The 576,716-nt window shown below is 41.9% G+C and overlaps 3 protein-coding genes across 3 annotated transcripts; 1 reads left to right on the top strand and 2 right to left on the bottom strand.

Annotated features, from left to right (window-relative positions):
• Positions 1–146,609: 146,609 nt before the first annotated feature.
• LOC149315212 (voltage-gated delayed rectifier potassium channel KCNH5) lies at positions 146,610–390,712 on the bottom strand. Its single transcript, XM_089522753.1, has 11 exons — positions 389,539–390,712; positions 365,452–365,575; positions 363,116–363,222; positions 358,565–358,693; positions 332,489–332,604; positions 330,793–331,185; positions 307,794–308,223; positions 234,205–234,404; positions 214,074–214,326; positions 191,741–191,937; positions 146,610–147,916 (listed from the first exon to the last, which is right to left on the bottom strand). The coding sequence occupies exons 1-11, from the start codon at positions 389,618–389,620 to the stop codon at positions 146,969–146,971; spliced, it is 2,979 nt and encodes a 992-aa protein (XP_089378879.1). The 5' UTR covers positions 389,621–390,712; the 3' UTR covers positions 146,610–146,968.
• Positions 390,713–437,839: 47,127 nt separating this feature from the next.
• On the top strand, positions 437,840–543,694 carry LOC149315211 (rho-related GTP-binding protein RhoJ). The gene is made up of 5 exons (XM_089522752.1): positions 437,840–438,597; positions 531,381–531,439; positions 535,697–535,861; positions 541,301–541,396; positions 542,592–543,694. The coding sequence occupies exons 1-5, from the start codon at positions 438,429–438,431 to the stop codon at positions 542,739–542,741; spliced, it is 639 nt and encodes a 212-aa protein (XP_089378878.1). The 5' UTR covers positions 437,840–438,428; the 3' UTR covers positions 542,742–543,694.
• A 10,102-nt stretch (positions 543,695–553,796) lies between these two features.
• On the bottom strand, positions 553,797–564,922 carry LOC149315210 (glycoprotein hormone beta-5-like). Its single transcript, XM_089523626.1, has 3 exons — positions 564,907–564,922; positions 558,394–558,599; positions 553,797–553,985 (listed from the first exon to the last, which is right to left on the bottom strand). The coding sequence occupies exons 1-3, from the start codon at positions 564,920–564,922 to the stop codon at positions 553,797–553,799; spliced, it is 411 nt and encodes a 136-aa protein (XP_089379752.1).
• Between the last annotated feature and the right edge of the window lie 11,794 nt (positions 564,923–576,716).

The following is a 576,716-nucleotide window of genomic DNA, read 5'->3' as shown; positions in this document are numbered from 1 at the left end:
CCTGTGTGTGTGTGTGTGTGTGTGTGTGTGTGTGTGTGTGTGTTGACATAGGACAGATTGTTCAGCTTCTGTCTTGTCAACATGGAGGTTGTCCAGACCGGCCATTTGGGCCAGCTTGGGGCTGGAGTTGGGGCATAGGGTCGCCACAATGAATACCCCGGCTCCACCCCCAGGGCGGCGTGCTGCTACGCACCACACCACATCACGGTGTGTGGTGTCACAGCACTCCTCTGGCGCTGTGCATAGGCGATGCAGCAGCGAAGGAGTGTTGCCAAGCTGCGGCAATGCAGCTACTGTGCCCTTTGCAGGGCCCTGCAAAAGCCAGGTCGGGGCTGCAGTGTGCTGTTGCCACGGCCCTGATTTGGCAGCTGCATGCCACCCCTTCGGGGCTGTCTGTACAGCCCCATGGATTATTCTACTTGAGAGACCCACTCCTCTCTCTGATATTTCCCAATGGGGATGGGATGGGGAGGCTCTATGGCATGGCAGCTTCAACAGGACACCCACCTCCTGGGAGTCATCTGGAAGAATGGAAAAAATATTCCAAAATATCAAAGAATGATTTTAAAAATATAATAATAATAATAAGTTTTATTTATAGACTGCTATTCCACAATGATCATAGCGGTGTACAATAAAAATTGCAATACAAAATTAGCCCCTACCCACCCCCTCACTCCCTCCAGGCTGGACGATGACAGTTGGCCGTGGAGTGAGGGCTCTGTCCCTTCAGGGCAGTCCCGATGGTGTTGGACCTGCCCTCTCACTCCCTCCAGGCTGGACAATGACAGTTGGCCGTGGAGGGAGGATAGTCGCTTGTGCCAAAGCTCTTAGGAATCCAAGCCCTCCTCAGTGTATGTTGAAAACCCTCTATGAAAAGACTCCTGGACTGACAAGAATCGTTGCAGTTTGGGACTTATTCTGCACAAATTTCACACATGGTTGTTTCACATAGAAATAAGCCCTGTCTGCACAAGAAACAGCACAATAATATTTTGATGCAGAGATATTAATTCCTGCACAGAAAATGCTGTTTTCTATGTAGAAAGTGCTGTAATTGGGGATTAGTTCTGTTTTGTTCTTTCTTGGCCTTTCCTGCCTTTCTTCCAAAATGGGATTAAAAAATGGCTTAAAGTAATTTAAAAAGAATACAACTAAAACAATGGAGCCCTGGTGGTGCAGTGGTTAAATGCCTGTAGTGCAGCCACTCACTCACAAACCACAAAGGTTGTGAGTTCAATACCAGCCAGGGGCTTTTGGTCAACTCAGCCTGGCATCCTTCTGTAGGTCACTAAAATGAGTACCCAGCTTGTTGGCAGCAATTGGCTTACACTTTGTAAACTGCTTAGGACAGTGGTTCCCAACCTGGGGGTCGGGACTCCTTTGGGGGTCGAATTACAATTTCCCAGGGGTCGCCAGGGACCCCCTTCAGAGCACCACTTCCCAAACAAAGGGCTCCCAAGCTAGGCCCATTAGAGCAGCAGCCACCTCCAGGCCCCTCCTCAGTTGCTTAGCATCTGCCCACAGAGTCCCCTTTCCTGCCTCTCTCAGGAACTTAGAGCTCTGCAAAAAGGAAGAGAGACAGCACAGCCAAAGAGTTTCATTTTCACTTTGAACCACTACCCCTCTGCCCTTCTATGATGGGGCTTTCTGGTCAGGTTTCTCCAGAGGAGCTTTGCCATTGCCATCCTCTGAGGCTGAGAGAGTGTGGCTTCATGCCCAAGGTTCAAGGCATACCTATCCTGGGGCTTTCGGGACAGGTTTCTTCAGAGGAACTTTGCCTTTGCCATCCTCTGAGGCTTTTTTTTTGTGTGATTAATCACTATACTTTACTTATGTTCAATGAAAATACGATTCATAACAGTAGCAAAATTAAAGTTATGAAGTAGGAACGAAAATAATTTTATGGTGAGGGTCACCACAACAGGAGAAACTGTATTAAAGGGTCGCGGCATTAGAAAGGTTGGGAACCACTGGCTTAGGGAGTGCGTAAGTGCACTGATAAGCGGTGTAGAAATATGGAAAGGAGTTCCACAGTCTGAGAGCAGCCACAGATAAAGATCTCTCCTGAATCTTCACTGACTGCATCTACAAAAGTAATGGAATTGAAGCAAAGCCTTGTCCTGCTGATTTTAACGCTTGGGCTGGCATGTATAGGGAGATATGATCCTTCAGATAGTCTTGGCGAGAAAATTCAATGATAGGGTCACCTTAGCATCATCATAAGTCAGAAATGACTTGAAGGCACACAGCAGCAGCAGCAGCAGCAGCAGCAGCAGCAGCAGCAGCAGCAGCAGCAGCAAGCAACAACAACAACTACAAACCTTCCAGAACAGTCCGGCCAGAGAGAGGAGAAGGAGAGGAGCTGCTTGGCAGCCATTTTGAGACCGTGTGCTCGAGACCGTGTGCTCGTTGCTGAAGGGGCGGAGCTTCTGTGAGTCACATCTGTGAGTCACAAGGGGGCGGAGCTAGCAGACTAGCTTTATATACCAACTTCCAGAGCCTTCCAGAACAGTCCGGCCAGAGAGAGGAGAAGGTTTATATACCACCTTCCAGAGTAGCGCGCCTAACGGCGCGCGAATTTTCATTTTCTTTAACTCAACAACTCTGCTCAAGTGGCATCAGGTTAGAATCAGATATTGAAACAGAACCTTCCCTTTAAGTGTAAGATAGCAGCCAGTACTTACCTTTAAAGAAGTATTCCCAGTAGATTGACTGTTATATTTATTACTAAAGACTTTGCAGTATGGACAACGAGGGATCTGCCGCAGTCACCTGCAACTCTTGTGGGATGTTTCTCTTCTTGCCTACAGAAGTGGAGAACTTCACATGCACCAAGTGAAAGTTGGTAGCACTCTTGGAGGAGAAAGTGCAGCAGCTGGAGTCCAGAGTAGCTACACTTCAGCAGATTAGGGAACAAGAGGATTTCCTGGACACAATAGAACTAACCATCTTAGATGAGTACCACGCAGAGGAAGATGCTAGGGTGGAAGAGGTCACTTGCCAAACAGAGGAGGCAGACAGCTGGAGGAATGTCACAAATAGAAGTAAGCCAAGAAGGAATTGTTCGGGGAGCTTGCAGCTAGAGAATCGATTCGAAGCTCTTTCCCTTATCAAGGAGGATGAAGAAGAGCAGCATGGACAGACTTCTGGGACAGAGCAGGGGAGCCTGAGAGTCCCACCCGAGGGAACAGTCGCTGCTAAGCCTCGGAGGAGGCGTGTGGTCGTAGTGGGGGACTCCTTGCTGAGGGGTACAGAAGCAGTGATTTGTAGGCCTGACAAGATGTCTCGAGAGGTGTGTTGTCTTCCAGGTGCAAAGATCCGTGATGTGACAGAGAGGCTGACAAGACTGGTCAAGCCTACTGACCAATACCCCTTCCTTTTGGTCCACGTGGGAACTAATGATACTGCAAGACACAGCATTCAGAACATCAAAAGGGATTACGAGGCGCTTGGTAGGAAGCTGAAAGGAATGGATGTACAGGTTGTCATCTCGTCTCTTCTGCCAGTTGAAGGGCATGGTCCAGGAAGGGAGAGGAAAATAGCAGATGTGAACAACTGGCTTCGCAGATGGTGCCGCCGAGAAGGATTTGGTTTCTTCGATCATGGGCTGCGGTTCCATGAGGAGGGACTTCTTGCAACAGACGGATTGCATCTCACGCCAGTTGGAAGAAATGTTTTTGCCAACAGTCTCAAGAACTTGATCAGGAGAGCTTTAAACTGAGTTCCGAGAGGAAGGGAGACAATATTAAGGAAGGCGAAAGGGATGGCGAAAATAGTCAAACTGACATAGAGGAAACAAGGCAAACAGTGCAAGGACCCAGCAGTGGGAGGCAAAAAAACTTGCACAGGCAGCAAGTAAAAGGGAACCATGGTCTGCGATGTCTCTACACTAATGCACAGAGCATGGGAAATAAGCAAGATGAACTCGAACTCCTAGTACAACAAAGCAAATATGATATGATAGGCATCACTGAAACCTGGTGGGATGAGTCTCATGATTGGAATGTGGAAATAGAGGGGTATAACCTTATTAAGAGAAATAGGCCAAACAGGAAAGGAGGAGGAATAGCACTATATGTCAGAGATATTTACACCAGTGAAGAGATCCTGGACATCAATCATGGAAGCCAGGTGGAGAGCATCTGGATAAGAATCAAAGGGGAGGGAAACAACAAGGGTGTTACGGTGGGAGTCTACTACAGACCCCCAAGTCAGACTGAGGAATTGGATGATATCTTTCTAGAACAGATGACCACACAGTCAGAAAAGAGAGATGTAGTAGTGATGGGCGACTTCAACTATCCTGATATTTGCTGGAAGTCAAACTCAGCAAAATCCTCAAGGTCTAGCAAATTCCTCACTTGCCTGGAAGACAATTTCATGGTCCAAAAGGTGGAAGAGGCAACAAGGGGGTCAGCTATTTTAGATCTGATCCTAACCAACAAGGATGACTTGGTTAATGGGGTGCAAGTGGTGGGATCCTTAGGTGGAAGCGACCATGTTCTCCTGGAGTTTGTTATACAATGGAGAGGAGAAGCCAGGCAGAGTCAGACATGCATCCTAGACTTTAGGAGAGCGGATTTCAGTAAACTTAGAGAAGTATTGAGGGTGATCCCATGGTCAGAAATACTAAAAGGGAAGGGAATTCAGGCCAGATGGGAGTTTCTCAAAAGAGAGATACTGAAGGCACAATTTCAAACAGTTCCAGTGAGAAAGAAAAACGGGAGGTGTCTCAAGAAACCAGGATGGATGACTAAGGAACTTTCAACCGAGCTAAGTTTGAAACGGAACATGTATAAGAAATGGAAAAAGGGGGAAATCACGAAAAAGGAATTCAAAGAAATAGCAGGCATGTGTAGGGGTAAAGTCAGAAAAGCTAAAGCGCAGAATGAACTCAGGCTTGCTAGAGAGGTTAAGAACAATAAAAAGGGCTTTTTTGGATATGTCCGCAGCAAGAGGAAGAAGAAGGAAACGGTAGGGCCACTGCGTGGAGAAGATGGCAAAATGCTAACAGGAGATAGAGAAAAGGCAGAATTACTCAACACCTTCTTTGCCTCAGTCTTCTCAGAAAAGGCAAAGGGTGCTCAACCTGAGGATAATGGAGCAGAGGACAGAATAGGGGAATTTCAGCACAGAATAAGTAAAGAGATAGTAGAGGAACACCTTGTTAATCTAAATGAATTTAAGTCTCCGGGACCAGATGAACTCCATCCAAGGGTATTAAAAGAACTGGCAAAAGTAATATCGGAGCCATTGGCAATCATATTTGAAAACTCCTGGAGAACAGGAGAGATCCCAGCAGACTGGAGGAGGGCAAACGTTGTCCCCATCTTCAAAAAGGGGAAAAAAGAGGATCCCAACAATTATCGTCCAGTTAGTCTGACATCAGTTCTAGGAAAGATTCTGGAGCTGATCATTAAACAGAGAGTTTGTGAACATCTAGAAGGCAATGCCATAATCACAAAAAGTCAACATGGGTTTCAGAGAAACAAGTCATGCCAGACAAATCTAATCTCTTTCTTTGACAAAATTACCAGCTTGGTAGATGAAGGGAATGCTGTGGATATAGTATATCTGGATTTCAGTAAGGCCTTTGACAAGGTTTCCCATGACATTCTTGCAAATAAGCTTGTAAAATGTGGGCTAGACAAAGGAACTGTTAAATGGATCTGTAATTGGTTGACCGGCCGAACCCAAAGGGTGCTCAACAATGGCTCTTTTTCAGCCTGGAGAGAAGTGACCAGTGGGGTCCCTCAGAGCTCTGTCTTGGGCCCAGTGCTATTCAACATCTTTATCAATGACCTGGATGACAGAATTGGGAGCATACTTATCAAATTTGCAGATGACACCAAATTAGGGGGAATAGCTAATACCCCAGAGGACAGGATCAAGATTCAAAATGACCTGAATAGACTAGAAAGCTGGGCCAAAGCTAACAAAATGAAATTCAACACAGAGAAATGTAAGGTATTGCACTTAGGGTGGAAAAATAAAATGCACAGATATAGGATGGGTGACACCTGGCTGAATGAAACTACATGTGAAAGGGATCTAGGAGTCCAAGTAGACCACAAGTTGAACATGAGTGAACAGTGTGATGCGGCAGCTAAAAAGGCCAATGCTATTTTAGGCTGCATCAATAGAAGTATAGTGTCTAGATCAAGAGAAGTAATAGTGCCACTGTATTCTGCTTTGGTCAGGCCCCACCTAGAATATTGTGTCCAGTTCTGGGTGCCACAATTCAAAAAGGACATTGAGAAACTGGAGCGTGTCCAAAGGAGGGCGACAAAAATGGTGAAGGGTCTGGAGACAATGCCCTATGAGGAACGACTTAGGGAGCTCGGGATGTTTAGCCTGGGGAAAAGAAGGTTAAGAGGTGATATGATAGCCCTGTTTAAATATTTGAAAGGATGTCATATTGAGGAGGGAGCAAGCTTGTTTTCTGCTGCTCCAGAGAACAGGACCCGGAACAATGGATGCAAGCTACAGGAAAAGAGATTCCACCTGAACATTAGGAGGAACTTCCTGACAGTAAGGGCTGTTCGGCAGTGGAATGCACTTCCTCGGAAGGTGATAGAGTCTCCTTCCTTGGAGGTCTTTAAACAGAGGCTGGATGGCCATCTGTCAGGGATGCTTTGATTTGGATTTCCTGCATGGCAGGGGGTTGGACTGGATGGCCCTAGTGGTCTCTTCCAACTCTACGATTCTATGATTCTATGATTCTACAAACAGTTTAAAAAGCATACACAATCAATTCATAATTTACAAACTTGTAATTTAACAATCACCTAGATAGGCCTGCTGGAAGATATTGGTCTTAAATGTTGTTTTAAATGCAGACAGCATATCCAGCTGATGAATCTCTTCCAGCAGGTCATTCCACAATTTGAGGGCAGCTGATGAAAAAGTCCTCTGGTTAACACCTGCTAGGGCAGATTATACAGGAGAAGGTAACCTGGTAACCATAGGTAACCTGGACCACACAATGTAGAGCTTTAAAGGTAACAGCCAACACTTTGTATCTTGCCCAGAAACTAATTGGTAGCCAGTGGAGTGATTTTAATAAAGGGATAATATGTCCACCCCTAGATGTACCAGTAACCAATCTGGCTGCCATGTTTTGCACTAACTGAACTTTCTGAACTTGTTACAAAGGTAGCCTAATGTACAGTGTATTGCAGAAATCTAGCCCCATGTCCCATTCTTTCCTGAGTTGTGAGTAGAGAAGCGTGACTTGCACAGATTTTGCTAATGAGAAGCTTTGCATGCACCAAAACATATGGCTCACACTGCACAGACTTCTAAAACCCTAAGGCTGTCTTGATTTATTTACAAGCATGATGGGAGCAACCATACTCTTTCACTTCCACAGTGGAGATGCAATGCCCTAAGTCACCTTAGTGGAAGACAAGCAGCAATAATTAATACAAGCCAGATTGCTATTGCTTCAGTCATTTTCTTACGGCAAACGAATCCATGTTGACAGACAATCAGTGATGTGGCAGAATCCAACTTGAAATATGCCTATGATGTACCCATGGGTTTAACATGTTTTCATTTGGTTTTATATGCTGAAATCCTTGATCTTCTGCTGCCTGGTTTTATATTATGCTTCTTCAGTTATTGTTTTAGTGTATCATTGCTGGTCTTTTATATTGATAACTGACTGTTAAAAGTCTGCAAAATAGAACTCTGGTTAGTGAGTGAATTAATGTTAAGCCTTTCTCATCCCATTGAAAATAGACCATGGAGGGAAACATCACATGTGGATTTGATCGAGGTTGGAATTAAATTACTGCTAAATGTATTAAATAGTAATTTGATATATTTTCCTAGAAATTTCCACTTGCTCACTAGTTTCCCCAACTAACGCTGAAATTAAAAATATACTTTTGTGGATTGCAATTTCATAGAATCATAGAAACATAAAATCATAGAGTTGGAAGGACCTGCAAGGGCCATCTATTCCAGGGCTGCTCCCCAAGCCTCCAGTATATATCCAGGAAAGAAAGAAACAATTGCAGCCGTATGATAAAAATATGGTCCTAGCATCTGGCACACTGGGGCAAAAACAAACAAACAAACAAACAAATTTGCATGGCTGAGTGGGCATTCAAACCCAGACTACACAACTGTCAAGCACTCCAAAATGACAGCCATCTGGCCTCTGTTTAAAGCCTTCCAAAGAGTCCCCCATCCTCTGAGACAGTCTATTCCAAGCAATTTTTACAGTCAAGAAGTTCTAGGAACAACCCACAATTTCTCAGCATTGCTGCCTTTTCCTCTATCACATTCAGTAAAGAGGAAGGGCTGCTCCCTTAAGAAAAAACATTAGAACTGAAATAAATTCATCACATGGGTGTGTTGCTAGGAAGACTAGCAACAAATCTGTGGGTATTCTTTGGATAGACATCAGATAAGGGGAAAAATAATTTTCTGTAGTTGAGTTTGTGCAGAAGAGCTGAGTATGGGATGGGGAAAGGGGAGAATGAAAAAACAGAATTAGAAATAGAATGAAATGACGGTGGGGCAGTGATTTATTTATATTTATGTTTCTTTCTTTGTTTGCTTACTTAGTAAGAATCAAAGCCCCCAAGTATCCAAGGCTTTCAAGAAGTCAGGCCTTTTGGGCCTGAAAAGTAGGTGTCCCCCTCCCCACTATGAGCCTGTATGGAAACAAAGTATTTGGGATATTTCTGAGTTTTGGGGTGCATTGGGATTCTCTTCAGTCACTTCTCCTCTTCTACTGATTATTTTATGGACTGGTTTCTATTGTATATCATTATTTGGGTGAGCTGCAATTAATCCCTTTGCAATCTTGCTCATATAGTGCTGTATGCTGGGATTATGAAGTGAAAGCTTTCCTGAAACCCATTTCCCATTTATCACTCTCCTGGCTCCTCACTTCCCTCTCCTCCCCTATTCTTATTGTGCTTTTTGTCTATTACCACTTCTCCTTCTCCTCCTTTTGACCCACTCACTGTTACTTATAAAATTAAGATAAAATGGCTACAGAGAACAGCAAGCTTATTAGATATATGATCCTTAAAACTGAAGATGCCACAGGATATATGCAGGACCCGTGGTTTTTGAATGCAAAACCTGTGGTCTACCAATGATCATTGCAGATCACATTTCTTTATGGAATGAGGGGAGGCACAAAAGTTGCAGAGATTCAGTTGTGCAGAAAAATATTCTGCATATTCTCAGAAATGACCTGAGAATTTCCCACTCTTGATTCATATGTTAAGCCATCCATTTATTGATGTACTTGTGCATCAGCACCCACAAAATGAAAGAAATTAACTTTTAATAAATAAGGCCCTTGAAGCGTACCTGAAGTGTCCATGTTGGTGGAGGTGGGAAGAAAAGAGAGCTGCAGATGAGTGACAAAGTGAATTGAAGAAATTATAAAATGAGATACTATATTTTGGGAGCACTCTTTCGTATCCTGACAGCTGCCAGACATGTTGGACTTGCACTGTTCCCAGGAGCAATCTTATTATGGGTTTTGTAGTTCAAGTGGGGAACAATTACAGTTTGGAGACAGGCAACTTTTTTTCACTTTATTTTTATCAGAATATATATATATATAAAACGCTTCTACATATATGTAACAAAAAAAGGATTATTACAACACAATAATCCAAAAACAAGCAAACACAAAATATAACTTCCCAATGTACTCTCTATAACTGGTCCATTACATCATAGAAGCATAGATTCATAGAATCATAGAATCATAGAGTTGGAAGAGAACGCAAGGGCCATCCAGTCCAACCCCCTGCCATGCAGGAAATCCAAATCAAAGCATCCCTGACAGATGGCCATCCAGCCTCTGTTTAAAGACCTCTAAGGAAGGAGACTCTATCACCTTCCGAGGAAGTGCATTCCACTGTCGAACAGCCCTTACTGTCAGGAAGTTCCTCCTAATGTTCAGGTGGAATCTCTTTTCCTGTAGCTTGCATCCATTGTTCCGGGTCCTGTTCTCTGGAGCAGCAGAGAACAAGCTTGCTCCCTCTTCAATATGACATCCTTTCAAATATTTAAACAGGGCTATCATATCACCTCTTAACCTTCTTTTCTCCAGGCTAAACATCCCCAGCTCCCTAAGTCGTTCCTCATAGGGCATGGTCTCCAGACCCTTCACCATTTTTGTCGCCCTCCTTTGGACACGCTCCAGTTTCTCAATGTCCTTTCTGAATTGTGGTGCCCAGAACTGGACACAATATTCTAGGTGGGGCCTGACCAGAGCAGAATACAGTGGCACTATTACTTCTCTTGATCTAGACACTATACTTCTATTGATGCAGCCTAAAATAGCATTGGCCTTTTTAGCTGCCGCATCACACTGTTCACTCATGTTCAACTTGTGGTCTACTTGGACTCCCATATCCCTTTCACATGTAGTCTCGTTCAGCCAGGTGTCACCGATCCTATATCTGTGCATTTTATTTTTCCGCCCTAAGTGCAATACCTTACATTTCTCTGTGTTGAATTTCATTTTGTTAGCTTTGGCCCAGCTTTCTAGTCTATTCAGGTCATTTTGAATCTTGATCCTGTCCTCTGGGGTATTAGCTATTCCTCCTAATTTGGTGTCATCTGCAAATTTGATAAGTATGCTCCCAATTCTGTCATCCAGGTCATTGATAAAGATGTTGAATAGCACTGGGCCCAGGACAGAGCCCTGTGGGACCCCACTGGTCACTTCTCTCCAGGATGAAAAGGAGCCATTGTTGAGCACCCTTTGGGTTCGGTCGGTCAACCAATTACAGATCCATTTAACAGTTCCTTTGTCTAGCCCACATTTTACAAGCTTGTTTGCAAGAATGTCATGGGAAACCTTGTCAAAGGCCTTACTGAAATCAAGATATACTATATCCACAGCATTCCCTTCATCTACCAAGCTGGTAATTTTATCAAAGAAAGAGATTAGGTTTGTCTGGCATGACTTGTTTCTCTGAAACCCATGTTGACTTTTTGTGATTATGGCATTGCCTTCTAGATGTTCACAGACTCTCTGTTTAATGATCTGCTCCAGAATCTTTCCTGGTATTGATGTCAGACTAACTGGACGATAATTGCTGGGATCCTCTTTTTTCCCCTTTTTGAAGATGGGGACAACGTTTGCCCTCCTCCAGTCAGCTGGGATCTCTCCTGTTGTCCAGGAGTTTTCAAAGATTATTGCCAATGGCTCCGATATTACATTTGCCAGTTCTTTTAATACCCTTGGATGGAGTTCATCTGGTCCCGGAGACTTAAATTCATTTAGATTAACAAGGTGTTCCTCTACTATCTCTTTACTTATTCTGTGCTGAAATTCCCCTATTCTGTCCTCTGCTCCATTATCCTCAGGTTGAGCACCCTTTGCCTTTTCTGAGAAGACTGAGGCAAAGAAGGTGTTGAGTAATTCTGCCTTTTCTCTGTCTTCTGTTAGCATTTTGCCATCTTCTCCACGCAGTGACCCTACCGTTTCCTTCTTCTTCCTTTTGCTGCGGACATATCCAAAAAAGCCCTTTTTATTGTTCTTAACCTCTCTAGCAAGCCTGAGTTCATTCTGCGCTTTAGCTTTTCTGACTTTACCCCTACACATGCCTGCTATTTCTTTGAATTCCTTTTTTGTGATTTCCCCCTTTTTCCATTTCTTATACATGTTCCGTTTCAAACTTAGCTCAGTTGAAAGTTCCTTAGTCATCCATCCTGGTTTCTTGAGACACCTCCCGTTTTTCTTTCTCACTGGAACTGTTTGAAATTGTGCCTTCAGTATCTCCCTTTTGAGAAAGTCCCATCCGTCCTGAACTCCTTTATCTTTTAGTATTTCTGACCATGGAATTGCCCTCAATACTTCTCTAAGTTTACTGAAATCCACTCTCCTAAAGTCTAGGATGCGTGTCTGACTCTGCCTGGCTTCTCCTCTCCGTTGTATAACAAACTCCAGGAGAACATGGTCGCTTCCACCTAAGGATCCCAACACTTGCACCCCATTAACCAAGTCATCCTTGTTGGTTAGGATCAGATCTAAAATAGCTTACCCCCTTGTTGCCTCTTCCACCTTTTGGACCATGAAATTGTCTTCCAGGCAAGTGAGGAATTTGCTAGACCTTGAGGATTTTGCTGAGTTTGACTTCCAGCAAATATCAGGATAGTTGAAGTCGCCCATCACTACTACATCTCTCCTTTCTGAGTGTGTGGTCATCTGTTCTAGAAAGGCATCATCCAATTCCTCAGTCTGACTTGGGGGTCTGTTGTAGACTCCCACTGTAACATCCTTGTTGTTTCCCTCCCCTTTGATTCTTAGCCAGATGCTCTCCACCTGGCTTCCATGACTGATGTCCAGGATCTCTTCACTGTTGTAAATATCTCTGACATATAGTGCTATTCCTCCTCCTTTCTTGTTTGGCCTATTTCTCTTAAAAAGGTTATACCCCTCTATTTCCACATTCCAATCATGAGACACATCCCACCAGGTTTCAGTGATGCCTATTATATCATATTTGCTTTGCTGTACTAGGAGTTCGAGTTCATCCTGCTTATTTCCCATGCTCTGTGCATTAGTGTAGAGACATCGCAGACCATGGTTCCCTTTTACTTGCTGCCTGTGCAAGTTTTTTTGCCTCCCACTGTTGGGTCCTTGCACTGTTTGCCTTGTTTCCTCTATGTCAGTTTGACTATTTTCGCCATCCCTTTCGCCTTCCTTAATATTGTCTCCCTTCCCCTCGGAACTCAGTTTAAAGCTCTACTGATCAAGTTCTTGAGACTGTTGGCAAAAACATTTCTTCCAACTGGCGTGAGATGCAACCCGTCTGTTGCAAGAAGTCCCTCCTCATGGAACCGCAGCCCATGATCGAAGAATCCAAATCCTTCTCGGCGGCACCATCTGCGAAGCCAGTTGTTCACATCTGCTATTTTCCTCTCCCTTCCTGGACCATGCCCTTCAACTGGCAGAAGAGGCGAGATGACAACCTGTACATTCATTCCTTTCAGCTTCCTACCAAGCGCCTCGTAATCCCTTTTGATGTTCTGAATGCTGTGTCTTGCAGTATCATTAGTTCCCACGTGGACCAAAAGGAAGGGGTATTGGTTAGTAGGCTTGACCAGTCTTGTCAGCCTCTCTGTCACATCACGGATCTTTGCACCTGGAAGACAACACACCTCTCGAGACATCTTGTCAGGCCTACAAATCACTGCTTCTGTACCCCTCAGCAAGGAGTCCCCCACTATGACCACACGCCTCCTCTGAGGCTTAGCAGCGACTGTTCCCTCGGGTGGGACTCTCAGGCTCCCCTGCTCCGTCCCTGAAGTCTGTCCATGCTGCTCTTCTTCATCCTCCTTGATAAGGGAAAGAGCTTGGAATCGATTCTCTAGCTGCAAGCTCCCCGAACAATTCCTTCTTGGCTTACTTCTATTTGTGACATTCCTCCAGCTGTCTGCCTCCTCTGTTTGGCAAGTGACCTCTTCCACCCTAGCATCTTCCTCTGCGTGGTACTCATCCAAGATGGTTAGTTCTATTGTGTCCAGGAAATCCTCTTGTTCCCTAATCTGCTGAAGTGTAGCTACTCTGGACTCCAGCTGCTGCACTTTCTCCTCCAAGAGTGCTACCAACTTGCACTTGGTGCATGTGAAGTTCTCCACTTCTGTAGGCAAGAAGAGAAACATCCCACAAGAGTTGCAAGTGACTGCAGCAGATCCCTCGTTGTCCATACTGCAAAGTCTTTAGTAATGAGTATAACAGTCAATCTACTGGGAATACTTCTTTAAAGGAATGTACTGGCTGCTATCTTACACTTAAAGGGAAGGTTCTGTTTCAATATCCGATTCTAATCTGATGCCACTTGAGCAGAGTTGTTCAGTTAAAGAAAACTAAAATTTGCGCGCCGTTATCTAAAGGTCTTATTTGTTTTTAACAAATATCATGTATATAGTCTACATTAGATATCTATATATATCAGCATAGAAATAGAATAGGCTACATTAAAAACAATTCTACCATATCAAAAGCTTGACTGGAGCTTATTATTTCACTTAAGCTCCACATCTTCTGCATCGCTACCCTTTATTTCCACCTCAATGAGCAAAATTGAATATCAGAGGCCAATCTGGAGACAGGAAACTTTAAAAGGGAGAGCCACCCTGGCATAATGGTTTGAGCATTGGACTATGACTCTGGAGAAACAAGGTTCGAATCTCAGCTCAGCCATGGAAACTCACAGGGTGACCTTGAGGAAGTCACATGCTCTCAGCCTCGATGGAAGGCAATGGCAAACCTCATCTGAAATCTTGCCAAGAAAATTCCATGATAGGTTCATCTTAGGGTCACCATAAGTTGGAAACGTCTTGAAGGCAGACAGCAGCAACAACAAGAAGAACAAACCTTAAAAGGACAAAAATAATCTCTTTTCTTTTGAAAATGTGCTCCATACCATTCTCTGCAAAGACATATCCCAGTGTCTTGATTGCCCAGCTGTTTAATGATGACACAGTGAAAAATCAAACAATTCTAATCATTAGTGTTTAGTGAATTCATTTTCCAAATGCTAACGTTTAATGTTATTGGATTAAATTTCAGACCCATGGTTCCAAACTCTGGGATTTAACTTCCAAGTTCATCATCACCTCTCATTTATGGGAGCTTAATTTTTTTAAAAAAATGTTCAGACTGATGCAATCTTAAATGCCACCATAGATAGGACTTTAAAATTAGTTTTGACACATCGGATTCATCAGATCTGTTTAAATGTTTTCCCCCCACCAAAGCTGAAGTGTCTCTTCTGTAACCCCTCTCCTCCCTCATATTCTCACCTGTATCTATTTCCCAGTAGAATTATTCAGCCTCTGAATGACAACTAAAACTAATTAAGATTCAATAGAGTGATGAAGCTGTTCTATCAATAATGGATCATTGTGACAGAAGAAATCCTTCAAAGTTAGCCAGTGCATATGTAACAGAATGAGAAGACTGTGAATAAAGTGTTACGCAGTAAAACACATCATAGATAATTTGAGATTATGTTTCAGAAAAAGAGGGGGGACGTCTCCCTACCATAATTTCTCTGTGCCTTTGTCAAAAGTGTGAGAAGTGCAACTTTCCAGATCCTGTTGTTAGCAACATGCACACAAACTGCATCTTGCAGTCTTCAGATGGATCCTCTCTTTTGATTATAATGAAGCATAAATATTACTAGTAAATTGAAGTCTCCTATCTCAATCTTGCTCATCTCTGATGAATGTGTATGGACACATTGTTGGAAAAATCCATCCTCTCCAGCATTATAAGAGCACTTACTGAAATCTCTACACCTGGCAAAAAAATGATAAATGTACCAACGCTGTTTGCAGAAGACAGAGAATATGGCAATCAGCAAATTTAGGTGATAAATTATGTGTTTTGTTCTTTACAAGGATCAATATTGTGGACACCTTAGTCTAGAGAGAAATTTATTCTTGTAGTCTTTCTATTTCCTTCCTAATTAATGATTGTGCATTTGTGCACTTAAACATATTTGTTCTTTAAATAGAATGTCGTACATCTGATTTTCAAAGGAAGCTTTTCCTTATATGAAGACAGACCAATACACACACACACACACACACAAATTTCCCCTTGATTAAAGTTTCCTGTGTTCAGGGTTTGTCTGTGTCAAACTATCCATTATACTGACTGGGTAGCATGTAAGCTATGTGTTGGATTTTTGCTGAAATTATTTTTAAAAAATTAATTAAATATGTGTGTAAGCATCTTTATGCAGTTCCTAGCATAAATGCAATGCAAAGTAGAAGTAGCTAGAGCTCAGAATAATACTTGCTTTTTAAAAGGATACTTCCCAGAATTCCCGCATGGCCAATAGCCATGCTGAGTAGAGCATGACGGGAATTACAGTCCAGTTATAATCATGCTAGTGGGGGATTCTGAGAGATGTAGGTCTGAACCCTGAGAGCCAACATGGTGTGGTGGACAACTGGAATACATTTCTAGGAGACCAGGTTCAAATTCCCAGTCAGCCGTGGAAATCCACTGGTGGCCCTAAGTAAGTCACACTTCCTCAGCCTCAGAGGAAGACAATGTTAAGCCTCCTCTGAATAAACCTTGCCAAGAAAACCACATGATACATCTGTAGGAACTCCGTATATGACTGGAATGCACACAGTGTCAGTGGCAACATCATCAACAACAACAAAGGTCTGATCTCCCTAATGTTCGTCCCAGCTGAATTGAATCAAGGGCATTTACCTATGTATTCACTCACTATTCAACAATCGAGTCAATGGTCTCCGTTAATTAGGATTAACCACTATGATTGAGGGCCTTAGTGGTGTTCTACATTGAGGAAAAGAAACCTTCCTGCCCTGTTCCCACATTGTCCTGTTCAGATGACATGAAACTGGGTGAAACATGGATCCAATCTACGTTCCATGGCAATTATCTGCAATAAATAGATTTAAAGTGGTGCCAAACTGCTTTATTTCCACGATGTTGATGCGGCCTCAGCATTATTACACCATTTGACTAGGCTACAGATATAATTAATCACTCATATCCTTCTCAAAGGAAGCAACAGTTTTCAAAAAACAGTTTTCTTCACTTCTGAGAAATATTTTGAAAGCTCACACAACTGTTTCCTGTGCAGAAAATAATGTTTTCTATGTAAAACAGCCATGTGCAAATTTTGTACAGACTAGGTCCTGAACTGTGAAGATTCTTATCATGCCAGGATTCTTCTTGTCAGGGTTTCTAGATATTTGAAAAACATGTTTTCCCAATCATTTTCTATATATGTTTAAATATTCTTTCCATCTCTAAGCTTGACTTCTGGAAGACCATGGCAGAACTCAGTGGATCGTATCATTGTTCTGCCTCAAGCTACACAGACATAGCCAGATACTTTTCTGCATTTTTCCACTCTTCACCAACAGAATGGCAGTTGTGGGGAAAACTGCAGCAGCTAAAGAATAATACAGGATCTTGGCCTTTGTTTTTGGTATACTAAAAGTGCAGTTTATTCAGAAAAGATACGCATGAGTTGAATTCACTTCTAAAAATTTATGTATTTTTCTTACAAATGAAGCTGCAGTTTCCTGAACTTTGAGGAACATATGGAACTTCTCTGGTCAATTTATGAAACTGAGCAAAAAAATCTAAAAATCAGTAAGAACAGAAGAACCACCAATATTAGCAAAACAAAGAAAATTATGTTGTCTCCTCTAGTGCTTCATAGCAGCAAACAGATATAAAACATTCATCCCCATAAAAAAATCTGAGAAAAGGAAACCAGGATCATGGCTATTCTGATATTATACATGGCATTTTCTTCTTCATGATCCAGGGACCAGTTCCATATTTGTACCCATTGGCTTCAGTGTTTATTTAATTCCCGGAAGTTTGTTGCAGACTAGCAGCTGATGACTCAAGTAGAAGTCTGCAGACTGCATAACTTTTGCAACTAATTTGAGAAAATAAATACAAAGGCCAGTATTTTACATCAGATATATAAGGTGTGTCCACACTGCAGAAATAAAGCAGTCTAACATCATTTTAACGGCATTACTCAATAAAATAGCATTCCAAGATTTGTTGTTTTGTCAGATTTTATGAAGGAGTACAGGAAGAAACTGACAACACAGCAATGCAAGATTTCAAACTAATCATAAGTGAGTAGAATGCTACCACCGGCAGCAAAGAAGGATCAAAAACAGTAGGAAGATGTGGATTAGATATAGGAAATAAAGCAGGAGAGTGTCTGATATAATTTTTCAAGGCCAGTAGCTCATTCACTGCAAATACCTGCTCATATAACCAGATAGAAGACATCACTAGACAGTCAACACAAAAACCAGATATACTACTAGCTCTCAGCAGCTCTGGAAAACAATCTCCATGCTTTCCCCCAGAAATCATCAGACAGATTAATTATTCCTCAACAGATGACTAGATATGTGCTCTGCACATAGGAAGAGACACCCATGTTGGCAAAAATTTCCTTCACTGGGCACCCAGTTGGGTCAGTATCCCTCCACACTGTATACCTCAAAGGAGAGTTCATGCACTCAAAATGCATAGAACAGCTGTGTGTGTATGTCTGTGGGGGTGGTGGTGGCTAGGGATGTGAGGATCAGAAAATGCTCTCTATGGGCATGGTATTCCCATGTCTTTTGCCTCCCTCTTGAAGTAAGCACAAGCATCCTATGTATGGTTGCCAGATTAGTATCTTCATAGCTATGGTGATTTCAGGGTCCAAATCTGAGATCTAGTGGTGGCCTCTTGTGATGTCATAGAGGGCAATGCCATTAAATATGATATGAGGGCAGCTATGAAAGAACTAGAAAATATCTTAAACTGTAAAGATATACAACTGAGCATGAAAGTTAAAATCGTACAAGTTATTGTATTCCTTATTACCATGTATGGATGTGAGAGCTGGACAGTTAAAGTAGATAGGAAGAAAATAAATTCATTCGAAATGTGGTGCTGAAGAAGGGTGCTGAGGATACCATGGACAGCCAAGCAGTCAAACAAATGGGTCTTAGAATAGATCAAACAAGAAACCTCCCTGGAAACCAAGGCGGGTTACAGACCGCCATAAAATACGTACTGACTACGTATTAGGGTTAGGAAGGGGCGGTGCTTCCACACACCCCTAACCCTAGTACGTAGTGAATATGTACAATATGGCGGCGGCCGTTCCACACGGCCGCTGCCATATTGACGTAGTGGACGCTGTGCGTCCACACGTCGTGTGGAGCTTATGACATCACGAGGACAGGGATTCTTGGAGATGTCTCATCTACAGAGTTGCCATGGGTCAAGATCGACTCGAGGGTGGATAACAACAACAACAACACACTTGCTCAGAATATGCAATTCACCTTTTAAAAAATCTAACAGACAAGAACACACACACACACATTTACTTTTCAAGGCAGTGTTCTCATCTTGAGATTCTTTCCTCTCATCCTGAGAATCAAATATGAGGTTGCAGACCCTGACATTCAGGGCCAGACTTGGAAATCTGGGAACCCTAGTCCTATGAGTGGGAGAATCCATGAAAATCCAGGTTTCTTTCCTTTGCATAATCTGCTAAACAATCTATTTGTAAACCTTCTTTTGCTTACCAGTAAGCCTATATCAGATATAATTTAACCAAAGAGCTCTCATGCAGTTGTGTTGCTGCTACCTTATAATAATAATAATAATAAAAACTTTATTTGTATACCGCCCTTCTAAAAACCAGGGCGGTGAACAACAATTCCGAACAATATAACAACAAATCATACAAAACATTAAAAACAGATTAATAAAAATAACAAAATGTCCATGCCGGCAAGACAGTGCTGACAAGGGGAGGGGGGGAGAGTAACTGATATTCTACAAATACCCTGTTTTTATTCAAATGTCTAATAAGATAAAGCATTAGAGATCTCATTTCCCAAAGTGCAGCTCTTCATATTTTTCCTATTAAGCCAAATGTCTCTCATTTTATAATGAATGATTATTTTCTTGCACCAGCTTGGTGGAACGGCAAAAGAAATGGGCAGCTTTACATTTTTAGCAGAATCTTAAAAGTGTTTGATTTCCACTGAGGTATATGGAACCCAGACATTAAAGCTGCCAGGGGCTTAGAAATATTGCTGTACAATATGAGCATGGAACAAAATGAGCATAACCTAGTAATGAAAGACGCTGTAAATCACTGATGCAAACACTAGTGCTGGGAGAAGCTATAAATAGATGAGTTTATAAAGCCAGAGTGGATATTGCGGCATTAAAAAGAGAGATTTACCTGGGAATACAGTTATCTATGCACAAATACAAAGTGAAAATAATGGAGAGAGGAGACAACATATGCAACTACATTCTTCTCACTTGAAACTATAGTCCATCTTTCTAGTCATACAGGCAGTGGCTCTATGACAAATTAGGCAATGGTTGGGTGGCCATGCACCCTATTTTACAGAAGAAAGTCCTCTACTTAATAAATAATAATAATAATAATAATAATAATAATAATACTTTTATTTATACACTGCTTTTTGTAGAAAAATAATCAAAGCAGCTTACATAGTTAAGGCCATCCCCACCCCTTTTTCTGGAAGCTGGATGGCCATTTATCGGGGATGCTTTGATTTAGATTTCCTGCATGGCAGGGGGTTGGACTGGATGGCCCTTGCGGTCTCTTCCACTCTACATTTCTATGATTCTAATCTATGAGTAAGTCTGGTTTAAAGAGAAACAATCATAGGAAGGGACAGCAGTGATTTTGAAAGTGCCCATCAACAGCTAGCACCTCGATCCATGGGTCAGAGTCAGCAACTTTTGTATGCCCATATTTACTAATTTCTAGTCTGTCACTTTCCTATTTGCTTTTCATACTTATTCTCTTCCTGCACCACTCTGACCTGCAGCCACTTTTCTCTCTTCTTTTCCAGTCCTCCATCAGACCATGTATTTGATTGTGCAAAAGTATTTGTAAATGCGGCTACTTTTACATCTTTTGCAAAGAAGGCAAAGAATGTTTCCTTCACTGCTGATCTCTCTCTTTCTCTCTCTCTCTCTCTCTCTCTCTCTCTCTCTCTGTGTGTGTGTGTGTGTGTGTGTGTGTGTGTGTGTGTGTGCATGGGGTGGTTGTTGTTCATCTTCTGCTTGGCCAATTATTCACCTTGGTTGAGAGATCCAGTACTATCTCTCAAATTTCCCAACATTAGAGTGGCACTTGTGTTCTCCATAGATCTTCTGGGACTACAGCTCTTAGCTTTCTTCCCATCGGATATGCTGGATAAGACTGATGGTAATTGCAATGCAACAACACCTGGACAGCTGCACAATTTCACTCACTGACATAGACAGTTGACTAAACAGTCACTATCCTAGATCTCTGTTCACAAAAGGGTTTAATCCTCAGGGTAAGTGATGGTTCCTTAGTTGAGAAATGGGGAGAGACTGGTATGTAAAGTCAAAGGCTTTCATGGCTGGCATCCATAGTTTTTTGTGGGTTTTTTGAGCTATTGGGAGAGATTGGACTTGTGATGCAATAGAGAAGAGGTGCAAACTCCCAACTCAACATTCTGTCAAGGCTGTCTTGACCACACAGAGTTAGGAAAAGTCACTTTTGGGGAGCGGTGTGTGTGCATGTGGGGGGGGGGGGAGGTACAGCTCCCAGAATCCCCAAGCCAGCATGGCCAAGATGTATTCTGTAAAGAAATCAGATGTACAAGTATTTATTTTCAGATCTGCAAAAGAAACAACTCCTGCAAAGCTGCAAATATTTATATCTCACTCTCTATCTGAAGACTTTAAGGAAGCATACAATAAATCAGTTTAAGGCCAGGGGGCGCATGGTTGTTGGCACTAAAACAGGACAGGTGCCAATTCTCCAGGTTTGGTGGGCTCAACTCCAAGCCAGAAGAAAAGGATGGGTAACAATCTCTAGCTCAGTTAGGAAGGCAGATGATTGCTAGAGTTTGCAAAGCTTAACTGATTTAACTTATAAAAACATTCCACTCTGCTATGCATCAACCTTCAGACTAGAAGCAAGTTGGCAAGATTAGAGGTAAAGGTAAAGGTTTCCCCTTTCACAAGATTGCCTAGTTGTATCTGTCTATAAGGGTGGTGCTTCTCTCTGTTACTAAGCCAAGGGAACCAGCATTGTCAAAGATGACTCCATGGTCATGTGGCCAGCATGACTGCGCAGAATGCTGTTAAACTTCCCACTGAAGTGGTACCTATTTATGTACTTCCACTTTTACATGCTTTCAAACTGCTAGGTTGGCAGAAGCTCAGTCCATCAGGTGGTGCTTGGGTCTCGAACTGCAAACTTAGTGACCTTGCAGTCATCAGAGTTAGCATCTTAACTGCTAAGTGTTCCTTATTCTTCCAACTCCTTAAGTAAATGAGAGGGAATAAATCCCTCATTTCATCTTGATCTGGGAACATTCCCTTTAGTTAAGATTTCTGTCTTAATTCCCAGTCAGAAAATTTGATCTCTCTTGAGCTCATGTGTGTGTTTGAGTTACAATCTGTGAACAACTGTGGTTGGAACTTAACACAAAATGCTTAATGATATCATCAAGGGCTGTCCCTACATCTCAGGTTTTGACCCAGAAACCTCAGAGTTTAGGAAGATCCTGAACTGGCATCCATAGTGTCCAGGGCCTCATTCTCACTTACATGATAATTCAGTTTCTGCTCCGAATTGATGAATCAGTTCAGCAGCAGACCTGGTTCACATTATGTTTGCGCCAGTTCATCAATTCAGATCTTGTGGCCAGCGCCGCAAGAAGAATGACAGGAACCAGGTAGGTAGGTAGGAAGGCCCAGTGCATTGTCTGCATCGCTGGGTAGCCTTCCTGCCCCGTTTTTACATTTACAGAGGAAGGAACTGGCAAACCACTGAGCATGTCTTGCCTGGAATTCATGACGTTGCTATACATCCACAGATGACTTGAAGGCACATACAAACATTGCGCTGGAAGAGGCATACCAGGGAGGATGGAGGAAGAAGGCAGGCTGGGGAGGATGGTGATGGCAGAAGGCCGGGGCCCTCACAGGGAGCTGATTTGAATCCGCGTAGTTCCCATTGGGCTGAATCGATTTATTTCAAAATACACTGGTGCCTCGGGATACGAAATGACCGCGTTACGAAATTTCCGGGATACGAAAAAGTTGGATTGGAAAAAACTGTTCCGGGTTACGAAATATTTTTCGGGTTACGAAATTAATTTCGGCGCGAAATTCAAATGCTATAGGCTTCCAGCGCTAACGGAAAGCCTTTTCGGGTTACGAAATTTTCGCGTTACGAACGGAATGGCGGAACGAATTAATTTCGTAACCCGAGGCACCACTGTACAAGTCCCAGAATTCCATAGCACTGAGCCATGGCAGTTAAAGCAGTGTCAAATTGCATTAATTCTGCAGTGCAGATGCAGCCATGGATAATAGTTATGGATAATACTAATAATGTGCACAGTGGCAATCCACTTACAGTTTGCAGAGACTGCATATCTTTTGCAGACAAGTGCTTTGTACATGAGATGCAATACTGAAAACTGAATTTTCCATGAAAATAAGGCAACAGGTTTAACACGTCACTAGAACACTGTCCTTTCAAGATACATATTCCAAGCATATTGCATTGTTCTTGGGGTCAAACGCCAGTGAAAATTAATCCCTCGGCTCTAGGCAGCAATATAATGGAGAACATAGAGAAGCAGACCCTTGTCATTGTTCTAAGATGTGTAACAGCTGACATTTATGCTCTGTAATAATTCAGGAACCCAGTGGGGAGGATCTGCTGGGGAAATCTGTATAAAAGAGCCAATGGAGGAGAAAATGCATTATTGAGAAATCAGTTATAACAGTGTAAATAACATTTGCATTTCAAGGGAAACCAACTGCTGCTTTGGGGGAGCACAGCTCCTTTGAGGATTTCAAGCTGCCATACCCTCCAACATTTCACAGACAAAATCTGGAACACATACGGCCAAGCAACATCAGATTATGGTCAAGATGGCAAATGTTTTTAATGGCAAAGAATAGGAGAGGCTGCAGCAGTTTACCTTTGCTTAAGTCTCCTGGGAAAGGCAGTTTTCTGCCTGCTCTTCCCCTCTCCTCCTTCCTCAGTTGAGTGCAAACATGTTTTGCACTCTGAGTTGAGTCTGAAGCAATGGAAGTAAGCTGAGGACAATGGGGGGAAATGGGAGGAGGAGAGAGAAACTGGGACATTTTAAAAGCAGCTGAAAAAGGCTGTATCCACACAGCAAAAATAATCCATCTTGACACCACTTGAACTGCCCTGGCTCAGTGCAATGGGATTCTGGGGATTGTACTTTTGTGAGCCTTGGAGCCTTCTCTGTTGGAGGGCTCTAGTGCCACTACAAGCTACAAATCCCAGGATTCCATAGCTTTGAGCCAGGGCAGTTAAAGTGATGTCAAACTGAATTATGTTTGCAGTGTGGATGCAGTCAAAATGGGGCACGAGAAGATTAATCAGATCTGTCCCTGCCAAATCAGGAAAGTTGGAATGTATGGGCCATCCCTGATCATAAACAACTATACATGGCACCAGTATTTGCTGCTTCTGGGTATGTCAATTCAGCTTTTAAATACATCTCTATCTGAAGTGTAGGAGAAGAACATTTAGACCTCTCAGCAATAGATCTCTAGTGTCTCACCAAAGCATAAACCCCAGGATTTCATAGAACGAAGACAGGGTGGTTAAAGTGGAATCATAAAGCTATGATTGAGTAGGATGAAAGGGTCCCTGGAGATGTAGGGGATCTTTTGAAGGCAATGCCTTTTGTTCACATTGAATTTTGGCCCTTTCACAACATTCCCTGCAAATTTGGACTTTTTTTGTAAGAAAGCTGCCTTCTTCTTCCTCTCTGAGGGGCAGGGAACTCAGTCAAAGAAACACAATTATTTTCCCATTGCCCTATCTTGCAAGTCATTCATTGATTATCAGACAAATGCTGCAAATATAGCCTAGGCTGGTGACAATTATTCTCCAATTTTGCTTTCTTGCTGGGAATTAGCATTCAATCACAGCTTCAGAAAGTTTGGGGTTTTTTCAGGTTTGGATTACAACTCATAGAGTCCATGCTAGTTGGGGGATTCTGGGACTAGTGGTCAGAAAAGTTAAAGACTCCAAATTCTGAAACTTACAATAAACTTTTCTTAATACAACCCCCCCCCCCCCCCCATGTTTTATGTGCAGAATAATTCCTTTGCAACACTTTGGGATGTTTGAATACTGGAAGAAAATTGTGCAAAGTTCTTTTCTATTATTCTTCCTGTGGGGTTTCCCCAACTTTTGTAAAACCCATTTTCCCATCTGGTTATGAATAGTAATTAACATTGATTCATTAAAAAAAACGGACATGATTGTGATGAGAACAGGGCTTGTCTGTTATCTTATCTTCTTTGATTTAATTTTTTGTCTCCAAATTCACACTTCCCAAATCTAAATGCAAACTGGAATGACATTATCTTTCAGTATTTGCACTTTTTAAGTGTCTTGCGATGTAATCATCCCACCATTAATGAGTATTAAAATGTACACATTAGGAGTAAGTGCAACTAGTGGTTTTAAAAAATGCACAAAAACGTTATGCCTGGAAAAATATGTTGAATGAGGAAATGGGAAAGAGCAAACTAAGGACTGAAAATGGGAGGAAGCAAAACTGACAGATTCATCTAACCCTAGCATGGCAGGGTTGGGTATAATGATGAGCTCAAAGTTCTCCTGGTGTGTGAAGCAGCTTGAATATATGTGCATGTGTTGGTTTGTGTAAGTCTATGAGTATAAAATATATAAAATGGGGAAATGCTGCACTGAAACCTATACAGCTTTCTTCTTTTTATTCCCTTTGTTGGGTGATGTCTGCACTGGCTAGAATACCCCAGGAGTAGACTGGAGTATTCTTGCCCCTGAGCTGATCCAAAGTCCTCTGGAGTCCTCTGCTGTGATGCTGTTCACACACATGTAATGCCAATGCTGTGCTGCCTTCTGTCACTGTTGTGGTGAGTTGTTTGCTCTGAGGTCAGAATGAGGCACCTATCAATTACATAATTCACTGTGGCAGTTCCGGCAGCAGCTGAGACAGTGAGACACGCAAGTGAATAGCTGCTCAGCGTCATAACAAAGGTCTTTGGATCTTCCAGTAAGATCCAGATCAAAAGGTGATTTTATTTAAAACGTTTAAAGGGTGTTATAATTGTCAGGCACAACTTGCCCACAGGTCTTCTTTCAAACCAAAAAGACGGATCCAAGACTCATAGCCAAAAGCACAGCTTTTATTGAAGTAAAGAAAACCATAACAGACAGGTCCATGACTTCTTTGACAAGTCTGAGGATATAAGACATTTAGGCAATTTTATAGAAAATAATGAAATCTCTCCCTCTAAGTTGGCGTAATAATATGATTGGTTACTGACCCTTCCAGTTTCCCACATTTTGTACATTAATATGATGTAATGCTTAACCAGGCGGGGGTCTAGCACCTGGTGAAAAGCAGTATGAATCTTCTGTCTTCCTACAAACACCAGACATAACATCCTTGAGCCTGTGATATGTAGTTTCTTTCACGCCCTTTGCTTTACTGAACCACCCTCACATAATAGACAGTCTATCTAACACATACACATATATAATAGTCAGAACAAATCATTATTAAGATGGCTTCACAAATTTAAACCTTAAACACATAGTTACTATATAGTAGTATATATATGAGCCATTTAGCTTGATCCAACCTTCTCCCTTAAGCAAGTCTTTGTTCACAACGTAGGCTTCATTCCCATTTACAAATAAATTGGTTTGCGATCCAAATTGATGGATTGATTTGACAGAGGAGTGTGGTTCACACTACATTTGTCCCAATCACATTTTTCCCTGTAAAATAATCCACTTGTGGTTCACATTCACAAATGAATCAATTCAAAATGGGCCCACTCCAACTGGTCAAAGGCAAATTTAAATCGATTCCGATCCACATCTGTTTCACACTTGTGTGGAATCGATTTATCCAAAAAAACATGGAAAAAAATCAGCATCAAAAGATGCGGGTTAAATGGGTCTAGCCTATGTCCCCCTCCCCTCCAAATTGCTTCAGCAATTCGGTTCAAGCGGGAACCAAGGTCATTTGAACTGGGCCAAACCGATTTGCGATCCTGTTTAAAAGGTAGTGGAAATCAGGCCTAAGATGAGAGCTCCACACACATACCAATCCTCACTAGTAAGGCTCTTTATCACAGCTGCATTCCACAGCCCTTCCAGCACAATTATAAATGCATTAACCCTTGCTAAACAACCTCAGGGTTTATGCAGTTCCAATCAACCATAACCTATCATTCATTCTTTAACCCAAATCAAATATATGAATCAGATGCACATTCTGACAATCACTTGGGTTTGGTGCTGAACTATCTGGCCCTTTGCAACCAAAAACAGGGGCCCTGCATTATCCAGGCTCCTCACTGAGAAGACTGATGGGAGAACATTTTATTTGGCTCATGCAGACAATGGCTCAGCTTCATGGCATTACCTATAACACTTGTGCATAATCTCTAACTGTCCTGATTTAATCCTCTGCCATCCCATTTTTCCAACTGCTTTTAAAATGTCCCAGATTCTCTCTCTTCCTCCTACTTTGTGTTTTGTCCTCAACGCACTTCAGCTGCTGCAAACTGAGTTGAAAGTACAAAATCAGTTAGCATTCATTTAACTGCTTTTTTGTAGACTCAGGGCAAAGCAAATTGCTGCATCCTCTCTTACCTGGTCTTCTCTTCCTCCTTAATAACGTTCGGCATCTTGACCGCACTCTGACACTGCATGCCCCACAAGTTTTCCTTTGGGATACGTCAAAGAGTTTGCTTGTATTTTTGATGAGTTTCTAAATCCAGAAACAGTTGGGTGAGAAAGGGATGAAAGACCCTGTAGCTTTATAACTTAATTTGCCATTTAAATATTCTATTTTATCCTGGCCTTGATTATATTAGTGACCCAAGTTTTAAAGCACAGCATTTCTTCCTAGCGTAAATCCTACATTAGACTTCATTTCAACGGTATCTAATAAGATTTATTGATACATTAAAACCAATCTGTCATGGTGTCTCTTTCATTATTCTACAAACCAAGCAATTTAATAGCCAAGAACACTGGTCTCAAAATAGGTCTTTCTTTGCAACAATACCACAGTATTAAATCAATACATATTAAGAGAAACGTAGAAACAGTAGAAACATTTCCCCCTAATTATGGGCATTAACATGCTTTATAATCTCATTAAGCTAATTGCATTGCTTTAGAATGGGCCTCTTAGATGCTAGATGTGAAAACAGCTAAACTAAATGAACTGAATATTTGATTCAAGAGAGGACATTAAACTGTTGGTTTTAAGTAGTGTTAATATGCTCTATCAGTACCCACTTTCCATTTGCCCTTATGGTGAGATGCACTGTGCCTCTCTGGCTTTGCTTTACTTAGGACAAATTTTCCCACGGCAGGGAGTGAGATGTTGATAATCAAAAATACCCAAACTTTTCCCTTTACTGTGTTCACATTTCCTTGGTCATTTTGCCTGTACATGGTGCCTAAACTGTGTTTCTAAGACTACATCTACATTGCAGAATTAATGCAGTTTGAAGTGCTTCAACTGCTATGGCTCAGTGCTTTGGAATTTGGGGATTTGCAGTTTTGTCAGATATTTAGTCTTCTCTATCAGAGAACTCTTACAGAGAACATTGGATTACAACTCTAGAGGCTAGGGTTTGATTCCCCACTCAAGCCTAAAAAACCCCTGGGTGATCATGGGCAAGTCACACTCTCTCAGCCTCAGAGGAGGGCAATAGCAATCCCCCCAAGAAACCTGCCAGTAAAAGCCTATGATAGTTCACCTTAGGGTTTGCATAAATAAAAAATGACTTGGAGGCACACATCAACCAAAATCAAAATGAGGCACACAATGCAAAGGTCTACGGGGACAGGGAAGTTAGTTTATTTTCTCTACACAGAAAAGAGCAACCAGTTATTCCAGAATTAAAAACTTATAGACAGAAGCAACAAGAGAAACTCTCACGAAATAGTTCATTCTATTAAAAACATCTCTTTTCTCTTTCTTTCTTTCTTTCTTTCTTTTTGGCACCACGTACCCTTTTAGGAAAAGAAAGACTCTACCATAATGGAAATTCTGAGAATGAGTTTTAAAGAAAGCCTCTATTGTTATGAACAACTAATAATACACTTTAAAAACTGCCTCAGTGTTAAATGGAATTATATAAAATGACTGAATAATTAGTAGCTACCAGCGTGACAGTGCTTTATTAAAATAGCTATTGGGCCTTGCTAAAATTAACATTATTTATGTTTCAGGAAGACAAGAAACAAGTAAAAGCTATGTGACAGGGCTATGTGAAAACAAGGAGAAGGGGGCACAGTTGTAGTTGAGTCTGACCTCAGTGTTTAACTTTACGTATACAAAGCACTGAACATGCCAAGGACAGTATAGTGATGGCTAAACTGCCTCTCAGACAATTTTCTTTCACCGTTATTGCATTTTTCACATAGACATTCCTGATAAAAACCCATTCTCTAATATTTAGAGTCTGAATGAGTGGATTAGAGAATGAAAGCATGCAGACACAGGGCTTTGTTGTTGCCATTGTAGTTGTGTGTCTTCAAGTTGTTTCTGATGATTTATGGTGACCCTAAGGAGAACCTATCATGGGGTTTTCTTGTCAAGATTTGTTTACAGGACGTTTGCCATTGCCTTTCCCCTGAAGCTGAGAGAATGTGACTTGCCCAAGGTCACCCTGTGGATTTCCATGGCCAAGGTGGAAATTGAACCCTGGTCTCCAGAGTCATAGTCCAACACACAAACTGCTTCACCAAAGTTGCTCCCATACAGGGCTTTACCTGCTCTTTAAGGGCTTGTCTACATGATTAAAAAGGACTCCTTATTCCAATCAATAAGGGGTTATTCAGATGGTGAAAATAATCTGGGTTGAATCTGGGTTGAATCTTTGTTGTTCAGATGCATTTTGCATGCATCCAATGAAGTTTTTGGGGAGCTGTTTTGGGCTACAATGCATCAATAACTCCAACATTGTACAACAGATGCCCATACGTAGTAACAGCTCACTAGTCACTAGATAAATGGACATTGTAAAACTGATCATGTGTATTTTCCACATAGGTAAGTTCACTTACAAAGATGGAAGTCCCATATTTAATTCCAGCCAGCATACATACTTTAAAACAATGTAATATCCAAAGGCTTTTATAGAAAGTCATGTCTTGACCTGGCAGCAAAAAGAAACAAATGTTGCCACCAGTCAGGCCTCCAAGGAAAGGGCAGTATGCATGTGGGGAGCCACAGCCAAAAGGGCCTCCTCCTGTATGCTTCTTCACCACAATGCTCCACCAGCAGAACACAGAGCAGGGTCCCTCTGACAGATCTGAATACTTGGGCAAGCATATATGGGGGAAAGTGCTCATTCAATTATCAGGGCCCCAAGCTATGGAATCCTGGGATTGATAATTTAGTGAGACATTAGAGCTCTCTGACACAGAATTCCAAATACTTCATGAAATTACAAATCCTAAGATTCAGTAGGATGTAGCCATGGCAGTGAAAGTGGTATCAAAGTAGTATAATTGTGTAGAATAGGGGGGGAAACACATTTGTTTTCTAGTGTTTATTGGAGATTTGTAGTTTTGGTTTTGGTTTTTGGCTTTGGGCTGCTGAGACAATTGCGTTTGTTTGTTTTCTATGTAGAAATGAACTTGACACAGCTGTCTCCCTACTGCTCACTACTCAGTGAATTGCATCTGTATTGACTATCAAGCATCAGAGCTCCGTTAAATACTGTCAACAGCAAAGGACCTGTATTGTCTTCCAACAATTTAGGAGTCTCAACATGTCTTAAACTGAGTCTTTTGATACCTTTAGCTGCCAAGAAGCAGCTGTCTTTAGAATGAGAAAAGAAGAAAGGACAAGGGAGTCTTAATCATGGCTTGCATTATGTAGGAGAGTCTATGTAGCAGATCTAAACTGAACACTGTTCTGATGAAAGCAAGCAAAAATGTACATCATTGATTAAACACACCAAAGAGATGTTTGATCTATTATTCAACCAGTGCTCTGTTGAACCAGATGGTCATTTTAAATATCAAAACCTTACAAAATGGAAAGGGAATAAATGTCTGACAGGGAAGCAGGAGAGAGCTGAATGTCACAAATATTCATTCATTTGCCTGTGTGGAAAATGAAACATATGAGTGAGCATATGCTTTTGCTGCAGTTAGCACCAAGGCCTTCCAAGGCTGTAACAATATATTCTTATTGTCAAACAACAGGGGGTTTTTTGCATTTAAATCTACACAGTCTATTGACGTTTATGTCTGGCATCCTGTTGGCAACATACACAGGTGTACATTCCCCCACAAAAGCAGTTGAAAGATTGTGGAACCAGAATTGCTATGTGGTGCAAAAATGAACACAGCCATGCAATGCACATGAATGTGTAGTGCACAATACACTTTTATATACAATGTATAGAGGGTTGTACAGGGTCACAGTTCTCTAGCAAGGTAGCACTGTACTCCTGCTGCATAACTTGGTGAGCATAATGTTATGGTCTGATACACCATTGATTAGCCTTCCTTCGACACTAGTCGACCTTTGATATCAACTTAATATGAAAGGGATGTTTTAAGCAGGTAGCCAAGAAGGCACTCTTGTGCAGGAAAACTACCCATGACATATAAGGACCATATCTGGAGATCCTGCTGACTCAGCACAGGAAAGTCAGGGCATTTAGCCACAATATATCAAATAAGATTGGAATCTGCATAATCTCTTCACTGGATGGCTATCTGTCAGGGGTGCTTTGATTGTGAGTTCCTGCATGGCAGGCGGTTGGACTGGATGGCCCTTGTGATCTCTTCCAAGTCCAACTCTATGATTCGATGATAGGAGTGATGGTGGGTGATAGACCTGGGCTTACACATGAACAGATGTCCAAAATTACCTCCCTCTGGGAGTGAGGTTCCTTGTTAAGGGACAATCATGGTGATAGTCCAACCATTTACAGACTCCCAGTTTTTCTTCCCTCCTGGGAACTTCACCTTAATCCCAAAACTGTGGCATGTTTTTTTCCTATCAAAGTGCCTGCTGAAACACCAACAATTGAGGTCAGGCAGACACCTTGTTAGTACTTCTCTTGGATCCTCAGTATTTGCTGGCACCTGCTGAGCCATTTCACTTCACAGAACCCCTCTCCTGGAACCTCTGCTTCTGGAAACAAGTACAGTATCATCCTTTGCAATCCTAAAAATCACTATCTGCTACCACCTTTTATATCGCTAGTTCTTGTATGTGTGTGAGTGTGTGTTTTTGTGTGAAAGTTGATTTCCACTTTTGCTGTTATAAATAAAACTAAATTTGGAATTTGCATTCCAGAGTCCAGTGTTTCAGAACCATTATACATAGGTCTGATCATGGCTTTTATCTGAACCCATCTTGCAGCCATCATTTGAGCTAATTAAATTCTCCCTTTGTATACTGATTGTGGTTGTCCTTTCAGGACCCTTGCTTTTTGGGTAACAGCTGTCTGTAGTCAGTGTTGGATCACAATCTATATTTAAACTAGAAGTGGGCAATCTGCAGTCTGTAGGCCATGTGCAGCTTGTCCTGGCCACCTTGAGTTCCTAGACTGGGAAAAAGGCAGGATATAAGATGATGATGATGATGATGATGATGATGATGATGATGATGATAATAATAATAATATTCAAGGTTCCCCGCCACCACTGTCACATTTGCTGTTATAGTGGCAGCAACAAAAAGAGAGATAGGACCTTATCACATGGGGGAAATCAGGCAAAATTGAGGGTTTAAACAGCGATTATCCCATGCAAAACGTGATAAATAAATATCACATGATTTTCACACAACGTCGCTTTTAAACAGACAATAAACAGCAACAAATAATTCATGGACAAGTCCCGAATGTCTGTGAAAATCTTAATTGCGATATCACGTTTTGCACAATATAATCGCTGTTTAAACCCCTGATTCCCCCCTCCCCCGATTTTCCCTGTGTGATTAGCTCCATAGGCCGAGACTGCATCTACACTGCAGAAATCATGCAGTTTAACACCACTTTTATTTTTATTGGTATAGTGTATCAGTAGAATCCTGGCCCTGAAAAATAGTGTTCCTAGGCTCTGGAAAATGTCAGACAACAACTCTTTTCTTCTTCTTCTTTTTAAATGGTTACATCTTTTGTACTGGCCAGAAAAGAAAGAAACTGTTTTTTCTGTTGCAAACTGTAACTTTTAATCCTAGTTTTAGGTTTCATAATATTTAGTCTAGTAAAACAAATCATTGCTGAAAAGGGGAAGGAGGGAGAGAGAATGTCTCCTCCATAATTTTGCTGTTGTTAGAGATACTGTGTGTTCTGAAGTGGGGAGGGAAAAATGATTGATATCAAGGATGCTAACTCAATTTTGCACCAGTGTATCTTCCATCAATCTCGCCGTGCTCCTCCGATGAAAATAAAGCGTTGGAATAATTTTCCGAGGGAGAGCTTCTCATCTGTGAAGTTATGTATTATTGTGCCGTCTTCTTTTGATATTGGAAAAGGCCTTATTCTTTTGCAAACTGAATTATATTTTTATACATTTGGCTTGTTTTGCTGGATCCTCCAATTGCTAGGCAACTGGGCTCAAGGATGAAAAGCAGGAACTTCGTAGCTGTTGAGAAAGCACCTCATTTTGGCAGTAGACGTTATGATAATGATCTCAATGAGGTTAACTATAAGCCCCAATTTACACCTGACACATAATAAGGTGGTACAGCAAGGTCAGAGAAGGCTGGACTGTAGCATTTAAGGAGCAGGATGGGGAAGATTCATTTTTGGCCTGTTTCTCTCAGTAAAAGAATTTTCTTACCTGCCTGCAGGAAGCCAAAACTTTGCAGAGGGCTGCTTTGGGTCAAGGTACCCGTGGTTGTCTGTTGTATTGTCCCCAAGGGACTTTTAAAAATTGCTTTCTGAACTCAAGGTCACTGCAAGAAGCTATATACTTGGGTGTGCAGTGAAGAAGATGTGTGTTGTTCCAGTTTCTTTCTTGCATTTGTCAATAGACCTCATGTCAGTGAAACAGTGGCGGGTTACAAACCGTCATATAGTATGCGATGAATGCGTACTAGGGTTAGGAAGGGGCAGTGCTTCCGCACCCCTCTAACCCTAGTACGCGCTCCGTGTGCACAAAATGGTGGCGGCCATTCCATACGGCCGCCACCATCTTGACGTAGCAGATGCGCTGCGTCCGCACGTCGCGCCCTGGAAATGACGCTGTGAGAGCGCGGCTAGCGCCTTGCAGCGTCTCTTCTGGGGCCTGAGAAGGAGCGCGATTTCCACGCTCCTTCTCTGCAGCATCCAGGAGCTGCACAGTTTAAAGGCTGCGGCTCCCGGACGCTGCAAGCGGAGGCGGAGCCAGACCGCCGCTTCTTGGCGGTCTGTAACCCACCTGTGAATCTGCTCAAGATTTAAACCTGAACTTTAAGAAAGTTATCCAAAGTGGCAAGCCTCTCTTAGGGGATAGAATTTAACACGTTGGATAGCTCTCTTGACATATGGAAATCAACTGACTCGGAGCAACAAATCCCTACTGGCTGCCTTTGTAATCCAAACTGGCCATATTCCATTTTAATCTGTGTTGACCACCAGTGGGAATTGTGCACCATTGTGTACTTGCTGAAGCCCTAAGTGGAATCCACCGCTGAGACTTCCCCTCACTGCAAAAGAATTGCTGATACAAAAATGGAGAGCTGTGTCTCCTGAAACCTCTGGGTCCAGGTGCAATTCTTTCTTCTAAGGGTAGTTCAGTGTGTATGCATTTTTACAAGCATTAGTGCCCATTGAGCCACATTTGATTTTGAGAAAAGGAGCCAGTATGGCTCATGAAAGCCTAGAATTATGGACAAAAAGTTTTCCTGGGTCCTCCACAATTGCCCACCCCTATTGTATACAGAAATTAGATTACTGATTTTAAACTCCAGAAGGTTAAAGTCACGTGGGGTACTTTCTGGTTCTCTAGAGGATCTGATGGAAAGCAATAGATTTTCAGCTTGGTAATACTACTGAACTGTCTGTCTCTGCTATGCTGGACTTTTGCATTTGGAAACAAAACCTAGACATTACAGAAGTATCCTAAAACATGGAGGTGCAACGTGTGGCTCTCCCAAGTGATTGGACTGCAACTCTTATTTGCCCTAGGCATCATTGCCAACTGTGAGAGATGATGAGTGCTATAGTTTAATGACAAGTGGAGAGCCATACCATTGTCAGTTCTGACTTACACACTAGTAAAATTAGTGTTAGTCCACAGACAGATGTAACAAAAAGCTGGAAGCTGCAAGGTATGGGCTTGCAAGATATGTATAGTCACAGCTTGATTGTTGCAAAATTGAACAAAGATTAACTCAGATTCAGTTTAGCACAATCCTAACTCAAAGATGACTTGACTGTTGTTGTTGTTGTTGTTGTTGTGAACCTTCAAGTCATTTCTGACTTATGGTGACCGTAAGGTCAAACTATCATGGGATTTTATTTTATTTTATTTTATTTGGAAAAATTTGTTTGGGGGGGGGGGGAGTTGCCCTCTGAGGCTGAGAGAATATGACTCGCCTAGGGTCACCCAGTGGATTTCCATGGCTGAATAGGAATTCAAACCCTGTTCTCCAGGGTGGTAGTCCAGTGCCTAAACCACTACACCATGCTAGCTCTTCAATTACAGAGAGTCAGAATTAGGTAAAAGTTTGTGATGGTAGAAATGCCTTCCTGCCAGCAAAACCATTTTCTTCCAGCTGATCTCAGAGATCTGCTAACAGAACAATCTGCTGCAGAACTGGCCTGCTAGTTAAACTTGGTCAGCCAAGAAAGAAATGGAGGTGAGATGAAGGAGGAACCAAATTATATTAGATCCAAACCTCCTGCAGCCACACAATGCTGGCCCAAAGTTAGGCCAGACTGAAAGTAGTCCTAAGTAACTTCCAACTGGTTGTTTTGGGTCCGTCTCAAATTCATCTCATTGTTCTGACATCAGTGATGTCAAAGGGGCAATGAATCTGCTCTAGGGGATGAGCCTATTTGAGGCTTAGAGTTTAACACCTTGTTCGCTCCATTAGCTGGTGTAGTATTAGAACAGCTGACCCTTGGTTATCTTCACCAGTTAGGTTTCTGCTGATAGTCTGGTAAAAACCTCCCAGAGTGGCATAGAGAGGACTCATCACCATCTCTCCAAGAATTAAAGCATTTGGTTTTGAAGTGTAATCTCAAAGATCTTCTAACCTATGGCTTTTTCCTGTATTAATTGGGAGATGGAGTTGTATCATTGGTTGATATACCCAATTATTTATTAATATGATCAGGTTTTTCTCTTTTTAGTTTAACTTGAGAATGAAACAGCCTAAACCCTATCTCTTCATTATGTGGAAATGGAGTTCATGAAGGGCCCTGAAGAATGATGTTAAAACCTCACATTAATAGCTAAAAACCTCCTTCTGACTTCCAGTTTAAATTGGGAAATTACCAATTTGCAGCCATCAGCTGCTGAACTCGCTGCCTTTTAAAACCTAAATAGATTTTCTTCACTTCACTATTCTAATGTTCTGAGGGACTTGTGGATTCATGCGATCTGTGTCAGTGAGGAAGGAAAAGGCAGGCAGGAAAAACATTTGGGATGGACAAGAAATCCATTGGTTCACATTTTGGTGCAAGATTGCCCATTTTGTACCTCTCAGACATAAATACATACCTTACTCCAGGTATGTATTTCTAGAACTGTGGCTAACTGGTTGCTCTGTAAGTGATGGGAAGATAAGGCATTTGTTACAAGCAATGATAGCCATGCATATTAAACCTGCTGAAATCCCTTCTGAAGGGAAAATGCAGGATTGGCAGGGTGTTTCTAGGGAGGCATGGGGAGCTGGAACCGCAACAGGTGACACCTCAGAGGGGGTCTCTGGTTTCCAGTGTGGAGCACTGGGTAGACTGGGACTCCCATGGAATGAAGGTCCTCAGAAGAACCCAGGCCACCCACCTGGAGGTGGCCTAGGGGCCGGTCACAATATTGTCAACCTGCTAAGATGAATTTCTAGAGACCTCTCCCATTGCTGAATGGCTCCAGGACACCTTCAGGACTTGCAAACAAGGCAGGTAGACTGGAACAACCAGGGAGATGGACAGCTCCTTTGGGTGCCCAAGTCCATCAGCCACGAGCCTTTGGCGGGATACAAACCGCTGCTTTGCGGCGGTCTGCCGCCACCGCCGGTTAGTCCGCGGGGGAGCCGGAGCCTCCACACGGCGCGGCTCCCGTGCAGACTGAAAAAGAAGCTCCAAAATGGAGCTTCTTTTACAGTCGCGTTTGTGACGTAGCGAGGCGCCAGGGGCGCACTCGCTACGTCACAAAGGACGCGACACGTCTGGACGCTATGCGTCCAGTACGTAAAGATGGCGGCGCCCATGTGGAAGGGGCGCTGCCATCTTGTACGTATAGGATACGTACTAGGGTTAGGGGGGTGCGGAAGCACCGCCCCTTCCTAACCCTAGTACATATCCTATACGTACTATATGGCGGTTTGTATCCCGCCCTTCTCTTCCATAATGGTCCAAACTATTTCTCAGGTGGCTCTGAGCTTGGAGTGACAGCATGAGCTAATGCACTGGGGTAACATCGAAGCTAGGGATGCCACTGTAACTCTCAGGGAGAATTTTCCATGAAGGAAACAGCATTTTCTGCATGTAAAATAAGATTTCAATGCAGAAATATTAATTTCTGCACAGAAAAATGCTGTTTTCTATGAAAATTAGCCATGCACAAATTTCACACAGAACAAATCCAGAATTAAAATTTTATTTTGCACAGAAAACACAATTTCCTGCACATGGACCAATAGTTCTACAATGAAATATTATTTTCCATGCAGAAAATGCAGTTTCCTGCACAGACAATCTTTTCAGTGCAAAACAATCACACACACATTTTGCACGAATAAGTCCTAAATCACAAAGATTCTTGTCAGTCAAGAATTCTTCCCAACAATGTTTTCTTGACACTCAAAAAACATGTTTGGTAATCATTTTTTAAAATATTCTTCTCATCCCTAGTCTTTGGTCTGATTTGCCATAGCTCATATATATATGAGCTCTCATATATATATATATATATATATATATATATATATATATATATATATATAGAGAGAGAGAGAGAGAATCCCTAACTTGGAGGAGCTCTCAGTCTCTGGATTCTCATTGTTTATTTTGACTGGTGTGAGGCCTATTCTTCCACACTGACTTGTGAAAAAATAATTTACTGAGGGATACTCATATGAGGCTTAATTCAGACTTATTCATGCTCAGAGCAGATCTGCTGAATGCTGTGGAACATAATTTAGTTATGATGACTAAATGAAGTCTCAATGATTTTACTGGATTCATCACTAAAAGCCTGACTCATCCAACCTGTGCTCTACCTTTTTGTAACTGCTTCATCAATGACTTCACTTCTGCAAGGTCCTTTCTTTTCTTTTCATCAGTGTGAGTAGAGCTCTGAACTCTTCAATAGGGTGAGCTCAGTTGTGGAACCCTATGGATATGGTGACTCAGTTTCTACAAAGGTGACCTGGCTCATCTTTCTCTTTCAGTATACTCAGCATCTAAAACAGGCACACTGAGCATCTAAAACTGGGATGTTGTTTCTGTTGTTAGTCTGGCACAGTAGGAAAGTCCAGATGTCCAGCCCTTGGGTAACATTCCCTCTCCCTTGGCCTCATTCCTAGCTGTTGGCAGATCCTCTTGAGCCATACTGTGTTTTAGGACAGACACTGTAAAAAGTCCTCCCAGCCCAAATCTGCAAAGCTGTAACATTAGTAGTGAGGTCACTTCTATCTCCAGTTTTCCCCAGGGCTAGGGTTGTTGGTCTATTCCAGCAAAAACAATAAACATTTTATTGAAACCTTAAGGAGTAATAGAGATAATAATATCATATAGATGTTACATGACTCTGAGGAGTTAAGTTCTCTGTATAGCCCACAAAAGCTTGTGATAGAACATGTTTGTTGGCCTACAAAATCAAAGTCTCAGTTCCTTGGTACTTAACTTTCACCCTCTGTTCCTTCATAAATGACAGGTTTGAAAAGATATGATGGAGGGGGAAAAGAAATCAGGATAAAATGTAGGTGGAAGTGGTTCTTTTGAAAGAATCAGTTCAAAATTTAGAGGCGTGCAATTTTTGTATGTGCAGGAAAAAAGGAAAGAAAATGAGAACAGCCTAATAGGGTGAGTGCAGAGCTGGGGGAAGTTACTTATTTGGACTCCAGCTTTCAGAATGTTTTGACAGAATGCTAACTGGGACATTATAGGAGCTGTTGTTTAATAAATTAGCTTTTATGTGTTCTCTCAATCTTTCTTTGTGAATTCACTAGCAGAAATATTAATCTGTGTTTGATGGTGCCAGTGTAGCATGGCAGGCCATTTGGCAACTGCAGTTATCTCAGTGTACATATATATATATCCAAGGTGTACATTTCTAAATGTACATATATTGAAGGATCATATGAACCCATCTGGGGGAAACTGAATTCCTCCTTAATGACACTTCTCTGTCTCCCCCAGCCTTTGAAATTTTGGAGGAAAGTGAATGTTGAAAGGGCTCCTCTAGCTTATGACCTCTCTTTCCCACAGTGAGATAATGGTGTCTCCCTTTTTTGACTGGCATCCACTTGTAAAGTTTTAGAGGCCGGTTGAAAATGGCTTGATTTGCTAGGCTTTGAACCAAACTATGATTTATACTTTTCCTGTTTCTTTTGAGTTTGCTTGCAGCTTTTGTAGCTAGCTAGATTTATGCAGTCCTTTTGTTACTCCTAAGAGTAACTCCTAAGAACATGTGATACTCCTAATCACATAAAAGGGTCCTGCTAACACTCTTAAACAAAGGCCTAACAGTCCAACATTTTATTTCCATTGTGGTCAACAAGATGCCTCCTAGCAGGCTGTTAATGCAGCAGCCACTCCTGCACATGTTCCCCAGTGAATGGCAATTTAGAAACATGGTCTGCTATTTTATTTGTTGTTAGGTGTCATATATCCAGTTGACTTCGATATATGACGATTTATGACCTTTCAAAGGCAGCTCAGATCTTGAGAGCTCAGGGCCATGACTTCTCTACTGAATGAATCAATTTTAATATTATCGGTGGAGTCTCCTTCCTTGGAGGTCTTTAAACAGAGGCTGGATAGCCATCTGTAGGGGATTCTTTAATTGCGAGTGGCAGGGGGTTGGACTGGGTGGCCCTTGTGGTCTCTTCCAACTCTACGATTCAATGATTCTAAGAAGCTACCTTGAAAAGGTTAGTAAGTTGAAAATGGGTGACAGGCCTACAATACTACAGTTGCTGTCTCCAGAAGTAATGATTTGAATCCCTTTGGTGACAAATGCTTGAGTAATTCAGCACTGCTGGTTATTCAGTACCTCCATTTTCAGTGAGCCCCACAAGCTTTACTTACTCACTACTCTTTATTGATCTGTTGCTGAGGGGCAGCTAAGGAGGGTCTAGCTGTGTTTCAGCAGCCAGTTGCAAGACATTGTAAGTTCAGAAGGATGACTTCATCTTCCTTTTGTCAAGTTACTGAAACCCAGCTTCTGCCTGACCATTCCTCTTTTCCTCCAGCCACTAAATGGTCATAGGTGTGCACCAGCATCAAAACAATAAGTGTGTTGGGAAGAGGGAAGAAGTATGTTTATGACCTGTGGTGTTTTACGCTCCTGTAATATGATCTAGACTAGCAGCCTATGTTTCAAGCTTCTGACCGGGATTTAATGGCCTTATGCCTCATTCTTCTTTGGCTGAGATCATACATCAGTCAACCCTCCATATCCATGGATTTTTTTATCCATAGATTCAGCCATCCACAACTTGAAAATATTGTGTGTGTGTGTGTGTGTATTCCAAAAACTAAACCTTGATTTTGCCATTTTATAATGGGACTTGAGCATCCACAGATTTTGGTATCCTTGGGCAGTCCTGGAACCAAACCCCAGCAGATACCAAGGGCCTACAGTATAGGGTAAATCTCTACTAACTTGTCTGTGGGTGATCATGCCAGAAATGAGGAAGCATCACCCCAACCATGCTGTCTTTACTTCCCAACCACCCCAGTCCTGAATGTGACATCTAAAAGAAGTTCTCTGTTGGTGGTGTAGTGGAGGAATCTTAGAAGCTTATTACACACCCTTTCCCCCCCGTTATGGGAACTGGAAGGGAACGCTCAGGGCTATGCATGACCTGGAAAAAATGGAGTTTATCACACAGCAAATCATCCTCAAAAGGGCCCCATTCTGTCCCCCGGCGCCAAGCTGTCCCCATTCAGAGCTGAGGACCGCCATTTTCCTCGGTCAAAAGACTTCCAACCAGAATATTTAACGCTCCTCAGCACTGAATGGGGGCAGCTTGGCTCCGGGGGATGGAATGGGGCCCCTTGGAGGACGATTTTCTTTGCGATAAACTCCGTTTTTTCAGGTCACGCGTGGCCCCAAGCATCCCCTTTCAGTTCCCATAATGGGGGGAAAAGGTGTGCGATAAGCTTCCTGGTGGTGCAGTGGTTAAATGCCTGTACTGCAGCCACTCACTCACAAACCACAAGGTTGTGAGTTCAATACCAGCCAGGGGCTCAGGTTCGACTCAGCCTTGCATCCTTCTGAGGTTGCTAAAATGAGTATCCAGCTTGTTGGGAGCAATTAGCTTACACATTGTAAACTGCTTAGGGAGTGCTTAAGTGCACGGGTAAGTGGTATAGAAATGTACTTGCTACTGCTATTTCTACTTGCTATTCGTGTCCTTAAAGGCCCAAATTCAATTGTCAGTCCTAGCTTGAGTAGGTCCACTGATCTATGTATGGAATAATTATGGTATTTAAATAGGTATTGACTTAGGAAGGGCCTAAATAATCTAACGACAATAGATCCCATGTGATCTTTGAAGATAAGCTTGGTTAGCTCTGGTTAGTCCTTGGATGGAAGATGACTAATGAAGACAATATGATGTAGACTATATTTTATAGCAGTGATTGCCAAACTCTGGTCCTCTAGGTGTTTTGGACTTCAGCTCCCAGAAGCCTTAGCCATCTTGGCCAATGGTCAGGATTCTGGTAGACACAGTCCAAAACATCTGGAAAGCCAGAGTTTGGGAATCACTGTTTTAGAGAAAGGAACTGGCAAAACTACTTCTGCATATTCACCCTGTAAAATTCATGGGGCTGCCATATGTTGACAGGCAACTTGAAGGCATATACACACATTGACTTAGAAGCTTATATTGATTCAGTGGGCCTATTCTAATTGGAACTAATAATTAGATTTAAACCACAGATTCGGCAAGGGCCTATGAAAGAAGGCAGCCTGAGCTGTTTAAAGTTTTAAATGGCACTGATTAATGAGCCTTTCTGCTACATTTCTTATTACTACACCAAAACATTAGCAACTGTCTCAGTTGCAACACAGCAGTGCTTAGCTAAAAATTTCATCATTCACCAGTTGTGTAGGACCTGCAAGACAAGGCTGTCTTCTTAGGAACTGCAGCATAAAAAGAAGAAAGGGAAGAGGAGAACACTTCTAATCCCAGCATGTATCAGGCTTTTGGATGGATTATAAAAGAGGCTGTTTTGTTCCTCTCCACTGAAGCTGATTTATACATAATGACCTTCACACACTGTTCCCAGGAGATCACAGGGATAAAAATGTAAAATCTGAATTTTAAGGGGACATATTTTGTGTCATTTAAATACCCAGAGAACCAGAGCATCTCATACCTTTCCTTCCTGGTGATGTGTGAAGTCTTTAGCTTTCTGATTCTCCCTACTTCCAATTAAAGGTTTTGGAGTTGTTTTCTAGCCTGTTGAAGAAGTTTGAGTCAGTACTGGTGGGAGAAGACAACAGCCTCTGGCCAGGACCCAAGGAAGGCCAACGGTAATTCTTGCCTGCTTTTTCCTTCTGGGGTGCACTTAATATCTAGTCTCCTGGAAAGAATTGTAGCTGAAAACCATCAAAAAAGAGTAAATGTTTCACAAAAAAGAGGGCACCAATTTGCAATTTTTTCCCATATGCTGACTTATATGCACAGATGAAAGTTCAGAACTGATTGTCATAGTTTAAATAGAAATACTGTCAGGGCCAGGCCTCCTCTTGGGTAAATGAAGTGACTACCGCTGGCTTTCATTAAATGCCATCAAATAGTTCTTTAGTGTGTTGTTACTGTATTTTTATTCCCTAGACAGTGATGCTTGTGAGGTTGGAAAAATAATTTAAATACTTTTAGCTCCAGAAGATAAGTGAAATGAAACAAGAAAGCTATCCCTGAAAAAAAAAAAAAGAAATGTATGTGTTCCTATAGCCTTTTAGAATGGAGTGCACATTTTAGCACATGAGTATGATTATATTGCGGGATACAGACGGGCAAAAAGGGGTGTATTCATGACGTCATGAAGGTAGAGCCTTCAGACGGCCCTTACCTGAATGCCTCCATGAACACACACCCCGCACGCCCCAAGCGGGAAGAAGCGGCATTAAAAAGGTGCTGCTTTTCTCCGCTTCTTTTCCGTTTGATGCGCAGCTGCGCAGCTCCGTCTGTAAGCTGCTGCACCGGTACGTCAGAATTGCTACGCTGCTAATTTAAGTTGCCCACTTAAAAGCTCTGTGTCTGCTGCGTCACATAATGAGTCGGGGTCCTGGAACATGCGCAGTTTGCAGTCAGGCTTTAATTGCAGCGTCAGCTGCCATGCAGGTGTGGAAGCTGCAGCACAGCTGCAGCGCATTTTAAGACTCGTAACCCTAACCCTAACCCTAACCCTAACCCTAACCCTAACCCTAGAGCAACATGTACGCATGCGCTGCTTGGAAAGTTTGGACTTTAAAGTGAGCCCCTACACACATTTCTGTGCAATTTTCACCTAACAATAAAAAAACACTAAAGCTTTAAATATTTACATATATACAAGGGAGGTGATGGGGGATGGCAGGGGGACAGCGGTGGCAGCGGCGACAGCTGTGGCTGTGCATTGCAGATTCAGCAGGAGCGCGGGGACCAAAGGAGAGGAGGCATCCATGATGCTGGTGACACTGGCAAAGTGCAAGTGGACAAGGATGCCAACACCAGCTGATCACCAGCTGGCAGGAGACCACCATTGTTCTTGGGCAGAGCGGGGGAAAAAGTTTTAAAGGGGCTTGGGCACTTTAAATGTGCCCATAGGCTTTCTGCCGCCGCTGCTTAGCGCTGCAGCTGCACATCCGCCAGCCGGCAAAGGAAAAAAAAAAGCCCCGTTTTTGGCCGCCCGTGCAGAAGCTGCCTCTCTCTTTGCAGCGTCCTCCGAGGCGGCGGTTTGGAAACTGCGGGTCCGAAACGGACCCAGGTGAGGCGTCTTCACTGCCCCCCATGTGGAAGCCCCATCTCCTGAGCCACGCCCCCGGGGCGGGCGGTCTGGAGGCTCCGTATTCAGCAGAATACACCTCCAAGACGTCTTCCCCTGCCCGTTTGTATCCCGCCATTGTTAATGTAAATTGAATATTAGATCTCTCCCCAAGTTTGACAACCTACAGTTACTTTCCTATGGCAAAGTGTAGTTCTGGCACACAGGCAATACAAGGACTTCATTAATCAAAAGGAGAGGTGGAGAGAAGAAAACCAATAAAACTAACATCTTAAAATGTAAGGTTTTTGCAAATCTCAAAAACAAATAAACAAACAGAAATCATAACTGAACAAAAGAGAAAAAGTGCTTCTCTGAAATATAGGCGGGTTACAGACCGCCCATTTGGGGCGGCCTGCACCCGTCCCTTTCCCCGCTGTATCGGGGCCTCAGCTGCAAAACCGGCAGCCTCCGAGGCCCCGATCCACCGCTTTGCAGGCCGCGGGGAAGCGGCAAAAGGCCGCTTCCCTGCGGCCTGGAAAGGGGTGTCCTTGGGGCTTCAAGCCCCAAGGACACCCGGCGATAGCGGGGAGGAGGAGAAAGGGGCCGCTTGGCCCCTTTCTCCTCTGCGTTGCTGGGCGCAGCCATGTAAAGGCTGCGCCCAGCGATGCAAACCCCAGAAGGAGCTCCGTTTCAGAGCTCCTTCTTGCACAGCGGAAAGGGCACTCTAGGCGCCCTTGCGGGTGCAAAGACGTCACATCCGTGCTGCCTCGTTTGGAGGCGGCGCAGTTGTAACGTTGTAATGGCGGCAGCTGTGTGGAACGGCCGCCGCCATTTTGTACAGACTGGGTCCGTACTAGGGTTAGGGGCATCAGGAAGTGACGCCCCTTTCTAACCCTAATACGGACCCAGTCCGTATTTTCAGGCCCGTCTGTAACGGGCCATAGATCCTATTTTGAGAAAATTCGAGTTGGAAAGGAAATCTAGAATTCATTCATGGGGGGGGGGAGGGGGGATTTATATGTCTCAGGACTTTTTCACATAGGAGAAATTGGAAGGTATAGTATATCTTGATTTCAGTAAGGCTTTTGACAGGGTTCCCCATGACATTCTTGCAAACAAGCTTGTAAAATGTGGGCTAAACTAGGTAACTGTTACATGGATTTGTAAAGGGTGCTCCTTTTCATTCTGGAGAAAGTGACCAGTGGGGTGTCACAGGGTTCTGTCCTGGGCCCAGTGTTATTCAACATCTTTATCAGTGACGTGGATGACAGAATTGGGAGCATACTTATCAAATTTGCAGATGACACCTAATTAGGAGGAGTAGCTAAAACCCCTGAGGACAGGATCAAGATTAGAAAGCTGAGCCGAAGCTAACAAAATGAATTTCAACACGGAGAAATGTAAGGTACTGCACCTAGGGCGGAAAAATGAAATGTACAGATATAGGATGGGGGACACCTGGCTGAACCAGACTACATGCGAAAGGGATCTGGGAGTCCAAGTAGACCACAAATTGAACATCAATCAACAGTGTGATGCGGCAGCTAACAAGGCCAATGCAATTTTAGGCTGCATCAATAGAAGTATAGTGTCTAGATCAAGAGAAGTAATAGTGCCACTATATTCTGCTCTGGTCAGGCCCCACCTGGAATATTGTGTCCAGTTCTGGGCACCACAATTCAAAAAGGACATTGAGAAACTGAAGCATGTCCAAAGGAGGGCGACTAAAATGGTGAAGAGTCTGGAAACCATGGCCTATGAGGAATGACTAAGGGAGCTGGGGATGTTTAGCCTGGAGAAGAGAAGGTTAAGAGGTGATATGATAGTCCTGTTTAAATACTTGAAGGGATGTCATATTGAGGAGGGAGCTAGCTTGTTTTCTGCTGCTCCAGAGACTAGGACCCGGAACAATGGATGTAAGCTGCAGGAAAAGAGATTTCACCTCAACATTAAGAGGAAGTTCCTGACAGTAAGGGCTCTTCGACAGTGGAACAAACTCCCTCGGAGTGTAGTGGAGTCTCCTTCCTTGGAGGTCTTTAAACAGAGGCTGGATGGCCATCTGTCGGGGATGCATTGATTTAAATTTCCTGAATGGCAGGGGTTGGACTGCATGGCCCTTGTGGTCTATTCCAACTCTATGATTCTATGATTCTATGGTCATAATGCAGGATCATCCAAGGCATTAGGGACAATTTCGCAATTGCTTTTTAGACATCGCTGTGCACAAGCCGGTCAGAATGTAGACAGAAAGTGAGGTGAATCAGGGAATAAGCATTTTCGCAAAAATACTGTGATTTCATTTCCAGTTCATTCACAAATTCGCTTTCTTCACGTAATTGCAGCAGTCTGAAAACCATATCCCCGATTCTCCCTGTTCCCAGATTTCCCATGGTTCTTTGCTGTGCCAAAAAGAGGGAGATAGCTTTGTTATTAAAGGGATATATACACACACAAACACCCCTCATTCCCTTGCATGGCTAGTATCCTTTCTCCTGCAGCATCTGAAAGGGAACAGCTGGTGGGAGAAGGCAGAGAGAGAGGACGTTCTGGAATTCCTCCTGTAAAGGAAGGGGGAACGGAGGATATGTGCTGGAAAAGGAGGACATCTGGGAGTTTCAGCCCTCACTGAAATCAGGCAGGTTTATGGACCAGCCCTATAGTCCTTCTCGTGTGTGTGTGTGTGTGTGTGTGTGTCTTTATGGGAGTTTGCAAAGCGAAACCTCAGCCTTCCTTCCTCTGAAACATCTTCTGGGGCAAAGAGGATTTTCCTCCCTGGTTTCCCTTCCCACTCTGGAGCATGTCTGTGCACTTGTGGAAATGACAGTTTGGAGCATGCACAAAAAAGTTACTTCATCTGTCTGAAACCCAAATTCGTTTTTGACCCACTTTCTTGCCTAGGTAATGTGCTTTTAATCCCTTGTTGTGCTCTGTGTGTGATAAGCATTAGTGAATTTGCTTGCTTTTCTGGGATGCCAACACTTTAACTATTTTCAGGATGGAAGCACATAGGTCCCAGTGTGCAAAAATCCTCAGAGAGAGAGGTGAGAGAGAGCCCACAGTTCTGAAGATTCAAAGGGTAACTTCTCAGCTCAAGATTCAAAGGAGATCTTCTCAAGGGAGCTGCTCTCTACTCTCTAGTTTTGTACCCATTGTATGTATTTTTTGCTTATCGCAAGAAACAACTTATTCTCACAACACAGTGGCTGTAACTACAGATTCTCCTTTGCTTTCACTCTGACTGAACATTCAGCTCATTTTGTCCTCTCCAGAGTTCAGGCAGCATCCAGAACACAACATATTTTGTACTTTGCAGTAATTAAAGTAATTGGGCTGCCTCACCTGAACTAGGACAGTTGCAGATGGGTATATTTGAACATTTGGGTAGGTTCTTACAAAAGGTATTAATAATAATGAAACAGACAACATACTTACCCAAGAACCAGCCCTTAATAAATACATATGATTCTTTGAATCAGAGTAAGTAAAAATGCCTTTTTTGGAAGTACACCAGCTAGTGGCTGTGGATGGCTGGGGACTTTTGGGACTCTAATTCCTTTGAAAAGTAAACTTTCCACATTCTGCTTTGAATATTTCGTAGCAACAACCTATGATTACAGGCTGCTGTAGCTGAGGAGGCCATCAAGAGAACATTGCTTAATTGGTTCTGATGAAGCAATTATGCGAAAGCGAGCCTGCCTCTTGAGTTTAGATAATCTGACAGTGTTGCTTTTGGGCACAAATTTGCTCCCAGTGTTCTTAACAGAAAGAAACCGAGGCCGTTAATGTGGATTCCAAATAGAATCACTTGCCGGGGGGGGGGGGGGGGAGACATGTCAGATGTTAAAACATGATAAAACATGTCAGATTACATAAGCAGGCTCCTCCTTGTTTATTATCATAGAATCATAGAGTTGGACAAGACCCCAAGGACCATCCAGTCCAACCCTCTGCGATGCAGGAATACACCATTAAAGAATTCCCAAGAGATGGCCATCAGTCGCTGTTTAAAAACCTCCAAAGAAAAAGACTCTACCACAGTCAGAGGTAGTGTATTCCACTGTCAAACAGTTCTTACCATCAGAAAATTCTTCCTAATGTTTAGGTGGAATCTCTTTTCCTTTAGTTTGAATCTGTTGCTCTATGTCCTGTTCTCTGAAGCAGCTGAAAACAAACTTGCTCCATCCTCAATATGACATCCCTTCAAATATTTAAACATGGCCATTATGTCACCCCTTAAACTTCTTTTATTCCTTCTCTTGACCCACCAATCATAAACCTGGAATGATGGGTTGTTGTGAATTAATATTGAGGGTTACAATATTGAAGAGGCAGCAAGCTTGTTTTCTGTTGCTCCAGAGAATAGGACCTGGAACAATGGATGCAAGCTACAGGACAAGAAATTCCACCTCAACATTAGGAGGAATGTCCTGACAGTAAGGGCTGTTCAACAGTGGAACACACTCCCTCGGAGTGTAGTGGAGTCTCCTTCCTTAAAAGTCTTCAAACAGAGGATGGATGGCCATCTGTCGGGGATGCTTTGATTGAGAGTTGCTGCATGGCAGGGGAGTTGGACTGGATGGCCCTTGTGGTCTCTTCCAACTTTATGACTCTATTATTCTAATAGTTAGCCACTGCATGTCTCACAATACTAAGAGACTTGAATTTCATGCAAATTTAGCACCAGACTTTTCAAACAACAGAAAGGCACTGGGTTGATGCATCCTCAGCCTCCTCCATTGTGTTAATCTCAGAATCAGAAATAAAACATATGTAAGACAATATATAAAATGTTAGTTTTTGGTGTTACAACAATCAATAACCTAGAGTTACAGATCCGTAACTGCTCTGTATTTAGTAAGACTATACAGGGCAATATTACACTACACTGTTATGGCACTATTATTCCATTTTTCCTGCCATGTCTGTCTCAGGTGGAATCCCGGGATTTGCAGTTATGGGAGGGTCATTTAGAATTCTCAGCCAGAGACCTCTTGGGCCCCACTAAACTACAGATCCCAGAATTCTACAAAAGGCAGCCACAACAGTTAAAGTGGAATAATAGCACTATAACATTGTAGTGTGATATTGTCCGTACTCTTATCATGAGTATGTACATGCCACCCCAGCCTGGTTTAAAAGCCAGCAGCCTGACTGAGTGAAAGCTAATTTCTCCCAACTATTTGGGTACTCATTTTAGCCACCTTGGAAGGATGCAAGCCTGAGCCGAGCTTGAGCCCCAGCTAGTACTGAACTCGCAACCTTATGGTTTTGAGTGAGTGGTTGCAGTAGTGTCATTTAACCATTGCGCCACCAGAACTGTATCCTCCTTCTGCCCCAATGGGAAGCTTAATGTATCTCTTTCACCCTGGCTCTGAAGATGGCAGGCAAGGGTTGGGCCATGACATTTTACTTAGTTTACATAGTTTACTTACTTTACATAATAGCATCTGAGGAAGTAGACTGAAGTCTATGAAAGCTCATGCTACAAACCTCTTTCTTTCAGTTAGTCTCAAAGGTGCTACAAGATCTCTCTACATACTGACATTTTACTTAGTTATATATACATTACACATACTTTAGTTAGTTACACATATCTATTGTACCTAAGTAGGCCAGTGTAGAATATTGGTGATCCTTAATTCCTCCCTGATCTCCTTTCTCTGTTTCTTATCCTGTAATATTTTTCTCCTGAGACATGACAAATTAATTTTTTGGATTACAACTCCCAGAATCCCCAAGACAACATGGCCATGGTTTTATCTGGAGAAAACAATCCTTCTTTACTAATTGGTGTGGGTTGTGGGTTTCCTAGTTCTCCTTGCCATCCTGGCTCAAGTTTGCATATTTAGAAGCAAACATGTCATTAAAAAAAAACTTTTATTTATGCTAAAGATGTAGAGACACGAGGAATATTCTAAAGGAAGGCAGAGCAGGTAAGGAAGAAAGTCCAGGTGAGCAGTAATGTGTATGAAAGGAAGAATTAGGGTAAATTAGAGGGAGAGGATGGAGAGAGGGAAGAGAAGATCAAGAAGTTATAGAAGATGGAGAGTTAAATATGGAAGAAGGAATTGGATAGTAATATATAAAAGGGAAGAAAATGTAAGCAGAAGGATATGAAGACAAAGATGGATTATCAGTATAGTTGCGTAAATATAGGACGAGGTTCGCAATTTGGGAGTACTCCTGGATCCGTCCTTACAATTGACACCCCAAATAGATGTGACGGCCAGGAGTGCTTGGTATCAGCTTCGGTTGATACGCCAACTGCGTCCTTACCTGGACCGAAAGGACCTTGAAGCAGTAGTACTTGCACTGGTAATCTCTCGGTTAGATTTCTGCAATGCACTCTACCATTGTACCAAATTCGGAAGCTTCAATTGGTTCAAAACGCAGCAGCCAGATTGTCACCGGAACATCTAGGTTTGAAATCTCTTCACTGGCTGCCAATTAGCTTCCGGGTGCAATACAAAGTGTTGGTTATTACCTTTAAAGCCCTACATGGCTCAGGCCAGAGTTACTTGAGGGAGTGCTTCTCTCTACATAATCTGCCCCGCACTCTCAAAACATCTGGGAAGTTCTTACTAGAATATTATAATACCAGGTTAATGACAACTTCACATAAGGCATTCACTGCCGCGGTCCCAAGATTATGGAATGACCTACCAGAAGAGATCCGTCTCATTACTACCTTAGAGGCCTTTAAGAAGGCACTCAAAATGGATCTTTTCCGGTGGGCTTATCCACTGAATTCCATATAAAAAGGTTATGACGACTGCTCTTCCTTGACTCTGATTGTTGGCTAATGGACAAATTGTAATTTTTAGAGAACTAATAGGAATTCTTGGTAAATTCAGTGTTAGTATTTTATTGTTGTATTGATTGTAAATTGTACTAAGTGTCTTTTAAGGTTGTAATCCCGCCTCGATCCATGGGAGAGGCTGGAGGTATAAATAAACTATATTATTATATTATTATATTTATAATTATGTTTAGGTATTTGTCCGAAATTGTAATTTGTATTTTGTGAATATATAAGATTTGTTTGTGTCTATGTGCTTGTATGGACATATGCATAAATGTTTAATAAAAATATTTTATATTTTTAAAAACCCACTCATCCCTTGGTGAACAAAATGACCCCAAAGCAGCTGTCCCTTGACCTTAGAGACTTGGGGAGTTGTGAAGCAATATACTGCAAATGGCCTTATTGAGGGTTATTTTATGAGCCAATAATCTGCTTCTCAGCCATTTGGCTTTCTGTGTGAAAAGGTTACCCACATGAGAGTTACATTATTACTTCATAAACTACACAACATTCCTGATGCACACCCATTCTAGGAGTCAAGGAAGGAAGATGATGCTATCCATGGTAGAGCAAACTCTGCGGGTGCAAAAATACCTCCTGTATTGGAGACGGAATGTTTTTCAATATCAGTTGCTGCAGAACATGAGTTGGAGAGCATCCTTGGTATTAGACTTCATTCCCATCTGGGGGCTTCCCAGAGAAATCAGGTCAGCTGCGGTGGGAGCAAAATGCTAGACTAGATATCCCATTATTCAGCAGGCTCTTCTGAATCACTGTTAGCCACACAGCTTTTACCCCAAGTACCCCCAAAAATCTGCTTTGAAGGTTGGCAGACCCTACCGGGTGGATTACAAAGTACAGGGCATACATAACCTTCTCCAGCAATTGATTTCTTTAAAATCTCAAAGTTTCTTTTCTGTCAAATTTAGGAAGACATTTGCAAATTTTGCAGGTTTTTAATAATAATAATAATAATAATAATAATAATAATAATAATAACAACAACAACAACCAACCATCCTAAACTATGGGGATGCAAGAGGGACAAAAGAAGGAAAATGTTCTTTTGGGCAAGGGGAGATTGGTTCACACAATGATGAAATTTGCCAAGGGTCATGCTTTCTCTTGGAGCCAGTATGGTGTAGTGGTCTGAGTGTTGGACTACAACCCTGGAACCCAGGGTTTGAATCCATGCTCAACCATGGAAACCCACTGGGTTTCCTGGGTGAGTCACATTCTTTTAGCTCAAAGGAAGGCAAATGCAACCATGTTTTGAACAAATCTTGCCAAGAAACCCAGCAATAGGTTTGTCTTAGGATCACCATAAGTTGGAAATAACTTGAAGCACTCAGCACCACCACCAGCACCATCAACAATCAGTGCTCTCTCTCTCAGAGGCAAAATCCTTTTGTATATAAGTTGCTGGAGAATGCAAGATGAAGAGTGCAATTGTATTAACATTCTGAGGGAAGCTGAGTTCTCTTAAATAGCAGTTTGGCCATTGTATGAAAGTAATGTTCAATCAGGGGCTCGACAGACTGCCCCCAAAAGGCAGGCTGGAGCCTCTCATTTTTACTCCTGATGGAGGCTGCACCAACCAAACACTGTGGCCTTCATCAGGACTAAAAAGAACCCACTGCCATGAGTGTGTCAATGATGCACTCGCGTGACACATGCACAGCACAGCAATGTTTAGATGCTACGCTGCACTTGTGTCAACATAGCAGCCTCCATGTGGACGGGGCCACGCCATGATGGTGCCGCCACCACTGCCACGCAGTAGGGCTTGGGAGCATGCAGTCGCTCCGCAAACCCAAGCCCTAAAATCAGCCCCAGACTGCTGCTTTCTGGCAGTCTGTACTGGGCCTTAGATAGTTTTTTGTTCTGATGCCTCACGGCACTTCTGAAGTTGTTATGATTTTAGTGAAAAATGCAGGAATGAATCATTTCAAAAGGTTTCTTCCTATAGGGTTAGATGATGAATGTTTTTGTTGGATAGACTTCAGTTGGTTTTTTCCCCAAGCTTAGGGTCCATCCCCCCCCCCAATTCATCTGCACAAAATAACTTGTGCAAGCCTATACACAAAAAATGATTCCTATGCTAACAGTTTTGCTCAGAAAACTGCATTTTGCTCAATTACATTTTTTTGGTGGGTGCTGGTTTTAGGGCCCCATAAAAAAAACTTGTACTTAAATATATATATATATTTTAAAAAGTATATATATATATATATATATATATATATATATATAAAAATGACACATTGACAATTTTCTTGATGGGGTGTAGTATTTGCTACCAGAGATGCTTATCTCACTGGGGTCAGCCCTGTGCCTTGTGGAAATTCCTGTGACTTTAATGTTCAGAGCACAGTGGTATCTCCTGAGGTTTGATTCCAGGACTTCCCCCCATCCCCATGGATACCAAAATCCACGGATCTTCAAGTTCCATCAAATACAATGGTGTAGTAAAATTGTGTCCCATATATAGAATGGCAAAATCAAGGGGTTTTTCATTCATATATATATATATATATATATATATATATATATATATATATAATATTTTCAAGTCATGGATGGTTGAATCTATGGATAAAGAATCCATGGATATGGAAGGCCAACTGTATAATGTCACCATATGTCTTACTTCCTTTCATTAAATAATCTTTCACTCATGCTACCCAGATGGTCCATTTCCATTGGCATTAGCAATTTGACGTAAAGGAAGCATACTTCACTGGCTGCTTTAGCATGCATTTTCCCCCTCCCTTTTTGATCACAGGTTGGTATTTTAAGCCCTATTCATCAGAGATGCCACCTAAAAGATAGTACAGCCTGTGTATATATATTATGTGACACCAATTAATCAATCCTGTTATAAAACAGCCAATAATTATCTGTCTAGATGGCCTAAAAGCAACATTTTGAACCCATACTGTTAACGCTGGTTAGAGGGAAACTAAAGTAAACTCAAGTGAGATTAAAGATAAACACCTGCTATTGTTTTAGGCACCATCCTTCAATAGTTCTGAAATAGCTTCCATTAAATAATGATGTTCCGTGATTTTTTTTTATTACTTCCAGAAATCAAAGTATACAAACGGGAAAGAGTTTTTTATCATAACGGCTGCTGGTTCCAATGCTAGGTTCATAAATTTCAGCCTTAATGGTTTAATCATTAAGGATAAATCTTAATGACTGAAGAGGTATACTATGAAACAACTGCAGCAACAAGAAGACAAAAAAGACTTGGCTTCTAAAGAGTGTGAGAGCAGTTTTATATCATCAAGTAACTAAGTAGTAACTCAGTTTCCTACATAGGGAACTGTAACATGCTGGACTCAATGGTTGCATCTACACTGTAGAAATAATATATTTTGATACCACTTTAACTGCCATGCTTCGATCCTGCAGAATCCTAGGATTGCTAGCTTTATGAAATACCAACACTCTTTGACAGAAAAGGCTAAAGAATTTGCAAAACTACAAATCTCAGGATTCCACAGGTTGGAGCTACAGCACTTAAAGTGGTGTCAAACTTCAATATTTCTACAGTGTAGATTCACCCAATGACAGTGTTACCTGATATGACTCTAGCCAGCATTCCCAGGCTGTGATCCTCATGGCTAGACACTGATTAAAGGTAGAAATGGAAAAATAATTTTGTTGAAGTTGAGATTATCAAAAGAAATACTTCCTTCACACCTCCCAATAACTGTTGGGAATCAAATTGTACCCTTCAATGGAAACTCACATATTTGGGAGGCTTTTGATGCTTTTCAGAAAATAACACATTGCAAAAACAAGTGTGCCTTGTAAAATGGAGGGGGCAGAATGCGAGTGGCATTTGAAGAGAGGCAATAAAATCAAAACTGAGGCCTGAATCCTCTTTATTCTCCCAATTAGAGTACGCTGGTGGAATGTTGACTCACCAGGCAGCAACTGGTCTGAGGCTGAGAGAGTATGTCTTGCCTATGGTCACCCAATTGGTTTCCATGGCCAAGTAGGGATTTGAATCCTGGACTCCCAGAATCTGGTCCAGCATTCAAACCCACTAAATTATATTGGCTTTCCCAACTACATATCCTCCAACATTTCAAAGATGAAAACTGGGACACAGTTGGCCAGGATGTGGCCAACTGTGCTCAAGAACACTTAAGGCAGGAGAAGCTGCAGCAGTTTGCTTTCACTTGAGCCTGTTGGGAAGGATAAGATTATAGTCCCTTGTTTTCTCTCCCCAATTTGCAGCAATTGAAATAAGTTAAGGACAAAGAGGGAAAGTGGCAGGAGGAGAGGAACATTTGACAAGCAGCTGGAAAAGTGGGATGACAGAAGATTAACTGGGACCGTACCTACCAAATCTGGATAATTGGAAGGTATGCAACCAGCAAGATTCAGCCCCAATAATTTTCCACATCCTGAACTGGAGGTATTTCAAGCAGAGACAAATAGAAGGCCACATGAATGTGTGCTTCTTCTGTTTCTTTTTTGAAAATGGCAAAATAGCTAGTTGGAAGTAACCCACAGCACTGGACTGACTTTTGACAACTCACCACAAAATGTTTTCCCCATTCTCCATACCTAGAATAGATGGCCATTCTTCACATTGGATGCACTTGGCCCTGACTATGGTCAGGTTTTGCACGCACCCTTTGATAACAGTTCTAGATGCTTTCTAAAAAGATCGCAAGGGCCACAGGGTTAAAGAGCCCAAAGGCAGTGTCAGCTTGACATGGTTGACATCTCGATGACACATCAGGCCTGGTCATGTTGAGCTTTTGGCACCAGTAGATAAATACTTGTTTCTGCATGGATGAGTATGTTTTGAAACGTACACAAGCCAGACACAAGGGTGCGCATGAACACACTTCTGCAGACAGAGTTGGTGCCTCTCTCCCTTTAAAACTGGTATTGATGTATTTATTTTAAGGGAAAATATTGTCTCCTTTTAATTAAAACAAAAATAATCTCCAAGCAGCTTACAATACTAACCTCCCAACCCCATATAAAACAATTTTTAAAAATAATAATAATAACATGATTAGTGGTAACTATATACTTGGAATAATTACTAAAGAAAGTGAAAGAAGAAGTGGCAAGGCTGACTTAATGTTGAACATTAAGAAAGCAAAAATAATGACCATGGAAGATCTATATGAATTTATCCTAGGTTCAGAACAATCAAGTTTAAAACCACTTTAACTGTCTAGGCTCGATGCTAGGGATAACTGAGGAATAATTGGGAATTGTAGTTTATTGTGGCACTAGAGGTCTCTGACAGAGAAGGCTAAATGTCTCACAGAACTACAATTCCCAGAATCCCCTAGCATTGAACCAGAGCAGTTAAAGCAATCTCAAACTGGATTATTTATGCAGTGTGTTTTGGCCCCTAGGTGAAGAGGAAATCAAAATAGTCAGATTTCCCATATTGTACCTTGAATCAAATATTTAACAAAACAGAGATTGCTGTCAAGAAATCAGTAAAAGGAATGTGAAGGGCAGCTAGGAAAGAACTAGACAAGATCCTAAAGTGCAAAAGTATACAGCTCATCACGATGTATGGACACGAGGTCTGGACTGTTAAAAAAGCAAATAAGAAGAAAATCAGTTCATTTGAGAGTGGTGCTGGAAAAAAGTGCTCGGGATATAATGGATGACTAAAAAGACAAACAAATAGTTAAGATCAAGCCAAGATTATGAAATTGAGGTTGTCATACTTAGGCTACATCATGAGAAGGCATGATTCATTAGAAAAGACAATAATGCTAGGAAAGGTGGAAGGCAGTAAAAAGAAAGGAAAACCACATGCCAGATGGCTAGAATCAATCAGGGAGCTCATGGCACTGAAGAATCTGCAGAATCTGAGTAGAGCAGTTACGCTCGGGGGTCTTGGAATTGTTTCATTTGCAGGGCCACCATGAACTGAAGTTGACTCGAAGGTAAACAGCAACCATGGCCCATATTTTACTCCATCTACCTATTTACACATGTGTAGCTAAGTCGTGTCTCTTGGCCTGATCCTCACAATCTACTTTACAAAGTAACAACCACACTGAAAGACAGAGTTCCCTGCAGCAGTTGATCAGGATGCAGGAAGATGACATTTCTAGCTCATTCCACCAGTGAGTGAGACTGCAACAAGGAGTTTGAAAAAGGATCCTGCTTCTGATTATCACAGGCTCACTTGCTGGTAGAAGGGAACTGGAAATGCCATCCTCCTCATACTTCGATCAGCAGCTGAATGGACCTCCAGCTCTCCCTACAGCTGCTGCCTACTAAAGGAGTTTTGGGAGGGCAGTTACAATCTTTTGGGTATATTTAATATTTTACCTTCAGGCTGAAGGTGGAGAAGGTAAGACACTCTGGATGGAACAAGGTTTCTCCCAAGAATTTCCTCAGCATGGCAAGAAAGGAAAATGTCTTGCCAAAGATCCTACACTGAGTGATGGAGCATAACTTAACAAGGGGTTAGGTGGCAACTGTGCAACACCGTCTTGTTAGTAAATTGGGACATGGTACAACTGAGGGCACATCACTAACAGGAAAATCCAGGTTACTTTAGGGTTACCCCAATCCTTATTGACCACAGGTTTGTTTACATGATTGCCAAATACACTGAGGCACGTTCAGGAGAGCTGTCCACACAGCTCTTCTTTTGGAACTCACTCTGGTCCAATAAACCATAGTATGTGCAGCCACAACAGCTGTGACCACTCCATATTCCTTCTTTCCCCCTGCAGGCAAATGTACATATTTCTGAACTCCTCACCCTGAAAAGAGTCCACACATATGTGAGGTTTATGGATTTTCCACTCAAAACTGGTATAAATCCCCACTTTTTTTCCTCCGGATTAAAGCCCTGAGTTGAAGAAAAGTCCTGGATTGGCCCCCAGTGGTCTCATATGTTGAGCTCGTTGTGAGCTAAGTGAGACCATTTTATTTAGCCAGTGTAGACGCACCCTGAGTGTGCCCCATGTACAATGTGCATCCATGCACAAACATGCACCAGCTTCATGTGCTGTTTCTGCAATCCTGAACTGAATACAGCTGGTGTGCACTGAACAGAGGAACAGAACACATATGTAAGACGCCAACAAGATTCCAGTCCTTTTCTCAGAATATCTGGGGGATGCCGTGTCAGTGAGACAGTAAATCAGCTCCATGATTTAGTTTAAATGTTGATAAAGTTTTCCAAGGTGAGGAACTCCATCTCCCAAACAGAGTCAATAAAAGCCCAGAGCCAATTGACTGACCCAGTGACATGTGAGCTAACAGTGCCTGCTATCTAGGCATGATAGCACAGACATTCCCAGTGAGAACAGTCTTTCTCCTGAAAATAAATAGAAGCTTCTGCTGCAGTTATGGGGTCATTAATACATGATGTTAACAAGTGGTTGAGAGGGAAGTCATGAAAGGATACTAAATAACTCATAGGTATTGAAATTGTCTCAGCAGAAGATATTACATTCTTGATGAAACAACAAGAAATTGAAGTCGATTTCATTTCTGAATGATATAAGGAGGCATTGCTTTAAGAACCAGTATGATAAAATACTTCCTTCTAACCCAAACTTTGAAAGTATTTGGTTTTTGGACTGCATCTCCCAGAATTATTTATTCATTGGCTATTTAGGCTGGAGGATTCTGGGCATTTTTGGCTATTTTAAGATGCTTCAGCAGCATAGTGTAGCAAGTGGAATGTTAGATGATTCTGGAGACCAATTCCTCATTCCGCCATGAAATCCACTGGGTGACCTTGGGCAAGTCACATGCTCTCAGCCTCAGGGGAAGGCAATGGCAACTCCCCCCGAACAAATCCTGCCAAGAAAACCCCTTAATAGGTTCACCTTAGGGTTGCCATAAGACGGAAACAACTTCAACGTACACAACAATAACAAACAACAAGATTTTTCAGGGGGTTTACTGCCTCCAAACAGCTTTGCAAACAGCAGCCAGAAGGGTCACAATGGCACCCATGCTAGGGAGCTGAGAATTGTGTAGTGCTTCAGAAGAGCATCAGTGGTGATAAATAGCACATCAGGTGTGCGTAAGAGTACAGCCAAGACTACATATAATTTCACTAATAACAGTACCTACTTTATATTTAGTAGCCTAACCGATAGTTCTTTAACCCTCATGCCATTATTACCATTATTAAGACCCAGGCGTAAATTAGGGTGGGAAAGTATATTTTAAAATATTTTTTTAAATGGTCAAAAACATTTTTATTGCAAAGAAATCCTGGTGAGGAGAGGTCTGATCAATGAGATTTTTCACAATTTGGGATTTATTCTGTGCAAAATTCACACCGGGGGGGAGGGGTAAAGATGCTAATAAATAAAACCTTTATGAATTTTGCACAGAATAAGTGCACAATGACAGTATTTTTTGTGCAGCATTTTATGTATGAAAATATTATTTTCTGCTCAGAAAAAGCTTTTCTCTATATATAAAATCTGTTTTTGCACAGATACCATGTGAACATTTTGCTCAAAATATGTTTGCTGTTGTGTGCCTTCAAGTCATTGTCATTTTATGGTGACCTAAGGCAAAACCCTATCACAGGGTTTGCCATTGTCATCCTCTGAGGCTGAAAGAGCATGACTTGCCTAAAGTAAGTGGGATTCCAGGGCTGAGCAGGGATTCAAACCCTGGTCCTCAGAGTTGTAGCCCAGTGCTCAAACTACCACAGCACACTGGCACTACTGGAATGCACAATTTTTGAAAACATTGCATTTTTCAAAGACTTTCTTGCAATAGGAAGAAAATTGCTAAAATTCCTCGTTGCTTCATTTGAGAGTGAAATTAGCCAAGAAGTACCTCCCTAGTGTAGAAGCAAGGCTTTGCAAGGCCAAACCATGCTCCTAGCAGAGGCTGTATCAATTGTAACCTCCCTTACCTCCTCATTTAGAACAGATGGTGCTCGCTCCGCAGGCTGTTTTTCCTCAAAGGACTCCAGCCCTATGTCTGCTAGCTGGATAGGACAGAAGGGAAACAGAGATCTACTACTGCTCAAAAGCCTGAAGACTACCATACAGAAACTCTTAATGAAGACTACAAAAGACAGAGATGAAGCTGAAAGAAAGAACTATGATAGGTGCTCAGGGGTGCCCAGTTTTGGCACCACAATTCAGAAAGGATGTTGATAAGCTGGAGCATGTCCAGAGGAAGGCGGCCAAAATGGTGAAGGGTCTGGAAACCATACCTTATGAGGGGAGACTTATTGGCCTGTTACAGACAGCCAAAATAAAGCTGCTTCGAGTCACAGTGGAGGTATGGTGTTTCAATGATGCATGCGTCCTAAGAGTCCAGAGGTTGCACCAAAGCCACGCTCCAGCCCTAAGGACTGGAGCATGGCTTTGGTGTGGCTTCTGGACTATTAGGATGCATGCATCATTGAAACACCATATCTCCACTGTGACTCGAAGCAGCTTTATTTTGGCTGTCTGTAACAGGCCATAGTGTCTAGATCAAGAGAAGTAATAGTGCCACTGTACTCTGCTTTGGTCAGGCCCCACCTGGAATATTGTGTCCAGTTCTGGGCACCACAATTCAAAAAGGACATTGAGAAACTGGAGCATGTCCAAAGGAGGGCGACTAAAATGGTGAGGGGTCTGGAAACCATGCCCTACAAGGAACGACTCACGGAGCTGGGGATGTTTAGCCTGGAGAAAAGAAGGTTAAGAGGTGATATGATAGCCCTATTTAAATATTTAAAGGGATGTCATATTCAGGAGGGAGCAAGCTTGTTTTCTGCTACTCCAGAGAACAGGACACAGGAACAATGGATGCAAGCTACAGGAAAAGAGATTCCACCCCAACATTAGGAGGAACTTCCTGACAGTAAAGGCTGTTCAACAGTGGAACACACTCTTTCCTCAGAGTCTAGTGGAGTCTCCTCCTTTGGAGGTCTTTAAGCAGAGGCTGGATGGCCATCTGTCGGGGATGCTTTGATTATGACTCCCTGCATGGCAGGGGGTTGGACTGGATAGCCCTTGGGGTCTCTTCCAACTCTACAATTCTATGATTCTATGATTCTATGGAGCAAATTTGTTTTTTGCAACTCCAGAGGCTAGGACATGGACCAATGCATTCAAACTACAGGAAAGGGGATTTCACTTCAACATCAGGAAGAACCTACTGATTGTAAGAGTTGTTCAACAGTGGAATGCGCTGTCTCGGAGTGTGTTGGAGTTTCCTTCTTTGAAGGTTTTTAAACAGAGGCTGGATGGCCATGTGTTGGGGGTGCTTTGATTGTGTCTTCCTGTATGGCAGAATAGAGTTGGACTGGATGGCCCTTGGGGTCTCTTCTGATTCTATGATTCTATTCTATTCTAAAACTTTGGAGCATCTGCCTTTATACTAGGAGCTTTGGAGCCTCTCAGTTGCTGAAGATGCCATTTTTTTTTTAAAAAAAATGTAATTTAAATGAGCACACACAGAGAGAAATGAAAACATTCATTGTTAGGAATTACCTGTTGATTTGTGCATGTATGTATTTAGGGACTGGCTAATGCAGCCACGGATAGGCGTTTGGCTGTCTCACTTTGACTGAATCTGCCTCCCGGTTGGTGGATAGTGGGTTATATCAGCATTCATCTTTCTTTGTCTCCCTCTCCTTTCAACTATATTTGTAAAAGTTTATTCCTGACATTTCACCAGCAGCTGAGGCTGGCATCTTCTGGTGGTGAAATGTCAGGAATAAAGTCTTCTAGAACATGGCTTCATAGCCTGAAAAACCCCTCAAAAATACTGATGTTGGCCATGAAAGCCTTTGACTTCATATATATTTGTAAAAAGTCACTTGGACTGGACCCTTCATGCCCTCTAAAATGCCCCATGGCTCTAGGAATAGTAGCATTGCCTTTGCCCCTAAACTACCCACAGTGACAGGGATGTCAAAAAACTGGGAGATTTCCCATAGAGTCTGGGGGCAGTGTGTCCATTCTGGGTTTGAGTCCAAATGTTAAAAGAGCTGGAATAACTTACCCTATTGGCATGGAAAGCAGCAACCACCACTAACAGACTCAAACCACCACTAACAGACTCAAACTAAGCCCCCCAAAGTTGAAGACTCTGTAACTCTTTTTTACAGCCATTTTGAGAGTGGCTGGTCTGTTTTTGAACTGTCCATTTCTACCACAACTAGCTGTTTTATCAGCTGCATAATTTGAAGAGGTGCCTAACATTTCCTTTTCCCTCCTCATCCCCCTTTCCTTTTGTTTCATGTCTTCTCACATTGTAAGACCAAGGGCAGGGGTTGTCTCATTTTTCTTCATCTGTGACTTGCTCTGGGATCCATTCGGGCTGAAGAATAGAGCAGAAATGCTTTAAATTAAAACATAAGTAAATCTAAATATTTATGTTTAAGTATCTAGAGTCTAGTATTATGAAAGAAGGAAAAGAAAAAAACTTATTTCTATCCCCTAAGGCTATGGGCCATCAGAAAGTTACTTCTGTTGATTTCTAGCATGGCATGCCTGACTACATTTCATGGTTGCTTTATAGAAACTGTTCTGTGCTTTAAAAGAAACAGCCATGCCCAAGATTGCTTATGTAAGATTTCTGTGCTGCAAAAGTATTTCTCAGTTGTACAGTTTATTATTGAAAAGTTTCAAGAGATGTTGTTCATGTAGAGAAGAGAAAGGTATTTTTATTTCTTTTGCACTATATCCTATGATACAGAACTGAAACTCCTATTTGTGGTTCCTCTCTTTCGTTTGCAATGTATTTAACAATGGCCATGTTGTTAGTTTATTCATTTGCTTTTGCATATCTGTTTAGCTGGATATATAATAATAAAAACCATCACAATAAAAATGTCTGATCATGATGTTCCTTATCTCTTGGAGTCTGTATCTCTGTTTTCATACTCTGATGGTTATAAGGTTATACATTGCTCCTCTGCTGAATGTAAATTTCCTCCTTTTTCTGATAGCTCATCCTCTCTTTTCTTAAATCTTGCTAGAATGATGTTGGAGAATAAATCGGCTCTACAATAGCCCTGTTCACTGTTTCCCATAGAGATACAAATATCCCCCCTCTCTTCTTTCTCTCTCTTGCTCTGAAATTTTCAGGGTGGAATGAGTAGATTTCCTTCTTCCATTTGTGACAAATCCAGGTACAGTTAAGATTGCACTTGTATAATACTTATCTGAGAGGAAGTCTCTCTGAACATAGTTGGGGTGACTTTTGAGAAGACGTTATAAAATTGCACAGGAAATTTGAATATACCCATCAGTCTGGGAGGTACTGAGTAGTTCAGTTCATATTAGGATTTACCAAAGGTTGATGGCATTTTCCACAGCAGTGGGTTTGGTGGCTCAGTGGGAGATATCCATTTGGTTATAAAACATTCAGCAGCTTGGATAGCTGCACAGACTTGAGAGCTACCACCTGCCACTGTAAAGGATGGATTTCATAAGTGTTTCTGGTTTTCTTGTCTTTTCTTTGTTGTTTCTTTTCTTTTCATTCTTAGGTGACTTCAGGTTGACTTCACCTTCTTGTAACCCTATCATAGGAAATTCCCCGGCAAGGTTTGCCTTGTCATAAAACTGAGAGAGTATGATTTGCTCAAGATCACTCAGTGGGTTTCCATGGCTGAATGTGGATTCAGACCTTGGTCTCTTGGAGTAATAATCCAACACTCCAACCACTACACCATGCTGGCCCTTATATTATTATTTTTTATGGATTTATACATGCTTGGTTTTTGTATGTGTCTACAATGTTATCTTGAATGGATCCAAGATATAGTGGTACTTGTGTAACTGGATGCGGAATCACTTTACCCTCTTATCCCACGAAGTACCAATTTTTCAAAACTGGAACTGGAGAAGCTGGAAAGTGTCCAGAGGAAGACAATCAAAATAGTAAAATGTCTGGGCACCAGGCCCTATAAAGAATATCTTCAGGAGTTGGGGTTTGTTTATCTCGCAGAAGAGAAAATGGAGAGGAGACATGACAATTTTATTTGTTTGTTTGTTTGATGTCTATCCCACCTTTCTCCCAAAATGGGATTCAGTCATCTTCACATGTCTGAAGGGCAGTTATGTAGACAATGGAATGAACTTATTTCAGGCTGTTGCAGACACAAATGGATTGAAATTAGAAAAAAATAAACTCCACTTTAGCATTAGGAAAGATTTCCTGATTGTAAGATCTGTTTGACAGTGGAATGGATGTGGAATGTGGAGCCTTTGTTCTGGAGCCTTTAAACTCAGATTGGCTGAACATTTTCTGGGAGTGCTTCAGTTGTGTATTCCTGCAAGTCAGGGGTGGACGAAATGGCCCCTGTGGTGCCTTCCATCCATATGATTCCATGAGATTTGACCATTTTTGTTTTTTGTTTTTGGCTTCTTCTTCTTTCAGTCTGTGTGACCCCTGGAAGGTCCTCAAACCTGGAGCAGTAGTCCACCCTGACCTAAATCAAAGTGATAAAGACATTAAACCTCACTTCTTTGAAATTCTCCCTCTCTGTATCAAAACTTCAAGCACAATTTTTTTCTTTAGCATTCCTCACCCACTGAGCTACACAAAGATATACTGAAAAATACTTGCCTTTGTCTTTCCAAAATCCAGTGTTGCAAAGAACCAACAGTTCAATTCACTCCAAAGTTTTTCACTGAGAACATTAAATATTCTTTTCTAATCAGCCTCCTCTAGTGCTGATTGACATGCCTCATTTGATCTCACACTCACTTGTTGAATAATTGTGATCAGCAAGGTAATTTGAAATGCCTTCAGGAAAATCACAATGAGACTTGAAGCGTCCATGGGATTTGAATCTCTGTCTCTCCCCATTTCAACAGGAGAATGAAAATTCATAGGATTTCCAAAATAAGTACACAATTCCTTCTATCACTCTAATGAGACAAAGCTGGTTGAACCAAGAATTTTACACAATGGCACCATTATGGGTTAAGTCTCAGGCAAATACAGATCACATGTCATCACAATCCAGACTCAGAAAATCTGAGAGTTTTGCTTTCTTCCATATGCAGATTCTGAAAACCTCAACTTTGTGTCTCAAATGTGGACAAATCTGTCACCAATGAACGAAACAAAAACTATCTCCTAATTGCACTGGCTAAATTAAATAGGTTTATGTATTACCAGGATGGAGAGGACCATGTTATACCTGCCTGTCACATAACTCTTAAGGATGATAAGACTTTGAGGGGAAGAAAAGAGGTGGTTACCCTAATTCAGCATCAGTGTGGTTGGATGGGGTCACCGTAAGTCAGAAATGACTTGAAGGTACATAACAACAACAAAAAATCCTAATTTAGCACCAACATGGTTAGATACACAGACCAACACAGATACACCAACCGTAAATTTTATGAGCTTGGATGAATCTTGATTAAAAAAAACAATTTTGTTTCCATCCCAGACATGACGAAATTTTCCAATCTTGGTAAATTATTTGAAAAAAATGAAATGGAATTCTTTCCCATCTTAATTTTATCCATGATTTTTCAACCTCATTGGGCACAGTCACCAATTATAACCCAGAGCATAGTGTAAATGTGACATGGTGTATGGTACCTACTATCCAGAATATACTTACCTACATACTTAGTCTCCCCCCACCCCCACTACCACCACCAACCTGTACAATGTCTCTTTCTATTCTCTCACCACAAGAACAAAATCATCATGGATGGAGAATCACTTATAGTGGATTCAGGTCATTAAGTCTCATTGAGCACTCCAACCAAGTACTCATCTGATGCCTTGCACTATGGGTCATTTAATAGACATCCAAGGCAATGAAAAAGAGACTTTTCTTTGACCTCAATGCCATTCCTATGACAGTTTGGAGTCATTAGTTTGAGGCTTTTGCTGCAGGGCAGCAGGCATAGTGAGCCATTCCCGAGGGTCTCATCCATCTTTTTGCAGCACAAGTTTAATTTCTGAATTGCTAACAGAGTTTTGATGAAGAGGAAAGAGCTTTTCTGGGCTGGAACTCTATTGGTTTTGATCAACCCACAGGAGGTTTCAAGGAGGCATTTCTTCATTGTCTCACCATCTTAACTGGCCAGGGAAGAGTTCTGCTGATTTTTTAAGTTGGCAAAGAGGAGGAAGAGAAGGAAGAGGAAGATAAATTTGAAAAAACACCACACACATAAATAATAACTCTGCAATGTAAGAACTTTGGTGTCTGAGCATTTGGCAGAAATGTAACTTTCAGAATAGATTGTTATCCCAAACGCTAACAAACAACCTGTGATTTGACTCTTATGACCAGGAGGGCTGTTAATAACAGAGTGATTTGGAGGTCTCTCATTCATACAGTCATCATATGTTGATGGCACCTGACAACAAAACCATAAAAAACCTGATGATAAGAACACATCTGAATAACATTTTTCCAGCTTGCCATTTTTCAGAAAGGGAAAGTATGTGAAGCACAACCGGAAAAACACAGCTGTCTCTCCTTTCCTTTCACTGTCTTTTCTCCCAAAATGGGATTCAAGGTGGTTTGAATAATATTAATTAATTAATTATAATATATATTTATTATCTTGATTGATATTAATTAATTAATTATAAATAAATCACATTGCATCCTTGACTCCCCACTCTCAACATCTTAAACACATTCTTCTCCGCTCCTCTCTGGGCCCCATAACAAACTCCAATCCCCAGAATTCCATAGCTTTGAGCCAAGGCAAAGAAAGTGGTGCCAAACCGGGTTATTTCTGCAGTGTGGATGCAGCCTATGAATCTCAGGGCCACAGGACCCTCCTGCCCCAGATTCGGACATGCAGAGCAGGCAATCCCTCACAGGTAAGACCACTGGCAGGCCTCTGGTGGCTCCCCAGAACCTGATGTCACAACCTGGCCTCAAGCCCACCCACCCTCAAGGGCTATGTGGCCAGCCAAAGCCATGCACCACAGTCTGGGCTGCCTCTTTGTGGCCTGGTGGGGTCTGGTGCAGCTCTGTGCATTGTTTGGGGCTTCCAGGATAGTTCTCTTCAAAGAATAAAATCAATATCATTCAAGATCCCTTCTGGCCACTGCTGTCCTGTTTACTTTAGCTGGCAGTGAACAGGGAGCAGGAGGTCAAAGCAAGAATGCCAGCAGGCAAAACTTACAGACTTCAAAGACTAGTCTGGTAGTATTAAGCCAGAGAAGCAAAGCCGTAGTCCAAAAATCCTTTCCAAGGGTCTAATATCCTGAGACAAATCTGAGCTATCAGCAAGAAACACAACAGCAGTAGGACTATCCAGTACGGGTTTTTAACCACATTGAAGTGAAGCAGCTGGCTCCAGCTGGTACAAGCATCTTAGGAATTCCTTGGTGTGTCGTCTCTCGGCAGGCCTTGGGACTGGCATGGTAAGATCTGAGTCCTGCTGAGGCTGCTGGGGAATCCCCCAGCCCAGGGTACTCCCCTGAACCTCCTGATACCCCAAGTTTGTCTCTGCAGTGTCTCTCTCCTTATCAGCCCCAGGGAAGACCATGACAACTGCAGCTTCTCCACCGGGAAAACCAGCACCTAGCCTGGGGAAGAAGCCATCCTCACAAAAAGATTCATTCCTAAAAACAGCATGATAAAAAAACAAGACAAGCATGCAAGGCTTAGAAAAAGAACTTGCCGGAGACCAGCAGAGGAGCCATCAGGTGGGCATGCCAAGGTGTGCTTCATCTGGCCAGAATCCATTTCACCACCCTTTGACAAGCTCCCTCAGTCCCCAAAGTGGCTTGTCAAGGCATGGATGGCACGGCAGTCACTTCAGGTGATGCTCCAGGCCGGGAAGCTTTTAAGTGAGATGCGCAAGGCTGTGAACTTCAGCCTTGCCAGTTCTGAGTCCAGAACCCAATACCAAGGAACCCAGCTTGTGTGTACACACATGCCATGAGGAGGTCTAGTCTGGATTCCTTTCTATGCACTTCATGCACCCCTTGTAAAAACCTTTGCCTCTTGATGCCAAGACCTCAGGGTTCTCAGGCACCCTTTGCCCTATACCCATGATGACCACTGTCAGTCCCAAGGCAAGCCCCTAGGTCCCAAGTCACAGATTTGGGAGGGAGCCATCTTTCTCTCTCTCTCTCTCTCTCTCTCTCTGTGGAGGGAGACCAAAATGATGGAAGATTTGGAAACTGTGAAGCCCTCTGCAGAAATTTTTTGGAAACTGGGTATGTTTAGCTTGGAGAAGAGAAGGTTGAGAGGTGATATGATAGCCCTGTTTAAACATTTGAAAGGATGTCATTGAGAATGGAGCAAGCTTGTATTTTGCTGCTCCAGATAATAGGACATGGAGCAATAGAAGCAAACTACAGCAAAAGAGATTCCACCTCAACATTAGAAGGAATGTCCTGGGTGTAAGAACTGTTTGACACACTCCCTCAGAGAATGGTGGAGTCTTCTTTGAAGGTTTTTAAACAGAGACTGGATGGCCATCTGTCCCAGGGAAGGCTTGGATTGTGTCTTCCTGTGTGGCAGAATGTGGGTGGACTGCATGCCCTTGTGGTCTCTTCCAACTGTATGATTCTATGATCATGTGATTTTATGATTCTATGATTCTAACATCTCAGGGCCCTTACAACTTCCTCAAAGCAATAACTGATGCTATTTCTTTTTTATTATTAATAAACAATCTGCATGGGCTGTGTATTTGACCTGCTTCACCAAAGGGAAAAGGCATGACTCCCCCTCTGAGAAAGGCAATCCTCAAGGAACTGAGTTTATGTGCACATATGTGCCACAAAGAGGTCTAGTCTAGATTCCATTCCACACTCTTGCATGTTACATGGCCTGACAGCCTCACCTGCTGATCCTCCATGAAACACCCCTTGCAAGACATCTTCGTCTCTCCATGTCAAGAACTCTGGGCCCTCAGTGGCCTTTGCCCCTGCCTCATGATAATGGCTGTCAGTCCCATCACTCCCGGGTCCCAAGGCACATATTTGGGAGGCAGCCATTTCTTTCTCTTTCTCTCTATCCCTCTCTCATTCCTCTTGCTCAGAAAACTTTATTGCAGATGCTCGAGGCTGCCAATACAGGTTCCACTGGGCCCTCATCACACTCCCCGCAGCCTAAGAGTGGCCTTTCCTTGGGATCAGCATCACCCAGAGGGGTGACAGAGGGACGACAGAGGGGAAAAGAATGGTTGGGGTATGCAGTAGCAACTGAGCAATTGGTGTAAATGTTCTGAGAAAAAGGAGTTTCATTTCCAGAAGGAAACTCTTTGTCTGCCATATGTAAGCAATCTCCCAGTGTAGCTCATCATCACCTCTTCATAGTCCAGGGATTATGCAGATTCTGATCTTGATGGCTGAGTGCCTTGGGCTTCACCCAGGCTGCACTAGCCAGTTCAACCTGGCATAGCTGGTTTCCTGTGTCAGGAAGGCCCTGTTTGGGCCACTTCAGAAAAGATATTATTATTGTAAATTTGCCACTTCATTTATTACAATCACTTCAGTTTCATTGATCATTAAAGGCTGGCGCTACTTTGGAGTATGTTAGGCAAGATGAGAAAGAAGAGACAAGAAGAATTAGGAATAATTAATTGCAACAAATTTAAATTTTCACCAGTAGTTTTCAGAAAGTAATTTAAATTTAATAATGTTAGCATGATTAATGTCCATTACACTGGCTGCTCTTCTCTCAGTGGTAGTTAACTCTGCCTGACCAACATTCAGAGCCTATCTGATGGTTCTGTTTATACTGATCAATAAGCAGTGAGGTACTGACTACATGTGTGTACTGGGAAAGTAAACGTAGATTTTTCCAGGCTCTAAACCTCTCTTCTTGTTTTCTTTAGGGTGCCCCCCATCAATTGTTGCTTTGTTGCCAATGTCTTGAAAATGAGGTGTTCTTCTTCAGAATAATAATCTGAGACAATCAGGGATCATATTATGAATGTTATCATTATGTTACATAGAATAATAGAATCATAGAGTTGGAAGAGACCGCAAGGGCCATCCAGTCCAACCCCCTGCCATGCAGGAAAGCTCATTCAAAGTATACCTGACAGATGGCCATCCAGCCTCTGCTTAAAGACCTCCAAAGGAGACTCCACTACACTCCGAGGGAGTTTGTTCCACTGTCAAACAGCCCTTACTGTCAGGAACTTCTTCCTAATGTTGAGGTGGAAACTCTTTTCCTGCAGCTTACATCCATTGTTCTGGGCCCTGTTCTCTGCAGCAGCAGAAAACAAGCTTGCTCCCTCCTGAATATGACATCCCTTTAAATATTTAAACAGGGCTATCATATCACCTCTTAACTTTCTTTTCTTCAGGCAAAACATCCCCAGCTCTGAAGATGCCAGCCACAGATGCTGGCGAAACGTCAGAAAGAAACTCTGCTAGAACATGGCCACATAGCCTGAAAAACCCACAAAAAACTATGGATGCCGGCCATGAAAGCCTTCGACTTTACATCCCCAGCTCCCTAAGTCATTCCTCATAGGGCATGGTTTCCAGACCCTTCACCATTTTAGTCGCCCTCCTTTGGACACACTCCAGTTTCTCAATGTCCTTTCTGAATTGTGGTGCCCAGAACTGGACACAGTATTCCAGGTGGGGCCTGACCAAAGCAGAATACAGTGGCATTATTACTTCTCTTGATCTAGACACTATACTTTTATTGATGCAACCTAAAATTGCATTGGCCTTTTTAGCTGCCGCATCACACTGTTCACTCATGTTCAACTTGTGGTCTACTTGGACTCCCAGATCCCTTTCACACATAGTCTGGTTCAGCCAGGTGTCCCCCATCCTATATCTGTGCATTTTATTTTTCCGCCCTAAGTGCAGTACCTTACATTTCTCCGTGTTGAATTGAATTTTGTTAGCTTTGGCCCAGCTTTCTAGTCTATTCAGGTCATTTTGAATTTTGATCTTGTCCTCTGATTATTAGCTATTCTTCCTAATTTGGTGTCATCTGCAAATTTGATGAGTATGCCTCCAATCCTGTCATCCAAGTAATTGATAAAGATGTTGAATAACACTGGGCCCAGGACAGAACCCTGTGGGACCCCACTGCATGCCCTAACTCTGCCCCCAGGGTGCCATTTTGGCACATGCCGGTCCACATAGTGTGGGCCATAATGACACCTCTCTGGTGCCTCATCCACATGATGCAGTACCAAAGGGGCATCATAAAGCTGCACCACTGTGGCTATGGTGCCCCTTGGAGGGTGCAAAAAGGAGCCGCTTTTTGCAGCTCCTTTTTGCACTCTCTGAAGGCTGGATCAGGACCATGGTGTGAGGTTGCTGTGACCCCAATCCAGCCAGTGAAGGGGCAGTTGCGGTCTGTAGAGCCTCTCTGTCTCCATGGTGCTACAAGATCTCTCTACATACTGATTCTACAGACGAACATGGCCATCTTTGCATTTTCCAGTGAAGCTCACTCTCAAAGCTAGAGCCAGTCCTGAACAAATATGTTTCTTCTCTTGCCTTTCTTTCTTTGTTAAAACATTTCATTTCATTTCATTCACTAAGCACCACTTAAATCCACATAGAATCTTGTGTGTGTGTGTGTGTGTGTGTGTGTGTGTGTGTGTGTGAGAGAGAGAGAGAGAGAGAGAGAGAGGGATGATAAGCCATACTGAGATGGTACTGAGTCCAATGGACTCTGTGAAAGATACAGCCACAAAATACTCATTACTGTTAACAAAGCAAACCAAAGCAGTTCAATTTATACTTTATAAATGAGTGAAATGTTCATCTCCCCCAGAGTGATGGAATGAAATAAAATTAAGCTGACGAGGATAGTTTTTCTCGTTCTAAAATAATCAGGCCTGGCCACTGGCTCACAGGTGCTTTCACTTTCCAATTTATTCCTTAATTACATTTTCTTTTTAGAAATTTCTCCCTGACTTCAAGTGTCATAATTCATCTGTCTCCCTTCTTGATTGCTTTGCTGCATCTGGCCGTGAGGAAGCCAGGCGAAAGTGAAGCCAAAGATAATATGGATCTGGTCTACTGCAGAGTGGCTCTGTGTCCTGCTTTACAGAGATAAAGAACCACAAGGAGGCATAGGAAGACCCTTGAGAGTACCCATCAACACAATGCACCTAGACAATAGACAGAGGGAAAAAGCATACAAGTAATCTTCTTACAATCTTCCATTCTCCACTTTAAAGGTATTTCTTCAGATTCAGAGGAAAGTCAAGCTTGGACTTGAAATGGTCCTGTTCATCATGGTTGTATGCTCCCCAAGGCTGAGCTTCCCTCTGAAGCTAAGAAATATATAAATGCACCAAACCCAAAACTTTATTCTGGTTTCATAATTCAAAAGGCAGAAAATCAGTCACCCAGAATGATGCACTTGTGTAAAGCCCCAAGAAAGGGATGAATATTTTTAAGTGACTGACAAATCCACCTTCGAATCCTAGGACATGTTTTATGGAAGGGCTTCCAAATGCTGTGCTTTTGTGGAAGGATTGTATCACTGACTGTAGTGTCTACCTTCCTAATGCTACTACAGGTTTACTATTTTTTTTTTATTTAATATTTCAAAATAATTCCAATTCCAAAATATTCCAAGTATATAAGTCTAAGTAACAAGTTCATCTTCATTATACAAAACCAATCAGAGGTACAGACATATGATCAGCAAGTACAGTACGACCTTGCTCAATCTTACGGTGTGTAGTTATCATATTGTTCTCTGTTACAATTTGCTATGGTATGTCTCTTTGATTCCAAGTGTAAGTACTATATGTTCATACATTCGCAGCCTTTACGTTAACATAGTTTCAGATTCAAATTCAAATTCAAAATGCCTTATTTTAACAAATTATTACCTATGATCCCTGTCTTCTTGTTATCTTCGTACAGCGATCTTATTACATTTTTTTATTCCATCTTTTATAGACAAAGTCTTCAAAAGGTTTCCATGAGTCATTTTTGTATTCCTCATTTTTTAGTATGGCAGTTAGTTTGTCCATAGCTTTAATTTCTATGACTCTCTGAATCCATTCTTCTATATTGGGTACATCTTTTGATTTCCAATATTTGGCCAGCAGTATCCTGGCCGCAGTTATAAAGTACAACGCAATTTTCCAATATTTTTTCTCCGGCTCGTTCCCTAAATAACTAGTCATGTTGAGCAAATATAGTTCAGGAGCCCTGACGTAGTTTACCCCTATGATTTTCTGTATATTATCATGAATTTTCTCCCAAAAGCACCTAACTTTGGAGCACGACCACCATACATGATAATAACTTCCTTTAGCTTTCCTACACTTCCAGCATTTATCATTTTTGCTGCTGTTATACATCTTGGATAGCTTTGATGGTGTCAGGTACCATCTGTTTGCAACTTTTAAGATATTTTCTTTAAGGTCCTGGGCAACTGTAAACTTAGCTGTTTTCTTCCAGGAGTTTTTCCAGCTTTCTAGCGTAATCGGATGCCCCACATCCTGTGCCCACCTTATCATATTGGATGTTATTGTCTCAGATTCAAGCTCCCTTGTTGTTAAAAGTTTATAAAATTTCGAAATCTTCCCCTTATCCGTGTCCTAGAAGATTTTATCCAGCTCAGTTGGTTGGAGTTCTAAACCTTCCTTTATTAGGTCCTCCTTAAATTTAGATTTAATTTGATAATACATAAACCATTGGACCTTAATTCCTCTACATTCTAGTTCTTGCCTGGATTTAATTTCTGTTTCCCCTCTTATTGTTCTCTTAATTAGGTCTTTATACCTTATCCAGCTTTGTGCTTTTTCCCATCTCCCAAATAACGCCTCCTGTGTTGAGACCCAGTATGGTATCTTGAAATAAAACATAGATCTTATTATTTTCCAAATTCTTAGGAGGGGCTTCCTAATAGCGTGATTAACAAAATCCTTATTAATTAAGTCTTTGCGGTACCATAGGTACCCGTGCCAACCATATCTGAGATTTGATGACTCGATAGTTAACAAATTATTGTTTTCTAACCTCACCCAATCTTGCAACCAGAGTAGCCCTGCTGCCCAAAAGTACAATTTCATGTTTGGGAGAGCAGAGCCCCCCTCTTCCTTCTTTTTCCGTAATATCTGAGTTTTTATCCTTGCCCTTCCGCCTTTCCACAAGAATTTACTAATCTCCTTTTCCCATGTCAAGATTATCTTATCATTGTTAATTATGGACAGATTTAAGAAAAGGTACATTATCCTGGGGAGCACATTCATTTTGATGGTATTTATTCTTCCTAACAGCGACAGGTCCAGTTTATTCCATCTCTGCATATCCTTTGAAATCTGTCTCCATACCACTTTATAATTGTTTTCAAATAACTCTATATTTTTGTTCGACAGCCATACACCCAAGTACTTTGCCTTTTTTTTAACTTCAATTCCTGATTTTATTGTCAATTTTTCTTCATCTTCCATTCTCATGTTCTTAGTAATCAATATAGTCTTTTTTTTTGTTTATCTTGAATCCTGAAAAAAACCCAAATTCTTTCATTTCACCTAAAACACGGTCAATACATTTGATTGGGTCTTCTAGTATTAATAACATATCATCGGCGTATGCTCGAAGCTTCCTAATGCTACTACAGGTTTACTATTGAACACAAGCAACACTACTCCAAACTGAAATTCAGGGGCCATAACCTTAAAACCTATGCATCTGTCCATCTGAAAACTTCCAACTTTCTGACCTATAGATGTAGCTCCAGTATTGCCTGATACTAACTGCCCTGAAAGGTATTGTGGGTAAAAAGAGTAAACAGTTCAGTTCCACTACTAAAAAAACTGAAGGATTATCCTTCTACATACACTTCTGTGCCTATCTTCTGGAAATATTGGAAGTTTATTACTTAGGATGGTCTTTATTTTGCCTGCCATCTTCAGGACAGTGATTGATATGACATCAAGAAGGATACATTCTTGGGGCTATTCTTGTTGGTAGGCTGCAGGAGTTCCAGGACATGAATGATGCTCAGTGATGTAGACTTGAGTCAATTGACTCACCTCACTGACTTGACTTGGACTCAACTCTGCAATAAATGATGTACCGACTCAACTCGACTGGCAACTTGTATATTTTTTAGCAACCAACTTGCTGGCCTAACTTCATCCAGAAACATTGTGGAACAGAAAATGTGTTTCCTCCTTTAAACAATGCTTCTGTATCACTGCTTTTTGCCTACTGGACACATGATGGAAGCAGTGCTTTCTATTTGCTGTAAACCAAATTTAATTTTTTTAATCTTAACTTCTTCTAATTATTGAAATTCCACCTCACACCCCCCACACCTTTTTTTCTGTTAAATTTGGCTTCCAGACGGACTCAGCTTGAAAGTATCCTGCAAGGACTTGTGTCTTAACTTGAGACTTGAAGGCAGAGACTTGAAACATGGAGTATGACTTGAATACATCACTACTGATGCCACATTCAAATGTTGTGGTCTACATGTGTGCTTTTCATGCCACAAGCAGCTTGTGAATTTTCACCCTGTAGTTTTTTTACTTCTTGGTTCCTATCTGAAACTTACTGCATTGCACAGCATTGCACTGCCCCAGGTGAAATATCGTGATGATGAAATATCTGAGATTGAAACCTTCCATTAAAAGCAAACAACCTTTCAAAATCTGTGTTTTATTTCTTCCTGGATGAGTCAAATGCATGATGCTTCCCATGATCACACAGCAAATGGGATTAGGTCACAATGCTGCACACCAAATCAGTTTTATTTCAAGTAAACTTGCCACTGGTAGCAGCTCTCCATGGTTTTAGGCAAGAATTCTTCCTAGCCCCTACCTCAATCATGTTTATTGTACATGTCCATAGGTTGTCTCAGAAAAGTACAGGCATAATATAAATATAACAAATAAGAAACACATTAAAATATCACATTAGGAGTGTCATTAAAATCAAACTAAGTATTAACATCTTCTTGAGTTTGGGTATCACTTATGTGCTGGTCCTTCTGGCAATGCATAGTTCATTTGAGTCTACTTCATATCTGGTTCTACAGTCTTTCTATTTTGTCTCCTTGCTTGGTTGACAGCAGCTGCCTTTGATAATGCCAATGGAAAAGTTGTGGCTCTTCTAAGTATGGTGGGATCTTTACTGTATAGCAGGAATTTATTTTTTTCAACTTGCTGGCCAAGAATCTTTAATGTGTAAGGGAATTTGTTCCTAATTTCAGATAACGAGAGACAACTGAATAAACAGTGGGGAAGATCTTCGACCTCATTTTGGTCACAATGGCAGAGATGCAATTGATATGGGATTTTGGCCAGTCTGCCCTCTACTACTACTGATGACATTAGTTGCAATCTGGTAGCCCTACCTGGATATACTTGGACTTGAACCTGGAACCTTGTATACGCATAACATGTGCTCCTAACACGTAACGTTGTGGTCCCTTTCATCTGTAAGATGTTGATATTATTATTATTATTATTATTATTATTATTATTATCCTGCTTTTTTCCAAAATTGGGACACAAAGTGGCTTATACATTTAAAGAATACAATCAAAAACACACAAAAGTGGGCATTAAAATAAAATTAAACTAGTATAGTATTAAGACACGTCACTCATTAAAAGAATAAAATATAATTTGAAAGATAAAAGTGCTTAAAACACTACACATTGAAACAGTTAAAAATATAAAAAATAAACTATGTACAGACCTTTAAACCTTAAAATCCAGCTGATTCTCTATGATTCTGTAGGAGTACTTTAGTTGCGTATTCCTGCATCCCTTTGATTCTATACCTCTATACCAGTCAGATACGTCAATTTCCGCAGACGTTAATGGCTATGGGAATGGACATAGTACTGTACCTCATTGTTCAGGAAACACTCTGAAAGTGTCCATCGCATATAACGTTAGCCGCTCTTCTTTTGCTCTGCATCTCTCAGAGAGAGTGCACTCTTCTTCTTTTTTTACAGTGTATTTTTGTCATCTGTACAACCTGAAAGCCTATTAGCAGAGTCTTTTTCATTCTTTTTTTTTAGCTTTTTACCAGTAGTAGTACAGATTTAATCTGACGTGAAGCTTGCTAATGTATTTGAACAAGGCCATCTCATTAGTACCAAAGTGCTCGTTGTGCTTTTGCGAGCACGTATACTGTTGGAGGATGGCGCAGGCTTTACAAGTTCCGAAGTTGTGTTCTGCACATGGCCTAGTTCTGGAGATGCTTCAGTGGGGTGCAAAGGAAAGGCCCAGGGCAAAGCATGTGGGCTTTGTCTAAAGGACATATAAGGTGAGGCCTTTTTCTTCCTGCGTGCCTCTGTGCCTGACAGTGTTTGTTCCTCTGCATTTAACACCCAGGGGGCTGCAGTGTCAAGAGTGTTCTTAGAGATGGTGATCCAAGGAGAAATAAATGGGACGTGATTCCTCCCTTCCCCACATCACCATTTAGCAAGAACCATTTTCATGGAAGGCTGTGAAGCAAACATACAAGGGTGTGTTTAGGTGTATGGAGAAAAAGAGAGGCACAAATTCACATTCCTATTACCACTGAGTCAAGGAGATGGGACCTAAAATTCTCAGCAAGATTCAAAGTTCTGCTCATGGGTATCTTTCAAGATTTTTTTAAAACCCACAAAACAAATCAAAATGTACACAAGAATAAATGTTATGATCATTGCTCTCTCACCCCTTCACTGATGAAGATGCATTTCTTGGGCTGAGATCCTACAATGGGGTTGTGTAAACAAATATAAAGCATGAATTGTGTCATGCAGTCCTTCTGCTGAATGATGACATTGCACAATGGAACCAAGACACCAAGTGTTCAATGGAATGCACAAATGTGCATGTGCAGCCATGCATGCTCAAATCTACTTCTGCAACCTTGAACTGAATGACGATATTTTTAGCACTGTAAAAAAATGTCAGAATACTACACTAAGGGAATTTGTGTACACACAGGATGCCAACAGTATTTCAGCTTTAGTATCTTGAAACCACTACACAGATACATTTGATCATTTATAATACCTGGGGCATCAAGACAACAGTTCAGCCAGAGGTATGGAGGACTTTAAGAATACTATGGTGTGATCTGAAACCCATCGGAGTAGAGTGAACTATCCTTTACCTTATTTAAATGGTACAGGAAAAGAAGAAAGAAGGAAAGGTAGACCAGCTGAATCAACAGAGCTGCTGCATCTGCACTCTACCAATAATGCAGTTTGACACCATTTTACCAGTCATGGCTCAATGTTATGGAATGCTGGGATTTGTAGTTTGTTGTGGCACCAGAGCTATCTCACAGAGAAGGCTAAATAGCTCACAAAATTACAAATCCCAGAATTCCATTCGCAGTTAAAGCAATGTCAAATTGCTTTATTTCTGCAGTGTAGATTAGACCTAAGTGTGGAAGACCTCATTGTTGCTGTGTGCATTCAAGTTGTTTCCAACGCACCTAAAACAAGCCTATCGTGTGGTTTTCTTGGCAGGATTTGTTCAGAGAAGGTTTTGTCATTACCATCCCTGAGGCTGAGAGCATGTGACTTGCCCAAGGTCACCCAATGGGTTTCCATGGCTGATCTGGAAATTGAACCCTCATCTCCAGACTCATAGTCCAGCAAGCAAACCACTATACCATGCTGGCTCTCAAGTGTTCAACCACCAAGTTCCTATTGATTTAACATCTGCTGAAACTTAGCTGGATTCGGGCCAAAACCTTTTAAAATTCTATTCTCATGATGCAGATTAATGTATGGACAGGAGAAGTCAATTTTACATCCACAGTGGGTCCTTGGTATCTACTGGGGATAGGTTCCAATACCTCTCGTGGATACCGAAATCCGTGGATGCTCAAGTCCCATTAAATATAGCAGCATAGTAAAATGGTGTCCATTATATAAAAAAGAAAAATCTAGGTTTGTTTTTTTAGAATTTATATATTTTCAAGGTGTGGAAGGAATCGGTAGAGAGAAAAAAAATCTATGGATATAGAGGGCCTTCTCTATTGGCCTTAGCCACACTGTCAATGATTCTTGGACTGGAAATCTGACAGTTGCAGTTGGTGGTCTTTATGTTAGTGGGGCATTAAATTCACTTTAGATTCACATGGAATACTGCATTCAGTTCTGGCCTCCACAATTCAAAGAAAATGTTGAGAAGCTGGAGCATTTCTAGAGGAGGGCAACCACAATGGGGAACGGTGTAGAAACCACAGTTCCCTATGGGAAACAACTTAAGGAGCTGGGTATGTTTAGCCTGGGGAAGAGAAGATTTAATAGCAATAGCAATAGCAAGGACAGTTGTCCCTTCTGATGGGGGGGGATCTGTTCTGGACTCCTCCATCAGTAAAATCGCCAATGTTGGCGCCCCACTGATTACAATGGGGTGCACTCCTGTGCATGGTGCTGCATGTACACCATTATATCCCTCCCATCTTGCCGTCCGTGAAAGACCGAGGGATGCAAATGGCAAGACTGTGAACTGGAGGAACGACTGTACATTTCTATATTGCTTATCCGTGCACCTAAGCAGTCCCTAAGCAGTTTACAATGTGTAAGCGAACTGCCTCCAACAAGCAAAGGACTCATTTTAGCGACCTGCGGAAGTATGCAAGGCTGAGTGGACCCTGGAGCCCTGTCTGGGATCGAACTCACAACTTTGCAGATGTGAATGGCTGCAGTACTGGCATTTAACCACTGTGCCACCAGGGCTCCTTTAAATATTTGAAGGGATAGCATATTGAGGATGGAGAAAGCTTATTTTTTGCAGCTCCAGAGAATAGGAACTGGAGCAATCAATTCAAACTAGAGGAAAAGGGATCCCATCTTAACTTTAGGAAGAACTTTCTGATACTAAGAGGTGCTCATAAGTGAAAAACATTGCCGCAGAGTGTGGTAGTCTCTCCTTCTTGTGTTGGGACTCGGGAGTGCTTTGATTGTGCCTTCCTGCATGGCTGGGGATGGGACATCATGGCCCTTGAGCTCTCTACCAGATTTATCTATCTCTGGTTCTATTATTTTAGTCCCGTCTTTAAAAGAGCTGCCCCAAATGCTAAACCTACCCCCCAAAAATGGTTCAGCAATTTCAATAGCTCCTTGAAAGTTCTGAGTGAAATGTGAAGTGCATCCATTGCTTCACTGAAAAGAGAGACACCAGATGCTTCTAGAATCCCAGCCTGTCAGGACAAAGGGAGAGCAAACTCATGCATTGTTATTGTGTCAGCTCATCTGCTACTATCTACCAATATCATCACTGGCTTCTGTCTGATGACACTACCTGAAAGTTTTACTCTGCCAGCAACCACTGTCTTCTATTCATATCCACAAGTTTCCTCCCAACCATCACATTCACTCCATGTCTGAAAGCCAATCTTCACCAGATTTGGAATTCATACCTTAGCCAAGTATTATCTCAGTGCCAATTTGTAACAGTGCCTAGGAATACACAGACACCAATAGAAGTCTCAGCCACATTCTCTGTCCTACACGCATGGACACAAATAGAGCTCAGGTCATGTCCACAAAGGAACATCTGCTGGCTACCCTCAGTTCTTTATCCGTTGGCTTCAGAAGGTGACGTTCCACTGGCTTACATCTACGAATATCCACCAGCTTCCATTTTATCATATCTACAGATTTCCAAATATAAACTCTACAGCTTTTGCTCATCAATATTTACTGCCTTGCCACAGGTCTGTTTGTTGGTGATCAGTTTCTGTCCATGGGCAACTTCAGAAAGCAAACTTGTCTTCCAGTTAGCAAGTACTATATACCTGCTTTTGTTAGTATAATCTTCACAGTGTATAATCTTCTCATTATATTCCTTGTCTCTGGAGCAGGAGAAAACAAGCTTGCTCCATCTTCAGTGTGACTTCCCTTCAAATATTTAAACATGGCTAGCATGTTCCCCCTTAAACCTTTTCTTCTCCAGGCTAAACATACCCAGCTCCCTAAGCTGCTCCTCACACAGCATGATTTCCAGATCTTTCACCATTTTGGACGCTCTTCTCTAGACACGATCAAGCTTATTAACACCCTTTTTGAGATGTGGTGCCCAAAACTGGACACAAAATTCCAGATGAGCAGAACAGAGAGAAACTATTCCTGTTACTTCCCTCAGTCTAGACACTACACTTCTACTGATGCAGCCCAGAATGATACTGGCTTTTTTAGCTGCTACATTATACTGTTGCAGGTATTACCTTCCTCAATTCCTGTGTTATCCATCATCAGATAGGATCTGGGCCTTTGTCTTCTTACCGTCATGACTCAAATTTCTCAGTGGGGTCACTGTCTTCTATCACAGTACATGGAGGGACCCATGCCCCCAAAACTCCAGGTTCAAAGCATCCCTAGAAGATAAGTGCTGCCATCACACCTATAATGGCAACTCGGACTGGTCCAAGGGAAACTCAGGGAGACTCAGACCTACTTTGGTCATTAAAATATATCAGCAAAATACAGTTGGCCCTCCTTATCCACTGATTTTTTTATCCATGGATTCAAGCATCCATGACTTGAAAAAAAATTTTTTTTTAAAAAAAGTATAAATTCCAAATAGCAAACCTTGATTTTGCCATTTTTTATAAGAGACACCATTTTGCTATGCCATTGTATTTAATAGGACTTGAGCAACCATGGATTTTGTTATCCACCGGGGGGGGGGGGGGGAGGGTGTCCTGGAATCAAACCCCAGCAGATAACAAGGACCCACTGTATACTAGAGTTCAGAGGAAGGAACTGGTGAAACTACTTCTGAGTATTCTTTGTCACAAGCTGTATCTACACTGCAGAATTAATGCAGTTTGATACCGCTTTAAAGGCCACGGCTCAATGCTGTGGAATTCTGGGATTTGTAGTTTGTGAGATATTTAGCCTTCTCTTTCAGAGAGCTCTGGTGCTACAACAAATTTGGCAAACCCACTCTGAACAAATTATGTCAAGAAAACCCTATGATCGGTTTGCCTTAGGTTCACCATACGCCAGAAATAACTTGACGGCACACAAAAATAACAGAAAGAATAGTCTCGTTGTCTGGATAGGTTGCTTCTCACCTGACGCAGATCAGCTTTGTTAGGTGAGAACAACTCAGAGAAATCAATTGAGAAAACAAAATCTTAATGTAGCGGAGACCCCCAACCCCATCCGCTCCACCAGAGTGGGGTGGGATTCAAAATGGCACAGTAAGGATAAGCATACTTGGCAGAAATGCTGACTGATTGTTAGAAAGGGAACAGAGACATTTGGAGGAGAAGGTGAATGGAATATATGGCCTGGAATTTTAATCTGAGACACAACACGCTATGACATTTTGTTACAAGACCCCATTTCTTTCTATTACTTCTTTGAAGTGTGAGACTGAGATGTGATTCCCATTTTTTTTAAAAAAAATGGAAAAACTATGTGTCTCTTATCAGGAGTTTAGGAACCATTCAAGCACATCGCTGTCTTTTTAAAAAATATAAAAACAAAAAACAAAGCCTTCCATCTCAAACAGCTGGTGTGTTCTGGCTCAGCTAAATACAAAAAGTTGCTGTAAGGGAAAAGCTCTTAATTGGGTTACATTCAATACTTTAATTAGATTTACATAAAGGCACTGCATGATGCTATCCTGGCAGTCAATGGCTGGAACAGGATTTGGATGTGTGTATGTGTTTAAATCACAAAAGAAATAAAAATATACTCATATACCTCTGCAAACCTTTATATTTCATTAGGTCTATGAAAAACATAAAAGTGAGACCTTTAATGTGATTAATGGTCCTCTTTGAGAGGATCAAAGCTTTGCTGAATAATTAACACAATGGCTTTTTCAATTTGCAGCATGAATTTCTGTCTTGGAGTCTTTAAATATATCAGAAGGAAGTATCCCCTCCCAAAATGAATTTTCAGTGATAAAGAAAGGGTAAATTTTAATTGCAAAGATCATAATCCAGGATTGCTCCTTTAAAAAGCAGAACAGTGGCACTATTACTTCCCTTAATTTAGACACTATATTTCTATTGATGCAGCCTAGAATTGCATTGGCCTTTTCAGCTGCCACATCACACTGTTGTCTCATGTTCAACTTGTGGGCTGCTATGACTCCCAGATCCTTTCACATGTACTGTTGTCAAGTCAGGTGTTGCCTCATTCAATATCTATGCATTTCGGTTTTTTTCTGCCTAAAGTGCAGTGTCTTACATTTCTCCTTGTTGAAATTAATTTTGTTAGTTTTGGCCCAGCTTTCTAATCTATTAAGATCATTTTGAATTTTGATCCTCTTCTCTAGGGAAATTGCTACTCCTCCTAATTTCGTGATAAAATTTTTGAATAGCACTGGGCCCAGGACAGAGCCCTGTGGCACCCCACTGATCACTTCTCTCCAGGATGAAGAGGCGACATTACTGAGCACCCTTTGGGTTCAGCCAGTCAGCCAATTACAAATCCATTTAACAGTTGCTTGTCGAGCCCACATTTCACTAGCTTGTTTGCAATAATGTCATGGGGAACTTTGTCAAAGGCCTTACTGAAATCAAGATATACTATATCCACAGCATTCCCTTCATCTACCAAGCTGGTAATTTTACATATATATATGGAGATCAGATTTGTCTGACATGGCTTGTTTCTCTGTAACCCATATTGACTTTTTGTGATTACGACATTCCCTTCTAGATGTTCACAGACTAATAATCTGCTCTAGAATCTTTCCTGGTATGGATGTCAGACTAAATGGACAATAATTGTTGGGATCCTTTTTTCTTTTTCTTTTTTGACTATGGGGACAACATTTGCCCTCCTACAAACTGCTGGGACTACTCTTGTTCTCCAGGAGTTCTAAAAGATTATTGCCAGTGGCTCCAATGTTACATTTGCCAGTTCTTTTAATACCATTGGATGTAGTCCATCTGGTCCTGGAGACTTAAATTCATTTTTAAATAATTTTATCTGTGAGCTGCCATGGGTTCCTTTCTGGGAGAAAGATGGCACAGACAAAATAGAATAGATCAGAATAGGCATCATCTAGCAGCACGTTCTATGTTCACCCCTCCAAGAAGGTTTGGAACCCCCAAGTCCCATCCCAGAGAGGCAACCCAGAAGGATATCAAGCCTGAATTCTAACCAGAAGTGGAGATGACTAAACTGGGACCGTTGTACTTTGAGTCTATCATGAAATGGATCTGATTCATTGGAAAATGAATCATTTAGACCTCTCAGGCCTCCAGGCTCAATTCTATGTCCAGAAATGCTAACAAACTCACTGAAAATGAAGCTAATACTCATAAAAGTAGGAAAGGAGTAAACAATAACAATAATAATTTTTATTTATATTTCCTGCTTCTCCCAAGGTTTGAAGCAGGATTACATCATTAAAAACACAATACTAATACAGATACAAACTACAAAATACTAATACTGAATTACAACATTCCTGTTAGTTCCTTAAAATATGTAATAATCAAGTAATCCTATAATCATAATCAAGGGTGGAGCATTTGTCATGGTCTTTTACAGAATTAAGTGGGTATGCCCCCCAGAAGAGAGCCACCTTAAGTGCCTTCTTAAAGGCATCTGAGGTGGTAATAAGATGGATCTCTTCTGGTAGACTGTTACACAGTTTAGGGGCTGTGGCTGTAAATGCTCTACGGGAAGTTGTTATTAACATGGTGTTATAGTGTTCCATTAAATTCTTCCTGGATGTTCTGAGTGTGCGGGGTGGATTATGTAGGGAGAGGCATTCCCGCAAGTAACTTGAGTCCGAACCATGTAGGGCTGTAAAGGTGATAACCAACATCTTGTACTACACCTCATTATGCATAGACTGAAACAATTAAGGAAGCCATGGCCCTGAGTTTGCAAGTCCTGAGCAAAGCTGTTTACAATAGAACATTTTGGTGGTCTTTCCTACACAAGGTTGCCATAACTCAAAGCCCATTTGATTGCATGTAACAATTACAATTAGTCCTTATCAGGCCTGGGCCAATTCATTTTGTTTAATAAGCCACACTCAAGGGCTACACAAACTGCCCTGATAGAGCAGTGTCCCACCGCCCCTTTCAGCACCAGATCGGGGCCATGGCAACCGCATGACGTGGCCTCAATCTGGTGTTTTGCTGGCTCTAAAAGAAACAGCAAAATGCCTCTTTTTTTAGAGCCAGCAAAAAGCCACCCCTGCTGCTGTGGTGACATTTTTTGCACTCCTTTCGACTTGCAGCATATAAACACTGAACCAAAGAAGTGCTGTGATGCCGTGTGGTCAGGCAAGTGGCATGACACCAGCATGCAGGCAGCATTGGGGCTTGCATCATCTAAATATCATGCCCCCATGCCACCCCCACGCTGCCCTCACGCTGGCACTTCAAGCCAGTCTGTACAGCCCCTTAGTCCTGTGCCAATATTTGTCCTGCACTTTTTAAAAAGCTTCCTTACTATTCATTTTCTGGGTTCTTCAGCACATCTTTTGAATTTATTTTGATGGCCCTTTCAGTTTATCTTACAATTGAAAAGTGCTGAAAGATTCTCTCTGTGTGTGTTTTTCTCCCCCTTTCTATCACATACTTCTCTGTCACTCTGCAGTTTAACAGATTAAGAATTTTGTTCAGTTTGTTTTTGATAAGACAGAAAATCTACCAACTTCTTCATAAATGAGGCAGAAAGAACTTGAGATTTATATATAAAAATCTGAGTGTGTGCTTGTCAGTTCATCCCTCCCAGCAGCAGGCTTTGAGTTTATAGTTCTTATAAGTCTGTCTTTGAATCCTTGTATATCCAATCATGTTTGTGATGCTAAATTAGGGTTGCTACTTTTTTCTTTCCTAAAGGCATCTCAACTTCAACAGCTTCAAGTCAAGCAGGTACAACATGGATCTCTCCATACTGGAAATTGTTGTATATGTGGTGGATATGGCTGGCACAGATGGATGAGATTTTCTTTTTACCCTGTTTTGAGAAGAGCCTTTTGCAACGTGGCACTTAGGTGTTGGAAGAATGAATTGGGTATACAGGCAGCCTCCGCTTTTCAACAGATCACTTTTTGATGAACTTTTCTTCTGATGCTATTAAGTTACTACCAGAACCCATTTATTTGATGTGCAATCTGCTCTTTTCACAAATATAAGCACAAATATAAATATGAACACATTACACAGTGCTATATGGTAAGAATACAATGACACCATGATAGACTAAAAGAAAAGATGGAACTTTGCTCAATGCTTCTGTGACCTTCTCCCTCCCCCCAACTCAGCACCACCTTTTCCTTTTCCGGTCAGACCCTGAGATCTGTCAACTCTATGGGGCATTTGGTTTTTTCTTTAGCCCTCAAAATTTCTCCTACATATTGTTCAGTGGGACCTTGGTACCTGTGGGGGATCCATTCTGGACTCCCCCAGCACCAGCTCCCTGGAAGGAAGGACTTCAGTCCTGTTGTCCCTAATGGCATTGCCATGAGCACACACTGCCATTGGGGACAACGCGGGCTTCCCGTCTGCAGATGCCTGAATCCGTGGATGGTAAGTCCATAGATATTGAGGTCCCACTATAATTCTTTGGGAATGTTGCTGCTGCAGAGATCAAACTTTTGCATGATATTCTTCAAATGTTTGATTTGAAATATAATTTTGGTCTCTGACCTCTGATTTCAATACCTGAGATGACAGTATGGATGCCATATACTGGCCTGCATTTGATTGCTAATATGCAATTCCATTTGGGATTTGAATCTTCAGCCACAGTCAAAAATGTTTTAATTTGATACATGGTAAAAAAAACATGCATGCACACACACTTGAAATGTGTTCAAATCCAGGCCTAATTCCAACTGCTAGTCACAACTAGAGTAGGCCTATTGAATCAGTGCAATTTACAGAAGTATTGACTTGCCATTTAGCAATTGGTTCAATAAATCTACTCCAGTTCTGCCAAGCCATTGGATTTAAGCCATGGTGAGAACTGTGTGACCCTCCAGAGGTTAGTGAATGGCAACTCCCAGCATTCTTTAGCTATTGTGGCTAGGGCTTCAAGATGCAGTCAAACAACATCTAGAGGGCTGTACATTTCCTATCACTTAATTAGGCCACAAAATTTAATACTACAGCCCCTGGGAAGGTATGAGAGTGGACATAATGTTTGACTGATGTCTCTCAGCTTAAAAGGGAGGCAATGGCATAACTCCTCTGAAGAAATTTTGCTCACAAAACTATACAGTGTGTGTGTGTGTGTGTGTGTCTGTGTCTGTGTCTGTGTCTGTGCATGCCTTGAAATTGACTGTTGACTCATGTCAAGCCCATGAATTTCATAGTGTTCTCTTTGGCAAAGAATATTCAGAGGTAGTTTTGCCAGTTCTTTCCTTTGAAATATAGCCTATGGTGCTTGGTATTCATTGGTGTCTCCCATCTGACTTTGCTTAGCATATCAAATATTAAACAGATAAGAACAGATAGGGTCACTATAAGTCTGACTTGACTTGAAGGCACATAACAACAACAAACCCTGTGATGGCATCCCAGGATCCAAAGGAGAATGGAGACAGGGGTCTGTAGTGAGGTAGTAAGAACCAGCCTCAGATCCTCCCTCCCAGTCCTCCAACATCAGAGCTCTAACGCTGAGAGAAGCAAAAGTGCCTGGGGGCATACTATAGACTGATGGTATAAGGATTTGGATCCTTTCATATATCTACATGCCCAGTGTCAGGAAAAGCTGTATTGCAAAACATGATAATTATGAAATTGTAGCAACACCCCTTCAAGTCAACTCTGAATTCTGGCAAACCCTCTCCCAGGTTTTTCAGAGGAAGATGCTTTACCTTTCCCTTACTCTAAAGCTGAGAAGTTGTGACTTGTGCAAGGTCACTCCATGTGTTTCCATGGGAATTCAAACCCTGGTATCACAGATTTCTGGTACAATAACCACATCGCAAGACTGGAATTATGAAATTACAAGGTGAAATTTCACATTCAATTTTCGCCTTTCACATTTGAACACTTGTGTTTAGGATATGAATTGCACAAATGTAAATTCAGATAAGCTACAGTAGTGTAGTGGTTTAAGCATTGGACTGTGACTCTGGAGGCAAAGGTTTAAATCCCTGCTCAGCTACAGAAACCCAGTGGGCGACCTTGAGTAAGTCACATTCTCTCAGTCTCATAGAAAGGCAAAGGCAAACCCCTTTTGAACAAATCTTGCCATGAAAACTGTGTGACAGATTCATTTTAGGGTCACCATGGGTTGGAATTGGAAAGAACTTGAATGCACACAACAACAACAACAACAACAACAACACAGAGAGTTTTATGTCAAAAAATTCAATCACTTGGCTTGATACATTACTGCTGAGGAAAGCTCCGCATATTGCTCAACACTTGATGGTCTCTTGCTCTGGTACTATTGCTCCCCTTCACCTGAGAAGACCCAAGGTTTGCATGCTATGTACCTTCAGACTACAACAATCTCTAAATTGCTTCAAAGAATATAAATGGTGCCTGCCATGTGGAACATCTGTTTGTACATAACTACTGTGGAGTGGGCGCTTGCCGTATATGATGAGAGAGTCCTATAGAAATTGAGAGAGTTCTATAGAAACAGCTCTCCATAAAGTCAACAAATACTGTATGTGTTCTTCTTAAAAATGAACTAGGATCAGATCTGTAATGAAAAAGTCAGCCCTTTAAAAAGGTGTGGAGAAACACCACACCAGTCCCAGGGACGTAGCTAGGATTTTAGGAAGGGGGGGTCCAGACTAAGTGCCACCATTATAATGGGTCTTGGGTGCGGCGGCGCAGCAGCACACACAATTCATTTTTCTAATGGAAGGGGGGGGGGTTCTGACCCCAAGAACCCCCCCCCCCCTTGGCTACGTCCCTGCCAGTCCTGTGTGTGCCTTTCTTTATAGCTCTTCATGGGTGCATCCAGGGATTGAATCAGTGTGCTGATATTAATAACATCTCTGGCTTGTTATTCGTTGCTGTGTGCCTTCAAGTTGTTTCTGACTTATGGCAACCCTAAGGCAAATCTATCATAGGGTTTTCTTGGCAAGAATTGTTCAGAGGGGGTTTGCCATTGCCTTCCCCTGAGGCTGAGAGCATGTGACTTGCCCAAGGCCATCTGGTGGGTTTCATGGCCGAGCGGGGAATTGAATCCTGGTCTCCAGAGTCAAACACCCAAACCACTACACCACATTAGCTCTCACATTTCTGGCTACATTTCTATTTTTTTTAAAAAGACGAATGTCAGAATGCAATATTCCAAAACAAAATAAAAAAATGAAATGCCCAGAAATATGATGGAAGACACCTAGCTTGACAACTAGGATTTCTAGTTAGACCACAAGTTGAACATGAGTCAACAACGTGATATGGCAGCTAAAAAAAGCCAATACAAATTCTAGGCTGCACCAATAGATAGTCTCTTGATCGAGAGAAGCGATAGTCAGGCCTCACCTAGCATACTGTGTCCAGTAATGGGCGCTACAATTTAAAATGGATGTTGACAAGTTGGAGCGTGTCCAGAGGAAGGCAACCAAAATGGTGAAACATCTGGAAACCATGCCCTAAGAGGAGTGACTTAGGGAGCTAGGTATGTTTAGCCTGGTGAAGAAAATGTTAAGTGGTGATATGATAGCCCTGCTTAAATATTTGAATGGATGTCATGCTGAGGATGAAGCAAATTTGTTTTCTGCTGCTCTAGAGACTAGGATATGGAACAATGGATGCAAACTACAGGAAAAGAGATTCCACCTCAACATTAGGAGGAACATCCTGACTGTAAGAGCTGTTTGACAGTGGAACCCTCTTTTGGAGTGTGGTGGAGACTCCTTTTGAGGTTTTTAAACAGAGGCTGGATAGTCATCTGTTGGAGGTGCATTGATTCTGTGTTCCTGCATGGCAGGGAGTTGGACTGGACGGCCCTTCCAGCTCTATAATTCTATGGTTCTGGGCAAAAAAATTAAAAGGGGTGGGGAGGGTAATTTGCTACTTTGTTTTTCCCCATTGTCTGTTCAACTCAACCATCCTCATCAGTTTTTCCACTCTGTGTCTGGTCCCTGGAGGATGTTCCTGGATTTAGCATAGACTTGATCCCATTTTGGATGTCAAGATGGATAGAAATTCTGTTGTAATTCATTTTTGATAACACTTTGACAAATTTGTTCACATCTAGAGTGGAAAGAACTTGATTTAAAAAAAATTAGACATGGGAGTAACTGAAACTGGTAAATAATAGGGGTCACAGCATTTGCTTACTTAGGTTCACTAATTGTTAGTTTGCTTGTTTTCAGCCTTATGGTTTGTTCACTTCACCATACTCACTCTTTTCTTTCAACATCTTAACATGCAGGTATTTTTCCAACTCTTTTGCCTTCTCTGTCCACCATCAACCCATTTGTTTGGCTATCCAAAATTTGTAAGTAACACTACTTTTTACGGTTTGCACGGGAGATTAATCTTGTTCATTTTATCTGCAAGACACTGCATGCATGTCGGGTGGGCATGGAACTAATTGTTGTTCAGCTTCTGCCTCACCAGTTCGTTTACTCTGCTTGAGAGATCTATTACTAACGGTCACATTTTCAAACAATAAATTCATCCCCTCAGGCTCAGGGATTTGAATTCTCAGCTCTGATTTATAGAATAGTTTGTTGGCTTTAGCTGCAAGCAACCCCAGGCAAAAGAAATAAGTGGGATCAAAAATAGTTTGTCTTTATCCATGGATGAGCTTGTTAGTTAGTGCTTTTACGTAATCAGTTAATAGAGGAAAATCTTTGATATAATCGAAAGTGGGCTTTTTTGTTAGGATTTTATTGTACAGAGGGAAATAATGTTCTATTTTAACTTTTAGTGATTTATTTCATGGCCACTTTTGTAACAGAATTTTATATAGAGGCAATACATCTAGAAGATGTCAAAGCCAATAGCTAGCGCAATAGAGCTGGTAATGAAGAAGCTTTATTATTTTACATATTTCCTCAGATGAACTGTAGGCTATATATTTCATTTCTTGGATAGATATATAGATTAGATATAGCAATAGATATTCCAGCACAGCATCTTTCTTTCTGTGCTGTTAAGTGAAAGCAATGTTCCCACTCTCTCTGGTCTTTCTGAACTCCACCTAATTCAGAACATACCCATGTATGTCTTTTATGAGCATAGAGCTGTAGCTCTATTTAGCAAGGCACCTAGTCCTCTGAAATACTTTTATTTTATTTTATTTTATTTTTAAAAAGGAAAAGAGTTTAGCTAAGCTGATTTCTGCAATGTGAGGAGTCGTGAAGTCCATCCTGCTAAGATTATTTTTTGTACTTGTGATTAAGTCTGACAGAATTTGAAAACCTCTTGTTGTTTATTCCGGAGAACAAAAGACTTCCTGTAACAAAGGGAATGGTTCTCCCACTTGGGCGGACTGTTCCATTTCATTTGAGTAGAGCTTTCTCAGGGGCTCATGCTGGATTAAAAGGGACTAAAGGAGGGGGGCCAAATGAGGACAACATGGCCCACTGAGAAATAAGGAACCTGAGAGGGGCACAAAACAACACTACACATATCGGAGCAAGGCATTAACAGAGTAAATGGAAAATTCATTTACCAAAAAAAGTAAAAGGATCAAGGACCATTTATGTTTATTGTCATTGTTAATTGCCACCAAGCTGACTTTGACTTATGGTCATCCTATGAAAGGGAGACTTCCATGTTACCCTAGTATCAACAACACTGCTCAGGTCCTGCAGACTAAGGGCTGTGGCTTCATAGGACTTTTTCACACAGGGAAACTTGGAAGTTTAACCCAGAGTCAGTATGGAGGCAATGTGGAGGCAAACTTGGGGTTTAGCCTTATTACGCAAAAGAATATCACATGACGTCAAACGCAATTGGAAGGCATTCCAAAAGCAATCATAGGTCATTCCAGGGTTAGGTAAATTTGGAGAAACAGCGAATTCATAAATCCTGTTCCACTGCAAATGTGCAGTCAATTCGATTTTGCCTAGTATGGAATGCATCTTTAGAACAGCCTTGGATTGCCTTTGTTATAAGCACACCAATACCCTCTAAGGCAACATGTTCCATGTCAAACAGCTCTTAATGTCAGGAAGTCCTTCTTAATGTTGAGGAGAAATCCATTGCTACGGGTCCTAGACTCTAAAGCTGCAGAAAACAAACTTGCTCCATCCCCAATATGACATCCTTTCAGATATTTAAACAGGGCTATCATATCATTTCTTAACCTTCTCTTTTCCAGGCTAAACATAGCCAGCTCCCTAAATTGCTCCTCATAGGGCATGGCCGTGACTGTGTCTATCCATCTGGAATGTGGGCTTCCTCTTTTCCTACTGCCTTCTATCTTCCCTAGCATTATTGTCTTAGCTAATGAGTCATGTCTGCTCATGATGTGGCCTAGCTATGACAATCTCCATTAAGTCATCTTAGCTTCTAGGGAGAGTTCAGGCTTGATTTGTTCTGATACCCATTCATTTCTCTTTTTTGGCACTCCACATTATCCATAAAACTCTCCTCTAGCACCACATTTGAAATCAGTTGTCTTTTATCAGCTTTCTTCACTGTCCTCCTTTCACAACATTACCCAGAAATTGGGAATATGATGGTAATGGCACAGAGAATCCTGACTTTGGTATTCAGTGATATACTTGTACAATTGGCCTTTAATAAAGAGGAAGGTTCAAAAGACACCGCAGAAATAATCCAGATTAAGAATGCTTTAACTGCCCTGGTTTAATGCTTGTGAATTCTGGGAACTGTAGTTTTGTGAGACATTTAGCCTTCTTTGCCAGAGAGCTCTGGTGCCACAATAAACTACAGTTCCCAATATTCCTTTGCACAGACCAGGGTAGTAAAAGCGGTCTCAAACTGGATTATTTCTGCAGTGTGTTTTGGACTGAAGTGGCTATCAATAGAAAAAAATAGAACTAAGCATAAGGAAGAGCTGTCCTCCTAACTTTCATGCTATGAAATATGCAAAATATGACACTATGATTCCACTTAGAGAGACCTACCACGCTGCAGAAACAAGGCACTTTGACACCAGTTTAACTGTCATGGCTCTATCCTGTATAATCCTGGGGTTTGTAGTTTGATATGGTATTCAGCTTGGTCTCAGATGCATTCTGAGGAAGTAGGCTGAGCTCTAGGAAAGCTCATGCTGCCAACTTCTTTCAGTTAGTCTCAAAGGTGCAATAAGATCTCTCTACATACTGATACTACAGACTAACATAGCTTTATCTTTGAATTCTACCATTCTGGATTTGCACTATGAAGTGTAAGATCTTGACCAGTAAAAAAGGCAGATGGCCCATTCCCAATGAATTTGCAGCGAGGTTCCCATGAGGATTTATGCAACTTTTATTCTGTATATTCAACAATGCCTCTACAGATACCTTATCTGTGTCCACATTCTCAGACAGACACCATTTATAGAGACCAAAAGTGTATGAAAACAACAACAAAAAACCTTTATTTACAGAGGTTAAACATATCTAAGCAGATTAAATATTTATTATATCTAAAACACCACACACTCACTCCTCTCAACTTTCCAAGTGCTCAACTCAAACTCCTTCCTCTCACTCAAATCCTGTTCAAACTCTTTCCTAACTGCACTTTTCCCAAACCATAGGCAAAACTGAACACCACACTCAAAACCAACTCCCAGCTCTAATTCACCAGGTTTACACAAACCTCCATTCACTCCAGCATCCTATTCTCTTCCTCCTCCCAACAGTTTCTTACTTCATTTTATAATACACCGGCAATAAATCAAACAATATTTTCAGATAAAAAGTGGTGATTTCATAGTCACCAGAAGCAAGTCCAAGAAAATTTAATTTTCTATTTCTATCCATTTTCCAACATTGTCTTGAGACCCAGGAGTCTCTTATTCTAGAAATTAAACAGTTGCTATGGGATATTTTTTAATTTCTACAGGAACACTGCTAACAATAAATTCTGGCAACTAGTAACATGTGGTCAAGAACTAAAAATGACTTTGCTACATATATTTTTTAAAAAAACAACTATACCTGTAACCCCTCTGCCTCCACCTTTTCAGTGAAAAAACAAATGGAAATATAAAATATTTTTGTATCCTGCATGATTATGAAAATATATTTAGCGCACTGTTTCTGTAAACGCATAGGCTCTGTTCAAAAGCATAAAGGACAAGTAGAGGAGACAGTACTTGTAAATCTATGTTGAAAAGAATCAGGGTAAAAATTAGTTCTATTATTTTGCAAGTCAGCTTAACACAAGTCAACACAATCTCTCAGCTCCAATTTGAAATGCCTTGATTCCTGTACATAGGAAGGTTGTTCAGATAATTATTTGAAGTATGTTTTTTTTACACTTCATTCCCTTTGAAAAGAAAACCTGATGTAAATGCAATACTGAAATATGCAGCCAGTCTGCAATAGGAGAGGGAGGAATATCATAGAAAATCTTTCCTTGAAGTTGAAGCTTTTAGAAGGAGAGAGGTAAATCACCACCACACAGCACATGCCTGTGTTGCACTACAATCCAGGGAACAAGGTAATGGCCTCAGGTGGCAGATGCTTGGAGGTGGCAGCTAGGTGTGTGGTACCAGAAAGCTGTGTGCCACAGAGGTAGCCCTGTGACCTCTAAGCTGGCTGCTGATTTAGGAGCTTACCCCACAGCGTTTTAATTCATTTTACCTCTATCCAGATTAAATCTTAATTCAGGTGGCATCCTGATTTTATCAGATAGTTTTTGCCAACTAATTTGCCACCCGAATACATCCTGGGTCCATCCCCACTTCAGCTCCAGGAGTTTTCCGGCTTGAGAAAATGGCCAGAGGAAGTGCAAGTGGAAGTGCGGATGGACCCGGAATGTATTCAGAAGGCAAATTAGGCAGCAAAAGCCATCTGATAATATCAGGATGCTGCCCAAATTAAGGTTTGAACCGCTTATTGATGTCCTCTCATACCACACCATGCAAAATCCTTAGTAATGTTTTTGTACTAATGCTACTCATAAGTCCTAATTCCCGTATATCACTGAATGCAATGCTAACAGTGGTGACATAAGCAACTAGCAAAATTAACTGTATACCATTAAATTACAATATCATACGTACAGGTCGAAGGCATTTACATGTACATAGTTTCATGTGGTTAAAGTTAAAATTTGGCAAGATGCGATGTTTTGAAAGAAATTGTAAATGAATAAATTATTTTTTAAATTTAAATATTTTAATTTAAAAATTAGAATTTATTGTTGTTGTTTTTAAAAAATCTCTCCTTTCTCCTCCCACTGAGCCTTACCCCATCTCTTCAGCATTTTAATGGGAGGTAGGTGAATGCCACAGTTAATTTCTGCCCAAAGGCAAATGTTTGGGGAGCAGTGGTGTCAACCCCCCTTTAGGGTATCACCCAGTGTGGTCTGCACCCCCACACACACACCCTGTAATGATGTCCCTCTTTAATGGTTATGCAGAAGAGAGAATTTCAGCAATTGTTGCTTGCTACCTATTTGCGTGCTAAACACTTGCTGATATTTCCTCTTTCATACAATCATTATAGGCACAGGAACTGTCTCCAGGTTTCAGTCTGGCTACCATTGTTCTGCAAAGTCCCATTCTCCCATGAAAACAGGGTCTCAGAATCTCAACTGAAAGGTTCCTGAGATGATCTTTTCAAATCTGCCTTTTGCAAATAATGGAGATTAAGAGGACCTTTTTCCAGTTCAGGTCTAGAGAGAAACAGAGCTCTGCTAGATTGGTCTGACTTTATCAGGTGCCTTTAGGTAAAGGATGCTCTGTTTTTGCACTACCAGTGTTGTGGGGTTGACCATTATCCCAGCTGGCTAGGGGGCTGTAGCTATAGACCAAAGAATAACGTTTCCATATTTTTGGTTATTTCTGCTAATGGAGAGGGAATGTATTTGTGTCCATTTTTCTCTAATGTGCACATGGAGATAGAAGAGGAGGAGGAGAAGCAGGAAGAGGAATAACAACAACTACAGCAACAACAACAACTAAACATGTGCCTTGAAAAATTTACATAAGTGATTTGATTCACATTAGATACACTCACATTAAAAATAGACCTGAACTAATTCCTCTCCCATTCCCTGGGTGCATGTGCTAGGAAGACAGGAGATTATCACACGGGATGGGACGTCATTGTCTCATCATTGTCCAGTCCTTCTGGCTCAATTGCGAGAATGACTTTCATACAACATTGCACTTATCGGGACATTATCCCATCCAAAAAGTGCGAGTGACAGCGATCATGTAAAAGCCTTTTAGTGCAAGGACGTTGCACTGATCCTGTCATTGTCCCATCATTGACATTTTGCATTAACAGAAATTTGTGTTAATACAATGCCACTTTAATAACAGGATAATGACAGGATCAGTGCTACATTATGAAAGCCTAAAATGAAGAAACCCCTGGCCAGAATCCTATATGGAAGTTACACACTCATAACATAGGCTCCTGTCGGTCCAGTGTTAATGGATACTTTTCAACTTCTGCAGCCTGATGATGTGGACAGGATCCCTGGAGAGGTAAAAGCCCCCACATGTATCTTGGACCCTTGTCCTTCTTGGCTTATTAAACAGGCCAGAGGGAGACTGGCTGAGTGGATAAAGGAGGTAATCAGTGCCTCCCTACAACAAGGCAGAATTCCATCCGGCCTAAAGGAGGCTGTTAAAAAAGTCATCCTTGGATCCCACAGTAATGAATAACTATCAGCCAGTGTCTAACCTACCATTTCTGGGAAAGGTTTTGGAACGTGTGGTGGCTTCCCAACTCCAGAGGTTTCTGGATGAAACGGATTATCTAGATCCCATTTCAATCTGGTTTCAGGACTGGCTATGGAATAGTGACAGCCTTGATCGCCTTGGTGGATGACCTACGCAGGGAACTAGACAGGGGGAGTGTGTCCCTGTTGGTTCTCCTGGACCTCTCAGCAGCTTTCAATACCATCGATCATGGTATCCTTCTGGACTGCCTCTCTGGGATGGGGCTTGGAGGTACTGTTCTACAGCGGCTCCATTCCTTCCTGGAGGGGCGAACCCAGAAGGTGATACTGGGGGATTCCTCTTTGACCCCTTGGCCATTGACCTGTGGGGTCCCTCAGAGTTCTATCTTGTCCCCTATGCTGTTTAACATGTACATGAAACCTCTGGGAGAGGGTGTCCAGAGTGTTGGGGTGTGGTGTCATCAATATTCAGATGATACTCAACTCTACTACTCCTTCCCACCTCAATCCAAAGAGGCTATCCTGGTCCTAAACCAGTATTTTTCTTCAGTAATGGACTGGATGAGGACAAACAAGTTGAAACTTAATCCATACAAGACAGAGGTTCTCCTGGTCAGTCGGAAGGCAGATCGGGAACTAGGGATCCAGCCTGTGTTAGATGGGGTCACACTCCCCCTGAAGATACAGGTTCACAGTTTGGGGGTACTCTTGGACTCAGCTTTGAACCTGGAGGCCCAGGTCTCTGCTGTGACCAGGAGTGATTTCGCACATTTAAAACTTGTGCACCAGCTGCGCCCATTCCTTGAGAAACCAGATCTGGCCATGGTGGTACATGTCTTGGTTACATCCCGTTTGGACTACTGTAATGGGCTCTACATGGGCCTGCCTTTGAAAAGTGTTCAGAAAATTCAGTTGGTTGAAAGAGCTGCCACCAGGCTGTTAACAGGGGCAGACTAAAGAGATCATACATATTGAAACAGCTTCATTGCCTGCCAGTTTGTTTCCGGCCACAATTCAAGGTGCAGGTTATTACCTACAAAGCCCTACATGACTCAGGTCCACACTATTTGGCAGATCCTCTGGAGAATTCCTTCTCTCCATCCCAAAACCATCACAAACACAGTTGGTGGGGACGTGAGAGAGGGCCTTCTCGGTGGCTGCCTCTAGACTCTGGAACTCCCTACCAAGGGAGATCAGAATGGGTCCCTCCTTGATGGCCTTCCGCCAGCAGATAAAGACCTACCTGTTCACACAGGCATTTAGGGAATTGCTATAAGCACAGACTGAGATGTTGGACCATTTAAAAAAATTGTTACAGTTCCCCCCCCCCCTCTTATTCATAGTTTTATCTTTTAAAAATATGTTTTGTTCTTTTAATAACTATTTTAATATTGTAATAATTTAATTCCTTTTTAATATACTTATTTATTTATTTTATTTTATTTTTATGTTTTTAATTGTATTGTTTTTAATGCTGTGAAGCCGCTCTGAGTCCCGGTCCTGGGAAAAGAGCGGGATACAAATAAATATACTACTACAACTAATAATAATAATAATAATAATAAGTAGACTTAAGTATTTGGGAGAGAGGCAAAGCCCAATGGCTTCCCAGGAGGGCTATTGGTAGCCATCCTTTCCTTCTCGCCTAGAGCCTCTTGATGCTTGATTTTAATATAACAGCAGCAAACCTAGGGTGCCCATAATCAGATGAATGTGTGCTGGTGGAAGAAGAGCAAGAAGTGGAAGACAAAAAATTCATTTTGGCTCTCATTGGTCAGGAAGTTACATTCCAAGGTTCAGTCTGTGAAAGAAGGGAACTAGGTGTATGAAGGATTTGCAGATTTCCACTGGCTCAACTCATCCAGCAGCCACCCCACTTATTATTATTATTATTATTATTATTTAGCTTAGTCAGTTTTAATATGTAGTTTTTAATCTTACATTGTTTAATCTTGTTTTAAGGGGGGTATTGTGTATATATGGATGTATTTTAACCTGTTGTATGCTGCTTTGATTGCCTGGCAAAAAGCGGGATAGAAATAAAAATTATTATTATTATTATTATTATTATTATTATTATTATGCTTTATTTATATAGTGCTGTAGATTTGTACAGTGCTGTACATACAAACAGTAGAATAGATAAGAGTAAACCTGCCCATGGCATACAATCTAAGAAATAATAGCATAATACATATAAATAATGCATAACAATACAGGAAAGGGTTCAATAAAGTAAAGCAGGCAACAAATTAAAAATGTCAAATAGCAAATAAAAGTCACAAAATGCCTGGGAACACTTCTCTGAAGCATTTTGAAACTAGTTAAAGAAGTGAAGGAGTTTTTTATTTGGGGGACAGAATTCTTCTTTTGGGACCATGTTCACATCCCCCAGCCCCTGTAGCTATACCCCTGCCCATATGCCTTTTAAAAAAGTAAAGCATAATGTTATCTAGGAGTGGAATACAACTGACATTCCAGTAAATGGAATTTAAAGATATAGCCATGTTAGTCTGTAGAATCAGTACGCAGAGAGATCTTGTAGCATCTTTGAGACTAACTGAAAGAAGGAAATTGGCAGCACGAGCTTTCATAGACTTCAGTCTACTTCCTAAATGCATCTGAGGAAGTAGACTGAAGTCTACGAAAGCTCATGCTGCCAGTTTCTTTCTTTCAGTTAATCTCAAAGGTGCTACAAGATCTCTCTGCATACTGATTCCAGTAAATAGTAAGCCAGATCTTCCACTTCACTTTCACCACATATACAAAGTATATGTGGTATTGGGATGCCATGAAATCTTCTTTGGCTGGATCTGCAATGCAGAATTAATCAGTTTGAGACTGCTTTGACTGCCATGGCTCCATGCTATGAAATCCTGGTATCTGTAGCTTTGTGAGATATTTAGCCTTCCCTGTCAGAGAGCTTTGGTGCCCCACCAAATTGTAAATCCCAAGATTCCCTAGCACTGAGCCATGGCAGTAAAAGCAGTGTCAACCTGGATTATTTCTGAAGTGTGGTTGCAGCTATAGTTGCATCATTGTGTCCCTCTGCTTGAACCAGAGATGGATGAAAACCATACATTTCATCGGCACTGGCAAACATGCATTTTTCCTCTTCATCTCTTCTACCTGGCATTTTATAAGAAGAGTTACCATACTGTAATCCTCTTGGCTAAATTGTGAGGGCATAATATAATCTTTGGGCAATGGAGTGACATCATCCTAAACTAGGAACACAGACAGAAACAGGGGAGCAAATATTCTCTCTCCTCCAGGCTGATGGCTGTTTTTTGTATCAACCAGCTGAGCAAAATGGAAAGTGATTGCTTACTCTGTGCAGGACCATTCTCATCTGCCAGACATGTGGAATCTGTAGTTACTTAGCCTGGGGGGTTTCTGGTAGTTTTAATGAAGCTGGATGTAAATTGCTATTCACAGGAATCAAGTTAAGAAACTTTGCAAAGTAGAGAGTATGATGAGGGTAAAAAACCCAATTCCTATTTTTCTAGGAAGATGTCGATCAAATCTAGGTGGGCATCCTGTTAGTGACTTAAACCTGAATAAGTTCCCCTGCAGAAACAGTCAGACATTTATGTCCAGTCTGGTAGTCTGTTTTCAGTTTAACCTTGCAGAGTCAAAGCTGTGTATGTGGTGCCGTTGTGCATTGCAAACGCAGATAGCCATTGTGCATTGCAATTGAGCATTATATGTTTCTTTGCACATTCATTGCACTGTATTGTAGTTCTCTGATGCATTATCCTCATGTACCTCTGTGAGTGCAAAGCTACATTCTGTCTTCCTGATGCAGGATCTCAGATAATGTATGTTGTGTTGTGTTGTCCTGTGCTGTTTTTAAAGCAGTTCTCCACTGCAACAGAATTTAAAGGAAAGTGATTCCCTCTCAATACCTCAAGTAAGCTCAATAATGTATAGGCCATCCTATGTAAGAGCCAGCATGGCCTGGTGGTTTCTGTGATCATAGAATCATAGACTCACAGAGTTGCAAGGAGATCCATGAGCCATCACTCCATCCCTTATCAGGTAGCTGTCCAACCTATTTTTGAAGACATCCAGAGAAAGAGACTTGACCACCTCTCTAGGTAATTGGTTCCATTGTTGAACCACTCTAATTGTCAAGAAGTTCCTTCCAATATTCAGTTGAAATCTACCCTCCTGTAACTTAAAACCATTAAACTTGGTTCAACCCTCCGGGGCAGCATAGGACAAACCTGCACCCTCCCCTCTGTTGCCTCACTTTAGTTATTTTAAAAGGACAACCATGTCACCCTTTAGTTTTCTCTTCACCAGGCCGAACACGTCCAACTCTCTAAATCTTTCCTCTTGTGTCCATATTTTCTATTAGCCTTGTGGTCCTTCACTGAACTTGCTTAAATTTGCCTATATTCTTCTTAAAATGAAGTGCCAAGAACTGAGAAGGACAACAAGCCCTGCCTTAGTAGTTGTGTGCCTTCAAGTCATTCCTGACTTATGGTGACCCAAAGGCAAACCTATCATGGGGTTTTCCTGGCAAGTTTTGTTCAGAGAAGGTTTGCCTTTACCAACCTCTGAGGCCCTTTGGGTTTACATGGCTGAGCCAGAATTTGAACTATGGTCTCCTGAGTCATAGTCCAATGCTCAAACCTCTACACCATGCTGGCTCTGAGCCCTGAGTAGTACAGAATATAGTAGGACTATTCCTTCCCTTAGAAGTACAGTATTGGACTAGAACTCTGAGAGACTAGGGTTCAAATCCCCACTCAGCCATACAAACTCAGTGGAAATCTTCCATTATATTTTGATGAGCGAACTGATTATATATGGAGCAGATGGAAAAACTGTCAGATGGATCCATAATTGGTTGAAAAACCGTGTTCAAAAAGTCCCCATTAATGGCTGTACTTCAAACTGGAGGGAAGTCTCACATGGAGTTCTTCAGGATTCTGTCCTGGGACCAACATCCTTCAGTATTTTTTATCAATGACTTAAGTGATGGGTTAGAGGAAATCTTTATCAAGTTTGTGAATGATACAACACTGAAAAGGGTAGCTAACACACTGGAAGACAGGAAAAGAATTCAGTTGAACCTTGATAAACTAAAAAACTGGGCTGAAACTAATCTAAAGAAATTCAACAGAGAAAAATGCAAAATTCTACATCCAGGCCACAAATGTCCAAATGCACACTTACTGGATAGGGGAATACTATTATCAGTAGCAGTATATGTGAAAAGGACCATGAGATTATTGTTGGTCATAAGTGGAACATGACCAGCAATGTGAAGCTGCATCAAAAAAGGCAACTTGCATTGATAGAAGCATAGCTTGCATCGATAGAAGCATAGTTTCCAAGTCAAGGAAAGTTATAGTGCCACTATATTCTGTGCCAGTCAGGCCTCATCTGGAGTGTTGCATTCAGTCCTGGGCACCTCATTTTAATAAAGATATAGATAAGTTGGAGCAGGTTCAGGAAAGGGCAACAAAGATAATACAAAGTATGGAGAACAAAACATATGAGGAAAAGCTGAAGGAGCTGGTTATGTTCACCTTGGTGAAGAGAAAACTGAGGAGGTAACATGATTGCACTTTTTAAATCTCTAAAGGGCTGTCCTAGAGAGATGACTATAGGTTTACTCTCTTATGCCCTGAGAATAGGATCAGGTCTAATGGTGTTAAGGTGAAGAGGGTAGGTTTCGATCAAAGGAACTTCTTGATAGAAAAAGCTGTTTGAGAATGGACCTGGAGGTGCCTGGAGGTGTGGTGGGTTCTCTTTCTCTGGCCATCTTCACAATAATATCCAGCTGGATAACTAGCTGGATTTCCTGCACTGAGCTGGGGGTTAGACTCCATGACCTATGAGGCCCCCTCCAACTCTATGATTCTGCAGCTCTATGACTTTGGGCAAGTCACACGCTCTTAGTCGGAGAGAAGGGCAAAGTCAAAACCCTCTGAGCAACCCCCCCCCCCTGATAGAATGGCCATAAGTCAAAGTTTTACCTGAAGGCACGTATCAACAATGGGTCTGTTATGATGGTAAGTCATTTGGCACAGTTTGGCCAAGCAGCACCAAGTGTAGAGCTTTGAAATGTTACCTTTCTGGGCTACATCTCCCAGTAAACATGAACAGTGAGAGTGTGACTTAACTAAGGTCACCCAGTGGGTTTCCATGGCTTACTGGGAATTTGAACCTTGTTCTCCCAGAGTCCTAGATCAGCACTCAAACCACACTGGTTCACTGTCAATGTACCAATTTCCAAATTAACATTAATGAATTAGCGATTTACACTAATCTGCCTGAGAATATAGTTAGCTTTAGCACAAAAGTTCCTACAATCTAATGTTTGCAATGGAGCAGGAGCCTCAGGAAGATGAGATTGGGGTTGCTATAGCAGCTGTGTGGTATCCATAATGGCTAATTTTGACTTCAGTCTTCCTTTTGGTAGTGACAAAGAATAAGGACAGATGCAAAATAAAAAGACAGAACATGGGGCCTGGAGGTTGTCACTTTATTTTAAAACCCAATTTGGGAGCTGATAATTGGAAGAGAAGTTTCTGCCCTCTTAGACCTTAATGAAATCTTCATGTGAGATTTAAAAAAAAATACAAGCATGTCTAACTAACCTAGATTATAACTACTTCCAAGTTTATTTTTAGCTCTACCTAATCTCTTTCAAGTTGCTCTGCAAAGCCTACCCAACGTTCAAGTGTGTGTATAAAAGAGGTAGCTTCAAAGATCCCATCTGTGTGAAAATGTCATCATTAGCATTTTATGGTGTCTTTCGAATGCCTGTGATTTAAGCCTGGATGATTTCATTTCCGAATTATTATTATTTCTTTTTTTAAAAATGAATTATTTAGAATATGGGGCCAAAAATCCCCAATTCCTAATAGGGAGACCTCTTCTTTTGAACTGAAGTTGGTGTTATCATTTGTCTAGTGTGCATGCATTATGTGTTTTTAAATAGCAATGGCTAGAAAGATAAAATTACATTTTTAAGAAACTCATTTTGAAAAAGAAAATCATTTTGAAAATGTTCACTCACCTATAGTTAGTTTCCCCCCATTATTTCCCTTTTAAATAAAGCAGTTCTGATTTCAGCTCTGGAAGCTGCACTGGGAAGGGGGGGGGGGGAGACCATCCAAATGGTTGTCATGGTTATGGAATCCCATAAGATGTCATATGTTCCTGCATCTGCTTGGGAAAACATTTATGGCATATCACAGAGAAGGTAAACTTCAACCACTGCAAACCTATTTTCGGATACAATGGTTATTATGACAGTATCAAGTACTGCCCTGTAAACACAAAAATATGCTCACACTTTGGCTTGGTTTTAAGGCACAATTGCATGGAGTTTTGTGCTTTCCCCTTCATTGTTTGTTGTTGTGTGCCTTCAAGTTGTTTCCAACTAACTGCAACTCTAAGGCAAACCTATCATGGGATTTTCTTGGCAAGATTGGTTTAGAGGAAGTTTGCCATTGCCTTCCTCTGAGGCTGACCTGCCCATGGCCACCCAGTGGGTTTCACAGCCAAGCTGGGAATCGAACCCTGATCTCCAGAGTCAAAGGCCACATTCAAACCACTATGCCACATATCAGAGTGGGAAAGTGACTATTGTGAGCAAAGAAAAAATGAAACAGAGATGCTGGTTAACTCTTTCCCCTCTGGTTATTGTTCAAGCTTCCCCAAGCTGCCTAGAGAGAGAAAAGGAAGCCTCTCCCATGGATCAAGGTGGGATTACATTATTAAAATGATACATAGTACAAAATACAATCAATAAAACACTAATACTGAATTCATCAACATTCCTATTAGTTCTCTAAAACAGCAATTCAACAATTAGCCAACAGTCATAGTCAAGAGTGGGGCGATCATCATAACCTTTTATATGGAATCCGGTGGATAAGTCCGCCGGAAGAGATCCATCTTGAGTGCCTTTTTAAAGGCCCCTAAGGTAGTGATAAGATGGATCTCTTCTGGTAGGCCATTCCATAATTTTGGAATGCCCTATGGGAGGTTGTCATTAACCTGGTATTATGATGTTCTAATAAAAACTTCTCAGATGTTCTAAGAATGCAGGGCGGATTGTGTAGGGAGAGGTGTTCCCGCAAGTAACTCGGGCCTGAGCCATGTAGGGCTTTAAAGGTGATAACCAACACCTTGTATTGTGCCCGGAAGCTAATTGGCAGCCAGTGAAGAGATTTCAATACTGGTGTTATATGGTCAAACCTAGGTGTCTCAGTGACCATCTGGCTGCCGCATTTTGAACCAGTTGAAGCTTCCGAACTTGGTACAAAGGCAGCCCCAAGTAGAGTGCATTACAGAAATCTAAATGAGAGATTACCAGGGCAAGTACTACTGCTTCAAGGTCCTTTCGGTCCACCTAGGTACGCAGTTGGTGTATCAACCAAAGTTGATAGCAAGCACTCCTGGCTGTCGCATCTATATGAGATGACAGCTGCAGAGATGGATCAAGGAGTACTCCCAAACCGTGGACCTCATCCTTTAGGGGAAGTGTGACCCCGTCCAGGACTGGTTGACAAACCTCCATCCCTGGACTTGGGGTACCTATTGTTAGCACCTCCATTTTCTCTGGATTCAATCTGAGTTTGTTTTCCCTCATCCAGCCCATTACCGACCCAAGACAGGCATCCAGAGGAGAGATGCCATCCTTAGTCACTGCAACAGTTGGAGACATAGAGAAACAGATTTGGGTGTCATCAGCATACTGATGGCACCGCGCCCCATGTCTCTGGATGATCTCAACCAGCAGCTTCATGTAAATGTTAAAAAGCATGGGGGACAGAATGGCGCCCTGAAGGATGCCAGATGCCAGATCTCTCTTAGAGGAGCAGCTGTCCCCCAGCATCACCATCTGGAATCTGCCATAGTCTATGGTATCGAAGGCCGCTGAGATGTCCAAGAGCATCAACAGGGTCTGCTCTGAATCATGACTGGGGCAACCCAATTATGTCTTTTTGCCTACTGCATAGTTTGTGGAGCTGGAAAAAGTGTGGAATGGGGAACCCAGACAATCTGCAGGTATATACAGCATCCCAATGTGCATCATTCCCATTGCACATTGGCCCCAATGTACTTTGGTCCTATTTTGCACATTGGTCACTTTTCTGGATGCCCCATGTACACTGGGTCCTTGGCATCCACTGGGGTTTGGTTCCAGCACCCCTCATGGATACCAAAATCTGTGGATGTTCATTATATACAATAGCATAGTGAAAAGGTGTCCCTTGTAAAAAATAACAAAATTAAGCTTTGCTTCCTGGAATTTATGTCTTTTGTGAATATTTCCTAGCTTCTTGGAACACTTAAATCTGTGGATAAAGAATCCGTGGATATGAAGGGCCAACTGTAGTAAAATAACATCAGCCCTTTACTGAATATGGACATTACAAAACTGCCTGAATCTAATTCCCTCAGATGTTCATGTAAGTCCACTTAAAAAGATCTAAATCCCCAATAGGAATCTGGCCTTTGTTTTTCTGAAGAAAACCTATGTTTTCTGACATACTGTTACATATTTATGAAATCGTAAGCTGAACATAAGATCTCATGAATGCTAAGGAATCATATTTACTGTTGCTAACAACCAATTGTGACACCCCCCATGTATCTTTTCAACCTGGCAGTGCCTTAGATGAAGGTTTTCCAAGACTGAGGAGCTGAGAAATGATATGTGCAGCACTGTCCCTGTCATAGGGTGCCTTGAGATCAGTAGCTATGGCAGAACCCCCACAAGTCTCTCTGTCTGCCTTTTTTCAACATTCCCTTGGGAAATGACTGTAACATGACATGCAGTCATCATTTCCCAGTGGCTGTGATCTACAGCGCCTCAGTATTCCTTCATAGAATCATAGAGTGGGAAGAGACCCCATGGGCCATCCAGTCTAACCCACTACTGTGCAGGAATACACAATCAAAGTACTCCAGATAAATGGCCATAAAGCCTTTGTCTAAAAACCTATAAAGAAGGAGACAATTCTTGGATGATTCTAACCTTAGTGCTCAGTTGTATATCTTAACTGTTTATGATCTTGTCTAGTACAAGTCACTTATCCCCCCATCCAAAATAATAATAATAATAATAATAATAATAATAAATTTTATTTGTGTTTCCCCGCCTCTCCCATAGGATTGAAGTGGGGTTACAGGCTAATTAAAAAACCATTACAAACAACAATATCATAATAAAATCCAATAATACAAAAGCTCTAAAAACAATCATGCAACATACATATCTGGGGTAGGCAAAGAATCGATGCTATCAAAAATTACACACTTCATTCTTCAGGGGGGAAGGCTTGACAAAAGAGGAAGGTTTTAAGACTCTTTTTAAATGATTCCAGGGGGGGGGGGTCATAAGACGGAGCTCATCGGGAAGACTATTCCAGATCCTCGGGGCAACAAATGAAAAGGCCGCCTGGGATGTAACAACATACTTGGAAGCTGATATTTCCAACAGGTTCTTCCCGGATGTTCTAAGTGTGCGGGGCGGATTATATGGGGAGATATATGGGGAAAATGCTTGAAGCCAGATTTTTTGGGATTTTTTAATACCTATATTTGCATATACGTACATAACATGATATCTTGGAGATGGAACCCATGTCTAAACACAAAATTCATTTATGTTTCATATACACCTTATACACACAACCTGAAGGTCATTTTATACAATATTTTTAAGAATTTTGTGCATGAAACAAAGCATTTTTTTTTTTTTTTTTTTTTTTTGGAAAACAGAAAGCAATTTTGTGTGTGAACCTTCAGAAATCAAAGGTGTCACTATCTCAGTCACCCATTAAAAATGTTTGGAGTATTTTGGATTTCCCGATAAATGAGACTCAACCTGTACTAAATAAGCAAAAAAAAGAAGGGATGACTGGGAACCTCCTATGTTAAAGGCTGGGAACTAAGAACAAAACCAAAAACATCAGTATGAAAAACAGAAATAGTCAGAGAGATGAAACTCTTAGTGTCCAAAACATATAATTAATGTTAATGTATACAAACAAGCAAATACTTTAAGCAGAATAAATCCACCATGATATGGCAGCCAACAAACCATCCAACTAAATAATTCAATTTTAAGAAGAAACAGTCCAGTTTCCATGGACTTTGGATTATGTTATCATTTTGATTGTTCTTCAGAAGGAATTCTGAGATAAACGTAAGCTGAACAACTACTGGTTACCCTCTTTTGTGTGATGGCTTTGTAGAACTATTAAGGATCTTTTTGTAAATCGAATTTATAATTAGCCTGGCTTGAGATGCAGGCTAAATGGGAGAACCACCTTGCACTGGCATCCACTCACATTTATCTCAGAGTTCCTTCTGAAGAAGAATTGAAATGATAAGATAATTTCAGAACTAGCATCTATGGCATTTGGTCTGATTATTCAGAAAACAGGAGTGTTTACTGGGTCAGTTTGTTGGCTACATATACTGCAGTGAATTTATTCTGATTGTTTTGTCAATTTGAATACATTCATGTACATTATGGGTGGAATCCTGTGAGTGTCTCATCTGCATGAGTATATTCCCCTACAGAAGTCACTGGACATGTTGGCTGGAGGCAGAATGACTACCTTCAATTCAAGGTTGCAGCAGTGCAGTCGCCCATGTGATGCCATTGTGTAGTCACAGTGGACTGTCCATTTTGTTGTACATTTGGTGTGCTGGTTTAGTTGCACAGTGTTGCTATTCAACACAATGACTATGCAATGCAATCAATGTGTAATTTTATCTGCAGAGATGTACACCACACAGTAACAATATAGAATCTTGGCCTGTATGTTTTGCATACTTTCCATTAAAAATACAAAGGTTTTATTAGGATTTTGTAAGAATTCATGCTATTTTTGTGTAATACAGCTTTGAGTGTTGGACTGTGACTCTGGAGACCAGGGTTCAATTCCCAGCTCAGCCATGAAACCTACTGGATGACCTTGGGCAAGTCACATGCTCTCAGTCTCAGGGAATGGCAATGATAAACCTCCTTTGAACAAATAATGCCAAGAAAATTCCATAAAAGGTTCACCTTAGGGTTGTCATAAATAATAAATGACTTGAATGCACACAACAGCAAGCCCAATATATGTTTACAGGTGACACACCTACTCCCAGTTTTCACGGGCCTTCAACAAAATACCATCTGGTCATCCTTCTTCTTTGTCCATATGACTTTTTAACAGTCATATGATCATGCACATTTCCCACATTGTCTTTATCAGAAGGCATGACTCTATGGTAATGGTTCCCAATTTTGGGTCCCTGTATCTAGTCAGACTATAAAGTTTAGATACCTCTGATTGTTGAAGCTTTGTTAGTTGCAACCTCTGGAAATTGAAGCGCAAGAGTATCTAGGGACCCAAATTTCGGGACCATTTATCTAGAGCATTTTGGGAAACTGAAATGGGACTTCCCAATTCTTTCCCCACCGCTTGAATTTCTCCATTTCCCCAAAGTGATGCTACATTAGAAGAAATTCATTTGAATGGTACCTCCATAAAATGGCTGAGTGAATGTGACTTGCCCACGGTATAGTGGGTTTCTATAAGCAAGCAGGGATCCCAATCCGGATCTCCAGACTTGTAGCCCAACACTCCAACCAGGACACCTCTTGGCTACCTTTTAAAATAATAGTTATGGGCTGGGAACATTTAGTAAGGAGATGGGAGCCCATATGTGCAAAGTAATCCTAATGTTCTCCTTTTGAAATAATGGCCTCCCTACCCTTATGCCTTTTCAAGAATCCCCCCCCCCCATTCCCCAAAGTATAACACCCTAATATTTTAATACAGGTAACTCATTCTAAAGCATAATGACTAAATAATGAGCAGCCCTAAAACAGAATCTTACCATGGTCAAGAAGACAGACAATAACTATGAAAATATGCTAGAATTGCTTATATATTGATACTATTATTTGTTTGTATGTTTATATGTTTCTTGACATATTTTGTCGTGTTTGTTTGTTTGATTGTTTTTCTTTCACATATGTACTAAAATATTTTAAAATAAACTTTTAAAAAAAGAAGACTGACAAGTGGGACTTTTCTTCTTCACATCTAGGGCTGCCAGGTTGGCTCTCCTTTTCCTCTGACCAATAATTATCTCTTCTTGGATCAGGAAGAAATAACCATCATGTTCTGTCAGTCTGAACTAAAGCATATCTCCTCTCTTACTTCCAAACCCAACTTTCAACTGTTCCAGCCTCCTTCAATTGTTATTTACTGGCTGTGCATCCACCTATTAATGCAGACCATGGACCACATGAGACCCTTAAGATCTCTAAGTGTGGACCTGGAAGCCCCTCCAAGTCCTCCAAGTTAAAAAAAAAAACACACAATTCAGGCTGATTTGGGTTGATTTTTCACCAGCCAAATGCCCCCCAGACCATCCATGTATGTGGTACTTTGCTTCCCCTAACTCTTAAGACTCTCTCAACCCCTTCCCTTGAAAAAAAAATTGACTGAATATTGGACAAAATGTGCCAGTGTAGCCCCCAGGCAGTCACAGGAGGCAACAGCCCCCAACTCTTCCAAAGTTGCTCCCTCAACCCCAGATCTGCATGCTTCTCCACATGTGTACAATCTCCACCAGCCAGTAAAGAGCCATGTTGCAGAAGTGGGGAGGAAAGAACTGTTGGAGCTAAAAGGTCGGTTTTGTGAGAGTGAGGGAAAAGATGTTCTGTAGTTCTGCCTGAGAGAACTTTGGAGTATCTCTTCCTGATCCAAAATCACTAGACAATTAAAGCTACAGGAGCTCCATCCTCTATTCTGGGAACCCTACCAACATCTGCTCCATTATTCCCCCTGTGAACCCAGCCAGAGCTTTGGAGACTAGAGTTTTGGACCAGGAATTGTTATTCCTTTCCCTGCTGCTACTGAGTTTCATCTCTGAGAAAGAATTTTAAACTCCACTTTGCTCACGTCCAGGCAGAACATATATTTACACCTGCCGTCTTTTGTTAACTGGCACCCACCCTGTGTGTCATTTGTCATTTTTGACAAATGACCTACCTCTCCTTCCGTGCCTGCAATTTGGTCTCTTTTGAATTTGCCGACCCAGTTGCAATAAAGCCATTCTTTCCTGCTCCACAAAGACACACCGAGGTGCCTGCAATCTGCAGTCCATTTACTCCAGAGGAGGTCAATGGGCTTTCAGTGTTTCTCTCCTGGGGCAAATGGGCTGTGTGGACTGCAGCTGTAATGGATTGATTTGATCAATTGGAAGGGAAGCCACAGAAAGCAGAACTGTGTGTATACTTAATGATTTCTTCAAGCTGAAACCCTAATCAAGACATCATCTCCAGCCTTTCCCAAGTGATTTTCCCCGTAACTTATATTTAACCAGAAAAATGCCACCACTTTGGTAGCACCAATGGCCAATAGTCTGAGCAGGCAGAGAAGGGATGTCTCACCTTGCTGCTGCTGCTGCTGTTGTTGTTGTTGTTGTTGTTGTTGTTGTTGTTAAGCTTTGTTTATAAAGCGCTGTAAATTTACACACCGCTGTACATACAATCAATTAAAATAGATCAAATAAACCTGCCTATAGCATACATTCTACGAAAATAATTAAACATAATACATAATACATCTTATTAGCAGACAACTAAATATAGTGATGAGCAGACATGGTAACTATTTTTATTGTGCATGAATCAGTGTTTGGGGCAAACTGCTTATATTTGCATGCATTTACAAAGACTCTACCCCTACATTGTATTCTGCACCAAAAGCAATATTCCAGCACGGGGGGAAAATGTGCACGTCCTGTCCCATAATTCATCTTCATCTGTGTTTGTTGTTGTGTGTCCAAGTCATTTCCGACATATGGCAACCCTAAAGTGTAACCTATCATGTGGCAAGATTTGTTCAGAGAAGTTCTGCTATTGACTTTGCCTGAGGCTGAGAGAGTCTGCCTTGCCAGAGATCACTCAGTGGGTTTCCATGGCCCAGCTGGGATTTGAATCCTGGTCTCCAGAGTCACAGTCCAACACTCAAAGCACTATGTCATGCTGGCTCTCTATTGTCTGTGTAAGCATCCCAATATCCCCATGACACATTTTGATACTTCTATATTTTTACATGGCACATCTGAAGGCCAGCGTGTGCTTTTGAGGTTGTGGTGATCTTTAAACACCCAAAAGGTAGCACATGAATGAGACAAGTAGACCCTGAGACATGCAATGGGTCAGGTGAGAAAAACACAAAGGATGAAATGGGTTTGCTAACAAATGAAATCCTCCTCCTCACTCTCTGCATTTCCTGGAAATGGAAAGCAAAAGATGGGTTCTCAGTGATAGATAAAAAAGACCACATTCCCTCTTTACTTCCCACTGTGTTCTCAAATACCTATCCTATCCACACTTTTTGAGTGCCCCAGACCCTGTCACTGCCTTGTTTTGTCCATGATGCAGGAAAGGAGTCTCCTTCCTCGGAGGTCTTTAAGCAGAGGCTGGGTGGCCATCTGTTGGGGATGCTTTGATTTGGATTTCCTGCATGGCAGGGGGTTGGACTGGATGGCCCATGTGGTCTCTTCCAACTCTATGATTCTATGATGCCACCATCAATGTAACTGGCCCTTTTTCATCTTGTGGATATCAAAACAATCCTCCACTTCTGAATCCCCTTTTCATACCTTTCAAAGGACTAGAAAATCTTTGAAATTGCCTTTATCCTGGGTCTAGTTTTAAGATATAGATATGGATAAAAAAAAACCTAGTCTCTTTGCAAACTTTCCACTCAATACACAGTCTGCCTGGTACACATAGAATCATAGAATCGTAAAGTTGGAAGAGATCTCAAGGGCCATCAATTGCCACAATCAAAGCACCCCTGACAGTTGAGCCCCTAACTGTGCTCTGTGACTGTTGCCCTCAGACTTCCATCTGAGCTGCTCCTGCTTTCCATGGACCATGCTTCAAGATAGCACCCTCAAAACAACCCTCAATTTCTGCTATTCCCTTTTGTTTCCTTTTTATTTAGATCTGAATTCTGGATGTTAGAATGAGTTACTATGCATGCACTTTCATATTTCTTCAAAATAAAAGTTCATTTCTAATTCTAATTTTAGAAGTTTTTTGTTTTCTAAGTTCATCCAGTTTTTTAACCAAATTAATGTACACACTTCAAAAGAATACTGGGCACAGCAAACCCACCTCTTTCTCTAGCATCATATATGTATTTTCTCCTGATCCTGGGTTTCTTTCCCGCCCCCATGAAGTCAGATATTTGTTTTTGCCAATGTTTAATTCACTTTTCGTTTTGGATAATGGGAATGGTTTGGAAAAGGAACAAAAGTCTGGGTAAAACATTCATTTTCACTACTGAGATTCTACCCAGCAATGACAAATTCAGTTTTTTCCATTGTTTTAAATCTTTGTTTATTTCTGACCATTTTCCTAAATAATTATTTCTAAATAAGTCAGAGTTTTTGTTTGTCAATTTTATGCCCAAATATCTAGCTTTTTTGCTGATATTAAATCCAGTCATTTCTTTCAAAAACTGTTGTTCTGAATTAGATATATTTTTAGTGATCAAATTTGTTTTTTCCTTTATTGATTTTCAACCCTAAGACTGTTTCAAATTCCCTTAATTGCTCCATTAGATGGTTAATACTGTTTGGAGGATCATCAACAATTATAGCTATATCGTCGGCAAAGGACCTTATTGTATATTTATCTCCTTTTATCCTGACTTCCTTGATGTTTGCATTGTTTTTGATGTTCCTAATAATGACGTCCATAGCAAGGATAAATAATATTGGGGATAGGGACATCCTTGTCTTGCACCATTTGTTATATTAATTAATTGTGTTCTTGTACTGTTAATCACTATTTTAGCTGTTTGCTTACTATATATTGCTTTTATCCAATTAAGGAATTTCCCCCCTCCCTTCATCCTATTTAACACATTTATCATATAATCCCAATTTAGGTTGTCAAAAACTTTCTTGAGATCTAATAAAATTATAGTTACTTTCTTGTCATTGTGAAAGTTGAAATGTTCTATTATATTTATTACTTGCCTGATGTTATCCTTTATTTGTCAACCTTTTACAAAACCACATTGTTCTTCCAAAATTAGCAGAATTGTCAATACCCCTCTTAATCTATCTGACAGAACAGAAGCAAAAAGTTTGTAATCGGTATTTACTAAGGAGACGGGTCGATAACTATTTCGGTCAGTTTGATTTTTCCCTTCCTTCAAAATCAGAGATACTTTTGCTTCTTCCCATGTTGGAGGTATTTGCCCTGGACCAATATTGTTCATTGTTTGTAGAAATGGTTCACATAGCTCCTCTTTAAAGATTTTATAGTATTGAAATGTGAAACCATTGGGGCTGGATGTCTTGTCACTTTTAGCATTATTAATTGCTTTAAATAATTCTTGTTTGTTAATGGGCAGGTTTAATTTCTGTCTGCTTTCCTTGTCTAAGATTGGGATGTTACTTTTGTCCAGATATTTTTGTATATCAGAGTTTTCTATGTTTTTTGCTCTATATACTTTACTGAAATGGTTATAAAAAACTTCTCTAATTTTATTTAATTCTGTAAATATCTTCTCTCCTATTTGTATTTTAGTTATTTTTTTTTTGTCTCTTGCTTTTTAAATTTTCCATGACAGCCATTTCCCAATTTTATTTGAGTTTTGAAAGTGTTTGGCTTTCAATTGTTTCATTGTTCTTGAAGGGTCAAAACTACATTTTGGATATCATGCCTATCTATTTTATAACAAAATAACGGCTAATTGTGATTTCAACAATCATTATATTAGAACTTCCATATATAAAGTCTGGAAAAAATATAAACAAAGAATCTGTCCAAAAATACCTGTGTGGGCCTCAACACACAAGGCCTTCTTTAGAACTGATGCTCAAAGGAAGGAAAATTGGTTGAAATATAGAAATCTTAAAGAAAAATAGAAAAGGTTATGAAATAGAAACATTGGTTGTTTTTTGTATTTTCAGATGAAATCCAGTTTTATAGCTGATCAAAAAACAATAGGTATTACGAGTAAAAAAAATGATCTAGAAGAGAATATATGGTCAGATAAACCAGCTCCCCTATCAAGAATATACAAAAAAATATTAGAAATATATACTGAAGAAGATCTGATAAAAGAAAACATGATCCAGTGGGCAAAAGATTGTGGACATGCATTATCACTAGATCAGTGGGAACGATCATGGAATAAAAGGTTGAAATATTCCAACAGTCAAGATGTGAGAGAAAACTTTTTAAAGGTCTTACATAGATGGCATTTATTGCCTGATAAAATAAGTAAAATATATAAGTTAAATATATGGAATGGGGAAGAATGTATGTTGGAAATGCAATAAAGAGAAAGGCACCTTTCCCCATCTTTGGTGGTCCTGTGTATATGCCCCAAAATTCTGGAAGGAAATCTGTGATAATATAAAGAAAATATTAGGTATAAAATTAGAATTTAAGCCAGAAATCTTACTTTTAAATATGCTGGAACAAAAGCTGGAAGGAAAGTACGGAAATATCATGTTTTACATGTTAACTTCAGCTAGACTGGTATATGCAAGAAGCTGGAAAATTAAAAAGGAAGTGCATATAGATGAATGGATTATTATATTAATAGACATGTAAGAAACAGATATTCTGTCAAAAAAACTGAATAGAGAAGCAAAAAAAATACCAAAATGGATGAATGGGAAAAAATATTAGATTATATAAAGAAGAAATGGGGAAATGACTTGATAGAGTTTAGAGATTAAATTGAGAAATGAAACAAAATTGGAGAAAAGGATGTTTTTACAATTTGTAATATTACTCATGGTATACTACTATGTGTATAGTTATATAAATCTTGCAATTGAAGTATGTATCAATTTATATATAAATGATATAAATATTACAAAGACATTGCAATAACCACATATAGATGAAGGGTAAGCATTTATTTATAAATACCTAGAAAAGAAGATATACAGAAAAGAGAGCAAATTTATGAATCAATAAGTGGGGGTCTTCGGATGTCTTTGTAGATTTAATTGTTAGTTTTAAGTTGTCTAATTGTCTAATTTGTTTTAATAATAATAATAATAATAATAATATTTGTATTTCCCACCTCTCCCGGGTGGATCGAGGCAGGATCACAACCTGATTTTAGAAACAATACAAAATAACACACAGCAATTTGATAAAATACATTAACAATTAGCGATTAAAAACAGGATTTCACAGGCAACACTGGAGTTCAGGGAGGTGGACTCATGTCTTACCAAAAATCAGGTGGATGTGCTTGCTGGAAGAGCTCCGTCTTAACTGCCTTCCTGAAGGTTTCCAGGGAGGCAGTAAGATCTCTTCTGGGAGACTGTTCCACAGTCTTGGAGCAGCTATCGTAAAAGCTCTTTGGGAAGTTGAAACGTATTTGGTTGTTGTTACTTCCAACAAGTTCTTCCCTGTCGTTCTAAGAGTGTGAGGCGGATTGTATTGGGAGAAGCGTTCCCGTAAGTAACTTGGACCTAAGCCATTAAATGTGTGTGCTTAATGTATTTGTATTGTATTTGTATTGATTGTTTGCCCCTTTAAAATTTAATAAAAACTAAATATAAAAAACCCCCAAAACAAATAAAAGTTCACTTAGGGGCTCAACAGACCTCCCCTCACTGGGTTGGAGCTGTGGCAACTGCACATCATGGCCCTGATCTGGCCTTTCCACAGTGCAAAAAGAAGTCGCAAAAAGTGGCTCCTTTTCACACAGTGGAAAGGGTGTGGGAGCTGCCACGGCAGTGGCTTATCAATGCTCCTTTGGTGCAGTGCATTTAAACACTGCACCAATGGAGTGCTGTTATGCCCCCTGCCGTGCAGATGGGCAAACAGCATGAAGCCAGTGTGGGAGTGGCTGGTGCATGTATGCCACCACCTCACGCCACCCCCACATTGGCGTATAAAGCCAGTCTGTACAGCCTATTAGTTCCCCTGTGCCTGAAGTCTCTTTCAGTTAGTAGTGGTATAAAAACATGCTTCTGCTCTTAGAGGTTACCCATCCTATCGCAAGCTAAAGTAACATTCTCCAACATATTACAGATAGACTGCTGCTTTTGCTAGTGGAGGATCTCCAAGCCTCAAACCTTTGTGGGAAACATCTGTTGTGCAAAAAGATTTCTTTTGGGTCAGAAAAACCCTTTTTGTAGTGCAGTGGTGCAGCCCTCTGAGGTCTTCAGGGGCAGTGGGGGACTCCTTGCTGAGGGGTACAGAAGCAGTGATTTGTAGGCCTGACAAGATGTCTCGAGAGGTGTGTTGTCTTCCAGGTGCAAAGATCCGTGATGTGACAGAGAGGCTGACAAGACTGGTCAAGCCTACTGACCAATACCCCTTCCTTTTGGTCCATGTGGGAACCAACGATACTGCAAGACACAGCCTGCAGAACATCAAAAGGGATTACGAGGCACTTGGTAGGAAGCTGAAAGGAACAGATGTACAGGCTGTCATCTCGTCTCTTCTGCCAGTTGAAGGGCATGGTCCAGGAAGGGAGAGGAAAATAGCGGATGTGAACAACTGGCTTCGCAGATGGTGCCGCCGAGAAGGATTTGGATTCTTCGATCATGGGCTGCGGTTCCATTAGGAGGGACTTCTTGCAACAGATGGGTTGCATCTCACGCCAGTTGGAAGAAATGTTTTTGCCAACAGTCTCAAGAACTTGATCAGGAGGGCTTTAAACTGAGTTCCGTGGGGAAGGGAGACAATATTAAGGAAGGTGAAAGGGATGGCGAAAATAGTCAAACTGACATAGAGGAAACAAGAAAAAAAGTGCAAGGACCCAACAGTTGGAGGCAAAAAAACTTGCACAAGCAGCAAGTAAATGGGACCCGTGATCTGCGATGTCTCTACACTAATGCACAGAGCATGGGAAATAAGCAAGATGAACTCGAACTCCTAGTACAACAAAGCAAATATGATATAATAGGCATCACCAAAACCTGGTGGGATGAGTCTTATAATTGGAATGTGGAAATAGAGGGGTATAACCTTTTTAAGAGAAATAGGCCAAACAGGAAAGGAGGAGGAATAGCACTATATGTCAGAGATATTTACACCAGTGAAGAGATCCAGGACATCAATCATGGAAGCCAGGTGGAGAGCATGTGGATAAAAATTAAAGGGGAGGGAAACAACAAGGATATTATTGTGGGAGTCTACTACAGACCCCCAAGTCAGACTGAGGAATTGGATGATGCCTTTCTAGAACAGATGACCACACACTCAGAAAGGAGAGATGTAGTAGTGATGGGCAACTTCAACTATCCTGATATTTGCTGGAAGTCAAACTCAGCAAAATCCTCAAGGTCAAGCAAATTCCTCACTTGCCTGGAAGACAATTTCATTGTCCAAAAGATGGAAGAGGCAACAAGGGGGTCAGCTATTTTAGATCTGATCCTAACCAACAAGGATGACTTGGTTAATGGGGTGCAAGTGGTGGGATCATTAGGTGGAAGTGACCATGTTCTCCTGGAGTTTGTTATACAGTGGAAAGGAGAAGCCAGGCATAGTCAAACACACATTCTAGACTTTAGGAGAGCGGATTTCAGTAAACTTAGAGAAGTATTGAGGGCGATTCCATGGTCATAAGTACTAAAGGATAAAGGCGTTCAGGACGGATGGGAATTTCTCAAAAGGGAGATACTGAAGGCACAATTTCAAACAGTTCCAATGAGAAAGAAAAACGGGAGAAGTCTCAAGAAACCAGGATAGATGACTAAGGAACTTTCAACGGAGCTAAGTTTGAAACAGAACATGTATAAGAAATGGAAAAGGGGGGAAATCACGAAAAAGGAATTCAAAGAAATAGCAGGCATGTGTAGGGGTAAAGTCAGAAAAGCTAAAGCACAGAATGAACTCAGGCTTGCTAGAGAGGTTAAAGACAACAAAAAGGGTTTTTTTGGATATGTCCGCAGCAAAAGTAAGAAGGAAATGGTAGGGCCACTGCGTGGAGAAGATGGCAAAATGCTAACAGAAGACAGAGAAAAGGCAGAATTACTCAACACCTTCTTTGCCTCAGTCTTCTCAGAAAAGGCAAAGGGTGCTCAACCTGAGGATAATGGAGCAGAGGACAGAATAGGGGAATTTCAGCACAGAATAAATAAAGAGATAGTAGAGGAACACCTTGTTAATCTAAATGAATTTAAGTCTCCAGGACCAGATGAACTCCATCCAAGGATATTAAAAGAACTGGCAAATGTAATATCGGAGCCATTGGCAATAATCTTTGAAAACTCCTGGAAAACAGGAGAGATCCCAGCAGACTGGAGGAGGGCAAACGTTGTCCCCATCTTCAAAAAGGGGAAAAAAGATGATCCGAACAATTATCGTCCAGTTAGTCTGACATCAATCCCAGGAAAGATTCTAGAGCAGATCATTAAACAGAGAGTCTGTGAACATCTAGAAGGCAATGCCATAATCACAAGAAGTCAACATGGGTTTCAGAGAAACAGGTCATGCCAGACAAATCTAATCTCTTTCTTTGATAAAATTACCAGCTTGGTAGATGAAGGGAATGCTGTGGATATAGTATATCTTGATTTCAGTAAGGCCTTTGACAAGGTTTCCTATGACATTCTTGCATACAAGCTTGTAAAATGTGGGCTAGACAAGGTAACTGTTACATGGATTTGTAACTGGTTGACCGGCCGAACCCAAAGGGTGCTCAACAATGGCTCTTTTTCAGCCTGGAGAGAAGTAACCAGTGGGGTCCCGCAGGGCTCTGTCCTGGGCCCAGTGTTATTCAACGTCTTTATCAATGACCTGGAAGACAGAATTGGGAGCATACTTATCAAATTTGCAGATGACACCAAATTACGAGGAATAGCTAATTCCCAGAGGACAGGATCAAGATTCAAAATGACCTGAATAGACTAGAAAGCTGGGCCACAGCTAACAAAATGAAATTCAACACGGAGAAATGTAAGGTATCGCACTTAGGGCGGAAAAATAAAATGCACAAGTATAGGATGGGGGACACCTGGCTGAATGAAAGTACATGTGAAAGGGATCTAGGAGTCCAAGTAGACCACAAGTTGAACATGAGTCAACAGTGTGATGCAGCAGCTAAAAAGGCCAATGCAATTTTAGGCTGCATCAATAAAAGTATAGTGTCTAGATCAAGAGAAGTAATAGTGCCACTGTATTCTGCTTTGGTCAGGCCCCACCTGGAATATTGTGTCCAGTTCTGGGTGCCACAATTCAGAAAGGACATTGAGAAACTGGAGCGTGTCCAAAGGAGGGCGACAAAAATGGTGAAGGGTCTGGAAACCATGTCCTATGAGGAACGACTTAGGGAGCTGGGGATGTTTAGCCTGGAGAAAAGAAGGTTAAGAGGTGATATGATAGCGCTATTTAAATATTTGAAGGGATGTCATATTGAGGAGGGAACAAGCTTGTTTTCCTCTGCTCCAGAGAACAGAACCCGGAATAATGGATGCAAGCTACAGGAAAAGAGATTCCACCTCAACATTAGGAGGAACCTCCTGACAGTAAGGGCTGTTCGACAGTGGAATGCACTCCCTCAGAGGGTGATAGAGTCTCCTTCCTTGGAGGTCTTTAAACAGAGGCTGGATGGCCATCTGTCGGGGATGCTTTGATTTGGATTTCCTGCATGGCAGGGGGTTGGACTAGATGGCCCTGGTGGTCTCTTCCAACTCTGTGATTCTATGATTCTATGATTCTATGAGTATGGCTTCTAGTCCCCAAAGTTGCCAATTACACAGAGTGGTACCATCACTCCCTTCCCACTCTATTCTTGATGATAAAGATACCAGTTGTACCTTGAACAGCATCCTCACTCCCTGTATACCAAAGGTGTGATTGCAGATGGCAGAAAAATGCCTTAAATCATATGCTGCAGGAGCTTAAGATGTGCTTGCTTTGAAGTAAATTCTGTTCTTTCCAACCTGTTTTACTCCCTGGCAAGTGCAGTAAGAGTTGCAGCCTGTCATGTGAAAAAAGGCCACAGAATCATGGCATCCTCACAGTGGGTGTCTGGATGAAAAAGAAGCAGCTTTTTAATGAACTAAAACTTTTCCGGTTTTGCATGTGTCTGTGACCTTTTGTGGAGGAATCTCTTAACCTAATGTCTCAGAGCTGTTGGTTTTTATATCCTTTCTGTCTGAAGTTCCACCTTTTGAGACCAATGAAGTCCTTTACTTAAAAGCTTTTATGTACTTTCAAGTTTGCAAAAAAGCCTCCTTCCCCAAACAATGGGTGGCACTTTTTTAGTGGCGGGGGAAGACTGCAGCAGTAACAAAAAACATTGAAAGAAGCAGAGGGATTTTCTGGTACAGGAAAGTTGGACATTTATCAGGAAAAATAAGCTAATTTTAAAACAAATTCCTCTCTTCTTTTTATCTTCTCCTTTCCATGATCATGGAATCATAGAGTTGGAAGAGACCACAGGCGCCATCCAGTCCAACCCCTGCCATGCAGGAAATCTCAATCAAAGCATCTCTGACAGATGGCCATGCTGCCTCTGTTTAAAGACCTCCGAGGAAGGAGACTCCTCCACCCTCCAAGGTAGTATGTTCCACTGTCCAACAGCTCTTACTGTCAGGATGTTCCTCCCAATGTTAGGGTAGAACCTCTTTTCCTATAGCCTGCATCCATTGTTCTGTGTTCTAGTCTCTGGAACAGCAGGGAAAAAAGCCACCCTCAATGTGACACCCCTTCAAATTCTTAAACAGGGCTATCATATCACCTCTTAACCATCTGTTTTCCAGGCTAAACATACACAGTTTCCTAAGTCTTTCCTCATAAGGCATGGTTCCAGACCCTTCACCATTTTGGTGGCCCTCCTTTGCACATGGGCCAGTTTGTCAACATTCTTTTTGAACTGTGGTGCCCAGAACTGGACACAGTATTCCAGGTGAGGCCTGACTAAAGCAGAATAGAGGAGCACCATTACTTTCCTTGATCTAGGCACTATGAGACAGTACAGGCTGGCCTGACCACGGACTAGGGCTGAACTAGGGCAGAGCATTCACATGCTCTGAGCCCTAGTTCTGCCGCCCCGCCGCTATCACGGCGCACTCCCATCCACATGGCGTGCCCCGTGATGATATCCGTGGCATGCAGCGCCAAAATGACACTGGCTGGAAGAGGTATCATCATGGTGCATGAGCAGGCCTGTCATGGCCGTTCCAGGAAGCTGCTCAGAGCATTTAGGGAGTGGGTTGGTGCGGCACCACGCGGCTGCTGTGGCATTAACCTGGGGCAGGGAGGGGCAGCTACCAGCCACCCATCTTTATTGCCCCTATACATCTATTGATGCAGCCTAAAGCCTTTTTAGTTACCACATCACACTGTTGACTCATGTTCAACTTGTGGCCTACTAGGACTTCTAGATCCCTTTCACATGTAGTCTCATTAAACCCGGTGTTCCCATTCTATATCTATGCATTTCATTTTTTTCTACCTAAGTGCAGTAACTTACATGTCTCACTGTTGAAATTCATTTTGTTAGTTTTAGCCCAGCTTTCTAATCTATTAAAATCATTTTGAATTTTCATCCTGTCCTCTGGGGTATTAGCTACTCCTCCTAATTTGATGTCATCTGCAAATTTGATAAGCATGCCCTCTATTCTTTCATTCAAGTCATTGATAAAGATGTTGAATAGCACTGGCCCCGGGACAGAGCCCTGCAGCACTCTACTGGTCACTTCTCTCCAAGATGAAGAGGAGCCATTGCTGAGCACTCTTTGGGTTCGTCCATTCAACCAGTTACAAATCCACCTAACAGTTACTTTGTCTAACCCTCATTTTACTAGCTTGTGTGCAAGAATATCATGGTGAACCTTATCAAAGGCCTTACTAAAATCTATATCCACAACATTCCTTTCATCCACCAAGTGGGAAATTTAATCAAAAAAGGAGATCAGATTAGTCTGGCATGACTTGTTTCTCTGAAACCCGTGTTGACTTTTTGTGATCATGGAATTGCCTTCTAGATGTTCACAGACTCTCTGTTTAATGATTTGCTCTAGAATCTTTCCTGGTATTGATGTCAAGCTAACTGGGTGTTTAATTGTTGGGATCTTCTTTTTTCCCCTTTTTAAACATGGGGGCAATGTTTGCCCTCCTCCAATCTGTTCAGACTACTCCTGTTCCCCAGGAGTCCTCAAAAATTATTGCCAGTGGCTCTGAGATTACATTTGCCAATTCTTTTAAAACCCTTGGATGTAGGTCATCTGGTCCTGGAGACCTGGGGGATACAGACAGAGCCACCCCTTTTAGGCTGGATCAGGGCCATGGCAAACAGATGCCCAGCCCCAATCCAGCCAGATTCCATCCCAAAAAGGAGAGAATAAGATCTGCTCCTTTTGGGGGCGTAAAAAAGCCGCCCCTACTGCCAAAGAGCCAGCTTTTCCTCTGAAAATGGAAATGCTTTGGGGAAAATGGGGTCTGAGCGCCACACCCCTAAGTGGGAGAAAAGCCGTCCAGATGGCGTGTAATTGCCAACCAGGCTTATGTCTGGCTTGGGGGTGTGGTGCATGTAAATGTCATGCCCCCAAGCCAGCCCCCAGCAGGGCTATATGGGCCATCTATTTCTGCCCTTAAATTGATTTAGATTAACCAGGTATTCCTGTACTTCCTCTTTACGCATTCTGGGCTGTATTTCTCCTATTGTATCCTCTGCTCCATTTTCCTCAGACTGAGCACCTTTTGCATTTCACAATTTTCTCCACCCAGTGGCCCTACCATTTCCTTCTTCTTCATTTGCTACAGACATACTCAAAAAAGCCCTATATTATTCTTAACCACATATATGAATATTTTATTGTTCTTAACCTGTCCAGCAAGCCTGAGTTCATTCTGTGCTTTAGCTTTTTTGACTTTGCCCCTACACTTGCTAGCTATTTGTTTGAATTCCTCTTTGGCGATTTCCCCTTTTTTTTCTTTTCTTATACATGTCCCATTTTATAGTTAGCTCAGCTGAAAGTTCCTTAGTCATCCAGCCTGGTTTCTTGAGACATCTCCCATGTTTCTTCCTCACTGGAATTGTGTTGAATGGTGCCTTCAGTATCTCCCTTTTGAGAAACTCCCATCCATTCTGAACTTCCTTCTCTTTTACTATTCCTGACTTTGGGATTACCCTCAATATTTTCCTGGCTTTCCTAAAGTCTAGATCAGGGGTAGGCAAACTTTTTAGCCGGGGGCTGGGTTGCTGTCCCACAGACAACTGGGGGGCCCAAAACCAAATAAATAAATAAATAAATAAATAAATAAATAAATAAAATAGGACAACATTTTCAAATGGAGGACACATTTTTTAAAAATGGAGGACATGCAATAAATTTGATGATTTTTAAAAAATGTTAATATAAATGCATGTTTCTTAGGCATGATCAAAATGGAGGGCATTTGGGCATCAGAAGCTGGCTGATATCAATATCACTATCATCATCATCATCATCATCATCATCATCATCATCATCATCATCATCATCATCACTATCATTGTTAAAGCAGACCTTTTAGCATTAAAAGCACCAAAAATACACAGAAATGCACTTTGGAAAGTCACACTGTCTCACCTTCAGAAAGAGTGAGTGCATGTCTCAGAAACTGACTGATATCATCATCATCATCATCATCACCACCACTATCATTGTTAAAACAAAGCAGACCTGTACAAATGGAATGGAAATCCTCCTCCTCCTCCTGCTACTCTTCTTCTTCTTCTTCTTCTTCTTCTTCTTCTTCTTCTTCTTCTTCTTCTTCCTGCTCCTTCCTTCCTCCTTCCTTCCTTCCTCCCTCCTCCTCCTGCTCCTTCCTCCCTCCCTCCTCCTCCTCTTCCTCCTCCTCTTCCCCCGCCCCCTTCCTCCCCTGCCCGCGGCTGTCTGGCAGCTGTGGGAAGGGAGGGAAAGGGCAGGAGGACCCCCACCCCCTTCCTGCCCTGCCCAGAGGAGAACAGGCAGCGCGAAGGAGCCTCGCTGAAGTGGGGCTCCTTGGCCCTGCCTGTACGCTGGTGGAGGGGAACAGGCAGGGTGAAGGAGCCTCACTGAAGCGGGGCTCCTTGGCCCTGCCTGTACGCTGGTGGAGGGGAACAGGCAGGGTGAAGGAGCCTCACTGAAGCGGGGCTCCTTGGCCCTGCCTGTACGCTGGTGGAGGGGAACAGGCAAGGTGAAGGAGCCTCACTGAAGCGGGGCTCGTTGCCACTGCCTGTCTGCCGGCTGAGGGCCGCTCGTGCGAGAGGCTAAAGGCCCCACGCGAGAGGCCCGGTCCTGCCGCCGATTGCCGCCAGCGCCGGGCCTTTGGCCTCTTGCATGAGTGGCCTTTGGCCCCATGCCGGTGGCAATCGGCAGCAGGACCGGGCTCGGGCTGGTCCCAAGGCCTCGCAGGGTTGGATCTGGCCTGCGGGCCAGGGGTTGCCGACCCCTGGTCTAGATAGTTGATAAGATTTCAGTAAATAAAGATACATTTAATTCAACCTGTTCTGGATGGATTTCTCCGCAGTAGATGTGCTAGTAAAGCAGAAAAGGCACACCATGTTCATTTAACTGCTGGCTTACATTTCAGTATTTCAGTTTTATGGGCAGCTCCTGCTTTCCAGGAGCTGCCTGAAGTGAAGGAGCAAACAAAGTCCGCCTGTAACCATCCAAGCCATATCTAAATTCAGCCAAGTTATTTTGGGATATTAAAAAAAACCCTGGAAATGCCTTTCCAGCTCACTGACAGCAAAAATACAATATTAACACTCTAGGACTGGCATCATGTTGATGGCAATTGTAAGCAAAGGTAAATTTATATTTGGTCACAGCACAAGTTGGTATTCCCTTCATCACTCTGCATCAACCAGAGTCCAATCAATGGTGAAACTTCTTGAAGTTTATGAGGCCTGAGTAGCTTTGTATGTTTAACAAGGAGAACACTTGAGAGGTGACATGATAGCAATGTTTATATATTTGAAGGGATGTCATATTGAGGATGGAACAAACTTGTTTTCTCCTGCTCCAGAGACTAGGACATGTAGCAATGGATTCATACATGAAAAGTGACTCTATTTAAATATTAGGAAGAATTTCCTAACAGTAAGGGCTGTGATTTGCCCATGGTCACCCAGTTATCTTCCATGGCTGAATGGTGTTTCAAACCCTGGTCTTGAGAGTCATAGTTTAGTGCTCAAACTGCTACACCACACTAGCTCTCTCATACTATGTTTTATTTAACTAGTTGCTTGGTCATTCATTCTGTGCTCATGTTACCTATTGTGTTGGTCTCTATGGCGGGATACAAACCGCCATATAGTACGTATAGGATACGTACTAGGGTTAGGAAGGGGCGGTGCTTCCGCACCCCCCTAACCCTAGTACGTATCCTATACGTACAAGATGGCGGCGCCCCTTCTACATGGGCGCCGCCATCTTTACGTACTGGACGCACAGTGTCCAGACGTGTCGCGGCGCCTATGATGCCGCGAGTCCGAAATGGAGCTTCTTTTTTGCTCCGCGTGGGAGCCGCACGGTTTGGCTGCTGCGGCTCCCGCACGGAGCAAATGGCGCCGGCGGGGAAGCGCCGCAAAGCAGCGGTTTGTATCCCGCCTCTATTTCTTTGTTCATATTCTTATTTTCTGCCAGTTTTGTTTAATCCACGCCGAAGAGAGCCTTTTACACACCTACATTATTTACATCTTTTTTTACTGATCCTTCAGATAAAGGCATGTATAGCAGTGCTACTCACAGTAGTCGTGCATGGACCAGTACCAGACCAAAAGCCATCAGCGGCAGTTTGCAGCAAGTTTCCAGGAAGGAAAAACAACAACAATAATAACCAGCTTCACAAAGGTATTCCCTTGCACACTGGAAAAAAAGAATTATAAGTACACCACATCAGATACCTGAGAAGCATTGATGTTAGATCTTTCAAGATAATAACCAGCACTTTGTATTATGCTCACAGTTCCAGTGAAATATGTAAAACTTGTTTCCAAGTCTGTCCCTAATAATAGCACAATGATAGGAAATGGGGGAGAGGGGGAATACATCATCATGGTTAAGAGGAGAAGTGTGCTTACAACATCCTCCATTTGCTTGCTGATGGATTACAGACTTCCTTTGCCATGCTTGGCATGAGAATCAATGCCAAAGCTCTCCTGCAGCTGTTTTACTGGAATGGGGGAACAAACATCTTACAAAGCCACTTTTGCATTTTCAAGTTAAGTAAGCTATTTCGTAGCAATCAATAAATCCCTTTGCTTTGCATGCTTAACGGCCCTGCTGGGGCTGACGGATCTACAGATAAATCTTTATTGTCTTGCTGGGGCTGAGCCAAAACTCCCAGGGAGAGTGGATATTTTTAACAGCTAAAGCTCTCTTCTTAGCCAAGCACCTCATCACCCCATTCAATAAAGTGAATTTAATGCTCAGCAGCAAAAGGATGCAGCTAGTGTCTCCAAGTGCTGCCATTGATTAAAAAAGTGGCAGCTATGAATGGGAATGGTTGGAGACATCATGATCCTTATGGTTTTGAGCAGGGGTGTGTCAAAAAAAAATTCTCCAGTTCTGATTTTCCAACAACTTCTTAGAGGCTGGGAGGAAGAAATATTTCCTGGAAGGACACTTCACATATATGAATATTCATCCCGAACCCACTTCCATGTCATTCCTGGGTTGCTATAATTTGTTTCCTACTGGTTGCTATTGTTTCTTCTTTCAGGATTAGTCCCATGAGTGATAGTCACAACATTTCATAATCACACAGATTTACCATTGGGATTTTACCACTCAGAGTACACAGGAGCAAGGGGAAGTGAGAACAACTGAGGGCAAGGTAAGCAAAAGTGTGAACATTTCCAGAAGGCAAGACAAAAGAGAAATAGTCATGAGTCCATTTTCCTATAGGAGATGGTTCCCTGACTTTTTTCACTTGCATATCCCTTGGCAGCTCATATCCATAAATTGTACCCTTCACATTATGGCAAAGTGTTTGCAATTAATGTTGTTACTAGTTTGTTTGGTTTTTTTTTTGGGGGGGGGGGTTGGGGCTATATGGCCATGTTCTGTAAGAGTTTATTCCTGATATTTCACCAGCATCTGTGGCTGGCATCTTCAGAGAATGCTGGCATGGGAGTGAGTGGGGGATACACACACACACACACACACACACACACACACACACACACACTGTGTAGCCCTTGGTTGAGAGGAAGTGTTTTGCATGTTAATCTATGTATTGTTCTGTTGTTGAATGGCAAGGCAAGGCCTATTTCATTCATGATCCATTGTCTGCTGGGAAATTCCTCTGACCCTGGGTAGTTTCCATTTACCCTTGCTAGGTCTTGATTTTGGTGTTTTTCAGGACTGGTAGCCAAACTTTGTTTAAGAGTTTCTTCTTTCCTGTTTAAATTGTCTCGGTATTTATGGATTTCAATGGCTTCCCTGTGCATTCTGAGCTGATAGTTGTTGGCATGGTCGAGAATTTCAGGAGTTTACTGTATACCATGCAGCTGAGGACAAATCTACCTAGGAACCACCAAACACAGTGTCCAAACACGACTCAAGGAACACGAGAGACACTGCAGACTGAGTCAGCCAGGAAAATCAGCAGTAGGAAAACACATTATAAACTTGGGCATAAAATGCTGTTTGAAAACACTGAAATTCTGGACCATGCCAACAACTGAAAAACACCAAAATCAAGACCCAGCAAATGCAAATGAAAGCCACCCAGGGTCAGAGGAATTTCCCAGCAGACAATGGATCATTAATTAAATGGACACCCTGAGGCCTTACCATCCAACAACAGATCAACACAAAGATTAGCATGTAAATCACTTCCTCTCAACCAAGGGTCACACAGTATATATATCCCCCACTCACTTTCATGCCAGCATTCTCTGAAGATGCCAGCCACAGATACTAGCGAAACGTCAGGAATAAACTCTTCCAGAACACAGCCACATAGCCCGAAAACCCCATAAAAAACTAGGGATTCTGGCTGTGAAACCTTTGACTTCACAATATTGTTGCTGTTATTTCAAATATATATGTTGTAACTCTAAACATGCTAGAGAGCTAGCATGGCATAGTGGCTTGTATGCTGGTCTATGACCAACCACAGATGCCAGCCACAGATACTGGTTCGATTCCCACTCAGCCATGTAAACCCACTGGGTAACCTTGGGCAAGTCACATGATCTCAGCCTCAGGGGAAAACAATGGCAAACCTCTTCGGAACAAATCTTGCCAAGAGAACCCCAGGATAGCTTCGCCTTAGAGTCCCCATAAATTAGAAATGACTTGAAGGGACTCAACACACAACTGTAACTATATAGCACAATAATGTGGCTTAAGAGCAATGAAATAATAAAGTGAGCAGAAAGTGCATAAAATCACACATAACAAATATTTTATACATAACAAATGTTCTTTGTTATCCTTCAACTTGTGTTGAGGAACATAGTTTTTTGAAATTGTGTTTATTTAGTTAAGATACAGTCTTAAACTTCAAACTTACTTAACATTCAGCTTACTACAGTATTTATTTTTTATGAAGATATAAGAAAAGAAAGCCCTTTCTACCAGTTTCATATTTGCAAATGGCAACGGAAACTTGAACGCCTTGTCTGAAAGGTGTTCATATTCTCGGCTGAAGTCTGCCCAAAGGTTAATAAAGGATTTTTCTCTGAATTCAGCTTTTAAAGTAGTATCACTCAAAAGTTTGATCAACTTCTCTTTTTCCTTGATTGATAATCTGGCAGCTCAGAAGTATTCTTCTTCAAAGGGATTTGCAAATCAGTTGTTCTCTTCCCCAGGTTTTGAGATGTACTTCTTGAAATATGATTTTGGCCCTTTCAAGTGTTACATTATCTTCTCACTCAGATTTCCTGTCATCAGATAGAAAATTGTGCAAAGTTTCAAACACCTCAGGTTGGCCTTTTTCAATACAGGACCTCCAAAAATCTAATTTTTTAAAGCATAGGTTGAATTTAGTCTGAAACTTTGAAGATATTTATTGAACTATTCTAAAGGGCCAAATTATTTCTATAAAAATGTGTGATAAGTATGAAAAAACCCGAAGCCGGGATTATTTCTGCAGTGTGGATGCAGCCTAAATTCAAGCATCCAGATAAGGACTTCCCCATGACACAGCCACTTTACTTCTGTATGAAGAAGCAGGGTAGAATGGGTAGAGATTCATTATCTCTTCACCTAGTGTTTTGAAAATCCTCAGCTTTGTGGACTTTGACTTTGTAAAATTAATCAGTTTAACAGTTTCATCAGGAATGAAATTCTCAGCTATAACATGATTCTTACTACATCTAGCAATACAATAACTAATACAATAGGAAGCTATGGTTTCTCTGATTGTCTTCCCCCATTCTAAAAGTTGAAATGTCTCTCTCAAGGCTTAGTTACAGAAAGTAAGAGCTTTAATCCAAGGGCATATCAAGGATGGGGCAGCATGATAAGTCTGCCCTGGATGCAGGCAATAAGGGTGTATTGTCTCGAAGGCCACGTGTGAGCAGGGCAGAAGCAAGCCAGTGATGCAAACCAATGATGCAATTGCAAGGGTCTCCTGCTGTCTCCAGAACTTCTCCCTGCAGCAGTGGCTGCAACTGTGTGTGTGCTGTATGCCTTCCAGTTGTTTCTGACTTACAGCAACCTTAAGGTGAACCTATCATGTGGTTTTCATGGCAAGATTTGTTCAGAGGAGGTATGCCATTGCCTTCTCCTGAGGCTGAGAGCATGCAAGCCCAAGGTCACCCAATGGGTTTCATGGACGAGCTGGGAATCGAATCCTCGTCTCCAGAGTCATAGTCCAACACTCAAACCGCTATGCCATGCTGGCTACACCAGTCCAAACAAGGAGGAGGAAAAGGCAGAAGTGCATGTTCCCCTGGCTATGGCAGTGGCAACATCACCCAGCTCTCACCACACCTGAGGTTCTCTATGCTCCCTCCTCACCCACGACCCCAGTGTCATGGTGACAACTTTCTGGATATTGTTGCTGGTTCCAGGTAAGAGCATCATGGGGAAACTGGTGGCCCTCAGGCATCCTCAACCCACCAGCCAGGCCAGCTGTGCCTTCAAACAAGGCAGAGTTTTCTTGTAGCCACCCTGCCTGCCTGCCAAGCCCATGCCTGCTATTCAACAGCTGCTGTGGCTGGAGCCAGTCTTATTTATACTAAAAGCCAGTCTTATTTATACTAACCCAGTCTTATTTATACTAAAAGCCACATTCATTTGTTAATGCTGGGATTAAGTAAATCAGAGGTGGGAACCATGCAGCTCTCCCAATGTGGTTGAACTGCAACTGCTGGCATTCGTCAACATGTGTTTAATGATTATTTTGGATTCACAGTTATTTTTGTCATTGCTGTCGCTGTGTGCCTTCAAGTCATTTGTGACTAATGGCAACCCTAAGGCAAATCTATCATGGGGTTTTCTTGGCAGAGGGGGTTTTCCATTGCCATCTACTGAGATTCAGAGAGTGTGACTTGCCCAAGGTCACCCAGTGGCTTCATGGCCAAGATGAGATTCAAACCCTGGTCTTCAAAGTCATAGTCTAAAGCTCAAACCACTACACCACACTTATTACTGAATTTTGTCATATGGAGGAGGAAGATGGTTTAAAAAAATCTGTTCTGAGTGTCAAATGTGCTAGGTACAGTACATCATTGCTTTAATTTAAAATATGTTGGAATTTTCAATCCTAGCCTTTTGACAGAATGCAGCCATTAAGAACTTTCTAAACATTTCTGAAGCAGTTCTTGAACTTAAAGAGCTCCTAAGATGTTAGAGAAATATCAGTTTCAGCCCCTGTTCAGATTTTTTTGCCCAATTGACAAGTTTTTTCCATCTTGAAGAAATCTGAAGATATTTTGCTGAATACTTTTCAAGAACAATCTGAGAGAAATCTTGTTCTCTAGGGGTAGAATGCATTTCCTTTAAGAAAGAAAGAAAGAAAGAAAGAAAGAAAGAAAGAAAGAAAGAAAGAAAGAGTTGGATTCACCCCAATTGCAATTGCCTTCTCCTGTCAAATGAAGTTTTCTTGGCTCCCAGAGAGGTGAGAGGCCAAGTTGTGAAAACTCTAACTTTTAACAATTGGTAAAAACTTGTTCCTTTTAAATTTAAAGCAGGAAAGGACAGAGACTAGTAGAAATCACCCGTATCTAACAGGGGAGAAAGAGAGAGGGATATGATAGAGGCAAAACCGCAATGTATGCCAAAGGAAATGAAGTAAAACTAGGAATACTTCATACAGGAGGAAAGGTGAGGGAGCACTGTAGTAAACTATATTTATTTACAGTACAATTGATGGAGGAAGCCATTTGGAAAATATTTGGCTAAGGGAGTGTAAAATGAGTTTTAGGAGTCTGGGTACATTTGTGTCCCTCTCAGTGAGTAGGCTAAAGAGAATCAGAAATGTGATTTAAAGCATAGAATGGGAGTTGGGAGATGATACTTGTTCATAGTGATTATGCAGAGGCCTCTTGATCAAGACTAAGCAACTGGATAGGGGTCTGGTGACTACTCCATCTCATCCCTGCCCCCAATGGAGTCACATTGGAGGGAAAGATCAGAGGCTTACCATAAGACCAATATAAGGTTTGTTGTTGTTAACTGTCCTCAAGTTGACCACGACTCATGATGACCCTGTGGGTGAGACATCTCCAAGATCCCCTGTCTTCAACTGCTCTGCTTAGGTCTTTTAAATTCAGGACCATGACCTTCCTGATTGAGTCTATCCATCTGGTGTGTGGTACACATCTCTTTCTAAGGTCTTCTACCTTCCCTAGTGTTATTGTCTTTTCTAATGAACATGCCTTCTTATGATGTGGCCAAAGAATGACTGGCTCATCATCTTGGCTTCCAGGGAGAGTTTGGTCTTGAGCTGTTTTAGGATCCATTTGTTTGTCTTTTTGGCCAGCTACGATATCCTTAGCTCTCTTCTCCAGTATCACATTTCAAATGACTTGATTTTCCTCTTCTCTGCTTTTTTCACTGTCCAGCTCTCATATCCATACATGGTGACGAGGAAGACAATTGTTTGGATGCTTCTAACATTAGTATTCACTTGTATATCTTTACACTTTAGGATCTTATCTAGTGCTTTCCTGGTGGCCCTTCCCATTCCCTGTCTTCTTATTTTTTGACTGCACTGTCCATTCTGATTAATTTCAATTTCTTCATTATCTAGGATTGAACTTCTGTAGCTCCTGTGTAGTCATTTTTTTATGTTTTAGCAGTAAGCCTGCATTTGCACTTTCTTCTTTGGCCTTCCTTAGTAACTGCTCCAAGTCTGTGGAGTTTTCTGCTAGTAGTATGGTGTCATCCATGCATCTTAGTTTGTTGATTATCCTTCCTCTTGTTTCTGGTCCTCCTTTTTCTGAATGTAAAGTCTGCTCTTCATATATTCTGCATACAAGTTGAACAAATAGCATGACAGAAAACATCCTTGCCTGACCCCTTTGCCAGTTGGTATCCATTCTGTTTCTCCATATTCTGTTCTAACAGCACCCTCTTCTCCTAACTACAGAGTTCTCATCAGGCCTAGCAAATGTAAGGCAAGGTAGAGCCATGTAAAAGAAAATATATTTTCAAGAAAAAAATTAGAAACTGCAGTCATCAAGCTCTTAGGGGTTGAGCATTACTACAACATGTCTGACCCTACCATAGTCTAACTGGCACTTTTTACTAATACCAAGAACAATCCGAAATGTTAGGAAAAGGTGCAACATAAATAGTTTTTGCTTGGTGCTTGCTTTGTAATTTTCCATTATGGCTTAACAACTGCTGTTTCATTATTGACCAAGGCATCTCTAGTATCTTCCAGTAGCTGGCTTGATTTACTGTTGGAACCATTTATTTGTCTTTTTGGTGGTCCATGGTACCCGTAAAAGTCTCCTCTAATACACATTTCAAATGAGATTATTTTTTTCCTATGTCACCTTTCTTCACTGTCCAGCTTTCATAGCTGTACATAGAAATTAAGAAAACTATGATATGGATGATCCTGACTTTGGCATTCAGTGATATACCTTTACACTTCAGGAACATATCTTGTTCCTTCATGGCTGTGCTTCCAAGTCTTGAATACAAAACTGATCTTTGCCTTGAACAATTGCAAGCGCAACTTGGTAACACCAGTAACTTACTTGTCATTAATGACTTTTCTAATAATGACAATTGAATATTGCATTATGTTTGTAACTTGATGAGAAATAACTTCACCCCTTTTGTACTATAGCAGTACTTTTTCATTCACATATTTATCACATGGTTCTTGTGTTTGTTTATGCTGTGCCTTGTGCTATTGGCTGCATCTGCACTGCAGAATTAGTTCAGTTTGACACTGTTTAAACTGTCATGGCTCGATGCTATAGAATTCTGGGATTTGTGGTTTTGTGAGATATTTAACTTTTGCTGTCAGAGAGCTCTGATACAACAAAGTACAAATGCCAGGATTCCAAAGGATGGAGCCATGAAAGTTAAAATGATGTCAAACTGCATTATGTGGCAGCATCCATTGTCTCATACTCTTGTGGGTTGATGCAACAACATCATGCCATTTGTAGATGGGAAGATATGTTTTATACTTTAGACCAGTAGTTTGTAGCATTCAGATTTATCAGATGGCTTGAGTTAATGATTCTAGAATGTGCATATTAAAGGTATTTTAAATATGCACACTCTAGGATCATTTATTCATCATCTATTGGAAGTGTGTTCATGTTCTCTGTTACAGTACACTGTGCAGTTATTTATTTCATTATTTTTTAATATATGTCACTGATTTCTTCAGTTGGTGGTGTGGAAAGGAACTGTTCTGTGCAAACAAAAAGAAAAAGAAAATCAAAGAAGAATGAATGGCAATGAAGAAGTCTTTAGCTCAAACGATGTGCTAGGTTAACCTGGGACACATGGTGATTTTGTAAACTGTTTAATAAAGGAGATCACAGCATTATGCTCTGTCTTCTGGGTCAGACCTAGTAAACTGTGATTCCATCAACACAGTACTCTGCAGAGGTAGATAATCATCACCTTGGGTATAAACCATTTTTAAAAAAGGTATTTTTCTAAGAAAGTCACGCAATCGCGCAAGAAGAACAACAACCAAGTGAATGGTTTGTTGTTGGAACATTCCTGGTTCTTCCCGGGATAAGTCATAGAATTATAGAATCATAGAATCATAGAGTTGGAAGAGACCACCAGGGCCATCCAGTCTAACCCCCTGCCATGCAGGAAACCCAATCAAAGCATCCCCAATAGATGGCCATCCAGCCTCTGTTTGAAGACCTCCAGGGAAGGAGACTCCACTACACTCCGAGGGAGTTTGTTCCACTGTCGAACAGCCCTTACTGTCAGGAAGTTCTTCCTAATGTTGAGGTGGAATCTCTTTTCCTGTAGCTTGCATCCATTGTTCTGGGTCCTGTTCTCTGGAGCAGCAGAAAACAAGCTTGCTCCCTCCTCAATATGACATCCTTTCAAATATTTAAACAGGGCTATCATATCACCTCTTAACCTTCTCTTCTCCAGGCTAAACATCCCCAGCTCTCTGAGTCGTTCCTCATAGGGCATGGTTTCCAGACCTTTCACCATTTTAGTCACCCTCCTCTGGACACGCTCCAGTTTCTCAATGTCCTTTTGAATTGTGGTGCCCAGAACTGGACACAATATTCAAAGATGTTGAATAGCACTGGGCCCAGGACAGAGCCCTGTGGGACCCCACTGGTCACTTCTCTCCAGGATGAAAAGGTGCCATTGTTGAGCACCCTTTGGGTTTGGCCAGTCAACCAGTTACAGATCCATGTAACAGTTATCTTGTCTAGCCCACCTTTTACAAGCTTGTTTGCAAGAATGTCATGGGAAACCTTGTCAAAGGCCTTACTGAAATCAAGATATACTATATCCACAGCATTCCCTTCATCTACCAAGCTGGTAATTTTGTCAAAGAAAGAGATTAGATTTGTCTGGCATGACTTGTTTCTCTGAAACCCATGTTGACTTTTTGTGATTATGGCATTGCCTTCTAGATGTTCACAGACTCTCTGTTTAATGATCTGCTCTAGAATCTTTCCTAGAACTGATGTCAGACTAACTGGACGATAATTGTTGGGATCCTCTTTTTTTCCCTTTTTGAAGATGGGGACAACGTTTGCCCTTCGCCAGTCTGCTGGGATCTCTCCTGTTCTCCAGGAGTTTTCAAATATGATTGCCAATGGCTCCGATATTACTTTTGCCAGTTCTTTTAATACCCTTGGATGGAGTTCATCTGGTCCCGGAGACTTAAATTCATTTAGATTAACAAGGTGTTCCTCTACTATCTCTTTACTTATTCTGTGCTGAAATTCCCCTATTCTGTCCTCTGCTCCATTATCCTCAGGTTGAGCACCCTTTTCCTTTTCTGAGAAGACTGAGGCAAAGAAGGTGTTGAGTAATTCTGCGTTTTCTCTGTCCCCTGTTAACATTTTGCCATCCTCTCGACGCAGTGGCCCTACCATTTCCTTCTTCTTACTTTTGCTGTGGACATATAAAAAAAAAGCCCTTTTTGTTGTTCTTAACCTCTCTAGCAAGCCTGAGTTCATTCTGCGCTTTAGCTTTTCTGACTTTACCCCTACACATGCCTGCTATTTCTTTGAATTCCTTTTTGGTGATTCCCCCCTTTTTCCATTTCTTAAACATGTTCCGTTTCAAACTTAGCTCAGTTGAAAGTTCCTTAGTCATCCATCCTGGTTTCTTGAGACACCTCCCGTTTTTCTTTCTCACTGGAACTGTTTGAAACTGTGCCTTCGGTATCTCCCTTTTGAGAAACTCCCATCTGTCCTGAAGTCCTCTCAGTTCGTGATGTGTGTGAAAATCTTCTCCGCGATTGCGTGACTTTCCTGGAAAAATACCCTTTTAATCCCCTGATTTTCCCCTGTGTAACAGTCTCCATAGCCAGGTGTGCCTGCCTGTGACTGGCAAGATAAACAGCAGCTGCCTCTAGATTCCCCTACTGAGAATGTATGAACACCCAAACAGAATGATAATAGGAGACCAGATAAAGCCTCACCCATTCATTTTGGAAGAAACCTTCAAGATTTATGCTAATTTTAATGTGTGCTGTTGTCGTTTTTACCTTGCCAGTTGTAGGCAGGCAAAACAGAAAGATAACCGGAGACCAGATAAAGCCTCCCTCACCAACTATCCCCAGCATGTAAATAAATAAATATAGCATAGATCTGTACGTTTGGTTACCGAAATGCAAATTATAAGAAAAGTGGAGTCTCATGAAATAAAACAACAACAGCCTTCCAAGACCTTCGAATGGTCTCTAGAAGATTCAAAGTGTTTTTCTTTACTTATGCAAGGCTTATCTGACCTGGTTGTTTCATTTCACATGTGCATATTGTTTGCTTTGAATAAAAAGGTTTGTTGAAACATGTTGAACTGCTCTGTATTTTTGTGATCTAGAAACTTAGCCTTGTTCTTTCCATGTTATTTCTACCTCTGGTACCAAACATTCTGTTACAGAAATGAGGCCCAAGAACTTCATCAACAGCACTTTTGCAGTAATATGAAGGTGTGTGTGTGTGTGTGTGTCTTAAGTTTTTACTTGAGCCTCTACGAAATTTGGACTTAAATAAACCAGGTGCTCCTACCTGAATGTTTGCAGGGACTTTGAAATAAATCAAAATAACATAGTTAAGATTAACAAATTCTGTCTAGGGGGAAGGAGCTTTACAGACGTCTTGTACAAGCCTGATAGCACCTTAGCTTGTTATGTATCTCCAGTTTCTTCGTTCAGCCAATGCTTAGTAATTTATTTATACTCCTGTTGTTTTAGATGTTGCAAACATTCTGTGAGTCCACCACTGATATGGATCAGTGCCCTGAAATGTACTTCTTGATGTCAGAATTGCATCAAATTCCTCAGTTCATTTTATAATGTGAAGTTTAAGAACTAAACAAATGGCCTGTGAAGCATTTCCCATTTCTGTTCATTGCCTCTTCTGCCATATGCTGCATATCCATAGTCCTGGTGAAGACATTTAGAGTTATAGATAAGGTATTATGAAGAAACACTTTTTTCTTACCATTTGATACTGAACAAGCAAGACGGCTAGGTTATTTCACTCTTTATTTCCCATTGTAGAATGCCTGCACCTTTTAAAGCTGAACTGCAGAAATGTCTTTCTTTTTCTGTGATACTCACATTGTTGTGTGCTTTCACTTCAAGTCATTTCTGACTTATGGTGATCCTAAGACAAACCCATCAGGGGTTTTCTTAGCAAGATTTGTTCAGAGGGGGGCTTTCCTTTGCTTTATCTGAGGCTGAGAGAATGTGACTTGCCCAAAGACACCTGGGGTTTCATGACTGAGGGGGAATTGAGTCCATCAAACCACTACACCACACTAGCAACACACACACGCACACGCACACGCACACGCACACGCACACACACACACACACACACACACTTCATAGGGATATGTGCTGTAGAAAATTAGTTGGTGTTTTCCTGCTAATCTTATTTAATAATATGAACTAGTTTAGTTCATATTCTTTTCCAGAATAGATCTGAAAGGGTTTTTTTTAAGTTGAAATACTTTACAAGGGAAATTCTCAGAAAGATCTGTGCAGTACTTATAAAACATACATTTAGAAAATTCCTCCATTTCCCCAGGCTCTTCTGTCTTGCATTATTTCGACTGAACAAAATGTAAAACAAATATGACTGGTTACTTTGAATCAGCTCTCCAATGCACAATGCCATTGTCGAAAGGTTCATCAAAGCTGTGATTTGTAAGTGGATTAGATATTTGCTTAAGAGACTGAAAATCCTGGTGGAAGAAACCACAGGACTAATCCCATTGTCTGAAGGTGCTTTCCTTTCTACATCCTTTCCATCAAGAGTCCCTCTTGTTTGACTCTGTCCAAGAAAATCTGGGATTTGTAGTTCTTGAGGGGATAGACCATGTCAAATAGAGGAGGAGAAAACAATATCTGGCTGGTACCCAGTTAGAGACACACATCAGCATAATGCTGGCATGTGTCTTATTTTGGTAGTTGCAAAGGAACGGAGTTGAAACCTTCCTTGCTCAAGGACTCCTATCCTTCAAAGCTTACCTGTCTTATGCTGCCCCTCCCTGAGAAAGCCATGTAGTGGCTGTTGGAGAGTGGAAGACATCTGAGAAGCTCCTGAGATGTTTCCATCTGAGATGTAAACCAACAAGTAAAATTTCCAGGCTATGGTAGAATTAGGGAATGGATCAGAAATAAAGCTACCCATATCACAATGCTTTTATACAAATCAGCTGTGAGATCTTACCTAGAAAACTACCCAATGCATCTGAGGAAAGGGCCTTGGAGAACTGGAAAAGAGACTGAAAAAATATGACCAAAGAGCTGAAGTAACTTCCTGACAAGGAGGGGGAGACGCGCAAATTTGGGGTCTTTTTAGTTTTGAAAAAGGGAGAGTAAGGAAGGACATAATAGAACTGTATCAAATTAGACTCAGTGTGGAGAAAGTGCATTGTTCACTTTTCTCCTTCTTTCCTAACGCTAAGCTGCCAGGGTCACCTACTGAAGCTGAATTGTAGGAGGTTCAGGACCAGACAGAAGGAACTACTCCCTCACACAGTGAACAGTGACACTGTGGAGTTCAGTTTGTCCTAGAAAGAGAAGTACAGTCAGCCCTCCATATCCACAGATTCTTTATCCATGGTCTCAAGCATCCATAGCATGAAAATATTTTTAAAATATAGAAATTCTGAAAAGCAAACTTTGATTTTGCCATTTTATATAGGGTACATCATTTTATTATCTACTGTATTTGATGCGACTTGAACATCCACAGATTTTGGTATCTATGGGAGTTCCCAGAACCAAATCCCAGCGATATCAAGGGTCCACTGTAATTGTAATTATTAGGAGATTAGCATTTGGAACCTCCTTCTTTCAGAGAGGTAACATGAAATCAATGGTATGCAATAATTTTTAAGTTGGTTGAGCAAATGGTAGCTACCTAATAATGCTGATACATATTCATGACCATTTTTTAGATTCTTAATGTGGTGTCCATGAACAGAAAACTCATAGGTCTTTGTAAAGTAAAAGACTGTAGTAAACAAAACTATGTGCCACTAAGTACGATTGTAACAGCTACATTTTTAAAGAGCGCAAACATGGTGAAGTGGTTTGAGCACTGGACTACAGCTCTGGAGATCAGGGTTTGAGTCCCTGTTTGGCCATGGAAACCCACTGGATGACCATGAGTGAGTCACACACTCTTAGCCCCCCAAAAACCTGTTGTAGGTCAGTGGCATCCCTAGGATCAGTGTCACCTGGTGTGGTAACTCATGGTGCCACCCCCCCCCCCGCCATTGACCTACTCCCATTTCACACCATACAGAATCCTTAGTAATGCCCTTTTTGCACTAATGTTACCCGTAAATCGTAATTCCCCTATACCACTTAATGTAATGCTGATAGTTGTGACATAAACAACTAGCAAAATTAAAATTATACCTTCAAATTATAATACCACACACACAAACTAAATGTTTTTATATATACATAGTTAAGATTTGGTTAAAATGTGATGTTTTTAAAGAAAAAATTAAAAGAATATTTTAAAAAACATTCTTTAAAATTTAAATTTTGAAATTTTAATTTTTAAAAATTCTGGGGCCTCCCCTTTCTCCTCCCACTGAGATTCACCCCACTCCCACAATCTCTTACAGCATTTTAAAGGGGAGCAGGTGAATGCCACTGCTTGTTTCTGACAAAAGGTAGGTGTTTGAGGATCAGTGGTGTCACCCACCTAGGGTGTCACTTGGTGCGTTCTGCTTCCGCACCCCCCATGTCTCCTAGTGATGCCACTGTTACAGGTTCACCTTAGGGTCGCCGTAAGTCAGAAATGGCTTGAAGGCACACAACAATGAAAACAACACATTTTATAAATCAGGACCCTCTTATAGCACCAGTGTTAATGACCTGTGCAAGTAATGGCATTCTTGTGGGCCCCTTTCAGTCATTCCCTCCATTAGGGGAGTGGGCCTGAGCCCACCAGATCTGCCTCTAGTTTGGTCTCACCCTTCCATCCTCAGACTTAGTGAAACATTTGTGCATGCCATTATATGAGCATTATCTGTTCCTGTTCAGATATTTTGCTGAATTTGTGGAGGGAAAGGTAAACCCAGCAAACCATTTATGATCCTGAACATGAGACTGAAAGAGATTTTCATGGCTCCATTAAAAAAAATCTTGCAGAAATAATCCAGTTTGACACCACTTTGCTCAAAGTTATGGAATTTTGGGAAATGTAGTTGTGTCCCCAAAACTCTCTGGCAGAGAAAGCTAAATGTCTCACAAAAGTATAATTCCAAGAATTGCATAACACTGAGCCATGGCTGTTAAAGGGGTGTCAACCTGGACTGTTTCCACAGTGTGGATGCAGCCCATGTTAACGAAAAAATGCATGGGGAAATCCAGCCCATTACAGGTTAAACTATGGACCTTCTGCAACTCCCACATGCACAGATATAGAGGCAACTGCATTAGCACCAAACCACTAGTTTTAGCCAGAAATTGTAAAAGCTACTTTGGGGACTATAAATCCCAGAATCCCCCACCCAATATGAGCAGTAGCGATGGTGTTTGAAAGGTTCTGGGAGCTTTCATCCAAAAGAAAAAAGAAAAAGAAATAATAATAATTCGCCCCCTCCAATCTTCAAGAGCCAGCAAAGTGCCTTTCACTGGATTTGTTCCAATATATTTATTTTTTATTCATTGGCAAAAGCCTTTTTCTACTGAGGGCAGCATTCCCTGGGAGACAATTGAAGGCCATAAACTGGCAGTGTGAGAGGCCAGAGCAATTGCCAGTTAAGTCAGAGACTAATATCTGAAGGTACAGAGGTCCCCAGATTAAACTCTCTATCCTACTCCAGAGGACTGCTGAGGGAGAGACAGATCGCTTTTATCACCAGAGGTTGAGAAAATTATTTTTTTGTACTAAAACTCCCAGAGTCCCCAGGCCGATGTGGCCATGGGCATGCCAGCTAGGACTAGTCCAAAATAATGGTTTCTACAGGATTTGGTTTTATCCCAATGTTGTTTGGTAATTCATGAGGAAACAAGCAAAAAGAAAGAAAGAAAGAAAGAAAGAAAGAAAGAAAAGAAAAAAAAAAGAAGGGGAAAAAAAGAAAAGGAAAATGAAAATGACATTTGTTATAGAAATTGATGGACTCTTTCTTTCTTTCTTTCTTTCTTTCTTTCTTTCTTTCTTTCTTTCTCTTTCTTTCTTGTGTCCTCCTCCTCTTCCTCCTCTTCCTCCTTCTCTTCTTATGCACTTTTTCATGGGAAATCACCTGTATTGTGTTAAGAGATTGTGAATTTCCTGTTCTTCCTGCATCACGTTGTCTGCAAACGATTACACACACATAAGACCTAATGGCAGCTTTATGGTGGTGAGGGGTTTTTTTTTTTTTTTTTTGGTCCAGTATGGGGGAAAATAGTTAATATTCTCCGCATGGTTCCAGTCCTGCCAACCTTGCCCCTCACTACTTAGAGATGATGATGACAACAACCATCACCTAGACATGGAGATAAAACTGCTAATATAATATTGCCCTTAAACAAATCAGTGGTGCATCCAAAACTGGCATGTTGCATATGGTTTTGGTCATTGCATCTGAAAAAAGTGATATCATAGAGCTGGGGAAAGATGCAGAAAAGGACAATTGAAAAGGTCAGAGGAGTGGAGTAGCTCCCCTACAAGGCAAGATTGCCAAGCATGTGCAAAGAGAGGTGGTTTACACAGGAACATAGAAAGCAGCCTTATATTGAGTTAGACCATTGATCGATCACAGCATTGACAACTCTGTCTGGCAGTGGCTTTCCAGATTCCCAGGCCCTATCTGGAGATTCCTCGTATTATAAGGAGTCACCACTCCAATTACTAACTGCACCTAATCTTGCTTAGCTTCCCAAATCAGTTGAAATGTAATGTGTTCAGGGTGTTATGGTGGTAAATCTTCTTTTTGAGCCATTTGTTTCCACCTGCCTGTGGTTGTTAGTGAAAAACCAAAGAAATCTTGTAAGCCTGCCCCAGTCCCCATGTCTTAGAAAGGTATGAAAACCATGAACACACCAATGTGACACCGACTGAGAAAGCATCATAGGCTGAATCTGTACTGCAGAAATAATGCAGTTTGACACTGCTTTAACTGCCATGGTTCCATGCCATAGGATTTGTAGTCTGGGATTTGTAGTCTGCTGTGACACCAGAGCTCACTGACAGAGAAGGCTAAATATCTCACAAAATTAGAAATCTCTGAATTCAATAGCAGTGAGCTGTGGCAGTTAAAATGATATAAAATTGCTTTATTTCTGCAGTGCAGATTTACTGCCATGTTGCATTACAAAATTAAGACAAAGGGCAGTGGGTTAGAAGCAGCTTTCTGCTTACCTCCCCGTCTGATATCACAGTATTTCCATTCTCTCTCCAAAAGGAGACAGTCATAAAAGCATGCTTTTTGCCAAATGGATTTTTCCAGCAGGACAAAAGGTATGCTTTTATGGTGGTCTCCCTCAGGAACAGAATGGAAGTGCTTCAAGCGCATGTAGAGAGGTAAACAGAAAGCCTCTTCTATTCCACTGCCTCTCATCTTGTTTTTATAATGCAATAAGTCTGTCAGCCTTAGGTTGCTGCCACACTCCATAATTAATGCAGTTTGACACCACCATAGGCTCCACCCTATGGAATCCTGTGATATGATGTTTTGTGAGATATTTAGCCTTTTTTGCCAGAGATCTAGGGCCACAATAAACTACAAATCCCAATATTTCACAGGATGGAGCCTATGGCAGTGTCAAACTGCATTAATTCTGCACCGTGGCAGCAGCCATAGAATCTTAGAGTAGGAAGGGACCACAGGGTCAATTGCATCCAACCCACCCTGCTGTGGAGGAATACACAATCCAAGCACTCCCGACAGATGGCCATCCAAATTTTGTTTAAAGACCTTCAAAGATGGAAAGTCAATTCAGCCCATTATGGACTGATTCTTGATTCTCAGATCCATTTAATTAATTGCATGCACATTGCCTAACCATTCAACAATTGATTCAATGGATCTACTCAAATTGAGGCAATCCAAGTAGATTCATGCCCTTGTCTGCATTCCAGCATCCCTCCCCTTGGAAGGATGCTTGGCTTTTAGCCTGGAATCCCTTCTAACTCAGCCATCTGAACGGCAATTGACACTGCAGAGTCAAATATTTCTCAAGGTCAGGATCATTTTGTTACTGTCCCAGGGTTGTAACGAGGTGTGAAGTTACATTGAAAGTGTTGAGAAAGGACATGCCAGTCAGCACCAGCTCTGCCCAGGAAAATCAAAATGACTTCCATCCAGTGCTCCTGAATGAGCATGGAGGTCAACATTAACTATGAAAAATCAATGACAAATGTAAAAAAACTCTCAAAATCTCACTTTTGAAAGTCTTCATTTCTGTGTTGGAGAATGACATAAGCATCCTCAGGGACGAGAAAATAGAATACAACAACTCTTCTGTGTAGCTCAGTGGTATATTTCCATTGCAGATCAGAGGGCTGTGCTGAGACAGAGAACAGCTTCTATACATCCTGCAATGAAGTCTTTTGTTACTGCTGTAAGTCAAAGGTGGGCCTGAGTTATAGTTCTCAGATCTTAAGGGCTAATCTTGATTCTCTGGACCAGGATCCCAATCTCATGGGGAGCAGGAGGAATCTCAGGTTTTCCCTGTTGACAACTGCTGACAGCTTCTAGGAGAGAGGTGTAACAAATTCATGGCTGAAACATCTTTTGTTCCCTCTTGGGAGGAGAAAACGCATGCTGCCTGGTCAATCCCAGCCCATGAAATGACATCTCATCATAACATTAGGGCCAACATGACAACCACAGAGGGATGTATCTCAGCTTCCTTCTGCTTTCATTCATAATATGCATCTATTTTCCATCGTTGTAATCAATACTTTACTCTCCAACTTGGCAGGAACAATCCTCTTTATTCTCTGCCATCCCACTTTTTCAGTGGCTTTAAGAACATCCCAGATTCTTTCTCTTCCTCCCACTTTCTCCTCGGTTAGCTTCACTTTCTGCAAACTGAGTTTATCATGGAAAAGTAATCTAGGATGGGGAGAAGGAGAGGTAAGGAGAGGTGGAATCTTGTTCTTCCTTGTATGTTCAGGCAAAATGAAATGGAGAAATTTGGAAGAGGAGAGAGAAACTAGGACATTTTAAAAGCAGCTGAAAAAATGGGATGGCAGAGCATGATGCGAGGCTGTCTCTGCCAGAACAGGACAGTTGGAGGGCATGGCATCATCCATTCAGAGAACATTGCCAATATTAACATGCAGCACTCCCATCTTTCTGAAAACAACCACCATATTTTTGTAAAAAAATTAATTAACCCGATGTAATGGAAAAGAAGAGCAAATTAAGAACATATGCATTTTCTTGGCATCTGGTGTTTAACTCTCTGGAAGAGCATAACGCAAGCTTGGAGAATGAATTGGCATGGTCCAGTCCACAGCTAAAAGCAATGCAAAAAGCTCAGTGAAGATAGTATTGTGTCTGTCATTTTGATGGGCTGGTATAAATTTGCCAGGTTAAATACGAGGCCAGGCTGCCGTACCTTTCACGGGTTGGCAGAAGGAGGGGGGATTTTAGCAGGTTACACTCACTAGACAACCAACGCTTACTGAAATTCCTTTTTTTGCCTAATTATTAAAGCAATGGTGGGCAAAGTGTGGGCCACAGGCTATATGTAGATCCCAAAAATTCTAATAGGGTTAAAAAATACAAACATTTTGCAATTATTTTCAATTATTTTCATCGTAAAATGTCTTCGGGGGGGATGGGGGCATTTCTACCATGTTTTAGGCACACCCCAGGCCAATTTAGGCCCAAGAGAGGCCATTTTTGAAACAGAAAGTGAACTAGAAATGACTTCCACTCACTTCCTGTTGTAAAAAGGCCTCTCCTTGGCCTAAAATGATCCATGAAAGCCACCCCAGTGGTAAAAATGCCCTCTTAACCCCCAGAGGGCATTTGGGGGCAAAAAAATTGGGTTTCTTTGCAGAAGTGGGACCCTCTTGTCTTATTTCACTTGACAACCCTGGGCAGAAAGAAGTAATAAAGGCAGGGCAAGCTTCCTGGGAACACTTCTGACCATTTGAAGCCAGGGTCCAGTTCCCTTTAAATGATTTCCCTAATTCTAGGCCATTGATGTTGTCCTAGAAAACTTAAAGAGAAAGCACTGACAGATTTTGGGTCACATCAGAGTGTAAGAAAGATAACTACAAATGCTTGGTTTTTCCTCTTTCTTTCTTTCTTTCTTTCTTTCTTTCTTTCTTTCTTTCTCTCTTTTCTTTTCTTTTCTTTTTTTTTTCTTTTCTTTTTTTTTTTTTTTTTTTTTTGATATTTCATTTACCAAATATGTATATGCAAAGGTATAGCATTCAGTAAATAATGTGTTATTGGATGATATGAATCCAAGAAGGTTTCCATAGCGTACATGGTCAGGTTTGTTGGTTTCTTAAATAAAACCCCAAAAGCTCAGGCTGGAATTCAGTATGGATTTGTAAATGGACTTGAATGTGCAGAAAACAGAACTGAGCAGTTTCACGATGTTCACCTACAGGCTTCTGTGATGTCACAACATAGGGCATCTGTTGCACAATAGCAGAACAAGTGATGCACGATGGTGCAATGTACAATGGGTACCATGGTGCATCACGGTGCTCCTCAGTAATATTCAGACACTGGCTAAGAAGTGCTGGAGCACAAGAAGAGAGCCTGATGTGCACCAGAAGTGCCAGATGTGCACCAGAAGTGCTAGGTAAGCACCAGAAGTGCCCAATGTGCATCAAAAGAAGCCAATGTACATCAGAAGTGCCCAATGTGCATCAAAAGAAGCCAATGTACATCAGAAGTACCCAATGTGCATCAAAAGAAGCCAATGTACATCAGAAGAGCCCCGTGCACATCTGAAGTGCCCAATGTGGATCAGAAGTGGCTGATGAGCATCTGACATGCCTGATGCATGTTGCTACTAACAGGGTTTCATTCTATCTCTTCAACACAGCTTAAGATTTGTAAAGTTATACAATATAGACCATGATATAGTATCTTGGACCCAATTCATTTAAAAACATTAAGATCAATACAGTCCCTGGCTCTTGAAATAGGACATTTCACTCTCAATCGCTCTCTTTTTAAACAAAATCCATCCTTTTATTTTATAATAGAGATTATAAATAAATTGAAAGTGTGCATGCAGTCAACTGCATATTATACAAGCAATATCTATGTTAATAACTGTTTTCTTTGGCAGGCCAGAATCCAGCTGGACATGCAGTATGTACATATCAAAATCCATTTTTCTGTGTTCAAGTCATAATGAATGCAAGTGAAAATATATGTTTTTATATATCTCTATATAATTTATTCTATATATACACATACGCACACGGACACATACATAGGCACTTCTATAGATATGCTATATATGTGTGTGTGTGCGTGTCTGTGTATGTCTCTGTGTGCATGCCCATTTCACGGTATACCTTTAGTATACAAAGAGAAACAGGTGTATATTAAAAGTGGATTTCCTCTTTTTCTGATTCTGGCGACACTGGCCTTGAGACACTAAAAATGTCCTGACAAGATATTTGGGATGGTAGCTGAGGAGATAAATGAGATTTTGGAGAAGGTGTCTGTAACGTGTTTTTTTCAGACAGTATTTTTAAAATCTCAGCCACCTGCTTCTCCAGGACAGCCATCCTGCTGCTTAGCAGCTGAATATCTTCTTTGAGTTCATGTTTAACCTCCTGGAGGGTAGTTTGTAAGGCCTGTTCAGGGATAGGGTAAAAGGGGTGTTTTGCATCCGCTTGAATAGGGCTGTGTTCCAAAGGGCTACGGTTCTCACCAGCTTTGTCCAAACGAAGGTCACTTTTAGTTATCCCACTGTCACATGAGTCTGTTTTCCTCAATGGGTTTTTATTTACCCCATTCTCTGAGTCGATACTCTTGGGGTCATCAGACAACAGACCCATGGACTCTGCCTTGGTGACATTATTCCACTCTTCCTTTTTCTCTTCTTGGCTCACCATATTATTCTTTAGCCGAAGCCATCCTTTCCCATTCCCATTTTTCACCCTTACGGGGCTAGTAACCTTGAGGCATTTTTGTTCTCCATTGGTGTTGGGCTTGAGCTCTAAGGCTTCCCGGTTATTCTGTTTGATAGCCTCGCTGGTTTTCACATAGGACAGGGATGTCTGGATGGGTGTGATCTGAGACACAGTGACCACACTCGTGCCAGTGATGGCGGCGCCGTTCTGCAAGGTCCGGGTTTCCACCTGGAGGGTGTTCCTCTCCGGGTCAATAATCGTTGTGCCTTGATTTCGCATTTCCTTCTGCTGCTTGAATTTCTGGAAGAGCTTCCTTACAGGATGGTCCACAGGGATGCTCAAAGTCACCTCATTCTTCTGCCTCATGCGCTCCTCCTCTTCCTTTTTGACATCACTGATTTTTCTGAAGATTATCTGCAAGGGAGAAAAACCGGATACATACTAAGAAACAAATAAACTTTTCTAGTGAGGTGAAGAAGGAAATAATGCCTTGTATGTAACTAAGTTCTATGGGTAAAACGGAAAAGAGAGAACATTGAAGAAATCAAGCAGCACCTTTGAGAATGACTGATTTACTTTAGCATGAGCTTTCATGGATGTCAATCCTCTAATCCACAAAAGCTCATGTTAAAATAAACCAGTCAGCCTCAGAGGGACTGCTTCCTTCCTTCATTTTCATGCCAGCTTTTTGTTTTCATTTTATGTTGAAACAGACTAACACAGTGTTTGAAACCAAATACTATGGGCTTTGCCAGTATAACACCCACTTCGTTCTTTTCCATTATTTCTCAAGTTGACTGCGGCAAACAGCTGAGGGTGGAACAGCTATCTAAATTCTGGCTGAGATTCTACAATGAAGAAACAAAGTTCTGTCTGCTTTGGCCAGTATATTGCAGCCCACAATATACTGGCAAGAGCTGCACCAACCTCCCCCATTACCTGGCCTTTTGTTCCTGCATGAGAGTAACTGTCTACACAGGCATCCTGCTGAGCCTGGTGCATTTGCCACTGCCATGGGTCACTTGCTTCTGAAGTCTGAACAAGGTGCCCAAAGAAACACCATATGGCTGGGCACCTTCTTCTGATGTTAGAGTGAGTGACCTGCGATGGTGGTGGGTGTGCCAGTAGCTCAGTATAACACTTGTGTAGACAGTCATCCCAGTGCAGGAATGGACAGTGCCAGAACTTCCCAGAAGTTCCAGAGTACAAGATAGGTTTTTAAAATTTGTTTTAAGGGTGTTATACCCCAGTTCTGATGCTTGAATCCCATTGTACCCACCTTGAATCCCAGTGTGGGAGAAAGGCAGGATATAAATAATTGAAATAAATAAATAAATAAATAAATAAATAAATAAATAAATAATGCTAAATGTGCCGGATTTGTCTGGACTGCTGACATCAGAACTTGGGTTTGGTTCATGCATCTTCCAAATAGAATGCCACCAAAACCAGCAGGAGGGGGAAACAGGCCTTTGGGGCCATACAGATGTGGCCACAGACTGGTCAGAATTCTGCATGGGAGTTATGTCCTCATAAGTGGACTTGTACATTCAGGAGTTAGAACTGGTCAGTTTTGTATCATTGGTATCCATTTGAAGGCTGTAGTTACATTACTGGGAAGTCACAATTCACAAACGTTTTCTTCTAGTGCCTCTGCAAAGCAAACGTAAAGTTACATGAAGTAAAAGGTGGCATACAACTCCAGTGAATAACATTATACTCATAGAATTATGTGTAGCTACACAATGCTCTCTCATTGGTGTATTGTGACATGTGCAACCAAATGTGCATGCACATAAAACGTAAAGTTACATGAAGTAACTGGGCATGGACAGGGGTAGCGTGTCCCTGTTAGTGCTCTTGGACATCTCAGCAGCCTTCGATACCATCGACCGTGGTATCCTTCTGGATCGCCTGGGGGAGTTGGGTATCGGGGGCACTGCTTTGCAGTGGTTCCCTTCCTACCTCTCGGGTAGATTCCAGATGGTGGAGCTGGGGAACTGTCGCTCCGATAAGAGGGCCCTTACATCTGGGGTCCCTCAGGGAGCGATCTTGTCCCCTATGCTATTTAACATTTACATGAAGCCGCTGGGAGAGATCATCCGGAGACACGGGGCGCGGTGTTATCAGTACGCTGATGACACCCAAATAGTCTTCTCTGTGTCTCCAACTGATGCAGTGACTAGGGATGGCATCTCTCCGCTCAATGCCTGTCTGGAGTCGGTAATGGGCTGGATGAGGGAAAACAGACTCAGCCTGAATCCAGAGAAAATGGAAGTACTTGTGATAGGTTCTCCTGGTCTTGGGAAGGAGGTTTGTCCACCGGTCCTGAACAGGGTCACGCTCCCCATAAAGGACTCAGTCCGCAGCTTGGGGGTGCTCCTTGACTCGTCGCTTCACCTGACTTCTCAGGTGGATGCGACAGTCAGAAGCACCTGTTATCAGCTTCGGCTGATACGCCAGCTGCGTCCCTACCTCAACCGGGGGGACCTTGAAACAGTGGTGCATGCACTGGTAACCTCTCGACTTGATTTCTGTAACGCGCTCTACATGGGGCAACCCTTGTACCAAGCTCGGAAGCTGCAGTTGGTTCAAAATATGGCTGCTAGGCTGGTCACTGGTAGCTCCAGGACCAGCCACATAACACCGATACTGAAAGACCTGCATTGGCTTCCAATTCGCTTCCGGGCCCAATACAAGGTGTTGGTCGTTACCTATAAAGCCCTAAATGGCTTGGGCCCAGAGTACTTGGAGGACCGCGTCTCCCCATACAATCCGCCCCGCACACTCAGGTCAGGGGGTAAAAATCTTTTGAGCATCCCCAAGACAAAATATGTATCAACTGCGCAAAGGGCATTTTCTGTGGTAGCCCCGCAATCTTGGAACGCCCTCCCTGAAGAGCTCCGCTCAGCCCCCTCCCTGGAGTCGTTCAAGAAGAACCTGAAGACTCAGTTATTCCGTCAAGCTTTCTCCCACATGTCCTGACTGTTCCCCCTATGTGTACTGTTGTGTAGTATTGCTGTTTCGTATTGCTTTGGATTTTTAACTCTTTAGTAATTTTGATTGATTCTATGTGGATTTTAATAGTTATGCTGGTTTTAATCGGGGTGGTTTATTGGGATGATTGTTTCTTTTAATCTGTACTATATTATATTTGTACTGTCTGTAAACCGCAGGAACGGCGGTATAGAAATAAATTTTCAATCAATCAATCAATCACATCTGCATGTGTAATGCACAGTGCACACCCACACCTGCCCTGTGGAATGCATAATGGCACCAAATGTGCAACTCTGGTTCTGCAATCATGCACTGAATCTGGACATTCAACATGAGACCAGAATGGACAGGCTGACTTTTTTTTTTAAGTGAATAACAAATCAACAAGCAAAGTAGAAAAAGATTGGCCTCCGGCTATAGAATATTGGGGGAAATTTGTGGTATAGAAAAAAGAACTCTCTGAAACACCTACAGATTCAACTAGATGAAAAAGATATTTATAGTACTGATAACAATGTAATATAAGAATATAACTTCATCAATCATATATTATCATCATCATCATCATCATCATCATCAATGGATAGCAAACAAAATCAGGAAGAATAAAAGTGTGGAAAAATGTAAATATTATGTTTTCTAGGCTACAGGAGGAGGAGCAAATTCTGTATATATAACTTTCTGTGAGCTGAGAGCGCATGAATGTGGAATGCTAGAGATTATGTTGAAGTTAAGATGATAAAAGAAAATGGGCTTTACTTAGAATGACCAACTGCTTGTAAATTTATATAAACATATACTTATATTTGCTTTCAATATGCACTGTACATTGTATTTTAATTTTACTGAATGAATAAAAAAATAATTTAAAAAAACCCCATGAGACCAAAATATCTGATCACTTCCACAGGGAAATCTATGTTAAGGAAAATGCAACATGGGATATACAGTGAATGAAATAAAACTTGTATGTGAGAGTCAGGGTGACTCAGAAGAAGCAATTAAGAGCCACACAGGTGTATATGGTAATGCAATTAACAAGTCCTGAATGCCAAGGACAGAAATGCAAAGTGGATAATTGAACACACCTGAAAATTGTTAAGTGGTCAAGGCTGAGATGATGAAATCATCAATTCTGGGTAGAAACAAGAGAACCAATGAAAGTGGATGTACACGCCCACTGGGTGGAAACTGACAAGAGTGGGTGGTATGATCCAAGGACTATAATAATGACTATGAATCCTAATGTATTTTGTGGGTAGTATTGGATAGTAGTGAGGAGTTGTGTTGGATAGTTTTGGAGCTGTATATAGTAGAATAATGTAGATCTTTTATATAAGACTACTGAGTTGTCTGGTGTCTTGGGTGAAGATACAAGAGCCAGCTGGATCCTGAAGAAGTGGGAAGACTTCTGTGCAAGCAAGAGTGAGAAGGCTTGGAGAGTTTGTCAGGGTCTTCAGCCTATTCTCTGTAACTCTGCTGCTTTAGAGCAAAGCTTTAACCACTGGCCAAAACTGGTCAGCGCCGGTGCGTAACAAGGTGGTGAGTTCGAGCCAGAGGTGAAGAGCTACAACTCCCATCATCCCTGACAATCTATGCATGTGCAAGGTATCAACTTGACTTGATGGCAATGAATCTACAACAAAGACACTGACCAGATTGCAGCCCTAGTTTATCCCTTCTTAGCAACTGTATAACTATGCACAGTGTAACAGACTGCCTCGGAGGGTGATGGATGGAGGTCTTTAAACAGAGCATAATTTTTGAATTCATTTCCTCAAGATTAAAACCAGCAAAGAAAGCAGAACAGATACAATCACATACTTCTGTGCAGAATGACCAACAGCCTTGTTACTTGAGAGGAGCAAATTAAGATAGTGGTGCTGATGTTTGTTGATGTGTATTATCATAGCTGCATCATTTGTTAAGCATGATACACAGTGAACCCACTGAGAGCATGTCAAAAGGTCAATGAAATGGCAGAAATAAATGCAAGGAATATCTGACAAACAAAACACACTCAGTCTTTATGTGTATTTATTTAGAACTGGGTGCCAGTGAGGGTGCACCAACACTGCAGAAATGCTGCAATTTGTCACTACTTTAAGTTCTGTAGTGCCATCCTATGGAATCCTAGGATTTCAAGTTTTACAAGTTCTTTACCTTTCTCTGACAAAGAGGGCAATTCACAGGAGCCATGGCAGTTAAAGTGGCGTCCAACTGCGTCATTTCTGCAATGAAGATACATCCTTAGGCCGATGGAGAAAGTGCAAATAACTATCCTTTCTTCCTCTTCCTTCCTGACTGCAGTTTCCAAGTTAAAATTGTCATCCAGCTCATTTTTTGGCATTCTTTTGTTTCACTTCCACTTGGAATAAGGCTTTTTTTGTTTCAGGTATAAACATCCTGGAGAACTGGAAGTACTTGAATAGGTGTTCAAAGTGGCTCAGATAGCTCACAGTGATTTATGCAGGTGTTCAAAGATAACCTAATAATATTAGGAACATGTAGCAACTAGAGATGTCAATCTTTCTTATTTTGTTCATGCTTGCTTGTGAGAGTGAAGCATTTCAAAAGTCTTTTTCCCCATGGGCTATGATTGTAACTGACTTGGTGTATCTTTCGATGATTTTTCTTATTTTGGATTGTTATGTGGGGAAAAAATTCATTTGTCTCCCCAAACGTTAGTTTGTACAATGTTTTGCACAAAGAAGAGTGCAAAACATTCATCGCAGTGTGTTTTAGTGCAGTTTTTTTCACACTAAAGATGATTACCAATATCCTACATTGCCTGATTAGTTACACATTCATAACTAAGGTCTAACCTGCACTACAAAGGTAATGCAGCTTGACACTGCTTTGACTGCCATGGCTCAATGCTATGGAATTCTGGAATTTGTAGTCTGCTGTGGTACCAGCACTCTCTGAGAGAGAAGACTAAATATTTCACAAAACAGCAACAAATAACAAATAACTACAGTCAGCCCTCCATACCCATGGGTTCTTTATCCACAGATTCAAGCATCCATGCTTTGAAAATATTTAAAAAAAATATAAATTTCAATAAGCAAACCTTGATTTTGCCATTTTATATAAGGGTTGCTATTTTACTACCCCACTGCATTTAATGGGACTTGACCAAATCCGAGCAGATAATGAATGGCCCACTGTACAAATCCTAGGATTCCATAGCATTGAGCCATGGCAGTTAGGGATCAAATTGCATTATTTCTGCAGTGAAGATGCAACCTTAGTTTTAAATATATATTTTTCAAGTTGCGTTTAATTTTTTTCTTTCCTCCTAGAATCCCCATGCAGCAGTTACAATATCGTAAGCTGGACTTAACAATACTATAGTAGCTGGGTGTTTACATTTATGGTCCTGAACTCCGCAAACTTATCTTCACATCCTGGAAATGATGTCCCCAGCATGCTCCCAGCCACAGGGTATGTTGGAACAAGCAGTTGTGGCAGGACCCTAAGAGATCTCTCCAGCTGCCTGTTCCCAAGGCACTGCATGACCAGGAGTGTACTGTGGACATCATTTGTGTGTGCTCTGATCTCTAGCACCTTTCATTGGGGGTGCTGCCAAGCCATAAAGGTAAGCTGGAGGGAAGCAAAATCAATCATAACTACAGCCATAGAGTTCTATCATTGTAGTTGTGACAACAATGCAGGATTTCAGCCATACTGTCTTTAATTTCCCCTCCCAAGTTAAGCAGCAAATGGTTCATCTTCCACCCAGTAAACAGGCTATCCACTACATCACTAATGTCCATGCATTCTTTTCTATAAAACAAAACAGCAACAACAAAAAATACATTTACTGAAAACTTCATGATAGGTTCACTTTAGGGTCACTGCTAGTCAGAAAATATATGAAGGTACACAACAACAACAACAACAACAACAACAACAACAAACTGACAATTCAATAAATGTGTAGCCCACATTTACTCATCTCTCCTCTGCAGTTTAGAATGATTTCAATAATGCTGTACTGGTAGTTACTGGGCTGAAGGAGGAGGGGGACAGTATTTGACACTGAAAGTTAATCTCGGAAATGAACTCGATGATCAAAGCTTTCCTTTTCTTCATTAAAAAACACACAAACACAAATACTGTAAGGATGTGGTTGCTGCTGGCCTGGAGTTAATGCAGCTGCTTAGGATAATTTAGAGCCACAATGTGCTTATTAGAGTTTAGTGGAAACAGCTAGAAAAGAAACAGCAAAACACAGCCAGATGCTTTTATCTCCCTGCTATGACCCAAATACAAAGTGCATAGATCTTCATTTAAAAGCCACCAGTTGCTTTTTTGTCTGCTGTAACTTGCAGTGCAAACTGCAGGGGACATCAAATAAAAATGTTAATTATATGTCACACACACACACACACACGGCTGTCAGCTGGTGCTCCAGGCGCTTTACAAAATACAATAATGACACTCAGCAGTCACACTGCTGACAAAAAGATAACAAAATCTTATTAAAATACTGGAGCAAAAAGAGAGGGGGATAAAGGGGATTGAGGAGGAAAAATAAAGAAAATGCATTTCTTTAAAAAGGGGGAAAATCTGGTGTTGCGAGGGAAAGAATGAAGAGAACTATATGAATACACAAACTATATTCCTGCAAAAAATGTTCCTCTGCATTGTTGGAAGTCATGTTGTGAATTCCTCTGGGTCCCAGGAAAGGCAGGATATTAAATAAATAAATAAATAAAAGTTGAAATAATAAATAAATTCTAATATTGAGAACAAGCTTCTTGTTTAACATTCAAAGCCTTACACAACTTAGCTCTTCAGATCTTCCAGGCTCCTGGTTGGTTTGTTTTTTACCAGCCTGATCAAGAATGGTATTCTAGGATCTCTAAGCTTCTCAGTCAACCAAGGGTTTCTTCTTCCTTAGATCAACTTCGTCCTTTTCCACTTGCTGCTCCTTATTCTTGGAATTGCCTCCCTGAACATTTGTGGGCTACTCCTTCCTTCCATGAGTGAATTTTATGCAGAATGCACCCCCAATTATAGCATTTTCTGTGAACCAATGTGGTGTAATGGTTTGAGCTTTAGACTAGGACTCCAGGAGACCAGTTTTTAAATGCCCAATCAGCCATGGAAACCCACTTGGGTTGCCTTGGCCAAGTCACACTTTTTCAGCCTTAGAGGAAGGCAAAGGCAACCCCTTCTGAACTAATATGGACAAGAAAACCCTATGACAGGTTTGCTTTATGGTTGCCATAAGTCAGAAACAACTTAAAGGCACATAAGAAGAAGCTCCAAACTGCAAAGATTCTCATCAGACCAGGACTCTTCTTGCCAGACTTTAAGCCGATACAGACTGCCACGAAGTGGTGTCCTGGTGGCATTAGTAGGGCTTGGGATCGCGCACCAACACTACTACGTGCGGGTGGTGCCACCATTGAGTGGCACTGCCCACACAGGGAGCGTGTTGATGATGTGTGGGTGTCTGAACGCCCACACATCTCTTCCAGGAAGCAGCGTCTTAAGACCTGCAGCATAGCTCTTATGATGTCGCAAAAAGGAGCTGCTCTAGGTGGCTCCTTTTTGTTGCACAGCCATGCCTCACTGTTTGGTTGCTGTGGCAATGGTACACAGCAAAAAGGGGTGGCATTTTCCCGTCCGATTGTCCATGTTTTTTGTCTGCATTTGAAAACTATGGGGGGGGGAGGGTGTTTGAATATTTTGGATTTTTTTAAAAAAAATTCTTTACAGCTACATAATCAGAAGAAGGACCCCTGTTTTAATTCCTCACCAGAACCTGACTTGTTGATGGATGGGGCTCACCTTGTTGTGTGTCTGGGAAAGCAGCCAAGGACTGCTACTGATAAGGGCTGAGACCAGCTTTAAAGGCAAACAAACACATGCTCTTTGGAGAAGCAAGAAACCAAGTCCAATATCAAATACTAGTCCAATGTCCAATATAGCAGGGTCAGGAGGCAAACCAAGGGTCCAGGGTTCCAGAAAGCAGGTCAGCAATTCAATCCAAGGGTCAAGGGTTTCAGGTACGTCCGTAGTCAAGAGGCAGGGTTCCAGGCAAGAAAGTCCAAGGGAGTCAGAGCAACGTGCTTTTCTCTAGGATACTCAGATAAACTCTGACAGAGAAGCTCAGCATCCTGCACCTGTTTATATTGGTCCAGTTCCTAATCATGGACCAATATTGCCACAATTCATGGCAAAATCCATAATTTTAGCCCCCAAACTTGACCTTGACTTATACATCAGGTTGACTTATAATTGAGTATATACGCGATAATATGCATGCACAAGGGCATGGTATACATAAGCCTGCTTCCCATTCTTCAGCTAAATATGAATGCTATGAAACAGCTTCCATGGGGCAAAGCACCATGGAGATAATCCTCTCTCACTTCAGTCTCCCTCATATGCTCTTAAAATGTGTTGCAGGGGGGATATAGAACTCTCTGGAGCAGGCTTTCCCAACCAGAGATAGCTGCAGAAAATGTTCCAGAACTGTTTGGTCCAGAAACCTCGGGTTCTGGGATGATCCTGATCTGGCAATTCTATCCTGGAGTCTTCCAGGAGAGAATCAAAGAATCACAGGAACATAGAGTTGGAAGAGATCACAAGGGCCATCCAGTCCAACACCTTGCCATACAGAAATACACAATCAAAGTAGTCAAAGTACAACAGATGGCCATCCAGATTCTATTTAAAAGCCACCAAAGAAGGAGTCAAGTCTTCTTTTCAGGGAGTGAGGGGAGAAAAGGTGAGTGTGGAGGAAGTGAGAGCTACAAAAACTCCCTTGAGGAACTACATGTCCTTGGGAAGATCATTCAACAGCTTTGGAAAGCCATTCCTGTTGTACTTCTTTCATGGCCACAATGTTTGTTGCCATTTTCCTCCTGCTGTCACAATTTATTCTAGTATATTGTTACCAACCATAGTGTACCAACAGGATTTGAGACTATGTATGTCTGGTCCTTTGGTGTGCTCCATCTGACAAAGCCAATGTCTTCATCTATGCATCTAAGAACAACTTGTGGGAGTCCTTCTGTGGAAAGAAACCCATGCTTTCTGCCATGGGTTTGGAAATCCTCAATGATTTTGTACTCAAATGCAAGGATTAATAGTTGAAGTAGCTTTCTTCTCACTGTGGGGGAAAAATGAGTATCCCTCCACAGTATTCTCCATATATTCAAACAGTCTACAATGTTGTGTAGGATTTATTATGCAAAGGAAAGTGTGTTTTCTTGTGCGAAAACCTGTATAGGAAAACCTATAGGAAATAATAGTTTCCACACAGGAAAGAGATAGGCTTTTTGCAAAAATATTTTAAAAATTTAAAGAATGTTTTTCTCCATAGAATAATTTATGTTCAACACTTTGGGATGTCAAATAACAAGAAGAAAATCACCCCACATTCTTTTCTGTTCTATTATCCTTTTTGATGGGGATTCCCAACTGCTTCTCCCAAGTTTTTTCACCCTGAGAATGAATCATTGTGATTATTCTTTCCATCTCTACCATGACAAATTGTTCCTGTTGTTCCTTGTCTGTTTATATACCTTTTTCCAATGAAAATTGTACTAAAAAGAACTCACAGTAAAGAAAACATTAGTACAATATCTACATTCACAGCTGCAGCTGACCCATTATATTGCCAATGTTTCATAGACCATAACATTTATATCTACATTTGCAAGCCCATAAAACAGCAACACCCTCAGTTAACTTTCTTTGACTACATGAATGGCAGTCAACAATCTGTCAATGCAACTCTGTGTATCTTAGCTCAAATATGAGTGGAGAATGTAAAGAAAAATACTAGAGCGGGATAATGGGGAGTGATGAATGAATTCAAAAACAGAATTCATAGGCCTGAATCCCATTGTTACTCAAAGCTTCAGTAGACCCACTGAATCAAGTGTTGAAAGGTAAACCCCATTGATTCAATAGTTTCACTGTAGCTGAGGCAAATACAGGACCTTTTCACCTTCAGTGGACCCTCCCTGTTCACCATCTCTGTATCTGTGGATTCAACCGTTGATCCAAAAAATAAGAATTTTAAGGGATGTCATATCAAGGATGGAGCAAGTTTGTTTTCTGCAGCTCACAGAATAAGACCCGGAACAGTGGATGCAAACTACAGGAAAAGAGACATATCAACAAGAGGAAGACTTTTCTGATGGTAAGAGCTTTTTGACAGTGGAACACTCTTCCTTGGAGTGTGATGGAGTCTTCTTCTTTGGAAGTCTTTAAACAGAGGCAGGAAGGCCATCGGTTGGGAGTGCTTGGATTGTGCGTTCCTGCATGGCCGGGGGTCAGACTGGAGGGCCTTGTGGTCTCTTCCAACTCTATGATTCTATGGTTCCTTTGGCTTCCAAATTTCTAGCATTACTGTAAATGTAACTTAAAAACTTCAGCTGAGCATGAGGAAATACTGGTCATGCATTTAAAGAAAAGATAAGGGGAAATGACCAAGGGAATGAATGCAAATACAGCAAATGTAAGAGGTCTAAGTGTGAACAGTTTTCACTGGCTCATTCTCTATAATGTTAGATCATTGGGGACTGAGGGAAAATGTCATTTGGGAAAGCAGGATTCTTACTTGGAGGGACAATGCCCTCATATTACCACCATAGTTATAACCCTGTCCTGGATACATAGGTTTTAGTTAGAAATAAACATTTATGTATATTGCCAAGCTGGCTGAAGCAAAGAATGAAGAAGAACAAATGGGTCCTAGAACAAATAAAGCTTGCAGTCTCCCTGAAAGTGAGGATGACAAAATTGAGGCTGTTATACTTTGGGTACACCATAAGAAGGAAATACTCATTAGAAAAGGCAATGATGCTGGTAAAAGGAGAAGGCAGCAGAAAGAGAGGAAGACAGCAATCCAAATGGCTAGATTCAATCATGGAGACCTTGAACCTGGACCCGTAGAACCTAAGTAGAGTAGCAGAGAACAGGAGATCTTGGAGATGTATCATCCATAGGGTCGCCATGAGTTGAGGATGACTCAAGAGCAGCTAACAACAACAGCAAAGTGGTTTTTAAAAAGAAAATTCAAAAGCTCCTCTCAATTAAGATAAATTTCAAAGGCAAACTTTCAAAATGTTTGAAAGGTGGGTACAATTTCATTTTACCTCAGATGACTTGAGAGAGAGACCTGAGAAATGTAAACTACAGCCAGCCCTCTGTATTCACGCATTCTTTATCCACAGAGTCAACCCATCCATGATTTGAAAATATTTAAATATATATATAAATTCCAAAAGGCAAACCTTGATTTTGCCACTGTTTATAAGGGATATCATTTTACTTTGATGCTGTATTTAATGGGACTTGAGCATCCATGAATGTTGATACACATGTGGGGTCCTGGAACCAAATCCCAGCAGATAACTGTACCAAAATCCCAAAACCAGGAGATCTTCTACAGGAAATCAGACCAGATTTTCTCTCTCACATAAGAGTTCCCAGTAATAAAATAAGTTTCTCTCATTCCCCTTTTCCCCTTCTTGAGAATACAGAGGCCCACACTGAGAGAAACTTGAAGCTCAGTGTTAAAAGTTAAGGCCCAAAGGAGATGAACGAGAGGAAAAGGGAGTAAATTAACCAGCACTCAAAGGCCTTCTCAAAGGAAATGGAAACTCATTCTGCTGTATGGCAAGAGCCATGGTCTTTAATGTGATGAGAATTTGCCGTCAGAATTTACTTCCCTTGCATGAGGGTTTATGAATAAAGGTCCAGTGGCATGGATTTGGACTTTAAGAATAAGAGATGTGTTTCATCAATGTGGCTTATGTTATTTAGGGACTTTGAGGGTTGTTTATGTCATTTAGGGATTTTAAGAGTTATTTAAGGACTACTTAAAAGGCAGGGGAGCAGGGGTGTGGTTGACTTACTTACTCAAGGTTAAGTAAAGGTTAACCGACTGCCAGCCCTGGAAAACTGAAGAGGTTTTGTTATCTCTAATGCAGAGACGGTGAAGATAGCAGTAATGTGAGATTCTCTGTGCCGTTATCCTAACCCCAATCTTTCTCAAGTCTCTCTTGGGTAATGAAATGTAATTCAATTTGGACATTAAACCTAACCCTGACAATGGTTCTGTTTCAGGCAGAAACTTCACCCAGTAAAACAAGAAACTGCCCCTGAAAAAGGGTGATTCTGGGCTGTAGCTATTGGTAGGGGGAAATGAGGGCACTGCTCCTCGCATTATGGATTCTGCTCCTCTTGGGACTTTCCTTCAGTCTCCCAATTTCTCATTAAAATTTCAGCTGAACCTTTAAAATGCATGCATCTGAGGAAGTAGACGACGGTTGCATCTGCATTGCAGAACTAATGCAATTTGACACCACTTTAACTGCCTTGGCTCACTGTTAAAGAATTCTGGCGTTTGGCGTTTGGCGAGATATTTAGCCTTCTCTGTCAGAGAGCTCTGGAGCCACAACAAATCCCAGGATTCCACAGGATGGAGCCATGGCAGTCAGAGCAGCATCAAAATACATTATTTCTGCATCACAGATGCAGCCTCCAATAACTATATTAAGTCCCAGTAAATATGGAAGGGATGAACTAAGTCTAACCTTAAGAAAATGCAAAGTAAAACATCTTAGGTATGTGTGTATGTATATGGAGAGTGTAAATATAAAAAGAAATGTGCCATCCAATTTGTTACAAACCTTTCCTCATGACTCATTGCCATTACTCCTTTTAACATTACTCATTGTTTTTTGTTACTTTAGAGGCCTAACATTTGAACAGAAAAATCTGTCCAAAATGCCCCAAGAAAGCAGCAATTTGTCTCCCCTCCTCCCAGTAATGAGAAAAGGCAATGCTCAAATGTTACTCATTAAGGAGTTTAACAGCATTACCAGTCATGAAATTATTGCGGAGAAGCTTCAAGCCAAGAACCTCCCAAGCATCAGCTGAAATAACCTCTGTGCTAAAAAAAAAAATGCATTAAGCAAAGAGTGTACTGAGCAGTTTTTGGTGCCTCTGTTTTTTGCAAATGGGACACCGTCTTCTTTGTCATTATATAACACAGGCTATAAATATACAACACCCATCAAAAGTGAGCATGCAGTATTGTTTCAAAAGGGGCCAGGGCATTTTGGTTGTTCCAAATGCAGCGACACTTGAGCATGACGTGTTACATAAAATGATTTACAAAATGCAAACAGAAACTGGATTAAGTAATGATAAGGGGATTTCAAAGCTTCCCCTCAATGTGGCTAGGGAAGACAGAAATAGAAAAAAGAAAGAACGAAATGGTACACGCGCATAATCTAGAGTTGCTTTGTGCCACCACTTCATTTTGAGCATTTTAACCAGGGGCATCTCATACATGCAAAGGACACTGACACTGGTAATAAGTAATAAATATATCGGCTTTCCTTGATGTTCATTTAGTCTTCTACCTAGGATTGTTCCAAACCCTGAGGTTTCCAGGCCAAAACCTGAGACTTAAGGATAGCCCCTGGTGAATCATGAAGAGTTCATATAGAATCATAGAGTTGGAAGAGATCACAAGGGCCATCCAGTCCAACCCCCTGCCATGCAGGAACTCTCAATCAAAGCATCCCTGACAGATGAGTTATATATTAGGTACTGGTCATACTTTCTCATGATTTGTCATTCACACGCACATGCACACACAGAGAAAGAGAGCGATTAGAACTCTGGAAATTGAGACAGAAACCTTAAATGTTCCCAGAACAAGGTGAAATGAACGGCATATTCCATGTCACTTATATAGGGAGAGGGGATGAAAAAGATTTCATCTAGCCTATTTACTTCAAGGCACCAGATCCTGTCTGATCTTGGAAGCTAAGCAGGGTCAGTCCTGGTTAGTATTTGGATAGGAGACCACCCACAAATACCAGGTGCTGTAAGATGTATTTGAGAGGAAAAAACTGGCAAAACCACCTCTGAGAATTCCTTGTTTAAGAATAACCTATGAAAAATGCAGGGGTTCATCCTAAATCAGTAGGAGATGTGAAGGCACATGCACATGTACACACACACACACACACACACACACACACGCTTCTAGCTAGAAGGTGGATGCAGAACAGAACGGACTTTGCGTCCTGGTGCCACAACAACTGAGAAGGAAGGGGAAGTCTAACAGCTAATCAAGAAACCCTCCCAAGACTCTATACACGTTGCAGCAGCAAATCAATCAGATTTTGCAAATTGTAGCAAAAATTAATAGCTGAGCTAGATTTGAACCCAGCCCTTTCCTCTTGCCTGGACCTGAGCTCTCCAAAACTGGAGAATTTGAACCCTTATTTTCTGCCTGAAGATGACCCAGAAAAGCTGGAGACTCAAAGTGACTCAGGGCCCTGAGATCTAGCAATACTAGTTCTACCAAATAGGCCCAATCTGTCAGAATGTTGCAGTATTTGTTACTGTAGTTCTCTGGTTTGTAGTTCTCTGGTTTTTTAAAATAGCTGAGCAAGGTTTCTACTTTCTGGACTATTTTCTGGCACTTCCCAGCATCAACTACAACATTTTATTCTCATCCTTAAGTGAGGTTCTCTTACATTCTAAGACATATCAGAATATATGTATGTGTATATGGGAATGTGTATTTTCTCCTTCTTAATTGTTCCCCCAGAGAGTTATAATGCATAGTGTAAAAGAGCACTTTATGTTGCTGTGCTTTAAATTTAAATCTTAGATTTAAAAAAAATGGAAAAGAAACATTGCCCTTCAAATATAGGATCATCTTAGCATACTGTGCACGCACACGCACATGCTCACACACACACAATCTCCATCCATCCATCCTTTGGGAGAGTACTAGCACAGATCCAAGAAATTACCATAAACAGCCCCTGCCAAAGAATGGAGCAAGTGAACACAGAGGCAACTACATCAACTGGCAAAACTGTACAGTCACAAACTTTGTGCTTCTTCAGACCAATCTAGAAGAGTCCTGTTTCTGAACTGAAACAGGTCATCCTAATCTCACTATTATTCACCTAATCTCACTATTATTCACTTGTTTAGAAAGATCATCTCAGTAAATTTTCAGTTGTGATTGTGAGACCTTGATATGATCTCATGGAAGAAGAGGTCTTCCCAAGGCAGTGATGGTGATAGTTGCAAGAATGACTGGAGAGACTTTCGGTACCTTGAATGGTTGTATGGAAGAAGGAATTTCATCAGGTGCATCTTAATGCTTGGTTATGTGATAAGCAACAGCTGCTGAAATTCTCTTTTACCCAACCATTAAAGGTGCAAGAGCCCTCTCTGGTTTTCACTCTGGCAATTCTAGGTGGTGCATTCTTGTCATAGTTTCTCTCCCCTTCTTTAGCTGTGTTGCTTGCTGTACTGGTAACTTAGGCAAACCTAGGGATTCAGAGAGAGTCAGCTTGGTGTACTGGTTTAAGCATTGGACTATGACTTCTGAAACCAAGGTTTGAATTCCTGGTCGGCCATGGAAACCCAATGGGTGACCCTGGGCAAGTCATACTCTTTTAGCCTCAAAAGAAGGCAAAAGTAAACTCTCTCTGAACAAACCTTGCCAAGAAAACCTCTTGATAGGGTTACTGTAGGGTCACCATAAGTCAGAAATGATTTGAAGATACACAACAACAATGGTGCAAATCCTCGTGCACAGGAACAAAAGATTTCAAAAAGTTTTCTCTACCGTGAGTATGATTATGAGAGTTTTAGTGTCTTTTTATATGATTTTTCATATTTAAGGACTTTTTTTGCAAAAAATATTCACCCAGGTTTGCTCCCCTTTCTTTTTGCCAAAATATAAGTTTTTGGTGCAAAATACTATCCCAAATCCTACATTAGAATTGCATAACATAAATGTCCACATAAAGAAATATATATTAACTGTGCTGCACAACCTTGGTACCAAATGACAATATTGCACAGCTGTACCAAGGCATAAAATGTGGAATTGAATATACAACCAACTGCACATGTTAATCTATACACAGTGCATGTACATTCACCTCCATGCACTGCATATGCAACCCAGTTTCTGCAAACCTGTAGTCAACTTGACAGTCAAGTTGACTGTCCAACTAGAGAAATGTTTGCATCCATAAGAAATCACTGGGATTCTGGCCACAATGGGCATGTCTACATGGGCTGAATGAACTGGATTTTTCCTCATCCTTGCTGTGACCTGATCAAACTGTCTTCACATTGTGAGGCCAGTTCCACATCAAATCCAGAGCTATCCCTGCCTTAATTCACATGTAAAAGACTTACCTTTTGCTCTGGATTTTCTTAAAAATTCTAGAACACTCTGGAGTGATGCTGGGTGGCTGTTTACATAGTATGTTGCTGTGCTTTCTGGTGCCTCTGCCATTGGCACAAGTCACCCCCTCTGAGGTCACAATGAGGTGCCCAGCCATTTGATCAATGCTGGCACCTCATTTTTGGCCTCAAAGGCACCTCATTTTCAACCTTGTGCCAGTGGTGGCAGCCATCCGACGTCACTATGAAATTTGGAGGTAATAGAGGGAATTCAGGGCAGCCCCGAGACAGAATACTCTGGAAGCAGACTGGGGTATTTGGGCTGATGTAAACACACCCAATGTTTTTCTGCCAATAATCTCCCAACCTAAAAAGTGCTGCTATTTCTATTCTTGCACAAGGATGAAAGCTCTTGTCTCAGTTGACAATTTTTTGATGGGGCATCTCAGAATGTGTTGAAATGTGTTGAGACACCCTTTCTCATTAAGGACACAAAGATGTTCAAATATTCTTTATACCCCTATACAATGCTGGCAGGAGAAGCAGTTCTCAGGTCACCACTACCACACTGTTTTCTCAGGTACTAAGAATAGTGGCCGTGTGTTCTAATTTACAAGGACAGCCCTCTGATGTCCTACATATCAACAATGATCAGATACAAGTCTAGTTTTAATTAGTGTGATCCATAAAAAGGAAGACCCTCCAGAATAGTCAAGGCAGGTGCACAAGTCTCCTAGCCATCTTGTCTACATAATAGCGAGATTAGTTGTATTTCTATTTAAATTATTGTAATTATTTCCAACTCACCATGGCACTACCTTTCCATGGCGGTGAGATTGCCTGCTCCTGTGAGGCAAGAGGCTATGTTGATAGCAGAAGTGCTGCTGATAAAGTCTTCCATGACAGACAAGCTTTTGCTGAGGAGCCAGACCAAATGTGCCAAACAGCTACTGCACCACAGCAGTGGTGTATGCATGGGTGGGTGGGGGAGGATACAATGGCAGAGGATCTCTCAGAGACAATGGCAGTGTCACCATAGCTAACGCTTGTTAGCTGCTCAGAAGGAAGCACTGTAAACCCCTTTTGAATGTCTGTTGCCATGAAAACACTACGATGAGAAAATCCAAAATTAAGCAAGAGTCATAACACGAGACTCCCAGGTTAGGAGGCACTCAACAAGATACTGGGGTTTAGTAGAGGACAACTATGAGTAGCACTGTGGCTAATGACACAAGTTGAAAGGATATTCAGCTGTTGGTGTGTTCAGAGGTGAAAAGAAAGTCCAAAGATGTACAGCGTATACCGTAACAACAAGTAATAGGGCTGTTAATGACAAGGTAACTTGGAGGTCTCTCATTCATAGGGTTGTCAAAAGTCAACATGGACTTGATGGTATCTACTTGGGTTTGGTTTCAGGACCCCTCATGAATGCCAACATCCATGGATGCTCAAATACCATTAAATCCAATGGCATAGTAAAATGGTGTCCCATATATAAAATGCCAAAACTAATGTTTGTTTTTAGGAATTTATGATATTCTTGAATATTTTCAAGTCACAGATGGTTGAATCCATGGATAAAGAATTCATAGATGGCCAAATGTATTGTCAAATTTACAGGAGTGGGTGAGCTTTTCCCTTAAAAAATACCATGTCATTGGGAGCTGGATACTAGTGGTAGGTCAAGCTGAAGCCCACGTTGGGCTGAGAAGCAGCCAAAAGTTGGCAAGCCCACTGTGATGGATCTCTTCTCTAGGTTGTCTCTACAGTTTCACTCCTTAGGCTCCTATGACTCACCTTGCTCTTCTAACCTTAATACCCCTGCCTGGGTCTGATTCTCAGACCTTAGTTGGTCATGAAGAGGTGTTTATTTGTGTGCTCAGTTTGGTAGTATGTGCCATAGTTCCCTTTGCATTGTTGTGTGCATTCAAATAATTTCTGAGCATAAGGTGAACCTATCACAGGGTTTTCTTGGCAAGATTTGTTCATATCTTGGCAAGGTTTGTCTAATCTTTGTCTTCTTCTGAGGCTGAGAAAGGGTGACTTGCACAAGGTCAGTGGGTTTCCATGGCCAAGTGAGGATCCATCCGTATCTGCCGCCTGTCAATATCTCAAGTTTTAATCCATCCCTGCGTCTGTATCTCTACTTCTAACTGGCCCTATCTGACCATTTAACAGGCAAGCCTCTGGTTTTATATTCATAGCCCTTGCCTCCCATAGCATCCCAAAGGGTGTGATTGGTTGGCTCTTCTCAGCCATGAAGACTAAGAATTTAAACTTTCTTCACATCTACCCATTTTCTTTTCAACTGCTGCCTCTTTCTCTCTTGCTTCCTCTACCCACTCATTTAGCTCTCTTATAGCTCCCTTACCAAATTTAACTGTTCAGATGGAACAGTCTTGCAGAGGTTTGAAGCGATCATATTTAGAAGGCTTTGGAAATAAAGCCAAGGGCCATGTGAGATCAGACCAATGGGTCATAGGTTGCCCATTCTTGATTTATGTCAGTGTCCTCTTTTGTATTCATCTTTGGCATGCTGTCCCTCCTTGTCCTCCTCTGGATACTTCTTAAATAGTACCCTTGGCTCAGGAATGATATTTGGCAAAGATAATTCTCAGTCAGCACAGACATTTTGCAGCAAGAGGGAATATGTTTTACATATGAACTTTTGTTTCATTGCTTTCACGTGACTTTGTAATGTTGGGGAAGGCTAATGGGAAATGCTAAGCAAAGGATAACAATTTTATGTATAGCTGGAAGCACTATATGTTTGCACAAGACTAAAAATAACAAGGAAGTATCTGCTGAGGAATGGCTAGGGAAGGCTTGATAAGCAAAGCTGAGCAATTGCCTGGTATTGCAGTAAAACTGATGGGCAGAGGGGGAATCATTGAGTCACTGTAAAGAAATTAGCCTTCATTTATCATGCACTGCTACTGATATAATTCTAACTCTAGAAGAGTAGTGATTTCACTAATGTTGCCAGCCCAGTAATGTGGAACAGAGATCTGGGCATATTTATTTACTTAGAAATGAATCCTACTATGTTCAGTAGGGTTTCCTTCTTGTTGTTAACTTCTGTCAACTACCACGTACTGCAACCCCAGTGGCATCACTATCAGGGAACAGGGGATGTGAACCACACTAGGTGACACTGTAAGGGGAGGGTGACCCCACTGCTCCTCAAACACCTACCTGTGGGCAGAAATGGGCTGTGGCATTCATCTGCTTCCCTTTATAATGCTTAAGAGATGGTGGAAGTGGGGTAAAAATCAGTGAGAGGAGAAAAGAGTGGTGCCAGAATTTTTAAAAATTAAAATTTCAAACTTCATTTTTAAAAATTCTTTTTAAATTTCTATAAAGACATCACATTTTAACCAAATCTTCACTGTGTATATGTAAATACATTTAGGTTGTGCATATGATACTGTAATTTGAAGGTATAATTTTAATTTTGCTAGTTGTTTATGTCACAACTATTAGCATTACATTCAGTAGTATATGGGAATTACGATTTACGAGTAACATTAGCGCAAAAAAGCATTACTAAGGATTCTGCATGGTGTGAAATGGAAGGAGGTTAATGGTGGGTGACACCATGAGTTACCGCAGTTGGTGACACCATCCCTAATGATGCCACTGGGCAAACCTATGAATGAAAGACCTCCAAGTCACCCTGTTATCAACTGCCCTGCTCTGGTCTTGCAGATTCAGGGCTGTATCTTCCTTGATTGCATGTATCCACCTGGAATGTGATCTTTCTCTTCTCCTATTGCCTTTTCTAATGACTCTTGTCTTCTCATGATATGTCCCAAATACAACAACCTCAGTTTAATCATCTTTCATTCCAGGAAGAGTTCAGGCCTGATGCTTTCCATCTCATCACTCTCTCAGATCCAGCCGGTAGGAACATGGGAGAGGACCTTCTTGGTAACTGTACCCAGGCTCTGGGACTCCCTTCCTAGAAAGGTTAGACTGGACCCCTCCATGATAGAGACTCTTTGCTTCAAGGTTCTTTGGACACTGAATAATATGAGGAAATGGCTTTTAACAATCTTTTATACTGTCCATATTGGATGGAGGAGGGCAACCAAAATGGTGAAAGGTCTGGAAACTATGTTTTATGAGGAGGAGTTTAGAGAACTGGGTATATTTAGCCTGAAGAGAGAAGGTTAAGGAGTGACATGATAGCCATGTATAAATATCTGAAAGGATTCAAAAACAGCTTTGTTAGTCTGGAATATCAGTGTGCAAAGGGATCTTGTAGCACCTTTGAGACTAACTGAAAAAAAAGAAGCTGGTAGCATGAACTTTCATAGACTTGAGCGTACTTCCTCAGATGAAGTAGGTGCAAGGCATGAAAACTCATTCTACCAGCTTCTTTCTTTCAGTTAATTTGAATGGATATCATATTGAGGATGGAGCAAGCTTGTTTTCTACTGCTCCAGAGACTAGAACACAGAGCAATGTATGCAATCTACAGGAAAAGAGATTCCACCTAAACATTAGGAAGAACTTCCCAATGATAAGAGCTGTTCAACAGTGGTAGATGCTCCATCAGAGTGTGGATTCTGTTATTTTATAGATATGCTTTTAAACTGCTTGACATAGTTTAATTATATTTTAACTTTTATATGTCTTGGTGATATGAACTTTGCTTTAATTTTTCTAAGCCACCTTGAATTACGTGTTTAGTAAAAGTCAGGATATAAATAAATAAAGTAGTAATAAGTACTAATTATTTTCTACAGCTGTGTAATTTGTTTCACTTTGGCGAAACTGCAAGTATATATTTTGTCAGGATGTAAATCTTCACTTGTCACATTTCGCATCATTATTCTTCTCGCCTCACAAGAGGGTGCTTGGCAAGAGAATGACAATGATTTTTTTTCATGTGCAAATGAAGTACATTGTCCAAATGTGACAAATGCACACATTTGCAGAAGTCAGCTCTGGTCAATTCTGGTCCAAAGCACACTGCAGAAATAATCCATTTTGATATTCTGCAAAGTGTAGTTTTGTGATACATTTAGCCTTCTCTCAAGAGAGTTCTGGTCCCACAACAAACTGCAATTCCCAGGAACTGAGCCAGGGCAGTTAAAGCAGTCTCAAACTGGATTATTTCTCCTGTGTGTTTTGGACCTCTGCCAACCACTTTGATGCATGGACTATGAGGACCAGAACTAGTGGAAGAGGTTTGTCTGTATTCCCACCCCCCTCTTTTCTAGCATCCAGCCTGTTGTTCTATGCTTGTTCTCTCTATATGCTTTGCTTCTGAAAGGGGACAGACTCTTATCTTTTTGTAAAGACAGTTATCACAAATTATTAAGACTTTGATAGTGGTGCAAAAAAGTAGGAGGGAGAAGGAATCAGTTAGGACTAACATTAATTTTGGCATGAGCTTTCACAGATTTCAATCCCCTTCTTCAGATGCACTGATGGAGTCTACCTGAAGGACCCAATAAGTTCCAGGTTTGGACTATACTGTATAACCACTTTATCCATATAACCAAGAAGAAGCTGTTAAATATTACAGGTGCCAACATTAAAACCACCAATAAAATAAATGTATTTTGGCTCTTATAAGGTAGGGGTATGAGAAATGCAAAGGCCAAATGTCCCTGGCACTTTGAATTCCAGCTTCTTTCTTTTTAGTTTACACAAAAAAAAAATCTTCATCTTTGCTCATTCCCGTAATTGGAAGCCTTTGGATAGGTAATAGATGACCTCAGCTATGCTTCTCTACTGCAGTGAAACACCCATGTTTCTCTTTAGCAGATTTGCTTTGATTTGCAATTCAGCCTGTGAAACAAACTATCCTGCCACTGTTTAAATTGCCCTCCCAATAAATTCAACATAATCCTCCTTGTACGACAAGCTACATTTTGCCATTCAAACAGCGTCATTAATTGCACCAAGACTTGCAAGCTGTTCTTCATTATGCAGTGGAAATGATTGATGAATGTATATTTAGTGAATCTCCAGAATCAGAATGTTTTTTTCCCTTCTTAACACCTCCAGTCTTTCATAATGCTGTTTTGGCAAGAAAAGATTTATTTAGCTAGCTTTTTGTAGACAGGCCCTGGCTGCTTGAAAGTAATGGTCAATAATAATATTATTCACATTTTCATTGATCCCATACCTTCCAACTGCCTCAGGTGGGCAGGGATAGTCTCAGGAGTTTATCAGATGAACTTTATAACCGGATCAAGCATCCCGGGATGCGGTATGGAGGCAGGGATTATCACATGCTAAATTGCCACCTGCCATCAGCCCGGGTCCAAACCAGGTCCCAGACACACTCTGCCAGCACTTTTTTGAAGTCAGAAGCTTTCTGACCTCTAAAACTGGTGGAGCATGGCTAGGACCCAGCCTGATGGCGAGTGGCAACTAGGTGGCAATTTAGCATATGATAATCCCCGCCTCCATCTTGCATCCCAGCTGCAGCCCAAGATGCTTGATCCTGTTTTAAAGTTCATCTGATAAGCCCCTGTTAATTCTATGTCATGTCACTTTTTCAATTGCTTATAAAAATGTTTGTTTCTCTTTTCTCCTGCCCCTTTCCCCTCAGCTTATTTCAATTGCTGCAAAATGAGTTCAAAGTGGAAAAGTTGTTTGCAATGCATTTACTCAGCAAGGAGGAATGGAGAGATCTTGTCCTTCCCAATAGGCGCAGGCAAAAGCAAACAACTGCAACTTCACCTAGCTTGCATTTTCTTCCTCATTTAATGAAATATGCAATCTTATCCACTTTCTGAGGTTGCTTGGCCTCACGTGTCCCAATTTTTCATCAGTGAAATGCTGAGCCTATTTTAAAATTTGCCAGACAAAGTTTCCTCCTATGCTATTAGAACATTAACTTATGGGAGGTAGGAAGCTTTGAAGCAGAAATAACTAGCAGGAGGCAATTGGTAGATATAGGATTTTAAAAAATGATCAAAAGGAACTTCCACTGGCGCAACTGCGAAAAGCCCTCAAAGAGATGTACAGCCTGAGTCCAATATCTCACAAGAAGCCAACTGTTGTTGCTGCTGTAATCATCCTCATCATCCTCATCAAAACCAGAATTCAAGACAGCATATAAATTAAAAATCAGTACAACTAACTAGAAAATACCAAAGGCCAGTATTAAAATAGAACTGAGCTATTTACAACACTCAAAACAATTTAAAATATAAAACTGAAACATTGAAAAAGCAGTTTAAGCAAGTGTGTTTTAAGTGTATAAACTTAAACCAGTGCAAGGCACTTTTCAAAACCCTTCCTTTAAAAATCTTTCCTGTCAGAATAATAATATTAACAAATTCCTAACAACAGCAGGACAGAAAGGAGGAGAACATTCTAGCCTTGCTATGAAGTACCTTCAAGAGAGTAAAGGCGGCTACTAAGAAGGCCCTAGCATGCGTCCCTACTAATTCTGCCTATGAAGGCAGTGGTGTCACTAGGGTTGGGTGTAGGGCAGCGGTGACAGCAGTTGACTGTCCTGCCCACCCTTCCTACTGCTATCCTGTGTGCCTGGCTGGCCAGACCCAAAATAACCTGGGAGGTTGGAGGATGAGCCAGCAGACAGACCCCCTCCTCCTTTCCCTCCCACTGCCTCACCTGACAGTCAGATCCAAAATGACCTGGGCAGGTGGGCAACCCAGTGGCCTGCCTGTCAGAACTCCAAAGCCAATTACTGATCAATATTCACATTCCCTTTGGTTACTGTTCATATTTTGTGTAATTGCTTTAACTGTAGTTCTGTCAGCTTTGCTTTGCTTTGCTAGGGGGGATGGGGCGCTGGGCTTGGGACGGATTGCAACCTAGGATTGGAATGCACTGTTTAATTAGCTGGAGACATCTGCGGAGCCTGTCCAAGGTCAGGTTGGTTTCTCAAGCCTAGTTAGCTTGGGAAGCAAGGGGGGAAGACGGTGGAGAGGAGAAAAGGCGGGAGAGGAAAAAAAGGTGGGGGCTTGAGTACTTTTAACTTGGTGTTTGAGGTTTGGCTTTCAGATTTCACTGAAAAGTCTGTCTGATCACTTTCATCTGTATCTCAATAAACTTCACTGCTTTTAAGCAAGTTGCTGTTGTGGATCACTGGTGGAAGTTGTTGGATCTTACACTGCCCCATTCTTCCTTTCCTGGGAAGAGAGAGTGGGCCAGTACTCTTCAATGGGGGCATCCTCCCCTTGTTTGTAGAGGCACCCTGGCTGGCACTGGGGTGTGGAGTGGAGTGCACTTGAGACAAACAAGTGACTATCCCACCAGGTGTTCACTTACTCAGGCTTTCACCCAGTGTGGTCTGCACCCCCTAGTGAGGCCCTTGTGTAAAGGCAGTGGGGTTTCATGGATCTCAGGGGCCAGGCACACTCATAGGGAAAGGTACAGTTTGTCAAGACAATCTAGACCTAAGCTGTACAGGGTTTTATAGGTCATAACCAGCCAGATTTGACCTTTTCCAGGATATGTCTTACACTTCAGCCTTCTGTCCAGGAGGAATTCCAAAATGTCCTCCATTTTGAACATGACTAAGAAGCATGAATCTATATTTATATTATTGTTTCTAACTTCCATTTTGAGCATGACGAAGAAACATGAATCTATATTTATATTTGTGTTTCTAAACTTTTATTCTGTAACGTCTTGCATTTTTTCTTGAATGTTCTACATTTTGTGGTGCTTTGTCCTCTTTTGTGGTAATGACATCTGGTTACCCTGTAACCAGCACTTTGAGTTGTGTCCAGAAACAGACCAATATGCAGTGCAGCTGTTGTAGAAAGTGAGTTGCATGCAGTATGTGTGCTGGGTCCCAACATCAAGGGCTACATCAGATGGCCCCAATATACTGAGGACTCTACCACCAACACCAAAATCCAGAGACTACCTTCAGTCCCACCAATACTTCAACTGCTGTGAAGCCATATTGTCATTCTGTGCCAGAGCATCTTTCTATCATGCAATCCTGTAGACAGGTAAGACTAACCAGATGCTTTTTCAAAAAGGGAAGGATGGAGAAATACATATGGTATATTCTCCTAATGGCCAAGATCCAACAGTGGGATTGTGTAGAGATCATTGCAGATATAATTGGGCTACATCACTCTTGTGTTGAATGGCAACATTTCACAACCAAATGAGCAACTGAAGGGGTACTGCAGCCAATTTCAGCAGGAATAGACAAGAGGTATACAGCAACTAAGAATATATTTCCACACACAAGACAGCTTTCCATGTGCAATTCCACCACCATAACCTAGGACTGAATATGGATGTTGCACATCAGACGAGCATGTCCAACTACCTTCTGTGACATGCCAACTGGATTCCAGCTTACTTTTTAATATGCAACTTTGTCCAATACAGACATTTTGCAAGACATGTTTCTATTATATTGCATTTTAATGTTACTTTCACAACTATACATAGTCATCTGTGTGTTTTACCTCACATATTATTAGTGAACTCCCTGCAATATTTACAAAGTGCAGATTTTCAGAATCTGATTCAGAATCAGGTTCTGAATATTGTTTCAGGTAATGTATTTCCTTGACAGTACAAAATTTGTTCTTCCCCTTTAGTTTGACACTGTCCTGTCAGGTAGAGCAACAAAAATAATATGTTGTGTTTTGTTTTTTTAAAAAATGACTATTGACATATGTGCATTTCTCATGCCAGAATGTTACCAAAGTCCTTCCACAGAGACCAGCCAGGTTTTGAAAACCAGGTTTAACACTATTCTACCAAGATTTTCTTTACTTTCCCTCTGTAATCCCCCCCCCCCCCCATGACATGAAAAACAAAATGTTCCCCTTAGGAGCCCATTATATTGTGGTCATAAAAGCACATGGTATGGGGAAGGTAATAGTCTCTTACTATTTTCATAGGTTGACATTTTTACTATAGTCAACATTACTGCTGATGGATTCTCACACATTAAGAGGCTTATTGTTTTAATTTTGCTCCCTAGTTTCCACTCTGGGGGTCAAATGGTTTTACTACTTGATGGAGTTGTCACTGACTCTTGTGTTGCTTGGCTCAAAGACACACATCTTGGCAATATGTAAAGTTCATGCACCCCATCCCAAATGTGAGGTATTACAATGTGAATATTTTTCTACAGTTCTGGGTGGAAAGAGCATGTGTGTATATATATATATGCCTTCAAGTCACCTGTGGACTTGTGGCAAGCCCATTAATTTCATAGGTTTTTCTTAGGCAAGGAATACTCAGAGGTGGCTTTGCCAGTTCCTTCTTCATTTCACAGATGAAAACCAGGACATGTGTGGCCAACCAATAGCCACTACAACCATCTTGTAGACAAGATGGCAGAAATTATTAATGAGTAATAACACACAAGCTAGAAGAGACTATAGCAGTTTGCCTTTTCCAGAGCCTACTGGGAAGGTCAAGATCCTCTCTTTGCTACTGAGTTTACAAACTACTTTTGCCCTTTGAACTTTGCAGTAATTTAAGTAAGCTGAGGATGAAGGGAGAAAGTGGGAGGAAAAAAGAAAAAAACTGGGATATTTTAAGCATAGCTGGAAAAGAGGATAAATTGGAACTGTCCTTGCTAAATTATGACACCTGCAGAGTATGAGAAAGTCAATGATGCTTCAAACATTTCATTTGGAAACTTTGGGGTATTTCTTAGTAATTTGGCGTCCCTCTTTGTTTTCAGAAGACATGTTAAATTTTGTGTGGAGAGGGACCTATGAGTGAAGGCTCTGTTTGTGTAAACCGTTCTCTTTTTCCAAAGTGCTTCAAGCTACCAGAAGCAGCAACAATTTGCCACCAGGAGGTTGCTACTTCCTTCCAAGTTGGGGGCAGACATCTTTCCTCTCACCCACAATGTGTGCCTAACAACCTTATGTCTTGTTGTAGCTCCTAATACAACATTATGGGAGGACAGAGCAGTCCAGCTACAGCCTCTTCCTGCTCTCTTTAATGATCTTCATCTGAAATGAGAAGATCTTGTCAGAGGAGCTAACCAGAGAATTATTTTTTTATTACAGAACATTAAATAAAAGTAGTTTGTCTAGAATCCTGCCCTTTGTCTGGAACCAACATCCTACTCTGCTGCCTTTACAAGCATTTCACCTTATGTCTCTCTTTTAATGAGAAAACATTTTGCAGAATTTCAGAAACTTTCACTGGAATCCTGTGTGACCTGGTATGTTACATAACTGTACATATACCTAGCTAGCTAACAGTCCCTTTACTGAATTGCAAACTACCTAGCTAATTTAAATGAATCTAAGCATCCAGGACCAGCTGAACTTGATCCAAGGGCATTAAAAGAATTGGCAGAAGTAATCTCAGAACCACTGGCAATAATCTTTGAAAATTCTTGCAGAACAGGAGAGGTCCCAAAAGACCTCTGCAGAGGGCAAATGTTGTCTCCATCTTCAAAAAGAAAAAAAAAAATCAAGGACTCAAACAATTATCACCTAGTCAGCCTGAAATCAATACCACAGGAAAGATTCTAGAGCAGATTATGAAACAGACAATCTGCAAGTACTTAGAAAGGAATGTTGTGATCACTAAAAGTCAACATACGCTGAAAGTAGTGTTGCTTCTTCCACCACGAGCACGAGCCCCATTACTTGTAATGGGGCTTGAGCATACGCATTTTTTGTTTTACGCGGGGAGTCCAGAATGGATGCCCTGCGTAAAAAAAGGGTGCACTGTATTTAGGTTAGTGAAAATGATAATGTCACAAAATGATTATGACTGAAACATCACTGAAAATACTTTAATGAAAGGTTTCTTTTACTCTTCCCTTTGTAAAAAAATTAAACTCAAAAATGGGCTCCAAAATCATAGGTAGACGTATATACAAGTCAATACAGTAATACTTCTCAATGAGCTTTGGGAAAGCTGTGGAGAAGGGAGGGAAAAGAGAGAGGAGGGAAATTGGTGGTCTCGAACCCCCTTTTTGCAAACCATCAGCCTTGGGGAAAGGAGGGAAATCAGAGATCTCTGTCCCCCTTTTTGCAAGCCATTAGCCTTGGGGAAAGTTGTGGGAAAGGGAAGGAAATTGGAGGTCTGTGTCTCCTTTTTTCTTTTTTCTTTTCTTTTTTGCAAGCCATCAGCCTTGGAGAAGGTTGTGGGGAAGGGAGGGAAATTGGAGGTTTGTGTCCACATTTTGCATGTCCAGACTGTGACCCTTGGGAGAGGTCCATAGAGGGAGAAGGAGGGAGCAAAGTGGTGTTTCCCCCTCTCCATTTAGATCCTTTGCTACATACCTCTGAGTTTGACCCTTGACTTATCCACGAGTCATATCATAATCCATGATTTTGCCCCCCAAACCTGCCCTCGACTTCTACATGAGGTTGACTTATACACGAATATATACAGTATTCAGTTTTGTACATATTCTGCAACATGCACCTTCTTGTGTAGGTGCCATATTTCTTGGAAACATCCCTTAGCCATCACAGATGTGCAAGTCCTTGAGACCAGGTGTGTTGCTTCTTCTTACAAGTCTCAGGAGATGCAGGAAAATCTAGTTTCCTGAAGACTGTTGAACTGAATAAAAGTCTGTTCCATCTCTATTGCCGATAGGGCTAGGAAGCAGGAGGCATGGAATACTCCTGCAAACCCTGTTCCCTTCTCTGCCCTCCTCATTTGCTTTCACAGTCACATTCATTTTACAGGATCTGGGGCAGCAAGACCACCTCCTTCTGATGCTGGTCCCCCCACTCCCCCATCACATTTGACCTGAATGAGTTTATATCAAGGCTAGACAAAATGAAAGAACACTCAGTGTAACTCATAGACTCCAACACTTGACAGATTAAAAAACGTGACCCACATGGCCAAGCAACATGAAAGTGTGATGCCAAAACTATATCCAGTGAAAAGTTATTAATAAGGACAAACACAGAAAGCTACTTAGTTTAAGCATAGAAATCCTAGAATGTACTGTGTTTAGGAAACCCTGAAAAAATGAAGAAAACCCCAAATCAATAAATACAATACTGTGTGTGTATGTGTGTGTGCAGCATTATGACTAATAATACAATATTATGTAATGCACGATCATAAAATCTAAATGCCTTTATCACACTCTGCTGAAAACTACAGCTTTCTCTCAGATCCATGGTCAACAACCAGCCCTTCTGCTCAATGCATACTGTTCTTTTTGTTGCTGTGTGCCTTCAAGTCATTTCCAATATATGGTGATCCTAAGGTGAACCTATCACGGGGTTTTCTAGGGCTGAGAGTGTGTGACTTGCCCAAAGCCATCCAGACCCAGTGGGCTTCCATGGCCAAGCAGATAACCGAACCCTGATCTCCAGTGTTTTAGTCCAATGCTCATAAGACCAAATTCTAGGTTTTCTATAGCATATCCGTCGTGTGGTCACTCTTTGCCAGTTGTAGTTTCTCAGGCTATCCTACTTCAGAGGGTTTTTTAAAGGCTAAAAATAGGGTGGATGGTGGGGGGAGAAAATAAATGCAACTGGGGGGGGAGGGATTAAAGAAGTTAAGAAAGGTGCTGTTACAGATATTTGTTGTTGTATACCCACGTTCACATGCAGAATATTGTATTTATTGATCTGAGGTTTTTTCCCCATAGTTTTTAGGCTTTCCTAAACCCGGTACATAAATCTCAGGGTTTCTCTTTTTAAAGTAGTAGTTTTGTGTGTTGTTGCTCATTAATAATTCTTCAGTTACACATGTTCCAGTTTCCATTTGTAAAATGTTGGAGGCTATGCTTTGGTTGGTTAATTTACTAATGAAGCCTTTCATGCCCACAGCAATAAGTGGCACAACCTAAAGATGTAATTCATTGTGTTGCTTTTGCAAAGGATCCATTTTATTTGAGCCATGTCCCCAAATGGTGCTTCGTGAATAATTAACAATTACAGTCATAAGGCTTTTCTGATGGCTAAAGCTCTCTCTCTCTCTCTCTCTCTCTCCACACACACACACACACACACATTTTGCAAAGGTTAATTGTCAGGAGCCAACTGCACAATAAGAAAGAGACTGGGCAATAACGGCAACTCAAATAAAGACAGCCCTGAATGCATTGTGTGCCAAAGACAATGCCATTTTTATAAAGGATGCTGCAACAGCTCTTCAGAAAGAAGCAAGATGAAACAATATTGATTTTTATCAAGTGTAACTCCTCTATAATCTAACTAAATTGCATCTACAGTCTCTCACTTCCCTGGAAAAAGACACACTCTAGGGTGGGAAAAAATGAATTGCAAGGACAGGGGGAAGGGAGGGAAGTAGGAGGGAGAGGGGGAAAAAGTAGGAGCAGCCCAAGGCATTTTGCTGTCTGAGCCAAAAGACAAACTTGTTTCTTCTGCCTGTTACAGAAGATGAATGCACAGGCTATGGATGGAATTGAGGGGGCTATGTATATAATTAAGTAGATGATGTAAAATACTAACCATGAATATCATCATCATCACCATCATCATCGTCCATTTTCAAACTGATGGGGGAAACATAATTCTTTTAGTTATCTATACTGAACAGCTGCTATTTCTTGAGCATGGCCAGGACCTTGCATCAGAACTATGTTGCATAACTTTATGATGACAGAGCTACACCGCTGACATGATATTCCGCCACGCTAAGGAATTGCAATGATGCCCAACAGGGCACCAAGCAAGCTATCCTGCTGTGCAGTGGGTCCTTCCAATGTGCAATGTGCCTTGAGGCACACCATTTCCGAGTGCCTAGCAAGTCTGAGACCACAGAATGTCCCATTGTGCATCAGGACAGGTGGTGTTCCATAGTGGTCATGCTGCCGGCTCCTTTCACACAAGCTTCCCAGAGACAAAGCTGTGTCTCTGAAGCCCTTTTGAGAATATGAGTTTTGTGCAACATCAAGCCGTGGAAGGCTGAATCCATGGATACAGAATCTGTGAAAATGGAGGGCTGGCTGTACAGATGTAAAAGCTGGACAGGGAAAAAAGCTGACAAGAAGGAAATTGAAATGTGCTGCTGGAGAAGAGTTCTACAAATACCATGAATAGCCAAATAGATAATTGAATGGGTCCTAGAAGAAATCAAACTTGAATTCTCACTACAAGTGAGGATGATTAAACTGGGTTGTTGTACTTTGGCCATATCATGAGATGATGTGACTCATTAGAAAAAACAATGACGCTTGGTAAAGTGGAAACCAGTAGGAAAAGATGAAGAGCACATTACAAGTAAATTAATTCAAGCAAGGAAGCCACAACCCTGAGTTTGCAAGACCTGAGCAGGGCTTTTGATGGACATGGCTCTTGGAGATCTCATTCATAGGGTCACCATAAGTTGAAGTTGACTTGATGGCAAATAACAACAAAAATGCTTTAAGTGGGGCAGAGCTGAACTAGGGCCAAGAAATAGCAAATCTCTTGTCATTGTTCAGCAGAGTCTCTTGTTCAGTGCTCTCATTTACACTCAAAGTGCATTGGAAAATAATTTTGCCAACCGTGTCTTTGCCTTTTGTAGCAATCTGCAGATACACAAAAGGAATAATAACTTAACTCATTTTTATTTTTGCTGAGGTGTGATTGCTAGATTGCAGGGAGGGTGATCTCCGCTCCAGGAACAAACAAACTAATAGGCTTGCAGGTCACACAAACACACAGCCCAAAATTAGCTTTATGGGGGAAAGGAGAAAACTGAGCTTTCCAAACATGTAGAAGTTTATGGATTCACCATAATGCTAGCCTGAAGGGTACAAATGTTACTTTTATTCTAGTTCTTAGTCTGTAGAGGGCCACATTCCTTAGGGGTGCAGAAATCTGTGGAAGGCTCTGCAAGCTAAAATCAATGGCAAGTAAGCCCTAAAAGTCCATATTCCGCTTTCTGGGGCCTTGTCTACATGGGCCAAATAAAACCTTTCTCTTCCTCTCTCCCTGGAAAACTGCAGTGGCAATAGAAGGCAGTCCCTGCTGCTCATTTACTTCCCTCCTTTCCTTCCACCTTCCCTGGCCATTTAATGGCTGTAGAAGCATCCTATGGGGCTTGACAGCCACCTGAGCAGAAGTTTTGGATGGAGCACATTTGGATTAACCCCCATCCAAAACAAGACAGGTATGTGCATAACCTCAAGTTGTGTGTGTATATGTCATTAGCAGGATTCCAGATGGAATACTGTCAGCCCTCTGTATCCCAAGATTCAACAATCCTTGGTTTGAAAATATTCAAAAAGAAAATACAAATTCCAAAGAGGCAACCTCGATTTTTGCCATTTTATATACGGACATCATTTTACTATGCCAAAGTATTTAATGGGACTTGAGCATCCATGGATATTGGTATCCACAGGAAGTCCTGGTACCAAACCCCAATGGATACCGAGGCCTACTATATTTTACAAACTTACTTATTCAGTTTTACGGGGAAGAAATTACTTTATTTTTTAAAGGGGCATGAAACAATCATTCAATCCTATGATTCCCCTGCCAATTGTACTTCAGAGGCCTACTTTATCAACCGCTTAAGATGATAACAGTACTCTATCCATTCTACTTCTTTAACATTACTTTAACAGAAATAGGGATGGGTTGACAAGTTTCAGCAAACCTTTCATACAAAAACAGCAACTGCTGTTGTTAACTGCCCTCAAGCCAACCCCCTACTCATGGCAACCCTGTGGAGGAGATATCTCCAAGCCCCCTGTCCTCCATTGCTGTGCTGAGGTCCTATATATTCATATTGGTGACATCCTTAATTGAGCCTATCTATCTGGCTCACCCCTCTTCTTCTCTTTTTACTTCCTTCTACCTTTCCTAGCATTGTTGTCTTTTCTAATGAATTGTGCCTTCTCATGATGTGGCTGAAGTATGACAGTCTCAGTTCCGTCATCTTTGCTTCCAGAAAGATTTTAGATCTGTTCAAGCACCCATTTGTTTATCTTCCTGGCTACCCACAATATCCTCTGCACTCTTCTTCAGCACCACATCTCTAATTAATTTCCCTCCTATCCATCTTCTTCACTGTCCAACTCTCACATCTGGGTGATTCTAACTTTAGTGACAATATGCACATGTAAAATAAAAAAAACCATGTTAAGTAAATCTTATATAAATAAATAACACACTCTGAACTGTTTGAAAGCTTCTTCCAAAATGTGTTCAGGAATTATTTTTTCTTTCCCCAGTGCCCATTTTTCTTATGACTTCCATTCAGGCGGTCATACATATACATCTGTGCTTTTTAACACATTGGAGCTTATTTGCTCTCCCTTTTTCTCTTTGTTTTGCTGTTCATGCACGCTCAGTAAGGAATTCTGGAGTCAGACAATATTTACTTTGCCAGTTGTAGAGAGGCACACACAGCTACTGTAGGGCTGGCAAGAGCGGAATCCCATTCTTTCTCAGCTGAAGCTTTATTTCATTTTTTACTGCAGGAATATTGCTTCAGCCCAGCAACAAAAATCTCTGTGTGTCCAGCAACCAAAATCTCTTTCACCATCGTCATAATGCCCATGCTGCTAAAAAAAAACCTCTTCCAGATAGATAGAGGACAAAGAAGAATGGGGGCACCTGGCAAGTGTAAAAAGACTTTATAAAATTGAGTTTCTTCATCAGAGGCTTTGATAACTGAGGTATGCACACAATGAGAGTAGTTAGCAATGAAAGAAAGAACACTTGATTTGCGGAGATTGGCAAAAAGTTATTTAATGGTGTTACTGAGCTTTTATTGTTGTTGTTGTTGTTATTGTTATTATTACAGCTCTCACAATTCTGTGGCCATATCAGCTGTGAGATTCTGGTAAGTGTTCGAAAAGTCTTTTCCAGGCTCTGATTTTAGTACAGTTTCTGCTTGTTGCAAGTGCAACAACTAACCACCCTCTCACACTACTCAATTACAGCACTATGATTTCATAGACAAGATCCTAGGGAATTGTAAGGTTTATAGGTTGTTGAGGCACTCTAAGTACCTCTCCCTAAACTCCCAATCCCAGAATTCCATGAAATATTGCCATAACCATCAGCAAGAAATCATACACACTATGATTGTGTAATGTGAAAAGCCCCTCAGAGATTAGACACCCCATTTGCAGAGCATGAAAAACATACTGTTTGGACTATAACTCCCAGAATCCCTCAGTGGCCTTGCTGGCTGAGATGTGGGCAGTCACAGAATGTTACAACAATAAAAAATATTTAGAATAATATACGTCTTCTGTTTTTCTTCTCTAAAGTTAAAGATTGTGCCATATTTTCTTTTCTTTTATTAAACAAGTGTTCATTATCTTCCAAGAGTAAGAATTTGAAAGGCTAAAAGCAAAGACCTGCACCATAGTTCTTCTCTTTAAATGCCAGAAAGCTCTCCTGTGCTATAAAACTGTCATCCTGTCTACTAAGGTAGGGAATCTTATTTGTTTGATTCTACTTCTCCCCTTTTGGGAGGTTTGGCTGCTCATCATTCTTTCACATGGAGAAGGACATGGATGAACTCGAACTCCTAGTACAACAAAGCAAATATGATATAATAGGCATCACTGAAACCTGGTGGGATGAGTCTCATGATTGGAATGTGGAAATAGAGGGGTATAACCTTTTTAAGAGAAATAGGCCACACAAGAAAGGAGGAGGAATAGCACTATATGTCAGAGATATTTACACCAGTGAAGAGATCCTGGACATCAATCATGGAAGCCAGGTGGAGAGCATCTGGATAAGAATCAAAGGGGAGGGAAACAACAAGGATGTTACAGTGGGAGTCTACTACAGACCCCCAAGTCAGACTGAGGAATTGGATGATGCCTTTCTAGAACAGATGACCACACACTCAGAAAGGAGAGATGTAGTAGTGATGGGCGACTTCAACTACCCTGATATTTGCTGGAAGTCAAACTCAGCAAAATCCTCAAGGTCTAGCAAATTCCTCACTTGCCTGGAAGACAATTTCATGGTCCAAAAGGTGGAAGAGGCAACAAGGGGGTCAGCTATTTTAGATCTGATCCTAACCAACAAGGATGACTTGGTTAATGGGGTGCAAGTAGTGGGATCATTAGGTGGAAGTGACCATGTTCTCCTGGAGTTTGTAATACAGTGGAAAGGAGAAGCCAGGCAGAGTCAGACACGCATCCTAGACTTTAGGAGAGCGAATTTCAGTAAACTTAGAGAAGTATTGAGGGGGATTCCATGGTCAGAAATACTAAAAGATAAAGGAGTTCAGGATGGATGGGAGTTTCTCAAAAGGGAGATACTGAAGGCACAATTTCAAACAGTTCCAGTGAGAAAGAAAAACGGGAGGTGTCTCAAGAAACCAGGATGGATGACTAAGGAACTTTCAACTGAGCTAAGTTTGAAACGGAACATGTATAAGAAATGGAAAAAGGGGGAAATCACAAAAAAGGAATTCAAAGAAATAGCAGGCATGTGTAGGGGTAAAGTCAGATAAGCTAAAGCGCAGAATGAACTCAGGCTTGCTAGAGAGGTTAAGAACAATAAAAAGGGCTTTTTTGGATATGTCCGCAGCAAAAGGAAGAAGAAGGAAATGGTAGGGTCACTGCGTGGAGAAGATGGCAAAATGCTAACAGAAGACAGAGAAAAGGCAGAATTACTCAACACCTTCTTTGCCTCAGTCTTCTCAGAAAAGGCAAAGGGTGCTCAACCTGAGGATAATGGAGCAGAGGACAGAATAGGGGAATTTCAGCACAGAATAAGTAAAGAGATAGTAGAGGAACACCTTATTAATCTAAATGAATTTAAGTCTCCGGGACCAGATGAACTCCATCCAAGGGTATTAAAAGAACTGGCAAAAGTAATATCGGAGCCATTGGCAATAATCTTTGAAAACTCCTGGAGAACAGGAGAGATCCCAGCTGACTGGAGGAGGGCAAACGTTGTCCCCATCTTCAAAAAGGGGAAAAAAGAGGATCCCAACAATTATCATCCAGTTAGTCTGACATCAGTTCTAGGAAAGATTCTGGAGCAGATCATTAAACAGAGAGTCTGTGAACATCTAGAAGGCAATGCCATAATCACAAAAAGTCAACATGGGTTTCAGAGAAACAAGTCATGCCAGACAAACCTGATCTCTTTCTTTGATAAAATTACCAGCTTGGTAGATGAAGGGAATGCTGTGGATATAGTATATCTTGATTTCAGTAAGGCCTTTGACAAGGTTCCCCATGACATTCTTGCAAACAAGCTTGTAAAATGTGGGCTAGACAAAGGAACTGTTAAATGGATCTGTAATTGGTTGACCGGCCGAACCCAAAGGGTGCTCAACAATGGCTCCTTTTCATCCTGGAGAGAAGTGACCAGTGGGGTCCCACAGGGCTCTGTCCTGGGCCCAGTGCTATTCAACATCTTTATCAATGACCTGGATGACAGAATTGGGAGCATACTTATCAAATTTGCAGATGACACCAAATTAGGAGGAATAGCTAATACCCCAGAGGACAGGATCAAGATTCAAAATGACCTGAATAGACTAGAAAGCTGGGCCAAAGCTAACAAAATGAAATTCAACACAGAGAAATGTAAGGTATTGCACTCAGGGCGGAAAAATAAAATGCACAGATATAGGATGGGTGACACCTGGCTGAATGAAACTACGTGTGAAAGGGATCTAGGAGTCCAAGTAGACCACAAGTTGAACATGAGTGAACAGTGTGATGCGGCAGCTAAAAAGGCCAATGCTATTTTAGGCTGCATCAATAGAAGTATAGTGTCTAGATCAAGAGAAGTAATAGTGCCACTGTATTCTGCTCTGGTCAGGCCCCACCTAGAATATTGTGTCCAGTTCTGGGCACCACAATTCAGAAAGGACATTGAGAAACTGGAGCGTGTCCAAAGGAGGGCGACAAAAATGGTGAAGGGTCTGGAAACCATGCCCTATGAGGAACGACTTAGGGAGCTGGGGATGTTTAGCCTGGAGAAAAGAAGGTTAAGAGGTGATATGATAGCCCTGTTTAAATATTTGAAAGGATGTCATATTGAAGAGGGAGCAAGCTTGTTCTCTGCTGCTCCAGAGAACAGGACCCGGAACAATGGATGCAAGCTACAGGAAAAGAGATTCCACCTCAACATTAGGAGGAACTTCCTGACAGTAAGGGCTGTTCGACAGTGGAATGCACTCCCTCGGAGGGTGATAGAGTCTCCTTCCTTGGAGGTCTTTAAACAGAGGCTGGATGGCCATCTGTCAGGGATGCTTTGAATTGGATTTCCTGCATGGCAGGGGGTTGGACTGGATGGCCCTAGTGGTCTCTTCCAACTCTATGATTCTATGATTCTATGATTCTATGATTCTATGATTCTATGACATAAAGCAGGAACTGAGCCATACAACCACTTAACTGTAGAGTTAGGCAGTTCCCATGAAGCAATCTAGTCCAATACCTGCCAATGGAGAAAATCCCCAGCAAAAGCATCCAAACTCTACTTCAAAACCTCCAACAAAGCAGAGGCCACAATCTTCCGACGTACCTTTGAACAGCTTTTACCATCAATAAGTTCTTCCTAATGTCTATTCAAAATCTCGCAGTTTAAATATATGGATGTGGTCCCTTTCTTCTAGTGCAGTAGAAAACTGGTTTGCTCCATCTGCTACATGATAGCCCTTCAGATATTCTGAGGGCTGTCATATCACCTCTCAATCTTCTCCAGACTAAAAATACCTGACTCTCTCAACTGTTCTTCCTAAGACTTGGTTTCTAGACTCTTTGCCATCTCTGTCACCTTATTCTGGAAACATTCCAGCTTGTCAATATCCTCCATCATCTATGTCTCCAGAACTACAGAAGATTCTGAGGCCTAGGCAGAACTTGGGAAAGTTAGTATTTTGGTCCCAGAAAGCCCTTACCAGAATGGGTGGCCATGTTGGCTGTGGCATTCTGGAACTTGTTATCTGAAAAGTATTTGTTTCTTAGTTTGTTGTCTAAGAAGAAACTGTCAGTGCAAGATTTTTGTGGGTTTTTTGGGCTATGCGGCCATGTTCTAGGAGAGTTTATTCCTGATGTTTCGCCAGCATCTGTGGCTGGCATATTTCTCTGAAGATGCCAGCCACAGATGCTAATGAAACATCAGGAATAAACTCTTCTAGAACATGGCCATATAGCCTGAAAAACCCACAAAAATCTATGGATGCCAGTCATGAAAGTCTTTGACTTCATATCAGTGCAAGGTTTCATGATGGCAGAACATGCAGCACCATCAGTTACCTGAAACAACCTTGAGATTTTTTTGGAACAGGTAAAATAAAATGTATACCCAGAGTAAGAAGCATAGTTTCCATTCTCTCCATTTTGAAATAAGTATCCCTGCCAATAAGAAGCCCACGTGGCATTTCAAAAAGCAGGGGATCCCCATTTGACAAAATTTGCAAGCTGCAAAAATGATGAGGCTTTCATTTATTCACGGTGAAATTAATATTTTGATAGACAGAAGGTCTATCTAAGGTCTTCTCTTTTTAAGTTAGTGTACTCAGTAGCAGATTTGGAATCTGAGCATCTAAGTTTTTTTTATTACAGAGAAGGATTTTTCTATCTCACTTAGCCAAAGAGAAACATGTGGAAAATATGCTATTTAAAATTGCCTCCCAAAAGAAAAAAAAAACAAAGCTGGAGGATCAGTTGCGTTGGCCGGGATTTTCATTTCTTATCAGTCTATCCAGAACGTGTGATTACAATTTTGGACAGGGGAAGATGTGGGTTCAGTCCAGAAACTTGTTGTTTTCCATTGAACTAACATAGGAGATAATGGCTAATTTCATACCTTCCAATTTGGCATAGGCAGTCTTGAATAGTCCTCTACCATCCCACTCTTTCACAGGCTTTTAAAATGTCCTAGGTTTTCTCTTCTCCTTCACCTTTCCCCTGTTGTCCTTAATTTACTTCAGTTGCTCCAAACTGAGTTCCAAGTGCAAAGGCAATTTGCACTCAATGTAGAAAGGAGAGGAGAGAGCAGAATCTTGACCTTCCCTGCAGCCACTGGCAAAAACAAAGTGCTTCAGCCTCTCCTATCTTGTGTGCTCTTCCTCACTGATAATTTTTGCCATCCTGACCACATTTTAATGTTGCTTGACTACACCTGTCCGATTTTCATCTGTGAAATGTTGAAAACTACACATTGTAGCCTAAATGTGACACTAACAGCTCAGTGATGACACAATAATATTTGCAGTCCTTTCTCCTGAAGTCTTATATTGATTCAGAACTAGACCATAGGGTATCTCAGTCCTCTGAAGCAAATTCTGAAGACCATGGAGGGCAGTTTCATCAGTGGAGCAAATTCATTGGATCTTGGCCTCTGAGCTTTAAAAAATGCACTTGTTTGGACAACAATTCAGCAAATTCCCAATTCAAATATGGGTTTGTAAGAGTGGTCCAAAAGATAAGTTTTCCAGGCTTCAAATGTTTTACTTTCCAAGCTCTGAGGATAGGTCCAGGACAACAAAGGGACAACAAAGCAGAATTTGGGAAAGTTACTTTGGGGGGAAGTGACAATGCCCAGCATTCTTCAACAAGAATGGCCAACCACTGGTTAAACTGGGACATTGCCACCCACAAAAGTAATTTCCCCCCAAACTCTCTGTAAACCTCATAGTCTCACAGACATAACAGAACCATAATCCACTACAAAAGCAGTTAGTCTATGCACAGATCCACCTAAGAGATCAGTTCTGCATACCAACTAATATGTAATTATATTATATTAGTTACTTTCAGTATGTTTTAGTTACTTTTTCTGTTCATTTTTCTATATTATATTTGGTACCTTGTATGGGTTTTGTTTTTGTTTTTGTTTTTTGCATTTCTTGAAATCGCAGCTTGCATTCTGTAGACTGAAATCCAGGGTCTTTGCCAAGGACTCAAGCAAACCTAAGTCCCAGTATGCTTTACTATGTGGATTTTGTTACAGATTATTATAATATTTGGAGATCTTTGGTACCCATAAATGTCTTGTTGGATGATGATGCAGGGCAACAGAGGGAACAAATCTATCCCAATCATACAAATGCTGGAGATAATGCACCATAAATCTGTTCGTCACAGTTATGAGATTTGCTCATGCAGACAACATTTATATGACCTTCATTAATCTGGTTTTTAAAATATACACATAAAAAGAATATGATTTTTCTGTTGTGTAGAAACTGTGGCATCTCCTAATCTAATGATAAAGTCATATTTTAGTAGTTGATATTACTAGTTTCAGAGAAGCTAATTGATAGGAAGATTTGATGTTTAACCATAAAATAAATAGGAACATGTTCTTTTGTTCTCTATTTTCTGGTACAGGCACACTGTCCTTACGATCATAACACTAAGCACATAGTACAATACTTAAAGGTATTACTAGTCACACTGATTTATCTAAATTCTTTTGTTGCATCCCCGCATAAATTAGTGACTACGGCCAAAAAATGTAGATAATCTGTGAACTTCAAACTTTCTCGTCTCTGCAGCAACAGGCCATTGGCAATGTTCCTGAACGAATGAGAGAATCTTACAGTTAGAAGGGATTGCAAGGGCCATCTAATCCAATCCTTTAGTTGTGCATGGCAGGCGGTTGGATTGCATGACCTTTGTGGTTCTTTTCAACTGTAAGATTCTATTATTCTGTGAAATCATTATTACAACTGAACACTGTCTATGGTCTGTACAAACGTATTTAAAATATAACTTCAGACATTTCTTGAGCTGAAACTCTCACTCCATTGACTGGAGAAAAAGGAATATGTTGAAGACTAAAAAGTTTTTTAAAATTTTTAAAAAAAAGTCAGCAGATGGCCAGGAAAAAAAGGATTGGGCTGAAGGAAAGGGGACTCTTTGAAAACACAGAGGAAATTTACAACAGTGGGAGGAAGTCAAGATCCTCATATAAATACAGAGTGCAAAATAAAAAAAATCTACCAGGCACCTTGAGACATATGGAGATGTAAAAGGGAGGTCCCAAGGGTAAAATGTTTGAGTACCACTGCCTTAAAAGACATGTTATTTAGGCAATGCCAGGATCCGAGACTTCCTGTCATAGCCGCTAGAGATAGACTCTGCCTGATTATACAGTGGGCCCTTGATATCCACTGGGGTTTGGTTCCAGGATCCGCCATGGATACCAAAATCTGTGGATGCTCAAGTTCCATTAAATACAATGGCATAGTGAAATGATGTCCCTTATATAATAATAAATAATAAAATTTTTATTTATATACCGCCCTTCCATCAGATCAGGGCGGTTTACAAACAATTAAAATACATAAACAGTAAACATTAAAATCATACAAAAATTGCAAAAACCATAAACAAAAGACAAAAAGCCCCAGGTTAGCCAAACCCATTGCCAGTGCGGCAGGGGGGCATATGGGACCTTATTCAGGGAATGCTATCCTAAACAGGTAGGTCTTCAAGTCCCGTCTAAATTGGGCCAGGGAGGTAGCTGAGCGGAGCTCTATGGGCAGCGTGTTCCAAAGGGCCGGGGCGGCGATGGAAAAAGTCCTCCTAGAAGTGGAGACGTATCTCGCCCCGGGAACCCTAAGTAATTGCTGCCCAGATGTTCTGAGGGTGCGGGGCGGAATGTATGGGGAGAGGCGGTCCTTCAGGTATCCTGGGCCCAGGCCATATAGGGCTTTATAGGTCATCACCAACACCTTATATTGCGCCCGGAAGCGAATGGGCAGCCAATGGAGCTCTTTTAATACCGGTGTTATATGGCTGGCCCTGGACGTACCAGTGTACCATAAAATGGCAAAAACAAGGTTTGCTTTTGAAATTTACATATTTGTTTTGAATTTTTTCAAGCTGTGGATCCTTGAACCCGTGGATGAAAAATTCATGGATACCAAGTATTTTAATATGAATTGATGGGATGTGCTGTACTCTATTAGCAGTGATGTTTGCTGCCCACATTCTTTGGGATGGTTAACAAGCAGATGTGTGGGGAGTGGAGATTGCATGGGGAGAAACTTTTGTTTCATGGGTGAGTGGGTGCCGGCCAGCTCTAGGTTTATTATTCTCCATAAGTGCTATATCTTTAGACCTGACAATGTAAGTCTGCTGTGAACACCTTTGGTTTCTGAATATTTTTTCCTGTTTTATTACAGAAGCTTGGATATCTAGAGTTACATACAGGCAATGTGTATATTATATATTGAGGTATCCTATGATTTGCTGGCTTCATCTTCATCACAAATTTGTTGTTGGATAGCTGTCCATGATAGAGTGGTAGAGCTATTTCTCAGAATTAGCTGTTCACTGGAATATGCACATGGAATCTATAGGACTGAAATGACCATGCAGCTGAAACCATTTTAATCACCATTATCATCATCACATCCACTATCATAACAGTCATCACTACTCCTGCTGCAGCAACAAAAGCTTCACACCACTACTGAAGCAGTGCACCAAACAGACTTTTCTCCTTGGCATAACGTTTTCCCAAAGGAAGAAGTACACACTGAAAAATTAGCTGAGAAAATCCAACCTCAGCAATGTCTACGGCCAAAGAAATGGCACAAAATCCATCCAAAGCTAGAGGCACTTGCAAACTTTAAACTTCTATTAATAATCTATGTCTTGTCTTTCTCATACCTACCTGGACTACACAGCTAAATTTCAAATCAATCAGATTAATTATGGTCTAAGTCAGCACTACTCAAAGGGATGGTCTGAGGACCTACTATTGGTCTGTGAGGCATGAGCTATTGGCTGGCAATCAGACTTTGCAGCACTGAAAGAAACAGTCATAGTCCCTGGGCACAAGTATACTGCTAGTCCTTGGCCCATTATGAAAGAAAGGTCCTATAGGTCACTCACATCAGACAACTTAAGAAGCATATAAGCCTTAATTTTTATTCCTCCAGCAACCCAACTTCTGCTTATGTTGGTGCAATTAGATTCATCTACCTTGCCTTTAACATATTATCAAAGGATGCAAGTGCAGACTAATAATAGAAGTAGAAACTTGGTTTTTATCAAAATAGAAGAAGAAACTGAGTTTGTTTTTTTAGAATGATTTGGGCAATGTAGGTGGTTTGCAGCTTGGGGAAGGGGGCATCAAATTACAAACTAGTTGGCCATTACAGTCCACTTTGTCCATGTACATTTGATCAAAGAGATCTTACCCGTTTCCTTAGATTGCAGGTGAGTGTGAGATTTCTTGAGAAGGAGTTTGCAAAAGCAGTATAAAAGTCCAAAACTTTCAGCAAGGCTTCCCGCTTGATAATGTGCAAATCGCAGTATGTCAGTGCCCTCACATTAGCACACGCATGGGCCAAAGTGGTTTCTTTCCAGAAGATGTCACCAAACACATCACCTTTGCCTAGTAAAGGAATGGAAAAATTCAGTTAACGCATGCTGCTTACATAGCAGTCTGCCCTAGACCCCTTGCCGCCTGCCAGCTTGTCAGTCATTCTGATCTTAGAACAGCTCTGACAAATGATGAATGTTTCATTGACTCAGGGGTCTCAATGTGAACTTGATCTTTTCTGTGAAGTCAACTGCTGTTAAGGCTTGTAAATAAGTCATAGGTTAACCTAGATTTCAATGAACGAACTTGGGATAAGGGATGTGAATATCTGTCAATCTTTCCTCCCCCTTCCTAGATTTCTCAGAATCTCATTGATATTCTTGTTCTATCCAAGTCACATTTTGTGTAGTGAGACTTGCATTTTTATTCCTGCCTGGAAAGTCGTGCATAATTTTGTGTGTATTTTTTTTTACAGAAAATGGAACTTTTATATGCATTATTTTAATCTATGCATTTAACCTATTTCTCCATTAATTAAAACATTTTGGTATTGATCACATGCATATCTATTTGGTTGTGCACATTTCTTCCCAAATATATGTATAGTTTTATATGCTTGTTTTTCCTCTCTGAATCACATCACAACCTTCAAAAATGTGTGGATTACTGAGGCAGGCATGCTGCATTCCATTGCTAGTCTCAGGAGATGTGGAATCACTAATTTCATTCTTAGAATCATATAATCATAGAACTGGAAGAGACCACAAGGACTATCCAGTCCAACCCCATTCTGCCATGCAGGAACTCTCAATCAAAGCATCCCGACAGATGGCCATCCAGCCTCTGTTTGAAGACCTCCAAGGAAGGAGAATCCAGTATTACAAAACAAACAAAATTTCTTTTCCATCCTTAATTGACATATGCAAAGTATTAATGTAAATTTGATTTAATGGGCTAAATAATATTGTTAGCCTTGATTGCAATAGAACCATTGAATCAACTGGATTTGTTGACTCACTATTCAGTAATTGATTCAATGGGATCATTCTGGATTTAGGCCTAAGTGGGCATAACATTATGGCTTAAAAGCTCCTAGCATGTTGGGTATTTGGGTTTCTTTTCTTTGATTCACAGATTAAGGTCTAATTAGACATGTGATTCTTATCATCCTGCAATATGGCTTTCTCTTCAGTTCAGAATAGAGGATCTCTTATCACATTCTAGTCATTTTTGCCTCTTAGACTTTTATGTTTTGACTTTTTCACAGATTTGATTTGGCTTTGGTTTTTTTTAAATGGTTTAAATATTTTAATTCACACATTATTTGAAATTTGAAAAGTAAAATTGGACACTGATATCATATATGATGACCGCAGCGAGGATACTATATGTTTTGAAATGGAAATATGAAGAAATTCCAACATATAAAGAGTGGCTGCTAAAACTGGCAGACATGACTCAAATCGACATTATGACACATTATTTGAAAAATAAATCAGTACAAAAAAGTTGAGGAAGAATGGGAGTTAGAAAATATTGGTAAAGTGTTTGGCCAAATTAAATAATATGGCATACGACATTCATCAAGAAGAGAGAAAGAGAAAGAAATTATAGAAATAGAAAGCAACAGCCAAAATGTAGATAATAACTATAAAAATACCATTTATATCATGGCACTCAGATTAATAACAAAAATTGAATTCAACAAGGATAGAAGAGGAGTACAAAGACATGTCATTAATGTTTTTGGAGATACTAGCAGGTTATGTATGATGTTGTTTTTTGTGATGTCCTTTATGTGTGTGTGTACATGTATTTATGCAGGTATTATTATGTTATGTTGTCTGATAGAGTAATGTATGGAATGGCTGTGGTATATGTGTTATTTTTTTAAAAAAACATTATTTGACTTAGAATAAAAAGCACATTAACATTATATTTGACTTTAATACTCACAGCTACTCCCTCTTCTCCTTCCCCTCCCACATTTTACTTTCACCATAGCAACAACACAAACACATATAAAGAAGAATACAAAACAGACTAACAAATACTTGCAAAATGTTATGAGGTCAGTTTAAATTATTATTATCAGTATACCTTTTTTTGTTATACCCCCTACAGTTGGCTACGACTAAATAGTCATGTCAAGGGACTACCTTTACCTTTTCTACCTTTTAAAAACATGAAAAGAGGATAAAACTTGTTACAGTCCACTCTCGCTTTAGCCCCCCCCCCCCCCCCACGTAAAGCAAAAAGCACGTATGCTCAAGCCCCATTGGATAGAATGGGACTTGGGCTCGCTGCACAGCCGTGCGCACACCATTGTTTTTATTGTGGGGCAGCTTCAGCGTAAGCTGAAAGCCGCCTATAATGAGCCTGCGTATGGCACAGGCTCACTGTATTAACTTGGACTATTCTTTTTACATCAAATCTTTTTAATAGTCTCATTCACCATATACTCTTTCCGCCCACAAACAGATAATAACACAGTCATTTAATCTATAAATCTATAAAATGGATGCAGCTGTAGAGAGCCATAATTCCAAAGGATATCTAGTCTCAAAAAGAATATGAGAAAATAGTTGGAGAAATGCCTCAAAAACCTCATGTAACACAATGGTGCCTGGTGATGCCAATATAAAGGAGACAGCGAATTTGGTCAATGAACTGTCCATGGTACTGAATCTGTTTGGGGAACAGGGTTTAGCACTTTAATTGGAAACAAGTCACATAATGAGAAGGATTGACTCACTGGAACAGACAATGGTGCTAGGAAAGGTGAAGGGATGTAGAAAGAGAGGAAGACCACTTGTCAGGTGGATAGGCTCTATTTAGGAGGTCACGGGTATGAATTTATTGGCCCTGAGCAGAGCAGTGGAAGACAGGGAGTCTTGGAGATGTCTCATCCACAGGGTCACCATGAGTTGGGATCGACTTGAGGGTGGTTAACAACAACAAAAGGAGTCCCTTTGAGTACACTGAGGCTTACTGTATATACTCATGTATAAGTCTAGAAATTTAGGTTAAAAAATTGATCCCAAAAACCTGAGTCGACTTATCCATGGGTCAATGTAAATACCGTATTTTAGTGTGTGTGTGTGTGTTTGTGTGTGTGTATGGTAAAAGGCAAGAGTTTAATCTGCCCTGGAAGCACTGACTCCCTTCTACTCTCTTGTCCATCCAGCCTTTAACAGGTGCAAAAATAGTTATGCCTACTGGAATCTTGCAAGTTCTTTGGCATTGTTTTCCTTTACTTTGTCCTTTATATCCTTCATTACATGCCCCTAAGTTTTACCCCTGACATATCCACGGGTCATAGCAAAATCCATAATTTCGGCCCCAAAACTTGACCTCAACTTATACATGAGGTCGACTTATAGTTGAGTATATACGGTACTTTCCAGCGAGCCCAAGATAATATAACATTAACAGGGTGTTGAAAAGATATCTATAAGCATAGTTTCAGCTTATTCATTGGGAACTGTTGAGCAAGCACTAGTAAAAGATAGTGTTGTGCATGCACTGCATTGCACAACTGATTACCAGAGGAAAATGATACTGGATGTCTCCTTTGCATTAATTCTAGAAATGCATTTCTACTGTTGCCTTAAACTATGCACTAGTGCAAGGATCAACCATTCCCAGATATCCAGGACCAAATCTATTTCCTTCCCCCACCAGGACTTTAAAGGGCCACACGTCCCTTCTCTGAACCCGCACTGAGAACTTCTGTCTGCACCCTGCAAGCAGCCAACTGAACTCTCTAGGAAATGTGAATGGCTTTTCACATCAGATCTAGCTCCTCCATTGATATTTAGGACTTCAGCACATCAGCCTGTTGTCTCACCATAATTACAGTAGTTTAAGAATGGAAGCATACTGGTTTGGCATCATTCCTTATCACATGTTCCCCCACAATAGTGCTTTGGCAAACCACAGTTGGGTGATCTGTTTTTCCATGCTGCCGAACACTGCTTTCCAGAAGGAAGGGTGAGAACAAGCAATCGCTGGCTGCTGTGTGTGAATATACACACGGCAGCCAGCTTTGGCAGCCATGATTCTTCCTCCTCCTCCCTCCAGAAGTGAGAAACTTCTGTGTGCACCTTCACACAGCAGTCCCATGCAAGCATTTGAATAAGTGCATTTTGCAAATGTGAACAGCTTCTTTTTCACAAATGGGATTTGTTCAACAACCTGAGAATTAAGTATTGATTTTTCAGTTTGTGCCCATTGTTCATTTTGCTTTTTGTATATCAAAGCAAATAAAAAGCTTCATTATATATTTTTAAGAAAGAGGTATCTTCAATCCACCTGTTAGATATGACTAATATATAAGAACTTTAGCCACTCTCAGTTTGTGGGTCTTAAAAATTAAGGCTTATAATTTCTTCTACCACATTTTTAGCATTCTATATGAAAGCTCAAGGGGGAGTACATAAAATAACTATGAAAACTTTCAATGAAGCACTGTTTTTGTAGTGGCGATGCAACTTGAGAAACAGTGTTGTCAACAAGCCTTGAAGATATTCCCCGGAATGTTTTACCAAAATCCAAAATCACCGGAATTCTCCAATATTTACCGAAATATTCAGTCAAAATCCCTGGAAAGAAATTAATTATATTATTGGCAATGGTGCTTAAAAAAGACAATGTTAGAACTCCCCACCATTTTAAATCTTATAATATCTTTTCCCAGATTTCTCCATAATTGGCCTCCACAGATTCACTAGCTCTTTTAGTTATCAGCACTTCTAAATAGCAGAATTGTTTGTAGATTAAAGGAATATTTAATGTCTGGGAAATGGTTATCTGAATGGCAGGAGGAATACAGAAATGCATAAGATTAACCCTTGGTCTAGATAATTTTGCAAAGTAGCCATGTTTGAGCATTAGATACTGAAGGACTTCCATAAATTTACTGACCATCCGAACCATATAATCAGCATAAAGACTCGTGTCATGGTTCGATTTCTGGACCTCAATTTCTTTAATATGTGGGGCAGACCTGATATAGATATCCAGAAACTCAACTACTAACGTCAACAAAAGAAGGGATAATGGGCATCTTTGTTTAGTACAGGCTGAGTCTCCCTTATCCAAAATGCTTGGGGCTGGAGATGTTTTGGATTTTGGATTCTTTTGGATTTTGGAATCTGTGTATTTGCATAGATGTACATAATAAGATATCTTGGAGCTGGGACCCAAGTCTAAAGGAGCCCTGGTGGCGCAGTGGTTAAATGCCTGTACTGCAGCCATTCACTCAAAACCACAAGGTTGCGAGTTCAAGACCAGCAAAAGGGCCCAAGCTCGACTCAGGCTTGCATCCTTCCGAGGTCACTAAAATGAGTACCCAGACTGTTGGGGGCAAATTAGCTTACTTGCTAATTAGCTTGCTTGCTGTTCACCGCTATGATCTTTGGAATAGCGGTATATAAATAAAACAAATTATTATTAATTATTATTAAACACAGAATTTATTTATGTTTCATATACACCTTATACGCGTAGCCTGTAGGTAATTTTATACAATATTTTTAGTAATTTTGTGCATGAAACAAAGCAATATTTTTTTGAAAAACAGAAAGCACAGGTGTCACTATCTCAGCCATCCATGAAAAAGATTTTGTCTGTTGGAATATTTCAAATTTCTAGATAAGGGAGACTCAACCTGTACTACTTGTTATTTCAAGGGGATAGAGTCCAGATTGTTAATCAGTACCTTCGCAACTGACAGAGAATGAAGTGCAGAAAGAACCAAATTGATCAAGTGACAATGAGCCTAATAGGAACTGCCAATCAAATGCTTTTTAAAAAATCTAAATCTGTTAGAGCCATTTGGGATCCCTCATATTTACAATAATTATACCAAGCAGTGTGTTAGGTCGGCAATATATTGATGGATTAAACATCCAAAGTGATCAGGCTGTATAGTGTTGTTTTTATATATTTTAAGCTAGACAGTCATGGCAGATGCGAAGATCTTATAACCATTATTTAATACACAGACTGGGCAATAGGAGTCCATTTTAGTGTATTTTTTACAAGAATTTTGATGCTCAGTTATGATCTCCTAAGGCAAGAGTCAGAATTAAGAAAACATGTCTACGAACTTTGTGATTCTACCAGATATTAGATTTGACATGTACATGCTTCTTTTTCCAAAGGCACAGAGAATAATACACAGAGCTGGGGAAATAAATATTTATGGGATTTTCGCACAGAAACTGGAATAGGTTTCACCTAATTTGATTTGCCAAATGTTGCATTAAAAATAGCCGCAGTTCCAACCTGCTGCTTAATGCCAAACTGCAAAATAGGCATCTATGGGTTGTTTTTTTAAGCGTACCTAAATGAAAGCATGGCTCATTCTTTATATACTGTACTCCCCAAAATTAATGGAACAAAAAGGATTGTTATGCTGTAACAGAGAGTTCTGATGATTTTTTAAATAAAAAAATCACTCCATTAACCAAAAAGTGAGGGAATCTGAGTTGCAAAAAAGACATTTCACTTCTTGGGTATTCTTTGGAAGAATTTTGTTTCAAGTACAATCAACAGTTCCCAGAATTCCAAAGCACTGAGCCAGGGCAGTTAAAGCGGTCCCAACTGGAGTATTTCTGCAGTGTGTTTTGGACATTTGTTCATAGTGCAAAAGGAGTTTGGACCCAATTAACACAAGAGGTGGAAGTAGGAGAGATGGGGTGTCCACTCCAATCTTACACTTCCCAGGAGGCTCAGGCAAAAGCAAACTGCTACAGCCTTTTCCAGTTTGTGTATTCTTCCTCACTGGCTGTATCTGCACTGCAGAAATAATCCAGTTTGACACTGCATTAACCATCATGACTCAATGCTAGGAAATTCTGAGAACTAGTTTGGTGAGATAATTTAGCCTTCTCTGCCTGAGAGCTCCAGTGTCACAACAAACTACAAATCCCTGGAGTCCACAGGAGAGTGCCATGGCAGTCAAAGTGGTCTCACCTTTTGCCACCTTGACCGCAAACTGATGTTGCTTGGCCCCACATGTCCCAGTTTTCATCTGTGAATACTAGAGGGTATGGGAGTTGACTTCAGTTTGCCAACTGCATGCTTAGAAAAGAAAAGAGTTTTGGTGTTGTGTTTTGTTTTTAAAAACAGTAAGCAACACTGAAACTCTTCCCAGTGGGAGAGTGAGTAAGGTACTTGCCTTCGGTTACCAGAGGGCTGGTTCAAACCTCCAGATATCTAACAAGAAGCATTTGAAAGGAGACTAATGGGTCCCGGTGGTAGAATTCTTTGTTGTTTATCTCCAGCCATGTGATACAGCGGGTTATGAATTTAAATCAATCTGTTGATATTTGTTTGGGCTTTTTATTTGCAGGCCTTGCAGCTACCTCTCATAACACAATTTATAGGAACATTCTAAATGGAGCTCTCTCCCTCTCTCTTTCGAAAGGATTTAATAGCTTTAGAAAAAGAACATGGGGAATTGGGAATAACATAATCCCACTAATGATTTTTAGATAACAACATGGCAGAAAGTCAATGTTTGTCTTGCTGAGTTTGCTGCTAATGGATGGCTTGCATTATGTACTGCTTTAAAAATTTATTTGTTTTTGGTAGTTAATTTTATTTTATTTTTTTTCAGTGGTAAAGTGCTCTTCTTGTTCATAACCAGAGCAGAACATCACAGGCTAAAATGCTTCTGCTTACAGACTGCACTGTTTCAAGATGTTCTCCCTCAGTAGTTAAAAGATTCTTCTTTATAACTGCAGGAGAACAGAACTTGACAAAATGCATTTACTTGCAGGTAACATGTATTTCCCCTGGCTTTGAACATGGACCACCTCTAGGTAAATCTAGCTCTCCCTGTGATCTAAGTTATGCTTTCTAAAGTTTAATCACAGCTTTTTAATTCTGATATTCTCCATGGATTCATACAAGGGGGAAATCAAGAGGAAAAACAGAAAAAAGTAGATGGCAGAAAATGTCATTTCCACTGTTTCTTTCTTTGCAGAAATGTACCACCATCCTTTCTGAAAGTAGTTGCAAAGTGGCAGAATATCATTTTAATAGGGCACACTAAGAGATGGATAGATATATCAAAGTTATTTATGGATATTTCCTTCTCTTCCCACCTTCAACCACTTCCATTTAGATGTGTGTGGCTTTTGAAATGGAACTATTTCATATGTGGTTTTTGGAACATCTTTCAAAGCCTCTGTCTACCCCTTTCCCCCCATCTGTCCAGTTTTCAGCTAGGCAGCTTTTGAACTACAGCACTAGAATTCTCTAGCATAGAATTTTCAGTACTTTGCCAAACTTCAAATCCCAGGATTCTGTAGAATGGAGCCACGGCAACTGAACTGGTATGGAAATGTGATAACTGCATAGTGTAGATTCATTCACACAGTTACAGAATGTACAAACCCCTTTTAGAAAGGAAATCACATGTGAGACAAATTAATGACTGTCTTGTCACATCCTTTTTGTAGGTTGGAATGTGGGGGGGGGGGGGGGAGGAGGTGCTGTCATTGCCAGAAAGCATTAAAGACCATAAAAGTATCTGGACAAGTTTGTTTATGTAGAAATTATATGGCTGTTTGATTTCAGGAACGTTCTGATATCTTTTAAGCAAAGCAAAAAGCTAGGCTGACATTTTAAAAAATCTGCCTTCTCTCTAAATATGTCAGAAGAACATCCTTGTCAAAGCATTGGGATCCAGTGGGACTGTCTAGTGGCATGCTACCATCTTGTGTTCAAGGAACATCTGAGTAAGTAGTTCAAAGCTCCTCTGAACTTGCCAGCTTTCAAATTTGTTGGAAAAGGCACAGAGGTTCTGTACTATGCTATAAAATTCTATGTGCACACTTGGCATTAAAAGGAAAGAAAGATATCTGCAGTTCTGCACAAAGGTAACCAAAAATGAATCTTCAGAACTAACCCTATGAAACTATCTTACATACAAGTCATTTCTTCTAGCTCTGTGGTATCTGCTTCAGCTGGCTATGCTTCTCTAAGCACCAAGAAGTAAGTTAAACTTTCACATAGAGCCTTATCACACGGAGGGTTTTGCAGCTCTGTTCTGATGCGACTGCGGGTCCAACCCTGCGGATTCACGCTAAAACATGATGTATTATTTCACATGATTGCTTTCTATGGGGGTTGTTTCGAGGCGCTTCCACAGTCAATCCAAAGTGACTCCTCATTTTGGTGAATTCGGTAACAAGCGAATTCACAACAATTGCTTCTAAGCTCACTTCAATTTCACTCCGAATCGGTCTGGTGTGGAATGCAACTTTGTTTCCATCCTGGTACACCCCCCAAACATCCAAGGGCCCACATTTCCCATGATCCTGTGCTGCAATTTTGCCCCATTTGCTTCTGGCACTCTTTCAAGAACGGAGGGCACGTTTGTATGTAGCTGACAGGGATGAAGAGAATGAAACAGGAGGCTGGGGGGAGAGATGGGAGCAATTGAGGGGGCCATTGGAGGCTGGGGGAGCAACAAACTCCAACTCCCAGAATTCCATAGCCTTGAGCCAGGACAGTTAAAGTAGAGTCAAACTGAATTATTTCCCCAGTGCGGATGCAACCTAAGAGAAGGCAACTGTTACAAAGGGAAGGAGAGTGGATTGGATTCAGGGAGGTGGTATTTTAGGGAGAATAAGAGAAACTGGATCATTTCTGCACTCCTCCAAAATGGATCTCCTTCAGTTCCAAAAGATTTACTTCCAAGTAAACCTGCAGCTTTTACACTGATTATTTTGAAATGAAAATTTTTTATTAATAATAATATTAATATTTAAATAATAATAATAATAATAATAATAATAATAATAATAATATATTAGGCAGAAAAGGCTCAATGTCTCATGACACTACAGTTCCCAGAATTCCACAGCACTGAGCCAGGACAGTTAAAGTGGAGTCAAACCGGATTATTTCCCTAATGCAGATGCAACCTGAGAGAAGGCAACTGTTACAAAGAGAAGGAGAGTGGATTAGATTCAGGGAGGTGGTACTTTAGGGAGCATGGAAAATAAGAGAAACCGGATACATTCGAAGGAAGCAGTTGGGGGGGATGCAGGGAAATCTGACAGAGAGGACCCAGGACACATTCTAGAGTAAATCAAGTTAAAAATAGAATAAAATAGAAGGGAAGAAGAAATGTGAAGCTGTCATTCACGTGAGGCTAGCATTCACGTGAAAGTGGAACCAGTAAGTGGCCCCCTTCTTCACCCCGGAAGTGCAAAGGTTCACAATGCGTTCAGAGTCCACTGAGCATGAGCAAGGGTGACAATTCAAATTGTTGAATCCGCATGGTATTTACTGGTGTGGTAATTCAATGTACACTAACTCCGCTTTGACTCAGGAATGGCCACAATTTCGTTCTTCATGTGTGATAATTCATCACGTGAATTGCCTTGGATTCGAAGTGACTCTGCTTCACCCTCGCTACAGAAGGGCCACGGAAGGGCTTTGGATTAGAGTTCCAGATTCACGTGTGATAAGTGCCATTTGGAGAGGACTGCATGAGATTCATTCATCCGATTTTGTGCAGGGCTTATCATGGGGACACAATAGCAACAGCACAATCCTGGCAGGTAAAATGCAAAAGCAGTACCTGACATTCAGCCCTCCCAAAATATATTATTTCCTTTACTCAAACTAAAAACAAGCATTATTTTATCATTACAGTTATAATACACATGTAGTTACATAACAAAACATGCCATGGCCCTTTGCAGACACTCCCATCTCTCATTCAACCTGGACCAGGTTTCTCAGGGTGACATACATTCGTGTCATTTACATGTTTACCCTTCCTGCACCAGTTAGTATGCAATTAGTCTGGGTTTATACATCTTCCATTTGGCAGTACTCTCTTTCTCCTTCATGTCTGAAGAGCACATGTTTGAGAATCTCTCACCAAGAGATTTATATATCGTAAGTAAAGCTATGTTATATGTTTTTACACTGTTGCCTTTCCATTTTCTTTCCATCAAAAAACTCCAGCCTTTCCTGTCCTGAACTTGGTGCCTTATCACATGAGCAAAGAAAGCTGTAATGCAGTGGGAGAATAACGGCTTTCTGCATGCCTCTCCGTATGCTGTCATATCACTTTCATTCTCTTCCTGAGGCAGACAGTAGTAAAAAGTATGCCTTGTGTTGAATTGATTTTTCCAGCATGACAAAAGGCACACTTTTACAACCATATCCCTCAGGAAAAGAACAGAAATGCTACAACGTTGTGCAGAGAGAAATGGAGAAAGTCTCCACTCTCCCACCTCATTAGGACAAACCTTCCTCTTTGTCTCTACTCACTAAAGTTGCAGTATTTCCTAACATTCTGCAGCTGATCACCAGTAGTAATGCCAATAAGCATTCTTTGATATGATAGGTATTGAATAGCAGGTTTTTGTGGACAACAGTCACACAACCATAAATAAATAAATAAATAAATAAAACTTTGATTTTTTATCCCGCTTTTCTGTGACGAGACAATCAAAGTGGCTCACAACACATTAAAATCCACATTCACAAATTCCCCCCCCCCCTTAAAACAGGATTAAACATGTTACAATTAAAATATCTATTAAAACAGAATTATATATATATATATATATATATATATATATATATATATGAGAGGACAGAGTGGTGGGCTGATACATGATGTCATTCTGTGGCTGGGTACTTTTATTCAGGAAAGGCCTGCCGGAAGAGATCCGTCTTGACAGCTTTTTTAAAGCTGCCTAAGCTGGCAATTTGATGGATCTCATCCGGCAGACCGTTCCATAGTTTGGGAGCAATTGCAGAGAAGGCCCTCTGGGAGGTAGCAGTTAGTCTGGTTTTTAAAGGCTGCAATAGATTCCTCCCAGAGGACCTGAGGGTGCGGGGCGGATTATATGGAAGCAGGCGATCCCTCAAATAGATTGGACCCAAGCCATGTAGGGCTTTAAAGGTTATAACCAACACCTTGTACTGTGCCCGGAAACTAATAGGCAGCCAGTAAAGAGATTTTAGGACGGGCGTTATTCGGTCACTCTTAGTTTTTCCGGCAACCAGCCTGGCTGCCATATTTTGCACTAGTTGAAGTTTCTGGACTAGGCACAAGGGTAGCCTCATGTAGAGCGCATTACAGAAATCAAGTCGTGAAGTTACCAGTGAATGTACAACAGTTTCTAGGTCCTTTACTTCCAGGAAAGGGTGCAGCTGGCGTATCAGCCGAAGCTGATAACAGGCACTCCTGATCGCCGCATTCACTTGGTGCGTCATGTGAAGTGATGGATCTAGGAGCACCCCAGACTGCGAACACAGTCCTTTGTGGAGAGTGTGACCCCATCTAGGACTGGAGGTTGGAACCCTATACCTGGTGTGGGGGCCCCTACTAAGTACCTCCGTTTTGTCTGGATTCAGCTTGAGTTTGTTTTTCCTCATCCAGCCCATTTCCTCTTCAAGAGACTGATTGAGGGGAGAAAGGCCATCTGTTGTCATACCTGCTGATCGGGACGTGGAGAAATATATTTGGGTGTCATCAGCTTACTGATAACACCATGCCCCATGTCTGCAAATGATTTCCCCCAGCGGCTTCATATAAATGTTGAAAAGCATCAGGGACAGTATGGCGCCTTGAGGGATGCCACATTTAAACTCCATTTTCGAGGATCGACTGTCCCAGAGCATCAACCTCTGGAATCTACCCGAGAGGAAGGAACGGAACCACTGGAGTGCAGTGCCACCGATTCCTAACTCTCCCAGATGTTCCAAGAGGATGGTCACACAACCATCAGTCTATTATGAGACTTAGGGGTAATCTGCACTGAAGAAATAATGCAGTTCAACACTGGTTTAACTGCCATGGGTCAATGCTATGGAGTCCTGGGATTTCTGACAGAGAAGACTAAATATCTCACAAAACTACAAATCTCAGAATTCTATAGCACTGAGCCATGACAGTTAGTGTGATGTCAAACTGCATTATTTCTTCTGTGCAGATGTAGCCTCATCTATATTTACAGCCAGTTCTGTTTCAAAGATAAGTGACCTTGTAAAATACAAAAGACACAAACATACTGTTGTAGAAACAACTGCCATTAATATAATATCAAACTAAACCAGTGTGAAGTCACTGGTGACTTATATTTTCCCCCTTTGCTTAATATATGATTAATGCCCTTTAATCAACACTGTAATACAGTATTACATTATTTGTTTGCCATAGTGTTTATGGTAGTTATACTGTAATTGCTTCTGCTTGTTTTGCTGTAATCATCATCATAATTCTTAATGATATGTAACCTTTCTGTTCGCTGTGTTTTATGACTATCTGCGACTCTTAAACAATCCTCTCCATATTGTTTAAGAGAAGTGAATGTGCTACAATAGGTATGTTATTGCCTTTGATACACCCAAACACACACATATTTCTATGCTGCAGATGTCATTGATCAAATAGGTTATGAGAGTCAGAGACATTACAAAGAGGGCTCTAGTGTAAACAGCAGAGGATTTTCAGGAATGCTTTTGTCAGCATTTAAACGTGCCCCATTCAGCTATTTTTAAAGAACTTCCGCAAAACAGACAATAATTGCCTTCAGAGATTTCATCATCTTTACAGCATGATCTCTGATTGGTTTGGACCAATCCTGTGGCTAGACCACACAGCATCACTTTCACTTGGGACTGGCTTAATTTTTTCTTTGACATTGGGACCAAATATGGCTGACTACAAAGCGGTGCAATGTTATGGCACTCATTACACTGGACTGAACACTGATTGTCTGGGATCATTCAACAAAAGAGAAATACTCAAATCCATTAACTGTCTTTTCATTAAATATTCCACTCTATCACCTGCAAAGGAAGGATCATGGTTCCATGTCGTGTCATGTGGTACTGGAGAAGAATTTTACAGAAATCATGAACTCCTAAAAATACACAAATGAATGGGTCTTAGAGCAAATCGGGACAGAGCCTTTATTAGAAGTAAATATGACTAAAATGAAGCTGTTGTCCTTTGGACATATCATGAGATGATGTGACTCACTGGAAAAGATGGTTAATGCTCTGCAAATTGGAAGGCAGTAGGGAAAGGGGAAGACTGCATTACAGGCAGATTGACTGAATCAAAGAAGCCACAGCCCTGAGTTTGCAAGACCTGAGGAGGGCAGATGATGACCAAAGCTCTTGGAGGTTTCTCATTCATTGGCTCATTCAAAGCCAACTTGGTGGCAAATGACAACAACCTAACATGGCCACATTGCATCTAGAAGATCTTAGGTCTAATCTTTGGCCTCCTTGGTACAGTCCGCCCTTGCTTTACATGGTGGATCCGTTCCGGACACCACCACCACCACGTAAGGCAAAAAGTGCATATGCTCAAGCCCCATTAGATATAATGGGGCTTGTGCTTGCCGTGTGGCTGTGCACATGCCCCATGGGCGCAAGCACCATTCTCCCATTCTCCCAGCGGCTTCCTCATAAGCTGCCTATAATGAGCCCAAATATAGTGCGGGCTCACTGTACTGGGGCGGAACCACTAGGGACCAGAGATAAGAAAGTACTCTGCATAAGTTGCTGGCAAACCACATTTTCATGCATGACAATGAGACACTATGGGGCTAGATGGACTCAATGACAGACCAGGGACATCATTAAAGAGATGTGAGGCACATGGGCACACAAGGTAACACCACTGATCTCCAAACATCTGCCTTTGGGCAGAAACAGGCTGTGGAGTTTATCTGCATCCCTTTAAACTGATGAAGAGATTATGTGAGTGGGGCAATATTCAGTGGAAGGAGAAAGGAGGGGCCCCAGAGTTTTTTAAAACATTAAAAAAAAATTAAAATCATTAAAAAACAAAAAAGTATTTTAAAAAAATTATTTAAAAATATCTTACCAAATGTTCACTTTAACCACATGAAGCTATGGCCATGTAAATACATTCAGGCTATGAGTATGATACTGTTATTTAAAGGTATAATTTTAATTTTGTTAGTTTTTCATGTCACAACTATTACCGTTATATTCAGTGATATACAGGAATTACAGTTTATGAATAACGTTAGTATAAAAAATGATGATTATCGGTGGGGGGTTTTCACCAAGTGACACCAACCAGTGGCATCACTGGGGGATGCAGTGGTGTGGCCCACCCCAGGTGATACCCCAGAAGGAGGTTGACACCTGGTCAAATCCTCCTCCCACTCCCCCTATGCACTGTTTGTGTGTGTGCTCCCATCCTCCCCTACCATTCCCACACTCCCCCATACACATACCACCCCCATATGTTGCCCCTGCGTGTGATCCCAACCCCCCACATTTTCCGACACAAGCTCCCACCCTCCATACACCATGCTCCCACCTTTCCCCATTCCTGTGCATATGCCCCCCCCCCCAGCACTGTCCCATACTTTTCCTCATCAGAAAAATGATGGGGCAGCATGGAGGGATAGAACACACATCACTCATAGAAGTCCCACTTCCTGCAGCAGGTGACATCTGGTGCAGGGATGCCACTGACATCAACCCTAATGATCCCACTGTGAAAGAGAGATCCATGTCATCACTTTGATATGCTCTGTAGCTGTTCTGGCTTGCCCCCATTACCTTGGCCTCCATTTCAGTGCTGCCAAAGGATATCTACACGGGCATCCCACTGGGCCACCTGACACATCTGCCACCACTGCAGGTAGCTTACTCCTAAGGTCAGAATGAGGTCCCAGTGACAGTAACAAGCTGGGTGCTTCATTCTGACCTCGGAAGAAGAGACCTACAGCAGCAGCAGATGTGCCAGGCAGTCCAGCGAGACACTGGGGCAGAATGACACAATGACACGGAAATGGAAGGCTCCAGATGTGCTGTCTGCTTGAATTGATGTAGGTAGAGCAGGTTCAGAAAAGGAGTCTCTCCATTCATTTGGATTTTCACACATATTGTAGCTCCTGGGCAAAAGGCCTATGCATACTCATTTGGCACAGATTTCCGGCCAACCTTGCAGCAACCTGCTATTCCTGCCACCTTTTCTGAGTGTGTTCTTTGGACGAGAAATCAGCACAATTAATCATGGCTGGCTTCAGCAAAAAAGTCTGCCAAAATACACAAGCAAAGGGTCTTAGTCAAACCTTTACCATTCAGTTCCCTCTGGGCTAGATTTATATACCATCTCTCAGGTTTGACACTGCACAATAAATGTAACTAATTTGCAAAATGGGAAGCCTAGGATGTCGAAGAGAATGAAAGGCACTTCCAGTAATTAAAGCTGCTTCCCTTGAACTCGAGACAGACTGAAATTCCCACCAGTCACCTGGTGCATGAGATGAATGCAGAATTTACAAAATACAAGGGAGGATAACAAAAAGGTTTCAACTCCACTATATTTAAGAAATACTGATACACAACAGTACTTAATACTGTCAGCCCTTCATATCCATGTATTCTACATGCATGGATTCAACCATTCACCACTTGAAAATAAATATTTTTTTAAAAAAAATGCCAAGGGCTGCCATTTTACTACCCATAATGGTAGACAATGGGATGGATTTGGGTATTCATGGGGGGCGGGGGTCCTGCAACCCAATACTAGTGGATACCAAGGGCTCATGGTATGTCTTAATTGTATATATATTCCAAATCCTCCAATTGTTCCAATTTGGCAGGGATGGTTCCAATTACTATTCTGTTGTCCCCTCTTTTCAGATGCTTCAAAATGTACCTCTCTCTCTTCCTTTCAGCTTCCCCCTTTGTCCTCAGTTTATTTCAATTGCTGTAAAGTGAGTTCAAAGTGCAAAAGAAGTTTGCATAGAATTAATGCAGTAGAGGAAAAGGAGAGGAGGGGTGGAATCTTGCCCTTCCAATAAAGCTCAGGCAAAGGCAAACTGCTTCACCTTCTTGCATGTGTTCTTTCTCACATGAAATCTCTCTCATGAAGGTAAGTGTCTCATGCAGCACTAAACATAAGTATTATGAATACCTATAAAAAGATATCACTGGCTACTGAAAAATCAAATCAACCATCCTATGGTCAAATCATGTCTGGATAGACTAATCATGTAAAAATAAGTACTTGCACATTTTTCTCATCCTCAACAACATCAACATCTTGACTCATCAAAATATTCCATCAAGAAAATGGCCAACCAACTGAGATTTTTTATGATTCACGACTCTTGGGAGGGAAGTATGTGCAAACAATGAGCAAATTTGTTTTGAAAATATTATGCACTAAGATCCAGTATTTTTCATGAAAAATATACTTCCTGCACAAAAATCACTTTTTGTGCAAAACCCAAGTTTTATGCAGAAATGTTTTCCCCCCAAAAAAGTCTTGAAGTGTGAAAAACTGATTGCAAATATGCAAAACAATATATACCTCTCTCATAATCCGAACTGTCACAGAGAAAACTTCTTAAATTATTTCTTCATGCAGGCAAAAATAAAGCAAGTAAAGATTTGCATCCTTTCACAGACAAAGCAAAACTGCAGACTTGGGAGCAAAGCAGATGGCTGGCAAGGAGCAGTCTCTGGCCACTCCTGCCACAATTAGGCCAGGAACACAGCAACTACAAAACCCACTGCCAACGTGGGCTGCTGCAACGGATCTCAATCCACACCACCAGGAGTCATTTTAAATGAATTTCTTTTTGCAGTGGCTTCAGACTCCTTTTGGCAGCGCTGGAATGGTTTAGGGCTGTGTTGGGGGTGGGGGTGTCATTTAAATGTCACACCTCCAAAGTGGGTGGAAGCTGCTTCTTTTGGCTCCTGTGTTTCAGGCCATGGTTCCATTAAAAGGAATGGAGAGCAAATTTTCTTGGACTCAGCAGTTTCCCACTCACACCACACACGCACACACAACAGTAGCATTTCCCCACTTCCCAAAAGCTGTGCACTTTGCTTGATATATTCACACATTTGCAAGAGTTAAAGGGCATGTATTCCGTAATTAAAGGTGGATGGCTGAATAAATTTAGTAAATTTTATTAAGAAAATGTGCACATAACACAAGGTACATCAAAAATATGCTCATGAAGTTCAGTGAAGGAAGAAAATGAAACATCTTGCAAATTGACCTGAAACACGGAGCTTGTCTACACCAACCAGAGTACTGCGGGCTGCTTCCAGAGTTTTCTGGCCCCATAGCTGCCCCAAATTCCCTTCTCCACACTCTGTAGCTACACTGGAGGGCTGTCTACACATGCATCCTGCTGTGTCACCCAGTGCCAGCACTGCTCGTGTGAGTTGTTCCCTCTGAGGTCATAACACAGTGCCCAGTGTTGGTCACTTTGCTGGGCATCTCGTTGTGACCTCAGGGAGTGATCTGTGCCAGCATTGGTGGATCCGGGTGACCCAGTGGGATGTGTGTACAGCTCTATGGAGTGCTCTGGGATTTCCTGCAAAATCCAGAGCAAAAGGTGAATTATTTTAAACCAATTTTAGGCTGATATAACATGGATTCAGTGCAGGACTGGCCTTATCTCATCAAAACAATCCACACTCGACAGAGTCACTAGTCTTGAGGTCTGTAAGAAAAGCTGGCTTTTCTTTTATCTTCGAAGGACACATGATGCCAAGGCTTTTTAAATGTTAAGTCACCTCATGCTTCAAAAGAAGTTGTCAACTTCCTTCAAGATCCTCACAACAGACCATTATAAAGCTGCTTCTCCAGCTAAATATAACAGTAGCTGTGTAATTGGTTAGAAGTCAGGAGCTAATTGGCAAAAGACCTTTCTACGGCTGACAGGCTTTTGCAGAACTGTGTTCCTTTGCTCATGTAGCGGCTATTTGGCTGTTATCCTCTGAATGAAACTCCTGTAAACTGGAACCAATAATTACAAAGCATCGGTTTGCAACCTTGGCTTGTTATCAGAGGCTTGAACACTGTCATTAGCTCAAGTGGCTGAAATCATTTATGTACCACATCCCTGGCAATAATTTTGGATAAGAGACCTGAAATAAACAAAGTGTTTCACATGAACTTTTGAAAGCAATGTTTCATAATTTCTCAGCACACAATTCTAGTCTCAAGGGTAACTATTAAGGGGAACCGGCCAAGACCCACATCCCAGCAGAGACCAGAGTAAAGCCTTTCAGGGTCCCTGATGTTGACTTCTGCTTCCACTATGTCTTCCAAAAATGAAAAGAGCAAGGTGAAAGAGGAAAACTTCCCCTTACCTTGCTCTTTTTTCCCCATCAGTTTTATGGACTGATTTAGAATAACAGAATCTTAGACTTGGAAGGGGCAGAAAGGTTCTTCTAGCTCAACTCCCTGCCATCTAGAAATAAGCAGCTACAGCATCCCTGAAAGATGTCAGCCTCTGTTTAAAGACTTCCAAACAGAATGAGTCCAAGATGAGTCCATCACCACTCCCACCACGCCAAAGTGAGTCTATTCCACTGTCAAACAGTTCTTACTATACAGTTCTTCCTAATGTTTAGGTGGAATCTCTTTTCTTGTAACTTGAATCTGTTGGTTTGTGTTCTAGTCTCTGGGTTAGCAAAATGCATGCTGGCTCCATCTTTTGGATGACATACCTTCCGATATTTATTATTATTATCATCATCATCATTATATTTTATTTATATAGTGCTGTAGATATTTAAAGATCCCTCAGTCTTTTGTTTGCCAAGCTAAACATAACCAACCACGCATTGGCACCCGTGCCCTGTCCTCCTCAGGTCTGGCATCATTACTGCTGCTGCCTTACTGGAGACAAAAGCTGCTCCCTGACAGAAGACCCTATCTAGGTCTAGTGAAGTCAGAACAGGGTGACCATCCATGTAATCAATGAGGAGGGTGTAGAGTGACCGCTCCTGATTGATCACATGCCAGGGCAGCACTTTCTGACACCAGCCAAATGGTGTGTCAAAAGCAGGGATCTGCCAGGGGTGTTTGCCCCAGAATGTGGCAGTGGAGGACCCAGAGCCCTGAGGAGGAAGACTTTTTCTCTTTTCCACCAGTGGCTGGGCTCTGCTGGGGAGCAGGTAGTAGGTGACATTGGTCCTTTAAGGAAGGAAATACTTGCCATCCACACAAATCGTGCCCAATCGCTGCTGTCCATACTAAGGAAACTCCAGGTTTTCCTGGGAATGTCAGGAGACAACCTGGTAAGTCAGGAGTAGCCTGTGAGGGTTTTAAAAGCAGATTAAGGGCCATAAAGGGTGGATTAGTTGCGAATCAGGCCATACATCAAGTAAAGATGTCATAGCAGATACAGGTTGAGTTGGTGGGGGGCAGTATGGTGTAATGGTCTGAGCATTGGACTAAGACACTGGGAGATAAGGGTTCAAATCAGCCATGGAAACATGCCAAAAGAACCCTATGATAGGTTCACCTTAGGCTCACCATAAATCAGAAATGACTTGAAGGCACACAACAACAACAAAGACAAGCCCAAAGATGGAAGTATCAAACTAGTAGCCATGTTGGCTGGGAGATTCTGAGAGCTATAGTTCAAAAAATACTATTTCTAAGCTCTGGCTAGGCTGAATCCCTCCCATCTGCCCTCCTCCTCTCTCACACATCCACACAGAAACATGTGTGCCCCACAGAAAGTGATAGTGAATGTCTGATGACTTTGGGGGAATTGTGAAATACTGTAAGAATGGGCTTCTCAACATCTTATACCACAAGTCTAAAGAGGTGTCAAATAAACCTTTCTACTTGAAACAGCAGTTTTCCTTCCAAATGGGTAACAGGATATAACCATGCCAAAATATCATTTTCATGGGGGAAATGGCCCCTGTACTCACTTAAGCGTCCCACTCAGGGAAGCCATTTTTCTGAGCCAGATAATATGAGGGACACTGTGTGTGAGAACAGTGCCCAAGGGAGGAAGTTGTTGAATTACATAACACTTCATTACCGCAGCATTAAGCGATGTGTTACAATTGCTAAGGATACTACATTTCAAGCTAAATTAAAGCCAATAGAGGGAGGAAAACAACACGTATTTCATTAATTTTTTTCTCAGCTGGTTTTTCATGTCATGGGCATGCAATATTCATGAGACTAGAAATTTATGTTAAATTCCTAGCACATAGCTTCCACTTTTTAAGTCACCCTGTTGACCCTGTGCCTGTTATTTTTGGAACTCTGAATAATCAAACGCACATCATTAATCTGCTTTCATAAACTTTGTAAGGCCACAAAGGACTTCTTTGCTTAGATGGCATTCAAAAATGATTAGGCCAATTCAGGGATGACAGGCTGATCAGACTGCCAAATTACATCAGATTGCAAAACATAATTTTTATATTCTAAGATAGTATATAGTGGTGTAGTGGTATATCTTAAAGTGTGAGAGCTCATCATATCAGCTCCAAAGGTCATGTCCTCCAAGAGAGTCCAAAAATAAAGGTGGCTATTTTCATTCCTATCAACAGACCAATTGTCAGCTCCATCAGGAGTAGGTCCTTTGTAAACTGAATGTGTCTGAAAAGCTCATTCCATGCCAAAGTGGATAGACCACAACAATAAGGATAGACCACAACAACAGCATGTGTCTTAGCATGCAGAATTTCCTCCACAGAAGTGTTTGGACATTTTTGTCCAAAGAACGTCCACTTTCAGTTCAAGGTTGTAGAAGCAGAGTTGCACATGTGCTTCCATTGCATAGATATTGGGCATAGATGAACACAGCATTGCACTTGGATGTGCATGTATGCTTGGCTGTGGATTTGGTTCCACCTCTGTGCTTTGATTCCATTGTTTGCTATATTGCCATGTAACACAAACAGTGTGCAGCACAATTACTGGGTAATTTTACATCCAAACAAGACAGAGGTGCTGCTCATGGTCAGTTGAAACACAGATCAGGAGCATAAGGATTCACTTAAAGTGGTATCAAACTGCTTTATTTCTGCAGTATAGACAAGGCCACAGACAGTTCACAAAAAAACTAAACTTTCTTTTTTCCTGTGCAAAAAATAATGTGCATAAACCAGCACTTACTGCGCAGAAATGCTATTTTGTGCTGTGGAGAAGATGCATGCATTTTTCACTCAGAGTAAGTTCCAAACTTGCAAAGATTCTTCTCCACCTGCAATTTTCTGGCTAGGTTTTCCTGATACCCGAGAAATCTTTTTTGGACCATTTCTGAAAATATGTTAAAAGTATTCTTTCCATCCCTACTTGGACAGCATTAAGATTAATCAGTTTTCGCAGGTACAGTTGATGTAGTGGAAGCAGATGGTGACGTGTTAAAAGGATCTCAACTTACCTAATATAGCCACCACTTCATCATCCTGTATGACTTCTAGGGATCCTGAGACGACAAAGCAGAGGGCATCAACACTTTCACCGGCATGGTAGATGAGGTCTCCAGGAGCGCAGTGAATCGTCTGGAACTCAACGGCGAGGGCTCTCAGGCAGCCATCACTAGCTAGCCGAAAAGCCGGATGTTCATTAAAGACTTTCCGGTTGAGATGTACACAAATATCTGCTCTCATGTCTTTGGGACAAATTGAAAGGACCTGAAGAAAGAAAGAAAATTTACTGTGAGGGCAACAGGAATAGTCAATATTTGGAGGCCATGAGAAGACTAAGGCTACTGCCACAATGCAGAATTAATGCAGTTTGACACCACTTTGACACCATGGCTCCATCCTGTGGAATCCTGGGATTTGTAGTTTTTGGAGATAGATAACCTGCTCTGTCAGAGAGCTCTGGCACCCCAACAAACTACAAATTCCAGAATTCCATAGTGTTGAGCCATGGCTGATAAAGCAGTCTGCCATGTCAATGCAGCCAAAGATGATTAGGAATGGGGAAAGTGCATTCCCTCGGCCCCATTTTTGAGGATGCTGAAGCCCATTAGATCGCTTCCTCAGGCTTCCCAAATGTAAACACCTCTCCCCACTTTTTAAAAAAGGCACATTTTTCAAATAATTTTGCACACAACTAGGCAGAAAACTGTGGAGATGTGTAAAAGCATCCCTGCAGAACCCCACACACTTCACAGTACCATCACTACCTCCCAAATATCTCGGCAGTCATCACAGTCTCTCTCAAAATGGTTGCAGGCAGTTTTGTATCACTTCCAGACTCCAGTTGCCATTTTGAGAGAGATGGCAGACAAAAATGGAGGTACTGGACCTTTCTGGGAGACTGTGCAGGCCCTGAGTGGAGCTTCAATGGGGAATGCCCTCCCTCTGGCTCCGGTGCAGTTGTATGTGTGTGTTTGTATTGTGTGCTTTCAAGCTGTTCTGACCTATGCCAATCCTAAGACAAAACCTATCATGGGGTTTCCTTGGCAAGATTTATTCAGAGGAGATTTGTCATTGCCTTCCCCTAAGGCTGAGAGCATGTGACTTGCTGAAGGTCACTCAGAGGGGCTGAGCTGGGAATCAAACCTGATCTTCAGAGTCATAGTCCAAGACTCAAACTGCTATACCAGCTCTCATTTATATGATGCTTCTTTACAGTGTCCAGAGAAATTATTTCAGCTATAGTTGTCGTTGTCGTTGCCAACCCCATGTTACAAGTACTATATGGGGAACTGAGGCTGGGAAGGTGTACATTGCTTTATGCTGAAATATATTTGACCCAAGGCTTCTTGACTCTTTGCTCAAACATCTGCCAAAAGGCTACACTAGTTCTTATTGTTCATAATTAACAGAAATCATATCTACACTTCAGCCTTATCTTGACTTTCTTTCCTAAAGAACCAGGAGAAAAGTATGTTGGTGACATTTCTGAGAATTGTATGAAAGACTCCTAGGCCCCATCACATCATTAGAATTTCATGAAGAGACTAAGGGTGCATCTGCATTGTAGAAATAATGCAGTTTGACACCATGTTAAGTGCTGTAGCTTCATCCTATGGAATCCTGGGATCTGTACTTTAAAAAGGTCTTTAGCCTTCTCTGCCAATGGTGCCTCGCAAAACTACAGATCCCAGAATTATGTAGGATGGAGCCACGGTAGTTAAGAAGGTGTCAAATTGCCTTTTCCCTACAGTGTAGATATACCCCTTATGACCATTAAAGCAGGTGGAGACATACCCTAGGACCATAACCAGATATATTGGCAATACCATGTCTCTAAATCATTGTATCCCAAAGGATTTTTTTGTCTTTTTGAAAGGAAACTGGTAGTACACTGAACTCTACAGTTTATTGAATGGCTCAAAACCAGGCAGGCTCTGGCTTGGAACCCCAATGTTCCACCTTGAACAAGCAATTAAACTGACTTTATACAGAATTCTTATAAAAACATGCACCACTTGAGCAATAGAAGGCTATAATATACAGACTCATCAATGAGGAGCAAGCACTATTTACAAACTATCTGCCTTTGTATCTTTTTCTGGTGTTCTAGCTGATATCATATCAGCAGAATATGCCAAGATGCTATGGAGCATGGCTCAGAAGGTTTGATACATATTTAATGTAACTTGAAATCACTAATTATAATTGTAACCATTTCTATTTCTAAGCAAATGTGTTGTTCAACATGGCTCTATCTCATATAGGCTGATATGGTTACTTTCTAATTTTTCCTCTGTAGGGGAACAAAGGAATGGGATGAGCATAGAGGGCTATGTTGACAAATGTTGAACCCTTTCTGTGTCCAAGGATTAACGTTCTTGTCCTCATCCCCATCTTCAGTATATCCTTCCAAGTAAGTGCATTTAGTATATAACAGTTAAATACCCTTTAACTGTCAAGAGTTAATCCTACAAAATCCTGAGATTTGTAGTGTGGTACTCAGAACTCTTTGCTAGAAAGCCTAAGTACTGTGGTCCATTTCCACCAAACTACAAATCCTAGGCTTCTACAGCATGGAGCCATGGCAACCGATGTGGTACCAGACTGCTATAACATTGTAGCATGAAGAAACTCACTCTTGTGATCCCGTAGAAGGTCTTGAAGCCCAAATCATATCCTTCTATAGCTCACTTTTTCTGTAGCCAAACATTTACCTATTTATTTTCTTTGTTTTGGAGTCTCACAGTAGGATTCTAGCTATGCTTATTCAGAAGCAAGTCCTGTTGAGTTCAGTACAGCTTCCAAGTAAGTGCATTGAGGATTATATTATAAAACAACCTGAATAGCTACTGCAGTCTTTTTCATGGTGACATAAAAAAAAAAAAATTGAGAGAGTAGCAGAAAGAAAGAGAGACAGAGAGAGGGAGAATTCCAAGGTACTCGGATATCTAAGTAATTCTATCATTTCAAATGGCATTCTTTTTTGTAGACACAATGGTGGCACTTTCATCGTGCTCTCTGGCACTTTCAGAAGGCAAGACCTCTGCTGTGTAGGACAAAAAGCCAACTCAACCCATCAGGAAGAAGTCAGTAATTAGCTGAAGTTATGAGCCAAAAGCTTCTATGCACACAGCCAGTCTCAAGCTGTCACCAGATGAATATAAGCAGAGGGAGCCAGCCCTCCTAAAGGAGAAAGGAACAAAGCCCTTCTCCATGGGATCCATGCTTCATTTTATTTTTCATTTTGAAAATGAATTTTGCTTCTCAAACTAGGGGGAAAACATTCCACACAAGGCAGCATGTGTTTCAGTTAAACAAAAGCAAAGGTGCTGAACCTGCAGTCCTCCTCCTATGTATGGTGTAGTCCAAAGAGTCTTAAGAATAAAGTCTTTCTTTAAGGGTCTTGAATTGCAGTTAGTAGAAATTGTTCTTGCTGTAGTTGTTGTATGGCTTCAAGTCATTTTTAATTTATGGTGACTCCAAGGCGAACCTGTCACAGAGTTTTCTTGGCAAGATTTATCCAGCAGTGCTGGGTGCTGCTTTTGCATCTTACCTGCCATGATTTTGTTGTTGCTGTTGTTGTGTGCCTTCAAGTTGTTTTTAATTTATGGCAACCCTAAGGCAAACCTGTCACAAGGGTTTCTTGGCAAGTTTCGTCAGAAAGGGCTTCCCACTGCTTTCCTCTGAGGCTGAGAGTGTGTGACATGCCCAAGGTCACCCAGTGGGTTTCCATGACTGAGCAGGGATTTGAACCCTGGTCTCCCAGAATCTTAGTCCAACACTCAAACACTACACCACCTTGGCTCTCCTTAAAATTTTACTTATCCAGTTTAGTATTTTTTTCCTCTAGAAATTATTTTCAGGGCAGGTTAGCCACCTATGTTGCCAGTCTCCTCTTTTACCATCATAGCTTTGACAGATAATGATCAAACACCAGTCTCTGGGGTTCTGACCCCAGTCTCCCAAATAAACCTGGAACTTTGGACAGCTCCTTTGAAGTTGGGACTAAAGTCCAAAGCTGTCCTGCTGACTTAGAAGCCACTAGTCATTACTGAAGGAAAGACCTCTGTGAATGAGATCAAGTCTGCTTTTTCTGAGTGAGACTTCCAGAATCTGGGGATCTATGTATGTGAAAGCTTTTTAGAATGGCCAAAGGAAAACGGTTTTCTCTCTGGGAGAAATTCTATCTGGCACTCTTTTTGTTGATGCTGTTGTTGATGCTCTCCTTCTTACATGCTACCCGTGCCAACTGTGGGATTTATGTCTCCAATTTATTACATGATAGCCCTTTCGACTGCACCATTAACTGGCCATTAAAAGCTGCTTCCTTCTCATAATCTAGAACTGGGAGCATAAGAGCTGGAGTCAGCAGCCTGCTGGTTTTCTGTGGTTTGGATGAAACAAGATTCCACTGGGCAAAAACAATGATCATGTAGCATTATCTTTCTTTCAATTATTTAGTAGAAGGCTAATAAACCTGGGGCATGGGAAGCAGAGAATATTTATACAGCAGCTGGCCAGCTATATATGGCTCTTCCATCATCATGCATCATGGCAAAACAACTGTGGAGAGAAGCAGAATAGCTGAAGGGATGTCTTTCTTTGGATCTGTCATTGATATGTTGTTGGACAGATGTTTGAAAACAATGTTGCTGTGTGCCTTCAAGTCATTTCTGACTTATAGTGCCTTACGGTGAACCTCTGATTAGATTTGCTTGGCGAGATTTATTCAGAGGAGATTTGCCATTCCCTTCCTGTGATGATGAGAGAGTGGGACTTGCCCAGAGTCATCCAGTGAGTTTCCATAGCTGAGAGGGGATTCAAATCCTGGTCTTCAGGAATCCTAGTTCAACATTCAAACTGCTACACCATGCTGGTCCTTGAGGTGCATCTACACTGCAGAATTAATGCAGTTCGACACCACTTTAACTGCCATGGCTCAATGTTAAGGAATTCTGTAATTTTGTGAGATATTTTGCCTTCTCTTTCAGAAAGCTCTGGTGCCACAATAAACTACAAATCCCAGAATTCCATAGGATGAAGCCATTATACTTTAAGCAGTATCAAACTGCATTCCATTTGCAGTGGGGCAGCAGCCTGAGTTTGAAAACAACAGTAGTATCAATTTACATGATCCACACTGTTAAAAGATATCAAATATTAGGCTAGGCAATGCACAGCTTGCAGCCCAATTGCACCCACCCATGCACACACACTCCATTTATGCCACTGAAGTTAGGTGGCATGCCAAAATGCCCTCCCAAATATTTTCTGCTTGAATTGTAGGGGCATTCCCAGTTTGCTGCCCCAGTTAATGGTATAGTGGGAAGGTAAGGCACATAGTGGTTCCAGATGGAAGGAGGAATGCCTGCCCAAACTAGAAGTTTTTATGATGCAGGAGGCTGCTGGTCAATGCTGCTTTGGAGAAATACAGCCATTTGATACTACCTGCAATACCTCCCAGTACATACAGCAATATACACATGAGTACAAAGGTCTATAAATTAAAAGAGAAAATATTTTACACATATACACACACAAAGAAGCTTCAGGACATAGAGTATGTGGCACAAAGGATGGAGGATGGAAGTAGAATTTGAAATTTACCAAAGAACCATGGAGGGGATATTAGAATGGTGGATACTTAGGATGGCACTGCATTTACAACTCTGCTTTTGCAAATTAAAACACAATATTTCAAGCTGGACAACACTGTTCAACCACTTCTGTTGGGGAATGTAGCGTGTCAATGGGATTCCAGCTGTGGAATGTCTAGGCTCCTGCTACACTGCAGAATTAATGCAGTTTGACACCACTTTAATGGCCATGGCTCCATCCGATGGAAATCTGACCGAGAAGGCTAAATACCTCACAAAACTATGAGACCCAGATGAAGCCATGACAGTTAAAGCAGAACTGCATTATTTCTGCAGTCCTGGTGCAATGTTTCCAAATTTGCATTTTAACATATACTGTACATATGTAGATGCATTTTTAATGCAAACTTTGATTTCCCCTAGGATCTCGGTTTCCTCCTTCCTGGCCATACAGAAATGGCCAGTCTAACCTAACATATTGAGACAATAAATATAACTTGGGCACCTGAAGAAAAAGACAATAAGAAAACTGGGAACAATCCACAGTGAAAACGATATTGTTTTGCTCCTACTTCTGCTTTGCTCATGAGACTCAAGAAAGAAAGCTTCCAATTCCCCAAGGAGCTGCCTCTGATATTGTTTTCCCTTTCCTCCAGCATTTTCTCAGCACAGGCAGGGTGTTTAAGATAAGCTTCAAGAATGACTGAAAAGGACTCTGTAGGGAACAGGGTTGATAAAAAGGTGGCGAACAGAGTTGAAGGAACCAACACAAAGATTCACTTCACCACCCCCATTCCCATTTAGGGTTATCTACAACTGACAAGTGTCTGCTAAAAGGATTTCAACTATCCAAAATAGCATTTTTTTCCCACCGAGCAAGCCTTCTGGGTGGCTTAGCAAGTGCTATGAAATCGATTAAGACTGGTTAAGACTGGCACCCATAGCTACACAATTAATGCCAAACAGCTCTTTGGAATACTTTCATCTCGGGGATTCACTCAAATGCTATGAAATTAACCACACGAAAAGCAACAGTTTCAATCCCTCCCCATTTTGTAGCCTGGGTGGATCCGCCACGCAGACCACCAAGACAGTGTACGCTGAAGAAGAGAGCTTGGAAAGGTTGCTTTAGAACAGGAGCTCTCCATTTTGGGTCCCTCCAGATGTTTTGGACTTCAGCTCCCACAATCCATCATCATTGGCCAGGCTGGGAGCTCAAGGACAAAACAGCTGCTCATAGAAGCTAGCACACTAGATTTAGGACTACATAGAAAGAGACAAACACATTGTTGTTACTCTTTGCTTGATATTCTTAAAGTAACGGGTTACATTAGCTCTTTGGCTACCTCTGCACTGTAGAAATAATGTAGTTTGACACCACTTTAACTGCCATAGCTCCATCCTATGGAATTCTGGGATTTAGTGTTTTGTGAGTCAGAGAGCTCTGATGCCACAACAAACTGCAAATCCCAGAATTCAATAGCATTGAGCCATGGTTGTTAAAATGGTGTCAAACTGCTTTATTTCTGCAGTGCAGATGTAACCTTAATAACATGTTACTAATGTGTTACTTTTTAATTAAAAAATCAAAACTACAAAAATTATGCCAATTCTTTCAAGAAGTAACATTTTAAATCAGAGGTGGTGAAGGACAATTTTCACCCCATCTCACCCCTGCAAACCTGATATAAATGAATTGGGTGTCATGTCATTTCTAGTTTTGGAGGATTTTCTGCAAACTTTTGTATCTATTTATTTACTTATTTATTTGCTTTTGTGGTCCTGTGGTGGACTTGGGGTGGAGAAAAGCCACTAAATCCTATAGCAGTTTTGAATCAATTTGAGAGGGCTGTTTGGAAAATAGCCTGAAAAGTTTTTTTTTTGGGGGGGGGGGGGTGTCTGGGGCTCTTTGGGGTTCCCAGAAAGTTTCAAGGACCGCACTTTGTAGTCCCAAAGGGTGAGCCTGGTCTATGGGCTGCATTTTGGGCATCCCCATTCTAAACTAACAAACAAGCCATTAATCATTCTTCAAGAAATTGTGACATTCAATGTTGTTGACATTAAAACAATTCAATCTGATGCCGTTGGGCCCCAGTCCTATGAAAAACAAGGAGTAATGATGTCACTTTTAATGAGTTATTTTCAAGCTCTCACAAAAAGCTTAGTTCTTTGTAAACTGGTTGACAGACTTTGTATGTAGGGCGAGTTCTCTGAATATCAGAGGAATTCAGGCAAGAAACTTGCCAACATTACCTCCTTCCTGTACAATGTTTGCATTTACAAAGAGGAACATTTTTGGTAAGAAATATCATGTGTTCCTCCTGTTCTCCAGCTAGTGTGTTTATTATTTGCCATGGACACTCTTTAGATCTCCTTGTTTGGCCTCAGCAGCAGAAGGGCTACTTGCTCACTTCCACATATATGCCTAGTAATGTAGTGGAACCAGGGCTCAGAGGCTTTACACAACAGGACTTTTTGATTGAGGACAAATCTGCCAGCCTCTCAGGATTCTCCATTTCCTCTGAATTTAGCTGAAATGTCATAGTACCTGGAAGAGGGGGAGGCATTTATCCAGAACTAAGATATATATTTTCATAAGTTACACTTGACACAAATTATCATAGGGCTCTTTCTATACTCTATACAAGTATAGTGCCATAATTCCAGTTTAACTGCCATGGTTCCATTCCCATAGGATGTTGCCAGGGCAGGTAAAATGGTATTATGCTGCTATAATTGTGTGGTGTAAAAGAGCCTCTGGTTTGGCTTGGGACGTTATCGTAGATGCCACGTAGAAGATGAAGTTCACCTGTTTTCTGCTGCTCCAAAGACCATTGAATACTAATGCATTCAAATTACAGGAAAAGAGATTCTTCCTAAACATTAGTAAGAACTTTTTTTTTTTACTGTGAGAGCTGTTTGATGGTGGAATATGCTGCCTTGGAGGGTAGTAGCTTCTCCAGCTTTGAGTGTCACCCCAAGGTCTAGCTCTCTACATTTCTCCTTTTTCAATATCACGTTGATATCAAAACAGACATTTTAGGCATGTTTAGCCGAGAAGGCACCCCCAGTGCAGTAAACTAGCCATGCCATATAAAGCCATCCATGGCCATGTAAGGAGATCCTACTGGCTCAGTGCAGGGGAACTCAAGAACACATGTCTAGGATAGATTAATCAAGATTGGAATCTTCATCATCCCTACATTGATAGGAGTGATGTTGAGTAATAGACTTGGTGTTTGCAAAAGAACAAAAGTCCAAGCATACCTTCCTCTAGAAGAGATAGTCTGTTGTCTAGAGAGATTTGCATTGATTATCCAGTAACTTACAAGTTCTCTGCTGATTCTTTTCTCCTGGAAACTTCAATTTAATCCCAGAATCTGCCCCAGGATACATTCTGCCCAGTAAATATGCCTCCCAGTGCACCATCAGTTTGGCCATGTTGGAGATTCAGACAGACACCCTGTTCATCTCTTGCCTGACTCCTCAGCATAAGCTGGCCAACCCAGTGTTCCAACGCACCTGTTGAGCGATTTCTCACTACATTCCACATCTGGAACTGGTACAATATTACCCTCTGTAAACCCTTTTAAGTTGCTATCTGCTACCACCTTTATATCATTAGTTCTTGCATATCTGCTTGAATGGAAGTCTTGTGTGATTGTTGATAACTTGTAATTAAAATGTGTCAAACCTGTACTTGGGAGTTCTGTTTCTCAGAACCATTATACACAGGCTTGATCCCTGTTTTGAGTTGCCCGAGCCCTCTCAGCTGCTATAGTTCCTCTATTCCTCTATTAAATACTTATTGTAGGTGCCCTCTTGGGACCCTGATATTTTGGGTAACAAGAGGTTGGATGGACATCTTTTATGAGGTTTTAGGTATGTATTCCTGCATGGCTTACACTGTGACTAGATAGCCCTTGTTGTCCCTTTCAGCTCTAGAGACTTTATCACACGTGGCTTTTAAACTGTGATTAGAGTCAGAAAAAAGAGGCTTTGGCAATACCTATCATACAACAACACCTCCAAACCACAGCTGCTGTGTTTGCAAAATGTGGTTAGGGCATCCCTTTTCATTGATGGGGGAAACCCATCAATGAGCTCACAAGTGTGCAAGTCCCCAGGTGCAAAACTTTGCTGCCAAGGAAGTTGTGATATTGACCATGGGGTCATATGGTAGCAGTGTCTTCTCCTTTCTCCCTGTTCCCCCTCCCCATCACTATTCCCAAGCAGTCTGATTGCCTTTATTTATTTGTTTGTTTATTTTCTATTTCCTTTCTTTATGTCTTTTTAAAAACTTAAATTGTAGTAGCAGAGCTCTGGAACTGCAGGAAATAGTGTAAATAAAAACGAATATTTAAAAAGAAACTTGAAATGCATGCTGGAGGCAGGGAGGCTGGGTTAGGAGAGAGTCAGGACTAGACTGTGATGACAGAAGCAGCTCCAGTCATTTCAGGGCTGCTTCTGCCATCTCACTTTCTTCCTGACATGTGAAGGAAGATGTGAGTAGACATACAATAATGGCTGCTCACAAACAAGTACAATTCTGTGTTCCTTAACAAGTCTGACTGCAACGGGAACAGAACTCATGCAGTAATGTCCTAAGATTCTATGATTCTACCGTTCAGTTATGACCCATTCCTCATAAGCCTCCACCTCTGCTCATGTTGACAGGGGGATTTGGGGAGTTGTGGTTAAAAAGTTACTTTTTCAAGTTTTGCCTCCTTTTTCCCCTGTAATTTCCACTAACTGGGTCTGGCAGCTATTTGCAAATTACTAAACAAATTACTGAATACTTCATTTTTGCAAGCATTGACAAAAGGCATGGTAATTAATCTAGCTTTCCCAGGATCATTTTATTCCTTTATTCTCTCTCCCTATTTCTCTCTTTTCATTTTAAACGCTTGCCTGGGTAACGAGTACAAAAGATATTTTTTTAAGAAAAAAAACTTACATGCAGAAAGAGAAAATGTGCCACTATCCCATAACTATGAATGCCACAATAATTTATGTAGTTTGTTGAACAAGCTGAGAGTCCCTGGTCAGCAAGCAGGGTCTAATTGGTTTTCTGATCAGAAAAACTGTGAGATTAAGCCAGTGCCCAGAGAAAGAAGGAACACGAACAGTAACAGTGTTCATCACTAAAATCCTCCTTACCATAAATGTACATATCGAGATGGCTCCTGCAGTGAATGTGTTGTGGATTTTTAAAACATCTTCATGTTCAGCACACATAAAAACATGAATAGGGAATATGGTGGCAGTTGGGAGGTTGTGGGACTGCAATTCCTATCATCCCTCCTCTATGCCTGTTAGTACGTGATCATCTCTCTCTTTATTGATTGAACGTAACTGTTTTTTATTATTTTATTTATCTGTTTTACCAAATCTATTTCTATTGTACTAGCAATGTATTATTTTAATCTTGTGGACAGATTTGTATCTCCCCGCTTTTAAACTTAGAACAGTTTCTTATATGTGTCTTATTTTACTTTTTATGCATTTTTTAACCATTGATCTGCTGGTCTTTGACCATAATAAAGTTTATCTATCATCTCTCCTCATTGGTTGATGAGAGATGTAGTCCAGCAAGGTCCAGAGGGGTAGGCAATCCCCATCCCTGTTTCAAAATGATCTTTAGGATTGGAGAAAAAGCCACAGTTTGTTTGGCAAAAGCAAAAATGCCTGTTGCAATACCAAAGCGAACCGGAGATCAAGGGCTATCTAAGACAACTCACTTTTTGGTTCACTTTTACATCATCACCTGCCTTGAGATATGGGCTGGCTGATATATATTCCCAGTTTCAGGCCATGAAGCCTGGTTATTAATAGTGAAAAGTATAACAGAAGTAATTGCATGCTGGTTAATAGATGGTGCCTCTGAAGGTTTAAAAGAGTCAGTTCTATTTAGAAAGCAATTGTGAACTGTTGCTCTCTGGACATGACAGCAAGTAAACTACTAAAAAGTGATAACAAAACGTGGTCAGTTTTATGGGGGGGAAATATGAGAATCCAACCAGGAATAATCTCTCATCATAAGGATGCTTAATCATGCTTGATGACAGAGATACAAACAGATAGTTGGTGGTCCTTAATTCTGGGTTCTCTTTAATTGTAATGATTTGGCTGGATAAGATTGGATAATAATAAAAGTCCACTAAAATTGCTGGCTGACAAACGGTTTGGGAGGTGTAGTGCAACCACAATATGAAAGTCACCTTAAACCAAATAAAAAAGTGGTTTGTGTGTTTGACTACCACTCTGGAAATCAGGGTTCGATTTCCTGCTTGGTCATGAAACCCACTAGATGACCTTGGGCAAGTCATGTACTCTCAACCTCATGGGAAAGCATTGGCAAACCTTTTTGGAACAAATCATGCCAAGAAAACCCCATGATCGGTTAGCCTTAGGGTCACCATAAGTTGGAAATGTATTTCTGCAGATGCAGTCTTACCTAGGGATGTAATGGGATCGGGGGGGGGGGGGGGTGAAAGCATTGCCCTCCCAAATAGAAATGTTGACCCTCCACATGAAATTTTTACTTCATTCTAGCATCGCAGAGAGTGAAACACTGAAAATCCTTTATACTTGTGCTTATACTGTGTTTGCATCCCCTTGGGAACTTTGCTTTGGATACCTATTTCTAAATGCTTCTAAAGGTTCAAGTTACTGCAATGCTAAAACGTAGGGGAATGAAGGAAAATTTCATGGTGGTGGTGGGGGGGGGCTGAATCCTTATTTGGAAACAACCCTCATTTGGCCATCCCCATAGCTACAACCCTGTATTTTTGTTGCTGAGTGCCTTGAAGTTATTTCTGACTTATGTCAACCCTAGCATATGGTTTTCTTGGCAAGATTTGTTCAGATGACGGTTTTTTCATTGCCTTCATGTTTATTGCTATTACCTTTTATTATCCCCTCTGTTGTAAGCCGCCCGGATTCCCAGTGATTGGGCGGCATATAAAGAAATCCTATCATCATCATCATCATCATCATCATCATCATCATCATCATCATCCCTCTTAGGCGGAGAGATTGTGACTTGCCCAAGGGTTTTCATAGCCATATGGGAATTTGGATCCTGGCTTCCAAAAGTCCGAGCCCAAAAATCAAATACACTAGACTGACTCTAATATATATGTTGAAAGAAATTGGTACAAATATAAATGGTCTATAAGGACAACAGAGAATATGTTTGTTTGTTTGTCTGATGGATTTATATCTCAGCTTTCTCTCAAAATGGGATTCAAGACAGCTATGTTCAGTATGAAATGCCTACAATAAGATAATGTGCTTAGATACTGTAAATCTCTATAAGAACAGGACTGAAATGTCTATGTAATGTAATAATCCTCCTTAAGGGGAACAGAAATGTATACCTGATTTGTTTGATTAAATAAATAGCAAGAAAATTATGTAGCTGCCCGATTATTCCCATCATAAAATTTCCCAAAATACCAAAACATAACAGTTTTAAGGGGAGTGCTGATGCCAAACTCCTCACTAAACAATATTGCTCTTTAGAAACTTGGAAGCTCAGGAGACCTAAACAAGAAGGAACTCTAGCTAGAGACAGGTTGGTAAACAAATGGCAAAGAACCTTCAGTCACACCATAAAGGGGTTAATGGAATCACACCTGTTTCCGGTACAGAGAGATAGAAATAGAGACAGAGACAGAGACAGAGACTGGAGGGATACCATCTAGGGTCCAGGATTCTGGCCTTAGCCCTGAGATCTTGAAGAACTACACCTATCCCATATCTTTACTTTTTGTCCTCTGGACATGGGCAACAACTATGATAAAAGAAGACCATGTCCACCCATGTATGTGTCTGTGGCCATAAGAACTAGAAGACCTCCAGTGTGACATAGCTGTATTAATCTAGAAAGTCAATGTGCAAAGGGATCTTGAAAGAAGCTTTTGTAGCATGAACTTTCATAGACTTGAGCCTACTTCCTCAGATGCATAGGGTGGTGTAGAGAGTCCAAAGACAGACATATATAAGCCAGTTGTGTATGAGAATGACAATTGAAATTCAAAACCATGTAGGTATGGAATTGAGGTGGCAAGTTCAGTTTTTAACAATAGTCATTGGGGGGCAAAGGCCAGTTCTTTGTTAAGGAAGGTATGGCAACTAGCTTCTATTGAAAAGTTAACTAATATACTTCAAATAGCTAAAGGGAAGAATGAAAAACATAATTTTACTGAGATATGGAATTGTTTTATTGAATATATGGAGGTGGGAGGATATAATGGTGGTCTTCCAGAGGTATTGAAGCCTTTTCAGCTGCCTGTATAAGGAAACACATTTGACATCTTTTATTTTGGTATAATGGCTGCGTAGCTTAATTGAAAAATAATCTTTGTACCACTGTTGTGGGAAGGGGTTGGATCAGGGATGATCTTATAATTTGTTGTTGTCAAGTCATTTCTGACTTATGACAAACCTATCATGGAGTTGTCTTGGCAACATTTGTTCAGAGGTTTCCATTGCCTCCCCTGAGGCAGAGAGTATGTGATTTGACCAAGGTCACCCAGTGGGTTTCATGGCCAAGTGGGGAATCGGACCCTGGTCTCCAAAGTTGTAGTGCAAGCTTTCCTGGATGAGACTGATTATCTAAACCCATGTCAGTTTAGTTTTAGGTCTGGTAATGGGACAGAAACTGCTTTGATCGTTTTGCTGGATGACCTATGCAGGGAACTGGATAGTGGGAGTGTGTCCTTGTTGGTTCTACTGGACCTCTCAGCAGCTTTCGATACCATCGGCCATCGTATTGCCTCTCTGGGATGGGGCTTGGAGGGAGTGTTCTTCAGTGGCCTTCTCAGTGGCTGCTCCCAAGCTTTGGAACTCCCTCCCTAGAAAGGCCAGGATGGCTCTATCCCTGCTATCCTTCCAGCAGCAGATAAAGGCATTCTTGGGCTGGCAGGCCTTTGCAAACTGATAAGGGCTGGGAATGTTGTGCTATTTAAATTTTAAGGTGTGTATTTTTAACATATTCTATTTTGATTCATAACTGTTATAACTTTTTAAATGGTTTATTTTTTAATTTTATATCTATACATTTTAACATTGTACTGTTTTAAAATTGAATTGTTTTAAATCTGCTGTTCACTGCCTATACTGGGAGAAAGGTGGGATATAAGAAAATGTAATAATAATAATAATAATAATAATAATAATAATAATAATAATGCAGCACTCAAACTACTGTGCCATGCTGGATCTTAACATAGAAATTACACATAATTAAAAGAACTGGAAAAGACCTTAAACCCTTGAAAACTGGAAATCTGTTTGTAGCCTGAAGAGCTCTTTTCAGCCAGTAAAAGCCAAACTTTCCCTAACCAGAGAAGACAAAGCTGGAGATAAGCCTGAAACATTTATTTCTCTATGGGGCCTCTAGGCACTTCCATGTAATGCTTTTCTCTGTGTGACTCCAGAACGTTTTCAAATGGTTGAAAGGGAAGGTGGTGCCTGGTAAGGGATGAAGAGGAGAACGATTAGAGAAGACTGAATGAGAAGCAGGTTGAAGAGAAAAACTAATGAAAAAGAAAGAACTTGGGGGTGGGCCAGAAAAAAAAGGGAGAGTAGAAATAAAAATAGCAGCAGAGTTGGGATGAGGGGCCTAAAGGGTCTTGAAGCCATGAATAGTTGGCATTTCTGTTAAATATGACTGTTTTTCACTGAATGCTTCCATTTCTCCTGCAAGGCAAAATAAAACAAGCTCAACTAAACCACTCAGTACTATGTTCTCCCTGTGGCTTCATAAAACCTAGCATCACTGTAGTCCAGAAATAATCAAGAAATCTAAGGTGGAAAATATACATTAGGGTTTTTTTTTTATCACTAGCGGAGGGCTACCTTAACTGAAACTGTGTTGGCTAAACAAACATTATTTGCCAATCTCTGCAGAATGACCTATTTTTTTCACAGCAAGAGAAGCAACCTATTAATTTTTCACCGGCTGTCAAGTGTGTTTCAATTAAAAGTGAGCTATTCACTTCAGGTGAGTATTTTAACTGTTCCCAAGAACTGCTGCAAATATTATCTTGACCGCTTAACAGACCTTATTTGAAGAGTGCTCTCTTGGCATTCCCCTCCTTTTCTGAGAGGCACAGACATTCTGTTTCTAAAATGTGTCAAGTTTACACTTTAAAATGTTTTTTTAAAAAAAAGAATGCAAGAAACAATTATATGCTTTTGGATTTATACTTCTTGAGGAGAGTGAATTAGCTTTCTGTTGAATATGTATAAATGGGAGATTCCAGGATGTTGCTACACAGAACAAATCTGGAAAATGTATCATCTGTTCTCACGTTGCTCCAGTGGGCACTCCCCAGCTGCGGTGGCTTGGTTCCAGGCTCTTCCACAGACTGGAAAAAAACATAGGAGCTCAAGCCCATATTAATCAATGGGCAGAAATGGACATGCAACTGCATTACAGGTGCATGAGGTATGCACTGCCATTGGCTAATATGGGGTGAAACCCTCCATAGGAGTGCCTGTTCATGGATGACTAACCTGTTGACAAAGCGGGCTCACTGTATTATGGACCTATGCTGCCTTGAGCTCTTCAGATATACAGTTAGCCCTCCCCATTTGCAGCTTTGACTTTTTCAGATTTGATTATTTGCCCTTTTGATTAATCTGTTCTTTCTAAGAATCTCTAGATCCTCCAGCGCAACTCTGCCAGATGTTGACCAGAGAGTTGTGCTGGAGAACCTAGATGTTCCTAAGAAAAAAACACTTCTCTAGGCATTTGTAGGTCATCCAGAATGTGGGAGGACCCACCAAATAAAATGATCCCAGATGTGAATGATTTTTAATATCCCATTCTTAGCAATGCTAGAAATTTGAAAAATGAAGGAAAATTTCATCAGGGGGATGACTTCAAGGAAGCAATTTGGTCCCCTGCCTAGTTGTACATCTGCTTTACCCTATGCCTTCTTTTTGAACTGCAATCTACATAAAAGATGTTTGGTGAAAAGCAGAAGTAGATATCTGGCTGAGAAACTGGCCATTTGACCCACAGAATTCATCTCACTCTACTTTAGTTAATGGCCAAAGCATACGTTGGTCAAAATGATGACACATTAAAAAATATATGAGCCTGCTCAAATATTATGATCTTTTCAGAAGGCTTTTCTCTCCATCACCCCACTTTCACACACTCATCTGGTGAGGACACCGGAGAAAGTCTTCTCAGTGGCTGGTCCTAATCTGTGGAACTCACTTCCAAGAGTGGCACAATTGGCCTCCCATTTCTCTCTTTTCATTGGCAAACAACGAAGATTTCAGCCTTTAACTCAGGTAGAAAGACTGCAGTGTGTGTGTGTGTGTGTGTGTGTGTGTGTGTGTGTGTGTTCAAGTCACCTGTTGACATATGGCAACCCCATGAATTTCTCAGGGTTTTCTTAGGCAAGGAATACTCAAATGTAGTCTTGCCAGTCCCTTCCTCTGAAATACAGCCTACAAACTTGACGGTCTGCCATCCAAGTATTAACCAAGATTAACCCCGCTTAGCTTCCAAAATCAGAGGATATCGGTACCTTTAGGGTATTTAGGCTCTTGTTTGTCTCGTCACAGAAAAGCGGGATAAAAATAAAAGTTTTATTTTTATTTATTGTTGTTGTTAACTGTCCTTGAGCTGATCGCAACTCATGGCGAGCCATGGAAAAGAACTTTCCAAGATCCCCTGTCCTCCACTGCTCTACTCAGGTCCTGCAAATTCAGTTCCATGGCCTCTCTGATTGAGCCAGTCTTCTTCACTTTCTACTGCCATCTACTTTTCCTAGCATTATTGTCTTTTCTAATGATTCATGCATTTTCATGATGTGACCAAAGTGCGACAGCCTCAATTTGATTTTAATTTAATGCGTTCAAATTAGGTTCATTGTTTAATGCTTTTTAAAGACTTTGCACCACATTTTGTTTTAGCTGTTTTGTTTCCATTTATAACATAAGCTGCTTTGGGTCCTATGTGAGAGAAGGGTGGAATATAAATCAAATAAATAAATAAATGCCCAAACATTTCTGTGCATGAAATTGTTTGTTGGGGTGGGAGTCTTGAAATGGTTCTGAAAGCTGGACAGTAAAGAAAGCTAACAGAAAGAGGATCATCTTGTTTGAAACATGGTGCTGGAGGAGAGTTCTATGGGTATGTGGACTATCAAAATGACAAATAAATTAATCCAAGAGCAAATCAAGCCTGAGCTCTCCTTAGAAGCAAAGATAATTAAACCAAGACTATTATATTTTGGATATATCATGAGAAGACATGACTCCCTGGAAAAGAAAATAATGCTTGGTAAGGTAAAGACAGTATGAAAAGAGGAAGACCTCATCAGAGGTAGAGAGAGTCACTCAAGAAGCTGTGGTCCTGAGTTTGCAAGACCTCAGCAGGTTGACAACAGTGACACTTGGAGGTCTCTCGTCCATCGGGTCACCTTAAATTAAACTTGACTTGATGGCAACTAACAGCAATAAGCCCAGAGCTTCATAGTGTCCTGCTACAAACCAGAGCACAGCTTCATATACACTGTCTCTTTTGCTTGAGGACACATCGACACAAACTATTTTAAGGTGGCACACTTCTTTCGTGACATATTGGCTAGCCGTTATTTTTATATCCTCACATTCCTGTACAGTTACCACTTTCTGTCACCATAGGAACTCTGCTGCAAAGGTTTAAATATAGAATCTCTCTCTCTCTCTCTCTCTCTCTTTGCAGGCATATGCAATTCCTCCAAGCTCCTTTTATTATTTAGCTTGTAAAGAAGGGAATTGTACTTCTCATAATAGAACACTTTGGTGCCTAAAATATACTATATGAGACTGGAATGAATAACACCACAATGGAATAAAAACTATTCCAAAGAATGTTGTGAGATTTTTTGTTGTTGATGATGAAACAACAATTGCCTGCAACAGAGCAATGCCTGTAGTCTGAAAACTCAAAGAAGCAAAATCCAGCTAAAGACTGCAATTGCAATGATCTCATTGTTTCTTGCTAGTGTGAGAGAATAAATCTGCTAATACACTCGTTTAAATGTAATGGGTCTGTAAGTAACCCCAAGTAGCTAGATGAACGGCTGAGAATTTGTATATCTATAAATATCAATATATTTGTATGCCAAGCAAAAAAATAAAAGCAGGAAGATGTAGCCAGAAGCATCACGTCTCAGTTATTGGCATGACGAGAGGGAAAATGTGGCAATAAAGGAAATATTATGCCCTAGTTCTAGAAGTATAATGTATGACGGAGGAAATAAAAGGTTTCTTTAAAAATCTTTCAGCACATAATTTATTATTTAAAAGCTCATTCTTTTCATTATTTGTTGGTAAAAAGCATGTTCATTTCATTATTTATTCATTAATTTCATTGTTGTTTGGTTATCCCCATTAGGTTTTCATTCTCTTCCTTTTTCCTCATTGTTTTTGCTGCTGCCCAAAGTGGCAGGTATTTTAGCCATGGTCATGGTGGTCTCTTAATTGTAGCTACCATTTTCTTCCCAATAATAATAATAATAATAATAATAATAATAATAATTAGAGAGAATCTTGTATCAGTTCCTTAGTTAAGTATACTTAATTACTTAAGTTAAGAATTCAGAGACATAGGACCCTATCGCATGGGGTTAAAAGAGTGGCTTACGATTCCCGAATTCAGTGTTAATTCGGGAGGCAGCCGGTTACTATCACACATAAATCACCATCAAATTACTGCCTGGGTCCATCCCGGATGCAGCCCAGGTCGTCTAAGTCACTTCCGCAGCCCCTTTTTGAAAATGGAAGCTTCCAACTTCTAAAAATGGCTGCCAAAATGGCTTAGATGACCCTGGCTGCATCTGGGAAGGACCCAGGTGGCGATTCAGTGGTGATTTATGTGTGATAGGAACGGGCTGCCTTCTGAATTAGCAATGAATTCAGGAAAGGTAAGCCACTCTTTTAATCCCATGTGAGAGAGTCCATAGTCTGAAATATTAGTATGCAATAGTATCTTGTAAGACATTTCAGACTAACTGTGCAGAAGACATTGTAGCCTAAGCTTTCGTAGACTTCTTCCTCAGAGGCGATCTGACCAAGTCAACAAAAGCTTATGCTACTATGTCTTTCACTCAGATGCTTCTGAGGAAGTAGATCAAGTCTAGGAAGGCCTATGTTACAATGTCTTTCATTCAAATGCACTGGAGGAAGTACACAAAGTCTACAAAAATTTATGCTACATCTTCCACTCAGATGCTTGTTTGGAAGTACATCAAGTTTACAAAAGCTTATGCTTAGGAGTCCTGAGCCCATCCTGATATTGATTGATTGATTGAAATTTTATTTCTATACCGCTGTTCCCATGATCACGGCGGATATCTTTTTGATACTCAGCTAAGTACCCTAATTCTATATAAAAAATAATTAATGAGCATGCATAGAATTCTGCATCAGAACACCACGCCCTCCATTGCTTAATTTGATAGGAAATGTTGCAAGTTGGGTTGAATTAGTTGACAACCGGAGCTTCACAGGTACACACACAAAGTCATACCTTCTCTGTGTCAATCCCTTTGGACATGGACCATGTGGAGACGATATAATCCATGACTCGTTCACTAAGGCCTTTAGGGACTTGGTACAACTTTAAGAAATCTCTCACATTGTTCAACATCTCATGGTAGCGGTTGGTGTTGGCATACATTTGTTGGAAAATTGTGGTGACATTTCCAAAAATGGTTGCATAAAGAAGAGCTAGAAGAGAGCAAGAAAAGAATAATTAGAAATAAACAAAGAACCTCAAACAATTGATGAGTATTGACATAAATTGCTATGATGAACTCATTTCTTTGGACAGCTTGGTGCAATCATCCAGTGCTGTATTGTTTTTGATCTTGGTAAAATTACTTTTGAGGACTTTGTTGTTGTGTGGCTTCAAGTTGTTTCTGACTTATTGCGACCCCAAGGTGGATCTTTCATGGGGTTTTCTGGGCAAGGTTTATTCAGAGGAGGCTTGCTTTTGCCTTCCTCTGAGGCTGAGAGAGTGTGTCTTGCCAAAGGTTCTCCCTTGATGATTTTCCATACCTGAGCAGGGATTTGAACCCTCATCTCTAGAGTCCTAATACAATACTCAGACCACTATACCATGCTCACAAAATAGGTTTGCCAGAGTGAAAACAATTGAGAGCTCCTGTACCTTTAATGGTTATGCAGAAGCAGGAAGGCCAGTAGGTCTTGCTTGTTCCCTGGTTGTGTCACAAACAACACCTGCAGATATACCCTCTTCTACACAACCATTAAAGGTACAGGAGCCTTCCTCAATCTTCAGTCTGCCAATCCTACTCCCAAAGCTCCAGCTAGCCTCTGAGATTCTGGCAAACTTTGTCCTCATTATATGAGCCCAAACCAGAACTGTGTGCAAATGGTCGCTCAACATTCTCACAGCTATTTGAGGGTAGAGAAATTCATTCCATTGCTTTTTCCCAAGGATAAGTGAACTCTTCAAAATTTTCTCAAGGGTGAGTCTCACCCGTTGCAAGGACCCCAAGTGGCACTGCCAGACTGAAACTGGAGAGTGCCCCTGTCCCATGAATGATTGCATAGAAGCAGGAAATTCAGCAGGTGTTGTTTGTCCCACAACCAGATAACTAGGGACACTTGCTGAAATTTCCTCTTCTACACAATCATTCAAGGTAGAAGAGCAGTCTCCGGTTTTTGCAACAATGCATCTTTCATTTTCCATCTATTTTTTTCTATTTTTTTCTTTTATTGTTGCTACTGTGAGAAGAACAGTAGTGCCAGCAGCTCTTCTGAAAGTCTGGGCACAATTTTGCATCCTCTTCTGCAGTGTTCTGCACAGTCCCGGTCCTGGTCCAGCTTGCTACCGTGGCCCTGAACTGGGCCACCAGAAGAAATAGATTACATCCACTCCCCTTTGGCCTGGTTCTTCTGCTCTGGTTCTTCGGCTCAGCTTTTGGACATGTAAACACCACAACCCCAATGCAGCCCTAAGTCAGCACTTTTGACCCATCTGTTTTGAGCCTCTGTCTACTTCTCTGAGGAAGTAGAGCCTAATCTCATGAGAAAAGAAAGACAAAATGGAGCCAGAGAGAAGAAACTTTCTCTGTGCCTCTCCACATGCTGTTGTAGTACTTCCGTTCTCCTTCCCAAGGGAGATTGTCATAAAACGATACCTTTTGCCAAATGGATTTTTCCAGCATGACAAAAGGCACATTGTTATGACTGTTTCCCTCAGTGCTTCAACAGTAAGTGGAGAAGAAAGGAGAAAGCTGCTACTCTCTAGCTCCATTTCAGCTCTCTTTCTCATGTGATAAGATTCTAAGTCAGTGATTCCCAAACTTTGGTCCTCCAGGTGTTTAGTTCCCAGAAGCCCCAGCCAGCTTGGCCAACAGTCAGGAATTCTGGGAACTGAAGTCCAAAACATTTGGAAGAGCAAAATTTAGTAACCACTGTTCTAAGTCTATGAAAGGTAATGCTACAGTTTCTTTTACTCAGTCTCAAAGGTGCTACAAGATCCCTTTTCATGTTGGTTAGTCTTAAAGATGCCACAAAACTCCTTTCCCCCATTTTTTATTCTGAAACAGAATAATAAAACCGCACATTTGAAAGAGAGCATTTCTCTTGAGAAGCATGCTGTAGTTCTTCATTAGATGTTTTAAATAAAACAGTGGTCTAAAGTGTGTGAGAGAGTATTGGGTGTGTGTTGAGGCTGCAAGTATGCATAAAATATTTAGCCAAATTAAGCTAAATAGACTTTAGTAGCAAGTGGTTCATCATTACATTCAAAAAGTGCCTCAACTTTATACTCTGGAAATTAATTCTCCAAATTACACCTATTAAAAATAAAATAAATATAGCACAAGATTTAATTTCCTGTAATGTGAAAACAGTTCCAACAGAGATATTTTTAAATGGAGATTTATAAAGAAGAGGCACTGAGTAACTAAGTGCTCCAGCTGGAAAAATTAAGAGAGTGAAAGAACCTGCCACAGAAGACTGGGATCGTAGCTTCTTCTGAATAAAGATCAGGGCACAGACTATATCTAGAACTGGCATAGCATGCATCTACACTGTAGAAATAATGCAATATGGTGCCACTTTAAGCACTGTAGCTCCATCCTACGGAATCCTGGGATTTGTAGTTTAATAAGGTCTTTAGCATTCAATGCCAAGGAGTGATGGTGGCTCACAAAACTATGGATCTCAGGATTCTGTAGAATGGAGCCATGGTTGATAAAGTGGTGTCAAAGTGCATTATTTCCATAGTATAGATTCACCCATGGTCAACTATGAGAAACTAGGGGGCTTCATTAGCTCACCAGCAAAGCCTCCACCACACTCCTCACTGCCAAAAATTTCTAAACCATTCCCATGTGACCCCCCAATACCCACTAGGAGCAGTGGGGGACTTTTTACCATATTTGTAACACATTTCTTGAGTGAGTGTTATGCTTTGGCAGTCTATGGTCCCTTCCAGACCAGCTCCATAATCCCATGTGTTTCAGTGCATGCACATCTTTGCTGAGGTTGCTTTTGCTCCATTCTTTTGAGGGTATTTTATTTTTATTTTTGCTGTATTTTTGGCCAGCCTTAATTTAATCATCTTGGCTTCCAGGGAGAGTTGAAGCTTGATCTATTCTAGGACCCAACTGTTTGTCTTTTTGGCCATCCACAATATCCTCAGCACTCTTCTCCAGCACAACATCTCAAATGAGTTGATTTTCTTGCTATCATTTCTTTTTCACTGTCCAGCTCTCACACTCGTATGTGGTGATGGGAAATACAATGGCTTGGATGAGCCTCAGTTTATTGTTAAGAGTTATGTCTTTACACTTTATGAACTTGTCCAGTTTTTTCATGCCTGCCCTTCTCAATCCTAGTCTTTTTTGATTTGACTGCAGTCTCTGTATTGCTCCATATTTGAACCAAGGTATGCGAATTCTTTGACTATTTCAATTTCATTATTTAATTATGCCTAATTAATTTAACCTGTACAGATAGATGAGAATTACATTCAGTTTCTTTTTTAAAAAACCAGACGTTCTAATATTTGCCAATTCCTCCATAAATGGGCTGAAAAGTACGTGAAAATTTAAAAAGAAATACAAACGTGGAAGAAAAAGAATAATCCATCAGTGTTCCCCTCTTTATGGGGACCAGAGGTGTACTTGGTAGCAGTAGGTTCATAGAAACAAGCAGAAGGGGGCAGCAGCTCCCAGAATCCCCCAGGCAGCATGGCCACTGACCTTTCTGGCTGAGAGATTCTGGGGAGTCTTGTTATGTTTTCAGCTCTTTCAGTGCTTCCAGGCTCATTCTAGGTAGCTTTCAAGAACAGCAATACTCCACTTAAGTAGATATTAGAAGTGAACACTTAGGGGTGCTCCAAGGTGTTATTGGGCTGTAGCCTGTTAAACTTATATGCAGAATATATTATAAGGAAAGCAGGCTTGCACATAGAAGAAGGAGGAGTGAAAATAGGATGAAGCAATGTCAACAATCTAAGATACACAGATTGTCATAATACTAGCAGAAAACCTCCCAGATCTGGAACTACCAAGAAAGATCAAGGAAGAAAGTGCAAAGGCTTACTGCTGAACATAAAGAAAACTAAAATAATGACCAGAGAGAATCTATACAAATTCAACCTAGACAATGAAGAAATAGAAATACTAAAAGAGTTCTCATACCTGAGATCAAACATTGATAGCAATGGGGATTGCAGCCAGGAAATTAGAAGAAAATTAAGAATGGGGAGGATGGCTATGAAAGAAATAGAAAAGATCCTAAAATTCAAAGATATACAACTGAACACAAAAGTTAAAATCACACAAACCATTGTGTTCCCTATTACCATGTATGGATGTGAGAGCTGGACAGTTAAGAAAGTGGATAGGAAGAAAATCAATCAATTTGAAATGTGGTACTGGAGAACAGTGCTGAAGATCCCACAGAAAGCCAAAAAGACAAACAAGTGGGTCCTAGAGCAGATCAAGCCAAAAATCGCCCTGGAAGCCAAGATGACAAAACTGAGGCTGTCATACTTTGGACACATCATGAGAAGGTGCTACACATTGGAAAAAACAATAATGCTAGAAAAGGTGGAGGGAAGTAGAAAGAGAGGAAGGCCACATGCTAGATGGATGGACTCTATTAGGCAGGTCATGAGTATGAGTTTGCAGGAACTAAGCAGAACAGTAGAAGACAGGGAATCTTGGAGATATTTCATCCACAGGTGGCTATGGGTCAGGATTGATTGAGGGCAGTTAACAACAACAACAGTCCTCAGAAATAACTTTTCAAGACTGGTAATGAACACTGCATCTGTGCTATCATTTTATATTTCCTACTCTTTTCCAGAATGATGCAACATCATTGGCGGTATGCCACATTAAAATGGTGGCTCAGGACCAACCATCCAGAGCAGGAGATCCAAGAGAGGCAACAGAGATGAAATGAGTCTTGCCAGGTCTCGAGGGACCCAACAACTATCCAAAGAGAGAGCTGGACTTGGCTGCATGCTATGTGGCTTCAATTAGCATTTAGCTAATTAGTATTTTAACAATCTTCCCCCTCACCCTGGCTTCTATCACTGTGACAACTCCTGCAGAGTTACTCCCTGCAATTCAGGCAACAAATAGTCTGGGCTGAAGCATCAATATCTCAATGGGGTTGTTGAAATCATAATTAAAGCTGAGTTACACAGCTGAGATTCCCATTATTGGCCATGGATGGTGTGCCTGGAACTGGAAAAACATGTAGATCTATTAAGTAAATAGGAGTGCCTTGCTTATGCCAATATCCTGTAGCTGACATGCTGAAATTAAGTAGATGATTCTTCTCTACTGCATATGAGAATATGGTGGATGAAGTAAGATCCATCTGTTTAATTTATGTGGATCAGGCTGTTATTAGAGGCACAGGATCAGGGTCAAAAGCTAAGGTAGAACACATGGTTGGTCCAGAGAGGGCTCATCTACACTGACCAGAATACTTTGGGCTAGAAGCACTAGAAGTAAAGCTGACTGTATTTTGTCATATTTTGGACATATTGTGGGATGACATGACTCAGTGGAAAAGATGATGGCTTGGTAAAGTGAAAGGTTGTAGTAAAAGGAAAGCCAGTGTGGCATAGTGGATTAAGCACTGGACTACAACTCCAGAGATCAACCATGGAAACCCACTGGATTATTTTGGATGACTCACACAGTCTCAATCCCTCAAAAAACCCATGATAGAGACTCACTGAAGGGTTGCCATAAATCGGAAACAACTTGAAAGCACACAATAGCAACAAGTAGGAAAAGCAGGAAACCACATTACAGGTAGAATGATTCAATCAAGGAGGTAACAGTCATACATTTGCAAGACCTGAGTAGGTCAGATTGTTATGATTATAATTATGATTATGATTGACGAACAGGGATTTAAGACATCTCTCATTCATAGAGTTGCCATAAGTCAAAATCAACTTGATAGCAAATATCAACAAGGTAACAAAGAAATTCAAGTTAAACAGATTTAGACCATTGTTCCATCATGGTCAGTAATATCAAAAATAACTGAAAATGGTCAAAATGCAAAAAAAAGTATTTTTTTTCTGTACTCTGGGTGCTAGTACATTTGTGTCCTTCCGGCAGACATTGCATTAATGCAACCACTGTGGCTAACCACTATGGAAACAGAGTATTGGTTTAGGGCAGATCTACACTGGTCAAAATACTCCAGGCTGGCCCCAAATTTCTCTGTTACCTCTACACTCCAGTAATGATGCTGGGTGGCTGTCTATACACATATTCTGCTGTGTCACTTGGCATCAGCACCATTGGCATGGGTCACTTGCTCCGAGGTCGAAAATGAGACACCCAACTTTGATCACATCACTGGGTCCCCTCTTGTGACTGCAGAGGGAGCGACTCACGCCACCGGTGCATGGCACAGTGGCATCCTATGTAAACATCTGCCCAGTATTATTCCAGTCTGGCTCCAGATTTTCCAGGAATTTTTTGGCAGCCACATAGTGTCAGAATGTAGAAGTAACAGAGAAATTCAGGGCAGCTCTGGGACTAGATTACTCTGAGATCATCCTGGAGTATTTTGGCCAATGTAAACCTGCCCTAAGCCAATACTCTGTTCCCACAGTGGTTGGCCACAGTGGTTGCATCTGTGCAATGTCTGCCAGAAAGACACATGTGTAATACCACCCACAGTTTGGTAAAATTATTTTTTTTACATCATAACTCCCAGAATCCTACAACTGCTGGCCATGTCTGAAACACTGGAGCAAAAGGAAAATCTGGAGCAAAAAGTAAGTCTTTGTTATGTGGTTTTTGGAAATTATCACACGGTTCTTAAATAGTGGGATAGAAGAAGGATTGAAACTGTAGTCATTAGATCTTATTGCACAACCTGTGCCTAGGCAGTAGGTATGCTGCAGTCAATCTGTGCTTTTGCCTCTGCTTTTAATTAACTGGAAAATCCTGTGAATAGCTGTCAATTGCACAGTTAACCCCTTATTGAAGTATGTGTCATAGGTCATTCAGGGATAATTCAGAGAGAAGGGGATTTCAATCAGTTTCATTTCACCAGACCCGCACCCCCCACCCCATTCCTAATGAAAGTTAGGCTTCTTACTGTAGAGAAGGCAATCATTTTCTCTGGGGCAGGAGAAATGGGATTTAAAGGGTTTCACTGCGTACACACGCCATTAACAACCAAGGCAAGACTACTTTACTTACTTAATGTCCGACAGCTGATGAGCAAATGGAATGGTAGTGCGCTAAGATGCATTGGCAACTTGTTATCAATTCACAGTGGTCAAATGCTGGTACTACAGCCATTCACTCACAAACCACAAGGTTGTGGCAGGTTTCATTTTTATTTATTTTTTAATTGTATGTACAGCACTGTGTATATCTACAGCGCTATATAAATAAAGTTTAATAATAATAATAATAATAATAATAATAATAATAATAATTGTGAGTTCAATCCCAGCCAAGGGCTCAGGTTCGACTCAGCCTAGCATCCTTCCAGGGTCATTAAAATTAGTACCCAGCTTGTTGAGGGCAATTAGCTTACTGTTGTAAACTGCTTAGAAAGTGTAGTATGAAGCGGTATATAAATGAAGCTGCTACTGCTGTTTTGGGTGTTTAAAAAGCTCCAACAGCATCAGGATGGAAGCTTTGCATGAGAATCTCCTAAAGCAGGTGTGCCTTGGATTTGATGCATAACTGGACTCACATTGTAAAGACAGTCCACAGTCTAATTAGAGGTTTGGTCCTGCATCATGAAAAAAGGTGATGGCAAAGTTGTGGGGAAACTGGTTCAGTTGACCCATGTGGATGTGTCCTGTGATAAGCCTTTGGTCTGATCCAACATGGGTCTTCTCATATTCTTTTGCAGGAGCAGGTCCCAGCAGGTGGACAGTTTGAAAAATGCCATGGGTGAATACAGCGGATCCTATATGGGTTATTCTCTTATGCTTTTTGAATAGTTAAGACTGCAGTCTTATTCACACTTCATGGAACATCTGCTTGCAGAGGAAGAATCCTATTATGATAATTGTGAGGATGCCCAAGCTTTCCGGTGTGTTACTTACCCGCAGGTCAGAGAGAGACAATTGGCGTCACTTGAGCATTTCAGCGCTTCCCTAATTAAGGCAGCAAAAGGCAAGTTTGGTGTAATTTGAGATTCGCCAGTGGGGTTCTTCACACAGATCCTCACTGCTTCCCTGCTGTATCCTTATTCAATTTGTATATTAGATAACAAGGAAAAATGTGGTCTGTGTCAAAACTGTACGATCAGTGACTCAAACAACTCTGAGCCTCATTTCCATTTTTTTTTCTCTCCCATATCCTGACCTCAGTGTGATTATATATGTACTTCTCCTTTGCCTAAAGGTTTCCTCTGTATTAGATTCGACAAGGAAAGTGTGGCGAATAAGAAAAGTCAGAAGGGCCTAAATATGGTACAGACAGGTTGAAAAACCCAATTTGCTTAGACTTAGGCTGCATCTGCACTCTAGAAATAATCTAGTTTGATGCTGCTTTAAGTGTCATGGCTCAATACTATGGAATTCTGGGATCTGTAGTTTTGTGAGACATTTAGCCTTTGCTGTCAGGGTGTCCTGGTGCCACAACAAACTACAAACCCCAGAATTCTATGGCAGTTAAAGTGGTGTCAAACTGGATTATTTCTGCAGTGAGGATGCAGCCATAGTCTGTTGACATACTGCAGAATTAATGCAGTTTGACACCTCTTTAATTGGCTTAGCTCTTTCCTGTGGAATTCTGGGATTTGTAGTTTGTTGTGGCACCAGAGCTCTTTGACAGAGATGGTTAAATAGCTAAAAATCCCATGATCCAATAACATTGAGCCATGGCAGTTAAAGCAGTGTCAAACTGCATTTACTCTGCAGAGTAGATGCAGCCCTAGAAAACATTGTTTCTAGTGATTTCAAGCTAAGTTAAATAGGTATAAAATATTCTGAGCCACGCTCCAAAAATCTAGACATCTTTTGCTGATATGATAACACTTAAAACACCTAAAACACCTAAAACACTGAAACAAGATAGAACAGACTTGATGAACACACTTTGTGTGGAGAATCTGGGTGCTACTGAATGTTAAGAATTCTATATAAAGGTGGTTTAAAGTTGGTTCAAAGCAGAGTCTATCCAGCACTGTGATGCTAAATGAACTGCTGAACTGAATCTACTATTGCTTTCCATTCATGAACCTTATTTTGGGGGTTTTTTTAATTGCCATAAATGGGAAGAAAGCAATGAATATTCTACTTAAACCTGCATGCTTTGACTCCACTGTCCCTTGATGTTGCCACATTGCAGAAATAATGCAGTTTCACACAGTTTTTAACTGCTATGGCTCCATCCTTGGGAATTCTGGCATTTGTAGTTTGTTGCGGTACCAGAGCTCTCTGATAGAGATGGTTAAATCTCTCATAAAACTGTATACCCCAGAATTCCATTGCATTGAGCCATTGCGGCTAAAGTAGTGTCAAATTGCATCTATTCATTGCAGTGAGAGGGAAAGTACAGGATCCACTAAAGAGCATCACATATTCTGTGATGTGTCAGTAGAAGGTCAACAGTTGTTATTTCAGGGGAACTCTATGGAAGGGAGCACATGCACAGAGCTCTGTAGCAGCACCCTGAAATAGTTATTAAAATAGTTGTTAAAATATTGAATTTTTTATGCACAACTTGATGCCATCCTGAAGGTTTTGTGTTAGGTGATCATCAACGATTAGTCCAGTGATTAAAAATGGAATTACTTCCAAGTTAACATGCTCATTGAAACTGCTCCTAAACTTCACTAACTTACACTTTAAGTCACCCATATTAGTAAACCTTACAGTGTTTCTAATTATAGTCACCCATTGACTTTTGTGGCACAAGGTGGACTCAAACCTGGTTCTCCCAGCTCACAATTCTAACCACTATGCCACTTATTGGAGAAAGGGCAGGATATAAGGTATCTAATAACTAGGCCCAATGAGAAGGAACAGGCAGGGATTGATAAAAGGATTAGGGTTGTGTTGGTTCCTATGGGAAGTATGGAACTGAGCTCAGACGAGATATAAAGGTAACATATCATAATGAAGATCCCACATTGGATTTTCATAACCTAAGTCTCTACATTAATCACTGTGCATCCCTTGCACTAAATGGCAACTGAACCAAGACATGTCCTGTTCTCACACTGCACCAACAGGCAGAGCACCAGAAGTTTAGAAGCTGAATGATCAAACATCCAATAACAGAAGCTAAAGGAACATTATCCAATAATAAAAGGGCCAGAGTCAGAAGCTGTAAATCCAAGCATGGTTCACAAGTAGCAAGAAACAGTCCAGGGTCATAAATGACGGAATCAGGTCTCACAGTAGATCCAGACTGAAGGGAATCCCAAGCTTGTTTCCCACAAGTGAAAGAGGGGAAAGCCCTTGATTTATAAAGCCCTCTGACTCAGCCCCACACAATTTGTGGACTGTATTTCAAGAGGATGCTTCCCAGCTGCATGAACACAGCCTCTCACTCAACCTGTAGTGGAAGGACTGTGTTAGTGCCAAATGCTGAAGCCATCACCTTTCCCAAGGACTTGGAGCCATGTCTCCTTCCTCCTTCTCCTCCTGTGGAGCACTCAGATGTCTATCACAATGAGCTGGAGTAAGGCATAGCTGCAGTAGATCTATTTCATCTTCTGAAGCCAAGCTCTCAAGGGAGAGGCATGAGAAAAGCAAATTTGCAGCCAAATGTAGAACCAAATACATGTTGGTCTCAATGCACAATGTGCATTCATCTGCAATAATAACACTGCATGTGCAACTTCACTTCTCCAAGCTTGAACTGGATGTGGATATTTCCACACTGTACAAAAATGTGCAATTACTTCTATAGGAGAATGTACACATATTTAAGACAACATCAGGATTTTGGCCAAAGGGTGTATACGTTTTTCTCATTTTTAAAGCATCCCAACAACTATCTGGCATTTCTACACACATGCTCAGACACACAAAAACACACTTTTTCTGGTCACATTTGATTCCCTTTTATTGGCAGTGCCTATCAGAACAGCACTTGTCAAGCAGTCATTAGTATTAGCTGTCATAAGGAACTGGGAACTTGATTTTCTGTCAAAAGCCTGGATAGCCCAAGTTTTTGCAGAATACTCTTGACTCCGATCTCATTATTGAGCCACTGCCGACATCTGTGGATTAAAGCCATATCACGTTTGTTCCACCACATGTCTTGTCGTGTCAGGAATGTCACAGGTAATAAGCATGAGATACAAAGGCTTATGCAGCACTTCCCTTGTAGGGCAGCCCCAAACCTGATGGGGTCAATGTTGATGGTTTCCATCAAAAACTTCCATGTGTCAAGCTGGCAGATGCCATCAAAACAACAGAGGAGAGCTGAACAGATTGTTGCCGTGTTGCGGCGGCGTCTCTTACTATTTTTTAAATTTATTCTCAGCAAATTTTCTGACATGGACACAGAGCTCCTGTCATATCTTGAGGAAAATTGGGTGACAAACAGTTGCTCCAGGCAGGCTCCAAAAACACTACTCCCACATGACAAACAGATATTTATGCCTATTAAAAAAAACACATCTAGGATATTGAAACACATATATCTACATCTCCATGCATCTCTGAATCTATTGCCAAGATCCTACATTATGCTTGCTTGGTGTAAATCAACATTTGCATAGGCCCTGTCTGCAAATAAAACATCCTCACCTTATTCCCATGGCAGCAAGTATGGAAGAATCATAGAGTTGTAAGACAACACAAGGACCATCCAGTCTAAACCCTGCCATGTGGGAAGACACAATCAAAGCACTCCCAACAGATGGTAATCCAGCCTCTGTTTGAAGACCTCCAAAGAAGGAGGAGACTCCACCACACTCCCAGGCAGCATATTCCACTGACAAACAGCTCTTACCACCAGGAAATTATTCCTAAAGTTTAGGTGGAATCTCTTTTCCTCCAGTTTGAATCCATTCCTCCATGTCCTAGTCTTTGGAGCAACACAAAACAAGCTTGTTCCATCCTTACTATGACATCATTTCAAATATTTAAACATGGCTGTCACATCACACCCCTTAGCCTACTCCTCTGCAGGCTAAACATATCCAGTTCCCTAAGCCACTCCTCATAGTGCATGGTTTCCAGACCTGACACATGGCCCAAACTGTGGTTCGGGTATGAATTGTCCAGATGACACCTAGACAATTCAGCACCAAACCCAAGATATAACACCCTTAAAACTGGTTAAAATCAATCACGTTTTGTGCTGCATCTTCCTGGAAGATCAGGAACCCTCCACTGCAACACTGCGCAGCTAACATATCCCACTGTGCCAGCCTCTACTACCAGCACTGGTGCAAGTCACTCACTTTGATGTCAGATTGAGGTGTCAAGCCATGTGATCAATACAGGGTGCCTTGATCTGACCTCAGAGTCAGCACAGCAGAATGCACATGCAAACAGATGCCCAGGCTCACAATGGAGTGCCCAAGGCAACAGGTGGCAGAATATTCCACAACATCCCTGGAATATTTAGGCCCATGTAACACCACCATAGTTACACAGTGGCTGTGCTACATCTTTGCACAAGTTTGGAAAGTTATCATTCTGGGAGTTTTAATCTTGTTTGTTTGTTTGTTTTTGCAGGCTGCATCTGCACTGCAGAAATAATGCACTATGGCACCACTTGAACTGCCATGGCTCAATGTATGGAAATTCTGCAATTTTTGGTTTTGTGATATATTTAGCCTTCTCTGTCAGAGAGCCTTGGTGCCACAAGAAACTACAAACCCATTCCACAACATTCAGTCATGGTAATTAAAGGGGTTTTTTTTTGGGGGGGGGCATTATTTCTGCAGTGTGGACGCAGCCTTATTAGGCTCTGTTTCTGTGTAAGAAAGTGATTTAGAAAATATATTTTCCCCTCTGCCATTCTATGAAAGTTTTGAGAGATCTTTTGGGGGAGTAGAGTGATGTCCAAACAGAACTAGGTAACTGGAAAATAATTTCAAATTAAGGATTTTTTTTTAAAAAAAAAGTATTATTAATTGCCATGCTACTGCAAGCTTATTAAAGTGTGCACTTTGGATTTCCATCATCAGGAGGAAACTGCAAGCATCAGATTCTTTTCTTTTAATGTTTTCAAATTACGTGCAAGTAAATGTGCCCAATTAAGAATCCATATGTTTGAAAAATGGGCACCAGTATACTTTAGTTAATAAAGAAAATGACTACTTTACAGAAAGTGCATACCAAAAATATCCACAAATTTATGTGTAGAAAGAAAGAAAGAAAGAAAGAAAGAAAGAAAGAAAGAAAGAAAGATAGATCTTGGAGCTTGATTCAGAACTTGCTTTTCATATCTATATTTTGGAGAACTAAATCTTCATAAATAGCATTCTTGTAGTAGTAGTTGTTGTTTTCTGCCCTTGAGGCGATCTTGACTCATGGCAATCCTGTAGATGAGATATCTCCAAGACCCCCTAATCTAATCCGCTCAGTTTATCTATCCACCTACCATGAAGTCTTCTCTCCTTTTGATGCCTTCCACCTTTTCTAGCAGCATTACGTCTTCTGATGATTCATTTTTCCTCATGATGTGGCCAAAGTACGACAGCTTTAATTTAGTCACTTTGGCACTTTCCTTCTTACCCTGCTTCAGTAACTGGCCCAGGTCTTGGTCTGTTTCTGCTAGTAGTATTGTGTCATCTTTATATCTTAGGTTGTTAATGTTCCTTCTTCTCATCTTCACACCTGCCTCTGAGTCCAAACCCACTCTGCATACAGTATTTTCTAGTAGAATATATTTTCTTGTAGACAAAAGCAAAATTTTGTCATTTTCTCCCTGCTGCAAAAAAGTCTTTAACAGTTTTGTGGGTTTTCAAGGACTAGTCACTGTTCAGGACTCTTTGAGGGGAAAATGTACATATCTGTGTGTGTGTGCGCACACACATTTTCTGCATAGAAGTGTTCTTTTCTACATAGATAATCATATGTTCTGTACAGGAAACTTGCTTTCTGCCCTTAAAATGCATTTCTTTGGAAGAAAAAAAATTACTTTTTTTTTTTTTACAAAGAATGAATCCCAAAAAGGAAAGATTCTCATTTCGCAAGTATTCTTCTCATCGGGATTTGCCAGGACTTGTGAAACCCATTTCTCTTCTATCACTTGAATATTTCCCAATATTCTTTCCATCCCCATATGTTAATCACAACAAGAGTGATAACAATCAACCATGGTAAATATGATTAGAGCACAATGCTACATATCTCGTCGGGTTTGAATACATCATTTATATCTCTGAAAGTAAATGTAAGTGTGGGTAATACCTTTTGAATTAATCACATGAAAAGGCTATCCAGTCGGGAGCATATCATGAACAGGTTGACATGAAATTTCTCCATGACCAATTTGGGTTTGGCAACTGATGTTGTCACTACAAACAAAGGTAACCAGTAGGCAAATTTTTTTTGCAAAAAGTTTAAAAAGCATTGAAAAGTTTGACACTGTCTAGAGCGATCAGCCCCAATAAATGTGCATAAGTTGCACGACTGATCTTGAGCTCAAAATCTGGGTTTCCCAGGTGTATGTTTGCCATTTTGTGTTATGCTTTGTACAGGGATAATGATGCATCTTCATCAAACCAGAGAGCAGACAATTCTACAGGAGCAAAACAATAATGACCATCACATGTCATTGTAGTTAATTACTGCTCTGATGAGTTTTAGAGGGATCAAAAGAGGATTGTGCTACAAAAAAAATGCAAATCTGTGTGATCACAGAACTCTGACAGTCTCTTTTGGCTTTCCACTATGTATTTCATATTTAATGCCTGCAACGTTGCTATTGTAATTGGCTTTTGCCTTTGATTGCCTGGCAGGGCGAACATATGGCAGCTGTCTCTCGTAAAAACCCAGGTAACAATATGCTGATGTGCATGAAGCTCTTCCAGGGAGTACAAATTTCAAATCAGCAAGCACATATTTAGAGACACTCTTTAGAAGCACATTTTCTTTCATGTGAGGAAAGCCAAGGAGTGTAGGTCTCAGCAGTACTTACATAAACATAGATGCACACTGGCTGCTGGGTCACTGAGGCAGTGGCCAAAATGCCCCAAATAAATGTTTGTGTTATTACATTGTGTATATTTACAGCGCTTTATAAATAAAGCTAATAATAATAATAATATTAGCGGAGTTATCACAGGACAAAGCAAGCAACCACTGTGAGGCAGAGAGAAAGAGTGCCTCAGTCATCAACACCTTGAAAGTGAAAATTGCATGCAAACTGACTAATCATTCCTAGCATGGATTGTTGATAGGTTGGTACAGATTTCTAGCCTGTCAGCAACCACAACCTTGAATGATGCTGAGTGAACTTTACATCCACTATACCTTTTGGTGATTACAGGTGAAATTCCTTTTCCCCTCCCAGCATCAGACAAAACAAATAAATTTCAAACGGCTGATAATAAGAATGTCTGGGTCTCACATACAAACACACACACACACACACACATTTTTAAAATGGTTAAGAAATTACTTTAGAATTCTGAAGTAGTCTAAGGGTCAGGCTGTCCAAATGACCCTTTGCTTTCCTGCAAATCTTCCCAGGCTCTGAAATCTTCTGAAGAGGCTTTTCTCTTGATCTTGTCACACAAAAAGGCACTTGTCTTGGAGATGCAAGATAGGACCTTTTCAGGGGTTGATCCCAGTCTGTGGAACACTGTTTTAATACTGTTAGTCTTCACAAACTGAAAGTATTTTTTTTTTAATTTAAAGAATCAGCATGGTGTAGTGGTTTGAGCATTGGACTATGAGACTGAAGACCAGAGTGTGAATCCTGGCTGTGCCATGGAAACCCACTGAGTGACCTTGGGCAAGTCACATACTCTCAGCCTCAGAGGAAGGCAATGGCAAATCCCATGAAGAAATTTGCCAAGAAAAATCCATGACAGGGCTGCCTTAAGTCGGAAATAACTTGAAGGCACACAGCAGCAGCAGCAGCAACAGGACTGCCTCCCTTCTGTTGGTCTTCACAGACGGGCAAATAACTTTTTTTTCTATTCAAACAGGCTTTTGGTAAATGACTAGATGCCATGAAAGAGGTGTTTAATAAATGTTACACTGTACTTTTTATGGATGTGTTCTTAATTTTCTTTTATGGTGTTTCAATATCATAATTGGTTTAATTGTGTCTTAACATTAGAACCTTCTATCCATGTATCTGTACCTGCTTTAATATGTTTGGATCATGTTCTGTGTCACCATGGTTCCTGGTTCTGACAGAAAAGTGAATACAAGTTAAACAAACAAAAATAACTCAGTGTGGCACAGTCAACAGGGCTCCATTCCTCCCTGAACATGTAGATCAAAGCATCTCAGGGAAGGAATCAGACTTTGTTGATGTTGTCTGCTTCTGTTCATGGAAATAAACTGAAGGGAAGCCAAGCAAGAATTGTCCCTTACCTAGTAGATCAGAGCAGGACATGTGGAAACACCTGAGTTTTCCAAATGCTTCTAGGTTGGGCTTGTTCAATGCTCTGAATACTAAGGAGCCATTTCTGCAATGTTTCCTCTAAGAGGCCAGCTTCAAGTGATGTCTTGCCCTCACATTCAACATGATTTCAACCTTCAAAGTCATGTGCAGGAAGTTACTAGATCCCATTTAGGGAGAAAGGCAGGATACAACTGCAATAAATAAATAAGTTGTTAAAATTGACCTTGTTGTAGCAGTTGTTGTTGTGTCCCTTCAAATAATTTCTGACTAACCGAGACCCTAAGGCAAAATTATTATGGGTTTGTTTTTTGTTTTGGCAAGATTTGTTCAGAGGTTTGCCACTGTCTTCCACTAAGGCTGAGAGCATGTGGCTTGCTCAAGGTCACCCAATGGGTTTACATGCCTGAGTGGGGAATTGAGCACAGGTCTCCAGAGTCATAGTCCAATTCTCAAACCACTGTGGCACATTACAGACATCCCTACTGTGGAACTTGAATCTAAATTTGTTCCTCTTACCATCTTCCTTTGGAGCTGTGTTTTAACCTGTTACATCTGTTAACCTGTTATATGCCTAAGGGCTTGTCTACATGATTGAAATACTCCTCATTTTAGTAAATTAGAATGTAATCCAGCTGCATGCAATTAACAGGGATTTGGGCCTTTTGCAGAGGGGGCGAAAAACTGCTTAAACGACAAGGAAAAAGGCTTCTGGTTTTACTGGAGTATCCAGGATTATCTTGAGGATGCACATTGCTGAATGTGTGGCCATCCATTTGTTTCGGAGGGTTGTGCATTTTCAACAGAGTGAAGGGAGAATGGATGCCAATATGTACAAAAAAGTGAAGACAATTAAGCATTTAAAAAATCTGCAGCAATTCACATAATACATTTATGTGTGGACTAGCCCTTTGATCTTTCATAATGCTTCAGCTATGGAGGCATCAGAATCGCTTCAGTTTACCTAAGGCACAATAACTCAGGGCTGCAAAGTGAGAAGCAGAGAGCCAGTGTGATGTAGTGGGTTGAGTGTTGGAGTAGGATTCTGGGAGACCAGGATCCCTACTAAACCATGGAAATCCACCATCTGACCCTTGGCATCTCACAATCAATCCAGAGGAAGGCAATGGCAGCCCCTCTGAACAAATCTTGCATAGAAATCACTGTGATAGGTTTGCCTTAGAATCAACATAAGTTAGAAATTACTTAAAGGCATACAGCAACACAATGTGAGAAGTATTTTTCAAAGGCTGCATCCACACTGCAGAAATAATCCAGGCTGACACCACTTTAACTGCTATGGCTAAATGCTATAGAATTCTGGGGAAAATAATTTGTTCTGGCACCAGAGCTCTCTGACAGAGAAGGCTAAATGTCTCACAAAATAATAATTCCCTATCATGGAACTATAACAGTTAAAGCAGTGTCAAACTGGATTATTTCTGCAATGCGGATCCAGTCCCGAAATCCAGGGCCAAAGAACCAATGTGATGTTCCAAACTTCCCTGACAGGGCTGCCCTCAAAAGTCAGGCACTTGCCAAACCTCAGAGGCTAATAGTGTTCAGGTCTGGTACTTTGAGAGAAAGACAAGTTTATATAAACAAGAAAAGAAAGCAAGGGAGTGCTGCACAATAGACACAGTAAACTGCTTCCTCCAAGCTCCTCTTCCACAGGTCAATGGCAGATTGCCCCAGAGACCCTTGCATTATTTTGGAGACCTCTCAGGCATGTAATGGTTATAGCAGATCAATTCTTGGATCCAGGCCAGTATGTGAAAAACTCTGGTTTAAAAGGTTAGCATTAGCCTATCCCACGACTTATACCAGCTGGAAAGGATAGGGAGAATTCTTAAAGAGGAATATGCTTGAGGGTTTCTATAAGAATAGAAACAGACCCACAGGGTGCTGCATTTCTTATGCCTAATCTGCATTCAGATTGTCATTCTGAAGAGCTAAAGATGCATTTGCAAACTGGACAAATATCCAAAGGGAAGGTATTTACCCAAGGGAAAGTATATACCCAAAGGGAATATATTTTTACCATACATTAAAGGAGTCACAGACAGAATAGGGAAACTGATGAGGAATCACAACCTCCAAATGCTCTACAAAGCAACTAAGAAAATCCAGCAAATGCTGCACTCAGCAAAAGACAAGAGAGATCTTCTCATGACTGCAGGAGTTTACCAGATACCGTGTAGCTGCAGAAAAGTCTACATAGGGATCATAAAGCACAGTGTTCAAACACGAATCAAGGAACACTGCAGACTCGGTCAGCCATAAAAATCAGCAGTAGCAGAACATGTTATAAGCCAACATAGGCATAAAATGCTGTTTGAAAACTGAAATTCTGAACCATGCCAACAACTATCAGGTCAGAATGCGCAGGGAAGCCATTGAAACCCATAAACACCTGGACAATGTCAACAGGAAAGAACAAACTCTTAATGTAAACCAAGTTTGACTACCAGTCCTGAAAAACACGAAAATCAAGACCCAGCAAATGCAACTGAAAACCACCCAGCATCAGGGTGGGTTAAAGACAATGAATCATTGATTAAATAGACACCCAAGGCCTTACCATTCGACAACAGAACAATACACAGATTAACATGTAAATCGCTCCCTCTCAACCAACAGTATATATACTCCACTCTCTTCCATGCCAGCATTCTCTGAAGATGCCAGCCACAGCTGCTGGTGAAATGTCAGGAAGAAACTCTTCTAAAACATGGCCTCATAGCCTGAAAAACCCACAAAAAAAACCTTAGACAAATATCCTCAGAATTTAGGGAACCTTAAGGGTCTATAACAGCAGCAGACCTGCAGTTCCCATCAGCCCTGCCTAGAATATTGAATAGTGAGGAATGGTAGGTGTTACAGTCAAACATCACCTGGTTTCACATAGAATCACAGAGTTGGAAGAGACCACAAGGGACATCCAGTCCAACCCCCTGACACGCAGGAACCCTCTGTCAAAACATCCCCAACAGAAGGCCATCCAGCCTCTGCTTAAAGGCCTCCAAGGAAGGAGACTCCACTACACTCCAAGGGAGTGTGTTCCACTGTCGAACAGCCCTTAGTGTCAGGAAGTTCTTCCTAATGTTGAGGTGGAATGTCTTTTCCTGTAGCTTGCATCCATTGTTCCGGGTCCTGTTCTCTGGAGCAGCAGAAAACAAGCTTCTTCCCTCCTCAGTATGACATCCCTTCAAGTATTTAAACAGGGCTATCATATCACCTCTTAACCTTCTCTTCTCCAGGCTAGACATCCCCAGCTCCCTTAGTCGTTCCTCATAGGGCATGGTTTCCAGACCCTTCACCACTTTGGTCACCCTCCTTTGGACACGCTCCAGTTTTTCAGTGTCCTTTCTGAATTATGGTGCCCAGAACTAGACACTGTAATCCAGGTGGGGCCTGCTGGAGTCATTTTGGAGGGAGGACTCAATATTGTAAAGAACATTTAGAAAGTATTCAGAAAATGTTTTTGTTTTGTTTGTTTTTTAAAAAAGGTTCCCAAATGTCAGAAATGTTTCCTGATGAGGGAAATACTGAACTGATGTAAATTTATGCAAATTTATGCACTTTTTGGCAGAAAGCAGCATTTTTTGTACAGCTTTCTGCATAGGAAATAAAAATTATGTGCAGAAATATTGTTTTCTGTGGCAAAATCCTATCTGATGTGCAGAAAATTCTATTTTCTTTGCATAAAAGTTGCGCAAATTATTTACAGGATAAATCCTGAACTGTGAAATTTTGCTTTCTTTTCCTCTCAGATGCAGTAGGAGTAGCATTAGAACTGTAAAAAAAATACATTATTGGGCTCTGTTGCCCGTAATGCATTTGTGGAGAAAGAATGAGAAAGAAGCACATGCTGGAGCCCAGAGCAGATATAAAGCTGGAACTGAGAAGCAAGTGAAAAGGACGAAAAGGAAGGGAAAATACTAAGACCTGTCTTGAAATAGAAGATTAGAATGAGGGTGGATTTGTTGCTTAACACAGAGTTGGGCCCTGTCTGCATGGGCCAAATACCCCCCCCCCATTCACATGGCAATGAGTCCAGGTGATACATGGCCCAATCCTCAGTTCGAGATCAAACAGTCCAGATTATGTCTGCCCAGCTCAGCACCAAACCCACTTTATACCCCCCTGCTTAAAATATTTTTAAAGAATTCACATAATAATTTTCTCCCAGAAGATCCAGAGCCCTCAGGTATGATGCCAGGCAGCTGTTCTTAGTGCATCCTATCATGTGGCTGCTGCAACAGTGAACTGCTCACCCAGAACCCCATATGATCTTAAAATACCTCTGGGTTTATTTGTTTCTTGTTGGTTTGTTTTTCTTGTTGTTGTTGTTTTGTTTTTGCATTCACTCTCAAAATGATAACAGGAAGAGATCCACCTGCCCTTCCTGGTACAATTTTGAGTACATCTGAAGAGGAAAACAGGGGTATTCTGAATTCTTAGGGGGATGCAGCTGGGGAACCTGTGGAAAAATTGGCACCTGGGCCACATGCAGTTGGCCACCCTAAATTAGTAAGGAGGCCCTCAAGCGGCTATGCCTTTATAGAATGTCAGGCCCTTTAGGCCTGAAAGGATAATGTCTCTTCATGTATAAACTGAGCAAGGTAGAATGTTTCAATTAGTAATGTTAGTGAGGAAACTCACCCCCACCCCCAAAAAAAGACCCCCTCAATTTATTGTATTTATTTTTATCAAATCAAATTTAGGCCTAATGTTCCATATTGCGCACCATATGGTCTAGAAACTTTTACAGAGAGAGAGAGAGAGAAGTTGTGAAGGCTTTCATAGGCGCCTTACAGACGGGCCTAAGCGGCGCCGTCGTTGCGCCAGGAATACGCACGAGCAGCGGCACTTCCAGACGCGCCTTGCCCCTCGCGCGTATTCCATACGGCAAGATGGTGGCGCCCTATACAGACGGGTGCGGCCATCTTGACGTAACGGACGCACAGCATCCAGACGTCTAAACCTGGAAGAGACGTCGCGAGTGCGCGCTTTGGCACTTGCGACGTCTCTTCCAGGTTGCTGGAAGGAGCGCGATTTTCACGCTCCTTTTTTACAGCGCGGGGGAGTCGCGCGGTTTGGCTGCAGCGGCTTCTCTGCGCTGCAACCGGCAACGGCCCAAGACCGCCCCTTTTGGGCAGTCTGTAACGGGCCATAGTGTCCAGATACATATGTAGCTACCTGCAATTGGGAAGTTGGAAGATGAGAGGGAAATTCAAGTCACTTTGAGATTATTTAAGAAGAATAACATTGGAAAGGTATGGAACTGCTTGTGTTCATGAAGACTGAAGAATTCAGTTCATTGAAAAGAGAAGCATTTTTAAAGGAGACCTGCAGAATTCAATGGGAGAAATAAGCATAAACAAAAGAGAGCAAGAGTCACTGCTCATTACATTTCCTGGGAAATTTTGTATTGATTGCTCTGGATTTATAAGACTTCTTGACCCATTCATTATTTGTTACAAACATCTCAAGAAAGATGGCACAGCCCACTTTCACCGCATTCTGGGGGAAAAGCCAGCATTTAAAAAAAACACACCACTTTGATCATGAATTCATTTAAACTTCAGAGGAGCAGGACCAAGATATTGAAACCAAACTTAGGCCCGTTACAGACCGCCCAAAAGGGGCGGTCTTGGGCCGCTGCCGGTTGCAGCGCGGAGGAGCCAAACCACGTGACTCCTCCGCGCTGCAAAAAAGGAGCACGGAAATCGCGCTCCTTCCGGCAACCTGGAAGAGACGTCGCAAGTGCCAAAGCGCGCACTCGCGACGTCTCTTCCGGGTTGGGACGTGTGGATGCTGAGCGTCCGCTACGTCAAGATGGCGGCAACCATCCGTATAGGGCTCCGCCATTTTGACGTATCGATTACGCGCGAGGGGCAAGGCACGTCCGGAAGCGCTGCCCCTCACGCGTAATCGTGGTGCGATGACGGCGCCTCTTGCACCCGTCTGTAACGCGCCCAAGTTTTACAAAGAACATCTTCAGGCCAACAAACTGAAAAAACTCAAAGTCCAGTGCTTACTAGTTAACCTTCTGGAACACACTTACATGCCCTCATTTTAAAAAATGCACACTGAAGAGTCCAATCCTTCACACATCTACTAAGAAGGAAATTCTTTGATGACATTGTGTACATGTGTGTAGGATCATAGCCTTAGGATGAAAATGCATGTGATATTAGTTATGTGACCCTGCCCTTTAGTGTTGGAGGAGTTATTTCCTTAAAAAGCCCATGTGAGGAGTTCATTTGGACTGAGACCTTTAATGGTGGGGGTCCAACAGAGAAAAGCTCAAAACACACTGCAGAAATAATCCAGTTTGAGATCACTTTAACTGTCCTGGCTCAGTGCTAGAGAATCCTGGGAAATGCAGTTTATTGTGGCTGAACCTCTCACAAAACTACAGTTCTCAGAATTCCCTGGCCTTGAACCTGGGTAGTTAAAGTGGTCTCAAATGGGATTATTTCTGCAGTGTGCTTTGGACCAACAAAAGCTAATCCTCTGCTCCTCATGGTGTTCCTAGTTTGGATCAGACCAGTGGCATCACTAGGAGATGTAGTGCTTTGGGGGCACCAGAGGAGGATGTCACCCGGTGGGGTAGTACACCCCAGGGGAAGTGGGTGTCTGCCTTTCAGGTCCCAGCCATGTGTGAACCAGAAGGCCAGGGGACTGATGCAAGGGCCATGTTTGCCCCCATCTTGCTGCCATGGTGCCATTTTATACACCACAGCAGTGAGGTATAGGGAGTGTCCTTTTGGCCCCACAACTGAACTGAATGTGGCAATTCCACATTGGTAAAAAATGTTCAACCACTTCTGTAGAGAAATTTAGGCAGATATAAGACGCCAAGAGGATGCTGGCCCATTAATTTTTCTGCAAAAACATTAACTGAGATTTGACATCATGTTAATGTAGCATAAATGCACATTCCTATTGGTAAAGGGTGGTTGTACTACACCACCTTTCTTCTGAATACTGACATTGGGTAAGCAACTACATATCTTCTAATCTGCTTGTCGCTTCTACAATCCCAGTGAGTCAAGTGGTATGTTGAAGGCAATGAAGAATAGTTCTGTAGCATCCATGAATATAAAGCAGCATATGCAACACTTGCAGAACTCCACTCATGCAACTATAAACCACATTATGCTGTGGCTAAAGAAGTACAAATACATGGGTAACCAAACTTTTTGTGGGTGTGAAAGAACAACAGGAGGACAGCAAACACTGCTGTCCTGTTCTAATTCCACTTTGCCACCCCTGTGTGAAAAAGTTCTGCATTTACCTGCCTACAGCTACACACCTGCATACTTGCACCCGCAGGCTTTTTTATGCAAATGGTTTTTTTTCCACAAATAAAGTCCTAAAATGCAAGGAACAATAAAAAAATGTGCAAAACCTCTCCTAATCTTACCCATAAGGGAAAACATGGGAAATTCTTCATTGTTATATAACAGTACAAAATAACTGAACTCAACTCAGTACCCAGCAGACATTCTCTCAATCAGCCCTTCCTTAGTAAAGCCAGGTATTAGGCAAGTTGAGTGCCTTTAGGCTGCAGTGCTGAACTGTCAATCTCATCAGGAAAGACAAAAGGATTTGCCAAGTGAGAAGAAGTTAGGATTTGGAGCTCTGGTCATTTATAATATTTGGCTTAGCCAGAAAGCCTGCTACAAATTGACCACAGGATATTCCTGCAATATAAAAAAAAAGTTTTCAAAACCTAGACTCACTGGGTTTCTCAGAAAAGGAAAAGGGTGCTCAACCTGAGGAAAATGGAACAGAGGACAGAATAGGGGAAATTCAGCACAGAATAAGCAAAGAGATAGTACAGGAATACCTGGTTAATCTAAATGAATATAAATCTCCAGGACCAGATGAACTACATCCAAGAGTATTAAAAGAGCTGGCTAATGTAATATCGGAGCTATTGGCAATAATCTTTGAGAACTCCTGGAGAACAGGAGAAGTCCCAGCAGACTGGAGGAGGGCAAACGTTGTCCCCATCTTCAAAAAGGGGAAGAAAGAGGATCCAAACAATTATCAGCCAGTTAGTCTGACATCAATACCAGGAAAGATTCTAGAGCAGTTAATTAAACAAAGAGTCTGTGAATATCTAGAAAGCATTTCCATAATCACAAAAAGTCAACATGGGTTTCAGAGAAAGAAGTCATGCCAGACAAATCTAATCTCTTTTTTTGATAAAATTACCAGCTTGGTAGATGAAGGGAATGCTGTGGATATAGTATATCTTGATTTCATTAAGGCCTTTGACAAGGTTTCCCATGACATTCTTGCAAACAAGCTTGTAAAATGTGGGTTAGACAAGGTAACTGTTACATGGATTTGTAATTGGTTGACTGGCCAAACCCAAAGGGTGCTCAACAATGGCTCCATTTTATCCTGGAGAGAAGTGACCAGTGGGGTCCCAAAGGGCTCTGTCCTGAGCCCAGTGTTATTCAACATCTTTATCAATTACTTAGATGACAGAATTGGGGGTATACTTATCAAATTTGTAGACGACACCAAATTAGGAGGAGTAGCTAATACCCCAGAGGATCAAAATTCAAAATGGCCTGAATAGACTAGAAAGCTTGGCCAAAACTAACTACATGAACTTCAACAGGGAGAAATGTAAGGTACTGCACTTAGGGCAGAAAAATGAAATGCACAGATATAGGATGGGAGACACCTGGCTGAATGAGACTACATGTGAAAGGAATCTAGGATTCTAAGTAGACCACAAGTTGAACATGAGTCAATAATGCGATGTGGCAGCTAAAAAGGCCAATGCAATTTTAGGCTGCATCAATAAAAGTATAGTGTCTAGATCAAGGGAAGTAATAGTGCCACTCTATTCTGCTTTGGTCAGACCTGTTGGGGTGTAGGGAGACATGCTGTGTCCACTATGACCATGTGGAGAGTTGTTCCACGTAAGCAAGACACCACAAAAAGGCTCTTGGAGAGACATCTGCAAAGGCTTCAGGCTGCAAGGAAAAAATTCCTTCCATGAAGGCTTCAGCCTTGAGCTCCTGGCTTGAAGAAATAACACAGCTGGACACCAAGGCTCTCTTGAACACAAGGACTTTAATTACTTATTGCAAGGTATAGTACCAGACAGCCGTCTTGGATACTCACAGCTTTATATACAAACAAAGTGCTTCGCCAACTGCCAACCACAACAACACAACAAGCCACCCAACAACAGAGATAGTCACCTTCTCCCTTTTATAGGTGATCTTCTGTGAAGTCATGTGACAGCCATGTAACCAATGAAACATTGCTGGTTTCATACCTAGTGCATGTTGCATCATACTGTATCCCATGATGCACCCCTTCACTGACTTCACCTGCTGTACATGTTGCATCAGATGTCCCATGATGCATAGCTACCAAATGCTGACTCGTGCACACCTCCACTTCAGCTGTAGTTACCTCTGTTCCAGTTCCACCTAGTGACCACATCCATGTCATTTTCAGGTCAAGTGTGCCACATGATCCTGACAAGACCCCACCTGGAATATTTTGTCCAGTTCTGGGCACCACAATTGAATAAAGACATTGAGAAACTAGAGCGTGTCCAAAGGAGGGTGACTAAAATAGTGAAGAGTTTAAAAACCATGCCCTATGAGGAAAGACTCAGGGAGACGGGGATGTTTAGCCTAGAGAAGAGAAGGTTAAGAGGTGATATGATAGCCCTGTTTAAATATTTGAAGGGAGGTCATATTGAAGCTGGAGCAAGCTTGATTTCTGTTGCTCCAGAGACTAGGACATGGAACAATGGATGCAAGGTCCAGGAAAAGAGATTCCACCTCAACATTAAGAGGGAGGTCCTGACAGTAAGGGCTGTTCGACAGTGGAACACTCTTCCTTGGAGTGTAGTGGAGGTCTTTAAGCAAAAGCTGGGTGGCCATCTGTCGGGGATGCTTTGATTGTGATTTCCTGCATGGCCCTTGTGGTCTCTCTATGATTCTATTATTCTAATGTACCAGTGGAAGGAACATAATCAACTCTTTTGGGGGACAGTGTAATTTGTTTTGAGAACGTTTATCTGCAAGAATGCAGTGCATCACACAATTAATATGCAACTATGATTTAATTACCAAGATGTCCTGTGAACATCTAGGTTAGCTAGTCTGCAGGGACATGCAAGAGAGACACTGTTGATTTTTTACTTCACAGTTAATTTAGTGATCTGTTCTCCGAAGGCTTGATTGTAATGATAATTCCTCATTCATGTGAGTAGTTATTGCTATCATGCAAGTAAGTGAATCCTGTAGATCTGGGTCAGTCTCAAAGAAGAAATACTGTATGTGACTTTGATTTTCTTCAGTATCCCATGAATATTACCAAGGAGTTTACACATAGGTAGTAACAAGAAATGTAGCTACCAAAGGAAATGAATGCAGATGACACTAATAAGCTCCTTTATATCTACCCTGACTGCATGGGCCAAATAGAACAGCCTTCCCCCATCCTTTCAGTGGGGAGACTGGATGACACACAGTCCAAAGCCCAGTTCTGGTGAAACAGGCTGGACATGCACCAGAACTGGGATATCCCCATCTTAGGGGCCATTCAGACTACCTTTTACCCCGGTTCAGAAACCGGATTAAAAGCGGGAAGTTCATATTGGCCCTGATTCTTTAACACCCGAATTCAAGGCTTACACACCCATTGAGAGGCAAATCTCCCTTGGCGCGGGTCTTTTGAAAGCGGAGTTTTACTTGTATCTTTTGAGAAAAACCGGGTCCCAGCAAATATGAACTTGGGCCCGGTCATGTTTGGGTCAAGTTCAGGGGAGGGATTAGGGCAGAGGGAGGGCAGAGGGTGGAACATGCCTCCCCTCTCACAGGCAGCTTTTTCTCTCTGCCTTTCTTTTTGTAATTTTTATTTTTGACAGACTATGCCAGTGATGGAGAACTTTTACAGACCAAGTGCCCAAACTGCAACCCAAAACCCACTTATTTATCACAAAGTGCCATGTTCCTCTGGCTTTCTAGTAACAAACTCTGGCGGACTGTGTGCTGGGGTGACTGAGCGTGTGCCCAAAGAGAGGGCTCTGAGTGCCACCTCTGGCACACATGCCATAGGTTCGCCACCACTGGACTATGCGAATAGTTCTACAGGTTGATACATCTTGATAGGATGTGTCTGCTTGTGCTACATTTCCCTTTTGTTTGCTTGCTGCCAGCACAGCACCTCAATTTGCAAGAGGCTTTTTAAAAATTATTTTTTGTGTGTCATATGCGAATGCTACAATGTCAGTGTTACAAATGTTTCCCTTTCAATTTGGCAAATTGATACAGAATGCTTTTGCTATGTGTATGTGTATGTGAGGCATTCTGGGGTTGCAAGGAGGGAAAGCAAAGCAAGAGGATGCAGAGATGGCATTCTGGGGTGAGGAATTATTATTACATATTATTATTGTTATTATTGTTATTATTATTATGACAGGAAGAAGATGGCATGGGGGGAGGCAGGAGGCTGGCATCCGAGGGGGAGGCAAGAGCTTCGGCATTGGGCTGGAAGCAAAGGGAAGGGAAGAGGTTCCGAAGAGGAGGAAATGCTGGGCTGCAAGCCAAGCGAAGGGGAGGCAAGAGGCTGGAAGGCTGCGGAAACCCATGACTTTGGGGGAGTCACACTCTCTCAGCCTCAGGGGAAAGGCAATGGCAAATCTCCTCGGAACCAGTCTTACCAAGAAAACCCCAGGATGGGGTCGTTTTAGGGTTGCCATAATCTGTAGTGGCCCAAATACACACAGCTGGAGGTTTCTAAATTTGACAAGTTGACCGAATATGCGCACACTGCCACCAGTTTTTTTTAAAAAGGAGGGGGGAAAGCACCCATTCCATTGGCCAATGGCTGTAGGATATGTCACCTTTGACGAAAGCGGAAGTGAATTTGATGGACGGCAAAGGAGCCTTCATTTTAAACCAGTACTGCAAATGTGAAGTTCAGAGGAGTAAATTACCCAAACTGAGGTAAAACACAGTGGGCACTTGTTTCCAAGCAGATTCGATGTGGGGGGGATCCAGATCTGCCCAGTTCTATCCAGGGCAAATGAGCGAGTGGGAATGAGGCCCCAAAGCATAGTAAAATAACTCAATTTGCTTGAGATTTTCCTGGAAGATCCCAAATCCTCTGTTCTGACACTGGGCAGCTGTTTAAAATGCATCAGGCTCTGCTGCCTGGCATCAACACAGGGGGCTGGGTTGGGTGGCCCTTGTGGTTTCTTCCAACTCTACAATTCTATAATTCTATGATTCTATATCGCTCAGGCACCCAGCCATGTGACTGAGGCTGGACACCTGACCTCAGGAGTGAGCAGCTCACTGCAACAACACAGTGAGACATATGTGCTAATAGCTGCCCAGTGTCAGAATGGAGGAAATGCTGCTTTCTGGGAAAAAGACCGTATGTGAATTTTGCATAGAATAAGTCTTCAACAGTGAAGATTCTCATCAGTCCTGGAGTCTTCTCGTCAGGGTTTCTTGACACTTGACATGCAATTTTTTTCAACCCATCTTTGCACATATTCCCCATCCTTAAACTCTTGGTCATGTAGCTAAAGGCAGCAGAACTCACCCTTCTCTATTTACCAAATAGTTTTCTAAATGACAACTTTATGTTTGCTCTTTTCACTGTTTTTGATACTCATTCCAACCAGCCAGCTTCAACAAAGCCAACAAAAGTGTAGTGAACCATGTTTTTTTAGAAAAAATAAAATCTAGAAATATATGGAATTTATTGCTCCAGGCTTGTAAGGCATCACAGTTGCATTAGTCTAGGAAATGCAAACATACCAGGTTGGGGGAAATCATTATCACACATCTCTTCCAAATCACCATGATGATTCTTCTGTCTCGGCCTTTGTTTCCTGCACATCAACCTCCATAGCACCACCTTTCTAACCTATGCCCTTCCCAGCAAGCCTTTTGGTCTGCATTTATTTTTATTTATCATACTTTTATTTTTAGCACAATTGCATGATCATGGTAATACATTTAATAAAAAATATAAGAAAATGAGAAAAAGAAAGAAAAACAGCCTGCATGGGAATAGCAAGGGAGACGAGGAGAGGAGCAAAATCATATCCACTCACACCATGAGACTGCCTACATATTGCAACTGCTTCTGCATGAACTTGTCACATATGAATCAAAATGTAAAAGCAGCATGATTGCGAGACAATGGGGTTGTCCACACTGGCCAAATAAAGTGACTTCAACCCGCTTTGAAGGCTAGCTGTTTAGACAATGCACAAGGCAAAACCGGGTGGAAAACGAAATGAAGTCATGCTCCCGGGCTAAATACCAGAGCAAAAAGCAACTCTGATACTCCAACTTAATGTGGAAAATGAGCATCATCACAGCAGCATATAAACAGCCTGGTGCCAGTGCAGGAATGCAGCAAAGCAAAAACGCAAAAGTACGTCAAACAGGACAGGTCACCAATTAAGCAATGGATGTAATTATAACATACACAGACCAGACAGTTCAACAGGGGGGCATGGGGAGAAAGGGGGGTGAGGGGGGCATGTATGGGAGGGCCTCCATTATTGTATTTTGCTAATGTATCACTGGGCACACTGATGCACTCTACAGGCACATGCAACTGTGTGTCCGATCATATGGGTGGGCATCCAATGGAAGGCATCTGGGTGAGAAGAAGGAGGTAATTGGAGGTTGCAGGTGGTGAGTTTCTGCGATAGTACACATGCATTTTGGGGAATTGACAAAAAACAACAACTTCACAGCGCAACTTAAGGCTGTATGGTGCAGACAGCCTGTGGGTGTTTGGTCCACCTTGGAAGCAGGCCGTGTGGACATCAGGATGTCAATCTGGTTTCGGAAAACCCAGGATCAATCCGCTTTTTCCTGCTCATCTGCTCTGGCCTGTTGATGGGTTTTGTTTGTCAATGAGAAGAAGCAGTCCAGCAACATATGGACTACAGATCAGTTACTGGACAGAAACAGTATCATGCAAAAAGGTGCAACCACAGATGCTATAATCCTGTTCTAATTCCTCTTTTCTACTCTTGTGTGATAAAGTCTTGAATCTATTCTCCTGTGGCTCTATCCCTGCATAGTCACGTTCTCAACCTTGGTGATTTCTGGCATGCATTACCTGACAGCTTATCCATTCAGTAATGTTACTTTTCAGCTGGAGAAGATTCCCTGCCTCTGTTTTAGAAGAACAGCCTTTACATATCTTTTACAGGTCACTCCATGGGATGCAAAACATCTCTGCTATGTTTCTTTGGTAAATCTTCCAATGATGAGACTGTTTCCTTGCTACATGGACCAGTAAAGATTTGGATGCCAAGCGCCAAACAATTCAAAACCTTACAGTCTTCAGTTTTATAATCTGAGGCATCTTGTTCATCTGCGAGACTAATATTTTAAAATACTGCCATGTCTGGAAATCCTGATAACATAATTTGCCTTTTATAAAAGGCAGCCTGAAATGAATAAAAGAAAGGTTTCAGAAAGATTATAGCATTGTTGGCTTTTGCACTGCTTTCTTTTATTCCCATTGTAAATAAGGAACATGAACTGCTGATGCACCATAGTTTCATTTGCAAGTGGGTAATCTTTCTGAAGAGATTTTGTTTAATCGGTTTAATAGAATATGCTTTTTACATCATTGCCTAAGCACCCAGCAGAACTGGACTTATAAAAGAAGTCTTACAGCTTGTTTCCACTGTTGATATTAACAGTCCCTGAAAATTCTTCCAGAGCAGATCTGCTGACGAAAAAGAGCCTGGTTCTCATCTCTCTCTCTCTCTCTCTCTCTCTCTCTCTGTTCTTGAAAGCCTTCTCCATCAAAGTGATACATTGGAGTGAAAGACATTTTCATGGCAAATAAACCCACTTGCCTTCTCACTTATGTTCCTTCTGGCCCTGGATGAGTGCTAATCATAGCAGAATAAATATTCAGAGAAAGTTTCAGTTTTTAATATTTTAACAGTTGGGTATATAAATGGCTGAGAGGACAGAAGTGCTTCAACAGTACGTAGAAAATTAAAGTGAAAGCTCCAGCTCCATTTCAGCTCTGTTTTTTCATGCGATAAGGCTCTAAGTCTATGAAAGGTAATGCTACAAGTTCTTTGACTCAGTCTCAAAGGTGCTATAATATCCCTTTGCATATTGGTTAGTTTTTTAAAAGATGTCACAAAACTCCATCCCCCCACACACACTTTTATACTGAAACAGACAAATAAAGCTGTCCCTTTAAAAACTGCACATTTGAAAGAGACCATTTCTCTTGAGAAGCCAGTGTGATATATGGTTTGAGCACTGGACTACAGGTGCATCTACACTGTAGAAATAATGTAGTTTGACACTACTTTAAGTGCTGTAGCTTCATCTTATGGAATCCTGGGATCTGTAGTTTGCAAGGTCTTTAGCCTTCTCTGCCCAAGAGTGCAGATGCCTTATGAAACTACAAATCTGTAGGATGGAGCCATGACAGTCAAAATAGTGTCAAACTACATTATATCTACACTGCAAATGCACTATATGACTCGGGGATCAGTGTTCAGTTCTGGACCATGATAACCCCTGGGTGAGTCACACACTTTCAACACCAGAAAACCCCACAATAGGATCACCATAAGTTGCAAATGACTTGAAGGCACAGAACAACCTCTGAGTAGCTGGCTCAAAAAACAAAACAAAAACAAAACCAACCTCTGTATACTGCACAGACTAGACATATAAAGTGCCAACTGTTTCATCCTTGAAAGTGGGGATAATTAATTTCCACAGTTTCCTCACTGCTGCAGAGAAAATGAATATTTCTGTTCAGTCCTCACCTGGTACTTGCACATCCCAAAGTATATCCTATGTCAGCTATGAATGTGTAAATCAGTAATGTCTTCTGACCTGATCCCCACCATAAGACCCTAGACTTATACGCATGAGTGGTGGTGCATTAAGAATCCATGAAATTCTCTGGAGATCTATGAACAGAAGTCTATTTCCATAATGGATTAAGATATGTGCATTTCTCAGCATGTTGGATCAAGGTGATATGTATGTGAAAGAGAGAGTGAATAAGTATGCATGCATGCATGCATATACATGGGTCTACACAGAAGCATATTTCTTCCAGTTGAACTAAAATAACTGTCCTATAGGACATGATTTAGTAGTTTGTAATTGGAGTCCAGCTATACTGAATCAATTGTTGCCTAGTCAACAGTGTGATGCGGTCGCTAAAAAGGCCAATGCAATTCTAGGCTGTGTCAATGGAAGTATAGTTTGTGCCACTCTATTCTGCATTGGTCAGGCCTCCCCTGGAATACCATGTCCAGTTCTGGGCACCACAATTCAAAAAGGATGTTGACAAATTGGAGAGTGTTCAGAGAAGGGCGACCAAAATGGTGAAGAGTTTCGAAACCATGTCTAAGGAGTGACTTAGGGAGCTGGGTATGTTTAGCTTGGAGAAGAGTATTGAGAGGTTACATGATCACCATGTTTAAATGTATGGAGGAATGTCATCCAGAAGGGAAAACAAACTTGTTTTCTGCTGCTCCAGTGAATAAGACTCCGAACAGTTGATGCAAGCTACAGGAAAAGAGATTCCAGCTCAAAATTAGGAGGAACTTCCTGACAGTAAGAGCTATTCAATAATGGAACACACTCCTTCAGAGTGCAGTGGAGTCTCCTTCTTTGGAGGTTTTTAAGCAGAGGCTGGATGGCCATTTTTTCGGGGTGCTTTAATTGCGAGTTCCTGCATGGCAAAGTGGATGGCTCTTGAGGTATCTTCCAATTCTATGATCATATGATTCTTCTATGATTCTATGAATGGTGAGTTAACAAGCAAATGTATCCAGTTGATTTAGTGGGCTTATTTTAAATAGGATTAACAATGTAATTTAGGCCTACATATCATTGTTCTATGTGAGTATGTGGGAAAGACACCGGATCCCATCTGATCTGGGACGCTAAGCAGGGTCAGCAGTGGTTAGTACATGGTTAGGAGACCACCAATGAATGTGAGGTGCTGTAGGCTATATTCAGAGGAAGCAAGTGGCAAAATCACCTCTTGCCTATTCCATGCCTACAAAGACCCAATGACATTCATGGGGCTGTCATAAGTCAACAAGTGACTTGAAGACACATTCAGGCACACATGTGGAAGGAGGAAAATCACATTAAATCACAGGCAGATTCTTCAAGCAGGGTAATATCTGAATACTGAGTGAGAGCTGCTTCCAAACAATGGACCCAAACAGACAGGCCAAAATAAAGCTGCTCCGGGTCACTTTGGAGGCATGATGTTTAAATGACACACACATCTAGTCCTTAGGACTGAACCATGGCTTTGGCATGGCTTCCGGCCTCTTAGGAGACATGCATAATTTAAATAGCATACCTCCAAAGTGACCCGAAGCAGCTTTATTTTGGCCTGTCTAGTTATACCTTTGACTTGGTATAAGTACTACATGTCCAGCTTCTTCAGTGCACCTGATTACAGATGCATCAGGGCTACAGGATACTCAAATAAGGACAATCTACTTAAGTCCACAACTACACCCAATAAATAGCTATAAGCATAATACACTTGTGTTAAATTATGTGTTACACAGTTATCCACTTAAGCACAGGGAACTATAACCAAAAACATTTTGGGACATTAACTGCATTTCAAGAAGCATGAGTCACACACCACAAGGGACATAAATCATTGTATATTTTGTTCTCACAGGCACGAATATATAATTTTACAATGTTCATCTGGGCTGCAAAAAAAAAAAGTGGTTGAAAACTGTGCAGTTTTCAAAGACTACTTTCTGTCTGGGATAATTGCCAAAAAAGCATCAGTGTATGGCAAGCCTGTGTTGTCCCCAATGTGTGCATGCGGCCATTAAGTTCTTTTGTCTGCAGCAATGGCACAGTTGTGTGTCCACAGCAATGTGGGCTTCAGCATCTGCGGATTTTAGTATCTGGGGGGGGGGGGTCTGGAACAGATCCCCCATGGATGCCAAGAGCCAACTGTACAAAGATTCTTGCCCATCTAAGATTTGCTTCCATGAGGTGTAGAGCAAGTTAACTGGATATTGGATTATACAATGAAAAAGAAAAATCTGCTTGTAATAATAGGCATGCTTTAGAACAAGTCAGAGTTCCTCCTATTAAAGCTTTGTTTATAGCATTGCTATAATCCATGGAATAACAATTGAACTAACTAGAGAAAAACATTTGTCAGGGAAATGATCAAGGTCATTATGTGTTTCCAAAAAGAGAGACATTTTATAATTTCAATTATATAATTATAGACAAGTCTAGATACAGCTTAAAGAGATATAAGGTTTTTAAACAAAATGTGCTAGCCAGTGGTGGCGCAGTGGTTAAATTCCGGTCCTGCAACCACAACATTGCAAGTTTGATCCTGGAGAGCTCCAAGGTTGATTCAATAAATGTAATACAGAAGATTGTTTAATATCAACATTGTTTAAAGTTTTGTGCATAGTTTGGTTTGAGCTTGCCCATATTATTATTATTTTAATGCTCACTAATAACATAGCCTACCCATAGAACAAGAAGTTTCTTTTAGTATAAAGCATCACATTTCATGAGACAAAGTATTCTAAAAAGGCAAGCAAACGATAACACATAGAACATGTACACTGAGAGTTTGTTAAGCATTTTGCATTTAAAATCTTTTCTGAAAAATATTTTTAATATATGCGTATAACATTTATCAATAAATGTATAAACATTGTGATTTTGTAATTTTATCACTTGTGAAGAAGGGTCTTCCTAAAACATGTCAGCATGGCTTAACAACATTTTGTTCCACAACAGCACTGGAGTACATCTCTCATTTTCCACCATCTAGGATTTGCAATATCAGTATTTCCTGATAGTTAAGAAACCCATTTTTGACCATTTAAAATATTATTAAATGTTCTTTCCATCCCAAATGTTTAATAGTCAAAGTGGGGTGTTGCCCATTATTCATTGTGGGTACAGTACATGCACCTTTCCCAACTAGATTCACAATTCCAACCTTAAAATGTTGTTTACTTAAATGATGGAGGTTCGAAGCTGCCATAAAGAACTGTCAAGTTATATTAATAGATAAGATCTTTTTGTCACATTACTGAAATATTTTTTTACACAAAATGTTTGGTAGAAGAATTTCCATCTACCCCAATAAAGAATAAACAAAATAATAAGTGCCTTTGGTTGCTTTTAAGGCTAGATTCAAAATGCACACATACACATATTAGTTCTGTTTTAGCTTTAATATATGCATTAGCTGTGGCAGCTTGAGAGACACATAAATTGATCTTCCTACACAATAAGTGAAAGCAAGGAAAAATAATATTGATAGTGGGTTTGCCTACGGTGAATAAATATTAACTTATAAAATAAATGTGCTGCTGATTCAGGTTTTATTATTTGCAAATATGAAAAATGCTATAGAGATAATGGGCTGGATCCTATTGGAGCCTAGAGCAGACCCGTTGAAACAATGAGATTTACCTACATGTTTACTCAACATTCAGCAATTAACTCAGTGGGTCTACCAGTAGGATCCAGGGTATAGACACTTGGTGTGTCTGATTTGCATTTAATAAAATAATAGTTACTGAATTTTAAAATTAATAAAGGGCTCTTATGCACATGTATGCACCTTTCTCACCATAGCCCCTCAACAAAAATATCTATATTTTAAAAAAATACCCTCAGATGCTCCCAAACCCTCTCTAAAGTTTGGGGGGGGGGCATTTTCACCATGTCTTCACCTCCTCCCAGTGGTCATTTTAGACCAGACCTGCACAACTTGGCAGCAGAAAGGAGCCAAAATTAGAATAGGTTAACTTCTTCAGGCCACAAATAGATTTTAATGAAATAATAATTAATTAATACTCCATCATCATCATCCTCTGCCTGGCCCTTTCCTCAAGAGAAAGCCGAGTAGCAGAGGAACATTGCAAGTGTTCACCCATCCTCATCCTCCATCTGGCCTTCTCCTCATGAGAAAGCACAGGATCAGAGGAGCCTTGTAGGGCAAGTATCCTCCTCCTCCACTGCACAGCCTCCTCCTCAGGAGAAAGCCGGATGGTAGAGGGGCCTTGCTTGGCAAACTTTTACCCATCCTCTTCTGCCAGGTGAGCAGTGGAGGAGCCTTGAAGTTGTCCACATCCTCACAGGCCACCCAAAATTCTTTGGCGGGCCACATGCAGCCCCCGGGTAGGCTTGCCATATCCCGCCTGGGGGCGGGACTTTCCCAGTTTGGGGCAGGGCCACACGGTCCCGCCCCGGTTTGGCCCCTCCCCCGGGACCTCCCCCCCCCCAGCAAGGCCCTGGAGGCAGCTCCAGCCCTCCCCATGGCTGTGTGCCACCCTCCCCGCCTCCCTGCCTGACTTAGCCTAGAGAGCAGGTCTTAAAGACATCTGCCACTCAGAGCTATTGCCAGCCCACTTGGTATATATACCCTGCAAAAGGCATTACTTTCAGGTTACAGTGAGCAAAGAAAAAAGGCCATCAATTGTTCCTGTTTCACTGGGAGTCTAAATGCCTCCTCATCTTTTAAATGTCTACCACTCAGTATTGTTGTAATTCTTTATCACAGGGTCGTTTTTGAGGCCCTAAACACCTTGACTTGGAATATGCAAATTTCTCCCGAAGCTGACCAATGGCAAAGAAGCAATCAGCCCTCCCCTTGGGTTGGTTTTCAAGGGCTTGGAAGGAAGAGATTTTGCCTTGCGAGTTGCTGGTAAATAATAGAAGGCTTTGGGGTTGCAAAAGGCTGCAGAAATAGTTTGACCCCCCCCCTTAAACATCCATGGCTCAGTGCTATGGGATTCTGGGAATTGTAGTTTCTTGTGGCACCAGAGCTCTTTTGACAAAAGGAGACTGAATGGAGGCGTTGCCTGGCTGGGGGCAGAGCCTCTTGCCAGCAGTGAGAAGGCTGCGATGATGAGGAAAAGCAGGGGCTCCTCTGGTGGTCCTGGCCACTTCCCTTGGCTCCCTCCCTCCTCCTCCTCCTCCTCCTCCTCCTCCTCCTCCTCCTCTCAGAGCTCATTCACACTCCCTGGCTTTTCTCTCTCCCCCCCCCCCCCTGCACTTTGAGACCCCTTTAACTGCCAAAGCTCAATGCTCTGGAATTCTGGGGTCTGTGAGGCATTTGGCCTTCTCTGTCAGAGAGCTCTGGTGCCACAATAAACTACAATTCCCAGGATTCCATAGCACTGAGCCCTGGCAGTCCAAGCAGTGTGTTTTGGACACAGAGATCCTCCAAATGAATCCAGTCCCTAGCTTTTATATCTTTCTCACACACTGCACGAATAATAACCCACATTGAGACTGCTTTAACTCAGTGCTAGGGAATCCTGGGAATGCTAGTGTTTGGGAGACATTGAGACTTCTCTGTCAGTGATGGCTCTGAGGCCACAATAGACTACAATTCCCAGGATTCCCCAGCACTGAGCAGTCTCAAACTGGACCATTTCCTCAGTGTGGATGCACCAGGGGAGGAATTCTGGGCACTGCAGTTCAACTACGTTTGGAGGGTTATGGGACTCCCTGTCAGAGATAGCTCTGGGGCCACAATGTACTACAATTCCCAGCATTCCCCAGCACTAACCCAGGACAGTTAAGTCACTCTCAAACTGGATTATTTCCTCAGTGTGGATGCAGCTTTGGTGAGGAACTCTGGGCATTTCAGTCCAGCATTGTTTTATTTCTGCAGTGTATTTTGGACCAGAGACAAGGTGACCAGGCATCCTCCTCCTTTTCCAGGACATGTCCTCTTCTGTCAAATTTCAAAAGGTCCTCCATTTGGATCATGGCTAAGAAGCATGGATTTATAATTACATGGGTGTTTTTAGCTTTTATTTTTGGCCATGTCCTACATATTTTTGCTTGGGTGCCCTACATTTTGGGGTGAGGGCATTGGTCACCTTGGTCAGAGAGCTTTCCAGGGGTTAACTGCCATTCTGCTGTGGTGCTGGAACAAACCACCATTCCCAGAATTCCATAGCATTCAGCCAAGACAGTTAAAGTGGTCTCAAACCAGATTATTTCTCCAGTGTAGATGCAGCCCAAGCCTTTTGCCTCTCTTATGCCTGAGATTTCAAAGCCCAGCCTTGGCACCACAACAAACTACAAATCCCAGGATTCCATAGGATGGAGTGATGAGAGTGAAAGCAGTGTGGCAGCAGCCTAAGTGTGCTTAACGCAGTTCTTAACATGGTTCACCTCTTGCCTACAGAGTCTCACAAGACATTTTTGTTTAACAACTTGTACCCATTAACTCCATTTCATGTCTTCTTTATTTAGTGGGGAGGAATAGAGACAAAACAAGACAAAATGAAGAAAAACCAAAGTCCCTTGACCAAAGGGTTTGGTTGTGGAATAAGCCTCTGAAATATGCAAGAGGCAATGTTAAAATAAAGCCATGTTCAATGCTCAAATGTGCTGTTTGGAATGGGGAGAGGGGGGTGGCCAGAAAGGGAAGTACATTTCCGTGATCTGTCTACGAATAATGTCAAAATGTCCTCCATTTTGATCATGCCTAAGAAACATGCATTTATATTAACATTTCTAAAAAAAAGCCTCAATTTTTGAGTGTCCTCCATTTTATAAAATGTGTCCTACATTTGAAAACGTTGTCCTGCATTTGTCCTACATTTGTCCCGGTTTGGAGGTCCTCACTTATGGCAACCCTACCCCCGGGCCATATGTTGTGCAGACCTGTTTTAGACCCTGGAGAAAGATTTTTAACAGGAATTGACTAGAAGTCAATAAACATCCTGTTTCTTCCTGATTTTTGAAAAGTCCTCTTCTAGGCCTAAAATGACCTATGAAGAGTCAAAGCCATGATGGAAGTGCCCCACCCTCCCAGAAGGCATTTGGAGGCACAAAAATCACCCCCAAGGGGCCCTACGGACAACAAAAATTACCTTGGGGCCACATGTGGAATACAGGCCACCCTTTGCCCACCCTACTCTCTGGTATAGGAAAGTGCCAAAGTGTCTTCTCACTCCACAGTTGGTTTAGTCAATAGCAAGGGATCGGCAGAGTTCGTCAACTGCATGACGCCAGCATTGTCCACATTGAGCATGTTCATTATATTTTAATTACTGAGAAGGAAAATGAAGAACACCATTAGGACCAGAAAAGGGAGTCTTACTTACTGTGTTAAACCGCCCTCCTGCTGTTATTTGACCTGCAGCTATATATCTCCTGTTTGTTGAGCAAATACTTGGTTGCAGGGAAGGCAGATGACTATTGATAAAAGCAATCAAGGTGACTATTGACAAGAGCCATCGTGATGAGCTTCTGACATACTCTGAAAATGCTAAATTGGTTACTTTAATAGTGAGGAAAGGACCATTTGATTTGTGTCTTCATTGCTGTGGGACTATAATGGATTAGTTTTTTTATTTAAAAAAAGGAAAAGGAAAAAATTGTTTTTTCTCCACCAACTGCTGTGTCAAACACTGAATGGAGTCATTTTTTCCCAGCAGGAGCAAAGTTGATGGTTATCGTACACAAAAGCCAACCTCAGAATCCAAGACCATCACAATCATGGTGGGTTACGATAAAATGTTCAGGGGGGAAGAAAATCTAGAATATTTTAATTTTATTTATCTGTTCCTTATTTATTGGTCCAGGTCAGCCAGTTGGATGAGGAAGGCCACAGATGATTAAAAGGAAGCAGATGGCAAGACCAGAGCCTTTTTAAAAATGAAAATGGCTGACTGTGCAACTGCAAAATACTTTTTGAATAAGTCTTTTATATTCCATGCGCTCCAACTGGTTGTTTAACATTACACTCTATGCATGTCTACTTAGAAGTAATACCCTATTGCATTTGGTGGAAACTCCTCTTAGGTATAATACCCTAAAGACACCAGATCCTATCTGATCTTGGAAGCTAAGTAGAATCACTCCTTGATAGTACTTGGGTGGGAGACTGCCAATGACATTCAAGTGATATAGGTTATATTTCAGAGACAGGACCTGGCAAAATCACTTATGAGCATTCCTTGCCTAAGAAACCCCTATGAGAGTCATGGTCACCATAAGCTGACAGGTGACCTGAAAGACACACACATACATTATAGAGTTTTTCTTGGGTCTGTAATCCTGTCTTGCTATGAACAGAACTCAAGATAGCTTGCAGTAAGACTAAATAACAAATGCAATAAAAATACAGAAAATTGAATAAAGGAATAAAGTGCCCAGCAAAAAAATAATAATAATCAAATATTCAATTGCCAACAGATTGCATGAATATGAAAACCTTTGCCTGCTGGTGGAAATACAAAAGAGAGTGGAGGCAACCTAGTCTTCTCACAGCTTGGAAATAGCCATCACAAAGATATTTAAAAGTCCTAAACACATACCCTCCAACTCTCCTGACTTGGTAGGAATAGTCCCAATTAATCCTCAATCATCCCACATTTTTCAACTGCTTTGAAAATGTCCCACTTTCTCTCTCCTCCTCCCACTTTGTTCTCAGCTTGTTTCAATTTCTGAAAATTGAGTTTAAAGTGCAAAAGCAGTTCACACTCTAACTCAGTGAAAGGAGAGGAGAAGCATCTTGGCCTTCCCTGTAGACAGGTAAAAGCAAACTGCTGCAGCCTCTCCAAGCTCATCAGTTCTTCCTCACTAAGAACTTTTGCCATCATGACCAAACGGACCAAACAGAAAAATGAAAGAAGGAAATACAGTTCTTTGCCTGCTGGTGAAAGGACAACAACCAAGTCTCCTTCCCACAGTCTGACAGCAGCCATAAGCAAGATCTTGTCATATAAAACCCTATATGGCCTTGACACTTTGATAAGTGAAAGAACACCTATATGCCCGCCTAAGGTTTGTGGTCTGCTGGACATGCTCTCTACTGTGTCTCATCAGTCAGAGTGATCCACTGTGTTAGGAGATGGGAGAGAGCCTCCTCTGCTGTAACATCCAGTTATGGAACACCCTGTGCTTGGAGGCCCACCTGGTGCCAACATTGCTGTCATAATAATAATAATAATAAGTACTTGCTATTTGCAGCTTTGACCTTTGTGGATGTGATTATTCATGGATTTGATTTATAAGTTATCTCTAGAAATGTTTAGGTTTTCCAGCATGACTCTGTGAGTGATGTCCACCAGATGTTGCGATGGAAGGCCAAAGAATTCCTAAAGAGAACACTTCTCTAGGCATCTATAGATCGTACAGTGTAATACTATGGTCAACTTCCAGCAGATGTTGATCACAGAGTTGTGCTGGAAGACCTAGAGATTTCTAGAGAGATATTGTTTCAGGTTAAAAAAAATAGTAGTTTTTTTTTTATTTGTGGTTTTTCCATTTTCATAGGATTTCTGTGCCCCTAACCCCAGCAATGTGGAGGGCCCTCTGTATATCCCAAACCATCTCCTAATCTTGTCATGCTCCTGGAATAGAAGGAAAGTATAGCAGATCTGGAGATGCCATATATATTCTCCTTATTGTTTTTGTAAATAGGACTAGAAACCAATAAGGGAGAAACATACACAATGCCAACATCATAAGCTATGGTGGCATTCCTTTTCCATCCACAGATTTTCCATGTTTGTGTTTGCGAGGTTAGATACACTCTGTCATTTACCCTCAAGGGATATCTTTCCAGAATCCATAGGTCTGCAGCTTTAGAGTGCTAAAAAGACAATACCCACAAATATGTGAGACAAACCAAAACATATAAGCCAAGATCCTACATTGGGCTTGCACAGTGTGAATCTCTGCAACAACCCTTGTGTAATTGTGCTTCGTGACTCTTGTGTTGAACCAAAACATTAGATCAACTTTCATGCACAATCAAATGGACATGCACATCCTCGTACAATGACATTGCAACTTTGTTTCCATAATGTTGAACTGAATGTGGATATTCTGCTTTGGAGGAGCTAAGGGTGTAGCCAAGCTGTGGAATTAAAATAGTTTGACATGACTTTAACCACCATAGCTTACCTTACAGAATCCTGGATTTTGTAGTTTGGTGAACTAGTCAGCTTAGGGGCGCTACATATAGCCCTTTTCCTAGCCAGATCGGCAACTGCATGCTGCAGCCCTGATCTGACTTTTCTGCAGCACAAAAAGGAGCTGCAAAAAGCGGCTCCTTTTGCACCATGGAAAGGGCACCATAGCTGCCAGCCCTGTGGCTTTTTGACATTCCTTTGGCACAGTGTTTATACACATTGCACCAAGGGACCGCCATGATGCCTCCCGCCATGCGGTGGGACATGCGGCGTCACAGCAGCATAGGGACTGAGTTGGGGAAGGCAGCATGTGATCGCCACACCCCACTCCGCCCCAATGCCAGCATTTATTGCCGATCTGTCAAGGCCCTTAATCTGCCAGAGAGTTCTGGTGCCTCACCAAACTACAAATCCCAGGATTTTGTAGGATGGAGTCATGGCAGTTAAAGTAGTGTCAAACTGCTTTAATTCTATGACTACACCCATAAACAACTGCTTCCATAGGGGTACTTACACAAGTGTTGGACACCAACAAGATTCTGGCCACAGTACCAAAAACACTGGAAGGGGATAATGAAGGAAGGAAAATCAAAGAATCACTATCATGAAAACAAATGTCTTACCAGAAGGCAATCTGGCCCAAACCACAACCAGAAAAACCGCAAAGTGTAGGTGAAATATAAGTTTCTCTCTTTTCTCTGGAAAATAGCCAGTTTCACTTAAGGGTGAACGCTAATGAATTCTGAGTTTCTGCTCAAGTTTTTTTTAAAAAAATGCTGGAAGAGCTTCTTTTCAATTACATCGGCCTTGCATATATTAGTCACAGTGTAATTATTTCTTTCCATTCTTGGCCTTATTGTTCCATTAATTTCTTAGTCTGAGTGCTTTTCATTAAGGATGGAACTATATGAAGCACAAGGCTGACAGTTACTTTTGCCAGAGAAAACCAAGCTGGTGGATTTCAAGAAGAAAACTGGCAAGGAAGGGGAGGGAAGATCTTTAATTGTCCTCGTGTTTGTTGGCTCTCTGCTCCCTGCTGCTTCTCCAAGACCACCAGTGGTGGCTGATGGCTTCTGTGTCAGTGGAATGATGAATCCACCTTGGATGTGTGTGTGTGTTGTGTGCCTTCAAGTTGTTTCTGATTTATGGTGACCCTAAATCATGAAGCTTCTTGGGACAATTTGTTCAGAGGAGGCTTGCCACTGCCTTCCCCTGAGGCTGAGAGAGTGTGACTTGTCCAAGGTCAATCAGTGGGATTTATGGATTTTAGAGTAAAATCTAGAGGAACTTTACTTCATCAGTTTGGCTAGATTTCTTAGCATCTGGACTAAAACATGGGTCTTGGAACAGATCAAGCCAGAGATCTCTTTAGAAGCCAAGATGATTAAATTGAGACTGATGTACTCTTGCCACATAATGAGAAGACATGGATCACTGAAAAAGACAATAGAACTAGGAAAAGGAGAGGAGAGAAGAAGGAGAGGAAGACCACATGTCAGATGGGTTGACTCAATCGGGGGGGGGGGGACATGGACATGGGCTTTCAGGAACTAAGTAGATAAGTGGAAGATAAGGGTTCTTGCAGGTGTCTCATCCACAGGGTCTCCATATGTCAATGTTGACTTGGGGGTCAATAACAACAGCAGCTAAGGAGTTTATCGCATGCACTTTTCAGCCTGATCCGGGCATGGAACGGGATTGGGCTGGAAGGGGGGGTGGGTTTTATCACACACACAGTTGCTACTGCGCTGCCACCCAACCATCACCCATCCCTCAGCCATGCTCTGCCGGCCAATTTTGGTGGTATGGAAAGCTTCTCTGGTAGCAAAATTACCAGAAAAAGCATGGCCGGGGGATGGGTTAGTCACAGTACATCCTTTGTGTACAACAAGTTCTCCACTTGCACACACTCCAACATTATTATTATTATTATTATTATTATTATTATTATTATTATTATTATTATTTCACAGATGAAAAGCTGGACACAGGTGGCCAAACAGCAACAAACTATGCTCAAGACGGCAAAAGTTATTAATGAGGAAGAACTAACAAATTATGGGAGCAGCAGTTTGCTTTTACCTGACCCTACTGGGAAGGTCAATAATAATAATAATAATAATAATAATAATAATAATAATAATAAATAATTTATTTGCAGCCCATCCAATCACAAGGAATCCAGGCAGGTTACAGCATTAAAAATACATACAGAATACAATAAAAATTCAAAATTAGCCCCTTCCCATCCCCTCACTCCCTCCAGACTGGATGATGGCAGTTGCCATGGAGGGAGGGCTCCTTCTCTTGAGGAGAAATCATTTTTCAACATCTTTTTGTCACAATCAAAACAAGGCGTTGATAAAATTGTGACTTGTCTTGAATGCCTTTTAACATTCTACAAGAAGACTGAGATATCTCTGTTGTGATCAGTTGTTCCATTTACAGTTAAGCTACTTCCTCTGCACTAACAGCAATCACTTCCATCTGAGATAAATGTAGGACATGACATGGCCTTCATCGTCCACATTTACATGCCACCACTGTTGGGTTGCCTTGAATCAAAAGAGGCTTCCTTTGGAAGACACATCCTGTAATTCTCACATAAGTGATATGCCTCATTTCACCCACCTGTTGGTTGGGGAGCTTTGGTAAGTCCCACGTTATAGGATGTTTCCACCTCCATCGCTGGAAAAAGGAACATTGGTTCTTACCCGTGAGATGTTCATTTTCAGCGATGTAGGTGGGAATATCCTCCCCATCCAGAACTGAGGAGGCTGTTTCCCTTGGTTCTGCAAGGGTGGTTGTTAGTTAGTTATTATATAAGGTCTGTGCCCTTCTCTCTCACCCTGTTGAGTTCATTGAGTGCACACTATTTACGCATTTTTTTGAAAATTTTATTAAATTGAATTAGATTACAGTAATTCCAATAGATATCAGCAATGAACCATTTCATATATATATAATATAATCATATATATTCATTTGTCTTAACCAGAGAAGTCTGTCAATCTTTATTTATTTATTAGACTTTCTTTAAAATCCGTTCCTTCTCTCATAAAGCTTCCCACTCTAATTACCTTCCAAGAACTAACCAGGTCTCTAATCTTTCACCCAACCATCTCTCATTCTCTTATCCCCTGCCTTCTAACTTCTCAGCTCTTCCTTCCTTATATCTTTCTCTTACCTTCTTTAACTTTCTCAAACCTTCTCTAACTTTATCCTCTAACACCTACTCTGTCCTCCTACACGTACTTTACCATCTATGCTCTCTTTCCACTCTCTCTCATCTTGAAACTAAAATTATCAATTCACACTTCCTAGGTTTCCCTACATACATACCTTATACACATACAATGACTTCCACCACTTTGTGCAGTACATAAAGTGCAGTACTCTCTTACTCTCTATCCACGACTGATCTAAGTTATTCATTGTAAAGTTTAAACCATAAGGATAACTTAATACCTCCCAAACACAAAATAAAAAAAAATCAGTTTTTAACAAAGAGATGATTAAATTTCTTTATCTAGAGCCTTATCAATATCATCTCTATACTGTTCCTGAAATTTCTCAAACATTCTTCCCTGTTGTTCGCTATGTCTTCTCATACTGTCTGAAAATCAGATTAGCAGTATAAGAATAATTAATATCTACTTATGCATTTTGAACTCAGTTTGAATTTAGCTGAAGACAAAGGGGAAAAGTGGCAAGAGGAAGAGAGAAACTGGAACATTTTAAAAGCAACTAAAAAAGTGGGACAGCAGAGCATTAACTGATATCATCCTTGAAAAATCAGCATAGTTGCATGCTTAAGGATAGCAGTCTAAGAGAAGTAACTGTCACTTGTTTTAGGGCTAGAGGCATTTAAGAGGTGCCCCCCACATTGGCCATTAGAGGCCCTCCTTCTTTACCTGTTTCATGCTACCCTTTCAGTGCAAACGCCAACAGGCTGATTACCTTTAATGCAGCAAGCAAAGCTGCCTGTAATATCAAGATAATGCAAGATGAGAAGTCTGATTCCTGGCACTGATAATCAATACAAGAGATGGGAAATGCATCTTCCTGGATCTCACAGTGATTGACAAGAATGGGATGGGCAGCCTTCAGCTTCTGTTTAATCTTTTGATGACATTTGTTAAACCATAGCCTGGGCTGCTTTTGCAGTTGCTTGATAATGGAGCTCAGAGCATCAGGCCCTAGCTCAGCAGTGGAGAAAGTGTGACTGTGGGCCATCATATGCCCACCCCCAGACCATTTTTGCAGGTCTTGATCTCTTCAACCTCCACAGACAGCTTTTTTTCTGATCCTTATAAATGGAGAGGGTGAATGGTTGCATCGGGAAGCCTGCAAAAGCAGCAATTCACTCTTGAAATGGGTTTCAACGGCCTCATTCCCACTTACAAATGAATTGGTTTACAATCTGAACTGATGGATTGATTCAACATTGGATCGTGGTTCACACTGCATTTACCCCAATTGCATTTTCTAGCATTAAAATAACCCACTTGCGGTTAAATTGATGTAACCGATTCTATTTAAACCATTTCCTGAAGTAGATAACCCACTTGTGGTTCAACTGACTAATGAATCGGTTTAAATAGAATCGTTTCCAGCGTGTTATTTTTTTTATCTGTCCATCACTGGAATCGCATTTACGTACTTATGCTTGGCACTGGTCCAAGAGATTGTGGGAGGGCAGAAGGGTGGGTGCACACGGGTTATCATTTCCACTTTACTGCACACAAAAAACGCTCACTTGGCAATCCCTTAACATGTCATTATAAATCCATTCCGATCCACATCTGGTTCACACTTGCGTGGAAGCGATACTTAAATTCAATTTGTGAAATTGAATCCGATCTGCATCTGATTCACACTTGCATTTAATAGATTTAGTAAAAAAGACATGAAAAAAAATCAGTGTCAAAAAGATGCTAGTTAAACGAGTCTAGCACACGGTCTCCCTCTCTAAACCGCTTCAGCAATTCGGTTGAAGTGCAAACCAGGGTCATTTAAACCGATTCAAAGGGGTTTGCTAACTGGTTTAAAATGCAGTGGGAATGAGGCCAACATCTCACATCAAAAAATATCTGCCTGTCCAAATTTCTAGTGACTTCCAGGCATTTTGGCATTTTGGCATTTTGAGCAGTTAATGCCGCCCCTGCCAGGTCCAAAAAGCAATAGCCTGTCCCTGACTGCAGTTGTCCATCCCAGATATAAACACTCCAATGGCATAACAATTTCAACATGGTATCTCAATGTCTTTCTCAAGGATGAGAAAATCCATGAATTGATTTATTCCATGTATATACCAACTTTTCTCCTTCCAAGTGGCCCAAGGAGGCTTACAAAATTTGAAATAAAAGTTGAGCCCAAAAAAGTACTGTTACAAAAGATTTTAAACCAAGTTTTTTTTTTTGAATGAATGTTAGTGTGAATGTTAGTTGATGATCCATTATTTTAGTGAATTAATAATAATTTTATTGTTTTAATGATTGTATTTTATACGGAATTGTTTTATTGCTGCAATCCCGCCTCGATCCTCAGGGACAGGTGAGAAATATAAAAAATTATTATTATTATTATTATTATTATTATTATTAAAAACCCACCAAACCTTTGTTCTATTAAAAGTGCATCGTTAAAAACAATTTAAAATGCATCTTAAAATGCATTTAAAGCATATGTAAAACATACAAAGTAAGAACAGAGCACACCACTTTGAACATCTGTCTACTGCATGATTAAAATCAGTCAATTTTATTAATTTTAGCCCAGTTTTCTAGTTTATCAAGGTCCTTTCCAATTCTGTTCCTGCCTTCCAATGTGTTCACTATCCCTCCCAGTTTTGTATCATTTGCAAACCTGATAAAGATGCACTTCACCCTGTTGTCTAAACCATTTATAAAAGTAATGAAGAGTGTCAGCCCCAAGACAGAACCCTACAGTACTCCATTTGAGAACTCCTTCTACTATGCAGCATAACCACTCATGACAACTTTTTCAGCACGGTTTTCCAACCGATTATGCATAATTAACCAATTAACCAAATCTCTGAAGTTTAGGCTGATCTTTACAGGAGCTATGAATGGTTCTGAGCTTGTTTTCAGGAACCGAACTCAGCACTTTGATTAACTCCTTTGAAACTCAGGCTAAACCGTTGGGCAGATTTATCAGCCCAGTGAAATAGAAGCCACCAACTTCCTCACTGGTAGCCTCAAGGTTTTGTGTTTTCTTTTCCTTTATAGGATTTTTAAAGTATGGTTAGAAAGAAATGAAAGGGGGGGGGGGGGAGGGATAAAGAGAAAAAGAAAAAAAACAGAGAGTGAGAAATAGACAAGATATGAACAAGGACTAAGTACATGGGTTAATATAGAATCATAGTGTTGGAAGAGACCACAAAGACCATGCAGTCCAACCCACTGCCATGAAGGAAGACACAATCAAAGCACTCCCAATATAGGCTGATCATATTTCCCTAAATACCTTTTCTTGAAGCTGATATCCAGAAAATAACCATTTCTGATTCACTATAGCAGTGAGATTTTCTGACCATCGGATGATAGATGGTGAATGTTTAACCTTGGAGCCTTTGTTATCCACTGGGGTTTGGTTCCAGGATACACACACATGTAGATACCAAAATCCATGGATGCTCAAGTCCCATTAACTACAATGCCATAGTGAAATGGTGTCCCTTACATAAAACAGCATAATCAAGTTTGCTTTCTGGAATTTATATCTTTTTGGAATATTTTCAAACTGTGGATGGTTCAACCCATAGATAAAGGATCTGTGGATATGGAGGCCTGACTGTATAACGCTTTTGGCAACAACCAAAAGCATGCAAGATCTAAAATGATCATGTTAAAATGATGTGTTAAATCCCGCGTCACAAGAATAGTACTGAAAAGCATATGTGAATGTAGAAATGCCCCAGTTTTCTCTAATACAAAATTAATACAGTGCAACATATTCAACCAAAACAGAGCAGCCGCTGAATGTGCCCACAGATTCTGCCACAAGGAAGCATGATCTGTATTACAACACCAACATTTTGTTGCAAGAGTCAATTTCTTTCTAAAAAGTATACTTGGTGTCCAATACAACTGAAACATCAATTGTTGCTTCAAATATATTTTTAGGTTTTTAAAAGGTTATGGGTATTAAATCTGGGAAGTTTCCCAATGGCTAATTTATACAGTATAATCTAATTCAATTCAACTCTAACATCATTAACATCAGATGTAGTTAGCTGAGTTCCTACTCACATTTATAGCCTAGATTTTGGTTTCAGTTTCTCTGAGGATATGATTAATGTTTCCAACACAGCAGTGGTGGCTGAGGCTTCCAGAGCAGATGATCTATTAATAGACACTCAAAAGTGTTGTGATTGTCAATATTGTCACAATGCACCCACGGGTAACTAATAAGTAGACTGCCGTAGGATGTACATTTTCATAAATTTCACTCTTGCAGGGAAGAATAAATAATTTTGCTACGTTTCTCCTTGCTGTGAGAAAATCTTCAAAAATGCAGCTTTCAAGGATTATTTGCCAACTGGGATTTTTTTTTCCAGTGCAAAAAAAATGCATGTGGGGTTTTTTGCACAAAATACAATATTTGCACAGAAACAATCCTGTTTTCTGTGCAAAAAATGCTCTTCCCTACGCAAAACAAAACAAAACAAAAAACCCTACATGTGTTTCTTTTGGAGACTAAATATTCTTCCAGTATTCTCTTCATCGGGTTTCCCAGCACTCAGAAACTATCATTCATGTTTTAAAAAATATTCTTATATAAATTATATATTCTTTTTATATATCCCTAGACTGCAATACTGAAAATTGTTAAAAATTCTTAGCCAGGACCAACCAGGTGATTGTTGTTGCTGTTGTGTGCCTTCAAGTCATTTCCGACTTATGTTGACCCTAAGGTGAATCTATTATGGGGTTTTCTTGGCAAGCTTTGTTCAGAGGGGAGTAGCCTTTGCCTTCCTCTGAGGCTGAGGGAGTGGGAGTTGCATAAGATCACCCAATAGCTAAGTAGGGATATGAACCCTGGTCTCTAGCATCATGGTCCAATGCTCAAAACATTACATCATGCTAGATCCAAAGTATAGATCACTAATCTCTTTTTTCCATAAAAAGAGCTGCTTCACAATTTTCAAATCAGGATTATTCAACAGGGTTAGTTTAGTATGGCTACATACATGAAATTGCAATAGACAAGATATTGTAAGCCAAGCTACAATGGCCGAAGAGATCATAGAGGAAAACATCCCTTTCCTTAAGGTGATCCACCCAAAACTAAGTTCCAAAATAAATTAATTCCAAGACTGACTGTGGAGGAGTATCTGAAATATCCTGTGTTTGCTAGTTATTTGTACAAGTTATGAGAGATGCCTTATGGTACAAATTCACAGTTGAAAAATTCAGTCCACTTTCTGAAATGACAACTGCACTTTTTTGTCTGAAAAATGGAGTGGTAGAGCCTTTCTACCTGCAATCTAAATTCCCTAAAAATAGTACTTACTTTCTGAAAGCAAAGAAGAGAGAGGAAACCTGAGGGGTATACTATGAAATATCTCAGTGAACATACATATGTACAATAAAAGTATATTCTCACTGTAAGTATATTAACTTTACGCCAAAATTCTTAGTCTGAGTGATGCCTATCCATTGAAATCTACAAATGATTCAGGAAGCAATGCAGACAAATGCAGACAAATCATTTGAGTAATATTTTGAGAAACCAATATGCCCAAATACCTAACAGTTTCTGGACACTAGCAAACCTTCTAATGGGTGAACAACCCTGATGGTGTATTAATCCCAAAAGGTATAGCTTCATATTTAGACCAATTAATGGAACTCCAGAAAGGACCCTGAAGTTATTTATTAATTTTATCAACTCAGGAAAGGAAGAATTTGACCTAAAAACAAACAGATCATCAATGTACAAAACTGCCTTATATTCATGTTTTGCAGGTTTCTTGTTGTTATTACGTACCTTTGAGTCATTTCTGATTTAAGGCAACCCTGACGTGAATCTATCATGGGGTTTTGTTAGCAAAATTTGTCTTTCTCTGAGTCTGAGTCATCCAGTGGGTTTCCATGATGGAGTGGGGATTCGAACCTTGGTCTCAGAAATTGTAGCCCAACATTCAAACCACTACACTACACTCAAATTTTTTTTAGATTTCATCTACCTGCATGTCTCAATGTCTCCCAACATGTATATATTGATGTATATGTCTAGAAATTTTAGTAAAAAAAAAATTGATCTAAAAAATTTATCCACAGCTCAGTGTAAGCACTGTACATAAACTTCCAGGATTTTGGGAAAGGGGTAGGGGTCCGGACTAAATGCCACCATTATAATGGGGCTTGGGCGTGGCAGCACGCACCATTCATTGTATCTAACAGAAGCGGGGGTCTGGACCCCATGGACCTCTCCCCTTGGCTATGTCCCTGATCCCATGGTGAAAACTAAGAGTGTAATCTGCCTTGGAAGTACTGACCCCTTGCTAGAATTTTGTAAATTCTTTGGCATCATTTTCCTTGCTTCATCCTTTAGATCCTTTGTTATATGCTCCTAAATTTTACCCTCGACGTATTCGCAGGCAGTATCAAAATCTATAATTTTGGCCCCCAAACTTGCCCTTGACTTATACATGAGGTCAACTTATAGTCAAGTATATACCATAAGTCAAATAGCAAAGAAGAGAGAAGAAATGTCAGTCATGCGTCACTCCATTCAAAAGGGTAAGTAACTTGGCTTGGATCACTAAAGTAGTAATAATCATAATATCTTGTGGCAGAAAATTGCATATTTTAATTATATGACATAAAAATGCCACCACCCCCCACCACCCTCATAAATCTCACTTGTACTAAAAATACATAATAGATGATAATGAGGCATCTTATCTGGAAAAGTCTCACTGTTCAGATTATGTCCTTATTTGAGCGAAAGCATTCATATGTAACACAAGCTTTACTTTAAGCGCAGAAATTGTCAAGAGGATCACAACAGCACTTAAATGATGCTATTAATCACTGAGTTGCTCCTGAGCCTCTAGCTCATCATTTCTGGTGGTGGCTTACTGAGATTTTTTTTTCCCCCGCTTGTATTTCCCCCTGACTCATCCTGACCTCTATGATATGAAATGCAATCTCATTTCAAGCAAGCACCGGGTGAAAACAGCCCGCACTTGTGGTGGGTGGGTATGTAGAGAGAGAGAGCTGCCTTTGGGATGTCACATGCCCTGCAAAATTCTAATCCCTCTAAGATACTCTCTTAATGCATCGTGAACAACGCATTGCTGTCATGATCCCTGCTAAAAACGCTAAAGACAAGGAAAGACTTTATTTTATTTTGGAAAGCCAGACTAATGCGTGCAGAGGGGTGGGGGTTAAAATCCGCTCTAATTCGGCATTAGAAAAATCCAGCCTAGTACTAAATGCAACTGTTCATCTTCCATAAGGGACAGCCAGGTCTTACATCCAACTGTGCTATTTGGGTCGAAAATGGAGAGGGAAACTTTTGCCCTTAACTACAGGCAAGCCTGCAGGGGACTAGAGAGTTAAGTGGCACCAGACGAAGCAAGATCCTGCAGCCTGCCACTAGGCATGCTCTGTATTGCTTTTAATCATTATTGGCGTGTGACCCCAACTAGAGCTCCAGCATATGTACCAGTCAGCTTCAGGGCTTAATACACACACACACACACGCACACACACTGCTGAGCTGACAGCAGTTTTCTAAGGACATGGGACACAGAATTATGCTTGAAACGAATTATCAGGAAGCTGGGGAATGCACCGTATTATGAACATTCACAAGCAGCAAAAGCAAAAGCCAAAGAGCTGAAATGCCTTTGAGGCTGAGAGAGTGTGACTTGCATAAAGTCACTCAGTGGATTTCCATGGCCGAACAAGGGTTCGATCCCTGGTCTCCAGAGTTGTAACCCAATGCTCAAGCCACTACACCACACTGGTTCATCATAATCCAATGTACAATGGTATAATGGGGTGCTTGGATTGTGTCTTCCTGCATGGCAGGGGATTGGACTGGATGGCCCTGGAGGTCTCTTCCAACTCTTATGATTCTGTAATGTTGAATTGTGCCATTCTAACATGTTAAAAATTCTCAGTAGAAGAGGAGAGAAATGGTCTCAATGCTCACCATTGGGACAATTGTGCAAGTAGAGTCAATAGTGTGGCCAATGTGTAATGTGTCCCAATGCACAATAAGCCCTGGGGCACAATCATTCCAATGGACAATGTGTTCCAATGTATAAAGAGAGCTCCTGTTACATAACAGGCTTCTTGCACAGTGCCCCTTTGTGCATTACTGCATTTCACTAGCATGTTTGTGTATCATGTAAGTGACATAATTCCATAAAATTACGCATCCTAGCTTCTGATGCATGATATTTGCCATCATCTGGAACCTGCAGATAGGGGCTCACTTTCTGTGTGCCTGTGGAGGCAAGAATCAGTTTCACAAAAATTGTCTTCTGTAAAATGTATGTGCATAATAGGCACATGGAATGTGAGAACCATAGAATTATAGAGTTGGAAGAGGCCACAAGGGCCATCCAATCCAACCTCCTGCCATGTTGGAACACACAATCAAAGCATTCCTCACAGATGGCCCTCCAGCTTCTGTTTAAAAACCTCCAAAGAAGAAGACAACACCACTCTTTGAAGGAATGTATTCCACTGTCAAATAGCTCTTGCTGTCAGAAAGTCCCTCCCAATGTGGAGGTGGAATCTCTCTTCCTGCAGTTTTAATACATTGCTCCAGGTGCTCTGGACCAGCAGAAACCAATCTTGCTCCATCTACAGTATAACATATTTTCAAATACTTTAACAGGGCTATCATATCACTTCTTAACCTTCTCTTCTCCAGACTAAACATACCCAGCTCCCTTAGATTCTTCTCACAGGACATGGTTTCCAGACCTTTCATCATTTTGGTCAAATTCCTCTGGACACACTCCAGCTTCTCAGCATCCCTTTTGGATTGTAGTGCCCAGAACTGGACACAGTAATTCAGGTGAGAACTAGAGCAGAATAGAGTGGCACTATTATCTCCCTTGATCTAGACACTATATTTCTATTGATGCAGCCAATCACACAGTTGACTCATGTTCAACTAGTCTACTAGCTCTACTAGGACTCCTAGATACCTTTGATATGTACTGTTGTCAAGCCAGGTGTTCCCCATCCTATAGCCTCTGCAACCCCCTCCCCCCCCCCCCCCAGTCCTTCTGAACCCAGCATGGCAGTTGCTGTGCAGGACTCAGAAGGCATCCCCTCACCAGCTATGTCACCCCCCCCCCGAGCTGTCAGTCTGTCACATGGTGCTGTCCACACACACCATGCCCCCTATTGATGCCACTAGATAGGTTTCACCTTAGGGTCACCATAAGTCGAAAACGACCTGAAGGCACACAACAATAACAAATGCACAGCCTAAATGTACATGTACATAGTTCATTGTAGTTAAAGTGAAAATGTTGTAAGATGTAAAGTTTTTTTTAAGAAAATTAAAAATGATTTTTTTTTAAATGAGGCCACTCCTTTCTCCTCTGACTGAGATGGTGTGCCCCACTCACACCATCTCTATAGCTGAGCTCTGGTGTTTTGAAGGAATGCAGGTGAACACAGCCCATTTCTGTCAAAAGTCAAATATTTGGGGGCAGAGGTGTCACACACACACCACTTAGGGCAGGGGTAGGCAACCTTTTTGAGCTGGGGGCCGGGTTGCTGTCCCTCAGACAACTGGGGGGCCAAAGCCGGGGGGTGGAGCTTCCACCCTCCAGGGGCGGAGCCGCACATGGGGGTGGAGCTTCCACCCTCTGGGGCGGAGCTGCATACCAGGGCGGAGCTTCCACTATCCGGGGCAGAGCCACATGTCAGGGGCGGAGTTTCCACCCTCCGGGGGCGGAGCCGCATAATAATAACAATATTTGCAAGAAGCTACTAGGCAATGCCATAACACAGGAAAAATGCATGCACACTGTCTCAACCCAGAAAAGAGCAAGCAAGTCCATGTGGGGGGATTTTGAAAAGAGAATACCAAAGGATAACAACAATAATAGTAGCAATATTTGCAAGAATGGAAGCTACTAGGCAAGGCCACAAAACAGCAAAAAATGCATGCCACTGTCTCAACCCAGAAAAGAGCAAGCAAGTCCATGTGGGGGGATTTTGCAAAGAGAATACCAAAGGATAACAACAATAATAATAGCAATATTTGCAAGAATGGAAGCTACTAGGCAAGGCCACAAAACAGCAAAAAATGCATGCCACTGTCTCAAACCACTTTCTTTCTCTCCCTTCCTCCCTCCCTCTCACTCCCACCCTCCCACCCTCTCTCTCTCTTCTCCCCTCCCTCCCACTCTCTCCTCTCCCTCCCAACCTCTCACCCTTTCTCTCTCTCTCTCTCCTCCCCTCCCTCTCTCTCCTCTCCCTCCCACCCTCTCTCTCTCTCTCCCCTCCCTCCCTCCTCCTCTCTCCTCTCCCTCCCACTCTTTCTCTCTCTCTCTCTCTCTCCTCCCCTCCCTCCCTCTCTCTCCTCTCCCTGCCTCCCACCCTCTCTCTCTCTCTCTCTCCTCCTCCTCCCCTCCCTCTCTCTCTCTCTGCCTTCTCCTCCTTCCCGCCCCCCCCGCCCCTCCATTTATAGGAGGGAGAAGGGAGGGCGGAGCCAGGAGGGAGGTGGGCAGAGCCAGGAGGGAGGTGGGCGGCGCCCATTGGAAGGCCCGCTGCAGCCGCCGGAGCCCCATTTCAGGGCTCCGGAGGCCGCAGCGGGCCTCCTAATGGGCACCGCCATTTTGGAGGACAAAATGGCGGCCGGAGCAGCTGAAATCGGTGGCGATTTTGGTGGCAGGAGGGACCGGGGGCTGGCGGAAAGGCGGCCACATGCCGCATCCGGCCCGCGGGCCGGAGGTTGCCAACCCCTGACTTAGGGTGTCACTTGGTGCAGCCTGCAGTCCCTACACTCCCTATTGATGCCCTTGCTAGTAAGGAATAGACTTGGTGGTGGTATTTCCCCTTGTTTTTCACAGCAGAGACATGCAGTGGCATCCAAGTTCCCTTGCTTCACCTCATCCACAGTGTGAGTTGACTGCAATATCTACTCAGAGTTGTTCACCCTCACAATGCCTTCTTGGTCTTCCTCTGCTGTTCTCTTTCAAATTTGTCATGGCTTTGCTATTAAAAGAATGAAGCCCACAAGCACGTTCAATGACTTCACACATTCTCCTGTGCCCAGAGCTCTCTTTGACATTGTTGTCAGCTCCTTTTTTGTTGCAATGCAAATAGGAAAAAAATCAAGTCAGACTAAAAGTACAGCCATAGAGGTTTCAGGGCAAATGATACGTTTTGAAGAGCTGGCTGGAACATGGTGCATTTTAAATTCTATTTTTTGTAGCTGTTGATCCCTTGCAGACTTGACTATAGCACAGGTAAAGAAGACACCATATTGTCTTCACCAGTATAATTTTTATATCACCCTTGGTGCAATGATTTTAAGTGGAGCTTATTCATACATTTGGCTGAGCCATCAAGAACTGATTAACTGAGCTGGCATGGCATAGTAGTTTGAACACTGGACTATGACTCTGGAGACCAGGGTTCAATTCCTGTTCGGCCATGAAACCCATGCTCTCAGCCTCAGGGCAAACTGTCTCTGAACAAATCTTGCCAATAAAACCCCATGATCACCTTTGGGCCACCATGTTAGAAATGACTTGAAGGCACACAACAATAACAACAACAACAACAATGATCAAAGGGTTAGATGCACTGCGTACATCTCAATACTTGAAGAAGGAACTCTTGCTATGCCTGCCAGCCTGAGGATTGAGCTTCACTGTGGTTGGTTATGACGCAGGATCTTCTGGGGTGTGGCATCCCCATTATGGAATATCCTCAAAGGCACAATTGATGCCAATACTGGTTTCAATCCAGCAACAGATAAAAGCATGACTTTTAAATTGAACACTTTGGGATCTAATTGATTTTATATATATCTGCATGTGTGCATGGCTTGAAGTGATTTTAAACTGTTTTAACCGGCTTTAAATGGTCTTCCTTTACCCACTAAATTGTTTTAAATGGTTTCAATTCATTTAAATTTATCATTTGTTGTTATTTGCTCTTATGCCACCTTTGACTTATCAGCTCAATGAATGAGAGACCTACAAGATTCCTGGTCATCAGCTGCTCAGATCTTACAAACTCAAGATTATGACTTCCTTGATTGAAACAATCCATCTGTAGTGCAGCCTCTCTCTTTTCCTGCTACTTTCCACTTTAGTGAACATTATCATCCTTTCCAATGAGTTGTGCTGTCTCGTGATATATCCAAAGAACAACCTGTCTTGCTATTTAGGCTTCTAGGGAGAGTTAAGGTTTAATGTGTTATTGGACCCTATTTATTTGTATGTGTTGACAGTCCACGGTATCCATAGAACTCTCCTCCTGCACCACATTTCAAATGAGTGGATTGTCTTCCTGTCATCTTTCTTCACTGTCCAACTGCAACACATACAAACAGAACTTTTAACTTTTCAAAAGTTGTGTCAATTGTTTGTTAATCTGGAATATCAATATGCAAAGGGATCTTGTAGCACCTTTGGAGCTAACTATGAGAAAGAGGTTGTTGCGTAAACTTTCATGGGCTTGGTCTACTTCCTCAGATATGTGGCTAAAGCAAAAATACTGCTTCTTCCCAGGATTCCACAACATTGAACCATGGTAGTTAAAGCAGTATGAAATTGCATTATTTCTGCAATGCAGATTCAGCCTTAAGGATCTTGAGGAAAAGCAGATTAAGCATTTCCAGAACATTTGGCACAGTCTACTGGCCAAGACTGTAGATCAGCCACTCAGTTAGGTCTATTGATCTAAGCACATAGTGAACCATATTTAACTAAGTAGTGTCTCTCAACCTGACCCCCTCCCTCATCCTGTTTCACTGGTCAGCAGCTGCTGCAAGTGTTGGGAGTCTGTTCTCCTGTCAGTCGGGGTGCAACAGTTTGACATTTCCACCCGTGCTCTTGCTAGTGATCTCCAGTATGAGAAAGAATTGAAACAGTGATCCAGCTTCTCAATGTCGCATAAAAGTTCTCTGAAGGGATGGTGGTGGGAAACATCAATATGCTGTGCCCTTATCAGCAGGAGAACCAATCTCTGTCACTCACAGTGGATGCTGCACAGAAAAGCAGGACTGGGAGACATTTACAATCCTGGCAATAGAGCCACGACTATGAATATATAGGGACTGTAAATATGAATCAGTTATAGCTGCATTACACTTGTCAGGTTTCCAAAACAGTTACCAAACACTAAAGTGTGTATTTGCTTTGGTGCAAGATTGCGCAGATTGAACGCTAGACATCAGGACCAGCAATATGTAATTAAATAAACTGTTGTCCTTAATTAACAAGGTCTCCATTTTCTAACCCAAAACTAAATAGGTTTTACTGTTATTACTTACTCAGAAGGTGAATAGTATCCAAAACCAGCCCCATCCTATTTAATTTTTTAATTATTTTTATTTTAACTTTTTATTATTAATTGTATATCCTAGATAAAATAGTATTTAAAATATCTTTTATATAGTATTCCACATACAATATGTAATAAATTACATTAATTATCCATCATTAATTATCCATTCTTAACTACCTTATCTAAATCTTATTCATATTAAACCATTTATTATTAACTAAATCAGTAATTTAAAAAAAACACATAAAATTATTATTAATATCCTCATTCTTCTTACTGTCTTCTTTTCATCATAAACTATTCATAATTCCACAAAAGTATAATGCTATTAATTTATCACTAATTCATTTTCAAAACCAGCCCCATCCTAACTGTAAAAATTCTTCCCCAACCCGACAGTAAAAAATATGCCATCCTAATCCTGACAGTAAATTAACAAATTAAATCGCTAACAGTTTGCTTTGTTTTCCAGATATCCAGATTTGCCACCTGAGGCAGCTGCCTCTCTCTTCCTCAAGACAGGGCCAATTCCTGTGTATATATTTGCCATACAAACAGTTCCCACACAAGGAATGCGTGCCTCTCAAACTGTTGAGCCAGACACTGGCTTCCACCCAGCTAAGCCATTAATTGACTATTTGAATTAGCAAAATGCTAGGATTGCAAATTAAACATCTGCAGTAATTTTGTCTAATACCACCAATGTTTTTTTGTTTTTTTAACCCCCAATCGGATTGGTTTATCCACCTAATCTAACACATAGGACATTAGGTTGTCCAGCAGGATTAATTAAAATCTAGACTGAGAATGAGATGATGATACAGGTATACCAGGAACTGTCAGATGCTATAAATATATTTCAGGTGCTTATCTGCATAAAATGCAAATAGCCAGCCACAGTGTCTCAAGGTCTCTCTCATTTATTTTCTCACATTGATTTAAAATCTTTGCATGAAACATCCATAGAGGTTGTTTTTTTCCTCCTCCCAATATTTTGGAACAGTCACAGCTGAACTGAGTTTTTTGTGGGGGGTTTTGGGCTATGTGGCCATGTTCTAGAAGAGTTTATTCCTGATGTTTTGCCTGTATCTATGGCTGGCAGAGAAGATGCCATTCTTTGACAATGCCAGCCACAGATGCAGGCAAAAATCAGGAGTAAACTCTTCTAGAAAATGGCCACGTAGCCCAAAAAACCCACAAAAAACTATGGATGCCAACCATGAAAACCTTTGACTTCACACTGAATTGAGTTCTTTCCTCTCCTTGATTTCATCCAGTTCTTCTGTCCCTTTTCTCCCCATAAATCCATTTTGTTAAGAAATCTCAGGAGAACAAATATAAAGCTTGTATAAAGACACTTCAAAATGTGACATACACACCCTCCAACTGTTTCAGTTTGGCAGGCGCAATGTCCCTGTTCTTCTCTGCTCCTCTCATTTTCCCCCTTTGTCCTCCACTTACTTCAGTTGCTAAAAAGTGAGTTCAAAGCACAAAAGAGGTTTGCGATCAGTTAACTCAGTAAAGAGTCATGAGATAATCTGGAACTTCCAAGAAAGGACACTTCTCTAGGAATCTCTAGTTCCTCCGAGATGATTCTGTGATGAACTTCTGCAAGAGGTTGGAGTTGCCCTGGAGAACAGAAATTCCTAGAGAAGTGTTCTCTCAGGTAAAAAAATTCACATTCACTACTTTTATTTATACTTATTTATGTTCACACTTTTTCCTTTTTTTTATGGTGGGGAGTTGCCCCAGCTCCCAGAAATATGAGGTGGCCGGGGGGGGGGGGGCACAACGGTATATATTTTTTACAACAATAAAGCAAATTATATATTAAATTTGACACATATGCACTAAGTTCCAAAAGTTCCATGCATCCAATGAGATGCCAGTGCAGGGCACTTTGGCATATGCAGCACTGCAACATCTCAATACCATCTTACAGCTGTAAACAAAAGATACAGGACAGGTAGAAATGCATTATGGAAATTCCACTATAAGGCATTTAACCCTTGTGGTCATCCCTAAGCACATACCAGCTACCACTGCAGACAAAGAGGCATGTTGTTGGCTCCAATAATGGAGTCGAGCATGCTGTGTGCTTGACCCATGGGGCCAAACAGTGTTATGTACAGGGGGTGGTGAGTGAGCCTATTTATGGAATAGCAATAGTAATAGCAACAATAGCACTTTACATTTATTTCTATACCACTTCAAAGTGAACTAAGCACTCTCTAAGTGATTTACAATGTGTTAACCAATTGCCTCCAACAAGCTGGCTACTCATTTTACTGACCTATGAAAGGATGGAAGGCTGAGTCAACCTGGAGCTCTGTTGGATCAAACTCGCAATGTTGCAGTGTGAGTTTTTCGGGCTATGTGGCCATGTTCTAGACAATTTTCTTCCTGACATTTTGCCAGCATCTGTGGCTGGCATCTTCAGAGAAAATTTTTCTAGAACATGGCCACATAGCCTGAAAAACCCACAAAAACCATGGATGCTGACCATGAAAGCCTTCGGCTTCACATTGCAGCGTGAGCTTTGCTGGTCACTTTGCCAGGTAGGAATCCCCCTTCTCCAGCTTTTTAGGTGGGTTTTTGGTTCCTACCATGCACTGTATCATGGTGGTATCAAAAAATAGGTTTCCATCACAGGAAGCAGGGGGAGAAGATATTAGATAGGTTTACACATTGGCACTCCACTATGATGGAGCATTGGACTCTGGAGCTGCATCCATGGGGCACAGGACCAGGATGTTTGTGAAGCAGTTGGTCATTGGGGCTGAAATGGCGGTTTACTTTCCCTTATAAAGTGGTAAGGCTTGTGAAATGTTGAAGGATATGTAACTGGAGTGCCACAGCAGAGAAAGCCCTCTTCCCTGCCCTCCTATAGTATATTTCCCTGACTGATCATGGGATGGCCTCTCCAGCAGATCTCAGTTCTCAGGCAGGTGTACATATGGAGAGGCACTCCTTCAAATATTGGCATCCCATGTATTTCCCAATCCCTATCACGTATGTGACTTTTTACATAGAATTAATTCCCTGAATCTATTAACATTTTTGCCACTGCTCCATCCATGCTGCAAAGATCTGTCCAGCATCAGAAAAGTCATTATCCTGCAGGAAACCAAAATGTGAAACATATTCTTTCTATCCCTGGTGTGTACACTGGGAGTGGAAGAAAGCTTCATTTAGGCAAGGTGATTTTCTTATATTTTTCTTACATTTTTACATTTTTAGAGACAAGAGTGTGCTTATTGAAGAGACATGTCTGCACCCCGGCTCAGGGCCAGGCACAGTGCAAGACAGGACTCTATCTATCACAGTTTTAGGCTTCCTCCTGACATTGCTTTTCAAGTCATGGCTTGGAAATGAACTCTTGTTCCAGGTCTGGGCCTCCCTTGGAGAGCAGCCAGTCAGATGGCCTTGTGCCAAACTGCTGAGTAGTCTCAAGTTCTCTGAAGGAATCAAATGTCCAGAGAAGCAATTCTATGTTAAACACTGCCAAGGGAGGCATGATGCAGCATGAGGAGGCAGTGCCTACTAGTTCACATTAAAATGTAGTGCCTTCCTACAAGATTGGGAAGACCAGAAGAACATTCAAATAGGGAATGTAGAGAAATCCTGTAGCATTTTTGAGACAAACCGTAACAAAGAAGTTGGCAACATGAGCTTTTGTAGATTAAAGTCTATTTCCTGAGATGCATATGTCTCTGAGGAAGTAGACTTTAATCTACAAAAGCTCATGTTGCCAACTTCTTTCTTGAGTTAGTGTCAAAGATGCTACAAGGTCTCTCTCTACATCTCTGATTCTATAGACTAACACAGCTATATCAATGAATTCAAATGGGACTTAGGAATGAAACAGGCAGCTTTTCCACTTCCCACCTGAATTAAAAGTGCTAGTAATAATGATATTTAAATTATGGGGTGTAAAAAGTGGAGGTGTAGCCACACTGCAAAAGTAAAGTAATTTGACACCTCTTTACATGCCATGGTTTCATCCTACAGAATCCTGGGATTTGTAGTTTGGTGAGATATACAGCCTGGTCTGTTAGCAAGCTCTGGTGTCTCACCAAATTACAAATCCCAGGATTCTGTAGAGCAGAGCCATGTCAATTAAAGTGGTGTCACACCACTTCCTGGCACAAGACACATATTAATTCCTTGGTGTGCTTTGAATTGTAACTGCCATGGCTGCATCTTATGGAATCCTGGAGGCTGTCAGTTGGTGAGGCACTACTGTTATTTTGGCAGGGAATTCAACATCTTTAGCAATGATTTGGATTAAAGAATAGAAGACATGCTTATCAAATTTTCAGATGACACCAAATTAGGAGGAGTAGCTAATACCCTGGAAGAGAGGATCAAAATCCAAAAGGACCTGAATAAATTAGAAATCTGGGCAAAATCTAACAAAAGGAATTTCAACAGGGAAAAATGTAAGGTAATGCACTTAGGCAGAAACAATGAAATGCATAGATATAGGATGAAGGACACCTGGCTTATCAACAGTACATGTGAAAGGGATCTAGGAGTCCTAGTAGACCACAAGCTGAACATGAGTCAACAGTGTGATGCGACAGCTAAAAAGGCCAATGTGATTCTAGGCTGCATCACTAGAAGTATAGTGTCTAGATCAGTGGTTCTCAACCTTCCTAATGCCTCGACCTTTAATACAGTTCCACATGCTGTGGTGACCCCACCAACCATAAAATTGTGGTGTCTTGGTTCCTAAGACCATCGGAAATATGTGTTTTCTGATGGTCTTAAGCGACCCCTGTGAAAGGGTCGTTCGACTCCCAAAGGGGTCACGACCCACAGGTTGGGAACTGCTGGTCTAGATCAAGGGAGGTAATAGTGCCACTCTGTTCTGCTCTGGTCAGGCCAGGAATACTGTGTCCAGTTCTGGGCACCACAATTCACAAAGGATGTTGACAAACAAGCTTCATTTATACACCACTACATACCGCCTAAGCAGTGTCTAAGCGGTTTACAACTGTAAGCTAATTTGCCTCCAACAATCTGGGTACTCATTTAGCCACCTCCTCAGAAGGCTGCAAGCCTGAGTCAAGCTTGAGCCCTTTTGCTGGTCTTGAACTCGCAACCTTATGGCTTTGAGTGAGTGTCTGCAGTACAGGCATTTAACCACTGTGCCACCAGGGCTCTCACCTCATCACCATTTGCTATTTTGTGGCTGTTCATATAATCTGATTATAAAGGTCCTTCCTGGACAATACTTGACTTCATGCATCTGAAGATGTTGACCAAGTCTATAGAAGCTTCTGCTATAATTTTGCACAATCAGTCTGAAAGGTGCTACAAGATCTGTTTATCTATGTAGTTGGCTATCATATGATATACTGGTGACAACAGGTTTTAATATCAATATATTTTTGTCTTGAAACTGGGAGGAGTTGGAAGGTAGATTCAGAAGAGGAACGAAGAAAAGATTGAATGTTTAGTGCTACCCCCCTCCCTTTCTTCCTTCCTGGCCAGACAAAGAGAAAAAAATGACTGGCACAAAGTCACCTAGTGGCATTCATGCCCCAGTGAAGCCTTGAACTCTAGGTACCAGCATAACAATCTAGCCACTATATCATATTGTCTCTTAGTGCAGTCCCACCAAGGTCCTTTCCAATTATGATGGAAATGGGATCTCTGTGTTTGTGCTAGGGCCCTCTTCTCAATATGAAATGGGCCATGACAGCACCACTTCACTATCATTACATATTCTGAAGACACCTCTGTAGCACACAATGGAAAAGTTACTGTTTTGAACTACAGCTTTCAGAATCCTCAGTGGATATGGTGGTTAAAAAATTCTGGGAACTGTCATCCAAAATGCATCTTTTCCAGATCTCCTTTCTGTATGCTTCATGTTAAACTGACCATCAAGCTTTTAGGAACATTTAATAGGGTGTTCCTTTTCACAGTGGATTTGGCTGTACTCACTTATTACAAAGTGGCTGTGACTCAAACAAATTTGGCAACATTTACTAGTTTGATAGGTGGTTGTGGATGAGATGGGGGAAATGGCAGGACACCAGCTGCATCTATGTGCATGCTCGCCATGAGCCGCTATGGCTTTTGGCTATGGAAATGCTACAGGCCTGAGGTGAATTTTTAAAAAAAAGCCTGAAAGGATGTAAAAGTGGATACTTCTTTAAAGTGGACAAATTTTCTTTAATTGGAACTGTAGTTGTGCTAGTTTGGTAAATCGGCCATTTGTCATCCAAAAAGGAACTTTCCCAAGCTCTGCAGAACAATCCAGTAACATCTCACTTGAAGCTAAATATATCTGAAGTGCAGCAATGCAAGAACTACTCCCTTGAAGTGAAACAATAAAATTAGAGCATTCTTGCTGGCAAACATTGCTGCCAGCTAGTCCAAACACAGCTTTCCCCATTTCTGTAATGGGTGTGGTGGGAGCTGTAGTCCAACACATCTGGAAGGCACAAGATTGAGGAAGGCTGCTTTAATCCCTCGTATGCTAAGTGCGTCAAAGTGGATCAAACAGCTCAAGTCCCAAAGCAGCATGACAAACACAGCAAACACCACACTTCAGAACTGAAGCTGGAAGGATGAAAATCCTGTGATGTTCAATGCAGAAATAACAAATATACCAGAGAAACAACAAAGTAGCTGGCCTGCCCAGTTACATTCTCCCACTGATGTCACTGCCTACATTAGCAGAATTGGGAGGGAGCAGTTTGCTCTTTGCACCCCACAATGGCTCTCAAAATCTGTCCACAAGGGGTGAGATTATTGGGGGTACAAGAACAACAAGGCAGGGTAGAGAGTAGCAAGAGAAATCCCTATCCATTTGCTTGTGATCACTATATATGGATGCAAGAGCTAGACTGTGAAAAAAGCAGATAAAAAGAAAATCAATTCATTTGAGATGTGGAGAAGAGTGCTGAGGATCCCATGGACAGCCAGAAAGACAAACAAATGGGTCCTTGAGTGAGTCAGGCCAGAAATGCCCCTGGAGGCCAAGAGGAGTAAATTGAGACTGTCGTACTTTGGCCACATCATGAGAAGGCATGACTTATTGGAAAAGACAATAATGCTGGGAAAGGTTGAGGGTAGAAGAAGGAGAGGTAGATGACACACCAAATGGCTAGATTCTGTTAGGGAGGACACAGGCATGAGTTTGCAGGAAATGAGCAGAGCAGTGGAGGAGAGGGAGACTTGGAGAAGTCTCATTCACAGGGTCACCATGAGTTGAAATCAACTCAAGGGCAGCTAATAATAACAACAACAAAAAGTTGGAGTTCCTCCAAGGGCCTTCTCATATGCCACTCCTGGGCTATGGAATGACCTGCCTGAGGAGATCTGTCAGATTTCCACTCTTGAAGCCTTTTAAAAAGCTGTTAAGACAGATCTCTTCCAGCAAGCCTTTCCAGATGAACCTCCCTTCCACTGATTATTGATAGCTCCTGTCAACGGCACAAAAGATGTCTCACCTCAAGCATTTTAGTTTTAATTAATTTTAATTAGTATTTTATATTGTTGTTGTTTTTATTTTGTTATGTTTTTAAGGTAGGTAGGGAGGTTGAGGGTAGGGGATTGTTCTGAATTTTAAATGAATAATGTATTTTATTGTTATTTTTGTTTTCTGTAATCCGTTTCGATCCATAGGGAGAGTCGGGATGATAATAATAATTAATTAATTAGTGCAGAGGTGGCTTCCATGGCAGTGGGGTGGTGAATTTGCTTTGGATGTGCTATCCACGGTGCTGAACTTTATCCAAAACTAGATTAAGCACCTTGGATAGCAACTTGGGAAGGGAAACCTGGAACTGGTTCACAGCCTATGAAGCCATAAGCCTCTGAATCAGTTATGACAATGCCTGATCTAGCCCATGATAAAAGTAACAACAACAACAACAGTGCAACTAACAGATCTAAGGAAGGCTTCAGAATTGAAAAGTACCAATGCTATTTTTGTTTTCATTGTTGATTTGTGCTTTCACATTGTTTCCAACTTATGGCTAACATATCAGAAGGATTTCTTGGCAAACTTTGTCCAGAGGGGCTTTACCATTACCTTCCTCTGGGGCTGAGAGAGTGTGACTTGCCCAAGGTCACCCAGTGGGGTTTCTGTGGCTGAGTGGGGATTCAAAGCCTGGTCTCCCAGAGTCCTTGCCCAGTACTTGAACTGCCACACCATGCTGGCTCACAGATTTTAAAACAGCTGTTTTGAAAATATGGTCATGTAAATCCAAATGAGCATGTGCTTTTACATTTTATACATTACCCTTTGATATATTGCCACTTAGCAAAATGGAAAGGCAATTTGTAGGGTCTTTAAAAAGAAATAAAATGGAGAATAAAGTAAGGATTTGTCTCACAAAAAATTTGTGTGTGTCCATTTGTGGGGTCAATTGACTGGGAAAGATGGCAAGAAAGAAGGAAAAAGGAGAGGTGGGGAGAAGAAGAGGAAAGTGGAGGGAGAGAGATAGAGAGAAGAAGGGAGATATCATGAAAGACATTTAGTGAAGCCTTTCATGACAGGAGAAATAACAGTTTGCTTCTACTAATGTCTGTAGTTTGAGGTGCTGATGAAGACACTGGAGCAGAGGTTGGCTCGGAAGAAAAAAAAAGGCAGCATATATATATATATATATATATATATATATATATATAATCTCCCATGACTTCTCCTCAAAGCAAGCAGCTCAGGGATGATTCACCCCTTATATTTTTGAAGGCTTTTCCCCAAGAAATATCCTCTGCCACAGGCATCGCCTTATACCATTATTCTCACATTTTCTCAGGCACAGGGATGTTTGCAGCACTGCGGCAATTCCTAAATAAATGCAGGGGAAAACATTTCTGTGTTATTGAGGACACCTCAGGCTATAAGCATTGCATTTTTAATCAGGTCCTCTCAGGCTCTAAATATATAAACCCCCCAAAAAATGTTTTTTTCCCTTTTCCCTCCCTCCCCTCCCCTTCTGCTTCATTTGTAGGATCTTAGAAGAGCCTTGAAGTTGTTTTCACTCTTTCGTCTTTTCACTGGGCTGTTCACTTTTAAATATCTAGCACTTGCATCTATTTAGAATTTTTCAAGCTTCTTCAAGTTTGACTGAGTATTAAAGTGAAAGAGATGTGACAAAGTGGTGGCTTCCATATCAGTGGGGCCATCAATCCACTGTGGGCTTTAGTGTAAACTTCAAAGCGAGTGTGGGAAAAATGTGGCCTGCAGGTCACATGCAGACCCCCACGGTCCATCTGTGACCCCAGGGGCAAAAAAATGCAAAAGATATTTCAAATATCTTTCCAGGAATGCTGTATTGCCTCACAGTCTAGGAGAACTAATCACCTTGCAGAGTAGAAGGGGTGGTTTCTGGACCCAAAGTGACCAATCATGTGCTTCCTGACAGCATGGCAGAGAAGCTACAAGATGCTGAGGCCATCAGTCTGTGCTGCTCCACCAGCACAGTTCTTCTAAGCAACATGGTGAAAAATATTTCCAGTTTGTATTTATGGTTGTGAAAGTTATACAGTGAAGAAAGCTGACAGAGAAAATCAATTTATTGGCAATGTAGTGTTGGATGAGAGTTCTACAGATACCACGGATAGCTATAAAGACAAATGAGTGGACCTTAGAGCAAATCAGGCCTGAACTCTCACTAGAAGTGAAGATAACTAAACTGTAGCTAACATGATGTGACTCACTGAAAAGATGATAACGCTTTATAAAACAGAAGACAGTAGGAAAAGATTATGTTACAGATGGATTGAGGAATCCATGACCCTAAATTTGCAAGACCTGAGCGGGGCAGTTGAGGACTGGAGTTCATGGTGGTCTTTCATTCATAGGATCACCATAGGGGTGGTAGATTAAAAAAAACTGGAGAAGGCTTCTGTATCTTTAATGGTTGTGTAGAAGAGATTTCTTCTTCATTGGGGTGTTGCCACACAGCCAGGTAACAAGCTATACTTGCTGAGATTACCTCTTCTACAGGAACCCCCTTCAGTTTTTAATCATTGTCTGATGGCCCAGACAATGGATACCATTGTTTAAAGAAGTGAATAACTGTAGCACATTTTCTCATTTCTGAGAAAAAACAGCCATGAGATATTCTGAATTTCAGCAAGAGCAAAAAGATAGGTCTTAGTTTTTCACAGTTGTTTTTTCAATTTTCAGTAGGGTCTGGTGAAAAAATGTTATGTTTGCATAATGTAAACTATTTTTTGTGCAAAAAGGATATTTTTAAACACAAATTTTTCACAACACAGTCCCTAAATATAAAATACTATTTTTTTAAAAAAAAATGTGTGTGTTGGAGGGGGTCCACTTTTTTACGCTTGGCCAGTAGGGAGAAAAGTTTGAAATTGGTCAAGAAATTGGACATGTTGGAAGAGGCTGTGGATTCCACAAGCTCCTATATCCTCTTGTTCGCCCAGTACATCTCTAACAAGCTCTGGAACTATGCCATCCCTCAGGTTAATGCAGTTAATTTCCTCCTGTTGACAAAAGGAAAAACCCTCCACTGACTACTGCAAGCCAACAGAGTGTTGGATCCAATTGTGGCTTTGCCAGGGATTACCTCCATCCCTGCCCTGCCAGAGAAGTAGAACTGTTCTGGAATTTAGTGGAATTACTTGGGAGTAGTTCTGGCCAGTTTTAAAACAAGGAATTTTCACTGAAGAAATTACAACTTTGTTTTATTTGCAAAGGATAAGCAGACTCTCAGATTCTGTTTCACTCGCTGGCTAGCATCCTGTTGGTGACATAAGCAAGCGTTAAGACCATCTTTTGCCATTCCACAGGTTGGTGCTCCATTCCTTCCTCTTCAACATCCCAAGTGAGTCCTGGTGGTGGCAACAGAGGGGCCCAACTTGGCTTCAAGATGCAGAACACTTACTCCACACTGAACAGTGTAGGACCTCACACACATTTTCATTCCCCCCCCCCCCGGTGACTTCAATTCCATTATTACATCAGTTTGCGTTTTTTTTAAAAAGTCAGTATAGAAAAATCTTACACATATCTGTACACCTTGCTTCTAACATATACATTTTGTATGCACTTGCCTTAATATGCAGAACTTTTCTTCCAGCCACTTTCCCTAATGAATGGTCTTTTGCACATTAGCATCAATGCATGCTTTTTGTGCATGTACAACCCCCCCCCCTTTATATTCATGCATGCATATTTTTTTGACAACTGTGCTGCAAAATGCAGAGAAGTGTTGTGCAGAATGCAGAGCTGTCGTTCAGTTCATGTGCTCAGAAAAGAACGAATGAGGTCAGCTTGCATCAAAATGCAAAACAAATTTCTCCCTCCTCCTTAGCATTTCCCCTGTGTTACCAGCATGCCTTAACATTGCTCCATAACTTTCCAACAGCATTTTCCGCCCACTCATACTATACTGCGGTTTCAAGATTTTCATCTGTCGGAAAGGCTGCTGCTTTGATAGCATACAAAGACAGAAAGAGTTTCTTTTGCATTGTCACTTTTAAGGATACTCCAGAGGAGTCACAGATCAGCAGGAAAACTATTTTGTTGGGGGTTTTTTTGGGGGGGAGTGAACCATCCAATATATTGTATCTCAAAATCATCCCAGTTGCCTCCAGCTCCCATGGTGACAAGGGATACTATTCTCAGGTGATAAAAATAGATGTTGCGCAACCTAGCCCAAGCTGCAAACCCTTCACACATTTTGAGAACAAACTGAAGCACCTTCAACACCAATGTGTTATTTCAATATTATCACATGAATTCAGCTTGACCTCTACAAGCTCAGCCTGAGTGCACCAATTTAAAGGTTAAGATTTTAATAGCAAACAAATGAATTGATAGAAGTGCCCCCATGATGGTGACCAGATGTCCTCCTTTTCCAGGACATGTCCTACACTTCAGCCTTCTATCCAGGAGGAATCCCAAAAAGTCTTCCATTTGGAACATGACTAAGAAGCATGAACTTATATTAATTTGAGTGTTTTTAGCTTTTCTTGGGTCATATCCTCCATTTTTCTTGAATGTTCTACATTTTGTGTGTCCTTGTCCTCCTTTGCAGGTACAACATCTGGTCATCCTGCCAGGTGGCTATGCAGCTGTATTCACATATGGCCAGGAGTTTTCATAGTATGAGATCCTGAAAGATTTGAGAGACCCACAGACCTCCAGTTCATAGGATCATAGAAACACAGTTCATAGGATCATAGAAAATCCTGTTCTTTAAAAGATCCAGGAGAAGGCCAGATCAGGTACAGGATGAGTACTGCCCAGGGATGGAGCTGTAGGTTAAATTCTGTCTCTATGCGTTTACATCCTATGCCTAGCATGGGAATAAAAAACAGTGTGATAATCTCCTTAGAGTTGGAAGAGACCACAAGGGCCATCCAATCCAACTATCTGCCATGCAGGAATAAAGCACTTCTGAAAGATACCCATCCAACCTCTCTTTAAAGCCTCCCTCCAAAACAATCTATTCCACTGTCTAACGTATTTTATAGTTTTAAAAAAAGTTCTTCCAAACGTTTAGCTGAAATCTCTTTTCTTGTAATTTGAATCCATTGGTTCATGTTCTAATCTCTGGAGCAGATGAAAACAAGCTTGCTCCGTCTTCTACATGACATCCTTTCAGATATTTAAAGATGGTTACCATGTGACCTCTCAGTCTTCTCTTTCCCAGGCTAAATTGTTCCCCTGAATTGTTCCTCATAAGACTTGGTTTCCAGACCTTTGATCAGTTGCTCTTCTCCAGACAAATCCCAGTTTATCAATATCCTTGAATTTTGATGCCCAGAACTGCATAAAACATCTCAGGTGAGGTCTGACCAAAGCAGAACAGAGTGACACCAATACTTCCCTCAACCAGGATACTATATTCCTGCTTGGACCATCATACATTTATCTCTGCCAGCATACCTAAAGACATCTGTATAAACACAGACAGATTCAGGGCAACAGGGAATAAAACTTGCCCTGTATCACAGAACCACTTCAACCACTAGACAGCAGAAGTCTTGGCTCTATCACTGAACATGGACAGTCTTGGAACCCAATCCTGCCTACTTGGAAACACACCGATCATACCATGTTTTTGCCTTATTCCTATTTTTCTACACATTTATTTAATTTATTTATGTCCTTTTTCCCAGTATGAAACCTAAGGCATCTTACAATATAGAGTAAATCAGAATACAACTAAAAGAATTACTCATCATAGTAAAAATAAATAAATACTGGAATAAACTAACTGATTAAAGCAGCACTGAATAGAAAAGAGTTTCAAATATTTTAAAACATAGTAGATGATAAACATGTCCAGCATACAACTTTTCCACAACCAGTTAATGACAAAAATTCCATCTAAAGAAAAATGTCTCAGTGGGCATGAGAGGAACTTCCATGGCCTATAAGCAACCATCAAGCAGGCTCTCTTCGGGATTTGAGGGCATTACTCCCCCAAATAAGAATCCTATCCCACTGAAATGAAATTTTCCTTCATTCCTCAAATTTCTAGCATAGTAGAGAGTGAGACACCGGAAAATATTAACACCTAGAACTCTTGATGTGTTCACATTCTCTTGGTAGAAGCCTGAACTTTCTGTAACTCTAGAAACTTGGAGACTGAATGAAAATTTTATTTGGAAAGACAGAATTCTTATTGGGGGTAATGTCCTTATTTTGCCTCCTCTCCATAGCTATACCCTTGACCCACTGGGACATTTATACTCCATAGCTGTACCCTCCATAGCTATAGCCTTGGTCCTCACTCATGGCCTTAGCAAACACAGTCACAGTGATGGGACCAAGGGAAAGATTTTCCCCAAGGATCCCAAAACCTGGACCGGCTCATGTGTAAACAAAAACCTAAGGTGTACCTCGAAAGAGCTGTAGTCCACTGCCACTTCATGGAATGGAAGTGACACCGATTTCTCAAAAGCTCTCCCACCAAAGTATTGCCACTGAGCAGGTTCTGCCAGACTGGTATGGCTTGGGGTACAGTCCTAGAAGTAGACTGATCATTTATTATCTGAAAACCAGCCTAATCAAATATGCTGAAGTTCACCACCGGAAGGAAGCCATCAGGTGACTATCTGGTCATAGCATCTATGAATAGATGAATCACAATCTGCATTGAAGAATAGACTCCCTACCTCAATAAAATCACAAGTCTAAATCCAATTTTTAGTCCTAAGCGTAGCAGAACCATTGAATCAATGAGAACTTGGGGGAGTCAATGTGTATATAACTTCCATAGATTCAGTGGGTTTACTTTTGCAGGGGCTAACAAATGAATTAAGGTCACAGATACTTGATGCAAATGTCCCACAAGAATGACCATGGCCGCATCAAGGGCACTATCAAGACACAGCTTATTGCTGACATATCAGACCTTCAAAGCAACTATCTTTTCCCACAATGTGGGTAAAACCACTACAGGACAAACTCTCAACCATTCATTGTCCATTCAATGACCATGGCTTCTGTGATCTTGTTGAACAATATACAAAAAAATGAATGAGAAGGGATTACAGCAGAACTTTTCAAAAGAGATATGAAAATCATTGTACTTACAGCCAACCATCATCATGGCCACTGAAAAGATCTTCTCTCCATCAGTGGTTGGAGCTATGTTTCCAAATCCTATTGTCGTAAGGCTTGTCATGGTAAAGTAGAGTGAAGTAATATAGAGTGAGTCTTTACTGGGTCCTCCTTCCCACTGCCCTTTTCCTGAAGAGTTGTACCGATACGGTGTTCCAATACTCTCTGCCAACTGGCAGAGCCAGCTATCCTTTTTGAGAGTATTCGTGATTTCATCAATAACCTCATAGTCCCCGATGCTGTACCATATACAAGCTAGCCAGTGGGCCACTAGTCCAAAGACACAGACCAGGAGCACCAACACAGCCGCTCCGTATTCCAGATAATGGTCCAACTTCCTGGCGACACGGCCCAGTCGCAGAAGGCGCACCACTTTTAAGGAACTGAAGAGGCTGCTGATCCCCTAGAAAGAAAGAAAAACTTTTTTCATCCTTATGAAATGAGGAACACATTGTGCTGCTACTTGAACAATGTTGACCTAAATGAGAGGCGATCCTTTGAGGGTTTCTTCTCAATGCATGCCAAAGGGATCGTAGGAAGTTGCCTGACACCAAGTCAAGCTCTTAGTCCACCTAACCTTAGTCTACTCTAATTGGCTGTGGCTGTCAAAAGGTCTTCCTCCTCAGCTAGTACCTGGGCCAACTTTTTAACTGGAGATACTGGTGTTGAGCCTGGGACAATCTGCATGCATAATGCCAGAAGCACCTTGTTTCTTAATCTTGCTATGATGTGCCTTGAGTTCCAGGTTTGGTGTGAAATGAGAAGCTGGGCAAGCCTGGGTATAGTCAGCCAATCACAACTGGGACAGTGCTCTGGAGAACAAATATGAAAAACCAGAGGCTTCTCTGTAAATACATTATATAGAGCCAGTTATTAATAGAGGTAAGGTCAGGTAGAAATAGGGACAGGGCAGATAAGAATGGACTAAATCTTGAGAAAATTAGCAAAAGAGGAATGGAGAAGATCTGAATATGGTTTTGTGGAGTTTTTTGGGGGGTTGGTTATATATGAAAACCCACTGGGTGATCTTGGGCAGGTCACAGTCTCTCAGCCTCAGAAGATGGCAATGGCAAACCCTCTCTGGAAAAACCTGCCACGAAAATCCTGTGATAGGTTAGCCCTGTGAAACCTGCCAAGAAATCCTGTGATAGAGTTGCTATAAGTCAGAAATGACTTGAATGCATACAACAACAACAACAACAAAACACACACATACATTTCCATAATATGAAACATACATATAGGGTAACAACACTGCAAATACTACATACATTACACACAAAACAAAACCTTTATCTACTTCTACACCCACAAAAGACTACATACTATTACTACAATACTAACATAAAGATAGAGGTTAACAAATTACTTCCAATTTACCAGTTCATGGTATCACACTAACTGTTAATTCTACTTCCCCAATACCTTTTAAATTAAAAAGATATAAAAATTAAAACCATGTTATTAATAATACTGTTATTTAATTTTCTTTTAACTTTTATTCTTAGTGTTTTAGCTGTTATTAGTTTTTAAACTATTGCAAGCTGCCTTGCATCCCATTTGGAGAGAAAGATATAAGTGCAATAAATAATACATAAATATAAACAAATATTTTACGCACATTTCTGTGTAAATCAAGCCTGAACTTTCCCTGGAAGCCAAGATGATGACATTGAAGGTGAAACTGAAGAGATGAATCACTAGGAAAGACAATAGTGCTAGGAAAGGTAGAAGGTAGTAGAAAGAGAGGAAGACTGCACGCCAGACGGCTGGACTCAAGTGGGGAGGTCACAGGCCTGAATTTACAGAGCAGTGGAGAACATGGGGTCTTGGAGATGTCTCAGCCACAGTTGCCATGAGTCAGAGTTGACTCAAGGGCAGTTAACAACAAGCAAAAAAACCTGGTCAGAAAATGCAATTTTCTATGCAAATACAGTGTGCCCGCACCATACGCAGGCGCACTATATGCGACTTCCAGCTTACATGGAAGCCCCATGCCAATTAAAACAATGGTGCATGCACTGCCCTCAAGCCACAAGCACACACCCCATTGTTTTTAATGGGGCGCAAGCATACGAGGCTTTCCCCTTACCCGGGGGGATCCAGAATGGATCCCCTTATAAGGGAAGGGCCTGCTGTGCGTGCGTGTGTGTGTGTGTGTGTGTGTGTGTGTGTGTAATGAGCATTTCTGGTGCAGAATCCTTCCCAAAACTGGACTAGTTTTTTAAAAAAAAGTCTGCCTATTTGGCAACTTACTGATATCAAGGCAAAAAATGGTAAAATCATTTGTTCTTCCCCATGAGAACAAAACTGATGAAGATTTAGATTGCAAGGCAAGCTCAGTTCAGTTTTTCACTGATCTCATTCATTTTTATACCACTGTGATTTAGGATATGGTTACCTCCAGTTTCTGCCAAGCTCAAAATGACCACGCCATGTTGTTTTGCTTACCCAATGCTTAAGGCAGGACATATGCCTAACCAGAGCTTAATTAGCCATCCTGGGGAGTGTCATCTGCTCCTAGTAAGCACTTGTGAGTGATTTAAGGAAGAGAGTTTTTGCTTAGTGTTTTCGTCCTCTTTCAATGACCATCTGCCTCATGTTGGAAGTTGTACATGCAGCAATTAGAAGTCAGAGGCTCTCATTTATTACAGCCTGTCGCTCTCTTTCTGTACACACAAACACATATGTGTGGGCTGAGCAGTCACTTTTAAATTCAGACTCACTGCTGACTCAAGACAGAAGCGCTGCAACAAAAGAATTCCACAGCACAAGACTTAGCAGCCAAAGATGTTTTGTTTAACAGACGGCAACGAAGAAAGCGTTTGTTCGTTCTTTGCCAGCTTTAAATTGCCCTTTTCTGTGCATCATTATCAGATCAGTCTAGTCAAAATGTTGGGTAATTATATTATCAAGCCATAATACATTGGAGTTTATTTCAGCATAGGGATAAAAGTGGAGTTCTTTTCTCTGTCTGGAACACTTCTCTTTTTAACAACTCTTACGTCGACTCTAAATGACAACATGCCCATTTTGAGGTTTCTCATCCCACTCAGTTAAATGAGAGATCAGCAACTATAGGTTAGAGGGCTAAGTTCAGCCACATGAGAACTTAAGATCACTTTCACCCCCAACTACCAAACTAAATTAAAAGAAATGCAGATGGAGGGGAGAAGCCAGTGTGACAAGGAAGACTGCTGAAAGAGGAAATGTGTCATAAAATTAGAAGACAGAAATGAGGGTGATAGATCTGCCCCCAAGTTGCATATGCTAATTCATGGAGCTAGATTTACATTTAGAAAATATTACAGGAATTAAAAAAAAAAAGTATGACAGTCTCAGTTTAATCATCTTGGCTTCTAGGGACAGTTCAAGCTTGATTTGCTCTTGAACCAATTAATCTGTCTTTTTGGCAACTCAGGGTATTTACAGAACTCTCCTCCAGCACCACTTCTCAAATGAGTTGATTCTCTTCCTATCCACTTTCTTCACTGTCCCACTTCAACAACCATGAAATGGGAAGTACGATGACGTGGACAATCCTGATGTTAGGATTCCTTAGGATAGAACTATGGCAGTAAAAGTGCTATCAAACTAAACTCATTCCTCCATATTTGCAACTTTGATTATTCATGGATATGATTAATATGTTCTCTCTAGGAATATCTAGGTCCTCCAGTGCAACTCTATGGTCAACTTTAACTAAAAGTTGCACTGAAAGACCTAGAGATTCCTAGAAAGAATACTCTCCTAGGCATTTGTAGCTCTTTCAGTGCAGTTCTATGGTCAGTGTTTGTTGGACATTGACCACACAGTTGCACTGGAGGACCTAGAGATTCCTAGATTGGTGTCCTCTCAGGTCAAAACATAGTGTTTTTGTTATTTGCGGTTTTTCCATATTCACAGGGGTCTTGTGCCCCTAACCCTAACAAATATTGAGGAACAAGTGTACTATTATTGTGTAGTATGGACACACCCAGGTTGATCCATGTAATTGTTGACCAGTCTGCCATCCAGACAGTAATTGCTGATGGACAGTCTAATGGCTCATGTCTTCCCTTCTTATAGTTCTTGCTTTTTCAACCAGTTGTAGGGAGGATTAGAGGCTGCTTACTTTGTTATCCTGGTGTTAGCACTTGGTGAATAACCTCAAGATCCCTATTCTTCCTTTCTTTGTTTTAAAATTGGACTTAAACTGCACAGTCCCTCAAGTATTTTGCAATAAGCCTGCACAGCTACCCTACTGCTCTTGGTTAGCTTTAGGAGATGGCACCCTTAATTTTGGGGCCACTACTGTTCACAAGATACAGTACATCTCCAGCAGATGCTTAGGATGCAGTGTCAGTAGGATGATGAATCTAGTCTGAATTTGAGTCTAACATGTATAAGAAGTCTCCAAAACAGTGAACTTATAGAGTTCATCACCTTGCATAGATGCTTTAATGTTGCCCTGCTGACATCAAAGCCCCCACGCACCAGTCCATGGCTGGGAAAGAGCCTGATGTGAATCCCATCATGAATTATAAGCTGGCAGAAATTCTGCAAGCCAACACATCCTAAAAGACAGATATTTCACGTTGAGCTACTTATGGAGAGCTTAGCCCCAAAGCCCCCGTGAGCTCATTAATCCGACTTCACTGGTGTTAATGTGAGCTGCATACATCTTTGAGGATTCCCTCCCCTTGTACAGAGAGAGTTCTTAAATGATTACATTTATTTGTCATGAATGCTTCTAAAAACATGGCTTTATACAAAACATTGCATGTCTGTGCAATGAAAAGCCCAATTTTGGACTAGCCTAAGAAATGAGCATTTGACCAGCCATATCACAGAGGCAGAATGTACTTACAGATGGAAGTCTTGAATTCCACCCAGGGATTGATATCCCTACAACGTCTCCATACATCTGAGTGAGGAGCAGAAGTGTTCTTCATAGCCTTTTATGTTCATGGCACCCGTGTGATGTAGGGCCCCACAGCTGCATGTATGGCATGAAGATCTATATAAAGGTGGCATACATCCATAAGCTGAAAATCTGATAGAGCAGGTTTCCAGCTCTTCTACACACCAACACGTATGTTTTTGATGCACATGAGCCTCCTTTCTATAGACCTTTGCACCACGCACAGGAAAACCTATATTAGTGATGCACCATTCAGGAATGGTGTGACATTTTAGGAATGGGGCAACTTCAGCATGTCTGGGGGGTAATTCTTCATCTTCCTGGCTAAGATTTCAAGGCCTGGACACTATCAGCCCCTGAAATTTCAGTGCCAAAGCTTAAGACCTAGGGATGACTCTTTATGATATCTTAGCAGATTGGCCCCGGTTATGATATAAGGGTGATATTGCAAAGGGTAGCCTCTGATGATATTAAACATGATACATGAGGCATCAACTTCAGTTGTACAGTGTACATCACTCAAAAGAATCAGTTCTAACAAATGGTCGAAACACATGCACACGCACACACTTTTCAATGTAGTGTTCTCATCCTGAAACTCCTTCCTCTCATATTGAGGACAGGAGAAGATGATCCAGAGCTTCTGATGGAGGAGTCCTATTCCTGTAACTACAGTGAGATATGTCTCCATCCCATCACAAAAATTGCTTTTATGTTTGTTTGTTTGTTGTCAAAACTGGAAGTGACCAAAAGTTTACCTCCAGTTTTGAGAAAAGAGCTTAAAAGTTCCTTACCAACCCTCTATATAAACATATTAAAGCAAAATTCAACACCTGCCTTTAGAGGACAATCACCACTTCTCTAGATTTCCAGGACTGAAGGAGGACACACCAAACCTGGTTTCAAGCAACATATTTCCTCCTGCCTTTGTCTCTCAAAGATCATAGCTAAAATTAAGCTTGTCACCTCATTACCATACTCACATGTTTTGCATTTTTATGGCTGTTCATACAGTCTGATTATAAAGGTCGTGCATGGCATGGGTTGGACTGGATGGCCCTTGTGGTCTCTTCCAGCTCTATGATTCTATGAGGTCCTTCCTGGGCACTAGATCACTCAATGCATCTGAGGTAGCAGACCAGGTCTGCAAAAGCTTATGCTAAATATATATAGACCAAGTCTACAAAAGCTTATGCTACAAATATATATACACATAAATTTGTATACAGCATAAGCGTTTGTAGACTCGGTCTACTTCCTCAGATGCACAGAGTGAACTAGTGCCCAGGAAGGACCTTGTATATATACATATACACTTTATTTATATCCTGGTGTACAGAATTTTAAAACAAACTACATTTTTCGTTATAAAAATCTTAATACAAAAAGATGAAACACAATTAAATTAACTCTGATTCTTTTAAAAAAAACAAGTTTGATACACAAGTTAAAAACAGCATTAAACAGACTCTTAAAACATATTAGAATGCCAACACTATACCACCATACTGCATCTCCTGCTATTCATCTTCATTGAATGACTCATAGGAGGAGTATATAAAGGTATCTAACAACATAGCTGTGTGTGTGTGTGTGTGTGTGTGTATTGCTATTAGTCTTCCATAAGAATGTTGTTCCAGATATTTAAATGTTGGTCTAGCAGTTTTGACTGAGAGGAATGATTGTTAATGTCCTGTAGAAATTGATGCCATTTCTCTTTAAAAGGGATATGATGGAGGTTATTTATCCAGTCCAAAAAATATACATATTAGTAAACTGTCCCATAACCTGTGCCATCAATTATCCTCTCTCAAGTTGCCTGTCTTTGCAGTTCTTGGCTATTTCAATTGTAGTGATGGCCAAGAGAAAACAAATCAATGATTTATGCTTCAAATCTTAGTTTTCTCCCAGAAACATTGAAAGTAATAAAATACCAGGACAGGGAGCTATTTCTTGAAGGGTGATCTCAGAAATAACAAATACTACATTTAACCAAAATTTGCTAAATTTATCACAATGCAACCACATATGGATATATGTTTCCTTACAATTACAACCTTTCCAACATTTTGCAGTTAATGGCTTAGAAAATCTAGTCAATTGTACAGGGGTAAGGTACCATTGATAGAGTAGTTTTAAGGAACACTCTCTACACAGGATAGATCTAGATCTGAATGTGGGAAGAGACTCCAAACATCTTTTATTATGGGGTTATTTCTAATACAGCAGGCTAATGGCTCAATTGCAATAGCGAACTAAAGTGAGGAGAGAGGAAAACCCTGTTTTGTGCCTCTCTGTAACTTAATCAATAAAGAGTCTCTCATATTGATGTGTATCATTGCTTGAGATTTTGTGTAGAGATTCCTAACCAGGGAAATAATTTTGTCTCCAATGTTCATGACATCAGGAAAGGATAGCCCCAATCCAACCAGTCAAAAGCCTTCAATTTTGCTATAACTTTGTTCACACAGTTAGGAGTTTATCGCACTGCCCTTTTTCCCAAGCCAGGAACAGTCTGAAACCTTCTAAAAATGGATTTTATTGCATGCCACCATGCCCAGGCAGGAGGCATCCCATACCTGATCCAGACTTCTCCTGTACTTTGCAATGAACAGGAAAATCCTGTTTTTTGCAAATCACAGAAGTCCAGGTCAGGTATGGGATGTGAAGTCGAAGGCTTTCATGGCCAGCATCCATAGTTTTTTGTGAGTTTTTCGGGCTATGTGGCCAAGTTCTAGAAGATTTTCTTCCTGACATTTCGCCAGCATCTGTGGCTGGCATCTTCAGAGAATGCTTGCCTGGAGAAAGTGGGTATATATATATATATATACTGTGTGAGCCTGGGAATGCAGGAGTGATTTGCATGTGTATTGTTCTGTGCTGATGGCAGCCCTCAGGCACTCAGACACCAATCCTCTTTTGCATTAGCCTCCCAGCCTGAGGCCTGCCATCAGCACAGAACAACACACCTGCAAATCACTCCTGCATTCCCAGGCTCACACAGTACACACACACACACACACACACACACACACACACACACACCTTTTCCCAGGCAAGCATTCTCTGAAGATGTCAGCCACAGATGCTGGCGAAACGTCAGGAAGAAAATCTTCTAGAACCTGACCACATAGCCCAAAAAACCCACAAAAAAATATGGGTATGGGATGCCTCCTGCCTAGGCATCAAGGCATGCAATAAAATCCATTTTTAAAAGGTTTCAGCCCATGCCTGGTTCAAAATAAAAGGGCAGTGCGATAAACTCCTTAGTCTCGAAGGTACTGCAAGATCCCTTTGCACACACACACACACACTCTCTCTCCCACTTAACATGAATCCTATTGGTTAGTCTTAGCTAAACAGACTAAATCCATTGTTGAATGGTGAATGAGCACATAGGTAAATTTCATAAATTAAATGAGTCTACGTTTGTTGGAGCATCAACAGAATACAACCACAAATATAGAGTATAACTTTGAGGGGGAAATTGTTAAGAAGGTTAGTGGAGATGAATATCTCTTTAATTGGGTTAACAGTGGAATTTCTATTAGAAGATCGAAACCCATATATAACCAGGCTAATGGCTAATTTTCTAGTGGAGGCAACAAGACTATGGCTCAAATTCGAACAACGACCCTGAAGTTTCTGTAAATTTTATTGTAAATTTTATTGTAAATTTTATTGTAACGCATGTTGTTTTTTATGCCTAATAAAGGTTGACTGACTGACTGACTAGATGTTTTTCTAGGCAAGGGTCTTGCTGGGAGATGCCTCCCATTTGCTCTGAGCACTGGAGAAAATACCCCAGGCTCAAAGGTTCAAGTCCAGGCCCTGTGGTTCAGTGCTAGAGCCTGAGACCTGGGGACCCTAAAAATCCCAGCAAAGTTTATTTCTACAAATGGTTACCCTACTTCTGCAGCACCTTTTCAGCCTGTTCTTCAGATCTTCCTTTTACCATGTACAGAGCCATCCTTCTGTCCACTTCCTCTGGCTGTCACCCCATTTCCTATTCAACCCGTCTTTTTTAAAAAAAAAAAAAAAAAACTGGATTTCCAAGCCTCCTGCTTTCTAAGGCCTTACTTGGCCCACTCCTTTGACTTTTTAAACCAAAACTTTTGTAGAGCCTTCTGTCTGCCCTATCATATTTTTACGTTCTGAACTGCCTAACCCATGGCAGCTATAGGACAGCAGAGTCACACATTCAGTGACAGGAACGCATCTTCCAATAGAAAACCAAGGAGCCACACTGTGAGAACGCATGCTTCCTTAAACCAAACCTGGATGAGCCCCTAAATCAGGGTTGGGCAATGGTGGATGGAGCAGGGAGCATTTTTTGCCCCCACATACACATCCCAGTGGACCACACAACCATACCCAACACAACAAGCAGTGTTATCACATCACTTCCAATTTAATTGTTTAGCCAATGGGGGGGCAAAATCACTACCTTTTGCTACAGTTTTCAGTCTCTTGGATCAGGTTCTCCTGAGATAAAAATGAGAGGTGGGGCTTGATAGGGCTGCCATAATTGTCCACTTTTACCAGGGACAAAATGTAGGACAAATTCAAGACCAAACTGTAGGGCAACTGCAGGACAAAACTCAGCTCAAAATGTAGGACATTTAAGGTCCACCATTTTTCTTCAATGTCCTACATTTTGGGCTGAGTTTTGTCCTGCAGTTGTCCTACAGTTTGGTCTTGAATTTGTTCCACATTTTGTCCCTGGTAAAAGTGGACAATTATGGCAACCCTAGGAGGACTTAATGCCCCCAAACTGCAGTCCAGCAGGCCATAGGCAGCCCAGGGGCCACACTTTATCTATTTCTGTCCTCATAGTCCTTGCCTTGCTGTTCAGTTTCAGGACTTTTTTTTCCATTTCTTTTTGGGGATGCTCCAAGTATTATTCCATTCCTCCCTCCCCATTCCCTCTTGAATGCAGCAACAAGCAGCAATCCTCTGCACCGCTCTAATCAGCATTCTTCTGAGTCTGCATCCAAAAAGATTGCTTCATTGGTCTTGTTTCTCCAGCAATACCTCTTTCCTCTCCTCTCCCCCTTTCACTGTACCAATGAGCTATGAGGCAGCAGATCTCAAGGCTCTCCTGGAAAACCTCAGAGACAAAAATGAGTCCTCAGTGAGACCCAGCATTTGTTAGGATGTCTCCCATCAAGAGTTTCACTGTAAATAACTTGCACCCAACATCTGCTTTTCCATTAAGATACACAATTCATTTGAGGAATGGAAATGTCTGAGAGGGGTAATTAAAATTCTGCCTCCTATACCCTAAATGACTGGTTATAAATTTGCATAAACTAAGACACAGTAAACAAATACTCCAGGCCTTTTTATTATTTTATTTTATTTTGTCCTCAGGCTACTGCTGCTAAGTTTTCCTGGGCTCTCTCTGGGGATTACCTAAAAGCAACTTGTATAAACTAAATTTTCCTTCACCCCCAGCATGCCATAGAATATTCATAAATTCACATCTTCAAAATACACACACACACACACACACACACACACGTAATCCCAATGCTCAGCAAAGTACAAATAGAGGACGGTTTATACAGAATGATATAAAAGCTGCATAAATATTGTAGACACGCATTGGCTAGCATCCTGTTGATGACTTGATGACTTATGTGTTTATACATGCAAGTTACATATGCATACATCCCTTTTTGTATGGGCTATTCTCTTGCCATTACATGCACTGCATTCAAAAAACCTTCCATCCCACGGCAGCATTTCCTCATCCTCCCACAACTTTCAAGGTTTTTCTGAGAGAGAAGGGAGGTGTTTTGAGATCATGAAACTGCAGCTGCTCTGGGCTCTTGGGGAAGGAAAATGTGGGTGCATTTCTTCTGTGACCAAGCTGAGACCAGGTGCTTCTCCGTGGTCCAAATCAACTCCCCCTCCCTCCCTTCTCCATCAGTAAATGACAACAGCTTAACAGCTGCCAGATGGAAATAGAAATCCATGTGTAAAGCTCCATACAGGTGTAGGATTTCAGCTAAAGAGCATAGAAAAGAAATCTTTTTTTGGACAACAGCTCCAACAATTGGCCAGCCAGACCCTGGAGTCTCACTACTGAGACTTGTGCCTCTGCCTTTGCATTACTAGATGTTTCCACTCCATTCAATGATACATTTTTAAAGGACTCAGTGCACAGGATAGTAGGATGGTAAGAAGAAGGAGGGTTCCATATCTATGGAGAGATCTTGCCACAGAAAAGTGCTTCTGCTGAAATTAAGGAAGAGACAACTATAAATGGCTCTACACTACATAGTTATACCCCATTATAGGTTCAACTGGAAACAACATGAAGGCACACAACAACAACCATTTTTGTCCCATTTTAACTGCCGAGGCTCCAGGCAGTTTTGGTGAGGGACTTCTTTATTAGACAAGCAATAGACTCCTCTAGCATAGAATTCAGCAAACTACAGCACGCCATGAGAGTAAAAGGAAAGTGATACTGTTATAATTGCAATAGCGTAGGTACATCTTGCAACTAATTGGTAGAGCAAAAATATAATTAATGAATTAACATTTGCATTTCCATATCTTATGCAGATTTGAGACCTTCTTTTCCAGTCTGTCTACTGTCTCTGTCTGTCTGTCTGTCTGTCTGTCCGTCCTCCCTTTTTTTGCAGCCACAGTCCCTCTATTTGGCTGTGCACAAAATGACTACCAGATGCAGGTGAGAGGCAAGTTGCAAGCCCCAGTTTAGATAAGGGAAATTAATTTTCATTTAATCTGATTTCTCTCACTGGTGTGATGGATTTGGGTGTCGCATACTCCGTTTGCTCAGTAGCGGCTAGGGAAAAAGACCTCAGTGTATTAAAACCTTCACTGTGGGTGCCACAGCAAGACTTATAAATGGAAAGCTAACACAATTAGTTGGCAAGTACTACTGTTTACTATAATTTACTGAAGAGTATTATTCTGAAAGCATTGACTGGGAGGTTTACGTGCACAGACTACAGCAGGTTGCACAAGAAGGAGATGAGGGGATGGATGAAATAAGCATGCAACTATGGTGCTGTCTAGTAAAATTGAATTTTGTCTCCTTGCAGCTGGAAACTACCTGTCAGAAGTATATAAAATGCTGACCCCTCTCTCCAAAATATCTGAGAACCCTGAATGGGTCCCTTATAGTTAAGGCTAAACCCAGGGATGGATTGAGAGAAGAAACCACCATGCAACACAGACATTTTTATACACATGGAGATCCCTTTCGTGGAGCCAAATGTGTCACCCAAAAAATGGGAGGGGAACAAAAAAATCCAAAATCCAAAATCCAAATGTCTTTCAGATGAGGGAGAGTCAACCTGTATTAGGCCAGGAGGGCTTTTGATCTGGTGTTTCTCTGCCTTAGATACTATTTGTGCAATAACTTTGCTGGGACTCACATATTAAAATGCACAATATTAGATCTTTAGGCACCAAGCTATCATTTTGATAGCTTTAATATTTTGCTTAGACCCCCACTATCTGGGCTGCTTTTTTTTTTTTTTTTTTTTTTTTTTTTTTTTTTTTTTTGGCAAAGGGAATAAAAATCATTTTATACTTCACTGGATCCATGTTTCTTGCCAAATAGCACTGCTTTAAAGTACTGCTGTGCCAGAAGGACTTCCTTGGGGCTTACTACCTAATGTCAGGTAGGTCTGCTAATTGATTCTTTGTTGTCTCATTTAATTTTCTATTCTCTAATACAGTCACCCATATATGCAACTTGCCATATTCTATCTGGGCAGTTCCAGAAGAAAGCCTTTTAGTATGACCATGCTCTTGCTTGGAAAGATCTCTAGTGAAATATACTTTTCTGTTGTCTATTTATTGAATTTTTTGTTGCAAATACATACATTGACAACAAAGAAACAGAATAGCATCCACAGGGCTAATATTTAAAGCACAAAGCTTGGGGAAAGTATTTCAAACTACAGTTCCCAGAATCCCTCCTCTTAGCCAAGTTGCCAGATGGATTCCTGGAGCTCTGGTCCAATTAATTTTTCCAAACATCCATTCTGCTAGGTAAAACAACATGAGTCTGGAGAACTTCCCTCTAAGATTGCATCCATACTACAGTTATAGCAGTTTGATATCACTTTAATTGCCAAAGAATAATGGAATTTGTAGTTTGGTAAGGAGGTAAGGAGGTCATTCTCTGTTGACACTGGGACTATAGTTCAGGGCAATGTACTATAACTCTGTAGCATAGGATTCTAAGTATCACATTAAACTACAAATCCCAATATTCCACTGTACAGAGACATTGCTGGTAAACTGGCACCAAACTACTCTAGTTCTGTAGTGCATATATGCTCTAAGTCTTGTTACACTGTTGGCCCTTGATATCCACTGAGATTTGGTTCCAGGACCTCCTGTGGATACCAAAATCCATGGATGCTGAAGTCCCACTATATACAATTTAAAATGTCAAAATCAAAGTTTGCTTTTGGGTTTTTGTTTTTTTTAATTAAAGACATGGATACTGAGGACCAACTATACTAGTAGTCTGCAAAACCAAGCTTCTGTCTCCTCCCCCCCCCCCCCCCGCATGTACCCTTGAGCACATGATGGCAAGTTACAGCTAATAACCGCCATCTGTCAAGCCTCCATAAAGCAGAAGCAAAATCCAAGGTGTAAGCATTTCCTCTAGAACAGCATATACATTTTGCTCCCCCAAGCAGAGTGCAAATGGTTACCTTCTCTGGTGCCACAGCCAACGTGCTCAAAAATCTTATATGACCATTCTTGAATAAATTCCTGCTTTCATCCATCATCTAAATTCTGCACCTGAAACAGCTTGCTTCCACTTGTTGCATGGTAATGTTGGCCTTCCTGCACGGATACTGACTGGCCACATTAGCAAGTTACATGAGAGATATGACCATCTCTGGCACTACACAAGGCTATTAAATTGCTGTTAAAATATGCTTCCATGAAGTTCTGCAATCCTCATAATATTTCTTATTTCCCAAACCTGATCTCCCATTTATCATTCCAGTATAGCTCCATATCCTTATTAGCATGCTGTTATATACCTGCTTTGACATTTTGTGTAGTAGGTCAACTTAAATCCCCACTCTGGCACTAAAATCATATTAACAGCATCCTTGGTAAATCTAAGTATCCAAATCCCATTTGAAAACCAGCTCAAGCTGAGTCTTCAGCGGGCACGTTGACCTAAATTGGTTTCCAAAGAGAGGAAAGTTACATCTATGCACTTAGCCCAACATTTGCTGGTTTTTGGACAAAATGTTTGCCATTTTTCAGATTCTACCTGGAAACATTTTGATTTCAGGAACTATCATCTGGCAGATGTGGATCCCGCATCATCTGGCAGATGTGGATGGATGACAGAATTAGGGGCATACTTATCAAATTTGCAGATGACACCAAATTAGCAGGAGTAGCTAACACCCCAGAGGACAGGATCAGAATTCAAAATGACCAGAATAAGCTGAAGTTTGGGCAAAGCAAACAAAATGATATTCAACACAGAAAAATGTAAGGTACTGCACTTAGGGCAGAAAAATGAAATGCACATATATAGGATGGGAGACATCTGGCTTAAGGAGACTACATGTGAAAGGGATCTAGGAGTCCAAGTAGATCACAAGTTGAACAGTGTGATGTGACAGCTAACAAGGCCAATGCAATTTTAGGCTGCATCAATAAAAGTATAGTGTCTAGATCAAGGGAAGTAATAGTGCCTCCCAATTCTGCTTTGGTCAGGCCCCACCTGGACATTGAGAAACTGGAGTGTGTCCAAAGGAGGGCAACTAAAATGGTGAAGGGTCTGGAAACCATGCCCTATGAGGAACGACTCAGGCAGCTGGGGATGTTTAGCCTGGAGAAAAGAAGGTTAAGAGGTGATATGATAGCCCTGTTTAAATATTTGAAGGGATGTCATATTGAGGAGGGAGCAAGCTTGTTTTCTGCTGCTCCAGAGAACAGGATCCGGAACAATGGATGCAAGCTACAGGAAAAGAGATTCCAGCTCAACATTAGGAGGAACTTCCTGATAGTAAGGGCTGTTCGACAGTGGAACACACTCCCTCGGAGTGTAGTGGAGTCTCCTTCTTTGGAGGTCTTCAAGCAGAGGCTGGATGGCCATCTGTCAGGGATGCTTTGGTTGTGATTTCCTGCATGGCAGGGGATTGGACTGGATGGCCCTTGCAGTCTCTTCCAACTCTATGATTCTAGGATTCTCTGATTGTCCATAAAGGCAATGAAGTAACTGGGATAATAATGCTATGGTAAATAGGAGAAAAATGGTCTCATAGAATCATAGAGTTAGACAAGGCCACAAAGGCCATCCAGTTCAAACCACTGCCATGCAGGAAAACACAATCAAAGCACTCCCAACAAATGGCCGCTCACTGTCTGTTTAAAATCCTCCAAAGAAAAAGATTCCACTACACTCTGAGGCAGCATATTGCACTGTTGAATAGTTCTTACTGTCAAGAGGTTCTATGGCGGGTTACAAACCGCCATTAAAGTACGGACTCAGTCCGTACTAGGGTTAGGAAGGTGCGGTGCTTCCGCACCCCCCTAACCCTAGTACGGACTGAGTCCGTACAAAATGGCGTCTCCCCTTCCACAAAGGGGCCGCCATGACGACGTCACGACCGCGCCACCTCTACATGGGGCAGCGTGGATGTGACGTCGTTGGTCCGCGCCAGGGCGCCTAGGGCACCTTTTCCGTGGACCAGGAAGGAGCTCCGTTTCGGAGCTCCTTCCTGGTTTGCAGCGGCGCTTTGTTTCGCTGGGCGCAGCCTTCAGATGGCTGCGCCCTGCGAAGCAATGGAGAAAGGGGCCAAGCGGCCCCTTTCTCCTTCTCCCCGCCGCCGCGGGGTGTCCTTGGAGCTTGAAGCCCCAGGGACACCCCTTTTCAGGCTGCGGGGAAGCGGCATTTTGCTGCTTCCCCACAGCCTGAAAATCGGCGGATCGAGGCCTCAGCGGCTGCCGTTCTAGCAGCTGAAGCCCCGATACACCGGGGAAAGGGGCAGGTGCAACCCGCCCCAAATGGGCGGTCTATAACCCGCCCTTGTAATACTGAGGTAGAATTTCTTTTCCTGTAGTTTGAATCCATTGCTCTGGGTCCTATTCTCTGGAGCAACAGAAAACGAGTTTGCTCCATCCTCTATATGACGCCCCTTCAAATATTTGATTGTCAGACCTTTCATCATTTTAATTGTACTCCAGCTCATCAATATCCTTCTTGAATTGTGGTGCCCAGAACTGGACACAGTATTCCAGATTTGGTCTGACCAAAATAAAATAGAGTGGCACTGTTATTTCCCTAGATCTAAACAGTATATTGTCACTGATGTAACAATGAATGCAGCTGGTAGATGTGATGCTATGGGGACAGTGACACTACTATTAGTTTTATGGCAGCGCCTTCTGCACTAGGTCCACATTACATAAAAGTTCTCCCAATGTAAATCTTGGGGGGGGGGGGGGTCAGTGGACTCAAAAAATGTGGTTCAGGGGCCACATATACACCATGGGCCATATCTTACAAACCCTGCCCTGAGTGTGTGTGTACGCGTGCATGTATGTGTCTGTCTTAATGTAAGACCAGAATTATTTAAGGTCTGCTGTCCTATGAATGCAAGACTGAATAACTTTCAGACAGCTGCCAGTGAAAACGACTTCACTACCTGCTAGAAGATGAATCTGCATCAAAAATTATCCCTGTAATAACAGACTGCACTGCTTTACACAAAACTACTGCAAATATTTGGTGTTGTTACCATAAACCAAAGCGTTTCATTTCCAATTCAACATAAAAATGTCCAGTATTGACTGATAAAGACCCAGCATGGCTCTAGTAAAATTTCTGCAGGGAAGTCCTGCATTGGTGCTTTCTGGGGTGTATGAAAATTTAGGAAACAGTACATGTGCTGGTTTCAGTACAGAATATGTTGTATAACAGCTGTTTCAATTTTGGTTTAGATTTGCAAACTGTTCAAGCTATTGTGGTTGAGTTTGCTTGGTTCATTTTTAATTGGTCCCAGGAAGTGGTACATAAGCATTCTACAACATTATTACTTGCATAATTCATTCCATCCATCCACACATCACGTTATATCCCACCTTTCTCCCAGATAGTGACTCAAAGGTGTTAATATTATAAAATGTCCAAATTTCAGCTACTTGCCATAAGCTGGCTGGAGTTGAGGGAGGATTGGGGGGACAACAAAAAGATCACAAGAAACTGACTGCTTTTTTGGATAGACAATAGGGCAGGGATTACCTTTTCTTGGAGTTAGAAAACCAAGAAGTGTAGGTGAGACCCTGATCCTAACACTGTCAAAACATTGCAATTTTCAGTAGGATCAGAAAATACCTCACAACTCCTTCAGTATAATTTTTTTTTTACCCAAGTATATGAAATTAAATGGCCTTCCAAGACTGTCCTCATTGTTTTCCAAAAGTGGGGGACATTCTGCATGGACAAAATCCAATGCCAGTAAACAAGACCAATTATTTTTTAGCAAATTGCTTGAAGTTGTGCATTAAAAATAGAACAATTTTTGAATTAATGAATAGATGGATGCCTTTCTGTCAGGGGAACAACGTATCTTCATTTAGAAAAGATAAGAAGACTTCATTTGGCATATTTACTATTTGTGCTCCTTATGTATCAAGCTTAACATCTTTAGTGTTCCAAGGATTGATTAAACGATAGGCTCATTAAAAAGCCTTCATCTTACACTGTTGCTGCATTGTCCTAGTGTGATCAGCTTTTAGATATAAGGCCTGAGACCCTACCTCAAGAAGAAAGAGTGCAATTTTATACTTATGAAATTATGTGATGATTGTGCATGAGAGAAACTATGTGATGATTTTTCCAGGTGGGCACTTCAGTGAGAAATTCAATTTTGGGGACTTTTTTTCTTCAGTAATGAAAGTAAAAGTGCCTCAGCCATGCATTTTGCATGGGTCTTAGGACCCTAACACATGGAGTTAAAACTCCAGCTTACCTTTCCCGAATTCAGTCCTAATCTTGGAGGCAGCAGGTGTCATTGCAAAGATATCACCACCAAATTGCCACCCAGGTCCATCCTAGATGCAGCCCGGATCCTGTAAGCCGCTTCGGTGGCCATTTTTAGAAGTCGGAAGTTTCTGACTTCTAAGAAGGGCCACCAAAGTGGCTTACAGAATCCGGGCTGCATCTGGGACAGACCCGGGTGGCAATTCGACGGTGATTTTTTTGTGGTAACACCCAGCTGCCTCCCGAATTAGGACTGAATTCAAGAAAGGTAAGCCAAGGTTTTAACCCCATGCAATAGGGTCCTTAGTCAAAGCAATTTGAATTACTCCACGCAGCTCCAAGAATGGCGGGAGAGAGGGAGAAATTCAATTCTAAAGATAAACACAGGCCATCCTTCATTGTTAGACACTGTGGAAGAGAAAAACAGCTGTGTTTTATGGTGCTCTCCAGCCACCATCAAAAGTTCTGTTATAGCTTCAAATCATAAAAGTATATGTATGTGTGCACCTGTTATTGTATAAAAGCATACACAACTACAGTTGGATCACTGAGATAATTTGATATTCCCCATTTTAATTGCCTTAGGGGTGAAACAGACCACCCAAGTGCCACAGCAGCTCACCTCAGCGCCAGTGCTGCTGTTTCAAACAGGCCTCTGAAAAGGAGTGATTTCTTTCCGCTCCTTTTCAGGAAATTTTTTTTTTCATTTAGAGTGACACTGGAGCAGCTTCTGACTGCGTCGGGACATGCGCTTCCTAAATACCATGTCCCCAACATAGTGTCTCTTTTGGCCCTTCTATTTCGGGCCTTAGTCTCAGTTAAGACAATTTGAATTACTCCACAGGGCTGCTGGAGGGGAAAGGGGGAGGGAACCCCATTGTAAATATGTTAGACACCTTTCTTATTAGATGCTATGAACAGAATATTATGGTTCACACAGCTAATTTCAAAAAGAGTTGGGGAAGGAAAGACAGCTGAGGGCCCAAACAGACAGGCCAAAATATAACTGCTTCAGGTCACTTTAGTGGTATGCTGTTTAAATGATGCCTGCATCCTAAGAGGCCAGAAGCTGTGCCAAAGTTGCGCTCCAGTCCTTAAGACTGGAGCATGGCTTTGGCGTGGCTTCTGGCCTCTTACGATGCAGGCATTATTTAAACAGCATACATACATCCAAAGGGACCCGAAGCAGCTTTATTTTGGCCTGTCTGTTCAGGCCCTCATTGTTTGATAGATATTGTAAACACACAGAGATTCAAGAAAATAAGTAATCATACTGAAGGACCCAAATAAGTTGAAAATATGTTGGTTCATCCCACCTAGCATACTCATTAAAATCAGTTCTGGAATGGTGAATGAACCCATAATTAATTCAGTGGGTCTACACCAGTCAGGACTAACAGTCGGATTTAGGGCCATAGTTTGTGGGTGACTCTGGTATAGAGCATGGCTTCCATGTCAGTTTACCAGTGAATATGCTCCAGGTTTTAGAACAGATGTTAAAGGAATTTTCCAAGGTGCTGAACCTTAGGACGTAGAGTAATTTGGGACATAGCGCTCAAAACCTTGGGTAGTCTCTTTAAAACCTTCACTAAAATACAAAGTAAATTCATAGCCCTGCAGACAAGGAAACCACTACCCAACATCGACCACAAAACCAAAATGCTAAAGTCTCTCACCTTCCTCACTTCATACATTCTCTCATATCTTTCCCTTTTACCATCTTCTCGGGATGCTGCACCTTTGTTCAGCACCTTGGATAGCTCCTTTTACCAGTAATGTCACTAGGGTTGGCATCACCCAGTTTGGTAACTCATGGTATCACACACACACACACACACACACACACACACACACACACACACCTTCCATTGACCTCCTCCCATCCTGTCCCATCAGGAATCTGGTTAAATGTGATGTTTAAAAAATATTTTTTTTTTTAATAATTTAAAAAATTGAAATTTGGAATCTTAATTTTAAAAACAACAATACTGGGGCCTCTCCTTTCTCCTCCCATTGAGCGTCACTAAACTCACACTATCGCTTCAGCATTTTAAAGGGACATGGGTGAATGCCATAGCCCGTTTCTGCCAAAAGGCAGATGTTTGGGGAGCACTGGTGTTACCCTCCCCCCCTTAGGATGTCACCTGGTGCAATCCACATTCCTCATACCCCCATAATGATGCCCCTGTTTTTATAATTCAGGCCCAGATCCAGAGTGGATTCATTGCCCCACTGACATGGAAACTATCATTTGCCATTGCTGAGTTGATTTTGGAAAGGCAGATATAAATTCATGTTAACATTGCTCAGGCTAATACAGTCTGGATTGTCAGCATGCTATTCATAATTTTTTTGGCTCATCTTTATCTTTCAAGTCTTCCTCTTTGCTTTGCCTTCATTTTTTGATTATGCAGTATCTAATTTTGGCTTGTAAATACCTGCAAAGAGAGATCTTGCCTTTTTTGTTCTGCAAGTGCCATGCATTTGTCCACATAAAAAATTCACCCCAAAAGTCTTGAAATGCAAAAGTTCTTGCAGAAGTTAACATTTTTTTTTAAATCAGGTATTTCAAAGCATCAAGGCAGCCTGTATTTATGGGGGAATTATAAATCATTTGCAAATGTTCCTCATATCTTTATTAAATGGATGAGAAATAGTATATTTAAAGCTCTCCCACTCTCTCCAAAGATTCCTGGAAAAGCTTAGTAGACATGTGATGAGAGTCTTCTTCAAAAAAAAATTAGTAACTATTCAAAGAATAGGAAGCCAAGAGTGGGAATAAATAGACAGTTCTCACTTTACAGTGCTATCAACACTGGAGTGTCCAGGATCTGTATTAGAGCTAAGAGCTTTCACACTACATAATTATAGCATTATGATTCCACTTTAACTGCCATGGCTGCATTCTATTAAATTAGATTAGCAGTTTAGGAAGGAGTATTTAGAATTCTCATCCAGAGAGTTCTGGTGCCTCAGCAAAATATAAATTCCTGGATTCCATAGGATGTTGGCATAGCAGCTAGAGTGGAATCACAACATTATAAATATGTATTTTGAATGGGCTGTATAACTTGCTCATAACTGTCCAGGAGGTATGGCTGAGAAATGGAGTGGCCAAGGTTACTAATGACACCAAATTATATAAGGGTTTAAATGGGGAGGGGGAACAGAAGAAATAGAAAAGATTTGCAAAAGGAAATGGACATTAAAAGAGACATTTCATGTTAAGAAAATGAAATTAAATGGTGTTTAATATAAACAAATGAGAAAGCTTGGGCAGGGGGCACCAAGTTTGCTTCACATATTTGCTGATGGGGGCTTTAGTATATGTGCTGCCAAAGCAAGCACATTTGCTGATGCAGAGTGAGTTGGCAGTGACTGACAAGAAAGGGATCTTGGGGTTGTGGTGGACGCCACAATGAAAATGTCCACTGGGTGTGTACTTGATGGGAAAATGGTAAACTCCATGCTGGAAAAGATCAGGAAAGGGATCAAGAGTAAAATTGCCAATGCCTAAATGTATGCAGTAATCAACACATCGAGTATTGTGTACAGTTCTCCTCACCACACTTGAAAAAGAATATTATTATAGACAAGGGAAAAGTGTAGACAACAACCATCAACACGATTAAGGGAAGGAATCAACTCCCTTATGAGTACAGGTTATAGCATTTTGGTCTTTGTACCTTATGAAGCTACAAAGGGCAGTTAACATCAACAAATCTTAGGAAGGAGACATGGAAGAGGGGTGATATGATGGTGATGTATGAAAATATACCTAATATGGAGAAAGAGAATCAGGAGAGGTTTTTCTCCCTCTCTCATAATATTAGAAGATGGGTTTTTCCAGTGAAGCTCATGGTGGGAAATTCAAGTCAAATGAAAGGAAGTACTTCTTGGCAAACTACATAGTTAAACACAGGTTGGCATCGTTTTAGCTGTAGGTGTTAGCTGTGCTATGTTGGCAGAGCAAATTATTTGCCATAGTGCAATTGATATATTCTGCTTATAGCAGTGGAAGTGGAGTTGTGCATATAGCACTGTTGCTCATTGTGCATTGCACAATGGCACCAGCTCTTTGATATATGTTGTGCAATATTGTCATTCTCCATGGAGAGTTGTATATTCCTGGCATAACCTATCTCTGCATGCAGATACTTAAGCTATGTTGTGGGGATGTTGGATTGTGAGCACTCAATGAAATCCTCCATCAGCTTTGTGTATCATAAATGTGTGGGGTTACACTTTGTTTTGAACAGCAGCATTCTACCACTGAACACACAACCAAATGTGTAACCAAATGCACAACCAAATATGTCTTTGAAGCAATAGTGTCTTTGAATGTGGACATTCATGTGCATCTGTGCACATCTGCGCATGCACTGTATCCACAACTGTACTTCCTCATCCTTCAATTGAACACAGACATTCTGCATTGGACAAAATGCTCAATTGGTTCAATAAGGGAACTTATGCATGAGTGTGATACCAATAGGATTCCATACTACGTCAGTATTGCCATGACATAATTATATCCAGCAAATATTTGGCTTTAAGAGGGGGTTAGATAAACTCACAGATGACTCTGCTTTCTCTTCCTTGAATGGAATGAGGACATCTCACAGGGGACAAAAATGCCCATTCGGTTCAATAAGGGAACCAATAGGACACCATATTATGTCTACTGTTGCCCTGATATATAATTATAGCCAGCAACACATTTGGTTTCAAAGGGGGATTAGAGAAACTCAAATATGGCTGGTCTATCATTATCTACTATCATGATGGCTATATATTTCTCTAAGAGTCAATATGCCTCTCAAGACCATTTGCTGAGAAGTATAACATGGAATGTCAGTGTGATTACACTCATGACATGCTTCTGGACTTCCCATAGGAGAATCTGGATGGCCACCATGGGATCACAATGCTGGACTAGTTAGCCTTTTGCCTGATTCAGTAGAGTTCTTCTTATATTTCAGTTTGCTACAGCAATTAACTATCTTTTTGTAGAGATGTTATAACTACAGCACAAATCAGTTGCAGTTGCTTACCTCATCCACATTTTCAAAGGCATTGATGATATCGTAAGGTAAACATGACAAGAGGTCTATCACGAACCAGGTTTTCAGGTAGTTCATCCTGATTAGTTTGGGATCGGATATGACTTCTCCACCAGGTCCAACAAAGGTTGTGTGAAAATTCAGGACTATGTCCACCAGGAAAATAACATCTACCACGCTGTCCAGGACTAGCCATGCAATGTTGTTCTGCTTTGTTTTGAAGGAGACGTTGTAAGGAACCATAATGGCTGTGTAGAAGGTGAGAATCAAGATGACCCAGTCCCAGGTGGTTTTGAAAGCGCAGTAGTGTAAAATTATGTGTGGAGGAGTCTTTGGGGCTTCTTGCTTGTATTGTGGAAGAATATCAGAACCCAGTTGGAGAACCTTAAGCAAAAGACACACAGACATTATTGATGTAGTTATTATTGATTATGTAGTTTTCAAGGGAGAGAGAGTCTAATCTTGTGGTCTGATCATGGAGTAGTACTCCAGGAGACCAGTCTCAGCCATGGAAATACACTGGATGACTTGAGGAAGTCACATTTTCTCAGCTTCAGAGACAAAGGCACCCCCACTGAACAAATCTTTCCACTAAGACCTTGTGGTTGTTGTTGAAGATAAGCAACAACAACACATTTTCAAAGAGATAGCCATGTTAGTCTACGTCCGCATAACTTGGAAAGTGGTATAGGGGTAACAAATGAATCAAGATTTATCTTTTAGACTACCTGGTTTATTTTGGGATGAGCTTTCATGGATATAAATCCATTTCTTCAGTGCATCTGAAGAAGTTTGACACCCACAACAGTGCAGGCTAAAATAAATCAATCCCAAAAATGCTGCCTGATTCCTCTGTCTCCTCTCCCATTTTCACTTTATTAAATTTATTGCAACAAGTAAAGAATTCAGAATGAAAAATAATTCCAAATTAAATTAAAAAGCAACACATTTTCTGTATCCAGATAAAAGGAGGTGGATGACTCTGATGTCATTGGAATATTGAGTTCATTCTAGTCTGAACTTTAAAAGAGTTGTTCAAGGTGCTGAACCTATTCTGAGTTACCTGTTCTGACTGCATATTGAAAACTAAAGTGATTTTACTAACACACTCCCTCAGAATGTGGTGGAGTCTCCTTCTTTGGAGGTCTCTAAGCAGAGACTGGATGGCCATCTGTCGGGGATGCTTTGATTCAGATTTCCTGCATGGCAGGGGTTTGGACTGGATGACCCTTGGGGTCTCTTTCAACTCTATGATTCTGATTCCATGATTCTAAGCCATGTACCTCTCCTAATATAAATTCAACTGAGTCACTAGAAGAACAGGGTCTCTAAGGGCAATATCGTACTCCACTATTATAGCACTATTATTCCACTTGAACTTCTGTGGCTGCCTCCTGTGGAATTCTGGGGTTTGTAATTTACTGGGGCCTAAAAGCTCTCTGGCTGAGAATTCTAAATTCAAATTCCAGTGAAAGGGGAATAGTAGAGCTACAGTATAAGTGTAGTGTGATATTAGACTAGCTGGTCCTGACCCAACATTGCCCCCACTGCTGCAGCCCTTGGGAGCCCCAACCTTCTTTCCTTATAATCCTTTATCCTTCACCACCCTTCCCTTTCTCTTTCCCTTTAAGGGGCAGCAAATTCCACAGCAGTAAAGATCCTGTTTAGAGTCAAGATGGGCACTTACTTCAGCTAACCGTGAGTGTTTATGGACAACCTCTGCTTTGTTCATAGGAGTCAGCTGCTGTAGAACACTCCGGCTATTCGTCAAAGCACGGGTCAATCGAGCAAATTTTGTCCAGCCTGTAAAAAAGGAAAGTGTGGTAAGCCATGTTATGAATGATTGTCTTATTCCAGAACTGGGTATAGTTCCAGGCCTCTCCAAGAGTTCCTTTGGTACCAGAGACTGACACACATTTAGCTTTATTGGCAATAAACTTTATTGGTGGTAAATGATGCAGCAAATAGTACACAGCAGAAAAGCATTCCAGCATCCTTTCCTTTTACTGATGTGGTCCAACATCCACTTAAAGGCAATGGTAAAATTAGGACCCCAAGTTAATTCTAGTCAGATTATCCCTGGCTGACAATCAAATTCACCATGACTGGATCTATAGGGAGCCCTTGGGCTGGAGTTCACTCCTCAAGGGGATGCAAATGGAAAATGGCCTCTAAAGGTTGCATAGTTCAGAAGCAAACAAAGACAACCAAAGTATGCAAGAGTGACCCCTCACTCCCTCCTCATGAGCTATGAGAACAGTGCAGGCAGGTTAGCAACAGAGAAAATTCAATCTCCCAGCCTATTCTCAGTGTTCATCTCTTTTCCCAACTTCAAACTGCCCAGATAATGTACACAAATATCCAACAAGGTCACTAATGCAAATGGACTCTTTCTCTACACTGGGAAGCTGTTAACATTTGGCCATCAGGTTAACAAGGGCTCCAAAACCCTTCAAAGAAGCCAAGATGACAAAACGGAGAGTGTAGTGCTTTGGACATATCATAAGCAATGTGATTCATTAGAAAAGAAAATGATGCTTGGCAAGGTAGAAGGTAATAGAAAAGAGGACAGTACAGTATTACATGTGGCTAGCAATAGCAATAGCATTTACTTTTCTGTATCATTTCATAGTGAACTCAGCACTCTCTGAGCAGTTTACAATCCGAAAGCCACTTTCCCCCAACAAGCTGGGTCCCTCATTTTACTGACCTATGAAAGGATGGAAGGCTGAGTGGACCTTGGAGTCAAACTCACAACATGGTGGCTGCATTTAACCACTGCGCCACCAGGAAAGAATCAAAGAAGCAGCAGCCTAGAGTCTGCAAGACCTGAGCAGGGCTAGTGATAACAGGATCACTTGGATGTCTCTCATTCATAGGGTCAACATAACTTGAAATCGATTTGACATCAATTAAAAACAAAAACAACTGGTGGCAGAGGCCCAGCAGACCACAGTGACCATCTGTCATCTGTTATTTAGTAATCCATCTTGTAATTATATCATTAATGAGCCAATAAAAAGGGACAAAATACTGGGGGTGGAAAGAAGGGCCGACTGTACTTTCCTTGTTTTCTCTTGGTGCCTGAATGTCTCTAAGTGTTGTTTTACTCTACAAAGAAATTACTCTACAAAGAAATACAATAGAGTATACAGTGGGGCAAAAAAGTATTTAGTCAGACACCAATTGTGCAAGTTCTCCCACTTAAAAAGATGAGAGAGGCCTGTAATTGACATCGTAGGTAGACCTCAACTATGAGAGACGAAATGAGAAAACAAATCCACACAATCACATTGTCTTGATTTTTAAAGAATTTATTTGCAAATTCATCCTTTGTTACATGGCCCTAGGTTTCACCCTCGACTCATTCACAGATTATATCAAAATCCATAATTTTGGCCCCAAAATCTACTCTTGACTTGGCCCCAAAATCTGCTCTGAGGTCAACTTATAGTTGCATATATGCAATGGTCCTACAAGGCCTCTGGGTCTAGGAAGGATTAACTCAAGGAAGGTAGTTCATGCCAGCCAGTGGCAGATGTGGAAGTGGAGAGACCTGATTGGCTCTGACATCCGCAGGGTTCTGTTAGCTAGCCAATAGAAAGCGAGAAGAAAGGGAGTCCTGACTGGCCCTGAAACCCATTTGGGTTCATATGGCACTGAATTGTTCAAATATGGTCAACTGACTAATCAATAAACTTTAACTAACACTTGGGTTCTGTTAGCCAGGAGAGATGGAGACCTGTAGTGTAAACAGGGACAAGCTGCTCTGGTCTGAGAAAGGGAAGGAATCCTGAGAAAGACCATAGGAAGCCAGGGACTGTCTAGGACTCAAGGTAGATGGGTTACATTCCTAGTTTTTTGGAAAAGGGACAGGACAACATTGTTGTCAACAGGAGGAGCTGGAGAGCAGTGATATATATATATATATATATTTCTTTTGTTTTGTTTTCCATTTAGGCAACCTGCAAGGAAAGGTAAATGGAAAACTTGTAGTTTAAATGAATGAACTTTCATATAACTACAGTTACCTTTTTAAATACAATTTTATATATACATGAATAGATAGATAGATAGATAGATAGATAGATAGATAGATAGAATGTAGTGTGTGTGTGTGTGTGTGTGTGTGTATAATTTTAAATATAATTACACTTGTCCTTCCACATTCGCTAGGGTTAGGGGCACAGAACCCCCGTGAAGATGGAAAAAACACAAATAACAAAAACACTTTTACTTGAGAGAACACCTCTTTAGGAATCTCTAGGTCCTCCAGTGCAACTCTGTGGTCAACAACTGCCAGACCTTGACCATAGCATTGTGATGGAGGAGTTACAAATGCCTATTGAGTGTTCTTTCTAGGAATCTCTAGGTCCTTCCGTGCAACCTGTGGTTAAAGTTGACCATAGGATTGCACTGGAGGATGTAGATATTCCTAGAGAGAACATATTAATAAAATCCATGAATAGTCAAATGCACAAAAGTCAAAACTGCATTGAAAACATGACGGCACTGCCCTCCCCCCGTAAAATAACAATTCTGCCCCACCTCAAATGAATGTTTCCTACAATTCCCATATTATTGTCATTTCAGTCACTTAACACTTCACATGAGCATTTAGATATACATTTGAGGCATCCGTTTTTAAAAAAACGGGCAGCCAAAGTTACCAACAGAATGCGACTCGGGAAACAGAAAGATTCTAGGGATCAACAGTTTTCAAAATGTCTCATTTTCTGCAATGTCAGAAAGTTGAAGACTGAAAGCCAACTTTGGAGATTATCACAAGCACCTTATCCTGTTTTCCCCAAACAGGATACATTCATGTATAAGACAGGTCTTATCACATTCTCCTGTATGCAGCTCATATGCAACCCAGGCATATCCCGCAGCTTTTCAATGACGGGATTTTCCCATCCTTGAAAAGCCATGGTATGAGAGAAGAGGAGCTGAACAGCAGTAGAGTAATGGCCCTCCAGGGAAACTAAGGTGTTTTACAGACTTCCCAAAAGGGTGGTCTGCCGCCATCCTTGTTTGCTGCGTGAGGAAACCGCAGCAGACAAACTGCGCAGTTCCCCAGCGCAGCAAAAAGAAGCTGCAAAAAGCGGCTTCTTTTTCCGGCGCCGTTGTGATGTCGCAAGGCACCAATGGTGCCCTTGCGGCATCACAAAGGCGCCGAGACGTGCGGATACTAAGCATCCGTCACGTCAAAATGGTGGTGCCCATCTGTATAGGGCACCGCCATTTTGACGCCCTCGTTACATGCGAGGGGCAAGGCACGTCAGGAAGCGCCACCCCTCGTGTGTAACGATGGCACCCCATAGGGCCTGTCAGGAATGCGCCAAAGAAACTGAGGTGTGTCAGCTGAACTATTTGTTTCCTGAGTATTCCTGAGACAATCCTCCTCCTATTTTTAAATAACCAATTTTATTTAGTAGATTGTATATTTTTATTGTGGGTTACTGTTTATGGGAGCAGGAGAGGCTCTGACTTTAACTTCATAATTATAAATAAAAATTTTGGTTTCCTGCAGCCTTTCTGTGGGTGTCTTTCTTTCTAATGCCATTCATCCCCTTATGGTGGGTGGGCAGATGAGAAAATAGGTCTTTCTCTTTCTCCCTCAAGCTCCATACAAAGGCAAAGGTGGAATGGACAGCAGTGGAAACATGGACAGGATTTTCACTTGACTTCTGGTAATGTATAGTGTATCGTAAATGTAAATTCCAGATTAGAATTAAGGGCATTAAAGTAACTGTGCTATTCTCACTGTAAATATAATTAATAATAATAATAAAACTTTTATTTATATACCGCCCTTCCATTGATCAGGGCGGTGAACAACATAGTAAAACAGTACATACATTGAACAAGTTAAAAACATCATAAAACCCCCGGTCAGCCGTCCATCTTGCCGTCAACATAGAGAGGGAGGCCATCCAGGACTTCACTCGGGGAATGCAGTTCGAAATAGAAGGGTTTTTAAGTCCCTTCTAAACTGAGCCAGGGAGGTGGCCGAGCAGAGCTCTGTGGGCAGTGTGTTCCAAAGGGTCGGGGCAACGATGGAATATGTCCTCCTCGTTGTAGAGGAGAGTTTGGCCCCCAGAACCCTAAGTAATTGCTGCCCAGAAATTCTGAGGGTGCAGGGCGGAATGTATGGGGAGAGGCGGTCCTTCAGGTATCCTGGGCCCAAGCCATGTAGGGCTTTATAGGTAATCACCAACACCTTGTACTGTGCCCGGAAGCGAATAGGCAGCCAGTGCAGATCTTTAAGCACCGGTGTAATATGGCTGGTCCTGGAAGTACCAGTGACCAGCCTGGCCGCCATATTCTGTACCAGCTGTAGCTTCCAGGTATGATACAAGGGTTGCCCCATGTAGAGCGCATTGCAGAAATCCAATCTAGAGGTTACCAGAGCGTGTACCACCGTTTCAAGGTCCCTCTGGGCCAGGTATGGGCGCAGCTGGCGAATAAGCCGAAGCTGATAACAGGTGTTCTTGACCGTCACATTCACCTGAGATGTAAGGTGAAGCGACGAATCAAGAAGCACCCCCAGACTGCGCACGGAGTCCTTCACAGGAAGCGTGATCCCGTTCAGGACAGGTGGAACCACCGCCATTTCTGGACCAGGGGAACCTATCACGAGTACCTCCGTTTTCTCTGGATTCAGGCTGAGTCGGTTTTTCCTCATCCAGCCCATTACTGACTCCAGGCATGCCACGAGAGGAGAGACGCCATCCTCGGTCACTGCATCAGTCGGAGACATAGAGAAGACTATTTGGGTGTCATCAGCGTACTGATAACCCCGCGCCCCATGTCTCCGGATGATCTCTCCCAGCGGTTTCATGTAAATGTTGAATAGCATGGGAGACAGAATGGCTCCTTGAGGGACCCCAGTTGTGAGGGCCCTCTTATCGGAGCACACGTCTCCCAGCTGCACCATCTGGAACCTCCCAGAGAGGTAGGACCGGAACCACTGGAGCGCAGTGCCCCCAATTCCCACCTCAGCCAGGTGTTCCAGAAGGATACCATGGTCTATGGTATCGAAAGCCGCTGAGATGTCCAAGAGCACCAACAGGGACACGCTTCCCCTGTCGATGCCCAGACGGAGATCATCGACCAAGGTGACCATGGCCGTCTCAACCCCGCAACCCGCCCAAAAGCCAGTTTGAAATGGGTCCAGATAATCCGTTTCATCCAAGACCAACTGAAGCTGGATTGCAACCGCCCTCTCGATCACCTTCCCCAGAAATGGCAGCAGCGAGACTGGCTGATAATTATTGTATACCAGGGGATCGAGGGAGGGCTTTTTTAATAAAGGTTTTACAATGGCCAATTTTAACTCAGATGGAAACTGCCCTTCCCTCAAGGATGTATTAATAATCCGGCGCAGCAACAAAGTTACTGCCGGTCCCCCCTGCGCTGCTAACCATGAGGGACAAGGGTCGAGAGAGCAGGTTGTCTTCCGAACGCTTCCGAGGATCTTGTCCACATCATCGGTACTTACCAACTCAAACTGATCCAGTTTAATGGAGTCCACAGAGGCTCTGGATGCCTCTACCCTAGGTTCTGCTCCAATGCCGGCGTTAAGACCTTCGCTTATCCGAGAGGTTTTATCCGCGAAGAAGTTGTTAAATTGGTCACAGCAGGCCTTAGAAGGTTCAAGGATCTGGTTCGGGGCGGGAGGGAGCTGAGTTAGCTCCCTGACCACCCTGAACAACTCTGCTGGACGCGACTCCGCGGACGCGACATGAGCACCATAGAACGAATTCTTAGCTGCTCATATCGCCTCTCCATAGTCCTCCAAAAGGCAGTCTAGGAGAGCCTTGTCGGATAAGCTCAGATTCTTCCTCATGGATGAAGTGCATAATGTTCTGTGCCTGCAGCTCCACACCTCTCTTGCCACTTGTTCCAGCGGCTGCCAAGGTGGGGCAGGGGACAGTGCTACAGCTGTTAAATGGCTGCAGAGGGGAAGGGAGGAGGTGACTGAGCAACAGCAACTGCCTTCCATCCCTACAGTAGATCTCTATACAAAGATAGAAGTGGAATAAGTTCCTCTTTCTCCAGCGAATTGCAGCAGATCAGGAGGCAGTCCCTACTGCTCAGTTGCCTTCTTCCCTCCCACTCCACATCCCTGTAGCAATCCTTTGTGGGGCTTAGCAGCTATATTGGAAAAACTGGACACTTTGCATCATGTCCAGAACAAGACATACACATATGAAACCTCAAATTGCATACATGAATGTCACTACAGGTTGAGCCTCCCTTATCCGAAATCCTAAAATCCAAAATACTCCAAACTCCAAAATTGTCTATATAAGTGGCTGATATCATGACACCTTTGCTTTCTGATGGTTCAGTGTACCAAAACTTTGTTTCATGCACAAAATTATTAAAAATAATGTGTATAAAATGACCTTCTGACTATGTGTATAAGGTGTACATGAAACATAAATAAATTTCATGTTTAGACATGGGTCCCATCTCCAAGATGGGATATTCCATAAATATTCCAAAATCCAAAAAGCTCTGAAATTCAAAACACTTCTGGTCCCAAGCATTTTGGATAAGGAAGTCTCAACCTTTAACAGTCAACATGCTTTAGCTTTTGCAATGCAAATGTAACATTGTAGCACTTTCACTCATTTTCCCAGCAATGGTAAGACTGAACTGCATGCATTTCAGTCTAAGGTGGAAGATCTTTAAACACTTAATTGTCCCGTTCCAAAAATTAATATGAAATTACAGGAATAGGAAGGCTGCCAGTGACTCTGGCCCCATATCTATATTCCGTCTATGACTCTTACATTTGTTTGAATTATCTCAGCTTAGTCAGCTATTTTGAATTTTTGATGGCAGATGGTCAGTCAGTCAAGATTTATTCCCAGAAGTTTAGGTCATTAATCTGCATAGTGATCAGATTAACGCTTTTAATATTTTATTTCCTCCTCTTTGTACTGGAAACAGCAGAACATGCTTTCAGCTGGCCCGTTCTCTTTGGTCTTTCAATGTATTCAGTGCTTACTGACTGGAGAATAACCTTAAAAAACCCAAGAGTACTTGAATGATGGTCCCTGTTTAACACTATGTACTCAAGGGCAATGAATTCTCTTTAGATTTCAGCATGTAAAATTGTTCACTAAATCTTCAGTCTGTGATCGTAGAAGTGATTTTTCAACTCCAGTATGAAAAGGACATAAAGTATGCCAGACAGAGAGTAGGGTTTGAGAATATCTACTAAATAAAATTGGTTATTTAATAACATGGACAAGAAGTTATTCAAGTTAATACCTATATTTCCATATAAGTATGTATGTATGTATGTACTGTATGTATGTATGGTCAGAGGGATGTGGCTTAGAAGTTAAGAAACCAATTCCGACAATTGTAAGATCATAAGGTTGCCAGTTCGAGGCCCGAGTGTTGCATGATGGAGTGAGCTCCTGTCACTAGTCCCAACTTCTGCCAACCTAGCAGTTCAAAAGCATGTAAATGCAAGTAGATAAATAGGTACCACTTTGGTGGGAAGGTAACAGCATTTGGTTCAGTCATGCTGTCCACCTGACCACCAGAGCAGTCCTTGGACAATGTTGGCTCTTCAGTTTATGTAACGGAGATGAGCACCACCCCTTACAGTCTGTTATTCACATCAAGAGACTACCTTTACCTGTTACGTTTATGCATAGTCGAAGCCGAAAGTGCAAAGACAGGCTTAATGCTGAACATAAAGAAAACAAAAAATAATGATCATAAATGAAATATATACAGTAAATTCTACCTAGGCAATGAGGAAATTGAAACAGAAAAAGTGTTCCCATACCTAGAATCAAACACTGATCAAAACAGAGACTGCAGTCAAGAAATCAGAAGACTAGAAATCAGAAGGGCAGCTATGAAAGAACAAGACAAGATCCTAAAGAGTATACAAAAGAACACTAAAATTAGAATTGTCCAAGCTATCAAATTCTCCATCACCATGTATGGATAGAAAAGCTGGAGTGAAAAAAGTGGATAGGAAGAACACCAACTCATTTGAGATGTGATGCTGGAGAAGAGTGCTGAGGATACCATAGACAGCCAAAAAAACAAACAAATGGGTCCTTGAACAGATCAAGCATGAGATCTCCTTGGAAACCAAAATGATCAAACTGAGGCTGTTGTACTTTGGCCACAGCATGAGAAGGCATGGCTAGAAAAGGCAATAATGCTAAGAAAGTTAGAAGGCTGCAGAAAATCTCTGGCCTAAACAAAAAATTTCCCAAGCTCTAACTTGAGCTTGGAAACATTCCTTTTTGTACTAAGTAGGTTACATTCTTCTCCACAGTTGAACTTAGATCTCTCTGTCTTTCTGTTTGACTTCTATTCTGCAGCCCCAAGGCTCTCCTTCACCAGTACTGGGATGCTGTTAATATGCTTAAGTTCTTCATGCAGAAAGGACATCTCCACAATATTCATTGAACAGTTTAGCTGCTCAAACACATTCATCAAGATCGCTTGCCGTGAGATGCTCAGGACGTGGCAGCGACTTAGTACTGTTCTGACCACCCAAGCCATGGAATCATCTTAGCCTTAGGGGGAGAAATAACTTCTCCTCTTTCTTTTTCTTGGTAGGCAGGAGCCTATAATATTCACTTGTCTGCTCCTTCAAATCAGTGATGCTGAAGATTACTTCTTGTGCCATGGCTTGGCAGGAACACAGGAAATGACTGTACTTCTAGCTTTCTTGTCCATTTAAGCTAATGAAGGTAAAACACAGCCACTTGCCAGCAGTCAAGAAAACCATGGTCCTGAGTTTGCAGAACCTCATCAGGGCTCAAGACATCTAGAAAATCTAGAAAATCAGTATGCAAAGCGATTATACAGCACCTTTGAAAGTAACTGAAAGAAAGAAGCTGGTAGCATGAGCTTTCATAGACTCCGGCCTATGAAAGTTCATGCTACCAACTTCTTCCTTTCAGTTAGTCTCAAAGGTGCAACAAGATCCCTTTGTATACTTAACAGGGCTGATAGTAACTGAACATTTTGGAATTCTCTCATTCTTAGGGTCATCATAAATCAAAGCCAACTTGATGGCAATAAACAAGAAGCTCTGTATGAACTGAAATTTGAACTAAAATCCAGAACAGAGCCACCAGTCAATTCACATCAGAACCACTAGATGCTATTGCCTCCATCTGAAGAAAAGAGAGGGAAGATGGATGGATGGAAAATAGAAATCCAAGCTTATTCCCATTTCTCATCTTTAATGCTCTAAATTAAATTGATTTTCACTCCATTAATATGCTCCCCAGATATTTCTGCATTAATGTCTATATTTATTTTACATTCTTTTCCTTGAGCGGGAAAATACCATAATTATAACTTATGGATTCAAAGAGCGAAATAAGAGATTTATTGAAAGGAAATAGAATTATTATGGACTCATGGGTGACTCAACAAGAGACTTGGGTTTCTGTGCTTGAAGTTTTGTAAATCAACAGTTCCCTTATCTAATCCCTTCAGACAGCAGTCCAGACTGAATGCATGGAAGCTCCCATTATTTCCACAGAAAGCTTCATAGGCAAAAATCTAGTGCCAAGAGAGTAGAAGCTGAGCTCTTCCATTATTCCAATTTGCTGTAACATATTTTCCAGGAGTTCGCTGACTAAGAAAAAGGTACTGTCTGCACTGCAGAAATAATAACGTTTTATTAATACAGAAATAATACAGGTGACCATACTAGAACATAGAAAATTTAAATTTTTGGACTAAACCTGCCAGAATCCCCCAGCCAGACTGTTCACTTTGGTTGTGTTTGTACTGCAGAAATAATGCAGTTTGACACTGCTTTAACTGCCATGGCTCAATGCTATGGAATTCTGGAAATTGTAGTTTTGTGAGATATTTAGCCTTCTCTCACAGAGAGCAGTGGTGCCACAACAAACTACAAATCCCAGGATTCCTATATTCTGTATTGTGGTCTACTTTATTCATACTTAGGTTGCATCTGCACTGCAGAAATAAATGCAGTTTGACACAGCTTTAATTGCCATGGTTCAATGAGAAGGAATCCTGGGATTTGTAATTTGTTATGGCACCAGGACTCTCTGACAAAGAAGGCTAAATATCTCACAAAGCTACAGATCCCAAAATTCCATAGCATTCAGCCATGGCAGTTAAAGTGATGTCGAGCTGCATTATTTCTGCAGTGCAGATTAGACCCTTGGGTGTGTTTCTAATTCTCAGCGATGAATTTGCAAAATAGAAGGGTTATATAATTTAAACTATTCTCCAAGGCCACCAATGGAATCTATGGGCCCAAAAAGACAGGCCAAAATAAAGCTGCTCCGGGTCACTTTGGAAGTATGCTGTTTAAATGACACACACATCTTAAGAGGCCAGAAGCTGCGCCAAAGCTGTGCTCCAGACCTTAGGACTGGAGCAAGGCTTTGGCACAGCTTCCGGCCTCTTAGGACACATGCAGCATTTAAACAGCATACCTCCAAACTGACCGATAGCAACTTTATTTTGGCCTGTCTGTTTGGGCCCAAAGTCAAGATGGGCCTGATTAAGTTATGTAGCAGTAGAATGTTGAAATGAGTAAAATTACATCACGAGTGATATATATACACCTATTATGCTACAGATGTTGGATCTCCTGAATATGGTTTCATTTGGCCCCAGGAAGACAATCAGGATGCAAAAGTACAAAGAAAGAAAGCTGTGGAGTTATTCACTAGGTTTTTCTGTTTGCTTTTGACATCCAGCGCTCACTTTCTGGCTCGTAAATCAAATTAATTGCTTTCTAGTGATGTTCAGCATTAAGGAGATTGGAAGCCAGGAAGCTGTTCTGAGCAAGAAAACAAAGGAAAAAACCAACCAGAGAAACTAAAAAAAAAAAACAGAATTGCAAAATGAGGAACACCCATCCGCTGCTCTGAGAGGAAGCTTCTCTTTGCTAACTGCCTGGGAACAAGAGTGGAGGTATAAGAGGAGGATGAGACCATTGCCCCCAAACAAGAATTCTGCCCCTCCCCAATAATATTTCCCTTCAGTCCCCAAATACCTAGCATCGCAGAAGGTGAGATGATGAAAATCATCCATGCCTAGAACTCTTATATCTACTGTTGGTAACTTTCCTTGCCCATTTCCCTTTCAATGCCTAAACTGTGTCTCGAAATGTTCAACTGAAGTTTTATGAGACCACAGCCCTAGAATTTTAGGGAATTTAAGGGGGGGGGGGGGAATTCATTTATTCACTTCATTTATTCTGTTTGTATGCCACCTTTCTCCTATGCCAGGCCCCAAGGCAGCTTCCATAACTACAAACTGAAAACATTTACACAAAGTTGAAAACCAGTCTAAAAACACTACATTAAAACACTATAAAACAGATTAAAAATCATGCAAAAGTTAAAACCAGATAAAATATGCATCTATATTAAAAACTATCCCTGCTTAAGCATTACAAGCTTGCCAGTGAAAGAAAAGCAGAAAGGGGGCCAGCCCAGCCTCCCAGGGAAGGGAATTAAGAATTCTTATTGGGGGATAGCAGTCTTATTGCACTCCCCCTTCCTTCCAGAGCTATACCCATGGTTAGGGAAGTATCTTTGAAAGAGCTCTTGTCGCCTGTTTCATTGAAGCAAAACAAATGAAAAAAACCCATATGGCCCCTTTAAGAGTGACAGATTTGTTAGAGCATGATCTTTCATGGATTACAATCTACTGCACCAGCTGCATGGAGTGTAATCTGAGTGTATAAACACAGTTTAGGTTAGGGTCAGCAATTGCAGCAGAACTGCAAATCAGTTTTCTGTCCCAGGACACTCCAGGGTTTTCACAGACTATGAAAAGTGCCCCCAAATTAAACAAAACAAAAATTCTGGTTTAGGGGGAGGGAACACCTGGGTCATGATCTTCTATTGTGGTCTACTTGATGCATACTTAGGCTACATCTGTACTGCAGAAATAATGCAGTTTGACATTGCTTTAATTGCCATGGCTCAATGCAAAGGAACCATGGGATTTGTAGTCTGTTGTGGCACCGGAGCTCTCTGACAGAGCAAACAAAAACAGCTTCATTTATATACCACTTCATACTGAACTAGCAGTGTCTAAGCAGTTTACAGCTGTAAACTAATTGCCCTCAGCAATCTGGGTACTCGTTTTAGCGACCTCAGAAGGATGCAAGCCTGAGTTGAGCTTGAGCCCTTTTGGTGGTACAGTTGGCCCTTCTTATACACAGATTTTTTGTACATGGATTAAAGCATCCACAGTTTGAAAATGTTCAAAAAAGGTATAAATTTCAAATACCAAACCTTGATTTTCCAATTTTTATAAGGGACACTATTTTGCTACGTCATTATATTTAATGGGACTTGAGCATAAACAGATTTTGTTATCCACAGGGGATCTTGGAACCAAACCCCAGCGTATAACAAGGGTCCACTTATGGTTTTGAGTGACTGGCTGCAGTACAGGCATTTAACCACTGCACCACCAGGGCTCCTGGCTAAATAACTCACAAAGCTACAAATCACAGAAATCCATACCACTGAGCCATGGCAGCATCAAACTGAATTATTTCTGCAATGCAGATATATCCTTAGCTATATAGCAGAGGTGCAATTGAACCTTGTTAGTGAATTGAAGAGGTTGCCTAACGACACCACCAAAGTGTCTCAATGCATTGGTATTCCCTAACCAGTGTCCTAATGCACTTTACTGATGTGCATCGACAATCCCTAGCCATTGTCCGGATGGACATTAGGAGCACCTGCTGTGTATCAGTCCCCATGCTGATCAGTTCTGATGCTCAGCAATCACTTCGCTGGCTCCCTACATAGTTAATGTCATGACAGCCTCTTGCTGAATACAGTCATTGCAAAACTGCTCAGTTCAGCTTTCTGGAGATACAGGTTCGCTTACATAGATGTAAGACTCATATTGAATTCTAGTCCTGGTATTTGTTGTTGATAAACAGGGTAGAGGACCTTGTAAAGCTATTCCAAAGATGAATGGAGAGCATTCAGGAAAAGCAATTCAACTTGTTATATGGCCAGAAGACAGTATGGGGAGTCTGAAAGGGTTTTACACAGTTAGAGGTGCGGTCACAATTGAAAGGAATGCCAAGACTGGAAGTTATCTCTTAAGAAACAGTAAAATGACCTTTTAACCAAAGGATATTGTATAAGGGAAATGGGGATGGAAAGAATATTCAGAACTGTTCCTAAAATGGTTAAAAATAGAATCATAGAATCACAGAGTTGGAAGAGACCCCAAGGGCCACCCAGTTCAACCCCCTAATGCCATGGAGGAAGACAAAAAGCAAGCCCAACAGATGGACTCCCAGCCTCTGTTTAAAAACCTCCAAAGAAAGAGACTCCACCATGCTCCAAGGCAGCATGTTCCACTATTGAACCATGGTTATCATTAGGAAGACCTTCCCAATGTTTAGATGGAATCTTCTTCCCTGTAATTTGAATGCATTGCTCTGCATCCTAGTCCCAAAACAGACAGGCCAAAAATTTCTGCTTTGTGCTGCGTTGTGGTGTATGGTGTGTAATGCAAAGGAATCCCATGATTCCTTTGTATTACATGCCACTTACCACTAACACGGCTGAAAGCCATGCTGAGCCCACACCAGGCCAGAAGAACAGGTCCCAAAGGAGCAGATACAATCTGCTCCTTCCAGTGGTCCAGTTCAGGACTGCAGGGACAGCCCGAATCGGGACCAGGACCATGTGGTCACCGCAGTCCTGTAGTGATTGGGATGGGAGCATCCTCTGGCCACTCTTTTTGCCCCATCTGCTTGAGGCCTTAATCTCTGGAGCAATAAAAAACAAGCTTGCTTCATCCTCTATAAGGCATCCCTTCAAATATTAAACATGGCTATCATGTCACCTCTTAACTTCCTCTTCCTCAAGCTAAACATACACAGTCACTTCTCATAGGAAATGGTTTCCAGACTTTTCACCATTTTGGTCACCCTCCTCTGGACACGCTCCAGCTTGTCCACATCCTTTCTGAATTGTGGTGCCCACAACTGGACATAATACTCCAAATTAGGTATGACCAAAACAGAATAGAGAGGCACTATTAGTTCCCTTGATCTTGACACTATACTCCTATTGATGCAGCTTAGAATTGCATTGGCTTTGTTAACTGCCACATCACATTGCTGTCTCATGTCCAGCCTGTGGTCCACTAAGACTCCTAGATCCCCTTTGCATGTACTGCCATCAAGTGAGGTGTCACCCATCCTATATCTGTGCATTTCATTTTCTCAAGAGTCAGGAAACCATGATGAGGAGAACCCTGGATGGGTGAGAATCTTCACAATACAAGACCTATTCTGTACACAAAGTGGACATGGTTTTGTGCAGCAGATACTGGTTTATCTGCCAAAAATGTGGTTTTGCAACAAAAATGCAATTTTCTTCACAAAACTCATTTTCTGCACCCTGTGAATGCATGCAAAGGGATTTTGTAGCACCTTTGAGACTAAGACCTGGAACAGACCAGTTCTAAAAGCTGGTTTCTGGTGTTCTGGGGTTGTGGTGTTCAGATGCCACATGCCCACAAGATGTCTTGAGGCCACCCAGCTGCCCAGACATGGGAGGCTTCATGATGGCCCAGAGGTGCGGCTTTACATGCTGCACGCTGCTGATGAGTCCTGAAGCCAACGTGAGAGTGGGGCAGAACAGAAAAAGGCAGTTTTTTGTCACCCACAAAAGGAGCTCCTTTTTGGGGTGGCTTCAAGGCAAATTCGAGCTCTAGCATGTGGTTGCCATGGCCCCAAATCGTCTTCAGAAGGGACAGCTTCAAGCCATCCCTTCTGCCCGTCTGTTTCACCCATAACTCAGTGAAATATGTAAACTTTTTATAGACTCAGAAGCAGAAGAAACCACCTCTGAAAAAAACAGATTGGGGCCACTGCTATTGCACACTGTGGTCTCAATCCGCCTTTTTGTTGGCCTAAAAAGTGCCAAATTGCCACTCCTTTTTGCACTGGCAAAAAGCTGACTTTTCCCACCCTGCCACAGCTTTATGGCACTCCTGTGGCATGCAGCATGTAAATGCCATGCCACCGGAGCACCTGGAAGCCCACATCTGGGCTACCAGGCAGCTTCAAGGCATCTTGAGGGCATGCAGCATCTAAATGTTATGCCCCAAGCCACCGAGTTTAGAGCCAGTCTGTTTTGCCCCTCAGTCTACCTCCTCAGATGCAGTTCACTTCATCTGAGTTCCCTTTGCATACCGATAGTGCAGACTGTAAATAGTCTTTGAAAACAGCAATTTTTTACAACTTTCTCATAGTTAAAAGAGAAAAGGAGTAAAATAATACATTCTTGCCTGTAAGAATGAAATTTGTGATTATCTGCATTCCTAAAGGGGAAAAATCCCATTATGAAATATACAAAACAACCAGCCAAACACAGTTGAATTCTCTCTGGGGAAATACATGGCCAAGGAAGAAACACCTGATCAATGCAGGTGACTTCAACACCTATCTGGTTAAGTCTCCAAAGCATTGCTGCAAGTGCAACCTAAAGGGACAAAACAGTTTGATCTAGTAAAAGGCAGCTTCCAGTTAGGGCTGAAAAAGAAATGTGTATTAACTGATTTCTTTTAAACAGGTTTATCCCAATTGTTGTCTATGAGAATATTAGGAAAAATCTCTACCTGTCTTTCAGTTTCTCCATTAAAATGAAATTGAAGGTGGGTGATTCTCTTCCCCTCTCCTTCCCCCCTCCCCTTTTTCATTTAGATGCAAAATATGAGCACAGCTTTAAATGTGTAACTTTGCAAATGGGCACAAACATGCCAATGGGGAAAGCGTGTACAAAAATGTCCCTATTAAGAAAAAAATGTGTATATTAGGGACATGACACACCAAAATAATCATGAATTTCCATGTGAGAAATGAGTTGCACAGTCTTGCAACCCAGTTCAAAACAAAGATACGGGGAAGGTGGAACTGTGGAGAAAAAAATGCAACAAAATCGAGTCTGAAAGATTTTCACTTTCCTAATTTCCACATTCCTATTTCCTCCAGGAGGTCCCGGCATGTCATCACCTGGCAGCCGTGGGCTAGAGCTTCTTTCTTTTTTCATTTTTAAAAGAAAAGTTGTTATTTTTTTAAAAAATCTGCTATTTTAGAGGCCAATTTGGGAGCTGGGTTCCATCTGCTCACCTTCCTATGAGCAGTTCTGCTCTGCCAGAGAAGCAGCCATGCTGAGCTCTCTCTCTCTTTAATAAAACATTAGTATAGAGCTCTGCTGGGCTGCAATTAACCTCTTTGTCGCAGATTGTCTCATCCTGGAAACTGAAGAAAATAATGAAGGCATTTAAATCAATGTGTCAAAGTGGCATTTGCGATCTTAATAGGTAACAAAAATGCACAGGTTAACAACAATGTGTAGAGTGCGAGGGCCACAGGAAGGTAATTACAATGACAGGCATGCTAATCCTGGTCCACACAAGTGTAAGGGACACTACCTAACAACAAAAAGGTTGTTTTGCTCATCTTGCAATCCACCATGGAATGGTTAAACACAAATGCTTATGTGCAACTGTGCAGTACTGGAGAACTAACCCATATTCTAGCTGCGCAATGAGATCCATTTCCAGAGCAACAAAAACTTAAGTAGGGGAAAGCTATTAGCCAGCAGCAAGCCAAAGTAGCTTGGTGGTTTGAGAGTTGGACAGGGACTCTGGGACTCAGGGTTCAAATCTCCACTCAGCCATGGAAACCCAAATTTTCAGTCCATTGAGAAGGCAATGGCAAACTGTAGTTTGACACCATTTTAACTGTCATGGCTCCATCCTAAGAATCCTGGGATGTGTAGTTTTGTAAGGCACCAACATACTTTGGCAGAGAAGATAAAAGACCTTGTAAACCTAACCTACAAATCCCAGGATTCTATAAAATGGAGCTACAGCACTTAAAGTGGTGTCAAACTGCATTATTTCCACAGTGTCTATGCACCCCTAGACATATTACTCTAAAATGAAAGCTTTAGGTCTGTTGAATTCTAATCATGTTCCACAAGTCAACTAAAATATTACATTGAGGATGGACCCATGCAGGCACAGATAATCTACCCTACAAATAAAGATGTTTTGATTCCTTTCCCAGTATCTTTGATATTATTCTTATTCTTATTTCTTGATAACACCTTGATACATGGACTGTCACCAAGTGTGGAGATCTGTATTGTGAAAAATGTTACCTTTTAAATATCTGTATGTCAGACTGACCAAAATGGTTTTAAACTGAAGATAGGGATGAATTAATCTCCCAGATGTTTGGGGTTACAGGTCCCCTACTCCCTTGCTATTGGAAGTCATGTCTAAAACTCCTAGAGGAGAAAACATTTCCCATAACTGCTTAAAAAGCAAAATAAAATAAAATAAAGCTGGCTCTACCACCAGTACTGCTGCAATACATACTGATTCCATAGTGATTGCAGAGAAGGAGAGGCCCAAGAATTTTGAGCTAATACTTTGCCTTCAGCCAGAGTCTACAGTGGGGAATATAAGAAAGTTTCCAAATGATGGAGAACCTGTCAGCAGGCAGGAGGCAAAGGTACTTAGGTAGTTCTCCCCTGGTGCCTTACCATCTATGTATGAAGAGAAGCAGGAAGCATTTTCAACCCGCGCTTTGCAAAGACTATGGAATGCCAATTCATTAAAAACAACACAGAAACACACACACACACACATGCATTTCTTCGATTTTTTGACCTTTTGTGATTTAGCTGCTAAAAGTTGCAAGGGTTAGATTTAATAAGAAATGCAAAATTGCTGCCTTATTTCACAGGAGTTAAAGCAACATCTTTGAAAATATGTAACGTTGTTGGGTGCCTCCAAATCATTTACGACTTACGGTGACCCTAAGGCAAGGTTTATTCAGAAGGGATTTGCTTCCTTCTCCCTCTGTATGATTCAGGTCTATCATGATTTCCTGTTCTACTGTTCCTTTTGTCACTTTATAGTGGTATTCTTTCAAGTCAACTCAAACTTCTGGCAAGCCTATCATGGGGGTTTCTTGGTGAGATTTATTCCGAGGAGGTTTGCCACTGCCATCCTCTAAGGCTGAGAAAGTGTGACTTGCCCAAGTTAGTCTTGAAGGTGCTGCCAAGTTGTTTTTGTCTCTTTCCCTTCTCGTTGTTGTTGTTGTTGTTGTTGTTGTTGTTGTGTGCCTTCAAGTTATTCCAATTTATGGTGACCCAAAGGCTCAGTACTAGAGAATCCTGGAAATTGTAGTTTATTATGGCATCAGAGCTCTCTGGCAGAGAAGGCTAGATGTCTCACAAAACTACAGTTCCCAAAATTCCATAGCATTGAGCCATGGCAATTACAGTGGTGTCATACTGGATAATTTCTACAGTGCGGATGCAGCCATACTCAGCCAGATTTCTACAGTGCGGGTCTTGTTTCTTTTTGCTATTAGTTCATTTAAAAAAATGTTTTTGCAAAGAACACTGAGCTATTCAGTGAGACTATGCAGCCATTGCCTTTAGACATCTTGTCTAGATAAGGAAGAAGAGAGCCATGTGAGAGTTAATTCAAGATACTATCTTTTATTGAGGCAATTTTAGAGTTTGGGATCAATATCCATCAGTGATTGCTCTAGCGAAATCCTGTTATACTATTAGTTGTCTGTCATGTTGGTGTTATTTGGAGGTATATTGAAAGGGCAATGCAGCATGTTATGTGAAATGCCCATTTGATATATGTAAATCTTCTAGAGAGGAAGAAATTAGATTATTTATTCTGACGTTATTTGCTATTTCATGGGAAGGATTGGAAAAGATGTCTCAGGTAAGAAATTTGTTAATAATTTATGAGGAGAGGAAGCACAGCAGATACGTTCTGTGGCAGTGAGGGAATGATTCTGCCCTGCAGTTTCAGCTGAACCTATTTCGACATAGTACCCAGCACCTTGGACAGATCTGAGGCTGCATCCACACTGCATAAATAATCCAGTTTGGCACTGCTTTAACTTCCATGGCTCAGTGCAATGGAATTCTGCGATTTGTAGTTTTGTGAGACTTTTAGCCTGCTGTGTCAGATAGCTCTGGGCCCGCAACTATAGTTCAAAGAATATCACAAGACTGAGCCATGGCTGTTAAAATGTTGTCAAAGGCTGCTTCCACACTGCAGAATTAATCCAGGTTGACACCACTTTAACTGTCATGGCTCAATGCTTTGGAATTTTGCAAACTGCAGTTCTGTGAGATATATAGCCTTGTCTGCCAGAGACCTCTGGTGACACAAGAAACTACAGTTCCCAGGATTCCATAGCATTGAGCCTTGGCAGTTACATCAGTGTCAAACTTTCTCCTCCTACTGAGCCCCACCCCATTTACACCATCTTTTCAGCATTTTAAAAGGGAAAAGGTGAATGCCACAGTCCATTACTGCCAGAAGGCAGGTGGTTGAGGAGCCGTGGTGTCACCCTCTCTTAGGATGTCACTTGGTGTGGTCCACACCCCCTAGTGACACCACTGGCATCAGGGGAAACCTAAAGAGAAGGCCAATGGACTGGGAACTGACTATTTGAGGTTTCTACTAACACATTTTTATACAATTTGGACTACATTTGGCATGTTTTACAAAAACAGCATCCAAAAAATGCTCCTCCCTCTTTAACTGTCATCTCGGCCTCAGAAGGAGCCATCAGGCAGACCCAGCAACATCGGGGACTGCCTGAAGGAAGAGGCCCCTCCCTCCTCAACTGTCATCTCGGCCTCAGAGGGAGCCATCAGGCAGACCCAGCAACATCACGGATTGCCTGAAGGAAGAGGCCCCTCCCTCCTCAACTGTCATCTCGGCCTCAGAGGGAGCCATCAGGCAGACCCAGCAACATCTTGGACTGCCTGAAGGAAGAGGCCCCTCCCTCCTCAACTGTCATCTCGGCCTCAGAGGGAGTCATCAGGCAGACCCAGCAACATCTTGGACTGCCTGAAGGAAGAGGCCCCTCCCTCCTCAACTGTCATCTCGGCCTCAGAGGGAGTCATCAGGCAGACCCAGCAACATCTTGGACTGCCTGAAGGAAGAGGCCCCTCCCTCCTCAACTGTCATCTTGGCCTCAGAGGGAGTCATCAGGCAGACCCAGCAACATCTTGGACTGCCTGAAGGAAGAGGCCCCTCCCTCCTCAACTGTCATCTCGGCCTCAGAGGGAGTCATCAGGCAGACCCAGCAACATCTTGGACTGCCTGAAGGAAGAGGCCCCTCCCTCCTCAACTGTCATCTCGGCCTCAGAGGGAGCCATCAGGCAGACCCAGCAACATCTTGGACTGCCTGAAGGAAGAGGCCCCTCCCTCCTCAACTGTCATCTCGGCCTCAGAGGGAGCCATCAGGCAGACCCAGCAACATCAGGGACTGCCTGAAGGAAGAGGCCCCTCCCTCCTCAACTGTCATCTCGGCCTCAGAGGGAGCCATCAGGCAGACCCAGCAACATCTTGGACTGCCTGAAGGAAGAGGCCCCTCCCTCCTCAACTGTCATCTCGGCCTCAGAGGGAGTCATCAGGCAGACCGAGCAACATCAGGGACTGCCTGAAGGAAGAGGCCCCTCCCTCCTCAACTGTCATCTCGGCCTCAGAGGGAGCCATCAGGCAGACCAGCAACATCTTGGACTGCCTGAAGGAAGAGGCCCCTCCCTCCTCAACTGTCATCTCGGCCTCAGAGGGAGCCATCAGGCAGACCCAGCAACATCTTGGACTGCCTGAAGGAAGAGGCCCCTCCCTCCTCAACTGTCATCACGGCCTCAGAGGGAGCCATCAGGCAGACCAGCAACATCTTGGACTGCCTGAAGGAAGAGGCCCCTCCCTCCTCTACTGTCATCTCGGCCTCAGAGGGAGCCATCAGGCAGACCCAGCAACATCAGGGACTGCCTGAAGGAAGAGGCCCCTCCCTCCTCAACTGTCATCTTGGCCTCAGAGGGAGTCATCAGGCAGACCCAGCAACATCAGGGACTGCCTGAAGGAAGAGGCCCCTCCCTCCTCAATTGTCATCACGGCCTCAGAGGGAGCCATCAGGCAGACCAGCAACATCCTGCCTGAAGGATGAGACTTCTCCCTCCTTTAACTGTATTTTGTATTGTATTACGATTTCACTGTACACCGCTATGATCATCGTGGAATAGCGGTCTATAAATAAAACATATTATTATTATTATTATTCCTAATGTAAAGACAAGGAGAGCTTAACAAAGGAGCTTGCAAAGGACAGGAGGAAACTTGGATCTCAACAGCAGCAACTCTTTTTGTCTTGTGAATGGAACTTACAAATTCTTCCTGGAGTGCTCGCATGGCCAGAAGGAGGAAGTGCCCATCTGAACTGAGAACAGTCACATCTTGACAAAATGCAGGGACTAACACTAACCAAGACTTTCAACATGTATTCTATCTCTAAGCCATAGTTCCTCCTCATTTGAACTTTGTATTTTGAACAGGCTGTATGTCAAGGAGCTTATAAATTTATAGCACTTATAACTGTCAGATGGTCAAAAGGGCTTTGGCTGGTCACCAAGAGAGCACAGTACACACTTGTTACAACAGTTCCATAGTTTCTACTCTATTACAAAATGCCCTCTATAATTCAGGCCCATCTAGGCCACATCCTCTGATATTAACCAGCCCAGGTTTGAGACCTTCATATGGTTCAGGTCTGGGCTGTCTGAAGGACTGTTTACTCTTAGATAAGCCTGCCCAGATTTTGAGATCTTTGAGGAGGTCTTTATTTCAGTCTCACCAGAGGGGATCCTGCTATGGGGGGGTGGGGGGGGGACTTCCAGGCGGGACTTCCAGTGGGACTTTCAGGGCCAGGGAAATGGCCGTGTGGGCTGGCAAATGGCTGCACAGGCTGGGGACCAAGGAGCACTTGTTTGGGCCAAGGAGCACCTGTGGGGGGCAGGGGGTGGAGGGCCAACCAGGTGTCATCCTCCTCTTCAAGGGTGTCAGCCGGTGTGGCCCAGACACCTCGCACCCCCTCAGTGATGCCACTGAGTCTCACCACCCTGAATACAGGTTGGATAGCTATGTGCTAGGGATGCTTTCACAGGAGATCCTGCACTGAGTAGCGGGTTGGATTTCATAGTCCATGGGGCCCCTTTCAACTCTATGGTTCTATGACTTTTTGATTCTGTGAGATTCTCAGTAGCTGCTTCCACATTCTGTCACTCACTTCCTAGAGAGATTAGACTGGCTCCCTTCTTCTTGTCTTGAGCAGGTATAGACTTTTTTTATTATTATTCTAACAAAATTTGGGGAGCTGGCTGTTCTCCAGAGGAAAGGGCTTTTAATGGTGTGCTGTACTATTTTAATTTATTTCTCTTCCCATGCCTATATTTTCAATGGTATAGAATCACATCGCCACAGTAACCTGTTATGTTATGTGTTTCTGTATCTATTTTAATTTCTGTAAGCCACTCTGAGGCACAGTTCTAGGAGGAAAGACAAAGGCTGGATTCCTCTCGGGGCTTTGTAAGTGGATTTACATCTAAGGAAATTAGAATTGGGCAGTTCTGTAATGTCCGTACTTAGTAAAGGGCTGTTGTTATGTGACTGATGCACATTTGGACCAATGGACAAGAGTTGTGCACCAGTCTTGTTGTGCACTGGGACACCAGCTAGGGAGCGTAGATGTGTATTGAGACACTCTTGCTGGTGTCCCACTCATATTCACAATTCAGCAATAGGGGTTCTTAGAACTTCTGCTACATAACTAAGTACAAGTTGCGTTTTCCTAATCCAGAATTCTGAAATCCAGAATATTTCAAAAACCAACACTTTTTTTGTGGGTGGCTGAGATAGTGGCAGCCTTGCTTTCTGGTGATTCAATCTACACAAAGTACAGAAAATTATTATAAAATATTGTATAAAATTATGAGTATACGCTGCATATGAAACATAAATGAAGTTTAGACTTGGGTTCCATCTCATTTGTGCCTATATGCAAATACAGTTATTCCAAAATCTGAACAAATCCAAAAGACTTTTGGTCCCAAGTATTTTGGATAAGGGAAACTCAACCTGTATATGTAAAGTAACACAACATATATCATGATGGAGGATTCTGCCCAAAATACATATAAAATAAAATAAAATAGATGAAGGCTGGATTGAAATGTTTCATCACACCATTCATTTTCTAAATTTTTAATACTTTTAAGCTCTAAATTTTGAGACATGCACTATCATTTCCTAATAGGATAAACTCACAGGATCATGCAATATTGCTGCATGCTTCCAGGATAGCAAAATAGATTGGCCCGGGGAAGCGTACACTAACATCAATATTTTAGTTATGCTGAGTATTTTCCCCTTTGAAACTCACTCCTTCCATTAATAATGAGCACTGCCTCATATTTATATGCTCTTCATCTACCATGAGATGGTGACATTTTGCTTATATATTATGTACAAATTCTATGTGCCCTGGGAAAATGTTGGCATCTTTTCATATGAATCTGGAACTTCCCAACTATACATTCAGCCAAATTTGAGTGATGGCTCTCCCTAGGACCTTACTCCCTCCCCACCCTGACACATTGTATTCCCCAGCACATTGTAAATTTATGCATCTTTCTGCTATAAAATTCCAAAATAAACCTGGCTGGAAAACCTCTAAGTATATGGCAGGGATGTTTGGAAAGGACAGAATATGAATTATGCAAGAGCCTAATGTCTGATAAAACATAACCGCATCTCCTAGATGCTTATATAATTCAAACCACTTCCTTTGTAAGCTCTCTCATATTGAACTAGGCACTGTGGGACCAACTCAATCACTATTACAGCTTGGGAAAGGTCCCTTTGGACTATGGCTATACTGGTTAGATAGTCTGGGAGTTGTAGTCTAAAAGAGAACCTTCCCAATACTGGTTGCTATTACCATGCTACCTTATTTGTTGGGGCTTGGGACAAAGAACCTTAACTACTCTGCTACTCATGATCCTCCAACTTGAGACTGTGATGTAGAGAAGGGGAAAGCTGCTGTCTCTTTTTCTTATAATCTTTAAATCTTTTCCGTCTCAAATGAGAAGACTTCTGTCCAATAGCTTACAGTGAGGAAATGGAGCATAACTTCACAGAGTTATGTGGAGGTTGTACAAAATTGCTTCATTAGTGAACTATGATGTTGCACAACCAAATGTACATCTCATTGTGCATCACGTTGGCATACCATGTGCATATATGGGCAGTGCACATGCATGACCACTCACAGCATGCTTGCTCAATCATGTGCAATGTGCAAACCATATGTAATGTGTTACCCCGAAGTCCAGCCTCCCTTCACCTTCTGAAACATTGAGTGGACAATGGCTGTTCCTCATCAAACTGATTCTGATCTCGATCTATCTATCCTTGGCTACATGCTCTTGCGCTCCCCCATGCTGAGCCTCCCAGACCCATAAATATGGTCCTGGATCTCCTTATATGTCATGGCTAGTTTCCTGCATCCCTTTTTGATATCAACTTAATATCAGAAAAGAAGGGGGTGAAGGGAGTCCAAGCTATAGCTGGTTGGTGATTTTCAGAGAAAGTCAATGAGAGCCATTAAGATTTTAATGTCCAAATTAAGGTTTAAATTCAGCCTAAAATCAATCAGGATGGCACTCAAAACACTCCAGGGCTAACTGGGATGCAGGTCACAGCAACATAAATTCCAGGTTCCTTGACATTTTTTATGTATTTGAACCAGAGCTTTAAAAAACTATTTACTACAAGTCTTAGAATCTCTCAGCCAGCCTAACTAGGGAGATTATGGGAACACAGGACTAAAACAAAACCATCCCTCAAGTTCTTGTTTAAACTCCTTTAAACTGGACAAAAGGAAAGGATGGAATATTCTTGGGTTCTTGCAACTGAACTGACCAAAATAACTTCTGTGGATAGCGTGGACTTCTAGAAAGACAATTAAATCATCCTCAGAGCAAATCAAACCTGAACTGTCTCAAGAAGTCAAGATGACTAAATTGAGACTATTATACTTTGGACATTTTGTGGGAAGACATTACTCACTAGAAAATGCAATAATGTTTGGTAAGGTGAAACGTAGTAGGATAAAAGGAAGACTACATTACAAATGGATCGACTCAGTCAAGGAAGCCATGGCCCTGAGTCTGCAAGATAACAGAGTGACTTGGAGGTCTCTCATTCATATGGTCACCATAAATCAGAGTTGACTTGATGGCAATTAACAACAACAGAGAAGTGAAGAATCTCTACCTTACTAAGGAGCCTGTAGCTTCACAAAGTTCAAAGGCAACTTGGATCTCGAGAGGAGTATCTCTTTTTGTCTTATTAAAAATTCCTTCCCTGGAGTACTCACATGGCCAGAAGGAGGAGGGACCTGCCTACATGAATTTCCCTCCAGTACCACTTGAACTGAGAACAGCCACACCTGGACAAATGCAGACTTGGGACTAACATCATCATAATTTTTTCTCCTACATGATTTTTACACATTTGCCTAATGAGGAAGCCAATGGAGTTTCAAAAGCTTGCAACATGTACTTTGTGCAGTTTGGTTGGCCCAAAAAAAGATATCACTGTTTTGTGGATTTTTGATTTTATTGTACTTTGCTACATGGCCAACACAGCTCCCCTAGATATGTTTTCAGATCGATGGATAGAGATAGATGAATCACAGATATTTCAGAATGGATAGAGGGATGGACAGGAAGCTACATAGGTAGACAGAGTAGACTCATCTTTTCTTCCAATCGCATTGAGACTTTTATTTTAAAAATGCCATGCCTTTCAAAATTACCTTTGGTTGATTCATCTTCAATAGGTTGCTTGAATAAAGTGATATCTTTAAAAGTGCACAGGAACAACACCACTTTGTCATGTTCATTTCTGATCGGTGCAATTTGCATGTAAAACCAAACAGGTGTTCCTGTAATCAAAGGGGATATCTAGTGAAACACACGTCATGCAGAACAAAACAACAACACAAAGCCAGGCTCATCATCATGATTATCACTTACTGTTTTACCAAAAAAGCTAGTCATCCTTAAAAGCACTCAAGCCTCACTGAAGGTAACAGCAGAATAAAGCAGTGAAATCCAAGTGACCCTAACCATGATTAACCTTGGCTAAAATATGGGGATGATGATTATTAGCTGGAGCCAGCTAAATGTCTATCAAATATGCATGAATATGTGGCCATAAACAATGGGTTGTAGTTGCACAGATGGACAAGAGCCTGTCCCAGCTGCCTTTATACCATTTCTCTTTCCTTTCTGATTCCTCCCACTCCCTCACACACACATGGGGAAACTGTCTGTATCTCTACCATCTGCATCCCTAAACACCTGGGCTTTCAATCCATTTTATTTCTAAACAGTAAAGGTGAGCTAATTGTCAACTCAGCTCTGTATCATCCTCATTCCTCTTGAGTTATACAGGGCAATCTGGCCTGCTTTCCTTTCTCTTTTGCTGGTGTGTGGGTTGCTAACCATACAAATAGGCATAAGAGGACATTTAGACTGCTGTGACCAGCATTTGTTGTTCTGACAGCTGTCAGGCAGAGACCTATAGCTTGTTTTAGTCCACCACCACCACCACCCCACAACCAGCACATGTTCCCCAACCGATTATTTCCAACAAGATAAAAAAAAAAGAAGGTTGCCTAGTCCTGGTTAAAAATTAGCACTGCCTAAGGGTGCATCTACCCTGTAGAAATAAATGCAGTTTTGCACCACTTTAAGTGCTGTAGCTCTATATTTTACAAGATCTTTAGCCTTCTCTTCCAAAGAGTGTTGGGGCCTCACAAAACTACAAGTCCCAGGATTCTATAAGATGGAGCCATGGTGGTTACAGTGGTATCAGACTGCATTATTTCTACAGAGTAGGGGCAACCCCATGTCATCCGAACCACTTGCTTTTATTCAGATCTTGAAAATCGTACTCTTTTGGAACACAACCTGCAGAATTTGTCTGGACATCTCTCTTCCTTTCTCTCTCTGCATTTGGTGCTCCACTTTTAATAAAGTAAGCCTGCAGAAAGTGTGGATGTGTGAGTGTCTTCAAAATCCTGCAAAGCAACCAGCTGGAAACAAAGGAATGACAGCCCTTGAGCCTGTGACCAGCGTACTTGATCTGAATGACCTGTCTCAGGAGATTTGGCCCAGCATATACTATCTCAGGTGGACAGCTCAGACAAAAGTGCAGGCAAGCAGAAACTCAAAGGATAAGAGGTTGCTGAAGAGGCCTGTAAAAGGCATTTCAAGGATTTGTCCTGGATGTCTGAAGCAGCTATTTAAACTGGGAGACACTGTAAAGAATGGAGGGACACAATAGCACAAGGGCAGAGAACATGTTTTGCATGAAGAAGGTCCAAGTTCAACCCCTGGTATATTCGCTTAAAGAAAAACACCTTTGGAAAGTTGCCTGTGGAGACAGGAGGAAAAACCAAAAAGAAATTGGGAAAGTTGGGGGGGACGTTGTTGTTGTTGTTGTTGTGCCTTCCAGTCATTTCCAACTTATGGTGGCCCCAGGATTCAGTTCACTGCTCAGCCATGAAATCCACCAAGTAACTTTGGGCAAGTCACACTCTCTCAGCCTCAGGGGAAAGCAATGGCAAACCTCTTCTGAACAAATCTTACCAAGACAACTCTATGGGGTTGCCATAAGTCAGAAATTACTTGAAGCTACACAACAACAGCAACAACACAAAGCTATCATGGTATCTTCTGGGCAAGATTCCTTCAGAGGTTTTCCCTTGGCTTCCTCAGAGGCTGTGAGAATGAGATTTGCTCAAGCCCATCATCACACACATTTCTCTAAATCTTCCAGCCAGCATGGTGACTGGACATGCTAGCTAAGGAATTCTGGAAGCTGAAGTTCAAAAAAAGCAAAACTTCCAAGCTCTGATTATAGACAGACAGACAGACAGTTTTGATGAGCAGAGGAAAGTATCTTCATGAGTTTTGGTCAACCTAGCAGAGCTGAAAATTAGGTCTACACTGAGTTTTAATTGGAAGACGGTTTCCAGAAGAGGGAGAACATGAGTTCTCAAATGTTTTCTCTTTCTTTTTATAATTTATAAGAAAGGGGAAACACACACACAAACCCCAATGGCAGTGTCAGTGAGTAGTGAATCTGTGCAGAGTTTCATTTTGAACTTTAAAGGAACCCATCTGGAGGATGGTATTCAGCATCTTGAATGGCTCCTTTGAACTTCTTCCTTTAAACTTCAAACTAAAACCCAGAGTTTTTTCTCCACCTCACTAACATAGAAGCCACCAGCTGCCAATGCAAAAGACAGACACTTACAAAATTACGCTCCAGAGGAGGCCTAACCCAAGCAAAATATAGTCGAGGGAAGTAATAGTCCCACTACATCCTGCAGTGGTAAGCCTTCATCTGGAGTACTACATTCCATTCTGAATACCTCATTTTTAGGATATAGACAAGTTAAAGCAGGTTGTTAGTACACCCTGCATACCCCATACTGAATTTGGGATCTCTATATTTTCATATCTGGAGCCAGCATGTTCTTAAGAGATCACAATGTCCTTTTGGAACACCAAGTGAAGTTCCCATGGGAAAGGCATGAAAACCTGAAGACATGTGCATGATCCAGGTAATACCACAATCAAAGCTAAATGGGTGTGCTGACTATTTCTTTCCCCCTGGCATTTCCTCTTTCACCAAGAGACAAAGGAGCATTCATTGCACTGAAGTACTAAACCAGCTCCCTCTGACTACTCCCTGCCCTCTTTCCACCCAACTTCACTGTTGATTCACCCTGGGCTTGTCCTCATCCAATCACTGTTTTTGTTAATCTAAAATTAAAGCCATCAGGGAGCCCTGGTGGTGCAGTGGTTAAATGCCTGTACTGCAGCCATTCACTCAAAACCACAAGGTTGCGAGTTCAAGACCAGCAAAAGGGCCCAAGCTCAACTCAGGCTTGCATCCTTCCGAGGTCGCTAAAATGAGTACCCAGACTGTTGGGGGCAAATTAGCTTACTTGCTAATTAGCTTACTTGCTGTTCACCGCTATGATCTTTGGAATAGCGGTATATAAATAAAAAAACAAAACAAATCAACAAGTGTGGAATCCCATTATCGATTCCTGGGAAAGCCATTAGGTCTTTGTTACATTGCTAGAGATCTTCAAACACATCCCCAGAGGCTAGTTATCAGTTATAAATATTTGTCCGCAACCTAGGCTCCCTGCACACAGAGTAAACATACATTTAGTCCCCAGTCTGTGCTCCGTGTAAGAGCTGTGTCATGCTCAGACCCTAGTCTGAGCCACTGCTGCTTTCTATGGTCTACTCTTTGGACAGGTAATTATCACACACACCCTTCACCCCTCCAACTCCACTGTCCAGCTTCTATATTTCCATTTCAGTTAGTTCTAAATACTGTGTCTGTTTGAATTGCTGTCTTATGTCTGAATGCATGTGGCATATTTCTAAATAAAATATTCTTAATTCACACAGGCTTGGAGTCCTCTTCAGTGAGTACTGGTATACACAGGTCCTAATGGTCCTAAAGTCACTCAGTTTGTAAAGCTTAAGCTAATTTTCCTAAGATTTAACTCACGTTTCTTTAGATAGCAAGGCTTAGAGAAGGGCAACAAGGATGATAAGAGGTATGGAGAACAAAACATATGGAGAAAAGCTGAGGGAGCTGGACATGTTCAGCCTGGTGAAGAGAAGACTGAGGGGTGACATGATTTCATTCTTTAAATATCTCAAGGGCTGTCACAGAGAGGAGGAGACAGGTTTGTTCTCTGCTGGCCCAGAAGGTAGGACCAGGTCTAACATAAGTTACATAAGTGTCGATTTTAACTGAACATTAGAAGGAACCTCTTAACAGTAAGAACTGTTACGCAATGGAACCTATTGCCTAGAGCGGTGGTGAGATCTCCTTCTCTGGATGTCTTCAGAAAGAGATTGTGCAGATACCTGCTGGGGATGCTTTGACTTGCGATTCTGCATGGAGCAGGGATTGGACAGGAAGGCCCATGAAATCCCTTCGAAGTCTATAATTCTATGATTCTATATATAAAGTACAGAGAGTAGACAGAGAGAAGCAATTGTAAGACTACTGTCTGAAAGGCCACATCTCTTGTTAAGGCTCTGCTTACGTTTTATGATCTTTAAGGGAGCATTTTCTCTCAGTCTCACCACCATCACAAGGGTATTTGCTAAGGACATAGGAGAGGACCTTCTTGGGTAGCTGTATGTGAGTGATGCCATGTTGGCTGCCTGAAGATCCACCCTCAGAAAATGAGTTTACCCTTAATATATGTTTCAAAAGCAATGCATCTGTTTCATACTTCTCATATTGATGCCATACTTACTATTTTTCTTATACAAGAGTATTTCAAAGCAGTTCGATTCATAGTTGTCAAACGTCTGTCTGACTTTTTCAATGGTTTTCTTGTCTGTGAGTTCCCCATACATAAAACTGGACAAAGACATAAAAAGAAGCGTAAAAACAATTCTCGTCAGCTTCTTAAGCAAAGAAGAAGAAAAAGAAAAAGAAAAAGAAGGGAAGACACCATTGTAGACACACATATTTATGGCTTGACCTAAAGTATAAATTCCAAGCTCTGTATGCTTATCTATGATTTACAGCTTGTTTTGTTCAACATTTACAGTTACAAAGCTGTTATAAAAACCCCTAAAGCAAACAGTGTACAGGTGGAAGGCTTTGTTGTTAGAGGGAGGATTTATAGTGATGTTGTAGTGTGTTCAGTTTAAAGTGATGCTCTGGGTACACTTGCAAGAAACTGTGAAAGAGAGGGGGGGAGAACAATGCATAAATGTTTAATATTCTTAAACTCCAAAACCAGTCCAAAAGGCAATGTAGCTTTATCTAGATCTATAGATATAGATATATAAGGATCAGCATGATAAATTGGCTACCCGGTACCATCTTTCCAAAATGCCAGACTTTAAGGGAAAGCGAAAGCTCAAGGTTTAATTCCATTTTTCTCTGTATTTTTATTATCTTGGGTTGTGGTTGCATTTGTTTATCTCTATGGGGTGCTAAGGACATAGTCTGAATGCAGATAAAGCAGCAGCCTTTTGTTGCTGTTATTTGCTATCAGGTTGACTCCAGTGTATGGCAACTCTATTAACAAGAGACCTTCAAGATCCCTGGTCTTGCAAACTCAGTTGGTTCTCTTCCTTCCTTCATTGTCCAGTTTTCACAACCATAGATAAAAATTGGAAATACAATGCCCTGAATTATTCTGACTTTGGTATTTAATTACTTTGACCAGAATCCTGTTGGGGACTTAAGTCTTCCTAAGTGGACTTCTGTCTGTGGAAATTAGAATTAGATGGTTCTGTAAAGTCTGTATCCAGAAAAGTGCTGCCATTGTGTTATGCTGTAGGGAAGCCAGCAAAGTGATTGATGAGCATTGGTACCAATGTACAATGGGACCAATGCATATTTCGGTCTCCCAACATGGGGCCAAAGGCAGGTCACAGTATGGACTGAAAATAGTATAATATAGGTAAAGTACAATTATTATAATGAAATAATTCTTTGAAAAGCCCTAACCTATTAAAAAGCCACAAATTTAAAATAGTCTATAAATATTTAACATACAAATGTGAGAATAAAAGTACAGCACATTAAAATCCTCCTCTACAACAATCAATCCATCATCAAAAGCCAGTGGAAATTAAAAGAAGATCAGAGAGTGGGCAAGTCTAGCCTCTATTGTGAAAAGAGGCCCAGTGCCTGAGAGCAGCCACCAAGAAGGCCATCTCATGTGTCTTCCTCAAACATGTCTGTGATAGTGGCAAGGCACAGAGAAAGCCTTCCCTTGGTGATCTCAAAACTCAGGCAGGGTCATATAATATGGACTTTCAGGTTGTCTTGATTCAAGTCATATAGATCATAATCACAATTTTAAATTATGCCAGTCAATGAAATGGTTGCAGAAAGGAGCTTATATTTTCCCTGTTGTTTGTTACTACTTTCTTCTTCACAGGCAGGCAGGAACATTACATCTATCAATACATTTATCTACATGATGAGGTAGATGTACCTATGCAGTGCAAATGACTGAGAAGTTTGTTCAGTTCAATTTTTTTTATAAGAAGTAACCAAAATGTGCAAATCTCTTCATAAAAAAGATGGAAAGAATTTGTGACTTGTTGGTTGATGGATGGATTTTTAATGAATGTGGTAGAAACAGATGCTTTTTGGACTCAGTGTTTCAGAATGTATCAAAACTAAATTAAAACAGCTCCATTTTGTTCATCTATTCATCACCAGCTTTTTAAATGCAGTAGCTGATAACTCAGTGTTGTCTTGTACATGTGGAAGTCAGAAGTAGAAAGATCCTTTTCTCTGATGCAAAATATCTGCATTCATTTCCAGAGTGCAGAAGTGACGTTTTGCATGTCCATGTGCATACAGCTGCACATGCACATGCACATGCAGTTATGCATTCAATTGCACATTTCATGTCTTGCTTTTGTTGTGTGTTGCCATTCAACCCAAGGGTTGCACAACATAATCAATTTCACACGTGGAGATTGATGCCATGCAACCCTGATGCAGGATTTCAGTCTGTGACAGGGCAGCCAAGCAATATATTATCACAATGAGGCAGTTCAAAGCCATTGAGTGATCTCCCAACAACCCAAGCAAAGGAAGACAGAGAGAGAGACTTACCTGCATGTGCTACTTTTCTGCATGACGTCAGCTCTGTGGTACCCAGACAATTTACAAAATCCGTCATTACTATAAACTACAGGCCAGTCCACAATCTGAGCATTGCCCAGCAAAAAACTTGACTCTAAAAGGAAAGAGAAGAAAAGAAGAAAGGCAGAATTAATGACTTCCATCAAAGAAATGCATCCACATTATTGAGATTAGTGCTACAGAAGAAACTTCAGCTGTTATCTTGCTTAGTCCTAGACAATATGTATTAAAAGTAGTGACAATTGAAGCAGCAACACTCCTGCTGAGGAATCAAGCCCCCCATGCCCTTCTCTAAAAGATTTCATTCTATTCCCCCCCCCCGCCCATTGTTCTCTCTCATGTAGACACTTAGCATTATTGATCATTGATCATATTCAAACATACTGGACTGTTTCTGGGATTCCTCTTCCTTTCTTTTTTGGTTTAAATTAACATGTTCAAACTTTGTGTTCTCCCATGCCTGCCTGCCTAACCTCCCTTTCATGAAAAGATGGTGCCATTTTGGCTATATCAGGATCATTACAATGACATCAAATTAGGAGAAGTAGTGGATATCCTGGAGGACAGGATCAAAGTTCTAAATGAGCTTGACAGACTGAAGATCTATCTTGATCAAAATCAAAGATAAAATCTAACAAAATGAATTTCTGCAGGGATAAATGTAAGGTACTACATCTCAGCAGGAAAAATGAAATGCACAAATGTAGGATGGATGAAACCTAGCTTAAAAGCAGTACATGCAAAAAGGATTTGGGAGTCTTAGCTGACCACAAGCTAAACATCAGCCAGCAGTATGATGCAGCAGGTAAAAAACACCAATGCAGTTCTAGGGTGTATTGATAGGAGCATAAGGCCCAAACAGACAGGCCAGAATAAAGCTGCTTCAGGTCACATTGGAGGTATGCTGTTTAAATGACAAATGCATCTTAAGAGGCCAGAAGCTGCGCCAAAGCCATGCTCGGACCGCGGCTTTGGCATGGCTTTCATCCTCTTAGGATGCATGCAGCATTTAAACAGCATACCTCCAAAGTGCCCCCTAAACAGCTTTATTTAGGTCTGTCTGTTCAGGTCCATAGTGTCCAGATAGAGGGAAGAGTAGTGGTGCTCTATTTTGATTTGGACAGACCTCACCTAGAATACTTTGTCCAGTTCTGGGCACCACAATTTAAGAAGGTATCTACAAGCTGCAACATGTCCAGAGAAGAATAACCAAGATGATCAAAGTTCTGGAAACCAAGCTTTGAGAAGGCTGAGACAGCCAGATACATTTAGTCTGAAGAAGAGAAGACTGAGAAGTGACATAACAGCTATTTTTAAATAACTGAAGAGATTTTAAGTAGAGGATAGAGCTTGTCTTTCACACAAACCAATGGATTCCAATTACAAGAAAAGAGATTCAACCTAATTAGGAAGAACATCCTTACTATAAAAACTGTTAACATTGGAATAGACTGCCTCCAAGGATGGTGGACTCTCCATCTTTGAAGGTCTTTAAACAAATGTTGGTTATGCATCTTTCATAAGTGTCAGTGATATATTCAAGTATTTTACTCCAAGTCTCAAGTCTCTACCTTCAAGCCTCAAGTCCTTGCAAGATACTTTCAAGTCCTTAAGTCATTACTCAAGTCTGGGAACCAACTTTACCAGGAAAAAAGGAGGTACTAGTGAGGTGAGGGTGGAGTTTCAATAACTAGATAATCAAAATTGTATTTAGTCCTTAGTTTATAATTTCCTTGTAGTTTCTGAGTAAACCACAGTTTGTGGCCTGATCTAAGCACACAGAGAATTAGCCTGGAACATATTAACTGCTGTTGCCTGGGAGCCCGGCACTAAAAACCATATGAAACCAAGTTGGATGAAAGGCCACAACTTTATTAGCAACAGCAAACCAGAACAGAAAGGCTGGCACAAAGCATAAGGTCAGGATCTGAAGCATCAAATAACCCCACGGTTAATCGATAAGCAGCATACCTGGTGACCGCCAGGCGTTGAGATGACCTAGGGGCTAAGGAACGCCAACTGGCTGCCATCACACCAGGCGCTCTCTTGTTCTCAAAGCCCCTAGTCACTGGGTGGTGTAACCATGTTGTGGCCCCCGCAATGGCCACAACGCATGCCCAGCTCGCCCCCGGGTCCCTATTGACTCCCAAACCAGTGCTCCATAGCCCTGGTATCCAAACCAACCAGCTCCTGGCCTATGCTGCCGCCCCAAGTTGTGACAAAAAAACCCAGCACCCAAGCGGAGGGTGGGTGGGAGAGCCAAGCGGCAAATGGCTGCAGGACCCGGCCGCGTGGCCTATATAAAGGCCAAGGCCCCGCCTCCTCACCCCATGGTGAGGCTCCTCCTCCAGGGCAGCCCAACCAATGAGCTGCCCAGGAGGACTGAAGCCTCACCATAGAGACTTCCTCCGCCCCTACAGAGCGGCGTGGGCGGAAGGGGCGGGCCCTTCCGCTCAGCGCCACCAATCAGGGCGGAGGGCAGCCCCAACCTGGAAGTTGGGGCCAGGGAGCCACGCCGGCTCCCGGCGGCAAAGCAGCCAGCCCGCAGAGTCAGGCAGCCGCGTTTTAAGAGGCTTTTATCAGGAGAATGTTTTCTTTACTGATGTCCTTTTAAATTGCTATAATAATTGTTTTATTATAATTTGTTTTACTGGGTTTAAATATTACAATTTACAACCTTTTGGGTTGTTTTTTTCCCCCTCTGGGACATTTCTAGCTAATCTTGTTGTGAGTTTTGTTGAATCCTGATATTTGTAAAAAGGTGGAATGTAAATAAATAAATAGGCAATAAAATTACCTATACAACCTCAGACTGGATGTAGAAGGAGAATCACATAATAAACTGCAAGAGAGGGGGGGAAAACAGTCACATGAAAGATAAAGGTTCTGGTTCAGTCCATTCATTGCATGTTTAGGGAGCTAAAGGTGTTTGCTTTTGTGTTTTTTGAAAAGCTTCACAATTATATTGGCTTTTTTTGTTGATGAGAAAATTTACACCCAGGTTTTCTGCTATATGAGCAATCCAGCAAAGGTTCACTTTTAGACTACAGTTCCCATAATCCCCTGCCAGCATGACAATGACTAAAAGAAGTCAATTTGCCAAGGTAAGGAGCAGCCAAGCTGGCTCACAGAAAATGTAAAACAAAATGAATCAATACAGTGTCAGACAACATGACTTCAGAATGGCTTTTTATAAAGAGAGCAGGGAAACAAGGCAGCAGGAAAAGAATCAGACATCCTGCAGAAAGTAATCAACTAAATAAAACCGCAAGACAAGTAGTGATGAAAACAAAGTAGGACTGGGGGCAAGGAAGTTTGGGGGTTTTGAAGTGACTTTTCCAAGCTTTGCATCTGGCTTCTAAATTTTCCAATATAATAAAAAAAATCACTCCTGCCATAGGAACATCTTTCCTATGGCCCTTTGTCTCCAGGATGATTTGCAATGCAAAATTGCTAGGGAGGAGCAGCTCTCTGCTGAACTCTAGGAAGAAGATCTGGGCTGTATATTAACAAAAAATTATCCTGCATTTTAGAATGGCACAGACTGCTTAGAGGAAATAGGACAGTAAGACGCTGTCTTCTGTAGATCAGACCCTACAACTATCTAGGTCACAAAAACAAAATGCACAGGTATAGGAGGAGGGATATTTGGTTACTTTCTCCTGGCCTCTCTCTCACTGACTTAGTTGAGAGAAATCACTTTTGAAATTTTACAGAACTGGAAGCTAGCTGAGAATGAAGGAGGGAAATGAGAAGAGGAGAAGAAACTGGGACATTTGAAAATCATCTTAAAAAGTGGGACAGCAGAGGATTATTTGGGATTGTCCTTGCCAAACTGGGACAGTTGGAAAGTATATAGTGAAAGCTATCTGGTACCTGGGAGCAGTTCTAAATTTTGATTTTCCACTATGTTCTGCTTTTGCTCCTTTATGTTTGATCTTTGGCTGCAATAAAGCTGTAATAAAGTTCATCCATCCCTACATTTATATCCCACCTTTTTCCAATATTGGGGCTGAAGGCATCTTACAAAAGTTAAAACAAATACAGACAAAAAATACATATAGGTAAAAAGTTATTTTTAAATGCAATTAAACAGTCTATAGAATTAAAGGCCATTTTAAAAGGACCATTAAAGTAGAAGATAAAAATAAACAAAGCAGCACACCATTAAAAACCAATTGCAGACGATTCCTAAAAGCCTGTGGACTAAAAAAATTGTTTTCACTTGCTAGCAAAGTTTTATGCTTTAAAAAAACACCTCTGCTCTGTTGCATGGTTAAGCTTGACTTTATATACTTTATTTTATATCAATATTTTAATTATTAATCTCTCTATATACTTTCCTGATAGCTTGCTGAAGGATGCTCTAACAATGTTTTTAAAAATAAGTGCATTCTAGCCTTGATCTTCCTAATCTGTACTCCTCTTCTTTTCCATTATACCAGACCAAAGCTAATTTTTATAAGACCATGCAAGGCCAACACAGTAAAAGTGTTTTTTTGCTCTAAAAAGACAGGATTCCTAGAGCAGTGTTGGGACTGGGGGAGAGGTGTGCAGTATATTTTGTGTGTGTGTCGTTTTAACAGTGGCAGTTACATAACAGTAGGAAGGCAGAAAAAGATGAATCTTTACCCAAGAAGTGCTAAAATAATAGCATGGGATTGCTTCTTTCTTAGAAAAATTTGAGAGGGATTAGTTTAGAAGGGGGAAGGAGAAAAATCCCTTCAATACTTTTCACTTGTCCAACCACAAATATTTGTTTATTCTCTTTGCCCTTAAAGAAGTTCATTTATTAAGAGAAAACATCTCAGGGCTGTTCGACAGTGGAATGCACTCCCTCGGAGGGTGATAGAGTCTCCTTCCTTGGAGGTCTTTAAACAGAGGCTGGATGGCCATCTGTCAGGGATGCTTTGATTTGGATTTCCTGCATGGCAGGGGGTTGGACTGGATGGCCCTTTTGGTCTCTTCCAAGTCTACGATTCTACAATTCTATGATTCTATGATTCTATGCTCAAGCAATTGTGGTTTTATTAGGGGTTTTTTAATGTTTTCTTTAAAATATTTATACTTAAAGCTTTCTGAACCAGACTTTCTGGCTCAGACATTTCTGGAATTTGATTCTAAACAGCCCCCTAAAAAGGCTTTAAGAGTATATGTTCTTGGGAAACAGCATCCAGTTTGTAACTAGATCCCAAATGCTTCTCTCTCCAAAGAAGATCCACAGGCCTTTTCTTCCAATATAGTTTTCATGCAGCCTTTGGACTGTCAAAATATTGTCAGCCATTCCCGCCAGCAACTCAGCACGTGAAAACCAACTGCTATGCCTTCCTGTCAAAATAACTTCCCTGAGATGCTCTTGGAAGCACCTCAATTTGAAATCAAGTTTTAAATGCCTTCTTTCAAATCTAGCCTTTCAAGTGGAAACAGGTTTCAGGATGGGTGTGGGATGGAGTTAGTAACAATTTTATATATTGGGGGGGGGGGAGGAATCACTTCCATCTCTGAGCTCAGGTTAACCATCAAGCGCAACAGAAATGAAATAGGAGGTCAATCAGTTGTTCATCCACTGTAGAGTTAGCTTCCTTCTTCCATCCTTCACTGGTAATATTGCCCAGTAATTCTATTTCACTGTCTTCATCTTTGCAAGATTGCTGGACACAACAGCACAGAGTGTGACCCCTGGTGGCCAGCTGAGACATTGCTGACAGTCCTCTAACAGCTATTTCATCCTATCATCTCCAGCTCAGGATCCAAACCACTTAAAGCTATTTTTAAAAAAATGTCCCTGTTGAAATCCCCTAATTCATCCTGGCTACAATGTGTGCCTCTACAACAACAACAACAACAACAACAACAACAACAACATTTCTGTCCAAAGAAAATTCTAAATGGGTTGGTCAGCAAGAGACCTGCTCGCATACAGGTCACACAACACTCTTTCAAGAATGATGGGGGTTCTTTGGATCTCTAAAACAGTCCCATGCAGCCTTGGTATTTTAAATGACATGTCAACTGGGTCTCATGGCAATTGTAATCCAAAACTCTGGGTGAGACCTGGGTGGAAGAAGACTGTTCAAAGCTTGACATTCAACTCTACCTGCTCAGATCTACTACTTGAGCACACCAGCATGGTATAGTGGTTTGAGTGTTGGACTAGGACTCTCAGAGACCAGGATTCAAATACTTACTCAGCCATGGAAATACACTGAATTACCTTGGGCAAGTAGCATTTTCTCAGCCTCAGAGGAAGGCAAATGTAAACCCCTTCCAAACAATTCCTTCCCATGATAGGTTTTCTTTAGGGCTGAGGTCAGAAATGACTTGAAGGCACATCATCACCACCACCACCACCACCTGAGCAGTCTCCAAAACTTCTCAAAATGTAAGTATAGCTACATCAGTGGTGCACATAGTGCACCGCCTTAGTCCTGCACTCCGTTTTCATTAGCATCCAATCATAATGAAAATTACATCCCCCAAATGATTGCCATCATTTCTACCTCCTTTAAATTTTCAGAGTTGACCAATTGTGTCAATTGGAAAACACACCCATTGTGCACAATACCCTAAAAGTTCCAGAATTTGAGTCACCAGATGCTGAAACAATTGGGACAGTGGTTCCCAGCATTTGGTCCTTCTTTAATTTTTGATTGTTGGCCAAGTTGTCTGGAGCTTCTGGGATCTGAAGTCCAAAGCAAATGGAGGGCCAAGGTTTGGGAACCACTGTTCTAGAAGTGTTGGTTCTCTGTTCAACAAATGGGTTAATCTACTATAGTTAGGACTTAATCTGCTATAGTTAGGACTTTAGGTCAATTGTCCTGTCCACAATACAGTAAGGTAAACTGCTTTACCGGATCAACAGCCATGATTACATTTGCCAGAGTGAAAACTTGAGAGGGTTCTTGTACCTTTAATGACTGTGTAAAAGGGAATTTTAGCAAATGATGCTTGTCACCTATTTGCATTACAAGCAAGTGCTGCTGAAGTTCCTTTTTCTACGCAACTATTAAATGTGCAAGAGCCCTCCTTAATTTTCAATCTGGCAACCCTAGCTATGATTCTGTACCAAGCTGAATTTTTTCTTCTTACAAAAGACTCAAGTTAGACCAAAACAACAAGGCCAAGTGTGGGGAAGATGGTCCATGGTGAGAGCGCCACTTGTTTTTGTTTTTATTTTTTAATGGCCTCAATGAACCTCCATGCCTTCTAGCTTGCCATTTAAAAAAAATATTAACAAACAATAAACTAAGAATATCACAAAATAAAAGACAAATAAACACACACACAAAACAATGCAGAGTCGGAAAAGAAAGTTTACTCAAAATTGTGAGAAACAAAACCAAGCCAATCATGAAGGAGTCCTGCTGAGACAGTTTGAGATTTAGAAGATAAGATTTCATCTGCTTTAATTTAAAGTATCAGTCTAGCATTCAATAAGAATGTCTCTCCAGACTTTTTATTGCAGCAATGGGATACAAAGGAGACCTCCAGAGCTGTTCAAATATTCTGTGAAACCAAACCAATTTGTTATTTTAAAAATATCAATTTTTATCTCACCGCTGATAAATCTCATTTTTGTAGGAAAGTTTTCATTAAGGGCTAATGCAATTACTTTTTTCAGCCAATTGCTCTTTCCAAACTCCTTGGCTATTTTAGGACCAAGAGAGACCTTTAAAAAAAAACCCAAGAAGGGAATCATTTTGCCAGCATGAGCTCTTTACAGCTGAATTGTTTTTCTGGATGCTTATTATTAATGAGAAAATCAGTAACGGCCACCTATCTCCTTTGAAGACTTGTCTATTGATCCATTTCACCCTGAAATGCACATCTGTATAGCTTGGCTCTAGGTCAAAAGTAGGGAACATTTGGCTATCCAGATGTTTTGTGCCACAGCCTCTGTGGACCCATTTCATTGATCTTGTTCCCTGTTTTTTTCTGGAAGTGAAGTCCAAACTACCTGAAAACCAACATGTCCTCACCTAGATATATACCTAGGCAGTCGCCAGAATGGACACCTGCTCCAAAGCTCTCACAGAATCCTTTGCACTGCTCCTTATATCAGGGTTCTTGGCAGGAAAGAAACAGAACAAGGGTTCCTCAGAAGGGGTGAGGAAGACATGGGAGGAAAGTAACAAAAAGTTTGAACTCAAAAAGAAACCCAGTTACTTTGGAAAGTGTTTGAAATGCTGGGATGACTGGAACCTGGCTACCCTGGGGAGGGGGGTATCTTTGATTTTAAAAGTCCTACATGTGTAAGCAATCTGTATTCATCAGAGAGAACTCAGTTGCACTGTATATTGACAAGCATCTTCTATTGTGTCCAGGAAACTAGTTAGTTCACATTCCAGATCAATAAACCTGCAGTGTAAGAGCTTAGTCATATCTTGTCTGTAAACAGAAAGCCTTCTTATAGCACTGCTTGCTGTCTTCTAGGGTCTCCAACCCCTTACTAAACCTTCAGCCTCCAAAAACTGTTTCTAGCTTCTGTGTCACACTAGCCAATGACAATTTAGGCTGATGCCACATTGAAGAATTAACTGTCATAGATTCAGCCTATGGAATCCTGGGATTTGCAGTTTGTTGTGGCACCAGAGCTCTCTGACAGAGGAAGCACTTTTTTAAAAAACTTTTTTCTTCAGAGAGAAAAAACACCCATTCTGTGTGGGAGGAAAAGGTCTTAATTGCACAGAAAACAAATGGCTGACATCTTTTTGGTGGATTACAACCGAGTTAAGCTAAATGCACACCACTGAAACTCATTTTTTTTTTGGTGTGTCATTGCAGAGGTTGGAATTTTGTTCTGATCACCCGATGACCAAAACCCCTCTAAACCCACCTTGTGAGCAACACCAGGGGTCCCTCGCACAGCACAACTGTAGCACTGTGATACCAGGGCTCCATCTTACTTGCACCTGAGGGAGAGGTACTTAGAATTCTCTGTCAAAGACAGCTCTAGAACCTCACCAAACTACAAACCCCAGGATTACATATCATGCAGACATGGCACTTAAAGTCGGCCCTTGATATCCACTGGGGTTTGGTCCCAGGGCCACAGTCTGTGGATGCTCGAGTCACATTAAATACAATGGCATAGTAAAATGGTGGCCCTTGTATAAAATGGCAAAATCAAGCTTTGCTTTTTGGAAAACTATAAAACTGTCACACTCCCTGCCACCTCCATATGATCAATTCCATGTTACTGAAAAGTGAGTGGCTGAGTGGGGGCACATCCAGCTATTTTCCTGTGGTTGGACCACACTTTAAAGACAGCATCTGCAGAGCACAAACAAGAAGCCCTGGAAGTCTCACCAGGAATACTGTGTCCAGTTCTGGGCACCACAATTCAAAAAGGATATTGAAAGCTGGAGCTTGTTCAGTGGTTAGGAAGGTGACCAAAATGGTTAAGCATCTGGAAACCATGCCTTATGAGGAGAGACTTAGGGAACTAGGTATGTTTAGCCTGGAGAAGAGAAAGTTAAGTGATATGATAATCCTGTTTAAATATTTGAAGGGATGTCACATTGAGAACAGAGAAAGCTTGTTTTCTGCTACTCCAGAGACAAGGACGTAAAGCAATGGATCAAATTACAGGGAAAGAGATTCCACCTAAACGTTAGGAAGAACTTCCTGACAGTAAGAGCTGTTTGACAGTGGAAGACACTCCCTTGGGGTATGGCGGAGTCTCCTTCTTAGGCAGTTTTTCAGACGGACCAAGGTACTGGAGAGTCAGGCCAGGACAGGATACTTAGTTCTGCATATGTAACTAAGGGCCTGAACAGACAGGCCAAAATAAAGCTGCTTCAGGTCACATTGGAGGTATGCTGTTTAAATGCTGCATGCATCCTAAGGAAGCCGCACCAAAGCCATGCTCTAGTCCTAAGAACCAGAGTGCAGTTTTGGCACAGCTTCTGGCCTCTTAAGATGTGTGAGTCATTTAAACAGCATACCTCCAAAGTGACCTGAAGCAGCTTTAATTTGGCCTGTCTGTTCAGACCCTAAGTAACTGATGTAGAATATTAGTTACTATTATTAAATTTATTTATATTCCACTTTTCCCCCAAGACTGGATGCTCAAGGCAGCTTACACATTAAAAAGATTATAATTAATTAAAAGATTATAATTAAATTAAAAACATACCAAAAGGAAACATTGGCGCATTACAAACCGCCATTTACTACGTGTTCCGTGCGTACTAGGGTTAGAAAAGGGCATGCTAGGGTTAGGAAGGGTCTTACCTTCTTAACTGGCTCTGTCCCTAGTACGCGCGGAGCGCGTAGTAAATGGCGATGCCCATCCACACTGGTGCCGCCATCTTTACATCTCGGACGCACAGCGTCTGGATGTGGCACGGCGGAAGTGACACCACGAGTGCGTGGCTCGTGCCTCGCGGCGCCACTTCCGGGTGCCAAGAAGAAGCGCCATTTCGACACTTCTTTTTAGCTGCGCCGGGAAGCCTTGCGGTCTGGCCTCTGGGGCTTCTCGGTGCAGCTAATGGTGGCGGCGGCAGACCGCCCACTTTTGGGCGGTCTGTAATGCGCCACAAAAACCAAATTAAACTATTAATCATATTAAAAACAATAGCAATAGCATTTGCATTTCTATACCTCTTATCAGTGAACTCAGCATTCTCTAAGCAGGCTGTAAACCGATTGCCCCCAACAAGCTGGGGCCTCATTCATGGAAGGCTGAAGCAACCTTGGAGCCCTGGGATCAAACTCACAACCTTGTGGCTGTAGTACTGACTTTTAACCACTGCGTCACCAGGGTTCCTTAAAGCATGCACTTTGAAAAATAATTTCAAAAACTTTAACAATACAATTTAAACTAAGACAGCACCTATGGCTCTTTCTTTAGAAGCCTTCCATTCTGAAAGCTTGTCTGAATCAAAAGTCTTCATCTGAACATAGAACAGGTATGAAGGGACCATTTGGCCTCCCTAGAGAGGGAGTTCCAAAGTCTAGAAGCAACCATTGAGAAACTTCTCTCTCATGTTTCCACCAAGCATACCTGCGAAGGTGGTGGTTTTGAAGGAATCTCCTGTGGATCTCAGGGTCCAGACAGGCTTATATTGTGCTGCCACACTGGAGAATTCATGCAGTTTAGTGGTGGTGTGTGTCTTCAAAACATTTCCGACCGTAAAGCGAACCTATCATGGGGTTTTCTTGGCAAGGTTTCTTCAGTGGAGGTTTGCCATTGTCTTCCCCTGAGGCTGAGAGTGTGACTTGCCTAAGATTGCCCAGTGAGCTGAGCTGGGAATATGCCTCTGGTCTCAGAGTCATACTCCAACACTCAGATCTCTGTGCCCTACTGGCTCTCTGCATGCAGTTTGACACTGCTTTAATTGCCACTACTCCATCCTATGGAATCCTGGAATTTGTAGTTTGTTGTGGCACCAGAACTCTCTGACATAGAAGGCTAATTAAAAAACTAAAATCCCAGAATTCCATAGCATGAAGCCGTGGCAGTTAAAGTGGTGCCAAACTGCACTAACTCTGCAGTGTCAATGCAGTGAGTTTGTCAGATACCCTGGACCTAAGCCATATAGGACTTTATAAGTTATCATCAACTATTGAAACATAGCTACATACATCCCCTGACACAGGATCTTGGACAGCTGTTTTGCATAGAAAAAGGTTAGGGGGACAAAACCTTCACATGTTTCAGGATGTTGAGATCTTGGTGAAAAACTGGGCAAGATACCCATCTATTATTCTTCCAGGCAGGGTTTTCCAAACTGTCAGGAAACCCGTCTTTCAACCTGGGAGTGGATGCTAATGAATAATGAATATTCTTTCCATCCCTAACCCACACTACACCTGAGTTGTTAGTACTGCAGCATTGCTAGAATCTAATGATTTCACACCAACAGACTATATGAAAAGGGGAGGGGGGGTTAGGATCATAACAAAATAGTTAGCTTACGCTTCAGTAGCAGGGAAAAAAAACAATAGCACAGTTTCCCTGAAGAATGAGCATCGGGGTAAATTCCCCAGTGAGGTCAGAAAATGAAAAGGAGGAGTTCTTATCATGATTTAAAGAGGGATTGGTAAAATATTCGGGAGAAAGTGCAAGATCTTAAGACACTGAGAGTGAACAGTAGCTTTTCCTTTGCACAATTGTCCATAGCAACCAACCCTTGCACCATCCCACTGTGGTCTAAGCATACTCTGAATCAAGGGCACCCCCTTCATTATTTTTTTACTGCTGAAAACAATGTCAGAATTAGAGCTCTCTGCCATTTCCAATTGATCCGTCCTTTTCTTCTGCTCTGTTTTGTAACACAGTGATGGAGAGACACTCAAAATAAGAAAGTGAGAAAGTAGGTCAGCTACAAACTGATGGTGCCAGGAGCAGATAAACTCAGGTTTCATTATGGTGGGAACCACTATGCTTTGCCCCTCAGTTTATAAGACAACTTATCATAACAGCCTTTTTCATATTACTTTTTGAAATCATCACCAGTAAACCCCCCCCCCCCGCCTGCCCCAGGTATCCTTCTGTCAGCAGATGAAAACGTCTTTATTCAAACAGGCTTTTAGAACTGAAGGCTTTAAGGAAAGGGCTTCTAAGGTCCAAAACTCGCTGCAGAAATAATCCAGTTTGAGACCACTTTAACTGCCCTGGCTCAATACTAGAGAATTCTATGAACAGAATTGGATTATTTCTGCAGTGTGTTTTGGACCTAAGAGGGTCTTACATTGCTTTAAACTGTACTAATAGAAATAGTTCCTCCCGACTTGCCCCCTACCACTAACCTCCTGGTACCTTCTACTAATAAACTCTCTGGGTTTCCCCCTGTTTCTCTGGATGAACTCTCTAAGCTGCTAAATTCTTCCAAACCTACTACCTGTTCTCTTGATCCTATTCCCTCCTGTCTCCTAATCTCTATAGCCCCTTCTCTTCTGCCCTCGCTCCTCTATATCTTTAATCTCTCTCTCTCTATGGGTTCCTTCCCTTCTGACTTCAAACATGCTCTCGTTTCCCCAATTCTGAAGAAACCCTCTCTCAACCCCTCTTCTTTGTCTAGCTATCGTCCAATTTCTCTTCTTCCTTTTCTTTCTAAGGTCCTAGAATGGGTCGTTTATTCTCGCTGTATTAAGTTTCTTGAAGCCAACTCTATCCTGGACCCTTTCCAATCTGGCTTCCGCCCACGGCACTCTACAGAGACAGCCCTCACCAAGATCTCAAATGATCTCTTGCGAGCCAAGGCAAACGGCCTCTACTCTATTCTCATTCTTCTTGATTTATCTGCAGCCTTTGACACTGTTGATCACTGTCTCCTGGTTGATTTACTTTCTGACCTTGGGTTCGCCAACTCTGCTCTCGACTGGTTTAAATCTTACTTGTCAGATAGATCTTTTGCAGTGGTCACGGGTGGTCAGACTTCATCCTCTGTTCCCCTATCTGTTGGAGTTCCCCAGGGCTCTGTCTTGGGTCCCCTTCTGTTCTCTCTATATACACTGTCCCTAGGTAAACTCATCAGTTCTTTTGGTTTCTCCTATCATCTGTACGCTGACGACACTCAGCTGTATCTCTCCACTCCTGACCTTTCGACGGGGCTTGAACAGCAAGTTTCTTCTTGTCTGACTGCCATCTCTCAGTGGATGCGGCTTCGGCGCTTGAAGCTCAACATGTGTAAGACTGAGCTTCTCATCTTTCCACCTAAACCCACCCTTCACTATTCCTTTTCTGTTTCTGTCGACGACACTTCTATTCAACCGGTTCATCAAGCCCGCAGTCTTGGCTTCATTTTTTACTCTTCTCTGTCATTTATTCCCCAGAACCAGGCCACCGCCAAGACCTGTAGATTCTTTCTCCACAACATTGCCAAGATCCGTCCATTCCTCTCAATCTCTACTGCCAAGACTCTGGTCCATGCCCTAGTGGTTTCGCGACTAGATTATTGTAACCTCCTTCTAACAGGGCTTCCTCTTTCACACCTCCATCCTTTAATCTCTGTCCAGTATTCAGCTGCCCGTATTGTCACATCCGCTCGCCGCTTTGACCATGTTTCACCTCTTTTATCCTCCCTTCATTGGCTCCCCTTCCCCTTCGGCATCCGGTACAAGCTTTTGTTACTGACTTTCAAAGCCCTCCATGGATTGGCCCCTCCTTACTTATCTGACCTTCTTTCTCCTTACATTCCTACTCGCACCCTCCGCTCTTGTAGTCAAGGTCTCCTGTCACAGTGTAGGACTGCCACTGCCCCCTCCCGAATTCATCCCTTCTCGCTTGCTGCCCCTTACTCCTGGAACCTTCTTCCCCCACATGCACACCTCATCACTTCTCTACCCAGTTTCAAAACTGAATTAAAGTCTATATTGTTTAGAGAAGCATTCCCAGAGGTGAGCCCCTCTCTGACCCAGGAAGCCTCCTTTTAACCATCCATCAAGAAGCCAAGCCCTTCCTCCAGTCCATCTGCCTTGGTCCAGGCCTCGGAGGTGGAGAAGATCTGTTGGACCTGATCCTATTCCCCACCACCACTCCCTTCTCCTTTTGTGTCGTGTCTTTTAGATTGTAAGCCTGAGGGCAGGGAACCGTCTGACTAAAAAATTTATGTAAAGCGTTGTGTAAATTTACAGCGCTTTATAAATAAAGGTTAATAATAATAATAATAATAATAATAATAATAGTTTCACTGTTTGTTATCCTTTTTAAGTATATGCTTTAAATTGTTTTAATACTTTTAATAGTTTAATTTGTATGTATTAAACTGTGAGCGAGTGTACTATAGTGGTCTGAGCATTGGACTATGACTCTGGAGATCAGGGTTCGGCTCACTGAAAACTCACTGGGTGGCCCTGGCCAAGTCACACTCTCTCAGCCTCAGAGGATGGCACTGGCAAACCCCCTCTGAAGAAATTTCGCCAAGAAAACTCTGTGTTAGGGTCACCTTAGGGTCACCTTATGGTGAGCCTGGGAATGGCTCACACAGTATGTGTGTGTGCATATATATACACACTCTCAATTTTTTTCCAGGCAAGCATTCTCTGAAGATGCCAGCCACAGATGCTGGCAAAACGTCAGGAAAAAACTCTTCTAGAACATGGCCACATAGCCCAAAAAATCCACCAAAAAAATGGCAGGTTCATAGGGGAGAATATGGTCATTCAGATAACCTGGATTTGAACTGCAGAGAGATTTATACATCATCACCAGCCAGTGGTGTCACTAGAGGGGTGCAGGGGGATGTGGACTACACCAGGTGACACCCTAAAGGGGGTGACACCACCGCTCCTCAAACATCTGCTTTTGGGCAGAAATGAGCTGTGGCATTTGCCTGCATCTGGTTAAAATGCTGAAGAGTTGGGGTGAGTGGGGTGAGGCTCAGTGGAAGGAGAAATTTTTTCACTGCAGCCATATGAATCTATGTCTATGTAAATGCACTGAGGCTGTGTGTATGATATTGTAATTTAAAGGTATGATTTTAATTGTGCTAGTTGTTGCCATCACAGCTATAACCAAGACATTCAGTGACATTAGCGGAAAAAACATTACTACGGATTCTGCATGGAAGGGCTTCCCAACCTGTGCTCCAAGGAGCCCTTAGGGCTCTGCATGCACTGCCCAGGTCTTCCACGGCTGCTCCAGGAAAATGAAAGAAATAAAAACTGAATGAAATTAAAGAATAAAAATATATTCTTATATATACACTCCTAAACACCATTAACTTCCAATACATAGGGGTTCTGCCATAGAAATAAGGGCTCAGTGAGTCAAAAAGTTTGGGAACCCTTACTGTATAATGTGGGATGGGAGGAGGTCAGTAGGGGGTGACACCATGAGTTACCACACCGGCTGACACCAACCCTAGTGATGCCACTGTCACCAGTACTTTGAATTGTGGTCAGAAATGGATGGAAAGCCAGTGGACCTGTTGCAGGAAGGAATTTAGGTGCTTCATGTAGCCAACCCTACAGCAAAACTATAATAATTTGTTTTGAGAGGAGAAATTGTACACTATTCCTAGACTTCATGAATGGTTTTGTCAGGATCAAAACACATTACAGAAATAATCCAGTTTGAAACCACTTTAACTGTCCTGGCTCAGTGCTAGGGAATCCTGAGAACTGTACTTTATTGTAGCACCAGAGCTCTCTGACAGAGAAGGCTAAATGTCTCATAAAACTACAGTTCCCAAAATTCCTTAACATTGAGCCAGGGCAATTAAAGTGGTCTCAAACTGGATTGTTTCTGCAGTGTGTTTTGTACCTCAATCACCATCCCTGGTGGATGATGCCAAACAAACATGAGCCAAGGATGAAAGACCTACATTACAAATGCGGCACTCTAACTAGGACCTTCTCTTAGTTCTTTTATCTTAAAATCAGTTGTAAAATCTGTGCCAGGAAGCATCCTGAGTAGCACATTAGCAATTCCTTCCCACAGTCTAGTCCTGGGGGTGTTAATCAAAATTAGAGATGAGCAGATCTGCCAAGTCCATTTCTATGGACTTTCTCCCTTTGTGCCATCAAGTCTGCTCCATGCCAGCCTCCTGCAGATCCTGTTACATTTCTTTAAAATATTTTTGAATGTTTTAACCTACGCACATTAATGTTTCCTTCTATAGCACTAGGAGATCCTGTGTTATAGGGTGAGATATAAACATTGAAACAGACCAACAAACCGATAAATATCTGTACAGATTTTTTAGTACATTTTTCAAATGGATACATTAATGAACACATGCTACCACTGAGCAAATGTATAGCAGTTTGCTTTAACTACATTGTTTTCATGTACCACACTTGGGATCCCCTGTGGGAGAAAAGTGGGGTTTAAATTAAATAAATGAATGAATTACTGCTTGACTGCTTGTCCCTACCACTCCACAATAGGAGACAAGGCAGGGTATAAATGTTTTACGATACAGATTCGTTAATAAATTAATGGGTAACGATAGCATCACATCAGTGCAGGTCTTGTAGTCCTCAGGGAAGGATCTACACTCCAACCATTCTGAAAGAATATCTATTTGCATGTGTGTGCATGTGTATCTGTGTGTAATATCCACTCTGTTTGTGTCCAGTTTTACACACAAATCCTGTCTTACAGAAACCTCTGGGAATATTTGATTCAGGCCTACATCAAAGTTAGGACAGGGTTGGGCAGGCTTCAAACTGGCAAGTGTGTGAGAGAGAAGGGGGGAGGGAGGGAGGGAGATTATGATCCTGGATCTGGAAACGTATCATCACATTCTGCACAAGCAGAACAACAAAATGTCTCCCATGATGGAGAGGGGAGATAGGAAAGAAGCCCCCAGCTGTGATCCTATGGCTGGACACACAGCAACAAGGCATCAAGTGGGACCATGTACGAATTCTCCAGCTGTCCTGGAAACAAACCACAGCTGCGGGGAACATAGCTCTGCCTGCTGCCCCACTCTTCAACAACAAATGGGTGTTTTAGGGGCACTGCCCTCAAAGGTGGGTTGAGGGGGATTTGGTCTTTGTGCAAACTTGAGAATGCCAGTCCCTGCACTATACTGGCCCAAAATGTGGAGGGAGGGGGCTTACACAAATGTAACTTAAACTTATGGTGGCATCAGTCACTAATAGGATGCCAGCCTATGTTTTATGAGCACCTTGCCATCTATCAGCTGGCTCCAGGTGCAAAGCAGCAGCTCAAGTAGGCAGACCTATGTTAAGAATTCCTGAGCACACCCTCAGATCATGAACCTCTCAAGTACCAGAAAGAAGTTAAATCTTCTCAGACAAATCCCATGCCTTGTTTTCCTCCAGTCATTTTTGCAACAACCAACTGCACTGGTGGTGTCTGTTGTTGCCTCCTTGGCTATAGGGCACTGAGGCTGAGGTGTTTTATCTGAACTTAGCAGGAAGCCTTATTTATACTTGCATACTTAATTACTTACTTGGGCTGCATTCACATTGCAGGAAGAATCCAGTTTGACACCGCTTTAACAGCCATGGCTCAATGTATTGGAATGCTGGGATTTGTAGTTTTGTGAGAAATCTAGACTTCTCTGTCAGAGTGCTCTGGTGCCACTGCAAACTGCAAATCCATAAGACTCTATGGATTCTATGACAGTTAAAGTAGTGTTAACCTGTATTAATTCTGCAGTGTGCCAGTAGCTTCAAACTCAATGTGGATTTGTCACTCCATTGGAGTTTATCAGAAAAGGGAAATTGAAAGTATAATCTGATGGCAATCTGAACATAATCATGGGGTTTCACGTTATTGCGTGATAACCCACTACACACAAATTCAGGCAATGGGAAGTCAGTCTGAATGCAATCATGTGGTTTCACGTTGTTGTGTGATAGACTGCCACACACAAATTTGGGCAATGGCATGCTATTTTCAGGCAATGGGGAGCCAGTTTGAATGCAATGTGTATTCACGTAATTGCACGAAACTAGTAATTTTGAGTGAATGCGTTCTGGCCCCACTTTCTTTTCATTCAAATTTAAGAGAAATTCCTCCCATTTGATAAACACCATTGACATGGGAACAAACACATCCAAACATCTTCTATCCAGTCCAGCCTTCTGGTTTCCACCAACCACCAATAGCTGTTTTAGACTTTCACAGACATAAATGGTTGTCATGAAAAAAAAAACAACTCCTAGGACAGAAGCAGCTGGAGAAACTTTTACTGCCGTTCTAAATCTAATTTCTCCTCATCCTGAGGATGACCATGTTCAACCTGCTGGCTATACCTAAAGGTGAGAAACTTGTCAAAGTGACTACCCTAATTCAACAGTAACATGGGTTAAGACACAAGAATTCTAAGGCAGATTTTATGTGTGCGGCACTCAAAGTCCTGGGCTTCGAAGGTCCATTTCCGTTTCTGACATATGCATTTAAAAAAGAATCTCAGCATCGATCCATCCCAAACAGGAATGAATTCATGGACTGTGGTGTGTTCTTATAAAAGAAGAATAAAGGGCGACAAAGTCCCATGTGCTATTTGATGGTCCAAAACCTTTTATTTCTTAAAAAGCTCAATACATTTTGGCCTTGTCACCTGTTGACCATCTTCAGGGGCTATTACCAGAAATTTCTGGAGTTGCAGTCTGCACTCTCAATCAAAGTGGTCTCTATGACAAGAGCAAAATGCATTGGGCTTTTTAAGAAATAAAAGTTTTTGGACCATCACTCAGCATATGGGACTTGGTCTCCTTTTATTCTTCTACTGTGAATGCGTGCTTTCCGGTTTTTTGTTCTGCTCCTTTTGTGTTCTTGTAAAACCAAGAACTGAACCACAGTGGTAGTTGATGCCTACTGGGAGTACTGGAGCAAAGAGCAATGTCACCATAAACTAAACCAGGGGGTCCCCAGAGATGGAGCCAATTACATCTCAAATGCTACCTATTGTCCTCCCTTGCAGTGCTTAAGGATGCCTTGCAGTTGGGGAAGTATGTTGGGAACGCAGGCCTGAATCCACAGGTTTAGATCCAGCTGGGAACCAATGTGGAATAGTGCTTTGAACATTGGACTATGATTCTGAAAGACCAGGGTTTGATTCCCAGCTTGGCCATGAAACTCACCGGGTGACCTTGGGCAAGTCACATGGTCTTGGCCTCAAGGGAAGGAAAAGCCAAACCTCTTTTGAACAAATGTTGCCAAGAAAACCTCATGATAGGTTCGCCTTAAGGTCACCATAAATCAATATGACTTGAAGGCACACAACAACAGTGTAGAACCACTGGATGAAAAGCTGAATAGTGAGTTGACAAGTAGGGAAATTCCACAGATAGTCTGCTTTAAGAAGGAACCTTTAGGAACCAGGAGTGGTGTCCCATCTACCCACACAGTAGGGACATCCCTGTTGGTCCCTAATCCTTGATGGCCATCCATTCCTAATCCTTGCATGTCCACAGATTGTTTGTTTTTTATACAACTCACTGGAATAAACCCTATATTTTTATGGTGGTTATTAATATTAAAACTTGGTCATATCCAATGGTCAGTGATGGAAATGGAATTCTTATGTTTAGTATGTTTTGTGAGAACATTAAAACTATCCAGTCATCATAATAGTGTCAGGATACCGGGGCCTTGAAGAGATTGAAAATGCCAAGGGCATCATGAGGCAGATAGCATTGCTGTGTTCTTATTGTTGATCAATAGCTTTTCTCTATTTTGGGGTGGGGAAACTGGAAAACATCTCTTCGGGAGTAAGCAATATATTACTTAAAGCATATAACAAAGCTATCCTGCTTTTGACACCACATTGTTCTTTCTGTTGCTTTGTTGTTGTTCTCCTTCTGGTCACTTCTGATTTATGGCAGTCCTAAAGTGAACCTACAATAGGGTTTTCTAGGGCTGATAGTGTGACTAACCCAAGGTTAGGCAGTGGTTTTCCATGGCCAAGCAGGAAATCAAACTTTGATCTCCAGAGTCATAGCCCAACACTGAAACCATTATACCATGCTGGTTCTCATTTCTGTGGGATTAAATAAGAATACAAAATGTTGTTTTTTCTTGCTTAGAGGATTTTTTTAAAAGAAAAAAAATGGTATGAATTTCCCCCAATGTTTTATTAGCTAGTTTCACTGGGTGGATTCTAGATTTATGTGTAAACAGCCAAGCTGAGGGAAGGGGGCTTCCCCACCTCCTTTGTCCCCACAGTAGATCCCGGGAAAGTGTTCCTAAGAGACAGATGGAGTTTGTTGAAGTGGGAGTGGATGAGTTTGTTGAAGTTTAAGTGGATGAGCTGTGATGCAGTGATATCTTCTGCTGTGAGCAGAAGATACCACCAGCAAAAAACAAGTCCTACAGCTGAGAAATCATGGTCTGCCTAGGCCAGAATTCCATCTAGAGGTTGAAAGGGCCACTTTTTGCATTACAGTTTCCCAACTTCCCTAGGGCCCAGCAAGGTATAGCATTTTAAATGTTAAGACCAGGATGCTGAAAGACCGGGATTCAAATACCTACTGAGCAATAGAAACCCACTGAGGAACCTTGGGCAAGTCACATTCTCTCAGCCTCAGAGGAAGGCACTGGCAAACCTCCTGTAAATAAATCTTCTCAAGAAAGCCCTATGAGAAAGTCACCATAAGCTGGAGTTGACTTAAAAGCTTTTAACAACAGTAACAAAATCCCCTAGGTAGCATGAACTAGGGTATTATGGGAGCTGTAGTCCAAAAAGCAACTTTTCTATACTCTCACCTGATTTTAAAATAGACCAACTCCCCCTTTGGGATGAATTCAGAAACATATACTGGTGCTCCTGCATTATTTGGTCAGCATTAGACATTAAGAAATATGCTGTCTCTGACCGTCTACAAATAATTTCAAGGAGCCACCTTAGCTTTTATGAATTCAGCTATGGGCCCTATGAACATGACATTTGGAAAGTCTCGATCTCTGCAAGTGGAAAGGGAAATCTTGTTGCGAGAGACTGCTCTCAGCTTTGGTGCAAACCAATATAGTTTCTCCTTGCATTTGGTGCACTGACAATAGAGAAGGCAAAAAGCTCCCTCTGTGAATTTCTCAAGAAGATCAGGAAAGTATGCCTGCCCTGATACACTTTATTACCCAGATAGACCAACAGAAGTTGAAAGTATAAAGAAGAAAACCCCTAACAAAATGGAGAAGGGAGGGTATGCCAAAAAGGCACTGCTCAGCCCCCCAGCCCAATTCCAGCAGGGCTTGCAACTTGGCAGTTCATCCACAGAGGTTTCTCCCTCCCTGTCTCATAGAACTGTTCTGCTCAAAACAACCAAGCAAAAAAAAGTCAAACAATTATTGTGCCATGAAACAATGCCCCATGAAATAACATGTCCCTCTTTTTGCATTGAATCGTTTGCCGTTTGTTTTACTGTCGCATAGCACTGTATAGCTAGAAATTCTATACATAAATGCTTTTTAAAATTAGGAAGGGAAGAGAATAAGACATGACATTGACATCCGTGTTAGGAAGCCTGTGCTTGGGGTTGTCTGGATTTCTGAGTTCATGTTACACCGACTGGTGTGTATTCTTCCATATCAACCAAAAAGCATGGGATGTTGTCTGTCCCATGTGAAACAGAAGGCACAAAACTTCCACAGACTTTGGATTCTCTCTCTCTCTCTCAATCTGTGTGTGTGTGTGTGTATTACAGTGACATTCTTTTAAAAACCATCCTGATGGGGGTTTGTACAGGTAAAACTACATTTTCCATCATGGAGTTTCTACCACATGAGACACCCATTAAAAATATAAGTACTATGTAGAGCAGAAGAATTACCTTTAAATGTAACCATTGGAAAGGGCTACAGAGAATGAGATGGTCTATATAAGAAAATATTACAAGCGCATACAAGGGATAGACTGTTGATATGGAAGCCTTGGGTTCAAATGTTCACGCACCTCTCGGGTTCTCTGAATAGTTCTGAATGAGTCATGGATCTCTCAACTCACCCTATGTCAAAGCTGTGGGGGGAAATGGGATAACCCTGTGTACATCACCCCATGCTCTGTGAGAGAAGCGTAGGATAGACAAATGGAATAGTACAGGTTAAAAAAAGTTGTTTAATAAATTATTACATAGGTGAAGTAGGGACATATTTTGAAAGCGTAGAGATAAACTCAAGAAAACACCACAGCGCCATAGCATTCAAATTGATCTTCCCAGCCCCTCCCAAGAAAGCAGTCCTGAAGCATCAGGAGGAATATATTAGATGGACAGAGAGTTTCCTTATCTAGAAACATCAGAAAAAATCCATAGTATGTTATGTTTGTCTGCACACACCACTGTGCAAGCAAGTCTTAAATAGCCTGATAACAGAATGTACTGTTTGGAGAAATGAGGGGCTATCTTTCTTTCTTATCCTCCATTGCATTTTTCAATCAGCATAAACTTGTCTAAGCAGGAAATCATATATTTGTATTTTGTTATTTTTATGATCACTTGTTGAAACTCCCACATCCTCTGCCTCACAAACCCCTCCTCTTAACTGAACCCCTTGAAATTATTTCTCTGTTTTTTTTTAAAGCATGTGGAGGCAATGAACTAAGAGAAATGAAACTAAACTTTCAGAGAAAATTAGAACTTAGGTTACTCAACAGTTTCCACTCTAAAAGATGCTTCTCTGATTTTGTCCTGCTGTGGTACTGAGTGGGATCATTTTTGTGGGTGACACAAGACAATTGAGGTTGCAATCCTAACCACATTTTTCTGAAACTAAGTCCCACTGAATCCAAGGAGGGTTACTTCATAGTAGACGTGGAGTGGATTGTATAGCTGAGAGTTCTTATTGTGTCAATAAATCCACCCTTTCAATTTCTTCCATCAGAGGGATCCCAATTCTCTTTCTTTCCTTTTCTGACTTACACACACAAACACACACAGAGACACAGAAGACATACACACTTCTCCCCGCAAGAGAAATGAAAATGCCCCAAAGATACAAAGAGGGACTGCTTCCATTCTACCTCTCTTAATTTCCCCTCTTCTTTTAACTCCCTGCTGAACATGTACAGAGTGTCACCTGAATTGCACTGCCTTCATGGCCATCTGCTCTCACCTTAAATTTATTTGAATTGTACACTTCCTGAAGGACAGAATCTCTCCCCCTCCCCCACATCACTTTTCCTCTCATTCTGAAACTCTGCAATTCACTGGGTAGAAATTCCCTAACACAACGTTTACAATGATGATGAATATCGGCAACAATGATGGTCAAAATAAAATAGCAATAGCCATCCAAGTTTTCAACCAGACAATAAAAGTTTTAATTGGAACGCCAACCCTGTTGATACTGAGGCCGTTCTCAGCTTCCAACATCTTTTGCCTCCAACATCGTTTGCCATCTCCAGTTGGAGAGAGTGAAGGCAATTTCTGGTGAACTTTGAAGCAAGTTTGACCCTTACCTTCTCTGCTTCGGTGCAACCCCCCCTTGATCCAGGCAAAAAAGAGATGGGGGAGTTGGAGGCAGAAGAAAAAGAAGAAGGGGGGGAAAGGAGAAGACGGGAAGGAGAAGGAGAAGAGAAGGGGAAGGAGAAGAGAAGGAGGTAGTGGAGAAAGTGAAGAAGGAGAAGAAAAAGAAAAAGAGAGGGAGAAGAAGAAGGAGAAGAAGGGGACCTAGAAGCCCGGTCTCCTCCTTACCACTTGAGCGCCGGACAATGTTCTCCAAGAACGTGTTCTGTGGTGCCACCAGTCCTCTCTTGCCCCCCGGCATCCTGGGCATGGAGATCCTGGATCTGGAGCGAAAGGGTGGTGGTGGGGAGGGTGGCGGGGAGGGTCTGGCAAGCTCTCCGGAGCCCAGTGCCGTGGAGTAGCTGTGGGAAGGTGGACGAGGCAGTTCATGGTAGTAGCGCTCCAGTGGCTGGTGAAGCCCCAACTGTGGCAAGGTGGCGCTCACAGCTGGGGAGCCAACGGGTTGATTGGGACTGCACGACAGAGGGGCCCAGGTGGCCCTCTCCTCTGCCTCCGCTTCTTCGGTGCCCACCAGCCAGGCGGGCGGGCACCATGACCCTCAAGGTCGTTCCTTGGCCAAAGGGTCCCCGGAGGAGGGAGGCTAGCTGAGGCCAGAGGAGAAGGAGAAGCAACACTGCTGAATCCCTGGCTCCTAAAAGCCCAAAAGCGCCCAGTGGAGAAGAGGAGGCAAAAGTTCCATTCAGATCCAAAGGGTTGAAAACCCAGCCCAAGTACTGTCCTTCCCTTCTTCTCCCTTAAGAAGAAAAATGATCACGGAGGTTCAGCCCAGCAATCGCTGATCCGAAAAGAGTAGAGAGAGTGTGTGGTTTAAGCGCTTGCTTCCGATATGTAGAGTTTCAGGACCCTGGACAGCTCCTTCCATTCAAACTTATGGAGAATTTCTTCCGTTTAGCACCAAGGGGAGTGCCTCTATGTCAGGACCATTGAATTGCCGCCGTTCAGCACCGCGGATAGCTCCTCCGCTCAGCTCTGGGCGATTTCTTCCTTTCAGCACCAAGGGGCAGCTCCACTGTTCAGGACCCTGGGCAGTTCCTCCGTTTATCCGTATGGGCACGCTCTCCGTTTAGCCCACTGGACAGCTCCTGCTTTCTCCTGCAGGCTGGAAGAGTCAACTTTGCCAGGCGATTTCCTCCTCCTCCTCCTCCTTCAGCCTATCTCTTTGCTGCCCAAGAAAGACTCTCTACCTTCGATCCTCTTGCTCTCCCCCCCCCCTTCGCTCTCTCCTCTTGGATCTGTGTTGGGATTAGCTGCGCCCACGCACCCAGGCTATGGCAAGGGGGAGGGAGAGGCGGCTAGCGGGCTGAGTTAATGGCTAGCTGAGTGGCTGAGTAGCTAGGTGGATGGGTGGGCGGATGGGTGGCTTGCTGGCTGGATGGCTAGCCGGGTGAGTGGATGTATGGCTGTATGGCTGTATGGTTAGCTGGGTGGGTGGATGTCTGTTTGGTTAGGTGGGTGGGTGGCTATCTGGTCGGGTAGCTAGCTGGCTGGTAGGCTGGGTGGATGAGTGGGTGAATGAATGGTTGGCTGGCTGGCTGGCTGGTTGGGTACTAGCTGGTTCGGTGGGTGGGTGGTAGGTTGGGTGGGTGGGTGGGTGGGTGGGAGGATGGCTGGCTGGCTGCGTGGCTAGTTGGATAGATGAATGGATGGTTAGCTGGCTGGGTGGCTAGCAGAGGAGCTCAGTTTTCCGTCCGCACCCCAGCTTGAGATCCAGTCCGATGCCAGGCTCAACTTGTTCAGATACTTCCCACGGAGCCTTCTCTTTCCTCCCCTTTTGGAGAGGAGCGATGGAAGGGAAAGCGAGCGGGTGGGGCCCTTTTCCCAAAGAGCCAGGCTTCGGGTGAGACCGAAAGAGGGAAGGCGGAGAGGAGTTCCCAGCAGCCAGCCCAACCTGAGATCCAGTCCTTCTCCTCCAGCACTAGCAGAGATACGCCTTTCCAAAGCGAGAGAGCCAGAGAGTCCGGGCTCTTTGCTGCCTTCCACCAGGAGAGAAAGAGGCTGAATAATTCATAAGAACCCAGGCGTTTGTTTTGGAAAGAAAGGGAAAAGAGTAGGGGGTGCAAAGGGGGAGGAAGGGAAGAAGAGAGATGAGGAGGGAGGGGGAGAAAGGCTGATGGGGGTGGAGAAAAGCAGCCTCTTTGGCACGAAGGAGAAGCAAGAGGAGGAGGTGAAAGAAGGAACAACTTTATGTTCTGTTGCAAAAGAGAGCCAGCGAGATTTTCATCCAGGCATCCAGAAGGACACTGCAGCTGTTGCAAGAGCCTTTGGAGGAGACCAGAGAAGTTTCCTGAATCCTCCATCCACCCCCGTTGCCTTTCTGTCAGATCACTTCATCCCGAATGCAAGCGAACTTCCAGGTTCAGAAGCAGTCTACCTTTGAATATTAGAAGCTGGAGGGATGAGAGAAAGGGCCGACACTGAACTTGGTTTCTTTTTCCCAGTTCAAAAGAGGACAGTCCTGTTGCTTATTAATTCTGCTGGAGAGCTTCCCTGAAGCAGATTCTTGGGTTTCTTGTGCCTGTGGGTTTGTGTGTGTCCATTTTGGCATATATTATCAAAGGGAGGTTTGTCAAAACAAATTGGTAGTTTCAAGGGGAAACTTCAAGCCTTGGGGTGCATAGGAAGCTGTCCTACACAAATGTCCCTCGGGACTCTGGTTTTAATGGTCTTTACTCATGAGTAAGTGTGCCTCAAGGTGCAGCTAGGCAGCCTCTCCTATCTAGTTGAGAGCAATTACCCCTAAAGAACCAAACTCTTTCTGGCCGATTTTAGCATACCTTTCTCTTTGTTCATTGATCAAACCATCACACCACACTGGCATTCTTGGCAAACCTTTCAAATCCATAGAAATGTATCAAACGGCCATCCCAGCCCCCCCCCCCCCCCCTCTCTCTCTCTCTCTCTCAGCATCAGATAATGGCCAGTATCAGCCCATCTCAGGGCTGTGGTGATTCACATACCTCTTTCACACAACACAAATATGGACCTTTGATTAGGTTTTTGTTATTGGTTACAGTATTTACAAGACTTGGACTCAAGGCAGCTACTTCATTATAAATAAATAAATAAATATTATTATTATTATTATCTATCTTATTTTTAAGGTAGGGAGGGGTGTTGGGGTAGAGTGTTATGTATAATTGGTTTTATATGTATTGTGTATTTTATTGTTACTTTTGTGTTATTGTGACCCACCTCGATCCATAGGGAGAGGCGAGATCTTATTACAGTATTATTATTATTACTATTTTACTTGATGTGGCTCCATGGAAACCTGAGGTTGGCAGTTTTGTGGGGGAGTTAGTATTCGCCCCAATGATCTCTAATGGCTCCCCAAACTACAAATGCCAGGATTCTGAAGAGTGCAGCTATGGCAACTAAAGTGGTATCGAAGTGTTATAATTGTAAAAGAGATCTGAATAAGCTGCTTGTCCCACTAAGCACCGGAGTGACAAGGTAAGGGCAGACCTGAAACCTAGATTCTCGCATCTGACCTTGAATACCGCCACAAAAAACCTCATAGAAAATCTCCCCTCTGTTTCAGTTCTGGGTCTGGAGGAACATAGAAAGCTGCTGAGTCAGATCATTAGCCTATCAATTTCAACATAATTTGTATTGACCGACAGAGTTTCTCCAGGGTCTGGTGCAGACATTTTCCCCAAACTCACTTGAAGATGCTGGGAACTGAACCCCAGATCATCTGTGTACAAAGCAGGTGCTTCAACGGTGAGCTACAGCCCTCCAGTTCTGAGCACCACAATTCAAAAAGGATATTGAGAAACTGGAGCATATCCAAAGGAGGGCGTATAAAATGGTGAAGGGTCTGGAAACTATGCCCTATGAGGAACAACTAAGGGAGCTGGGGATGTTTAGCCTGGAGAAGAGAAGTGGTGATATGATAGCCCTGTTTAAATATTTGAAGGGATGCCATATTGAGGAGGGAGCAAGCTTGTTTTCTGCTGCTCCAGAGACTAGGACCCATAACAATGGATGCAAGCTCCAGGAAAAGAGATTCCACCTCAATGTTAGGAGGAACTTCCTGACAGTAAGGGCTAGAACTCAGCTCTGTTTGCTGGGTCCCCATTCCCTGGGGAACTCCACCTGCCCCCTTTTCTTTTGAAGCCTAAACTGTACATTTCTAAATGCTCAGCTGATCTTTTAATGCTAGATATGGGAAGAATGAAGGTGGGGAAGCATTTCATGGGGCAAAATGCCAACTGAGGGGCAATGCTTCCCCCACTAACTACACCTCTGTGCTTCGCCTACTCAAGGAATGTGTACACCTTTTGTGTTGTATTTGTTTGCTCTTTCGGTTGGTAGGCCAAGTGTGGAGTTTCTGCAGGAGGGAGCATTACTGGTGTTCTCAGTCTCTTCTTTTCTGGTAACCCTACTAAGACTTAAGCCAGAGAGGGCCAACCACAGCTTGTTCAGGAGCCAATATCCAGACCCTGGAAGACTCTGGGTGCTGTAGGAGACCGCCAAAATGCACAGAGAGAGATGCACACGCACACACAGACATATAGATGTGGCCAATAGTTTGTTTTGCTTTTGAAAAGCATTTCTTTTTTGGATGTTGCTGGGAGGCATTGCAATGTATTTTAAAAGTGAATGTCCATTCCTCCCCCCCCCCTTTCTTTTTTTCTTTCCAAGAAAAGGGACAGGCTCAGCCTGGAGATCTTGAGGGGGTCAAGGGCCATGGAACAGCCTTGTAGGACTGCAACACATATAACCCCAGGGCTGCACTTGCTCACCTCTGACTGAAACAATACATCACCCTTGATAGTGTGGGATTATTATTATTATTATTATTATTATTATTATTATTATCTATTTATATGCCTTTATATGCCAAATTTCTGTCCCGAGATAAGAGACTTAAAGGCAATCCACACCATACTTTTAATTTGCAAGACTTCTCAGACCTTTCCAAATCACAGTGCATTTCTGAAGCATGCATTTGGCCCTTGTAGCCTCTGAATGCCATTCTTGTTAGTATGCCCACATATTTTTCACTAGTTACATCTGCCCAATGTATTGATGAAAGCTACCCTTCCCCTCGTCCTCTCTCTCTCTCTTCTTATGCCTGCCTGCCTTCATCATGACCCAAATGTGATTGGTAATCTCAACAAGAGTAAACCCATTTGATCCATTGTGGAATGGTGAGTCAACATGTAGGTAAATCCTATTCATCTGATGGACCTACTCTACTTAAGCTCCACAATGGATTCAGGCTCATGATTCTTTTTCTATAATTTGTACAGTATTGAACCCATCCAGAGTGTAACCAGGAAAACAGGAAAGGATGGAAGAAAGGAAAAGGAGGAAAGAGAAAGGCAAGGAAAACAGGAAAAGAATGAAAAGGGAGGAGAAGAAGATGAAAGTAATAAAGAAAAGGAAAGAGACTAAAAGGGGGAAGAATACGTGCTTATTTTATCAGAAAATTTTTATAAAATGATGGGAGGAGGATACACTATATAACTGTCTAATATTCTTAAACAAACACCAAACCCATTCTAATAGACATACAAGGCTTTGCATGATAAAATGGATGCCGTGTAAAATGCCAGACTTTAAGGGAAAGAGAAAGCTCAGTTTTCTCTGCTTTTTCATCATCTTGGGTTGTGGTTGCACTTATTTTGCCATTATAGATGCTTAGGACACAGTGTGAAGGCAGATGATCTTCTGCCGCTGTTATTTGCCATTATGTCAACTTCAGCTTATGCCAACCCTATGAATAGAAGACCTCCAAGAACCCCAGACCTCAGTGATTCTGCTTAGGTCTTGCAAACTCAGAGCAGCCATGACTTTTTGGGTTGAATCAATCTACCAGTAATGTGCAACTCCACCTTTTCAACATCCTTCCAATTTATCATGCATTATCATCCTTTCCAGTGAATCATGATATGTCCATGATATGGTCGCCTTGGTCGATGATCTCCGTCTGGGCATTGACAGGGGAAGCGTGTCCCTGTTGGTGCTCTTGGACATCTCAGCGGCTTTCGATACCATAGACCATGGTATCCTTCTGGGGCGCCTGGCTGAGGTGGGAGTCGGGGGCACTGTGCTCCAGTGGTTCCGCTCCTACCTCTCTGGGAGGTCCCAGATGGTGCAGCTGGGAGACGTGTGCTCCAGCGAGCGGGCCCTTAAAACTGGGGTCCCTCAAGGAGCCATTCTGTCTCCCATGCTATTTAACATTTACATGAAACCGCTGGGAGAGATCATCCGGAGACATGGGGCGCGGGGTTATCAGTACGCTGATGACACCCAAATTATTTTCTCTATGTCTCCGACTGATGCAGTGACCGAGGATGGCGTCTCTCCTCTCGTGGCCTGCCTAGAGTCAGTAATGGGCTGGATGAGGAAAAACCGACTCAAACTGAATCCAGAGAAAACGGAGGTACTTGCGATAGGTTCCCCTGGTCCAGGAATGGCGGTAGTTCCACCTGTCCTGAACGGGGTCACGCTCCCTGTGAAGGACTCTGTGCGCAGTCTGGGGGTGCTTCTTGACTCGTCGCTTCACCTGACTGCTCAGGTGAATGCGACGGTCAAGAGCACCTGTTATCAGCTTCGGCTGATTCGCCAGCTGCACCCATACCTGGCCCAGGGGGACCTAGAAACTGTTGTACATGCTCTGGTAACTTCGAGACTGGATTTCTGCAATGTACTCTACATGGGGCAACCCTTATACCAAACTCGGAAGCTGCAAATGGTACAGAATATGGCAGCCCGGCTGGTCACTGGCGTATCCAGGACCAGCCACATAACACCTGTGCTAAAAGATCTTCATTGGCTGCCCATCCGCTTCCGAGCTCAATATAAGGCGTTGGTTATTACCTATAAAGCCCTAAATGGCTTGGGCCCTGGATACCTAAAGGACCGCCTCTCCCCGTACATTCCGCCTCGCACCCTCAGAACATCTGGGCAGCAATTGCTGAAGGTGCCTGGGGCCAGGTTAGCTTCCACTTCGAGAAGGGCCTTTTCCACAGCTGCCCCAGCCCTTTGGAACACGCTGCCCACGGAGCTCCGCTCATCTACTACCCTGGCCCAATTTAGGAAGGACCTCAAAACCTTCCTATTCAAGCAGGCGTTCCCCGATTAAATATCCTGTGGGCCTCCCTCCTCTTCCGTGGCCATGAGGTTGGGCTAAGGGGCTGTTATTGTTGTTTTTAGATTGTTGTTTGTTGTTGTGTATATGTTTTTAACCTTTGTATTCTGTTTGCACTTGTTGCATCATTGTAAGCCGCCCTGATCGTTTGGAAGGGCGGGATACAAATAAAGATTTTATTATTATTATTATTTTATTATGACAGTCTTATGCGTCTTCACTTCTAGTGAGGGTTCAAGTTTGATTTGCTCTAAGAGCCATTTGTCTATCTTTTTTAGCAGTCTATGGTATCCACAAGAACTCTTCTACAGCACCACAGTTCAAATGAGTTGATTTCCATCCTGTCAGCGTTCTTCACTGTCCAGCTTTCACAACCATACATAGAAATGGGAAATGCTATGGCCTGGATTATTCTGGCTTTGGTATGTAATGACCTACCCTGAAGGCAGATGATGCGGCAGCCTTGCTTGAAACTAAAGCTGGGCACAAATGGCTTTTCAAAACCTCAGACCCTGATCTAGTTGTGTGCTTATGGAGCCCTGTTCAAAAAAATGGAACAACATTGCTGGAAAAAAACAGCCCCACAATTTCTCCTCCCAGACAGTGATTAAATAGAGCTGCAGGTTTTAAATAAGATCCTAGAGCCCTGGTGGCGCAATGGTTAAATGCCGGTACTGCAGCCACTCACTCACAAACCATAAGGTTGCAAGTTCAATACGAGCAAAAGGGCTCAAGCTTGACTCCTTCCGAGGTCGCTAAAATGAGTACCCAGCTTGTTGAGGACAATTAGCTTACAGTTGTAAACTGCTTAGAGGCTGCTTAGGTGGTATGAAGTGGCACATAAATGAAATATATTGCTATTGCTATGCGTGCCTAGGAAGAGGCACTATTCACCATGGCTCTATCTACCACTAGCTACTGGGGACTTCCATAGTGGTGGGGCAATGAATCCAGATTTTAGTCTCCACTTTAAATGAGTTATCCTGGATGCTGAAAGCTATCACCAAAACAGGTTAAGCCCCTTTGACAGTTCCATTAGAATGGGAACTAACACCTGGAGTGGATTCAGCACCACACTGGCATCACTTTATCTGGTTAAAGAAGCAGGAAAGCCTTTTCTGATGTGCATAATATGATGCCAAACTCAAATGAGATGCTTGTTACATTTACACCTCCCCTACTCAGCCCTTCAGATTAGGGAAATGCATGTTGCCATTGTAGGTGAGGAATTGGAAACATCTGAAAGACTGTGACATGGAAGGTGGAGTGTGCTTGTTTCCTGCTGCTTCAGAGGGTAGGGCTTCAACCAATGGATTAAAATACTTTCACACTAGGATGAACATCCTAATAGCAGAGCTATTGAAAAGTGGAATAAACTCCCTTGGAAGGGCTGGACTCTTCTTTGCTGAATAGCCTTCAAGCAGAAATTAGAAGCACGCCTCTCAGGGGTACTTCAGCAGCAGATTTATGCATTCACTAGGAGTTAAACTAGATGGTCCTTGGGATACTTTCCACTTATGACTCTATTATTCTATGCATCTAGGTCTTTGCCTTGTGTCTCTTGCCCTGTGGTCAGCCATATCTTGTGTAGTTATCCCTCAAAACATTTCCACGAAGAAAATATGAAAACAGATATGACATTCACCATCTATTTCTTAACTTGTTTTAACTTATAATGCAAGTTAGCTTTTGAAATCAAAGGTGTTTTCCTTTTCCATTCTCCTCCCCCAGTTTTCCTTTTTCTGTGTGTGTAAATGTAAGTGTGGCTTACTTGGGTGAGTTTGAAGCTTGTTATTGGGCTGTTAGCTGACACCAAATATTGATCTGATTGAACGGCCACATTTGAAGCAAATATCTGACTTTTGAAACTGCAAAATCAGTTGCATTAAGATGCAAAGGAAGGGAATGTTAAGCTGGATGTGGAATTAATCAAACAGAAGTTAAGCCAGGGGAATATAGACTATGCAAAATATTCACAACCTGCCAAAATTTAAATTTGATGATTTAAACAAAAGCTTCAAATCTAATTCCCAGAATAGAAAATGAAATCCAGATCCATCTTTTAAATGATTGTCTGTGTTTCTTTCCTCTTATCTTAACTGGATGTTGTTGGATCTGGATCAGAGATTTGAAACGTTTCATTGAGGATGCTCAAGGACAAGGGAAGAAAAAGTTGCCAAGCCTTGGGACCTATGCAGAATGTTAAGCCTTATCATATAACTTTACCCTAATGGAGTTAAGTGCTGATTGTGCCTTAGTGCATTGCAATACTGCACAATACGAAAGTACAAACAAATGTGAAATTCTTGGTTGCAATGCACAAAGCACATGCCCATAGCACTGCATACACAATAACACTACATGCACAATGCTAATACCACTGCTATCAACTTAATACATATTACCAGATCAAACAATAAATATTACCACATCAAACTTCAGTAGGGAAGCTTACATATTTGTAAGTCACTAATAGGATTTCAGCCTCAGTGTGAGGAAGATCAGTCAAGAGATCAGGGGTGAGAAATCATAGAACCATAGAATTATAGAGACCAGAAGGGCCATCCAGTCCAACCTCCTGCTGTGCAGGAAGAAACAATCCAAGCACTCACGACAGATGGCCATCCAACCTCTGTTTAAAAATTTCCAAAGAAGGAGACTCCTCCACTCTCTGAGGGAGTGTCTTCCACTGTCAAACAGCTCTTACGCTCAGGAAGCTCCTCCTAATGTTTAGGTTGAATCGTTTTTCCTGTAGTTTGCATCCTTTGCTCCATGTCCTATCCTCTGGAGCAGCAGAAAACAATCTTGCTCCCTCTTCAATATGACAACCCTTCATATGTTTAAACATGGTTATCATGTCACCACTTAACCTTCTCTTCCTCAGGCTAAACATACCCAGCTCCCTAAATTACTCCTCATATGTCATGGTTTCCAGACCCCTCACCATATTGGTCACCCTCCTCTGGATACATTCCAGCTTGTCCACGTTGTTCTTGAATTGTGGTGCCAAGAACTGGGCACAGTATTCCAGGTGAAGTCTGACCAAAGCAGAATAGAGTGGCACTATTCTTTCCCTCCATCTAAACATTACACTCCTATTGATGCAGCCTAGAATCATATTGGCTTTTTTAGCTGCCACATCATACTGTTGACTTGTGTTTGACTTGTGGTCTACTAAAACTCCCAGATCTCTTTCACATGTACTGTTGTCAAGTTAAGCATCACCACCCTATATACGTTTCATTTTTTTTTTTTTGCCTAAGTGTAGTGCCTTGCAGTTCTCCCTGATGAAATTCATTTTGTTAGCTCTCTGATTGTAGCCCACCAGATGTTGTTGAACTACAATTCCCATCATCAATCACCCATCACCATAGGTCAGGGTTGCTGAAATTTATGGAAATTGGAATCCAACAACATGTGGAAAGCTAAAGTTTTCCTGCCTCTATAGTAGACACTTAGCTACAGTACTTTGAGTGAGGAAAGGAAGGGAAATTATAAACAGGTTATGGAGCAGGAATATGCAGTGGTCTGAAAGAAAAGGTGGAGAAAAGAACTTTATAAGACCGTTTGGCATGGTCATACAGGTGATATACAGGAGACCAGCTTAATGAAGCAAGGATACTCAGTAGTATCCAGCTGCTTTATTTCTGGGAACCAGATCTGCTGTATCTTTCATTTTCAAAATGAGAGGCCCTCTGGAATCAATGAGTCAGGCTGGCCATTAATTGCTCTGCAGGCTTTTCTCAGCAGTCTTGACCCAGTCCAGCCTCCCCCTCTCTGGCAAGACTGTGCATCTGGCTTCAGCTTCACAAGCAGAGGCCAATGAAGCCTCTCCATTTCAGACATACTGGAAACTAACAGTGCATCTACACTCGGCACTCTCCACACTTTGAAACCTCTTTAACTGCCACTTTTCCATCTTATTAAATCCTAGGATCTGTAGTGTAGTAGGATACTTAGAAATCTTATGATACTCTTGGAAGTAAACAAGAGTTTTTGCTCAGAGATTTCCAAATACCTCTCTAAACTATAGGCCTCAGGATACAGCTGGATGAAGCCATGATAGTGAAAGAGGTATCAAACTGCGTTGCTGGACAGTGCTGATACACTCCAGGAGTCCATTCACACTTCAGAATCCTGAGATTTGCAGTTTAGGAGGAGCATTTAGAAATCTCAGCCAGATTGTTCTTGGACCTCACCAAACTGCAAACCCCAAGATTCTACAAGTTCAATCTCTCTTATTCAAAATTCTGAAATCCAAAATACTCCCAAAACCAAAACTGTTTTCATAGGTTGCTGAGATAGTGACACTTTTGATTTCTGATGGTTTAAATGTTACTTCATTCACAACATTATTAAAAATATTATATTTAATTATTTTCAGGCTATATGTATAAAGTGTATATGATCCTAAGGTGAGCCTATCGTTCAGTTTTCTGGGGCTGAGACTGTGTGAGTTGCCCAAGGTCAGCAAGGGGTTTCCATGGCCAAGTGAGGAATCAAACCCTAATCTCCAAAATCGTAGTCCAGCATTCAAACAACTATACTATCCTAGCTCTCTTACACTTATTTAAATTCCCCTACAGAAGTATTTGGACTTTTCTGTTCAGGGTAGAAGTCTGTATTCAACTGAAGGTTGCAAAAGCAGAGTTGAGCATGTGGTGCTACTCAGCACTGCACACAGAGATATCCATTGTGCATTGTTCCTTGCAATTATACATTTCATAGCTGGCCATTCATTTTCAAAATGAATAATTAATGAAGTGGTGTTGCACCAAGGAAATAACTACAAAAATGTCTACTCACAGCACAGATTTACTAGCACTCATGAAAAACAACTACATTTAGTCTTAAAATGTTGAAGGACACACAGAAGGAAATAAGATTCCTTTGTCTAGTCATGGTGGCAAAAGGTAAACAAGGACCAACATGGTGTAATGGTTTGTTGGAGCAGGACTCTAGGAGACCAGGTTTCAAATCTCCACTCAGCCACTGGGTGACCTTAGCCAAGCCACACTTTCTCAGCCTAAAAGGAAGGCAATGGCAAGGTTTATGGTACCCCTAGGCAGAATGGTCTCTTCACGGAAACTAGAAGGGTTCTCAGTACTGGGAATTTCTGCCATCTCTTAAAGGTTTATCTGCCGACCCCAACATTTTTCTGAGTATTTTCCTCCCTTGGCTTTGAACAAATTATTTTTAAAGGATTCTATTGCTTTATTATTGTACTCTTAACTATTGTTTTTATTATGCAAAGGGATCTGGTCGCACCTTTGAGACTAACTCCAAGAAAGAAGCTGGGAGCATGACCTTCATAGACTTGAGCCTACTTCCCTATGCAGCTGAGGAAGTAAGCTAAAGTCTGCTAAAGCTCATGCTACTAGCTTCTTTCTTTCAGTTAGTCTCAAAGGTGCTACTAGATCCCTTTGCACTCTGATTTTCCAGACTAACATGGCTATATGTCTTTGAATTTTAATGCATTTGTGGTAAACTGCTTTGAGATCTGTTAAAAATGATAATGGGCAGAGATCGTGCACCAAGGAAACAGAGGATAACTTCACACTTATGGAATTATGTGGCAGTTGGTTTACTTGTTATCCAAATGGGCAATAGGTTATATGCATTGTCAATAGCATGGGCTACAGTTATTATTTACTGTTTATATCATCTATGTGAGGGATGTTTATTTATTTATTATGGCTTTTTTTCAGTATAGCATCTTGTATTTGCAACTCTTCTCTCTTTTCTTGCTTACAACTTTATATGATCCACCAGTGCCTTAAAAGATATCAGCATCTATTAGTGAGAAGCCCACATAAAAAGTCTGCCAGGGCAGATATCTCACACAACCCTAGTTGAGACAAGAGTAACTCTGTCAGTTAGTCATGGATGTGCATCCCAACACTCAGTTCTATACAGCAGGGGTGGACACATTCTAATGTTGTCTCCTGAAATCATTAGACTACAACTACCATCACCTCCTGCCTGGATATCCCAAGTTGGGAGAGTGGTGGTGGTGGTTTTTTGTGCCTTCACATTATTCCCAACTTATGGTGACTCTTATGCGAACCTATCACTGGATATTCTTGGCAATATGAAGTTGAAGGCTTTCATGGCTGGCATCTATAGCTTTTTGTGGGTTTTCGGGCAATGTGGCCATGTTCTAGAAGAGGTTATTCCTGACATTTTACCTGCATCTGTGGCTGGCATCTTTAGAGAAAAGAATCAGAGAAATGAATCAGAGGCATCCCTGAAGATGCCAGCCACAGATGCAGGCAAAACATCAGGGATAAACTCTTCTAGAACATGGCCACATAGCCCAAAAAAACCCACAAAAAAACTATTCTTGGCAAAAATTTATTTAGAAGTGTTTGCCTTTGCCTTTGCCTTTTTCCGGGTGTGAGAGACTATGACTTCTTCAAGACATGACAGAGCAGGGATTCGAACCCTGGTCTGCAAAGTCATAGTCCAATATTCCAGCCAACACACCACATTGGTATGCTGGGAGTAAGGCTTTGAAAAGTTCCTTTTTTGACTACAAGTGCCAGACTCCTCCCCTCAGCATCGCCACTACAAAGCCATTTAGTGGGTACTTTATTAACAGACTTTCCCCCAATGGCCATGATAACTAGAGGGTTTAGAGAATTGTCATCCAAATATTAACTTTCCTCAAATCTTTGGTACAAAGCCATTTGGAAAGCCAAACGTTGCCCACTCAGCATTTCTAGCTTTCTTGTACTCGTAGAATCTTGAGGAAAGAGAATTTTCTTCCAGCTTACAAGGTCGCATAGCTTCACTGGAATCAATTAGAAGTTTCAAACTGAGTTTTTGACCAAGATCTTTTTCAAACAAGGTTTTTAAAGAGGTAGGAGCCTCTTTTTGGGGCCTGTGGAGCAAAGAAGACTAAAGGAAGGAAGAGGAAGACAGTTCAGCAGACGAAGGCAGAAGGAGAACTATTGTGAAACCAGAGGGGGAAAACAGATCTTTGATAAGAGAATGAGATTTTTCAATTACAATAATGCCTTTTTTTTAAAAAAACAAAAAAGCACTGTGGGAAATCTGGGACAGGAAAAGGTGAAGTCAGCTTCTAGGGCTATCACCAAATATTGGCGGAGAGGCGTATGGGAGAAATACACTTGTTCCTCCACATTCGCTGATCTTAGATGCACAGGACCCCCCGTGAAAATGGGGAAAAACACAAATAAATAAACAGTACTTTTTTAACTGGAGAGAACACCCCTCTAGGAATTTCTAGGTCCTCCAGTGCAACTCTATGGTCAACTTCTAGCAGAATTTCTCTGGATTCTAGCGATTCCTAAAGTCAGCATATTACTCCATTCTTCCAGGAGGAGAATGGAGGGCTGAGCGAGGGAGGCCCCTTTAACATCTTGCCCCCCACCCCTCCAGCCCTGGACCAACTCAGTGTGGACATCGGCCCATAAAGCCTTGGGCAATACTAAGAAGAACATTATCTTGTTGCTAATCTTTAGTCTCCCCCTTTTTCAGGGTGTTAGATTAAAATCTTTTACTGTAATTTCTTATCTGTAATGTTGTAACTTGTGCTGTATTTCCTTTATTATTTCATTGTTTATTGGCATCTACTTTGTTATTTTTTGGAATTAGGGGTTGGAAATGGGGATTTCTTTCTGATAATTATTGATTTGAATGTAATCTTCTGTGTTAGGCTTTTGTCATTATTGAATTGTTATGATATTATTATTGTTGTTATTATTATTATTATTATTATTATGTTTTTGCTATGTATTACTATGTTACATTTGTTTATCATTTTATGTTTATTGCTATTGCTTTGTATTATCCCTACTGTTGTAAGACGCCCGGATGGGCGGGATATAAATAAATTCTATTATTATTATCATTACTCAAATCTGCTAATAATCAAATCCGCAACAGTCGAAGCCACAAATGGGGAGGGCCAAGTGTATTAGGGAAATGCTGGGCAAGCATCCCAAGTGCTTCTCAGGATGGGAAATTACACCCTATATAACCTGAAGACCCCAAATCTAATCAGATCTTGGAAGCTACGCAAGGTGAGCCTGGTTAGTACTTGGATGGGAGACCACCAACAGGGGGCTGTAGGCTATGTTTCAAAGGATGGAGCTGGCAAAACCATCTCTGAGCATTCTTTGTCTAAGAAAACACAATGATATTCATGCAGTCCCCAGAAATAAACAGGCAACTTTAACACACATACATGCACACATACATACACACACCTTGTAAGACTCTTCCCTCATTCATTTAGGCCCTGGATAGACAGGCCTTTTAGCACGTCCTGGTGACGTGCTAGGGTTGCCCCAGGGCACCGTTTCTAGATGCCCCACAACCCTAGGACATCGCCAGGACGTCACAGCTGTGCAGCGCCGTATACATGGTGTGCACAGTTGTGACGTCACTGCCATGCGCCTTCCAAATGCACATGTGTGTGGCAGCAACGTCCTCGCACCGCCACAGGCAGTTTGCGGCAGCATGAAAAGGAGCCCCTTTTAGCGGTCCTTTTGTTTCCACGTAGCCGCGCCACGCAATTTGGATGCTGTGGCACGGTTATGCAGAAAAGAGAAGCAGCCACCAGCCGCCCCTTTCTGGCGGTCTGTACCCCGCTTCTGAAAACATCTCTTCCACCTCCCCAGTCTGAGCTGACTGTGAATATGAAGACTCCCTTCTTACTTACCGATTTAGAGAATAATGTTTTAGAAAAATTAAGTTCAGTCTGGACTGGGATTAGGACTAACTGGATTTACTGACCTGAATTTTTGGGAAGACAGAGTGTTTGTCAGCCACTTCTCAGAGAGGTGGCTGGTGGATTCCATGACAAGATATCTGGGGTTACTCCTTGGAGTAAAAGCTCAGAGCAGTTTCACTGCTTCACTATAATGGGAGATACCAGGCGCTAATGCTTTATAGTGGTTTTCCTGTAAAAAGAGTTGTTAATCATGGATGCAAAACATATAGAGATTGTTGTTAAATGCTGTCAGGTCAACAATGACTTATGGTATCTCTATGAATAAAAGACCCCTAACATCTGGTGTGTGATTTTCCTCTCTTTCTCCTAACCTCAGGCTTTACTAGCATTATTGTCTTTTCCAGTGAGTCATACCTTCTCATGATGTAGCCCAAGTACAACAGCCTACATTTGATCATCTTGGCTTCCAGGGAGAGTTCTGACTTCATCTACTCAAGGATCCACCTGTTTGTCTTTTTGGCTGTCTGTCGTATCCTCAGCACTCTTCTCCAGGACCACATCTCAAATGAGTTGATTTTCTTCTTATCTGCTTTCTTCACTGTCCAGCTCTTGCATCCATACACAGTGATGGGGAATACAATGGCTTGGGCGATTCTAGCTTTAGTGTTCAGTTGTATATCTGTACTCTTTATGATATTGTCTAGTTCCTTCATAGCTGCCCTTTCCATGCCAACTCTTCTGATTTCCTGACTGCAGTCTTCATTGACTTGGCTACATCTTTCCTTTTGCTAGGGAGAGATATGATGGATTGCACTTATAACCTGGTTCTTATGAATCAGATAGGGACATAGCTTTCTTCCTGTCCAGCTAAGAATATTGGTGGGCCTTGGATGAGTGGGTATAAGAAAACAAAAGAATCTATAGAGAAATGAAAAAGGGAGTGGCACTGACATCAGGGGACTTTGCAGACAAACAGTATGTACAGATTAAAGTGCCTCCCCAGAGATATGATGTATGACAATTGAATTTGCTTTCTAGAGTATTTAAGCTGTTCAGTTCCCCCAATGCTCAAATGACACATTTATAAGCTCAAATACTGCAAAACACATTAAGTTCCCAAAGCAGTAGTAGCTGGTGACTTTCGTGTCAAGGGAGTAGTGAATCTATCCTTACTTCTGGCTGCATTTTCATGTAGCTGATGTGCAGAGTCATAGTCCAATACTCAAATCAATAGACTAGACTGGTTCCTCTAGGGTTTCTCTACATTTTATGGTTGTGTAAAAGAGGGGATATCAGCAGGTGTTGCTTGTTATCTGGTTTGTGACATACAATTCCTGTTGAAATCTCTTTGTGTTCTTGTTAACTGCCCTGGAGTCTCTTTTACACAGCCATTAAAGGTGCAGGTGCCATCTCCATTTTCCAGTCTGGCAACCCTAATACATTCAGCAAAATTACTCCAAGCTAAATTCCTTCACATCTGAAATGCTGATGGACACCCATGTGAAGGTTTCAGAATGGTGCTCTTGGCATCTGCAGCCCAGAAAATCTTATACAGGTCAAGAACAGCTGGAAGGGCAGCTTGTATTTATCAGAGCATGCCTTTTTTATTTTTGTTTTTGGAAGCATTTAACAAGGCAGGGGAACATAGAGGCTTCCAGACAAAAGTTTGGCTGGTTATTTCAAATCAATATGGAGTGGTTGGCCTACCTTACCCCTGCAGATCCAAGCCAGAAATACAACTTCCTTCTGTCTGTTTGGCTCCTTTTGCCAGATTCTCAGTTTGACACAGTCAACTCTTTTTGATTTTCTCCTTTGTTTTCTCTCAAAACTCAGGTGGGTGGGAGAGAAGAAGCAAAACTTCCAAGTCTGAACACGAGACATTTGTAGTCTTCTAGGATGCTTTAGTGCACTCCCCTGAACACCAGGCCTGTAGTTACTTGTCAGTAATTCCTTTTTATACTAAGACAGGGGTGGATATGCCAAGGATGCAAAAACAAGTGGTGGTATAATGTCTCTAGACTACACCACTTTAATATCCCTGGTTCCATCTTATGGAATCCTGAAATGTGGAATTTGGTCAGGAATATAGAATTCTTTCTGCTAGAACGGTCTCTTCCATTCTTCCAAACTGCAACTCTAGAACTCTCTAATGGAGAGAATTCTATGTCCCTCACTAAACTACAAATCCTAGGATCCTAGGAACCATGGCAATTACAATGTTATCAAACTGCTATAATTGTGCAGTATACAGTTTCAGTGTGTCAAGTGAAAACCTCACCCCTTTTACTGTGTGTCCATGGTGTAGTGGTTTGAGAGTTGGACTATGACTCTGGAGACCAGGGTTCAAATCCTCACTCAGACATACAAACCCACTAGATGACTTTAGGTAAGTCACACTCTCTCAGCCTTGGAGAAGGGCAAAGGCAAACCCCCTCTGAATAAATCTTGCCAAGAAAGCCCTATTATAGGTTTGACTTAGGGTCTCCATAAGGTGGAAACACCTGAAGCCATACAACAACAACAAACATCTTTCCGTTATTTTCATAGTTGTATGATGAAGGGAGGGTCTATCCTCTCCCCCTTAGGTCTGTCGTGTACACTAGCTCTGTGACTCAGAGTATTCTGATGTTTCTTTTAAAACCTAAACTCTTTCCCCATATATTGATGAATGGTTGCTGAAAATCAATGATATGCAAGCGATGGACAGGCTGACACACATGATGAACAGCATAAAGTTGAGAAGGATTGGCAACCCATATCAGAGTACTGGGAAAGAACCTGGGGAATAAAGAGATCTCTCTTCCAACACTCATGAATAATTCTGACATTTGTTAAACTCAAGACTTTGCAAAATACAAAAAAATGACATCAAGCAAAAGAAAGACAAACACTGATAGGGGAGAAAGAATAGAAACCAACTAGAGAAAAGAACACAGTAGCAAGATTTCTTATAGAATTATAGAATAGAAGACCACGAGGGCCATCCAATCCTGTTCTCTGGAGCAGCAGAAAACAAGCTTGCTTCCTCCTCAATATGACATCCCTATGCTATGATGTTATATATTATGTAGCATGATGAACAAAATGGAAGTAGAGAACGAGATGTCGGAAACTGAATTATGTGATTACTTCGAGCATTCATACTTGTGTGTTTCTTTCTTTTTACTTTTCTTTTTCTTTTATGTATACTGTAATAAAAATATTATTTTTTAAAAAAAATTAAACTCTTTTATTTTATTTTGAGTTACATGATTATTGACCAACCATGAAATAATGAGACCAGGGCTAAACAAGGGTTTATTTAGGGTTAAAGAAGAACCATCATTATTGGATTAAAACCTGGTTTAATGTTTGAGGCCTGAGGCTGGGCAAACAAAGGGGGAGGAGGATCATGGTGCAGGTTTAGCTAAGGCACAGATGTCAAGCTATGACACCTCCTCAGCCACCCTTGGGTGAAACACCAGACTACAAGGGCAGCGCACAGAGATTGGTGGCTAACTTGGATGGCGGTTTTGGCAGGCCAGCTTGGAGAACTGCTTCCCAATTCCTGTGACTTTATAAAAGAGAATTAGCCCCCAGATCAGCCCAACACACAATCCTGGGCTTTGATTGTGAGTTCCTGCATGGCAAAGGGTTGGACTGGATGGCCTTTCCAGTCTCCTCCAACTCTATGATTCTATGATACTAACAAAAACAAACCATCATAGAAATCCACTTTAAAATATGCCATCACCTTGTGATAGCCAAATTACATCCCTAGGATGGAAACACACTGAGGCTGGTGCCTATGCCTACCCCTAGAGCTTGGGAAAGTTCCTTTCTGTGAGCTGTAGTTCAAAAAGTAATGTTTCTGCACTCTGCACTAAGCTCAGATGACAAGCTTGGCAGAAGGGTAAACACATTGCACATGACAGAGCCACACAGTCATTGCTAGTTCTTCCAAATGTGTAGGTCTCCATCAGATCAAAACACCATCTTTCATCCTCCCCTTAACTAACTTGACACCATTTTCTCCTCCTCTTTTTTTTTTTCAGTGACTTCACACTCCAGATAAAACACAAGATCGACACAGGATCTCCTGCTATATGATCCCCTTGGCAGCAAAGCTGCCACCAGCGCTGCTGTTAATGCTTCTTTACATGACTGTGGAGTCCGCCATGACTAATTAATTAACATGGAAAGTGTCCCTCAATTACTGTTCCACTGGATACTTAAATAACATAACCATTTATAATGGAAAGCAAAGTGCAGAGCAAGGGCAAGTTTTGGAGACATTGACTTCCTTCCTCTTCCTACAGGCAACAGGCAAATAAATAGCTTTTGAAAGGAAACACAATTCCATCTTGTAATTTTGGGAATACTCAAATGGAAATAGTAATTATTAATATTATTCTTTTTTTAAACTGAATTGAATTAAATTGAAATGGTTTGAAAGTTGGGAAGAATTGTGCCAATTAATTTTTTATAAAAGCTGCTCTAAGAGCCTGTGATAAAATATTTTAATCAATCATTTAAAGCATGGAATCATAGGGTTGAAAGAGACCATGGGGCCATCCAATCCAACCTTGTGCCAGGCAAAAAGACACAATGAAAGTGCTCCGTCCTAACTGATGGCCATCCAGCCTCTGTTTAAAGACCTCCAAAGAAGAAGACTGTTTAAAGACCTCCAAAGAAGAAGACAATAGAATATGAGGCAGCATATTCTATTGTCAAACAGCTCTTGCTGTCAAAAAGTTCATCCTTATTTTGAGGTGGAATCTCTTTCCCTGTTGCTTGAATCCCTTGCTCTGGTTCCTCTTCTCTGGAACAACAGAAACAAGCTTGCTTCATCCTCAATATGACATCCCTTCAAATATTTAAACAAGGCCATCATGACAATTCTTAACCTCTTCTCCAGGCTAAACATAACCAGCTCCCTAACCTACTCCTCAGAGGATATGGTTTCCAGACCTTTAGCCATTTTGGCCACCCTCCTCTGAACATGCTCCAGCTTGTCAACATCCTTTTTGAATTGTGGTGCCCAGAACTAGACCCAATATTCCAGGTGGGGTCTGACAAAAGCAGAATAAAATAGAAAAAGAAAAAAATGTTTCTCTTGATCTAGACACTATTGATGCAGCCTAGAATCACACTGGCTTTAGATCCCTTTTGCATAAACAGTAATGAATAATAGTTATTTATCATCTGTCATTACATTTGAAATATTATTTATTTTGATTGGAATTGAGCATGGGGCTCACATATTTGTAAATGGCCTTAGATGTGCAGGAAGTATAACTGGGTCATTTTGCAACTTTTGTATTCAGCTAGAGGCTGCTGTATAATGTCCATTGTGCAATGGTAGCCAATAGAATGACTGATGCATCTGAACACTCTTGTCAGTGCCTGGATGTACATTTTCTCTATTCACTAACAGGGTTTTGTTGCATTTCTACAACATAGCTATGGATTCAAAATAACAAGGAAAGCACAGGGATAGGATCCTGCAGTTTAGGATGTTTCCACAAAAAGTTTTTTTTCAAAACTAACAACATGTATACGTGAAATGAAACAACCAGATCAGGTAATCTTTGCATGTGTGTGTGTGTAGATATGCCTTTGAGTCACCTGTCAATTTATGGCAATTCAGAGGGCTTTCTTAGGCAAGGAATACTCAGGGGTGGTTTTGCCAGTTTATTCATCTGAAATATAGTCTGCAGCGACTGGTATTCATTGGCAGTCTCCCATCTGAGTACTAAGCAGGGCTGACCCTGCTTAGCTTATCTGCCAAGATCAGAGGGGATCTGGTGCCTTTAGGGTATTTAGGCCAATAACATTTGCATTGTTGTTGTGTGCCTTGTTCTTATTTCCAACTTTGGACAACCCTAAGGCATACTTACCCTGGTGTTTTCTTGGCAGGATTTGTTCAGAGGAGGTTTGCCATTGCCTTCCCCTGAAGCTGAGAGTCTGTGACTTGCCCAGGGTCAGCCAGTGAGTTTCATGGTCAAGCTAGGAATCAAACTCTGGTCTCCAGAATTGTAGTCCAATACTCAAAACATTATGCCATACTGGCTCTCAATCCTTGCAAACATACATTTTAAAAAACATTTTGAACCTACTGGAGACCATTTGAAAGCTCCACTCAAAACGCATCCAGGAATTATTATTTTTCTCTTACCATCTTCCACTTTCTTATGATTTCCGTTTTGCTCTTCAGACATACAGATCTATGCTTTTGAATGTGCTATGGATAGATGGTGCATCAAGCTAATATTCTTTCCACTTTTCTTTTTGTTTTGCTGTTCACACGCGCTCAGTAAGGGATTCTGGAGGTTCCCTTGGCTAGAGTAGAACCCCGCTCTTCCCCAGCTGAAGTTTTATTGCATTGTTTACACACTGCTGCAATCTGGGACTTCAAGTCTGTTTCTCCAACCTTCTTTCACTATCCTCCCAATGTCAATGCTGCTAAGAAAACACCAACAAGAAAGAGGACAAGAAGGAAAAGAGGTTTGAGGGGGCTTCAAAAATATTTTGTAAAAAGGATCTTCTTTGTCAGAAGCTTTGTTAACTAAGGTATGCCTGTATTTTATTTGTGAAGCCGAAGCACATCTCTATATTTCTATTTGCAATATTTGTTGCTGTTGTTGTTGTGTGTCTTCAAGTCATTTTTGACTTAGGGCGACTGTAAGGTGAACTTATCATGGGGTTTCCTTGGCAAGACTAGTTCAGAGGAGGTTGCCATTGCCTTCCCCTGAGGCTGAGAGTATGTGACTCACCCAGGATCTCCCAGCAGGTTTCATGGCTGACCCTGGAATCAAACCTTCGCCTCAAAGGGTCCAACACTTAACGTACTATGCTAGCTCCCATTCACAATATATCAATTGCAAATTTATACAAATGAAAGGACTGCAAAGTGATCAGACCTGATTTTCACACCTTGCAATTATGCTTGTGTTAAAAATTGTCCAAAGCTAAATCTAGAGAAACCAGGGTCAATTTATCTTTGGAAATGAATTCACCCAAAGTCTGGGTTTGGGCAGGAGCATCAATAGGAGGTCCGGGGTACAGGCCACACCAGGTGCCATCCTAAGGGAGGGTGACACCACTGCCCTCAAATATCTACCTTTTGAGAGAAATGGGCTGTGGAATTTGCCTGCATCCCTAAAAGAATGAAGCTCAGTGGAAAAGATGGTGTGAGTGGAACAATGTTACATAGGAGGAGAAAGTAGAGACCCCAGGTTTTTTAAAATTATTTTAAAAATTGATTTTTTATATATATTCAATTTAATTTAAAAATTCATTTAATTAAAAATGTAATTAAAATATTCTTTTCCATTTTTCTTTAAAAACAACACATCTTACCAAATTTTCACATTAACCAATAAAACTATGTACATATAAATACATTTTGGCTGTGCATATGATATTGTAATTTAAAGGTATAATTTTAATTTTGGATGTTGCAGCTGTCACAACTATTGCCATTACATTCAGTGATGCATGGGAATTACGAGTAACCTTAGTACAAAAAACATTACTAAGGATTTTGTGTGTTGTGATATAGGAGGAAGTCAATGGGGGGGGACGTTTACACCGGGTGACACTAGCCCTAATGGCGCCACTGGGTTTAGGAATGAGCGCACTATTCCTGTGATGCCATACAATGACAAAAAGTGAATGAGAAAGAAAAGAGTTAATAAGAATTTTAATTTTCTCTTGCATTCCTCAAAACATCTTCAAACTGCATTTGAGAAACCTCAACAACCAATGAGCACAAGGAATGGCATGACCAAAGGACCAAAAAGAGGGGGGAGGGACTGAAAGGAGGATCTCAATTATTTGTTTAAAGTATTTTGTAAAGTCCAGTCTGTCTTTATAAATCGCTCGAGGGGGCCATGCTGATGTTAATCCTCATATGTAGTCCATGGTGACCCGGCAGGCAGCAAAGATATGAGTGGAAGAGCTTTGGCAATAATACAATGTCATATCTTGAAAGGATTCCAGCAAATCTGCCCGTGAGATTGGAAGCTGGAGAGAGGAAAAGAAATCCAATTTAGCGAAAGTGTTTTTTTGAAAAAATAAATAAATAACCCCCATGTGATGCGCCACAAATCCATGTACAACTGCTCAGCAGAGACAGATGGAAAGAAAGGGGGGAAGGAAACAATTGGCAAGCAAGTTCATATTTGATACGAGTTGCAAGCTGCTGCTCATAAGGAAATATTGAGAGCCCTTGCAGTATTGAAGGCAAGGTTTACGGAGAACCTCTCTGTCATACACTGTGAGCAGTGTCAACATTCAAGACTGTGAAGGTGGTATCATGTGATCTGGAGGCCTTTTTATGCCTTGTTGTTGTTGTTGTTGTTGTTGTTGTTGTTGTTGTGTGCCTTCAACAACTTTCCAATTTATGGCAACTCCAAGGCGATCATGGGGTTTATAGTACAACTCTCAAACCACTATGCCACACTTGCTCTCATGCCTAACTGTAGCCTTAATTCTCTCTGCTCCTGCCCCCTTGAACCCAATGATAACCCTTGCACCCAGTGATCCCCTCAGCATAGAGTAAATGCCTGCAGAGATACTCTATGTGAGCATTATGCACACACACATCCAAGGCAAATAACAACATTTCTCAACACATGTCAATAACTAGGTGCCACTGTGTGATGCAGAATACACAATTCACAACTGCAATGCAAAGTATAGGATGCACAATCACGATGCACAAGACATAAATGTGCAACTTCCAAAGGCGAGGCAGAGAAATGCACTGTATGGGCAAGCTCTCTTCCACCCCTATCAACAGAGTATGTTTGTTGCACAAGGGTGACTTTTGGGGCCCACAAAAGTAGTGTGACTTGTACACGTACATATCCCAAATAGAATTCCAGCCAATGAGTGAAAAAGACACACAGAAATCCCTTCATTCATGCACAGGATAATCTCAGTAGCAGTAGCAAAACTGCCCGTCAGTACGATGTTTGTCAGACAGATGTCATGACGTAGTGGTTTGAGTGTTGGACTATGACTCTGGAGCCCAGGGTCCGATTCCCAGCTAGATCATGAAACCCACTAGATGACCTTGGGCAAGCCACATGCTCTCAGCCTCAGGGAAGGCAATGGCAAACCCCCTCTGAACAAATCTTGTCAAGAAAATCCCATTACAGGTTCACCTTACAGTCACCATAAGTCAGAAATGACTTGAGGGCACACAACAATAACAACAACAACAACAACAACGTTTGTCAGCTATTGAACAATTGGACTTAGCAAAGGTACTCTGCTTGGGTTCTTAATACATGACATCTGTTCAGACAGGCTTTTAAAACACAATGGTTGTAAAGGACCAGGTTGGGATGTTATTTCATTTTAAAATGTGTTATACAGTTTTATCTTTTTAAAATGTATTTCATTCTTTTAATAGCTAACTATTTTAACATTGTAATAATTTAATTCCTTTTTGATGCACCTCTTTTCTATGTTTTTAATTGCATTATTCTTTTAATATTATGAAGCCACTCTGAGTCCCAGTTCTGGGAAAAGAGCGAGATACAAATAAATTATTATTATTATTATTATTATTATTATTATTATTATTAAGCTCAAACAAGTGGAAAGTGAATTCACTGTACATCAGTTCAACAGAGTGGTCATATGGATTTATAGAGCAGAGCTCTCTGTCTAAAAGACTAGGCATCTAAAGGGATGTATAATGATTTTTCCTACTTGAAGGTGTTCTCTGGGTGAAGAGCCATGAAATACAAGTCTGCTTTAAAGATAAAGATCCATCAGAAAGGAGAGCAAGATCAGCCTTGAAGTGGCCCATCAACAGTTTAGCACCTGGACAGCAGAATGAACAGCCGGTACCCAAATTATCTGGGCAGCGCCTTCGAGAGGTACAAATTAAATGTGAATAATCCTTTCTAAATGTTCTGCAGTGCAGACTGAATAGGAAATTACTATGCATGTTTATATCCTATTTTGTCTTCCTCTTTTGGGGAGGCTGGCTGATGCATTTCCCCTTCAGGAAGGGGTGATTTGAAAATGGTCATTTCTCTTTAATGCCCTCCTGAATTCCCCAGGGCAGGAGTGGGCAACTGCAGGGGGTCTGGTGCTTTATGGGACCCTGCAGAATTATATTGCTCACTTTCATCTGCTCATGTACATGCAGCCAATTCTGAAAAAACTGGGGAGAGAATTAGCAACCAAATGGCCAGTGATACCTCCCCCAAAACCTCCAGGGCATGTAATTGGCCTTTTGGCTACAACTCAGGCCATTTTCTGAAGGCTGGGCCCCATTCACACTACAAATTATAGCACTATGCTTCCACTTTATATTCTATGGTTTCCATCATATGCAATTCTGGCATTTGCAATTTAGGAAGGGGCCTTTAGAATTATCAGCTAGAGAGCTCTAGAGCCACATGAAACTACACACAGGATTTCATAAGATGAAGTAGACTTGTACCACTATAGTTGCATAGCATAAAAGAGCCCCTGCTTGCCTATTTTAGGCTTCTGGGGGCTTTTTTACAACGCGAAATGAGCATGTAGTCACTTCATAGTTATTTTTATTTAAGCCTGTTCAGGGCTTCTTTTTAACTGGAAGTCTCTCCCCCTTCCCCAATTGCCCATAACTACTATCCATTTGGGGATGAAATGCTTTTGGTATACATACATCCTAAAAATATATATGGGGTCAGGCAGGGCATGGAGAATCATTCTGCTGTAAACACTGGCACATGGAAAAGCAAAACACAGGAACATTTCATGCTCCTCTATGGCTGGTGTCTCACTTAGGTATCCATATGAGGGATATTTTTTTCTGACATAGGTGATTATCACATAGAGGCTTACCGTGACTAAAACATGGTTAAATCATTCCCAAAGTGCATGGGTGTGATAGCCAATCGTGCTTGCCTCCCATGATGTCCCGCTCCTGTCCCTATTGGAGAAATGGCTGCTCCGCAGATGCTTTGCTGACAGGAGAGGAGCGGGATGCCTCAATGACAATTACATCATGGGAGGCAAGCGCAATTGGCTATCACACTCATGCACTTTGGGAATGATTTAGCCACGTTTTAGCCAGGATAAGGCTCCATGTGATAGGAAAATACAGAGATTAGGTTATCTGCTGGGGGCAGAGGAAGACCCAACAGTGACAATGGAAATCTTCCACAACATAGCCTCCAACATTTCATAGATGAAAATCAGGACACATGTGACCAAGCACCATAAGAGTGTGGTCAAGATGGCAAAAGTTATTAATGGGGAGGAACACGTAAGCTAGGAAAGGCTGCAGCCATTTGTTTTTGCCTGAGCCTACTGGGAAGGGCAACACTCCTTTCCTGTCTGCCGTGAAGAGCTGAGTGCAAATTCCTTTTGTGCTTTGAACTCAGCTTGCAGCAAATGAAGGAAGCCGTGGTCAAAGGAGGAAAAGAGAGGAGGACAGAGAAACTGGACCATTTTAAAACCATCTGAAAGAGTGGGACAACAGACGACTAACCAGGACTGTCCATGTCAAACTAGGAGATGTGCAAGATTTAGCCTTATTCCAAAATTTATCATTGTAAATTCTTAATAGTAACAATAAGAATAAAATGTATTTATACCCTGCCTCTCTATTAAGATCGAGGCATCTAACAACATTAAAACATTAAAATACAATAAAATACAATATCACAAAAACCCACCCATTCACCATAACCAATAAACCCTAAATAATAATAATAATAATAATAATAATAATAATAATAAACAATACCATCAAAATTATTAAAACGGACAAGACAGGGTAGTCATTGGTGGCAACAGAGATGCTAGTCTGGGAAGGCCTGTCGGAAGAGATTTGTCTTGACAGCCTTTTTAAATTGTTTCATCTGTTTTGGCCTCATGTGTCATCTAAATATAATAAATAATAAACAGGTCAATGTGGGAACAGAACTGGAGTGTTTCTCAGCTCATGTTTGTATTCCCTTGGCAATTTTGCCTGCTCATTCTCTTTGGATGCCTAAATTGTATTTATAAATGCCCAACTGAAGTACCAAGTTATTGCAATGCCAGAAATTTAGTGACTGAAGAAAAATTTCACGGGATATTATTCTTAGGGGGAGGGGGCACTGCTTTCATTTTCTCTTCCCTTTCCCTATAGCTATGCCTTGATTGTACCCATCTTACATCTGGCAAACTGAAGCTGATTCACAAAGCAGCTTCCCTGCAGATATGTAATAGCAGGATGAAATTTGAACTGGGGCCTCTGCTTAGCCTTTTAGATGCAATATGAAAATTAGCTGAGTGTGCTGAGTGTGCTGCTTGAAAACATGTTCCCGAAAGACTCGGGAAGCAGAAGGCATGTAAAGGGAACCTACGATTTTATTTGCTTTCAATCTTAGGTTCACATTGTTGTATAACTTGGCAACCTGGGTCTCAGGAGAGCTGAATTCATAATGTTGGGAGTCAGAATGTCCTCACAGAACCTAACAGGCAGGGAGAAATTTCTTAACACGAGCATCACCCTTGGAAAATTGTGGATTAAAGCAACATTTTATAGAGGGATAAAAATGTTTTTTAAAATGCAAACTTGGGTCTAATCTGGACTGCAGAAATAATGCAGTTTGACACTGCTGTACCTTCCATGGCTGAATGCTATGAAATTCTGTTTTGTGAGACATTTTTCTTTCTCTGTCGGAGAGCTCTGGTGCAACAATAGACTGCAAACTCCAGGATTCCATAGGATGAAGCCATGGCAGTTTAAGTAATGTCAAACTGCATTATTTCTGCAGTGCAGATGTAGCCTGTATCAGGAAATATACTCATGATGGTAGAAGCTTTAGAAGGAGTAGCCATGTTAGTCCCTTGCAGCATAAGGAGAAAGAATAGTAGAGGGGAAAACAGAATATGGCAGGACCTTTAAGACTAAGTGGTTTTTATTTTAGGATGAGTTTTTGCAGATATAAACCCACTTTCAGATACAGTACAGAATGATGTTAAAGCCTCAGGTTATAAAACATATTTATGCAGTTGTGGGAATGGGATAGAATCTAATAGATTCCCAAAAGATGCAACATGTCCCTTGCCTTAAATTTCCAAAGGGCTGAGTGAGGTGACACAAGTCTTTCAGATCTTTACAGTGGGCCGTTAGTGTTGATGTGTGAAATCAATAGGTCTGCTTACCAAAAGTCCATTTCACTAGGTTCAAAACATTGCCTGAGACTATTTACTAACTTCTGTAAGAGGGCCTGAAGGGAAGGTGCACTTCATAAAAAGACATTGCTTGTTGTTCTAGTGTGCCTTCAAGTCATTTCTGACTAACGGCAACCCTAAGGTGAACCTATCGTAGGAGTTTCTTGGCACGTTTCTTCAGAGGCGAGTGCCATTGCCATCTTCTAAGGCTGAGAGAGTGTGACTTGCCAAGGGTCACCCACTGGGTTTCATGGCTGAGCAGGGATTCAAACCCTGGTCTCCAGAGTTGTAGTCCAACACTCAAACCACTGCACCATGCTGGTTATCGTGAAGAGAGATGCCTTTTGCTAAGATATATTTCTTACTTAGGATAGTCTTTCATTAAAGGACTTCTCCTTCCCATACTCCTTTCACATGCTTTGCTTACTCTGTGCATTGCCCTTGCAGAGACAGAAGTGGAAAGTCCAAGTGGAACCCCAAAGTAATTGCCCACTGAATTACTAGGAAAAGGGAGGGATCCTGCAACCTTCACAATACAGTGTATCTCACACCAGTGTCAGAGGTAGCATGTTTCTGCCTAGGAGTTGCTGGGGAACACAAAATGGAGGGTGCTGTTTTGCTTGTGCCCTGCTTGTGTGCATCTGGTTGTCCACTGTGTTAACTAGACCCTGGACTACAGAAATCTTGAGTCAAATCCAGGAGGGCTCTTCTTGCATTCTTATGAGAAGCAAGCAAGCGCTACCACTGACCCCAGAATAGCTGAATGTGGCTCATTTCAGCAGTGAATGACAGGCAGCTTGATTTGTGTATCCCAGAGGGAACTGAGCAGTTTAAGGAGATCTATGTGGGAACATGGATTACGGTGACTTAAGAGAGATGGCACCGAGGGGGAAATTGGCTCAGTGATGGAGATTTTAGTCGGAAGGAACGTGACTCACCCAGAGATCCTTTATTTTACAGGGGATGTTTTTATTCCAGAATGGGGATGCTGAATTTGGAAAAATTACTTGTTTGGATTACAGCCCTTTGAATCCCCCAGCCCATGCTGGCTGGGGGATTCTGGGAGTTTTTGTAGAAATAAATAACTTTTCTAAGCTCCTGGGGAGCATTTATGTCAATACACTAGGCCCTTGTTATTGGCTGGGTATAGTTCTAAGACCTGCTGTGGATACCAAAATCTGTAGATGCTCAATGCCCATTAAATACAGTGGCATAGCAGAATGCTGTTTCTTATATAAAATAGCAAAATCAAGGTTTGCTTTTTTGGGATTTGTATTTGTTGGGAATACTTTCAAACTGTGGATGGTTGATTGTGTACATTAAAAAAAATCCATGGATACAGAGGGCCGACTATAATAGTTATGAGATTACATCAGTTTTATTTCTTCAGATGGAACAAATTCACAGTCATAGGACTCTAGTTTTAATTTTTAAAAAGTGAGATAGATGGATTCCAGTGTTACATAAGGTGTGTGTGTGTGTGTGTGCGTGCGTGCGCGCGCGCATGTATGTATGTATGTATGTTGAAGACACTGCTCTGTGGTCCAGGTGTAAAAGAGAGCCAATATGAAAGGCAAACCCCCTATGAACATATTTTGCCAAGAAAAACCCATGATTATTATTAATATTATTATTATTATTTATATAGTGCTGTAGATTTGCACAGCGCTGTACATACAAACAATAAATAGATAAGAGTAAACCTGCCTATGGTGTACAATCTAGGAAATAATAGGATAATACATATAAAATACATAGCAATACAGGAAAAGGTTCAATAAAACAGGCAACAAAAAGAACATCAAATAGAAAATGATAAATCACCTTATAGTTAGCCGTGGGGATCTGGAATGTCAGCCATGGGATAGTGTGGGTTAAATTAGTTGTTTAGGGGCCTAGTTCTACCGCTTGCTGCAAAGGGATGCTGAAACCTATCAGCTAAAAACCCACAATGCTTCCTGTGATGTGGACTGCCTGCTGCATCCTTTATTAGCAATAAAGTTCATCTTATAGCAGTGGTAAATGTCAACTTTTGGTACCAATCAAGGGTCTAATCTGCACTGTCAAAACAAAGTCTTGGGAGTCCAGGAACTGCAACTTGGACGATCAAGAAGGAACTGAATGAGCAGCTCATGATCCATTTGCATTATGAGGGAATGGCAGGTCTTGTTCCTCACCGACAATTTGTACTTAGGATTTGTGTGTGAGTGAGGCAGTCGACTTTTACCCTTGGGCTTTTGTGTCACTTTAACTGACTGTTTCTTGATATTGTGCTGCCATTGTTTTCACACACTGCCTTTTAGTTTCCTTAAAGACTTGTGAAGAGTGCAGCACAATTGCATGGACAGCATACCCCAGGCGGCCCTCTAGATGCTTTATAAATGTCTTGTCAAATCAGAGGCGAAGTGCATTAGTTTCCCAGTAGCTCTGCATTTCCTGTTAGGTATGTGAGGACCTATGATTCAAAGCCTATTGAAGTCATTTCCTTATCCACCCTTGTAAGGTCCAATACAGGCCCACGTAAGCCAATTACTATCCAGCCCTACCACTTGTATAATCATATAAGAGTCATAAATAAATTAGCTAATATTTTGCTGCCCTTCCATGCCATCCAAAAATCTGATGTCAAAAGTGGACATCTGGTTGTACCTTAGAGTACAGTTGGCACTTTGTATTTATGGATTCCGCATCCACAGATTCAACACCATTTGAAAATATTCAAGCACACCCCCCAAAAATCCAAAAAGCAAATCTTGATTTTGCTGTTTTCTATAAGGGATGTCATTTTGCCACTGTATATAATGGGTGGCAATGGCAAACCTCTTCTGAAAAAAAAACTTATCAAGGAAATCCTATGATAGGTTCACCTTAGGGTTGCTAGAAGTCAGAAATGACTTGAAGGCACACAACAACGCATATAATGGGACTTGAGCATTATATACTCAAGTATATAATGAATTCAGTTGGTGTCTTACCCATGCATGTGTTCTCTTAGGGAAGCAGTTGTCCAGTTCTGTTCAGTGAAGCAGTCCATATTGGGCTGAGGAAATGGAGTTGCAATGCATGGTGCCATTTCACAGGGTTATAGGGTTGCCAGTTCAGGATTGTCTAAAGTTTTCATGTTAAAACCTGACACTTAATGATGGTCTGTGGTGCATTTATTTAGCATTATGTATCTGCCATGGTAGCTCATGGCTTGCCATTTAAATACACACAGAGAGAATGTATTTTCCAACCTTAGCTACAGGAGTTGTTCCCAGATCAAAGAGAAATTAAGGGATTATTTAGGGAATTAGGGAGATAATATAACGGACATTTATTCTAGGCTACTTGGCTCTAGCGAAGAGAGAGAGGGTGGAAGTTAACAAAGTAAATGTATAGAAGCACACACACACAGGTGTGTCTTTGTATGCTGCAGCAACAAATCAATGAACACTTGCAAGTTATAGCAAAATGCTGCTTACTAGCTAAACTGGAGATTTGCACACAGACCTTTCCTCTTGCCCAGTGGTCCCCAACCTTTGGTCCTCCCAGTGTTTGGGATTTCAACTCCCAGAAGGCCCAGCCAGCTTGGCCAACAGTCAAGGATTCTGAGAACTCAACTCCAAAACATCTGGAGGACCAAAAGTTGGGAACCACTCCTCTTTCCTGAAAGTGAGTACACTGAAACTGATGAATTTACACCCTCATCTCACACAAGAAAATGGCCCATGGAATATGGAGACTCAGGGCAAGACCCTGAGATGTGGCAACCCTACATATCTGTTCAACTTGCATGGATGTGCATACTCATTTGTTTGTGCATACAGTTCCACGACACTGCAATCCACTAACAAGGCAGCATAGTGCAACTGTCACATAACCCCACGATGGTAAGGTTACACTCCATCTCCTCAAATGTACGATTTCTGCCATTATATCCAATTAAGCCAACTGAAGTCTGGAGCTTTACATTTTCAGTACAGTCTTTGCAGAACTGAGCTTTGGCATCAGCAGTAAGCATTTAACTCTGTTTGCCTCAGCAGAATTGGATCAGCTTGCCTATGTAACATTTGTTTCCAGCATCTTGTTTCTTCTGTTTCAGGGAAAGGCAGTCCAGAATAGCTAGCGCTTTAGGGTCTTGAAAGGTCGGCTTGTTTGGACTGACTTCCTTCCAGCTAGAGGCGCATTTTAAGACACAGCTTTAAGAAAAGGTTCTGAGGTTTGCTGTTCTTTCATTGTTCAGCTCTTCCACTTGCTGAGCACCAGGGGGAGAAAGAGAGAAGCCCAGTTTCATTTGAGTGCCTTTGGGAAAGTTGTCTACAAGAACAGAGCCACAGCAAAATATTAGAATGCAATACAAGGAAATAAATATGGTTGAATACTGCAAGGCAAGCAAGAAAACACAAAGGGGAGAGGGAGGTGTTACTTGCATACAATCAGGCCAGGAGAAAAAAAGGATGCTGTGACTTGAAATATTCAGAGTAATCTTGTAAAACGCATGCAAAGAGATCTTACAGCACCTTTGAGACTAACTGAAAGAAAGAAGTTGGCAGCATGAGCTTTCGTAGACTTGCTCAGGTCTACAAAAGCTCATGCTACCAACTGCTTTTGTTCAGTTAGCCTCAAAAGTGCTACAAAAATCCCTTTGCACACTGATTTTTCAGACCAATACAGCAATGTCTTTGAATTCTGTCTGTGTTTGCTTCTCTGTGTGTGGGCCTTCAAGTCACTTGTTGACTTATGGTGACCCCAAGAATTTTGTAGGATCTTCTTAGGCAAGAAATACTCAGAGGCAGTTTTGCCAGTTCCATCCATTGCACCTGGTATTCATTTACAGTATCCCATCCAAGTACTAACCAGGCTGACCCTGCTTAGCTTCCAAGATAAGATGGAATTTGGTGCCTTTGGAACTTCAGCTCCCAGAAGCCTCAGCCATCTTGGCTGATGCTCTGGGATTCTGGGAGCTGAAGTCCAAAACATCTGGAAGGCCAGAGTTTGGGAATCTCTGCTTTAGGGTATTTAGGCCCTTTGAATCCTGCCACCTTATAAAACAGTTAAGTGCTTTTTGATTAAATTAGTTTCTGGGGGATGTAAATACACTTCCTATATCTGTAGATCAATGTGTATGAAAGAGAGAGGTATATCTTTCTCTCTTTCCACATTGTGATGTTCTTTGGACAGGGGTCTGTCTCTTTATGTCTCCTTATTCTTTGTAAGCATCTCTCTATCTTGGTCCCACGTCAGGAGAAAGATGGGATATAAATAAATTGGGTTTGAGTGTTGGACTAGGATTCTGAGAGACCAGAGTTCAAATCCCAGCTTGGCCATGGAAACCCACTGGATGAACTTGGGGAAGTCGCATGCTCTCTGCCTCAAAGGAAGGCAATGGCAAATCCACTCTGAACAAATCTTGCCAAGAAAGCTTCATGACAAGCTTACCCAAGGGCTGTCATAAGTCACAAGGGACTTGAAGGCAAACAGTAACAACAACAAGTACATACTTGGCAGATACTACGTGAATAATTACATTATCTAGAGAAAGGAACATTTAGGCCACACTCTGGGTTCTGTTTCTTTGTCACCGTCCTGCCTAAGCAAACCCTGAAGGATGCAGCTACTATAAACTTTATCACACCCATTTTTGTCTTTGTTAAAGGTACAGAAAGTGGACACTCATGTGCGTGCACAACCTGTCAAAAATGGATTTTACTGCTTGCCAAAGCGTCCTCCAAAAGACCCCGTTCCGTCCCTCGGCACCAAGCCATCCCGGTTCAGTGCTGACAGGCGCCATTTTGCTCGGCCGGAAGACTTCCAATCAGAACATTTCATGTGCCTCAGCACTGAACATCCCAACCATCCATTAAGAACCCAAGCCCTTCCTCCATTCCATCTGCCTTGGTCCAGGCCTCAGAGGTAGAGAAGAACTGCTGGACCTGATCCCCTTCCCCACCACCTCTCCCTTCTCCTTTTGTGTCGTGTCTTTTTAGATTGTAAGCCTGCGGGCAGGGAACCGTCTAACTAAAAGGTTGTATGTTCAGCGCTGTGTAAATTTACAGTGTTTTATAAATAAAGGTTAATAATAATAATAATAATAATAATAATAATGTATATGGGTTTTTTTTAAAAAAACACCAATTTTGAACAAATTTGTATTAATCTATGCCTTTCCTCCACTGACTAAAAAGCATTTCTACATATTTTCCAGTATACATATGATTCTATGTGCATTTCTTTTCCACAAAAAGACATTGCACACAAGTCAAAAATGTGTGGATTTCTAAGGATTGGTGCACTTCGTCCCACTACCAGGCTAGAGAAGTGTGACATCTGTTATTTTCATAGAAGCCAACAAATTTACTTTTGTACCACTCTGAACTTGCCTGCAACATGTGGCCCAAGAACCTGGCTCTAGCCTCAGCTCCTCACACTTTTGTGGTGATAATAATTGTCTTTCTGCAGGAGAAAAAGTAAAGGACCACAGATTGCCATAACCCTCAAGAGAAAATTCTTGCTGCACACTTTTTTGGGCCCAAGCCTATAAGCCTATAGTTTAAGAACTCCCCAATTGCAATTAATGCAGGCTGGAGCTGAACAGATCACAACAGTTCTGCACTTGTCCATTGTGTCTGTAGCAATTTGCATTTTAAAAGCACCCTTAAATGCTGTGCTTATCATTCTTTAATACTGTTGAACTGGACTGTTTTCCATGGATTCTACTATCAGATCATTTTTATTCTAATTCCTTGCAACTGCCAAGTGAGTGAATTCTTTAGCATTTAATTATTCATTGTCCTAGTAAATATATCATTCCGCTACGTTTTCTTGGAAGATGTAAGCTCTTAAAGGAACAGCATGGAATATCTGCTTTATTTTATATACCTCAATCCCTCAATGCCATCTTCAGAAACTAACCCTCAAGAAAGAACTAGAACCTTTTCTTTAATGGTATCTCCCAAGTTGTTCTCCACCAGGTAGAAATGATATGGAAATTATATGGAGGTGGAAATGATATGGATCAGAACAATGCTGCTTCTGCCATCTTTGCCCTTAATATGATGGCCATTTTACTTGCAACAGGTACTAAGAAATAAGGAGAGAAGCAAGGGAAGAGTGTTATTTTCAATGCCAAAGTGATGTCTGGCACCATGTTTGAATCCACTCGTAGTGTGAGCACATGTAAAAACCACATGCCCATTAAGTATAATGATCGAAAGAGTGATATACTGTCAATACAGCATTGATAGTCATCAGTGGAGGATGCTTTCCGCAAATTTGTTCTGTTGGATTCAGTCAATTCAGAATCAGTGTGGGACTAGTAGATTTTATCTAAGGATCCAAAGATTCCTCCCACTTTCCCTAAATGCTGATGATCTCCTTCAACAACCCAGATCCTTCTTTCCTTTTCCCCTCTTCACTGGAAAACACACACACATCAACTAAACCACCGCATGGTCAGTGACAGTCTTCTCTCCCTTTGTGATTCCTCATGTCTCCCCCTGCCTAAGCATGAGGCTGTTGTGTGCATGTCCAAGCAGCATCATAGAACAAGCTAAAGCTTGGGGTTCACATACTTGGCACACACTTTTCATAGTCATGTTCAAAATGGAGGACATTTTTGAATTTCTACCAGATTCCAGAAAAGAAGGTTGAAATGTAGGACATGTCTAGTAAAAGGAGAAATTTTGGTCACCCTGGAGAGAAAGAAGGATGGAGGGAAGGAGAGCTTTCTAGATCAATAATAAAGTACTAAAATAAGTACTTTATATATTCATGTATAAGTCTAGAAAGTTAGGTTAAAAATGGACCCAAAAAACCTGAGCTGACTTATCCACAGGTCAATGTAAGTACTGTATTTTAACTCATATATATATATATATATATGGTGAAAGGCAAGAGTTTAATCTGCCCTGGAAGCACTAACCGCCTTCTACTCTCTCATCCATCCAGCCTTTAGTATGTGCACAAATAGTTATTCCTGCTGGAATCTTGAAAGTCTTTGGCATTGTTTTCCTTTATTTCATCCTTTACATCCTTCATTATATGCCCCTACATTTTACCCTTGACTTATCCACAGGTCATATCAAAATCCATAATTTTGGCCCCAAAACTTGCCCTGGAGTTATATATGAGGTTGACTCATAGTCAAGTATATACAGTATGTACTTTTTAGCAGCAGCTTTAAAAGATTACTGTGGGTTGCTTAGAATGCCAACATTGAGACCTGCACCCCCAAAACATAAGCACTTCCTTTTCCCATTGGATCCTTATCCTCATCCATACCAGACCAGATGATGTAGCATCGGAGAAGCTCTTCCCCAACTTACGTAGCGACTTCCTTTTTTCCCTTTTTTTCTTTTTCATCTGCTGCCTCCTGAAATCCCTAGAAAGCCGTCTGTCTCTATACAGATGGAGGCAGTACGACTCTTCCAAAATGCAAAACCATCAATTATTTCCCTGCTATTCTTAATTTCCAAGTAGGCAATTAAACAATAAAAATAAAACAGTCTTCATGAATGATTGATGCACAGCTGCATGTGTATGGTTCAGTTATAAAGCCAAGTGGGCAGTTTTCCTTCCAAAGGGGAAAAACCAGCAGAATTGCCTGCGGTCTTAAGCGGTGAAATGTTCTGTATTTATTGTCCATGGCAATAAACTGTAGAGCCCAATTCGCAACTGACTGTGAAGCCCAATTCGCAACATGCTTTTAAAACATCAACAAGCAACATACAGTGAGAGAGAGAGACAGAGACAGAGAGAGAGATACTGAGAGAGGGGGATGAGGGCTGAATTTATCTCAGAGAACTCAAAATGAAAGTTACACAATCTCCTCCAAAGCTCTCTTGCTATCAATCACAGTGGGTAAGAGGTTCTGGAAGATATAGCCCCATAAAGTACTTTTTCCAAGGACTGCACACACCGAACTGAATGAATGGGATCTATATATCATCAGTATCACCATCATCATCAAAATCTGGAATCCAAGCCCTCTGAGGAATAACTTAAGGTGATGGGTATGTTTAGCTTGGAGAAGAGAAGACTGAGAGGCACTGTGATAGCCATCTTAAAATATCTGAAAAGCGATTATGTAGAACAGGGGTCGGCAACCTCTGGCCCTCAGGCCGGATCCGGCCTGCGGAGGCCTTTGTACCGCCCCGCTGCTGCTGCTGCGCCACTGCCGCCACCAGCACCAGCGGTCACGGCTTTTCGCCGCTCTGGGCGCCGCCATTTTTTGCCCAAAATGGCGGCGAAGTCTCGCGCAACCTTCCCCGAGGTCGCGCGAGACTTCGCCACCATTTTGGGCAAAAAAATGGCGGCGCCCAGAGGCGAAGTCTCACGCGACCACAGAAAAGGTCGCGCGAAACTTCGGCCTCCAGGAGGCCCGCTGCGGCTGCCGGAGCCCTCGAACAGGGCTCCGACGGCAGCAGCGGGCCTCTGGGAGGCCCACTGCCGTTGCTGGGGTCCTCCAGGAGGGCTCCGGCGGCGGCAGGGGACCTCTGGGAGGCCGGTTGCCTTCGCTGGGGCCCTCCAAGAGGGCCCTGGCAACGGCAAAAGGGCCTCCCAGAGGCCCGCTGCCGCCACCGGAGCCCTCTTGGAGGGCCCCAGTGACGGAAAAAGGACTGGCAAAGAGGAGGAGGCCTCCAGTGCTGGCGGCCCCCACTGGCTTTTTTGCCGGCCACTGACAGGGCCTGCGGCCCGGTCAGGGGCCAGCAAAGATGGGGAGGCCTGGCCCCCAGAGGGTGGAAGCTCCGCCCGGCATGTGGCTCCGCCCCCGGATGGTGGAAGCTCCACCCCCGGCACGTGGCTCCACCCCCCGGCTTCGCCCCCCCAGTCGCCTGAGGGACAGCAACCCAGCCCCCGGCTCAAAAAGGTTGCCTAACCCTAATGTAGAAGATGGATACAGCTTGTTTTGTGCTGCTCCAGAGACTAGAATACAAACCAATGGATTCAAATTACAAGAAAAAAAAACATTAGGAAGAAGTTATTTTTACTAAAAATTGGTCTTCAGCAATGGGATAGATTGCCTCAGCAGTGGGGAAGACTCTCCGTCTTTGGAGGTCTTTAAACAGACATTGGATAGGCATCATTCAGGATTATTTTAATTGCAATTTCCTGCTTGCTAGCTCTAAGATTCTATGATTCTATGATAATTGAATCGTAGAGTTGGAAGGGACCCCAAAGGCCATCCAATCCAACTCTCTGCTATGCATCATCATAACCATCATCATCATCTTTTTTCTGACAACAACCCAATGAGGTGGATCAGATAGAGAGAGAATGCTGGCTAGGGATGATGGGATTTGTAGCCCAACACATCTGGACAGTCGGAGGTTTGTGGCAGAGAGCATTCCTTCCATGTCAAATGTTCCTGGTTCCTTCCCAACAAAATCCAGCTTTAAAAATCTCAGGGAGCCAAGAGGGAGCAGGCTTCTGACCAAGTCATTAGAAAGCCACTGCAAATCAAGGCAAACAGCACTGAGCTAAAAGACAATCTGGCAGCACAAGATACCGCCATAGGCATCTGGTCGCTTCTGCCATGTGATTCCAAAGGTGGTGAAAGAATCATAGAGCTGCAGAGTTAGAAGTGATCCAAAGGGTCATCTAATCCAACCCCCTACCACTGCAATGGTCACCCAATCCACAAAGCATCCAGATGATCTCAAACGACCAAAGGAGCTCACATATAGCAACATTTTATGGCTTTTTGTAAAGCCAGGGATTCAAATTGGATTAATGTTGTGAATATTGTCTCACTCTGGAAATTCTTCTAACTCCAGCTGCTAAGTTTAAGATGCGAAGGGTCCTCTCCTCACACTTTTCCTTGAGGTGCACTTGACCAGCACGCCAAAAGACCTCAATTTTTCGTCTGACTGCTTCTCAAAATGGTATCTGGAAGTGATGTCACATCACTTTTCTATCACCATTTTGAGAGAGACTCCAATGAAAACAGGTTTCATGGATGCAAGGTGTCAAGGCTGGGCATGGTCAAATGATTGGGGGACCTTTCTGTGAGCAAAAATCATCTGAAAATTGCACTTAGCTTTAAAAAAATGGGAGGTCAGGCAACTGGCAGGGATGACATGCAATCCATAAACTGCACTCTTCCCATACCTGGCTTAAACTTTCAATGGGGCTGGGAAGTTGGGTTTACACACTGCGAACCTTTGCTATGCAGGTATTTAGAAAGGAGGTCACATTTGCAGGCAGAGGAATCTTTGAAACAGGCCTACATAAAGATGGATACAATGTTTTTCTGAAAGGGCAAGGTAAGCAGTTTCATGATTCAAGTTGATCATGAAACTGAAGGGGAAAACAAGATGGTGCCAAGGGAAGCTTGAAAGGGTAAAAGGAGAAGCCTGATGGGAACCCAGCAATGGGGACATTCCCACAACTGGTACTTGAACTCCAGAAAACACAATGTGTCATCACATCTGTCATGGAAAACTAAAATTAAAACTGTGAAACTACAGAGAAAGCAGCTGGATGCATCAATTCTGCACTGCTCAAGGAGCAACAGCTGTATTTTGTGAGCAAGTAACCTGACACAGTTCATGGTCAGTGTAATTCCAAAATAATGCTGCATTAATAAGCTGGGTCAACCCCTTTCCTTCTCACTGGCTCTCTTTCTCCTCCTTCCCTTCCCTCTATTTCCTCCTCCTGTCTCATATTAGTAAAACACCATTTTGTCATTCGCATTACACAAGCTTTAGTTGGAGGGAAGAAGAGCATAGTTTCAAGATGAGGGTAAACCAGAGGAGCTGCAAAATGACATCATGGGACTGATCTGTGCCAGGACTCCACATAACACCCCCCCCCCCCAATTAATGCAGTGTTTTATTACACTTACCTTTGCAAGGTTGGACTCTTCAGCTTACAGTTCATATGCTGTTACAATGATTTGGTGTAGAGAACAAGTCACCTGGCTCTTAAAGAACAATGTAGACGGGAGATCTTCGGTAGCTTTTCTGATCCCCTCTGCACCAGCTGAAATCCCTTCTTCTACACTGACAGGATGGAATCCTATGGGTGTCATACACACATAGAAGGTGCTTTCAACATGTGGTTGACTTTTCTGGACATTATGTAGTGGATGCATTCACTTCACAGTGGCATTCGTGGCGTTTTTCGCAGGCATAACCATTTGACATGCAGTTGTGTAGAAACCCTGGAACTGTTTTTTAGATGTGGGAGCTCAGCACTAGTAGTTGTTAGTTTTACCTACTTGCAGGTACTTGGAGGGGGGGAGAATAAATTATTCTCCCCATCCATTATTATTCAACCATCCTTAAATATAAAATCCCACATTGCCTACTTAAGTGCATCTACACTTTAGAAATAATGCAGTTTGACACAACTTAGCTGTCATGGTACATCCTACAGAGTCTTGGGATTTGTACTTTTGTGAAGCACCAACACTCTTTGGCAGAGAGGGCCAAAGACTTTTACATCTACAGATCCCAGGATTCCATAGGATTGAGCTTCAGAATATAAAAGTTGTGTCAAAGTGCATTATTTCCATTTAAAATGCAAGTCACAGTCTCCCAGCTTCAACTCCAACTCCTAGATATTCCTTCATGGTAGAAGGGGAGGTTGGATGGCCCCTGGGAATCCCTTCGAATGCTAGGTTTTATCCATGGCAGAATTCCTGCCATTGCACCCCACTCCGCCCCTTCTTGAGAATTCCTGCTTGGCAGAAGAGCATTGCCATTTGGCACCCCACCCCTCCCCTTCTCATCTGTGAGGGTCACACTGTCTGAGCTTCAGGGGCAGCCTATGGCAAAGCTCCTCTTTATGCCAAGAAAACCCTTGGTTTGTCCCATCTTCCAGTGCCATCCTGATGTTGAACAGGGGTCAGACTACATGTCCTCTAGGATCCCATGTATTCCTATGTATTACTTCATAGCAGAAGGGGTTGGACTGGATGGTTCTTGAGGGTCCCCCCAACTCTACCATTTCTTGCTGGGGCTTCAATCAAAGTTTATTTGTTGAGATTGGGTTTTTTCCCCGTGTGTGTGTGTGTGTGTGTGTGTGTGTGTACCTTCTGGTTTTTTCAGCAGAGGAATGTTCTTTAAACATCTGCCAAACTTCCTTTTGACATGGTAATTGAGTTTGAAATGCAAAGTAATTAGCGTAAATGTTCGAATTGTCTTTTATTGTCATTCGGGAAATTTGTGAAAAATATTTCTCTAGCTGCTGAAAGAGAGAGACAAAACCACCTTTGAAAGTGGGACTTGTGGAACGAATATTTGTTAAAAAAATTCTTATCAAATTCTCCATGAACGAGAATTAAAACACTCACTATTGTTGAGTGCCTTCAAGTGGTTCCCTGCTTACGGTGACCTAAGGCAAACCTATCACAGGAATTTCTGGGGCTGAGAGTGTGTGACTCACCCAAGGTCACCCAGTGGGTTGCCATAGCCAAGTGGGGAATCAAACCCTGATCTCCAGAGTCGTAATTCCTGAATATATCTACAAACCTGGAAGAGGTACGGCCAGACAACATCAGAAAGTGATCAAGATGGTAATAATGCGGAGGAACACAGAAGGCAAGAGTAGCTGTAGTGATTTGCTTTTGCCTGAGATGACTGGGAAGGCCAAAACACTTCTTCCTCTTGCTTTTACAATTTTAACTTAGGGGCAGTATAGATGGGTGACTAGAAGCCACCCTTGTAAGCCCCACATCTGTGCTGCAGCATCCACATGCTGCAGCATAGACGGGCTCTCCAAAAGGAACTGCTAAAATGAGTCCCCAGCTTGTTGTGGGCAATTAGTTTACACATTGTAAACCGCTTAGAGTGTGCTTAAGTGCACTGATAAGCAGGATAGAAATGTATTTGCTATTGTTATTGCTACCTCCAGAGCCCTAGTGGACAGCTCAAACCACTATGCCACACTGGTGAGATGTCCCACCTACCACTCACCCCCCAAAAAATCTGGATCCATTATTGTAGCTGACCTCAGGAGCTGAATCCTGGATGTTGAGTTTCTCTGTAGTAATCAGATATGAAATGTGCATTTCAAAGGCCAAACAGCACTGGAAAGAAAGCATGTGCTAGTACTCAGGGAGAGAATTCTGACTCATTTGAAGAATGTTTCTCACATCATGAGTGGGCGAACTACCCAAGAATGAGCTCAGTGATGCCAAACACAGAGAAATTCCTGATTTCTGAAAGAGCATTGTTTCGAGTGAATGGAGTTTAAGGTTCCCCCCCCCCCCCAATTCCTTTATAAAAATAATTGAGGCCTTGATAAAATAAGTAATCAGACTATTTGTCACAGTGCAATATTGTTCCCAGAATTCTGGAGACTGTTCCAACTTTACAAATATATCTTAGAATCTTCATCATTAAACAATGCCTGTATTACTCTGACAACCTAAACCTGATAAGGATCATACTTGCTGTGCTAACTACTGCTTATATCCTTACTTAATGTTGATATCAAACTATTGACAGCTGTTTTAGTGAACAGATGACAAAATAATCATTTTATTTTTGGTAAATCGTAACCAGGCAGGATTTATCAAAAACAGTCAGGGAGCTGATAATTCTCAATTGGTTGTGGAGTTGATTTCTATAAACTCAGGTGGAACTGACCAATTCTTTAGATGCTGAGAAGGTCTTTGATAAAATTCACTGGCCATTTATTTTCACAGTATTGATTAATTTTGTGTTTCTTAAAATATTTTTGAAATGGATAAAAAAAAATTATCCATTTCTATCCAAGAGTACTGGTTATGACCAATTGTTTTTTCTCATCCTTTGGGATACAAGGCAGGGATGTCCACTGTCTCCTTTAATATTCAATTTGTGTTTGGCATTCATAGCATGTGCTTCTAGATCAAATTCCAGGATCAGTGGATTTGAGCATATGGGTTTAACTTTTTTAAACTTCACATATTATCTTTGGTTGTTCATTTCAAAGCTTCAGCAGTTGATACCTGTTTTGATGCAGTTGCTTAACAATGTTGATAAAATATCAGGATATTCAATGATTTGGTCCAAGTCAGAAGTACTGCCCATGGGAGACAAGATAGATTCTATTGTATTTAAAACATGACAGTTTTGATATTGCTCAAATTCTATTATTATTTGGGTATAATTATCCCTGGGGATTTATTTCAGATGATTAATCTTAATATAAGTAAGATGATAAAAGATATTGCACAAGATTTCAAGAGACGGGCGGGCTTAAAGATGAGTCTGTGACATAAGGTAAACATGATAAAAAGAGTGCTGTATCTGGAATTGCTTATGTTATCCATGGAAAACCTCTACTTATACCTTGCAACTGTTCCCAAAAAATGAATGCATCATTCCAATGATTGGGGGAGGGGGGACTCATCTCCAAGAATTTCAATGAGTAGGATGCAAGGTCCTATCAAAGAAAGGGAGTTGAGCCTTTCAGATGTTCTTACGTACCATTGAGCATATCTGTTATACTGTATTAATTTTTGGACATATCCACTTAAACTAAGGAGTTCACCCCATCTCTAAATAACCCAGTTTACCTTTCCTGGTTTGAATCTTAATTTGGGATGCAACTGGGTTTTATCATACTCAAAATGCCTCCGATGCTGCCAGCCGAGTACAGCCCGGCTAACTTCAAAACCGGGAAGCTCCTGGCTTTGCAAATCAACCAGCTGAGCACAGCTTCTAGCCAGATGTTAACCGGGCTGCATTCGGCCGGCAGCATCGGAGGCATTTTGACAGTACTTGGTTCTGATTTTATTTTTTTTAAAGGGGACCAATCCTTTCAGCAGTTAAAACTGTGTGGCAAATATTGTCTCATCAATTGCGCTTTGACCCAAATGCTCATGCCAAATTGACTTTATGGAGGAATCCAGATTTTATGGAAGGTCTGGACCACCAATGGGATTGTTACCTTAAATCAGATACTTGATGTTGATGATACATTTTTGCCCTTTTCAGCTTTGCAGGAGCAGTTTAAACTACCTCGATAAAGTACTGTATATGGCAATATTTACAACTGAAACATTTGTTACAATCCAGATTACTACTACAGTATCCAAACCAACAATTTGTATATTCAAAGCGGAGTTGAAGACCATCCTGTTCAGAGAAGCGTTCCCATTCATTGCATAATTGTCACTTGCTATTTGATGTTCCTTTGTTGCCTGTTTTATTGAATCATTTCCTGTATTGCTATGTCCTCTCTCCAGTCCATCTCCCCTGATCCAGGCCTCGGAGGTAGAGAAGAACTGTTGGCCCTCATCCCCTTCCCCTTCTCCTTCTGTGTCGTGTCTTTTTTAGATTGTAAGCCTTAGGGCAGGGGACCATGCAATTAAAAAGATTGTATGTACAGCGCTGTGTAAATTTACAGCGCTTTATAAATAAAGGTTAATAATAATAATAATAATAATAATATACATTTCTGTTATCTATAAATATCTAGGTTTTACTAATCAATGGCCATCAGTTTTAACATACATGGATTGCCATGCGTGGACTCGAGGTCACATAGTCGGTGAATCCTTTTATAATTAATGGGGTGTGTACCCGTAGTGCACACCGCACCATGCACCACAGGGGCACACCCCATTCAAATGAATGGGGCTTGAGTATACGTGTGATTTGCCTTACATGGGGGGGGGGGGGGGGCATCCAGAACGGTGGACTGTATATAACAAGTATGGTTATACTATGGGGTCATCCGCACTGGCCAAATAAAATGGCTTCTAAACACTTTGAAGCCTGTCTGTTTAGCCAACACACAAGGGGAAAGCAGGTGGAAAATGAAACCAAGCGACGCTCCAGGGCTAAAAACCAGAGCAAAAGGAAGTTGGGATACTCTGACTGTGTTCTCAGATGACTACAGACTTCCACAATGGGAGCTTCAACTTTTTTTTTTTAATGGAAAAACATTTTATGCATCTTACCTAGCTTGGGATTCACTGGAGCATCCTGACACTTTTCATTGATATTGTTTCTCCATGGTCCTGTTGATACAAAGGCATAAAGTCTGTTAGTAGAAGCAGTGATAAATACTCAGTAGCAATATGCTAACTTGAAATAGCTTTGTTTCTGAGGAATCATAAACAGACCTTTGAAAAGTTTCTTTTTTGAAATTTATCTCCCAGAATCCTTCAGCCTATATGGCTATTTCAACACTCTAGCAGTTGTATTTTTTAAAAAGTAACTTTTGCAGCAGCCGATTAGCACCCAAGCCATTGTATTCCCCATTACCATATACAGATGCAAGAGCTGGACAGTGAAGAAAGCACATAGGAAGACAACTATTTCCTTTGAGATGTGGCAGTGGAGAAGAGTGCTGAGGATTACATGGATGGCCAAAAAGAGAAACAATTGGGTCCTAGAAAAAAATCAAGCTTGAACTATTATTATTATTATTATTATTATTATTATTATTACATTATTCACTTATATGCCCCCTTTTGCCCACTACTTGGACTCAAGGAACTCAATTCTCCCTGGAAGCGAAGATGACTAAACTGAGGCTGTCATACTTTGGCCACATCATGAGAAGACATGACTCATTAGAAAAAACAATAATGCTAAGGAAGATAGAGGGCAGTAGAAAGAGAGGAAGACTGCATGCCAGATGGATAGACTCAATGAGAGAGACCACAGGCCTCCACCTACAGGACCTGAGCAGAGAAGTAGCAGATAGAGGGACTTGGAGATGTCTCATTCACAGTGTTGCCATGAGCTGAAGTCAACTCAAAGGCAGCTAACAAGAACAACAATTAGCTTACTTGCTAATTAGCTTACTTGCTGTTCACCACTATGATCTTTGGAATAGCGGTATATAAATAAAACAAATTATTATTATTATTATTAACAGTTATGACACATAGTTTTGAAAAAACTTCACAATGAATATCCCTTTTCTTGCACTGCCTAGCATAATCCCAGAATCATAGAACCACAGAGTTGGAACAGACCACAAGGGCCATCCAGTCCAAACCCCCTGCCATGCAGGAACTCTCAGTCAAAGCATCCATGACAGATGGCCATCCAGCCTCTGTTTAAAGACCTCCAAGGAGGGAGACTCCACTACACCCTGAGGGAGTGTGTTCCACTGTCAAACAGCCCTTACTGTCAGGAAGTTCCTCCTAATGTTGAGGTGGAATCTCTTTTCCTGCAGTTTGCATCCATTGGTTCAGGTCCTGTTCTCTGGACCAGCAGAAAACAAGCTTGCTCCCACCTCAATATGACATCCCATCAAATATTTAAACAGGCCTATCATATCACCTCTTAACCTTCTCTTCTCCAGGCTAAACATCCCCAGCTCCCTAAGTCATTCCTCAAAGGGCATGGATTCCAGGCCCTTCATCATTTTAGTCACCCTTCCTTGGACATGCTCGAGTTTCTCACTATCCTTTCTGAATTATGGCACCCAGAATTGGACACAATATTCCAAGCGGGGCCTGACCAGAGCAGAATACAGTGGCACTATTACTTCTCTTGATCTAGACACTATACTTTTATTGATGCAGCCTAAAGTTGCATTGGCCTTTTTAGCTGGCGCATCACACTGTTGACTCATGTTCAACTTATGGTTACTTATGGTTATCTCAGGACAGATGTATGGGAATGGTGGTTAAACTCTAGATGCATTGTAAACTCTTCCCTTTAATTTGTCTCTTGCTCTTTCCAAATTATCGACCTTATTCATTGCTGTTCTCCATCAGAGTGTGACGAGATTGGAATAATGAGATGGCACTGTGGTAGTTTCTCCCTAACCCCAGACCAGCAGCCTAACACAATAAAGCATACTGGCCCAATGACTACTGCAGGCTTCCGTGTTGCTAATTCTGCTCTAGGTTTTTAGCCCAAATTTTTGATTCACAGCTTAGAGAAGCTATCTACGGTGATGAACCTATTTGGAGTTCAGCCTCCTAAAGTTCCTTTAAAACTCAGGCAAAAACTCAGAGTAGATTCACCATCCAAATGGCATAGAAACCACCAGCCACTACTGCATTTTCCCATTGAATCTCTGAGAAACAAAGGAGTAAAAGCAAAGCAATATGACTCCAGACAGCTGATGGCAATTCAGCACAAAAGGCTCTGAGCAGCAGTAGTCTAACTCAGCCAGGGAGATGCAAAATTTCAGGAGCAGTGCCCTTAAAGGACAACCACCATTTTTAACTTGTCCCAGATGTTTCTAAGTACTCAGTTCAAGTCTAGCATCTCTGACATTTGGTGTGTTCCTGATTATTCTTTTCTTTTTGCATACTTCCAGATCCTCAGGATGGGGAGGGGACTGCTGAGAGAATAGAGAGCCTGCCCTGTGATACAGAAATGGCTTGTAATAGCCTTGCTTTCCAGCAGTTCCAAAGAAGCAGCATTCAGGACGGTCTTGTGGAGCAGGAAGCCTATGAACTTCAGCCTGCAGTGAGCCCTCGACTGTTTTTCTTCCTCTCCATCCTGGCAGAGTTCCTGTAAAGTACAAACACACACAGAGCTCCTATTGTTTCCAGCCCTTCACGAGCCCCACTGATCTTAATATGGAATTCGGCAGGAAACCCATGATTTCCTGACATACAGCAAGCTGGAGAACATAAAGGGGTTGCATGGGGGGTGGGAGCCAAGAAGGGAAAGGGGTGGGGGGAAAACCCACCCTCTTCCATTAAATTCTTCCAACTTCTTCCCCTCTGTTTGGAACTGCAATGGAAAATGGGGTGGATTTAGCACAAATCCCTGATTTTTCAGGCCAAGCCAGGGAAGGGCAGCAGGCACTCTGTTTCTCAGAGTGCTGCTATTTTTAAGCCGTGTGAAATACCAAAGTCTCTGCATTCAAGATGAAGATTTCCTGACTTGAGCTAACAACACGCGTGTCACTTTTCTATTTATTCCCTCGCATGTTTCTCTTTGCCTGGTATGAGGGAGACAGCCTGCAAATCAAAGTTATGATTTCATGAACTTCCATCGTCCGACCACAACAAAACTCAGTGCAGAACGAAGCCGGTGGAAACCAGAATTGCACACCTTCTTGTGCAATTCTTGTGGATTTTTCCTCCTCCTGCTGGTTCTATGTGTGCCTGAAGAAGGGTAGAACAAGAAGAAGAAGAAGAAGAAGAAGAAGAAGAAGAAGAAGAAGAAGAAGAAGAAGAAACTAGAAGCAACAAGGATGAGCAACAAAGAGGAAGAGCACAGTAACTACGATGGAAGCTTGAGGAAGATGCTGAAGTGTGTAGTGGTTGGCGACGGAGCTGTTGGCAAAACCTGTCTGCTGATGAGTTACGCCAATGATGCTTTCCCAGAAGAATATGTGCCTACTGTGTTTGATCACTATGCAGGTAAGAACACTCTAGTTTCAAAATATATCGGTTTAAGGGATGCACAGTGCTCTGGCTTCTTTACCCAAAGTTTGGAAAAGTTATTTTTTGGACTAAAACTCCCAGAATCCCCCAGGCAGGATGGTCACTGGCAGAAGTGGTGGAGAAATCCCAAGGTATGTAATCCATAAAGTAACTTTCCCAAACTCATTCTTTATTTCAGACATAAACACATACCAGGGTAAATCCATGAGAAATTAACCATATATTACACAGAATGAGAAAGCTGAGAGAGGAGGAAGAATTGTGGACTGTGTCACTTGGCATGGCGGGGTCAGAATTTTGAATTTTTGTCTAAGCCATCCTTTGGTCCTCTATTTGTTTTGGACCTCAGCTCCCAGAAGCCCCAGCCAACTTGGCCAATCATCAGGATTTATGGGAGCTGAAGTCCAAATCATCTGGAGGACCAGAGGTTGGGAACCACTGGTCTAAGCCAAAGGGCCCTTTCACACTGTGCTATGATTCCCCTTGAACTATCATAGCTGCTTCCTATGGAATTATGAGATTTGTGGTTGGGGAGGCACTAGAGGTCACTGTATGAGATTTCTAAATACCACTTCCTAAAATTCAAATCCCAGGATGCCATAGGATGTTGCCATGCCAAGAGGAATCATTGTGTGCTATGGAACAACCCCAGGTTGGGACAATATATTTTCCTCTCAAGGGTTCGTTTTACTTCATATTGAGAATTCTGTTTCATCTTTGTGTAGGGGAAAATTCAAAAGCAGGACTCCACACTTGAAGTCTGGTGCTTCCATTATATGTAACACAGAGGTCAGCACCCAAATTTTACCTCATCCATGTCAGTGGGTCAGCAAATACACTCCGAGGCAACGACCACACTACAGAATTAACGCAATTTGACACTGTTTTAACTGTCTTGGCTCAATTCTATGGAGTCTTGGCAGTTACAATTTGGTGTGGCCCCAGAGCTTTCTGACATAGGAGGCTAAACAGCTCACAAACTGCAAACTATAAATCCCAGAATTTCATAGCACTGAGCCATGGCAACGAAAGTGATCCCAAACTGCATTCATTCAGCCGTGTAGATGCATCCTCGGTAGTCTGAGATTTCAAGGAGCTATCCAAAGTCCTGAAGCCTGTCACATAAAGTTTGGACTAACACTGCAGATGAGAAAGTGTCAGGCATTTCAGTCCTGGCTGTGGAAGATGGCTGACATGGACACAAAAACTCTTCTAGAACATAGCCTAAAAGCTGATCTGATGAGACCAATTGCTCTATGTGCCTTTTTACTGGTTATGTAGCACAGTACTATCTCCATTTGTTGTTGCTAGCTGCCTTCAAGTCAATTCTGACTCATGGTGACCCATTGGCTTTCTTCACTGTCTGTCAGGATTGGCTTAACTGATTCTGTCCTGTTTAACATGCTGCCATGATTCTGTCCTGGGTAACATGCTGTTTTGGATTCTATGCTGCCTAATATGCTATGTCATATTATAACATACAACATTTCATATGATAACAAATGTCATATGATAATAGGCCCTGGGTCATACCTATTGTTTTTGTTGTTGCTAGCTGCCCTCGAGTCTGTTCCAACTCATGGTGACCTTGTGGATGAGACATCTCCAAGAATCCCTATCCTCCACTGCTCTGCCCAGATCCTGCAAGCTCCTGCCCACAACCCCCCTGATTGAGTCTATTCATCTGGTTTGTGGTCTTCCTCTCTTTCTTCTACCCTCTACCTTTCCTAGCACTTTTCCTAGTGATCCATGTCTTCTCATTATGTGGCCAAAGTACAATAGTCTCAACTTGATCATCTTTGCCAGGCCTAAATTCAGTTGTTAGTTTCAACTGGAATAGACCCATTGACTCAATAGGAATTTGATCAGTTAGCACTCGTCATTTAACTTGCTTCATAGTATGTACTCTAGATGACATTAATGAATATGTTTAGGCTCAGTTTTTCCACCCTATATGAATACAATGGCATTGTTTCAACCTTTCCATGGCTCAAATTTTCCACCTCGCTAAGAATTAGGTCTCTATGCAGGTTGTCCACATAGGTAGTGCTCAAAAAGAGAGCAAAAAGAGTGTGCTGATCTGCACAAAATCTGTACATGAAATCTCCATGTGACATATAAATCCATCTCACCATAACGGGGGACACCTACTATGGCTTGTATGCCTGTTAAAACAATGGTTGTATAGGTACTAACTGATAAAGGAAAACCTCAAGTCACTTCTCTCCTTCCTTATGATTCTTCAGCTTTTGAAGGTGGCCCTTGAAAAAGATGATGGCTTCAAGAAGACTGTTGTGCAATAGCACTCTGTATGACTCAGTCCTCTGCTACACCTTCAGCTAACATTCACTGGTTCTCAACCTTTGGTCCTCCAGATGTTTGGGACTTCAAGTTCCCAAATTCTTCAGCAGCGACTGAGAAGGTTCTCTCTCATGTCATAGAATCATAGAATGTCCTCACCAAGTGAGCCTCTGATGGTGGCAGGACTAAGAGAAAGCCTTGCCCTGAAGATCTTAAAGTTCTGGCAGGTTCATATGGAGAGATGCAGTCTTTTAAATAGTCTGAACCCAAGCTGTATGGGGCTTTAATACGTCAGAACCAGCACTTTGAATTGTGCCTGGAAATGAACTAGTAGCTTGCAATGTATCTTTTTTTTTAATCTGCATTTGTTTTAATACAGATAATTTCTATGTTTTAAAATATTTAAAAAATTAAATATTTTTAAAATAAAATTAAAAGTTAAAATGTTTATTATTTTTTAAGCTGCTCCAAGTCTCTGTTTCAGAGGGAAGACTGGATCTAAATGAATAGACTAATGATAGTTTGAGTTGTAATAACAGCAATAAAAATACTACTAGGCTCAGAAACAGTGTGAAGTACCATAGCCTGTTTCCAGACTACTGTGAATATGTCCTTTTGCACTCCCATGCCCAAATCCTAGTTTCCTCTTCATCTCTAATCCCAAACCCCTCCTTTCGGCAGTTTTTACAATATTGTGAATAGCTAAATATATAAAATTAAGGCATAATTATCTGTCTGTCTGTCTGTCTGTCTGTCTGTCTATCTATCTATCTATCTATCTATCTATCTACAGTATCTATCTTCCATCTATCCATGTTTTTTTTTACTTTCTTCAAGCAATTGCCTTTTGAAATCACCCACATACTTGAATTTACTCCCTTTCAGCAAGAAGCTCAGAGTGCTCTTTATTGTTCTTGCCATTCTATCCTCACAAGAACCTTGTAAGGTAGGTGAGGCTAACCCAGAAGGTTTCGAGGCTCAGTGGGTATTTAAACCAGGGTCCCTATAATCTTGTCTAAGACTGTAGTCTAGAGGTAGGCAAACTAGTGATTGTTATGTATCTTCCAGTCATGTCTGACATATGACAACCCTAAGGTGAACCTATCACAGGGTTTTCTTGGCAAACTATGTTCAGAGGGGATTTAACGCTGCCTTCCTCTGAATGTAACTTGGCCAAGGTCACCCAGTGAGCTTGCGTGGATGAGTAGGGATTTGAACCCTGGTCTGCCAGAGTCTTAGTCCAACACTCAAACCATTATGCCATGCTAGCTCTCCAGGCAAATTGGTGCCCTCTAAGTATTTTTTACTATTATCTCCATCAATCTCAAGCAGGAAAGCCAATGGCCATCGTAGTCCAAAAAATTAGAAATGTACTATAACTTAGTCTAGCCTAGTGTTAGCACAGCCTTCACCCCTGTCGCTGGATATGGGGTTTCATATTTTCATATTTGACATCTAGTGTCCAGCATGTTTTGGAAGTCAAGATGGCCTATGGGACCTAGGCAAAGGGTCACACTGATTTAGAGGCATATGTAACACCTAGATACCACTGTAAATGGCAATTCACTACCTCCTCCCCCAGGCTCTTCCTCCATCCTGTCAATGGGGCCAATTGCAGAGCAGTTAAACACCATATCTTCCCTCCATCCCATGCTGTGATCATAGAATCATTGGACTTTTTCACACAGGAGGCAAGTGTCATTAAATTGTGATTAAATCATGCTAATAGCATGATTGGGGAAAGATTATCACATCCCCACATGCTTCTCCCATTTGTGTCCCATGCATAAACAGTAATGGATGTGTCGTCGGGCAATAACGGAAACTTATACACACAGGACAGAAACAGGAGAAGCACACAGGATATGATAATCTTCCCTTGATCATGCTATTAGTACAGTTTAATCACGATTTAATGATGCTTGCCTCCTCTGTGTGAAAGAGGTGGAATCTCTTTTCCTATAGCTTGTATCCATTGTTCCATGTTCTAGTCTCTGGAGCAGGAAAAAACAAACTTGCTCCATCGTCAATGTGACACTCCTTCAAATACTTAAAGAGGGCTATCCTATCACCTCTTAACGATCTCTTCTCCAGACTAAGCATATCCAGTTCCCTAAGTCATGATCCTATCCAACCTTCCTACCTGCTCATCAGGATTTGTCTCAAATCCTATCAAAGTTTTGACACTCTGAAGTAAGTGCCATCAGCCACTCTGGTTTCTATTCCAAGGGAAAACCATCAAGCTTTTGTTACACAGCATAGAATAGCAGCAGGCATCCCTCAAGGCGGGCAAATCAGAATATAAATATCTGTCCCACACATAGCCAGTTTGCTGATACAAACTGTTGCAGGATGATACCAGCTGCTTGCAGACTGGGGCTCTGTTCCGTAGACAAGGGCTCCACTTTCTGTATAGCCCATAGACTCCATGTGAGCCACTCTCCTTGAAACCTCATCTTCAGGACTGGTAAATATTACCCCCTCTAATTCCCCACTACTCAGTATCCAACATTCCACACCTTTCTTTTCTGTTAGGCTTATATGATTCTTAAGGTTGTATCAGTTTGTGTGTCTGCATGCAGCTTTGCACATTTCTATATGAAACTCTCTTAATTCATTGAAACGGGAGACTCCCTGCAGTTGGTACTGGTATATACATAGGGAAGAAAGATCTCACAAGTTACCCAACCTCTTGCAGGCCTCTTTTTTTAGCTAATTAATTCCCCAAAATATTAAGGATTCACCACCATTGTTGGTAGGGACCCTAGGTCCCCCACCCCCTTCTCTTTGGTGTAACACCAGCCACTCCATCACATTCAGTCTCTGCTAAACAGTACTTCTGTATATTAAGCAAATATCAGAAACATCTTGTTATTTCAAATGTTGAGCTTTGGAATGCTCCGATATCCAGTTCCAAGCCATTAATAAAGGTATTAGGAAAGGCCATTAAAACAGGGCTGATTGAGGCATCTCTGGTTTTCCCCGCAAACTCAGTTCTGAGGAAAGATCTGACCATTGCAATGCATGAATCATTTACCACAAGGGAGAGTGAGGGGAAAAGGATGAGTCTGGCCAAGTGTGTGTATGTGTATGTGTGTGTTTTAGATTTAAGATGCCTGAGGTGTACAAACTGAAACCATTTCGGGAAGCTTTTTTTAAAAAAAAAACTGGCTGGCATTGAACTTGAGCCTGACTTACAGGTTAAGTTAGCCAGACCTGAATTTCAAAATCATCAGCCTCTGCTTGTTTGTTCATTTCTGATCTCTTTCTTAAGCAAGGGACACAGACATGGGAATAAAGGAGGGAGAAGGAAATTATGGCTATTGTAGTTACCTGTAATAAGTAACAGGGAGTCACATTTCAAAACTGACAAAAATAAGAGGGAACAGAATTCCTTTAGTGGTATAATAAATAATGGTCTATAATTATTATTATTATTATTATTATTATTATTATTATTTGTATACCGCCCTATGGGAAACCAATCCGGGCGGTTGACAACAGTAAAATATAAAATACAACAATTAAAAACACTTTATCCCTCCCCCCCTTAAGACAGTATTAAACAGTATAACATATTAAAAACACAATATCAAGCATAAAAACAGCAATTAAAACTAAAACCCCTGATGTCCCTCTGTTGATCCTCAACCATCACTAAGATGGGGCCACGGGAAGAATGAGGGAATCAGGGAACCTGGGAACCTGGGCCGGGATGGTTAATCTGGAAAGGCCTGCCGAAAGAGATCCGTCTTGACAGCTTTTTTAAAGCTGTCTAATGATGTCAACTGACGGATCTCATCCGGCAGGTCGTTCCAGAGTTTGGGGGCGACAGCAGAGAATGCCCTCTGGGAGGTCGCCGCAAGCCTAGATTTTAGAGGCTGCAGTAAGTTCTTCCCAGAGGACCAGAGAGCGCGGGGAGGATTGTACGGGAGGAGGCGGTCCCTGAGAAAGCTTGGACCCAAGCCATTTAGGGCTTTAAAGGTGATAACCAACACCTTGTACTGGGCCCGGAAGCTGATAGGCAGCCAGTGGAGGGACCTCAAAACCGGAGTAATGTGGTCCCTCCTAGATGTTCCTGAGACAAGCCTGGCTGCCATGTTTTGAACCAGCAGTAATTTCCGAGTCAAGCACAGGGGTAGCCCCATGTAGAGCGCATTACAGAAGTCAAGGCGTGAGGTTACCAGCGCGTGCACAACCGTCTCGAGATCCCTTACTTCCAGAAAAGGGCGCAGCTGGCGTATCAGCCGAAGCTGATAACAGGCACTCCTGACCGTCCCATTTACCTGATTTGTCATCAGGAGCGACGAGTCAAGGAGCACCCCCAGACTGCGAACACAGTCACTGGAGGAGAGTGTGACCCCATCCAGGGCTGGAGGTTGCAACCCAATTCTTGGTTTCGGGGCCGCTACCATGAGCACCTCCGTCTTGTCTGGATTCAGTTTCAATCTGTTTTGCCTCATCCAGCCCATTACCGCCTGAAGACATTCATTGAGAGAAGAGATGCCATCAGAATTCGAGGCCGACGAACGAGACATGGAAAAATAGATTTGGGTGTCATCAGCGTACTGATAACACCCAGCACCATGACTCCGTATTATCTCACCCAGCGGCTTCATATAGATGTTAAATAACATCGGGGACAAAATATATTCTGCATTACTTCAAGAATGGGTAACTTACTAATGTCTCCTGGCCTGACAACTTCTCCACCAAACCAACTTTACCAGACTTCAGCCACATTGCTGAAAGGAGGTCTATTCATTTGGAGAATGCAGCGCAGGAGGACGATGTTTGCAGAAGGAATTGTAAAGGGGTCTTGTTTCAGATTGTCACAGCCGCTATCACCGATGATAGAGGATTGGAAATTTCATCCTCTTGCTTCTTCATCACTAGCTAAACAGACCCCTCCTCTCTCTATGTAGCCACTATTTGGTAAAGGATGTTTGAGGGGAGTATGTACAATTGTGGCAATATTATCACAATTGTGATGTGTGTGTGTATCTCCAGGTCAACTTATGGTGACCCCATGAATTTCATAGGATTTCTTAGGCAAGGAATACTCAGAGATGGTTTTGACAGTTCCTTCCTCTAAAATGTAGCCTACAGCACCTGTTATTGATTAGCGATTTCCCATCCAAGTACTAACCAGGGCTGATTCTGTTTAGCTTCCAAGATCAGATAAGATCTGATGACTAACTACATAGCATTAGTGAATACAGAGCAGGTGCAGATCCATAACTCTAGGTTATGAATCTAAGGGCCTGAACAGACAAACCAAAATAAAGCTGCTTCCGGTCACTTTGGAGGTATGCTATTTAAATGACACACGCATCCTAAGAGGCCAGAAGCTGCACTAAAGCCGTGCTCCAGGCCTTAGGACTGGAGCGTGGCTTTGGCACAGCTTCTGGCCTCTTAGGACGCATGCAGCATTTAAACAGCATACCTCCAAAGTGACCCGAAGCAGCTTTATTTTGGCCTGTCTGTTCAGGCCCTATAACTGCAGTACAGAATGCCAGCCATGTTTGCTAGTTGTTTTCAAAAGTTACTAAAAAACAGCACATTAATAATGCATAATAATGCATGGGCAATGCATCAAATTCATTTTTTCAAACCTGACAATGAGTAACCGTAACTAATTATTTTTCAAACAATATAATGAGTAACTAATGACATTATGAACTGAAACTTAATGATGCAACTAAGTGGCATTGTGAGTTGCAATGGAATGATGCAACTAATCACTTTCCAAACAATATAACTCATTACTGACAGCAAATAATAAATTTGTGTGTTTTTAAAAAAATAAATTTCCAGGCTCTGAAACCTTCTGGATGTTGGACTATGACTCCCATCCTCCCAACCATAGCTCATGCTGGGCAAATGTTGATGTGAGTTGGAACCAAACAGCCTAGTAACGTCTGGAGGGGCAGAGGTTCCCCATTCCTGCAATGTAGTCTCCATACCACATTGATTCCAGGATCCAGTAATATTCAAAGATTTAGTAATGTTCCAATATCCACAATTCCCCATAAAATTAATTCAGGAGCAGGACTAGTCATTTCTGCACTGGGATAAATGTGTGAATGCATACAATGAACACAGATAACTTGGATTCTATTAGACATACTACAAATAAGGGTCTGAAAGATGTTGATACAGGCTTTCCAAATTTTCCAAATAGCTTCATAAATTTCTTATAATTTGTTTCTATAAGAATTAAATATGGGAGAAAGTAAGACTGGTAAGAGCTGACCATCTGTTTATAGGGCTTTGGTAACTTATGATTCATGGCTGGAATCCTCTATCACCCCTTGCATAACTTTGTGTATACTTAGCTACATAGGAGAGGCACTAGGAAACCCTATTAGTAAATTGTGAAGATGTTTAAGGGACACTGGCAAGAGTACCACCAATGCACATGGGCACTTCATTGTGCACCACTTCAAATGCACATTGGTCACTTCACTGGTTCCTTTATAAGATAATGTAACAACAAGCCTTCATTGGATACAGACATTATGGAGTTGGCATGCAAACCAATTCCATAATGTCTTACTTACTAAAGCTAAAATTAATCTGTACTGCAGAAATAGTGCAGTTTGACACCGCTTTAACTGTCATGGCTCAATGCTATGGAATCATGGGATGTGCAGTTTGTTATGACAGCAAAGCTCTCTGACAGATAAGGCTAAATATCTCACAAAACTATAAATCCCAGAATTCCAAAGCATTGAGCAGTGGCACCACTAGGGTTGGCATCACCCTGTGCGGTAACTCATGGTGCCATCCGCTGATACAGAATCCTTAGTAATGTCTTTTGTACTAATGTTACTCCTAAATTGTAATTCCCATTTGTCACTGAATGTAATGGTAACAGTTGTGACATAAAAAAAAAATTATAACTGAAGTGCAGATTAAACCTGAGTCCCTAGCAGGATCCCAGCTGTTAATTGTATTTGTACCCTGTCTTTTCCCCAAAACTGAGACACAAAATTAGAATACTTTACATTGAAAACATACTAAAGATCAACATTAAAATGGGATTAAACTACCAGAAACATTGAAACAATTTAAATCATGCAGTTAAAAGTAATGAAAAGCAATTTAAAAGAACAGAAAAGTATAGTTAAAGCAGTAAAAGCACTACAGCACTATTTGAAAAGTTGTCAGTTATCAAAAACCTGTTGGAATTAAGAGGTCTTTGCCTGCTAAAGGACAGACTGCAGGGAGGGAGCCATTCTAGCCTCCTAGAAGGGGAGTTTCACTGCTTCAGGGCAGCCACCAAGAAGACCCTATCTCACTTTGCTTGTAAAAGTTGGGCTATGATTCCCAATTATGAAAATTGTTTAAAGCTACAGGGAATGTCAAAATAATCCTGGGGTGTTCACTGTGCTGGCTGGAGCTGATGAAGTTGTAGTTCAAAGAGCTGGCTGAAGAAGGCTGTACTATGTATATATGGAATTGTTCCATATGGGGAGAAAGACTGTCAACTCAAAAGAGAACATCTTGTAATTTAAAAAACTGAAAGCACCATGGATTGTTTTTGTGTGCCTTCAAGTTGTTTCCAACTTCTGGCAACCTTAAGGTGAACCTATCACAGGGCTTTCTTTGCTTTGTTGACAGTAGGTGTGCCTTTGCCTTTCCCCTGAGGCTGAGAGAATGTGGTTTGCCCAAGGTCACCCATTAGATTTCATGGCCCAGCAGGAATTTGAACGCTGGTCTCCAGAGCTGTAGTCCAATGCTCAAAGCACTACACACACTGGCTCAAAAGATGTAGTGTTACGTATTCATGACTGTTTCATATTCATGATCCCTACTTTTTCCCAAGTTTAGGGGATACATATGTGAAAGCGCACAAATTCTCACTCACCAGGCAGCAGAAGAAGCAGTCAATAGGGATCAGTTACCCTGTCATTCCCGGAACTAGATAACTGATGTTCCCACCCATCTGCTCACATTATTGATCTTCATTGAAACAGAGACCCCACTTTTGCCTGTCAAAATACAGATCACTCATGAGGTGAATGGGACTATGTCTGGCCCCTGTTGTTTGTAGCAGCTGCTGCTGTTGTTGTTGGGCACCTCCAAGTCATTTTTGACTTATGATGACTTAAGGCAAACCTATCATTGGGTTTTCTTGGCAGGTTTCTTCTCTCATTCTCTGAGGCTGAGAGAGAGTGACTTGCTCAAGGTCACCCAGTGGGTGTTTAGCTTTGCTGCCTGGTAATTGGGGATTGGGAGGAGTTGGATCAGGTGTCACTGAACAGCTAAGTAATTATGGTGATTAAATCTTTGTAACTGCCCAAGTGAATTTCACCCCAAATTCTAATTTTTGGTATGAAATCTCAGGAAACATTTTTTTCCTTGTTGGCTTTTATTCCCAGGTGGCAAGTTTGGTTGTGTATGAATCCTATTGGAATTGATAAGGCCCAACTCATACCACCATTTTAGAGCATTAAACTGGAAGGAAAACATGTGGCTGTTTTAATTCCCAGCTGTGAGTTGTTTTCTTTGTGTTCACCCGCATGAGTCAGGATTTGGCATATCTCTAAATCCATTTATAAAGCATTCCAGTACTGAGGATTACTCATGAAAACACACAGCATCAAGTCTCATATGTGTTCTTCCCCATCACATGTAGAATGTGATCTAATAGGGATGGGCATATCTAATATTCATTATTGCTTCAATTTCTTTTTCCAAATTTAAGTTCATAAGTTCATTTTGGCCTAATTATATGTGTGTCCAGATGCAGGTATCTCCAGAGGTGTAGCGGGGTGGCGGTGGTGGTGGTGGAAAAAATGCCGGTGTTGCCCCTAATAGGAATTCTGCCTCCCCCAATGAAACTGTCCTTCAGTCCCCACATTTTTAGCATAGCAGTAACTTAAAATTTCACTTGAATGTTTAGAAAATACAATTTAATCATCCAAAGAAAAGAGGCAGGCAAAGTTGCCAAAATAATGTGAACACAGCTAACGGAAGCATTCCAGGTGTGAACAGTTTTCAGTGTCTCACTCTCTGCAATGATAGAAAGTGCATTTTGGTTGTTTTTATTTGTTGAGGAGATGCAGACTCAGTACCTTTTGTGGGAAAATTCAAACCAAATAAATTTCTGCCCCCTCACTAGATGTAGAACATGTTTGGGACTATCAAAGTAGTTAAAAATGTTAAAGTTCACAAGATACAAAATTTAAAACAGATTAAACAATAAAAAAATTAAAACCAGTTTAAAACATACAACATCTCACACACAGCAGCAGCAGCACAACAATAAGCAGGATCCAGTGAACTGTTTAGATAAGACAAGCCTATATAGTTACTCATCAAATGCCTGTCAAAACAGACAAGTCTTTACTTGTCTGTGAAAAGAGAATAGGAAGGATGCCAGTTTAACTTCTCTAAGAAGAGAGTTCCAGAGCCTGGAGTCAGCCACTAAGAAGGCCCTCTCCCATGCTCTCACTAGAGGTATCTGTGAGGTTGGTGGGACCTCCCCAGCAGATCTCAGCACATGAGCTAGTTTGTAATGGAGAATACAGTCCTTCAAAAAACCTGGACCTGATCCTTGTAGGGCTCCATTGATCAAAACCACCGGAGTCAAAACCACAATCCTACTCGGAAATAGACTGACAGCCAGTGTAGCTGTTGTGACAAGCAAGTTATGTGTTCCCTGTAGCCAGCCCCAGTTAGCAATATGTCTGCAGCTCTTTAGACTAGCTGAAGTTTCCAAATACTCTTCAATGGTAGCCCCATGTGGAGTACATTACAGAATCTAACCAGGATGTAACTAATGCATGTGTCACCAAGGCCAGATCAGACATCTCACAGAGTTGGCATACAAGCTTTAACTGTGCAAATGCACTCCTGACCACTGCTGAAATCTGAGCTTCCAGGTCCAGATTTGATCACACCCAAGGGAGAGTGCCAGTCTAATTTCTATGGGAAGAGAATACCCAGCACAACAATTAGCCAGATCCAGCATATTATTTTTGTGGTCTGGTTCCTATATAGTCACTCATCAAACATTGGCACAAGCAGAAAAGTCTATATTTGTCTGTGAAAAGAAAGCAGACAGGGTGCCAGTCTAACTTCTCTAGGAAGGGAGTTCCAGAGCCTGGGAGCAGCCACTGAGAAGACCCTGTCCCGTGTTCCTGCAGACCTGCATTTTCCAAGGGCAGAGTAATCCCTTCTAGCACAAACTGAATCCCTATTCCTTGATCAGCCTTTCATCTGACTAGGAGCAACTCCAGCCTGTCTGGATTAAGTTACAGTTTGTTCACCCCTTCATTCTGATAGACTCAAATTCACTTAGCATATTTGTCTGAAAATCGTTCTTGTTTTAATTTTCTGATTATTTTGAACCAGCAGCTCCACAGGCAGCAAGGAAGACTATGTCATAAATCTAACGCACACCCCATTTGATGAAAACAATACTATTGTAGTTGTAAAAGCTAAACAATGTATTTCCTAATTATATCCAAAGGAAACTCAGTGCTGGTTCAATGCAAATGACGTGAGTTACACAGACCAACCCAGTTTTGAAACTCTGATACAAACAGTGTCTCTAATTATTCTTATGCTCCAAGTTCTCTACTGCAAGGACAAGAAATAGTCTTGGTTTGCAGAAATTATACCTAAAAATGGTGAAATTACAAATTATAGAAAAAACAATCCAACAAACCCTTTGGCAGCTCAGTCTTGTGGTAGATCTGAAATCTTTCATGAAGGCTTGTGAACATTCATAGTGCATCCTGCTGAGACTATAAAATTCAGGGAAAATCTTGGGAGCAATTAGATTCTTTCAATTCCTAGAAAAAGGCCAGTTCTGATCCCCCACCAACTGTGTAGTGAGTGAATTCAGGGGGACAGTTTCTGAGAAAGCATCCATAGTTACCCAAGGTGTGTACTGACAATCAGTGTTACACTGACAGTATATCAGTGTTTCAGTTAGTATACTTACTGCCGATATGATAGGGGCTTCATATGTATTCACACAATGGATGGATTCAAACATGGTGCTAAATATCAGTTTGGCACTGAAAATAACAATATTCCCCTTCTCACACACACACCCCTACACTTTAATACTTGTTGCAGGTATAATAAACTGTCACCTCGGCCTCAGAGGGAGCCATCAGGCAGACCAGCAACATCTTGGACTGCCTGAAGGAATAGGCCCCTCCCTCCTAAACTGTCATCTCGGCCTCAGAGGGAGAGATCAGGCAGACCCAGCAACATCTTGGACTGCCTGAAGGAAGAGGCCCCTCCCTCCTCAACGGTCATCTTGGCCTCAGAGGGAGCGATCAGGCAGACCCAGCAACATCAGGGACAGCCTGAAGGAAGAGGCCCCTCCCTCCTCAACTGTCATCTCGGCCTCAGAGGGAGCCATCAGGCAGACCAGCAACATCTTGGACTGCCTGAAGGAAGAGGCCCCTCCCTCCTAAACTGTCATCTCGGCCTCAGAGGGAGAGATCAGGCAGACCCAGCAACATCTTGGACTGCCTGAAGGAAGAGGCCCCTCCCTCCTCAACGGTCATCTTGGCCTCAGAGGGAGCCATCAGGCAGACCAGCAACATCTTGGACTGCCTGAAGGAAGAGGCCCCTCCCTCCTCAACTGTCATCTCGGCCTCAGAGGGAGTCATCAGGCAGACCAGCAACATCTTGGACTGCCTGAAGGAAGAGGCCCCTCCCTCCTCAACTGTCACCTCGGCCTCAGAGGGAGCCATCAGGCAGACCAGCAACATCTTGGACTGCCTGAAGGAAGAGGCCCCTCCCTCCTAAACTGTCATCTCGGCCTCAGAGGGAGAGATCAGGCAGACCCAGCAACATCTTGGACTGCCTGAAGGAAGAGGCCCCTCCCTCCTCAACGGTCATCTTGGCCTCAGAGGGAGCGATCAGGCAGACCCAGCAACATCAGGGACAGCCTGAAGGAAGAGGCCCCTCCCTCCTCAACTGTCATCTCGGCCTCAGAGGGAGCCATCAGGCAGACCAGCAACATCTTGGACTGCCTGAAGGAAGAGGCCCCTCCCTCCTAAACTGTCATCTCGGCCTCAGAGGGAGAGATCAGGCAGACCCAGCAACATCTTGGACTGCCTGAAGGAAGAGGCCCCTCCCTCCTCAACGGTCATCTTGGCCTCAGAGGGAGCCATCAGGCAGACCAGCAACATCTTGGACTGCCTGAAGGAAGAGGCCCCTCCCTCCTCAACTGTCACCTCGGCCTCAGAGGGAGTCATCAGGCAGACCAGCAACATCTTGGACTGCCTGAAGGAAGAGGCCCCTCCCTCCTCAACTGTCACCTCGGCCTCAGAGGGAGCCATCAGGCAGACCAGCAACATCTTGGACTGCCTGAAGGAAGAGGCCCCTCCCTCCTAAACTGTCATCTCGGCCTCAGAGGGAGAGATCAGGCAGACCCAGCAACATCTTGGACTGCCTGAAGGAAGAGGCCCCTCCCTCCTCAACGGTCATCTTGGCCTCAGAGGGAGCGATCAGGCAGACCCAGCAACATCAGGGACAGCCTGAAGGAAGAGGCCCCTCCCTCCTCAACTGTCATCTCGGCCTCAGAGGGAGCCATCAGGCAGACCAGCAACATCTTGGACTGCCTGAAGGAAGAGGCCCCTCCCTCCTAAACTGTCATCTCGGCCTCAGAGGGAGCCATCAGGCAGACCAGCAACATCTTGGACTGCCTGAAGGAAGAGGCCCCTCCCTCCTCAACTGTCATCTCGGCCTCAGAGGGAGTCATCAGGCAGACCAGCAACATCTTGGACTGCCTGAAGGAAGAGGCCCCTCCCTCCTAAACTGTCATCTTGGCCTCAGAGGGAGTCATCAGGCAGACCCAGCAACATCAGGGACTGTCTGAAGAGGCCCCTCCCTCCTCAACTGTCATCTCGGCCTCAGAGGGAGTCATCAGGCAGACCAGCAACATCTTGGACTGCCTGAAGGAAGAGGCCCCTCCCTCCTAAACTGTCATCTCGGCCTCAGAGGGAGAGATCAGGCAGACCCAGCAACATCTTGGACTGCCTGAAGGAAGAGGCCCCTCCCTCCTCAACTGTCATCGCGGCCTCAGAGGGAGCCATCAGGCAGACCCAGCAACATCTTGGACTGCCTGAAGGAAGAGGCCCCTCCCTCCTCAACTGTCATCTCGGCCTCAGAGGGAGCCATCAGGCAGACCCAGCAACATCAGGGACTGTCTGAAGGAAGAGGCCCCTCCCTCCTCAACTGTCATCTCGGCCTCAGAGGGAGTCATCAGGCAGACCAGCAACATCTTGGACTGCCTGAAGGAAGAGGCCCCTCCCTCCTAAACTGTCATCTCGGCCTCAGAGGGAGAGATCAGGCAGACCCAGCAACATCTTGGACTGCCTGAAGGAAGAGGCCCCTCCCTCCTCAACTGTCATCTCGGCCTCAGAGGGAGCCATCAGGCAGACCAGCAACATCTTGGACTGCCTGAAGGATGAGACTTCTCCCTCCTTTAACTGTATTTTTATTGTATTAACGATTTTACTGTACACCGCTATGATCATCGCGGAATAGCGGTCTATAAATAAAACATATTATTATTATTATTATTATTAATAGCTATCATGTTAAGGACAAAGATGGTAGGAGCAGTATAGTTCTGGTCATATCCACATATGTTCCTTCATTCTTACGTTGCTATTCTCTCCCATTACTGCATTTATCTACAATTTTCAAAACAAAAATATGCATGAAATCTTTCATTTAAATACATACTTTTGAACACCTTTTCTCCCAAAATACACACTTATAAATTTTCTCTCAAAGTACATGTTTCTAAACATACTTTATCCTGGGGTTGGGAGAAAACAGTCAAAGGTGCTTTGAATTGAGAGCTACATTGTGAAATTTGGAGAAATCCAAATGGGAATGTCATTCTGAACCATGCATGCGGTGTGGATCAGGTCAGTTCACATCAGATTTCACAAAGGCTGAGGTCTCCAAACATATTTGTCATCCCAACTCCTTCCTCCCCTCCATATTACTCCTCCCCACTGAGTAACACCACACTTTCCCCTTGGAGAAATGCATCTACTTGGCAGCCTATCCTTGCTGCAAAAAGGGGGATAGGATGGATCCTTCTTAAGTTCTTTTTTCCTAGGGGCAGCAGCAACAGACAACACTTTTCCTTAGAGCTCAGAGCATGTTTGTTTCGTGGCCCTCATCCCCTTCCCCTCCACCACTCCCTTCTCCTTTTGTGTCGTTTCTTTTTAGATTGTAAGCCTGAGGGCAGGTAACTGTCCAATTAAAAAGATTGTATGTACAGCGCTGTGCAAATTTACAGCGGTTTATAAATAAAGGTTAATAATAATAATAATAATAATAATAATAATAATAATAATAATTGGAGGGGAAAGGGACAGCAAACAGCTGAGGCAATGGGCTGTTTGAGGTGGAAGAATAATCCCTCTAAATCTATGTAGAGAGATCTTGTAGCACCTTTGAAACTAGCTGAAAGAAAAAAGTTGGCAGCATGAGCTTTCCTAGACTTAAGACTACTTTCTCAGATGCATTTGGTCCAACTTCTTTCTTTCAGTTAGTTTCAAAGGTGCTACAAGATCTCTCGCCATACTGATTCTGCAGACTAACATGGCTATATCTTTGAATACTCCATCTAGTTTTCAAGGTTCCTCTCCTAGGTAGCAGAGACAGGCAGCCGAGTAATTCATCTACAGTCAGCCCTGCACTTTTGCCTGTACTGCTCTCAGCCACCTAGCACTACTTCCTTGTACTTCCCCCTCCATTCTCAATCATACATTAAAACCAAATTCTTCCTTTTCCCTTCCAGACCTCTCCCAGCCACTTAACACCTCTTCCCTGGTGTGTGTGTGGGGGGGGGGGGGAGGTTTTAACATCAGATTCAGAATGGAGGGAAACAGGGAGAAGTGCTGTTAGGTGGCCAGAAGACATCTAGAGAAGGAGAAGGCAGATTAGGGGAGAAGGTTTTAATAGTCGATAATGTCAGCAAGGCATTTTAACAAATGTAAGTTCACCAGAAAAATATGGTTGAGTACATAATAAATTACAGCATATATAATATAGCTGTAAACAAACCACATGGCATGAACTTATATTTACATTAGTGGTTTTAGCTTTTATTTTGTAATGTCCTACCTTTTTCTTGGACATTTTGCAGTGCCTTGCCTGCCTTTGCAGTTATGACATCTGGTCACCCTGGAATTTTTCTTATCAACCTGAATGAGGAAAGATGGGTGGGAGAGGGCCTTCTCAGTTGTGGCCCCATGTGTGAAGAATGCCTTCCACTGAAAGTTTTAGCTGACACCTTCATTAAGTTCCTTTTTACATCAGGTGAAGATCTGCCTATTCCTTCAGCCAGGTTTTGGAATAGTTTTTTAGTATTTTTAGATCTTTCTACTGTTTTATTTCTCCCTCTAACTTTTATTTCTTATTTTATCTTGAGCTGTATTTGGGCCAAGACCCTACATCAGGGTTGTGCAGAAAAATCTTGATTGTGTGACACAATCCCTGGGTTGAATGGCAACATTGTGAAGCCAGGTATTCAACTGGATAGTCAGCTGGATGAGCAAAAGAAGGTGCAGTGGCATAGACAACAGAATGTGTGACAAAATGCACAACTGAATGTGAATTGGCACACACACCAGTACCACATGCACAACTTCACAACTGGGACCTTGAATGAAGGTGTTGCACCTCAGACAAAAATGTACAATTGTTTCCATAGAGCTATTTATGGATACATAAAACATGAGCCATATACCAAATCTTGTGGAATAGATTTTTAATATACTTGCTTTAGCTTTCATTTTAACTTGCCTGTTTTATTGCTTTATTGTAGTTTATATCTTGAATTTATATACTGCCTAGAGAGGCTGGGGTATTGGGTGGGTCGAAACTATAACAAATAAACAAACATTATGTGATGGAAAGAGGAGCTCATTGGAGGATGCAGCAAATATCAGAACCAATTCTACTCCAAAATGATCCCAAGTGTCCCTCAAAATCAGTTTTGCATTAAATTTCCATGAGGTTTGATTTCCAGTTTTGATGAAAGCACTGGTTTTCCCAGTGCTTTAATCTACTGTTTCAAAAATTGTACAGGATTTTGCTAAGATTTCATTAAGCTTATAATGATGTTATAAAACATGAAAGAGTAGGTTTGGCCATGTAAATCCACTAGGTGATCTTGGGCAAGTCACATACTCTCAGCCTCAGAAGAAGGCAATGGCAAACCCCCTCCAAGAAAACTCCATGACAGGTTCACCTTAGGGTCGCCATAAGTCAGAAACAATTTGAAGGCACACAACGATGACAACAACAACAGGAAACCCAAGGAGTATGAGAAATAGATCTATCCTGCTGTTGTAAACAGGGTCCTGGATGTTGTTCTGCAGCAGCTGGTTGAGAAAAGATGTATATATTGTTTTTTAATATTAAAGAAAAATCTGACTCCAGTATTAGCCTAGGTAAGGTGGTAGTTGAAAAATAAGAGGAGGAGCAGTTAAGGTACTTAGTAACATCTGTCTTGGCAAATTGAAACAAGTGTTTAGCAAGGAGATAGTGTCATGATGTTTCGAAGGGCAGTATACAAATAAAGTTTATTTATTTATTTATTTATGACACCTAGAGCTCACAGGGTTGACACTCCTGGGCTTTTTGATAAGCTACTTGCCACTGCCAATCTCTGTATTTAATGGCAATCCCCAAGCAACAAGATGAGAAATTGATTTTCTCAGAAATGATGTCTTGTTTTGAGGTCTTTCTGTTGTAATCCAAAGTAGTCAGGGATGTTTTTATAGAAGGCCTGGTAGGGATGAAAACTGTTCAAAGATTCTCCTGAGTCAACACACCCACCATCACCTTTGGACTTTCCATAGGAGTACTGTTCTCTTTACAGACTTCAAAATTTACAACTATATCACAGATCTCTCTATCATTGGAACGGTCTCCCCATAGGGATTTGGTAGGTTTCTTCTGTAGTGATATTCCTGTGAATAGTTAAAAGCATCATCACTTCTACAGTTGGGCATCCTTCTGTTCTAATCTTTAGCGGTCTTTGTTTTGACTGCGGCTGTCAGCTGCTTTTCCTGCTTATCCATAAGTGCTTGACTTTCAGAGTTGCCTCAGTATGTTGTTCTTTCGTGATTCCAAATGGCTCTGTACATGTTGTCAGAAAAATTGGAAATGCTTAAAATGAATGGCTATATGAATGGATGGATGAATGAATGAGTTGGGATAGAGGAGAACTTTGTTTTAATTTTTTCTTCTTTTTTTCGTAAGTATTTACTAACACTCACTTTTTCACATTTGGGATGGGAAAAATTGAGATTAAGAACATCTGGATGCTGGAGAAACCACAGCTGAAATATTTGTCCATTCAGGTGCTGTACTGTAAGTGCTTATGGAATCATAGGGTAGGAAGGAACCTACCTATACAGTACTACATATTGTAGTTAAAGCACTCGTGAGATATGGCCATCCAACCTCTGTTCAAAGACCTCCAAAGAATGAGACTCTACCATCCTCAGAGGCAAGCTATTCTGCTATCAAAAAGTTCTTACAGTCAGGAAAGATTTCCTACTGTTTAAGTGGAATATCTTTTCTTGTAATTTGAATCCATTTGATCAGCAGAAAACAAAGCTTGCTCCTTCTTCTGCATTAGTAGTTCTCACACTCTGGTCTTCCAAATGTTTGGGACTTCCATTCCCAGAATTTTCAAGCATTGGCCATATTGCTTGGGTTTTCTAGGACCCACAGTCTGGAGGACTAGAGTTTAAGAACCACTTTTCTATACATTGTTGTGTGCCTTCTAGTCATTTCCCATTTATGGCAACACTAAGGCAAACCTATCACAGGGTTTTCTTGGCCAGATTTGTTCAAATGGGGATTGCCTTTGCCTTCCTCTAAGGCTGAGAAAATGTGACTTGCCCAAGGTCACCCAGTGGGTTTCCGTGGCTGAGCAGGGATTTGAACCCTGGTCTCCAGAGTCATAATCCAGTGCTCAAACCACTACACCATGCTGGTTCTCTACATGGCATCCTTTGAAATATTTAAAGTTGGCAGCCAGAATCCTCTATCATGGTGTACGTTCTGTAACTTTAAGTATACGTAGCAGACCCACTAACAAACCCTGCTAGTGAATTGTGAAGATGCATAACAGGACAATGACAAGAGTAACCTGATCAACTCTGGGCTCTACCAATGTGCATTGGCACTACCTAGCCAGTGTTGTGATGCACAACCACACTAATGCATGTTAGCTCCAATGCTCATCAGTCATGCTGTTGGGTATCCTATGTAATAATATAAAAGCAGTCTTTTATTGGATACGTAAGTTACAGACTGCCCAATTCTGATTCTCCCAGAATTACATCCACTTATTGTTGTGTGCTTTCAAGTCATTTCCTATTTATAACAATCCTATCACAGGTTTTCTTAGCAAGATTTGTTGTGGGGTGAGTACTAACAAAGACATAAGTCCCCCAACAGGATTCTGTCTAACTACTATATTACCTCTTGGTCATTTCTTTTTTAGCCTAACTGGCTTCCTAAGCCATTCCTCATATGGAATGGTTAACCCTTAAAAGTCTGAATTTGAATCTTTGTGTTTCACCCATGAATTAAGACTGCCATGTTTTCTGAAATTTTCTGAAACATCCAGGTAGGTATAACATGGCCCTTTTCTTACTGGAAATAGCTCTACATGTTGATTTTGGCTGGAGCCAAAAAGGAAGATTTTTATTTATTTTTTTAAAAAGGTCACAGGTTTGTTAACATTGGTACAGAAAGCATGCGAGGCTTACCCAAAAATGGAGATCAAACAAAAGCACATTGAATGATATATGTTCCCATCTCTATTACTGTGTCCACATGGGCCAGAATAGTCCAGAAGAGACTGAAGTATTCTGATTCTGAAGCTTCCCTGAATTCCTCCATTACCTGAGTACTCTGGAGCAATGTCATGTGGCTGTTCACATGTACATCACACTCTGCCACCCACTGCCCCTACCGCCAGCATGGCTCACTCCCCGAGGCCAAAAATGAGGTGCCCAATTTTGATTTCATGGTTGGGAACCTTGGCTGTGACCTCAGAAGGAGCAACTTGCGGCAGTGATGGCACTGTGGGACACACACATGACCAGCCACCAGAGGACTCCAGATAATCTGGAAGACCCAGAGCAAAAGGGGAGTTTTTAACATCATTTTTAAGGGTGATATACAGTCATATAAATCCCCTAGGTGAGCCTGGGCAAGTCACACTCTCTCAGCCTCAGAAGATGGTAATGGCAAACCCCCTCTGAAGAAACTTGCCAAGAAAGCCCCATGATAGGGTTGCCTTAGGGTTGCCATAAATTGGAAACAACTTGAAGACACACAACAGTAACAACAAATAACACAGATTCAGTGTCAAACCGGTCATATGTGGCCAGGACAGTTCACACCAGAATCAGGGTTTGGGTTCTGCATCATCTAGGCTGATCGTTGTGAGGATGGGTGGAGGACATGTTATTTGGCCCATGCAGACATGGCCTGTGAATGACAAGCTACAATGCACACACACCTACAATGTTGGGGAGAGAGGTACAAAACCAAAAATATCCATCTAAAAGGATATAAAATGTGCAGGTGGGGAAGAGTTAATGGTGACTTTTCCAGTGGGGATGGATTAACCACTCCTGCCAAGATGCAATGGGAGGATGGGTGTGAGATGACTTAATTTCGGGAGCTTTCCAAACTCCTGCTGTTTAAAAAAATGGAACGGCCGTATTTTCTATTACAGTCCCTGGCAAAACCATTGAGTGGTCATAAAAACAGACTCTCCGAATGCTGGATTTTTCTTGCTCGGAAAGCAGCAGCTGGATAGCAAGGCGGGGGAATCTGGGGATATTAATAAAGCCTTCGAAAATGTTTGTCCTTTGGGGAATGTGACAAAAATACCACAATAAAAATAAAAAAGAGTCTCTTGACACTGAAGCTGCCCTTGCTATTTATGGATGTGTATGTAAATGTATGCTTATTCTCACAGGAGACTGAAAGTGGTGCGCAAGGAGTTGAGTACATAAAACTGACCCTAGTTTGTCAAAAGTGATAGAAAGATGTTCATTAGGAATCTGTAGATTAGTGGAGCAAACGACACTTCCGCAGGCAAGCACAATTCAGAGCATGTTCATGTTCTTTGTCATTTAAGCCCCTGTGGAATGAGAGCACTGAAGACCAAGATAAATAATAAATATAATAATAATAAAATTTATTTATATCCCGCCCCTCTACAAAATGCTAAATGCAAGAGCAGGCGGGTGGTTTCTCCATTTTAAAGAACTCCTGCACATACACACACATACCACTCCTAAAACCACGTAGTTGTCAAACTTCATATAAATGGAAAGTTGCCACAGTTGCCAGCTCTCAGGGCTGGCCCTGTCTCACATTTTCATTGGTCATTTTCAGAGAAGAGACAAGGTACAAATTCAATTTAGGTGGGCTCATCTCCACACAAATACGAGCAAATCTCCAGCTCACCTAGTAGAAACACAGCTTCCTGCCATTTACAAATATTAATTGTTAGCACAACTTGCAGATGGCCTCTGTTCTTACTTAGCTTCCTCCATTGCTCCCAGTTGTTGCTCACCCTCCACTCTGCTCTGCATCCACCTTCTGGCTAGAATCAACTCAGTTAGATTAAATGTTCCTTATCCCATTTCCCTAAGGCTTAATCTGTATCTCCATAGGCTGGAGCTGTGACAGTTAAAAGTGGTGTAAAACTGCATTAATTATGAAACGTGGAAGCAGTGAAAAACACCCTGTTATTGTCCTATTATAACATCTTGTAAGCCCAGGATAGTCATGGCTTCCTTGACTGAATGTATCCACCTATATTGCAGTCTTGCTCTTTTCCTTGTACCTTCAAATTTGCCTGGCATTATTGTCTTTTCTTGTTGTTGTGTGTATTCAAATTGTTTCTGACTTATGGTGCCCTAAGGTGACCCTATCAAGGTGTTTTCTTGCCCAGGATTGTTCAGATGAGGTTTGCCTTTGCCTTCCTCTCAGGCTGAGAGAGTGGACTTACCCAAGGTCACCCAGTAGGTTTCCATGGCTGAGCAGGGATTCTCACCCTGATCTCCAGCATCGTAGTCCAATACTCAGTCCACTACACCATGCTGTCTTTTCAACAACTCCCAAAATTCCCCTGCCTGCATGGCCAGTTGTAGTCTGAAAAGCAACTTTTCCAAGCTCTGAATATGCTCTTGGCTCAGTTAGCGTTTTTGTAGGATTTGGTAAACTGTGATTATGACATACACTGGAAAATTCACAAGAATATTTCAACGCAACATTTAAAGAACAAACACCCGTCAAACGTGTGTGAACTGCTCTCCTCTGCAGGTATAACTACACAGCAGGGTCATATGCATACAAGAGACTTCCAAGGTTTGGGTTTTTTTTTTTAATGAAAAGTAGCAGTTTTGGAAGAGAGTGAATTTGGACCCCAGAAGCACTTCCAGCTGAATGCCAGTTGACTGGATTAAAGTGGTTTGTTTAAAAAATAAATACATAAAAAAATTATATATAAAGATTTTATTTAGTGCATTACAAAATTAATTTGCAAAATGGCTGTCATGAGGTTTAGTGATGGCTACAGTGAAGGTGGCTCTAAAAGGGCTATTAGAGGTTCACTTAGGCTGCATCCACACTGCAGAAATAATCTGCTTTGACATCACATTAACTGCACTGGCTCCATGTTATAAGATTCTAGGAATTGTAGTTTGTTGGGGCATCAGAGCAAAGTGGTGTCAAGCCTTTGCTGGCTAATGGCGATGGGAATTGTAAACTGTACTGCATCCACACTGTAGCAATAATCCGGTCTGACACCAGAAAAGACAATAATACCAGGTAAATTTGAAGGTACAAGGAAAAGAGAAAGACTACAATATAGGTGGATACATTCAGTCAAGGAAGCCATGACTATCCTGAGCTTGCAAGATGTTATAGTAGGACAATAACAGGGTGTTTTTCAATGCTTCCACGTTGCAGAATTAATGCAGTTTTACACCACTTTTAACGGTCACAGCTCCAACCTATGGAGATACATGGCTCAATGCTATGGAATCCTGGGGTGTGTAATTTGTTGGGGCACCAGAACTCTCTGACAAAGAAGACTAAATCTCTCACCAAACTACAGTTCCTAGAATTCCATAGCATTGAGCCATGGCAGTTAGAGATGTGTCAACTTGGATTATTCCTGAAGTGCAGATGCAGCCTTTGTCAGTGAAGATGTTGTTTTAGGATTGGAGATACAGCCAATTTGGGATGAGGTTGCACTCCCTTTGAAGGATGAGATTCACAGTGTTCAGGGTTGGGTTGATTTTGGATGTGTTTTTGGCTGAGGCACTAGTTCCAACTGTTCTTGGAGAAGGCAGATTGGTCCATGGTGATCTATAGGGAGCCCAATGGCACAGTGATTAAATGCCAGTGCTGCAGCCACAAGGTTGTGAGCTCAATCCCAGGGCTCCAAGGTTAACTCAGGAGATTACCACACACCATGTCTGCACCAGGAGGGATGCAGGATCTAAAACTCGAAAACAGATCCTATCGTACTGCCCTGTCCCCAGGTAGTAGGCAGCTCATATGCAAGTGGGACAACAGAGAATTAATCAGGACTGCCCCTGCAAAATCAGGGCAGTATGAAGGTGGCAGGGCGAAGCTGTATGTAATGCACAACTCTCCCTTCCAACACTGGAAGCAACGGATTCCACCTAAACATGAGAAAGAACATCCTGACAGTAAGAGCTGTTCAACAATGTAATAGAGAGTGGTGGAGTCTCCTTCTTTGGAGATTTTTAAACAGAGGCTGAATGGCCATCTGTCGGGGAGTGCTTGGATTGTTTATTCCTGCATGGCCGAATAGAGTTGCAATGGATGACCCTTACATCTCTTCCAACTCTATGCTACCTCTCAGCATCTCTTGCCTGAGGCAACTGTTTTGCTCTGCCTAGCAGTATAATTATAAAGGCATGGAAATACAGTGCGCCCACGTCATATGCGGGTGTCCTTCATGCGGCTTTCAGCATAGGAATGAATGGGGCGCATGCCCATGGCACATGCGTGCCACCATACCACCGTGTGCACAAACCCCATTTATTTAAATGGGGCTCAAGCATAGGCAGTATTTGTTTTACATGGGGGAGTCTGGAACGTGTAAACAAAGGGCAAACTGTACTCTACAGTAGGGCCTAGAAGGCTGCTGACTTACCTATCAGCTGTGCTTCAGACCTCTGCTGTGCACATGCTAAAGATTATCAGGAAGGCTGGTCAACATCATAAGAAGTTGCTATGTAACAGTTCAAGTTCTTTCTCCTTCTGCTCCAAGACTGGGGAAAATTGCACTCTCTGTCCATTTTGGACTACTATTCCTATAGTTGGCAACAGAGGATTAATTAGGACTGCCCTGCCATATTGGGACAGTTGGTGGTATGGAGATGTATTCCATAAGAGTAATTTTTCCAAGTTCTGGGTAAGTTGAGCCTGCAAGCAGGAGAAGGAGGAAGAAAAAGAAGAAGAGAGAAGTGGACAGGGAAGGGAAGGATGGCAAACAGTTGCAGTACTTTTTTGTCTTGCTAATGGAATTTAAAGTTTATTACCTTGACTGAATCTCCCAGTACCCACATGGCCAGAAGGAGGAGAGACTCACTTGCATGAATACCCTTCCATATCATCTGAACTGAGGACAACAACCAAAACATCTTGATGAAATGCAGGGCTATAACTAACATTGTCCATCTTTCTTTCTTTCTTTCTTTCTTTCTTTCTTTCTTTCTTTCTTTTTTTGTATCATTTTTAACACCTTTGCCTGATTAAGAAGCCAGTGGAGCTTCAAAAAATTGCAACATCTATAATGTGCATTTTGCTTGGCCCAATATAGTTATCACTATTTGGTAGATTTTGGATGATACTATACTTTGCCATATGGCCAACACAGTGTCTCCTAGATCGCACTTAAGTAAATGTAACACATAATAAAAATAGGTCATGGGAGGCTGTTCTTATGTTGCTCTAGGGTGCTTTTTCTTTTCTTTTTTAATCTAAAAAAGCTTATCTTCCTCTGCTTTCTTGTTCGAGTTCATCCCAAAACCCAGGAGATATCAAAATCCTTGATAAGGCCAAAGTCTATCAAAGAAGGGAGAGTTTTTCACATTCCTGTACACAGAATGCTCAGTTATTTCTCTGCATAACAAGAGGGAACTTTATATGACTGGTTATCAAAAGGTCTAAATAGGAGGAATTCCACACAGCTGTGTGTCAGTGGGTGATAAGTTGTGAAACGATGAGATATCGAGTGATACATATGCATGGGTGATTCAGCGCTTAGTCAATCCCTGCTGGGCTCATCTTGTGGGGAAAACCATCATGTTAACTTTCCCATAGCTATGGCCTCTCCTTGGGCCGCTTTTAAATGGAGAGAAAGTGCCCATCACTTGGGCTTTGTGATCTGTACAAGCAAAGCTGGTCAAAATTGCTTTTGTGAGATTCGTTGTCATTTGTTACTGGGTGTTGTCAGAGGGTGGAGGAGGGGAAGCAGTCAGGTTGGGGTCCCGCCCTGGAGGACGGCGCCCTGGAGGACCCAGAAGGAGCCCGAACTGGGGAAGGAAGGCCCGCAGGAGGCAAGCCAGCTGTGTCTAGGGCAGAGATCGAGGAGGGGGCGGGGCTAGGAGATAGAAAAGGGGAAACGTCGAAGGCAGCAGGGGGCGGCGAGTGGAACGTGCAGGGCCCGAGACGCTGCAGACGGGAGTAGAGACAGGCCATGAGGCGGAGATAGAGGCACGGGTGTGCGACGCCTTTGTGGCAGAGATAAATCTACGGCACTTTCAGGGCCACCAGACAGGTCTGGGAAGGAGGGTGGAGCCATGTCCTTCAGGGGTGAGTTGGTGGCCCTTCCACGAACATCTCACGGGTGAGGACCCAGAGCCTTATCAGGCCCGCCCAGTAATTAATCCTGATCTGCGTCTCTTGTGGGATATCAGGGGAAGGTGTTGGCCGCAGGAGAGTGGGCCCTGCAGTCGCGCCTGAAGAGACCTCACTAACGCCCTGGAAAACTCCAACCCTGAGTTCCCATAGTCAACCCTGGACTGGTGAAGGGAACCGGACAGTAAGCTGACCCCAGCAACCGGAACTTTAGTTTCTGTTTATTGTTAAGCGGTGAAGGAACCTGCTTTGTTTTAGTTTCCTTGTGCCAACGTTGGAGTTACATTAAAGTTACTTGCAGCACTCCCATCTCGCGTCTGTGTCATGGAGCCCATGGGACCACCTCTCCCTGCCGACGGGGCCCGGGGCCCAGCGACAAGTGTCTTCAAGTCATTTCTGACTTGTGATGACCCCAAGGGACCCTATTTAGTTAGTTAGTTAGGGCCCGAACAGACAGGCCAAAATAAAGCTGCTTTGGGTCACTTTGGAGGTATGCTGTTTAAATGACACATGCATCTTAGGCCTCATTCCCACTGCGACATAAATCGCAGCAGGATTCGAGGTATATGACCCTAGTTCCCATTTGAAAATGATCCTGATCCTTATCAGATTGATTTCAAAGGGGAAAACACGAGGTAAACCCAAAAACTCTGAGGTTTCCTGACACCACTTCCAAAGTGGTGGTTTTTGGGATGAATCATTTTATTGTAAAATAAATAGATTCATCCCAGTGGAAACCACTGGCGGATTCGGATCTGCAACTGGGGACAGGTAAATGGCAGGAGAAGCTGCAATGGCCCCTGCCATCTCCCTGTCACCGGCTTTCCCTCCCTCTTCCTCCTCCCCTCCCTTTCTCCGCCGGCCTGCCTACCTACCTGGGTGCTGGTGGCTGGGGCCCAGCAGTGGTGGCCCTCTCCTCTGTTCCTCCTCCTCCTTCTTCTCCTCTTCCTCCTCCTCCTCTATCCGGAACATTCCCCGCTGCCCGGCCTCCTTCTCCTTCTCTGCCCTGTAGGCCTACCTTACAAGGAGGCCGGGGCAGAAACAGAGAGGCAATAGGCCCAGCGGATGGAGGATGGAAGATGCACGTGTGTGCATGCCTGCCTCTCTACTCCCGGCCTGCTTTTGGGCCCCCGCAAAGGAGGGGAGAGAAGCAGGCCAGGAGTACAGAGGCAGGCGCATCCTCCATCCTCCATCCTCTGTCCTCCGGGCCTGCTGCCTCTCTCCTTCCGCCCTGGCCTCCTTATAAAGTAGGCCTATGGGGCAGAGAAGGAGAAGGAGGCCAGGCAGCAGAGAACGGCATTGAGGAGGAGGAGGAGGAGGAGAGGGCCAACCTGCCGCCACTGCCACTGAACCCCACACCAACAACCAGATAGACTGGGAGGCCAGCTGGCGGAGGGAGAGAGAGATAGGGAAGGAGGAAAGGAGGAGGATGAGGAGGACAGGGCTGCGACATCACAAGTGCGCCATTTGCGCACTCTGGCATTGCAAGCGTGATGCAAAAAGGACCCACTTTTTGCGGGTTCTTTTTCTGCCACCAGGAAGTCTCGCCATTTGGTGGCTGAAGCTTCCTGCCGACAGAAATGGAGGTGGCGGCAAACTGCCCTTTTTGGGTGGTCTGTATCCCACCCTAGTTAGTTAATTTATATCCCATGGTCCAACTTGGGACCCAAGACAGCATGCAACATTTTAAAAAGCACAATACAACTAAAAAGCCCTTAACACAAAAGTTAAAACACAATTAAAATAAACTTCCATTTAAAAAGCACGAGTTAAAAATACAAGTTAAAATCAGTTTTAAAAAATACACAAGAAACATGATAAAATAGAAACAAAACCCCCATTAAAAGTTTCACCTGCTACAACAAGGTCGAGATCATATGGAGAAATGCAGTTTTTCAACTAGTCTGCACCCAAGATGTGTAGGGCTTTAAAACTAATAAACAACACTTTGAATTCTGCCCAGAAATGGATTTGGCAGCCAGTGGAGTAGTTTTAGCAACTGGGATTTATGATCCCTATAGCCTGCCTCAGTCAGCAATCTGCAGTGTTTTGGACCCACTGAAGTTACCAAACAGTTTCCAAAGGCCAGGGCTGGCTTATCTATATAGGCGAACTGGGGGGCAAAATTTAGCAGCAGCGGGGTGAAGTTTTTTGTATATATATATATATTTAATTTTTTTTTTTTTTGCGTAAATCAAGGGGTGAAAATAATTATGAGGGGTGACAGGGGGTGCCAAAATATTTCTCTCCTAGGGTGGACAAATACCTAGAGCTGGCCCTGCCAAAGGCAGCCCTGCATAGAGAGTGTTACAGTAATCCAAACAGAATATGATGAAGGCAGTGAATGTGATGAAGGCAGTGCATCAATTTTAGTTGTGCAAATGCACTTATGGTTATCACCGAAACCTGGGTATGCATGCTCAGCACTGAATCCTATTCCCAAAATTCACTGGCCTGCTGACATGAAACCCATCAGCCATTTTTGCTGCTCACCTGTTCTTCCTTGCAGTCAAAGTAGGAGATTGTGTCTTTTTCCAACAAATGTACATTTTTAATCATTGTGGACTTCCACATCATTCTCTATAGGTTTTCAGGTCCCTTTCCAGAACATGTCATAAATTGTATAGCATGTTGGGAAGCGTTTGTTTGTTTGTCAGGGAGGAGGGAGGAAAACAGCCTGCTTCAGAATAGCAAAGGAAAAGGAGCAGGGAAGAGAAGGAGACACCAATACCATGTGATTGCACAATCCCAGAACTACAACAGAATGATTTACTGCACCAGAGGACTAGTGTTATACCAGCACGATTAAGAGCTCATTGACAGGTTTTGCCTGCCAATGGCAAGATGTGAGATAACCACAATTAAAAAACACAGCAGCAACAATAGGGAGATGGCATATGTCATAGGTATTGCCAAAGACGCTATTATTTAACTTTTATGGCAGTTTAAAAGCCACTTGTGATAAAGTCCTATGTCTGCAGTTTGCTCTGGGATGGCCCACTCACACCTGTTCACTGCAATTCCTGCAATTAAAAACAAGGCAAGATGAGCCGACAATTATTAAGGATTGACAGCTGTCTGCCCTTTAAGCCCAGCACTCACTGCCTCTTTGAATAGTCCCTGAAGTTCAGCACAAAGGACTATTGTAGTGTCAGTCACACTATAAAAACCATTGCCCAGAACAACGAAATCCTGCACTGAAAAGAGAATCTTAAAGGACCAGCAAATGGTTCATCATGATTAAAAGCTGACAAGACAGATGCAGAAGTGAAGGTAGTAGATAATTTCCTTAATGCGTTCCTCTGGAAAGTGCTCCTCGCCTCCTGAGAAACCAGAGTAATGAGATTTATATAGTGTAATTCATCAAGAAGGTTGCCGGGGGGGGGGGGGGGGGGGGGGAGGGGGTTGGCTTGCATATTTCCAGAGGAAGAAATACAAAATGGTTACCAGTTCGTGACAGAGTAAGATGCGTTTTGTCAAGGCAAGGAAAGAGTTGCAAGTTTTAAATGAGATTAAAGCTGCAGCCTGGTGTTCCCCTACATGAGAGTAAGCTCAGCAAAATCAGCATGGAACATGCTTTTGGGCTATCAAATATAGAAATATGTGACACAGCTGCAAAGCTGCAATCCTCAATATACCATCAATCTTAAACTCACAATCTTAAACCTTTTCTCTCCTTAGAGAAGGGATGGGGGGTCTGGCCATGCATGGCCCCTAAGGTTGTTTTTGTAGTTCCCCTGCCTCCCCCCAGAAAAGTTGAAAAAAATCACACGATAATATAGAGATAGACAGAAAAATATCGATATCAGTATTGAATAGGGTTGCCATATCTCAGTGCCTGAGTCTCCAGTTTCCATGGGTCATCTCCAGGCAGGACACAAGGGTGCAAATTCTCCAGCTTTTTGTAACTCTGGATACAAATCTCAGCTCTGGGCAAGAGGAAAGGGCAGGTTACAAATCTCCAGGTCCACTAGGAGAGCAGCAGCTTCCTACAGTTTGCAAGGATTAACTGTTTTTTTGCTGCCACTTCCAAAGAGTTTACAGGGAGACTATATATTTACTTAGGTCCAAAACACACTGCAGAAATAATGCAGTTTGAGACTGCTTTAACTGCCCTGGCTCAGTGCTAGGGAATTCTAGGAACTGTAGTTTTGTGAGACATTTAGCCTTCTTTGTCAGAGAGTTCTGGTGCCACAATAAACTAGTTCCCACTGTTCTCTAGCACTGAGCCAGGGCAGTTAAATCAGCCTTAAACTGGATTATTATTTTCCCCTTCCATCCCTTCCAGCCCATTGTGGTGCCAGGGCTCACCCTCTGCTTTGCTCTACATCTATTTTCTGGGTAGAAGCAAGGAGGCTAGATCAGTTGTTTTTTACCCTTGTGATCCTCCTTTACATGTGGACATAGTGCCCCCCCCCCCCAACATAGTATATGAATACAAGGTCTGATTCCCACTACCTTTTAAACCAGATTGCAAATTGTTTGGAACCAGTTCAAATGACCCTGGTTCCCACTTGAATTGATTCGCTGAAGCGATTCGTAGAGGGGGGCCACATGCTAGTCCCATTTAACCCACGTCTTTTTGATGCTGGTGTTTTCAGCATCTTTTTGGATAAATCGATTCTGCACAAGTGTGAACTAGTTGCAGATCAGAATCGATTTAAATTTGCTCTTCAGCCAGCTGGAGCAGGTCCATTAATCGTGAACATGAACCACAAGTGGGTTATTGTACAGGGGGGGAAATGCAATTGGAGCAAATGTAGTGGGAACCACACTCAAATATTTTATTTAGTGTGCAATTTTTTGTTCACATATTCATGTATATTCATATTTTAACATTTTCTAAGAAAATAATATCATTCAAATTAGAACAATTTTATTTAAATGTGATGCTTAAATTTTACACATATAGTCTCACACACGTGAAGAGAGTGACTGAGTGTGTGTGACTGTTTGTGTCAATGTAAGAGAGAAACTGAAATTGTATGTGGGACTGTGTGTGAATGAATGTTTCTGAGGAAGAGAGAGTCAGAAAAGTGCCCTCCTCACCTTTCTCTTCCCCTCCAGGACAGACGCTGCAGAAATAATCCAGTTTGACACCACTTTAACTGCCATGACAACAATGGTGGTTGGTCCTTAATGTATAAGGCTTAATGACACCACCAGAGGCCCATCTCTAGGTTTCAGGGTTTGGCCAGGAAAAATCAGGGCCTGTGACAATCCCGAACTCAGAACCCAAATATTGATATAGATATAAATATTCTACACCAGCCATAAAGGCTGGTCTGGGGCAGAATTGGGGCATGGTATCCACATGATGACTCCACCCCCAGGGAGGCGTGTTGCTGCGCACCGCTCCACATGGCATGTGGCATCATGGTGCTCTTCTGGCACTATGCCCACACGATGCAGCACCAAAGGAGCACCTTAAAGCTGCGGTGCCCCAGCTATCATGCCCTTTCCAGGGCACAAAAAGGAGCTGTCCTGCACATTCGCAGCTTTGATTTTTGTGGATTTGACTGTTCACTGATTTGATTAATATAGTCTCTCTAGGAATCTCTATATCCTCCAGTGCAACTTTATGGTCAACCTCTGCTAAAAGTCACACTGGAGGACCTAGAGATTCCTAGAATGAATACTCCTCCAGGCATCTGGAGATCCACCAGCACAATTCTATGGTCAGCTTCCAGCAAATGTTGACCATAGAGTCACCCTGGAGGACTAGAAATTGCTAGATAGGTGTTCTCTCAAGTTAAAAAAAAAGTGTGTTTTTATTTATGGTTTTTCCATTTTCATGGGGGTCCTTTGCCCCTAACCCCAGTGAATGTGGAGAGCCTACTGCAGTTGGGGGGTAAGAAAATCTCAGATGGCAATGCAGCCCCATGGTGGAGGAAAGAAAGATCAGCTACCTGGGCAACTGTGAGACGGAGCAGGCAAAAGCATACTTTAAGTCACCACCAGTTTTTCCATCTCCCATTCTAGGCCTTTTTATTTGCAAAGCTGAATGACCCAATTGTGACTGTATTTCCTATAGCACGCATCTTGGACTGCTGTTATTCAGGGGGGAAGTAATTTGCAGACTCAAGATAGGAGAAGAGGTACTTTTGTAGAATGCCAGTACCAAGACTGCAAGACAGTCAAGATTCTCTAAGGCAGGAAGCCTGGCTGTTGCACATATATTCCCAAATTTATATCTGTATCAGGGAGCACAGCATGTTCAAATCAACTCAAAGTTATGAGTGGGAAGGCTAAATGGACTTGCAGCAAAGTATCCCCAGGAGAGTTTCCTCCCACCCCAGCAGGAGTTAACTGTCTGCAGATACGCAGTCCATGTCTCGGTATCCTTTCTTACTGTGTTGTACTTTGCCTAGCTTGTTTAGGCACCCAGAAAACAATGTCTTCTTCGTGTCAAATCAGTGTTCATTATAGCAATTGAAAGTTATTTTCTTGCCCAGATAAAGCATGAAGGTGAGCACGCACTGTCTTTCCCCTGGGAATTACAGAGTCTTTTGAGGGAATGCATATTCTTTCAAACACCACTCAGAAAGAAAGAATAAGTACAGGGTCTTTCTACAGGCTTTGCTCAGTTTCAGAGGGCATGTGCAAGGAAAGGCTTAACCTACAAGTGAAAGACCCTTTCTTATAACAATTGCATGCAGTAGCGGCTGGTGCCTTCCATGGTTGCTACCACACAGCAGAAATAAAGCAGTTTGATACCTCTTCCATGGCTCAATAATAAAGAATTCTGGGACTTGGAGTTTGTTGTGGCACCAGAGTTCTCTGACTCTTTCTACCCAAGCTACATACCTGACATAGCTACAAATCCCAGAACCCCATAGCATTGAGCCATGGCAGTTAAAGTAGTATCAAACTGCTTTTGTTTCTGCAGTGTGGATCTACCTATGCATGTCAATAGAGTGGGGATTTTTCTTTTTAAAAGAAAACAGAAATTTTAAGAGCTATCCAAGGTGCTGATGTTTATTCCCCCAAATAGGTTGAAGTTCACATTAAATCCCAGAATGGATTCACTGCTCAATTGGCACCAGAACCATAAGCCACCCCGGCTGCTCCTATCGGCCTAATCTCCCTACTTCACCTGGAAAGCTGAATATGGGAATTCTGACTGAGTTATAACACAATTGGTCCTCCACATTTGCGGGTTTGACTTTAGCAGATTTTATTAATATTGTCTCTCTAGGCTGTCCAACATAGCTCTAGGCATTTCTAGATCTTCCAGCACAATTCTATAGTCAACATCGAGCGATGTTAGCAATAACAAGCAATAGCAAATACATTTCTATACTATTGCACTTAAGCGCTCCCTAAGCAGTTTACAATGTGTAAGCTAATTGCCTCCAAAAAGCTGGGGACTCGTTTTAGTGACCTACAGTCGGATGCAAGGCTGAGTGGACCCTGAGCCCCTGGCTGGTGTTGAACTCACAACCTTATGGTTTTTGAGTGAGTGGCTGCAATACAGGTATTTAACCACTGCACCACTAGGGCTCTTAGGTAAGGTTACAGGAGTGAGGTTGACCATAGACTTGTGCTGAAGGACTTAGAGATTCCTAAAAAGGTGTTTTCTCAGGTTAAAAAAATAGTGGCTTTTTATGGCAGTTTTTTCAGTTTCATGATGGTCCTGCATCCCTTAATCCCAACTTATATGAAGGGCCCAGTGTAGCAGCATGTCTATCTGCCTATTTGTCTGTCTACCAGCCTGCCTATCGGTCACCTTTTGCAACATGGGAGCAAACAATATGAAGGGGCAAGAGACTGTTCGTTGTTTTGCTGCTTATTTCCCATCAAGTTGACGTCAACCTATGGTGACTCTATGAATGAATGACCAAGACATTTTGGTATCAACTGCCCTGCTCAGGTCTTGCAAACTCAGGGTCATGGTCTCCTTGCATCTACCCTGCATCCTACTGCCTTCCACTTTATCAAGCATTATTGTCTTTTCCAATGAGTCACATGTTCTCCAGTCCCATGTTCTCTGGGACTGGAGAAACAGCAAGAACATTCTCAGAAACACAGTTATTTGCACAATGATGCTATCGAGCAGAATGTTGGTGTGGTGCAACCATCACTTAACTATGTTAATTTATAGTTACACTATGAAAGCACAATTCAGGATCTTGGATACTGAGTGCTCACTGCAGTTTTATTGAGAAGAAACACCATATCTAACAAATAAGGGGGAAAATGTATATATGCATACATTTTTAAAAAACAATGCTCTTCCCCTGAGATTCCCCCCCCCCCCCTTGCCAAGAAGACCAAAGAAGAAGGACCAGACCCTGAGATCTGGGACCATTTCACACAGTTACAGCAGTGCCATTCCACTTTAACAGCCATGGCTGCATCCAATGGTGTCACTAGAGTTGGAATCACCCGGTGCAGTAATTCATGGTGTTACCCCACACACATTGACCTCCTCCTATACCACACCATACAGAATCCTTAGTAATGTTTTTTGTTTAAATGTTACTCATAAATCCTAATTCCCATATTTCACTGAATGTAATGGCATTCAGTGATGGTAACTGACGGCCAGAAAGACAAACAAATGGGTCTTAGAACAGATCAGGGCTGAGACCTTCCTGGAAGCCAAGATGATTAAAGTGAGGCTGTCACACTTTGTCCATATCATGAGAAAACATAACTTATTAGAAAATACCATAATGCTAGGGAAGGAGAAAGAGAGGAAGGCCACATGCTAGATGGATGGACTCCATTAAGGAGGTCACAAGTATGAATCTGCAAGAACTAAGGGAGTCTTGGAGATGTCTCATCCCCAGGGTCACCATGAGATGAGATCAACTCGAGGGTGGTTAACAACAACAGCAACAAAATGGCAACAATTGTGACATAAACAACTAGCAAAACTAAAATTATATCTATAAATGACAATATCATCTGCGCATAATAAATGTTTTTATATATACAGTTTCATGGAGTTAAAGTGAAAATTTGATAAAATGTGATTTTTTAAAATTAAATTTTAAAAAATTAAATTTTGAAATTTGAAATTTGAAATTTGAATTTCTTTTTTTTTAAGCCTGAGCCCTCCTTTTCTCCTGCCACTGAGCCTTACCCCACTCACACCATCTTTTCAGCATGCCAATGCCCGTTTCTGCCAAAAGGGAAATGTTTGAGGTGCAATGGTGTCACCCCCACTTAGGGTGTCACCTGGTGTGGCCCACATACCCTGTACCCCCAAAGTGATGCCACTGGCTGCATCCTATGAAATCCTGGGGTTTGTAATTTGGTGAGACCTGGAGAATTCTAGCTGTGATTTCCAAATGTGTGTGTATGTTGTGCGCTTTCAAGTCATTTCTGACTTATGGTGACCCTGAGGCAGACTTACCTTGGGGTTTTCTTGGCAAGATTTGTTCAGAGGTTTGCCATTGTCTTCCTCTGAAGCTGAGAGCTTGTGACTCACCCAAGATCACCCAGCGGGTTTCATTGCTGAGCTGGGAATTGAAGCCTGGACTCCAGAGTTGTAGTTCAATGCTCAAACCACTACACCATTCTGGCTTTCATGATCTCCAAATGACTCTTTTCTAAACTGTAAACCACAGGATTCCATAGGAGGGAACAATGACAGTCAGGGTGCTCTAATTTTGTAGTATGAAAGGGCTCCTGGGAACTCTAGTCATGACACTTATAGAATAATTGGTTTTTCCCCTTCTGTCCCCCACACCCCTGGAAAATGTGTTCCATAGTACAAAGCAGATTTTCAGTGCCAAAGAGGACTACTGCAGCCATTCACTCAAAACCACAAGGTTGCGAGTTCAAGACCAGCAAAAGGGCCCAAGCTCGACTCAGGCTTGCATCCTTCCAAGGTCGCTAAAATGAGTACCCAGACTGTTGGGGGCAAATTAGCTTACTTGCTGTTCACCGCTATGATCTTTGGAATAGCGGTATATAAATAAAACAAATTAATTATAAATTATTACATGGGGTTGTGGCAGAAAACCACAACTCTACTGTGAGTGCCCTATTGGATTTGAGGCCCAGAAATATATAATAGTATCTAGCATGCAGGACATGGCTATAATAATGTATCCTTGACAAGCAAAATTATTCTGCTCCAAGAGCAAACCAAACAACCTTTGTCATTATTAAAGGCAAAAGTAGACCAGCGATTAAAAACACAGATGGCTAAAACAATCAAGAAGAAGGGAAAGCTTGCAAAGCAAGCAGTCTGAATTGTTTCCCAAGCGGTCTTAACCTCTGGAGATTTTGAAAGCTTGCACACCATAATCAAGTGCAATGGCACTGCATGCACAATTCCACAACCTTGTACTGAATCCAGACATCAAGAGTATGTCCAGATGTGGGCAACCAAAATGGTGAAAAGTTTGGCAACCATGCCCTGTGAGGAGAGTCTGAGGGAACTGGCTATGTTTAGCCTGGAGAAGAGAAAGTTAAGAGGTGACATGATAGCCATGTTTAAATATTTGAATGGCTGTCATATTGTGGATAGAGCAAGCTGCTCTGCTGCTCCAGAGACTAGGGCCCAGAGCAATGGATTCAAGCTCCAGGAAAAGAAATTCCACCTAAACTTTAGGAAGAATTCCCTGACAGTAAGAGCTGTTTGACAATGGAACAAGCTGCCTCAGAGACTGACAGAGTCCCATTCTTTGGAGTTTTTAAACACCGGCTGGATGGCATTTGGAGTTTCTTTCAATTCTATAATTCTATGATTACACATTGGACAAAAATGTCTAGCTGCTAGTATAAGAAAACTTACACATGAGTAATAGGATTATGGTTTTATTCCTGTTATTTGTCAACAATCCTGGAAGGTTTGCCGAGGAGTGCAATATAAATCTAATAAATAAATGAGGCGTATGAAAAGGGAATAGGCGTGCTTTCAGTGCATGCTTCCTTTTCCCAGCTGAAAATCCCTCACTCCAACTGTTACTGGGACTGCTGAATGCAATTCAGATTAATGAACTGAAGTTTGAGGAACAATATGACTACATTCTTTTGAACTGGATTTATGCCAGCAGACTCAGTTGATATCTAAAGTAGAATCTAATAGGTGACAATAATAGGGAACAGTCATAAGATAACCCTATGAGCCCCTGACTCTGAATGCAACGCCTTATATTCATGTACGCTTTGTGCCGCTAGGACAATACTGCTGTTTGATTGTATCAGGCATGGAAAGGGAGAACACAACAGACCCATTTTCTAAGGAGCCCTTTGCCTTTGAGATTGCTGCCCTGGCTCCCTCCAGTACAATGTAAGCACATGGTTTTGCAATGGACATGGGCCAAACTCACTACTTCACTGGTCTTATGTAAATGACTACAGCAATGATGACAAAAAACTATCCCAGAGTATTTGCTAATCTAATCCCACAGTCATCAAGAATGGAGCTCTGCTGATCGGCCCCAGTGGGACAAACTCTAGCCAGGGCAGTGAATATGCCAAGATTCTATACACATGTGCTGAAAAGCCACACGGCTAGTCCAGGCACAATGCCAAAGCATGGTTTGATGCCATAACCCTCTTCAGTCATTCCTCCATGGATACACTGAACACACAAAGTGGTCAGGGCCATCTCCTCCTAGCCCCTCCCTAAATGTCAGCACAGTGAGTAGGTCATCTGAGGGTGGGTGGAAGGATATATTACACACATATATTTTACACACATATATTTGTGTGTGCGTAGCTGTTCCACATCATCAGGATCCCTAATCCTGTGTGAGTTCTGAATGTGGAAGGTCTATCATTCCCAGCCCTATTCAAATGGCCACATGTTACTGGCTTCAACCCAGATGGACACACACTCACCAAGTCATCTGAAAATATGTGTAAAATTTACAAATATGTAGCTGCTCCCTGCTATCAGGTTGCCTATCCATGTGTGAATTCTGGTCTTGTCCTTTGGGTTATTAGCTACCCCTCCTAATTTGGTATCATCTGCAAATTTGATAAGAAGGCCCTCTATTCCATCATCTAAGCCATTGATGTTGAATAGCACTGGGCCCAGGACAGGACCCTGTGGGACCCCACTAGTCACTTCTTTCCAGGACAAGGAGGAGCCATTGATGAGTACACATAAGTAATGGTGATGTTAAGATAAGGTCACCAGGGCATGAGCCTGCCTCTCCACATACCTATAATACATTGGAAAAACAATCAAGTAGCACTCATATTAGCCTATAAGGATCCTCTGTCATGTGTATTCACAAATCCTTCTCACCCCACATGCCACAATTTACTCCCTCTCTTTCCAGTTTGAGGCAAACCATTGTTTTTTGTTTCATCCAAACTATATTTTGTGCTTCCCACAGAAAGAGGATCACAAACCAGGATCAGAGATAGATTTTGAATTCTGATGGAAACCATTGTTCTCATGGCAAGAACAAATGATAGTTTACCAAATACGTCATGACTGCAAATGATCATTTACCTCACTGCAGAAAGGATGTGGGAGAAGGCACAAGCTTGTTCACATAGTATCAAACCATGGCATTATACTTGAATTACCCCACATCAGCAGTTTCTAAAAACAGATGGGGAGTATGGAGCCAGTGTGGTATGGTGGGTCTGCACCTTGATCACCTTCTGCACCCTGATCACCAGCTGAATAGACCTCCATCTCTTGGTGCAGCTGTTACCTGGTAAAGTAGGTTTAGAAGGGCATTTATGATCCTGGCAATAGTGCCACAACTCTGATTATGTAGTATTAGTGAATATGAAGCATTTACAGATCCATAACTCAAGGTTATGAATCTGCAGAAGCAATACAGAATGCTGTGCCTTGGTGGCCCAGTGGTTAAATGCCTGTACTGCAGCCACCAGGTTGTGAGTTTGATCCCAGGGCTCCAAGGTTGACTCAGCCTTCCATCCTTTCATAGGTCAGTAAAATGAGTATCCAGATTGTAAACCACTTAGAGAGTGCTGAGTTCACTATTAAAGGATATAGAAATGTAGGTGCTATTGCTATTGCTAGTGACAGTTTACAGCAGAGGTTTTCAGTTGTTGGTCCACCAGATGTTTTGGACTTCAGTTAATAGAAACCCTGACCACTGGCCAAGCTGTCTGGGGCTTCTGGGGGCTGTAGTCCAAAAATACCTGGAGGAGTAAAGTTTGAGAATTGCTTACTTACAGCAGAATGCTAAATGTGTTATCAAAAGTCAGGCAGAATTCATTGGCACTTACTCTCAGAAAAGTGGATATAGGAGAGCAGCCAAAATATCATTTGGAAAATAGATCCTGCCTCGGCTCTTTTGAGTTTGCTCCAGTGTGCTAATGCTGTTAACCAGAAAAGAGTGGAAATGAAAGAGAACTAAAATCTCAGACAATAGTTGGGTTCCCTGTTTGGCTTTTTTCCCTCTGACTTTTGCACCTCCATCTGATTTTGTTGGCAATCAAAATGGACCAGAGTGAGAAAATGAATTTAAAAGATGTATTCATTGATAAGTGATTACAATAATGCAGCAGTGATTTATGAGAGCAATATATAAATGGGAAAGCAGATATAGGTACAGATTGATAGGAAAAGTATCCAAAGTATAAATACAGAAATAGAAAACTATTCTGCAGGATAACTGGATTCGAAAGACAGTGGTTTCAGCCTTTCTACTGGAGCATGCTGCAGCTCCATCCTATAGAATCCTGGGATCTGTAGCTTTACAAGGTCTTTAGCTTCTCAGCCAAAGAGTGCTGGTCCCTCACAAAATGACAAATCCCAAGATTCTGCAGAAAGGAGCCATAGCCATTAAAGTAGTATCGAACTGCATTATTTCTACAGTGTAGATGCACCCTGGGTCTGTCCACCTGCAGTGCAGTCTTCCTCTTTTCCTACTGCTTACTAACTTACCAAGCATTATTGTTTCTTCTAAAACAAACCAACAAACGGCTTCATTTATATATTGCTTTATACTGAACTAAAGTTTACAACTGTAACCTAATTGCCCCCAACAATCTGGGTACTCATTTTAGCAATCTCCTCAGAAGGATGCAAGCCTGAGTCAAGCTTGAGCCCTTTCACTGGTATTGAACTTGCAACCTTATGGTTTTGAGTGAGTGGCTGGAATACAGGCATTTAACCACTGCGCCACCAGGGCTCTTACTGAGTCGTGTCATCTCATGACGTGCCCAAAGTATAATAGCCTCAGCTTGGTCATTTTGGCTTCTAGGGAGAGTTCAGGCTCAATTTGCTCTTGGAAATTTGGATTTAAATTTGATCTAGGAGAAACGTCCTGATGGTAAGAGCTGTTCAGCAATGGAAAGTGCTGCCTTGGAGCGTTATGGAGTCCCCTTCTTTGGAGGTTTTTAAACAGAGTCTGGATGGCCATATGTCGGAAGTGCTTTGATTTTGTATTCCTGCATGGCAGCAGGTTGGACTGGATGACCCTTGAGGTCTCTTCCAACTCTATGACTCTATGTTTCTATTCTATTACCCATTTGTTTGTCTTTTTAGCAGTCCTTAGTATCCGTTGAACTCTTTTCCAGCCCCACATTTCATGTGAGTTGATTTTCTCCCTGTTAGCTTTCTTCACTGTCCATCTTTGAAATCTGCAAGTGACATGGATGATAATTCTGATTTTGATATTTAACCACAATAACTAGTGATGGTCACCCTCATCACCATTTCCAGGACCAGCCCTACTATTAGACAAAATTTTCTGAAAGGGTTGATCCAAAACTATTACCAAACTGTCTGTGAAAATCTTGACTTTAGAACTATGTTTCTGTACTTTCAATCATTTTATTGCCTCAACCTGTCTAACCTTCCTCAACAAAATCGCATAACACCAAGCTGGATGAGACCCACACTCTCAGCCTCAGAAAACCCTGTGATAGATTCATTTTAGGATCACCATAAGTTGGGAACAACTTGAAGGCATACAATAACAACAAATCAAACTATATAGGAAGGGCATAGCCTGTCAAGGCATATGTAGAATTCAAAGACATAGCCATGTCAGTCTGGAATATCAGCATGCACAGGGATCTTGTGGTACCTTTGAGACTTTGAGACTAACTGAAAGAAATTGTAGCATAAACTTTTGTAGACTTTGGTCCAACCCACACTGCAGAAATAATCCAGTTTGACACCACATTAACTGCCCTGGCTCAGTGCTGGGGAATCCTTGGAATTGTAGTTTACTGTGGCACCAGAGCTCTCTGACAAAGACTAAATGTCTCACAAAACTACAGTTCCCAGAATTCCCTAGCATTGAGTCGGGGCAGTTAAAGCAGTGTCAAACTGGATTATTTCTGCAGTGTGGATTGGACCTTCGTCTGTTTCCTCACATGCATGGAAGAAATAGACTAAAGGTGCATCTTCACTGTAGAAATAACACCATTTGACACTACTTTGCCATGGCTCCATCCTACAGAATCCTGGGATTTATCATTTTGTGCAGCACCAGCCCTCTTTGGCAGAGAAGGCTAAAGACCTTGTAAAACTACAAATCCCAGGATTCCATGCGACAGAGCCACAGCGCATAAAGTAGTGTCAAGACACATTATTTCTGCAGTGCTGTACACAGATGCACCCTTAGTCTACAACAGTTTAAGTAGCACCTCTTGCCAGTAAGTGAGTCATTCAGACCATGCATATTCTGCAATAGCCAAGAAAGGTAAGAGTCCAATTAAAACGATTGTATGTACAGCGCTGTGTAAATTTACAGTGCTTTATAAATAAAGGATAATAATAATAATAATAATAATAATAATAATAATAATAATTCAGCAGATTCAAGGCTTTTGAGGCTGGCTGAACAACTGAGTCTTCAGTATTTGGACATGATTAGTTACCACTTTGCAACCTGGCAACTGGTTATCGCTCTTAAAATATTCATCTAGATCCCAAGAGGGAAGGCAGCACAGCTACTCCAACCTATTCCTTGTTGTCACCTGCCTCCTTCCTCAGCTCCTGAATCACACCTGGAGAACAGCTCACCACAGTAGTGGAGGGAGGACACCGACTGCAAAACTGCCAAGGGAACAGATGGGAGGAGTGGCTGCTGCAATTTTAGACCAGGTTTTGAGATGGCAAACATAAATGTGATACACTAGCACTTGAATTCTGTGGGCATCTCTTGCTGGTTCAACTTACTATCTAGGCAGAGCTTGAAAACATTGCTGTTTTAGACTGCAACTCACCAAATCTTCCAGCTGTCACTACAGCTGAAGATGCTGGGAGTTGCAATCCAAAAATATAACATTTCCAAATTTTGGAAATTAGGAGCAAATGCAATGGTTGAGTCCTTTTGCCTTTTTTTTTTTTTTTCCTTTTTAACTGAAACTCCTGGTAACAGATTACTTTCGAAAGGCCTTCCTAAGTCAGAAAATATACGGCAGGGTTTTTGACAACTCTTTATCAGAGCACAATGCAGGGATGAGGACAATACCCAGAAATGATTTCATTTTCCTATGGTTGGATAGACTTCTGAGGCAAGTCTGATTCATGTGCAGAATGTTTCTTGCCAACTGGGAGCGGACGTTGCGGAAAGAATGATAGAAAACAGAGCAAGGAGTTAAATACTAGTGACATCAACACACAACATATTGAAAAGGGAGGAGGTGTGGATGAAAGAGAAACAAAGATTACATAGACCCCAATATTTCACAGATGAAACCTAGGACACATGTGGCCAAGTAACATCAGAGTGTACTTGAGATAGGGTTGCCATAAGTCAGGACCTCCAAACCGGGACAAATGTAGGACAAATGTAGGGCAACATTTTCAAATGTAGGGCATATTTTTAAAAAATAGAGGACAGACGAAAAAATTGATTATTTTTAAAATATGTTAATATAAATGCATGTTTCTTAGGTATGATCAAAATGGAGGACATTTTGGCATTATTCCTAGACAGATGGCAGAAATGTACTTCCCTTTCTGGCCAAACCACCCCACTCCTCATTCCAAAACACACGACAGCACATTTGGGCATTTCACATGGCTTTACTTAACATGGCCTCTTGCATATTTCAGAGGCTTATTCCATAAACAAACCCTTTGGGTTTAACACTGAACATGGGTTAACATGGCTATGCATATTGAACATGTCAAGGTGGTTAAACAAAAAGTGGATTTGCCCTCGGTTTCATAGAATCATAGAGTTGGAAGAGACAGCAAGGGCCATCCAGTCCAAACCCCTGGTGTCTTGCACCAACTATACTTCTCAGAAGTGTGTACTTGGTCAAGGTACTTTGGTTTTTCTTCACTGCGCATGAGTATGTAAAAATCAGAGCAAATTACATTGGCCATGCCTCAGAGGTTTCATCAGCAGCAGCATTAAAACGAGAAAAAACACACAGAAAAGGCACTTTGGAAAGTCACACTGTCTCGGCTTCAAAAACAGTGGGCACAGGCCTATGAAGCTGACTGATATCAATATCACCACCACCACCATCATCATCACTAACAATGTTAAAAGAAAGCAAACTTGTTAGCATTAAAAGCAGAAAAAATACACAAAAAATAGACTTGGGAAAAATAAATATTAGAAAAATACACATGGTCCAAAGAAATATTAGAAAAAATACACAAGGGCAAAATAAATATGAGAAAAAATACACAAGGGCCACGCACCTCCTCCTCCTCTTCCTCTTCCTCATCATCATCATCCTCACCTCAGTGCCAAAGGAAATGGCCCTCTCTCCTCTGCTGCCTTGCTAGGACCGGTCCACGTGGGGACCAAACAGAGGAGGAGCTCCTCCTCCTGAGGCTGGCTGGCCAATGGGGTTAGACTGGGGCTGGAACAGCCCCGCCCCCCTGCCAGCACTCACAGGCTCTGGCCTGCAGCAGGGGCGGGCTGTTCAGCCCTTGCCCTGCCAGCCTGCCCTCAGGAGGAGGAGCTCCTCCTGCTCAGCCCTGCGTGTGGCCCTGAAAGGGCACGCAGCAGGGCAAGGAGAAGCGCTGGCAGCTGGCAAAGGCTGCATTGGGGGTGGCGGCCGCGCGTGATGGCCCCAGAGGTGGCTGCGCGCGACGGCCCCAGCAGGAGCGGCCGCATGCGACGGCAGCCGCCGCCGCCGCCACAGTGGCAACCTCCTCAACCCGGGAAAAACATGGGTCAATGAGGAAACCATGCAGGGACGCCCCCTAGTGGTGAAAAAACGGGAATGTCCCGCCACCAGCCGGGTTATGGCAACCCTAACTTGAGATTTTGTTTTTAGGATATTAGGATATTATGTTAGTATTTTAACATTTTATAGTGTTGTGTTTTATTGTTTGTTTTTAAGGATATACATCTGATGTTCCGCCCTTTGGTGAAAAGGCCATTATAAATAAATGAACATTATAAAAGGGCAAAAGTTCCTAATGAGGAAGAACACACAAGCTTGGAGATGGTGCAGGAGTTTGCTTTTGCCTGAGCCTGTTGGGAAGGGCAAGATTCCATTCCCTCCCTCTTTCCCTCTTGCAGAGTCAAGTGAGTACTTAGTCAGTTTCACACGTTGAACTCAGTTTGGAGCAACTGAAGGAAGCTGAGGAAAAGGGGTAAAGTGGGAGGAAGAGAAAGAAATTGGGACATTTTATAGCAGCTGAAAAAGTGGGATGGCAGAAGATTAATTGGGGCTGTCCTTGCTGCAAACTGAGTTCAAAGTGCAAAAGTAGTTTGCATTCAACTTAGCAAGAAGAAGAGGTGGTGGTGGAATCTTGAATGCATTAATAGATTTAGATCAGTCCCAGACCAGAATAGGGTGGAATCCTAGCTAGCAATAGCAAGTACATTTCTATACCACTTATCCATGCACTTAAGCACTTCCTAAGCAGTTTACAATGTGTAAGCTAATTGCCCCCAACAAGCTGAGTACTCCTTTTAGCAACCTCAGAAGGATGCAAGGCTGAGTCGACCCTGGAGCCCCCAGCTAGTATCATAAAATAAAAATAAAATAAAACTTTTATTTCTATCCTACTTTTTGTTAAAAACAATGAAAGAGGCTTACAAGAGTTAAAATACATCCATATATACAAAATATCCCCCCTTAAAAGACAATTAAACAGTATAGAATTTAAAATTACATAACAATTAAAACAATAAAAGTGGCAGAGTCATAATATATATGTGGAGGGGGCAATCACCACATGGCCGAGTGGTTTATTCAGGAAAGGCCTGCGGGAAGAGATCCATCTTGATAGCTTTCTTGAAGCTGGCTAAGTTGGTGATTTGACGGATCTCGTCCAGCAGGCCGTTCCACAGGCTGGGAGCAGTTGCAGAAAAGGCCCTCTGGGAAGTTGCAGTCAGTCTAGTTTTTATAGATTGCAATAAATTCTTCCCAGAGGACCTGAGAGTACAGGGTGGATTATATGGAAGTAGGCGATCTCTTAAATAGGTTGGGTCCAAGCCATGTAGGGCTTTAAAGGTAATAACCAACACCTTGTACTGTGCTCGAAAACTAATAGGCAGCCAGTGGAGTGACTTTAATATTGGTGTTATATGGTCACTCCTATCAAACTCACAACCTTGCGATTGTGAGTGAGCGGCTGCAGTACTGGCATTTAACCACTGCACCACCATGACTTCTTCCCAGCAGGCTCGTGTTAAAATATATTTCTAATTTGTATGGAAAATGTTCAGATTTGTCAATGGTTAACTAAGGTTTAAAATGGTTCCTGTTGAAGGCCAGAAAGCCTAGGCCTGGAAGAACAAGTCTTCAAGGACATTTGCTGAGACATAATATAAACAAATGTATTATTGTTATGGTCTTGTGTAGTATGGTGACTTCATGAGAAAGAGGTGTGTCCACTTGGTGGGAAAGTTGATCTTTTGAGAGAACAAAGACTGATGTCACATTCAAGCTTCTAGCATGGACTCTGAAAGAGTATAGTAGCCTGCTGTAAAGTGTAAATAGCAACAAAGTCAATAAACCCTCATTTGAGTGAAAATCTGAGTTGAAGTTACTTTGTTCCTGAGTAGCAGAGAAGACTGCATCTGTTCCAGTTGGTACCAGTTCAGAACCACCGGCAGCACGAGACATCACCCATCCCAAAGATTTTTTTCTCTAACAGCTCAGGCAAAAGCAAACTACTGCAGCCTCTCCTAGCTTGTGTCTTCTCCCTAATTAGTAACTTTTGCCATCTTGACCACTCTCTTGATTTTGTTTAGCTATAAGCATCCTGGTTTTCATTTGAAATATTGCACGGTATGAAGACAGCCAGCATGAGAACAGTGGTTTGAGCATTTGACTAAGACTTTGGATACCATGGTTTGAATCACCACACAACTGTAGAAACCCACTGGGGGACCTTGGCCAAATCACACTCTCTCAGCCTCAGAGGAAGGGAAAGAAAAACCCCTCTGAACAAATCTTGCCAAGAAAAAACCATCTTAAGTTTACTTTAGCATTGCCATAAGTAAGAAACAACTTGAAAGCACCCAACAAAAACAATACTGTGGCTAAAGTACATCTGAGCAAGACTGAGTCAGTATCTAGACATTAGGTGAACATGAGCTATTAAAATTCTGAGGCAGTACAATGACTCTCCCACTTCCGATTACGTGAAAGATGCCACTTCATTTTATTTATTGGGTTTATTTGCCACATGTTTTTCCAGGCAGGCTTTGAATGCTCCCAAAGGGAGAAAAATATTCTCCACTGCAAACAGAATCAAGCAAGAAAATTTATTTCATTCTGCTGCACCATTCATTTTCTTTATTACACAATTCATCCATTTAATATTCATTCATAAATGTTACATTTGTTTACTTCGCCATTCATTTAAATGCCATCTATCTCATTATCTTTTTTTCTTTTTATTATTTAAGATTTTTTTAAAAAAGAAAAGAAAAGAAATAATTACCTGCTGCTGCAGTGTATCCAGTTTTAGCATTCACCTTCTGATGGATGCCACTTTTAACGGCTTTGGCTGTACATCTTGTGTAATCCTGTGAGTTGTAGTGTGATTGACATACTGTACTTAGATTTCTCTAGGATAAAATCTTGCTACCAAGCAAGAAGAACATACAAGCAAGGAGAGGTTGCAGCAGTTTGCTTTTGCCTGAGCATACTGGGAAGGGCAAAATTCTGCCTCCATTTCTCCTTTCCTCTGCCGCCAGTGAGTTAACTGAGTGCAAACTACAACTTTCAACTCAGTTTGCAGCACTTGAAATATACTGAGGACAAAAGGGGGAAGTGGGAAGAGGAGAAAATGGGACATTTTAAAATCAACTGGAAAAGTGGGATGACAGATTATTTTTATTACACTCGTCCCACCATGTTTGTGGCTTTGACTTTTGCGGATCTGATTATTCATGGATTTTATTAATATTTTCTCTCTAGGAATATCTATGGTCAACTTTAACCAAAAGTCACACTGAAGTACCTAGAGATTCCTAAAGAGAACACTCCACTAGGCATTTGCAATTTTATTTATTTATTTGTTTATTTATTTATTTATTTATTCATTCGTATCCCACTCTTTTCCCAGAATTGGGACTCAGAGTAGCTCCTCCAGCACAATTCTATGGTCAATGTCTGGAAGATGTTGACCTCAGAGTTACATTGGAGGGCCAAGAGATTCCTAGAGAAGGGTTCTCTCAGGCAAAAACATAGTGCTTTTGTTATTTGTGGTTTTTCCACATTCACAGAGGTTCCTGTGTCCCTAACCCTATCAAATGTGGAGGGACGAGTGTATTATTATTATTATTATTATTATTATTATTATTATTATTATTATTTCTTACCCACCTCTCTCCATAGAGTGAGGCAGGGGACAACAACAATTAACAAAACAAACAATATTAATTAAAACACATCAATTTAAAAAGACAAATAAGATGTGCACATATTAATAATAATAATAATATTTATTATTAATTAATCAGGATTAATCAGGATTGTCCCTGTGAAATTAGAACAGTTAGAGGGTAGGTATAAAGAAGCTTCCTGTTTTCAAATCTCTGGTGTTCAGTATGCTTCAACTATTACAGAGTCCCTCATTTGTCTGTGTTTGCACAGGCACTTCTCTGAGCTGATTCAGCCTTGAGAGGCGATGCTTCATTCATGTGCTCAGCAGGTTTCCCTCCATCAGCTTGTTGTGAGTACACACTTAGGCTCCTTCTAGGAGCTCAACTATCAACATGACTCACTTGGCCTTTGAAGACGGATTTTGCTGTGATAATTAGGGAGTTGCAGCAAAATTTTCCATGATTCCGAGAAAGTCAGAGAAAGAATAAGCCAAGGAGGCAACATCATTGGGCAGAAGCCTAGCTAGGAAATTGCCCCTGGGAAAAAGAGTTAAACTGGATGGCAAAAAGCAGAAGGCAACTGAATCACCAGTGAATTTCTTAAGAGAGACTTGGGCAGGGAGCATGGGATAAGAAGGGGATACTGGTTTACAAGCCAGTTGATCTGGTGTGATGTAATTTCTTTGAAGAAAAACAAAGAGGACTGTGCTACAAACTCTATAGCTGGACAGTACAGGAGAACTTGGTATTATGGAGAATGCAAAGCTTTTAACACTGACATACCCTTCACCTTTCCCAATTTGACAGGGGCAGCCCTGATTCATCCTCTGTCATCCCACGTCTTCAGCTACTTTTAAAATATGCCACTTTATTACTCTTCTTCCCAGTGTCCCTCTTTGTCCTCAGCTTACCACCATCACTGCAGACTGAGTTCAAAGTACAAAATTAATTTCTGCTCAGTTAGCAGGAGGATCTCTCTCTTCTTAGTAGGCTCGGGCAAAAGCAAACTGCCGCATCCTCATTTCTTTTGCCATCTTGACCACAGCCTGATGTCGCTTGGCCACATGTGTCCCAGTTTTTCAAATCCCATGTTTGAAAAACTGTGCAAGAAACCTGGAGAAGCGTGAATTGCATACTTGCATACTACTGCCCTATGGGCAGTGTGGTAAGATCCATCTTTGACTTTTAAATGGCGTCTATCCTTCAAGCCAATAGCTATGCGAAATTCCCCACTGATAAGGCTCTAGAGGTCTCTGGCTGAAAATGTGTCAGCAGTTGCAAATGCAAATCTCCTACCATAAAATATTGGGAAGCTTATATGATGGGTTATGCAGTAGAACAGCTATCGCAGAGGCATGGTGATTTCAGCCACAGGTGGTGAGATAACTTGAGAAAGGAGTACATGGTATGATTCATGCCTGTTCAAGGTGATTCTTGTGGGACAAATTTGACTGTTAGAACAAAGAAAAAGCAGTATAGGAACGAGAGGAGCAAATTTGTTCATTGGTTGCAATGACCGGGAGTAGAGCCTGCCATGAGTTTGAAATTGTGTGTAGTTTAATTAGGCAATGTAAATGTTTGCTGCTCAGTTCTGACAATGGACATCTCTGGAAAAGTCTACATATAGTAACTGAATAAAGGTTTGCTGAGTTTTAACTACTGAAGCCTGAATTTCTAAACTTGATTCCTGCTTGACATGTCAGAATGCTAAATACCTACCCCTAAACTGCAAATACCAGGATAGCACAGGCTATGATAGTTATTAATTATAACTCTATGATTATGTAGGAAAGACATCTCTCTGAGAACCTGGAGAGCTGGGGCCAATTAGAGGAGACCAAGAGAAAGGAACCTTTGGCTCTCCATGTGACCTCAAGACATCAGAAGACTCATATAGGGAAGATAACCTGGACCACAGCCACAGAGGGCTTTGTTATTCATAAAGAGAGAGCCAGCATGATGTAGTGGTTTGAGTGCTGGACTATGACCGTAGAGACCTGGGTTCGAATCCCAGCTCAGCCATGGAAACCCAGTGGGTGAACTTGGGCAAGTCATACGCTCTCAGCCTCACAGGAGGGCAAAGGCAAACCCCTTCTGTAGAAACTTGCCAGGAAAACCCCTCGATAGGTTTGCCTTAGGTCACCATAAGTTGGAAACAACTTGAAGGCACACAACAACAATAACAACAGCAACAACAACAACAATAGTCATAGCCAGCACTTTGAATTATGCCCAGAATCAAACCAGAATTATGCCCAGAATCAAACCAGCATCCCGTGGAGCTGTTGCAACAAGGGAATTTACCTGAGGCAGGAAAATGTCTCGGCTCAACCTTGTGCTGTACCCAACTAGCAGATGGAAAACTGGAGCTGAGATTTATACAGCTGTATGCCTCTAGATATATAATACCAGAGGGAGAATCTAAACAAGGGACTTTGCTGAGCCTTTTAGGCTCAATGAAGTACTAGCTGACTTTGCTACTTGAAAACCTGTTTTCCCAGAGGCTTAAAAAACAGAAGGCATGTAAAGGGAACCTATGGTTTCATTTGCTTTCAACCTTAGGTTCACATTGTTGCATAACTTGGAACCTAGGTCCCAGGAGTGCTGAGTTTAGAACCATCGGAGACAGAATATCCTTAGTGAACCTGACAGGCAAGGAGAAATCTATTAACAGGAGCATCAGCAGCCTGTACTTGGAGAACGGTTTCGCTTGTGTAGGGAAATTATCTGTCTTGGGTTGGGAATATGGTCCGTTTTAACACAGTGTCAGAGCACATCACCATCTCAGATGTATTTATAGCAGCATAGCCCTCGCGAAATAAGGTAGGCAGCACTGCCATTTGCTCTTGCGGGAGTTATGGGGGGGGGGGATGCCATTGGAGAATGGAGCGTATGCTCATTTCTTTCTTTCTGTTTCTTTGTTACAGTAGTTATAACTTGCTTTGGAACCAAAAGAAAAAGAGAGATATGTAACCACAAACCAAATTGACAGCACATCATGGCCAGAATTCTGAATCAGCTCTTAAATATACTGAAGTATACTGAAGTATTTATGAATATGAAACAGGGTGTGTGTGTGTGTGTGTCTATGTGCCCTCAAGTCACCTGTCAACTTACAGAGACCCCATGAATTTCATAGGGTTTCCTCAGTGTGCAGAGGGATCATCTAGCACCTTTGAGACTGAGTGAAAGAAGTTGTAGCATAAACCTTCAAAGGATTAGGTCTAATCTGCACTGCAGAAATAATGCAGTTTGACATTGCTTTAACTGCCATGGCTTCATGCTATGGAATATTGGCATTTGTAGTTTGTTGTGGCACCAGAACTCTCTGACAGAGAAGGATAAATATCTCACAAAACTACAAAACCCATCTTTCCATAGCACTGAGTTGGGGCAGTTAAAGCCATGTCACACCATGTTATTTCTGCAGTGCAAGTTAGACCTTAGTCGACTTCCTCCAATGGATTTTCTTAGACCAGAAATACTTAGAGGTGGTTTTGCCAGTTCCATCCATGAAATATAGCATAGAGCAGCTGGTATTAATTGGCATCCTCCCATCAAAGTACTAACCATGGCTGAGCATGCTTAGCTTTCATGATCAGAAAAGATCTGGTGCCTTTAGGTATGTAGGGTCAGGGAATTATGATTGTGGCAATAGTGCCAAAATCATTACTAAATAGCAATAGTGAATATGGAGCAGTTACTTAGATTCAGTGAGGAAACAATTACAGATGAGTAAATCTAAATAACAGTTCTATATTCACAATCACTACTTAGTCACAGTTTTGACACTATTGTCACATCCATAATCCCTCCTTACTTTATTGGGGTATTAGCTGCCTCCATTCCTTCTCTAAAAAAGAGAAGGAAATCCATTCTGTTGGCAGTTGAAGCATGGTTAAATGACATTTCCGTCAGGTTTGGGGGCATCTGGCCAGGAGAAGTTAGTTAAGTATGCTTAAATAAGGAACTGATACAGAATTCCAGCCTGCTAAGACATCACAACCCCCAATCTACCTTGTTTTTAAAGCTCAGTAGAACCAAACTAAAAACCCTCACCAGCTTCCTAAAACTAAATGATGATGGGACCAGCACCATCCCCTCTAGGATGGAAAGACAAGTGAAAAATCAGGGTACCAGAGTGTAGGAAAACTGCAGATTGAATTGCAACACCTAGACTTTCCTAGCTCTCAAAATGTTGCAGTCGAAAAAGTATTGTTTCTCAGCTCTGCAGGGTCCTGCTGTCAAGAAGGCTTATGTCCCCTTGCTAGTCTCTTTTGCTGGCATAACAAAGAATGCCTCTTCTCAAAAATTTGAAAGCCTAGAAAGGTTCCTATGGGAAGACAAAAACTTTTTATCATATTCTATATCATATGTGTGCAACTATGGAAGGAGTGGAGGTCATTTTCCTCTGTTGCAGGGAGCACCATCACTCTAAATGTAAAAGGAAGCCACATCACATCACTGTCAGTTCCAGTCATGCAAAATATGTACCTTTTCCTAGCTTTTGAGGGGGAAGTTGTGGGCAGTAATGGGAGGCAAAAGGATTTGGGTTGGTTTGGGTTGAGTTTTCAGCCCAAAATAAATGTATTATTTTAGGGAGGGAGAACTGGGTATTTGGAAATCTAGGGATTTCAGAGGCCACAAAATGAAGTCCGAAGGGCCACATGTAGTCCATGGGCCTCACTTTCTCCATCCTAGTTTAAAGCATTATAAAGCAAGAAATCTACTCATGCCTGTAAGGTAAAGGTATTCCCATTGACAGGGTTGTCAAGTCATGTCTGACCATAGGGGGCTGTGCTCATTTCTGTTACTAAGCCAAAGAGCCAGTGTTGTCAGAGACTACTCCGTGATCATGTGGCCAGCTTGAGTGCACAGAAAGTGGTACCTATTTATCTACTTGCATTTGCATGCTTTCAAACTGCAAGGTTGGCAGAAGCTGGGACTAGTGATGGGAGCTCACCCCATCATGCGGCACCTGGGCCTTGAACTGCCAACCTGTCGATCTTGCAGTCAACAGAGTCAGCATCTTAGCCACTTGAGCCACTGCATCCCTAGAATTGGTGGCTTACATTGGCTCAAATTTCAATTCCCACAGCACAAGACAATGCACAAAGAGAAGTCCAGCCCCTCCTTAGCTTGGGTACAGAAGGGCAGCTGGATTCAGCACTTCGTGCCAGCAATGACTGGCCATTGGATGTGCCCAGATGTCATCCAGCTGCCCTTGCACACTTGGCAAAAGAAAAAAAGGGAAAAAAAGAAAAAGGATCAGCTTCCACCCTTCTGGCTGCTGCTTTTTCGCCAAATGTTTCAGGGAAGAAAGAGAGTGTGTGAGAGCATACTTGTGACTAATCAATGGCCAGGGAAGGAGTTGTTCTACCCCAAAGCCTCTGGCTTCCTTTACACATCTGGAGAAGAAATAACAGCCTGCCCCTCTGAGCACACCATCTCTTTGGTGGAGACTAAAGCACCAAAATCTTGAACAAGGCCAGAAATTGGAAATTAGAAACCAGTCCAGTTGGTTGAAGAAAAAACAAAGTCAAGTTTACAGCTGAACATTAAGAAAATGAAAATAACGGCCACAGAAGGTGGACATAATTTTAAAGTAGACAGTGAAGAAATAGTTGAAGATTTCCTATAATTGGGCTCAAATCAATCAGAGAGGAGACCGCAGTCAAGAAATCAGAAAAAGCCTTGGCCTTAGAAGTGCAGCTATGAAGAAATAGACAAGGTTTTGAAGTGTAGATATATCATTAAATATTAAGGTTAGGATTGTCCATGCCATCATAGTTCACATTTCAATGTATGGTTGTGATACCTGGACAGTGAATAAAATGGATAGGAAGAAAATCAACTCATTTGAGAGTTCTGAGAATAATGTGAACCATTAAAAACACCAGAATCTTTGAAAGTTGTAGCAACCAAATAAATTAATCCTTGCAAATTGTAGCAAGGTGCTCTTTTAATAGCTGAATTATAGATCTACACACAGATCTTTCTTCTTACTTGGAGCTGAGCCCAACAAAAGGGGAAAATCTGTACCCTTGTCTCCAGTCTAGAGAGGGCCCAGAAAAACTGAAGATGCAGGGCCAAATCCTGAGATCTGGCAGCCCTACCTATAAGCCATGCAGAAGCTGAGAGAATAACAAATAAAGCGGAATGAATAAAACATTTCCTTTAAAATACAAAACTGTTGTGGTTTGTGGCTATTTCCTCTGTGTCGCCACGCTGGAGAACCACAAGCCATTGTGAGCACATGATGTGGTTGCTAATTGTTGGGTACAGGACTATAATTTTGTAAAAGCATTAGCAGGGAAGGAAGCTGTCAGCTTTGGCTGACCTCAAGAAAACAAATGGCACCTGACTTTACAGCCAAAATCCATGAGGTTGGGAATCAGAAACCACATCTATAAAGCCTAGTCCTTAATCTCTGGCAGGAATCCTGTTAGTGTTTTATGCATGTGTAAGTCCCCTATAGAAACATATCCCCCAAGTTTTCTGATTTGTCAGGGACCGTCCCCATTAGTCCTCTATCATCACACTTTTTCATTACTTCTAAAATGTTCCTGTTTCTCTCTCCTTCTACCACTTTCCCCCTTTGTCCTCAGTTTAATTCAAGCATTGCTAAGTGAGTTGAAAAATGCACTAGTTTGCACCCAGTTAATTCAGTAAGAGGATGAAAAAAGGAGAGAGTGGAATCTTGCCCTTCCCAGTAGTTTCAGGAAAAGCAAACTACTGCAGCTTCTCTTGGCTTGTGTTTTCTTCTTTGGTAATAGTATTTTTCACAATTTTAACCACACTCTGATGGTGTTTAGCCACACAAAACCTTGGCCTCTGTCTCTTGGTCATAGCCCAGTGTGACGAACTGTATTCCTCTTTCGCAAGGTCTCTTAGGTATTTACTCTGCCTGGAAACACACCTTTTTTCCAGCACAAAACACCCTATTTTCTCATAAAACAATTTCCTGGAAGATTTTGCAACTCGGGAAGAATCATGCTGCTTGAGTATATTTTGTATGTGTGGATTTACCCAGTGTGAGAAAAACCATTATTCTGATGGGTAAAGAACAGTGATGAATACATACCCTACAGGGACAGTCCCAGTTAATACCCTTTTACCACATTTTTCCACCTGCTTTTAAAATGTCCCTGCTTTTCTCTCCTCCTCTGACTTTCCCCCTTTGTCCTCAGCTTATTTCAAGTGCTGCAAACTTAGCTGAAAGTGCAGAAATACAGTAGTTTGCACTCAGTTAACTCAGTGGGGCAGAGAGAAAAGGAGCAATGGAATCTTATCCTTCCCTGTGGGTTTAGGCAAAAGCAAACAGCTGCAACCTCTCTTGAATTCAAAGTGTATTGCACTGATAATACCCTTGATGTCATCTTTAGTACGGACATGGAGATTCCGTGGGCAGAGATCTCTAATATCTCTCCCTTGTCATGGAGGGTTCATTTCCTGGTTGAGGCTCGAATCAAGGCTTCTACCTCTAGCCCCCCCGGGGGTGGTGGACCTATTAAGATGGTCCACCCTCGAAGGCTGATGGAACCCAAAAGGTTCCAAGAAGCCCTAGAGGGGTATATGGCTGGTGCTGACGGCGATTCTGTTGATGCCCTGATTAACATCTGGAATACTGATCTCTCCAGGGCTATACACAGCATCACTCCCAAGTGTCCTTTCCGGCCTGCTTCCAAAAAACAACCCTGGTATACAGAAGATCTCAGGGAATGGAAGCGGGCTGTGCAACGACTAGAGCGTAAGTGGCGAAGACACCAGCGCTTGGCCGACAAGACACTCCTAGACTCCCATTTGAGAGCCTACGGAGTGGCAATAGATGCAGCAAAGAATTTGTTCTATGCTGCACGTATTGCGTCCGCAGAGTCGCGTCCAGCAGAGCTGTTCAGGGTAGTGAGGGAGCTGACACAACTGCCCCCCTCCCTGAACCCTATTTTAGAACCATCTAAAGCCTGCTGTGATGAATTTAACAACTTCTTTACAGATAAAATCTCTCGGATAACGGCTGATCTCGACGCCAGTATTCATGCAGATCCTATAAGAGAGGCGTCCAGAGCGTCCGTGACCCCTGTTATACTGGATCATTTTGAGTTTGTTAGTACCGAGGAAGTGGACAAGATCCTTCGAAGTGTTAGGAAGAGGACATGCTCTCTTGATCCCTGTCCCTCGTGGCTGGCAGCTCAGGGGGGAGATGTGGTGCTAACCTTGTTGCACCGCATAGTTAATACATCTCTAAGAGAGGGACAATTTCCATCTAAATTAAAATTAGCAGTGGTTAAACCCCTGCTAAAAAAGCCCTCCTTAGACCCCCTGATTCACAACAACTATCGGCCTATATCGCTGCTGCCTTTTTTAGGGAAGGTGATCGAGAGAGTGGTCGCTTTCCAGCTTCAATCGATCTTGGATGACACTGATTTTCTGGACCCATTTCAAACTGGCTTCCGGGCGGGCTATGGAGTTGAGACTGCCATGGTCGCCTTAGTTGATTATCTCCATCTGGGCATGGACAGGGGTAGCGTGTCCCTGTTAGTGCTTTTGGACATCTCAGCAGCTTTCGATACCATCGACCATGGTATCCTTCTGGAGCGCCTGGGGGAGCTGGGTATCGGGGGCACTGCTTTGCAGTGGTTCCGGTCCTACCTCTCGGGTAGATTCCAGATGGTGGAGCTGGGGGACTGTCGCTCCGATAAGAGGGCCCTTACATCTGGGGTCCCTCAGGGAGCAATTTTGTCCCCTATGCTATTTAACATAAACACACACAAGAAGATTCAAGAGCAGAGCTAATGACAATTGGGCTTCCTTTGGATGAGAAAGCATCTGGTACTCTTTGTGACATTTAGTGATGTAGCAGAACCAGGGCTTACAATATTGAAGCACCAATTAATAGGACAATAATATAATCATGCTCCCTAACTGTCTTGTTCCTGTTGATCTTAATCACAGTCCTCACAGAAGATATATTGTTGTGGACTGCATGCGCTACGATACAAAACATGTTGGTATGCTTTCATTTTCAATGGTCAATTGAGACCCTTTAGTCTTACAAAAGACCCGTTTCCGAAGGGAACTTCAAGATCTTTGTCTTTAAGAGAAAGATTTTTGCCCTGATGTTGGGTATGGGTGTGGGCTCCAGGCAGAATCTTGATGTCTTAAAATCATAGGGCTGGAAGGGCCTCCAAGGATCCTCCTTGCCATAAGTGAATACTAAGCTAAAGCCCTCCTGAGAGAAGCCGTCCATTTTCTGGTTGTTGTTGGGTGCCCTCAAGTCATTTTCCCACTTATGGCAACCTTAAGGCAAACCTATCACAGGTTTTTGTGGCAATATTTGTTCAGGCGCAGGGGGTTGTCTCTGCCTTCCTCTGAGGCTGAGAGAGTGTAACTTGTCCAAAGGCACCCAGTGGGGTTCCATGGCTGAGCATGCATTCAAAACATGGCCTCCAGGATTAATCCAGGCTTGGGCCCAGGGTACTTGAAGGACCGCCTCTCTCCGTACAATCCGCCCCGCACACTCAGATCCAGTAGGCAGCAATTGTTGAGAGTTCCAGAGGTTAGATTGAACAACACTACTAGAAGGGCCTTTTCGACCTCGGCCCCCATCCTCTGGAACACGCTGCCTATTGAGCTCTGTTCAGCAACCTCCCTGGCCCAATTCAAGAAGGAGCTAAAGACGCTTCTCTTTAGGCAGGCTTATCCCTAAGCCTCTGCCTTGAGAGTCCTTCCCCCCCTCTGTTAAGTCCCTTTGTTAATTCCCCTTTGTTAGTTCCCCTGTTAGCCATTGGTGAGTCATCTGTGATTTGGCACAGATTATTTTATTGATGGTTTTAATAATGCTGTTTTAACAATTGTGTGATATTTGCTGTGAACCGCCCTGATGCTTCGAAGGGCGGTATACAAATAAAGTTATTTATTTATTTATTTATTTAACATTTACATGAAACCGCTGGGAGAGATCATCCGGAGACACGGGGCGCGGTGTTATCAGTACGCTGATGACACCCAGATATGTTTCTCTGTGTCTCCGACTGATGCAGTAACTAAGGATGGCATCTCTCCTCTAAATGCCTGTCTGGAGTCGGTAATGGGCTGGATGAGGGAAAACAAACTCAGTGTGAATCCAGGGAAAACGGAAGTACTGGTGATAGGTTCCCCGGTCCTGGGTGGTGAGATCTGTCACCCGGTCCTGAATGGGGTCACGCTCCCCTTGAAGGACTCGGTGCGCAGCTTGGGAGTGCTCCTTGACTCTTCGCTCCAGTTGACATCTCAGGTGGATGCGATGGTCAGGAGCGTTTGTTATCAACTTCGGCTGATACGCCAGCTGCGTCCCTACCTGGACCGTAGGGACCTTGAAACTGTTGTACATGCACTGGTAACCTCTCGATTGGATTTTTGCAACGCGCTCTACATGGGGCAACCCTTGTACCAAACCCGGAAGCTACAGTTGGTGCAGAATATGGCAGCAAGATTGGTCACTGGTAGTTCCAGGTCTGACCATATAACACCTATTTTGAACGATCTTCATTGGCTGCCTATTCGCTTCCGGGCTCAATACAAGGTGTTGGTGTTGACCTATAAAGCCCTAAATGGCTTGGGCCCAGGGTACTTAGAGGACCGCCTCTCCCCATACAATCCGCCCCGCACACTCAGGTCAACTGGGATGAAATTATTGGAGGTCCCAAAAACGCGATATGCGGGGACCACACAGAGGGCTTTTTCTGCTGCTGCCCCTAAATTTTGGAATAATCTCCCTATTGAGCTCCACTCCACTGCATCCCTAGTCCTCTTTAAGAAGAACCTGAAAACATATCTTTTCCTGCAAGCCTTTCCACCCTAAATGATCTTTTTATTCTTTACCCCTTGTCATCGACCCCGGAATCTGTACTTTGACTTCCCAACTGCCTGCCCCTTGTATTTGACTCTGTTTTAAACTCTGTTTTTAACTTTGTATTGTTATATTTTTCCTGTGTATGTATGCCGCCTTGATCAGGGTACTGGAAAGGCGGGTTACAAATAAAACCTATTATTATTATTATTATTATTATTATTATTATTATTAAAAGAGGTTTCTACTCCACTACTCAGTAGGAGGGAGTAGAGACAGCAGAATCAAGCCCTTGCCTGTAGAATCAGGCACAAGCAAACTGCTGTAGCCTCTCCAAGTTTCTATGATCTTCATTAATAGCTGCATCCATTTTGAAGCCACGTTCAATACGTGGACAAGATCCTTGGAAAGGTGAGGAAGACAACGTGCCCTCTTGATCGCTTCCTATCATGGCTCGCTGTCCAGGGCGGTGATGCCTGGATGGCACTTCTTAGACGTGTCATCAATGCATCCCTTGGGGAGGGTTATGTACCATCTTCTCTAAAGGAAGCGGTCATTAGACCGCTCCTGAAAAAACCTTCCCTTGAGCCCCTGGACATGAAAAATTACAGGCCTGTTTCCCATCTGCCATTTTTGGGCAAGGTGGCTGAAAGTGCTGTTGCTCTTCAGCTCCAAGTGATCTTGGATGAAGCCGATTATCTAGATCCATTTCAAACTGGCTTCAGAACAGGATATGGAGTGGAGACTGTCATGGTCATCTTAACTGATGACCTTCGTCTAGGCATTGACAGAGGGAGTGTGACCCTGCTGGTGCTTCTAGACCGCTCAGTGGCATTCGATACTATAGAACATGACATCCTCTTGGAACGCCTGAGAGAATTAGGAATTGGAGGCACTGCATAGCAGTGGTTCCAGCCCTTCCACTCAGGCAGGTTCCAGAGGGTGATGCTCGGGGACAGTTGCTCTTCAGAAATGGAGCTTAATTGTGGCATCCTTCAGGGCGCCATCTTGTCCCCAATGCTATTTAACTTTTATCTGAAGCCGCTGGGAGAAATCATCCGTAGACATGGGGCAGGGTGTTATCAGTACGCTAATGACACCCAAATATATTTCTCCATGTCTCAGGCATCGACAACGACAACAGATGACATTTCTCCCCTCAGTCAGTGTCTTGAGCCAGTAATAGACTGGATGAGAGAAAATAAGCTCAACTTGAATCCAGACAAAACGGAGTACTCACAGTCAGGTGATCCAAACCAGGTATCAGGTTGCAACTTCCAGTCCTAGAGGGGTTCATGCTCTCCTCAAAGGACTGTGTTCACAGTCTGGGGGTGCTTCTTGATCTGTTGCTTCACATGAGAAATCAGGTGACTGCAACGGCCAAGAGAGCCTGTTATCAGCTCCAGCTGATATGCCAGCTGCATCCTTTCCTGGAGCCGGGTGACCTCAAAACTGTAGTACATGCACTGGTAACTTCAAGACTTGATTTTTGCAATGCGCTCTACATAGGGCTACCCTTGTGCCTATTCCGAAAACTTCAACTGGTACAGAATATGGCGGCCAGGTTGATTACTGGAACATTCAGGAGTGACCATATAACACCAATACTAAAGTAACTCCACTGGCTGCCTATTAGTTTTCGGGCACAGTACAAGGTGTTGGTTATCACCTTTAAAGCCCTACATGGCTTGGGCCCAACTTATCTAAGGGACCACCTACTTCCATATAATCCACCCTGTACGCTCAGGACCTCTGGGAAGAATTTATTGCAACCTACAAAAACCAGACTGACTGCGACTTCCCAGAGGACCTTTTCTGCAACTGCTCCCAGTCTATGGAATCACCTGCCAGACGAGATCCATCAAATTACCAACTTAGGCAGCTTCAAGAAAGCTGTCAAGACGGATCTCTTCCAGCAGGCTTTTCCAGAATAAACAACTCGGCCATGTGGTGATTCCCCCACATATATGTGATGACTCTGACACTGTTATTGGTCTTTAATAGTTATGTAATTTTAAATCTTATATTGTTTACTTTTTTAAAGGAGGGGATACTGTGTGTGTGTGTGTGTGTGTGTGTGTGTGTACTATTTTAACTGTTGTAAGCCGCTTTGATTGTTTTAACAAAAAGTGGGGTATAAATAAAAGTTTTATTATTTATTTATTCATTCATTCATTCATTCATTCATTCATTCTTTTCATCTCTACACAAGACCAACCACTGGGCAGTTTGAGAGCACTGAGGACCATCAGTGATTACCAGTCATGATGGCTGTGCATCACATCTAGTATCAGAAAGTAGTATATCAGCCATAGGATCACAGAACTAGAAGGGGACTCATAGGTCACTGAGTTCAGGATCTTCACCTAATTGATCCCCAGAAGGTGGCTGTCCAGCCTTTTTTTTTTGAGGACTTCCAGAGAAAGAGATCCCACCACTTCTCTAGGCAGCTGGCTTATTGTCAAACCCATCTTACTGCTCCTATCACTCATGTATTGAACTACAGAAAAGCAATACCTTTCAAAGTGATCCTTTTGTGGAGGATTCTGAATCATATATAAACAGCAAAGGGATAGTTGGTCCAAAGAACAAATTTATTTTACCTTTTTTGTTGTTTGCAATCAAGTCGACATTGACTTATGGGAACCCTATCAATGCGAGAATCTCCACAATTCCCAGTCATCAACTGCCCTGTTCATGTCTTACAAACTCAGAGCTATGACATCCTTCATTGAGTTGATCCACATGGAATGCAATTTTCCTCTTTTCCTACTGCCTTCTACCTTACCAAGCATTATTGTCTTTTCTACTGAGCCATGCCTTCTCATGATATGTCCAAAGTATAACAGTCTCAGATCCTCCAAGAACCATTTATTTGTCCTTTGGCCAGCCCATGATATCCGCAGAACTCTCCTCCAGCACCACATTTGTTTTCTTCTGCTCCAGAGAACAGAACCCGGAACAATGGATGCAAGCTACAGGAAAAGAGATTTCACCTCAACATTAGGAGGAACTTCCTGACAGTAAGGGCTGTTCGACAGTGGAACACACTCCTTCCTCAGAGTGTAGTGGAGTCTCCTTCCTTAGAGGTCTTTAAGCAGAGGCTGGATGACCATCTGTCAGGGATGCTTTGATTTGGATTTCCTGCATGGCAGGGGGTTGGACTGGATGGCCCTAGTGGTCTCTTCCAACTCTACGATTCTTTGATTCTATGATTTCAAATGAGTTGGTTTTCTTCCTGGCAGCTTTCTTCATTGTCCAGCTCTTTCAGTTCTTCATAGTCTTGTAATAAACACACCTCAGATTAAAACTGCCAGGGCAGCATGTCAACTGCTCCTGCTCCTCTAAGGAGCTTGGCGTTAAACAAAAGCTGAGGTGGAAAAAGCACATTTTCATAGTGTCGTTTTGCTGAAGTGGCTGTTTCACAAAAACCCTGGCTTGCAAACATATTGCAAGAAGATTGAGGAGGAAAGAAACTATTCAGTCACGTAAAAGGTAGAAAAATCCAAGTGGAGCCAGACTAGCTAATATTTTTATGAAGTTATTTATTTGAGCAAGTGAACTTATGGCAGAGCAATCTGAATTCATTTGCAGAGAGAAAGCTTCCTTCTACATAGCATTTCTAAATATAGCATGTAGAATATAAATCAATTCCCAGTAAAACTCAACAGAGGTGGGAAAGGAGGAAAATTAAACAACCAAGAGAAGGCAAAAACCAGAAAGACAGAGCATCTACAACTCGACCAGATGGACTTAGATGTCATTTTTCTGTGGCTCTCCTCAACATTTAGCAATGTCACCAATTATGGTTCCCAAATCCCAGGGCCTGGACCTCTTCTCCTCTCCTCATGATGAGGATGAATCTCAGAGCAAGAACACTAGTTTGGAAAAATATACCTTGGTTAACAAAAGACAAGTGTTTAACCCCAAATTTTGTGCTACAGGCAGAAATAACACAGAAAGAATGGGGTGAGTTCCTACACCACAAAAAATAAGAGCAGTTCAACATGTGTCTGCAAACATCTTATCTAAAACTATTTCTTTGTTATTAACCACCCTTGAGTCAATCCCGATTCATGGTAACTCTGTGGATGAGACATCTCCAAGACTCCCTATCTCCCACTGCTCTGCTTGGGTCATGTACATATTTCATGTCCATGAGCTCCTTATTGGAGTCTATCCACCTAACATGCCGTCTTCTTCTCTTTCTACATCCCTCTACCTTTCCAAGCATTATATTCTTTTCCAGTGAGTAATTTCTTCTCATGACGTGACCAAAGTACTATCCCAACTTTATCGTTTTGGCTTCCAGGGAGATTTCCAACTTGATCTGTTCACGTACCCATTTCTTTGTCTTTTTGGCTGTCCACGGTATCCTCAGCACTCTTCTCCAGCACCACATCGCAAATGAATTCATTTTCCTCCTATCTGCTTTCCTCACTGTCCAGCTTTTGCAACCTTACATGGTAATAAGAAAAACAATGGCTTGTGTGATTCTTTCATGCTCAGTTGTATATCTTTACATTTTAGGATTTTTTTTCTCACTCTTTCATAGCTGCCCTTCCCATTCCCAGTCTTCTTCTAATCTCTCGACTGCAGACCCCATTCTGATCAATGTTTGACCCAAGGTATGGGAACACTTTTACTAATTCAGTGTCCTTATTATATAGTTTAATTTTGTGCTTATTCTCTGTAGTCATTATTTTTGTTTTCTTTATGTTCAACAGTAAGCCTGCCTTTGCAATTTCTTCATTGATCTTATTTAGCAGTTGTTCCAGGTCTGGGAGGTTTTCTACTAGTATTATGGTGTCATCTGCATATCCTGGATTGCTGATATTCCTTTCTCCTATTTTCACTCCTTCTTATTCTTTATCCAAGCCTGCTTTTCTTACAATATGTTCTGCATATTAGTTGAACAGGTAGGGTGATAAGATGCAGATGTGTTGGCACTCTCATGTCTTTAAGAGCATTCCATTGCTTTCATGATCTACGCAGTCGAAGGCTTTGCTATAAAATTATAAACATTATAAAATTATAAAAAGCCTATAAAATTCATGGTGATCTTCTTTTGGAATTCTTTGGTGCACTCTATTAGCCGTCATATGTTTGCAGTGCCTCTTCCTTTTCTAAACTCTGCTTATATCTGGGATTTCTCTCCATGTATGGTTGGAGTCTGTGTTGCAGAATTTTGAGCATAATTTTTTTATGTATACACATATGAAAGGAGAAAATCAGCTCAAGTGAACCTTGCATAAATAAACAAAAATGTATCAAGCTTTCTACAAACCACTTGAAAGTGTCTTTAAAATGCATCCAGAGATTATTTCCTTTACCACCCTCCTTTTCTCTATGATTTCCATTTTCGTGGCCAAATGTATAGATCTATAACATGCTGGAGGTAGCTGATGAGCTGTCCCCCACCCCCACCCCCGCTTTCTCTCTGTTTTGCTGTTCACTCATATTAAGTTCGCTATTCTGGAGGCAGCTGCCACTTACCTTACCTGTGGTGGGCTTGGCATGCACAGTTACAGTAGGATCAGCTAGAGTATGATCTTATTCTTTCCTAACTCAAGCTTTATTGCATTGTTTGATGCAGACATGCTGCTGCAACCTAGCATTAAAAGTCTGGTTTCTCCAGCCCCTTCAGCATCCTTCCAGTGGTAATGCTGCTAAAAAGACATCCAGCTAGACAGAGGACAAGGCTGGCTGGGTGTAAAAAGACTGTATAAAAAGGCTTTGTTAGAGGCTTTGTTAGCTGACCTATGCCTGTCCGTATCAATTTTCTTCACTTGTTAGACTTGGTATTTTGCATTTGAATGGTATGTGACTTGTGTTGCGACTTGTGTTACTGCTTAATGTATTGTGCTTGATGACACCACCAAGGGCTACACTTTGTAGCATCATCCTTGTATCATCACCTAGTCCCACCCCTGAAACATGTCAGGTTTTGGCCTGAAAATCTCAGGCTCTGGGAATAGCCCTGACCTGGCAAGTCTACCGCTAGCTCATAAGAGTGTTGTTATAACAAACATTCTACAAATGGTATTAATGGTAATCTCCTGTTTGGTTTTCCACATTTCCCTTGCTCATAATTTCTCTTCTATTATGACAGAGTTGTGGAAAATGTTGATTTCCATTTCCCTCCTATCCACTCCTTCCACCACCAGGCTTCCTATCTGTCTCCGCAGTCTGTTTCCTACTGGCAAGAGGAGAAGATGAGGGAAATCTTGCAGTTGTAAGTGGATTTGGGAACAGTTGCAGAAGGAAGCCTGGCAGAGGTACCAACATCCCTTTTGATCCAAAGTGCAAGCAAAGCCAACACTTTGGCCATCTCAGCCCTCCAAACCAGCTCTCCCTGCTTTGCATCACAGGCTGAAGTTGCCAAGAGATCAGGCAGGCCTGAGACAAGACTAGAGGCCTGACCAGTAAGAAATCTGACCCATATGTCAGGGTGCAGCTATGGGGTGAAGGCAAAAGAAGGCTTTGCCCTCCTCAAAGAAGAATGTTATAAAATCATAGTCGGAAGAGATTGCAAAGGCCATCCAGCCCAATTCCCTGCCATGCACGTCCAAGCACTCCTGACAGATGGCCATCCAGACTCTGTATGGACAGTGGCATCTTCTCCTTGGCCTAAGGGACTAGAATGCCTTGGGCTAGCCCTGCAAGAAATCTGCAAGCAGAACTTAGCATCAGTGGTGCCCTGTGGTAGTATGTCAATGGGATGATGAACCCATTCTGGGATTTAATCCAATGTTTCTCAAACTCTGTTCCTCCAGGTGTTTGGGACCACAGCTCCCAGTATCCCAAACCATTGGCCAAGATGGCTGAGACATCTGAGAGTGGAGGTCCAATATGAAAATGTGCTTTTTCACATCAGCTTTTATTTAAATCCAAGCCCCTTAGAAGGGTTGGAGCAGCTGGCATATTGCCCCAGCTGCTTTAATCTGAGATGTGTTTATTACAAGACTATGGAGGCTAGAAAGAGTTGGACAGTGAAGAAAGCTGAGAGGAGAGGAATCAAGTCATCTGAAATGTGAAAAGGAGAGGTCTACAGGTACCCTGAACTGCCCAAAGGACAAATAAATGGGTCTTAGAGCAAATCAAGGCACCAGCACTCTTTGGCAGAGAAGGATGAAATATGACTACAAATACTAGGATTCCATAGAATGGAGCTAGAGCACTTAAGGTAGTGTCAAACTGCATTATTTCTGCAGTGTAGATGTACCCTTAAGCCCAGAGCAGATTCCCAGCTCCCACTAGCATTGGAACCGCCAGCTGCCCTTGGTGGTCCTTACCATTCATGCATTGAACGTCTACCTCAACACTGCCCATATCCCATGTTCTCAAACCAACTGACAGTTGAGTCTTCTTTCAATGTTGCCAATGCAATAGCGTCCTTCACTGTAAGATGCATGCAACAACCTTGATTTAGGCCTAATCTGCACTGCAAAAATAATGCATTTGACAGTGCTTTAACTGTCATGGCTCCATGCTATGGAATCCTGGGGGTTGTAATTTGTTCTGGGACCAGATCTCTGACAGAGAAGGCTGAATATCCCACAGATCTCTAGTCTTAGATTTTCCCCTTTCCTAAAGAGAGTCCAATCCATTAGTCAATGGAATGTAGGAGATTGTTGCATTGACAAATAACCCAACTTCTTCTTAACGGGATGCAGATAGGTATTATCACATCTAATTCTGCTGGCCAGCTGCATCCCAGCTGCATCCTGAGTCCCAGCCACGCTTTGGAGGCTCACAGCTTCAAAAAGTGGCCTCTGAAGTGCAGCTGGGACCCGGGATGCAGCTGCTTGGTGGCAGCTGCAGCAAATTACATGCAACAATACCCACTCGCATCCTGCAACCCGCTTCCATCCTGTTAAGGAGCAGTTGGATTATTTGTCAATGTGATTATCTCCTATGTGATCACTGAGAACCACATTTATGCCCTAAACCACATTTGCCAGTCTCTCATATTGCATAGTCTAAAGCTAATTTTCAAGATGTTATAAGCATGTAAGGTGAAAGAGCGAGTATGTTGCCAGTCACCTCAGCTATCCCAGCTTCGGGAAATAAATCCTGTTCTAATCCTTCAGAATAAATAAATGTATGCACTGAAATAACAAATTATTCTTGGCAAAACCACCCCACCCCAGAGCAAGTTATGAAACCAGAGCATGAGTTCTAGGAAACCTGAGCTGATTGCTGCCAGCAGCTTCAATACAACCACAAAACCTCCTCATACATGACAGCATAGATTGATGATGTGTTTCCTGAAGTTCAAGAAGGATTGTAGTCCTTTGGGTTGCTACAAAGCAGAAACTTTGCTAATATTTCAGCCAGTGCAAGTGGAGAGGGACTGCATATGTGTCTTCAAAGTTTTAATTTTCTGTTCAACCAGTAGAAGGTGGGCTTTGGAGGATTCTTGTCTCCGGTTTAGGTTAAATATGTATAAAAGACAGGGATTGGAATCCTGTTAGTGACATGTGCATGCAACTCAGGGCTGGGAGCCAGGGTGAGGTAGGGGTTTGAGTGTTGGACTAGGATGTCAGGAGACAGGGGTTCAAATCTCCACTCAGTCATGGAAGCCCACCTTAGACAAGTTCCAATCTCTAGGGGCATGTCTGCAATGAAATCAGTTTCCCCCTGACCTCACCATGACCTGTCTTCACCATGCAGGACCAAAGTCCCAATTTAATCGAGGATTGTCTGCATTTAGGCCACTTCGACAATGAATCCGGGCCACCCCTCCCAGTCAAAGCATTTTTAGTATTTATTCTCAGGCACAAGTGTGCAGTAGAGATGACAAGGGTGGGATTAGACAAAATCAGATTAAGTCCACAACTCTAGTCACATTTAATAGGCAGGTAGTAATTCAAAACGTGTGAATAGTAATCTGCAATGAACATCATGGAATTTATGTCTTGGGCTGCATCTACACTGCAGAATTAATGTAGTTTGAGACTGTGTTGACTGCCGTGGCTCAATGCTATAAAATTCTGGGGTTGTAGTTTTATGAGATATTTAGCCTTCTCTGTCAGAGAGCTCTGGTGCCACAACAAACTACAAATCCTATGATTCCATAAGAAGGAGCCATGACAAAGCGGTGTCACACTTTATTAATTCTGTATAGCATGGAGGCAGCCTACATAAGCAAGCCTAGGACTGAGTTTTCTTATTATACTCCTTTTTAAAAAAAAAAACTGATATCCAGAGCAGTGGATTTTCTTTCAAGCTTTATTGAAACCTCTTACAGATTCGTGTAATTTATATACAGTGAAGAATTTAAAAGTATATTTTTTGAAAGAAAATCAAGGTTCACACAGTGGGTGAGCTCATATTCAATGGAGTTATGTGATGATCGTGCATTAGTCAATTGCAACACTGCACAACTGAATGAGCAAACAAAAGTGAAGTGCACAGTTGTGCCATGTGCATCTTCCATATGCAATGGCACTGTATGTGCACAGGCATTTCTTTGGAGACTTAAACAGTGGGCGGATAGTTGTCTGTCAGGAGTGCTTTGAATGTGTCTTCCTGCATGGCAGAGGGTTGGATTAGATGGCCCTTGGAATCTTTTCCAACTCTATGATTCATTGTACAACTGTACTTCTGCAATGTTCAGCCGAAGACAGACTTCTGCATCTCTGGACATCTTCAAAAAAGAGGTTAGACAGCTACTGATGAGGATGCTCTTGCTGGAATTGCTGCATTTAGCCATGGAGCTTGGATTCAGTAGCCTATGAGGCCTCTTCCAATTCTGTGATTCTGTGTGCAATGTGAAATGGAACCATATGCACAATGGCAACTCATGAGCAACTCTGCTCCTGAAGTCTTCAACTGAAGACAGACCTCTGCCTCAGACAAAATATGTTCAAGTGCTTCTGAAGGGGATCTTGTGCAATAAAGACACTTACAAGATACCAGCCCATTCACTGGGCTCTCACAGAGGCTGAGATTAACTTGGAAAATGAGCTGGCAGAATCTAGTGAAATCTCAGCAGCCAAGTATAGGCTCAGCAAGACTTCCAAGGGTAGGGAAAAGAAGCTTTGGAACTGTACAAGACCACTTCCCCAATCTCTGGTCACAGTGGCTAATGGACACTGGGAAATAGTCTATGATGATGTGTTTAATTTTGTCTTGTTTATGTATAGGATTGGAGGTGGCTTTTCTGGGCCAATAATAAGCAGTACGAACATGCACAGTTAGTGCTGTATAATACGGGCTGCATTCTGTACTATATTCATCTCACTTTAAAAGTCTGCCAATGTGGCCAGAGGGAGGCAAACAGACTGAAGGCATAGCAGGTTTTCCTACTAACAAAGCTGTCTGGAGCTTTGCCCACAGCAGGAAGACAGCCAGACAGATCACTCCATGAAGAACTGAGGAAAAAAGGAAAACTGGTTTTTTGCCTCTCCATCTATCTCATGCCAATCAAACCCACACAGTCCATTTTGAGTGTGCTCACGGCTGCAAAAACAAGGATTTTCAAACCCCTGAAGCAGGGAACTTGTAAAACGAATGGGTCCAATGCAACACAAAGCAAGGGGTTCTGTAATAACAAGAGGCTTTATATGGATTTGTCAAAAGTTTGGCAAGAGGGTCAGGCAATGCTGCATCTTTTGAAAGAACCATGTAACGCTTCTTATTATTATAGAACCTGGTAAGTTCAGAGCTTGAAATAAAAGTTAGAAATAACTAATTTTAATTCCTTTCCCAAAAATGAAGGTATAACTATGTTGCATTAGGTATAACTAATAACATCCCTCTTTCTGTAGTGTAATTGTAACCATGGTCTAAAACACACTGCAGAAATAATCCACTTTGAGACCACTTTTACTGCCCTGGCTCAGTGCTAGGGAATCCTGGGAACTGGAGTTTGTTGTGGCACCAGAGCTCTCTGACAGAGAATTCCCAGAATTCCCTAGCACTGATCCTGGTCAGTTAAAGTGGTGTCAAACTGGATTATTTCTGCATGTGTTTTGAACCAATAGCTCCAGGGCAAAGTCCTACTCATCAAGGAGATAGAGCTTCACTTGACACTCAAATTATTAAATAGCATAGAATCATAGAATCATAGAATCGTAGAGTTGGAAGAGACCACTAGGGCCATCCAGTCCAACCCCCTGCCATGCAGGAAATCCAAATCAAAGCATCCCCAACAGATGGCCATCCAGCCTCTGCTTAAAGACCTCCAAGGAAGGAGACTCTATCACCCTCCGAGGGACTGCATATTACCTCTTAACTTTCTCTTCTAGCCCCTCCTTCCATATTTAGTGGGCAAAGGTTTTTGGTTCTCATAACACAACTAGCAATTTTCAAAACAGCAAGGTTACTTTCAAGGGTATTTTCCCTCCACATTCTCAAGTCATCAGTGTCCCTTAGGGCATATTGATAATGGCACACTAACAAGAAGCACCAAGCCCTCCCATACAAGCTGCTCTGAAGACCAAGCAGCTGAACAGTCTTTTTATCACCCCTCCCCTGGAATGACAAACACATTCTAATCTTAAACCCATGTATTTTTAATCTATAAAAGCTCTTAGCAATATCTTTATTATATATTATTGATCATAGCTATACAGCCTTAAGGACAACAACTTTTTCAAACAGGTGTTTCACAAACATGCCCCCTTCATATGATTTGCATTTCACATCTCATATACCATACAAACTAGTATGAATATTAAATCTTAAAGTACAAAAAGCAAATACAAGCCACCAAATATATCAGTCAAATACCAAAATACATAGCTTTGTCCCCTTACAATGCCTACAAAGGCTGTTCATATCACTATATATTAAGTACAGTATAGATATGACCCTGGGTCTATTATTGTATGACATCTGTGATAATATGACACGTTATATATTATAATATGACATAGCATATTAGGCAGCATAGAATCCAAAACAGCATGTCACTCAGGACAGAATCATGGCAGGATTAATCCAATCTTGGCAGACAGTGAAAAAAGCCAATAGAAAGAAAATCAAGTCATTTGAGATATGGTGCTGGAGATGAGTGCTGAGGATACTGTGATGGCTAAGAAGACAATAACATGAGTTCTAGAACAGATCAAACCCAAACGATTGCTGGAAGCCAGGATCGTGAAACTGAGGCTGTTGTACTTGGGCCACATCATGAGGAAAAATGATTCATTAAAAAAGATAATGATGCTAGGAAAGGTGAAGACAGTAAAAAGAGAAGAAGACCCCATGCCAGATGGTTAGGCTTGATCAGGGAAGACATAGGCCTGTGCCTTCAAGACCTGAGCAGAGAGGCTGATGACAGGGGGTCTTGGAGATGTCTCATCCACAGGGTCACCATGAGTCAAAGTTGACTCAAGGACAGCTAACAACAAGTGTGAAAGAGTAGCGTGTGTGTGTGTGTGTGTGTGTGTGTGTGTGTGTGTGTGTGTTTGTGTCTTTTCTGTCTGCCTTCAAATCACCCTTAGACTTATGATGACCCAATGAATTTCATAGGGTTTTCTTAGGCAGGCAATACTTAAGAGGTGGTTTTGCCAGTTCCTTCCTCTGAAATATAGCCTACACCACCTCGTATTCATTGCTGGTCTCCCTTTCAAGTACTAACCAGGCCTAAGCTTCCAAGGTCTGATGGAAGCTGGTGCCTTTAGGATATTTAGACTGTCACATATTCACCAACCCAGGAAACAATGAGTCAGATAAAAAATAGTATTTTCAGTAAATTACCCCAATTCAAGGTTTAAAAGAAATGGTTGGCCTAAAAAATATAGTTCTATTGTTATGAGAATAGGAATTTAAATAGGTTTTTGGAGATGGTTTCTTCTGCCTGATATTGCCAATACATCAATTTTACCTCTCCATTTTGTGTTGCAAATCTGGGCCTGCAACTTATAACAGACATCTCACTGCACATCAGAAAGATTTATGGCACTTAATCCATGTTTTAAGGAATATGAATGGCAATGAGAGTGGAAGCTCTGTTCTTTTTATCTCTTCTGCAATACTTCAGGACGTTATGTGCAGTTTTGTGATTATGGTAAAATGATGGGTAGTTTTTGGAAATGTGTTCTGATTGAGCTGCATACTTTCTTTCAGGTGGTGATATGGACTTGAGCAGAGGAGGGAAACTTTCAGCCTATAAAACTTGTATGGTGTGTTGATCTAGGATGCATCTACACTATAGAAATAATGCAGTTTGACACCACTTTGACTGCCACAAGTCCATCCTGCAGAATTCTGGAATTTTTAGTTTTGTGAGGCACAAGCACATTCAGGTCGTGAAGGCTAAAGACCTTGTAAAACTATAAATCCCAGGATTCCAAATCCCAACATTTAAAGTGGTATCAAACTGCATTAGTTCTACAATGTAGTTCCATCCCTGATCTGGCTTTCAAAGTCCTCTCTCCACCATAAAGCTCCTCTCCATCTTGCCTCTGATCACTGATCGGAGATAACATGGGGATTCCATTTGTCTCCAATTACCCTCCAAAAATGAAAGGTGAGGAGGGAAGTGGTAGGGGAAATTGACATGTTGTTTCTTGTGAAAAGTAACTTTTCTAGGATCTAATAGACTAATCCTTCACCAGCATTTTATTTTATTTTATCTACCGAATATGCTGCTCTTCCCTCCAAACCCAGGGGCTCAAACCCCAGAGGGGGGAACTTTACAGTCAGCTCTCCATATACCTAGGTTTTTTAACCACAGATTCAAGCATCCTTGGCTTGAAAATACTTTAAAAATATATAAATTCCCAAAAGGCAAACCTTAATTTTGCCATTTTGGACACCATTTTACTATACCATTGTATTTGATGGGAATTGAGCCTCCACAGATTTTAGTATCCATGGGGAGGTCCTGGAATCAAACCCCAGTGAATACTGTGGGCTATAGTAACTAAACATTATTCTAGCTACAATATTTAAAGAACAACTCATTACTGTCTCATTGTTGAAAAGCAATCAAAAAATATTTTTGCTACTGGAAAAATGCAGTGCTGCAATCTACTGAAGAGTGGCAAAAAACCTGATCTTCTCCCAACCGTCTTATTGCCTTGGTACCCACAATAAACCACAAAGTGTGCCATGAGCCCACACTCAACTCTCATAATATTCCTCCTCCTCCATTTTGTGAGGTCTCATCACAGGCTGGCATCCTGCTTGTGATTCTTGAATGTGAACCCTACAAAAGCGGTTGGGTACTTTTCTCTGCTGCAGAAAAACTGTATTCATCTGACGCTTCCAGGAGCAGAGTTGTGCATGAGTTGTCATTGTGTATTGCACAAGCACATTGTGCATTGCACATTGCAATTATGCATTTCACATTTGTTTTCACATTTGGTCACATAGTGTTACAATTTGTTAATGTACAACTGCATGTACAACTACAAATGCAATTTTAGGCTGCATCAATAAAAGTATAGTATCTAGATCAAGAAAAGTAATAGTGCCACTGTATTCTGCTTTGGTCAGGCCCCACCTGGAATATTGTGTCCAGTTCTGGGCACCACAATTCAAAAAGGACACTGAGAAACTGGAGTGTGTCCAAAGGAGGGCGACTAAAATGGTGAAGAGTCTGGAAATCATGTCCTGTGAGGAACAACTTAGGGAGCTGGGGATGTTTAGCCTGGAGAAAAGAAGGTTAAGAGGTGATATGATAGCCCTGTTTAAATATTTGAAGGGATGTCATGTTGAGGAGGGAGCAAGCTTATTTTCTGCTGCTCCAGAGAACAGGACCCAGAACAATGGATGCAAGCTCCAGGAAAAGAGATTCACCTCAACATTAGGAGGAACTTCCTGACATTAAGGGCTCTTCGGCAGTGGAACACACTCCTTAAATAATAATAATAATAAAAATTTTATTTATATACCGCTTTTCTTCAAACCAAAGCGGTTAACAACATTTACATGTACAGTATAAAAACCATCAGTACAAAACATCATAAACACCAAAATTACACAATAAAACCACAGATAAAACCACATCTCATGCCAGCTCAACAATGCTGACGAGGGGGGGGGACACCTCGGGTGTCAGGAGTCAGGGGTATGCCTGCTTGAAAAGGTGTGTTTTTAACCCCTTCTTAAATTGGTTCAGTGAGGTGACCGAGCGGAGCTCGTCGGGAAGCGAGTTCCAGAGGATGGGGGCCGAAGTAGAAAAGGCCCTCCTGATGGTAGTAGCTAATCTAACCTCTGGAACCCTTAACAATTGTTTCCCGGTCGATCTGAGTGTGTGGGGCAGATTGTACGGAGAGAGGCGGTCCTCCAAGTACCCTGGGCCCAAGCCATTTAGGGCTTTATAGGTAATAACCAACACCTTGTATTGCGCCCGGAAGCGAATAGGCAGCCAATGAAGGTCTTTAAGGACCGGTGTTATATGACTGGTCCTAGGTGTATTAGTGACCAGTCTTGCTGCCATATTCTGCACCAGTTGCAGCTTCCGGGTATGGTACAAGGGTTGCCCCATGTAGAGCGCATTGCAGAAATCCAAACGAGAGGTTACCAGAGCATGTACTACCGTTTCAAGGTCCCCCGGCCCAGGTAGGGACGCAGCTGGCGTATCAGCCTAAGCTGATAACAGGTGCTCCTGACCGTTGCATCCACCTGAGATGTAAGGTGGAGTGATGAATCAAGGAGTACCCCCAGACTGCGTACTGAGTCCTTCACGGGAAGCGTGATCCCGTTCAGAACAGGTGGAATCACCGCCATCCTTCCTCAGAGTGTAGTAGAGTCTCCTTCCTTAGAGGTCTTTAAACAGAGGCTGGATGGCCATCTGTTGGAAATGCTTTGACTGAGAGTTCCTGCATGGCAGAATGGGGTGGGACTGGGTGGTCCTTGGGGTCTCTTCCAACTCTATGATTCTTTGATTCTATGAATTATGTCATTACATTCTATGATTTTGTCCAGTTCTTTCATAGCTGCCCTTCCCAGTCCAAGTCTTCATCTTATTTCTTGACTGCAATTGCCATTCTGATCAATATTTGATCCAAGGTATGGGAACTCTTTAGCTATTTCAATACTATCATTATCTAGGGTGAATTCTTGTAGCCCTTATGTCATTATTTTTGTTTTTTTAATGTTCAACAGTAATCCCACCTTGGCACTTTCCTCCTTGACTTTCTTCAGTAATTGCTCCAGGTCTCTCTTGGTTTCTTCTAGCAGTATTGTGTCGTCTGCATCTCTTAGGATGTTAGGGTTCTTTCCTCCGATCTTTGGTTGCCCTTCCTCTGAGTCTAACCTGCCTGTGCATACAATATTTTCCACAAACATGTTGAATAAAAAGAGTGATAGTATGCAGACTTGCCTGACCCCTTTGCCAACTTGGAACCATTCTGTTCCCCTGTATTCAGTTCTGATGGCAGTCTCTTGTCCTAAGTATAGACTGAAAGCACATATAGACACACATACAGATATTTTTACTTTTTCACACCTACTTTTTAAAAAAGTAATGTTCCAGCTTTAATTCCTTTCTACCACATCTATCAGAGATGCTGTGCTCAGGCCAGTTCCCCATCCCTATCTCTGCCTCCACATACCCATGTGTATTTTTCTTTCCTAACTGTACATTAACATTTGTCATTGTCAGGATTCTCTTTATTGCACTTGACCTATGCTAAGCTCTTTGGTCTCTCAAGGCTGCTCTGAATTCTCACCTCTCTCAAACTGCCCCACTGGGAAGCAGGAGGGAGCAATAAAACTTTAACACTCACATGCATCACGGATGGGAGACCCGGATAGATGTGAGCCATAGAATGAGAAGTTTCACAAAGGCTACAGTCAAAGAACCTCACCCCAAAGTCAGTCCTCTCCTGTCTTGCTGTTTTTCGGCTGGCATTGCCTTCTTAAAATCAGCCCAGGGCAATCTTTTCCGTTTTATACAGCTATAAGATTTCATAGCTTTCATAATTTGATAGATACAGGGTTAATGAGCTGGAGCAAATTTTAATCAATGAGCTGAATTAGAAGAGGGTGCTTGTTTATTTTGGAGCCTAATTGGTTTTGCTGTACTGCTATTAATTATTATTTCGAGTTAATATTTGCCCAATTTACTTTGAGCTGATTAATCAGCAGGGAGCTTCCTTTATCTCTCCCTACTATTTAAAAAACTCATCCCCAACTGCCATTTACTACTGAATTGATGGGAAGCACAACCATGAGTTCGTATCCGGTGGAGGGCAGTTAACAACAACAAAACAATTCGCTCATTCATTCATGCATCCATTTGTTTACTTATTATTCATCTGTGGCTTTTGAAACCATTGACCATGGCATCTTAGGGTATACCCACACTGTAGAAATTGCACAGTTTCACACCACATAAGCTGCCATGACTCAAAGGATGCATCCATGCTGCAGAAATAATGCAGTTTGACAGCACTTTAAGTGCTGGAGTTCCATCCTATGGAATCCTGCGTGGTGTAATTTTACAAGGCCTTTAGCCTTCTCTGCCAAGAATGCTGGTGCCTCACAAAACTACAAATCCCATTATTTTGTAGGAGGAAGCCATGTTAATTCAAGTGGTGTCAAGTTGCATTATTTCTACAGTGCAGATGCACCCTATATCCTACAGAATCCTGGGATTTGTAGTTTCCTGAGGCACCAAAGCACTCTTACAGAGAAGGCTAAATATCTCACAAAAGTACAAATCCCAGAATTCCATAATCTTGAGCCATGGCAGTTGAAGTGGTGTGAAACTGCATTAGTTCTGCAATGTAGATGTAGCCCAAGTCAGTGTTCAAAGAACTGCACTAGCTGCCAAAAAGCTTCTAGTGCAAATTCAAGGTGGTCAGGATGATTTTAAAGTACTAAATGGCTTGGAGTGCCTTGGCCTATATGTGTCTGCCCAAAGACTGAGATCTGCTGGGGGAAGCTCCTCCATGTCCCACCAGTGAAGTCAATACTTGGTGCTGGAACATGGGAGAGGTCCTTTTCAGCCATGGTTCCTGAGTTATGCAATGCCTTTCCCTTTGAGGCCCGATTGGTGCCAACACTGGTTGCATTTAGGTGTAAAGTGAATCCTTGTCTGTTCAGCAAACCCTCATTCATTCATTTTAAATTTTGATGTACATAGTTTTAAAAATGTTTTAATCTTTTACATCTCAGAACTTTGAACTCACTATTATGGATAATAAGTCCACAGCATAAATAAATTATATTTGTGTCTTTAAACTGCTGGATGGGTTGTTTTAATGTTATTTTGGATACCCCCTGAGATCTTTTTTGTGTGTTATTTGCCTTCAAGTCATTTCTGACTTATGGTAACTCTAAGGTAAACCTAGCACAGGGTTTTCTTGGCCTGTTTCTTCAGAGGGGTTTGCCATTGCCATCCTCTGAGGCTGAGAGAGTGTGACTTGTTCAAGGTCACCCAGTGTGTTTTCACTGAGATTTGAACCCTGCTCTCTAGAATCATAATCCAAAGTTCAAACTACTACACCACACTGGCTCTTTTATTTTTATTTTTTGGCTCTAGGGTGAGGAAAAATATATTATTAAATAATCACCATTTTCCCCACTATGGGACCAAAGATGGTTTATAATACAGCAGAACTGTGTATTATGCATGGGGTTTGCCTTCCTTCCTCTGAAGTTGAGAGATGTGACTTTCTCAAAGGACTTTATCACACGTGAGGAATTTCTCTTAATTTTGAATGAAAAGACAGTGGGGCCAGAACACATTTACATGAATTCGCTAGTTCAGCGAATTTACATGAATGTGAATTGTGTTCATACTGGCTTCCCATTGCCCGAAAATAGCATGCCATTGCCCGAATTTGCATGTGGCAGTCTATCACGCAATAACATGAAACCCCATGATTGCGCTCAGACTGATTTCCCACTGCCCAAATTTGTGTGTAGTGGGTTATCACGCAATAACGTTAAACCCCATGATTGCGTTCAGATTGCCATTGGATTCTACTTCCAATTTCCCTTGTCTGATAACGTCCAAAGTCATCCAGTGAGTTTCCGTGGCCAACTCACACCATTACCATTTTGGCTCTTTAGTTTACAATCACCATAAGTTGGAGTTGACTTCAAGGCACATGACGATGGTAAATGCTGCTTTTTAAAAAAAGAAAGAAAGAAAGAAAGAAAGAAAGAAAGAAAGAAAGCAGAGTGGTATAGAGGTTTTATTGTTGGACTGAGACTCCAAGAGACCCAGGGTTCAAATCCTCACTGAGCAGTGAAAACCCACTGGGTGTTGGCAAGGCATATGCTTTCAGCCTAAGGGGAAGGCTGTGGCAAATCTCTGAATAATTCTTGCCAGGAAAATTTTATGATAATCAAAGCATGTAACAGCAATAAAACCATGTCCATTTCAGATGAAATTAGGCCCCAAAGGTTTCAATTAAAAAAAAAAACATGTTTCACTTGGTGCCAATATGGAAGCCAGGATCAGGATCATTCAGCCCTGGCATGCCTTCCCCAACCTGGGAACATTGCAGCAAGGGAAGAACCCATCTATTATCCAGAGAAAGGACAGCTGCAGGGGGCTTTCACCCTTCGCCTCTGCCAGAGAGAACACCCAGCCCAAGTGCCAGTAGTTCTCAGCTATAAGAAACCTGAACTGGCCAACTTCATTACTGTGAGAACAAGAGACTTGCTGGCTTCCATCAGCCTGAGACATTTTGTTGGCTGAGGCAAGGAGCAAGTTCATACCTTCCCTTGTGCCGTGTAGAGGAGCTGACTGCACTAGCAGATGTATCTTACTTCAATACTGTAATGGCTTAGGAAAGTTAACATTGGGAAGACTGCAGCTCCTAGAATCCCCAACCAGAAATGCTGGGTGTTACAATCCAGAAATCAATATGCAAAGGGATCTGGTAGCACCTTTGAGTCTAACCAGAAGAAAGACGTTGGTAACATGAGCTTTTGTAGACTTGCATCTACTTCCTCACTCAGATGCATGGGGAAGAATGAAAAGTCCAGGAACAGACCTATATAGTCATCTGGGTGTGGGAATGTCCATAGGAATGCAAAACTTTGTGATGGGATGAGGTGACAAGTTTGGTGCTAATGATGGTTTTAATTGAACTTGTCACCTCGTCTCAACATCCCCACAAGGTTTCACATTCCTATGGATATTCCCACACACTGACTGCTATTTAGGTCATACATACACCCTATACATCAAGTCTATGAAACCTCAAGCTTCCAATTTTTCTCTTTCAGTTAGTCTCAAAGGTGGTACAAGAACTCTTTGCATACTAATGTCCCAGACTAACTATTCATCTTTGAATTTCACAATTCAAAAAGTTGCTTTTTCTACCATATGTACTTGACTATAAGTCGACTTCATGTATAAGTTGGGGGCAGGTTTGGGGGCCAAAAGTATGGATTTTGACATGACCCATGGATAAGTTGACTTAGAGGCATGCAACAAAAGATCTAAAGGATGTAACAAAGAAAAACAAGGCCGCAAAACCTACAAAATCCCAGCAAGCATGTTTGTGCTCTTACTAAAGGCTAGATGGATGAGTGAATAGAGTGGGGTCTTGCCTGTCATCAGAGGATGATTCCTTTTTAAAATAAAAATTAAAGTATAGAATTTACATTGACTCATGGATAAGTCGACTCAGGTTTTTTGGGTCAGTTTTTTGATTAAAATTTCTAGACTTATACATGAGTGTATACAGTAAGTTCTGTCATTGTCCAACGTAGGTCATGGCACTTAAGGGCTAGTTGCTTGAGACTACTTAGCAGGCCCAGACTGAGCAATTTGGTGAGATACAGACCGGCGCTTTGCGCCGGCCTGGATACGTGCTAAGGGTTGCCTTGGGGCGTCCTTTACAGACGCCCCGCAACCCTAGCACATAACTGCGGTGGCATAATGGCGGCACCCTGTGTACATGGGTGCCACCATTATGACATCACGGCTGTGCCACGTCCAAACGGCGTGGCGCAGGTGTGACGTGTTCACACCACATCAGGCTGCTTATGGTGGCCTAACAGGGACACCAGAAGGAGCTTCGAAACAGAGCCCCTTCTTGGGGAGTGCCTTGTTCCTGCAGCCACCAAATGGCTACGGGAACGAAGCTGGGGGAAAGGGGCCGAGCGCCCCCTTCCTCTCCTAGAAGCGGCTCCCCGGGGTGTCCTGGGGTATGAAGCCCCAAGGACACCCCTTTTTGGGATCAGGGAGGAGCGGCATTTTGCCGCTTCTCCCTGGTTTTGAAAAGCACTAGATTGCCTTTGGGCTGCCGCTGTAGCTGCCCTGGCCCCAATATGTGGCACAAAGGGACAATCTGTATCCTGCCTATGGTACACAGAAGTCTGTTGTCCAACATCTTGCAGATGCTGCCCACCCTGTACTATTTGCCACCTGATGCAGTTGCCCACTCTGCCCAGTATAAGAGCTGGCCATGGGTCATGTGTGTGTATGACTGAGTTGAGACAGAGACAGAAACACAGAGAAAGAGGGATCATTGCTTTTAAGACTGTATGGCTGAGTTGAGTCAGAGACAGAAATAGAGAGAAAATGAACTGTTTTTAAGATGCTTTGAGACATTTATAGCTGGAGGGTTCCAGGTGAGTGTGGTGATGATTATGCTCTAGATTTTAGTTTCAACATTAAAAGGAGCTATCAAAGTTTGGTTCAGCACCCTGGAGCAGATTCCCCACCCCACTGACATGAGTTTGAGTTTCTTTGGAATGAAAGGCTAAATGTGGAAACAATGCAGCATGACCCTCAGATCTGTAGGATTGGTAACCATGGTTTCATTTACCCACATTCAAAAAACAATGTTCTCTCTAGACATTTTCTAGGTTCTCCAGTGTAATTATATGGTATGCTTCTAGTGGAAATTGACCATAGAGATGTGCTGGGGGGGGAGCTAGAAATACCCACAGAGGTGATATCTTAAAGATAGCCTCTGGAAGTCATTCATTTCAATAGGGTTTGCTATTGTACATGGTTTCAAGTTGCCATGGTGAAGTTGTATCCCCCACAGATATGGGGGTCTTACTGTACTATAGATTTTGAAAAGGAAATGAAAATTAATCATGTATCTGTTAAATCATCACTCATTTTCAAAATTTATGATTAATCTATAATTTGCACATATAATCCTACTTTGGGGGTATTTGTTTCTTATTTTATTCTATTAATAATTGTCTGTACCTCAATATCACCATTCTGATGCAAAGAGATTTTAGACTGCAGCAAAACAGACGCAACCTGAAAACATATAAAAGTGTCTCTTCTGCATTTTTCAACCCATGTGGCTTCTCTGGGGTGATTTCAGATCATGCAAAACTTGCATAATGATACAGAGAAAACTCACTTTGATCCAAAATGGGTCTGAATTTGAGTCTCTCCTCTTCAGAAGATTTAAAGCCCTAGTGTGAAGTGTTACCATGGTCAGTTAAGCCATAAAAACAGAAACAATGCATAGTGTGAAAAGAAGGCACAGATTTGCATAATATTTGCATGTGCTATGTAGAGATATAGGAATAGCAACTCCAGCAGAAATAAATTCACCATAGAGATGTCCAATGTGAAGTCGAAGGCTTTCACGGCCGGCATCCATAGTTTTTTGTGGGTTTTTGAAGCTATGTGGCCACATTCTGGAAGAATTTATTCCTGACATTTTACCTGCATCTGTGGCTGGCATCTTCAGAGGCATCTTCACCTCTGCAAATGCCAGCCACAAATGCAGGTGAAACATCAGGAATAAATTCTTCCAGAACGTGGCCACATAGCTCCAAAAACCCACAAAAAAACTATAAATTCACCATACTGGGGATGATTGTCATAGAAAGACTATGTGCCTGTAGCCCCTGGAAGATGGTGTGTGTGTTGTGTGCCTTCAAGTCATTTCCAACTTTTGGTGACCCTAAGACGAATCAATCATGGGGTTTTCCTGGCAAGAGTCCCCTTCTCAAAAGGCCATGGAAGATTCAAGAACCTAATCCAGGTTTAATTTGGTGTTGAAATATTCACATTTTTAAAATGAACCCAGTTTTCCCAAATTCATTGAGAATCAAACTGTGGGCTGTTTGCCCACTTTGATTCCAGATTCTCTGAATATGAGAGAAGTATGACAGGAGTTTAAACAAGCAGATTTGTTTCTTGGCTCACTTGGTAGGTCAGATTGCCAAAGTATATCCCTTACTTTAGGGGGCATCAATCATGTTAAAGGTTTATCCATTATTTGGGAGCACAACTGTTCCTTCTACTGAGCAAAATGAATGCTCCTTGTTCCAGACACCTCCTCTCCAGGGTGTCCTTGACTTTTGAAAATGACATCTATGGCTGGCAGACATTTCCTTGCTTCCAATAGGTTCAACCTTTTTTTCCCTTTGCCTTAAAATGTTAGCTGGCTCAGGCTGCAAAGAGTTTCAGAAATGCCCATCTGTAGGGAAGTTTTGTTTGGAAGGAAGGGAGAATTTATATTCTTTAAGAAAAGGGATATTTTTCAAGAAAGGTATCGTAGCTGGTGACTCCCATGTCAGTGGAGTGATGAATCCTTTCCAAGTTTTAGGACCCTATCATGTGGGGTAAAAAACCTAGCTTACCTTTCCTGGATTGAATTCTAATTCAGGAGGCAGCTGGGTCCTAACATATGTAAATCAAAATGACTGCCCAGATGCAGCCCAGATGCAGCCCAGATCGAAGCCACACCCAATCGGCCCCTTTTCGAAAATGGAAGCTTCCGGCTTTACAAAATGGCTACCAAAGCGTCTCCAGGGACCCGGGCTGTATCTGGGCATTGATAGGAAATAGACTGTTGAATAAATACTAGTCCACATTGGCCAGAATACTCAGGGCAGAGTATTTTGGCCCCAGAATGGCCCTGGTATCCTTTTACTTACACAATCCATTGTGATGCTAAGCAACTGTTGGCATGCATGTCCAACTGTGCCACCTGGCACTGGCACCACTACTACACATCACCCTCTCTGAGGTCAGAACAAGGCACCCAGCGCCATTCATGTGGCTGGACACTTCATTCTGACTTCTGGGCTAGTGATCCAGTGTTTAAACAGAAGCTGGATATCCATCTGTCAGGTCTGCTTTGATTGTGTCTTCCTGCATGGCAGAGGATTGGATTGGATGGCCCTTGTGGTCTCTTCCAACTCTATGATTCTAGGAATCTATATGTGGCCGCAGTGGCAGCACAGGGCAGCACAACAGGTAATATAGTAATCAGCTGCCTGGCATTGCAATGGAGAGCTCTAGTTCTTCTGGGATTCAGAACAAGTCTCCTAGTGATATGATCAATGCTATGCACATTGTTCTCACTTCAGAATGAGTGATTCACACCAGCAGCGGTGGTGCTGGCTGGCACAATGGGGTGTGCATGTGAAAAGCTACCCAATGTCACAATGGAGTGCTCAAGGTAACATGGGGACGTAGGAGCAGCTCCAGGGCAAGAATACTCCAGGCTGTTCCCAGAGTATTCTGACCAAGCCATAGACAATGAAGATTATGAATTGTTCTTAAATAACATGATAGAAGTGGGATTGTAATTGTAATAGCTGGATCTTACCACACTATGTCATGGCTAGGCAGTAGGTATCCTGTAGTCAATCTGTGCTTCTGCTGCTGCTTATAATGAATGGGGAAATCCCATGGATAGCTGACCCCTTCTTGAAGTATGTGCCATTGGTCATTCAGGGGTAATTCAGAGAGTAGGTGATTTAAACAGATTTCATTGCACACACCCCATTCCCACTGAAAGCAAGGCTTCTTATTGATGAAGAGGCAACCATTTAATCTTCGTTAGGAGAAAGGGGATTTAAATGAGTTTCACTGCACACATGCCCCATTCCCAATGAAAGCAAGACTTCTTACTGCTGAGGAGGCAATCATTTCAACTTGGGCCAGAGATAGAAGATTTAAACTTGTTTCACTGCACATATCCCACTCCTAATGAAGGCAAGACTACTTACTTAATCTGGGATAGAAGATGAGTAAATGGAACAGTAGTGTGATAAGATCCATCAGCAACCTCACACCAATTTGCAATTGTGTGGTAATGTGAAAATAATCATTGCTGTTTCAGGTGTTTAAAAAGCCACAACAGCATTGGGAGGGAAGTGTCAAGAGATCATCTCCTATGTTTCAGTATGTCAGTATGGAGAGCCATAATGGGGTAGTGGTTTGAGCATTGGACTAGGTATCTATGCTCAACTATGGAAACCCACTGGGTGACTTTGGGCAAGTCACATTCTCTCAGCCTCAGTAGAAGGCAAACAAATCACCATAAGTCAGAAATTACTTCAAGACACACAGCAACAAGAGAACAGGGCTGTTTCTCTTGTGTTGCTGGTAGATGAGGCTTTCTGTTTAATGCACAACAAAACAGTTCCTGTTCTGGCCTGTTGGGGTAGAAAAAGAACCCAAGACTTGTGCTCTGAAATTGATTGGTTAAAATAATAAATGTGTTCCACTTCCGCAAGGTCTGTATAAGCAACTGCCTGCTGGAGTGATAAAACAGCTCTTTATGGCACAATCAAAAGGCAGCCCTCTGCCAAAGATGTAGGGAATATAAATCTAACCCCATCAATCAATTTAACAAATCAAGATTCAGCTCTTACCTAGTGTGAGAGGTTGTCAGAGGGCTGTTGTTCTATTTATCTCCCCGGCTTCACCTTCCTTTGGTGTTTAAAGAACAGATTTGTTGTACATCGGATTCCTATTACCAGCTTGTCAACCTCCAGCAGATAAGAGTTAGGAAAAATCTCTCTCGATAGGACAGGTTGTTCATTAGCTGTCTGTCTTCAGATTATATGCATCTCTATCAGAACCAACTCTGCTTGGCACTCAATGGAATCAATAGCAGAGATCCGTCATGGAAAATTAAGTAGGATTCTCAGGCTGAATATGGGGCAGAGTTTCTACAACTTTAATTGTGGGCATATCTTGGAACAGGGAGACCAAGTAGGCAGAACTATTGCAGGTCTCCTCCTTCACCTGCCAAACACCTTCCAGCCCCCCCCCCCCCCGCCCCAATCCAGCTATTTACTTGGCCAATGGAAAGCAGTGGTTGATAGTGGAGGAATGCCCAATATGAGACTGACAATCATGTGCATCCAGCCACAAGAATACAACAGGGTCTAATTCTTCTCTGGTTTTCTTCTGAAAGGAAGCAATGTATAAATTTTAGAATTTTCTCTTCATTGCAGGAAAGTCTTCAAAGGCTGTTCAATTTTTAAAGACTAGTTGCAGTTCAGGGATTTGAATTAAATTCTTGCGGGATTGGATATGATAGTTTAAATAACTGTCCAAAAGCAAGCTTGAAACACAAGGATGTGAGTTCTAGAGGAGAAACTGAGGAAGAGAATGGGAGCCATAATGAAACTCAATGTAGCATAAAAGAAGAGCACAAACAATGTTTTAGATGTCTGTACACCAATGCACAGAGTAAGAGAAACAAACAAGATGAGCTTGAAGTCTTAGTGCAGGAAGGTAAATATGACTATATAGGTGTCTCAGAGATTTGAAGGGATGATCCCATGACTGGAATATAACAATTGAAGTATATATTCTGTTCAAAAAGAATAGATGGGGAAGAAAAGGAAGGGGGTAGCATTATATGTCAGAGACAAATTCACTTGTACAGAAGATCCATGCAAGTGTTCAAACTGGACCAGTGTAGAATATCTGAGAATATTTTTATCTGGTTAAAACTACAATAGGGTAGTTTTAACCAGACCTTGGGAAGGTTTCTGGACTATAGCTCCCAAGATTCCCCAGCCAGTATGGCCGTGCTGACTGGAGTTGCATCTACACTAGAAATAAGGCAGTTTGACACCACATTAAGTGCTGTGGCTCCATCTTATGGAATCCTACGATTTGTGATTTTACAAGGTCTTTAGCCATCTCTGCCAAAGAGTACTGGTGCCATACAAAACTACAAATCCCAGGATTCTGTAGGCTTGAGCCATGGCAGTTGAAGTGGTGTCAAATTACATTATTTCTATAGTATTGATGGACCCTTGGAGATTCTGGAAGTTATAGTCCAAAAGGGCAGCCTTCTGATGTGATGATTTGTATTCGTATTAGTCTAAATGGAAGAGAGAAACATATGGTCAAACCTTAAATGAAATCGACTTGTAAATGCTTGTTTAGGGGCTAGTGACAGTATTGTCTTACAGGAATGGGGGGGGGGACTGTTAAATGATAAATAAAATCAGTCTCTTTTAAAAAAAAACTGCAAAAACCAAGCACCTGGCATCTCCAAACACCAGTAGTTGATGAACAGACAAAGTTTAATCCTTTGCACTTTTTATTTTTGCATAGAGAGAGAGATCTGCCTGGTTCTCCCCTGACTTCTGGCAAACTTCCAGGCAGCTTTGTTAGATGGACAGCCTGCTGAGCAGTCAATCTGTCCATCTTCTTCTGGCTGTTATCGATGAAGTTTTAAAGTGAGATGGATGCAGTACAAAATTCGGGCCTAGTTGTTCTGTCACAGTTACAACTTTATGATGTGTTTTTAGAAATGTCATTCTTCATAAAGTTCATTCTGGTAGGCAAGAATGAAAAATGTAACTATTTTTTTCTTTCCACTGTGCAGTTTTTGAGGACTATTCGTAATTTGGGACCTATTTTGTGCAGCAACAACAGCAACAAAAGTACGAGAGTTTTTTGTTCAGAAAACAGCAATAGTCCCAACTTCTATATTTCACCCAGCTGTAATTGGAAGATCTTAGGCTCCAGTAAAAAAAGAAGGAAATGGATTCCAACCATTCTGAAGACACACACACTCTAGTTCAGTACTAAATGAGAGTGTGCATTGATGGTAGGGTGGGTTGATTTAAATCACGGATAATACAGCGAGTGTGGCATAGTGGTTTGAATGTTGGGCTATCACTCTGGAGACCATGATTCAATTCCCCACTCGGCCATGAAGCCCCCTGAGCAAGTTGCACTCTCTCAGCCCTAGATAAACAAAGATCCCACAAGTTTGAAGGTTTTCCATCCCTACTCCTTAGTTCATGAGATAGAATTTTAGGCACCAGAAGATGTGTCTAAAGATCAAGTACCAGAAGATGTGTCTAAAGATATGTCTAAAGATCATTTTCATATCATCCAACTGTCCCTTTTTGCCAGGGGGCAGTTTCAATTAATGCTCTGTTTTCCCACTTTTTCATCTGCTTTTAAAATGTCCCCATTTCTCTCTCCTTCTCATCCTTCCCCCTTTATCCTCAGCCTACTTAATTGCCACAAACTGAGATCAAATTTCAAAAGTAGTTTTCACTCCATTAACTCAGCAGGACAGGGAAAACAGAGGAGGGTCGGCGTCTTGACCTTCCCTGTTGTTTGTTGTTGTTGTTGTGTGCCTTCAAGTTGTTTCCAAGTTATGGTCATTGTAAGGCAAACCCATCACAGGGTTTTCTTGGCAAGATTTGTTCAGGGAGTTGGGTTGCCTTTGTCTTCCTCTGAGCTGAGAGCATGTGTCTTGACCAAGGTCACCAGTGGGCTTTCATGGCAAAACAGGGATTCAAACCCTGGTCTCCAGAATTATAGTCCAATGCTCAAACCACTACACCATGCTGCCTTCTTGCCCTTCCCTGTGGACTCAGGCAAAAAGCTACAGCAGCCTCTCCTAGCTTGTCTGGTCTTCAGCATTAATAACATTTGCCATTATGATCACACTCTGATGTTGCTCAAAGCAACTATTTATCTCAGTTCTAAACACCCATAATTTCCCATGTTCCATAATGCTGAGGACTGGCAACAGAATTACAGAGAAAAGCATCCGTATCTCCTGCGTTACTTAGAAGCACTCCTTTGCTCTGCATGGATTGGAGATTTCCAGAGGACATAATCCAACGCAAATTTTTAAACCTCATTCTCTGATGTGACTCTTTGATAGAGGCTTTCAGATCTCTTTCACCCTCCCCGTAGTGCACAGCTGAACTCCTAGCTCACTCCCTCTGCTGAGCTTCAGTCATTTCAACTAATAAACTGGATGTCTGTTCTTCTACAGTAGAGTGTTTCTCCTTCTTTTGACAATGTGCTGCAGCTCTTAGTATAAAGACAAGTCTGCTCATATGACCGGCAAAGATGTTAAGAGGCCCTCTTTGATGGGCAATCACAATTGTCCTGGGTTCTAGGAAGGATTCTTTCTTTAGCACCACCTAAAGAGCCCTGATATCCAGGTGGTCTCCATCAAAATGATAATCTGACACTAGGGTTGCCCAAGTCAGGATCATCCCATACCCTGAGGTTTCCAACCTTCTTTGCCATTTTGTCAAGGTTGTGGGTGGGAGAGCAACCTTGAGATCCTAGGCTACTTCTAGACTGAGGGAAGTAATAGTGCCACTCAATTCTGCTTTGGTCAGACCTCACCTGGAATACTGTGTCCAGTTCAGGATACACACTTCAAGAAGGATATTGACAAGCTGAGGTATGTCCAGAGAAGGGCAAGCAAAATGGTGAAAGATCTGGAAACCATGCCCTATGAGGAGTGGTTTAGGGAGCTAGGTATGTTCAGACTGGGGAAGAGAAGGTGGAGAGGGGATATGATAGCCCTGTTTAAGTATTTGGTGTCATATTGAGGATGGAGCAAGCTTGTCTTCTGCTGCTCCAGAGACTAGGACATGGAGCAATGGATTCAAGCTACAGGAAAAGAGATTCCACCTCAACATTAGGAAGAACCTCATGATGGTAAGAGCTGTTTGACCATGGAATATTCTGCCTCTGGGAATGGTGGAGCCTCCCTCTTTGGAGTTTTTGAAGAGAGGCTGGATGGCCATCTGTCGTGAGTGCTTTGATTTTGTATTCCTGAATGGCAGGGGTTGAACTGGATGGCCCTTCTGGTCTTTTCCAGCACTTTGATTCTATGACTCAATTGATGCTTCACTGCCCTCTTGGGAGGAAGAGCAGAGCACAAACCCAAAATATATATCAAGAGATGAATGTTGGAGGAGATAAACATATAAGAAAATACCTTACTCTCTCCCAAGTGGGTGTTCTCACTTCCACATTCTCATCAAGACAGTAGATTCAGATGCAAGGGTTGAAGATATTAATAACTGTCATCCCTGAAAGGGAAGAAGAGGAAGGAAAATGACTGTAATAGCTACCAGTCCAGACATAACCCAAACACATCCTGTGGAGAAGAGTCACTAACCAGTTCCAGGCTTTTAAAGGCAAAAATACAAACAGCAGGGTCTCTTCCTAATCTGGGTGAGCTTCCTTTGATCTCTTGCTGTTCAAGAGCATCAGTTTGTGAATGTCATCTTTTCCCTGGTGAGGGGGTATCAAAAAACCAGACAGTGTGATGTTTGGCACTCAACTTTGTTGAGGAGAATGCTTTTCATCCACCTTGAAGGTGTCTTATGACCTGCAGAAGAACAAAGGGAATGGTCCAACAAGGATCAAATGCTGGAAAACATTTCCAACCAAAGTGTGTGAATCACTTTGACAGTCTCTTTGAATGGATGTGGACCAATGGTCACTGCACAAGGCTAGCCACCCATTGTGCAATTGTAAAGACGGTGCACAGAGGCCATTCACTTTCGCATATACTTTAAGGAATTACAGACCCACATGTGCAACTCTGTTCACACCATTCTCAGCTGGATGCAACCACTGCACATTGTTTTAAAAAATAATTCCATATGTGTAGCACAACGTACACCAGTCACAAACAGGATGGCTGCCACTGAATCATTGAGATCTATTTACATGATGTCCCACCCTTCAGCAGTCGTTTCAGTAGATCTACTGCAGTTGGAAATAACCAGTTGGCTTTAGATTCAAGTCTGCATCCATGTAGCTACTCTTCCATGATGCAGGGATGGGATCGGACAGTTTTGGTTTCTCTCACATATAAGGAAATTCTATAGATTGGTGCACTGTCAGGGGGTTAGACTAAATGATCCTTGTGATACCTTCTAACATTTCTAAACCTTATCAGAGAAAAAATAAAAAATTAATCTTCATCCATCTCACCTTTTCCATCCATCTGTTATCACTTTTGTCTGTTTCACTCCTCTGCCTAGATTTTCTTGTCTGTGTAAAACTTAGGGATTTGTCTAATAGGCAGGCATCTGTTTCATGTTACTCATAAAACTACAAGAACATTGAGAATCCCATATAAATAAATGTCAAGGCTTCCAATGAATAATGGTTGGGTTGTGTATCTGCCACAATTGATGTGTGATAATGAACATTAGTTTGGTGCCTATAAAAATATCACTCAAACTCATGGCTAATCAAGGGTCATTTTGCATGGTTGCTGAATGAAATCCCAATTTCAGAGGAAATATTATTCATGCTATTTTCAATGTCCAGGCAGTGGCCAAGATCCTACTTTGGGATTATCTAGCACACAATCCACACTCAGAGTTCTGCATTAATTGTGATACATAACCTTTGTGTTGAATAGCTACATTGCACAAGTGCACCAAGACAACAAATGTGCAGCTGAATGCACAACCAAATGGACAAAGCACATCCATTAGCCATGCACATCCCTGTGTAATGTGAAAAGTGCAATGCACACCCACATGTGGTATGAAATGTGTAATTCACATCTGTACTCAATGGCACCACATCTGCAACTTGGCTTCTGCAACTCTGAACTGAATGCAGACATTCTACGACAACCAAAAATGCTGAACCACATCTGTAGTAGAATTTTTGTCTGCTCAAGAAGCCAACAGAATTTCAGATGCTAAATATGGTTTCTTAAGTATTCAAACATCCCCACCCCTGCACAAGCTGGAGATACCAGTAGATGGGAGGGAGGGAAGTCAAGCCCTAGATTTGCAGACAAAGAAACCAGATTATCTGGAAAATTGACTAGGGATGAGCCTACACTGGCCAGAATATCTGGAACAGCCCCCAGAGTATTCTGGTCCTAAAGCAATAGCATTTACATTTCTATACCACTCATCAGTGAACTCAACACTCTCTAAGCGGTTTACAATCTGTAAGCCAATTGCCTCCAACAAAATGAGTACTCATTTTACCGACCTACAAAAGAATGGATGGTTGTGTCAGTCTTAGAGCCCTGGCAACAAACTCACATCCTTGAGGCTGCATGATCAGCATTTAACCACTGTGCCACCAGGGCTTCTTGAAAGCTGACCCAACCCCCCCCCCCTTACCTGGGCACTTCAGGTCAACACCAAGCAGCTGTCTACACAGCATGCCACTGTCCTGCCCATTGCTGCTGTGAATTGCTCCCTCTGAGGCCAAAAACAAGATACCCAATATCAATCACATGGCTAGGCGCTTTGTTCTGACCTCAGTGTGAGCAACCTTCACCAGTGGAGGTGATGCTGGGCAGCATGCTGTGTAGACTGCCACCTGGCTTCACTCCAGAGTGGTCAGCATTTTCTGGGAACATCTGAAACAAATGGTGAATCTTTTAAATTCACCATATAGCAGGGATGACCCAGATTCACTGCAGGATTGCCCCCCCACATGTAGTCAGTCCATAGTCAAATCAGGCCTTTTGACAGGGCGATGTGAGGATGGGGGAAAACTGGTACATTTGGCCCCTTTAGAGGGTAAGGGTAGAATATCTAAAACAACTTCATACTCTCCAACTATCCCAATTTGGCAGAGACAGTCCTGATTAACCCTCTGTCATCACACTTTTAACAGCTGCTTTTCAAATGTTCCAGCTTCTCTCTCGTCCTCCCACTTTCCCCCCTTTTCTTCAACTTACTTCCATTGCTACAAGCTGAGTTCAAGGTACAGATGCAATGTGCACTCCATTAACTCATCCCATGATAGGTTCACCATGGTAAGTTCACCTTAGGATCACCATTAGTCAGAAACTACTTGAAGCCATACAACAACAACGATCCAGCTATTCCCAGATCCTAGGAACAAGTGAACTGCATGGATCTGTTGACTAATATGTGGGCTTATCCTGAAGCATCAAACTAGCAAATATTTTTTAAAAGAGATTAAATTGTTTTTAATGGATGCATTTTAAATGGTTTTAATTTTATGGGTAATTTAAAAGTATTTTAATAATAATTTTTGGAATAGTTTTATTTATGACAGTTACAAAGTTTCTTTCTTTTCTCTCTTTTTCCTTACTCTTTCTTTCTTTCTTTCTTTCTTACAGTAACAGTGACAGTTGGTGGTCAGCAACATCTGCTTGGGCTCTATGACACTGCTGGACAGGTAATACATCTTCAGTTTCTTCATTTTGATTTCTTTTTTGTGTCACCACACACACACACACACACACACACACATATATGTATATATACTGATCAAGTTATTTTCCCTATACATGAGAGTCAAAAATGCAAGCTTTACCCTTCCATAAAATTATCTAGAATTGATAAAGGCTGCTACAAACTTAGTTGTTTGAGGCTGGCAGCTCCTTCCAACATCAGTGAGTGAGGCAGGAAATCCATTCCAAGCTTCAGACTGAACTTTAAATAAACTATTCAAGTTGTAGACCTATTGTGAGGATAGATTTCACCAAGCTAGATGGCTCCTTCAAAATTTAGATTAAAACCCAGAGGCAAGTGATTCACCACTCCATTGATGAGGATCCCACCAGTACCACTGAATTTCACATTTTTGTTTAAAATGACATATGAATTCCTCCATATCTCCTCTGGGATGTTGCAGTGTCCTCCTGACATTAGATTCCAGCATGTGTCAGTAAAAAAAACCTTGCATTCTTACAGAATCCTGGTTTGATGTTGCTTTGTTTTTGACATTCTTAGACTTCTTGAATGTGGTGCTCAGTTGATGGGTTCAATTACAACTTCCATAGTCCAGAGTCAGCTTGTAGTCTCACACGTTTAGAGGATACAAGGCTGGGGAAGGCTGTCCTTAGTAAGAAGCTACAAAAAGATTCAAAAACTTGAAATAGAAGCAGTGAACAAACCAGAAGTATAGTCATGGTCACTGTGTGAGCATGGAGTGCCATCTTGTGGTTCTTTTATGAGATTATGTTTTGCAATCACATCAGAATCAGCTAAATGGCAAAGATGGGTGCATGATAGATTTGGGATCTAGTGGTAGATAACTAGGTGGTTTGAAGTAGATTTCCAAGGGTGCTTTGATTTTTCAATCAGAGCCTGCTTTCTGAGAACAATTGTATCTGAATCCCTTCACTTTCATGGCCACTTTTCCAAGCTCAGCCAGTCTTTTAATGATAGCACCAGCAAAATGGCTCCACCATCAATTGGGCTGATGAAATAAAAGTCCAAAACATGCTGAAGAAATAATACTGTTGGAGATTATTTTAACTGCCTTGCCCTGGGAGTTGCAGTTTTTTGTGGCACCAGGGCTCCCAGACAGAGAAGGTTAAATGTCTCATAAAGCCAGGGTTCTCAGAAAGGTGGTTTCAAACTTAATTATTTCTGCAGTGTGTTTTGGACCAAATAAAGTTTGTGGGTGCCGTAAGAAATCAGGAGTGCATTTAGCACTACAAACTCAGTTCTTATTTGTTCATGTTATGTGTCATCAAGTAAACTCTGATTTATGATGACCCCAGACAGTGTGGTATAGTGATTTTAGCAGAGATGACAACTCTGGAGAAAAAGCTTTTACTTTCCACTCAGCTATGGAAACCCACTGGGTGACCTTGGGCCAGTCACACTGTCTCAGCCTCAGATGAAAGCAAATGTAAACCACCTCTGAACAAATCTTGCCAAGAAAACCTTGTTATCATCTTAGGGTTACCATAAGTGAGAGATGACTTGAAGGCACACAACAACAACATAAATGAGAGATCTCCAAGAGACCCTGGACTTTATCACACGAGGCACTTACCGCGCTGAAATCACGGCCCAAACACTTCAGAAGTGCAGAGGTAGGATAGCCGGTCGCACCTCTGAAGCGTCACTGAAGTGTGTCCTGCTTTCTTCCCGTTGACAAATCATTCATGGAGCAGCCATTTCTGTAATAACGGGATTTTCCGTTATGCAAAAACTTCACGTTCACATTCATCTATGGATTGATTCAACATGGCGCTATGTTACAGGGGTGACCGCACCGCAGGGAACTGATTCAGATCCGCAGTTCATTCACACTAGTGCTGAATCAATTCATTGCAAGAGACACAGGGAATTCAGTGGATCTGGAAGTGTTTTAAATAGGTTTAGCGCTGGGAGGCCCTCAACAAACCACTCCAGGAATTTGGTGCAAGTGCAAACAAGGGCCATTTAAACCAGGTCAGATCAATCTGAAAACCAGTTTATTATGTAGTGGGAATGAGGCCTAAGAGAGTATGGCCTGTTAAGGACTGGAGCATGGCTTTGGTGTGGCTTCTGGACTCTTACGACGCATGCATCATTGAAACACATACCTCCACTGTGACTCGAAGCAGCTTTATTTTGGCTGTCTGTAACAGGCCTCTGATTTGCCAAAGTCCCCTTGTGGGTTTCCATGGCTAAACAGGGATTCGAACTCTATTTCCCTAGTGTTCTAGTTTGACTCTTAGACCACTACACCAAACTGGTTCGTATTCTGATACTGAAAGGAAATTCCGAGCCTGAGTTGCCTGCTTAGAGACATCCGAGTCTTCAATTCTACTAAATGTTGACTGCTACTGATTACTTCAGTCAGTAGATTGCATGGCCCCTCCATTAGGCATACCACTTCCAGACTGATTAAAATTATCAATAATACTTGTTATATTTCTTCCTACAAATAATAAAAGCAAATTTAGAATAAATCAACACCAATTCAGCCAGCCAAAAATATGTGTATACTATAAAGAAACAAATGGGATAGCTTTGAATGATTCATTGCAAAGGTGTAAATAAATATTTAACACCAGAGGCATACAAGCATAAGTAAGCAAAAGTCATAGGCATAAATCCCAGTAGTTACAGAGAACAGCCAGCAAATGCTCTGAATAAGCCAGAGGCGCTTTGATGGGTGTTGCCTTCTTCAGTAGCCAGTTTTTTAAAGAGTCCTTGCTATGTAAAGCCTTATCAAAGATCAAAGTCAAACCAATGGTCCAAAGTGAAGTCGAAGGCTTTCATGGCCAGCATCCATAATTTTTTGTGGGGTTTTTGGGCTATGTGGCCATGTTCTAGATGAGTTTATTCCTGATGTTTTGCCAGCATCTTTGACTGGCATCTACAGAGAATGGTCCAAAATTTCTCATAATAGGAAGCCCCTTTCTTTTTCTAAGTAACAGTAAAATAGCCAAGTAATAGTAAAATTCCCCTCACCCATCACAGTCCTGCTGTGGGATTCTCTGACAACACACACACACACACACACACACACACACACACACACACAGAGTAAATCCCACAAGTCTGAATTTTCCAGCATGTACAGAGGTGGGAACTTTTTGGACTACAACTCTCAGCAACCCCTAGCCTGTATAGCCAATGGCTGCAGCTCAACTGTATTTGATTAGTGTTGCGTTATTTCTCATTGATGCCAATGCATCTGAAAAACAACCTGGCAAAACAGGTGTTCTGCAGATTTTAAAATTCTGCTACTGCACGGGATTTAACCAATTTGCCTCCAATTCTTTTCCGTCTGATAATGTCCTAAAAGTCTGAGCAAAGGGTGGAATCTCAGGGTAAAATTGCTGCCCTGAAAAGAAAAGGTTTTCTACAAAAGATCTGTGTGCCCCTCGCCCCCATTGTTCTTGCTGCTGAAGATTCTGCAGAGGCTTCCACTCCTTCCCACCGCCACTTAATCTCACTGGTTACACTTGTGCTTTTTATTTGAATGACATGCAGGCTTATCACACGAGGAAAGAAAGCAAATGTTCAACTGGATAGTAGCACTTTTCTACATGCCTTACTGCATAATGTAATAGTGCTTCCATTCTCTTCCTGCAAAAGATGATTGTAAAAGTGAGTCTTTTTTTCTAGCAGGAAAATATCCATTCAATAAAAGACTCACTTTTACGACCGTCTCCTCTGGGAAGCAAACTGAAGAACTACAATATCATACAGTAAATCATGTAGAAAGGTACTACTGCCTGGTTGCACTTTTGCTTTCTTTCCTTATGCGATAAGCTCTATGCTCTATATAACTGTGATTAATGCTTCGTGTACTGTGGGCTGCTGTCACATCACAGAATAAATGCAGTCTGACACCGCTTTAATTATCATGGCTCTATCCTATGGAATGCTGGGATTTGTAGTCTGTTGTGGCACCAGAGCTCCTGCCAAAAAAGGGTAAACATCTCACAGAACTATAAATTCCAGAATACCATAGCATGAACCCCCATGGCATTTAAAGCAGTGTAAAGCTGCATTAATTCTGGGGAGGCTGTGCCCCATGGGCTGCACTTTGTCCACCCCTGTTTTAGGCCAATAATTGGTGCTGAAGAGACCTTAGGAACCATTTACATACTGGAGGAAGTCCAGGGCTCAGGTTTGCTCTAAATGACCATTTGCATGTTGTTGTAAAGATATAAGGCATATATCCTTTTCTCTCTGACAGGAGGACTACAATCAACTAAGGCCCCTCTCCTATCCCAACACTGATGTGTTTCTGATCTGTTTCTCTGTGGTCAACCCTGCATCATATCACAATGTCCAGGAGGAATGGGTGCCAGAACTGAAAGGGTGCATGCCCCACGTGCCTTATGTTCTGATCGGAACGCAGGTGAATATGAGGGTGAGCGGGGGGGGGGGGGACATCTGAGAAGCCTATGAACAGCAGTCTGCAAAACATAGGCTTGTAACAACACACTTGCCATTTTCAGTCTTTGACAGCAGTGTGTCACTAGGGTTGATGGTCCCCATGGACCATCTCCGATATCAGAGGATACAGAAACCTTAGTAATGTTTTTCACAGGATAGCTATGAATGTCACTTTCCGAATGAAGCCACACCTCCCACAAGGACAACATGTGTGTGTGAGTGTGAGTGTGTGTTTAAAATGGGTCGCCTTTAGATAGGAAGAAAATCAATTCATTTAGGAAGAACTTCCTGACAGTAAGAATTGTTTGACAATGGAACATTCTGCCTCAGAGAATGATGGAGTCTCCTCCTTTGCATGTTTTTAAACAGAAGCCATCTGACAGGAGTGCTTTGATTGGATTTTCCTGCATGGCAGAATGGTGTTGGATTAGATGATTTCTGATCTCTTCCAGCTCTATGATTCTGTGATTCTATATATTGTGGATGGCCAAAAAACAAACAAATGGGTGCTAGAACAGATCAAGCCAGAACCCTCCCTGGAAATCACGATGAAACTGAGGCTGTCATGTTTGCACCACATCATGAAAAGCCATGACCCACTAGAAAAGATGATAATTCTAGAAAATGTAGAGTAGCATAAAGACAGGAAGACTGCATGCTTGGTGGCTAAACTCAATAAGGGAGGCCACATGTCTTAATCTGCAAAACCTAAGCAGAGCAGTGGAGAATAGGAGGCCTTGGAAATGGCTCATGCACAGGGTCTCCATGAGTTGGGATCAGTTTAAGGCAGTGATGGTGAACCTTTTAGAGGCCGAGTGCCCAAACTGCAACCCAACACCCACTTATTAATTGCAAAGTGCCATGTCCCTCTGGCTTTCTAGTAACAAACTCTGGCAAACTCTATGCTGGGGCGACGGCACATGTGCCCACAGAGAGGGCTCTGAGTGCCACCTCTGGCACGCGTGCCATAGGTTCGCCATCACTGGTTTAAGGGCTCAAGAGGTTTGGTTGCTCCCCTTCCACCTTCTGCATCTCATTGGTTATAGCTGCACAAAAAAAATATAGACAGGCATTTTGGTGTCACCTCCTCTGATGGTGTCACTCAATACAGTCCACAGCCTCTGCACTCCCTTAGTGATGCCACTGTTTGACAGCTTCACACTGGACCCATTGCAATGAACAGATTGGGGGAGAACAAGAAGCACACATTTTTTTCCTACCTGGTACCACATCTCTAGAATTTCCTCTCCAAGGAAGTACATTGGGCACCATAATTGTTCTCTTCCAGCACCACATGATCTGATCCCCTTTGGACTGATTGGTTTTATAATAAGCTGTAACAAAATGTTGCAGTATATTATGCTAACTTACTCACAACACTGCACCTGTCCAGAGTCCTAGCCAGGGGTGGAAATATGAATTCCTTTTTTCAAGTTACTATGGATTGGATACAGGTTTAATCATTCTTGGACTCTTTAATTGGATCCAGGTTTGATTATTCTTGGACCACCAATGAGAGGCTGGTTTGCTAATTGTCTTTCTGCAATCCTTCTGGATCTGCGCCTGCAAGCACTCTCAGCCCGTCTCTCTTGATAAGAAGGCACCTGCAGGCAAGCCTCGTCTCCAGAGTCACCACTAGGCTGTGACACCATAGGAGGCCTCTCCTCAGCACTAGGACCTGGTTGGACCTCCTGCTCTGGGGCTGGGGAAGCACAGCTGGGACCTGGCAGAGTAGAACTAACACCTGGCGTAGCCTCAATCAGCCCTTGCTCTGGAGGAGGCTTATCCTCCTCCTCATCCTCCGAGAGCTTATCTTGGCTGGCCATGACAGAAGCTGAAAGGAATAGATGTACAGGTTGTCATCTCGTCTCTTCTGCCAGTTGAAGGGCATGCTCCAGGAAGGGAGAGGAAAATAGCAGATGTGAACAACTGGCTCTGCAGATGGTGCCGCCGAGAAGGATTTGGATTCTTTGATCATGGGCTGCGGTTCCATGAGGAGGGACTTCTTGCAACAGACGGGTTGCATCTCATGCAAGCTGGAAGAAATGTTTTTGCCAACAGTCTCAAGAACTTGATCAGGAGGGCTTTAAACTGAGTTCTGTGGGGAAGGGAGACAATATTAAGGAAGGCGAAAGGGATGGCAAAAATAGTCAAACTGACATAGAGGAAACAAGAAAAAAAGTGCAAGGACCCAACAGTGGGAGGCAAAAAAACTTGCACAGGCAGCAAGTAAAAGGGACCCATGGTCTGCGATGTCTCTACACTAATGCACAGAGCATGGGAAATAAGCAAGATGAACTCGAACTCCTAGTACAACAAAGCAAATATGATATAATAGGCATCACTGAAACCTGGTGGGATGAGTCTCATGATTGGAATGTGGAAATAGAGGGGTATAACCTTATTAAGAGAAATAGGCCAAACAGGAAAGGAGGAGGAATAGCACTATATGTCAGAGATATTTACACCAGTGAGGAGATCCAGGACATCAATCCTGGAAGCCAGGTGGAGAGCATCTGGATAAAAATTAAAGGGGAGGGAAACAACAAGGATGTTATGGTGGGAGTCTACTACAGACCCCCAAGTCAGACTGAGGAATTGGATGATATCTTTCTAGAACAGATGACCACACAGTCAGAAAGGAGAGATGTAGTAGTGATGGGTGACTTCAACTATCCTGATATTTGCTGGAACTCAAATTCAGCAAAATCCTCAAGGTCTAGCAAATTCCTCACTTGCCTGGAAGACAATTTCATGGTCCAAAAGGTGGAAGAGGCAACAAGGGGGTCAGCTATTTTAGATCTGATCCTAACCAACAAGGATGACTTGGTTAATGGGGTGCAAGTGGTGGGATCCTTAGGTGGAAGTGACCATGTTCTCCTGGAGTTTGTAATACAGTGGAAAGGAGAAACCAGGCAAAGTCAAACACAGATTCTAGATTTTAGGAGAGCGGATTTCAGTAAACTTAGAGAAGTATTGAGGGCGATTCCATGGTCAGAAATACTAAAAGGGAAGGGAGTTCAGGACGGATGGGACTTTCTCAAAAGGGAGATACTGAAGGCACAATTTCAAACAGTTCCAGTGAAAAAGAAAAATGGGAGGTGTCTCAAGAAACTATGATTGATGACTAAGGAACTTTCAACCGAGCTAAGTTTGAAACGGAACATGTATAAGAAATGGAAAAGGGGGGAAATCACAAAAAAAGGAATTCAAAGAAATAGCAGGCATGTGTAGGGGTAAAGTCAGAAAAGCTACAGCGCAGAATGAACTCAGACTTGCTAGAGAGGTTAAAGACAACAAAAAGGGCTTTTTTGGATATGTCCGCAGCAAAAGGAAGAAGAAGGAAATGGTAGGGTCACTGCGTGGAGAAGATGGCAAAATGCTAACAGAAGACAGAGAAAAGGCAGAATTACTCAACACCTTCTTTGCCTCAGTCTTCTCAGAAAAGGCAAAGGGTGCTCAACCTGAGGATAATGGAGCAGAGGACAGAATAGGGGAATTTCAGCACAGAATAAGTAAAGAGATAGTAGAGGAACACCTTGTTAATCTAAATGAATTTAAGTCTCCGGGACCAGATGAACTTCATCCAAGGGTATTAAAAGAACTGGCAAATGTAATATCGGAGCCATTGGCAATAATCTTTGAAAACTCCTGGAAAACAGGAGAGATCCCAGCAGACTGAAGGAGGGTAAACGTTGTCCCCATCTTCAAAAAGGGGGAAAAAGAGGATCCCAACAATTATCGTCCAGTTAGTCTGACATCAAGGAAAGATTCTGGAGCAGATCATTAAACAGAGAGTCTGTGAACATCTAGATGGCAATTCCATAATCACAAAAACTCAACATGGGTTTCAGAGAAACAAGTCATGCCAGACAAATCTAATCTCTTTCTTTGATAAAATTACCAGCTTGGTAGATGAAGGGAATGCTGTGGATATAGTATATCTTGATTTCAGTAATGCCTTTGATAAGGTTTCCCATGACATTCTTGCAAACAAGCTTGTAAAATGTGGACTAGACAAGGTAACTGTTACATGGATTTGTAACTGGTTGACCACCCGAACCCAAAGGGTGCTCAACAATGGCTCCTTTTCATTCTGGAGAGAAGTGACCAGTGGGGTCCCACAGGGCGCTGTCCTGGGCCCAGTGCTATTCAACAACTTTATCAATGACCTGGATGACAGAATTGGGAGCATACTTATCAAATTTGCAGATGACACCAAATTAGGAGGAACAGCTAATACCCCGGAGGACAGGATCAAGATCCAAAATGACCTGAATAGACTTGAAAGCTGGGCCAAAGCTAACAAAATGAAATTCAGCACAGAGAAATGTAAGGTATTGCACTTAGGGCGGAAAAATAAAATGCACAGATATAGGATGGGTGACACCTGGCTGAATGAAACTACGTGTGAAAGGGATCTAGGAGTCCAAGTAGACCACAAGTTGAACATGAGTGAACAGTGTGATGCAGCAGCTAAAAAGGCCAATGCAATTTTAGGCTGCATCAATAAAAGTATAGTGTCTAGATCCACAAGGTTGTGAGTTCAAGACCAGCAAAAGGGCCCAAGCTCGACTCAGGCTTGCATCCTTCCGAGGTCGCTAAAATGAGTACCCAGACTGTTGGGTGCTAATTATCTTACTTGCTAATTAGCTTACTTGCTGTTCACCACTATGATCTTTGGAATAGCGGTATATAAATAAAACAAATTATTATTATTATTATTATTATTATTATTATTATTATTATATCAAGAGAAGTAATAGTGCCACTGTATTCTGCTTTGGTCAGGCCCCACCTGGAATATTGTGTCCAGTTCTGGGCGCCACAATTCAGAAAGGACATTGAGACACTGGAGCGTGTCCAAAGGAGGGCAACTAAAATGGTGAAGGGTCTGGAAACTATGCCCTATGAGGAACGACTTAGGGAGCTGGGAATGTTTAGCCTGGAGAAAAGAAGGTTAAGAGGTGATATGATAGCCCTGTTTAAATATTTGAAAGGATGTCATGTTGAAGAGGGAGCAAGCTTGTTTTCTGCTGCTCCAGAGAACAGGACCCGGAACAATGTATGCAAGCTACAGGAAAAGAGATTCCACCTGAACATTAGGAGGAACTTCCTGACAGTAAGGGCTGTTCGACAGTGGAATGCACTCCCTCGGAGGGTGATAGAGTCTCCTTCCTTGGAGGTCTTTAAGCGGAGGCTGGATGGCCATCTGTCAGGGATGCTTTGATTTGGATTTCCTGCATGGCAGGAGGTTGGACTGGATGGCCCTACTGGTCTCTTCCAACTCTGCAATTCTATGATTCTATGAGATGAAATGGAAGGAGAAAATTCCTGCTCCTTCTGGGAAGCCATAACTGTGAATAACACGTTATCTTCATGTTTGTCTGTTATTTTCTAGATTGACCTTCGAGATGATCCCAAAACATTGGCTCGCTTACTGTATATGAAAGAGAAGCCCCTAACTTATGAACATGGCATCAAGTTGGCAAAAGAGGTATTGTTTTCCTAAAACTGACAGTAGTCTAGGATTGAGTACAGGCAAAGCTGAATCAACAGTCTGCAATCCATTGAAAGATGGAACAAGACATTTTGTAGACAGAGGTAAAGGACAAGATAATGCTCCTTCCCCCATTGCACAGATGGAAGCTAAACTCGACTGCCAGTTGAACAGTGGAGATGGGACAGCATTCTCCACCCAACGCTATTGCATACTGTGTAGCTGACTGGCAGATCCTGGGAGCTGTAGTCTTTAAAAGTAACTTTTTTGCACTCTGCTACTGGATTATCTGCCACTAGAGAATAGCAGCAGGATAGAGTTGTTATCATCATGTCCAGCTTGTGTTTTTTCCCAAGTCAGTTTGGGAAGCAAGATGTCCATGCTGTCTGGGGAGGAAGATGTAATCTAAAAAAGCAAATTTTCCCAGCTGTGTGATAGACTATGTGGACCTTTAATTTCATCCAGCACAAAATTCTTGACCAGTTTGGGAAACAAGATGGCTATGCTAGCTGGGGATTCTGGGACTTGTCATCCAACAAGTAACTTGCCCAAGCTCTGTGCTGGACCTTTAATCTTATTCAGCACAGAGCAATTTTTATAATCTTACCAAGATAAAGCTAAGGTTGTTTGGGATTCTGGAGTAGTCCCAGAAACAAGGAAGTACTGTTCCTTCTGTGTATATATCTGAATTATTCTAGAAGTGATGGCATAGAAATTACATTTTAAAATGACAGCAGGACGTGAGCCTTCTATGTGGACCTATTTTTACCCGGCAAAAATGGCAGCCTGGTTTTACTCCATTGCTGAAGTAATACACAAAGGAGTTGTCTGCATGGGTGGGAAATCCCATACTTACCCCATAGCTGCAGTGTAGTTTCCTGGGGTTTGTTTCCAGTGTAGACAAGCCCCAAGACTAGCATCCTGTTGTTAACTAAAGTAGACCCACTCAGTGAATTGTTGAGTGGTGAGTCAACACAAGCATCATTGATTCTTTGGGTCTCCCCTAGTCAGGATTTAGGCAGAAATGTCAATGAGAACAAAAACATCAAGAGACCAAATAACTGGGGAGGACATGGAAGTAAAGTTCACCTTTTCCATTCACATAGTGAGGAGCCGCACTAGTTGAACCACTGATAATCTGGCCCTGAATATTATCATTGTCTATCATGCCTGTCTTTCTCTCTCATTCAAGATAGGAGCGCAGTGCTACTTGGAGTGCTCAGCTTTGACCCAGAAAGGCCTCAAGGCGGTCTTTGATGAAGCCATACTCACCATCTTTAATCCCAAGACAAAGAAGAAGCCTTGTGCCAAAGGTTGCAAGGGCTGTTGTACCATCATATGACAACACCAGGGATCAAAATGTAGAACTGTGCTGGCGTTTCAGTCCAATTCAACCCATCCACCATCCCTTCCACACCTGTGACAGAGGCTAAGAGGCTCCTCAGAGTCTATGACTTCTCTGAACCACAACCTCATGGCCTTCTTACATCTTAACTTGCTTTTTTTCCCCTAATCGCTACAGACCTCCATATGAAAGCAGATATACAGGTCCATATTGTGACCGTGTTCCCTGCAGAAGTAGGCTGATAATGGAAAGCAGCTACGAGAAATCTTTTTGCAAGTAAAGATCCATGACAATGTACCAGAAGGAAGAGGTATCCAAAGATCCTAATCCTGCAACAGCGCCAAGAGAAAGTGGATTCATTGTTGGTGGATTTCAGCAAGCAACAGATGGATCTGTTGCAGTATGACTATGCAATAATGGCTGAAGCTACAAGTAGTTTGAGCCATTCTAGTCCAAATATGCAATATGACTGAGGATGCATCTGCACTGTAAAAATAATGCAGTTTGACTCCACTTTAACTGCCATGGTCCCATCCTACAGAAGCCTGGGATTTTTAGTTTTCAGCACTCTTTTGTGGAGAAATCTAATGACCTTGTGAAACTACAAATCTCAAGATTACATAGGAGCTATAGTACTTAAAGTGGGATCAAACTGTATTATTTCTACAGTGTAGCTGCACCCTGAATCTTAAAGCAGCTAAAACACATAAGCAGCTCTTTAGGAGCTGACTATGTTACAATGTAGATGAAATGTAGGCGTCTAGTTTGAATTCAGTCTTTACAGATGTTTCTTGTTTTCAGAAAATGTTGTGTGTGGGGAGGGATCAGATTCTCATTTATTGTATTTTGCCTTCCTTTTATATATGAAGCATAATCCAAAGAAAAGCCATCAGACTATACTGGCATTTTATCCTTCCATGTGTGGGAATGTTTTTCTTACTAAATGAATTATGAAATGACTTGATTTTGCATTTGTAAAACTTATTTGAAACTATTTATCAAAAGCCTGGCTGTACAAGGGACTACATGTATATTGCCTACACCTGAATTTCTTTCTTTTTTAATTCTAGCCAACAGGAAATCTACCAACTCTTTTTTTCCTCCAACAACCTAAGGTTCAAAAGGCAGGAATTAGACTTAAACATTTTTCAAAACTTAAACATAGGATGATGTAGATACACAAATACACACAGCATTACCCCCTTCTTCCTCCACCCCTCAATTTTTGGGTTTTGAGTTTTGGGCTCAATCTGCATCATTGCAAAGAGCAGATTAGGCAAGTACAATGGGCCCTTGGTATCCAATGGGATTTGATTCCAGGACCCCCTACAGATAACAAAATCCATGGATGCTCAAGTTCCATTAAATACAATAGCATCGCAAAATAGTGTCCTTTATATAAAATGACAAAATCAAAATTTGCAATTGGGAATGTATACTTTTTAAAAATATTTTTAAGCCGTGGATGCTTGCATCTGTGCATAACAAATCCATGGATAAGTAGGGCCGACTGTATTGCTGTTCCTTCTCCTGTCTCCAAGTCAAACCCTTCAATTAGCCCATTTTTTGTTTTTTGTGGATGTTTTGGGCTTTGTGGCCATGTTCTTGAAGAGTTTATTCCTGACGTTTCACCAGCATCTGTGGCTGGCATCTTCAGGGAATGCTGACCTGGAAGAGAGTGGGTGTATATATACTGTGTGACCCTGGATAAGGGGGAGTGATTCCCATGGTAATCTGTGTATTGTTCTGTTGTTGATGGCAGGGCCTCATTTTCTTCCCACAATGGCATTTCTTCAGACATATGTGCATTAGCATTCAGACTTGCAAATTTGGCCCATATTTACTTTGCAGTGAACAACTACAAAACAAAGCATGCTAAATGGAAGATACATAGGTGAGAAAAGCTACATGCAACGACAGACTTCTTCCACTGCTTCAAGGCCCATTTTTGCAAGAAGAGAAGGGCTAAATAGATCATTTCTCTTGACTCAGCATGTAGAAAGATTGTGTAGCAGCTTTGATACTAACTAAAGAAACAAGTTGGCAGCATGAGTTTATGTAGACTAAAGGGCCTAAATAGACCAGCAATAAACACCAACATCAGGGCCGAGTGGGGACTGCACGCCCCAACCGAGTGGGGACGTGTGCCCCAACTCCGCCTCCACACTGGTGTGACACTGTGCGCCCCACTGCATGGTGGAAGGTGTCACACCGTGTCTTTGGTGCAGCATTTACACACACTGCGGCAAAGAGCCATGAAAGAGCCATGTCCACAGCAGCTAGTGCACCCTTTCCGTGGTACAAACAAAAGCTGTTTTTGTGGCTTCTTTTTGTGTCGTGGAACTGCCAGGTTGAGAGCATGGCATGTGGTTGCGGCATCCCCAACCCAAGGTTTCCAGGGACAGCACAGAGGCACCTCTTAGGGGCAGTCTGTTCAGCCTCTAAAGTCTACTTCCTCAGATGCATATGTTCACTCAGTGAGAAGAGACAAATCATATGCTGGCAGTTTATGCTGCTCCAACTAAGAGCTAACAGGGTGAACAACTTTCAGGGATCTTATTGCAAACCTCACCTTCCTGCTATCACCATACCCCCAAATCTAGTGATGACAAAAAAAGAGCAAATTCCTTGCTATGATGACAAATTGTACTTCCAAGCAATTTATCCAGTTCAACCAAAAAAGAAATGGTCATTAACAGTTTCCTTTTAAAAAATTAATAGACATAGCCACACACACATGCTATGTATCTGTTTGTCTAAAGTTTGACAGGCATAATCCTCTCTTAAACTATTTACCTATAAAATTTATCAAGTTCTCACAAACATGAGAACAGTTATCATGATCATTTGTTGATTTCCCCATGAAGCGCAATGAAATGAATGAAGGTGGCCCATGTGGTCTCTTCCAACTCTATGGTTCTATGATTCTAAGATTTTGATTTCCTAATTGAGATATGGACTCAGGTCAAATCAGGCAGCCTCTGAACTGGTCCAAGTTGAACTGAGATGTTTTCCAAATCATTAAGTCATTCTCTGTGCCAGCCCATCAAGTATCGGAAGTCTGTTATCCTTTGCTCTGCTCACTGTCAGTCTTCTCTTCTCCAGGCTATCCATGCCCAGTTCCTTCAATCTTTCTCATAGGACTTGGTAGGTATTCCACTGTTAGGTATTCCATTGACTTTTCCTGAATTAGATCCAGTTTATCTGAATCAGAGTTAGCAGGGCTACTCAAATTCAGTGGTCCTCACCCTTTTTACCTTTGGTTCCCCCCTTTACATCTACATGCAGATGTTGAACACATACACCATTTGGCATAGGATATGAATAAAAATAATTTGTTTATTTAGCATATTTTCATTCACACATTCGTGTACATTCATATTTTAATGTTTTATAAGGAAACAACATTGTTCAAATTAGAAGTTTCATTTAAGTAAATTCAATATTTAACCCATCACATGTGTAAATTTTACACATAAAAATGGTTTGGGGAGAGGAGGGGAGATCAGTGCCTCCAAGACTTATGCCCCCCTTGAGCAACTCTGGAGCACCCCCTGAGGGTCCTGCCCCATCATTTGAGAACCTCTTTTCTAACAAATGCTGGAGAGTAGAACTATTACTAAGAGCCAGTGTGATGTAGTAGTTTGACTGTTAGACTATGGAGATTATCACATGAGGCTAACAAGTGGAATTTTAACAGAATAAAGGTGATTTTGGCTGGTACTTATCACACAATATCATGTCCGTCCTGCTGCTTCTGCTGCCTTGCATTCTATTCATTAGTGTTGTGCATCTTTTCATTGGTGGACAAAACCCATCAATAGGCTCTTAATCTTGCTGTTATTTCATGATTGCCTTGGTCCTCTGTGGGACAGCTCTGCTTCCCAGGCAGGCACATATTTTGAGTGGGCATGATTCTGCTCCTCTCCTTCACTCCTCTCTTGCCCTCACAGTGATCCAGGCTGCCAACACCTTCCACACTCTGGCTACTTAAGTAATTTCCCCCATCTCAAAGTCTCTGGGCCCTTTCAAATCGTTTGATTTAACCAGTCAGCAAGTTCTTTTAAATATTTGCAGCATGCTCTTATGTTTTGTCAAAAGAAGGCTTCTTGTTGTTGCTTTGTGCCTTGAAGTTGTTTCTGACTCATGGCGACCCTAAGGTGGACCTGTAAGTGTTTTCTGGGGCTAAAAGTGTGTGACTCTCCAAAGGTCACTGAGTGGGTTTCCATAGACAAGCGAGGATTCAAATCCTGACCTCCAGAGTCATAGTCCAATACTCAAACTGCTACACCAGGCTGGTTCTTAAAATAAGGTTTACTCTAAGGTATGTGAATGTAGCACGGCAGCTTTAAGTTTGAACTAAAACCCAGAGCAGATTCACCACCACACATGACATGAGATCCATCAGCCCCCAACTTACATGCAGCTCACCAACAGAGTTAGGGAAAGATCTGTGGCTGAAGGACCATCATTTCAGTAGCCCTTGTTCATGCCAACCAGGGCAAAAAGTGTTGGGGCAGTTTTCCTGGGGTGCATCAACACTGAAGAAATAATATCGTTTGACACCACTTTAACTGCAATGGCTCCATCCTACAGAAATCCTAGGATCTGTAGTTTTGTGAGGCATCAGCACTCTTTGGAAGAGAAGAATAAAGACCTGCTAAAAGTACCAAGCCCAGGATTCCATCAGATGGAGCTACCAAACTTAAAGTGATGTTAAACTGCATTATTTCTACAATATAGATGCACCTTTAGTCTTGTGAACCTTAAAAGACCTTACTTATCGTCCTTACAAGACCTTATTATACTATTTTCTCTCCTCTTACTCTCCTCTACTACCATTACTATTCACAATTGACTTCCTTCCTCCCCGATATTTTATTCGTTACAAAATCTCTTTTCTTTATATTCCTGTTTCTTAATCGTCGACTTTGCTACCTTTCCCTATCATTTTCATTTCCTGTTTGTCTTCTTACTCTTTATTCTATCATTTTAAATCTATAACTTTGGCACCTTAACCCTACTCTGATGTTGCTTGGGCACATGTGTTTTCATCTGTGAAACATTGGTAGGTATGAGATCCCAAAGGGTCCCTGGACATGATTCCCATCCCAGTGTATACAGAGAGAGAGAGATTTGTGAAAAGAAACAGTTTACACATGGATCCCAAACAGACTTTATCCTGTAAAGTAGGATTCAGATATTATGAATGGCCAGACAGCCTCACTACACACCTGCCCTGTCCATTTACAATCACTGTCTTTGAAATTAGCTTCAAGCCCTGTTGACCATTATCAATGTACATTGGCTTCAGCATAGCAAGAGGCAAACTCCCAGTGAAATCAACCTGCCATGGTGTATTGATGGCAAAAATGGGCTTAAAAGAGTAAATTGAATTAGGCACAGCTTTAATGAGTACTGCCAGCTGGCCAAAACTTCCATCTTATGCTGCCTGCCTTTTATTGACACTAAACACATCTCCTGTAATCAGAGCAGTTTGTATCCTCTTGCAATTGTCGCTTACACAGAGATCGTAAGTGTCTCCAGGATTGGCATGCAGCTGCGTAAGGAACTCTGGATGTAGTTTGGTGTAATTAAGCCGAGATGTCTCTTCTGGATGTCAAGAAAAGTCCCTCCTCCTCCAGCTTGTTAAAATGCAAGGATTTCTTTGATTAAGATGCTTGTCTGGTTTAGTCTTTGGCAGCTGGATCAGATCTGGAAGGCATCACTAGAGCATCTGCAAGCAGCCTCAGGAAGAAAAGCCCAGAAACAGGGACAAAAAGGAAATAAATAAAATAAATAAATAAACTTTATTTGTATACCGCCCTTCGAAATATCAGGGCGGTTCACAGCAAATATTCGATACAATTTTAAAACAGCATCATTATCAACATCATTAAAAACCATAATTACAATAAAAGAATCTGTGCCAGATCACGGATGGCTCACAGATAGCTAGCAGGGGGACTAACTAAAGGGAACATAAAGGGACTGACAAAAAACGGGGAGAAAGGACTCTCAAGGCAGGACTTAGGGATAAGCCTGCCTGAAGAGAAGCGTCTTTAGCTCCCTTTTAAATTGGGCCAGGGAGGTTGCTGAACGGAGCTCAATAGGCAGCGGGTGGGGGCCGAGGTCGAAAAGGCCCTTCTGGTGGTGTTAACCAACCTAGCCTCTGGAACTCTTAGCAACTGCTGCCTGCTGGATCTGAGTGTGCGGGGCGGATTGTACGGAGAGAGGCGGTCCTTTAAGTACCCTGGGCCCAAGCCATTTAGGGCTTTATAGGTCATAACCAACACCTTGTATTGCGCCCGGAAGCGAATAGGCAGCCAATGTAGGTCTTTTAAGACCGGTGTTATATGACTGGTCCTAGATGTATTAGTGACCAGTCTTGCTGCCATATTCTGCACTAATTGCAGCTTCCGGGTATGGTACAAGGGTTGCCCCATGTAGAGCACACAATTGTTTAAATCACATCTGCTGAAAAATGGGTGATCACACTTCATCTGCATCTTCACTGCTGAATTAATCCAGTTTGACCCCACTTTAATTTCCATGGCCCAGTGCTATGAAATTCTGGAAACTGTAGTTTTGTGAGATATTTAGCCTTCTCTGTCAGAAAGTCTCAACAAACTATACAAACTGAATGACTTAATACAAGGCAACTTCCTTTGCTTCTGTGTAGTGCTATCTGTTCTATCAGCCCACCTGATTCGACTGTATGGGCACAAGAACAGAGTCCCTTGTTGTTGTTGTTACTTTTGCTGTTACTGATGATGATGGTGGTGTGTGCCTTCAAAGCATTTCTGACTTTTGGCAACCTTAAGGTTTGGAAAGAAGCCAGCATGATCAGGAGACAGCTAGGACATTCCTAATCAAAGTCACTATTATTAGCTTGAAGAGAAGTGTCAGTTTTCAGCAAGTCCCTGATAAATTTAACTAACAGATGGAAATTAAAAACCTTCCAATGAAAACATATTGTGGATGAGAATCCTAATTGGTTACATAATGGCCACCTGGTTGGCAGGCGGAAAGAAGAAAGTGCCAGGTAGAGTTACCCTGGCCCTCTCAGTGCTTGGTATTGAGATAATTAATTTCCCCGTTGAATTCAATAAGTGGGTGCTCTCTCGGGATCCCCTGCAATTTGGGTAACAATACCTCAGCCCCACCTCAAGGGAGAGAACAGAGTAGCTGAAAGAAACATGTGGATCAGAGGTGGGGTAGCACTACAACTAGAAATAAGCCGGGGCCAAAAACCCACTATGTTTACAAAGTAACTGGATGTGGGGACAGAAATAACCATTAAATGGTGTGGAAACCCTGAAACAGAATAGTTTTGTTGTTGTTGTTGTTGTTGTTGTTGTTGTTGTTGTTGTTTTGTGGATTTTTTTGGGCTAGAACATGGCCTCATACCCCCCAAAACCCACAAAAATCTATGGATACCAGACATGAAAGCCTTTGACTTCACCTGAAACAGAATGCCCCAACATTTCCCAGAACTGTTGCACAGTCTAGAGGAACCCTACTTCCTTTCCTCCCCATCCCTTATTAAATAAAGGCAACTCAGCAAACAGCTTTTGTTTTTCATTCTCATTTTTATTTAAATCTCAGAGTAATGTTTGCAGTGGGTCATTTTTTTTTAATTTAAATGAATACACAACAGCATTCTCAAATGTATAATGTTCAGGTCGAATGATAAGCCTCCCTGATAGCACAATCCCCCTCAAGCTGGACTGAATGCAATTCATTTCTGTGCAAAATAACAGCAGTATTTTTATAGCAATTCCTTGAATTTTAAAAAAAACAAGTAATCCATTTTCTTTTTTCTTTTTTTAAGTGTAAATCAACTTTACTTCTGATAAAACAACAAAGCTAGTCCTAATTATATTTGACAGTAGCAAATGATCAAAATGACCAGTCAAAGCTTCTTTTTTGGCCCCTGTTTCTGGATCTGTCATTCCTGTTGGAGCCGCCACCTAGTCTTCCATTTCTGAAGTTGAAATTCGTTTTCTTAGATGTAACTTTTCCTTATTTCTGCCATTTGTTACTCAAGATTAACACCATGAGGACTGCAATATTCTGCCACATCTTCTCTCCAATAAAAGAATACCTTTGAATAAGCAAAATAACATTTAACTATCACCTAGAACATCTGGACTCTCCATTACATTCAGGTGTTCTTAATAGAGTGATAGTAAAAGGATGGGATGATAAATAGGGTGAAATTAGAAGGAAAAAATCTTTGACCTCCCCCCTTCATCACCATTTTCATTATTCCCCACTTGAGAAAGATGACAAAAATGCATGAAGGCAGAGCTAGGGTGCGCATCCTTGTTCATCTTCCTGAAGGATGTAACCATAGTTCAAATGCCTGAATAGCATCTTACTCTAAAAGCATTGCAGACCAGCAGCCTGCATACAGTGTGCATAAATGTACACTGTAAAGTGTAGGCACCACAATTCAAAAAGGACATTGAGAAACTGGAGTGTGTCCAAAGGAGGGCGACTAAAATGGTGAAAGGTCTGCAAACCATGTCCTATGAGGAATGACTTAGGAAGCTGGGGATGTTTAGCCTGGAGAAGAGAAGGTTAAGAGGTGATATGATAGCCCTGTTTAAATATTTGAAGGGATGTCATATTGAGGAGGGAGCAAGATTGTTTTCTGCTGCTCCAGAGAACAAGACCACTTCTGATGCACAGGAAAAGAGATTCCACCTGAACATTAGGAGGCACTTCCTGACAGTAAGGGCTGTTCAACAGTGGAACAAATTCCTTCAGAGTGTAGTGGAATCTCCCTCCTTGGAGGTCTTTAAACAGAGGCTGGATGGCCATCTGTCGGAGATGCTTTGATTTGGATTTCCTGCATGGCAGGGGGTTGGACTGGATGGCCCTTGCGTTCTCTTCCAACTCTATGATTCTATGATTCTATATGCTGAATATTCCTAGGGTACCACTAGAATTGTGCAGATCCCTTATCTATGTGCACCGTTCATCCATGCATTGATATAAGGCGTGATTACCCTCCGTGTGTGCACCAATATTGGCTGGCATTCCGCCAGGGATGTATGGCATTGAACATCTTTGTAAATGGCCCTACGTATACAAAAAATTGAACTGACTAGTGGGGCATCACTAGGGGGATGCATAGGGTGTGGGCCATTCCAGGTGATACCCTAAAGGGGTGACACCACTGCTCCCCAAACATCTGACTTTTGGAACAAATGGGCTATGGCATTTCCCTGCATCCCTTTAAAATGCTGGAGTTCAGTGGAAGAGGTGGTATGAGTGGGGTGAGGCTCAGTGGGAAGAGAAATGAGAGAGCCCAGCTTTTTAAAAAATAATAATTAAAATAACTAAAATTTGATATTTATTATTTATTCTTTTTTAAAAAATTTTACAACATCATATCTTATGAAATTTTCCCTTTAACCACATGAAATAATCTACATGTAAATAAATTTAGGCTGTACTCATGATATTGTAATTTAAAGGTATGATTTTAATTTTGCTAGTTGTTTATGTCACAGCTGTGGCCATTAATTCAATGATATACAGGAATAGCAGTGTATTTGTATTAATGTTATTCATAAATCGTAGTTCCTGTATATCATTGGATGTAATGGAAATGCTAGAATTTGAATCCGACTCAGCCATGGGAACCCCCTGGTTACAATGAGCAAGTCACTCTCTCTCAGTCTCAAAGGATGGCAATGGCAGCTCCTCTGAAGAAACTTGTTAAGAAAAAACCCATGATAGGGTTGCCATAAGTTGGAAATGACTTGAAGTCACACAACAACACAATGGGGTGGTATGAGAAGAGGTCAGTGGAAGTGGGAGGGTAACAGAAATCAACCCTAGTGATGCCACTGCTGAATAGTTTTTACACATCCATATTCACCTAGATGTTGCCATGGCATCACATGGTGGAGCAACTGATGTGCCATGGCTAATGTGCTTTGGGCACCAGTGGGCATCAATGTGCTTCTGGAAACTAACTAGGAAGTGCTGGAGCACAATAAGAGTGCCAGATGAGCATCAAGAGTACCTAATGCCCATCAGGAGCACCTAATGTGCATCAGAAGTGCCTGATGTGCATTGCAGCACTCTTGCCAATACCTGGGTGGACATGTTTACCATTCACAGTGTTTTGTCCTCTTTCTGCACTTATGCATGGTACAGACTGCCCCTTTTTCCACTGGATTGGGGCCAGCCTCACCGGAAGCCCTGCAGCACCAATCCAGCATTTTTCCAGGCCAAAGAGAAGCTTCTCTGCGGCCTGGAAAAGGGGTGTCTGTGGGGCTTCATGCCCCTTTCTCCTCAGGATCATTCCCGCAGCCATGTGGATGTCGTTGAATGATCTGCTTCCAAAAAGGAGCTCCATTTTGGAGCTCCTCTCCGTGCTGCAGCCAGGTCGCCCTAAGCGGCCTGGGGCAGCATGACGACGTCACACCCACGCCGCACCATTTGGATGGGACACCGCCATGATGCCGCTGGCAGCACGTTTTAGGGTTAGGGACCATGTGCTTTGTGCACAGTCCCTAATCCTAAAATCGCCACGGCCACGCCCCTTTTTAGCCATCTGTCTCAGGCCATAGTTAGGGCTTCATAAAGTTTTAAAACATAGACTGTAGGGTAGGATTGGCCTATTATTCTTAGCAGACACCTAAAAATGTAAATGTGTGAATAGGATAAAACGTGTTTGCAAAGATGTATTATACTTGCATTGTGTTCTGTCATCCCGAGGACAACAAGAGTAAGCAACTGAAGAATACCGTATTGAGTAACTCCATGCAAGGTAACTCCATTCTGAATAAATCGATGGCAACATGCAAAGCCTCTAAGGGTGTGCCTACACCAGAGAGATCATGAAAAGTGCAAGTTGCTCAGATGCATCCACTGCTGATCTGTAAGTAAGGATCCAGGAGGCAACAAAACTTCAGAGTTAAGCAAGCAGCTACATTCTGCCCTGATTTACACCATGTCCACCACCATACAGCAGTTTCTCCTTCAGCAGAATATGGACCAAAGTAGATCAAGCTACACCAACTGGACGATTCAGACAGTCTCACATTCTGTGGTTGTGGTGAGACACACACTGCAGTCACACCGGATGGCTTTGGGATATGTGTAGACAGGACTAACGTTGGCTGCACAGTTGGGCAACTTCACCGTCACCAGCTTGGTCTCATTGTAAGTGCAGACACGATGGTGTGCTTCAATGTAAGGGGGATCCAACACTGGCTTCTGCTTACAAGGGAGGAAAAATAGAAATACTAGCATTAGGTTAGATATATAAAGCCCCTTTTTACTGAACCAAGCAACATGAGAAGACAACATAAGGAGAGTCAGTTTTGTGAAATTTCTGGGGCAATGTGTAAAAAGCCTTTTAAAACAAGACATTTCCAATTGGTTTAATGGAGGTTTTGCAGCTTATCGTTGGAATTTGTCTGCAAACTGGGGAAAATTGTGAAAGAGAGAGAGAGACAAGGCTCATTTGTAGTTTCCTCGCCCTGCCTCCCTAGTTTTCCTAAATAATAATAATAATTAAAAAAATAGCGCAAAATTATGCTGGAGGACTTAAGAGATTCCTAGAGACCCAAGTGTAATTATTATTTGGCCCTCCACATTTGTGGCTTTGACTTTTGTGGATTTGATTATTTGTGGTTTTGATTAATATGTTCTCTCTAGGAATCTCTAGGTCCTCCAGCACAACTCTGGTAAAAGTTGAGCATAGAGTTGTGCTGGAGAACCTAGAGGTTTGCAGAGAAAACACTTCTCTAGGCATGTGTAGGTCCTCCAGCATGACTCTATGATCAACTCCTGGCAGATGTTGATCGCAGAGTTGCAATGGAGAAGCTGGAGATTCTGACAGAGGTGTTCTCTCAGGTAAAAAGAATAGTGGGTTTTTTTATTTGCAGTTTTTCCACATTCACAGGGGTCCTTCACCCTTAACCCCAGTGAATGTGGAGGGACCATATTATTATAATACTCTTTTTACCATACTCTGAATGTTGTTTGGCAACACACATACTGGTTTTCATCTGTGAAATGTTGGATGATATGGTATTTTCTCCACCCCATTAATAATAATAATTGTTGTTGTTGTTGTTGTTGTTGTTGTTGTTGTTGTAAGCAGAGAAGTCCTGGAATGTATGTACTGAATTTAGGAAAACCAGGGAGGCAGGGCAGGGAAACTACAAATGAGCCTTGTCTCTCTCTCTCTCTCTCTCTCCTTTACAATCTATTAAAATAATATACAATTTCCCTTTTCTCTGCTCCTCATTACTTTACATTAATTGTTTTGAAACAATATAGGTAGGAATCTATTCAACTGTGGTATGCATTATTAACATCCTTTTCATTGCCCTCTATTTTTAATGTCTACCAGTGATGGAAATGTAATATAAAAACAGAGTGACAAGATCAACTCTTGGTAATGAATTCAAATATAGTATCATGAAGAAATGTTTTGTTGAGCTATAAAAATAATCAGCCGTTGTTGGTAGTGCCATGGACCCTTTCAAACTTGCCTCTGCCTGCCTTAATTCCTCCCTGTCTCTGTTACCACTAGCTGATACTGCCTTTACACTCTTAACCAGTGAAGGGGAGACTGAGTGTTTTTCTCTAGGCCTTTGGTCTCTTTCACACTTTGCCATTATACCATTTCGAAGCCAATTTAACAATCATGGTTCCATTCTATGGAATCCTGGGATTTGTAGTTTTGTGGTGGGCTTTGGGTTCTTTGCCAGAGAATTCTAGTGCCTCACTGAACTACCTATCCCTGGATTCTGTAAGATACAGTCATGGAAGTTAAAGGGAAATCAAACTGCTATAACTTTGTAGTGTGGAAGAGATTTTTGACTGGCAAGTAAGGTTATCAGAGTAAAAACTGAAGAAAGGTCTTCTTCCTTTTAAGACTATTCAGAAAAGGAAATTTCAGCAGATGTTGCTGACTGCCTGGTTGCATGCCAACCAACACTTGAAATTCCCTCTTCTGTTGTTGTTGTGTGCCTTCAAATTGTTTATGACTTATGGTGACACTATCATGGCAAGATGTATTCAGAGGAGGTTTCCCATTTCTTAGGGTCAGAAAGTGTGACTTGCCCAAGGTCATCCAATGAGTTCCCAGGGCCAAGCCGAGATTTGAACCCTGGTCTTCTGAGTCACAACTGTTAGAGGAGCAGGACCTGTCTCCAGTTTCAACTCTGGCAACCTTATTAGTGGCTGGCATCTGAAGAGCTTTTTATAGGTTCACAACCAGAATTTTGCCTTTCCAAAACAAAAACAAAAAGTCAGTTGCTGGAATTAAATAATAGATTTTATCATCACAAGTACACACACATGCACACACCCTCTTTTGATTCAGTAAAATCCTACCCACGTCAAGAGGACTTTCCCACAAATACAAGGGAAATCAGGCTTGGACCAACAATAGTTTTCAATAAAAAGTGGGCTAAAATTAGTCACTGTCTCCTTTCTGCTCAATGTGTGCGGACATGCTCGCCCATTCTCTCGCTCCCACCCACAGACCCCCTACAGCACCATTACCACATTTCGGAGGCAGCCCAAATTAGAAACAGACCTCTTCTTGGGATATGGAACAAAATGTATCACTTGTGAATCAGGGGCTCTCTTTTAATCTCTGAGGAATTTTCTGCCGGTGGAGTAATAAAGGACAGTTTCCCCTTAAGTGTTTAAGCCATAAGAGGCTTTCGAAATTATATAATGAGAGCATTACGTAAATGCTTTAGAAATATTTTGCCACACAACACTAAAGCTTTGGAGGAGGGTGGAATTGAAGGAGGGAAAACCTGTAGCGTGGAATGTTAAAGCAATGTATTCTCTCTAGAGATGGAGCCCCATCTCTGTTACAGAGCAGCCAATGAGGCCATCTGGTTGAATATTAGAACATGCCACCACAGGCCTCCGTGAGGTTCTTGCGAGGCTGCTGGTATAGTTGATATAGTGTATCTCCTTTTACTAAGGACTGGTAATGCACAGTCACACAGGGCACAAGAAAGAAAGAAAGAAAGAAAGAAAGAAAGAAAGAAAGAAAGAAAGAAAGATACAGGTGAATCACAATTTGTGTTGCCCCAAATGTACAACATTTCTCTAGAAATATGCACTGGGCCCTCCACATAGCAATAGCAATAGCATTTACCTTTCTATACTGTTTATCAGTGAACTCAGCACTCTCTAAGCGGTTTACAATCTGGAAGTCAATTGCCCCCATCAAGCTGGGTACTCATTTTACCAACCTATGAAAGGATGCAAGGCTGACTGGATCCTGGAGCCCTGCCTAGGATCACACTCACAACCTTGTGGCTGTGAATGGCTGCAGTACCAGTGTTTAACCACTGCACCACCAGAACTCCATGACTTAGCGCACTGGGTGACACCAACCCTAGTGACGCCACTGGACCTATCCCTGCCTAAATTGGTTTTTTAAAATTCACCTGTTGCTCCAGATTTTGCAGGAAAACAGGGAGCACTCTGGAGGGACACTGGAGGCTGTTAACACAGACATCCTGCTGTGCCATCTGGCACCACCACTGCTGTTGCCAGTTGCTCCTTCTAAGGTCCCAACAAGGCACCCAGCCATGTGATCAATCCTGGGTGCTTCATTTTAAACCTCAGAGGGAGCACCTTCCCCAATGGCAACACAGGGAGATGTGTGTGCAGACAACCACCCCATGTCACTATGGAGTGCGGAAGTAATGGGGGGAATCCAGGAGCAGACCAGAATAATCCAGCCAGTGTAGATGATCTTTAATGAGAACAGTAATGAGGAACAGGCAGAAACCCCATTATGGCTGCATCTACACTGCAGAAATAACCCACTTTGATACCACTTTAACTGCCATGGCTCAGTCCTATTGAATTCAGGGAACTGTAGTTTTGTGAGAGATTTAGCCTTCTCTGTCAGAGTGCTCCAGTGCCAGAACAAGCTACAGTTCCCAGAATTCCATAGCACTGAGCCATGAAAGTTAAAGTGCTGTCAAACTAGGTTATTTCTGCAGTGCGGATGCAGCCAGTGTTACTCTGAAAAGTAGTGAATTACATCCCTGACCAATAACAGGCAAAAAAATATAACTCTGTTCTAGCTTACTATTTCAAAAAGTAACTACCTCCCAAAATCACCTGTTTCAAGTGACACATTACTTCCAAACACTTCTTCTGTCTCCTGCGATTGTCAAATATGTTTGTGAGAATATGAATTATGTGAAGCTGAAGACTTTCACGGCCGGCATCCATCGGTTTGGGAGGGTTTCAGTGGTTTTTGGGGGCTATGAGGCTGTGTTCTAGAAAAGTTTATTCTTATTATTAGAAGAATTTATTCCAATGCCAGCCATACATCCTATTATTAGGAATAAACTCTTCTAGAACACAGCCTCGTAGCCCACAAAACCCACAAAAAACTATAATATGAATTATGCTTATCAAATTTTTTAAGCCAGATCGGTGGCTGAACGAGTTATACAGGATTTTACGGTAAGTCTTTTGGTGTCCTTTCCAAAGCTAGATCAAACTGTGCAAAATCAGAGACAATGTGGTTGTTACTACAGGTGCATAAGTGAAATAAGTTTTTCACGCTCTAGCAAGATGAGCAAGGAGCTCCAGTTTTACCTACTTGACAATCCTGTGCACTTACCTCCCAAGTCTCACAACGGCCCCAGCAGGCATCAGTAGTGATGCGCATCCCCTTGCAGCCTGGCTTCTTGGCCAGGAAAGTGAACTCACGAACAGCACAGCCAATGAAGGTCCTCAGGTTGATACTGGATGGCTTGAGGCTACTGACACAGCTGGCCAAGATCAGAAGATACAAAGATCCCTGCACCACCCATTGGAGTTTTGTGGCTGTGAGAGAAGCAGGAGAGGTGGAAACTTCTTAAAGAAGCTTGACTGAGGATTGTTTTATCATCACTTGTGGTAGAAATTTGTATTGACCCTCCCTGAGCTCCCCTCCCTGAAAAATTCAGCCAAGAATTAACTACTGCCACACTGCAGAATTAATGCGGTTTGATACCACTTTAACTGTCATGGCTCCATCCTATGGAATCCTGGGGTTTGTAGTTTGTTGTGGCACTAGAGTTCTCTGACAGAGAAGGCTAACTATCTCACAAAACTACAAATCCCAGAATTCCATAGCATTGGCAGGTAAAGCAGTGTCAAATTACATTAATTCTGCAGTGCAGATGCAGCCTTTAGTGACCAAAAGGGGGGCTCCTTTCCACACCAAAATCTCATTTAGAAACTTTGAAAAGCCTGTTAGTAACAGCCTTAAAAAAAAACCTCCCAGCACCAAGGGCCCAAAAGCTAAGGGCCCTACTAGACTATCCTATTATAGTATTGTATTCCACTTTAACTGCCATGGCAACATTCTGTGAAATTCTGGATTTTGTAGTTTGGTGAGGTCCATGAGGTCTGTGGCTGAGAACTCTAAAAGCCCCTCCCTAAAACTACAAATCCCATCTGATATTGCCATATTAATTAAATTGGAATAAAAGCACTAGAACAGTACAGTGTATTCCCTTATAAGAGTGATGCCATATCACTTCCAGTCACCCAAAATGGCAGTGCAATGTCACAGTGCATCCCTCAGCGATGTCAATCTTTGTAAATTTCACTGATATTGATATTTGTAAATTTTGTTCTTGTAATCAAGAATTAATAATTCTACAATTCCCCTCTCTGTTGTGAGACATTTTCTTTGCAAAACAGGCACATGGGCAGATTTGCAAAGAAAATGTAATTTTATGTGCAGAATATGCAGTTTTCTGCATATACAAAAACTGCAAAAAATCCCACATGCATTTTTCGCACAGACGAAGTCCTGAGCTGTGAAAATTCTCAGCCATCCAAGATTCTCTTTATTGGGCAAAGGGATCTTGTAGCATCTGAAAGAAGTTGGGAGCAAGAGCTTTCGTAGACTCGAAAGACTCATGTCCGCAAAAGCTCATGCTACCAATTTCTCTTTCAGTTAGTTTCAAAGGTGCGATATGATCCCTTTGCATACTGATTTTCCATACAAACGTTACTATGTCTTTGAATTCTCCTCAGTGGGGGTTCCTGTCACTCTGTAAACACATTTCTTATCTCTTCTTGGAATATTTTTCAGTATTCCTTCACTTCTTACTCTGGAACTCTAGATGTGGTCAAATGGGGTGGTGCAATCTTGCAGCACCAAAGTGCATCCAACCTGCATTTTGCATCATAACAATCCTGAGGTTGCAGGTATTGACATTAACTTTATTAGTTTTGATTTGGATTGGGTGTCCGCTAAGTTGTCTTCAGATGACCTCTGTGCAAGCAACTGGTGTTTTCTTGTTTGGGCAGTGCTGAAAAACAGCTCCCTACACATTTTATTTGCCATCTATTGCTGTCATTTACCCTAAGTGACATATTCAAGTAGCATCATCGTTCCATTATCAGGTTGGCCTGAGAATTATTCTAAAGATGGGGTAGAAGTATCAATAAAAATAAAATAGTCAACCAATTGAGCAATCAATCATTGATCCCAGCCTTTTTAAAATTTGTTATGGTGCAATTGACAGATACTGTATTTGATGATGTTATCATGACATCAGGCTGTTCACTTCACTTGATGGGAGCATTCATGATCCTGACTCAAGAATTAGCAGCTGCATCCAGAGGAGACACTACAGGGAGCTAGCAAGAAATGATGGGAAACCATGGAGCAAAACAAGATTTTAAAAATTCACAGGGGTCTTTTAGCATCTTACAGACAGAGAAAGAAGAGAAATGGCACCTTGCTAACATCTGCCCTACTACAGTTGATCATGCCTCTGGGTAGTGAGCTTTACAGTCTAGACAGGAACAATATGGGGCTGTCAGAAGTTGTAGTAGAATGAATCCAGATGAGATGGACACAGTATTGGGACAGCATCATGCCAAAAGGTTGTTTTTTCCTGTGGCTAGTGGAAGGGTTTTGACCGTTTGATTTATCAGGAAACCTTATCTCAGTAAATTGTTGCTTGAGTGATTTTTTTTTTTTGGGGGGGGGATATTAGATGGATACCAGGGTCTCTTTCCCACTACACAGTTACATAGAATCATAGAGTTGAAAGAAACTGCAAGGGCCATCCAGTCCAACCCCTGCCAGCACTTCGCTACCACTTTATCTGCTGTGGCTACATCCTATGGAATCTTGGGGGTTGTAGTTTGGTGAGGGACTATGTGTTCTCTGCCCCACCAAACTACACAGAGAATTCTAAATTCCTCAAGAAACTACAAATTCCAGGATTCAATAGGATGGATCCATGGCAGTTACAGTAAATCAGTACCAGTGCTGTAACTGCAAATGTGAAAAAGACTCAAAGCCCTCTTGTGTGCATGTGCCTTCAAGTCACCTCTATCGACTTATAGCAACTGCATGAATTTCAAAAAGTTTTCTTAGCCAAAGTACAGCATACTCAGATATGGCTTGCCATTCCCTTGCTCTGAAATATAGGGTCTATAAAGATTGGCAGAAAGGGGCCGCCCCTTTCTCCCCAGATCATTGCCAGGGAAACTGCATGGTGTGGCAACGATCCGCTCCAATTTTGCAGCTCCTTGGAGCACCACTGTAACATCCCTCATACAGCGCAAGAGCCACAACATTGTTGTGCGTGCCGTGTAAATGGCAGGGCACCAATATGGTGCCCGCGGTGCACGGTAGAGCTTGGGAGCATGCAGACGCTCTGCTCTCCTGAGCTCTACTTTCAGTCCCAGGCTGGTGCAAAGCACCAGTCTGTACAATATTTGCTTGTAGTCCTTAGCAGTCTCCCACCCAAGTAATAACCAGGCCTGGCCACACATAGCTGGCAAGATCGAACAGGATCTGGTAGCTTCAGGGTATGGAGCTCTCTCATTGTTGCTGTTAATTGCCCTCAGGCCAACTTCAACTGATGGCCACCCTGTGGATGAAACGTCTCCAAGACCCCCTAACTCAACCTCTCTGCTCAGGCCTTGCAGGCCCCAGCCTGTGTCCTCCCTGATCAAGTCTAACCATCTAGTGCAGACCTGGACAACTTGGCAATAGGTAGGGACCAAAATTAAAATAGGCTAAACTTCTTCAGGCCACAGATAAGCTTTAATTCCTGTATTTTCTGGCGTATAAGACGACTGGGTGTATAAGATGACCCCCAACTTTTCCAGTTAAACTATGGAGTTTGGGATATACTTGCCATATAGGACTACCCCAGTGCACACCAAATAAAAATTTAAAAAACATTAGATTTGATTTTAATATGGTAATTTTAATTCCAATGCTTATGACATGCAGGTACTTAGCAGGAAAACTTGTTTTATACAAAGCCTGCTTGGATTGGTCAGCTCTGCCTGCCTGCCCAGCCCTCCCTGTCTCCAAGACTATCAGAGCGGTAGCACAAACACAGCTCTTTTTTCCATACCCCAGGCATCCTGGACGCCTGCAGCTTGCTCCGCCCTTCACTTACGCCTTCCCAGTGAGGCGCCCCCTCACCTTGTCATCAGGACCGCGTTAAGTCACTTCTTTCCACAAATCCTAGAGAGTGGGTTTTCTTCTACTGTACTTGTACAGCGGTCGCTGCATACGGTGGGAATGCAGTCGCAGTTGTTTTTGAGCTCCCCCCCCCCATATGCGGTGACCGCAGATTCTCCAGTCCAGCTCGGGGGTTTCAGCACCTGCCCTACAAGACAACACCCGGCGTATAAGACGACCCCTGACTTTTGGGAAGATTTTCCTGGGTTAAAAAGTAGTCTTATACGCCAGAAAATACAGTAAATATTAATTAATTAATAATATTAATTAGAATTAATTAATGTTAATTCCATCCTCTTTTTCCTCTGTTCAGCTCTCTCCAGAAGAAAGCTGAGCAGCAGAGAAGTCTTGCTGGGCCTTCTCCTCCTCCACATGAACTTGTCCTCAGAAGAAGGCCAAGCGGCAGAAGAGCCCTGAGGGGCAAGTGTTTGCTCCTCTTTTACCTCTGTCTTCTCAGGAGAAAGCGGGGCAGCCTTGCAGGGCAAGCATTTGCTCATCCTCCTCCACCACCATCACCTGTTCTTCTCCTCAGAAGTAAGCCAAGTAGCAGAGGAGCTTTGCAGGGCAAGTGTTTGCCCATCCTTCCCTTCTTCCACCCCCTGGCCTTCTTGGCAGAAAGCCAGACACCAGGGAAGCCGTTAAAGACAATAATAATACTAATTATTTATTCATTTATTTATACCCTGCTCTTCAGCCAAAAGACTATCAGAGCAGCTTACAAATTGTTAATTAGACATTTCGCTACCCTCAGGGAAATGTCTAATTAACAATTTGTAAGCCGCTCAGATAGCCTTTTGGATGAAGAGCAGGGTATAAATGAATTATTATTACAAGCATTTGCCCATATTCCTCCTCCTCAGGAGAAAGTTGAGCAGTGGAGGAACCTTGCAGGGTGAATGTTCGCCTGCCCTTCCTCCTCCTCCTCCTCATGACCCTCTCCTCAGGAGGAGGCTGAGCAGTGGAGGAGCCTTGAAATTGTTCCACATCCTTGTGGGCCATCTGAAATTCTTTGGGAGGCCACATGAGGCCCCCAGGCTGTATGTTTGCAGGCCTGATCTAGAGTGTGGTCTTCCTCTCTTTCTACTGCCTTCCAACTTTCCTAGCATTATCGTCTTTTCTAATGATTCATTTTTCCTCATGATGTGGCCAAAGTATGACAGCCTCAATTTAGTCATGTTGGCTTACAGAGAGAATTCATGTTTGATCAGTTCTAGAACCTATTTGTTTATCTTCTTGGCCATCCACAGTATCCTCAGCACTCATCTCCAGCACCACATCTCAAACAAGTTGATTTTCTTCCTATCAGTTTTTTTACTATCCAAATCTCACATCCATACGTGGTGATTGGGAATGTAGTGGCTTGGACGATCCTCATTTTACTGTTCAGAGTTATGTCTTTACATTTTCTGATCTTGTCCAGTTCTTTCATATCTGCCCTTCCCAATCCTAATCTTCTTCTTAGCACACCAGAAATGTCATCCTTTCACTCATTCCTCTCTTCCTTCAAGCCTGCCCCAAATATGTTTTTTCTGCATGAGGAAAATCATAGAATCATAGAGTTGGAAAAGACCACAAGGGCCATCTAGCCCAACCCCCTGCCATGCAGGAACTCCCAATCAAAGCATCCCCAACAGATGGCCATCCAGCCTCTGTTTAAAGACCTCCAAGGAGGGAGACTCCACTACACTCCGAGGAAGGAGTGTGTTCCACTGTCGAACAGCTCTCACTGTCAGGAAGTTCCTCCTAATGTTGAGCTGGAATCTCTTTTCCTGGAGCTTGCAACCATTGCTCTGGGTCCTAGTCTCTGGAGAAGCAGAAAACAAGCTTTAGGGGATGGAAGACAGCTCTGTCTTTCAAGAAAGGAGAACAGTGAAGAAGCTTGTTTTTGTGCATGTGCCTTCAAATTGCCTATCAATTTATCGCAATCTCATGAATTTCACTACTGAAAATGAATTTCATAGGGTTTTCTTATGTTGGGAATACTCAGAGGTGGCTTTGCCAGGTTTTCCCCCTAAAATATATCCTATAGCACCTGGTATTCCTTGGCAGTACTACCCAGAGCTGACCCTGCTTTGCTTCCAATATCAAATGGGATTTGGTGGCTTCAGGAAGGAAGAATTATTGCCCTGCTGACACCTGAGACAGTTGTCTCATTTTGTTTCATGACTGGAACAGACTTGTATCAATCAACTACCCACATGGACCTTGTTCCAAATCTGAAAGCTGAATCTCTCATTCTCAAATCTCATTTATTAAAATCTTGTTTTTCAGTGTGAGAGAACTGCCTTCTTTTTTGTTACCTCCAGAGTCCCTTTCACACTATACAGTTATAACATTTGTATACCACTTTACAATTATAGCATTTGTATACCACTTTGCAATTATAGTATTTGTATATCACTTTAACTGCAATAACCGTGTCCTGGGGAATCCTGGAGTTTGCAGTTTCATGCAGTATATAGAATTCTCTACCAGAGATCTCTAGTGCTTCAGCAAATTACCAATGCCAGAATTCTGTAGGATGCAGCAGCCATGGCAGTGAGAATGTGTAATTGTGTAGCATGAAAGAAGAGACCCAGGTTGTCTCAAGAATGAGCCAAAGCAAATGATTTATGCCTAGCGAGAGGCAGCAAAGTCTCTTACCTGTCTTGATGGGCATCTCTCGTTTTCTCCCACTGTGGTTCTAAACCGAAGCTAGTTCTTCCCACAGATCAGAAGACCCAGCCACGTCGACAGAACCTCTGTCAGGGTTTGCTCTCTTAGCAGATCTCCTTGTACCAGCTGCTACTGGGGTGCTTAATTGCTCAAATTTATAGAAAAGGCTGTGTCAGTCAAATGACAATGGAGGCAGATCCTTACATGAAGCTGCTGCAGCATCAAAGCTACTGGGCTAGAAAACAAGGCACTCTTTTCCAGGGGTATTTGTTTCTCCTAACATCACCTGATTGAAACAAAAGGAGAAACCTTGGTGGGGCTGCAGAATCTGAGGAAGGAAAGAATGAGCAGGGCACTGGATCTTTCCAGAGACTGGAAAAGGTTTTGTTTTTGTTTTGTTTTACTACAGTACCCAGAATCCTCGAGTCCATGCACACACCCTCCAACTGAACTGACTTGGCAGTTCCAAGTAATCCTTTCTCATACCACTTTCTCAGCTGCTTCTAAAATGTCCCAGTTTTTCTCTCTTCCTCCCACTTTCCCACTTGGTCTTGTGTTTCCTAAAATTGCTGAAAACTGAATGCAAAAGTAGTTTCCACTGAATTAACTCAGCAGTGGGGAGAGGCAGATGGAGCAGAACCTTGCCCTTTCCTGTAGACTCAAATAAAGGCATACTACTGTAGTCTCTCCTAGCTTGTGTGTCCTTCCTCATTCATAACTTTTGCCATCTGGACCACACTCTGATGTTGCTTGGCCAGACGTTCCCAGATCTTCATCTGTGAAGCGTTGTGGATATTCATGGAGGCCTAAGTATTCCAGTCCAAAAAGTCATTTGTTTATTTTATTTATTAAAATAGTGCTAAAGATAAAGGTATTTCCTGTTGACAAGGTTGTCAAGTCATGTCCGGTGCTCATTTCCGTTACTAAGCCAAAGAGCCAGCGTTGTCAGAGACTACTCTGTGATCATGTGGCCAACATAACTGCAGAGAACGCTGTTTACCTTCCCATTGGAGTGGTACCTATTTATCTATTTGCACTGCATTCCAGTGTTATGGAACTCTGGAGTTTGTAGTTCTGTGAAATATTTAGCCTTCTCTGTCAGAGAACTCAAGTGCCAGAACAAGCTACAAATCCCAGGATTTCATAGGATGGAGCCATGACAGTTAAAGCAATGGCAAACTATATTAATTCTCTAGTGTAGCAGCAGTCTCTGTTGCATTAAGGGCCTAGAAACCTACTTTTTAAAAAAGATGAAGAGTTTCAGCTACAACACACCATTAGTTAGTTGTAGTTTTTATAGCAATTATTCGCTTTTGCTATTATCTAAAGGTAACTCAGGGTTTTCATTACTCTTTTTATAATATCAGAATGCCTTAATCCACTACTAGGCTGTCGTACAAAAGACACCTAAAGTGTGTGGCTCATATTTCAACATCTTCACAGTATTTTCAGTTTCTATGTATGTTTGTGAAAGCTGGACAGGGGAGAAAGCTGAGAGGTTTCTGATAAATTCATTTGAAATATAGTGCTGGAGACGAGTTCTACAGATAACATGGAGTTCTACAGATAACATGGAGCTCCGAAAAGACAAATAAATGGGCCTGAAAGAAAAATGAGACCTGAACCATCCCTAGAAGCCACAGTCCATAAACTGAGGCTAATCGGTTGGTGGTGGTGTTGCTGCTCCTGCTCATGCTTCTGCATGCCTTCAGGTCATTTCTGACTTATGGAATAATGGCGACACTATCATGAGGCTTTCTTGGCAAGATTTGTTGAGAGGGGGTTTGCCATTTCCTTCCCCTGAGGCTGAGAGTATGTGATTTGCCCAAGGTCACAAAGTGGGTTTCATGGCCAAGCTGGATGTCAAACCCTGGTCTCCAGAGTCATAGTCCAATATTCAAATCATTACATCACACTGGACCTCTTGTATTTTGGACATACTGTTGGATTGAACCCTACCATATCCCCCAAGTAGGAGCTGGACTGAGCCCTGAACCTAAATAGGAAGGTACCGCACAACATCTTTGACTGAGAGATCCACAGAGAAACAGACATGCTTTCAGTCCAACTTACTCACAGCAAAGCCTCTGATAGATATATTTTATTTCACAGCAGTAGCATTTTGTAGAGGCGTCAGAGTTGCACAAACAAGGCAAAGAAGCACATAAACAAAGCTAATGCTTCACTCCTCTGTTGACTATGTGTCATTGCTTATCTCTGAAAAGAACCAAGTCTTTATAACATCATCATTCCAGTGAATGAATGGCTGTTCTCAGGGTAGGACAGTCACTTTCCAAATTGTTCTTCTTACCGTATCTGTGACATTGAAACAGTTCTTGACATTAGAGCAGCTTGAAAAAGCCAGTGAGACAGACTTAAAAATGGAGATTTTAACCCTCAGAATGGCTTCACGTTTTACACCAACAATTACAGTCACAAACAACACACAATAGATATTACACAGGACATAACACAGTTTGACTGCTAGAACTGCCGAACAATACATCCTCTAAAAAATCATGCAAACATATAATGCTTCCTAACTTCATCTCCAAAGTTTCTTTTCATATTTCAATTTCCTTCTTTTAAGAGTCTTTGCACCTCTACCTCACTGAGTTCTAAAAACTTCATTCGCTTCATTTTCCAGATACAGCTGTACAACAAACTATACATTTCTTTTACATCTTCTTCATCCACATATCAGTTACATTAAAAAAATTATATTTTCCCACCAAATTTTGCTCAACCTATTAATGTACCTTTATAATATACCTTTATACTATATCTTTATAACATACCTTTATTAATATATCTTTATAAGTATCTTTACAGACTTGAACCTTGCTACCAATTGCTTCCAAAAAACTTATTTTTATTTTATATTGAGTTTAATCTTTTCCCAATCCTTTTCAAATTTTTCTGATGGTATATTTCTGAGCAACTGTGTTAATTCATCATTCTCCATGTATTCATACATCTTTTCATGGCATTCAGATATTTCCAGTATTTTATCGTCCTTTCATTTTCCAGCATAAATTATTCTGGCAGCTGTTATCATATAATATGATTTTCCCATGGGTTTTTTTCCCAGTTCGTCATCTACCATACTCAACAAAAATACTTTGGTGCTTTTGTTCATTTTAAGTTGTAAGATTTCTGCAATTAATTTGTGTATTTGTGACCAATATTTTTTGACTTTAATACATGACCACCACATATGAAAAATTTTACCCTTTTCTTTTTGACATTTCCAACATCTATCATTGGTATTTTTATACATTTTACATAATCTGTCAGGAGTAAGGTACCATCTATATTGAATTTTGTAGTATTTTTCTTTCATATCCATTGAGAGTGTGTATTTTAATCTTTTCTGTCAGTTTGTTTCCCATTCTCCTAACTGAATATTTTCACCAAACTCCTGTGCCCATTTTATCATATGGTCTTTTATTACCTCATTTTCCATCACCATTCTAAGCAGCAGTTTACATAGTTTAGATATTAATTTATCATTTTCTGTTAAGGTTACTCATACATCTTAATTTGATGCTAATCAATCTGAACTGAACGAATCACTTCCCTCCATATTATGTGGAAAATGCAGGTTCTGCTCAGAAGTTGGAAAAGTTACTTTTGAGGACTACAACTCACAGAATTCTAAAGCCAGCATGATGACTATGCCAGCTGTGGGGTTCTGTGAGCTGTATCCCAGAAATAATAGCTATTATTATTATTATTATTATTATTGTTATTATTGTTGTATTATTATTTCTCCAAGTTCTGGAGAAGATCAGTTCTGCAGCTTCTCCTACTTCCTTTGAGATCTAAAGGTCAGCTATTACACTACCTTTCAGTCAAACTCCAGGCAGCTCTCCTGGAAATCTACTGTCATTTCATTTCCATGGATCCAGGACCATTTTGCCATTTAAATTCAGCCACACAGAGAAGCACATGCCTTCCTTGAGTAACTCCCATGTTCTCTTTGCTTTCTTTTTTCTTGTGGAAAGGCTTCCATGACAACATGATGGACAACACCATGAATCCCATAATCCCTTCTTTTTGGCTCAGAGGTTGAAGATGAAACTTTAGAACCACAGAGGTTCGATTCCATGTCATCATCAAGCTGTTAATTTCCCTATTGTCTCTGACCACCATGCTAGAAAAGAAAATAATACTTCGTCCAGACTTGCTTCTCTACCACTTTTTTCCCCTTTTAAAATGATTTCCAAGATCGCCTTGGTGAAAAACAAAGTCTGTAATGAAACGAAGCTGGAAACAAAAGAAACTATCTCTCTGTTCTACAATGGGATCCAGCTGCATGAAGAAGTCACTGAATCATAGGAGTTTATCACATTGCTTACCTCCCGCTCTGCTCCCATCACACCAGCATCATCGATCTGCAATGGGAGCCTCCTGGTGGGATCGCGGATGGCGCTATTAAAGAGGAATGCTTCCATTTTCATCATGGAAACGTTCTCGTAATTGTTTTAAAAAGAGGTCGTTTTTAATGACGATTTAATCTGTTATTAAAAGGGGGCCTTTTTAAGTCAAAACTGTCCTGCTCACCAAAGTGCACAAAAAGAACACACTCATGAAGACCTGAAACATAAGTAAAAAATTAGGACTGCCACTCATTCAAACAAATCACTGTTGTTTAGTTGGGTGGGTTTTCAATCTTATGCATCCGATTATGCATATCAGACGTATGTTGCTCTGAATTCAAGGGGAATTACTCTCAGGATGGTTGACAACAAGTAGGTGGTTTGTAACTTTTGTATGTTTTTATATTAATTTAACTGGTGGCGCAGTGGTTAAATGCCTGTACTCCAGCCACTCACTCAAAACCATAAGTTGCGAGTTCAGTACCAGCAAAAGGGCTCAAGCTTGACTCAGGCTTGCATCCTTCCGAGGAGGTTGCTAAAATGAGTACCCAGATTGTTGGGGGCAATTAGCTTACACTTTGTAAACCGCTTAGACACTGCTTAGGCAGTATGAAGCAGTATATAAATGAAGCTTTTTTTTTGGCTTGGTTTGTTTAATTGTTTTTTAAAAATTTAAATTTTACTGTGAATTTTTTGAGATTTTTTTAATCTTGTAAGCCACCTTGGCTACCTTCCTTGGAGAAAGACAGCATAGAAATTTTATATATATATATATATATATATATATATATATATATATATATATGCGCTTCTCATTCTAAGAATGTGATCCCACCACATGCGAATCAGAGGAGTTTGGGGTTTGTGGAGGGAGCAGAACTTCGCAGAAACTCTGCAGAAAAAACTGCAGATCAAGGTTCCTTCCCTGAAGCTGAGAAGAATTAATGCAGTTTGACACCGCTTTAACTGTCATGACTCCAACCTCTGGAATCCAGGGATATGCAGTCTGTTGCCACACCAGAGCTCTCTGACAGATAAGGCTAAATATCTCACATAACTACAAATTCCAAAACACTGAGTCATGGCAGTTAAAGCAGTGTCAAACTGCATTAATTTTGCAGTACAGCCAAAACCTATGCCTTAGCACCATTTGTATTCAAGGTACCCCAAATAGCCACTTTAAAGCTTGAAATTATTTGGGTTGGGTTGGGTGGGGATTTTTGGACTAGAACTCACAGAATGTCTAGCAAATGCTCGGGGGTGAAGCTGGTTCTGGGGTGCTGGGAGGTGTGCTCCAAAAAGTCACTTTTCCATGTCCTGCTTTGATCAGAAATGGCTTCTTAATAAAGAGAGTAACCCACCCATCCCAGTCTCTGAAATTATTAGATTTTTTAAAAATGTTCATAACAATATTGTAATAGAGATTTAACTACATAGTGCTGCTTTTTAAAACTGTGCCCTGAGCTCATGGCTGAAAAGGTTAGCCATGTTGGCACTTTTAAAAAATGGGAAGAGATCTGGCTTTTAGTGATGCAACAGCCCTATTCAGGTCTCAGTGCTCTTTCCTAAATTAATCTTTCACCTGATCTTTCATCTTTCATATAAGAGTCATATAATGATCTTTCATCCGATCATTATATTCTGGTGCTGGGTTGTTTCAGAAAGAGCCAAATGGCAAAGTTTTATGCCAAGGAAAATGAAATTAAAATGTTGCTTTGAAGAAGAAGGTTACATTTACTGTGAAGGTGAGCAGGAATGACACATTTCAGTTCTGATTAATTAACTGAAAGGGGGACAGCAAGCTCAATTTCACAACAATCTTGGCTGCGTACTCAGTTTCCCCCATCTCATATCCTATTTTCAATTACTCTTTTATGAGTTCTGTTTGAATTAATGACAGATCAAGACCTGATAAGGACTGGATTAGTTCTTTGGCACAATTCAAGAATTTGCAACAAAAAAAGCAGAGATTAATTTTAAGGAAAGCTGTAGCTGTCTAAAAAGAGGGAGATTTCATGCTTCAGAGGATTTCATTTTCTACTGATTCTAGCAAAATTACTGCACTTTTTATTCATGGGCAAGACAGCAGGTGGGGAAAACAGGGCTGTAGGCTGGAAGTAAAACTGGGTTGAGTGAAAAGAAAGTCAAAGCAAGGTTTGGGCAAGGTTCTGAAGCAAGTGGTGGCCTCCTAGTTCCAGAAGTTTCTGGATGAAATGGATTATCTAAATCCATTTCAATCTAGCTTCAGACCTGGCTATGAGACAGAAACAGCTTTGGTCACCTTAGTGGATGACCTCCACAGGGACCTGGACAGGGGGAGTGTGTCCGTGTTGGTCCTGTTAGAGCTCTCAGAGGCTTTTGATACCATCAACCATGGTATCCTTCTGAGCCGCCTTTCTGAAATGGGCCTTGAGGACACTGTTATGCAGTGGTTCTGGTCTTTCTTGGAGGAGCGGACTCAGAAGGTGGTGTTGGAGGACTCTTGTTTGACCTCCTGTCCAATGGCTTGTGGAGTCCCTCAGGGTTCTGTTCTGTCCCCCATGTTATTTAACATCTATATGAAACTGCTGGGAGAGGTCATCCAGAGTTTTAGTGTGAGTTGTCACCCATATGCTGATGACACCCAACTCTATCTCTCCTTGCCATCTGATTCCAAGAAAGCTGTCTTTGTACCGAAACAGTGTCTGCTCTCAGTAATGGATTGTATGAGGGCAAACGGATTGAAACAGAGCTGCCCCTGGTCAGTCCTAAAGTATATCAGGGAATAGGGACCGTACCTGTGCTGGATGGTTACACTCCCCCTGAAATCTCAGCCTCGCAGCTTGGGTGTGCTCCTGGACTCCACTCTGAGGCTGGATGCCCAGGTCTCAGCAGTGGTCAGGAGTGCATTTGCACAGCTGAAACATGTACGCCAGCTACGCCCATTCCTTGAGATGTCAGATTTTGCTAAGGTGAGACACGCCTTGATTACATCCTCTTTGGACTACTGTAACATGCTCTACGTGGGGCTACATTTGGAAACTGTTTGGAAACTTCAGCAGGTTCAAACTGCCACAGCCAGAATGCTGACCGTATAACTCTCTTGTTGAAACAGCTTCACTAGTTACCTGTTCATTTCTGGGCACAATTCAAAGTGCTGGTCATGATCTATAAAGAACTACATGGCTTAGGTCCAGACTATCTGAGAAACTGTGGCGGGTTACAAACGGCCCTCAAGGGGCCATTTTCCCGCCGCCGCCATTCGCTGCGTAGGGAAGCCCCAGCGGCCAGACCACGAGGCTTCCCCGCGCAGCGAAAAAGGAGCGCCAAAATGGCTCTCCTTTTCGAAACGCGGAAGTGGTGCCGTGAGGGGCGGAGCGTACCCTCACGGTGTCACTTCCGCCGCGACACGTCTGGACGCACGGCGTCCAAGATGTCAAAATGGTGGCGCCCATGTGGATGGGCGCTGCCATTTACAACGCACTCCGCACGTATTGTGGCCAGGGCAGGTTAGGAAGGGGTGACTCTTCCTAACCCTAACACGCCCCTTCCTAACCCTAACACACACGGAGTGCGTCATTAGTGGCGGTTTGTAACCCGCCTGTATCTCCCCATATGAACCTTCCAAAGCCATAAGATTTTCAGGAGAAGGTTTTCTCTTGGTCCCACCACTATCACAGGCTCACCTGGTGAGGACATGAGAGAGTGCCTTCTCAATGGCTGATCCTGCCCTCTGTAATGCCCTTCCATGAGAAATAAGGCTGGCCCTCTCCCTGTTTGCTTTCTGTCAGCAAGCAAAAAGAGTTTTACTCAGGCAGGCTTTTAATGTGTGGTCATGGGACAGCTTTTTAAATGGAATGTATATGGAGTGGGTATCATGCTTTTTGTGGTTTTAATGTTTGTAATATGTTTTTAATGTGTTTTTATTTGTGAGCTGCCTTGGCTCCCTTTCTGGGAGAAAGGCGGCATAGAAATAAAATAAATAAAGCAGTGTGTGTGTGTGTGTGTGTGTGTGTCCATCGATATACATCCCAATGCATTTTAAGGGTGCTTGGAAATGATGTAAAAATTCTCTTCTGTTTCAGCACTGGGTGCCCCAGGCCTCTCCAAGAGTTCTTTCAGTGCTGAACACTGACTTGTGTTACTGCTCTAAGATAAGGTTTATGGAAGGCAAATGATGCAGCAGATCATCTACAGCAAAGAAACAGTCCAGTCCTTTCATTGGCCCACCTCTGATGTAGACATTGTTGTTATTCTTGTTGTGTGCCTTCAACTAGTTTCTGACTTATGGTGAACCTAAGGTGAACCTAGTATAAAGTTTTCTGAGGCTGAGAGAGTGGGGCTTGCCCAAGGTCACCTAGTGGGTTTCCATGGCTGAGTGGAGATTCGAACCCTAGTCTCTAGATTCATAGTAATACAAATACCTATTGCACAACACAACCTTCAACACATTTGCTGTGCTTCTGAAGCACTGTTAGAGGCCATTCTTCCATTGATGGAAAAACCCATCAATAAGCGGCATGCTGCCACCTCATTACTCCATATATGCAATAAGTGACAGTCCACAGTAGTCTCGATATTGGGCGGTCAAATGGTGCCAGTTTCCTCTTTTCCTCTTCACCTTCTCTCCTCTTCGTCCACTCTCACTCACTATTCCCAGGCAGCCTGTTTTCTTTTCTATTTTCACTTTCTTTTCTTTTTTCTTCTTCCCTTTGTTTTTACTAAATTGAATTCCTATAACTCCAGAATTGCATTACATATAAAAAAATTAAAAATGAAAGACTTGCTAGGTAGGGCATAGAGCAAGAAGGCACGATTGGGGGGGGGGTGTGTGAAAGAAAGCACAGGACCATCAATGCCACAAAATGCCCCAGTTGCACTCTTGAAGAGACATATAACAAAAGTTCCAAAATCAGTATGGTTCTATTCCCTTTAAATAACACAATTGTGGCAAGACTAAGTTGAGACTTAGGCTCATGTGATAAAGTCCCAAATTGACAAAATAGATATAAATCAAGTTTAAAATTTGTTAAAACCCCCTTCTTTCAAAACAATTAGTTCTCAAAGCCCTACCAAGGAAAAACAGCAAGGACAAGCCATTCTAAGATCCCTAGGAAAGGATTTCCAGAGTCTCAGTTACCAAAATCTCTTGTGCCACCTTAGTGTGCATCCTTCCTAGTTGACAAAACAGCCTTCAAGCTACTAATGTGGATCGATGGCAACATATATGTATGTTTGGCTTAATCGTCATGGGAAACAGAAGCCAGTCTGGCATTCACCTTGTCGCTTTTGATCATCTCTGAATTAGTTACTAGGGTAAAGAATCCAAATCAGTTGCATCATGCTAGGAAAGAATATACAGGGGGTGTGTGAATAAACTTGAACTGCTACTTTCATAAAAAGAGAAGCTCTTGGGTTTTGTTTTTTGATTTTAAGAAAGTCATATTCCTCAACATGACTTCAAGCAATAATATTTTGTTGCCAGTTCTGAGATGCTTTGAAAGATTCATTCCACGGCAGGATAGGAGAACAGATGGTTATGACCATGTGCATGTGATTTACCTGGTAACAAACTGTGTGGAACATTACAGAAACTCTGAGTCAAGATATCTAGATTAGACCTAGTCTACATGGCTCCGCAGGCTGAGCAGGACCTGGAAAAGTTGTTTCTTTGGACTACTTACTGCTCCCAACATGCTGGCTGGGAGATTCTGGGTACTGGAGTCCCAGTTGTACATCTCTGGGAGTTGCTCTCCAAACCAATAACTTTTTCAAGCTTTCAGCAATGACTTCTATCATTTGTTGTCTGAGGTATTCACGCCAATCACCCATTGCATACAACCTGATTTTGGACCATCCTTTCCCTGCCTAGGAACCATTCTAAAAGTGTTTTAATCCTTTCAAACCTTGGGTTTCTGCCCCCAAAACATAATTCCGGTTATATATACAGCTAGCAAAACAGCCAGTCCTCAGTCTTGGTCTAGTAGCTGGCAAACACTCTTTCAGTTTACTAAGCCGAGCCCTTCAACATGTGACTAACCCCCAGTTCCACAACAGCTATTGAGCTTTCTCCTTCACGGACTCTCAGCGATCGGACTCCAGATCTACATCAGGCAAGTATTACGATTAGCAAAGCCTTACTTTCTATTCACCTCTGCCAGCTTTGATTTCACTAGCATGTGCATGTGCATGAACACTTGCGTGTGTGTGTGTGTGCGCGCGCACATGCGCACATGTGTTGTTTTGTTCCTTTAATAAACTTTGGGGGGGATATAGACGGGTGGCTGCATACTACCCGTTTTTGTCCCTTGTTGGTGCTGTGCCAGCCGTAGAAAGGAGCCGCTCAAGGGCGTCATAATGGCACTCACGTGCCATAATACCGCCACTTCCGCCAAGTGGCATTTGGGTGCTCAGATGCCCATGCATCATCGTCACATATCCTGTGTGGACGGGGGCACGGCAAGATGGTGCATGGGCACCAAAAGTAGGGCTATGCACATATGGACACCCAGCCCTACAGAGCCCTAAAATTGGCCCTAGCTGGCGCAAAGTGCTAGTCTGTACTGGCCCTATAAATCCCATTTGGAAACCTGCCTCGAGTTCTTTGTGATTCAGACTCGTTATAGCTGGGCTGGTCCCAAGACCACTGTTGCCCTGGTCAAACTATGGAGAAAGACACTACTCTTCTGCTCCATTATGGCTTTCTTTTCTCATGTGGTTGGACTCCAAGTGAATGCACAACATTGATTGATGAAAGAAACTCACAGAAGTTCTCCCATTCTGGGAAAGGTTTGGGTGTAGTCTATCTGAAAGACTATATCTTCCTATCTGAGCCTGCTCAAGTGGTGTGGAGGCTCCCTCTCAGCCCCACCACTGTCACAGGCCCATCTGTTGAGGGCACTTGGAAGGGCCTTCTTGGTGGTTGCTCCCAGGCTGTGGGATTCCCTCCCATAGGAGATTCAGTACTGACCAGCCTTTGGTTGTTAACTGATTGTGGCAGAAGGATCTTTTGGTGGCGATGGGACTGGGCTTTCTTTCTTTTTTCCTATGTTTGAAATAAGTTTTAAACCTTTTTAAAATAAATGATCTTAGTATTATTGCTTCTTTAACGTTTTTAAACCTTTTTATTATTAAGTCTTCAGCTGTACTTTGGCTTAATCTTTATTTTAAGTCACTTTGGGTCCTGGCAGGATATAAAAGTTGATGAGTTGATTGATTGAATGAAAAAACGCATTAATTTTCCTATGAAAAAAGAATCATTCAGCACCTGACTTCAGTCGATCAATCATCCATCCATCTTTTTTCCCCTCCATTGCTGGGAATTATCGGACCATTCCTGAATCTCTCCCTCATTCGCACTCTCTGCTGGAGGAAAAAGATGGGCCCAGATAAAAGCTGAACACTTTTTAATGGCGTGTTATTTAAAAGCGGAAAGAT

This window comes from Sceloporus occidentalis, unplaced genomic scaffold, assembly GCF_023333645.1.
Source record: "Sceloporus occidentalis isolate IW3139 unplaced genomic scaffold, rSceOcc1.0.p SCAF_4, whole genome shotgun sequence".
NCBI lineage: Eukaryota > Metazoa > Chordata > Lepidosauria > Squamata > Phrynosomatidae > Sceloporus > Sceloporus occidentalis.
Note: the sequence above shows the minus strand (reverse complement) of the source record. Positions and strands in the feature narration are given on the sequence as shown.

Coding starts and splice junctions, on each gene's coding strand:
- LOC149315210 (XM_089523626.1), bottom strand. Junction 553,986..558,393: donor GCCGTTGTGAGACTTGGGAG/GTAAGTGCACAG, acceptor CCTTGTAAGCAG/AAGCCAGTGTTGGATCCCCC.
- LOC149315212 (XM_089522753.1), bottom strand. CDS start 389,620: ATGCCCAGGATGCCGGGGGGCAAGAGAGGACTGGTGGCACCACAGAAC. Junction 331,186..332,488: donor AACACTCACGGTTAGCTGAA/GTAAGTGCCCAT, acceptor CTTTTGCTTAAG/GTTCTCCAACTGGGTTCTGA. Junction 308,224..330,792: donor CCTTTGAAAATGTGGATGAG/GTAAGCAACTGC, acceptor CTTTCTTTCTAG/GGGATCAGCAGCCTCTTCAG.
- LOC149315211 (XM_089522752.1), top strand. CDS start 438,429: ATGAGCAACAAAGAGGAAGAGCACAGTAACTACGATGGAAGCTTGAGG. Junction 531,440..535,696: donor TCTATGACACTGCTGGACAG/GTAATACATCTT, acceptor TCTCTCTGACAG/GAGGACTACAATCAACTAAG. Junction 541,397..542,591: donor GCATCAAGTTGGCAAAAGAG/GTATTGTTTTCC, acceptor CTCTCATTCAAG/ATAGGAGCGCAGTGCTACTT.